The sequence below is a fragment of the Uloborus diversus genome, chromosome 6 (genome assembly GCF_026930045.1).
Source record: "Uloborus diversus isolate 005 chromosome 6, Udiv.v.3.1, whole genome shotgun sequence".
Classification (NCBI taxonomy): Eukaryota; Metazoa; Arthropoda; class Arachnida; order Araneae; family Uloboridae; genus Uloborus; species Uloborus diversus.
In genome coordinates this window covers 165,110,447-165,687,162 of record NC_072736.1, presented here as the reverse complement: position 1 = coordinate 165,687,162, position 576,716 = coordinate 165,110,447, and the positions used below count along the sequence as shown (strand labels likewise).

The 576,716-nt window shown below is 35.0% G+C and overlaps 2 protein-coding genes across 2 annotated transcripts; both read left to right on the top strand.

The window, feature by feature from the left end:
* Nucleotides 1–303,505: 303,505 nt before the first annotated feature.
* LOC129225057 (histone-lysine N-methyltransferase MECOM-like) lies at nt 303,506–507,610 on the top strand. The gene is made up of 5 exons (XM_054859603.1): nt 303,506–303,820; nt 383,268–383,402; nt 444,765–444,894; nt 482,561–482,593; nt 507,477–507,610. Exons 1-5 carry the CDS (start codon nt 303,506–303,508, stop codon nt 507,608–507,610), a joined length of 747 nt encoding a protein of 248 aa, XP_054715578.1.
* Nucleotides 507,611–529,159: 21,549 nt separating this feature from the next.
* On the top strand, nt 529,160–571,357 carry LOC129224032 (MDS1 and EVI1 complex locus protein EVI1-A-like). Its single transcript, XM_054858429.1, has 2 exons — nt 529,160–529,423; nt 566,543–571,357. Exon 2 carries the CDS (start codon nt 566,925–566,927, stop codon nt 569,226–569,228), a length of 2,304 nt encoding a protein of 767 aa, XP_054714404.1. The 5' UTR covers nt 529,160–529,423; nt 566,543–566,924; the 3' UTR covers nt 569,229–571,357.
* Nucleotides 571,358–576,716: the final 5,359 nt, after the last annotated feature.

Genomic DNA, 576,716 nt, shown 5'->3' with positions numbered 1-576,716 from the left:
GTCATTTAACTTGGAAATAATTACTTAATTTTATAACCAGTGCTGAAGTTAGGAAAAAATATTTCGGGAAACTCACCTTGGGATTTGTTGGTACTCACCAAACGAAAAGATGATTTGAAACCAATTTACATTATAATTGCATTGTTTTTACACACACACACACACACACACACACACAAACACACAGATCTGTTTTTGGAAGACGCCCCCCCCCCCCCCCCCCCCCAACTACAGCAGTGTTCATTGTTATAAACAGTACTTTTAACAATAAACAGTAAACTATTTCGTATTTAAAACATCCATATCATTTTTTGAACTATTTTATCGTTTGACTTGTGTTTAAGGTTTCTGAGATTTATATGTAAAAATCATTAATTATACTTTACATTATTATTTATACATTACATTTATATATATTTTATAATATTCTTACAATCTTTGATCCTCCTGAGTCAACAATCTGTAATAAAAAATACGTTTTGAATCAGTACCTAAGAGAATTGAACAGTACACGAAATTATGCAATACACTCGTAATCTTTTTTTATATGTCTGAAAATCAAAGAATTATCACAAGTAATATTTGCCACATTTTTTAATTGCATAGTATTAACATTTTACATTACTATAGTATTTTCAGAATCGTCTCTTCAGATGTGTTAGAAATAAATTCCTTCTTTTGCGTGCTCTAGAGAATGTTGCCATTTTTCATGGACTTGCGAGATTCTTAGCTCATTCAACCAGTTGATATCGTCTCGTAAACCAGGGATACGGAGTCGGATGGAAAATCACCGACTCGGACTCCAACTCCTGGAATTTTAAAGCCACTGACTTTTTTCCCCAAAATCAATCCGTCTTCGACCCTGCAGCCTTGGCAGAGCAGCGGACTGTAAGGGAAAATGACCGATTTTGACAGATTTAATTTTAAAGCCAACGAGCCTACGACTCCGACTCTCAAGTCCTTTACTCAAAAATCAGTCCGACTCCGACTCCACGACTGTGACTCGGCAGCCCTGGTATAAATGACACGTTCCGTTTCATTCATAACCAACACCGGACGCGTATAAATAACCTTTACTTTGACAGGGACTATGTAAAAATTTGCAGACTGCTGATTGGCTATCTCGTAAAAACGTCATCCATCCATCTCTTTTATAGATTTTTTGGTGTGATTTAATTACTTTCATTTAGAAATAAGATCTTCTAGATATTACTCGAAGGAGGAAAGTTAGAAACATTCAAACGTGAGTTCAGAATTTCAAAGGAACGAAATTCGTTCACATGAGTTGTGGATAGGGAAAAAGAATACAGGTGATGTATTTGCACGGCTAAGCATTCAGGAGTCCCAAAACTATTGCAAGCTCCCCAGCTGAGTACAGGTTGCTTATATACTGCCTGGACCTTTCTTTCTAAGGACTGCATGAGGACTTATTGTAGATTTACACTTATTGAAGCAGCATGAATATAATCCTGTCGTAATGAGCTTGCTGTGGACATCAAATCAACTTCGAGGATTTATCTGTTCTAAACGACGAAATTGCGGCCTACTGCGTGAAAGCAGTTTTTGATTACTGACTCAGCGACTGACATGGCACCACAGCAACACTCGCACTACTTAAGGCCACTATATAAGGGGAGCTGACTTATCCGACATTTTGGTTCCAAAACTGTCGGGTGGCAAAATTAGTATGTGTACAAAAGCCTCGTTGCAGAAAACTGGTGCCCAAGCTTTAGATGTGTTGCCTGATGGATGTTTAAATTTTTGATTCTATAAATGAAGAATATTTAAATAATATAAATTAAAAACAAATAAGGTGTGAAAAGATGGTTCATTACAGTAATCTTCTTCCGATGCATTTTTGGTGAACTTGTGAACGAAGTTATCATTTTAGATTTACCCAACATTTTACTCAACTTATCATAAATTTTTGCACGACATAGCAGCCAGCGAATGTTATAACGTAATCTGTTCTGAATGACACGGCAAAGCCTTAGCCCGTAGATCGCATAGACAGAATCAGCGATTGACAACACGGGGAAATGTTTTAAATTATGAGAGTTAATAACCTATGCATGAAATCTACGATCAACTTTTCGTCGCTGTGGCAGTTAGTGTTAAGTCACCATAACAGTTTCAATCAAGTTCAGAACCACCATTAGACATTATTGTTAAAATTATGTCGATCCATACCGACCAAACAGAATTTGCGCGATTAAATGACATTCCACCAGGTTTAAAACCCGATCAGGAAGACTCAAGGAACTTTGTTCTTAGTCACACCATACAGCCTGAGTAAAAACTTTAAGGCCAGTATAATTTTCTTTGAAAAAAGGAAAATGAAATTAAAGGGATTTTAATATTATTGTATTCTTAATTATTAAGGCTCATTGGTAAAAAATAACGCAACAGACAGGATTTGTAAAGCATGCAATTACCAGAAAAGCAGTGGTTTATTCAAAGTTAGCATTTCAGCTTGAGTAAAAACTTCAAGGCTACTAGTATTTTTAAAAAACTGCAAGTACTTATAATGTAATAAATGTCACCTCAGTTGACAAGATTGTGGAAATCATTCAACTTGCAGTTTTGTGAATAATTTCTTCAAAGTTTTTGTCCTACTTGTGACGATATCGTAAGGTAAAAAGTTAACAGTTCAAGAAAAAGAGGGCAGATTGAAGCTTTTTCTTCAACAAGGATAAGTAGGCGTACTATTGCGAAAAAATAGGAAGATCGAAGACTGAAGTCAACATTTTTGTTTGATTTAAACACAATTAGGGGAAAAAGAAATCCCGGGAAAACTTAAAGCTTTGTCCTCGCGTCATGGAAGAAGAGTTTGGAAATTATTACATTACCTGAAAAGTACACAACAGGAAACTTATACTGACGATAGGTTTAAATGTTTGTCAAAAACGATATATAACACAATTAGAAGGTGTGGAAATTTTATTAATGCTGCAAAATTACTTAAACCTCATTTATTGAAAATGCACAATATAGAGCGTTTCAACTTTAGCAAGGAAATCATGACCTGGAATAACCAATAAATAAAAATAATTTTTTCTAACGAAAAGAAGTGGAGTTTGGATGGACCAAATGGACGGAAGTACTATTGGCATTATTTACGAAAAGAAAAAGAAATATTCTTCAAGCGCCAATTAGATGGAGGCTCTGTCAGAACTTGAGAGTGCTTTGCTTACAATGGTGTGTGCTCAGTTGCGTTTGTTTCAGGTAAAATGAACTCACAAGCATATCAAAATGTCCTCCCAAGTCATCTTTTAGCAAATGCTGAATTAATTGCTGGAGAAAATTGAAAATATCAGCAAAACAATGCATCTATCCATCCGAGTAACAGTGCAAAAAATAGGCCCCAAGTAAACAATGTTGAAACTTTGAAATGAACAACTAAGTCTCCAGATCTTAATCCAATAGAGAACTTTATAAGTGACTTAGCAAGAAGAGTTTATGCAAAGGAGAGACATTTTATTTCATCAATAGAGCTGAAATCTACCATCGAAGATGAATGGTAAAAAATACAACCCGAATTTTGTCAAAAACTAGTTTCATTCATGAAAACAAGAATATTTGAAGTAATTTGAAGGAATGGCTCCCACACAAGCTTAAAAATATTTGTCCTCATATGCTTTTTTCTATGTTGGCCTTAAAGATTTTACTCAGGTTCAAATATTGTTTTGTAATATTTTCTGATAATAAAACATTTACAATTAAATTTTTTGTCTTTTTTACTTCTATTTATCTTTATCTTTACTAATAATAAAGCTGAAAGTCTCTCTGTCCGGAGGATGTCTGGATGTCTGGATGTTTGTAGGATGTCTGTAGGATGTCTGTGACGCGCATAGCGCCTAAACCGTTCGGCCGATTTTCATGAAATTTGGCACAAAGTTAGTATGTAGCATGGGGGTGTGCACCTCGAAGCGATTTTTCGAAAATACGATGTGGTTCTTTTTCTATTCCAATTTTAAGAAAAAAAAAACTATCATAAATTACGAAATTATCATAACGTGGAACCGTAGCATGGGCACAAGCCAATTGGCGAGATACGAAATTATTATAACGTGGAACTGTAACGTCGGTACAAGCCAATTGGCGAGACAATTCACCATACATTATTTGTAAATATACAAGCGAACCAAAATACCTTTAATTTTTCTATTACGGGCGAAGCCGTGCGGGTGCCACTCGTGGTTAATATAAACACTCATATGAATTTTTGATCCTAAGATTAAGGTGTGTCCAATTTCTCAAAAAAGTGCACTGGACTTAAAGTTTTTACTCAGACTGTATCATTGGCGTCCGAGCCAGTGCGGGTGCGGATCGTTGCAGACAATGACTGATCAAAGGCAACAGAGATGGAACTCAATTTCACAAAATGGGGTTGTTTCCTTCAGTCAAAAGTACTACTTTTAGTCACTGAAATTGATAGAATAAGCAAAAAAAAAAACACCGATAACATGGAGCGAGAAAACTTTCATTTTCCAACAGTTATTTTTTGATTATTTTTTTAAAAATGTCCAATTTTTCAAACAAAGCGCGGTCTTGATGACGTCACAAATGATGCACTTTGGCGCATATGTATACCGCATTTCCACGTTATGATAATCAAGAAGCTAATTAAATATTGCGCTCTACGCTTGCTATCAACCTTATCGTTGACAGTACACGTGAGTAAAGATGCGAATTAAATATTATGCTCTGTGAATGGCAACACTGAATGCCGTTTCATCATTTGTGATGTCATCGGCAGAAGCGTAAACATTGAAAGCGCACCGATTAAAGTAACTTTTTAAAAATATTAAATTTAGTCAAATAATTTTAAAAATAGTCAGATCTTATGTTTTTAAGCATGCTCATTCAGAAAAAAAATACTTTTAAAATTTTGGAAACGACCACATTACATCTTGCATCAGTTTAACTCAGTGCATGCAACATGCAATCAATGTACAGCTCTGGAAAAGAATTAGCACGTCTTTTTATTTGAGCGTTATATTTACACGAGATGTCGGCGGATTAAAAACATCGTACAATCAAAATGCCTTGATTAATAATAACAAAAATAATTTACGTATTTTTATTTATTTATTTATTTTTTCGCTTGACACTGAAACCAAATGATGGTAAATCTTGGGTTACCCTTGATTTGGAGTATTTCAAAAAGTATTATTTCTCTCTTTCCAATTATCGTACGAACTTCAACAGAACTTGGTGTTTAGTAGTTTTCTAAGTGCTTCCAAATGAATTTAGAAGTTATAGCTAATGTCCTTCATTTCATGATAGCTTTTTTACGCTCTAAACAGTAATAAAAAATTGTAAAATCAAATTTAGAGATTTTTTTTTTTTTTCAAGGAGCACTGTGCTTCGTATTTCTGCATGAAATTTCAGGAAATTTGTTAAATGGTTTTGATTTTGAGGAAAGTGGAGACTTAATTTTAATCTTATTGATTATGAATAAAAATTTCACATAATACTACTAAGAATTATATTTCCAAGAATTATATTAATCGTAGACAAGTTAAGTTGATTACCTGATTGAGATAAATATCTCTTCCTGAAATGACATCAATGTATTCAAAATCAATTTTTGGATAGTGTCTTGCGTCTAAAAGTAAAAGTTATGTTATCAGTCTTCAATGAATGATTGATCCAAAGTTACCATAAATGACTGTACAGAGCAGGGTTGCCTGGTTTGGCTAATATTAGTTTATTTTTGATCACAGTCGGCTAGAGAAAATTCAAAAGCATTAACCAAATCGATCTACATTATGCTTAATATTTAGCATACACAATGCCGTTAGTACTTTAAGAAATGTAAAATTTATTGATCAGAAGATTTAAAAAGCATATTTATAAAACTATTCAAATTATAGATTCAGAGAAATATTAAAGTATCTATTCTAATTATATAAAGCTGTAGAGTTTGTTTGTTTGAACGCGCTTATTTGAAGAACTACTGGTTCGAATTAAAAAATTCTTTTTGTGTGGAATAGTTCATTAATTGAGGAAGGCTATAGGCTATATGACATCACACTATGACTAATAGGAGTGGAGCAGCAATAAAAAATGTTATGAAAACGGGAAAATTTATATTATAATATAAAATGCTTTGAACGCAGACTATGCGTAGGCACGGTGGCTCGACCTGAAAGTGCGGGCGTCGCGATCCAGTGGGCGTAGGTTCAAGACAGCCATGAGGCAAGTCTCGAAGGTACTTTTCAAAGAAAATACTAAACGATGCTAAAAATGATTTGTTATATAAATATACGTATCATAGTCTTATTTTTCTTATTAACTAATAATATAATGCTGAACAGTTTGTTTGTTTGAACGTGCTAATCTCAGGAACTACTGGTTCGATTTGAAAAATTCTTTTTGTATTTAAAAGTCCACTCATTGAGGAGGGCTATAGGCTATATAACATCCCACTATGACTAATAACAGTGCAGCAGCATTAAAAAATGTTATGAAAACCGGAAAATTTATACCTATACTAATATTATAAAGATGAAGAGTTGGTCAAGAACTACTAGTTCGAATTGAAAAATTCTTTTTGTGTTGAATAGTCCATTTATTAAGGAAGGCTATAGGATATTTTTTTTTTAATCAGATTGAACGAAATACTTGTAATTGCAAATTAAATGTTTAATTAATTGTTTAGTTCCATGAATTCCTAATAGATAGCGAGGTAAGTTAACTCTTCTAGAGAACGCTGGCCGACAGTGTTGATAGCTGCGAGGAAACATGCCCATGCTACGCTGTAGTGATCAGCGAACATATTTTTGAACGCGTTTTTTTCTCTCGATGTTCAGGTACATAATTTGATTTTGTAGGATTTTTCTCTTGGGTTTTGCTTTCCTTATTTCTTCAACGTTTGTTTTTGTTCTTATTGTTGAAGATAGTTACTTATCTAAGTAAATAATATGACTTCTCGTATTATTCATTTGTGATTGTTCTTTATAACGTTTTCATTATAGCATTATTTATTTAGCAAAACACTTTAAATTGCAGATAAAAAAACACTTCACTCACAAAGGGCAGGGTTACGGTAGCGTAGTTAATTGGCGCGTTAAACGATGAACTATGTAGTTGAAGGATTATTTTGAGTTTTAAAGCTACTGTTAATATTTTTATGTGTTTTGGCAAATAGTTTTAAATTCCAAAGAGACTTTAATAGGTCTTTTGAAAAGGTCTGTATGCATTTTAGTTCAAGAAAAATGATCAATTCACATCAGAAGGGAGCAGGGGGCGTGGATTTTTTTTTCTTTCGACGTACTTCCTTTAACTTCTTAGCACGGACATCGCCGTGCGGGTACTGCTAGTTTAAATTTAAAAAAATCAATAAATCTTGCACGTAAAAACACAGGAAATGTCTTACAGGCATTTTTGTATGCTAACAAATCTTGAAGAGAGGGTTGTTTTCTTGCAGATAGGCTACTTTTGGCTATCTGCAAACCCCGAAGCGGTTTGGGTATTTTCCTAAATTTCCATTTGACAGCCGTGGTACAGAGTGGTACTGTACAGTGGTCCGAAAGGGAGCGTACCCCACTTTTCTTTTTAACATTATGTTAGTTATGGATGAATGTTTGTTACACACACTCACCTCGAAGTCTTAAGAGTCATCAACATCCATGTCCAAATGCAGCTGAATTCTGCGACATGTTCTCGCAAATGTTTTTACAGAATATCGGGGATTCAGAGATGTTGTACCGTAAAACATATGCGTGAACATATCGTAGAGTTCACCCCTGTCACGACATGGGTGATGTTCTGCCAATGTTTTATATTTACTAGCTGCGTGCCCGGCGTTGCACGGGCTACTTAAAAAATGAAAGAGATGTCCAATTGATGCTTTTGTATTACTCTGACATCAGTTTCTGAAGCGCTAAGGAATAAATAAATACGCATAATGCAAGGTTTGCAAAACACCAGTAGAGCATATTTTTGGCAAAAACTTCTTCAACGTTAATCATAGTTATCGATGATACAACTTATGAGTATTTTCAATTAGCACAAAAGATGAAAATATATGCATTATCAACTATGATCTGTGCTCACTTTAAACTGAGTTAAATCTGATAGACTATATCGGAAATATTTATGTACAATTACAATCAGCTTTTTACATAAAATGACACATACTTTTTGATTGATTACGTAAAACTCAAGCACCAAGACTTAATAAATACCAATAAGCATAAATTTAATATCAAGTCATCAGATTCCAATTAAGCTTTAGTTAAAATCCTTAAAAACAATCTTTTTTATTCAACTCTGTTTCACTTAAAGAAATCCAAACAATCTTAATTTAACATGTTCTTTTAACGAAACAAACTGTATTTCAAAAATAGAAACAGGAAGGAAAAAAAGAGTTATAACAATTCGAAAACTCACCCATGTGACGGGAAAAAGTCCAACAAAATAAACATAATTAGTCCCACATCCTAAATGTACCACTAAAGAAACAACTTTCATATGCTGAAAAGAGTTAGAACGTTGAATGTAAAAAATAAAAAAAAAAGGACAGACGATAAAATAAGGCTATGTCCGAATAGAGCAACCAATTTTAAACTAATTTAAAATGAAATTCGAGATGGAAACGTTGTTTTAAGATTTGGACAGCAGCCAAAAAAATCTCCTTTAAAACAATTATTAGAATTTAACTTGCTCACCCATGGGCAAAATGGCAACAGGAAAGAAATAAAAATTCTTGAATAACGTTATGTTAATTAACGTTTTCATTAATATCTTCGCTAATTAAAGTCGCACAATTACGAGATTGGTCCTATTGTTTTCTCATTGGAAAATTTCGAATTGATCGGTACCTCGTTCGACTCTCGATTCGCAGAGGTTCTCGAGAAGATCGATCTTCAGACAGACAGACGGACGCGAACAGATTTTAATATTATAGTGGATGGAATGGATGATTCTTAAGACTTCAAGGTAACTGAAAACTGAGTATAGAAAAATTCAACCGTTCCTAACATGTACCAAAAAAACTTGCTTACCAGCTTGACGTAACACAGCTGAATTCTGCGCCATGTTCTCAACAGGGATGCCCACCTAGAGGAGGGGGGGGATGGGTCATGGTGCAGACTACGCCATTGGAATTCTTTGGAGGGGTGTTTTGAGGGGTATTTTTCTCCTTTTTAGGGGGCTCTTGCTTTTTTGGGGGGAAGTGGGTCTTTGCGATACTTAGAGGGGTGTGCCATTGTTCTTAAGGGGGGCGCCCCTAGTTCTCGCAAATGTTTTGCTGCAAAACATCTCCGAATCCTCGAAATTCCGCAAAACATTTGCGAGAACATGGCAGTGGATTCATCTCTGCCATGACATGGATGGTGTTCTGTTGATGTTTATGATTCTAAAGATTTGAAGAAGTTAACTGAAAAAGAAACATTCACCCATAGCTAACATAATGTCGGAAATAAAAGGGGGGTACGCTCATTTTTGGAGCCTTCTGTAGTAAAAACGAACCAAATGCAAAGGGCTGAAAATTTGTCTGATGGCCTTTAAAGTGGCCCACTCAGGGGCGTGCACAAAAATTTTTGGGCACGTCACAAATGTCTTTTACGGGCCCCCTCCATATTGCTTACCCGTATGTCTGTACACATATTTTTCCCTCTCATTTTAAAAACCTCGGGCCCCCTTCAGGCTCGGACCGGGGCCCACGGGCCCACATTCCATTGTATATCCGAATTTTTCAGAGTAGCAAAAAAAGAGAAAACTCTCTTACCAGCGTATCTTTCATTTTTCAACATGGAGGGCAGATTCGAATCCAAGACAGCATTGTAAGACAAAGGCCTTTTCAGTATCGACTTTCTAAGAGGAGGTTTCTTCTTCAGCTAAAGGTAAAATTACAACACTGTTTAGTAATTAAAAAAGCAGAAACGATGAACATTCAAAATGTACTATGATTAATGCATTACTTGCACTACTTTATTTAAAAAAATAAGGTTAGTTGTTTCAAGCTCTGCCCCTCTTTTGATCACTGCTTTGAGCTCACGCAACCCCCCCCCCCCTCAGAGCTCCATATATGGTCAATGCGAGAGTACAGTTAAAATTTTAAACTGAAGTTGGGACAGCTGAAACTGAATATTAAATAGAAATATAGATAATTTTGTAAAACAAAATTTGATATTTCTACACATTACTTTATTTTGAATATATTATTTGAGCACAGGAAATCAAAGAACCAAATACAAATTGGAAGCAATCTAGGATCTAAGTAAGTTGGCATGTTATAGCAGTCACTTTTCACAACATCAATACAACACGCCACTTTTTGTTTTTCCCGAAAAAAATCCCGGCTGGGGATACAGCCCGCTAAAGAAAACAACCTGGGTGCCATTTCTCGCTTGCGGTTTGCGACAAAAAAAAGCATTTTTTTTTCTGAATTTTAACATTAGTGTTAAATTCAAAACTTTCCGCGACTATGAAGGTAATATTTTTTCTTTGCCTGCCTGAATTGACATGGACAATGCCAAAAAAAAATAAGTATTGGTAAGTTAAACTCAAGAAATTGTTTTTTTTTTTCACCAAACAAATTTACTTGAAAACATTAAGATATTTAAAATTATGTCAAACAGTTATTCGTAATATTCTTTTACTGACTAGCTTTTTCAAAAATTGAACCAATAAAATAAAATAAAAGTTAAATCGACGAATGCTGGTTGTAAATGAACTATTGAAAAAAAAAGAAGTCAGATCAAAGCAATGTGTAACAATAATTTCTTTAGCAGAAATGGGAAGAATTTTACTGTTGTTAAATAACTATTTTCTTATCCGTGAACAATCTCAAGACTAAAAAATAATTACTAATATAGACGCAGGATGTCTCAAAAATATTGCAGCAAACCTTCATGGGTTGTAGATTACAATAAAATGAAGGAGAATTACACAGGAACACATAAACAGGCCCGTCATTTAGGGGGAACAGGGGGAGAGTCAATTGTCCCTCCCCCCACGACTTTGAAAAATATTTTTACACCTAGGTGGGCGTGGATTTTTTCCGATGAAATTTACATTGCTTGCTCCCCCCTCCCCCCCCCCCCGCGTGGAAAGGTTTGAAATGACGAGCCTGTAGAAAGGTCCGACGAGAGGCCATATCGGCCTAGTCGGAAACTAGGGGGCCGGGCTTTGAGGGGCCCTGCGACACTGACGCAAAAAAAAGGAAAGAAGGAAAGAATAAGGGGGGCGGGAAGAAAGAAAGAAAAGGGGGAGGGGAACTCCGAATAAGATAGAACGTAAAGATTAAGTAAAAATTTACTGTTTTGATATTTTCTATTGAGGCACTTAAAATAGAATTAATTGTTTTGTATAGTATGCAGTTTTGATTTTTTCTCTCTCCCTCCCCCCCTTTCTCCCTTTCTTTTTCCCTCTTTTTTCTTCTTTTCTTCATTTCCCTTTTCTTTTCCCTCTTTTTTTATCTTCATTTCCCCCCTTTTCTTTTTTGAGCAATCACGATTGCTTATTGTTCTCATTTGACTGTTTTTGGCGTTACGCTGATTTTTCTCACCGCCACCCTCCGCACCATCACCGTGGACCGGCTGGCTCCTCACGATGCTGCTCCTATAGCGAAAGCCGTCTCCAGGTTGCATCCATGTCCTACACACACGCGCATACATACACAACTACACACACACGCGCGCACATACACACACACACAAGCACATACACACACAAACACATACACACACACAAACACATACACACACATACACACATACAAACACTTACACACACGCATACATACAGACACCCACACATACACAACTACCCACATATTCATGCATGCACACACATACACATACCCCCCCCCACACACATTCATACACACACATACACATAACCCGTACACACAAACACACACGCCTTCATACACATACTCGTGATTGCGAAAAACATAATTTGAATTCAAGATGTCAAAATTCAAATTAATTTTTTTTTCTTTTTTGGAGGGCGGGAGGGGCACGGCGACATAAATGACAAGGGGCCCTCCTTGGCTCTCTGCGTCCCTGCCTGTACCAAACTAGAAGCGTCACAGGAAGGTGGTACAATTGAAAATACGAAGGGGCGCAAGATTAGTTTTCTAATAGTGAACCAGTCGCTATCTTTAGTAATAAATATCATAAATAGGGTGCCCAGGTTTGGTTTTTAAAAACAGAACGTATAAGATATTGAAAAGTGACTACTGCAAGAAAAATTGTACACAAAAAGTAAACCATGGTTTTCAACCACAGGAAATGCTCCGCTTACCCTTACGGATCAAAAATAGCCCTTTTTACTTAATTGTCTTAAAATTTTACAAAGGTTCATGAAAAATGATGATGATAATTCAAATATAAAGTTAAAATCAGGACACAAGCTTCTAAAAACCAGACAATCTTTATGAAATCAGGACATTTGGGCAGAGTAGGCATAAAGAAGTAAAGTTTCATATATGTAAAAATCCAGAAGTAGTATAAACCTCATAAAAGCTCTAGTAAATCAAATAATGTATAAAATTACTATAAAACCAATTTTACTCCACAGCAGCTTCTTATAAACCTATTCCCTTTAAATTAATTAAAATTCATTAAAAAGGGTTGATTTGTAATGCTGTACAAAAACGGCAAAGGCGAAAATAAAATTCGTAACTATACACACAACACTGAAATTTCCTACTATGTTTTGAATCGAAATTCTTTTTTTTTTTTTTTTTTTAATTCACGAACTAAAATAAATGAAATAATATAAAAGTACAAAAGTGTTAAATGTACTACCTTGTTTATGCTTCAACTTTTAGAACGTTGATATACAAACCCAGAGGCACTCCGATGGGAGGTCACAGGAAATCACTGTGACCTCCTAAAAAGTTTCTCATTTGGCAAAATCTTCATCATTCGGCGAAATTTTGAGTTCTATTCCTCAAAGTTATCATCATTCGGCGAAATTTGGAGTTCTATTTGGCAAAATTTGGAGTTTTATTTGGCAAAATTATCATTCGATCAAATTTAGAGTTCTATTCGGCAAAATTATCATCATTCTGCAAAATTATCATCATTCGGTGAAATTAGGATTTCCATTCGGCAAAATTTGGAGTTAGAATCGGCAGGTTGAGAATTTCTGCCCTCCGAAAAATTTAAGTTCAAGGCGCCCCTTGACAAACCACAGTTATTCTGCCGTGGGCAGGCAAACGGCAGTATCTGCAGAAATGAGTTTTCGAAACATTTGAAAAAAATGTGTGTTAGATTCAATACTAACAATAGGGAAATGTTGGAATTAGACGCTTTTTTACAGCCTTTTTTCAGCGGAAACCAAATAAGCAAGCTTGTACAATAAAGCTAAGTACAACAGATAACAAAAATGCAAAAAAATGAAAAATGAAAAATATGCAGTTACTGACTGCCCTTTACCTGCCCACGGCAATATCCTTTTTCATTGCATGTCTTGTGAACTACGATTGCTGGCGATCTTGACCAGCTTGTGAAAATCAACGTTGTATCTAAGGTTATTTTACTTATTCATCGACTGTATATGCAGTAACGTTTGCTGTAATCATCAAAGATTTTAAAAAAATAGTTTTGTGTTCTGTCATTGCGTGATTTAAAAAAAAAAAAAGAGAGGTCAAAGTTTTATCCTCCGCTATTTAATTTAATTTGGTAGCGCCAAAATAGTGATAAAAACTTGCCAACTGTCGCCTAGAAAGTATGTTTACTTTTGTATGTTTCATTTTAGTGCGTAATGCGTACGTTATTTGTTTCCAAATGCCATTACCTTTTATTTCAATTTGGATACGCAACACAGTTTTTAACTAAAATCTCTAGTCAAATTAATAAATCATGCAAAAAAATCAAGAATGCCGAAAGCAATGTTTTAGCTGTAGCACCATTTTGTAATGGAGATTATGAACTGGTAGGTGTATTCAAGTCAGTATTTAAACTTCAAAGACAAGACTGATTTCAATGTGGATTTTTTGCATTTGGATATTGGGATTTGCTAGGATTTAAATGGTTCTATTTGACTGGATTTAACAAATAAAACTAGGATCTATAAAATATGTGGACTAAATGTGTTTTCTTGGCAGTACCGGATCTTCGATTTTTCCAAGACGGAGCAAATCTTAAAACTGACCCCTTACCAATCTTTCATCCAGATTTTATATTGATTTCCAATAGAAAATACACAGAAATGGAGTGAATTTGGTGCCCCCAGAAGGTGCCGCCCCGGACTCCCCCCTAAATCTGGCGCTGTTTGTTGGAGATTGAATTAGAAGATGAAAAATACCCTGACGTGACAGAAAAAAGTTCAAAGATGTTTAGGTAAGTTTGCAAAAGTTGATTCATGTTGTGCATTTATTGCTTCACTGTGATTAAGATGCTCAATTTTATTTTAAGTCAAATGATACTTCTGTTAAGTAACCGGATAATTCTTCACTTAAATTACACGATATTTTAAATCAGTTACGCTACAGCTTTTGAAGTGGCCAAGCCAAGCATCAATAAAGTCAAAACGGATGGTCTTAAAATTATCGAAAATAAATAAGACCTATATAATTGTTTCATTGAAACCATTTATATTGAGTGATTTCTACATTGCTGCGAAGTCAAGGAAATTTGAAAACTAGGAAAAAGCAGAAATATGTTACAAAAACCGTTGGAAGTTTTTTTTTTTTTTTTTTTAAATCTATGAGCTATTTTTTAAAATTTGCTATTGAATATCGAAGTTTATGGTGTCTCCTCCCTTGTTTTTAAGTTTCAATCATACCTTTTGATATGCAGTAGACCCTCGTTTTACGAGGGGGTTACATTCCACGGAAATGCCGGGTAAACCGAAATCGCGTAAATTTGAGACCTAATAGTAGTGTTAAAATAGGGGTTAGCATAGGCGGATTTAGGACTGAGTTTCTGGGGGCAGTATTTTTTAGCAACATTTTTATTGCCTCCCACTCCCATGTTTTTGTCTGCTTCCTGAGATGCATAAGTTCATGCTTTACACTTTTATGTGTGTCGTTTTCATTAATGTGTGTTTTCATGCTGTCCTTTTTGAATTGACCTTAAGAGAGGCTAGTATCAAGAGAGTGACGCAGGGCTCCCTTTTACGAAGGAAATAGAATATCAACAATATTAGGGGGCCAGTGGTTTCTCCCCCGGAGAAAATTTTGTAAAATGGATATAAAATTCTGCATTTTGAAGCCTTATAAAGGTTAATTGGATAGACATACAAATTGATAACTAGATTATACAGTTGTACAGTATTGTTCAAACTTTGTAAGAAACAGCCATTTTATGTTTGAAAAAAAAATAAAATAAGCTATAGATTTCTCATTACAACAACCCTTTTTTTTAATTATAAGTAGTGCAGAAAACGAAAAGAAATAGAGGTAGTGTATCATTTTTTTTCCTGGCTAAACAGATTAACAATATGCAGTAGAAGTAATTGGAGCCCACTTTGCTTAGGATTTTCAAAGACTTATCTAATTATTTTCAAGGACTCTAGAATATATTAAATTATTTAACGCACTTCATTTGTACTTCCCAGTCTCTGATATTTTAGTACTTGATTGTAAATTTTTACAGTCCAGTTCTAACTTAGTGAGAAATAGATATTTTAAATATAAAAGAAAAAAGAAACCATAGATTTCTCATGACAACAACTTTTCTTCAGTTGCAAGTGGGGCAGAAAATGAATAGAAATAGAAGTATTGTGTATTTTTTTCCGTGCTAAACAGATAGACAATATGCAGAAGAAGTAAGATAAAAGCAATCAATACAAAAGAATTTCCAAAATACTGCATTCGGGATTGAATAAATAGCAAGATACGAAATATGTGAGTCACAAAAATTTATTTCAAATAATATGTTACCAACGAGAGAACCATGATTTTTACATTTTTAATAGAGGATGTGGCAAGGAGCTGAATTTGACATATTCTGGCATTCCTCTCCCTCTACCATTTGTTAGAAATTTTAAAATCTAAGGTTTGTAGCCACACGTTTCCAAATATTCAAGGTTTTCAAGCACTTAAAAATGGAATTTGTTTTTTTCGAACAATTTCCATTTTCTAAGGAACGAATCACGAATTTTTTTGGGAGTTAGGGACCCACTTCAAAGCAGAGGCCCTAAGCAATAGCTTGCTTATCTTATAGGCAAATTCGGCCCCGTTTGTAATTCACTCTTACCTGCAGATTTTTGCTCGATTTTTTTTGTAATTTTTACGAAAATTCGTCATTTTTTATGGTTAAAGGATTTTTACGATTTTACCAATCTTTGTTAGGTTTTTATAGACTTTTATAAAATTTCAGCAAATTTTTCCAAAACTTTTGATGACTCAATTATTTGGATTTCAATAATGACAAGGACTGACTCATTTAAACTTAGATGATTATGACCTACCTTACTTTTTAAACAGTATTTATAAAGTAAAATTGTACTCTCCCTCTAAGTAAAAAGATTCATTTAATCAAAACACTCAGGTAACTGAAATTTATTCAGTTTGCGAAAGTACTTATTTTCTCTCTTTCTCTCTTTTAAAAAAGAGAGAGAGAGAAGGGAAAAAAACTATGTTTTTTAGAATTTCTCAAAAGGCCAATTAATCTACTACGAACATAAATATTATGCACAAATATACTCTAAATGTGGACACAAAACATAACGAGTAGATCGTTCTGTTAGCGCGAATGAGGGGGGGGGGAGTTTTTTCCCCCTTTGCTTTTGGTTCTAATTTGTTAAAATAATCGTCAATTATTATAAGTGTTGCAGCTTAATGTGTAGCTCGGTTTAGCTTATATTTTCATTCATATACTTGCCCAAATGGTTTTCAGTCCAAAATAGTGAATTTAGACACATTTTCAGCACCCCAGTGACAGCTGTACTATTTGAATTTTTTAATTTTCGTTTTTTTCCCCCTTTTCTTTTCTCCCATCAGAAAAGGACATTTGCTTTTCTCTTCATTTTTATTGAACTATTCAAAAAAGAAGAAGTCATGATTTTTTTGTATTAAGATTTTGCAAGATGTGTTGTTACTGTATAAAGTCCTCCCAAAACTGGGGGGCATTGCCCCTATGCCCCCCCCCCTATAAATCCACCCATGCCCTTCTAAACTATTCAAAAAATAAATAATATTTTTTTTTTTTAATTTTTGGAAGATGTGTTGTTACTACATGAAGTCCTCTCAAAACTGGGAGGGGGGCATTGCCCCCTCTGCCCCCCCATAAATCCGCCCATGGGGGTTAGGTTCCGTCGATAAAAAACTACTTCATTCTAATGATGACTAATTGTATATTAAGTTTAATGTGTACTTACATCAATTTTTATGCACACCATGCATAAAGAAAACATAAACTAATTTCGTGTTCTGTTTATAAAGAAGAACTGGCGATAATAGTCTTTCGGCAATCAATTAAGAATTGTTCTCAGTAATTCTTTGCAGAGCATTAACGCATCCATGATCACTTGCGTCATTTCCATGATAGAATCTTCCTTCACTAACAAATCGGAAAGATCATTTCTATTGTCTAGGAATGGCTCAAACTTTTCAATGTGAACGTTTTTGGTTGTGCGTCACCGAAGTCGGTATGCTCGTTGGTTTTGACCTCCTTTGTCACTCCTAAAAGCTCTTCTACCAGTGAGTTCTGAACTGTGTGGGTTTAATAACTTTACTTCTGTAAAGAGCTCTGGCATCAATCGCATAAAATGTTTCCAGAGGCCCAAGCTCGATGATCAGCACGCCAAAATGCAGTTGATTGCGTGTAATCTGCAATCTTTAGGAGTTTGGATTTTGGAAGAGAGGAAAATGTTACCTGTTTGTATTGCCGCATCCGCGTAAAACCGAAACTCATCCGCGTAAAATAAAATAAAGGTGTTAAATCTTAAATCGCGTATAATCGAAACCGCGTAAAATAAACCCGCGTAAAACGAGGGTCTACTGTATTAAAGGGGGGGGGGGTATTTGAAATGGGGAAACTGGTGATGAACCAAGTTTATCTCTCTTATTTTGATGTTTTGAAAAAATGACTCAGTAATTTATCCCTTTAAAATTTCTCACACATCGGACAAAATAATCCTTCCTGATCAAGATGTTCCATAACCAAGTTTCTTCAAGTCAAGAATCTTACAATTAAATGTAAGATTCTTTAAAAAATAAAATTCCGTTTCGATTTGCATTTTAAAATTATCATTCTTTGTAGAAAAGTTGCCTTTGTACGCAGAGTAAAACGATACTTATCGACTATATACGATGTATCTCCTAATTGACATCTCTCGAAATGTGTTTAGAGGTAGTCCCCAATGAACTTGTGTTAGTGTATGACAATGGGCAGGCCCGACGAGAGGCCATGTCGGCCTAGTCGGAAACTAGGGGCCTTGGATGGGGAGGGGGGGGGGGACACTGACGCAAAAAAAAATTAATTTGAATTTTGACATCTGGAATTCAAATTATGTTTTGCGCAATCAGGTGTGTGTATGTGTGCAGGCATGAGTGTGTGTGTATGTGTGTGCGTGTGTGTTTGTGTCTGTGTGCAGGCATGAGTGTGTGTGTATGTGTGTGCGTGTGTGTTTTGTGTCTGTGTGCAGGCATGAGTGTGTGTGTATGTGTATGTATGCGTGTATGTATGCGTGTGTATGTATGCGTGTGTTTGTATGCGTGTGTTTGTTGGATATGTATGTTGGATGTGGACGCAACCTGGAGACTTTGCTCGCTAGAGGAACAGCATCGGGAGGAGCCGGTCGACTGTGGTTCTGCAGAGGGAAGCGGGGGAAAAATAAAATCGTAGGACATCAAAACTGCCAAGTGAGAACAATAAGCAATGTGATTGCTCAAAACGAAAAAAAAAGAAAAAGAAAAGAAAGATGGAAAGGAAGCTAAAGGAAAGAAAGAAAAGAAAGGATGAAAGTAAAAGGGGGGAAAATTCCGAATAAGAGAAAACGTAAAGAAAAGTAAAATTTACTCTTTTGGTATTTACTGTTGTGGCACTTAAAAGAGTTAATTGTTTTCTAGTAAGCCGTTTTGATTTTTTTTCTCTTTTCTTTTCTTTTCCCCCTTTTTGTCTCCCCCCCCCCCGTTTTTCTTCTTTCCCCCTTACTTTTCTTTTTTTCATCTTTTCTCTTTTTTTTTCTTTTTTTTTGGGGGGGGGGGCGACCTAACTGACAAGGGGTCCGCCTTGGCTCTCTGCGGCCCTGGCAATGGGGAGAGAGGGAGTAACAAGAAATGAGACATCACACATTTCGGTTGGAATAAAAACATTTTTTATAACAACTTGCTTATGTAATGTTGTGTAACAGAAGGAGGAGGGGGGGGGGGTGCAGTGGCGTCGCTACGAGGCCTGGGGGAAGTGGCGGCGTTTAGGTATCACTCGTCTGGGGAGCGGCACCAGAAGTGGAATGCAAGTTTTTAAAAAATACAAATACTTCAATTTAGAAAATTTCCCTCAATATTTTAAATTATATTTACTGCATCAAACTCAAACACAGTTGCATCATCACTCGACAACAACTGCAAACTTATAACCTGAGAACACAGAAATATTTTCCTTCCGACAATGACTATAATTTTTCCGGGCGCTTATATTGATATTTTCCAGACAGGGGTACTGATTAAAAATTTCAAAATTTATTCATTTCAAAGATATATTTAAACGAGCGGAATTGCCCGCTGAGCGCCATTACCCTACTTTCCCTTTAAATAAAAGTCTGGAATCGGAAAGTAGTTTGAAGAAAGGGCGAACTTTTTACTTGAGTGGAATTTCCCACTGGTAAATAAAAAAAACCCTAGACAAAACAACTCTTGAGCAACTAGAAAGTCGCTCGTCAAGGTATGACGGGTGAAAATTGCTTCTGCATTTGAACGAAGCCATTGCCTGTTTGGTGATATTTTGATAGTGGAAATGGTAACCCTAACTCCAGTGGATGTACCCTAAACTCCAGTAGGTAGCGTTCGTTGTTGACCATAGACTAATAATAAGAGTAGACCGAGCTATGGCAACCCTTTTGCTGCTCATAAACCAAACCATGTGACTGGTGGATATCCTAGCAACAGCGGGCGTTGATCGAAGCAGACGATCTACGCGAGCGAGAAATAAAATAAATAGAATTGATGGAACACGGAAGAATGAGCTTTTATGAAATCCTGTTTGTAAATTTGTTATTCTAAGTTGTAAATATTTTGTTAATGTAGTGAGTTTTTCGTTTAGATAGTACTGTGCATTTTCTTTAGTCAATTTCAATAACTCTCTACTCAATTAAAGATGCAATTGCCCAAAAAGAATCGGCAAACGGTAAGATTTTTACTTACAATTTCAATTGAAGATACCGATTAGTACATTTTTGCGTTAACGAAAAACGTTTACGCCATTACGTTCACGCCAACGCTGACGTAGCAGTTCCAAATGAAATAAAAGTTACTGAAAACTGTGATCAAAACTAATTACGAATGTCAAAATAATGCATAACTAAAAGAAAAACAGTTCAATCTCTGCACCTGGAAAAAAAATTATAATGAAAACACATTACGTCTTAAAATACATGTCGATTGCCAAACTGTAGATAATGTTGCCATCTAGCAACCATGCTGCCAAAGTTTTCGCCAAGCCTTTCCACTAGTCACTTGATGTATCCATGAACCAATTTTTTTCATCAGCAAGTCTGAGAAAGCTCGGTCTACTCTTATTATTAGTCTATGTTGTTGACCATTCTTCATTCCCCTGAAATGGCACAGCCTTACCCAGGGTTGCCAGGTTTAAGAAGAGAAAATACGGGACAGGCTTATAGGAGTGAAGGGGGGGGGGATTTTAGAGGCTGAGGGCAATTACTGGATATGGTGTATTTTTAAGGGGTGCTTTCCAACGCAGAACGTCTTTCATGGTAAATCTGAAAAATTCAATCGTAACAAAGCATTAAACCTGGCAAAATGTCGCCGATCAAAATATAAAAATCGTTTTCATTGCGATTGACGAAGCATACGCAGAGATATATTTCCAACATTAGTCAATTAGCAAAGAGGAAGCAATCATTCGGCTCCTCACGGTCTGCCGCCAAAACAAAAACCAAATTAAGACAAAAATAATTTTTGCGTTTGCTGCCACATGATTTTCATATAGCTCTTTTTTTTTTCACATTTATTTTTTTTTTTTTCATCATATTTTACTGTATTTTTTTCCCTTAAAAAAATCTCGTTTTGTAAAATATTGTTTTAGACTAGAATACGGGACTTTAGGCGTCCCGTATGGAAGTTCTCCGGGACGCGGGACAATTTTTCAAAATACGGGACTGTGCCTTGAAATCCGGGACGTCTGGCAACCCTGGTCGGATCGAGTTCAGCCTTGTCACAATCTTTCCCTGGTCAAACATAACCAAAACATATTATCAAATTATCATGCCTTGGCACGAGTTTCATTTTTGATGACGTCAGGAGCGTTACTCGATCATTGGCTATTATTGATATGAGGATTTTCAATTAAATAATTTTAAGCGGTACCTTATAGCAGTCGACCGCAGAAAATTCATCCAGCAATGTAGCAAGCTCCAGGGTAGCATCATCGAAATTTGAACCATCCTAGAGAGACAAAATGTTCAGGTTTAATTTTATAAGCTTTTAAATAATCAACTTCACTGAATCTTCGCCAAATCTAGTCTGGCACTGATGAGTTCACTTCCGACGGGCAAATGTTTGCAGATAAAATTAAAATTTCTATTTCTGTACGATTTTTAATTTTGCCGATTTTCATTATTCTTTTACTAAGGTTAGAATGAAACACTTCGATGCAAGAAGAGGATACCTCCTCCTTTTGAAATCTCTATGTATGTATGTATGTATGCTCCCTATACAAATCCTGAGCTTAAGTCGGATATTGATCAAATTCGGCAGCAAGGTACTTGGGCACCCGAGAAGGAACGTATGGGGGGTTTTCGAACGCCAAAAAAGTACCGTACAGTTCGAGTTTTAAGCCCTGGTTTCCTAGAAGCGAAATCACCGAGCTTTAACGTCGTTACTCGGCGTGACGCTGAAATCAAAGTCAAGTGATTCCCGCGTGGCCACTCAAGACGTCGATTTCGCTCGGGCGCGCATGCGCAGAAGAATCAACTTTTCCTCTCGGCGATAAGCGGAGCCGAAGAGTTCAGTGTTCGCTCCAAGGAAACCAATGCTTTAGTCTTAGGACTCGAAAATGGCATTAAATGGCTCTTTCCACTTGAAATGATTATCCGACCGGTTCAATTTCAGTCTCATTCGAAAGCCCGCGAAAAATATACATCTTTAGAAGGTTTTTGTCTTTCGGATTTCAAAACCACCACGGCTGTAAAATCACCAGGAGAAGAGTTATAAGCATTTTTAAGTAAAGGAACATCAATATTAAATCGGAAATTTATCGTCTGCCGTGAGCTCAGTTTTAATTAGCGTGAATAAAATCATTGAGAAGAAAGATCTGCAGCCATTTTTCTCTCGACTGTGAACAAATACAATTCTTGCTTTTGTTTTGAGGCATTTCCTGTAATCGGGGGATTTAAATTTTTTCCTTTTTGGTATTTTTCCGCAATTTTTGTCAGGAAATTTTATTTATTTGTTTAATTTTTTGTTCAAGCCTGATTTTTGAACACGAGTCACTTGACATGACTTTTGTTTTCGAGGTGGACGGTGCAAAGCCGGACGACGCAGCTAGTCTTTACTAATAATGAAAGTGAAAGTCTCTCTGTCCGGATCTCTCTCTCTGTCTGTCAGGATCTCTGTGACGCGCATCCTAGACCGTTCGGCCGATTTTCATGAAATTTGGCACAAAGTTAGTTTGTAGCATGGGGCTGTGCACCTCGAAGCAATTTTTCAAAAATCCGATGTGGTTCTTTTTCTATTCCAATTTTAAGAACAAAACTATCATAAGATGGACGAGTAAATTACGAAATTATCATATTGTGGCACCGTAACATGGGTACAAGCCAATTGGCGAGAAAATTCACCACACATTATTTGTAAATATACGGGCGAACCAAAAGACCTTTTAATTTTTGTATTAAGGGCAAAGCCGTGCGGGTACCACTAGTATTTAATAAAATGTTAGAATTTGACTGTATGAAACCAACTGCAATGTTTTTCTTCTCTTTCTCCAAAACGTAACCTGCTGCAGCTCCTTTTCTTTAATATCTAGTGGAATATAAGTTGGAGATGTTTCGTTTTTGTACGAAGACAATATACTTTTGAGCAGTCTCGAATTGTTCATTATCCTCACTTGACTAAAGTTGGTGTTGCTCTGATTTTTCAGATTACCATGACGATGAGAATGAGCTTACTCGTTGTTTTAATATTTATTAAGAGGACAAATTTTCATGCCATGGTTACAAATCGTTTGCGTCCGTTCAAGGCTTAACGAAAGCAGCTTTTACTTCTTTACTAATAATAAAGCTGAAAGTCTCTCTGTCGGGATCTCTCTTTTTCTGTCAGGATGTCTGTGACGCGCATAGCACCTAGACCGTTCGGCCGATTTTCATGAAATTTGACACAGAATTAGTTTATAGCATGGGGTGTGCACCTCGAAGCGATTTTTCAAAAATTCGATTTTGTTCTTTTTCTATTCCAATTTTAAGAACATTTTCCCGAGGAAATTATCATACCATGGACGAGTAAATTACCGAATTGTCATAACGTGGAAACGTAAGATGGGCAAGCAAATGAATATAACCAATTGGCGAGAAATTCATCATCCATTATTTGTTAATATCCATGCGAACCAAATGACCTTTTCATTTTCTACTACGGGCAAAGCCGTGAGGTACCACTAGTTAAAAATGAAAGGCGGAGGGGGGGGATAACTTTTTTTTTAGGAAACGCATCAATATGAACTTAAAAAGCAATATTTCATCGTACTAATTCCCATCATTTACGATTGATAGGAAATAAAAATACATAACGTTATTATACACTGTAAATAATCTTTATGCATACGTACACTGGTGGACATTATGCAGCACATTATCATATCTTTCATCCCATTTGTTATACTAACTCAAAAAATTGGAGATGACCTTATTCGTCTACATGGCCTTATTTGGCGTAACCACCTTATATTGATACCCCGAAGTCCAGGGTATCAATATAAGGTGGTTACGCGTTACGCCAAGTAAGGCCATGTAGACCAATAAAATCATATTGGACATTTCGCGGCAACCCTTGCCTCTTCCTGCGCGGCACCCAGATTGGAACTTCTGTTATACACTGTTTTTTCTTTTTTATTTATGTTTTATATACTGGACTGATAACTTTATGCTCATTATTCTATGCTTTGTTATTTGTTTTCCTACGCCTCCCTTTATAAAAGATTTTTCAATCCAGAAATCATCAAATTAAAGGGAAAAAATAAGTTTGTTTTTGCAAACTTAATTTAAAAATAAGAAAAACAATAAAGTTCTAAAAATGAGACTTAATAATGCGTTTCTTAGCACATTTTGCTGTACTATTATCATTTATTTAAAAAAAGAAGAAGAAATTTTACACTTTTAATTTTTTTTTCTGTATTGTTACGATCATGGAGGGGGGGGGGAGCAATAGTTAGTTCTATTTGTTACTAAGGTGATAGTTTGAGGAACCTGAAACTCCGCCCCTCTTTTCTTAGGGTCTACTGTCATTGGAGCATTTCCTTTGTTTGCATTGAATGTGTAATAAAAAGCTTAATTTCAGAGTCGTAGATGCCAAGTTTGGCTGTTTTTGAAACACTACGCCAATACAACCACGGTTACCGTAATTCTACCATTTATTGAAAGGCAAAATTGGCGCATGTGGTGCAAAGATAGCTACAGCAATTTCAGCAATGAAAATATTTTTTCGCCAATTTGGCATGTTCCACGTAATGATTATTAATCTGTCAATCGTCGGACACAAATTTGTCTGAAATCCAAATGTAAACTGCAAATTTATTTTACGAAATAAAATTAAAAAGGGCAAATTTTGCAAATATGTGAAACGAACTATAGGAAGGGTTACGGTATCGGAATAGCGAATTTTTAAAAGCGTTGGTGGCACAGCTATTCCTAAAGCATGGCCCCACTGGATGGCTCTGACAAAAATTAAGTGAGGACATGCCTAAAGCTCCATTGAAATGTATAAATTCTGCCAAATAAATAAATTAGGCCACACGAGACCATTAGGAGTTTGATGAAAATTTAAAATAATTCCACAAATAAATTAAAGAAACGGTAGAATTACGGTAACCGGGTCGCGGCGATAAATGTTTCATTCTGGCAATCCGCTACCTCAATTGGCGACGGTACAATTTTGGCAACCCTACAACAAAGTTGATTCGCTATTCGTTTGGCCAATCGACGATACACAAAATTGTAATTGATTTGTCTCATAAACCTTTTTTTTTTTTTTTAATTCTATTCGCAACTCCAGCCCTCGAATATGCTGCCTTGCGGTGATTTATAAAATTAAAGAAAAAGGTAAAACATTGCGTTCCACGTGTGTCTGTTGGTAATCATAGGTAGTTTGCTATGAGTATTTATTAACGCATTCGATGTATCTTAGATTGCTTTCAGAACAGAAATTTTTTCATCCGTTAATGGTATTCTCGGCGAGCTGCTCAAAATAATGTTAGTTTTCATTACTTCCCTCTAAAAAGTGAGATGATTGTCGTAAATGGCGAAAGCGTAAACACAAGAAAACTTTGGATTAACAAACTTCGCATTAGCACAAAATTCTCGTCTGTTCGACGCTTTTTTTTTTTGAAAGAGGATAACGTTATACCAGTTAAATTTGTTTTTATTGTTTTTTGTGAACTTGTAAGAATATGGGGTTTTTTTAATCTTACGCTCGAAAGAAGGATTTCATAACATTAGCAAAAGAATTGGGGCTTTCATCTCCGTCAAGTTTAGAAATAATTAATTTAACTAACCTAATTTTACTGCAGCATTTAGTTGGAATGGACAGTTTGCAAAATAATTTCTTGAATATCGTAGAACGAAATGAAAAATGTTTAACGCTGATAATTTTCATCGCCAAAATAGTGGGATTTATAGTTTAGGGTTATAGTTTTAGCATTGTGCGAGCAAGGAATCCTTGGAGAGATTTCGCATGTCAGTTGTAAACCATTTTTATTTTTTATCATGTGTGGAATAAAATGGTAGAAATATTAACAGAATTCGATAAGTTTAAAGAAATAATGGAAGATAAATTAGAAAGAAAACTACCATCATGTATCCGTGAGAATTTTATTGATGATGCATGACAGTATTAAATCATAATTCAGAAATTAGAACTTCGTACACCTACGACTTTCAACGAAATAGGCCCCAATCCATTGGTTAGAATTAATATTTCGGAACAGGTATTTAATTATAAGATCTATGATTAATTTTTACCAGAACTACATGAAGAGTTTTTAAAAAATATTAAAACTTAATTTTTAAAAAATCAAAAACCAAAGAGTGCCGGAAATTCTATGTCACAAAAGTCTTCGTACACTTTATAAAATGTCTATTTATTATTGAATAATCTAACTTTTTATTAAATTATTAATTAGTAGAATATCATACAGTTTTCATAACACCTTTTAAACGTCTGGGAATAGATTTCATTCTTTTTCCTTCTTTTTTTTGCGTAATTTCTGAGTAAGTGTTCAATCACACTTCGAGTCTTACTGTTTCTAGCTCTATTTTCATTTTAAAGCCGTATTTTCGTAATCTAGCCTACAGATATTTCTAAATACGTTACATTAAGTTCAAATCTGGAGATTGAGGGGCTTTTTTCTGAATTTTAGGACGATTTTTGAGGCACTAGACGCAAACGTTGAAAACCGAGTGCTTCATATCGTTATCTTGATAAAAAAAACAAAGTTGTTTCCAATAACCAAATTTTTGGTTAAGAGTTCAAAATTGGTTTTTAAAATATTTAAAGGAACAGTATGATTCATTATTTCATCAAAAAATTCCAAACTACCAAGTCCTGATGCTGATATGCACCCTCACACTAGAACACCTTTACCGTAGTGATTAACTGATCCAACTAAGTTCTTAAGATTAAGTTCCTAATTTTTTCTTCTACTTACAATTATGCAACAATTTAACCAAAAATGTTAAATTCATTTTTATCTGTAAATAACACGTAATTCTAAAACGTTTTTAGCTTATTTATCCTTGATTTTGTGACGAAAAGCATTAGCTTTGTGTTTTTCGTGCAAACAAGAAAATTTCTGCAGGAAGAGGCCCCATTTAATCCAGCTAATCAGAGAATTTGGCGAATTATTTTTGGAGAAAATTAAACGTAAAATTTTTCTTTTAACTCTGTAGAAACTTTTACATCACTCAAATGTGTATTTTTTATAATTTTTTCAACCTTAAATCTCCGATCACGTTTTGTCAACTTTGCCGGTTGACCTTTTCTTACCTTGTTTTCGGTCCGATTCCTTTGTTTAAAGCATTTTTACAAGCAATCTACTATACAAACAAATAAATTAACTAATTTAGAGTCATTTCAAACCAATTTAACGCAACTGTGGGAAACAAATTTGAATTTTGAATGGTGTTTGCGGTTTTTTACGAATACCAGCGATTTTATAGCAATAAGCACAATATTAAGAAATAAATAAACAAAAAATTAAAGCCAAATGACTTATAAGGCTCAACACAATGCAAAATTAATAATAAAACGGCATATGATAATTTTAATCATGAATTTATTCGAAAATATTTGAGTGTACGATGACTTTTGTGGCGTGTTATTTCTTTGTCTCTTCGTTTTCTGACCCATTTCAAAAAAGTAGATCCGTTAATATTTTGAAAAAACCAATGGGTTGTATTTAGAATGACATAGGAATGATGTGAAAAAATATTGGACTCCATATTTGAATTCAGTTTCGAGTTATTTTGGTTTTACTAAAAAATTTCAAAGTGTACGAACACTTTTGGGAGCCACTGTACATGTTTTGCATTAATTTCTAACGTTTAGTAATGCTTCTTGAATTCTCATTTCTTTCTACGTGGGCCAGAATAGCCACAAAACTTTAAAAAAATAATTTAAAAAGAATAAAACAAAAAAGTCATGCATACTAACAAAAATTACTAGGCTTATTAGCATTTTCTACGCTACGGCTTGCGTTTGTTTTACCTTTTCATCCGCCATTAGACGGTGACTGCAGTGCCCCCTATAGTTTGTTGGAGTTGCGAATAGAATTATATTTTTAAATTTCTGAAAGGTGATTTTTTTTCTTCTGAATATTGGCAACGTAAAGTGTATCGTTTCAGTTTTTAGATCGTCGAAACAATTTATAAAATTTTACATCGTGGAATGTTTTTCACTCTTAACTATTTTAAGTTGTTGATTTAAAAATTAGGCATTCATATCTTTTGTTTACTTTTTTTTCTAAAAGATTTTGCTCGCCGTAAGTACTTTTCTTCCTGTTTTATTGTTCCATTTGTAATTTAAAATTTATTAATTATCTTTACTAATAATAAAGCAGAAAGTTTCTCTGTCTGTCAGGATCTCTGTGACGCGCGTAGCACCTAGACCGTTTCGCCGATTTTCATGAAACTTGGCACAAAGTTAGTTTGTAGCATGGGGATGTACACCTCGAAGCGAATTTTCGAAAATTCGATGTGGTTCTTTTTCTATTCCAATTTTAAGAGCAAAAATATCATAAGATGGACGATTAAATTACGAAATTATCATAACGTGGAACCGTAACATGGGCACAAGCCAATTGGCGAGATACGAAATTATCATGACGTGGAACCGTAACATGGGTACAAGCCAATTGGCGAGGAAATTCACCATACATTATTTGTAAATATACAGGCGAACCAAAAGACCTTTTAATTTTCTATCACGGGCAAAGCCGTGCGGGTACCGCTAGTCGTAAATATTTGGTAAAGTAGAATTAAAATTTGCAGTTATGATAACGTTCTCTGACTAGATCTTTTAATGTGGTTTAATTTATATAATAGATTATTTTAAGTTTTACTGTTACATTTTAACTGTACTTAATGGCGTTTCCTGTTTACTTGATGATTTATTTCATACTTTAATGTCGTTTTCGATCCAACTTTTATTAATGTTGTTAAATTTTGTTAGAATTTATATTACATTGTTTTGTTTCTTAGAATTTGTTTCATTGTGTTTTGGTAGAATAATTTAAATTTTAATGGAGTTGTTGAATCATTTAATTAGAATGTTGTTTTACATTTTAACAGAACTTTAACGTTATTTTGTAGTATTTTAGCAATTTTTTTTTTGAATTTTAATATAATGTTAATGCTACATAATGTTTCGTTTCCTTTTTGCTCATTTCGCTAATTGCTGGTTATTTATTTTGTTCGAATAATACGCTAGCCAAAAACAGCTTAAGTTATTTTTTTGCATTAAATGTTTTTGAAAACTATCAGTTATCTGTTCCAAATATCCACTCCTCCCACCGTTTTTTTTTTCTTTCAAGTATTTAATTGTTTTCTCTCTTAAAAAATGCTAGCTATGCTCTATGATTTTCTAAATTAGGTTTAATAATATTTTTATTTGTATGTTTTGTTAAATTATTATCATTTAAAAGAGGAAAAAGAATTTTAATATTTTTTTCTTTGCGATTTCGGTTGTTGCCAGAAAAAAGTTAATAAGACTCCTTGTTACCAAGCTGATAGTTTGAGTCATCCGGAGCTTCGTCCATTTTCTTTGGGTCTGTTCTTATTGGTGGATTTTTTTTTGTTTACATTGAAGTACTTTGTTTACATTGAGTCGTAGGTACCAAATTTGGCTGTTTTTGAAAAAATCCGCCAACGCGACCCGGTTACCGTAATTCTACCAAAGAAACCATTAAATGACATTGAAGGCCTTCTTAATATGTAAAATAATCTATCAACTCCATTAACTATCGCCAATCTCACCAAGCGACCACGTTACTGTAACCTCGCCGGAATTGAACCTGCCAAAAAGTAAACAATAAAAAAGTGTTTTTATTTAGCATTTTGCCTATAACTTAATGAATAACAGTTTTTTTCAAAAAATACCAAGCACTTTTCATAATGCACTCAAAAGGACAAAATAACTTTTCTGGGTCAGAAAGTACATTATTTAAGTATTCCTATAGTTTTCAAGTACTCCAAGAAAATGACTCCACAAACGAGGAAAAGTGCGGCTCAAGTTAGGTAGAGAGTTTCTTATCTTTATCTAACTTTCACAAATTTGAGTGTTGAAACATGCATATATTTCTGGAACAGTTTGATTTGAAATGACTTGAGCCGCACTTTCAATCGTTTGTGGAGTCATTTTCTTGGAATAATTGAAAACTACAGGAATACTTAAATAATGTACTTTCTGATCCAGAAAAGTTATTTTTCCTTGTGAGTGCATTATGAAAAGTGCTTAGTATTTAAAAGAAAATCTGTTATTTTATTCTCTTTAGTGTAAATATATTTCAGAAGTAGAATAATGTCACAAAATTTCACCTCTTTTTTTCATGCATAAAAGGAATAAATAAATAAATAAATAAATATATATATATATATATATATATATATATATGTGTGTGTGTGTGTATATATATATATATGTGTGTATATATATATATATATATATATATATATATATATATATATATATATATATATATATATATATATATATATATATATATATATATATATATATGTGTGTGTGTGTATATATATGTGTATATATATATGTATATATATGTACGTGTCTAAAACTTTAAGCATTTGGCACTAAAAATGAATCCTTGTTTCCCTCTAAGATTTGCTTGTGTGCTAATTTAATTAGAACCATTTAAATATTAAAGGTTTGCGAAACTAATTCATACAAGTTATTGGTAGATGAAGATAAAAATCCTGAGACAGCAATCATAGTTGGTAAATTTCATGCTTGCTCCAGAGAAGCCTTGATTCGCATGACATGATCAATCACGTGTAATTGATCATGTCAATTTGCATGAGATGCGAAACCGTCATCGGCATTCGATGTGATGTGAAAACCTGCTACCATCTTAAAATTACTCGTAGTAGGTCAGGATGAATTTGGAAGTCAAAGTGTTGGCATTTTCTAAAAATCTGAATACTGTGTAAAACAACTCAATTCTGCTCAAAAGTTCATGTGATATTCTATGACGTCAGTAGCAAGAGATTTATGTACACTTCTCATTGGTTAAAGTGAATATTCATTGGTTTATAGTGGATGTTTGGAGAATCATTTTCAGGGTGATTCTGAGCTTTGAAAGAGATCGTGAAATTTTATTCTATGTACTTAGGATTTTTCTTCACCAGCTAGTGTTAAAACCTAGTTGGATTTATTTTTTAAGTTCACAGGAAGTTGTTTTAGTATTGTGACTCCTAATCCTATGAGAGTTAAGAATGACTAACGCTGGTGAAAATCATTCTGAAACTTTGAAGCCTGAAGATGAACAGATGGGATGCAACGAACATGAAAATGAACATTGAGGCTTCTCCACAGCCTGATGATATGATACACTTGGGTGATTGTATTTTCACTTTAGGTGAATACTTTTCGGAAACGTACACGCGTGCATATTAGAAGATATACGTGTGGGAAAGATGGTATTTTTCGACCAACTATGGATGGTATTTCCTTAGAACCAGATGTGTGGAGATCACTTATTTCAAGCCTACGTAAAAATGTAAATCAAAAATTAATCGAAGACCGTGATTTCGCTTTTGTTATAAAAAAGGAGAGTCGAGTGCGAATGGTAACATCTGTGTTAGTGTGCAAAGATTGTTCAAACTGAAACGAGAAGTGTTCCAGTTGATGCCTGATAGAGTTCTACTTTTGGAAAGCCAGATTGACAAATTGTGCTACGCGTCCCCTTGTATCTCACGTAGTGTCAAAGACAAACTTATGACTTATACTCTAAAAGAGTACATCCTTTCGGAAATTGAGAAAAAATATCCCTGTGATTGTCGATGTGATAAAATCAGCACATATACATCACAAGAAGTTCGTAAACTGGCTGATTCTCTACGTAAGTGACTATTTGATGAGCTCATATGCAACATAAACTACCTTTCTAAAAAAAGAATGTGTGGATTGTAAAAATGGATTCATTTTTTACATGAGAGTGCATGAATGTGAATCATTAACAAGGGGTCGAAAGTTCGACACTTTTTTCGAACGGGCTCTTTTTAATGTTAATTGGGAAAACTTGACTCGTGACTTCGTTACTTTGAATGTTGATAGTCCATGTTTAAAATGTCATGTGTCTGATTTATTTGATGCAATCGATGTTAAAAATACGCTTGAAAGTTTTGAAGAGTTTTACTTAAAGATGAAAGTTTTTTTAATTGTCTTTTACTGTGTGTGTGAATAAATTGTGTTTATCATTTTAAAAGAGACTTGTGTTTTGATTGAGTTGTTGAATATGGTTGATGGATTATACTTTGAAATCACTCTTACATATATTTTTTATATGCACTTTATTGTAAGTAATCTTTATACTATCGGTGTTGTCTTCATCTTATTGTATGGTTTTGTAATTAAGACTGAATGAAAATATAATTTTTGTAATATTTCTATAGTTTAATGCATGCGAAGGACTTCAAATAATGCTAAGTGGAAAGTCAAAATTAGAACCGTAAAGCTTAAACATGACAATGGTTTGAAAACAATACACAGTTATATTCACATACACAAACTCGTACGTATAAATACACTTACATTAAAGAGAAATATTAAAGACTTATAAATTCTCATATGAGATAAGAACGCTCTTTCTTAACTTAGTTGGTCACATGATCGATAAAAGATCCTCACCTATTTGTGATTTGTCATGAAATAATATACATCGATAGATATGTTACTAAGTGTGTAATAGTTTTTATTTTTCTTAAATTCAAAGTTAAAACCAATTTGTTAATTGTAGGATTATATTAAGTGCTAAAAAATGCGATATTTTCGCTTATAATTTCGGTTGATAAGTAAAGTTTTATTACAAGTTCCCTCACACGAATGAACAATAACATGCTAGATGGATATTTGAAAGCTTGAGTGGATGATTTGTAAGTATCTTAAACATTATTATTATTATTTCTAATGCGTGTGTGTTAATTAATACTTAGAGTGCAAAGAGTAAATGGTTAAGTGCTATTGGTTATTAATACTAAGAGTAAAGTGATATTGAGTTTTAAATTTAATTAAAGCATTTCGTTTGAAGATTCAGTTGAAAAAATTTTATTTTGTAAGTTTGAAAATTTTTGAAAAAAAAAAGATTGAAAGGAAAAAAAACAATATGTTACAAAAATATTATTATTATTTTGATTTGAAAAAAATATTTTTGCGGAAAAATTTACTGTTGTAAGATTAAAAATTTATTTTTATATGATTGAAAAAAAAAAATTGATTTTTTTTAATTAGTGGAAAAATATTACAAGTTTGAGAAATTATTTCTTAAAAACATTTTATATGATTAAAGAAAACAAAAATTTTTGATTTCATTTTCTAAGTAGAAAAATATTACAAGTTTGAAAAAAATACTGTTTTGAATCAAAAATCTGTTTTTGAAAGAAATATTCTTACAAGCTGGAAATTTTTTTTATAAGTTTGAAATGAAAAAGAAATTAATTCGAAACTACGAATTAAAATCTAAAATTTTGTTTGGAAAACCTGACATCAGGCTATTGTCGATCTATGTGTTTGATATTTGAGAAACGTGAACTAATTTTAATTGGTCAGAAACAGTGACATCACTTGAAAGACGTAGGCCAGGTGGTGAATAATACTAGCACGTGGGGTTTGCTATCTGTTATCGGTAAAGGGGTAGATAGCAATATTGATAAAGTCATTTTCTCAATTCGCCTCGATGTGTGTGTGTGGACGATCCGAAGTGCTGTGGGATTACGGTAGTTTTTTTCAACAGCCGAGTTGATTTGCGATATCACGGCATGCGTTCTGCAAATCGACGATGGGCAGCCAGTCGTATGCAGCGATTTCAAATAAAACATGCATGTAATTGTAATTTTGTGAGATTGAGTTATAATTAACAATCCACTTATTACAATTTCATTCACTGTTTTTAAATAACTTCGCGATAGCTGGTACTTGAGGGATTTCACCCCAAAAAGGTTAGTCTTTTGTACTTAATTTTAGTCAGTATTTAACTATAACTTAATTTGTCAAAATTTAGATTAAGTTTCTTAATTTAACGTATAGCTGTCCATTTGAATGTATCGTTCGAAAAGGATAAAGACTAAAATAAATGATATCGATTTTGTTAAAGAAATTAGTTGTTAAAGTAAAATATTATTGGGAAAATGAAATAGCCAAAGTGATTCTAATTCATGAAGGTTGAAAATTTTGTTTTATTCTAACAAGAGTGCTTGTATGAAAAAAAAAATAATAAAGTAAAACACTATGCGATAAAATGACTAAGTTAAATACTAATCAAAAAATAATTAATAGAGTTGATTAAATAAAATGTGATAAATTAAATTAAACTCTTGAAAAGCATATAGAGTGATGAAATGTAACTTGAGTGCGAAATTTGCTTACTGGAAAAAAATTAAATAAGTTGATTTTTAAAATCCATGAAAATTTCTTAATGATAAGTGTTTATTAATGCTAAGAGTAAATTGATTCCAAGTTTTGAAATGAATTTCAGTAGAAGTTATTTTTCGGTAAGTCTATTTTTAAAATTTGCTGACATGAAGTTTTGATACTCGACTTATAATTTTAACATTTCTTGGGTACTTCATTGATGTTTAACATTTTTGTGTTATGTGTTTTATTTTACCGTAGGTAAAAATAATTAAATAAAAGTGAAATTTATAAATTGTAATGAAAATTCTGTTAATGAAATTGGTTGGTTGTAAAGTAATATTTTGGAAAAGTTGTAATGAATGATAAATAGTAAAACGCAGTAAGTAAAATAGTAAAGTATGGTAAAGTAAAATAAAATATTCAGAGGGGATTTAATTCATGAAAGTTGAAAATTTTGTTTTATTCCATCAAGAGTGTTTGCATGAAAAAAAAAAAAAAATAAAGAAAGAAAAATATGATTAACTTAAATATCGATGATAAAAAATAATTATTAGAGTTAATTAAATGAAATGCGATAAATTAAGTGAAACTCATGAAAAGCATATGTAGTGATAAAATATAACTTGAGTGGGAAATTTGGTTACAGTAAAAAATTATTTAAGAAGATAATTTTTTAAAATTCATGAAAATATTTGATAGTGATAAGTGTTAATTAATACGAAAAGTAAATTGATTGTAGATTTTCGAAAATTAAATGGATAAATGTATAAAAATAATAACGTATGTGATAATTTAAAATATTAACAATGAAAAAAGAATCAAAGACGATTAAATGAATCTAAATCGTAAATGAGTTGCTATTTTAGTAAACTCAAACTAGAGTGAAAAGCATTTTAGTAGGAACATGTTAAAATCTCTTGTGCTAAGAAAAATAAATAACTTTTAAGCATAATTTTGTAACTGGAATAAATGTATGATAAAATGATTAAGTTAAGTATTAATGAAAAAGTAATTATTAGAGTTAATTAAATGGAATGTGATAAATTCAATGAAACTCTTGAAACATATATGCAGTGTTGGAATGTAACTTGAGTGCGAAATTTGCTTACTGGAAAAAATTAATTAAGTTGATTTCTTAAAATCCGTAAAAATTTGTTAATGATATGTGTTAATTACTACTAAGAGTAAATTGATTGCAAGTTTTTAAATTAAATTAGTTGGATGAAAATTGTAGACCTGATAATGTTTCGAAAAATTTGAGGTTTCAATTCCAGTCACTAATTGCGAAAAATTTCTAAGTTTAAAAATATCGGGAAAAAAAAAAAACGATAAAGTAAAAACAAGCGAGAAAATGATCAAACTCTAAAATATACTAAAAAAAAAATCGAAATCACGAAAAAATAATCTAAGTCTGAAATGCTTGAAATTAGTTAAAGACTAAAAAGTTAAGAAAATAGTTAAAGACTGAAAATAATTGAAAAACGCTAAAATAGTGAAAAAAATCAAAGTGCTAAATGACAGGAAAAAACGTTAAAGTTCAAAATGTGTGAAAGAATATTTAAGTTAATTATTTCTTTGAAAATTTAACAAGTAAGAAAAAATATTTTGTTGTATGAAAGTCAAAAAAAAAATTAGTTAAGAAAATTATTTCTTCGAAATTTTTACAAGTTAGAAAAAATATTTGTAAATTTGACAAAGAAAAAAAGAAATTAGTTAAGAAAATTTAACAAGTTAGAAAAAATAAAAAGGATAAAGTTTGAAATGCATGAAAAAGAAAATCAAAGTTTAAAATATATTTCAAGTCCACAAAGCATTGAAATAAATCTAAAATCTCGAATGGGTTGTATTTAAATAAATCTTTACTTAAGTGAAAACTTTGTTATTATGAAAAATAATAATAATGATTATAGTTTCAATTATGAGCTGAAATTCAGTTAATGATATGCCATGATTAGTACTAAAGAGTAAATTAACTGATGGTTTTAAAATTAATTTAATTGTAATATTCGTTGTCATGGTACAGATTCACATTAAGACTGAAAGAGTAATGATAAATTTTATAGCATAGTGGTTAGCATACGTTTTTGCTAACTCAAAGTTTGGGTGTTCGATTCCCAACTTCAACACTCTGTAAAAATAAAAATAATTAAATTCGTAGAAATAAAAAAAATAAAAATAAACCTCTCAATAGATGGCGCCATGAACGTTAAACACCGCATAAGTTAAAGCATAGCAACAGGTGTTGCCAACCGAAAACTAAAAACTCTGGTTGTCATGACAACAAGTGTTGCCAACCGAAAACCGAAACTAAAAACGCGCGAAAACTATTCGTAACCTTTCGCGAGCGAAAACGAGGAAGGGCGAAATCACGGTGGTCATCTTCTTCAAGATTCAGGCGCAACCCAAGGTCAACCCCAAGGTCGGAGGAAGTGGAGGGGGGTCGGCAGGGGGTGGAGGGGCAATGCATTGCCCGATTGCCCCTCCTGGCGTTGAACTGTCAATTTTTACCTACTTCCGTCGGTGTAAAGTAACAGCTCATAATTTATGTCTTGTAAATAAACCCATTTTTCGTATTTGTTGCATCCGTGTTAATTAAACACACTCGGCACACCTCAGGCACGGATATAACACATTGCATTCTCAAAAATAAAATAAGGGGAAACAAAAATAGTTACCATGGAAACAACAAAAAGAAAATAAAATGTTTTCGTTTCGTTCAGGTACGTTAAAGCAAAATGGTAAGCTCAAAACTGTGTTGTGAATAAATAAATCAATTCATTTTTGCCGTGAGAATATAGAACGAATATACTTAAGATTTTAAAAATGTTGCTGTGAGCAAATTTTCATTTTTACAAAACTAAGGCTAAATAATAGAGAGGCAAAAGTGCACCTCTGAAACAAACCAACTAACATCCCCATAAACTAATAGATACATCCATTTCCGCCTATAAACCGGATATTAACCTTTCCATGTAATCGATGGTCAAACAGTAATGGAGAAATTAAATGAAGTTTGCTGTTTTCCATCCTAACCGAAATAATAATTTTGTTTTATAATTTGGGGATATTTCGATAATTGGGAATTTGGCGTGGTCGTTTCATTTTTGGCGTAAATAATTTTATTTTGTTAACCCTGCTGATTTATAGTAACCCTATGTGAATAGATGTTTCCGATCTCTTTGTTTAGATTTGCAAAGAAAAATACCTCTCGCAGGCGCTGGAGCCAAAAATTGATGCCAATGAAGACATATCGCAAGATTCCCAATTATCGAAATATCCCCTATAATTTTAATTTTTCAGCGTTAAGACTAGTAGCTTTTAGCGTAGACGTTAACCTTATGACTGAACAAATCATTTAGTGAAATCCCGAAGTCTCTAAGTGGTCTAGTTGCTGAGATATAAGCAAAACCAGATCTCAGATTTCTGCGTGACAATCAGACTAAGTATAATAAAAGTGCTTAAAAAAATGCTGGATGGGAAATTTATCGTCCATTTGGCATGATCCATGTTTTCTAATTTACCCAATACTGTCATTTTGATATCAAATAAGCCCATTTAAGGTGATAAGTTGTGATTTTTTTAAAAATTATCTATAGAGAGTTTTTAATTTCAAAAGAAGGAAAGAGAAGGTAATATGGGAAAAGCTTCTAAAATTACTTACCGTCATAGTAGTGATGAGCTGAATTTTGAAATTTGGGGTCTGTAAGGAAATGTAAACAAAAGATCTGTGAACGTATATTTAATCTCTCAGCGAATTTTCGTGATTATTGAACGCAGCACGTTCGTCGTTGAACAAATAAATAGTTGATTGAGCCTTCAAATTTTAAAACTTTTCTCTGTTATGAAAAAAGTTTCATAAAAATTTTGTTTGTGGGTGTGGTTCCCCATGTATGTAGTATCCACAACCTTGAAATTTGCTACATAATTCGTCTGAACTCTGGAAGTGGGCACCTTGGAATGTTTAATTATTTTTTTTTTAGTTTTTAAATAATAACTATTATTATTGTACTTAATTTTTAAGCTGAAATTTCACATAAATGGCCTAATTGTTAGGCGGGAAATTCCCACACCCCTAATATTTTATGTTGTTCGAAAGATAATTTGCTTTTTTTTTCTGTAGGGTGGAGTTTGTTCCAAATTTCTCAATTTATTAGAACTAGAGACACAAGCTTTTTGAGTGAGGCAAAAATTCTAGGCTAAACTCAAATTTAGCACTGATCTACAGAACAAATAAATCTTACTAGACAAGTTTGGAGACCCTGAATTTGAAAACTATTTTTTAAGAGTTACATCCGGCCATTTTGCTATGCCTATAATCCCCCTTATCACTAGAAGTCTTGAAATTTCTTACTAACATTCGAACCCCTGAGATGTGAACTTTCTAGAGATTTGTTTCCCGTTATGCGTGTTTTATTCAGACTTTTTTTTCCTCGAGTGGGAGCGAGATTTTTTAATTTTCCTAATTCTAATTTTGATGAATACTTAAGTTAAATTCTATATTCTATGGGAATTGGAGCGGGGTTTTCATTTCGCTCTAATCATTACGCGTATTTAAATGAAATTCTTCCTTGTAGACGATTTAAGGTTCATGAGCGTTAGCATGCAGATGGCGTTGCCCCCTAGAGATAGAGAAACGTGAACATTTTTAGAGCCAACAAAGCAAGTCAAGTGGTTCAAAAACTAATTTTATCGCTCCTTCCGTTTTCCCATGGAATTCTCCATACGCAAATCAAAGTACGAGTACCATTGGTAGTGATTAAACGTACGTAAGGAGTAATATAAAATTGAAAATTCTGGCGAATTAATGATTGGTGGATGTTGATAGTGGGAGTATGAAATATGTATAATATCGGATAGTAGTTATTGAACTTGCATCATGGGTAGGCTTTGCCAGACATTACTTCACATCCCAGAAAAAGATATATAAGATTACAGATGACCGAAAAATTCTAAAAGCAATTAATTGTGAAAGATTATTTTCAAGATGTAAGTCCAAAAATTGCGATTTTCTGCATATTACAACATAATATGCAAATTCTTTGTCAAAATCGAGCCATCCAAAAATAATTCAAAAAAAAAAATCTAATTATTTACCAGCGTTAAAAGAGCTCGCGTCCTATCCTTTGCATGCGCCAGACAAATGTTTTTCCTTTCTCCTGTAAAGTAACGGTTATGGACTTACGTTAGTCTGGCTCTGAGGTACAGATTTCTAACATTGACCTGTAAAATTACTATCGGATTAGCTAATTAGGATTTTTGCAACAAGATTAAAAGCAAAAAAGACTTTCTAAAAAAAGTCCTGACGAATGCAAAGAACGTGTTAAATAATGTTCATTTTTTTGTTCCTCATCCAATTTTTTTCGTCTTACTAAATTAACTTAAAAATATCAACATGTAGGAAATAAAATGTGTAAATATGTGTGTGTGCTTGCGTCATGTATTATTTATTACCCCTAGCATTGAGAATGCACAACCCTCTAAAACTCTAAAAACCAACCAGGGGTGTGTACACTTTTAAATACTTGCTACGCTGGGGGTGGGGGCTGGTAAGTTTAATCATGGGCGTTACTCATTATTCTTAACTATTTAAATTTTGTTGCATATTAAAGTGTCTCCCTCCCCCCTTTTTTATTCTCTTTCTTTCTCTCTTTTTTTTTCTCTTAAAAATTCTTGTACAAATTTCTGAGTTTCAAAAGTATAAAAACCTTTTTCTTTTTTTACATTGCGGCTAGATGGCGCCAGTTGATCCGTTAAAAACAAGTACTGAGATCATTCCCTAGATGGCAGCAGCATGTCCACAAATTTTGCCAATGCAGCGAAAACATTAAAAAGGAAACATGCTCATAACTATCGCAATGTTTCTAATTGAAAAAAAAAAAAAAAAAATCTACAAAATTTATGTTGAGTGTACACAGTAAATACACTTCATTACAATGCAAATATTTTGCTGCGCTTACAGTAGCCCCCAAAAGTGTTCGTACAAGTTGAAATTTTGTAGTAAAACTAAAATAACGGAAAACTGAATTCGAATATGAAGTCCTTTTTTTTTTTCACATCATTTCTATGCCAATCTTAATAAAACGTAATGTTTTTTTTATAAATATTGCCTGATTTTATTTTTGAAATTCGTCAAAAAACGAAGAGACAGAGAAATAATAAGCCACAAAAGTCATCGTACACTGAAATATTTCCGAATAAATTCATGATTAAAATTGTCACATGTCATTTTTTTTAATATTTTTGCATTGTGTTGACACTGTAAAGTCATTTGGCTGTGTATTTATTCCCTAATATTCTACCTTTTTTTTTTTTTTTTAAAGGCTGACATTCGTAAGAAAAACAATAAAGAGCACTCGAAATTTGATTTTTTTCCCTTACAGTAGCGGTAAATTGGTTTGAAATGTCTCTAAATTAGTTAATTTATACCATTTTATAGTAAAGTGCTTGATAAAATACTTTAAAAACGGAATCAGAAAGAAAACAAGGTAAGAAAAGGTCAATCGGCAAAGTTAACAAAGCGTGATCGGAGATTTACATTTAAAAAATTATGAAAAATATATATTTGAGTGCTGTAAAAGTTTCGCAGAGTTTAATGAAAACTTTTGCGCTTAATTTTGTCCTACAATTGTTCGCCAAGTTTTATGTTTAGCTGGATTAAATGGAACCTCTTCCCGCAGTAAGTTTCTTGTTCTTGCGAAAAACAGAAAGTTCGCGCTCTCCGTTGCAAAATCAATGATAAATTAGCTCAAAATGTTTTGGAATAACGTCTTACTTACAGATAAAAATTAGTTCAACATTTTAGGTTAAGTTGTTGTATAACGGTAAGTAGAAGAAAAAATTAGGGATATAATCTTAAAACTTAGTTGAATCAGTTAATCAGGACGGTGAAGGTGTTCTTGTGTGAGGGTTCATATCAGCATCAGGACTTGTTAATTTGGAATTTTTTGATGAAATAGTGAATCGTGCTGTTCATTTGAATATTAAAAAAAAAAATAAAAATACATTATTAGCCCCAAATTTGGTTATCAAAAACAACTTTTTTTTAAATCAAGATAACGATAAGAAGCACACGGTTTTCAACGTTTGCGTCTGGTGCCTCAAAAATTGTCCTTAAGCTTAGAAATATGTCCTCAATCGCCAGATTTAAACTTAATGTAACATATTTATAGAGATATCTGGAGTCTAGATTACGAAAATACGGCATTGAAACGAAAAGCGAACTAGAAACAGTAAGACTCAAAGCGCGGTTGAATACTTACTCAGAAATTGCACAAAGAAAGAAAAAACAACGAAATAAATTCCCAGGCGTTTAAAGGTTGTTGTTGATAGTGCATGATATTCTACTAAATAATCTTAATCTATAAAAATCTTCTGTGCGGACGTTTGTCACCATAAGGCTTTTAAACGGCTGGACCGATTTTGATCAAATTTTTTGTGTGTAATTAAGTTGTGGCAAGCATGGTTTTGAAGCGCGATGGATCGAATCGGAAACGTTTTCGTTAGTTGATTAATCAATTTAAACATTGGATGGTTATATCTCCCAAATGATTAATATTTATTTTAACCTATTGTTGAGCGAGAATTGAAATAAACATTTAACCCGTTGCCAAAGGACAATAAGAAATCCAGTTCTGCTTTTTGTAATGAAATTTCCTACTGTGACATGTCAATTGAGAATAGATAATACGTAGAGAGAGTGAGTGAAGCCTTCATTTCTTGAAAGCAACGATTTTTGGTCCAGTGATATATTTTGAAGTAAAGTACTGGAAGAAATCGGATTTCTTTCAAGAGGTTCACGCAAAATAAGGCCCCTATATAGCGGCTCTAACGCAAAACGCGTATTTTTCGTCGTAGTTAAACTATGTGACCGGGTCGGTGCTTTAGGTTTTCCTAACTAAATGATCGGATAGTATCGTACATAACAACATTTGTTTCTCGGTTCAAATCCATCTGAGTTTTGGCACCAATGGCAAAAATACTTTAAGGATTATCAAACTAATCAGTACATTATTAAAGGAAAAATGGTGGAATTTGAAGATGAAATAAATTTTATTTTCGTTCAGATAAATCACAACGGGGTAGTTCTGTACACACAAGATCAGGGCAGTGGAAGATTTTTTATTTTTGGTGGAAAGAACAAATTAGGCAAATATATGAAGTTTTCGTTCCAAAGATGGGACCGCTAATCGGTCAGAGTTCGCTTCGCTCACGGATCTGCTGGATTACAGGAACTTGGTGGCTTGGCGACCTTGGCCATAACAATACGGTTGCGTGATTATTTGTTTACTACTGTTAATGTAATTTATTGTATCTTCTGTTCATTTGGAGAAATATTTTAAATTGCAAGGAATTGTTTTTGGTTTTTAAAGAGTGTTTAGTCTATTTAATTGAAGAAAGTGTTCATTTTACATCGGGAGGGGCGAGGGGAGTGATTTTCGCTTATTCAGGGAACTGTTTTTACATTTATCATTTTTTAATCGATATCCATTCGATTGTTTTATTTTTTTTTTTCATATTGGGGACGTTGCAGCGGGATTTCCCGTTTTTACTAAATGGGTAAGTTATTTTTTTATACTTAATATCTGAGGATGATTTTTATCCTTTGAGTATGGCCTATAGGAACAAACCATACAATCTCTGAAGATCTTTGAAGTACGCGAGAAAAAATGGTTGATAAAACTGCTCAGTGGGCACTAGATAAATCGAGTTGTAATAAATATGTGCATTTTGACACCAAGCAGATTAAAACATTTTCTATTAACTTATTTTTTTTTCAACAAAACGGTTGAAACACTGGATAGTTTATTGAAATTTTTCAACTTTTCAATTGACAAAGTTTGTACAGAACAACGTCTGTCGGGTCCTCTAGTAACTTAGTAAAAAGTTACATATTTACTAATATATAAATATTTTATCAAAGTTTTTATCAAAGACTTTTGTGAGATCAAGTTTCTGACACTTTTTGATTATTAATTTCTTAAAAATCAAATTTAATTATGTTATTAAAAATTTTCGTGTTGTTTTGTTGAACATAGATCATTGATCTTATAATTAAATACCTATTCCGAAACATTAATTTTAACCAATGGATATGGGCGTATTTCATTGAAAATCGGAAGTGTACGAACACTTTTGGGAGCCATATATGATTTTTGCGAAAAAAAATATTAAACAGTTCGGAACATTTTGATTTTGCTTCATTAAGAACATTTTTGTGTCCTTCGGATCAAAATTTCGGAACTGAACTATTCCATTATTATTAGCGTAAGATATGATCATAATTCCAAAATATTAGAATACGGCAGCACAGTGGCGGATCCGGAAATGAATTTTGGAGGAGGCTAAAATATTTTTTGCTTTCAAATTTAGCGTAACGCCTAGACAAATATGATTACTAAATAAGCCAACTAGGTCGTTGCCTAGTGCCTCTTCTTTTTAAAGGCCCCCAAATGGCTAAACTTGTTTATGTTCCAGTTAATTAAGGAAAAGGAAAGAACATATATTAAAAAAAAAAGATTTTTCTCTTTTATTTATTGAGCAATCACACTGCTTATTGTTCTCACTTTACGGTTTGATGTTCCTATGATTTTATTCTCCCCCCCCCCGGCCTCCCTTTGCAGCACCACCGTCGACCGGTCCCTCCCTAGATGCTGCTCCTCTAGAGAAAACATCAGGTTGCGTTCATATCATACACACACGCATACATACACACAAAGAACACACACATACCCACACACTCATGCCTGCACACACACACATACACACACATGCCCACACACTCATGCCTGCAAACAGACACAAACACACACGCCTACATACACACACTTGTGATTACGAAAAACATAATTTGAATTCCAGATGTCAAAATTCAAATGAATTTTATCTTTTTTTTCTCTTTTCCTCTGCTTACTATAGGTGTGAGATGGGGTGCCTCACAAATATAGGCGCAAATATTGGCACTAATATAGGCTTCAACAAATGTTTTGGATGAGTGCTTGAGCATTTCAGCGCCTTGGAAGTCGGCACTTTTGGTCCTGACTCCGAGTTAATCTTTGTGTTTATAAGGTTTGGCTACAAGGGGCCCCGAAAAAGTGTTTAGCCTAGGGCTTGCCAATATCTTAATCGGGGAATGCTAATAAAATTCAATAAAAACTCGTGATAGAGCAGGGGTTCTCAAACTGGGGACACCCAGGGGTTCGTAGGAAGAGGCGAGGGGTGCCGCGAAGTGTTCATGGAATCGATATATATGTTAGGTGGGCTTGCCAAATAAGGTCAAATAGACCAATAAGACCATACCCCCGTTTTTTGATGTAGCATAGTAAAACTCGCTCGATCGTGACTTCCATCGTCATCAGAAAGCCTAACTGATTATAAAGCGTTATCAACAAGCTGTCTAATAACCAGTGTAGCAAAAGTTATTACAGAAGATTTATATAAAAACGACCTGATCTTATTTTTCTGCAAGTTTTGCTTCCACGTGGTTCACTGTAGGTTGCTAGTGTGAAAAAGTTCTTTGTGGTTCTTGTAGCCTTACTTATGCACTTTGAAAAACTCACGAAGATAAATGTCGCTGTATATCGTAATTTTTTTTCCCGTGATTTAAAAACTTAGAGAAGTACTAGATTGTTGGTTGTAAGGTCGTGGTTAGCCTTCTCACTCTGATGTCCTTATAATATGACACTGGGTTATGGGGTTGAGAATATGATCATGTGCTGCACATACTTGTACGAATTGTGCCCATGAGTGACACAAAAAAAAAAAAAAACCCCAGAAACTAACGAACTACCAGTTGCCTCAAATATGACGATGGACCTTTCTCCTTTCCATGGAACTAAGCATGGAATTTTTGGTAATGTTCTTGATGGTATCAAATGTGGTTTAATATGTATTAAAATTAAAAACTCTTTCTATTCGTTTAAGTTTCAAAATACTTTTTTTCTTCAATTCTGAGTGAAGTAATCTTTGTCCGGAATTTTTCTTATTAGGGCCCACGTTCCTAATAAGGTCAAATCGCTTTTCTTGCTAAAACTGCTGAAAAATACAAATGAGCCGAAGTAATTGGATCAAAGGGGACGAGATGTTAGGTTTTGATCCTTAAGGTCACACTTAGCACTTATCTGAAAAAGCAGAGATGGACTTGTGTGCCGTAAATTTTAATTCGTCAAAGGGTGTCGCGAGTTGGAAAAGTTTGAGAACCGCTGTGATAGAGAATGTAAGCATTTAAACACGGTAAACTTTATTTAGATGCCTTTTATCTGATAAAATTTAACCTATCAAAGTCCAACTCAATTTAAACATGATAATATTCAGTGCCATTTTTAAAAATAAGTTTTGGACGTCAAAGTTAGTTATTTCTGAACCGACTGAAATACCAATACCCAATGGCAATTGTTATATTTGCAGGACAGCAGTTTTCATTTCAGTTTTCCCATGATTTTCAAAGCTTTTTATTGATATTAGTTTAAAAAGTTTCAAAATTTAATAGCATTTACAAATAAAGTCAGTTGCGTTGCAGTTGTGGCGAATGCAAACGAAAGAAAAACAGATATTTAAAAAAGCTGCTTTTTTCACTTTAACACATAACTGATGAAGATAATCCAGTGGTCCCCCCCCCCCCATGCGAACCCTTCTATACCCAAAAGAATTTAGCGAATGGGGGGGGGAGGTGTCCATAGGGGGGATTATGGCGCAAGTTACGCCATCAAAATAAGAGGGGGGGGGCAGGGCCTGATTACCGCACAGGCCAACTAGGCCTGGGCCTGGGGCCCCCTCTTCCTAAGGGGCCTCAAATTACTTAAAGAATTATGCATAGTATTACAACTATACAAAAAATACACACATTTTTTAAATAATAGCCTTCAGGGGGCCTCCAAGTTATTGTGGGCCTTGGGCCTCACTTTTAGTTAGTCGGGCCCTGGGGGGGGGGGTATTTTTAAAATTTTTTATTTATTTATGTAAAGTTAGTTATTGATTTATTTAATTTATTGATTTATTTTTAATTCAGTTATGTATTTTATTTTACTTTATTTTGTTTATATTCCACTCATTTATTTATTAAGTGTGTGTGTCATTGCCGTAGCACTGAGCATTTGCAATAAAATATTAATAATAATAATAATTAAAAAGAAATAAAGAAAAAAATATTTAAAAAAAAAAATGAATTAAAAAAGAGAGCTAAAAAATGAAATAAATAAAAAGGGAAAGAGGGCTGACAAAACCTGGGGTAGGTGGGTGTTGGGATTTACGCCATTGAACTTAGGGGGCACCCTTGGAGGGGGGGGAAGCTACACTCACTTTAGGACCGTTCTGAGAAATTAGTCGAAACCTACAGCCGTGAATAAAATTGGTCTGAAAATGCTGGTTTGCCAAATTAATTCACCGATGAGATTTTTCTTCAAATAAGGATTACTTTTATTGCGTAAAGCTTAAATCTAATCATGTAGCGTTGTAAAACAACTTATTTCTATTTACTGCCCTTGAAGAAATACTAAACTATGCTACAGTGTTAAGGCGTTGTAATACAAGCCAACTACTCAACTCAACAGACAAATTGAGTCAAAATTTATCGTAATCGATGGACAACGAAAAAAGGAACATCGACTCCCGAAGCATGACCGCACGAAACAGCATGTCTCGTGTACGCATCAAGTCCAGACTCAGGAAACACCAGACATCAGGGCTGAAACGAATTTCGCCCTGACATGGCATGTGTGGGTTTAGAACAAAAATTAGAATTAATAACAACGGCCCCGGCGCTGCGGATCCCCTTCAGGAAATGAAAAGGGGGGTTGCAGGGAGGAGATGAATTCCACCTGTAATTAACCTATTGGTGCGTGCGGCGCTTGTGTAGGACACGACTTGTCCATTTGTTGCGAAGTGACAGTTTTGAACCTTTTGCCATGCTAGTCATCAAATTCCTTGTTGGATTTTTTTTTTTTTTTTGGGATCTCTATTGCTTTAGTGTTCTTTGACTGAGGAAATAGTGCAAGATACTTTCTTCAACCATTTTAGGCCACGGTAAAAAGCTAAAAATGCTTATTTATAAATTAAATGGATATATGTCACTATTTTCGTTTTCAGTGGATAAACAAACGTATTCATTTATTTAAGATCATTCAAAAAAAAAAACAAAAAAAAAAAAAAACACACACACACAAAAATAAAATAAAATAAAAAACACACAATACCATTACCGTTATTCTTTGATACACATATTTCATGAGGAAGTATGCCGATATACTTGCTGATAAAAAAAAATTATTTATGAAATAAAAATATTAAAGGGTTCAAATTATAAAAAAAAATTAATTTGAATTCAGGCATTTTGAATTCAAATTATGTATTTCACAATCACGAGTTTCAACAGGACCCTACTCATTGGAGTTATTATTTCTAGAAACGCCTCCTGCCCCCCCCCCCCCACCCCAAGCTTGTCCCTCCTCCTGGGCGGTTACGTGTGTATAGTTGTGTGTGCGTAGGCGCGCGTGCATGCATGTGTAGGTTTGTGTGTGCGCATAGACCTGTGTGTATTCATGTAGGCGTGTGTGTATATGTGAGTGTGTATGTGTGTGAGCATGTGTGTGTCAGGACATGGACGCCTCCGACCAGGAAAAGCGTTTTCCGACGCGCCTGCAGAGGCCAGTGGGCGGTGGTGCTGCAGAGACCCCTGGTCCAAGCTGAAAAGGGAACCACAATGCCAAGGACGGTCAAGTGAGAACAATAAGCAATCGTGATTGCTCAAAAAAAATATTTGTCAATTTACAATTGGGTTGTTTCCCATTTTTCAAAATTATTTGTTTTTCTGAAAGAATATGGGATGAGTTACTTTTTTTCTTAATTTTGACTACTTTTCTCTCTTTAAAAAGTAATCTTAAAAAACGTCTAGTCGCTGTTTTCACTTTCGCTGCTGACGTCACAAGTGAACAAGTCGCTAGGGTTTCCAGAACAAAGATTTAGAACAAACTTCGCCAAATGCATTTTTCATTTAACTAACAATTTTCGTTCCGCTAACAATTGCTCGCAGTGAAAAATCACCAGAAAACTTGCCAGAAAAGACGACCAAGCAATCCGATCCAAGATGGCTGTCTTCACTTGGGACGTCACACGATCATATTTTATCTGACATTAAAAAAAAAATTACAAATTAAATGTGGAAAACAAAAGGATTTTAATGGCTCCGTGTTTTTTTTTTTTTTTTTTTTTGCTTATTCTGTCGATTTCAGTGACTAAAAGTAGTGCGTTTGACTGAAGGGAACACCTCCATTAAATATTTTTAATTAAGGTGCAAATAACTATTTTATTTTAAAACTACCTATAAATTTATTCCAGTTTTCAACTAATGTGTTTTATTTGCATATATTTAAGATAACTACATTTTCTATGAGAAATTAGTTTTTTTCCACATAGAAGACATACTAGTCTATTAGTTTTTATTACTAGTTTTTTTTTAAAGTTGATATTATTTATTCTAACAAATTTTCTTGGTAGTGAGCTCGATTTATTGTCTGAACAGTATCAATTCTGCATCCAATAAATCTGGCTGTGAAAGCGATGTGTCGGAAAGAATACGTCTCATTAAAAATAAATGCCAAATGCAACTGAATTTTTCGCTGCAATTTAGCTATCACCGATCAGAACACACTGTCAGCTGAGGAATTACGTACTGCTACGTACTTATCATTGTATATTAATACGTAGTATTGTACAGTAATAAGTAGCTAAAATATTAAATGGTTATTATAAGCTAGCTGCATCGTCCGGCTTTGCACGATCTACCTTGAAAATAAAAGTTATGTCAAGTGACGCGTGTTCAACGAAAAGGCTTGAACAAAAAAGAAAAAAATCAGTAATATTTGCGGCAGATTGCGGAAAAATAACCATAAAGAAAACATTTTAAATCCCCCGATTACAGGAAAAGCCTCAAAATAAAAGGCAGAGTTTTATTTGTTCATAGTCGAGAAAAAAATGGCAACACATCTTTCTTCTCAATGATTCTCTTCATGCTACAAATTTTAATAAAAGCATTGTTACGGAAAGTTGAGATGAAGCACTGAATAATAATTTGAATGAAGGAAAGCCTTCGAAAAATAGAGATTTTATGTCGAAATCTAAGTGTCATAATTAATAGCTATTAATTGATATATCCGCTAATTATTATCGGAGGATTATGTTAAATAGCCAAACATAAAGACAGGAAAATTACGAATCCATCGATACCTGGTTCGATGGTCAGATCACTGTCGTTCGGGAGAAGTAACTTGGACATAGATACATACATAGATACATACGCTCAGTTTTTAATTGTATAAGATACTTCATATTTACGCGATCGCACATGCGAGCGAAGAAATACGACTGTATACCGGCTTCTGGTTGAAAAAGCAGAGACACCACAATTTTAGCGCCACCAAAATGGGGTAAATTTGTTTCTTTCTTTCTCCCCCCCCCCTTTTTTTGGAAGCAAGAGCGGATTTTCTCGCGAGAGGGGCACCAAACTTTGCCAAGATCAGGACATCACTTTATCTTGATCGGAGAGGAAGGAGATGTTGTCATATTTAACTGTTTATCAAAATTTCTTGCCATTTGACTCTCGGCTAAATTTTGTCACATTCGACATAAGCTCGTATTTTTAAAAAAAAACTAACATTATGCGTAGGAAATCATCTTATACATATAAAATCTGAGTATCTATGTTTCTATGTCCAAGCTTCTTCTCCCGAACGACAGTGAACTGACCATCGAACCAGGTATCGATGGATTCGTCATCTTCCCGTCTTCATGTTTGGCTATTTAACATAATCCTCCGATAATAATTAGCGGAGATATCAATTAAAAACTATTAACTATAATACTTAGATTTCGACATAAAATCCCTATTTCTCGAAGGCTTTCCTCCATTCAAATTATTACTCAGTGCTTCATCTCAACTTTCCGCAACAACGCATTTATTAAAATGTATAGCGTGAAGAAAATCATTGAAAAGAAACGTAATTCTTGTACGACCATGTGGATAGAATCCATCCAAATATTTATCTGAGTGGCATTAATAAACACCCGGGCAACGCCGGGTAGTAGACTATTTTATGTAAAAAGCGGATTGTTATTGTGCATAAATATTTCCGATATAGTCTATCAGATGTAATTCAGTTTAACGTGAGTAAAGATTATAGTTGATAATGCATATATTTTCCCCTTTTGTGCTGACTGAAAATGTACTCATAACTTGTATCATTGATAACGATTATTAACGTTGATGAGGTGTTTTGGCAAAAATATGTTTTACTGGTGTTTTGCAAACCTTGCTTTACGCGCATTTATTTATTCCTTAACGCGTTAGAAACTAGTGTCAGTGTACTACAAAAGCATCAACTGGACTGCTCTTACATTTTTTAGGTAGCCCGTGCAACGCCGGGCACGCAGCTAGTCATATAAATAATAGCCGATGATCGAGTAACACGCGAGTTTCAGCAATGAAACTCGCGCCACGGCATAATAAATTGATAATATGTTTCGATAATGTCTAACATGCAGGGAAAGGTTTTATTGTTACAAGGCTGAACTTGATCCGGTAACTTGACTGTTTTACTGGTAAGACTGTGTCATTTCAGGCGAATGAGGAAACAAAAGAATGGTCAACAATGAACGCTACCTGCTGAAGTTGGGGGTTAATCCACTGGATTTAGGGTTACAATTTCAAGTATCAAAAAATATTACCAAACAGGCAATTGCTTCGTTCAAATGTAGAAGCAATTTTCACCCGTCATACTTTGACGGGCGATTTTCTAGTGTTGATATATCAAGCGTTTTAGGAGATATATTGCCTCCTTTTTCATTGTTTTAATATTTATGCGCTAAAACGCTATTTTTAAGAAGCTTTATGAACGAAACAAGGACAGAAAAAAGCATTGTAATCATGCTCTCATTTCAAAAAAAAAAAAAAAAAACATTATAAATAACACACACAAACTCAATTAAAATCTGGGGTGGTTACAGACTGCCCTTTTATAGTGGGGGGGGGGAGTGGTTGGTCATGCACAGGAATGACCCCCCTCCCCCTCTCGTACAAGCGAACCTACAGTATTAGGTGTGAAAATTTTTTGAAACTTCTTGGGTGTCAAGAAAAAGTATCAAAACTGCCAAGAATAATGCACCTAATAGAACAAAAACGTTACTAATTAATTTCATTAACCATTTAAAGAAAACGTATTTAAAATGTTTACTTCAAAAAAATATATTTATTTATTTATTTATTTATAGTATTGCACACTACAGAAAAAATCCAGTTACAGTGGCAACATTAATATTAAAAAAGCAATTAAAACAAACTATACATTAAAAATATTAAAACATAAAGACTTAAAATTGTAAAATGACGAGTTAAAAATATCTAAATCTTGACAATGAATGTTAAAAAGTTTGTAAAATTTAAAAAGGCAAAAATTATCAACATAGTTCCGTCTGGTAAAAAATTTTTTTTGAAGAAGAATGACTCCTAAAAGAGTCCTACTTGGGACAGCAAGTAGGACTCTCAGTAATCATGAATTAAAAAGATTACTGCAATCGTTTACATTTTATTTATAAATTGTTTTAACACATTATGGATGTATAATAGTGTCGACGGTTTAGGGACAGGGGGGTCATGACCCCCATGACCCTCCCCTTTCAGAAACAATTAGTAAGTTACGTTATACCTGCATGTTCAGCTTTTAAATTTTGTTTGGTGAGTTTCGTTTAAATGACCCACACGCCGCCACTGCGAAGAAAATTTCGCGTTTACAGTTAAGATTTTTATTTTTTTTTTTAAATTCAGTGGAGTACCTAGCATGGGTTGTCACCCGGGGAGGAAATTTGTGGTGTCCCTACACCCCCTTTTGTAACCCCCACTACAAATGCAAAAGAAAAGATATTTTAATATGAATATTATAAACATAAAATTCATATACAATTTTCAGAAACAACTGCATTTGTGTTACAACGAAATTTTAAGTGGGATATTGTACAAAAGACACAAATAAAACCTATATGAACGATTTTTATGTAACTTGCCCTAGACGCATGTGTGCTTCAAGAAGTCAAAAAAGTAAGGGGGGGGGGGTTCATGAATTGATGGCTCCAGAATTATTTCAAAAGTATCTCAAACACAGGGAATGATAATGGGTTTTAGTGTTTTGGTATAAGAGGAATTGACTTCTGGGTCTAAGTAGGGGCAATAAGAATCTAATCCTGAGTATTGAATTCTGCCCATAATGTGGGGTAGAAGAGAGGAGCCGGGGGGTTTCGTCCCGGAAAATTTTAAAAATTGTGGTCTTAAAAATGCATTTTAGCTTCATATTAAAAAAAACTTGCAACTCCACTTTGGGTGTGACTAAAGATTAGACGGGTGAAACCCGGGCAGACCGCCACTCCCCCTGTATTGACGCCACTGTTTTATTTGCTATTCTTGCGTTTAAGTTCAAAAATGTCCGAAAAACCTATTCAGCGCAAACCATTCAGCCCCCAGGTATAACCTAACGTGTGTCCCATTCGCGCCAATTTATGTGATACGTCGCAAAAAGCTCTTCGTCACGAAACTGTTAAAACATTTTTTTTCTTCTAGAAAGTTACTTATTGCCCACGTACCGCTTAATAGATACTGCTGGCCAGAGCTGACACAGGCTGATTGGTATGATATTCTAAATCGGTTGGTTGAGTGGGCACGCGACGAAATAGAATCCTTTTAAAGGCATCTAAATTATGCTTCCCAAATAATGGAAGGTATTTGGAATCTCCACCTTTTCTACTTACGTTTTAGATGAAGGACGAAATTGTGTTGTTAAAATAATGTGACTCCCCCCAGCATGTGGGCATCGCGTGCCGCGCGATTCGAGATGTTTAAGAAGACATTACCCCGTGGAAGTTATGCTGTGAATGGAGTGCAGAGGAAGAGCTGGTAATTGCGCGCGAATTTTCCTGATCGTTAAATTTTTTCACGTCTATTAACTGAAACTCGTTTTCCTCGGTTGAAATTTCCGATTGAAAATGACTGGGTTGTGAATTAAATGGGTGTGCATCACGTTTTGGGAAATGGTTGGTTGGTTCGTTAACTGATGGGTAAATCTATTCCACTGAAAAAATGTGAATTAATGTAGCTAATTTTTACTTCAAATGTTTTAACAAAAATAGTGGGTTATTGAAACAGTTTTGTTTAATCTACGTAGCCTGTAAGAAATGAATAAATAATTTTTTGGCAAGAAAGTAACCTCAAGGAACAACGTAATTGATGCACAAATAATGCAAAAGATTCACACACGTGTTTCGGAGTTTCAAGGAAGCCCTTTTCCAATCGTATCATTTAGGGAGGGGGCCGTAGCTTTGAAAGATTGTTTTTACATCTTAGTGGGTGTGATTTTTTTTTTTTTTTTTTTTTGCTATTTTCCAATATAATTTGCATCGAGTATACTTAAGGTGACTAGAAATATTTTTCCTCAAAACGGAACGCTTTAGAATTTTAGGCAACAATATGTTTAATATTTAAAAAAAAAAAGTTAAAACAGTTTTTTTGACGGTTTGTGCTGCTTACAAAAAACAGAAATGAGAAGATGAACAAGAGGAATGGTACTTCAGATTTCAATAAATTCACATACTTAGTCAGTCAGTATGCATAATTTAACCTTATCTGAAAACTTTGACACTTCGTTTTCTATTTCCATCTCCTAGACCAGTTTTGTCAGATTAAAAATTTTAAAAATAGTCAAAGCAGTAATTAAAATTAGCCCAAATTAGCATACATGTGTGATAATTGCACCAACTTTCGAGAATTTTAAAAAGTTTCAATTGTAGTATAATCACACTTGAGTATTTATAACACATTCGCCGTATTTTTGAACACAATTTTTTTTAGGTGGTTTGATAATTACTACTTTGATATTCTTACAATTTACCAAAAGTGATTTATGAAAAAAGGAAAATTCGTTGGTATGGTGATTATTTTCTACACACTGATCTACCAATCACGGTGTTATGCTTACCTTGCTTGATTGCTCACTGTTATTTTTTTCACATATGACTAACTTGATCGCCGCTGCATATTTTATCGTCTGTTCTTGAGTTTTTTTATACGTTTTCCACACTTAAATTTGCTAGAGAAGGTTGATAACTTAAAAAAAAAGAAGAAAAAAACGAGACATTTCTGTGTCCCGACACAATGTGCGGTGACAGCGAGACAGACTGCCTAAAAACGGGACTCTCCCGTTCAAAACGGGACGTATGGTCACCTTAAGGGCCTGTTCACACTACGGCCGTCCGTCCCGTCCATCACGTTTTTCCCTCCCGAAACAGGTTTTCTTTGCTGGTTGCCATGACAGCAAGCCATCTTGGCCGGGACCGGTTTCGATCAGAAGAACCTTGATATCTGACGGCCGTCAAAAGTAGAACGGCATTTCATTGGCTTCCGCCAAGCAGCGCGCTCTTCTCTCCTGGTGGGCGACTTCAGTCGCGTGATTGATGTGCGGTGACCATATGTGAGTGCTACTCTGTTTTCGTCGGCAGTCCGTCACGTCAAAAAACGGACGGACGGCCGTAGTGTGATCAGACCTTAAGTAGACTCCATTTACCACCCCCCAACCCCATGGCATGGCCAAAAAGCACGGTGAACATCATCATGTGTTGTGGAGGAGCATATTCGAAATGTTGGTTTTTGGATTTATACTAAAGCAAGAATTTGAAATTTGGTTCCAATAGGGAAGTTGCAACCTATTAAATGTTCATATTTTGGCTATTGGATATTGTTAATTGACCCTCAAAACTAAAAAATTCACCATCGCCGAATTTTAAAACACCGTGGTTGATTTTTAATGAATTTTTAAAAATCCCCGCGCAAAAGTGCGCGCTTCTGAAACGTCACGAGCCAACGTCACAGGGCGCGAATGGGCAGCCTTCCGCCGAGGATCCCTTGTTTTCGCTAGGGACATTTTGAGCGCGCTGATATTTTTATTTTTTAGAAATTCAATAATCCTTTTGAACACACTATGGAGGCCGGATTCGTTAAAGCACAATCTAATAATCTTCCTCAAATAATATCAATGAGATATTCGAATATTTTCGAGAGGATGAGAGGTTTAATGTTCCAGAAACGCGAGGAGTTAAATGCGAGGAGAAAGCCTTTTACGTTTCGTCTTCGAAGTCGAATGCGTGACATTCGCTTCTCCCCTCGGGATGACGTCACTTCCTATGCCATTTGACGTCACAAGAGCTTGAACTTTAAAAATTAATTAAAAAAAAACTACTTATCGTATCGCAAAAATTTTTTCACCTATGATGTTCATACATGTTACTCTATCATATAAAAATAAAATTGAAAAATCGAAAACTTCCCTATTTGGCCGAATGACTTTGTTCAGCTAGAAAAACCATTCTCGTTGTAAAGATCAATGCGCAGGACACGGGAGAGAGAGGGGGGAATTTTAATTTTGTTCGAATCGTAATGTATATTTTAATCTGATTCTTCCTAATAGACGATTTGAATCTTAGCGAACCAGATCCGCAGATTGTGAAGCAAACATCGGGGGCTGGTGAGCGTCAACGAGCAGGGGGCGGAGCCCCCTAGCTAATGCAAAAATTTTCTTTCAGTCAAATATGGTAGTGAATAGGTAGTAGGCACACTAACTGTGTGTTTACGATTTTACTTCTCCCTATATCCAGGCTAGAATTAGGCTTACAGCAGATTTAATCAGTAGATTTTGTTCGAATCCCTTTTGTTCGAAACGAAAATTGTAAAGGACGGATTTGTTACCTTTAGGTCGAAAAGGCCAACGGTACACTTTAATAAACTAGGATTTATTCCGTTTGGATTTCTTGAAACTAGGTGGTTTGATGAAACCCACCTGAAAGATATAGAAAATGTCAAAAATCGTATTTTTTTCTAGAAAGTTAATGTGCTTTTAGAAAAACGTTTTTCTAAAAACGTGTCCACTTTTGATAGCTTACAGTGAAGACTTATGAAATTCTATTTAAATTACAAAAACAGCATCACCTCCTTAAGACATGCATCTATTTTTTTTCCATGTTTGAAAATTTTATCTTCCTGTAAGTGGTATGATATACTCCTTAACTAATCTCTCTTGAAAACGATTGATTATCAGTAGGGCCCGATTAAGCAAAGTGATATCCACACTGTAAAAAAAATCCGGAAACGTTTCTGAGTCTATCGTGCAGCTGTGGTTCATGAAAGTTTCAAAAACGTTTCTGAGTATTTCGGAATCCTCTTTCTGTAATGTCCAGAAACGTGTCTGAGTATTTCGGAATCCTCTTTCTGTAATTTTCAGAAACGTTTCTGAGTATTTCGGAATCCTCTTTCTGTAATGTCCAGAAACGTTTCTGAGTATTTCGGAATCCTCTTTCTGTAATGTCCAGAAACGTGTCTGAGTATTTCGGAATCTTCTTTCTGTAATTTTCAGAAACGTTTCTGAGTATTTCGGAATCCTCTTTCCGTAATTTCCAGAAATGTTTCTGAGTATCCTGTGCAGCTGTGGTTCATGAAAGTTTCGAAAACGTTTCCGAGTATTTCGGAATTCTCCAAACAATTTTCAAAAACGTTTCCGAGAATTTCAGAATCCTTTTTCCGTGATTTTTTCTAAAATATAATTCTTTATTATAGTATTGCAAACCATATCAGTTTCAATTCTTTCATATCTAAGAGCAATAATACAAGCAATTTTAGAATCATTCGTGGATTTTTTTTTTTTTTTTTGAATTTCTAATGACAAATAGCATGGTTAACAGCATAACATATGCAGTTATAAATTTTTGAAAAATTATGAAATAATCTAGTAGTTTCATTCCTAATCACAAAATCGTCGGGGAATTGGAGGGGGGGGGGGGGTACCTTCTGAAAAGTGGGGATTGTTTGTTAAACAATCTTAAACTTCAGTTTTTCTCTCAATATTTCAAGACAAAACTATCAACATATTGTATTTTTAATGCAGAACTTAAAAACATATCTTGCATCAAACTTGATAGCTTTTATCTTCGGATAAAATTTGACAGGACTTACCTACCCTTCGCGTTCCGGAATTCGTTCACCTCAAGTCAATTTCTCTGACGAACAAAGTGTACCGAAAAGTACCAACAGAGAAATTGATGAATTTAAATATGACACCAAGTCCCCCTGCTGGAACCATTCGGGTTGATTCTTCTGTTCTTGCCCTTTTCCAGCTCATCACAAATATAAATACTTATTCAAAATAGGTTACTGATTTTATTTTTACAGTGTGCGCAAAATGCAATATATATTTTATTTATTAAAACATTGAACTCTATTACATGATTATTCCATTTCATATATACGAGAATCTCCCCCCCCCCCACCATAAGAGTGATGGTGCACCCATAAAATGCTATAAAGCGCCCACCCCCCTTGAAAAAGCAACCCCCTGAATATGTCAATGGCACAGTCTGCGTGGTGACTGCGCGCCCCTCGTCTTCCCCCCATATGTACATTGTATATTAATAATGTAACGGATTCGGTGCGACTTCCACTTTCTTGAAATGAAAAACACAGTTCTTGATAAAAACACAGGAAATTTATTTACACTATGTACAGGAAAGATCTTCAACAACTGCTAAATTATTCATCAGCAATTAAGCAATTATCACACAACACCGTAAACTCAACGTTTACACACGTATTTACTTCCAAATACGAAAACAACACAGCGAAATGCCTCGCTATAAACAGAGCAAAATGCTCTCAGTTCGAAATATCAATCGAAACTGACTGTTTATCCATCGCTAACGGCTTAAATACACCGAAAAGAAATTTCTCAAATATTCCACACGCTTCTGTAAAGTAGTAGACCGTTATCAAATTTTATCAATGAACAAAAAGGAAATAGGGGTCGTATACTTTAGCCATATGAAAAAGGGGTTGTATATTCATTACGGGAAACTATTTACAGGTTACGTTCCTACAATAATTACTATTTACAGAATTTGTAACATTGCCCCCTTCCTAAGGACTGCACGTCCCGGGCAGTACAATCCCCAGAAAGGGTGTCGAACTTCTATCAAAAGTTTACAAATATTCACATTAATTAATAACTAACAGATACATAGGAAACACAATAATAACAAGAAATATTACTAAACATTAAAAGCAAAAAAAAATTATCTACAACTTTTATGTTATCAACCATGGTTGTTTACGTAATACTCATGAACTATGGCCATAGTATGGGGCTAACCGATCATAATGTACAACCCTAGGTTTTGCATTAGGTGATTTTTGGATCCTCACTACGACGTCATTTAGTCGGTTAAGGACTTTGTAGGGTCCATCCCAATGCGACTGCAATTTGGGTGACAGACCTTTCCGTCGGATGGGATTCCATAACCAAACCTTGTCGCCTTCGCTGAATTCATGTCCAGTAGACCTTGTGTCGTATCGGGTCTTCATCTTCTCCGCCGCGATGTTGATTCGCTCTCGTGCGAAGTTATGAACGTCTTCCAACCGGGCCTGGAGATCCTGGATGTACTCCTCAGGCGATGAAGGCGCATCCGGAGGACGACCGAAGACGAGATCACAAGGTAGCTGAAGCTCTCGTCCGAAGAGCATCTGAGATGGGGCGTATCCGGTAGTCTCGTGGACAGCACTGCGGTAGGCCAGCAGGAACAAAGGTAGCTTCTTGTCCCAATCCTGTTGATTTCTGGATACCATAAGTGAGAGATTATTCAGGATTGTGCGGTTAAATCTCTCCACCATGCCGTCCGATTGTGGGTGTAGTGGTGTTGTCCTAGTTTTCTCAATTCCGAGAATTTGACATAGGCCCTTAAACACAGCAGAGATGAAATTCCTCCCTTGATCGGAATGAATCTGCAAAGGTGTTCCATATCTCGAGATCCAGTGTTGGACTAGAGTCTCTGCTACGGTGGTAGCCTCTTGATCTGGAATGGGATATGCTTCCGGCCATTTGGTGAAGTAGTCGATGGAAACAAGAATGTATTTGTTCCCATCAGCAGTTCTTGGTAGAGGACCCAGGATGTCAATCCCAATTCGTTCGAAAGGAGCTCCAACGTTGTACAGATGTAGCTTCCCTCTGCTTCTCTTCTTCGGTCCTTTACGAGCAGCACAGGCGTCACAAGAATGGCACCACTTCTCCACGTCATTCTTCGCCTTGCTCCAGAAGAAGCGCTCCCGAACTTTATTGAGGGTTTTCAAGACCAAAATGTCCTCCAGTCGCACTACTATGTATTTCTTTCAGAACATCTGAAATCCTTGATCGGGGAAGTAGTAACTGCCACCTAGATGTCTTGCCGTCGTCAGATTCCCATTTCCGGTGTAGCACGCCGTTCCGTAAATGGAGTGAGTTCCATAAAGCCCAGTATCTTTTTGTTGCAGGACTGAAGATGGAAACGTCCTGCCAGCTAGGGTGTCGACTGTCACTTTCCATGAACTCTAAAATTGGTTTTATGTCGGGGTCTTCAAGTTGATCTTTTCGAACTTGGTCATCACTCCATGGATCAGGTTCTGATGATGTTGGAGTCACTGTCACCTGATAGGCGGTAGGGCTAGTCGTTCCATACTGTTTCTCGATTCGGGAACAATAGTGGCAGTTCTCAGGACAGGGTCTCCTTGATAAAGCGTCGGCATTACCGTGAGATAACCCTTTTCGATGCTTGATCTCCATGTCATATTCCTGGAGCCGCTGTATCCATCTGGCTATCTGGCCTTCCGGATTTTTGAAGTTCAAAAGCCAAGTTAATGAGGCATGATCTGTCCGAAGCAGAAATTTTCGGCCGTAGAGGTAATGATGGAAGTGTTCTACAGCTTTCACTATGGCCAGTAACTCCTTTCTGGTGACGCAGTAATTTCGCTCCGACTTGGATAAGCATTTGCTCCAGTAAGCGATGACATGTTCATTTCCGTCAATTTCTTGGGATAAAACAGCTCCGATGCCCTCGTTGCTCGCATCAGTGTCCAGGATGAAGGATTTTTCAGGCTGAGGATAGGCGAGGATAGGCGTTGATGTTAAAGCCTCCTTCAGTCGTAGAAATGCATCTTCGCATTCTTTGGACCATTCAAACTTTTGCTTGCTCTCCGTCAGCTTATGCAAAGGTCGTGCAATGTTGGAAAAACCCTTTACAAACTTCCTGTAGTACGTGCAGAGCCCCAGGAAACTTCGCAGCTGATGGATGTCTTCGGGACGACTCCAACTCTTGACTGCAGATACCTTTTCTGGATCTGTTTGTACACCTTCAGAAGAGATGATGTGACCAAGGTAGTTCACTTCCCGGCGGAACAAATCACATTTGGACGGGCTTAACTTCAGATTGGCTTCCTTAAGCTTCTGCAGCACCTTCCTAAGATTTGCCAGATGTTCTTCGAAACTGCGTCCCACGATGATGATATCGTCTAAGTAGACCAGACAGGATTCGTAGGAAAGTCCTCTTAACACTGTCTCCATAAGACGCTCGAACGTAGCTGGTGCATTGCAGAGGCCGAAGGGCATCACTTTAAACTGCCATAAGCCTTGTCCAGTTGTAAACGCTGTCTTCTCTCGGTCATCAGGGTGTATCTCAACCTGCCAGTAGCCGCTCTTCAAGTGCAGGGTCGAAAACCACTTGTGTCCGGAAAGAGTGTCCAAGGTGTCGTCTATCCGTGGAAGAGGGTAACTGTCTTTCTTGGTGATTTCATTCATCCGTCGGTAATCGACACAAAATCTGGTGGAGCCATCTTTCTTTCGGACTAAGACGATGGGAGAAGCCCAGGGACTGGATGACGCTTCGATTTCATCATTCTCCTTCATCTCTTTCAGGAGGGTCTCAACCTCTTCCTTCTTGGCGAACGGTAGTCGTCTTGGATGCTGTTTAATAGGGAGGTGTTCTCCAGTGTAAATCCTATGCTGCGTTAAATTCGTACGGCCAACATCCTCCGATGTAGATGAAAACAGATGCTTGAAGTCGTCCACCAATTGTTCCGCAGCAGTTCTTTGATCTTTCGATAATGGCGCACTCCCAATTAACTTCGACGTCAAGGACTCAGAAGACACAGTCTCAGGGGAGTTGATTCTTCTAATGATGCAGTTTACTGGAGTACAAGTTGCCAACACTTCACCTTTTCGGATATTCCTTGGCCTTTCACTCACGTTAGCGACTCTCACAGGAATTACATCCTTAGAAAGGTCCACAAGCGTAGATGCTACCAGTACTCCTTTTAGGCTATTGCTTAGGTTAGGGTATTCAATGAGTCCAAATCGAAAACTATTGCTTTCTTCAAGGGAGCCAGGTATTAATGATTCTGACCTTGAGGGAATCGATAAATCTGTTTGAGCTATTATTTGATGAGCGGATTTTACATCACTCTCTGCAGGGAAAACGGCTATGTCTTCTCTCATCGAGTGCAGCTCATTAGTCTTGAAGTCGAGAGTGAAGTCATATTTCTTCAAATAGTCCAATCCGAGAATGAAGGGGTCCGTGATATTAGCGACGAATGCCGTATGATGGTAGGTGGCATTCCCAAACACTATTTCCAAGTCCACTTTACCGTCAATCTCAATTTTGTCACCTGTCACAGTCTGGAGACTTACGCGTGGCGATGTCCACAGCAGTTTCAATCCAAATTCACGAGCCACATCTGTCCTAATGATTGTCACATTGGCTCCAGTGTCAACAATCAGTCTGCAGGGGTTCCCATTTACATGTGCGTAAATGAAAAGTCCATCACTGCCACTACCAGAAGAGGAAATCTGCAGAGCTTTAGTGGTGGTGATTTCCTTCCCTCGCGTAGCTTGGCGAGCCGGACAACTCCTTCGCAGGTGTCCTTCACTACCGCATTTCCAGCACTTCTGCTCTTGTTTCTTTTGGGCTGTTATGCTGCTCAAATGTCTTGTCAAGTCACCGAGTTGTCTCTCAAGTTCAGCGAGGTGGGACGACCTGGAATCAGACTCATCAGCTTCCTGAGTCCGGATTAGATGGCGATCCACACGGGTTGCTTCTTGGGCGGCCTCGTATCTCATCGCATACACAACGGCAGAATTCAGGTCTTTGACATCCGCCATCCGTAGAGCTTTCTGGATTTCCGGATCTCGAACCCCGTCGATGTAGTAGTTGAGTGCCAGGTTGTCTCGAACATCCGCAGGGCAGTCGTAAAAAGCAAGATGAGACAGTCTCTCGATGTCCGCCGCAAGCTCTTGCAGGGTTTCCCCAGTTTTCTGGAAACGGGACTTCAACTGGAGTCGGCTGAAATCTTTCTGGCACTTCTCACCGAAGCGAAGCTCTAACGCAGCTGTGAGGGCGGCGAAATCCAGGCGCTGGCTGTCCGAAAGGGTCTGAAGAATGTCCGCTGCGTCACCTCTCAGGGATGCTGCAAGATGGCAGGCCTTGGTAGCAGAGTCCCATCCGTTCGCTTCCGCCACTATCATGAATTGGGTCTTGTATACCTGCCACGAACTTTTCCCATCAAATGTGGCCAGTTTAATGGACGGTCGAGCAACAGATGTGGGAGCGCCAAACTGTACAGAGCTGCTTTCCGCGGTCGCCAATCTCCGTTCCATGTCTTTAATTATTTCTTCCTTAAATGAAGTAAATTTCTTGTCTTCTTCTTCCAACTTATTTTCCACACTGGCGATACGCTCTTCCACAGTATCAAATTTTTCTTCCAGAGCATCAACTTTATCTCCCATGGCGGTTAGTTGATTCTCCATCATGGTTTTCATCGACGTTAGGTCACTTTTTATTTCATTTTGACTTGTAGTAATTTTAGCAGTTAAATCACTATTTAACTGTTCCTGGTTAGTCGCCAATTCATTTTTTAATTGTTCTTGGTTAGTCGCCATATCATTTTTTAATTGTTCTTGGTTAGTCGCCATTTCATTTTTTACAGAGTTGATTGCGTCAAGAAGTTGTTTTAATTGTTCATCCATTGCGCGAGTAATCACCATAAAAATAAAGTCCAAATTCAAAAAGTCTTTATGAAAAAAAAATGTCCAAAGTCACACTTACTCCAAGAAAGTCCAGAAGAAGCCCCACGTTGGGCGCCAAATTGTAACGGATTCGGTGCGACTTCCACTTTCTTGAAATGAAAAACACAGTTCTTGATAAAAACACAGGAAATTTATTTACACTATGTACAGGAAAGATCTTCAACAACTGCTAAATTATTCATCAGCAATTAAGCAATTATCACACAACACCGTAAACTCAACGTTTACACACGTATTTACTTCCAAATACGAAAACAACACAGCGAAATGCCTCGCTATAAACAGAGAAAAATGCTCTCAGTTCGAAATATCAATCGAAACTGACTGTTTATCCATCGCTAACGGCTTAAATACACCGAAAAGAAATTTCTCAAATATTCCACACGCTTCTGTAAAGTAGTAGACCGTTATCAAATTTTATCAATGAACAAAAAGGAAATAGGGGTCGTATACTTTAGCCATATGAAAAAGGGGTTGTATATTCATTACGGGAAACTATTTACAGGTTACGTTCCTACAATAATTACTATTTACAGAATTTGTAACAATAACATAGTTTTTTAAAAATGATCACTTTTAAAACAATGACATGAAATAATAGTACTTTTTATTTTGGCATGTAAATGCAGCTGTTCCATTTTTGCCACTGACTCATTCCTCCTGACTGTCCTACATTAAACTAGTATGCATGCAGTAGGTACTGTCCTGAGGAAGACAAATTATAGGGACTTGTTTCTTAATTTAGCCGAGGTAAAAAACCCCTACTTTTACTTTTAGGTTTAAGCTCTTGTTTATTGCATATAGTTTAGCATATGGTGCGTTTGGCCCAATGTAATGCATATATTAGAGCTTAAAAACTCTCTATTTAGTAAATAGTTTAATATCTTTTGGTCTTTTGACCATATTTATCGAATCTTCCACGGCTGATGAGCTCCGAATTCAACCTTTCAACTTTATTCTAATAATTGCTACTTTTAATTTTCTTTTTCTCATTGCTATTCATTGCTTGTGTATTTCATATATATACAAAAATATATTATTGAGAAATAATTCTTGTTTGTTATATTTGCAGCTTCTTTCCCTTAAGGGCAGGTACATTGCAACTAAAATAAATCGTACTAATGAAGCTCTGCTGAGATAAATAATATTTCATGTATAATATAAATTATAAATCAAAGTATCATATACATTATAAATCAAAGTATCATGTACATTATAAATCAAAGTATCATATAAATTATAAATCAAAGTATCATATAAATTATAAGTCAAATACTTTAATATGGTGTAAAAATACAAAATTATTTTATTAAGTCTTTTTTTTTTTTTTTTTTGCTTTTGGTAAAATTGAGGCTCGTAAAACGAAAAAAAATGAAGACACTTTTAAATACATATATGTATCTATTTGTTAAAGAAATTAATACACATTTAACTAAGTTAAAGCGTTTCGCTAATGCAAATATTTAAAGAGATATCGTCATTTAGATAATACTGAAGCACTATGTTCCTAATTACAAGATATAGTTTTTTTTTTACTTCATACAATCTAGCTACACTGTTTACAAGAGAATGAAAACATGCAACCTTAAAGACGAACTATCAAACCTGACAATTTGCATATTATAACATTTAATTCATAATGCTTCATACATAAATGTTGAGCCAAATATTAACTGAGATTGACACATAAAAACAAAGTGCACAATAACACTTATCTATAGTTTTTTATAATCTTCAAATCATAAATTTTACAGAATAAAACTAGACACACTTGCACTTTAAATATGTGTTCTATGTAATGTAAAATATTTTCAAATTGCAATAATTCACAACGAAAAAATGATACTGAGGAAAATAGTTTTTTTTTTAACGAGATTTATATGAACTAAATCTCTTTAAAGTAATAGAGTTGCAAAGCGACTTACCTATTCGTCGGTGGTGGTCTTTTGCAGGCTTTGGTCACCAAAAAGGTGATTTTTATGACAGAATAAAATTCTGCCAACAAAAATTACCCATTTGGTACAAAGAAGAAAAGTATTCAAGAAAAAAGTAAATTACCTACACAAGTTATGCGACGCAACGAATTTACATATCGTCCTCTCGGCAGTTATTTGGTTTTTAATTTCAGTTTGTATTCCTTCCGCGAGCATGCGTCGAGAAGTTGCACTTCGTACTTAAAAATAAGTGACATAGCTTCAAATTCAATCTCATGACGATACATAAGCAAGAAAATATAAGACTTTAAAATTATCTTCAGTGAATTCATGCGAGGAACAAAACTTCTACTAATCCCCTTGATGAGTGTTACTTCGCATACATGAGTCAGCACTTGTTTTCATTGCGTGCTTTCGAAAGTTTCAGTTTGGATTTGGTGCAAGACTATAAAATTGCCGTGTGAGCTGCGCATGCGTCGACTCTTACTTTCTTGCTAAACGGGAAAGGTTTTTGATAAGAGCAGAAAACTGCTGAGGGCGTACGAATCTGTGTATTACGGAAAGCTTTTTTGTATATTCAGAGAGTTTTCCGAGATTTTTTACAGTGCAGGTTCTGGTTAAATTTGGTGCCAATTTCACTTCAAAATCCACGCATTTTCAAAGAAACAGTTCCCCAAAAAAGAAATTTACCCTATTTTTGTGTCTCTAAAGTTCTGGTGCCCAGGTCCATGGACCCCCCTGCAGGACCATGCATTGATCTGGCCCTGATTATTAGTTGCAGCAGAAAAGAACTTAGTCCTTAGTATTCGCAACTCCAGCGCTCGAATACGCTACCTTGCGGTGATTTACAAAACTGTCGGAAAAACTAAAACATTGCCACATTGCGTTCCACGTAAGTCTGTTGACTTAAACATAGGCAGTTTGTTCTGAGTATTTATTAACGCAATCGGTGTGTCTTGGATTGCTTTCAGCAACAGAAAGTGTTCGAGCTCCTCAAAATAATGTTGGTTTTCATTATTTCCCTCTAAAAAGTGATTTGATTGAGAAATGGCGAAAGCGCGTTAACACCAGAAAACTCTGGATTAACAAACTTGGATAACGTAATACCAGGTAAAAATTTTATTGTTTTGTGTGAATTTGTAAGAATATGGTTTTTTTTTAATCTTAAATTAATTTAACAAACCATATTTTACAGCAGCATTTAGTTGGAATAGACAGTATGCAAAATCTTTTCGTGAATATATTATCGTAGAACGAAATGAAAAGTGTTTAACCGAGAAAGAATTTATTTTGTTGCTTTTATTCTCAGCTGAAAGGTTTCGCCAAATTTGTTTAGGGTTATAGTTTTAGTATTGTGCGAGCTAAGTATCCTTGGCGAGATTTCGCGTTTTTAGTTAAACCATTTTTAATTTTTATCATGAGTGGAATAAAATGGTAGTAAGATTACAGAATTCGATAAGTAAAAAAAAATAATGGTCAATCAACTGAAAAGAGAACTACCACCATATATCCGTGAGAATTTTGTTGATGATTCGCATAACATGACACAATTAAATCGTAGCTCAGAAATGAGAAAAATCGAAACAGAAAAATTTTAATTTAACCGATTCGGGAATTCGAGAGAAATAACTCAGCTACAAATGCAAAACAATAAGCGCTAGCCAAGCAAGGCAAAAAAGTATCATCTTCTTTCGATAATAATTTGTAATGTCATATTGAATTTTCTAGCATTAATTGTTGTTCTTGTCAGGCCACAATTATTATTTAGTTTTATCAAGAATTGATAAATATCGAATTCAACGTCGTGGAAATAGCTGCTTAGAACTACGAACTACGTAGTTTGCATTAATCTTTGACGTTTAGTAATGTTTCTTGAATTCTCATTTCTTTCTACGTGGGCCAGAATATCCACAAGACTTTGAAAATTAATTTAAAAAGAATAAAGCGAAAAAATCATGCATACGAACAAAATTTACTAGACTTATTACCATTTTCTTCGTTACCACATGCGTTTGTTTTAGTTTTTTCGTTCGCCATTAGTCAGTGACTGCAGTGCCCCCTATAGTTCGTTGGAGTTGCGAATAGTTGAAAGACGTTTTCTTATGTGGCAGTCAAGAAAACTATTTGAAGGGTCACGAGGAATAATGAGATTATTGTTGGGAACAGAAGTGAAGAGAGTTCCCATGAATGATAATTGTGATGCACGAAAAATTGTCAGAACACTGTAAAATTAAATTGAAATTAGTTGGAGTTTGAAAAAGGTGCTGTAATGCATAGATATTTTTGGCTCTGTAGTTTTCTTTTAGTTTTAGTGAAATAAATGTCTTTTTATGAAGAAAAGGTGATCTTATTGGATTCCAGCACCCCGCATTGATTAATGCAATCCCGACAAAATAATTCATCGTTGGAATTTCAGTTTGTATTCAACAATTATGATAATTCACCATGAAAATATTTTCCTCGGTACGTTTTTAAGCTTGAAATCTCGAATCTTTTCTAAGTTAGCCTCATTCTTCTCTGTTAAAACTCAGTCACTACGATGTTTCTTGCCTGAATTATCTTATATAATTAAAAACTGAGCGTATGCACCTATGTATGTACCTATGTATCTATGTCCAAGCACAGGGGCGCCCACAGGGGGGGGGGGAATTATGGAACAAGTTGCGCCATCAAAATTTTTGGGGGGATTTTAAATTTTTTTAAATTTATTTATTTAAATTAATTTATTGATTTATTTTTAAATCGAATTATTTATTTTACTTTATTTTATTCTGCTCATATTTTATTTCATTAATTTATTAGTTGCTGTGTGTGCGTGTGTATGTAATTGGTGTAGTACAGAACTTTCTAATCAAATAATAATTAAAAATAAATAAATAAATAAATAAATTTAAAAATAAATTTATAAAATTTAAAAAAAAAATAAATCAAATAAAAAAGAAAGCTTAAAATAAAAAAGAGAAAGAGGGTTGAGAATTTTTTTTTTGGGGGGGGGGGGATTTGCGCCATTGAACTTGGGGGGGGGGGATGGGCACCGCACTCTTGTCCAAGCATCTTCTCCCGAACATCCTCTCCGACAGTGAACTGACCATCGAACCAGGTATCGATGGATTCGTAATCTTCCCGTCTTCATGTTTGGCGATTTAACAGAATCCTCCGATAATAAATAGCGGATTTATCAATTAAAAACTATTAATTTTGACATTTAGATTTCTTCATAAAATCTCTATTTTTCGAAGGCTTTCCTCTATTTAAATTATTATTCAGTGCTTCATCTCAACTTTCCGTAACAATGCTTTTATTAAAATTTATAGCGTGAGGAAAATCATTGAGACGAAAGATCTGTTGCCATTTTTGTTTTAAAGGCTTTTCCTGTAATCGGAGAATTTAAAATGTTTAACTTTTTGGTTATTTTTCCAATCTGCCGCGCAATTTTGCTTTTTTTTGTTTTTTGTTTAAGCCTGAGTATTGAACACGTGTCACTTGACGTAACTTTTATTTTCGAGGTGGACCGTGCAAAGCCGGGCGACGCAACTAGTATTACTCTTAAATACTGTCTGTAATACGTGTTCCCATAGGTTAACCAGAGTTTTTTTTAGAAAAATGAACTTTGAATCGTTCTTCCTCTTAGCACTTCACTCACAGTTGACATGCACTCATTACGAATTTCTAAGACACAAACTCAGAATCGTAAACAATCCGGAGAGGAAAAGGGCACATTAGGCAAGCCTTATTAAAATCAAGCCGTGCCAGCCCACCGTGACACGAGCAATCAGAAAGACCACGGACATAACTACTGTTTAACTCTTTGTCGCTCATTACGCGAGCGAGAATATTAGGCATTCCAAAATCCCCGAAGAGACTTTCTCTCTGCATGTCCGGTTTCAATACCTCACGGCAATCATCCCGTTCCCCATTGGATTTCGTGACGCAAATCTTCTGTTCGGATGACACGAAATTAAGCAAGCCATGAGTTAGAGCGGCAGATTCGGTGACGCTCGCGGAATACTGATTCCTGCTGATACTCCCAGAGCGACAGCGACGTGTCTTGCGATCGTTTGCGGACTGTTGGGTTTGCGATACACACCCAGTCCCTCTTCATTTGCCTCTCAGATAGGCTAATTTAGATCAAGCATCAGGAAGAACCATTATACGGGCCGGTTATTATGCACTTTTTCGGTGGCCTTCTCCTACGTGCCCCGTGTGCAAAAACGGCAGTGATAGTTTTTCCCCTTTTGAGGGAAACGTACCAGGGAATTTTTTCCCTCTAAAAGCTTGTTTCAATAAAGTTTTGGCGAAAATGGGGCAAAGGTTGAATGTCAGATGTTGTCTAAGCCAGCTTTTCCGTAAAACCTCTAAACTCGAACATTTAACCTATTTGTTGCAATTTTCACTGCATATAGGGATAAGGGGGCACAAGTGAACATTGTATGTTTTTTTCTCAACGCCCCCTTAATACTAAATACCTATCACTTTCTCGCTTTTAACATAGAACAAAAACGAACTTCATACGTTGTGGCTACGTAGACCAGCTTTCGTCAGCTGCGCGATACGTAACAGGTCACGTGGTTTTGGGGTGAACGATGCATTTTTTCGACGAAGGAATATTGTCTTGAACAATATTTAATTCTCACGCATCAGGATGTTTGATTTTCGCGCCTGTTAATTTTAATTATAGTCTTACTAATGGGTAATTCACGAAAACATGTCTCGTGCGCAACGCTAAGTTCTTTTTATTTTATTCAAGTAACTATTAATTAAATATGGGATTAACTGTTATGCTTTGATAGTATATTAAAGCATGTATTACTCCCCAACAGCATTATTTTTTGAAGGCTTTAATTTGCTGGAAAAAATAAAAAAACTTAGCGTTACGCACGGGATATTTTTTTGAGAATCAACCTATGGGAGTGAGTATCAATAGCTGAGAAATTAATGATTGAGGCAGTCAGGCAGTGAGAAGCAAAGGGACGTGAGTGCTAAAATTAAAAATTTGGAGATAATCAGTGCAAATGGTAGACGAACTTCTCCTCTGTTTCGTGGAAAGTGTTGGTACTAGTAGCTCTGGTTGGTGCTACTACACTGTTAAAAAAAACCTGAAAGTTCAGGTAGTTTTCTGACTGATTTTAAGAGAATATTTCCGTAATGCTTCAAAACGGATTTTTTTCCTTACATTAACAGAAATATCACGAAAGGAAGTAACGAAAACAGAATTTTTCCATTTCTAGGGTTGCCGCTGTGCTGTACTTTGTTAGTATTCTGATTAGCCTTCAAGTTATGATAAACATCGCTTTTTGATAGTGCTTATTAAATCGCACTGTTACATTTTGTTAATTAAAAGCTTATTTAGAATAACAACTCAGAAGTCGTAGACAAAATAGATAGCTTGCTATTTCATGTCTGGAAAGTAATATACTCGTATGTCGAAATTGTTTTTACGCCTTTGGGCTTTGTAAGTTTGGAAAAATGTTTGCGTCATTTTCACACAGGCAGCTGTGTTTTGATCGCCCTGGTGAGTCAGTATTAGAATATTCTTTTGCTCAATACTTCGAACAATTTTATTCGTTAGTCATATTATGTGTTCTAGCGGTGAGAATAGTTTTAGGATCTCGTGTTATCCATTTAAAATAAAGACTATTGGATTACTTGTGTCCAGATGCAATGGAGACACTTAAATTTAGCACCGCTGGTCACATGTAAGTATTGTAGAATATCTTTGTACGTGTTAATATACAAATGTGTTTTTCTTGTTAATATGCATTTGATAGAATTCCGATGGTAGCTGATTTAGAATTTATAGAACTATTATAAAGTTACTGTTTTTGCTCTAACGCGTTGTATTCTTGAAAGTCATTAAAAGGTTAAATGGCCAACATTTCGTATTAACCGGAGATTATCGTGGTGTGCGAGCAAGACAGGAAAAATCACTCAGTTTTTTTTTTTTTTTTTGAGAGATTGAAAGTAAACATTTTGAATCTCTAAATAAAAGTATTTCTTGCTGTTATATTTTTTGCGAAAAGGCGTAGCAGATTGTTAATCTTTGAAAATACAATTACAATTTTGACAAGAATAAGTTTTCTTGACTACTTAGAAATCTGAAAACATTCATTACTCCTTTCGGGATTTCATTTATAATAAAAAATATAAATTATTTAATTTATTTCCTTAGGGTCTCATCCAACAACTTATTTGAGATTATTGCAAGTTTCTTGTAAAAACATTTCGGGTGAAACGAACTGATTGATATGTTTAGCCTAAGTATAATGCTTATGCACTAAAAATCTATGTTGCTATTCCAATGAGTGAAAAATGCGGAAATCACCCGGGGGGGGGGGGTATACATCATCTGAGCAAAAAAATCTTCACGTGTATGTCAATGATTCTGTTCTTAAACACAGTAAATTGGTATGCGGTACTCTCCATCAGGTATATTATTCCATGATAAAGTCAACCGGTTTTTAAAAGTATTTTATTTGACTCATTCTGCAAATAAAAATATTATATTTTTCATGTATGCTTTTCCATGCCACGCCAGAATATGTACGAGCCGATTTCGAAGGAAATATCGAACAGTAATCAGCATCAAAAATTGGTGTTATATTCAAATCCACTAATTTCCTTGTTGGTACTTTTCGATTATTTTTATTCATCTGAAGGTGCAAATTTCGAGATAGATGCTTGAAAGGTAAGTTGTCAAGCAAAAATTTCACATAAAATATATTTGAGTAATAAATACAAATTAAAAAAAAATAATAGTTTTTGAATAGTTAACTATTTTTCTATTATATATCATTTTAAACATAGGATAGAAAAACGAGAATGAAATTTCAGTAAAATATGTGAAAATGAGAAACGAAAAAATAGCGCAACGAAAAATCAAGAACCGAAAGTTCTGTAAAGACACAGAAAATTTAAAAATGGAAAAATAGATGAACGGAAAATTTAAAAACGGAAAAATAGATCAACGGAAAGAAGAGAAATGGAATTTTCGTTAAATCACGGAAAATTTATAAATGGAAGAACAGAACTAAACGGAGAAATGGAACTTCTGTTAAGTCACGGAAAATAATTTAACGGAAACGTAATATTTACGGCAACTTTGCTGCCGGTACTTTATCCGTTATTTTCAGGAAATATTTTTAACAGTGTATAATACAACATGATTTAGAAAAAAATTTCAATGAACGCCTACCTAGGATCTTAACTTAAAACGCACTTAACTCGAAACTTTATGAAGTCCGCATTACATCTCTTTGCTTCTCACTGCCACAATTGGTTAATTTCTAAATTTGAATTTAAAAATTTGCAATTTAATTTCAATTATACGGATCCATCGCCATAGCAACGCCTTCGTTGATGACCTCTGGATAGCGCTGTTCTCCGAAGTATTACCATATATGGGTAGTTTAACTGTTTGATGTAGAGCCGCTATATAGACAGGCCGATGCATCAGCTTAAGTTTAGCCTTTTTTTTGGATCGGATTTTCATTGTTGCTCTGCTAGGGTTACCACAGCAAAGTTTCGAATTTCGTCAAATTTTCCGAAAATTATATTTTATTTAATAAAAAATTCACGTGCCGCTATAATTGCTTACAGTGAACAATCACCAACGTGATAACTCGGAAGAAAATACAACCACTCAAACACGCGCTCCGATCCAAAAAGGCTGATCTTAAGCTGATGCGTCGGCTCGTATATGTTATTTAACCAAAATTTGATAAAATTAAAAATTCTTAATTATATATCAAGTTTTTATGCCGCAAAAATGTTCACTTAGCACCATAAAATATTCGATATAAATAAAATTTAATTTTTTCCCATGAAAGACAGTTTTGCCTTCTGGCGTACATTTTGTGTTACCAAAATATTACACACCCGTGTTTTTAAAAATTGTGAAATAATTGTGGTTAAAAAGTTACATAACGCGTTGGAAAATATTTTCTTTACTATCTCTTCTGTGGATACTGGCTATGTGCGATGGCAATTTTCAATTTTTAAGTGTTACAAAGATATTTCAGTTTCGGACAGTTTTATTTGTAACAGAGTTATTTTTGACTTTGAAAATTATTCGAAATTCAAATTTGTGAGGCACAATTCTTTAACAGAAAGCCAGGAATTTAAGAAAAAATAAAATAATTATAACCTTTTTGCAATATAAAATGATACGATACTTCCACCGATGCAATCAAATATAATTAAAGATATTAGTACTTTGGCGAGTTATTAACGATTTGTTTTCGTATTTACATTGTATGCGACTGTAAAATCATCGCATGTATGGAAAAAATCGCTTTCTACTAATTAAAATGTTAAATTATTCATTTCATTTTCATAATTTCATAATGATTAGAGATGAATTTTTAAATGAAGAAATCGCTCACTTTCAACTACACGTCATATCTAAAAAAAACTTGATTTTTCAGAAGAGCGATTTTAAAGTTTAAAAGTAAGATATCATGTAGTAAAACTATATTTCAAGAAACTGATTGAACTTTTTTTTACGCATAAAATTTCTTTCCAGAAAATGTGGTGTTTCTTCTCTGTTTCATGAAGAAGAAGTGTAAAAACAAGTGTAAGTTTTAAAAAGTTGCTTTTTACTTCCTTTTACAAAAAAGGAAGTATTGTATTCGCGAAAACATTTTCACTCAAAAATCGGCCTTAATTTCCATTTTTCTCAACCCCGAATGAATTTCGAGTTTTTTTTTCCGACCCGATCACACGTGGATATATGCCTAGGAACGTACAGACACCCGAAATATCTATTTTGACAACCCCCGAGTTAATTACAACGAATTTTCTCGTGACGTACGTATGTTCGTATGTGTGTATATATTTCGTATAACTCAAAAACAGTATGTCATAGAAAGTTGGAATTAGGTATGTACACTCCTAGTGGGGTCTAGTTGTGCACCTTCCCTTTTGGTTGCATTCGGGTGTTCCTAAAGGGGTCTTTTGCCCCTTTTGGGGTGGGGGGAAATCATTGTTAATTTCAATGTAAACTCAAGTGGTATTATAATTTGTCGGACACTTGGCGATGTATCGCCAGTCTTTTGGTCGCCAAGTTTTGGCGCCAACTTGGCGACAAATTTGGCGGGTTTTATATTTTTCTTTAAAATTTAGTTTTAATTTGGCTACTGTTGGTGATATTTAGAGAGTAAACTATTGAATCGCATCAAAATTGCCAGTAATGGGGAAATGACATTAAATTGGAGTAAAAGGAAGTCATGTGATGCACACATCAGCTCGCTTTAGTGTGCAATACTTCATTCTTAATGTATCAAGCACAACCCAAGATGTGACATTCTGGAATAGAACATTCCGAAAATACTTGAAAATGCAAATACGACACTTTTGCTCTCTCTCGGCGAAATGTTAAGTCATAGAAATGCATGTCTCGCAGAGGTCTGCTACTCATTCATGGCAGTTCAAAAAAACTCAAAATCACTAATTTTCGAGATATGACGTGTTTGAAAGGAGTGAGCGATTTGTGCTAAGTACTAAAATTTATGCTGCGTTTACGTGAAAAAACTTGTTTTACTTTCGAATGAAAGTAAGTCATTTCATTCCGTTATTTGTTTGAGCCAAAAGAGCGTCGTAAATCGTGTAGTTTTGTTCCGAAAAAAGTTTAGTCATGTTTACTTTTTTTATTTCTGAATATCTCTACTGATCGAATTTTTTTTAACCATATGCTTGTTTAGTGTTATTATCATCCGTATAGTATTGGGAAAAAGTACATTTTCTTTGAATTCAATATTATATCTTACATACCGAAATCACGTTTTTTCAAGAATGGAAAACAATAACTTTCGGAGACAATCAAAGAAAATGCTGTAGAGGTGCAACCGCGCACTTTTTTTAATAATTGCATATGCAATAGGTTAGTGTTCAATGCAATGCCAGATCTAGGGTTAGCAAGGCGAGCTCCTTGGCCCGGTTGCAACTTCTGGGGGTGGCGGCAATTTCACTCAATTTCTATGTGTGTGCGTGTGGGGAGGAGGGGGGGGGGGGGTCGTTGAAACTCGACATAAGAACTTGAAGGAAGATTTATAAGGATGGAAGTTACAGGATTTGCTCCTGCTCGGAAAAATCAAAGATCCGGCACTGGTTGACTGAAAGTGTAAACAGGGTTCTCCAAGTTACGGTCCGGGAACAGATTTTTTCTGATCCGCAAAAAGTTTCTAAACTGATGCACACATTTTTTTAAAAGTTTGATAACATATTTCCGTTTAAGTATTTTTAAAGAAAACTAAGCCTAGGAAATCTCAAAATACCACTGAGTCCTTATTTTTTTTTTTAAAGAGGTATTTGTGTGGGGGGGGGGAGGGGAGGCTAGTGCCAGCTAGAATATTTAAACTGAAATATGGTTGGATTGTTGACATGCCTCGCCACTAAAAATTGACAATGTGGTTTTTGACAAAAACAGGATGTAGACTTCTGGTGTAAACTATCCAAGCGAAGTACGATAGCTCGAAACACGGCTGTTTTGATATTAAAAGCCACATAAAGCCACGTTGATATTCACGTTTATATTACTTTGATTCAAGCACCTTAATATGCAAATTGAAGCCATACTTAGAGGAAGAGCCCGATCATTCTGATATTGGACATGGGGCGCAGTTCTATTTCAGGGCCCTCCTTGTGCCCGAAGATTTTTGAAGACACTGGGCATGAAATTAATGAAATAATTCCCCCCCTCCCCCAATTCCCACTTATTCTATGAAATGAAGCAAAAAATATTTGGATACTTGCGTATTAACACAACCATGCTTAATTTGGTGGTACCTCATATTAGAATATAGTATTATACATTTAAAAAGTAGAAGAAATATAGTATACGATAATTATATAAGATGTGGTTAAACTTCACCCGTTGTAGCAAACTGTAAATATATATCAATGTCATCTACGATATAACTTTTAATAGTAAATACAGACTAAACATGGAGTGGTTTCAGGATTTGAAAAGAGATCAAGATTTTAAGGGGAATTTTTATCAACAAATAAGAGATTTTTTCCTTGTCTTAGTATTTGCAAAAATGTATTTGCAATCAATGATATCATGATACTCTAGATTCTGAGTGAAATCATTATTTATTTTTAATTAGCTTGATAAATTAAGGGGATTTTGCCCCCCCCCCCCCTGAAATCTAGGAGGAGGGGCCTGTGCCCTGCATGCCCCTGCGGTAATCAGGCTCTGTTTAGAGGTATAATTTTATACATTTTCTTTAAATTTTGGGAGTATCTGATGGAGCTAGGGGGTCGTCAGGCCTGGTATCATGTTTATAAAATGATGAAAGGATAAGTTATCCCCCCTATACCTTACAGTAGGGATTTTTTCTCCATTAAACAGTGACAAGAAGGGGGGAAAAAAATCATCGCGTGTGTGAAGCAACCAACCGCTTCATGACAGATAACTGCAGTTTTATCCCGAATCTCTTGGGGACAAGATTCCGCCCGGAAAATCTTTCCGCCCATAAAATTCTTTATTGCCATTCTGCTATCCTTCCAGGACCCCACCCAGAGTGTCACGCGACTCTCCATTGGCGGCTAAAAAAAGTGTCACACGCATCTTCGAAGGACAACACCAGCGACTAAAGAACTCCCCAGAGAGATGGGGTGCTCCGGCAAGCGATTTCCAGGGTGTGGCCACCGTTTTTTTGATTATCATACGCCGAAGAAATACTTAAGAGTTGAAATATTAGCGCGCCTTTTCTCCTTTTAAACGTTGATTTCCTTCATGGTACGATTCAAGTTGGTTGGGAATGGCAAAGTGCAGTAATTATGAGCGGCTACTGTGTTTTTTTTTTCCGTGACTGAAATGAAGTATCTCGAAAGAATATGTTTTTCACACAAGTGAATATTTGAAAGGAATCTTAATACTTTTTCTGAGATATGTTTGACAAGCTTTATGTAACCTACTAGTGGTACCCGCACGGCTTTGCCCGTAATAGAAAAGGTGTTTTGGTTCGCTTGTATATTTACAAATAATGTATGGTGAATTTTCTCGCCAATTGGCTTGTACCCATGTTACGGTTCCATGTTATGATAATTTCGTATCTCGCCAATTGGCTTGTGCCCATGTTACCGTTCCACGTTATGATAATTTCGTAATTTACTCGTCTATCTTATGATAATTTTGTTCTTAAAATTGGAATAGAAAAAGAACCACATCAAATTTTCGAAAAACCGCTTCGAGGTGCACACCCCCATGCTACAAACTAGCTTTGTGCCAAATTTCATGAAAATCGGCCGAAGGGTCTAGACGCTATGCGCGTCACAGAGATCCAGACATCCTACAGACATCCTCCGGACATCCAGACAGAGAGACTTTCAGCTTTATTATTAGTAAAGATATAAAGTAAAGTTCCTGAATGAGAGAAGATTAAAAAGTTTAATCAGCGCTTACTGGGATTTATCTTAACAAAATTATTAGGTTACTATATACTAGGTTACTATTTTTAAGTACTAGAAAAGCGCCCGTCAAGGTATGACGGGTGAAAATTGCTTCTACATTTGAACAAAGCAATTGCCTGCTTGGGGATATTTTGATAGTTGAAATTGTAACCCTAAATCCACTGGATGAACCCTAAACGCCAGCAGATAGCGTTCATGGTTGACCGCTTTTTCGTTTCTTCATTCCCCTGAAATGAGTCTTACCAGTAAAACAGTTAAGTGACCGGATCCAGTTCAGCCTTGTCACAATAAAGCCTTTCCCTGCCATGTTAAACATTACCAAAACATATTATCATGCCGTGGCGCGAGTTTCATTGTTGATGACGTCAGGAGCGTTACTCGATCAGTTAATTGGCTATTATATATGTGAGGATATGATCAATCCATCGGACAGACAATGTTTTTTTTTTGGAGGAACTAAGAGGACTGCTTACTGATCTCACTTTGACCAAAGCCTGACGTGTCTATTTCTGTTGTCTTTGTGATTGGTAGTTACCAGCCACCAAATACTTTTCCATTTTGTTGAACAGCTCCTACAGAAATAATCGAGCAGCCATTTTTAGGATAAAATACATGGGAAATTTAACTGTACAGGTATTTCTTTTGACTTAAAAATTTTGAAATTTAGTCGAGAAATTCAAGTGCTTTAAAAAGTTAAACCTTCTTTCAAACTTTGACGCAAGAAAAAGCTACACAACGCTATTACAGCTAAGGTAAACTATCATCTACAATATCCTTTCACCGGGAAACCATCCTAGAACATAGAGGAAAGACAAAACGGGGTAGGTAACATTTTTTTGACCAGTCAGAAAAATGTTTGCCCAATGGGAAAATGCAGACAAGTTTTGTTTTTGAATAGATCTTTGGCTATCAGAACGCTCGAAAATACGAGCTCCCGATACGTTTTGTCAATCAGCTTTTCTTTGGTAGCGCCCCAGTATCAGAAATCTGAAAATAAAATAATGTGTGACTTAAAATTTATGAATGGAAAATCTTATATCTTTAAACGAGCAATTCTTGTGGGTATGTATATATATTTATGTTTCTTATCTTGGAAACGGCTCTAACGATTTGGATGAAATTTTGGATTTAATTGTAGTTTTGCATTCCAAGTTCATCTACATCAGTGTTTTTTCTGTAAAAACGCGATTTTTTACAAAAAAAAAACCAGTTTTTTAATATAAAGTCGAATTAAGTTAAGCCTTGAAAAAAAAAAAAAAAAAAAAACTGAATTGACGAATCAGGCAGACGATTTGCAACCATAACAATGAAAATTTGTCTCTACTCGCTTTAAAATTTTCAACTTGCTTAGGGTTGCCAGGCTTGACTGATATTAGCCACTTTGGCTAATTTCAATCATACTTGGCTAAAAATACATTCAAAGGCATTATGTAAGTCGACGTAAGGCTTTTTTTTTCAGCAAAACTATTGCTTGACCATCTTATTTTATTTACTTATTTTCTTTTTACACTTCAAATAGTTTTATATGTTTTTTTTTTTAAATCATGCATCTAAATTTTATTTCGGAAAAACATATCTTGAGACTTTTTATTTTGTTGTTATAATTTGTTGGAGTGGTTTGTGGATCATCGGTTTTTATGGATAGCATGCTGTATGTAGCATTTTCTGGCGTAAAGTGAGCAACTACTCTAAAAGTAGTTATTCCAAATGAAAATCTCGATTGGGATAAAATCGTGAATCGCAACTCTTTTGATAAATGACAGGAAAATGGTATAGTGGAAACAAAAATGTAACAGATAGTTTAAAGCAAAATGTTGATTTAATTGCATTCAGAATCTTCTTTGTTTGGTACTTAAATGTTATAAGAAGGTCGCAACGCATTTTCAATCCAATTTTTCATATTTATTGTCGCCATGTTTGATCTTAGAAACTATTTTTTTTTATCAAAACCGTGCTTTAAATATTTATACGCAACCAACTCGAGATTCCCTAAGTGGGTGTCTGTGGGAGAGAGGACACCTATATTTAGTAGTAGGCTTCTTATAGCTGAAATGATTATAATGCTGATGAAGTGTTTACATGTATATCTCTCGTTTCTCGGAAGCGTAATATTTCGATAACGTGATGCTTTTCAAGTATATTTGAAAAAGTATCGAACCTTTGAAAAAAAAACAAGCTGACAAAAAATAATTCTTTTAAAGCCGAGCGAGGCTCGGTCGTCCAGGTACTATAAGTAAAACGATTGAACGCGAATAAAGTGCAAATAAAAGCATTTAAACAAATAAAAGCATTTCCACAGTACAAAGTTTTCGATTACTTTTTTACAACTGAAAATATGTTTATACCTTTTAATATCACCGTTTTTATCTATCAGTATTTTTAAGCATTTTTTCCCCTCGTTTTACTTTTCGTATTTAAATATCTTATCGTTAAAGTTAAATTTTCGATATGCGAGTTTTTTCTTAAATACTTATGTATGCGACATAAAGAATTATTTGTACTCACCAAAAATAGTAATTAAAAAAAAATTTACATCACCTATTTGTCATCATATTGAATCATAATGTAAGATGTTTAGTAATATTCCATGGCATTCAACACAGTCGGTTAAGTATTTCTTTTTGCAAATGTTTACGCACAATTTAGGTTTCAGTACATTCATGCTCGTTTTCAATTATTCCAAGAAAAATGACACGACAAACAAAGAAAAGTGCGGTTCAAGTCATAAAGAGAATTTTTTATCATTATCTAGCTTTCAATCATGAATTTGAGTGTTGAAACGTGCATATTTTTCTTAGTGGGAAAGTTTGGTTTGAAATAACTTGAACCGAACTTTTCTTCGTTTGTGGTGTCATTTTCTTGGAACAATTGAAACTACAGGAATACTGAAAGTGTCCTTTCTGACCCAGAAAAATTATTTTGTCCTTTTGAGCGCATTAGGAAAAGTGCTTAGTATTTTGAAAAAAAAATTGAATTTTGACGTTTTGAATTTAAATTATATTTTTCGCAATCACGTGTTTTTTTGCTTATGTACAGGCATGTGTGTGTGCGTGTGTGTGGGTATGTGTGTATGTAGCCGTGTGTGTGTCTGTGTGCAGGCACTTGTGTGTATGTGTGTGTATATATATGTGTATGTGTGTTTGTGTCTGTGTGCAGGCATGAGTGTGTGGGTATGTGTGTATGTGTGAATGTGGGTATGTGTGTGAGTGTGTGTGTGAATGTGGGTATGTGTGTGTGAGTGTGTGTGGGTATGTGTGTATGTAGCCGTGTGTGTGTCTGTGTGCAGGCACTTGTGTGTATGTGTGTGTATATATATGTGTATGTGTGTATGTGTGTTTGTGTCTGTGTGCAGGCATGAGTGTGTGGGTATGTGTGTATGTGTCTGTGTGCAGGCGAGTGTGTATGTGTGTGTAAGCGTGTGTTTGTGTCTGTGTGCAGGCATGAGTGTGTGGGTACGTGTGTATGTGTGAATGTGGGTATGTGTGTGAGTGGTGTGTGTGAATGTGGGTATGTGTGTGTGAGTGTGTGTGTGTGTGTGTAGGCATGCGTGTGTGTATGTATGTATGCGTGTAGGGTATGGACGCAACCTGGAGACAGTTTTCGCAAAGGAGCAGCATCGTGAGGCGGCCGATCGACGGTGGTGCTGCAGAGGTAGGCGGGGAGAAAATAAAATCAGCGTAACGCCAAAAACAGTCAAGTGAGAACAATAAGCAATCGTGATTGCTCAAAAAATCTGTTATTTTATTCTTTTTAGTGTAAATGCATTTCAGGAATAGAATAATGTTATGATCACGAAACTTCACCTTATTTTTTCATATAAATGCTCCATACTAAAAGAAAAAAAAATCTGTGTACGTGTCTAAAACTTTAAGCGATTGGCAATCTAAAACTTAAGCTTAATCCTTGTTTCTCTCTAGGATTTTTTTGTGTGCTAATTCAATTCGAACCATTTAAATATTAAAGGTTTTCAAAACTAGTTTATGTTTCAAAACTTACAAGTTACTCGTGATAAAGATCCTAATATGTCTCTTTACTTAGCCCCGTTACCGATTATTGGCATATATGAGGATAAAAATACTACGAGAGCACTGATAGTGAATAAATTACATGCTTGCTTCAGAGAAGCCTTGATTCAAAATTTTCATTATGATTACTATTAACATTACTGTTGCAAGGCAACAAAATGTGTAACAATGGGTATTATATTTAGACATTTAATGGGGAAATTACATTAAATTTGCTGTTTTCCATCCTTACTGAAATAATAAATTTTATTTGAGAATTTTAATTTTTCAGCGTTAACTTGTATCTTAACACGAAGCAAATCATTTAGTGAAATCCCGATGTCTCTAAGTGCTCTAGTTGCTGAGATATAAGCAAAAGCAGGGCTCAGATTTTTCTGTGACAATCAGGACAAGTATAATAAAAGACTCGACGTTAAATCCCGGTTATCACAAATTTGCCATTTCAACTGCGCTTGCGCGCGGACTTAGCTGATTTCAAAACTCTTGCTAAATTAATTACAAACATTTTAAATTTGGTAATAAATATGAGATGGCAAAAGATAAAAATGAGAAATCACAAAGTTTTTTCTGATTTAGTTTTTAGGCCTCCGTAAAGATTGAATTTTGCGTCTTAATTAATGGATTCGGTGTCTGAATCGTCTGTCCTTTTCAGGACCAAATTTTTAACCTCAGAAGAGCGTAATAGAATTTCAGCATCACTTCTAATACAAAGCCGAACCCTCAACCTAAGTAAAAATGTATAATACTAAGGTGTTTACGCCTAACGTAAAATATCCGCAAAAGACGGATTTCTGTACTAATATTCCAATCATTTTTGAAGTAAACAACGTGTTTTACTTTTATGTTAAATAAATATTTCCAAACTAATAAATATTGAAGTGTCATTTTTCTCTTAAGATTATCAGTTATTCATATCCGTAGTTTCATATAATATGTCACGAAGTCGCTGTGAAAATATTCTAATCGCAATCATTAATTTGGTGGGACTCTCGCTCAGCTTAAATATAAACAAGCAACATGAAATCTTAAAACAGAAAGCCCAAAAAGCTAAGTCCGCGCGCAAGCGCAGTTGAAATGGCAAATTTGTGATAACCGAGATTTAACGTCAAGTTAATAAAAGTGCTTAAAAAGACTTAACGTTTGAGTGGGAAAATATCGTTGCTTTTACACTCCATTACAGATTGGAGCTACTCGCGCGTCGTCGCATTCACTGCAATAGAACTCTCATCGCGGTAAAGCTACATTTACGGGTAAAGGACGGATAAAATGTTTTAAAAATATGGGTCATCGGAATGAATTTTAATTGTGTCATAGGATTTTATTTGAGAACACAAGGCTTTGAATAACTTGAATTTGTTTGTAATTTTTAAGAATTTGTACTTTTCGTATACAACGTACTTTTTAAACAGTTTCGATATTACACAGTACAAAATTTTCAATTATTATAACACGGATTCTAATATTACGCGGTACTTAACTTCAATAATGGTTCACGTTTTTGGCATAACACTATTTTAAAGCATTGAATTTCCTTGCCTTTCAATAAAAGGTATTCTCAACTGGATTTGTTTTCAATTGCGTTCAATAAGAGGCAAAGGAAGTTGGAATAGTTTTTTTTTTTTTTTTTTTTGGAAAATGACTAGCGAAAAAAAAAATAATAATTTGAATTTTGACATCTTGAATTCAAATTATGTTTTTCGCAATCACGAATGTGTGTATGTAGGCGTGTGTGTTTGTGTGTACGGATTATGTGTATGTGTGTTTGTGTCTGTGTGCTATCATAAGTGTGTGGGTAGTTGTGTGTTTGAATGTGTGTGTGTGGAGGGGGGGGTATGTGTATGTGTGTGTAGGCATATGTGTTTGTGTCTGCGTGCAAGGATGAATGTGTGGGTAGTTGTGTGTATGTGTGTGTGTATGTTTTTGTGTGTGTATGTGTAGGTGTCTGTATGCATGTGTGTTTGTGTGTGCGTGCGTGTGTGTAGTTGTGTATGGTATGCGCGTGTGTGTAAGACATGGATGCAACCTGGAGACGGCTTTCGCTATAGGAGCAGCATCGTGAGGAGCCCATCGACGGTGATGGTGCGGAGGGTGGCGGTGGGAGAAATCAAAGGACCTCAAAAACAGTCAAATGAGAACAATAAGCAATCGTGATTGCTCAAAAAAAAAACAATCTATCGTACGTATTATTCCTCGAAGGTTTCTTTTGTTCTTCTGACAGCACCTTAACCTTCTCAGTAATTCATCAAGCTTGACATGCAGGGCATCATTTTAAATTTTCTTTTCACCGCTTTCAGCGAAAAATAAACCGGCAACTTACAATGTGGGGATTTTTTTTGAAAAAGAACGATTTATTCTGTTTTTCTGTTAAGCATTGCTTTAAAGTATAGCTCAGTTTGATAGAGCGTCATGCTGAGTATTCGAAGATTGTGGATTCGATTTTACCATGAGATTTCTTGATTTTTAATGACTTGTTTTCCTTGGGATAATGTTGATCTAAATTTTTAAGAAAACATATAATCTAAACTCATTTCAGCATTATAAATCACAGTTGTGCGAGCTTTATATTAAAATCAGAAAAGAAAACTTTTATTTTGACATGGTAAATCTCAGTACATTTTTTAAGCTTTTTGTAGGTGCTTTCTTAAACACTTCATAAAACTGCAAAATAGTGCCTCATTTTGTTTTGTTTTTCACCACCATCGGTAAAAAATAAACAAACAAATCTCTTTGATACTGATTTTCGAAAAAATAAAAAAATATTTGTAAAAAAAAAATAAATCTTTTTTTTGAGTTACCGGTTAAGCGCGAATGCGGGTAACTTTGTTTTGGAAGTTCATAAATGTGTACTAAATTTAATGTAAATCATGTAAAAAAATAAGCTGTAGCTTTTATTGTAAATTTAATTTTTGACCCTAAATTTAGATAATGTCTGACAGGATAAAGAAGCAAAATTTTAAGTAATAATTTATTTCACTCGAAGAAAAAAATAAAAATTTAAATCGTATAAAAAGCGGTGAAAAGCCTTTGCAAAATCATTAACTCGAAATGAAGCTGCTATTCGAACAACACTTAAAATAAATTTTGGTAAATTCGATGAACAAGTAAATTCTTGGACCATAAATAATCCAATATTTAAAATTCGAAACGTGATCAAATATGAAATTACACTATTGTTCTATTTAGTAATAACGCCCTTTTTAACTAAGTATTTTGGTTTGAAATTCAAGATTTTTTTTATTCATTATGCAAATTTCTTTTCTTTATAATTATAGTATTATAATTATAAACGTCCACATTTAGTAGTTATTAGGTTAATGTGTACATGTTTAACTCCAGATTTAAATTTTGTATGGTCTCCTGACGGCTCTTTTTAAGTACCTTATTATCCGGAATTTTTGATTCACCGAAGATGCCTGATGCAGATCGCTCCCGTTTATAGATTTTCTACAGTATATGTTTCCATGGAAAAATTTTATGAACTTCGTGAGTTCTGTAATCTGTTTTTATACGGATTGATAAAGTATACAGCTTACCAAGATATTATTTTATTTCTATTTATTAATAAAACAAAAAGATCAAAGATATAAAAAAATTTAATGCAAAAAGTAACATCTAAACTTTAGTGAAAAAAGTTGAATAATGTTTGTGTTTGAATGGGAAATAGTCATACCTTTCTTACGAATTAATTTCTCAGTCTATTTGTTTTCAATGTTAGTTCAGAAATAAACTTATCTCACTTAGTAATAGATAATTAAATGAAATAATAAGAAAAAAGTAGTGAAGAATTTTACGAAATTACTTTTGATAGAGTTCACGTAACTGGTCTTTAATATTACATCATATTTTTGTTCTTATACTTTGTAGTTAAAAATATATTTCTTAGATAAAATGATTAAATTCCACCCGTAAGCATATCTGTTTAAGGTCCCCATAAACTAAAGCGCTGATCCGAATTTGGACTGTATCCCGTCTTTTGATGACAATGTTTCTAAGGGATATTTCCTAGTCGACTTTTCCCCCTTAACTCTTTCCTTTTGTGTAAATTTACGAACAATTTAAGAGGGTTCCGGGACACATTTAGAAAAAAAAATTAAACAGTTTAGAGTTTTGAAATTTTTTGCACTGATTCACCATCTATTTAATAAGCAAAATCATGACAAAAAGATTGAAAAAATATATATTTATACTATATATATATATATATATATATTTATACGTAAAACCCATATAATGCGGACACTAACGGGAGAATTTTTTTTTTCTTCAAAATAGAGAGGTGTCCGCAGGACAGGGGTTAAATAATATTATTTGCCTTGGAATCGAGGAATTAAAAATTGTCCTCATTAGAGAGGTGTCCGTACTTGAGGGGTGTCCGTTAGGATGGGATTTACTGTATTTATTATTTTTTAATGGGGTTGCTTTAAATCGCCATAACTAAAAATATTCTTGGTCAATTTTCAAATTTCTTTTCAAAAAATTATGCACAAATATCTAGCGTTAATTTTTATCTGGCGATTTAAAAAATATTAATTGAATTAAAAATAGAAAATATTTGAGGAAAAATTTCGAAAAATTCGAAGATACTTTTTTTTAATCATATTTTTTGCAGAAGATTTTTTTTTTTTTCAAATTTGCCGAATAAATATCAAAGTAAACTGTTTGAAAAAGATATGCTCCAAATTTCATTACTTTATCTTTATAAGTTCTTGACTTAAGTCTCTGAATCTGAATGCAAAAAATCGGGAAAAATTGCCTAATGAAGAAAAACGCGTTTAAAGTTTTAAAGTTAAGTATAATATTAGTTGAATGCATGCAACAAAAATAATTATACCTTTCGTTCTCATTAAGACAGAAAGAAGATTCAAACGTCCTTTTAAGTAGAAAAAAAAGAGAAATTTTTTAAATGATAAAGCAAAACTGAAAAACATTGACGATTTTTGTGTCCCGGACCCCTTTACGTTTAGTGTGCTTATAATAGTCTTCAAATATTGTTTGTTTACAAAGGAATTTTGTTGGGGGCCATTCATTAATTACGTAAGGGTCCCGAGGGGGAGGGGGTTAGAAAAATCTCTACATAGCCTTACTTGGGGGGGGGGGAAGGAAGGGGTCAGACCAATTCTTACGTAATATTTTCCAATCTATTTTTTATATTAGAAATCGTGCTGTCAAGTGCTTTGGCAGGGATCCTATTTCATTTGCTTCTGGAAGGCGAAAAACGTATTAGGATGATCTGTTTTTACTTGTTTTACAAAGAATGAATAGTGTTAAATATAATACAGTAGAGAACCAATTATCCAGGAAGTTCGGGACCATCGCTGTCCCGGATATCTGAATTTCCCGGTTTTCTGGATCGCTAAAAAGCGCTATTGGCCGGTTGTTTATGAAACTTAAATTACTATAATAAATAGTAACACATATTAAAAAACGAAGAAAACAGTTCAGAAATGCTTATTATTGAAAGTTATCCATAAGACCCGAGACCCTCACATTCATTTTGAAAAGGGGGGGAAAACCATTTTTCCATGTTTTAAAACAAAAGAAAATGAAGGGAAGAGCAAACATCAAGTTTTTGAACATAAATGTGCGATTTTTCTACTTTAGTGTATGAAAGAATGTTTTTGGAATGCGTTTTTTTTTTTTTTTTTTTTTAATTTTAATTTTTCATAAAGGTTTGGTGCTTGCGATTAAAGTAGTTATTGATAACTATTGCTTTTGGATTAAGTTCATACCAATAGAAATTTGATTTATGAGTCCTGCGTTTAACGATTTCTAGATCCCACCATCAACTATCCAAAAAATTCACACATCTGGTTTTTGGTGTTTCCCGCGCTTTTCCGACGTTACTTACGCTCTAAACGGATTTAATTAGAAACTGTACAATAAAATATTGCATTAGAATGTGACAATATTCATTTCTTTATTATTCAGAAGGAATAAAACACGAAAATTTCAGACTTACGAGTGTACTTTTTAATTCAAGAAAATATTTCGGAAATTTTGCCCCGCGTTAAGGATAACCCTCTAAAGTTCGTTTTTGTAAACATTTTCCCGAATTATAGATGAGCAATATGGTATTTATTATTAAGAAACCGCTCATACTCTTTTAGGTATTTCAAAAAAATGCTTAGCTTTTCAAAAATTGCCGAAAATGTGCATTTTTTAAAAATGGCGGGAAAATCGGCAAAAGGTTGCCGGTTTTCTGGTTTACCGGTTTTTTGGTTCCCATATAAAAGGTCCTGCACTGTAACATAATCGCACTGTATGGTATGTTTATTTTTAAGTAGTATCTCATCATATACAAAAAATATTTGTTGAAAAAACGGTCAGTCTAGATTCTATTTAGTAAATATTTCTTTGCTCACAAAAATGTTTAAAAAAAAATTATAATAATGAATTTAATAACTATTTCAGTGATGTAAGATACATTATTTTATTATTTTGAAAAACGAAATGGAATCTTACGTGAGATGGGGAGGGTGAAAATCTTACATATCCTTACAATGAGGGGAGGGGGGTCAAAAATTGCAATAATCATCCTTACGTAATTGATGAATGGCCCCCTTGCTGTGTTACAAAATAGAATGAACGTTTAAGTGGGAAAATGACTCTGGTTTTTACTCCATGGCTCTCGGGCGCACACTGACGCGTTGTCGCATTCACTGCAATAGAACTCCAATAAAGGAAAAGCCACATTTACAAGTAAGAGGCGAGAAAAAATGTTTTAGTAAAACTTTAGTTTTGGATCGTGTGATGTTTTCTTGAAAAACTAAAATTGGTTACCTACGTTTTAGACCTTTATGTTACATTCAAGATTGTTATAAAAATTTGTTGTGATACCATAATTATGAATTGAATTCTTTATTTTGGGCATAAGGCACACTTGCCAAATGTTACACATGATGCGAAACGCTGTTTACATACAGTGCAGGACCTTTTATATGGGAACCAAAAAACCGGTAAACCAGAAAACCGGAAACCTTTTGCCGATTTTCCCCCCATTTTTAAAAAATGCACATTTTCGGCAATTTTTGAAAAGCTAAGCATTTTTTTGAAATACCTAAAAGAGTATGAGCGGTTTCTTAATAAATACCATATTGCTCATCTATAATTCGGGAAAATGTTTACAAAAACGAACTTTAGAGGGTTATCCTTAACGCGGGGCAAAATTTCCGAAATATTTTCTTGAATTAAAAAGTACACTCATAAGTCTGAAATTTTCGTGTTTTATTCCTTCTGAATAATAAAGAAATGAATATTGTCACATTCTAATGCAATATTTTATTGTACAGTTTCTAATTAAATCCGTTTAGAGCGTAAGTAACGTCGGAAAAGCGCGGGAAACACCAAAAACCAGATGTGTGAATTTTTTGGATAGTTGATGGTGGGATCTAGAAATCGTTAAACGCAGGACTCATAAATCAAATTTCTATTGGTATGAACTTAATCCAAAAGCAATAGTTATCAATAACTACTTTAATCGCAAGCACCAAACCTTCACCAAGCCTTTATGAAAAATTAAAATTAAAAAAAAAAAAAAAAAAAAAAAAAAAAAAACGCATTCCAAAAACATTTTTTCATACACTAAAGTAGAAAAATCGCACATTTATGTTCAAAAACTTGTTGTTTGCCCTTCCCTTCATTTTCTTTTGTTTTAAAACATGGAAAAATGGTTTTTTCCCCCCTTTTCAAAATGAATGTGAGAGTCTCAGGTCTTATGGATAACTTTCAATAATAAGCATTTCTGAACTGTTTTCTTCGTTTTTTAATATGTGTTACTATTTATTTTAGTAATTTAAGTTTCATAAACAACCGGCCAATAGCGCTTTTTAGCGATCCAGAAAACCGGGAAATTCAGATATCCGGGACAGCGATGGTCCCGAACTTCCTGGATAATTGGTTCTCTACTGTATTAGACACTTTCTTCAATAAACGGAGTTTTCCAACAACCATGACAAAGAATGGAATATAGTCAAAATGAAATCTTTTAAAGCAAAATGGAGTTACTCCATGGATACAGATAAAAATTATAGGCTCGCCACGTGGCGATTGAAAAATTTGTCTTCAGTCGCCACTACCTACGCTCTTGTGCTATCTTTCAGCAATATCTATAGTTCCCATGTTCTTTTAATGTTCTGAATATTAAAAAAAATTCTTCTACTTATGATGCATTATTTTCAAAAAAAGAAAAAACGTTTTCAGAAAATTAATTTTTGTTGCTGATAAAAGTAATTCATTGAATTAAACTTATTTTTAATGCTAATAAACTAAATTATTTTATTTTGTTTTAAAACAAATTCCGTTGGTGTGTGGCCATTAACTAAATAAAGTGGCCTTTAAAAAAATTAAGGCTACCGGTCACCGACTATTATCCAAATACGTTATTTTTTATCTTTACTTAAGGAGTATATTTTTTCAAAAACAAAACATTGATTTTCAGAAAAGTCGGACTTGTTCCTTTTTTTTGAATGAATGATTTAGTTTTGAGTTAGCAGATCATAGAACCAGGCCTGGTTTCTGAATAGGTCAACTAGGCAGTGTACTAGGGTACCTCTATTCTTTAAGCGCCTCTAAACGACTGAAATTGTTTCAGCTAATAGCTAAAACTAAGGTTTGACTACAAGGCTGCCCCAGAAAAGTGTTTGGACTAGAGCCCGTCAATATCAAAAACCCGGCTCTCAACGTATCGAAATGAAAGTGTTTACCCGCTTTTGAGTACTTTACTCAATGCAGGCAGGTTTTATTAATATTTAGAAGAATAATTGTGCATTTCCAGTTTTGTGAAGTATTTATATATTGTTCTTTTATTGAATGAAAACTTTAATTGCTTTAAGCCAAATATGCTTTAAAAATTCATTAAAGACGATGTTCTCTTCAGAAGTGAGATTTATCCTCTTCTCTGTCAAATAAAAGCAGACAGAAAAAACAAATCCAATCCCTCCCTATTTCTTTTCACATTAGAAAATCGCCCGTCAAGGTGTGACGGATGAAAATTGCTTCTGCATTTGAACGAAGCAATTGCCTGTTTGGTGATATTTTGTTTGCTAGTTGAAATTTTAACCCTAACTCCAGTGGATGAACCCTCAAGTCCAGTAGACAGTCCAGTAGACAGCGTTAATTGATGAACACATTTTCGTTTTTTCATTCTCCTGAAATGACTCTTACCAATAAAACAGGTTAGTTACCGGATCCTGTTTAGAAAATAAAGCATTTCCCCACATGTCAAGCATTGCCGAAAAATATCATCAAATCATCATGCCGTGGAGCGAGTTTCATTGCTGTCGACGTCAGGAGCATTACTCGATAAGTGAATTCGCGATTATATATATTGTTACAAATCCTGTAAATAGTAAATATTGTAGTAACGTAACCTGTAAATAGTTTCCCGTAATGAATATACAACCCCCTTTTCATATGGCTAAAGTATACGACCCCTATTTCCTTTTTGTTCATTGATAAAATTTGATAACGGTCTACTACTTTACAGAAGCGTGTGGAATATTTGAGAAATTTCTTTTCGGTGTCTATATAAGCCGTTAGCGATGGATAAACAGGAGAGTTTCGATTCAGATTCCGAACTGAGAGTGTGTATTAGCTCTGTTTATAGCGAGGCATTTCGCTGTGTTGTTTTCGTATTTGGAAGTAAATACGTGCGTAAACGTTGAGTTTACGGTGTTGTGTGATAATTGCTTAATTGCTGATGAATAATTTAGCAGTTGTTGACGATCTTTCCTGTACATAGTGTAAATAAATTTCCTGTGTTTTTATCAAGAACTGTGTTTTCATTTCAAGAAAGTGGAAGTCGCACCGAATCCGTTACAATATAATGAAGATACTTATTTTATTGATATGAAATTCCCATCTGTTTTTAGAACCAAATTTCTAACTATTTGGCTTTAAATTTCCAACAACCATGCGGAATACTGAATAAAGACCATCTATTGCTTTGGAAAGTTTCATAACATAGTTTTCGATTCGCAACACTGAATATATGAAATGGGCCGCGTGGATCTGCCCCACGGGCCACATCTGGCCCACGTGTCTTGGGTTGGGTACCACTGCAAATAGAATAATCGTGACACTTTCAGATTTTGATTGTTTATTTATGACTCTCTTATTGAATGAAAGCTTTAATTCCTTTAAAAATATGTACAGTGGCTCCCAAAAGTGTTCGTACACCTACGACTTTCAATGAAACAGGCCCCTATCCATTGGTTAGAATTAATATTTCAGAATAGGTATTTAATTATAAAATCTATGATCAATTTTCAACAAAACTGCATGAATTCTTTTTAAAAATATTAAAACTTTTTTTTTTTAATCAAAAACCAAAAAGTACTGGAAATGTTATCTCACAAAAGACTTCGTACACTTTAAAAAATGTCTATATATTATTGAATAATCTAACTTTTTATTAATATATTATTTAGTAGAATATCATGCAGTATCAACAACACCTTTTAAACGTCTGGGAATTGATTTCATTCTTTTTTATTTTTATTTATTTATTTATTTATTTTTTTTTTTTTTTTTTGCGTAATTTCTGAGTAAGTTGCATACTTCGAGTCTTACTGTTTTTAGCTCTATTTTCGTTTCAAAGTCGTAGTGTCGTAATTTAGCCTCCAGATATCTCTAAATATATTACATTATGTTCAAATCTTGAGATTGAAGAGGTATTTTCTAAACTTTAGGACAATTTTTGAGGCACTAGACGCAAACGTTGAAAACTGTATGCTTCTTATCGTTATCTTGATTAAAAAAAAAAAAAAAAAAAGTTGTTTCCGATAACCAGATTTTTGGGTAAGGTATCTAAATTGGTTTTTAAAATATTTAAATGAACAGCATGATTCATTATTTCGTCAAAAACATTCCAAACTACCAAGTCCTGATGCTGATATGCACCCTCACTCAAGAACACCTTTTACCGTCCTGATTAACTGCTCCAACTAAGTTCTTAAGATTAAGTTCCTAATTTTTTCTTCTATTTACAATTATACAACAATTTAGCCAAAAATGTTGCATTCATTTTCCTTTGTAAGTAAGAAGTTATTCCAAAACGTTTTGAGCTTATTTATCATTGATTTTGCGACGAAAAGAGTTAGCTTTCGGTTTTTCGCACGAACAAGAAAATTTCTGTGGGATGAGTTCCCTTTCAATCCAGCTAATCAGGGAACTTGGCGAACAATTTTAGGGGGAAATTAAATGTAAAATATTTCATTTAACTCTGCAAAAATTTTACAGCACTCAAATGTGTATTTTTCAGAAATTTTTTAACTTTAAATCACCGATCACGCTTTATCAACTTTGCCAGTTCATCTGTTCTTACCTTGTTTTCGGTCCGAGTCTTTTTTTTATAGCATTTTATCAAGCCCTTTACTATAGAATGAAATAAATTAACTAATTTAGAGACATTTCAAACCAAATTACTGCTACTATGAGGAAATAATTCAAATTTCAAATGGTGTTTGCTGTTTTTTAAAAATACCAGTCATTTTAAAGTAATGAGCACAATATTAAGGAATAAATAAACAAAAAATTAAAGCCGAGTGACTTTTAAGGGTCAACACAATGCAAAAACCACAATGACTTTTGTGGCGCGTTCTTTCTCTGTCTCTTCGTTTTTTGACCCATTTCAAAAAGAAGATCCGTCAATATTTTGAAAAAACTTCTGGGTTTTATTTAGAATGACATAGGAATGATGTGAAAAAATATTGGACATCATATTCGAATTCAGTTTCGCATTATTTTGGTTTTACTAAAAAATTTCAAAGTGTACGAACACTTTTGGGAGCCACTGTATATATGCTTTAAAAATCCCTGAAAACAATGTTCTCTTCAGAGGTGAGATTTATGCTCTTCTCTGCTAAATAAAAGTAGACAAAAAAAAGAAAAAAAAATCGAATCCCTTCGTCTTTATTCTGGAATGTGAACACATTAACTGAAAGTTATTCTAAAGGACGAACTTAACTTCATCCCACCTCTGCTGTCTCCCCGCTGCGATGTACTCTCAAGCTTCACAGGAGTGAATACAATCATAAAAGCTCCCATCACACTGTCAAGGAGGAACTCTGTAAACCGTTTTCCCTTCGGTAGGTGGCGACCTCTCGCGGCTCCCACAGACATCCCGCGGTGGCGTCTCTAATGGAATTTCGATGTAGCTTTTGACAGTGCGGATGACGCATTGTCTTGCGGATCGGTCACGGACCGCGGGCCTCGACAAAGACCTTTTCCCTCTCGCATCCCTCTCTGCCTCTCTCGACCAATCACAGGGCGAGGTGGACTGTGACGGAGACTACGCCCGGAAAGTTGTTTTCTCCTTCGAAAGTGTCACTCTGCGGTGAAGAAAACGAAAAGGGGATGGGGGGGGGATGGACGTAGGGAGATTGGGTTGATGCGAAATGATAGCGATGATCACCGATTTGAAAAATAAAATTCGTTTCAGTTACATGTAAATTGTTTTATTTAAAGTTGTGTTTTGTTCGCAGAAGCTATGTAGTTATTATTATTATTATTATTATTATTATTTTTTGAAATTTGATGCTTAAGAGACGTTTGTTAAATTTTGTTGTATCTGAATATTCGGAATTCGTTCTAAGTCATGTCTGTATTTAAAAAAAAGCAAAAGAGTTCCAATTGCACATGAAAGAAAGTCCCTTTTTAAATAAATACGTGGTTCTAACTTATTAAATACTAGTGGTACCCGTACGGCCTGTAGTACAAAATTAAAATGTCATTTGGTTGGCCTGTTTATTTACAAATATTGGATGATGAATGTCTCGACAATATGCAATGTCAATTTGCTCGTCCATGTTATGTTAATTTGTTCGTCCATGTTACGACAATTTACTCGCCCATGTTATGATAATTCACTCGGTAAAATGTTCTTCAAAGTGGAATAGAAAAAGAACAAAATCGAATTTTCAAAAAATCGCTTCGAGGTGCTCACCCTTATGCTATGAACTAATTTTGTGCCAAATTTCATGAAAATCGGCTTAACGGTCGCGGCGCTGTGCGCGCAACAGACATCCAGATATCCAGACTTTCAGCTTTATTATTAGTAAAGAGGATAAAGAAGAGTGTGTATTGTTTTTTTTTTTTTTTTTTTTGTTTTTATAACTACGCGTATGAGTGAGTCATTTCCACTAAAAGTCAAAACTAGTATTTAAATTTATAATCTGTATTAAAATATACACGGGCACGGTTTCAAATGCATACATGCAGACAGATGAGGAAGTAACTAAACGTAATGGTTGATAAAATGTTTTATATGTTGTTAGGGTTTGTGAGAGATAATTAATTAGTTGGATATTTTACCCAAATAAATCGGAAATGCTTCGTACTTGGCCAAAATTTATAATTATGAACATTTAGATTTGAGGTAAATCAGATTTTTTCCTTCTTAAAATAAGTTTCTTTTAAAATGCATGAAATTTATGTCAGGATAGTAGTAATCCAGTTAAAAATTCTTACTACCAAACGGCACGAACTTGAGGGTCACGGATTCGGACAAAATTCTAGATATATGTCCATTCCCACTAGGTATAAGCCCTGGAAACGCGGTTTGACTGCATAGGGCCTAGTTCGGCTGCAACGGAGGTCCAAAGTTGGTAATTTGGGTCCAGAAATGCAATGGAGTTTCCTTCAGAATTACAATCTTTACAACTTTTTCTGCTATTGAACTGCAGTATGAGCCATTTGTATACTCTTGCGTTTGAATTAACTACTTTGAATGCTAATTTTTAATAAGTGTTTCCCTTCATTTCAATATTTTGAATGCTGAAATAACGTAGTTACAGGATATTTATCGTTTGCAAAGAAAACTAATTATTTTCGTTTTATATTAATCGTCTGCTAGTAAAAAGTGTTTATCGTTTGCTAATTAAAACATTTACTGGACATTATTTATCGTCTGCTATCATAAATGTTCCACAACGATAAGCAAAAAAATAGGAAAGGGGTTAAAGCTCTAATTTATTGCACATGACACATAAAAAAACCGAAATACAAGATCATTTTGACTTTTCAAGTAACTTAAATAATGCACATAAATAATGCACATAAATAACCCTTCCACTCACTTTACTGAGATCGAACATAGTGTTGAAGTCTGAAATTCCAATGGAAACACCGTTGCATTTGTATGGCCAAACTAGCAACTTTGGACCCTCATTGCAACCAAACTATGGCCTATGCATTCAAAACGCTTTACCTTGGCTCATATCTATTGGGAATGGACCTATATCTAGAATTTTGTCCCAATCCGTGACCCTCAAGGTCGTGCCGTTTGGTCGTTAGATCACTACTTGAATACTATCAGGCCGAAGGGTTCATTAAAGTCTGAGCGTAATGGATGCTTTATCACGTTTAGTAAATATTAGAATATTTGTGTAGTTTTAGTTGAATAAAAATAAGCATTTGTAAATAGTTTAGATATAATTGTAGAAAACAAACTAAAACATGGAACGTGAAACTTGAAATTCTAGAACTACAAATACAGTGATACTAATGCAGCTTTTTCTCCAAAAAAAATTCGTAATGCCTCCCTTCTACTCAAAAAAAAAAAAAAAATAATAATTTGAATTTTGACATCTTGAATTCAAATTATGTTTTTCGCAATCACGAGTGTGTGTATGTAGGCGTGTGTGTTTGTGTGTGGGGGGTATGTGTGTTTGTGTGTAGGGGGTATGTGTATGTGAGTGTAGGCATGTGTGTTTGTGTCTGTGTGCTGGCATAAGTGTGTGGGTAGTTGTGTATATGAATGTGTGTGTGGGGGGACGTATGTGTATGCGTGTGTAGGCATATGTGTTTGAGTCTGTGTGCAGGCATGAATGTGTGGGTAGTTGTGTGTATGTGTTTGTGTATGTGTGTATGTGTATATGTGTGTATGTGTTTGTGTGTGTGTATCTGTGCGTGTGTGTGTAGTTGTGTATGTGTGCGTGTGTGTGTGTGTAGTTGTGTATGTGTGCGTGTGTGTGTGTGTAGTTGTGTATGTATGCGCGTGTGTGTAGGACATGGATGCAACCTGGAGACGGCTTTCGCTATAGGAGCAGCATCGTGAGGAGCCGGTCGACGGTGATGGTGCGGAGGGTGGTGGTGGGAAAATAAAATGATAGGACGCCAAAAACAGTCAAGTGAGAACAATAAGCAATCGTGATTGCTCAAAAAAAAGAAGTTTAACTCATGAATTATTACATTTCTAAAAAATGGTACAAAGTCTTTTGTTGGTGAAAACAGTACTTCGTTGAATTCACGAGAAATTCTATAATTTTATATGAAAACCAGCACTTAAAAATAAAGAAAATTCCGCTAAAGATGTGTCCATCCGATTTGTATTGTTTTCTTGGACTTGACACCTTTTTGAAATTAACTTCCATTAACTCGAATTGCCAAATAATTGTTATTTTACTTGGAAGCATATAGCATTTAAATTTAAAATCGGAGCAGACTGAAACCTGCTTTTGAATAAATCAAAATTGTACTATTTTTATTTCATCATTTTTAGTAACATACTTCTTTTTCTTGAATTTACAGATTTAAGTGTGAAACTTTAAAATTTTCTTATTTGGTTGCACATTACTGACATAATGTGTAATAGAGAGATAAATGGGAATCAAAACAGATAAATTATTCTTCAAACTTTAAAGCATACACCCGTAAGTGAACGAAGGTATAAATAATAATCAAAATAATGGTGCATAAAATCATTAATATTTTATTAGAACAGATAATTTGACTGATTCAGTGTTTGTGAAGATAGAAAGTTGGAGCGCATGTGAATATTTCTTTTTTACAATTTTTATTGGAGCCTTGTTATAACTTGTTTTGAAGCCCAAGTATTTTTAACAGCCTGTTGATGCTTGATGTTTGCTATTTATAAACCTTATTTGTTCGATCGCTTATTCTTTTTTCCATGTCTTCTGATCTTTATTCAGGAAAAAAAGTTTTTGATTTCACAAGTTAATTTAGAATACCATCTTTAACTACACATAAATTGTCTTTTTTTGCTATAAGGAAAAAATAAAATAACGTGAAGGCACAAAAAAAAAAAAAAAAAAAAAAAAAGAATAAGAATCACCCACAAGTGTTTTGGGGTTACAATAAACCTCTTTACAAATGAACTTATGGATGATAAAGTATCCCGACTAAAGCAAAAAGATTTTAGTCGAATGCCTTTTTCATCAATAAGCTCTTTGTTTTTATACTTATACTGAAAAAGATTTTTCTGATAATTACGAAAGGTGTTTTTGTAATTTTCAAAGCATATTCAACTTTATGTTTTTTTAAAACCGTCTTAGTGTTTCATAAGCAATTTGACGCATCAGATCCGTTGATCATGTTGTTAACAATTGTTGATACGTACTTTAGAAACGATGAAAGTTATATATAAGACAAAAGCCTAATGCTGTGCTAATTGTTGTTAGAAGTGGCAATAATGCATTTCTATAATTTTTACTTTATTGTTCAACCTTATGACCTGCGCCCAACTTAGGATATCACCATAATTTAAAACGAGCTGATGTGTGCATCACATGACTTCATTTTACTCCAATTTAATGTCATTTTCTCATTATTGGCAATTTTAATGTGATTCAATAGTTTACTCTCTAAATAGCACCAACAGTGGCCAAATTGAAACCAGATTTTAAAAAAAGAAGAAAAAGAAAAAAAATTAAAATTAATTTGAATTCTGAAATTTTGAATTCAAATTATGTTTTTCGCAATCACGAACTGAGACAGGACCCTGCTCATTGGAGTTATTGTTTCTAGAAACAGCTTCCCCCCCAAGCCTGCCTCTCCTCCTGGGCGGTTACGTGTGCATAGTTGTGTGTGTAAGTGTGTAGGCTTGTGTGTGTGCGTAGACCTGTGTGTATGTACGTAGGCATGTGTGAGTGAGCGTGCGTGTGTAGGACATGGACGCCTCCGACCAGGAGAAGCGGATAACTCAGGACCGGAGCAGCCGTGCCGCGCCGCCTGCAGAGGACGGTGGGCGGTGGTGCTGCTGGTCCAAGCTGAAAAAGGCACGGAACATCAAAAACAGTCAAATGAGAACAATAAGCAATCGTGATTGCTCAAAAAAAATATCGCCAAATTTGTCGCCAAGTCGGCGACTAAACTTGGCGACCAAAAGACTGGCGATATATCGCCAAGTGTCCGCCAAATTATAACACCACTTGAGTTTACATCGAAATTAACGATGATTCCCCCCCCCCCCCAAAAGGAGCAAAAGACCCCCTTAGGAACATCCGAATGCAACCAAAAGGGAAGGTGCACAACTAGGTCCCACCAGGAGTCTACGTACTAAACTTCAACTTTCTAGGACATACCGTTTTTGAGTTATGCGAGATACATACGCACGTACATACGGACGTCCCGAGAAAATTCGTTTTAATTAACTCGGGGGTCGTAAAAATGGATATTTCGGGTGTCTGTTGGTTCCTAGGCATATATCCAAGTGTGGTCGGGTCGAAAAAAAACTCAACATTCACTCGGGGGTGAGAAAAATGGAAATTAAGGCTGATTTTTGAGTGAAAATTTTTTTGCGAATACAATACTTCCTTTTTTGCAAAAGGAAGTAAAGACATACAGAATCTTTGCTCTTTTTCTTCTCAATGCTCTTTTTCTTTATTCTTACAGATCTTTCAATAATTGAAAATTTTTAAAGCTCGTACTAACGCAGAATAACAATAAATTAGACCAACTATAAACTGAATTAAGTGCCACCTCCCCCTCAAAAAAGGGGGAGGGGATATATTACTATTCTCTTGCATAAGGTATTTTTTTTAATGCACTGATTGTTTTATTTTTTTATTTTTACCCCAGTTCCAAATTTTTCAATACTGAGCCCGACGGGTATTTTTATTACGAAGGACGGATAAGGCAATCTTGTTTTTCTTTTCATATTCGGAAGGGGAATCGATCACAGAACAGCTTGGGTCAACACGCGGCTGGCGGTCCGGTTTTCTTTTTCCCTTTAATTTTTAAATACACATTGCTTAAGTACCAGACTACAAGTAGAGCATTCGAATTGAGAGTGTGAATGATATTATTTGGTTTGAGGACATATAAGGACAAATTCTTCATCATTAATGTTAATTCCACGATTTATATTGATTGTAATTAATAAGAATAAATTAACAAGACAAATTATAAAATCGCTAGAAAATTACAGAATGGGGTTGCTTCCCTCAGTCAAAAGTACTTCTTTTAGTCACTGAAGTTGATTGAATGAGCAAAAAAAAAAAAAAAAAAAAAATGATTTGAATTTTTGGCATCTTGAATTCAAATTATGTTTTTCGCAATCACGAGCGTGTGTGTTTGTGTAGGCGCATGTGTGTGGGTGCGTTAGTGTATGTATGCATGTGTGTGAGTGAGTGTTGTGTACGTGCGTGTGCGTGTAGGCGTTCGTGTGTGTGTGTGTGTGTGTAGGCGTTCGTGTGTGTGTCTGTGTAGGCGTTCGTGTGTGTGTGTAGGCGTTCGTGTGTGTGTGTAGGCGTTCGTGTGTGTGTGTAGGCGTTCGTGTGTGTGTAGGCGTTCGTGTGTGTGTGTAGGCGTTCGTGTGTGTGTGTGTAGGCGTTCGTGTGTGTGGGACATGGACGCCAGCGCCCAGCAAAAGTGGATTCCGGGGAACAGTGCTCAGGACCAGCCGCGCCACCGCCGGTGGACGGTGGTGCTGCACGCCTGGTCCAAGCTGAAAAAGGAACCGTAACGCCAAGGACCGTCAAATGAGAACAATAAGCAATCGTGATTACTCAAAAAAATCTTTTATTTTCAAACCGTTTAAATTTTAATTAATTTTTTAAAATATCCGACTTTTCAAACAAGGCGTGGTCTTTATGACATCACAAGTGATGTCCTCCACCGGCGCGCTGAATGCTTACGCTTGTTGTCTACCGCGTTTCCAAATTATGATAATTCAGAAGCGAATTAAATATTGCGCTCTACGCTTGCTGTCAACCATGTCGTTGCCAGTACATGTGAGTAAAGATGCAAATTAAATATTGCACTCTGCGCTACTGGCCATTTCATCATTTGTGATATGTGCAGAAGCGTAAAAAATGAAATTGAATCTGCGCACCGATTCAAATGATTTTTTAAAAATATTAAACTTTGTCAAATTATTTAAAAAATAGTCAGATCCTATGTTTTTAAGCATGCTCTTTCAGAAAAAAATACTTTGAAAATTTCGGAAACGACCCCATTTGTTATAATATTTCCATACTGTCATAATATTGTTAACAGCATTAGCAAATTTCAAGTTTCAGGGAAATATATTACATTGGTAGGTAAGACATGTAAGCTAACAATTAGTATTCATAAGTAAAGGAGCTTAAAATGCCAACAGGTGAATTGCGATATGAAATATTTGAACTGTCACAAAATTACCTTTTAAAATTTTTTATAACTTACACTTTTATTGGCTCTACTCGTGGCAAAAAGCAAATTAATTTGAAGCACAAATTGAAAAAAAATTGTTCTTCCACTGGCATAACCAAGATATATTAATTTGAAACGTATAAACATTAGAAAACTTTGAAAGTCTCCTTTGAAAATAGATATTCTAATTTATGTTTCAAATTGAGTCTATTTGTAGCGTAATTCTAATGAATCAACTTGAAACATTAATTTTAATCATTTCTATAAATTTACCTTTCCACAAAAGTTTTCCATGCATATTTCAAATTGGTCCTATCAGTGTTGTTGCAAATCTCCGGTGTTTAGCAGCGCTAAACCAGGTCTATGAAATTCGTCACTCTCAAAAAATCCAACACCATCATTGGATCCGCCAAAAGATTCAATCTTGAAAGTCCCAGACAATTCAGTATATGTTCGGGGGTGGCCTGATGGTCGGCACACTTCACACAGGTTGGAAAAGTCTTTTTTCCACTGCAATAAGTCAATGATTTTAGGTGTCCACTAATGAGCCTAGTGATGGTCGTCTGATCTCGCCTACCACACTTGAGAGATAATGCACCTCCCGGGCACTTCGCCTGGTACCAATTATGGGTAGGAGGGACAGTCCAGGAGGACTTTGCATCTCTTTTAGCCTTAGGAAATAGCTCCAAGTAAATCAAGGCATCAGGTATATATAATGGCTCACCAGTCCCTTTTTTAGCCAAGATATCGGCCATCTCGTTACCGTGTACATCAACGTGGGATGGAATCCTCTGAAAATGCACCTCTCGAAAAGAAGAAATATGCTCGAGTTTGTTAATAATAGAAACACCAGTACCATCACCCACTTTATGCCAATTAGAGAGGTACTGGATGGAACTTCGGCTATCTGACAGAATCCAAACGGCTGAAGAGCCGGGAGAAGACAAAATTGAGCCGAGCCCCTCATCGATAGCAATAAGCTCGCTTCTAAAAACTGAGCAACAGTCTGGATTTCTTCTGCTTAATTTTGTTGCACACCCTTGGAATAAAATATAAACCCCACTACCAGAGCAGTTACGTTCATCCTTACTACCATCCGTATACATTATAATAGAGTCCTCAGGGATATTGTTTATCACTTCTAAAGCCAATTGTTTCAAATAAGCCGGTGCATCTGATTTCTTGTTCACCTGAGAAGGAAGATCCGTGTGGAAGTAGACTCTGTTTAAACCAATTGAAAGATTAATGCTCTGTTTCAAATTATGCTGAATTACATTTTTTTGGGATCAAGTTGTCTGAGTCTGCCAAGCTTAAAGGGCTATTTTTCTTTAATCTTTTATTGTTGGTCCACCCCAACAAGAACTCAGATGTACGATTCTGGGTCGACGAAATTATAGTGAACTAATTTGAAATCTAGCTTGAGATGGGGGAAAAAAAACATTTGGAATTTTTAAAACTTTACATTTGAATGTTTATTAATATTACTAGAAAATCGCCCGTCAAGGTATGACAATTAAAAATTGCTTCTACATTTGAACGAAGTAATTGCCTGTTTGGTGATAGTTTCATCGTTGAGATGTTAATGCTTACTCTAGTGGATTAACCCTGAACTCCAGTAGATAGCGTTCATTGCTGACCGCTATTTAGTTTTTTCATTCCCCTGAAACTGTAAAGTGTAAAACAGTTAAGTTACCGAATCCATGCATGCCATGGCGCGAGTTTCATTGTTGGTGACGTCAGCGTTACTCGATCTGTGAATTGGCTATTATATGTATGAGGATTATTCTAAAGGTCAAAAATTTTATACGTTAAAAATCAAATAGTGCGCATCTCTTCTTTCTGTGCCACCTTTATTTTCATTCTCAGAAAGTTAGGTTTTTATGAAATTGATCACAGTTTTTGTGCATTTCACTCCTCCAAAACAAATTTCAAGTCTCTAAAAAATGTCAAGGAGTATTTTCACACCTTGAAAAGAAAAAACTTTATCTCTCTGACTGGATCGCTTATAACATAAAAAAAAAAAATGTTTTGTGTGCGCGAGTGCGAACTCGAAGAGCTGGAAATAATTGCCGAAGCTTCCCACCGTAATGAAGGCTCGGCGTTTAGGGTCAATTCATTGTTTGAAGCTAATCCATTGTGCCTCGGGTGACAGAGCGCTTGACACCGAATCGATGTGCAAGACACGAGCGTTATGAAAAACCGCTCGCATTTCCGAACCAATGGCTATCCATCATAGGAATCACGTGACCTCGTGGGTGCCACTTAACTGCCTCGATGTATCATCTCCCACAAAGGACACCCCCCATCCATTAAGACGAATTTACGTGCCCGTCCCGATGGCTGGGTGGCGAGCTTGGCGTGCTCTTTTCCCTGCGCCGGAAGTTGTTCTGTTTTGCACCAGGACCTCAATATCCTCCGTGGGGGTCGGGCAGTCATTGCGGGGGCCCTCGGAGATACGTCAGGATGTACTTAGAATGACACAAAACTGATTTTTCATGGCTTCCTTTCTGATAAAATGATTCAAGAGACCTACCTACCCGCCCAGGGGTAGCCCCCCCCCCCCCCCAAGTCCAAGGGCTCACCCCTTCCTAAATATCGCAAAGACCCCCCAAAGCAAGAGCACCCCAAAAAAAGTGAAAAATACCCCTTAACCCCCTTAAAAATGTCCATGGCGCAATCTGCGCCATGACCCCCCCCCCCCCCCAGGTGGGCAGCCCTGCTACCCACCTAATACTGAATTTTAAATCCAAAAAACCACTACAGTCGGCGCTCATTATAACGACCACTCATTATAAAGACCAATCCATTATAACGACCAGTGGTAATAGTCCCAACTTTGTTCCAATGAACTCTATGTTAATTTGCTTCCGGTATAACGACCGCTCTCCATCATTTAATCCAATACAGCGACCGAATTCAGCGAACACTATTCCTGGTGTTTTTTCCAATGACATTAATATGTAACTTGAAATGACCTTCATTACTCTTTACGGACTGGAAAAAGGTGAAGATTACAAAGTGGGTATCCTTACAGCTTTGCGTCTTTCTAAATCAGCATGGAATTTAGAAAAGACTATCAAGAATTGCCTCCACCATGTTGATTTTAGAAAGCAAAGGAAAAATGCTTAAATGATTTGTCAGGCAATCCAAGATGAAAATTTCGACGAAAAAAATGAAATGCTGTAAAAAATTTCTAAAAAAAAAATTAAATTCGTAGAAGTGTTAAACTTTGACTGTTATGCTAAAATCAATTATGATTTAGAATGTGTCAAACACGTGCCTGTCAGAAAATGAAGAACCTCTCGATATTGTGCACAAAAGCAAATTAATGTATCATGATCAGATGAAGAAGAAGAAATTGAGACCAAAGTTCCCAGTATGAAAAATGTTTCAAATGCTCGAGAGACTTTTTAGTGTTTCTTTGAAAAGCAAGAAAAACACTATTTATCATCTATAACTGAAATGGAAAATTATGTTTTGCAAAAATCACATGTGCTAAAAAGGGAAGCAACTCTTCCTGATTTTATCTTCAGAAAATAAATGATTTGTAAGTACTGTAATACAATTTTCCTATATTTTCTACTTAGAAATATTTTGTCATAATATTTTGCACCCATAATTAAAAATAAAAAATCCCATGATTAAAAACAACTTGGGCATTTTACTGGAATCTCTAAAAAAGTGCCAATCTTATTGGAACAACGGAACATGCATGATGCATGTGTATATTTTTTAAAAATTCTATCCCTTATAATGACTACTCATTATAAAGACCTTTTTCTCTGGCACGGAGATGGTCGTTATATCGAGCGTCGACTATAATCATTACATAAAGTACCAGAACGAAAAAAAAATGTGTCGTAAATACACACGATAGAAATGAATTTTTTTTACTTGTTTTTTTTCTTTCTTTTGCATTCTGAACAGTCACTTTACCCGCATGTTTTCTCTCAAGGCAAGCTCTTGTTCTTTCTGCTCCTGACTTAGGTATATTTACAACAAAATTGTACATTTTAATGAAAAAAATAGATTATAAACAACCAGAAAACTAAAAAATACTCAAAATCCGCTTTTTAATTGTTACCAAACAGAAAAAAAAATATTTGCAATTACAAAGCTAATTTTGTAAGTAAAAGTTAACAAACTAATTTCAAAGCTGAATTTAAGCAATATGGATTACACTTTTAAACAGATGACTTGACTCAAAGATATCTTCAAAAACCAGCATTATTTGGAAAGTTTAAACTGCCCAAAATTAACCAATATATGCTTGCTTAAGTTCAGTCTTGAAATTAATTTGTTAAATTTTGTAACATAACAAACTTTATAATTATTTTTCATTATTTTTGGCAGAAATTAAAAAGCGGGAGGGTTTTAACTTTTTTATTACGATTAGTTCCCATTCTTTTTGGCAACAATCAGAAAACAACTGCGTCACTTCCGTCACACAAAAAGGTTAAGGATCAGAATTTCAAAGCCCTCGCATGAAAAGTTTCACTTAAATCTGTTCCTTTTTTTTTTTTAAAATCAATTAGTGATACAATCGAGAGGAGCAGTTAACTCAAGCTATCTGCAATACTTCAATTTTAGTGTGTTTTTAAAATCACTAATTCTTGCGTTCGGTTTTTTAACTCTTTGAGGACTATAAGTTTTACAAGAGAGCAGTGGCACACAACCTTTTTCTACTCGACTTCCGGATCTCATATTAAAACGATTTTCGCATTCCGGAATCCTTATAAAGTTTCAAAATTTTCTAAATAACAACGGAAAATATGGAAAATTAAAGAAAATTACAAACCAATGATGGGGTTTCTTCCGAAATTTTAAAAGTATTTTTTTCTGAAAAAGCATGCTTAAAAACATAGGATTTAACTATTTTTTAAATACTTTGACAAAGTTTAATATTTTTAACAATTATTTTAAACGGTGCAATTCCATTGTTTACGCTTCTGCACATGACATCACAAGTGATGAAATGCCATTCACTGATGCCATTAGCACAGAGCGCAATATTTGATTCGCATCTTTACTCACGTGTGCTGGCAACGATAGGGTTGATAGCAGTCGTAGAAAGCCATATTTAATTCGCTTCTTGATTATCATAACATGGAAAAACCAGTAGACAGATGAGCCAAAGTATATCATTTTCTACGTCATAAAGACCACGCCTTATTTTCAAAACCGGACATTTAAAAAAATTAATTAAAAAATAACTGTTGGGAAAGTGAAAGTATTTTCTGGATCCATGTTTTTTTTTTTTTTTTTTTTTGCTTATTCTATCAATTTCAGTGACAAAAAGTAGTATTTTTGACTGAAGGAAGCAATCCCATTGTTGCTATCAATTACTTGATGCTTGTTTCAATAAATGAATCTAATTTTTAGAAACCATTTTCTGAATATTTGGCTATCTATCTATCTATCTATCTATATATATATATATATATATATATATATATGAACTTATCTATGTACTTATCTTTATATCTATCTACTTATTTATCTAATTATCTACTTATTTATCTACTTAACTACTTATCTATCTATTTATCTACTTTATCTATCTATCTATATCTAGCTACCTATATATTTATCTATCTATCTATCTATGTATGTACTTATCTATCAATCAATCTATCTGTATACTTATCTATCGATCTACCTATCTACTTATTTATCTACTTATCTATCTATCTATCTAGCTATCTATATATTTATATATCTAGCTATCTATATATTTATCTATCTATCTATCTACTTATTTATTTATCCAGCTACTTTATCTATCTATCTGTATATTAATCTATCGATCTATCTATCGACTTGTTTATCTAGTTATCTACTTATTTATCTACTTACCTACTTATCTATCTATTTATATACTTATCTATCTATCTACTTGTTTATCTATTTATCTACTTATGTATCTACTTATCTATCTATTTATCTACTTATCTATCTACCTATCTACTTAATTTATCTATCTATATATTTATCTATCTATCTATCTATCTACTTTTCTATCTCTCTATCTACTTATCTATCCATCTATATATCTATCTATTTATCTATTTACTTATCTATATATATATATATCTACTTATCTGTCCACTTACCTACTTATCTATCCACTTATCTACTTATCCCTATATCAGTCTCTCTACCTAGCTATCTATCTCTATATTAGTCTCTCTATCTACCTACCTGTCTATTAACCACCACCTATCTATTTATCTATCAATAAATCTATCGATCTATCTATCTACCTATCTATTCTATCTCTATATTTATCTACCTATATATCTATTTACCTCTTATTTTTTATATATCTATCTCTATATCTTCTTCTATCTATTTATCTATCTATCTATATACAAACATACATACATATCTACCTATTTATTCTCTCTTCCTATATATATTTCTATTTCTCTATCTCCCTATCTACCCGTCTATCTATCAAGAGAGATAAAGATATAGAAAGATAGATGTAGGTAGGTAGGTTAATATACAGATAGAGATATAGATAGATAAAAGATAAAACTCAGTAAAAAGTGCATTGCTTACAAAGACAAAAATAAAGAAATTATAAAATATATAATGAAATCTATACATATAATAAAATAAGATGTTTGTGTGTGTGTGTGGCGCGCTTCCCGGGAAAACGGTAAGGCCTAGATAGATGAAATTTGGTATACAGGTTCAGTTTTTGCCGAAGATGTGCACCTCGGGCTTCGATTTTTGATATTTTAATTAGAAAAAAAGTTATTTACTATTTTATGTGTTTTTTTGCACTTTTTAGTACTTATTACCTTACAGACCCTGAGCCAATCGCACCACACAAACATGTTTCGTACTATAGTGTAGGAAATTTCATGTTAAATATGGTGAACGAAAAAAATTTGAAAATAGAGCAATTTTTGTATTTTTTATGAATTTTTGAAAAAATCTTTAATTTGCATTTTTTTCTGGGTTTTATTTTTTTCTAATATCATCCTGCGAGAAGTATCAAAGCCTCATTTCTGAAATTTAAGTTGGCAATAGTAAAAACATTTCGCCCTCTTTAGAAGAAAAAGTTCTTAAAAATACGCAATAGTTTTTTTTTTTTACAATTTTTTTAATGCTGAGCACATTATGTCTTTCCACGCATCGGTCGAAAAAAGCGTTCTTCAATCTTTTATGCCTCTGACGTCACTACTTGGATTTCAATTCGATATTTACGATGGAATCTTAATCGCAAACAATGTTAATCTTTTTTTTTAACTATATAGCTTACTTCTACATATTATGCCGTGTTGACCATGTGTTTTTCCGGCAGCTCTTGATTTTTTTCTTTCCTTTTTATTTTATTTGGAGATTGCACTTATTTCTTTTTCCATTCCCCCCTCCCCCCCCCCCCAAGCTGGACGTTTTGCTGTATCTATATTACGTTACATTTCATAGTTGTGCACATTAAATTCAATAAAAACAGCGAGATTTTTTTTTTCTTTGTCAAACGCTACTTGCACACTATGGGGAATTTTGGAGATAACCTTTATTTTTGCTCTACCGAAATAAAAAAGGCGGTTTTTTGAGTGATCTTTTTGTTTTTATTAGGAAATGGCCGGGGAGGTTAAAATAATTATAGAGATGGATAAGAAATTTTAGAGATAGACCGTAAAGGTAGATAGCCGCCGAAACCGGCAATCTTGGCGTAAAAATGTGAATGGCACAGAAAAAGGTAGAGATGGATTGAGTAATACTGCTGCCAAATTTATTTAAACAGCCGCCGAAGGCGGCAAACTTGAAGTGAAAAGGTAAATGACAAGTTAGCCAAACAGCCGCCGTAGGTGGCTGCTTGCATAGAAAAGGCGAATTGCGTAAGATGGCGAACCAGCTGGTCGCCGCAGGCGGCTAGTACATAAATAAATAAGCATATAAAACTATCTACATTAAAAAGAGTACGAAAATGAAAATATCTCAACGAAACTTCAAATTTCTTTTTAAATCAAAAGAAATTTTGCCTTTGTTCATTCACTGGGTTTTCGCAATTTTTCGCACCCAGTGACTGAAAACCCCTCTAACTAAAAATCTACGCATTTTGCATTGACTGTAACAATTTAAATCCATAGCCTAAATATGTATACTTCATTTTTCTTTCGTAGAGTTAAAAAATGAAGTTTATCGATAAAAATAATATGTATCAAAATAATTGCTAGCACGAAACCAGCCTTATTATTTTGAAAGAGAGAAAGAACGATTCACGGCAGTAAAAATTTTAAATTTTTTCCAGGAAAAAAATACGTATCCAAAGTAACCAATCAGGTGTCAGATAGCTTAGAATATTAATAAAGAACGCTTTTGTAGTGAATTTATTCAGAAAAAAAATTTTGGAAGCTTATTTTTTTTTTAAAAAATGACGCGCTGTTCATTCACTGGGTGGTGTTCCCTCACTGGTCGGTCTACCCTAACAAACAAAACAACGGCGCACAACCACAGGTATTAACTTCGCGGGCCGGATTTTGCCCACGGGCCGTAGCTTGGGCACTACTCCTGTACAGTGTGGAACTTGGAGACAAAAAAAAAATAAGATAAAACTACCAGTAGTTGACTCCTACACTAGTGGTAGACACTTATGAAGAAAAAATAAATTAATGAGAGAAATTATAAAATCGCTCAAAAATTACAAAATTATAATGATGGAGTTTAAATTTGCAATGCTTACCTTTCAGATTAGTTTTAGCTGATCTTTTGGTGCCTGTGTCCCTCTTGTTAGTTTATTTTTTCTTTAAAAGTGTCAATTAATAAGCGCAGTACCAACTACTAACACGGGTAACAACTATTAATGTGCATGCTGCCGTGGGCAGATAAAGAGCAGTAACGACAAATTTGCATTTTTTTTTTTTTGAGCAATCACGATTGTTTATTGCTTTCACTTGACCGTTTTCATGTCCTATGATTTTATTTTCCCGCCAGCACCCTCTGCAGCATCACCGTCTACCGACTCCTCACGATGCTGCTCCTATAGCGAAAACCGTCTCCAGGTTGCGCCAATATCCTACACTTACACGCATACATACACGCACGTACATACACACACAAACACATACACACACATATACACCTACACACACAAACACAAACACATACATACACAAACACATACACACACAAACACATACACACAATCAAACACATTCACACACACACATACACACGCATACATACAGACACCTACACATACACACACCTACACACAACTACCCACACACATGCCTGCGCACAGACACAAACACATATGCCTACACACATACACATTCCCCCCCCCCACACAAACACTCATACACACAACAACCCACACACTCATACCTGCACACAGACACAAACACACATGCCCACACACACATACACATACCCCCTACACACAAACACACATACCCCCCCACACACTTAAACATACACACACACTCGTGATTGCGAAAAACAATTTGAATTCAAGAGGTCAAAATTCAAATTAATTTTTCCTTTTTTTTTCATTTTTGTCATTCATTGTACGTTAGCTTTATTGTACAACCTTGCTTATTTGGTTTCCGTTAAAATTAAGGCACGAAAAAAAACGTCTTAATTCCAACATTTCCCTATTGTGAGTATTGAAACCAACACACATTTCTTCAAATCTCTCGCTAACTCATCCCGTTTACCTGCTCACGACAGTGTGGTTTTACTTTATTTTTTTTCGAAAAAAAACTTTTTTTTTCTTAAATATTTACGTCCGGATGTCTCAATAACATAGAGGGATGGGGGATAATTTATTTGTGTTCGATGATTTATAAAATAAATTTTGAAGAGAGGAGACACTTATGCCCCATGGTCTTAACAGGACTCAAATCCCTCTTTATCTTCTTTACTAATAATAAAGCTGAAAGTCTCTCTGTCCGGCGGATGTCTGGATGTCTGTAGGATGTCTGTGACGCGCATAGCGCCTAGACCGTTCTGCCGATTTTCATGAAATTTGGCACGAAGTTAGTTTGTAGCATGGGGGTGTGCACCTCGAAGCGATTTTTCGAAAATTCGATTTTGTTCTTTTTCTATTCCAATTTTAAGAAAAAAAAATCCCAAGACAGACGAGTAAATTACGAAATTATCATAACGTGGAACCGTAACATGGGCACAAGCCAATTGGCGAGATACGAAATTACCATAACGTGGAACCGTAAGATGGGTACAAGCCAACTGGCGAGAAAATTCACCATGCATTATTTGTAAATATACAGGCGAACCAAAAGGCCTTTTGATTTTTCTATTACGGGCAAAGCCGTGCGGGTATCACTAGTAAGAGGAATAAATGACAAAAAAGAAATCTTGTTTCGATGAAATATGAATAGATAAGAGATAATTTTGTCATCGGTCCCTCTTCCAAAGTGAAGAGGGCGCGGGGCGTTGTCTTGAGGATGCGTGCGGACACCAAGCCGACCAATGGAGAATTTCCGGGCGTCGCAGATACTCTTTGCTCCGGTTGCCATGGCGACGGAGAATCAACAGTGACCCCTCCCATTCCCCTGTTGCATCCCCTGTTGGGTGGAGTGGCCAGCGATGACCTTAGCAGAGACACGCGAGTAAAAGATCCGACGTTTTTGATTCCTCTAGATGCTTTTGTCAAGAGTACGAAATAAAAGCTTTATACTTCGTTGGGGAATTTCATGCATGTAAAATGATAAATGTGAGAGACAACAGCGGTAAAATTAAAAATTTTAAAAACCACCGACTGAGTCACAACAGCAGAATTAAGGGAGAAAATTGAAAATCCTTTTAAAAGCCTTATATTATTAAAAATCAGTGTCAAGTATTTTATTCGCTATTAAATAGAAACTGGCAACAGATAAAAATTTTAAATCATTGCGTTTTATTTCCTTGTCGGCCAACAATGAATTCGGTTATCAATCGCGTGAATAAAGGCTTAACCGTTAATAAAATCTGCTTTAAAAAAACGTTATAATTCGAATTCTATGAAACATGGAAATTCCAAACACATTCTATCAGACGCGAAAAAAAATCTCTTTATTTTGGTATTAAATTTTCTAATTTATAACTATGTTTTTACTACAAAAAACTCGAAAAAGCGTTTAGAGGTTTTTAATTAATATCTTCGTTAATTAATGTCATCCTAAAATGCAACCTAGCTAAGAACACTCTCGATCAACTTTCCTTTCGAACATTTTTTTTTTTTTCAAAATCGGTCCATCTGTTTAGGCGCTAGAGCGCCACAGACAAACACACAGATACATGATATGCAGATACACAGACACATCAAACTTATAACCCCCTTCCTTTGTGTGTCGGGGGTTGAAAAATGATTTTTCAAAAGAAGTGATACGAAAGCCTCATGTTTTCAAAATTCAATAGATTAGTTGAGCAGAAGCAAGAGGTTTAAACTCTCTCTCTCAATATGTATCTCTCTCTCTCTCTATATATATATATATACTAACTGCATCGTCCGGCTTTGCACGGTCTACCTCGAAAGCAAAATATATCAAGTGACGCGTGTTCAACAATCAGGCATGAACAATTTTTAAAAAAAAGTCTGTAAAATTTCCCGACAGACTGCGGAAAAACAACCAAACGGGAAAAATTTTAACTACCCCGATAACAAGAAAAACCCCAAAACAAAAGCCAGGATTTTATTTGTTCATATTCATTGTGAGGAAAAAAATGGTAACAAATCTTTCTTCTCAATGATTTTCTTCTCGCTGCAAATTTTAATAAAAGCATTGTTCAACAGCGACCGTGAACAACAATGAATTTCTAATTGAATGCTTACCTACATTTTAGCTTGAAATTAATGAACACCCGCTTTAATTCCCGCTCTAATTACCTTAGAACATTGGAAAGAATTTTATCTGAAGCAGAAAAACCCGTGGCTTTCATGGATATTTTATTCTAATTTTTGATAGCATTGTTTCGCCCTCATATTATAGAAAAACGCCATTCTCGGGTCCTAAAATTAAAATTCGAACGGTCCGTTTTTTTTTTTTTCGGCGTTTGAAAACCCCTTTATGTTCTTCTTCAGGCATTCAACTTGGAAGAAACAGAACTTGACCTGACATATAACAGCAGATACAAAGTATGTGGTTTCTAATGTTGTGCTGATTTACAGACATATAGGCAGAGCTGTCAACTGCTACGAAAAAATCGTAGTTTCTACGAATTACAGCTTCAAACTACGACGCTATGAAGGGGGAACAAAAATTACAATTTTCTTTTTTTTTTTTAATTTATAATCCCAAGAACAAAAAAAAAAAAAACTGCATCAAAACTAAACCAGTAAGTGCAGAAAACCAAACTGCTACACGTGTGCTGATGGTCTCTGCACAACAAGCATCGCTCTTCGAAAGTTGTATGGTGTAAAGATGAATCAGTTTTTAAATTGCGACGCTGATCCAGTCATTGAATCTTTGGCAAAAAAGTGGAAAAATTGCGCAGGTACCTCCCTGCCAAATTTGGTCGAGATCCGTCGTTAATTGTGGATTTGTATAGGGAACATGCACACACATATACACACACACATATAAAGTAAGACAAAACAACGTTAGAAGAAGCACAAATTTGTAAATTACAGCTGACACATGTTTCGGCGTTACAGGGAACGCCTTTTTCAATGCAAAAAATAATGAGCTTATGGATGAAAAGACATCCGACAAAAGCCAAGAGCAGATAAGCATGCAGCTTAAAAGATAAAAACAACGGATTAGCCAAACACCAACGACAAAGTTATAAACCGATCAGGAACCAGTAGGAATGCAAGCAAAGGCCAAGAGCTTTCTCTTAGGTACGAACCCAGAAAGAAAGAATTCAATTGGACAAAGATTAAGCCGAAGCTTAAACACATATAGTACATCCAGGGTGTTCCGTTTTAACCGGCAAGACCTCTATTTTCGCATCCGTTAGTCCTAGATGCATACTTCCAATTGCGAAAATGTTCAAAATCATATGCAGCGTTGAGAAATTGAAATTTTGAAGAAAAAATAAAAATGGGTCAAAAAATACAAAATTTAACTTTTTATACAGGCTCCAGGTCCCCTAACTTATGCTTAGGGAAATAATCTCTATTGATAAACAATTCCAAAAAATACAAAATTTAACTTTTTATACAGGCTCCAGGTCCCCTAACTTATGCTTAGGGAAACAATCTCTATTGATAAACAATTCCAAAAAATACAAAATTTAACTTTTTATACAGGCTCCAGGTCCCCTAACTTATGCTTAGGGAAATAATCTCTATTGATAAACAATTCCAACACAAAAAGTTTGAAATTAGTACGACCAATATTCACCAAGATATGAAACACAGCGTTTTTAGAGCATTATTCACAAAAAATAAATAAATAAATATATAAATAAATAAATAAAATTATTAATAATAATAAATAAAAATTAAAGAGTATAGTATTAATTTTATTATTTTCTAAAAAATGGATAAAAGTTAATAAACAGTAATATAATGATGTGAACTTGAACTTTTGTCCTTTGAAACCTTCAGTAAACTGTTGGTTTGGCTATTAAATTGAACGCAAATTAACTTTTCCGGAGATAGAGCCGGGTTTGAAAATGATGAAGCCGAAATGGACATCCTCCGGTATTCATTCAGATTTAAAAAAAAAAAAAAAGAAAGAAATTAATTTGAATTTTGGCATCTTGAATTCAAATTATGTTTTTCGCAATCACGAGTGTGTGTATGTAGGCGTGTGTGTTTGTGTGTGGGGGTATGTGTGTTTGTGTGTAGGGGTATATGTATGTGTGTGTAGGCATGTGTGTTTGTGTCCGTGTGCTGGCATAAGTGTGTGGGTAGTTATGTGTATGAATGTGTGTGTGTAGGTGTCTGTATGTATGCGTGTGTGTATGTGTTAGTGTGTGTGTATGTGTTTGTGCATGTGTGTAGGTGTATGTGTGTGTAGGTGTATGTGTGTGTAGGTGTGTGTTTGTGTGTGTGTATGTGTGCGTGCGTGTGTGTGTAGTTGTGTATGTATGCGCGTGTGTGTAGGACATGGATGCAACCTGGAGACGGCTTTCGCTATAGGAGCAGCATCGTGAGGAGCCGGTCGGCGGTGATGGTGCGGAGGATGGCGGTGGGAAAATAAAATGATAGGACTCCAAAAACAGTCAAATGAAAGCACTAAGCAATCGTGATTGCTCAAAAAAAAAACCCTCCGAGCAATACTCAGGCGTGATATTTTAGAATGCTAATGCTGTGCCCGAGATTATTTCGAGAATGGCAGTTAAAAAATTAAAGGGTTAATTTGGGTCACTTGAAAACAGCAAAAAAGTTTCGATCATGAAATGACTCCTTGAAAGGGTCCAGGGTTCATCCCAAGCAACAGCATCTCCTTAAAGACATGAAGCACGTGTATGCGACTCTTATTTCCAATTTTAATAATTGATTGGGTTGTTTCCCATTTTTCAAAAATATTTTTTTCTGAAAGAGCATGTTCAAAAACATGGGAAAAGTTACTTTTTTTTTTCTTGATTTCGACTTATTTTCTCTCTTAAAACAAATACCGTATCACGCCGCATTATCCGGCATGCCGGAAAAAAGCGAGGTTGACCAGCATGCCGGGAAATTCGAATTTTCCGGCATGCCGGATAATTTGAGGTTTATTTTGCAACAAAACAAAAGTACATTTCACCCTTCAGTTCCACTCAGAAAGCAAACCTCTGTAAGGAAAAAAATAAATCTCCCGAAAGCAACCTTCTTTAAAAAAAAATGTGTATTGCACATAATATGTGCTTGTTATTTATGGTAGGTCATTATTAATGGATTTAATTATATGCCAATAAAATAATCAATTCAGAAGCAATCATCGTAACTGCGATTTGTTCATATTTTTTTCATTAAATTATTTACGGTTCCTTTTAGAGAGGTAAGTTTAATTTTTAGTTATTGAATAGCTATGGTAAATTCTTTAACATTGGTTTAGGGGCGGTAACTTACTGCTTAAATGTTTGCTTACTTAGTTTTAATTTAATTTTTATGAAATTATTCGTTATTAAACACTATTTTCTTGTTAAAATAAACGACATTGTTAGTAAATATTTTTACAAAATTAAACTGTTCATTGATACTAATAAGATATCTATAGAACTTTTATTCATTTTTAAGCAGAACATATATTTTTAAAGCATTAATTCCCCCCCCCCCACCAATCCTCGATTTTTCCGGCATGCCAGAAAGGAACAGGCTAGTGTTATTGAAAATCTGGTGACCCCGAATTTTGCGGCATGCCGGATAATGCGGGGTAATACGATAAGCTTAAACGACATTTTTGCTGCTGACGTCACAAGTGAGTAAATCGCTAGGGTTACCAGAATAAAGTTTCAGGACACTGTCAAACTTCACTTAATGAATATTTTATTCAACTAACAATTTTCTTTACGCTAATAAATTTCTTGCGGTGAAAAAATCATTCAAAGGCAATACTTGCGAGAAAAGACAACCACGCGCTCCGATTCAAGATGGCTTCCATCACTTGTGACGTCATACGATGAAACATTTTGGTTTTAAAATCAGAATTTAAAATAATTAATTAAAAATTAATGTTGGTGGGAAATAAAAGTATTTTCTGGGTTTATGTTATATTATTCTTTTTGCTTATTCTACCAATTTCAGTGACTAAAAGTTGTATTTTCGACTGAAGGAATCAACGCCCTTCTTTCGTCTAGAAATGGATCCATTAGTTATCCTTTATTTTACCCCTATTTCAATGAAACAAATGAAAAAAAATTAATTTGAATTTTGACATCTTGAATTCAAATTATGTTTTTCGCAATCACGAGTGTGTGTATGTAGGCATGTGTGTTTGTGTGTGTGGAGGGGGGGGGTGTTTGTGTGTACGGGTTATGTGTATATGTGTTTGTGTCTGTGTGCTGGCATAAGTGTGTGGGTAGTTGTATGTATGAATGTGTGCGTGGGGGGGGGTATACGTATGTGTATGTAGGCATATGTGTTTGTGTCTGTGTGCAGGCATGAATGTGTGGGTAGTTGTGTGTATGTGTGTGTATGTATGCGTGTGTGTATGTGTTTGTGTGTGTATGTGTTTGTGTGTGTAGGTGTATGTGTGTGTAGGTGTATGTGTGTATAGGTGTGTGTGTATGTGTGTGTGTATGTGCGCGTGTGTGTGTGTATGTGTGTGTGTGTGTAGTTGTGTGTGTATGCGCGTGTGTGTAGGACATGGATGCAACCTGGAGACGGCTTTCGCTATTGGAGCAGCATCGTGTGGAGCCAGCCGGTCCACGGTGATGGTGCGGAGGGTGGCGGTGGGAAAATAAAATGATAGGACATCAAAAATAGTCAAATGAAAGCAATAAGCAATCGTGATTGCTCAAAAAAAAAAAGAAACTCGGGGGTAAAAAAAAATCCCAAGCCAAATAGAGACGTAAGCCGTTTCATCTACTGTCCTATCGTGCAGAAGCACATAAAACTTCCATGGAGAGCCGTGAAGTTTTATGCGAATTTTTCGTGAAAAAAAGATGGAGGCTATTCAAACTACACTTCTCATATTAGAAACGGAAATGAAATTAAAGGAAATTAGTTAGAATCAAACTTGCGTGAGAGAGCATGGCTATTCATCAACATTTCGTGGTGGCTTTCATTTTCGTGACGAGGCTTAGCGCTTTAATGTATTTGCTTCGTGGACACATTCTTGTTATTGTCATTAAAATAGTTTATTCGTGATGAATAGCTTATTAAAATTCAATTTTTGAGTCAAGAAAATATATGTAGGCTGTAATTTATGTGCTTCCGATTATCAGTGGGTTTATTATCCGGTTTATCGGTTATCCGTGCTGCATGAAAAGCATCTGATTGTTCGGGGTTGTTTTCCTTGTGGTTTTTTGTTTAATTTGAAAAATCTTTAAATATCAAACACACATTGATATAGTAATATGAGAGTTACCACCCCATACTTGAAGCAAGTCAGAACTGCCAATAAATACCATACGGCCCTTTAAGGCATCAGGAAACAGCAGTTTCACCCTTTAAACCAACCATCAGTTTGTACTGCTCTGTTATCCGTGCAGTATGAAAGTCATCTGTCATTTTTTTTTCTTTGCGAATTTTCCGTACATCTTGAAAAGCCGTCGAAAACAAATTCACATTCAGGTATTATCCACGCACATCTAGGACAAAATCAGGACATCTAGGATTAAAAGTTGTACTTTATGGTCCGTTGATTGGCAAACAAGTAAGTACCATAGATGCAGTATTAACTAAATACACAATTAGAAACCGGTTCCATGGGCAACGAGTTCTTCTAGTATAGACGGGCAAATGTCCGAAAAGCGCATGCGCGAGGCTTGGCGCATGAATGCAACAACTTTTGCCGTAGCCTGATTGGATGCAAACAGCCTTGCATTCGCGTAAGCTACGATTTCCCTTTCTATCTCAAGTTTCGTCATCTACATCTATGCTAAGTACAGAAATGAAATGCAGATCAAAAAGTATTAAGTCAGTTGCATCTTGACATCACCATTATTATAACCACGTAGTTAAAACAATTGTGCTTCTCACCAAAGGTTGCGGGTTCAATTCCGTATTATTTTGGAAAACTTCTCTGCACTTTGAATCAACCTGCTTTGCAATTAAAAATAATCAATTAAGCAGGATGGTATTTAAAATTTATTTTTCCTTATCAAGGGATTCTACTTACATTGGAACGTTTATGAATTGTTTACTACATTTCCCCTATCCTACTCGATTCAACTTCAACGACCTCTATCGGTTACATTTCAAAACATTTTTTTGAGCAATCACGATTGCTTATTGCTTTCATTTGACTGTTTCTGAGGTCCTTTGATTTTTCCCAACGCCACCCTCTGCACCATCACCGTGGACAGGCGGGCTCCTCACGCTGCTGCTCCTATAGCGAAAGCCGTCTCCAGGTTGCATCCATGTCCTACACACACGCGCATACATACACAACTACACACACACATACAGACAGACACTTACACATATACACACACAAAAACCTACACACACACACAAAACTACCCACACTTTCATGCCTGCACACAGACACAAACACACATGCCTACACACACATACCCCATACACACAAACACACAAATCCCCCCTCCCCCACACACTCGTGATTGCGAAAAACATAATTTGAATTCAAGATGTCAAAATTCAAATTAATTAATTTATTTTAAATTTTAACTCGTTGAGCACTAAAATCTCATATTTGTCATAAGTATCTTCATCTGTAATTGATTCCCATTTACAGTGGATAAACACAGATTTCAACGTTCATAAAAACCTCCAGATATATTTCAATGCTATTGAATTTTTGAAACACATCCACTCCTTTCTCCAAAACATAGCATCCCCCCCCCCTTCACCAAACAAAACATTTTTCACATCCAGGAAGCCATCTCGCAGAGCTGCTCTATTGAAAAAGCGGCGTCAGATCAAATATTCTATGATCCGCAAAAGGCAAAACAGCATTCTTCCATTAGAATCGCGACGCGGGACGTCTTCCATTAAGTGCCGCAAGAGGTCACCACGTACCATCACTTTCACCATTCCTCTTCTTCCGCCGCCCCTGGCTGCGCACAGCCACCTCGCAATCTTTTAACTCCCGTCTTCATTTTCCGCAGACGAGCTTTTTTAGGTTTTCTTTTTCTTTTCTGTTTTATCACAGGCTATTATTTATGCCTTGTTCCGGGGCTCCGTACGGCGCTAGGAGGAATTTTTTAATAGACAAACTATGCCACGGAACTTCGCTTCTAGAATCTAAGTTCCTCGGAAGATTGCTGTTAAAATGAAATAGGGTAAAGTAGATAAAAAGATCAGGAAATATTCCGCCCCTTTTTTTCGTCACTCTTCTGCGCATTTTTTTTTTCCCGGTAACTTAGGAAAGTGTTTTGGGTTGAAAATGGTTATTTTCCCCCAAAATGGAAATGTGAGAAGAGCAGATGGAAATTACTAAGGCTTGAGCATAATACAAATGCGAATGTCTGATTTAAGAGAAGAACACGAACCGCATGGGCTTAAAATTGAGTAAATTGCTACTCGGTGTATCTGACATTAAGAGCAGTGGTACAGCCTCGTAAGGGGTTTTGGGATTGAAATTCTTCCCAGACTCTTAACACTTCTTTATTCTTGGAAAAAGATGAAAACGGTAATTATATGAACTTTTTAAAACGGTATAGGATTTAATAAACTAGCATACTGCTAAATGATCATGAGCGGATTAAGCAATCCAAAATTAATATCCAATGCTTAAAAATAGGGGTAATATTTCGCGGTGAGTATACCCGAACATAGGGTTGCCAGATTTCTAAAGTGTTCAGCAGGGACACTGAAATGCCTCCCCCTCCCCCCGCATCGCCATTATTCAAAAGGTTACATACCTGTGACTGATCTTTTGAGTGTTTCACAGGGCAGTGTATTCTAAAGTCTACGAATAAATGGTTACTAATTATAAACCAAAAACAGGGGTAATAAAAAATGGCATAAGCAGATGAAATTTGAACATTTCACTTCTTAGATGTAAATATGTACGATTCATTTTTGTTGAAAAAAAATTAAATGAGGAATAAAAAATTGAACAATATTTACATATACTTTTCGTTTTATAGGACTTCTTTGGACATTTTTTTTTTTTGGTTTTAATCTTGTAAAAATCCTCACAACTAATCCGGTATTAATTTTACAAGTCAATGTTACAAATGATAATGTAATTATCCTTTTGTAATATACTTTTTTCCGGGACGTGAAGAAAACCGGCCGGGACATTGGGATTTTGGCTGAAAACCGTGACTGTCCTGGTCAAACTGGGACGTCTGGCAAGCCTACCCTTACAGAACTACAATGGTCTTAATAAAACAAAAAAGGGAATCATGGTCACTCAGAGCTTCCAGCACTGCACAAATCATTATTTTGGAAGAACGGCCAACTGACCTTGCTCTTATTTACAATCCTAAGCACATTGATGTACTGTCCAACTCCGACAAGTTGAGTTATGGCCTTGAACAAGTCCATTTCTTCAAGGAAGAGCAATTCAGAAAGAAGAGGAATTGTTAGGCGCAGAGTTGGGCTATCATTGCAACCCTTTTATTTGGCGAGAAAATTCCGTATCGCTTGCTACTTCAAATATATCTCAAAAGTAACATTGCTCGCCAAATGAGCAATACACTGCCGACTAAAATCCGCAAGTTCTTAAGCCGTTCTTCCTCACCCCTATTTCAATCAATGGATTCGTTGAATCGGTCGAGCAGCGGAGCTCAACTTGCGAGAGGTGGACAGTATCTGAAGAGAAGGTTTTAAATGATACAATCAAACTCGCTTATACCGAGTATGAAGGGACCCAGAAAGTTGCTCGTTATAATAAAGTGCTCGCAAAAAAACGGGTTTGTGAAAAAAATAATTTAAGTTGCCCTTACTTGCTTTAAATTTCTGTACAGTGCTAAAAAAGTTGGTAAAGTCCTCTGAACTGTTTTATTGTCTCTTTCTTGTGTTATTGATGTCCTTCGAGGAATATTCGTTTGTCAAAACATCGTCATGTTCACTCCTGGTTTCGAAAAACAGTTCAAGGGCGGATTCAGGAGAGGGTCAAAGGATCAGTTGACCCCCCTGTGACAAGAATTTTACTATAATTATTATTAAACTTGAATTATTTAGATCCAAAAAAAAAGTTCATGGAATCAATGTTAACATTTTTTTACTTTTTGCTTGGTTCTGTAAGGTATTTCTTCTCATCGCGTCATAATTCAAAGGAATGACTAGTTCGCTTATTGGGCTGTTGCTGTTTTGAGAGTTTTGTTCATTTTCAAGAGAACAATCACCTCGAATGAATTTTCAGACCATTCTTCCATCTCAAACGTGTTTTTCCAAATATTTTATAGCTGCAATCTCATATATTAACGCAACCAGCCTGTTTGCGTAAAAATATGACTTAGATAAAAATTTGAGAGAATATGATCTTGGCACAGGTTGCGCCATTGAAAAATTTAGGGGAGAAGTGTAATTTGAAAAGATTTTTGTTAAGGGGAGGGGGAAACTCCGTAGCATATGAGGGGTGTGCCATTTCCCATGGGGGGATGGGCACCCCTGAATAAATGGCACTTTTTTAAGAGGGAGGTATTGCGCTGGCCATTGAAACTTGACCCCCCTTTCAAAAATTTCTGGAACCGCCCCTGAAACAGTTGAAGCTTTTCTGCATATCAAAAGACACTGTGTACGTTAATGGTAGTTCAGCTTCAAATTCTTCACAATTTTACTGTCGTCGTCGCTTTCATTGATATTTCCATTGGGTTTGAGCTGAAATATAATCGGAAACAAGTATCTCGGAAGTAATAACATCGACGTCTATAAATTATGTAATTTTTCAATGCTTCTCTAATTACAAATAATATTATTTAAAAAAAATGCTGTTATCATTTTTTTTAGGGATTTCAGACTATTATAAATTTTATAAATCACAAAAATATTGCTCGCTTTAAGCGGTGTTTGCTCGTTGAAAGCGAGTTTTTCTCCCTTAGACTTAACATTGTGGCGACCAAATATTTCTAATTTCATAATTAAAACCGAGTTCTGGTTAAATCGGGGCTCGTTATAAGCGAGTTTGACTGTATTTTGAAAATAAAAAAAAAAGCCACGAAAAATGGGTACAAGATAAAAATAATGTTAGTTATTGTGTTTTTCCCTAATTATTCTCTCCCCTTCCGCCCACTACTTTCTTCATTTAAAGTCATTGTGATACCAATACGAATTAACAATTTAGTCCTTATTTTTAAGCAAGTGGTGTGTTTGGTTAAATATATTGAATAAAATTTTCACATTAGGAATGAATGAGAAACAGAGCAACAATTTCCGTTTCTGAAAATGAACCCCCCTACCCCCCCCCCCTCCACCCCCACCCCCAGAAATTTTTTCCTGGTTGTGCCACTGATTCAGAACGTTTTTTCAGCAGGAAGGGAGATTAAGTAAAGTTTTTTATTAGATCACTGTCATTAGCATTTCGTAAAACCAAAACTCTTTTATAATTTCTTGTTCTTTCAATTTAGCTCGTCTCTGCATTTTACCGACTCTGAGCAAGTATTTTTCCAAGACTGAACTCGATAGCTGTTTCATCTCATCAGACTGTTTCATTTCATTAGAATTAATGGGAAGAGAATAATGGTAAGACCCCCCTACATCTGTTAAATTTGTGGTACATTTAAAATCGATTAAAATCAGATATTCTAATTTCTAAAAATTGAGTTAAAAAATGTTTTAGTTTATTTAAAAGTAGATTTTTTCTCTTTAGCTTGTTCAAGATAAATGCTTAAATATAAACTTGAGACAAAAAGTGAATAAATAAGAAACTTTGTTTTTTAAACATATTAAGTTTATAAAAAACACAATAATAAAAATCGAGGAGGATTTTTATGTCCTAGTAATTAAAATCAATTAAAATTTTATTCATGAAAACGGTTTGGGATAGTCTGTTCTAAATTTTTGCAATTAAAATTTTTTTTTTTTGTAAATTATCTTTATGACTTTTGCAAAAATGGGTAACTCAGCCCTCTTGGTGGAAATCCCGAATATATTCGGGTTGGTCTGGAGAATTTAATATTGAATGGACATGGTCCTGATGCCAAGAGAATTAAAATGGTTGAGTCTAGAGACTGCAGCTATTTCCAGTGTCGGATACAAGGGGAGGGTCATGGGGGTCATGACCCACCTAAACCGACGACAATAGTAGCCGTCCACGTTGTGTTCAAACACTTTATAAGTAAAATGCTAACAATTTCCGTAGTCATTTCAATTCATTTATTAGTTTTGAAAGTAAATGTTTGAAATATTATTTCTTTTCATTGCTTATGAAATTAATTTGTAACGTTTATCCCTAAAGAAGGGACTTATTCCTAACCGGTTTGCTTTGTATTGACACGGAATCAGTTTTAGACATTTTTCGTACCCTGAACCATAGGTTCGTTCGGGGGCAGGAGGGGGTCACTCTTTAGCATACCCCCTCCTAAAATGGCAGTCTGTATCCGCCCCTGGCTACCTAAACCTCACAATCATGTAACGATCTAAACACTGTCCTTCGATTTAGTCATTACTATGTACTCTATAACATTAAATCTCGTTCAATAGCGAAGTGGACCTTTAAACTATCTAGAAATATGCTTCTCTAAGGCAAAAATGCGTCATTTAACCCACTTGGTTTAAATTCCGACCATATTGAGATTGGTTCGTGGAGTTTAATATTGACTGGGCTTGGTCTGTCACCAAGCAGGGCCTGATTACTGCACAGGCGTACTAGGCCGGGGCCTGGGGCCCCATCCTCCTAATTGGTCCCAATTTCTTTAAGGAATTATGCATAACACTAAAATTAATACGAACAAATTACCATAGATGTAATTTTTCGTAAAATAATGAGGTATTAATTAGGAAAAAAGAATTCTTGAAGGGGAATTTTTATAAATTCTCCTAGCTGCAGATTTACCATGTTGCAATAGCTAGGGGCCCCCATGATCAAAGGGGCCCCGAAAGGGTTCATAAATGCACATGCACATGGTACATGATAAATAATTAACATGGTTCTTTGATAGACAAAGGGGCCTCAAAAAATGCATTCCGATGGACCCCCCGCATTCCCCCATATTCATCAGAGGGCCTCTAAATTATTGTGGGCCTTGGGTTTCACTTTGAGTTAGTCGGGCCCTGTCACCAATAGGATTTAAATTGGCGTCCAAAGACTAGCTACCTCAACCTCCCTGTTATCGAGTAACGACTTAAACCTTATTACGATGGCGGAATAATCTCTTAGCTGGAATAGGAAATGTTCTCTAAAACCGCTTTACACGTGATTCTCGACCAGCAATGAGGTAGGAGGAGGGCGGAGGAAAATTGACACATCGAGCGTGACTTTCGAAAAGTTGAAAAAAAAAAAGGAATAAGATCTCCGTGTCCTTTGATGTCCTCCGTTGGGAAATGTGCGATTCTTGAGTGTCATTTATGCAAGAGCAAGGTGCAGTGTTTGTGGTGGGCGGAGTTTCTTCTGACATTGTTATAGATGGACGAGTTTCTTGAGCGGATGGTTACTTGAGCGGTTGGTCATGCGGTTGGATTGGATTTCAGAAAGCCAAAGTTCATCTTCTGGTGACGGTTTCATGACACAACCTGCTTTCGAATACGATTTCTTTTGCAATGATACGTAGTGGCTTGTTTCTTTTTATAAACAGGAAACTCCGGTCGGGCACGTCTTGGTGTGCTTGGTTTCGGAATAATCTCTAGCCACTTCGTGTCGGGTTTTTTTCCTTGAAATTTAACCTCATCCTCAGACAACGATTCCCAATCGGTGGTACAAGCATCCTTTGGAGGACTCAAAAATCAGTAAGGGGTACGCAATCAACTGCCAAAAAGTTGCCAAAATTAGATTGATGCTACCAGAGTTTAACTGACAAAATGAGTAATATCGTGTGAAAACAAAATTATTGCAATACTTTGTTAATTAAATTCTGGTTTGGTGTGGAAAACGAACACTGAGAACTAACAGAGGCTACCTTAAAGAGCTGAACAACCCCTTTAAGGATGATGTGACGCACCCTCCTCATTTTCAACTGATCACCCCTCATTCCAAGAGCGAGAACCCCCTGTTTAATCTCAAATAAAAGTTCATTCAAAATGGCAACAGTGTGTCATCGCCTCAGACCAACAGTAGGATATCTTAGTGTTATTTCTGGGATTAGATGTCTTAGTGTTGCTCTGAGGCGACGCGACGGTGTAACAAAATGGTTCTAACCCTAACCAAGCAGAAGATGTCAAGAATCCAAAACTGCAACGAGTTAGACGAACACGAAGACACATATTGAACACCCAATTTCATCGTAGCAGCACGAGCTTTTATGTGTCTTACGGTAGCACCACTTAGAGTTAAGTTTCAACACCCTACCCCCCTGAAACCCCCCTCCACTAAAATGTCAGTGGCGAAGTCTGTACGATGACCTAACCAATTCGTGGCACCTTCGCTAAAGTACATTCTGGTGTTTACGACAACTTGTACAAAAAGGATTGAATTTACTTGAAAAGCAAGTATAGAAACAAGCTAATGTTGAGGATGATTTGTGTGTGTGTGTGTGTGTGTGTGTGTGTGTGTGAGAGAGAGAGAGAGAGACCAAGCTGGAATCAATGATAAAACATTGATAAACTCAATGCAAATAATCCCCCCGCTCCCATTATTTATTTCCTGAGACTTTTTAAACTTTCATAAAAGCATTTAATAAAATAACTATTAAAATAAAAGTTCTTATTTTTAATATAAATTAGCTGTTCGTAATTACTTTTTAAATTAAACTTTAATTAACGTAACATTTTAAAGAAACTAAGATAGTTGGGTACGCATAGTGAATGATACACAAAAAGAGCTATGTAAATTGAAAAAGGTCGAGAACCCTTTGGCATAGGCGGCTCGTATGGAAATAAGTTACAACTTTTATTATGAAAATAATACATAGGAGCAGTAAAATAAGGTGTTAATATGTTGACAATGTGTTGAACGAAATAAATAACGATACTGTTGATAATATGTGAAAAATGACCAAAAATTCAACGTAAAATCGGCCTCCAGCAACATGTAAAACACTTAAATGCAATTTAATCGGTCAGTCAGAAGTACCACAGAATAATGACAAGGACTTTTTGTGTCTCTCGCGTTCCAGTGCTATTTCGGTCCGACAGCAACTATCCAACATACGCATCCAGAATTTTCAAAGACTTCCTCGTTATGTACACTTTTTTTCCAATTTGCCTTTCCAAAGATTTCCTCTTCAAGTGGACATCCTAAACCATCATTTTAAGAGCAAGTTCGTCAAACAAAGTCTTCTATTTTGCTGGACGGACGAACAGGCAGCTTCGGAGGCGGAAATAAAATGTCTCTCTTTGTATTGTTGCGGGTGGCGTCAGAGATTTCGAGTTTTGTTCTATGTATTGTCCAACAATTCAATAATGACGATTGTTGAGTGATAGGTTCGAGTCGGTGAATCGGGTTCAGTGAATCTATGCAAGTATTTGTTATTTGTTTAGGTGGGGACAGTAGGATATATCAGCAACACTTGCGTTTGAGTCGCATGATAGTTTTCCTATGTCTTTATGAATGAAACAATAGTTTTATTCATAACATGTGAGAGGGAAAATCAATTATGTCATTTACGGTACTTTGCCGTTACGTGTTGTATTATTTGGTTGCTTAAAAAAAAAAAAAAAAACTGCTTGGTCGAAGTGTGAATGTGGATGATATAATTTCTAAGTGGAACAAAATTGAAATTTGCGAAACAAATTATGAAGTTATCTTGGAAAGCTTCAATCGCATGCAAACCAAAGATTTTATCGACTGAAATCTTTACTAATCATAAAACTGAAATTCTCTCTGTCTGGATGTCCGGAGGATGTCTGGATCTCTGTGACGCGCATAGCTCCTAGACCGTTCGGCCGATTTTCATGAAAGTTGGCACAAAGTTAGTTTGTAGCATGAGGGTGTGCACCTCGAAGCGATTTTTCGAAAATCCGATGTGGGTCTTTTTCTATTCAAATTTTAAGAACAAAATTATCATAAGATGGACGAGTAAATTACGAAATTATCATAACGTGGAACCGTAACATGGGTACAAGCCGATTGGCGAGAAAATTCACCATACGTTAATTGTAAATATATAGGTGAGCCAAAAGACCTTTTAATTTTTCTAATACGAGCAAAGCCGTGCGGGTACCACTAGTGTCAAATAAAAATCACGGGCTGCTCACATATACGAAAATATGTTTGTAATAGTTTTGTATACTAGTTTACATTAGCGCATGTCGGCTTAATGTATGCGTATTTTAATTTTTTTTTAAAGAAAACTGGATATCGCACAATAAAAATAAGTGGGACGAAATTTTGTATCATTGCAATAATATTTAAAGATAGCTCAAAGCAGAGGAAATTTGCATCATTGTAGAATATAAGTGTATTGACAAAGAACGGAATTAATCACAAATATGATTGCTATTTCCATAAACAAAAATTAATTGCATTATAAAATTGTCATTTTATGTACAGATTTCCCTCCTATAACACGGTTAATTCGTTCCGTGTAGTATCGAAACCGTGTTATACGAGACATTTTAAAAATAACATTTTAACTTATTTTTAATACTAATTATGTATGTGCATCGGAAAAATCAGGTTAAGATGTATCGTGTTCTATCGAAACCGTGTTATACGAGACTTTTTTAAAAATAACATTTTGATTTATTTTTAATACTAATTATGTATGTGCTTGAGAAAAATCAGGTTATAAGATGTATCGTGTTATATCGAAACCGTGTTATACGAGACTTTTTTAAAAATAACATTTTTACCTATTTTTAATACTAATTATGTATGTGCTTGAGAAAAATCAGGTTAAGATGTATCGTGTTCTATCGAAACCGTGTTATACGAGACTTTTTAAAAATAACATTTTAACTTATTTTTAATACTAATTATGTATGTGCATCGGAAAAATCAGGTTAAGATGTATCGTGTTCTATCGAAACCGTGTTATACGAGACTTTTTTAAAAATAACATTTTTACCTATTTTTAATACTAATTATGTATGTGCTTGAGAAAAATCAGGTTATAAGAAGTATCGTGTTATATCGAAACCGTGTTATACGAGACTTTTTTAAAATAACATTTTTACCTATTTTTAATACTAATTATGTATGTGCATCGGAAAAATCAGGTTAAGATGTATCGTGTTCTATCGAAACCGTGTTATACGAGACTTTTTAAAAATAACATTTTAAATTATTTTTAATACTAATTATGTATGTGCATCGGAAAAATCAGGTTAAGATGTATCGTGTTCTATCGAAACCGTGTTATACGAGACTTTTTTAAAAATAACATTTTTACCTATTTTTAATACTAATTATGTATGTGCTTGAGAAAAATCAGGTTATAAGATGTATCGTGTTATATCGAAACCGTGTTATACGAGACTTTTTAAAAATAACATTTTAACTTATTTTTAATACTAATTATGTATGTGCATCGGAAAAATCAGGTTAAGATGTATCGTGTTCTATCGAAACCGTGTTATACAAGACTTTTTAAAAATAACATTTTAACTTATTTTTAATACTAATTATGTATGTGCATCGGAAAAATCAGGTTAAGATGTATCGTGTTCTATCGAAACCGTGTTATACGAGACATTTTAAAAATAACATTTTAACTTATTTTTAATACTAATTATGTATGTGCATCGGAAAAATCAGGTTAAGATGTATCGTGTTCTATCGAAACCGTGTTATACGAGACTTTTTTAAAAATAACATTTTAACTTATTTTTAATACTAATTATGTATGTGCATCGGAAAAATCAGGTTATAAGATGTATCGTGTTATATCGAAACCGTGTTATACGAGACTTTTTTAAAAATAACATTTTTACCTATTTTTAATACTAATTATGTATGTGCTTGAGAAAAATCAGGTTAAGATGTATCGTGTTCTATCGAAACCGTGTTATACGAGACTTTTTAAAAATAACATTTTAACTTATTTTTAATACTAATTATGTATGTGCATCGGAAAAATCAGGTTAAGATGTATCGTGTTCTATCGAAACCGTGTTATACGAGACTTTTTTAAAAATAACATTTTTACCTATTTTTAATACTAATTATGTATGTGCTTAAGAAAAATCAGGTTATAAGAAGTATCGTGTTATATCGAAACCGTGTTATACGAGACTTTTTTAAAAATAACATTTTTACCTATTTTTAATACTAATTATGTATGTGCATCGGAAAAATCAGGTTAAGATGTATCGTGTTATATCGAAACCGTGTTATACGAGACTTTTTAAAAATAACATTTTAACTTATTTTTAATACTAATTATGTATGTGCATCGGAAAAATCAGGTTAAGATGTATCGTGTTCTATCGAAACCGTGTTATACGAGACTTTTTTAAAAATAACATTTTTACCTATTTTTAATACTAATTATGTATGTGCTTGAGAAAAATCAGGTTATAAGATGTATCGTGTTCTATCGAAACCGTGTTATACGAGACTTTTTAAAAATAACATTTTAACTTATTTTTAATACTAATTATGTATGTGCATCGGAAAAATCAGGTTAAGATGTATCGTGTTCTATCGAAACCGTGTTATACGAGACTTTTTAAAAATAACATTTTAACTTATTTTTAATACTAATTATGTATATGCATCGGAAAAATCAGGTTAAGATGTATCGTGTTCTATCGAAACCGTGTTATACGAGACTTTTTTAAAAATAACATTTTAACTTAATTTTAATACTAATTATGTATGTGCATCGGAAAAATCAGGTTAAGATGTATCGTGTTCTATCGAAACCGTGTTATACGAGACTTTTTAAAAATAACATTTTAACTTATTTTTAATACTAATTATGTATGTGCATCGGAAAAATCAGGTTAAGATGTATCGTGTTCTATCGAAACCGTGTTATACGAGACTTTTTAAAAATAACATTTTAACTTATTTTTAATACTAATTATGTATGTGCATCGGAAAAATCAGGTTAAGATGTATCGTGTTCTATCGAAACCGTGTTATACGAGACTTTTTAAAAATAACATTTTAACTTATTTTTAATACTAATTATGTATGTGCATCGGAAAAATCAGGTTAAGATGTATCGTGTTCTATCGAAACCGTGTTATACGAGACTTTTTAAAAATAACATTTTAACTTATTTTTAATACTAATTATGTATGTGCATCGGAAAAATCAGGTTAAGATGTATCGTGTTCTATCGAAACCGTGTTATACGAGACTTTTTAAAAATAACATTTTAACTTATTTTTAATACTAATTATATATGTGCATCGGAAAAATCAGGTTAAGATGTATCGTGTTCTATCGAAACCGTGTTACACGAGACTTAGAAATAATGTAAATCAAGGGATGTGTACCGTGTTGTTTCGAAACCAAGTTTCATAAAAACAAAGTAAAATATTAGTGTTATTAACAAAAATTAACAGAATGTATTAAACAAAAATAAAATTCCATGAAATACACCGTCAGCTCAGTCATTTCCAGCCGAGGACTGCAGTTTCGTGCTTATTAGCACTCATCAAAGGGTGGAACTGGAAAGTGACTGAGCTGGAGATGGAAAACCTCTTAAGGAAGCCAAGAGTGCCAAACAAACTGGTAGCTAATATAGAATTAGCGCAGACCAGCCGAGTGACAGAAGCAATTAAGCACGAAACTGCAGTCCTCGGCTGGAAATGACGGAGCTGGCGGTGTATTTCATGTATTTCTGCTTTAGTCTTGGCTATGGGCGGTAATTTACTGAATATGAAATTCCATCTTATAAAAATATAACATTCGTGTTGCATCAAAACCATGAAGCATTAAATTCAAGTTTCGTACCGAGTAATATCGAAACTGTGTCGTAGAAGTACCGTGTTATACGAGGGACGTCCGTGCACTCTTTTAACATAAGCCAGAAAATACGTTCTGTAAAGATACAAACGTTTTTGGAAGATGTTGCAGGTTATGTAATTCTGTACAATTCTTTGTAAGTTCACAAAGTGTTGTGTGTTTTAACCGGGCATCCATAGTGGCAAAAGCAATTGTATTTGTTTTACTGGTGCGGAAAAAAGGAAGAAATACCACATTATGGACGTGCAGGAGCAATTTTCTAACACAATAAGTAATATTTTAAAAAATAAAACATAACTTTTTGACAAGAAGTAATCCAAAAACAGTATAGTATTTTTACATTTCATCCCAACACTGCGGTAACAATGGGGTCGTTCCCAAAATTTTAAAAGTATTTTTATCTGAAAGAGCATGCTTAAAAACATTGGATCTGACCATTTTTTAAATAATTTGTTTTTAAGTTTAATATATTTAGAAAATTACTTTAATCGGTGCGCGCTTTCATTGTTTACGCTTCTGCCGATGACATCACAAATGATGAAATGCCATTCACTGTTACAATTCGCAGAGCAAAATATTTAATTCGCATCTTTACTTACGTGTATTGGCAACGATAGGGTTGATAGCAAGCGCAGAGCGCAATACTTCAATCTCTTCTTGATTATCATAACATGGAAACGCGGTAGAAAGATGCGCCAAAGTGCATCATTTGTGACGTCATAAAGACCACGCCTTGTTTGAAAAATCGGACATTTAAAAAAATTAATTAAAAAATAACTGTCGGGAAAATGAAAGTATTTTCTGGGACCATGTTTTTTTTGAGCAATCACGATTGCTTATTGCTTTTATTTGACCGTCCTTGGCTTCTGGTTCCTTTTTCAGCTTGGACCAAGGACACCAGCACCGCCGCCCACCGGCCTCTGCAGGCGGCGTGGCGCGGCTGCTCCGGTCCTGAGCTATACGCTTCTCCTGGTCGGAGGCGTCCATGTCCTACACACATGCGTGCTCATACACACACACACACACACGCTCATACACACAAACCTTTACACACATACACACACACCTACGTGCATACAAACAGGTCTACGCACACACACAAGCCTACACATGCACGCACGCGTGCCTACATATACACACACGCCTGCACGCACACACAGAACTATACACACGTAACCGCCTAGGAGGAGGGGTAGGCTTGTGGGGGGACAGGAGCTGTTTCTAGAAACAATAGCCCCCCATGAGTAGGGCACTGTCGCAACTCGTGATTGCGAAAAACATAATTTGAATTCAAAATTTCAGAATTCAAATTAATTTTTAAAATTTGAAAGTTTTTTTTTTTTTTTTTTTGAGCAATCACGATTGCTCATTGTTCTTATTTGACTGTTTTTGATGTTACGCTGATTTTATTTTCCCACCAGCACCCTCTGCAGCATCACCGTCGACCGGCTCCTCACGATGCTGCTCCTATAGCGAAAACCATCTCCAGGTTGCGTTAGTATCCTACACTTACACACATACATACACGCACTACAAACAAACACATACATACACGCACTACAAACAAACACATACATACACGCACTACAAACAAACACATACATACACGCACTACAAACAAACACATACATACACGCACTACAAACAAACACATACACACACTCAAACACATACACACGCATACATACAGACACCTACACATAACACACATCTACACACAACTGCCCACATCACACTCATGCCTGCACACAGACACAAACACATATGCCTACACACACATACTCATTCCCCACCACACACAAACACTCATACACACAACTACCCACACACTCATACCTGCACACACACACACATAAACACACATGCCTACATACACACACTCACCCTCGTGATTGCGAAAAACATAATTTGAATTCAAGAGGTCAAAATTCAAATTATTTTTTTTATTTATTTTTTTATTTTTTATTCTATCAATTTCAGTGACTAAAAGTAGTACTTTCGACTGAAGGAAACAACCCATTCCCAAACTCTGAGCTAAACATGAACTGTTATTGACGAAGAAGCAAATAATATCGCCAGCATTAATATCGCTAAAAAGTCAACTTTGGCAAGCTTAAGGGAACGAATCGTAACGCTGATATTTTTGTATTTACCGTTATTTTGTCTGGAATTAGGTACGAAATATGTGGCTTCAGAATTAACGGAGTTCTGGCTATTCACGTATGCACTAAATGAGGAAGATAATAAGGGATTTCGTATTTCTAAATTACGTCTAGGTTGAAAAGGGTGAAGCAAAAATGTAATTTTTGCAAAAATAAAATCGTTAATTAGGGTAACGGCGATACTTAAGACATCGCTCTCAGATTAACTTAATTTTCTGAGCCTTTTAATGTATTTAGACTTTTTAAACTATTTTTTCTTTCATGCAACTACATCTCATCTAACGTTTGACTGCTTCTGGATCCTCTGAATGAGTTAGTTCTGTTTGTATTTGCTCAGTTTCGCAAAAAGATCCGACCCCCCCCCCCCCCCCCAGTAACGGACACCGGCAATTCTGATGATGCCCAGTAACAGATAGGATGAGGAAAGGATGAGTAATCAACAGAATGTCCCTTTTCTCTTCAAAATGTGCAAAAATTCTTTATTTTTAGAACTAAAGCCTTATTAACACATTGACTGCGTCGTCGACAGCCTATATATGGACTCCCAGCGCTAAGCGAATTATTTGAAACAATTTGAAGGAAAACAGTTTTATTGGTATTTTTCATGAATAATACAGCATACAATGAAGGTCTATAAGAGCAGGCTCAGGGTTGGTGAAATTAGTCTCTTCGTTGTCGATCTCCCCGTCGCTCAAGTTGCAACTGTCCCTGTCATCATCGTCAACTAGTTCATCATCCGATAAAGTAACATATTTCACTGCATTAAGAGGATTTTCGCCCCTTCTTCTTTGTCACATTTTCCATAAATCAAATTTTGGAGAGGGAGAGAATTGAAGAGACCATGTTCACAACACACACAAACTAATTTATTTTTCTACTCACAATATACATGATGGGCAGCCAAGTTGTCCTTTTCCCCGAATAGCGGTCAAAAGATATGCCATAAAGTTATCCCGCTATTCGGTCAGGAGGTTTTTTTGCAGTCATGCCTTCATGACTGTCTATGGCCATATAACCCAGGCGCTCTCATGCATCTGCGCAGTAGGCAATCGCGGAAAGCCCCATTACGCAATTATGGAGATCCCAGTTATTAATTTTGGAATCCCTGTCAAGTGTTACGCAATGTAACCACGTAGAGCATATAATTTCTTACACTGCATCTTCGAGCGACATATACTTACATTTGCTCATTTCACGTTTTTATTTACTCCACAGACTACAGCACAAAAAACTCGCGCGCTATCTCGTTTGACCGAGCGCACCCTTGCTTGCATCAGAAGATGTTTTCACAGCAAACTCCTGGAGGACGAGTTATCTCGTCCCTAGTGCATACAGCATAATTCTGGAGGACGAGTTATCTCGTCCCTAGCAGTCAATGTGTTAAACTGAAATGAACATGAAACACCAGCTGATCTCATGATGACTTCATAACCTTCCACAACTGCCTTGTAAATAGCAACTGGCTCATAAAATTCACTCTGATAACACTCGATGGTTGCACCGTATTCAAGGGCCACAGCAACATCAGTTTTTTACCCGCATAAAATTCTTATTACTTAAATCCAAACTTATTATTGTCTGTTACTCGTGCTGTTACCCTAGTGGTTTTAAAACAAGCATTTAAACCATAGACTAATAATAAGAGTAGACCGAGCTTTCCCAGATTTGCTGATGAAAAAATTGGTTCATGGATACATCATGTGACTGATGGGAGGCTTGGCGAAAACTTTGGCAGCATGGTTGTTAGATGGCAACATTATCTATAGTTTGGCACATGTATTTTAAGGACGTAATGTGTTTTTATTATAATTTTTTTCCAACTGCCGAGATTGAACTGTTTTTCTTTCAGTTACGCATTATTTTGACATTAGTAATTAGTTTTTGATCACAGTTTTCAGTAACTTTTATTTCATTTGGAACTGCTACGTCAGCGTTGGCGTGAACGTAATGGCGTAAACATTTTGCTTTAACGCAAAAATGTAATAATCGGTATCTTAAATTGAAATTGTAGGTAAAAATCTTACCGTTTGCCGATTCTTTTTGAGCGCTTGCATTTTTAATTGCTTAGAGAGTTATTGAAATTGACTAAAGAAAATGCACAGTACTACCTAAAGGAAAAACTTACTATATTAACAGAATATTTACAACTTAGAATAACAAATTTGTAAATTATATAAATAAAAGATCATTCTTCCGTGTTCCATCAATTCTATTTATTTTATTTCTCGCGATCGTTGATCGTCTGCTACGATCAACGCCCGCTGTTGCTAGGATATCCACCAGTCACATGGTTTGGTTTATGAGCAGCAAAAGGGTTCCCATAGCTCGGTCTACTCTTATTATTAGTCTATGATTTAAACTGTTTCAAATTTCTTGAAATTTTACATAATTAAATTTCTTTAATTGCTTGAAATATATTTTAAACTATTCAACTTCCGATAGAATCTCTCTTATAAGTTTCCCGGTAAACATCATGCTATTAAACTCATGAATATATGTATTTACGCCCGCTTTCCGCTAAGTGATAATCTAATAAAACCCCTTTTTATATGACTTTATGGGAAACTAATAACAAATTTCTATTCGTTCTTTTAAAAAACCTTAAACACGCCAGCGACGAAATTTCATAGCATAATGGATTCTTTAAACACCAAAAAAGTTCGTACAATATATAGGAAATGCGAAGAAAATCGCCTACGATGAGAGGTGTATATTGAAAATCACTTCAAATATGAACGGTTATTGGCGAAGAAGCAAATAGATCGGGATGGAATTGGTCATTTGTGGGTCACTAATAGCTCTTCCACGGGCAGGCCCATTAATGCTAATATTCTACTTAGGCAGGTGGGGTGGCTTCAAAGCGATATTAAATCGCGATTTAATACCTACTGCTGTTGCTGCCAAAGAGGTTCAATTATTTTTAGCTTAGAATGTAATGTGAAAATAGTAAAAGTTTTTGACTTCTCCATTATAAAAAATCCAATTCATTTATTATTCCCACAAATGAGAGATTTTATAATTAAAAGCGTTTCATTTAAAAATGCTTAGGCTGTTTTTTTTTCTCTTCTCTTCTTCTAAACTTTCTCAAATGCTTTCAGAAAAAACTGAATCATTTGTAACTTTTATGCAAGCATTTTTTTTTTTTTTGCCAGGGTACGGAAAAAGGAAGATACTATTTCATTAATGAGAAAAAAAAGCATAATTGTTTAAGCAATTGCAAAAGCAAATTTTAAATGAAATGATAAAATGAATTTTTTGCATTTTTTTTTTATAAATCACAGTTTTTAGAATTTATCACTCGAAAGCGACAGCTTGATCAATTGCTCAAAGTTTGTTTCGTACACTAAATATATGAATCAAAATTCTAAACCAACGGAAAAAACGGCGCAGACGGAAGTTAATAAATATTTCCCAATACGGCTGCAAGTAATTCAGTGCTAAGTGCCCTTTCATTTTTACTTGCCTTCTATCATTCACTTATTGAATTTCAGAGAATAATTTTACGTTAAAAACGAGCTGATGTGTGCATCACATGACTTCCTTTTACTCCAATTTAATGTCATTTCCCCATTATTCGCTATTTTAATGTGATTCAATATTTATTCTCTAAATATCACCAACAATGGCCAAATTGAAACCAAAAAAAAAAACTTGGCGACCAAAAGACTGGCGATATATCGCCAAGTGTCCGACAAATTATAACGCCACTTGAGTTTACATCGAAATTAACAATGATTTCCCCCCAAAAAGGTGCAAAAGACCCCCTTAGGAACATCCGAAAGCAACCAAAAGGGGAGGTGCACAACTAGACCCCACTACGAGTCTATGTACCAAATTTCAACTTTCTAGGACATACCATTTTTGAGTTATGCGAGATACATACGCACATACATACAGACGTCACGAGAAAAGTCGTTGTAATTACCTCGGTGATGGTCAAAATGGATATTTCGCGTGTCTATACATTCTTAGGCACTTTTCCGCATGTGGTCGAATCGAAAAAAAAACTCAACATTCATTTGGGGGTGAGCAAAATGGAAATTAAGGGCGATTTTTGAGTGAAAATTTTTTCGCGAATACAATACTTCCTTTTTTGTAAAAGGAAGTAAAAAAGAAGAAAAGAACGAAAGAAAAAAAAAAGTTCAAAGACTTAGTTTATTTTCCCCAATAGAAGCTAATTGCATCGATTTAGATTGAATATTTTGTTGTGATGGTAATATAAAATTTCAAAATAAATCTAACAAATAATAATAATAGTAATAACATAATAAAATTCTCAAAATAAATATAAGAGTAAATATTTTAATTTAATGTGTTTTAACTTAATATGTTAACTATTTTACGGTTTTGTGCAAGGAAGAATGTTTAATTGTTCAAAATGCAGGGTTAGCACATAAGCAGGGTTAGAATTTAAAAATGTTTATTTTCAAAACTTTTACACACATTAAAAATATTGTTAGACATATTAAGGGGGCACAGTACCTTTCAAACATTTTTTTTAATTTAAGTAAATTTTATATTTTTTTGAAACCATAACATGCATACTTATTTCTTAATCAATTATTTGTTTTCAAAATTTAAAAATATTTCCTACTTTTTTAAAAATTCAAAAAATTGAAGAAAATTTCAATTTTTTGAAATCCCTAAGACTTTTTTATTTTTGCACTAATTAAAAAAAATTTTTTTGCTAAACGATGACTATAATCATCTCTAAAAATCTGTGCATTCATTTGATTATGAGTTTGATAGAAAATTTTCTGTGATTAATTATGTAAAAAATCAAACTTTATTTTTAAAAAAATTGTTTTTAAAGGTTTAACATGCTTTAAACACTTGAGTAATTTATAAAATGCTTATACAATGCACAGTCTTGTCAAATATGTTATCCCAATTGCAAAAAAATATTACTTTAAAGCTGTATCTTTAATAGAAAAAAATCCTTAGGGATTCTAATGACATGAAAACACAAAAATACCATCATCGAGAAAAAGCAGTTTAAAGTTTTACTTTTGCATAAGAATACATAGGTAGCATGGCCTAAAACCACTCAGAACTTTTTAAATATTTGAACTAAAGCAATGAAACTTTTTCCCTAAGTTCAGAATAGTTTTTAGTTTTGAAAGAAGCAATAGAAATTTTTTTGATCGTTTCATCATTTTCGAGGTACTGTAAACCTTTAAAGGAAAATATGCCACTTTTTTTTTTTAAACTACAAGAGTTCATATCGTGAATATTTTGTTACCCGACAAACATCTAACTTGCAATCCAATTCTGATCTTGCTAATCCTATGTCAAAAACAAAGTTTATCAACTACGCACGAGGAAAACATTGCAAGAGCTTCAAGACAACTGAAGACAACTCCTCCACTTCTCCCCCGAATGGTAACAAGACCTTCTCGGTTTTGGTGAGAGATATGGAGTGACTTTCCAACGCCATCCAACCAAGAAACCCGGAACAACAGCTGAATTGATTGAAATTTTGACAAAACACAGTAACAACCGTCAAAATCAACGTTTTGTGTACATAATTAAGGTTGATTGCAATTTGAAGAAAAACATTTTTGAAGAGAAAATGATGTTACTTTCAAAAGCATAAATGATAAGGAGAATTAATTACAAAATGATTAAAAGTTATTTAGCATTATAGAAACAACATATTTTTCAAAAACAGTCTTGATTAAAGATAAGAATGATTAAAAATATACTGGTGCAGTAACAAAGTCGTGATCAGTAGAATGTCACAATTGGTAATATGGTTATAATCGGTAAATTGTTGGCTTTAGTAAATTAGTGGAAAACATAACTCAGTTTTTTTTTTTTTTTTTTTGAATTTCATTAAAGTAAGAGTTTAAGAGGAAAACAAAAATAACAATACCTGTTCACAAAAAAATTAAAATTCTCAGACACTAAATATTTATTTTTCAATAAGGGGAAAAATAAAGACCTGTGCTTGTAAATAAAATTGAGAAGATTTTGAACATTTTAAAAAGCATTTTTATCAATAAAACAGTAGGTTTTCTAGTTTGAGATGGCATTTGTGCAATGGCTTTTCAAAAACAAATTAAAAATAGAACCTCTTTAAAATATAAAAATGAAAATAAATAAAAAATAAATAAACTAGCTGATGTGTGCATCACATGACTTCCTTTTACTCCAATTTAATGTTATTTTCTCATTATTGGCAGTTTTCATGTCATTCAATAGTTTACTCTCTAAATATCACCAACAATGGCCAAATTGAAACCAGATTTAATAAAAAAAAAATTTAAAAAAAAAATAAAAAAAAAATCGCCAAATTTGTCGTCAAGTTGGCGACAAAACTTGGCGACCAAAAGACTGGCGATATATCGCCAAGTGTCCACCAAATTATAACATCACTTGAGTTTACATCGAAATTAACAATGACTTCCCTCCAAAAAGGGGCAAAAGACCCCTTTAGAAACACCCGAATGCAACCAAAAGGAAAGGTGCACAACTAGACCCTAATAGGAGTCTACGTACCAAATTTCAACTTTCTAGGACGTACCGTTCTAGAGTTATGCGACATACATACTCACATACGAGAAAACTCGTTGTAATTAACTCGGGAATCGTGAAAATGGATATTTCGCGTGTCTATACGTTCTTAAACACTTATCCGCGTGTGGTCGAGTCGATATAAAAAAAAAAAACTCAGCATTCATTCGGGGGTGAGCAAAATGGAAATGAAGGTCGATTTTTGAGTGAAAATTTTTTTTGCGAATACAATACTTCCTTTTTTTTTTTTTTTTTGTAAAAGGAAGTAAAAACGCTTGATACATTTTATGGTGGTAGCGTAGCATCATTGTGTCCCTGACTTGTCAGAATGCGATGCTTCGACGAGATAGTTCCACTCATCCTTCCTTGAAATTGCTTTCAACTAAGCGATATCAAACTTGCAGCATGACAAAGTCCAAGACATAGGATCATGACAGGACTTATCTCACTCTACTTGTCACTTTACTTGGAGCTATCTCAAGGGGTGAAGAAGTTGTCCCTAATCTTTTCAACCCAAATATTCTGTTAGCAGGGGTCTTTGGGGGGACAAGGGAGTAGGAAGAAGGATCATTAAATGGAAGAAAAAAAAAAGTAAGAATTCAAACATTTTATCACCCTGTAAACTGCTGGTTTGAGAGTTAAAAGCAGATAATGATAAGAAGTATGTAATGCATTTGAAGATGAAGCTATGTAGTACTCGGGAGGGGGGGGGGGGGTAGGTTTTATTGCACCTCGCTGCTTTTAAACATTCGGAACGAAGCTACCAATTTACGCGATAATATAACTACCGTGGTTTTATTTTAAACTTTAGCGAGCATTATGGGACCAAAATGTCTCCAAACTTTAAATTTATTTTGTTAATTATCGACTGCCGATAATTCATAAATTATATATTTATCATGTATTGGGATATCATGATCTTAATACAGTAAAACCTGTGAAGTTGACCACCTTTGTAAGTTGACCGCTTTTTTCAGGCACGGAATTAGCCTTTATCATATAAATCAACCTCTGTTAAGTTGACCGCTAAAGTAGTGCAACGCACATGGTCAACTTACACAGGTTTCATTATTAGCAAAAAAGCAAGGAAAGAGAAAAAAAAAAAAAAGTAATTAAAAAAAAAATCAACTCGACTACTTGGTCAAGTTTGTCCCCGTGTGTGGAAATTATATTCATATTGCTTTAAAAGTTAGAAAAGAATATATTAATTTGAATTTTTGGCATTTTGAATTCAAATTATGCTTTTCGCAATCACGAGTGTGTGTGTGTATAAATGCATGTATGTGTGTGCGTGTTGTGTATGCAGTGCTGTGTGTGTGCGCGCGCGTGTGTGTGTAGGCGTTCGTGTGTGTGTACGCGCGTGTGTGTGTGTAGGCGTTCGTGTGTGTGTATGTAGGCATATGTGTTTGTGACTGTGTGGAGGCATGAGTGTGTGTGTGTGTAGGAGTGTGTTTTGTGTCTGTGCGCAGGCATGAGTGTGTATATGTATGTGTAGGCGTGTGTGTGTATGCGTGTGCGTGTAGGATATGGACGCAACCTGGAGACTGTTTTCGCAAGAGGAGCAGCATCGTGAGACCGGTCGCCGCGACGGTGTTGCTGGCAGAGGGTGCTGGTGGGAAAATAAAATGATAGGAATTCAAAACAGTCAAATGAGAACAATAAGCAATCGTGATTGCTCAATAATGCTAACCTGAAAGCTTTAATACAAATTTTGAACAATGAATTTCCAATTGAAGGCTTACCTACATTTTATCATGAAATTAGATGATAACTCCCGCATCAGAACAAATAAGTGAATGTTTAAGAAAAATAAGCGAAATATAGCATAAATAAGTGAATTAATGAATGAAAGAATGTAAATGAATTTATTAATCTATAAATACGTAAGTGGTTTAATGAATGAATGAGGTAGCAAAAGAAATAAGCTGTTTCTCCTTCCCTTGACCTATCCCCACTTGACCTATCGCACTAAATACTTAAAATCAAACACTCCTTATATTAACTACTAGTGGTACCCGCACGGCTTTGCCCGTAATAGAAAAAATTAAAAGGTCTTTTGGTTCGCCTGTATATTTACTAATAATTTATGGTGAATTTTCTCGCCAATTGGCTTGTACCCATGTTACGGTTCCACGTTATGATAATTTCGTATCTCGCCAATTGGATTGTGCCCACGTTACGGTTCCACGTTATGATAATTTCGTAATTATACTCGTCTATCTTACGATAATTTTGTTCTTAAAATTGGAATAGAAAAAGAACCACATCGAATTTTCGAAAAATCGCTTCGAAGTGCACACGATCTTGCTACAAACTAACTGTGTGCCAAATTTCGTGAAAATCGGCCGAACGGTCTAGGCGCTATGCGCGTCACATAGATCCAGACATCCTACAGACATCCTCCGGACTTTCAGCTTTATTATTAGTAAAGAAAAGGGACTATGATGGACAGTGGATCTCAATTATTATTTAAAGTATTAATTAGAAACACTTTATCATTTGAAAAAACCAAAAAACATTTTTAATAAACCACAAAACATTACAATATATGTATCAAATTTTGAAAAGGACCTTTATTATTATACTAGAAAGTCGCCCGTCAAGGTATGACGGGTGAAAATTGCTTCTACATTTGAACGAAACCATTGCCTGTTCGGTGATACTGTCGACCCCGCTTAATCGAATTACGTCGGTTCCAAGAAATATTATTCAATTAAGCCGGGGAATATTCTTTACCTTACCAAATTGACAACATTTGTCTTAAAACGTAATAATAATGAATCAATAACTATATAGTGGAAATAATCAATGTTATTGGGAAACATATATTGAGACAAGCTAAATTAACGACAAAAGAGTATAATAATTCCGCATTTATATTATAAGTGCGAAAGGAAAATTATAAAAATGTAACTTACAAACTCACATTCGTTGTGTGATTTAAAAAACTTCTTAGCAAAATATTGCGAAAGCTGATAAATATTATTCGATTATCCGGGGAAATTAATCGATTAAGCGGGGGTCTTCATTGCCTCAATGGAGAAATATTCTGTTCCGAGAGGTTTATTCGTATAAGCGGGGTATTCGTTTATCCGTTAACCGATTAAGCGGGGCTGACAGTATTTTGATAGATGAAATTTTAACCCCTAACTCCAGTGGATGAACCCTAAACTCTAGTAGGTAGCGTTCATTGTTGACCCCTTTTTCGTTTCTTCCTTCTCCAAAAATTGCAGTCTCACCAGTAAAACAGTTAAGTGACAGGATCCAGTTCAGCCTTGTCAAAATAAAGCATTTCGAAGCACGTCAAACATTACCAAAAAATATTATCAATTTATCATGCTATGGCGGGAGTTTTTATTGTTGATGACGTCAGGAGCGTTTATCGATCAATGAATTGGCTAATATATATATTAGAGCCACTATATAAGCAGGCCGACGCATCAGCTTAAGTTTAGCCATTTTGGATCGGATTTTTCATTGTTGCGGAGCTAGGGTTACCAGAGCAAAGTTTCCGGTTTTGCCAAATTAGCCAAAAACAATACTTTATTTAATAAACAATTCACGTGCAGCTAATAATTGATCGCAGTGAGAAATCCCCAAACGCGATAACTTGCCAGAAAAGACCCCACCACTCAAACACGCGCTCCGATCCAAAATGGCTGAACTTAAGCTGATGCGTCGGCTCGTATATATAGGGGCCTTAATATATATATATATATATATATATATATAATATATATGAATATATATATATATATATATATATGAATATATATAGATATATATATATATATATATATATATATATATATATATATATATATATATATATATATATATATATATATATATGTGAATGAATACATTGAGCTTCAGAACAGTTTATTTTCTGACTGGAATCAACGTGTTCAAGAAAATATTTAAAATATAGTTAGATAGGTGGCGCTGTAAACTGCGCAAATATACGCCAAATGTTTTACCATTTTACTTTACTTCGTATTCCCTATTTTCTTTTATCTGCATAGATCTCACATAAAAATTTTCTACAGTAAAATGTTTTTGGAACCTCTGTGCATGTAACTTGAAGAGAGATTGAAGAAAAGAATCTCGGAAAATACACCGTAAAAGAATATTCTCCGAAGACGCGCGTGAGAAAAGAAGATTTTTTATTTTTTACCCAGCACTTTCGCCGGAGTTCCATTTTATTATCTGTAACATAAAAATCTGCGTCGGTACTCTTCTGTCTGTTTTTGCGCTATCTTCCGAACTCGATTCATATTTTCATAGCTACTGCATTTGTCGACCGTGCGTTAAATAGCTTTTCGTCTTAAATAAAACACATGTTAGCACTCAAAACGGGAGATTCTTTTTTGGCATTATCAGTCGGTTTTTATGATGTAAAAAGTGAACATATTAAAAACTTTCTTGAAAATTTAAAAAAAAAATGCTAAGTAGAAAAGGATAGCATTTTTTTTTTTTTTTTTTTTTTGAGCGATCACGATTGCTTATTGCTTCTACTTGTACTTGCCGTCGATGATGTTCCTTTGATTTTTCCGATTTCCGTGACGAAAGAATAAGTCTAGCCTGATGTTTTTAATATTTATTTAAATAGACTAATTTTAGTCGTCATGGTTACAATTCATTGCTTTGATTCATTTTTTTTCAAGGTTTAATTCAAGCAAATTTTACATAAAAAAATAATTATAATTAAATTTTTTGTGTAAAATCGCATTTTTTCAATAAAAACACCTTTATTAGTGAACTTAATAGCAAAATTTCATCTAAATACAAAATTTACAGATTGCTAGTTTCCATCATTTTTAAGAATGATTAGCAATAAAACTACCATAACCGTATACGCTGTTAATATTATCTTTATGATAAGTGTGCGGGTAATAATTGGCCGTAATAACCATATTTTTATTACCGCATCCTAATCACCATTTTTTACTTCCTTTTACAAAAAATGTATTTTATTCGCAAAAAAAAAAAAAAAATCACTCAAAAATCGACCTTAATTTCCATTTTACTCGCCCCCGAATGAATGTTGAGTTTTTTTTTTTTTTTTTTTTCGACCCGACCACACGTGGAAATGTGCCTAAGAACGTATAGACACGCGAAATATCCATTTTCACGATTCCCGAGTTAATTACAACGAGTTTTCTCATGACGTCTGTATGTGCGTACGTACGTATGTGCATATGTATGTCGCATAACTTTAGATCGGTATGTCCTAGAAAGTTCAAATTTGGTGCGTAGACTCCTATTGGGGTCTAGTTTATTCCAGGCCCCACAATGTATGCCCGTAAAAATTTTTAGGTCCAGAGATTTTCTCTTTAGAATCTTGATCTGTAGGTGTTCTAATGTGAGAATATCTTGGGTAGACATGTTGAATCCTGCGCGAAATAATTTTACAGGCCATCAAAGATAGCGGCCATTTTGGTTCACTTGCTCATTACGTTTTTCGCAACGGGCGTACCTATAAATTTATTTTTAGTTTTGAACTGAAATTTTTGGGCCTTAGAAAGTCAATTAATGTGATAGTTATGTCATAAAAACCGCTCTGGCTTTTCTGCAATTTTTACGTGAGGTATCTCTAACGTTTTTTGTTTAACATTCTAGTTACTTGAAAGTGTACAAAAATTAATAACTCTTAATGAATCCAAACGATTTTAAAGTGTATTTCCTTTTGTGTAAAACAATATTTTTCAAGGTCACCAGCGTAGCCAGCAATATCTTCTGTAGGGGGTTTTTTGGTCAAAAATACCTTCTAAAGGGGGGTTTTTTGATAAAAAAAAACCTTCTGAATGGATTTTTTCGATCAAAAATATCTTCTGAAGGGGATTCTTTGATTAAAAATACCTTTTGAAGGAGATTTTTTGATCAAAAATACCTTATGAAGGGGATTTTTTGATCAAAAATACCTTATGAAGGGGATTTTTTGATCAAAAATACCTTATGAAGGGGATTTTTTGATCAAAAATACCTCATGAAGGGGATTTTTTGATCAAAACAGCCCTTTCATATGCATAAGCTACTGTATTAAAATTTGCATTCATGTTAAAACCAGTGGCTATAGGGCTTCCCCCCCCCCTCGGTCCACGCTGTTCAAGGTTATTTATCGTCTGCTATCAAAGTAATTGTTTTCGAGTAAAAATGTTCCACAGTTCCAAAAACTTTTTGGTTCATGTTTTTCTGTGACAATAACTATTTTAGCAATGGCTGATATTTCTAAACTGAGCTCAGAAAGTTTTGGTAGGCAATTGAAGACATCTTGAAGACAGTTTTAACAAACGAATATGTAGTTTGTCAAAAGGAATCAAGAGAAAAATTATGTTCTTCGACCAAAAACGAGTTCGGGAAGCTTGCTGACGCAATATTGAAAAACGCGGCAAGAAAATATAGTGTGTCATTGCAGCAACTAGTGCTATAAGAAATACACAAGAGCAAAAACGCTAAAAAAATGGTAGAAAAAAATGCACAGACAAGTTATTTTGAAAGTGGAAACAATATTTTAGAAAAATCAGAAAGTACTGAAGGAGGTCCAAATCAAGACGAAGTTTTTGACAGAGTAGCAGATCTTAACAGCGATATGAATGTTTCTGCTGCGAATTCATATGCACATCCAAACTGTATAAGTTCTTATATTCGAAAGTATGAGCGAGAAACCAATACACAGTCTGCGCAACATCTATCCTCAAAATTTGAACTGTTTAAAAAGGCAAATGAAATATTAAAGCCTCTGTTAAATGCTGGGCATGGATTTATTCTTTCAGAAATAAAAGAGTTGATGCTTAATGCTCAATGAAGATGAAAATGCATTGGTTTTTATAAATGAAACAAAACTATTTCTCGTAACAACGTATAATGAAAGGATTCTTTTCTGTGCTTCCAAAAGAAAGAATGACCCTTTGTTGTTTTTTTTTTTTTAGTCATTTATCTCCAAAAGTACTTGCTGCTGCTTTTAGCTCACAAGAGGCTGTGAAGACTGCAGAAAATCATTGATAATCTTGAGAAAATCATTATAAGGTGTTGATTTTAGACTACAAGAGAAGTTCTGCTAAGCGAGTAAAGCCGTTTCAGGATGCTCTTGGCTCAATGGATGAGGAAAAAAGTCAAATAATGATTCAATCGCTACGCACAAATATTGAAAGCTTGAAAACAGAGATTGAGTTTTTGTTAAAGGATGTAGTAACAAATCAGAACTGTGCAAGTGTTGGGAAGTGTTTCGTTCACTGGTATCACTTGTAAAACACTTGATTATTGCTGATCGCGAAGAAAATTACAAATTATGCGTTCAAACTGTTGAATTACTGTTTCCAGTCTTTCGTGTATTTGATTGCATCATTTATCTACTATATGAAACATGGCACGTAGAGAGGATAAGGGCGCTAGAAAATGAATGTCCCTACCTGTAAGAAAAATTCATTCAAGGTAAAGTTGTTGTTAAAATTCAATGCTGTGAAGCCAGAGATGAAATTGGAACAAACGATTCAACGGTCACAGAAAAGTGTCGGAGAAATTGCAGAGCAGACGAGAAAAAGTATGTTGCCGAGTGGCATCTAGAGTATCATGAAATTTTAATGATATGCAATGTGTTTCGTGGTCTTACTAGTTCTCATTTAATGGATCACTGTGAGAGTGTCCCGCATCCTTATTTTTATAGGCAATCGTAGCCAGTATTTTGATGAAAATGTCAAAAGACTTGTTGATTTTATCCATCAACATGTAAATCCCTATGATATTTCTGAAACAGAGCAACTTTACAGCTTTCTCACTAAACAACTTGTAAATGGTAGTGTCAAGATTCGCCTTCTCAGCATCATGAATCATTGATCAGAACAGTACCGCCAGTTTAGACTGGATACATTTTGTTTCAAAAATTGTCTGATTTACTTTCCAAAGTCAACCTACCATGCTTTGAGGCATACAGTTCTTCATAAAATATCACTTCTAAGCTAATGGGGAAGAATCAACTTTAACAAGGGTACAGAGACATGGAAATAGCGAAAGAAAGGGGAGAATGCATTAAAAATATTTTAGCTCATGACTTGTTTCCAACGAACACATTATGTGATGGTCAGGGGCGTGCACAGAAAATTTGGGGCCCGTCACAAATGCCCACAAATGTTTCGGCCGCCCTTCCATATTGTTTAAGCACATATTTCATCCCTAGTTTTAAAAATAATAGGCCCCCTTCAGGCTCAGGCCTGGGCAAACAGGTTTCTCTTATCCCCCCTCCTCCCCGGTGCACGCCCCTGGCGGTGGTGATTCACCTACCAAGCTAGATTGCAGAAATATCCGTTCCCAGAACATTTTTTATTTAGCAAAGTATCCCCAATAAAAACTGCCCTCGTTATATATTTCATGTCACAAGTCCGCCAAATAAAGATAACTTCGCCAAAACTTTTGGCGAAGTTATCAGCAATGTTCTGCACGGATTCATTCCTGCATGCTCTTTTCATGACCTTCATCCTGTGTTCGATAGTTATTTGCAGCATGTTGTGAAATAATTCGAAAAGATGAGAAGAGAATCAACTAAGGGCAGAACAAACATTGCTGTAATTGACAGAAAAACACTAGTACCTATGCAGATAGAAAAATTCTGGTCTTCAGTATCAAATAAGGAAAATTTACAGTAACTAGCACGCAAGGAAATAGAAGAAATGTCAAAAATGCTACATTTTCAGCTATTGCTAGTGGTTTAACAGTTAATGAAGAAGCAATCTGCAATACTTTTCATAGCGGATTTGAGACACATCATTGAAGAGCTTAATTAGAATAACTCAAGAGAAGATGCAGATCTACAAATTTTTCCACACATAGACTGGGCTGATAAAAATTGCTCAAAAAGAGTGGCTGCGGCATCAAATGATACAGACGTCCGTCGTAGTGCATTAACATGCAATGCAAAAACAGATCGTAACCTTTTTTAAAAGTAACTAATCTTGTATTTTTCGTTTATTGTGTTGTTGAAGAAACATGTATGTGATAAACAGGAGTTTAAAATGAGCATTTTGGATTATTTATTAATTTTTGTACCCTTTTTAGTAACCAGAATATTCAACAACAAATGTCGGAGATATCTCCACGTAAAATTGAAGAAACAGCTAGACCGGATTTTATGACATAATTAATACATTAATTGACTTCCTTAACTCCAAAAACTGCAGTTCAAAACTAAAAATAAATTTGTAGGTACGCCCGTTGCGAAAAACGTAATGAGCAAGTGAACCAAAATGGCCGCTATCTTTGATGGCCTGTAAAATTATTTCGCGCAGGATTCAACATTCTCACATTAGAACACCTACAGATCAAGATTCTAAAGAGAAAATCTCTGGACCTAAAAATTTTTACGGGACTACATTGTGGGGCCAGGACTAAGTTGTGCACTTCCTCTTTTGGTTGCATTCGGGTGTTTCTAAAGGGGTCTTTTGCCCCTTTTTGGGGGGAAGTCATTGTTAATTTCGATGTAGACTCAAGTGATATTATAATTTGGCTGACACTTGGCGATATATCGCCAGTCTTTTTGTCGCCAAGTTTTGTCGACAACTTGGCGAAAAATTTGGAGACGATTTTTTTTGAGCAATCACGATTGCTCATTGCTTTCATTTGACTGTTTTTGGCGTGCTATCATTTTTCCCACCGGCGCGGCGCCACCCTCTGCCAGCTCCACCCGTCGCGTCGGCTGGCCTCACGATGCTGCTCCTCTAGCGAAAAGGTTGCGTCCATATCCTACACACACACGCATACGTACACGCACCAACACACACGTACACACAAACACATACGCACACACCACCATACACACACATACACACACGCAAACACACACTCGTGATTGCGAAAAACATAATTTGAATTCAAGATGACAAAATTCAAATTAATTTTTTTTTTTAAATTTGTTTCAATTTGACCATTGTTTGTGATAGAGAGTAAACTAGGAGTAAAAGGAAGTCATGTGATTCACACATCAGCGCGTTTTAATATATACATAGAGATGCCTCGTAGTACCTAATCTGTAAAACCACCAGTCGTAATAATGCAAATTTATTCTCCATTTCCATTCCACTCCACGTAGTAGAAACAACAAACCCAACAAGAACGCCATTCGTGATTGCGAAAAACATAATCTGAATTCAAGACGCCAAAATTTAAATGAATACCAGGGACTGTGGATGCTGGAGAGATCCCCCCCCCCTTTTTTTTAATTCTGAGGGAAGGGTTGCGTATGTGTCTTTTGTTTGTTCGTTTGTTTCTTTTTTAAGGGGGTCCGGGACACATTTTGAAAAATTTTTTATTATGTACTTTAGAGTTTTGAAATTTTTTGAACTGATTCATCATTTATTTAATAAGCAAAATCATAACATAAATATGAAAAAAAAATTTTTTATTTAAATTTAATTAGTTTTTTTCAAAAAAATGGGGTTGCTTTAAATTGCTATAACTCAAATTATTGTTGGTCAATTTTCAATTTTTTTTTTTCAAAAAAGTATGCACGAATATCTAAGCTTTAATTTTTATTCGGCGATTTTAAAAATATTGATTCAATAAAAAATAAAAAATATTTGAAGAAAAATTTCGAAAAATTCGAAGATACTTTTTTTCTTTTAAAAATCATAATTTTTGCAGTAAACTTTTTTTTCAAATTCGCCGAATAAAAATTAAAGTAAATTGCTTGAAAAAGATATGCTCCAAGTTTCATTACTTTATCTCTATCGGTTCCTGACTTATAAGAGTTTGAATGCAAGAAATCGGGAAAAATTGCATCATGGAGAAAAACGCGTTTAAAGTTTTAAAGTTATGTACACATTCGTTAGATGCATGCAACAAAAATAACTATAACTTTCGTTCTATTTATGGTAGAAACAAGATTCAAACGTCCTCTTAAGCAGAAAAAAACGGAGCAATTTTTCAAATTATAAAAAAAATTGCAAAATTTGAGGATTTTTGTGTCCCGGACCCCCTTAAAGCCCGAAACAAATGTACTTATTCATTTAAGGTAGAATATCTGACGATTTGTGCTTTGACTTATTAAACTTGAAAAATTAGTGAAATTAAAACAATATAATACTACCGTAGAGTCCTTTTTTTTTAGCTTACTTTCCGTTACAATCTTTACTAATAATAAAGCTGAAAGTCTCTCTGTCCGGAGGATGTCTGAATGTCTGTAGGATGTCTGTGATGCGCATAGCGCCTAGACCGTTCGGCCGATTTTCATGAAATTTGGTACAAAGTTAGTTTGTAGCATGGGGGTGTGCACCTCGAAACGATTTTTCGAAAATTCGATGTGGTTCTTTTTCTATTCCAATTTTAAGAACAAAAATATCATAAGATGGTCGAGTAAATTACGAAATTATCATAACGTGGAACCGTAACATGGACACAAGTCAATTGGCGAGATACGAAATTATCATAACGTGGAACCGTAAGATGGGTACAAACCAACTGGCGAGAAAATTCACGATACATTATTTGTAAATATACAGGCGAACCAAAAGACCTTTTGATTTTTCTATTACGGGCAAAGCCGTGCGGGTATCACTAGTAAATAAAATATGAATAACTACCATCAACAACTATCATTCTTTGAATATACTACTTACGTATAATATGTATCTTTACCAGAAATAATTTTACATCTCTACAAGCGTACTTCATGCATTGAAAATAATAATAGCAATAATGCTTTATTATTCTTCAAACTGGTCTCTTGTATACGGCCCTCCTTTATCCAAATTTCCGGATTAAATTTTTGCACTTTAAGAAAAGTCATGTTAACAAAAATAATTTTAAAATTTGATACCGAAAACGTAACTATTATTACACTTAACATTCGATTTTATCTATTAAAGAAGATAAAATGGTTTGCGTGGCCGTGCTTTATTCAACCACCTAATGAGTTTAAACCAGAACAATGTAAACCAACTCAGTGTTAAGAAATGCTATAGAAAATTTTTTTTTCATATTTTTTAATGCCTTGTAGACAGTTCTATCCAATTTTGCTACAAAACACATTTTTACTTTCTTCTATATCTAATATATAGAAGAAAGTATTGGATTCGTGCAAATTTTCGAATTTCGAATTTTGACGGATTCGAACGTTTTGAGGTGTGCTGAGTCCATTTCGACCATTTTTGGAAAATGTCTGTCTGTCTGTGTGTGTGTGTGTATGTGTGTGTGTATGTGTGTCACGTCTGTGTGTGACCAGTTTTTTGTGGCCGCTCTACAACAAAAACTACCGCATGAAATCGAACGAAATTTGGTACACATATGTGCCCCTATGTGAACTTGTGCCCATTGGTTTTTGGCGCGAATTCCTCCAAGGGGGGTGGAGCAATGGGACGTTTTTCGAGTTACGCGTGCTTGCTATTCCTCAGGAAGTAACTGGCGGAATCAAACAAAATTTGGTCCATATGTTGGTATTAACAGGAACAGGTGCTGATTCAATTTTGGTGTCAATAACTCAAACGGGGGTTGAGCTATAGAACGTTTTTTGTCGTCAATTGTGACTGCTGTATCTCAAGAAATAATGAACGGAATGAAAGAAAAATTTATCGGCAAGTAGCCCTTAGTGGGGATAAGAACTGATTTTATTTTTGTGTCAACAGCTAAAAAGGGGGTAGCGCAATCACCCGTTCTTTTTTTCCATTGTGAGTGCCCTATCTCAAGAAGTAATGCTACGTTCTGGTTGAAATTTGGAATTTATGTGAATCCATACGTAAACAGGCTTTGGTTCAATTTTGACGCCAATCGCTCCAAGAGGTGTTGATTTTTTTTTTTTTTTTGAATAAAAATAGCTTTATTAATGCAACAATAAGAAAGATAAATCGTAATAGATTGTCGTCTGCGTATTTCTCGTGATTTTAATTGTATGGAAATGATAGGAAATATTATCTCAATGATTTAAAATTTTGAACTGTTGCCATCTTATGTTTGTTAACAAATAAAATATTTGTAATTAATTCAAGCAAGGCTTTTAAAATAACTTTCAATTTTTGCTCTTTGCTTTGCTTTTGCAATAATTCAGACATTGGGATGGTAGTCAAGTTTTTGCATGTGTAATTTTGTTTTTGTTGGGAATATTGCTTCCTCGTCAAGCATGGAGAGGGATCAGAAAAAAAAAAAGAAAAATATAGAAGAAAGTTTCGTGATGGCCACAACATACTAGTTTTTTTTTATTTTTAAATCGTAATGAGCGGTATGTCTACTTATTTAAGGATTTGTCTTGTTTATTATCCATACTACCCAGGGGCGGGTTCAGGGAAGGGTCAAAGGGTCAGTTGACCCCCCTGTGACAAGATTTTTTTAATGATTATTATTTAAACTTCAAATTTTTAGATCCGTAAAAATAGTATTTGGAATGAAATGTCTTCCCTTTTTTGCTTCGTTCGGTAAGGTTTTTCTTCCCAGTACGTCATAATCCAAAGGATATGACTGAATTTGTTTGCTGATGGGCTACTGCTATTATGAGTTTTTTGTTCATTTTCAAAAGAGCAATCACCTCTAATGAGCTTAAAGTTTTTTCAGAGCACTCTTCCACTTCAAACCACAACGCTTTGTGTGCTATAAAATATTTATGTAAATGTATCCAACTATTTAAAACGGTAACGTGACCAGCCTGTCTGCCAAAAAAATAAGATTTTTAGTGAAAATTTGGGGGAATATGATCCATGGCATAGGTTACACCATTAAAAAATTTAGGGGCTGGGGGCAATTTGAAAGGGTTTTGATCTTAATTTTTGGTGGTGCGGAGGGGGGGGGGGGGTCGTAACCTACGACGGGGTATGCCATCACCCTTGTGGGGATTGGCACCCCCTGTTTAACTGATTTTTTATAGAGTATAACACGCTGACCATTGAAACTTGACCCCCCTTTCAAAAAATTCTGGATCCGCCCCTGCACTGTCAAAAATGAAACGCTCAATTTTGACGATTCGGCAATCCTCGAGCACTATTTCGTTATTTTCGACGATCCTTTCGTCACCGAATCACGTGATATTTGACGAAACCAGAAATCTCAAATTTTTCACGAAATTTTTTCGTCCCGATTTCGTCACATTGCAGTGCATTCTGGGAGTTTTCGTTTCAATCTGATACTTGCTCGTTAAATTATCTAACCTCAATTTATTCTAAAGGATTCATAAAAGAGGTTAGTATTTATTGAAATTTGTATGTGCAATGTGCCTTCTTTTGTGTATTGTTACATTTTTGTTTAGTGTTGTGTTTATAGTTGTATTTAAAACACATTAAAATTGAAAACGAACGGTTCGATTAGGTTTCGAATTCTGTGTGTGTTAACTTTGAGTCACCTCCACGTTAGGCTTAGCTAGCGTTGTTTTTTTTTATTTGTAAAAGAAAATGTTGGTTCGTTGACATTTGTTTCCAAAAGCGTACTTCCTTTATTTCGTTACAAAAAATTACAAACATGACTAAAGAGTTTGTACGAATTTAAACTTACAAAAAAAAAAAAAAAAAACCCTCCACCGTAGCTTAACTAACACAGATGATAAATACAGCGCTTTTATAAAAGGCATAGAACTTTGAAGCTTTTAATTTCAACATGGAATATATTACATGGTGTGTTTTCATTCTCCTCAATGAATTTTACAAAAATAATTCTGTTAAACGAAGTGTATTTTTTAGTTTAATAATTCAAATTTGTTTCATTCTGCATTTTTATTTTCTTAAACAAATACTATATACCAATCCCCCAATATGCTTACCAGCTTACCCCACGTTGTTTATATAATCTCTTTCCCTGCGGCAGATGTTTCTAGCAATAGGTGCTTGTGTTCATTATTTGTGCAGCCTTTTTTTTTTTTTACTTGCATAAAACATGAAGTAAAGTAAATATCAATTTGATGAAATCATTTTAAGATAGAGAAAATATTAATTTCCATAAAGAACTCTATCTTTGTGCTTGATATTTCGGCAGAATATTTTCAATGTTTTTTCAATTTTTCCGCAAATTAAAATAAATTATTGAAGTGAAGTTTTAATGTTTAACCTCGATTTAAAAAGAAAAAAAGAAAAGATCCTATAGCATGTTTGAAAATTGTAATAACAATAATAAGCATTTTTTGTTGTTTATTTTCCCACTTCATGCACTAAATTTATAAGTTTTTCTATGTCAATTTGTGTTACATGACTTGTCATAATTATGAATTTTTCCATTATACATAGTTTCTACAGCTAAAATAAATGCAGCATTAATTTTATTGCCATATTTGCCGCCTCAAGATATTGTCAACAAAAAGTGAGAAATCCCGGTCTACATTAAATCAGACTAAGAAGCATTTTATAGATGAACTTCCAATAAATCCAAATCTTTTAGTTGGAGTTGTGATTTTGCTGGATATAAAGTAAAATGTCTGAAAATTTAACCGAACTTCAATTGAAAAATTGAAATGATAATGAAAATATATGAAAAATTTAGAGACGTACCGAGTACTCGGTGCCTACTCGGCCAATATGCCCAGTACTCGGTACTCGGCCAAATTTTGATCAGATACTCGGCCAATACCGAGTAGTTGCAAAAAATTGAATATATAATTAAATTTACAAAAAAGCTCAAGCATATATAATTTTCTGCAACCATTTACAATTCAAATTTAAATTTTGAGAATAATGAAGTTTGAAATACTTCAATGGAATAAATCTTGGTTCGAATGTCTCGAAAGTTAATAAAACTTTTTTGTTAAAAATTGTGCAAATATGGAATTTTTGCTACACAAACTAAAATTAGTTATAAGATATATAAAAATACCTTAGCTTTAAAAATAAAAGGAAATAAAACAACGTTAAAGCACAGTGCAGGATCACTGCAGACACGTGTTTTGGCGTTACGAGGAATTTCTTTTTCAATGCACAAAATGTGAGCTCGTTGATTAAAGGCATCCGGCAAAAGTCGAATTTTTTGTCGTATGCCTTTACATTTTTTAGTTCACATGTTATGCACTGAAAAGACGATCCCTGTAACACAGAAAAACGTGTCTGCAGTGTTCCTGCACATTTGTTTTTTTGCTTTTAAATATTATTTGTTTATCGAACTAGACCTATAATGAATAAATTTGTGTAATTTGTTTTAATTCCAACTTGATAAGTCATACCTTTTATTTATTCATTTTTAATTTAAAAAATATTATTTTTGCAAAATTTTGTAGTTAAATTTCAGCAGGAATTTAGTTTAAAAACTATTATATGGACAAGGAGGTCTATACTACTATTTCAATAAGTTCAAAATTCATCGATGTGTGTCGGTGGTCCTTCTTTCAACATAAATGGTACTGGGAAACTCGGCCGAGTAGTGAAAGGCCGAGTTACTCGGTAACTCGGTACTCGGCCGAGTAGTAAAAGGCCGAGTACTCGGTACTCGGCTACTCGGCCAAAGTGCTACTCGGTACGTCTCTAGAAAAATTAAAAGGATAATGAAAATATATGAAAATTTAAAAGGATAATGAAAATATATGATAAGCTTTATATATGTAACAAGCTTAGCTCACCACATTAGTCCCTCTTTTCATTATATACCTTTGAAAAAAAATCCATTGATATCAGTCAATTAGTTCTCAAGACACAAACAAACAAGAAAGTGCACTTTGTTATTGGGTTTCCCCTATCTTTGGCAGCTCTTCTTCCTTGGCGTTTTTTTATTTACTGCGTGAAAATTGCATATTTTAAAAAATCAAAAAATTAGTTAAAAATTAGTTAAAATTAGTTAAAAAGTGATACTCCCTTCGTCTCCGTCCCAAACTAGTAAGTAGAGTTACGTTTGAATATTTTTGTACTAGTGATTGATTCTGATGATTTTATGATTTTGTTCGAATATTTTTTAAAGATTTCAAGGTACCATACTATCAATTAACAACTTTACTTGGCAAGCATTCCCTCTTAAAATCATTACCAGCTGAGTTAAAAAAATCCGAAGTACACACGCCCTTAAGCTACGCCCCAATTTGTAAGTACTCTATCCCCAGTATAGCAGGAAACTCAGTTTTTTTTTTTCTACTAAATCCCTATCCATCAGCTAGAAGGTAGCTTTATGTAATTACTAGTTATCTTATGAAATGAAGCATGGCTTCGAGTGTTGGAGCCCTGGGTTTTTGACTCTAATTTGATAGTGGTTTAAGAAGGTAAAGCTCGATAAGTAAATGTTGTTTATTGATAACATAGCACAATAAAATCTCTGAAAAATGTGCAAATAAAATCATAATCAGCAGTTTCAGTACTACTTAATTCATAAGTACTTTATTGGAACTAATTTAGGTAGGGGGGGGGAGAGTACTTCAGAAAACATTCGTGAAGAAAACGGAACACGAAAATCGGAAAAAAACGGTGTATTTTGGCTATCGGTTAAAATAAAAAATAAATTTAAAAAAAATCACAGATCAACAATTTTCGCACTTTTGATTTTTTTATAACTCAAAAAAATGAAAATTCACGACTTGATGACTCGTTTAATGGCTAAATAATGCTGATTCTCGATAAATTGAAGAAACTCTAATTCTAGAATATTATTCAGAAATTAATTTCAAAAACTAACTGAGAGTCTAGCTGCCTAAATAAAAATTTTGTTCATCCGCTGTAAAAATAACTCATTCTTGCAATCTGCTTGAAAAAAAGCTGTCAGCATTGAAATAATCATATATTTTGAAAAATATGAAAATTAAATCAGATGCTTTTCAAAGTCACAAGCGAATCGTAGCATTTTAACTTAAGAAAAAAAAACTCAGATTTTGAAAGAAATCGTGAAAACATGTTTTATTTCAGAAATAAACTGCTGAATTTAATCGTGAAACTTCCCTCGAAATAGAAAAAAGATCCATGTGCATGAGGGCATACACCCATGGACTTAAACCTTTACTTATTATGTATATATTCTCTTTTTAAAACTTTTTTAGGATGGATCCAATATCACGGAGATAATCGGAACAAGGACAGACGAAGACTTTTTCATAATTATAACAATATTCTAAATGTTCGTATATTATACATTGATTTCATGTTACACATGTTTGGAAATAAAAATAAAAACTTAGGGGTAAAAAGCAAAGATATATTTTTATAATTATTTAACAAACATTACACTAAATTAATTTTACCAAAAGATTTATTTCACATCTGCATTTTTTTAAGATTTATATTTTCAAAAACCTTTTGCAATTTTGGCAGAGAATTGCTTTCAAAGTATGAAGTATGAAATGCATGCAATAATAAAGTTCCTGTATTAAACATAAATTTGGCCATATAAACATTCTACATACAAGCAAAATTAATAAAACAAATAATTAATTGGAAAAAGAAAAAGGTAAGCTTTTTCTTAAGATTATCTAATTTTATTTTCTGTATCTAATTTTAGAACAAATATGTACTAACTTAAAGTTGTCCATTTTATTGTACTTTTTCTTTGAAATTTGTGGTATAAGTTGGATAAAAATCTTTTTTTTTTTTTTCTGGAATTTTTTCATGCGATGCAATGAAGAAGAAACTTCTCAGCAATTTTCTTTCGAGCATGTATCGATCTAACTGTGCATAAAAGTGGCACATGATTTATTTTTCCAGAACCCAATGTCTGCTGAGGAAGTAGCACTTTTATATTCCCAGTAGGGGCAGGGCGATGTAGGAATTTCTACATCGTGATGCATCGCCATCCTTGCATCGCGGTGTAGCGATGTAGTTCAAACAGTTTGAAATATTCTTTCCCCTTTAGGGGCACCCCCTTCCCCAATTAGGGAAGTTTTTCCTTACAAAAATCCAGGCTTTAGTCAGATCTTTTTCTAATTTGGCACATAGGTTCTTTAATCACATGGGGTAGTACCCCATATGAATACTACCCCATGGGAAACTATCCTATGTGGATTTCCAGCATCAAAGGATATCTGGGCCGAATCTGGAAAAGATCCGACGAAAACTGGATTTTTATAAGGAAAACTCCTATGGCGTTTGCCACACATAGCGGGATGAAAACTACACTTGAGAATTCCGAAACATTAAAAGACAAATGTACCAAAGTTGGAACAGAACAGACAACCCCCCCCCCCCCCCACATACACACACGTGGTTTCCCACTCCATAGCGGGACGAAAACGGGAATTCCCGAGCGTCAAAGGACATCTGTGACAATTTTGGGAAAGACATGATAAAACTGGTTTTTTGTAAGAAAACTCCTCATTTGGTGGTTGTCCCCCATAGCGGGGCGAAAACTACCCTATGAGAATTCCTGAGCATCAATGAACGAACCTCTATGCCAAATTTAGGAAAGATTCGACAAAAAACTGATTTTTTTTCAAGGAAAACCCCCATCGGGGTTGCCCCATCACCCATACATTGACGAAAGCTAACCTCCGTGAATTCCTGAGCATCAAAGAACCTCTATGGCAAATTTAGAAAAGATCGGACAAAACCTTTTTTTATATAAGGAGAACCCCCAATGCGGGGTTGCGGTTGCTCCCCCCCTCCCCATCATGGAGGGTTGAAAACTACCATGTGTGAATTCCCGAGCATCAGAGGACCTCTGTTCCAAATTTGGAAAAGATATGATAAAAACTTTTTTTTATAAGAACCCCTCCCGTATGGGGGTTGCCCCCCATAGCGGAAAGAAAACCACCCTATGAGCAAATTTAAAAAAGATCGGACAAAAACTTTTTTTAATACGGAGAACCCCCAATGCGGGGTCGTCTGTCCCCCCCCCCCCCACCCCCCACATAGAGGGACATAAACGACCTTGTGTGAATTCCCGAGCCTCAAATAACGAACCTCTGTGCCAAATTTGGAAAATATCCGACAAAAATTAGATTTTTTGAAGGAAAACATGGGGAGTTCAATCTGCAATGATTTGTTTTACCTTTTTAAAGAAGTTGTTTGTTTGCATTTTTACATAAATAAAAATTTGCTTGACATATTTTATGTGCCTCTTTTTTTAACAATTACTTGTCTTTTTTATAAGGGGGGGGGGCTGCAGGCCCGTTGTTTCAATTTTTTCCCAAATATGACAAAGAGTCTGTACTCAATAAAAATTTTACAGAAAACGAACTAAAACAACGGCCAATCATGTGTAAAAACATGAATGTTCAAAAATCAAGACGGGAGGGGGGGGGGGGGGTCAATTGACCCCCTGACCCCGTAAATGACGGGCCTGTGAAAGTGACTATACGCAATAAAGTGATAAACTACGGTGGTAAGATTCTGAAGTTAGGATTTGATCACACGCACACAAATCTTATAAAATACAGTCGAACGTCGTTATAACGAACTTAAAGGGACCATTAAAATCGATTATTATAAAACGTGGTTCGCTTTATCCAAAAAACAATAAACAATAAGACAAGGATTGCAAAAAAGTTCATTTCAGCAGTTATTTGTTTTAAGCGTGTTCGAATTAACAAGGTTTGACTGTATTCTCAAAAAAAAAAAAAAAAAAAAAAACTAATGTGCTCAAAGAAAAAAAAAGGAAATAAATTTTCTTAAAAATTTACGAAATTAACGTCCTCATATACGACGAAATTAATTTGACGAAACTAATGCTTTCAAAACTACGAAAATGATTGTTAATTTGACGAAACTAGAATGAAGAAATATTTCGTTACATTTGACGAAATTCGCATCCTCAAACCACTAACAAAAGCAGTTTCTTCAATTTGACGAAATGTTCGCTCGGAGCATATCCCTGGAAGTGGTTTCGTCAAAAACGAAGAAAATTTCGTCAAATTTGAAAGTCCATTTCTGAGAGTGTGATACTACCTGATTTATTCGAATCGTTTTTGGTCTCAGTTAGTCCAGATAAACAAGGTTCTACTGTACATAAAATCAGAAATACACCTCTTAACTTTAGTCAAGCGTGTTTTGATGCTTTTGTATTTTAAATAAAAATTAAGGGTCGTGGAAACGAGAGAAAAGTGGGGCAAATGAAATTGAATGGGAGAATTGAAAGGGAAGCTAAGTAAATTTCAAAAATCTTTACGTGTTTCGTTATTTTTTTATTTTTTTAATTCCTAGCCGCGTAAAATTAAAAATACCGAGCTTGAAAAGAATAGTGACACAACTCAGAAAAGCAACTTTTTCAGGAGACCATTTTTTAAATTGTTGCGATTTGTAATTTATTATTGTTTCATTCATCACAATTCCTAACTATTGTAATGTCCCTCAAAATGGTTAATACTATTCTTTTTGTTTATTTCATGTAGTTCTTGTGCTAGACTTCAGGGTTCCTAGGAATTGTATTCAAATTTAGGTCAAATTAGGTTTTACACACAGTTGCCATCTACCGGTAAGCCTTTTGTCTTTATCTTTACTAATAATAAAGCTGAAAGTCTCTCTGTCTGTCAGGATGTCTGTCCGGATTTCTGTCTGTCAGGATCTCTGTGACGCACATAGCGCCTACACCGTTCGGCCTATTTTCATGAAATTTTACACAAAGTTAATTTGTAGCATGGGGGTGTCGAAGCGATTTTTCGAAAATTCGATGTGGTTCTTCTTCTATTCCGATTTTAGGAACAAAAATATCATAAGATGGACGAGTAAATTACGAAATTATCATAACGTGGAACCGTAACATGGGTACAAGCCAATTGGCGAGAAAATTAACCATACATTATTTGTAAATATACAGGCAAACCAAAAGACCTTTTAATTTTTCTATTACGGGCGAAGCCGTGCGGGTACCACTAGTTCCAAATGAAAGATCAATTTCTTTAAAGTGTTATCATTAAAAAATCTCATTTTCGGTATTTTTTGAGTTGTCACTATTCTTTTCAAGCGACAATATGTAGTACACATCTTTCTTTTCCTGTTCTCTTCTATTTCATCCCCCCTTTTTTATAGAATTGATCGCTTATTTCACTCCTCCAAAATCAATGTCACTCCTTTAAAACATGCAATGGAGTATTTTCACACCATGAAAAAATTTTTTATTTATATCTCTGATATGAACGATCTCATATTGCAGTTGTTAAAAGGGGAGAGAGGAGGTTCTCGAGTTAGTTCCACGTCCTGAATCGAGGGCCCCATGGTCCCAATACACACATCTTTATTGCATCACATCAGTAGTTGTGCCACACTGGGGTCCTTGTAAGCTTCGTAATATTCTGAAACATCCGGAGATTTACTGCACGAAACTCTCTAATTCACTCTTGACAAGGAAGAATCGCTGCTAAACGGACAAAGGATTTTTCCGAGAGTGAACATTTATGGTTCATGATGTAAAAACCCAGGTGTTACTCTCCCTCCCCATGAAACGGATTGAAAATAAATGTAGAAACATCTTTATCTTCTGCACCTCGCTGCTAAAAGGAAGGATTGCTGGCCGACAATGGTCATGGACCATAAAGCAGGAGCCCCGGTCCCGCCCCATAGGGTCACTCCTGAATGAACCAACAGTCAAAATGATCATCTCTGGTCATTTATGCCACGCATTTTCGACTGCGGGGTCTGGTAAAGGAGGCAGGATTTATGGTCATTGTGGGCTTTCTTGTTGGAGAGAGAGTTTTGCAATAGTATGTGTTGTCTGTAGGTAGACAAGCAGTTAAATCATCATTACGTTAAGTAGGAATTTATAATTTATAGGTGCACCAAGTAGCTATAATTTTATGCTGCGAGACAAAAAGTTAAATCTTCAGCGCCTAAGCACTTATCAAGGGCGAATCCAGAAATGTTCTAAGGAGGGGGCTGTTGTTTTTTTTTTTTTTTTTAATTATCTTGTACTACGTATCAGATTACACGTGCTTGGGCGACAGCATTTTTATCTAAAACAACTAAAATAGAGAGATTTAGGAAAGGAGGTCCCCAAACCCATTCCTTTCCTTTTCCGAAGAAAGTGGTATTCTAAAATTGCGTTTTAGAACTTCAATTTCGTAATAATTTCGAAGGAATGTTTTAAAATTCCCTCCCCCTAACATCATCGAAAGTTATGTTTTCGAAAGTTCAATTCCGAAAAGTTTCTGAAAGAAACCCTATTCCTTTCCTAAACATCATCAAAAATGGACTACACTCGTGTTTTAGAACTTCGATTCTCGAAACATTGCCGGTTGAGAGTCCCTCAAGATATCCGTCCTTGGTACATACCTATTTATAAATACTCAAGTAGCTATAAGTATGTACCAAGAAAAAACATAATTGTGCTTTATTTCTTTTTCTTTTTTTGGTAAATAAGGAAAGAGGAAGAAAGCCTACACACACACGGGGGCCTATTATGCTCTATTAATATTTTGTTAGGATTCAAAGTTCACTTTTAGACCTTCAGAAAAAGTAAAGTGCGATGGTATGGTCCGGTCACAATCGATTCGAATAATTGGAATTGGAGTTCCACTTAGTGATGTTCCGGATATCCGTATCCGTATTCGCGGATATCCGAGGAAAAATAAAGATCTGTATCCGTATCCGTTACTTTTTCGACGGATCTGAAACGGATCTTTTCTATTCTAAAAATTTTTAAATATTTGAATAAAGACTCTTAAATTCCGTTTAAATTACGTTTTATTCACTATTTAAATTATAAGGTATCATTTCAGAAGCTGACGACCCTCTGAGACATGTTTTTTTTTTAAATTTTTAGTTTAATATTAGTTTTTATTATTAATAAGGGGTTTCTGTTTTTCGACATTTTGGTTTTTCCCGGCATCCTTCAAAAAAAGTGAGACTAAAGTCTCTATTTACTGTTTGTAAAGGTGTTCCCGGCTCTGTTATTTCGTCGGTCGGAGCAATTTGGGTGGAATGGGTCAGCGCTAAAACGCGAAAAATTATTTCGAGCCTATCCAGTAGCAGCTTTACATTCTTGCTCCTGTATCCTACATCTACCGAGCAAGATAGAAATAATTTTTCACATTCTATTTAAGCATTAATGCTGCGCTGACCCGTTCCTTCCAACTCTCCATCAATTTCAACGGAGATTTCTTCAAAGAGTAAATCGTAGTCTTTATTATATTTTCGCCGTAGATGACACTTTTTGAAGAAACAGTGTCATTATAATGACGGGAATACCTTCCGTAATAAATTTTACACTTGGATAGTTGAATTGGGCAAAAAATATTTTGAGATCCGTATCCGTATCCGCGGATCTTGACACTAATGGTCCGGATCCGTATCCGTATCCGCGGATCTTGACACTAATGGACAGGATCCGTATCCGTATCCGCGGATCTACTTTTTTAACGATCCGGCACATCACTAGTTCCACTGTAGTTTTAAAAATGCAGGATTCGCACTCTTGAGCAGCGCCCCATTTTGTAAGGACTCTACCATCAGTATACCAGAAAGATAAGTTTTTCTTCCTGATAAATTGCCGATTCATCAGATAGGAGATAATTTCGTGGGATTACTGGCGGATAGAACGTGGCTTAAGATGGTGCAAGCCCTGGAGTTATGAAGTAATTTGGTACTGATTTAGGGATGGAATGCTTGTTAAGTAAATATTGTTGCTTGATAGCATATCAGTCACACTGAAATCTCTAAAAAGTGTTTAAATAAAATAATAAAATCATCAGTTTCAGAATTTAATACAAAAGTGTTCAAACACAGCGACGAACTTTTGACTGAGGGAGTAGATACAAATCAATAAGTGCTTGTCGTTCATTTATATGTTACGTGACACGTTATAAGAACATGATGATAACAGCATTGGCGAACCTAGCACAGGTGTTACCCGGGGCTGTAAGTTGTGCTCCCCCCCCCCCTTCTTGCCATAAAAAAAAATGTTTTACGTTTTATGTAAACATGAAGTTCGTACAATTTTCAACTGAATTTCACTTTCGTCGACCCAATTTTATTTCTGTCGTGTAACAAAAGCTTAGATTAAAAGGCCAAGGTGAATTACGAATGCATTTTATGTAAAATTTGCTCAAGACACATGTGTAACCGCCTCCTCTAAGCAATGTTATGCTGTATTTTCGTTCAAATTCGATAGATTAAATACATTTTAAGACACATTGTAGGAAAATCTCAGCATTAAAATATTTATATTTTTTGAAAACCCTGAAATCCACTTTGAGTGCCACCCACCAGAAAGGTGTTACCCAGAGGCGATCCCCCCCCCCCCCCCGTATAGTAACGTTATTGTAACAGTGCTTTTTCTGAAGTAGAAGATAAAAAGTAATGATGTTTCTAAAACAGAAGGTCGAGGTCAATCTGTAGTAATTATTACTTTATTAGAATATTCAATTTTGAAATCGGATGCAAACAATGGTGCCCATCCCCCCAAGTTCGGTGTCGCAATTTCTCCCCCCCCCCCCCCAAATTTTCTCAACACCCTTTTCCTTTTTTATTATTTTACTTTTACGTTTTTTTTAAATATTAGTTATTTATTTTTTGGTTCTCTTTTTTAATTTTATTTACTTTTTTTTTAAATATTTTTATTCATTTATTTATTTTTTAAAATATTAATATTAATAATATTATTGTTTTATTAGAAAAGTTCTGTGCTACACCAATGACAGACACACACATACACACACACATTAAATAAATAAATAAAATGAAATATAAACAGTATACAATAAAATAAATAGTTTAAATTAAAAATAAATCAATAAATGTTTAAAAAATCCCCCCCCCCCCCGAAAAAAAAACATTTTTTGATGGCGCAATTTGCGCCATAATCTCCCCCTCTGGGCACCCCTGGATGGAAACAATAATAAAGTTATTTGCCGAATCAAAACCATAGAATTAGGAATAACTCAACTTCTGGATCAAAACCTCCGAGTTGTGAAAACGCGTAAAGACAAAAAGATCACCAAAAAATCGACCGATCACCTCGAGTGAGAACCACGCTAAATGCCCCCATTCATTTTTAATAACCTCGGCAGATCAGTCAATTGGGGGCCAATTACGCCCACTTTAGAGCAAAAAGGGGGGACTCACGTGACACACGCCATTTGCTCCGTTTACAGTTGATCGGAAGCTTCCCCGTCACGTTCAGGTCGTGGCCACCGGCTTTTTCTGACCGGCGCGGTCGCAGTTCCGTTTCCCCCCTCTTCCCACAATCCAGTGGGGAAATTAAAAGGGAGGAAGGGACTATCGTTTTATGTTTTGCGAGGCAAAAGATGAGCTATTTAGATCCGTGGGGGAAAGATGAAAATATTACGCATACGATTACGGCATTCTCATCCCCAGTAACGTAACTATGGGGTCTAGCGCCCCTGGTGAACTAAAGAAATTGCGCCCCTCCCCCCCCAGGTTCGCCCACATGGAAAATCACCAGAGGTCATTGTGACCTGGAACATTTTGATTAGTTGATTCGACAAATAGGAGGCAGCATAGTATTTTTTTTTTTTTTTCGTATTTTCTTTTTACTTCCTTTTACAAACTAGTATGTTGTGGCCATCACGAAACTTTCTTCTATATTTTTAATTTTTTTTCTGATCCCTCCCCATGCTTGACGAGGAAGCAATATTCCCAACAAAAACAAGCAATATTCACATGCAAAAACTTGACGACCATCCCAATGTCTGAATTATTGCAAAAGCAAAGCAAAGAGCGAAAATTGAAAGTTATTTTAAAAGCCTTGCTTGAATGAATTACAAATATTTTATTTGTTAACAAATATAAGATGGCAACAGTTAAAAATTTTAAATCATTGAGATAATATTTCCGATCATTTCCATACAATTAAAATCACGAGAAATACGCAGACGACAATCTATTACGATTTATCTTTCTTATTGTTGCATTAATAAAACTATTTTTATTCGCTAAAAAATAATGATAATAAAAATAAATCAGCACCTCTTGGCGCGATTGGCGCCAAAATTGAACCAAAGCCTGTTTACAAATGGATTCACATATATTCCAAATTTCAACCAGAACGTAGCATTACTTCTTGAGATAGGGCACTCAAAATGGAAAAAAAGAACGGGTGATTGCGCTACCCCCCTTTTTAGCTGTTGACACAAAAATAAAATCAGTTCTTATACCCACTAAGGGCTACTTGCCGATAAATTTTTCTTTCATTCCGTTCATTATTTCTTGAGATACAGCAGTCACAATTGACGACAAAAAACGTTCTATAGCTCAACCCCCGTTTGAGTTATTGACACCAAAATTGAATCAGCACCTGTTCCTGTTAATACCAACATATGGACCAAATTTTGTTTGATTCCGCCAGTTACTTCCTGAGGAATAGCAAGCACGCGTAACTCGAAAAACGTCCCATTGCTCCACCCCCCTTGGAGGAATTCGCGCCAAAAACTAATGGGCACAAGTTCACATAGGGGCACATATGTGTACTAAATTTCGTTCGATTTCATGCGGTAGTTTTTGTTGTAGAGTGGCCACAAAAAACTGGTCACACACAGACGTGACACACATACATACACACACACACACACACATACATACACACACACAGACAGACAGACATTTTCCAAAAATGGTCGAAATGAACTCAGCACACCTCAAAACGTTCGAATCCGTCAAAATTCGAAATTCGAAAATTTGCACGAATCCAATACTTTCTTCTATATATTAGATATAGAAGAAAGTAAAAAGGAAGTATTGTATTCGCGAAAAAAATTTCACTCAAAAATCGGCCTTAATTTCTATTTTGCTCACCCGCGAATAAATGTTGGGTTTTTTTTTCGACTCGACCACACGTGGATATATGCCTAGGAACGTACAGACACCCGAAATATCCATTTTGACTATCCCCGAGTTAATTACGACAAATTTTCTTGTGACGTCTGTATGTACGTATGTATGTGCGTATGTGTGTACCATGTGTGTATGTATCTCGCATAACTCAAAAACGGTTTGTCCTAGAAAGTTTAAATTTGGTACGTGGACTCCTAGTAGGGTCTAGTTGTGCACCTTCCGTTTTGGTTGCATTCGGATGTTTCTAAGGGGGTCTTTTGCCCCTTTTTGGGGGGAAATCATTGTTAATTTCGTGTAAACTCAAGTGGTGTTATAATTTGGCGGACACTTGGCAATATTTCGCCAGTCTTTTGGTCGCCAAATTTTTTCGCCAACTTGGCGACAAATTTGGCGATTTTTTTTTTTTTTTTTTTAAATCTGGTTTCGATTTGGCCACTCTTGGTGATATTTAGAGAGTAAACTGTTGAATCACATTAAAATTGGCAATAATGGGAAAATGACATTAAATTGGAGTAAAAGGAAGTCATGTGATGCACACATCAGCTCGTTTAGAATTGTTTTCAATGATGCCCAATGTTCCTTTTCAGTAGATTTTATGTATGTGTCTCTAGCACTTTTTCTTGCGAGTTTTTTTTTCTTCATTTTTTAAAGCTTTTTTCAAATTCTATGATAAAAAAAAAATCTTAAATTTTTTTCAGTTGAAATGCTGTCCCCCTGGCTGCTGCGCCCCTGGTGAGAGCCACTCCTGCCAACCTCCCTAGTTACGCTATTGCTCATCCCTGTGCTTTCTTTTCAGGTGAAATCTGTGCACTGGTAAAACTGCGGGTTGCATATGGCACTTTTAGGGTGAAAAGTTGTAGCACCAGAGGCTCCTCCTTTATGGTGCCATTTGGTTCCCTGTGGTCTTGCAGAAGTGACATATGCAACCCACCTAATGGCACCATTAAGGAAGTGCCGCTGGTGGTACAACATTTCACACCAAAAGTGCCGCATGCACAGGGCCGCCGAGAGCCAAGGAGCCCCTTGTCAATTTGGTCGCCGCGTCCCCTCCCCCCCCCCCCATAAAACTATCAAATTTATACTACTCCGATTCCGAGCCGGTGCTCCTAGTTTACGACTAGACTGACATGTCCTCTTGTTGGCCCTGCGTATGAACCGTTTATGACGTACCGTTTTTGAGTTATGCGAGATACATACACACATACATAAGTACATACGGTCGTCACGAGAGAATTCGTTGTAATTAACTCGTGGGTCGTCAAAATGGATATTTCGGGTGTCTGTACGTTTCTAGGCATATATCCACGTGTGGTCGGGTCAAAAAAAAAAAAACTCAACATTCATTCTGCTGTGAGAAAAATGGAAATTAAGGCCGATTTCAGAGTGAAATTTTTTTCGCGAATACAATACTTCTTTTTTTGTAGAAGGAAGTAAAAATAAGTTATTTTTTTTGTAAATATGTTTATATAAAGGTGTACATAGTTTTGTGTGTTTGATTATTAAAATACATGTTGTCTTCCATACTAGGAGATTTACTTATTCTACTGCGAAGAACATCAGCAAACGAGCCTAACGGTTAAGCAACTTATTCTTACTTAGTTTCAATTTAGAATTATATTTGCAATACCTTTAGAAGAAGGTTGTGTTTGCTAAAAGTGGGGCATCTTTGAATAGGGTGGTTATTTGGCGATCTACTTACCATGGTACCATACGAATAGTACACTAATGAAAAAAATTAAATAGATGGCAATAGAAGGAGCATATTGCGGAATATTTTTTTAACTCAAAAATTAGTTGCCCTTGTCGCTCTGTTATCGAGATTTTAGGTCTTAAAGTCTGTAGAAATATTAAGATTAAATCACCAAGTTTAAAGGTATGGCGAGAAACTGAAAATATCACACGATTTCACTGTCTGCATGTGGTAGGACATCCATCTGCATAAAGCATGTTAAAGATATCTTCCATTGCTCAACCAAACTCGCTAAATTTGGCGATTTTTCTACAATGGGCACACGAGAACAAATGATTCATGCATCCAAAACATGTTTAACTGTGATTTTTTGATTGCTACTTATTTAGATTCTTTTTACTGTTACACTATCATATGGTTTCCTGGTAAGCTCCAAAACCTGCTAATAGATGCAGTAGTTGCAGTAAAAACACTATCGCATCTATTATCTGGTTTGGAACTCCGTTTTATAAGTACTTTATCGTCAATTGAGTCCCAATCTGATTGAAATTTTCATACACCGCACAAAAAAAAAGTCGCACAAAAAGAGGTTTGGGTGTATTTCATTTTCGAAAATTCCTGCTATTGATAAAAACTTAAGAATGAAAACAATAAATAAAAGTAGGAAGAAAGAAGCATATCCATATCCAGTTTCGTCCTGCTAATATAATTAATGGCATTTACTTTTTTAAATTTGTGTACCATCCCTCTTATCCTATGACTGATAATAACTCCATATTCCCCCCTCTTTATCAACCCTAATTGTTGCCATTATCCCATGCATAATTCCCAAGCTAATAGGGTCATTGCATGAGGAGGTTTCATGTGCTGCCACGTGTTAATCGACGATTTGAAATTGCTTTAATTTTCTCCTTCCCATCAAGCGGCCCGAGATTATTTAACCAAAACGTATTCCTTCTTTGTCCAATGGTCATAACATTGTAAATGCACATCATTTTGAGGGCTGGTGCTTTTAAAATACTTGTTTCTATTGATCGTAATTTCATGAAATTTTGCTGCCATCGATTTATCTGAAACAGCTTTTAGGACCGCTCAGAAGAGTGGCTACCGGTAAAACGATTTTAACATCTCATGGAGAAAAATTAGATGTTTTTTAAAATTAGCATTTTGTAAAATATGTATAAACTGTAAACTTATTATTGTCTTACGTTATTATTGTCTTTATGAAACTAGTTTAGCTTTTGAAATAAAGCGTTTGCCTGTGTGTAGAACGTACAAAAGCTAAAATCGAAGTTATTCAATGATAAATTTGGAAGAATATTGTGAAAACGTGTTTTAAGGTTTCCTGTTAGGGATGCACCAATTAACCGGCAGTACGGTAGTCGGCCATAATCGACCAATTTTCATCTATTAATTGGCTAATTTTTTTAAAATTAAAATTACTCTGAGTATACCCAGAACTAGAAACTAAGCCGATTGTGTACATAGATAATAAAAAACTAAATTCTGCAGAAAAGGTAACATGTCATTATAAATCAATAATCATTTCAAATTTTCCCATGAGAGGGAAGAGTTACATCCGCAATGCAAATTACACCACAAAGCAGCAAAAAAAAAAAAAAAAACTAATTAAAAATTTGAGTTTTATGTCTAGTAAACAGTATAATATAATTTTATGAACGATATTAAGAAAAAATTAGTTTACAGAACTCGGACAAAATTTTTGAAAGATTATTATAAGAATTTTTTCTTAAATGGAGGGAAATAAATTACCGCTCACAGAAGTAGACGAAGTAGAACCTAATTCTGAAGAACCGAAATCTGAAAAAAGAAAAAAAAAAGTTGATTGAATAATTGTAATTAAAGAAAATCGTAACTATATTTTATCGGCAGTTGCCGATTATATCATGACGATTAATCAGTAATCAACCCATTTGCTTATTGGTAAACCCTTAGCTACAAAAACCCACATTATTAACCTATTAACTCTGTCCAGGGCCTGATTACCCAAAAGGCTCGGTAATCTTGAGCTTCCCCTCAGAATTTTTAGGGGGCCCAAATATGACTGTAAACTGTGCTTAACAATTCCAGTTTCTGCTTTTAACTGTGTTTTTTTAAAGAAATTGCAAACATTTGAACTAGCTAAACAAAAATTTTGGAAATTATTAAATTATTGAAAGGACACATTTGATAAAACGTAGCTACCAGCTAGGTTTTCAAATTTGGGGATTCAGCTCTGTAGAATGTACTTTTATGACATTTAATTTCCCTTGTGAAGTGTCAAATCTCATTCAAAATGTTACTGCCCAAATTTGATGAGAATTCAAGTGCAACATATGTAACAAACAAAATTTCTGTCAGTCGGTCAGGTGGAATAAACTTCACTATGAATTTTGCTGGTCCACTTAGCATTAGTCAGTGTTGTATCAATGTCCATAGAATGTTTAGAAAAATCTCCCCAAACAAAAAGTGGGTGCCCAAAAATGAAGCCGAGTTTCCCCTAATTTCAGAAGTTAATCGGGCCTTGACTCTGTCCATATTATTTTTCTCATTAAAAGATTGCTTTCTATTTTATTTGCTCATTTTAACTAGTATGTTGTGGCCATCACGAAACTTTCTTCTATATTTTTCCTTTTTCTGATCCCTCCCCATGCTTGATGAGGAAGCAATATTCCTAACAAAAACAAAATTACACATGCAAAAACTTGACGACCATCCCAATGTCTGAATTATTGTAAAAGCAAAGCAAAGAGCGAAAATTGAAAGTTACTTTAAAAGCCTTACTTCAATTAATTACAAATATTTTATTTATTAACAAACATAAGATGGCAACAGTTAAAAATTTTAAATCATTGAGATAATATTTCCGATCATTTCCATACAATTAAAATCACGAGAAATACGCAGACGACAATCTATTACGATTTATCTTTCTTATTGTTGCATTAATAAAACTATTTTTATTCGCAAAAAAAAAAAAAAAAATCAACACCTCTTGGAGCGATTGGAGTCAAAATTGAACCAAAGCCTGTTTACGTATGGATTCACATATATTCCAAATTTCAACCAGAACGTAGCATTACTTCTTGAGATAGGGCACTCACAATGGAAAAAAAGAACGGGCGATTGCGCTACCCCCTTTTTAGCTGTTGACACCAAAATAAAATCAGCTCTTATACCCACTAAGGGCTACTTGTCAAAAATTTTTTGTTTGATTCCGTTCGTTATTTCTTGAGATACAGCAGTCACAATTGACGACAAAAACGTTCTATAACTCAACCCCTGTTTGAGCTATTGACACCAAAATTGAATCAGCACCTGCTCCTGTTAGGGGCAACATATGGACCAAATTTTGTTTGATTCCGCCAGTTACTTCTTGAGGAATAGCAAGCACGCGTAACTCAGGAAACGTCCCATTGCTCCACCCCCCTTGGAGGAATTCGCGCCAAAAACCAATGGGCACAAGTTCACATAGGGGCACATATGTGTACCAAATTTCGTTCGATTTCATGCGGTAGTTTTTGCTGTAGAGCGGCCACAAAAAACTGGTCACACACAGACGTGACACACACACACAGACAGACAGACATTTTCCAAAAATAGTCGAAATGGACTCAGCACACCTCAAAACGTTCGAATCCGTCAAAATTCGAAATTCGAAAATTTGCACGAATCCAATACTTTCTTCTATATATTAGATATAGAAGAAAGTAAAAAAGATGACGATGATTAGTGTGTTAGTATGTACGAACGGATAATTGAAAGGTTCTGTTAGTTGGGGTTTGAATAATCGGTTGTCTACCTTAATACTGCTAACCTTTGTACATTAGACAAATAAAGAAAAGTAATTTTCAATGTCCAACACACAATATATGCTATTGCAGGATTATGCCATTAGTCAGATTTTTACTTTCTTCTATATCTAATATATAGAAGAAAGTATTGGATTCGTGCAAATTTTCGAATTTCGAATTTTGACGGATTCGAACGTTTTGAGGTGTGCTGAGTCCATTTCGACTATTTTTGGAAAATGTCTGTCTGTCTGTGTGTGTGTGTATGTATGTGTGTATGTGTGTGTGTCACGTCTGTGTGTGACCAGTTTTTTTTGGCCGCTCTACAGCAAAAACTACCGCACGAAATCGAACGAAATTTGGTACACATATGTGCCCCTATGTGAACTTGTGCCCATTGGTTTTTGACGCGAATTCCTCCAAGGGGGGTGGAGCAATGGGACGTTTTTTGAGTTACGCGTGCTTGCTTTTCCTCAGGAAGTAACTGGCGGAATCAAACAAAATTTGGACCATATGTTGCCATTAACAGGAACAGGTGCTGATTCAATATTGGTGGCAATAACTCAAACGGGGGTTGAGCTATAGAACGTTTTTTGTCGTCAATTGTGACTGCTGTATCTCAAGAAATAATGAACGGAATGAAAGAAAAATTTATCGGCAAGTAGACCTTAGTGGGTATAAGAGCTGATTTTATTTTGGAGTCAAAAGCTGAAAAGGTGGTGGCGCAATCGAATGTTCTTTTTTTTCATTGTGAGTGCCATTTCTCAAGAAGTAATGCTACGTTCTGGATGAAATTTGGAATAAATGTGAATCTATTTGTAAATAGGCGTTTTTTCAATTTTGGCGCCAATCGCTCCATGGGGGTCTGATTTTTTTTTTTGTGTTAATAAAAATAGCTTTATAAATGCAACAATAAGAAAGATAAATTACAATATTCTCGTCTGCTTATTTCACGTGATTTTAATTTTCGGGAGATAATCGGAAATGTTATCGCAATGATTTAAAATTAATAACTGTTGCCATTTTATGTTTGTTAACAAATAAAACATCTAATTAATTCAAGCAAGGCTTTTAAAATAACTTTCAAGTCGTTCTTTGCTTTGCTTTTGCGGGAATTCAGGAATTCGGACGGTCGTCAAGTTTTTTTTTTTTTTTTTTTTGCTGGGAATATTGCATTTTTTTCAAGCATAGGGATTGATCAGAATTCACAAGAAAGATATAGAAGAAAGTTTCGTGATGGCCACAACATACTAGTTATATTTTACTTTAAATTGTTGATGTTAATGTAATTAACTTTATCACCCGGGGGGGGGGGGGGGAATTTCATGAGGCTATTTTCTGGAACATTTATCATCAGCTGGAGTAAGTAGGATAATCTGCATATTTGTACCCCAAAGTCCAAAATAAGTTGATCTTTGAGAAGTTTAAAATTGCATTAAGGTAACTTTAACCATGCCAGTAACTTCAGTTCTTGAATGATCTTCATTTAACAAATTCGAAGTCTTAAGATTCTCGCTTGTTTCATGAAAGATATGCACATCCCTGAACCCTGACCGCAGTACCTTACCTCCCATTTACCTCACTCCTCGGAGACTTTGCGGAGAAATCGGAGTACCTTTTGAGGACAGACCGACCTGTCCGACATTTTGGGTCTAAGAACGTTTTGGGCCCCGCCTTGTTTGAAACATTTGGAGAGAAGTTTTAAGAGTCGTTGGGTGCTATTTCGGAAAGATAACTAATGGAACGTGGACTAAAGCTCCACTTTGAGTAAATCCAGAAAAATAACTGATTTCTTAAGCTATGAACCCCATTTTCATACCTTACTTGCTTTAAATCCGAATTAATGAATTCTTTTATCAGTACTATTAAAACATGTGCGCTTGTATGTGTGTGTGTATGGGTGCACCTGTAACCCTCCTTACTCTGGACTGGCAATGTGTAGCCGGTCAATATTGGTACCGTTGGATACAGGGCATCCAGGGGAAGCGATTCCGCCCTGTCTCAACCTTCTAATCTTTAAAGGCCCGTGATAAAGGGCCAGACATTCAGTCCTGAGGACACCCAGGGATGTCCTGAAGCATTGAAAAGCAATAAAATCATCAATTGTATCCAACCGCAGGCGGCATTGAGTCACCGTGACTGGTGAATGAGGATTGATGAGCGAAGCGTGCAGGTGCGGAGCCCCCTAGTTCTGCAACAAAATTGCCAAACAATAATAAAGCACCACATCTAATCCAGGGCCCCCGCTTTAGATTTTCAAGGGCAACCAGGCAACCTACAATCGAGGAACATTCTGGAGGTCTTTTATGTCATTGCACAGCTCATGCTACAGCCTAGTGAACATAACTGAGGTTGTAAACTGCAGTCCTGCAGTAATTTTATACGTGGTCTACAATTTTTAGGGCCCCCAGACAAAGCCCCATTAAGATATTGGGAAACTCCTTAACCAGACACTTTTTCGGAGGGCCCTGTTGACAGGGCAGACGAGAGGCCATGTCAGCCTAGTCAGAAACTATGGACCCGGCTCAGAATCGGAGTAGTATAAATTTAATAAGTTTTATGGGTGAGGAGTGCCCGGTGATTAACCTAACAAGGGCCCACCTTGGCTCTCGGCGGCCAGCCTCTTTCCAAACCTTACAATTTTAGCCCTTTGAAGGCCCCTAAAAAGCAAAGACCACCTAAACCATGGCCTAGGTAGCCCATTCAGATTTCAGGGCCCATCCCCAGGAAGGGGCGGGGGCCTGAGCCTATTTATAAATTAGACCCTGTCTAAACCTTAGCCCCCAGCTTTTTTCAAAGCGGTTTTCGTGTTGTACGCTTTTGAGACCAAGATGTCGGATCAGTCAGCTCCCCTAATCCAGTGGCCTTCAGAGAAATAACAGTGGAGAGTGAGCTGGCCTCGTTTGCAATGCAAATGCACGATGCTTTCAAAAGGGCATCCACAGTCCAGAAAAGACCTCACCGCCCCCATCAAAGAGTGCGTACTGGACGGAGAGCCTCAAAAGAGAAAATTGCTGGTTGGGTTTCGGTCCATTTGCATGCCATTAGTACCTGGGAAGGCAGCAAGAGTTGGATTCCAGATGCTGTCCAATGTGGTTAATGAAGTTTTGCTCAAAGTGGGATTGTAGAAATGATGAGTTGGTTGCCACTTTCCTTGCGGGTTTGCGTTTTTGGTGTCAAGTATAAGTGATGGTGAAAATATATCTCACTCTGGCAACAAAAGTGTCAAAACTGAAATAAATGAAAAAAAAAAATTAATTTGAATTTTGTCATCTTGAATTCAAATTATGTTTTTCGCAATCACGAGTGTGTGTGTATATGTAAGCGTGTGTGTATGTGTGTGGGGGTATGTGTATGTGTGTGTAGGCATATGTGCTTGTGTCTGTGTGCAGGCATGAGTGTGTGGGTAGTTGTGTGTATGTGAGTGTGTGTGTGTGTGTGTTTGTGTGTGTATGTGTTTGTGTATGTGTGTAGGTGTATATATGTATATGTGTGTAGGTGCGTGTATGTATGCGTGTAAGTGTAGGATACTGACGAAACCTGGAGACGGTTTTCGCTAGAGGTGCAGCATCGTGAGGACCCGGTCGACGGTGATGCTGTGGAGGGTGGCGGTGGGAAAAATGATAGGACATCAAAAACAGTCAAATGAAAGCAATAAGCAATCGTGAGTGCTCAAAAAGAAAAGTTAGAGAAAATCAAGGTTTGACTCAATACTACTTAAGTTTGATTTATTTTAATACCTATACCTCAGAACCAGAAGGACGTAAGTCACATTATGATCATTTTACAGGAGAGAGGGGGGGGGGGAATTCTGGGGCAAAGGATGGGAAGCACGCTTCTTTTACCCTGGTAAAAAATGCAAAAGATTTTTTTTTTAAAGAATAACGTTCACATGGCTCGATGCGGAATAGGATTCTACATACCATGCTCTAATCAACAGAAAATCGCATTTTTCAGACTTATGTCACTCTGGCTTTGAGGTACAGATATAACTAACAGAATGCAAAAAAATATTTATGGTAATATGTTTACTGATTGGTTTTTGTTGTTTTAATTAATAGTGTGTACATGGTTCGAAAATGTTTCTTCTAAGTCATGAAATTTTAATGATTTGTGTCTCTTGATCATACCATTTATACGCCTCCGTGCGCCAGTTAAGAAAATCGTCTTTGTGCGAGTTTTGTTTCAAGAAAGAGCTAGAAATTTCGATTTTAAATCGATACTTCTCCCAACACTTCATAAACCACTGTTCATGTCGAAAAGGAGAAAAGTTATGAACTTCAAAGTGGTCCATATTAAACAAAAACACTAGCTAAGTTTCAAAAAATTTTGTTATGAACTACAGTTAAAGGTCTAAGATTAATTGCTGTAAAGATTAAAACGTATTGTACGAAAACAACTAATAAATATGAATGGTAAACTGCAAAAAAGAGAATGATGGTATTAAGCGTAATACCTTATGGTGGCACGCTTAACTTTTCAAACTAATCGGGGGCAAATATCCAGGAAGAATTTTTTTTTTTCTTTTGATGTAAAGAGATCATTTGTTATAACATAATAGATTTTCAAGAGATAAAAATGAAAACATTAAATATTGATCCAGTTATTACGAATTATATTAATATTTAGCTATTTGTTTAACTAACATTTGGTACCAAGCTCGTTACATTTTAGCTATTATTTGAAATTATTTTTGCAAGATTGCATCAATTAGCCTTTCCAGTTCATGTAAATTTGTGTCCAGCACAGTTATGATTTTCTAGGTTCTGTGCTAATTTATCAAAACTAAAGATCCTTCAATTTCACCAAAGTTGAAAGGATCCAATTTTTAGATCATTCTCAACGTGTACCAAAACATCTTTTATGCCTTCCACTTTATTCAAGAATCGTTAAAGACCTTAGGAGCCATCAACGATTTATCCCCAACTGCCGCCGTACGAGGAATGAAAAACCCGTTCGAGCATTTCTCTCTTCTTTCTCTTCACTTTTAACAGATTTCACCACGGATAAGAATCAACAACAAACCAAACCAACCCGTTGCTCTCCTTCTCTAACCGGAGAGAGAAAAGATTAAATCTCATGTCCGCTCCAGAAAACACTCGGCGATGGAAAAAGAAAAATCCTTAAGGAAGGAAACTTTTAGAATAAATAAACCTCGAAAGATATTTCCAAGCCAGAGACCAATGCTCCGGGAGGCGGGAAGGGGTTTCTGTCACAACAGATGGTGCAGCCTTCTCTCATACCTTTTTCTGGAGAAAAAAGGAGCCAACAGGGTAACAGGATCCTTTGAAGAATCCTCTCCGATCAATCCGGGAATTCGTGACGCGGTAAATGAGGCGTGAGTTCCATCCGGCCAGCAGGAGCGAGTCAGGGCGTTAATTAAAGCAAATGGCCCGGATAGCAGCCATAGGGGGTGGAGCGGGGGTAAACGAAGCTGGAAATCGGCCTTATCCTCGGAACATACGGACTCATCTATCAAGACAGTTGTTAGACAGAGGCGTGAGAGGAGTTGCATGCCCCATTTTGCACGGGTGCAGTGTCTGACAGCAGAGGGAACAGGTTGCAGGAAGCTGTGTTCCTTTTCTCTGGAACGATTTGCTGATGTATGTTGTTTCAGATATTAGGGAAAATTGTCGAGACAAACGTTGCGCTAGTTTACTGCAGAAATGAAGATCGGCCATGGTAGAAGAATACTATCACTTCAACTTCAACGTCATTTGCTTCGTGAAAGTTCAATGTGCTTATTAATTGTTTGGAATATAAATCAAAATGAATCAATTTGGAACACTATCAATCTATTGAATAGTAGTTTTTTTGGGGGGGGGGGGGCAAATGATGCTACGAACAGTGTCCTACTACTATCACTTCAACTTCAACGTCATTTGCTTCGTGAAGGTTCAATGTCCTTATTAATTTGTTTGGAATATAAATCAAAATGAATCAATTTGGAACACTATCAATCTATTGGATAGTAGTTTTTTGGAGGGGCAAATGATGCTACGAACAGTGTCCTACTACTATCACTTCAACTTCAACGCCATTTGCTTCGTGTAGGTTCAATGCATAGACTAATAATAAGAGTAGACCGAGCTTTCTCATTCTTGCTGATGAAGAAAATTGGTTCATAGATGTATCATGTGACTAGTGGAAGGGCTTGGCGAAGACTTTGGCAGCATGGTTGCTAGATGGCAGCATTATTTATAGTTTGGCACTCGACATGCATTTTAAGACAATGTGTTTTCATTAAAAAAAACTTCCAGGTGCAGAGATTGAACTGTTTTTCTTCTAGTTATGCATTATTTTGACATTAGTAAGTTTTTGATCAGTTTTCGGTAACTTTTATTTCATTTGGAGCTGTCAGCGTTGGCGTGAACGAAATGGCGTAAACGTTTTGCGTTAACGCAAAAATGTACTAATCGGTATCTTAAATTGAAACTGTAGGTAAAAATCTTACCTTTTGCTGATTCTTCTTGGTCGCTTGCATCTTTTATTGCTTAGAGAGTTATTGAAATTGACTACAGAAAATGCACAATACTATCTAAACGAAAAACTCACTATATTAACAAAATATTTACAACTTAGAATAACAAATTTACAAATCGGACTCCATAAAAGATCATTCTTCCGTGTTCCATCAATTCTATTTATTTTATTTCTCGCGGTAGTTGATCGTCTGCTACGATTAACGCCCGCTGTTGCTAGGATATCCACCAGTCACATGGTTTGGTTTATGAGCAGCAAAAGGGTTGCCATAGCTCGGTCTACTCTTATTATTAGTCTATGGTTCAATGTCCTTATTAATTTGTTTGGAATGTAAATCAAAATGAATCAATTTGGTACACTATCAATCTATTGAAGAGTAGTTTTTTTGGAGGGGCAAATGATGCTACGAACAGTGTACAGTGTTGTTGCTAGAAAGTTTTCATCTAAGAGGTTTTCATTAATTTTCACACAAACGCATCTCTAGATAGATAGATACTTGTATAGATAAATGGAAATAGATATCGATTCATATATTTCGCTATAGATACTGATAGGTAGACAGATATTGTTGTAGATGGATTGATAAATAAATATATATATATATATATATATATATATATATATATATATATATTGATAGACATGGCAAGGTAGACATAGATAAATCGGTAGATATTTATATAGATGTTGATAATTATGGATAGGCAGCGATGGATAGATAGGCACTATAAATTCCCAGTACGCATTAGAAACACGTTTGGAACACGTTAATTTAGAAAAAAGTGTTCAGTTGTCTGAATGTGCTCTAAAATGTGTTTCGAAGTTTCTCCGTTGAAAAGAAAATGTTCCGGAGTGTGCTCCGAGTGTGTCACGCTTAGGATATTTGTTAATTTTTAAAATTGGAAACAAATTTGCAAGCAGATTGGCACACATTTGAAAACAGATGGGTGCGTACAAATATTATTTCAACCGCTTTCTTTAACTGCCAGTCAATAGAATCCCCTCAACTACTATAAATTGTACATGAAATACACCGCCAGCTCAGTCATTTCCAGCCGAGGACTGCAGTTTCGTGCTTATTAGCACTCATCAGCCCGGCATAGGAAAGTGACTGAGCTGGAGATGGGTGGCTGGTAATTTACTGAATATACCATGCCTTGCCATCAATCTTCGAGTTGAACCGAACCATTGCTTTGGTCACTCGGCTGGTCTGTGCTAGTTCTACATTAGCTACCAGTTTGTTTGGTCCTCTTGGCTTCCATAAGAGGTTTTCCATCTCCAGCTCAGTCACTTTCCTATGCCGGGCAGATGAGTGCTAATAAGCACGAAACTGCAGTCCTCGGCTGGAAATGACTGAGCTTGCGGTGTATTTCATGTATTTCTGCTTTAGCCCTGGCTAAAAGGCTGGTAATTTACTGAATATACTATAAATTGTGTTGCTAAATATCGCTGTCGGTGTGTGTCTCGTATGCCGTCAAAAAGGAAACCCTTCAATGGTCGAACATACATTGCCCGACGGTGGCTGACCCTTAGCCCGCGAGATTGCTGTAAAATTAACGGATGAAACTACTAGTATACTCAAAGAAGTGTTTAATCTTTAATAATAATAAAGCTGAAAGTCTCTCTGTTTGGATATCTGGATGTCTGTGACGCACATAGCGCATAGACTGTTCGGCAGATTTTCAAGAACTTTGGCACAAAATTAGTTTGTAGCATGGGGGTGTGCACCTCGAAGCAATTTTTCGAAAATTCGACTTTGTTCTTTTTCTATTCCAATTTTAAGAAAATTTTCCCGAGCAAAATTATTATAAAATGGACGAGTAAATTACCAAGTTATCATAACGTGGAACCGTAACATGGGCAAGCCAATTAGCGAGAAATTCACCATGCATTATTTCTAAATATACAGGCGAACCAAAAGACTTTTTTTCTACTACGGGCAAAGCCGTGCGGGTACCACTAGTGTTTTATAAATGCTGTAAAAAGTCTTCCAGAACGTGTACTGCAATTTCTAAAAGAAGAGACATGTGTCAGTGTTCAAAAAAGTTATCTCAAATACGTTTCCAAAAGTGCTAAAAAAGTGTGACGAACCAAATAAGTATTCTTAGAATTGTTGTAAACTTTTCCAAAAATTGTGCTTCAAAGCGTTCTGAAAAAGAGGACAAGTGTCTGCGTTCAAAAAGTGTCTGAAGATTAACAGTGTCGTGTCGATATGGATAGGTGGAGGAGATGGATGTAGTCATAGTTAAGTAGACTGATAAGTATGAATAGGAATAGAGAGATAGATGTAGACAGATAGATAAATAGATAGATAGAGCGATAGACATGTATATGGAGTTTGTATTTTTTCAGAAAGGAAGTTTTTAATTGATGCTGTACTGTTACAAATGTTGTTTCTTTATGGGAGAAATTTAACACTTTCACTATGCCACTGGGCTACGAAAATGCTGATTGTGAAGTACAGTGTTTTCTTAGAGGTTCATATTTAATATTCTATATCTTCTTTACTAATAATAAAGCTGAATGTCTCTCTGTCCGGAGGATGTCTGGATATCTGGATGTCTGTAGGATGTCTGTAGGATGTCTGTCAGGATGTCTGTGACGCGCATAGCGCCTAGACCGTTCGGCCGATTTTCATGAAATTTGTCACAAAGTTAGTATGTAGCATGGGGGTGTGCACCTCGAAGCGATTTTTAGAAAATTCAAATTAGTTCTTTTTCTATTCCAATTTTAAGAAAAAAAAACTATCATAAATTACGTAATTTTCATAACGTGGAACCGTAACATGGGCACAAGCCAATTGGCGAGATACGAAATGATCATAGCGTGGAACTGTAACGTGGGTACTAGCCAATTGGCGAGAAAATTCACCACACATTATTTGTAAATATACAGGCGAACCAAAAGACCTTTTATTTTTCTATTACGGGCGAAGCCGTGCGGGTGCCACTAGTAAGTAATAAAATAAATTTGTGGTTTGGAGAAATACGTACTTCAAAACCCACTAATACTCAACAGTGTCGAATAATAACTAGTAAACAATGTAGGTATTAAATAAGTTGATTATACAGCGTAGTGTATAATCCATTTTTTTTCTTTTTTTTTTTAAGCGACACATTTTCATGGCTCATGAAAATTCTCATTTTAATAATTTTTTAAGCGATGATAATGAAGCAAATTTGCTGTTAAATCTTCTCACGAGAACTACGACTATAAGCTTGTTACGATCTATGGGGTGTTCCGTTTTAACCTGCAAGATCTTTATTTTTGCAACCGTTAGTCCTATAGATGCATACTTCCAATTGCAAAAATGTTCAAAATTAGATCTGGAGTTAAGATATTGAAAATTTGAAGTGAAAATAAAAATGAGTCAAAAAATACAAAATTTAACTTTTTATACGGGCTCTAGGTCCCCTAACTTATATGTAGGGAAATAATCTCCATTGAAAAAAAATTCCAACACAAAAAGTTTGAAATTAGTACGACCAATATTCACCGAGATATGAAACGCAGCGATTTGTGACTTACACCACTTTTTACTCGCTGTTTTGGGGGGAAATACAGCTGTTAACAAGTGTTTAAAATTATATGTGTGCATAGAGTGTGGTTTTTCAAATTGATCGAGATTTCGTAGTGTGTTTTTGCGTATCACGGCATAACATTTGCATTTATTTTTGAATAGCAATGAAAAATATAAATACTTTGGTTTTCTTACTTTGACGACCTGTCATTCTTCTAGAAGGGCGATAAGTTCCAATCTTACCTTCTGTATGCTCCCTTAAAACTTTAAATTGGATTATCTCCTTAAGTTTTGGTCGAACTAATTTCAAACTTTTTGTGTCAGTAATAGTTTTCAATGGAGATTATTTCTCTAATAATTAGTTAGAAGACCTAGGGCCGGTATAAAAAGTTAAATTTTGTATTTTTTGACTGATTTTTATTTTTTGCTTCAGATTTTCAATATCTTAACTCTGCATCTGATTTTGAACATTTTTGCAATTGGAAGTATACATCTAGGACTAACGGTTGCGAAAATAAAAGTCTTGCAGGTTAAAACGGAACACCCAGTATATTTGCGAATGGTTCAAATTTTAGTCTCTTACTTACAATTTTTTTGTATCCAACGACAAAGAACCTGCGTCCATCAAAACACATCATCTATAGCTGGCGTTAGATCAATATGTTAGTAGAGTAAAACAGGAAACTCCCTTCATTTCCGGGTAGAGGGGAAGAAGTGAACGAAATAACCGGATGTGTGTATCAAGCGATCCCCGCCCACACCTAGCTATAGGAATGATGGGATGGCATTTCAATATAAAAGTAGTTAATTTTGAATTGCATGCAATTTCTCATTTTTCTATTGCCCTTGCATTTGACAGTTGGTTAATCAATTTATTATTATTACTTTTTTTTTAATCCAAAAAACGTTATATCAAAGTTGGAAAATTTGCTTTGGTTCATTGTTGAAGAAATAATTTGTCATAGCATTGGAGTTTTGTACATTTGTGTATGAGAGTAATGCTTTTGTGTTTCTTTGAAAATTTAGAATCCCTCCCGTGGGTACTAAGCTTGGGTATTAAGCAGTTTGTTTACCTCCCAGATGGGCGGTAACTTACTGCTTAATACCCAAGCTTTGCCTTCTATTGATGAGTTGAATCACACCATGGCTGCGGACTGTCACTGGTGTGCTAAATTTACCTTAGCTAACAATTTGTTTGTCCTTAAGAGGTTTTCCATCTCCAGCTCAGTCAGTTTCCTATGCCGGGCTGATGAGTGCTAATAAGCAAGAAACTGCAGTCCTCGGCTGGAAATGACCGAGCTGGCGGTGTATTTCATGTATTTCTGCTTTAGCCCAGGCTAATGGGCGGTAATTTACTGAATATACCATGCCTTGCCTTCAATCTTCGAGTCGAACCGAACCATTGCGTCGGTCACTCGTCTGGTCTGTGCTGATTCTATATTAGCTACCAGTTTGTTTGGCACTCTTGGCTTCCTTAAGTGTATTTCCATCTCCAGCTCAGTCACGTTCCTATGCCGGGCTGATGAGTGCTAATAAGCACGAAAATGCAGTCCTCGGCTGGAAATGACTGAGCTGGCGGTGTATTTCATGAAATTGTTGGACTCTTAGCTTTAATGAGATGACATAGGTCTCCAATTCGGTTACTGACTATTCCAGACTGATTGACTATTCCAGACATAACAAGGACAAAACTGCAGTCTCTGAATGGTATAGTGATTTTTGTATTGAATGCTCGCCATATCGTTTGAAGTTGTAGAATTACATGTATCATTACAAGACCAATTTTATTCATATTATCAACACATAGGAGCATAAATTAACCAGTAATTCTACATTTAGAAAAATATGAACGCTACTTCACTGTTGTGCTAAATTACGGTAAGAATTTTACTCCCGACAACTGTACAACGAGGGGTATAAAAAGGTTGCATATGAGTATTATAAGAGTAGCAGCTAATCCTTTTTTTTCACTTAATGATTTCTTAGCAATATAATATGTAAAATTTTAACAATAGGACAACAATTTGCATTACAATATTTTTTGGGTTCAAATATTTAACTGTTTTAGAGTAAAATGAGATTGCGAATTTCAAAACTGTAGTTTGTTTTCAGTTTTCTTCTACAACGTCAAGTTTCTTCTTTTTTTTTTCTCTCTGCGCCATATGTGAAGGGGAACACTTTTTGCGGGAGGGCGTGTATTACAGGAAGCCCTACTGCTCTTAAACCCTATAGGCTGACAGAGTGACATAAACGTTTTAAATTGAAATAAAGTGTTTATTTCCCAAAATATTATTTTCATCATTTGTGACAAATTTTAGTTCACTCTATCTTCTCGACAAAAACAAAGAAACAATAAGAAATATATGATAAAATGCGTGTTCATCAGTAACACAATAAGTTAATTTTTCACATTGTGTTATTCAAAGTTTTATAATTTTTAAATACCGTACATTTTTTTTTTCTGTGCCCTATAGATTTTTTCAAAAATGCCCTATGTTTTGTGCATTGTTCGCGCCCTACGTGGCGTAAAAACTTGACGTGATAGCAAGGGTGGATCCAGAAATTTTTCAAAGGAGGAGAGATTGGATTTTATTACTTACTACGTATCTTAGCATGTAAATGTTGATCACAACGTTTCGGACATTAATTTTCGAAACACTTTCGGGAAAGAGCCCCATTCCCCACTTCCCCTAAGCACTCATCCAATATCGTCTAAAATTGCGTTTTTCGAACTTCAAAATCGAAAAATTACCATTAGAGAGTACCTCAAAGGAGGGGCGAACTCCCTCGCCTTCCCCTCCCCTCCCGTCTCCGCACCTGAACGAGAAACAAAAATTAAGCGCAATTCTGGGCTCAGAGGCCGTAAGTTAGTCAAAAATAAATTATAGATTTAAGGCAACCATTTTCTTAATTTCTTTGATGAGTGGAACCCTTTTTAATGCTCTCTTCCTTCGTGGAACCCCTGGTTTTTCGTCCCTAGTTTGCAGTGACTTAGCCAGGTTTCTGTTTTAAAGCGGGGCTAGGTTCCAGTAACGGATTTTAAGGGGGGGGGGGGCAGGGGGCAAGTGCTCTCCCCACCCCTCCAAAAGGATGAATTAAAATCACTATTTTATTTATTATTTTTAATTGTCCTTTCGTTGGCACTTTTTTTTACGTAGTTAATTAAAAAGAACACAAAACACATACCACATATTTTGAATAAAAGCATTTTTGTTTGCTAAAGAAGTATTACTGGAGTCAGAGGCCCAGAGTTGCAGAATACATTTAACTCACTGGTTTCGAATTCAAGGGACCGTATTATCGCGATTTGTCCGCTAATTCTTCTTTGATGGAATCAATAATTAGCTTTTTTTAATGTGTAGGCGCACCTAAAAGAGTCATTTTGATCCAGGAACCTATTTGCGAAATAATAGATTTCTTTTTCAGCTTGTAGAAAATGCAAAATGAAAGAAATCATACGGTATTTTCTATGAAAAATCATGATTTTTAATGGAAACGGTATGTAGTACTATCAATATGTTATCTCAACTGTATCATGGCTTTAAAAACAAATCAGCAACTGTTTTGAAATTCACACAAAAATAGTTTCTGAATTCTTCAGTAAAACTTATATGTTATGAAGTTATGATTTTCTTTATAAATTAATTTTAAAAAAAAACTCAAGTGAGGTATGGGTTTATTTAATAACCTTGCTCTCGTGTTATAATCATTATGACAATGTTCCTAAGTAAAGCCGCTCATTGTCTATCATTTCGGTGACATTATATTGGGTTTAGTATTTAAATGGCTTGAAACGTTACAGTTGTTTTCCGTCCACATTTAAAGTGTTTTCGTGCATAACATTCATGTGCTTAGAAGTAGACTCATTGACCTAAAGGAATCCTAGAAAAAAAAAATAAATAAAAAACGCGCACATTTAAAAATAAAGTCATTCAAACTTAGCTATGAAACATCGAAGGCGGCGGGGGGGGGGGGGGGGGAGGGCTATTCAATTTCCCGTGCTCCCTCCAAAAGATTTTTCTGTATCCGCCCCTGCCAGGTTCTTACCCCAAAGAGACTATCACGTTAATTATTTGTCATTAAATCTCTCAATAGATTTCACAATAGGTCATGTTAATTATTGATAACTGCAAACTATTATTTGTTAAAAAACCAATACGCTGGTATTTGCGATTCTGAATATTTTTAAAACGAATAAATAATCTCAGAATGTATGCATAAGTTACATAATTAGAATAGTTTCTTAACAAGATAGAGAAATACTGATCTGTTTTACATGCAATAGCGTAAATAATTCACTTAAATTTACACAGAAAAAGTTTTTGAGCCGTAAAAATTAAAATGTCTCTTATTTTGTAAAACTTTTTTAAATTTACTTATTAATCAGAGACTTTGATGTCAATGCGTGTTGACAACAGACAGAGCTAGACCATCTAGACGTTCTTGACCAGTAACTGCTTCTTAATTTGATCCTCACTCCTTAAATGTTAAAATTGTCCTTTCCACTGGTGCCATAGATGGAGATTGGCTATTATTAAGAGCAGAATATTTTAAATTGACGTCACAAATCACAATTTTAGGCAACGTTTTGTAATGTTATAGGTAGTTTTAGGTGCCCTCCCGAAATTTTTTCAACCTTGAAGTCACTTTTAAACTATCTTTAGTGAAAATAGGGCATCAATAGCTTCTTCCAGACATTTTTAAAAATATAAGTTTTTAAAAAGCAATTTTAGGCTATCTTTGGAGAAATTAGGTGAGAAGGAGGTGTTTTGATTTCGGAAAAATGTTAGATGTTGCAATTTAAAAGGGACAATTTCAAGCTCTTTTTGATGGCTTTAAATTTGCATTATTTTAGGTTAAAAAAAAAGATTATTCCTATAGTGGCTAATCCAGGTGGATAATAGTAGTAATGCTATGTAAAAGTAATTTATTTTTAATTTTGAAAATGCGTCATTTTTATCAGTATTTTAAACGACGGATTCGAAGTGGGTGAAAAGAAAACATGCTAGTTTCACGGAACCCCTCAGAGAGCTCCGAGGAACCCAAGAGTTCCGTGGAACACAATTTAAGAAACGGTACTCTAGTGTGTAACGATTAATAAAGGAAGGATTTCGGGATTTCTGAGAATAAATGAAATAGTTTAATAAGACTTTTCAGCAAGGGGATTAAAATGGTGAGTTTTCTGTTTTCCCCCCGCAAAAAACATTTCATATACATTTTCCCTCATGCACAAGATTCTTAGACGGATCTGAATAGCCCAGTTGAAGAACTTTTCCTTTCAACCCCTCACTTCAGATCTCCTGTCCTCCTTAAATCGTGTCCGATTGTCGTTTAGGGAGCAGACATCAGTGTTATCACCTCCTGCCTGCAGTAGTCCCACTCTTCAAGTGCAATAAAAAAAGAAAGCAACAAAAGCAGGTAACGACATAACCACACACACTCATATACAGGGGCATCCATCTTTCAACGAGTGAAGCACTCTGGACGAGAAACGAAAAAGAAAAGGACTGTCCTCTGTTCCCACGTGAAAAAACAAGCTCTGGCTGTGTCAAGTGTGAAATGTCATCTTCACTCGCGGGGTGGCTCAAGAGACATTTAAGGAATGAGTGGACAAAGATTTATAGACGCTGAGATTTGTTTTCTTCTTGATCGTCTTTTAGGGTGCTGGAGAGCTCTTCCTCCCAATCGTTGGAAGATTCGGGAGGAGCATCATTGTTTAGATCGGTAAACAATGATATCCTGTCTTGATCGTTCTGTTTTGAGTCTCGTGAAATAGTTTTCCTCTAATGATTGCTAACCTTTTTACTTCCTTTTACAAAAAAGGAAGTATTGTATTCGCGAAAAATTTTTCACTCAAAAATCGACCTTAATTGCTATTTTGCTCACCCCCGAATGAATGTTGTTTTTTTTTTTTTTTTTCGACTCAACCACACGTGGATATATGCCTAGGAACGTACGGACACCCGAAATATCCATTTTGAGACGATCCCCGAGTAAATTACGAGTTTTCTCGTGACGTCTGTATGTATGTATGTGCGTATGTGTGTATGTATCTCACATAACTCAAAAACGGTATGCCCTAGAAAGTTTTAATTTGGTACGTGGACTCCTAGTGAGGTCTAGTTGTGCACCTTCCCTTTTGTTTGCATTCGGATGTTCCTAAGGGAGTCTTTTGCCCCATTTTGGGGAGAAATCATTGTTATTTCGATGTAATTTCAAGTTGTGTTATAATTTGGCGGACACTTGGCGATATATCGCCAGTCCTTTGGTCGCCAACTTGGCGACAAATTTGGCGGTTTTTTTTTTAAATCTGATTTCAATTTGGCCACTGTTGGTGATATTTAGAGAGTAAACTATTGAATGACATTAAAATTGCCAATAATGGGAAAATGACATTAAATTGGAGTAAAAGGAAGTCATGTGATGCACACATTAGCTCGTTTGAAAGTAATGTTGGAGACCGTATAATTTATTTACTTCTTCATAATAAACTGAACTACTTTTGAAACAGTATAAGTTGGATTCAAAATTCCCAAATCTGTTGAACTAGATTACTATCCGAGAGTGTCAAATTAACAGACTTATAATGCCCCCATTTCTTCTACTAAAGTAACGGAGAATGCAGTAGAAAGTAACGGTAACCAGGGTTGCCCATCTTCTCCCAAGAACAATAGCTTACCCCCTCAAATTCTACGGAGCACGCCCCCCTCCAGAGAACACAAGACACCCAAATAAGATCAAATTCTCCAAAATTCCTCTCTCTCAAAATTTTAATGGCACAGTTTGCGCCATGCCATTGAGGACATCCCTGCGTTAGCAACAGTGATGCTGAAAAGTGAAAAAGCGACACAAACAGAAGTGCACATAATATTAAATGTGAGGCAGGTGTTAAGCAGCCTAGAGGGAACTGAAGAAAAGTTTCAGAAACTACAGAAAATAGTAACACAAACGAGCTGATGTGTCCCTCACATGACTTCATTTTACTCCAATTTAATGTCATTTTCCATTATTGGCAATTTTAATGTGATTCAATAGTTCACTCTCTAAATATCACCAACAGTGGCCAAATTGAAACCAGATAAAAAAAAATTAAATTTTTTTTAAAAAATCGCCAAATTTGTCGCCAAGTTGACGACAAAACTTGGCGACCAAAAGACTAGCGATATATCGCCATGTGATCGCCAAATTGTAACACCACTTGAGTTTACATCGAAATTAACAATGATTTCCCCCCGAAAAGGGGCAAAAGACCCCCTTAAAATCACGCGAATGCAACCAAAGAGGGAAGTGCGCAACTAGACCCCACTAGGAGTCTACGTACCAAATTTCTACTTTCTAAAACATACAGTTCTTGAGTTATGCGATATACATACGCATATCCGCACATACATACATACGTACGTACATACAGACGTCACGAGAAAACTCGTTGTAACTACTCGGAAATCGTCAAAATGGATATTTCGCGTGTCTATACGTTCTTAGGCACTTATCCACGCGTGGTCGAGTCGAAAAAAAAACCTCGACATTCATTCGGAGGTGAACAAAATGGAAATTAAGGTCGATTTTTGAGTGAAAATTGTTTCGCGAATACAATACTTCCTTTTTTGTAAAAGGAAGTAAAAATAATAGTCAAATCACGACAGTTTTGTATTATGAGTTATTTTGATAGGTACGTTGTACATCAATACTTTGCTTGAGCGTATTCGCACACAACTTAGTTTCAAGATAATTTCTTTAAAAAATAATTTCATAATTTTTTTATTGATCCCATTAATTTTACATCCGTTAATTCAATTTAAAAAATATAGCCTTAAAACTGATTTTTTTGACAGCAAAGATTTTTTTACAAAGAATAACATAAATGTTTATTTGTGAACAAATAGGTTGATTTATTATTCAATCGGTTATAAAGTTACCTCGCTTAGATAAAGTCAGTGTTGCGATGTAAAAGGGGCGTGTCCGTATATTTTGGTCCAATACAATGGAGGCTGTGAGAAACAAAGGGACCTATAAGTTGACATTTTCAAGTGATGAGTAAAACCCTTTTCAAGTTTCGGTCTTAGGTAGGCTTTCAATGAAAAGTTTTTCTAAATCATTCTTTATATCAGCGCCTACCGCCTACTAGGTCTACTAGTACTAGCTCTTGCTCCAAAAGAGAGGGGAGACTCACCTACCATTCGTACTAGTTATCTCCAAATTCGTAATTTTAGCACTTAAATTCCTTTGCTTCTCATTGGCTGAATCAAATAGTGGTCAGGCCCGGCGAGCCAGTCACAAACTAGGGCCCGGTCAGCCTAGGCAGCAGGCTCTGTCAGCCTAGTTGGAAACTAGGGGCTCGGGCCTGGGGTGGACCCGGCGACACGACCACAAAAAAAAAGAAGAAAAGGAAAGGAAAAAAAAGAAAGGAAGAAAGAAAAAAAGGGTGGGGGACTCCGAATAAAAGAAAACGTAAAGATTAAGTAAAATTTACTCCTTTGTTATTTACTGTTGTGGCACTTCAAGTAGAGTTAATTGTTTTTTTGTAAGCAGTTTTGATCTTTTGTCTCCCCCCCCCCCACACAATTTTTTCTTCTTTTTTCCCGTTTTTCTTTTCTTTTTTTTTTTGGAGGGGGGGGGGGGGAGTTGGAGGGGGGGAGGGCCGGACGACATAACTGACAAGGGGCCCGCCTTGGCTCTCTGCGGCCCTGAGTCGAATCGTATGGAATCAGACCACGACTCTTCGCGATGCAATTTGTCTTCTGAAGCGCAGATGAACGTCTTCTTTCATCGCTCGCGATGAGCCCAGAAATAATCCTCAATGGCCGACTTTGTCTTCGCGGATGGACAGACGAATTGTCGTCTGCTCTGGAAATAGAAGAGGACTTGTCATCGAGCGCCTCCCCGAAACAGGGAGTTCCTTATTATTGTGGAACGCATTCGTGGTTCCGTCACTTTTTCCCTTCCCTTTACGATTTAATGCTCTTGTTTTATGTTTTTAATTCCATGTCCCGGATATCATAATAGCGCTGCTAATCGTCGTGAATAGTTTCGCCAACACATTAACGGTTTGCATTTTTATTCATTGCCCCGGATCGTTGTTTTATGACTCTAAGGAAAAAAAAAATTCCTACGGGAGTTGCTGCGTTTGAATAAGTTAGGGTTTAGGTGTAAGTAAAGAGGAACAGTTTAGTGCAATGTGAGACATTGTAAATATTATTTCTCTACTAGCAGTACCCGCCCGACGATGCCCGTGCTAAGAATTTAAAAGGAAGTCCGTTGAGTAAAAAAAAACCCACGATCCCTCTTATCCGTTCTGATGTGGAATGATCATTTTTCTTCAACTAAAATGCGTACACACATTTTCAAAAACCTATTAGAGTCTCTTCGGAATTTAAAACTATTCGCCAAAACACATAAAAAGATTAACAGTAGTTTTAAAACTCAAAATAATAATTCAGTTGTATAGTTCATCGCTTAACGCACCAAGCAACCACGTTACCGTAACCCTGCCCTTTAGCGAGTGAAGTTGGTTTTTTTCCGCAATTTAAAATGCTTCGCCAAATAAACAATACTGTAATAAGAACGTTATAAAGAACAATCACAATTGAATAACGAACAAAATTGACATATGAAATTATTAACTTAGATAAGTAACTATCTTCAACTGCAAGAACAAAAACAAACGTTGAAGAAAAACCGAAAACATAACCGAATAGAAAAATTCTACAAAATCAAATTTTGTACCTGAATATCGAAAAAAAAAAAAAAAAACCCGCATTTAAAAATCAGTTCGTTGACCACAATAGTCCCACAATAGCGTAGCCGACCACGCGTCTGAGCCGCGCGGAATGATTACTCGCAGCTATCGACACTGTCGGCCAGCACCCTCTTGATGAGTTAACTTACCTAGCCATCTATTAGGAATTCATAGAACAAAATAATTAATTAAGCATTTAATTTTCAATTACAAATATCTCGGTCAATCTGTTTAAAAAAAATAGCCTGTAACCTCAATAAATGGACTATTTAACATAAAAAAAAAACATTTTTTAATTCAAACCAGTAGTTCCTGAGATTAGCACGTTCAAACAAATAACTTCTTCAACTTTATATTATTGGTATAGATTTGCAATCTTTGCATGTAAGCAAATTATTTATAATTTGAACGTCATCATTATTTTATGTGTTTTGTACTTGTTGACGTATTGATTTACAGTTTTGCAGTCACTTATTTTATCTAGGCAATAGCTGAAGCTTCGCTCAATATATTTAAATTTTCAACACACATTTAATGACAAATATAAGTAATATAAAATTTCAGAAAAACTCATGGGGAGATGATTCGATGGGAATGCCTTCTTTAATCCAAGCCGTATACTTTACAACAAACCTTCTACCTTCCCTCCATTAAAGGAAAGAAATAATGCTGTTGACTGCATTGTTGACCCAAAAATCCAATATCTTTTCTATGGAAATAATTTATACACTGACTCGGTGGCGAACCCAGGATTTCGGTTTATGGTGGACTGAGGTCATAAGAATTTTATATTGTCTTAGTGCCTCCAACTTACATCATTAGCAGCATATACACTGTTAAAAATTTTCCGGAAAATTTACGGTAATTGTTACTGGCATCCATGTTGCCAGTAACTATTACCGTAAAAATCAAATGTTACTGTAAAATTTTACGGTATCCTCGGTAGGCCGCAGCAACCAATTGGCGCTGGGATCGCTTATTTCTCCGGTATAAATTACCGTAAAAATCAGCGATGCGTCGGCGATGCAATTTTACAGTAACAATTACCAGAAAATCTTCCTGAATTTTTAACAGTGTAAGCACAAATCGTGAGAATTGCGTTATATAAACGGAGAAAGAGAATTTACAAAATGAACCTATAGTCCTAAGTGTAACCTTCGAGAGAAAAAAAGGAGGGGAGGAGGTTATGGGGTAAATTTTTAAAGTGTAGTTCTTAAAACACACTTCAGACGATGTCTGGTGATGCTTGGAATAGGAGAAGTTCAGGGACTTTTATGAAGGGTTCGATTTCAGAGACTCTTCCTTGGAAATTTCTCGAAATCGAGAACCTGAAAACTAAGTTTTAGACGATCGTTTATGGGGGATGGAGGTTGGAAACTGGGGATGCTTCCTGTAACTTTTCAAAATCGAGGTCCTAGAAACGCAATTGTTGTCCATTTTGGATGAAGTTGAGAGAAGAGACCCCCCACCCCGGTAATTTTTGAAATTGAGGTCTAAAGAACACAATTATAGACCCCCTTTAAAAATTTTACGGAGAAGAATTTGGGTTCAGAGACTCTCCTCTGGAAATATTTCGAAATTGAAATTCCAAGTACGAAATTTTAGACGAGCTTTAATAATGTGTGGGGAGGAGGATTAGGAGGTCTACTCCGGAGTTTATTGTAAATTTAAATCCAAAGAATATAAAAGTAGGTTATCTTTAACGACGAGAGGAAATGTTCCGAGACCCTCTCCCGGATTTATTTTGAACTTGAAGTCCTAAAAACAAAACTTCTGACGATCTTTACTTATCTAGAAGGGGATAGTAGGCACTCCCCTGGAATTTGTTCGAAATTGAAAACCTAAGTACGCAATTGTAAGCTACTTTTGATGAAATTTTTGAGGACAGGATGGGGTTTAGTACTTTTTCGCTAATATTTCCAAAAGTAAGTTTTAAAAACGCAATTACGCTATTGTAGGCCATCTTTGATGACGTTAAAAAGATGGTTGGGGTACGGAGGCCCAGAATTTTTTTGAAATTGAAGTTTCAAAAACGAATTTTTTGACGGTATTAGCTTTTAGATCATGTTAGAGAGAAGTGAACGCGAGGACTCTCCATAAAACCGAAGTTTTAGATAATCTTTAATGACGTTGGGGGTCAGGGCTCTGGTTAAGGGGAGGGTTGACTTCAGCTCCATAGTCCCTCCCTTGGATTCACCACTGCACTGGCTGAATCCAGAGTAAAACTGCAAAAATGCTTCGAAGTGTTATGTCAGGATTTTATTTCTATGATCTGTGCCGCAAAATCTGTCACTGTGTTGTAATAATAATGTTTCTGATGTATTACAAATATTTGAATGCTTCCAATTTTCGGACGACATTTTTCTCAGAAGTACTGTCAGAAATTTTTTCTCGACTTCGCGGCAAAAACTGACGCCATTTTTTAAACTTGCATTTACCCACTGATTTTAGATTAAAACCTTATTTATTAGAAGCATTTTTTGCAAAAATAAATAAATAATTTGAAAAAATAGTTTTAAATGAATATTTATTTTTCAGAATAATTATAAATAACTAAATAAACAATAAAGAAAATTAAGAAATATTTCAACTTTCTTTTTTTAGAATATGCTAATGATAATCAGTTTCTGCCTAAAAAAATGCTTTTATTGTAGGGAATAATTAAATTCTATTCAAATTAAAGAACAAAAAATTACTTCTTGCTTATATCTTTAGACTAACAATAAAAAAATCAAACAGTAAATAAAATAAACAAATAATTAATTACGTGTACAGTTTTGTTATTTTTATTTATTTACTAGAAAATCGCCCGTCAAAGTATGACGGGTGAAAATTGCTTCTACATTTGAAGGAAGCCATTGCCTGTTTGGTGATATTTTGATCGTTATAATTTTAACCCGAACACAAGTGGATAAACCCTAAAATCCAGTAGGTAGCGTTCATTGTTGACCATTCTCACGTTTCTTCATTGTCCTAAAATGACAGTTTTACCAGTAAAACAATTAAGGTACCGGATACAGTTCAGCCTCGTCAAAATAAAACATTTCCTTGCATGTCAAATATTACCAAATAATCATGCCGTGGCGCGAGTCGTGATGACGTCAGCGTTACTCGATCGTTCGCTATTATTTGTTAGTTTTGATATGAGGATTTGTTTGTTTCTTTTCCATTGTGCTAATGGAAATTATTCACAAACGCTTTTTTCATCGTAGAGTAGATTCTTACCTGCAATCAATCACAGCTAATCATTGCAATAAGATACAGCCATCAATTCAAGTATAATTAAATTCCGTATAAATTAAAAACCAAAAAATTATTTTTTGTTTCTGTATTTAAGCAATGATAAATAAATAATAAAAATATATACAATGAAGGAAGTCTTTTTTTTTCTTTTCCTTTTCTTCCCTTTTTTTTTCTTTTGTATTGTGTTATTTAAAATTTATTTCTGATTACAAACGCTTCTTTTATTGCAGAGAACATCCTTAGTTTGAAAAAAAAATTGCTAAATTAATGCCAACTCGTATGCAAAACATCAGTTCATGTAATTACACCCCACATAAATTGAAGAACAAAAAACCCCTTTTTGTTTACATCTTCGTCACACAAATGACTTTTGCTTGTAAAGATTCACTTGCGCTGTCAGGCCGCCGCATGTTTCCCATCACATATGATTGAAACCATCGTCTGAAGACGCAACTCCAACGGGGATGGTGGACACTGATACCTCCTATCAGTGGAAACCTAACAGCGCATGACTCTTTTGGATGCTTCGCAACTGCGAAATGTTTTATTTTTTTTCCGGTGTAGTTTACTGATAATTGATTGATGCTTATGTGTTTATTCTTAATAAGGCTTTAGCGTGCAGCAGGTGATTCTCGTATGCCTCAGTTTTATTCTACTATCTGTTGAGAGCAAATGCGTTTAAAATAAAACGAATACATTAAAAGAAAATGAAATGAATTAAAATCAAGTACATGTTGTGTTGTCACCCTTTTTGAAAAAAGCGCATAATTTAACACAACAGCACAAAACATAATAACGAATAAATGCATTTGTGCTTGAAAATTAAATGAATAATTACCAACGTTTTAATGAACAAAAATTGCAAATTACTGCATATACGTGTTTCGGGGCTACGACTAACCACTTTTTCAATGTAAAGAAGTGTGAGCTTTTGGATGAAATGTTTTCCGGGAAAAGCAACACGGTGGAACAGAAGACAGTATAAATAGTCAATAAATGTCCAATAAATGGAACCACTCCAAATAAATTAGCAATAAATTTACTGGCGGAAAAAAAATGTACGGAAACAATGTAACAAATAGAGAAATGCAGGAAAAACAGAGTGAAGGATAAACAAATTGGAATTAGTTGATCACAAAACAAAAGATGGAAGCAAAAAATGAAAAAATAAAAAGTAATGATGTACAGACAAAAAAACCTATGGGGGAGGGGCGCCAGTTTACATAAAAATAATAGAAAAACAAAACCCATTATGAAAATGGAATCCACACAGAAGAAAAATACGGAATTGCAGTAAGATTGTTAATTAAATTAGACCGGTGTGCTTCAGGATTTGGGAAGATTCCCAAAATTCAAGATTCGATGAATATGGGCTTTTTTGAAAAGTTTAATAAGAGTTGGAGTCAATAGATTCTACAAAAAAAAAGAGAGAGACCGTTGAAATTTGTAGTAACGATAGTGTAATCCAGATCGCCCTCCCTTTTTTTATTTTAACTGAAACGTCCTTCATTTTTTAATTTCATTATAGTATTTTGAATTTCAATAACTATTGTTCATTATAACAACTCTAAGCGTTCCTCCATCTTTTCTTCTAGAACCAAACCACTGATCGGTCAGTCCTGTGTCTGTGTTTCCAACTCATCCCCAGTGGCGTATGAAGTAAATATTAGGTTCGTTTGAAATTATCTGAATTTTGAACCGTTCAAGGACAACTAAAACTTGATGCGTGATAACTTCTAACCAAAAATTTGGAGCATTTTATTTCAAAAATTTTTTTATACAAAATCTGCGGTAAAACGGATTCATTTGATTTGATTGAGACCATTTTTAAAAGGATATTTAAGATTACTGCGTGCAAACAAACTTTAATATTTTTGTCTAAAAAATTAATTATGTTAAAAAAATGAAATTTTTGTACAGAAAAAGAATGAATGGAAGAGAAACGTATCAAGGAGTCTGAATATATGCTTTATTTTTTTCTCCGTTCACTAGATATGAATTAAAAGCAAAGAAACAAAGAGGTAGCTATAGTACTTATACGGGCAAAATGCCTCAGCGACCTTATATTCAAAATTTTCAGACTTAAAAAAATCTTAACAAACGATATTATTTTCGGTATAAACGATTTTCTGCGATATATATATATATATATATATATATATATATATATATATATATATATATATATATATATATATATATATATATATATATATATATATACACATATAGTTTTTTTTTTTTTTGCTACTTGTTTTTTAAATTATTAATATTAATAAAATCATTTTGAAAATTATGGCGAATATTTGTTGATACTGGTTGAACTTTAACGAGCTTCGACAGCTAAATAAATTGAAATTTGTTTAAAAACAATTTTCTTGAGCTAGTAAAAAAGGGTAGACATGAATTACGCTTCATAGGAGAAACGAGAACGTTGGAAAAATAGAGTACTTTTTCAGGTCGTAATCACATCCAAAATGAATATTGAACCTTTAGTCCAACAATACAACGAAATATACATTTCAGTGAAATATATTTTCAGTCCCTTTTGTAATTTCTATTGCATTGCTTGAACTCCATTACAACGAAACTCCCGTTACTACGAATAAAATTTTGCAGTCCCTTCAAGGTCGTTGTAACGGGATTTTACTTTATTTGTCTTTTAACGACTAGTACCCCCCCCCCTCCCCAATTTTTCATTTAAAGTTCCCGCACTTGGGTATAGAAGATTTGTATAGGAAAATTTAGTCAATAGCCTTAGATAAAAAGCATTCAAATTTCACATTTGAGGCAGTGAGAAGCAAAGGGATGTAAGTGGACATTTTCAACTTTTGAGTAAAACGCGTTTAAAGATCAGATCCTGAGTAGGCTTTCATTGAAATTTTTTTCTAAATCATGCTTTACAGCAGCACCTACCAGGGCTACTAGTGCAATCTCTTGCCCCAAGACAGAGGAGAGGTTCACCTACCATGTGTACTGGTTATCTCCAAATTTTTAATTTTTCCACTTACATCCCTTTGCCTCTCACTAGCTCATTCGATTACCTTTACCGATGTGAAAGTTGTCAACGATACTCTCCACCTTAGAAATACAGTCAAACTCGGTTGTAACGAGTGCGAAAGGACCGCGATATTTGCTCATTATAACCGAGTGCTCGTAAAAAACGGGTTCACCCAAAAGCTCCTAAGAATTAGGACATACTCACTTTGCTTTTCTAATTTCAGTACAGTACCAAAAAAGTTGGTTATTTTGCTTTGAACTGTCTTATTGTGTCTTTTTTGTGTTATTGTGTTCGAGGAGTGCTCATCGCCCGAAAACCTTGGTCATCTGCACCCTGGTTTTGAAAATGATTTCTACGGATCAAAAGCTATAGTGTATGTTGAAGGTTTCTTCCTCTTGAAGTTCTTCCCATTTGTCGTTGTCTTCGTTGCTTTCTATCTTTGTTTTCGTCAGAATTAGCTTGAATTTGAATTACAATATTCGCGGAGGCTTGTTTAAATGCTTTATTGTATTTACAGTAGATCCTCGTTTTACGCGGGAATTACGTTCCACGGAAATGCCGCTTAAATCGTAACTGCGTAAATTGAGACCTAATAATAGTGTTAAAATATGGGTTTAATTCCGTAGATAACAACATACTTCATTCTGGTGATGACTAATTGTATAATAAGTTTAATGTGTATTTATATCGACTTTTATGCACAACATGCACAAAGAAAACATAAATTAATTTCGTGTTCTGTTTATAAAGAGGATCTGGCTATGATAGTCTTTTGGCAGTCATTCAGAATTTTTCTCTGTAATTCTTTGTAGAGCATTAAACGCATCCATAATCACTTATGTCATTTCCATGACGGAATCATCTTTCACTAACAAATCAGAAAGATCATTTCTTTTGTCTAGGAATGTCTCAAAATTTTCAATGTGAACGTTTTTGGTTGTGCGTCACCGACGTCAGTATCCTCGTTGGTTTTGGCCTCCTCTGTCACTCCTAAAAGCTGTTCTTCCAGTGAGTTCTGAACTGTGTGATTTTAATAACTTTACTTCTGGAAAGAGCTCTGGAACCATTCGCATAAAATGTCTCCTGTGACCCAAGCTCGATTATTAGCACGCCAAAATGCGGTTGATTACGCGTAATCTGCAATCTTTAATAGTTTGGATTTTGAAAGAGGGGAAAATTTTATCTGTGTTTGCATTGCCGGGTCCGCGTTAAACCGAAACTCATCCGCGTAAAATAAAATAAAGATGTCAATTCTTAAACCGCGTATAATCGAAACCGCGTATAATAAACCGCGTAGAACGAGGGTCTACTGTATTTAACATGAAACAATTATTCAAAAAAAAAAAAAAAAAGGAGGTTATTCATTGATAAAAATATTAGTAAATAAAAAATCCCTTTTAATTTTGATCCCTGTACATATGTTTTCTGTGTTATCATATGCTATGCTCTTCCACAGAAACAACATTCAGGAATGATACTGTAGAATAAGATCATCATCTGATTCAGCACACAAATCAGATATCACTACCCTTGAGTTACAATATCCTTGTTCTCAGGGTTTATGACTTATCATTAACTTTCAGTTGACTTCGGAATGCTGAAGGATTTTTTTTTCAAAAAAGAATAAACTGAGCTGAAAGTCAATAGAATTTTTAGGAATAAAAAATATTGCTCGCTTTAAGCGGGGTTTGCTCGTTAAAAGCGAGCTATGCTTCCATAGACTTAACATTGTACCAACCAAATCTTCCTGATTTCCTCTCTAAATCCGGGTTCTCGTTAAATCAGGGCTCGTTATAAGCAAGTTCGACTGTATACAGACTGAGTTTTCCACGACTTGCTTAGGGTCTTTGATATACGTGTTTTTTTTTTACGTGTTTGATTTATACGTGTAATTGATGACTAAAGCAGCTTATCCTTATTGCAGACAGAGTAAAACGTTCAAATGATGTTGTAATAAAAACAATAGAAGTTAAACATATTTAAAAAGCAAAGAAATATCTTTGGTAGAGCGAAAGCACTCACATAATAACTCATTTTATGCCAAAGGCTGCGCAAAAGAAAGAAATCTTTTTTGAGCAATCACGATTGCTTATTGTTCTCACTTGACTGTTTTGATGTCCTTTGATTTTATTTTCCCACCGCCACCCTCAGCAGCATCACCGTCGACCGGGTCCTCACGATGCTGCTCCTATAGCGAAAGCCGTCTCCAGGTTACGTCCATATCCTACACACACACGCATACACACACACGCCTACACACACTCATGCCTGCGCACAGACACAAACACACACACTCTTACACACACACATACACACACTCATGCCTGTACACAGACACAAACACACATGCCTACACACACATACACATACCCCCACACACAAACACACACGCCTACATACACACACTCGTGATTGCGAAAAACATAATTTGAATTCAAGATGTCAAAGTTCAAATTAATTTTTCTTTTTTCTTTTTTAAAATCTTTTTAAATTTTTTAAATCCGTAATGGCACTTTTAAGGTGAAAAAAAGGTACTTACATGAAATGACTGTTTCAATTTTTTGTGATACATTTTATCAAAATGGGTTTCAAGCAAATGTCAAGCTTGAATTCCATCAAGATTTAGAGTAACGGCACCAGTAACAGATATGCTTAAGACATCGCTCTCAGGTCACCTCGATTTTCTGAGTCTTTTAATGAATTCAGACTTTTTAAACTATTTTTCTCTCATGCAACAACATCTCATCTAACGTTTGGCTGCTTCTGGATCCTCTGAATGAGTGAATTCTATTTTTATTTGCTCAATTTCGAAAAACGATCCGACCCCCCAGTAACGGACACCGACAATTCTGATGATACCCAGTAACAGATAGTAATAGTAAAGGATGAGTAATGGACAGAATTCCCCTTTTCTCTTCAAAATGTGCGAAATTTCTTTATTTTTAGAACAAAAACCTTATTAAATTCAAATGAACATGAAACACTGGCAGACCTCTGGTAGCTGTTCATAAGCTTCCACCACTGACTTGTAAATACCAACTGGCTCGTAAAACTCATTCTGATAACACTAGATGGACTTTTTAAACTATTTTTCTCTCATGCAACAACATCTCATCTAACGTTTAGCTGCTTCTGGATCCTCTGAACCAATTAATTCTATTTTTATTTGTTCAATTTCGAAAAAAGGTCCGACCCCCCCCCCCCCAGTGGCAGACACCGAAACTCGTGATGATACCCAGTAACCGATAGGATGAGTAATGCACAGAATTCCCCTTTTCTCTTCAAAATGGGCTAAAGTTCTTTAGTTTTAGAACTAAAACCTTATTAAATTCAAATGAACATGAAACAACGGCAGACCTCTAGCGGCTGTTCATAAGCTTCCCCCACTGACTTGTTAAATACCAACTGGCTCATAAAATCCACTCTGATAACACCAGATGGTTGCATCGTATTCGTGGGTTGCAGCAACATCAGTTTTACCCGCCTAAAACTCTTATTATTTAAATCCAAACTTATTATTGTCTGTTACTGGACCCTTGTCTGTTACTGGTGCGGTTTTTAAAACAAGCATCTAAACTATTTTAAATTTCTTGAAATTTTACATAATTAAATTTCTTTAATTGCTTGAAATATATTTTAAACTATTCAACTTCCGATAGAATCTCTCTTATAAGTTTCCCGGTAAACATCATGCTATTAAACTCATGAATATATGTATTTAAGCCCGCTTTCCGCTAAGTGATAATCTAATAAAACCCCTTTTTATATGACTTTATGGAAAACTAATAACAAATTTCTATTCGTTCTTTTAAAAAACCTTAAACACGCCAGCGACGAAACTTCATAGCATAATGGATTCTTTAAACACCAAAAAAGTTCGTACAATATATAGGAAATGCGAAGAAAATCGCCTACGATGAGAGGTGTATATTGAAAATCACTTCAAATGTGAACGGTTATTGGCGAAGAAGCAAGTAGATCGGGATGGAATTGGTCATTTGGGGGGTCACTAATAGCTCTTCCACGGGCAGGCCCATTAATGCTAATATTCTACTAAGGCAGGTGGGGTGTCCAATCAAACTTACCAAATACAAACTTACGACTGTATGTTACTGGACCCTTGTCTCTTACTGGTGCCGTTACTCTATTGTTTATGAAGCTTGCTTTATTACGCAAATTTATTATAATTTAAAATGTAAATTTTAAGTTTAAGTGGGAAAAGTATAAATGTTTTTTGTTTTCTTTCTGCATTAAAGTTTAAAACTCTTTGATTTCTATGGTCTAACAGAAAAGAATGAAGACTTAACAGAAATGAAATAAATGAGAAATAAAACAAGTTATTCCAATGCTACGAAACCTTCTTTTTTTTTTTTTGAAGAGGGGGGGGAGGGGGGAGCACCCCTAAAAAACATTCCTCTCTCTAAGTCAAGTAGGGTTGGTCAAGCTCTTTTATTTTCTCAATCATTGTTACAGATTTGAACAATAATCCCAAGGAACATTAACATTTAAAAAGATGTATCACAAGATCTTTGCTTTCAATAGCATAATACTATCTCCATGTTCTGCTCTGTTTGCGTTCAATTTGTCACGTGATCTTTGCGAATCGAATGGTAAAAAAGTCATAAAAAATTGCAAATCCAACATAGCACTGCTTTTTTCTTTCAATCTCACAATAACCGTGACCGTGAAAGTCAGAAAGACATCACAAACACCACTGCCCCTATCTCCGCTGTATCAAGAAAAGAATCTCGGGAGCTTCTCAGCAGGAGGAGAACCCCTCCACTCCGCTCATTCTCCGCAAGTCGTGATTTATTGCATACTGATTCGCTCGGCCAATTCCGCGCTTCGTGTCGCGCAACAACTGGATATTATATGGGAATCCGCGCGTCTTGGAAACCGTGGGACACTCCGGGCGTATCAGTTCCCTGCCATGAGATATCAACTTCCGCGCGTTAATCACCTGATTCGCGAGTATCGATGATTGTCCCTCCTGCAGAAGTGTTGTGCCTTGTCACTACGGGGGTGTGAGAGCACCACTCTAATCTAGCTTTCGACAGAAAACGATGTTATGTGGCGTTATGGGTGGATAGAACATGAGGAAGCTCTTGACGGTTTAGACTTGTCGTCTGGTCAAACTAACCAGAAGTCGAATTGAAGATTGTTTTATTTGTTTTCACCTGATTCGCGAGTATCGATGATTGTCCCTCCTGCAGAAGTGTTGTGCCTTGTCACTACGGGGGTGTGAGAGCACCACTCTAATCTAGCTTTCGACAGAAAACGATGTTATGTGGCGTTATGGGTGGATAGAACATGAGGAAGCTCTTGACGGTTTAGACATGTCGTCTGGTCAAACTTGCCCCAAAACAGAAGAGAGGTTCACCTTCCATTTGTACTGGTTATCTTCATTTTTTTTATTTTGTCACTTACTTCCCTTTGCTTCTCACTGCCTCATATGTAATAACAAAATTAAGAGAAAGCCCCCCCCCCTCCCCCCAAAAAAGAGAAATTTTGACTTGTTTAGTGCCTTACCTTGATCTTGACTATTATTTAAATGAAATTCTACTGAAGAAAGGAGTGTGTAAAGTACAACGTGTCCATAAAGTCAGTGTACATTTTTGATCGGTCAAAGGAGAGCAACAAAACAAGATAGAAATGTGAAATCTTCACCAAATAAAAGGAAAACTCTCCAAGTCTACGTAGTATGATGTGTAAACTTGTGCGTATACAGGAGTTGACGGAGCACCACGAACTGCGCAGGAGCGGACCAGCCTACCCCCATGCCAGTCGAGATGTAAACGGTACAGAGGCAAGTTCAATGTGTTTCCAGAAGGTGTCGTATTTCAGCAAGACGGCGCTCCTCAACACTACGCTACATTGTTCGTGAGTTTCTGGCTACAACATTCCGCCAGTGGTGGATAAGCAGGCGTACCGTCAAACCATGTCCACCGCAATCTCCGGATCTGACGCTCTTAGATTTTTACTTGCAGGGCTGTGTGAAGCAACATGTGTACAGTAGACGTATCGAAGACATTAATCATTTAAAACAGAGAATCCTAGACGTTATTCACTCTGTTGCACCAGACGCAGACGTCTTGAACTGTGTGTGGGAAGAACTTGAATAACATTCAGATGTGTGTAGGGCAACAAATGGCGGTCCCATCTAACTGAACTGAATATGTATGAGTTTCTCTTTTATTTGATGAAAATTTCCCATTTCTATCTTGCCTTGTCGCTTTCCTGTGACCAGTCAAATGTGCACCATGATTTTACGGACACACTGCAGATAAATGAACTACTAGTGATTTGGCAAAAACAATCGTACTGGGGTGGTTCTGAAGCGTTTAATTTCACTGTACTTTAACAGTTTAGACATAGAGTAACGGCACCAGCATTGGCGCACACAAGGGAGGGGTCCAGGGGGTCCGGACCCCTCCCATAGGTCTTGCTCCTCCTCCCCCGATTGATTACGATTCTATGTATTTTGTACGTAGAATAATTTCAAACAAAGCTATCAACAACTTCAGTTCTAATGAGTGAAAAAATAAAACCCTCATGTTAAAAGATTTTTAAAAATTGTATTGTGCACTTTTCCTATAACGAATTGCCTGTAAGAAGCAGAATGGTGATTATACGAGTAAATGAATGCACTGTAAAAACCATGCTTTTAGTTTTGAAATTACGGACTAAAATGAGATTCTATGAACTTGAATTCATTTTTTTAAATTATGATACAAGTAAAAGCGTAAATTAGTTTGCTTTCTGTTTGTTTATTTAAGTATATTTCATTAAATAATGCGAATTATCTATTCATTAGAGTATTTTTTACTGTTCTTCGTTCTCGTGAATCGATAAAATCAAGTCAATAGGAATGGGACTTTCGACCTTGGACCCTCCCCATGTAAAATTCCTGTGTGCGCCACTGGGCACCAGTAACACATATGCTTAAGACACCGCTCTCAGGTCAACTCAATCTTCTGATCCTTTTAATGTATTTGGACTTCTTAAACTACGTTTCTCTCATGCAACTACATCGCATCTAACGTTTGACTGCTTCTGGATATTCTAAATGAGTTAATTCTATTTTTGTTTGCCCAATTTCGAAAAAAAGTCCGACCCCCCAGCAACAGACACCGAAAAATCTAATGATATCTAGAAATAGATAGGATGAGAAAAAGATGGGTAACGGACAAAATTCTCTTTTTCTCTTCAAAATGAGCAAAAGTTCTTTATTTCTAGAACTAAAGCCTCAGAAATTTAAATCAACACAAAACACCAGCTGACCTCGTGGTAGCTGTTCATAAACTTCCACCACTGCCTTGTAAATACTAACTGGTTCATAAAATTCACTCCGATAACACTAGATGGTTGTGCGGTATTCATGGGCCACAGTAACATACGTTTTACGCGCCTAAAATTCTTATTCTTTGAATCCAAACTTATGACTGTCTGTTACACGTGCCGTTACCCTAACTGGGAATTTTTTTTAAAAAAATCAATCTTTTAAAAGGGTTGAAGAACATTCTTTCACAGAACTTACAGAAAGTAAATTTTTCACCCCTGAAAAGTCTGATTGCGTTATATCGGAATGATTTGCCTGGTCATTATGAGATGTAATGACCAGACTATCTTCTTTTTCAAACTAGATTCGGAACAGAAACGATGGATTAATTTTAAATAATGTACTCTCGCATCGTTCAATTCACCACATTACAGAAGGATATAAGCTTCTTTTCCTTCCTCTCCACCAGATATAATAATTCCGATTCCGTGCAGACGAGATCTAAATTCCCTTTCTGTGATAGGTAAGTCGGCCAAACACCCCGAGTCATTCTCCTCCGTCGAGTCGTTTAAATCTGCGGCCAAAAGGCGGGCATCCCAGAAGAATGGGATAAATGAAGAGGGAGGCCTCTTCGTTTGGGGGAGGGGGGAGGACCCACACCCCAGGTGTGGATTGTGACACCCATGAAGAAAAGGCATACAATAGAAGACGGGACCAGAGATAGGACACCCCGATTGAGATGTTGCTCCGCTCGCTCACCGGATCGGAAGGTAAATTGGGTGGGGTTGCCAAGCAGAAAACGATATCGTTCGAGCTTGGCGGGTTTTTTTTTCTCGTCTGGCTTTTTTTTGGTGATTTTCTGTGTGATGCTAGAATGAGGAATCGTAACTGTGAATACCGCGAAACTCCGATTTTTTCGTTTGTCAAGACGTGCTCAAGGAACTGAGTTAGAAAGACGTAAAATACGGGAAGACCATACGAAGCAAAATAAAAGAAAGAAAGAATAAAAAAAAAAAATAATAATAACAATTTGAATTTTGACATCTTGAATTCAAATTATGTTTTTCGCAATCACGAGTGTGTGTATGTAGGCGTGTGTGTTTGTGTGTGGGGGTATGTGTTTGTGTGTAGGTGTTATGTGTATGTGTAGGCATGTGTGTTTGTGTCTGTGTTCTAGCATAAGTGTGTGGGTAGTTGTGTGTGTATGTTTTTGTGTGTGAATGTGTGGGTGTCTGTATGTATGCGTGTGTGTATGTGTGTGTATGTATATGTGTGTGTATGTGTATGTGTGTTATGTGTTTGTGTGTGTGTGCGTGTAGTTGTGTATGTATGCGCATGTGCGTAGGACATGGATGCAACCTGGAGATGGCTTTCGCTATAGGAGCAGCATCGTGAGGACCCGGTGGACGGTGATGGTGCGGAGGGTGGCGGTGGGAAAAATCAAAAGACGCCAAAAACAGTCAAATGAGAACAATAAGCAATCGTGATTGCTCAAAAAGAACCAAACACAGTAAAGGCAGTGACGCACACAGGAATTTCTCAAGGGGTGGTGGTCCAGGATCGAAGGTCCACCTTTTTCATATCATACTCTAACACACACCCAAAAATATTCTTTTGATTTTATCGGTTGTCGGGAAACATTTTTTGAAAATTATTGAATATTCACTTAGCATTAGTTAATAAAATAAATTCATGAATAAAAAATATTTAATTAAAATAACCAGAAAGCACAAGAATGAATGTATTTACTTTTCTCATAGTTAAAAATAAAAACAGCGAAGTAAAATAATCATTCTAGAACAATTTACGTTCACATACAGTTCGATTTCGTAGGCGACGAAAGAGAGAGGAGAAACTTTATTTTTTCCATTTATTAAATCTGAATTTTTTGTTACCGTTGCTTGGAATTATTTTAGGTACTACATACATAGGATTATAGTCGATTAAAAAAACACAAATGCCATGGGAGGGGTCCAGACCCCCTAAACCCTCCCCTAGTTTGCGCCACTGAGCAAAGGTGACTCTTTCAAAAGATGTAATATCTGTATTTTACGAAAAACATTATTAGGGGAACGTTGCCGTCAATGAATCGGTTCCCCCTCCCCATGACTGGACTTGGAAGATATCTCCCCCACCAGAGTTTTCTCAGGCTCTGTATTTTACGAAAAACATTATTAGGGGAACGTTGCCGTCAATGAATCGGTTCCCCCACCCCATGACTGGACTTCGAAGATATCTCCCCCACCAGAGTTTTCTCAGGCACGAAATCAGTTTTAGTGTATTCTTTTGTCTGAAAACAATCCGATGCAGAATCATCAAGGAGCTGGAATCAATGCATCACATTGTAACGGATCCGGTGCGACTTCCAACTGTCTTGAAAGGACGACACAGTTCTTGAGGGAAACACAGGAAATGTATTTACACTATGTACAGGAAAGATCGGTAACAAATGCTAAATTAATCATTAGCAATTAAGCAAATATCAATCAACACCGTAAACTCAACGGGTTACACACGTATTTACATCCAAATACGTAAAACAACACAGCAAAATGCCTCGCAATAAACAGAGCTAATACACTCTCAGTACAAATTCTCAATCGAAACTAAACTTTTTATCATGCGTAACGGCGTTTTATTCACACCGAAGGAGATCTCTCAACTATTCCAGAAAATGCTACACCGTTCCACACTTTCTTATTTCTTTTCATTCACAAATCTTATCAATGAAAAAAAATAGTGGGACCGTATACTTGAATCTGTTGTATAGGGGCTGTATATTCATTACAGGAAACTATTTACAGGTTACGTTACTACAATAATTTTAGATGACAGATAATTTAGTAAACGCCAAATTTAGACAAATGAATCACAAAAATAATTACTATCTACAGAATTTGTAACATTATTGTAAAACGTCCAAATAGGATTTATACTTTTCACTTACTAATTATTAATATTTACATTTTGCTTTTACATGCTTTGAATATTACTGGACAATTAAATGAGAACATTGACTTGAAAGAGTACATTTTCAAGAACAATTCCGAACATTTAAAGTTTCGTCATGAATCGTCACAGCAGTGACAACTATGAGAACATTCAAAATGACGCAGTTGCTATCATTGAACCAATAGGTATTTCTATAAATGAAACAGCCAACAAAGTGGTTCATTCTTGGAATCTTATAAATATTATTGAAGATTCAGCTCAACCAATTAAACCTATATATTGAACCAGCAACCTATTAAATGTTCATATTTTGACTATTGGATATTGTTAATTGACCCTCAAAACTAAAATATTCACCATCGCCGAATTTTACAACACCGTGATTGATTTTTAATGAATTTTTAAAAATCCACGCGCAAAAGTGCGCTCTTCTGAAACGTCACGAGTTTACGTCACAGGGCACTAATGGGCAGCCTTCCGCCGAAGATCCCTTGTTTTCGCTACGGACATTTTGAGCGCGCTAATATTTTTATTTTTTAGAAATTCAATAATCCTTTTGAACACACTATGGAGACCGGATTCGTCAAAGCACAATCTAATAATCTTCCTCAAGTAACATCAATGATGGTATTCAAATATTTCCGAGAGGAGATGAGAGGTTTAGTGTTCTAGAAACGCGAAGAGTTAAATGCGAGGAGGTAAGCCTTGCGTTTCGTCTTCGAAGTCAACTGCACGTCCTTCGGCTTCTCCCACGGCAGAAGAGCGCATGACGTCACTTCCTGTGCCATTTGACGTCACAATCGCTTGAACTTTAAAAATTAATTAAAAAAAAAAAAACTACTTATCGTATTGCAAACATTTTTTCACCTGTGATGTTCATACATGTTACTCTATCATATAAAAATAAAATTGAAAAATCGAAAACTTCCCTATTATCTTTAATAATTGATCAATCTTTTGAAATAAATGTGATAATGATGGAAAAATATTTTTAAAATCAGTTTTGGAATCTCCCCTCAGTTATCATATTTTCAACTTAGAAACTTGTGTAGTTGGTTCAGTCAGTGGCGTAGCCATGGGGGGGATAGGGGGGTCAGAACCCCCCCATGAGCCCCGAAACTATGTATATATATGTATATATATATGTATATATGTATATATATATGTATGTATATATGTATATATATATATATATATGTATATATATATGTATGTATATATATATATGTATATATATGTATGTATATATATATATGTATATATATATATACATATATATATATGTATATGTATATATATATATATGTATACATATATATATACATATATACATACATACATATATATATATATATATATATATATATATAAATATATATATATATATATATATATATATATATATATATATATATATATATAAATATATATATATATATATATATATATATATATATATATATATATATATATATATAAATATATACATATGTATATATATACATATATATATAAATATATACATATGTATATATATACATATATATATAAATATATACATATGTATATATATACATATATATACACATATATATATATATATATATATATATATATATATATATATATATATACAGTATAAGTGTATAAACTTGAGGGCATGGCTTTACTTGAAACTTCAGAAAAAATTAACCCCCCCCCCCCTAGGATTTTTTCTCGCTACGCCACTGGGTTCAGTATTTGTTAAAGTAAATTTTAATACCGTTTCAAGTACGTTTGTTGCTCGAGAAAAATACCAAAATAAGTGAAATAAATCCAGTGGATAACTGAGGGCATGCAACGTGCTGTAGCGAAATCCTTTTCGTCAATTGAAATCTTTGTGGTTTACATTTTTTGAACTTGGATGAAACAAGACTCCCATTTGTTCAAAAGAGGTCCCATGAAGTTTTAGAGTAAGTCACTTGTTAAAAAATATCAAGTGGTGACCGAGATGTGGTGAAAACTGCTGCGTTGTGTGAGTCCTGGGGGATTTTCATGTTTCTCCTGTGATTAAATAGAAAATTTCTTTTTGAACAACTTAATATTATTTGTAGAGTTTATCTCCTGTAATAACTTTATGGTTTACGGTTTGATTCTCTTATTTGAGAATGTGGTCCATCGATGGAAACTCAATGGTCCATCCATAGCAACTGATTCCCATGAATGGCCCACATGCTAAAGTATTTCTTTTTAATTTTTATTCTTTACTAGTGGTACCCGCACGGCTTTGCCCGTAATAGAAAATTAAAAGGTCTTTTGGTTCGCCTGTACATTTACATATAATGTATGGTGAATTTTCTCGCCAATTGGCTTGGTTACGGTTTCACGTAATGATAATTTCGTAATTTACTCGTCCATCTTATGAGAATTTTGTTCTTAAAATTGGAAGAGAAAAAGAACCTTATCGATTTTTTGAAAAATCGCTTCGAGGTGCACACCCCCATGCTACAAACTAACTTTGTGCCAAATTTCATGAAAATCGGCCGAACGGTCTAGGCGCTTTGCGCGTCACAGAGATCCTGACAGACTTTCAGCTTTATTATTAGTAAAGATTGAATACAGTTAGCATAAAAGGGAATACTTTTATTAAAGGAGAAATATACTGAGTAATTATTCCTATCGTCAATATAGAGTTTGAGTCTGAACTACATACTTCTTAAAAAAGGTCAAAAGCGTTATGTGGTTCATTGACGGCAATCTTCCCCTCTATATATCGTTGAAAATAGTCCGCAATAGTGGATTATTTTTTTGTCGTTGAGTTCAAAGGGAATGCTGCATTTTCCAGGATTGAAATACTTTGCGATTTTTTCCTTAGTCTTTCACTATTTGTAAGTTATTCGGTGCAATATTGAAAGCGATTTATTATGCTTTTCGGTTTAAAATGTCCAAAAATGTGTCCTCAAAAGATGTGAAGAAAGAAGAAACCAGTTTCAGAAGACAAGAGTCTGTGGAATGTGTTTCTCTTTTCTTAGATTAACTTTCAGCAACCTGATTAACTTAAATTTAAAAAAAAAAGGAAAAATATTGCTTTTTTTTTAGAACTTTTTTTTTTTTTTTTTACTTTGAGGAAAAACATAAAATGTGGGAAATTTCATTTTTCATAAGTAACAAACATGTAATCTGGGTTAAATCATCATTAGTAGTAAAAGTCATAGCTTTTATTAAGTAAAGAATATAAAACACGCATTTATTAAGTCAATTATTCGTTCTTTAAACACTTTAAGGAATCTAACACTATCCTTTTTTGATCGATTTTTAATTTTGAACTTAGAAAAATGGAGCGGCAAAGTCCTTTCACTTTTGAAAGTGAGTTTCTGTACTCAAATTCGACTCAGTACTCGTAAAGTGAGTACTGAGAGAACCGTCTGCAGTTGCGTCAACGGCAGACGGTTCTCTCATTGCGCCATACGGATAAAGGGGGGGGGGGGATAAGAAAGTCAAATAAATCAACAAGACTCCGTCGGATGATCTAAAAAAATTGCAGAACGTTTTGGTTCAATTCAGCAACTCAACACATAAAAATTGGAACTTCACAGAAAGATGGAGAATTGTGGACGAATTCAAATTGGCATCGCATTTAGAGCTATCCCCCTGAGTTTTCAAGACAATCACGTCAAGTGTTTTCAAGACATTCGTCTATTAGATCGCCACGTCAACTGTCAAACGAAAAAAATTATAAAGCAAGTCAAATAGATCAAGAAGCTTCCGTCAGACAATTTACCAAATTTTTGTAAAATGCTTTGATTGAAATGCTTTCATTGAATGCAACAGAAAATGGAGCTTCAAATCGAAACTACTGAGAATTTTGGGTAAAATTAAATTGCCGTTACATTCGAAACTACATTTTGCTCTCTACTCAAGCTTATCAAGAATTCAACGTCAGACGATTCTCCTATCGAGCTATCCCCTCAATGGGTAAAGAAAAAAAAATGTAAAGGAAGAGGATCAAATAAATCAATAATTTACCTAAATTTAGCGTAATGTTTTCTCTGAATTCATCATAAGGAAGTGAAACATCAAGAGTTCTATATCGGAAATACTGAGAACTTTGGATGAAATTAAATTGAAATTACTGTTGGAGAATCTTATAAAGACACCAAAGTCACACGATTCTTCTTTCGCGTCATCACCCCAACGAACAAAGTGGTGAAAACAATAATAATTAAGAAAGTCAAAAAGGTTCTGTCGGATAAGTTAGCAAATATAGGGAGTTCCAAAATTAACGCAGGATTTGAATAGGGAAGTTTTCGATTTTTCAATTCTAATTTTATATGATAGAGTAACATGTATGAACATCGTAGGTGAAAAAAATTTTGCGATACGCTAAGTAGTTTTTTTTTTAATTAATTTTTAAGGTTCAAGCGATTGTGACGTCAAACGGCACAGGATATGACGTCATACGCTCTTCCGCCGTGGGAGAAGATGAAGGACGTGCAGTTGGCTTCGAAGACGAAACGTAAGGCTTACCTCCTCGCATTTAACTCCTCGCGTTTCTGGAACATTTAACCTCTCATCCTCTCGGAAATATTCGAATATCATCATTGATGTTACATGAGGAAGATTATTTAGATTGTTCTTCAACGAATCCGGCCTCCATAGGGTGTTCAAAAGGATTATTGAATTTCTAAAAAAATAAAAATATCAGCGCGCTCAAAATGTCCCTAGCGAAAACAAGGGATCTTCGGCGGAAGGCTGCCCATTAGTGCCCTGTGACGTAAGCTCGTGACGTTTCAGAAAAGCGCACTTTTGCGCGTGGATTTTTAAAAATTCATTAAAAATCAACCACGGTGTTTTAAAATTCGGCGATGGTGAATTTTTTAGTTTTGAGGGTCAATTAACAATATCCAGTAGTCAAAATATGAACATTTAATAGGTTGCAACTTCCCTATTTGCCACCATTTTTGCCGTAAATTGTTGGCAACCACGAAAAAAGAACAATTTGACAGCTGAGAGTTTAGGGTTAGTAAAAATGGAGTGTTATGCTACTATACAGCCATTGAAAACAATTCAATTACTGCATGAGGCATTTCCTGATCAGCTCTTTGGTTTCGGTGATCAGAATTGGCACCCTAGATCGTGTGATTTAACATCATTAGATTTCTTCTTATGGGGTTATTTGAAGTCAAAGATCTATGTCAACAAGCCCACAACCACCCGTGCATTACCGTGTTGCGATATCGAGCGCCAATAACAGTAACTGTTTGATCAGCCTCATCTTTCCTTATTTTTGAAATAATTGTTCAATAATGTAAACGCGTAATTGTATCATATAACGTTCCATTTTTAATAACCCTTAACTCTCAGCTGTCAAATTGTTCTTTTTTCAGGGTTGCCAACAATTTACCGCCTACCTTGTCTAGTGGTCAGAGAAGTCTGACTGCGACAGGAAGATCCGGGTTCGAATCCCGGCTCGGGAATAGACGTACTTTCTCTCTCCTGTCCTTGTCCTTTCTTTGCGTGAATGTGTTGTTCTGCTGTGAATGCTTGCCTACCCTATAAACGGATCCTTATGGCTTGTGTGTACTGTAGAAGTCGAACTTCACACCAAATTACGGTACGGTTGGAAAAGTGAAGCAGTGACCCCAAAATTGCCAGTCTAGCTGGCACACGACAACAATACACTGTTATAACCAGAGGTTCCAGACGAGTGAATATATTCCCCCTAAGGTGAAAGCATGGTGACCAAGGGTGCCATACTGGCCAGGAAGTAAAGCAGAGGTGCGAAAGTAGCAGACAGTCGTAGACAGGGGTGCCAAAACAGCAAGCAATCGCTAGATGGCTTGCTGGCGCATGCGCTTCCGGCATACATTCACCATTCAACCACTTCAATATGGCGGACGAATGATAGATTGCACTACGCGTGACTTCTACGTCTTTCACATTGAATGAAGTACACTATTGGATTAAATCTCAACTTTTGTAGGATAATTCTTTAAAATAACAAGTAAGTACAGCTTTTGATCACTTTGTAGCTTTTAGGGCTTTCAAACATAGTTAAAAGTACGTTTAATGCTTTTCAGTTACCGTTAGTCCGTTACGATACCGTAGTACCATTAGTTGTTTATTTTCAGGTTACCGTTACTATCGTGAAAATTCCATCATTCACACAAAACGCTACTAAATGTATCTATCATTATTTTCTTGAGTACTCGATAAGCAACATTTAATCACCGAAATAGTAACCGCAATGATATTTTCAATAACCAACAAGTGAGAACCTAAATAAAAATGATTCTTGTGCTTCGTGTAGCGAGTGCAAAAAATAAAAAAGAAATCTCTCTCCGTCTATCTTTTTCTTTTGCTTTTTCGTTCAAGTGTTTGAATCATTTCCTGTTAGCGGTTATTCGATAGTGTTAGGAGTTTCTTTAAAATTTTTAACTGTCGAAAAATTTTATGCGCATTTTATTTTATTGTTATTTTGATAGAAATGTTGAACGTTTGAGAAACGATTTTGTTTTATCGTAACTTGAATATCCCAGAATATTTTTGGCTGTTCATGTAAATAATTCATAAGTACATCTACACTTTACTTTCGGTGCGGTTATTTCTCACAAATGATCATTAACTTAACTATGATTATTCAAATAATTACTCGTCTTTAACTTTAAATATATTTGTGACAACTCTTTGATACCAAATAAAGTCTGTAGATATTTATTGTTTTATTCATCTTTAATATTACTTTGTAAAACAAAAAAAAAAAAAAACCTCATCAGTACGCAGAATTTTTTTACAAGTTTTTTACCGCCCCGAGAGTTATTATAATTATTATTATTTATTTTATTTATTTTTAAGAAAAGGATAAAAATTTCACAGCTCCGAAATGTTTTTCATTTGTTTTTACCGACCCGTGTGTCAAAAGAGGTTGAGAAACACTGATGTAGAGAACGATCAGATGAATTAAAGCAATGAGCACTTCTTAACTATGTTGAAAACTCTGAAATATGGTCAAATGCTGTAATTACAAGTTTTAATCATTTCCAGTACTGAATTCATGCAATGTGAAAAGTGTGCAAAACGTAGACTATCATGAATCAAAACAAAACTATTAAAAAAAGAAAAATACACAACTGTATTCAAAAACGCACACAATACTGGGGAGGGGGGGAGGATCTACAGTAAGGGTGCCATTTCTCTCTCCGAAGGTTCATTCTTTTCACCCCGGCTGCCTATTTTTTGAAAGGTGCCTGTTTTTCACCCTAGTTAGAGGTGAAATTCCGGCTCCGTATTGGGTGCCGCTGGTGAACAAGCGTTTCACCCCTGAAAGGTGCCGAATGCAACCTGTAGTTTTAACAGTGTAGGGAAGTTTTCGATTTTTCAATTTTATTTTTATATGATAGAGTAACATGTATGAACATCATAGGTGAAAAAATTTTTGCGGTACGATAAGTAGTTTTTTTTTAAATTAATTTTTAAAGTTCAAGCGCTTGTGACGTCAAATGGCATAGGAAGTGACGTCATGCGCTCTTCCGATGCGGGAGAAGCCGAAGGTCACGCATTCGACTTCGAAGACGAAACGTAAAAGGCTTATCTCCTCGCATTTAACTCCTCGCGTTTCTGGAACATTAAACCTCTCATCCTCTCGGAAATATTCGAACATCATCATTGATGTTACATGAGGAAGATTATTTAGATTGTGCTTTAACGAATCCGGTCTCCATAGTGTGTTCAAAAGGATTATTGAATTTCTAAAAAATATAAATATCAGCGCGCTCAAAATGTCCCTAGCGAAAACAAGGGATCTTCCGCGGAAGGCTGCTCATTAGTGCCCTGTGACGTAAGCTCGTGACGTTTCAGAAGAGCGCACTTTTGCGCGTGGATTTTTAAAAATTCATTAAAAATCAATCACGGTGTTTTAAAATTCGGCGATGGTGAATTTTTTAGTTTTGAGGGTCAATTAACAATATCCAATAGCCAAAATATGATCATTTAATAGGTTGCAACTTCCCTATTGGACAAGACAACAACAATTTACAGCAAAAATGGCGACAAATTCAAATCGTGCGTTAATTTTGGGACACTCTGCATTTGCAGAATACTTTCATTGAAGTCAAGAGAAACGTCAGAAATGGAACTTCAAAACCGAGAGTCTGAAAACTTCAGACGGAAATTAAATTGCCATTACCATTCGGAGCTACATTCACCATCACCCTAAGCTTATCAAGACATCAACGTCACACGATTCTCCCATCGCTCCACCGCAGATAAACACCCCAAAATTGCCAGTCTAGCTGGCACACGACAACAATTGGACAAGACAACAACAATTTACAGCAAAAATGGCGACAAATTCAAATCGTGCGTTAATTTTGGGACACTGTATTTGCAGAATGCTTTCATTGAAGTCAAGAGAAACATCAGAAATGGAACTTCAAAACCGAAAGTCTGAAAACTTCAGACGAAATTAAATTGCCATTACCATTCGGAGCTACATTCACCATCACCCTAAGCTTATCAAGACATCAACGTCACACGATTCTCCCATCGCTCCACCGCAAGATAAACACCCCAAAATTGCCAGTCTAGCTGGCACACGACAACAAGTGGACAAGACAACAACAATTTACAGCAAAAATGGCGAAAAATTCAAATCGTGCGTTAATTTTGGGACACTGTATTTGCAGAATGCTTTCATTGAAGTCAAGAGAAACATCTGAAATGGAACTTCAAAACCGAAAGTCTGAAAACTTCAGACGAAATTAAATTGCCATTACCATTCGGAGCTACATTCACCATCACCCTAAGCTTATCAAGACATCAACGTCACACGATTCTCCCATCGCTCCACCGCAGATGCTCACCTCAACGGGCCAAAGAAGAAAAAAAAATAATCACAATAAAAATCAAATAAATCAAAAAGTTCCCGTCAGATAATCCTCGCCAATTCCATCCTTTTTGGATGGGATACCAAAGAGAAGCGATTAGGATATTCAATGGGAAGCGGACTTTCGGCAACCCCAAAGCTGCCACCAGTGAAAAGAGTGAAAAAAATATTGTAGCAACCTCGGACAATAGGAGCCCTGGGACATCTGTGTGTTTCCAATGCCCCTTCGTCACTGAAGAGCGGAATGAGATGTCAAAGGAATAGCCGCTGCTTCTTCCACTGCTCCCCCAGTCACCCCTCGCGCATTCTTTTGCTGCTCCCTGTAAATCCTATTTATGACATTATTAGCAAAGCAAAGGTCCAGTGTATGGAAATTGTATATTAGAATGCATAGCAAGTAGCTTTTGTGAATGGATTGAGTTATGCTCAGAGATTTTTATAGCTGGGAGTGATATCGAGAATGTAAACTGTCGTTAAAAAAAGGGATTCTTTTTTTGTTTAATTTTTCTGTAATGTTCTTATTTGTGGCATTTAAATCTTTAGCGACTATGGCCCTGACGTTCTTAGTTCAGTAAATTTTAAAGGTTCTTATTCAGGTGAGTTTATTCAGCATAATTAAGAAAGTTACGTTGGTGTCAACATTAACTTGGTTATTGAGATCGTCTTATTTATGAAACTCCGTTATTCAGACGATTGATTAACGACTATGGCCCTGACGTTCTCAGTTCAGTAAATTTTAAAGTATCTTATTCAGGTGACTTCATTCGGCATGATTAAAAAAGTTACATTGGTTCAACATGAACTTGGTTATTGAGATCGTCTTGTTTATGAAACACGGTTATTGAGGCGATTGATTTAAATCTTTAGCGACCATGATCCTGACGTTCTTAGTTCAGTAAATTTTAGAGTATGTTATTCAGGTGACTTCACTCGGCATAATTAAGAAAGTTTCATTGGTGTCAACATGAACTTGGTTATTGAGATCGTCTTATTTATAAAACTCGGTTATTGAGATGATTGATTTAAATCTTTAGCGACTATGGCCCTGACGTTCTTAGTAGAGTAATAAATTCTAGAGTTTCTTATTTAGGAGATTTCATTCGGCATAATCAAGAAAGTTACAGTGGTGTGAACATGAACTTGGTTATTGAGATTGTTGTATTTATGAAACTCGGTTATTGAGACGATTGATTTAAATCTTTAGCGACTATGGCCCTGACGTTCTTAGTAGAGTAATAAATTCTAGAGTTTCTTATTTAGGAGATTTCATTCGGCATAATCAAGAAAGTTACAGTGGTGTGAACATGAACTTGGTTATTGAGATTGTCGTATTTATGAAACTCGGTTATTGAGACGATTGATTTAAATCTTTAGCGACTATGGCCCTGACGTTCTTAGTAGAGTAATAAATTCTAGAGTTTCTTATTCAGGAGATTTCATTCGGCATAATCAAGAAAGTTACAGTGGTGTGAACATGAACTTGGTTATTGAGATTGTCGTATTTATGAAACTCGGTTATTGAGACGATTGATTTAAATCTTTAGCGACTATGGCCCTGACGTTCTTAGTTCAGTCAATTTTAGAGTTTCTTATTCAGGTGACTTCATTCGCCATAATTATGAAAGTTACGTTGGTGCGAACATGAACTTGGTTATTGAGACGTGAATGCGAAGGACAAAAGAAAAAAAAAAAGTTTCAACATTTATTTGGGAAGAAAACGAATCCTTTAATGCCTCAAAAAGGAGTGTCGTATATAGTGCCGTGGGCAGGTAAAAGGCAGTAACTGCACAATTTTTCATTTTTTTTGCATTCTTGCCATCTATTGTGCGTTAGCTTTATTGTACACTAGTGGTACCCGCACGGCTTTGCCCGTAATAGAAAAATTAAAAGGTCTTTTGGTTCGCCTGTATATTTACAAATAATGTATGGTGAATTTTCTCGCCAATTGGCTTGTACCCATGTTACGGTTCCACGTTATGATAATTTCGTAATTTACTCGTCCATCTTATGATATTTTTGTTCTTAAAATTGCAATAGAAAAAGAACCACATCGAATTTTCGAAAAATCACTTCTAGGTGCACACCCCCAATGCTACAAAGTAACTGTGTGCCAAATTTCATGAAAATCGGCCGAACGGTCTAGGCGCTATGCGCGTCACAGACATCCAGACAGAGAGACTTTCAGCTTTATTATTAGTAAAGAAACTTACTGAAAAAAAAAGCGAGGGAAAAAACTTCTAATTTCCACCATTTCCTATTAAATCCATAATGTGTTTTTTCAAATATCTTGAAAACTCATTTCTGTAGATACTGCCGTTTACCTGCCCACGGCAGTACGCAATACACTCTTAAAAATTAAAGTCGATGTTTCACCAAGAAATTCGTTTAATCAAGCAATATTTAGTTTCAACCATCTAATTAGTGATAAGTTGAACCAATGTGATGGTGGTTCAACATAATCCTCCGATAATAATTAGCGGCGATATAAATTAAAAAGTTTTAGTTATGATACTGAGATTTCGACATAAAATCCCTATTTTTCGAAGATTTTCCTCCATTCAAATTATTATTCAGTGCTTCTTCTCAACTTTCCGTAGCAATGCTTTTATTAAAATTTACAGCGGTGAAGAAAATCATTGAGACGAAAGATATGTTGCCATTTTTGTCTCGAATATGAGCAAATGAAATTCTGGGTTTTGTTTAAAAGGCTTCTCCTGTAATCGGGGGATTTAAAACGTTTACTTTTCGGTTATTTTTCCGAAATCTGCCGCAAAATGTTACTGATTTTTTTGGTTTTTTTTGTTTATGCCTGATTGATGGACACGCGTCACTTGACATAATAGGGAAGTTGCAACCTATTAAATGTTCATATTTTGGCTATTGGATATTGTTAATTGACCCTCAAAACTAAAAAATTCACCATCGCCGAATTTTAAAACACCGTGGTTGATTTTTAATGAATTTTTAAAAATCCACGCGCAAAAGTGCGCTCTTCTGAAACGTCACGAGCCTACGTCACAGGGCGCGAATGGGCAGCCTTCCGCCGAAGATCCCTTGTTTTCGCTAGGGACATTTTGAGCGCGCTGATAATTTTTATTTTTTAGAAATTCAATAATCCTTTTGAACACACTATGGAGGCCGGATTCGTTAAAGCACAATCTAAATAATCTTCCTCAAATAATATCAATGATGGTATTCAAATATTTCCGAGAGGATGAGAGGTTTAATGTTCCAGAAACGCGAGGAGTTTAATGCGAGGAGATAAGCCTTTTACGTTTCGTCTTCGAAGTCGGATGCACGTTCTTCGGTTTCTCCTATGACATGGGAACCGGTTCGCTAGCGTTTCTCTCCTATCGGAAGAGCGCATGACGTCACTTCCTATGCTATTTGACGTCACAAGGGCTTGAACTTTAAAAATTAATTTAAAAAAACCTACTTATCGTATCGCAAAAATTTTTTCACCTATGATGTTCATATATGTTACTCTATCATATAAAAATAAAATCGAAAAATCGAAAACTTCCCTATTTTTATTTTCGAGGTGGACCGTACAAAACCGGGCGACGCAGCTAGTATACATAAGATGTCCAGAAAATTTTGAGGGTATATATAACCCAAGGGTGGTAGAGTTCTGGGTTTTTTCTAGGGAGAAGAAAAAAAACTATTAAAATTATAGTTTCATATTTTTCTTATGTTTCGAAAATTAACTTTAATTAACTACCACCGTAACGATTAATAACTGCTCTTTATGTGCAGCTATAAGGGAGGGATCCCTTGGTAAAAATTGTAACAGGTAGCTAAATCATTTCATTTCTTTAAGGGGTCACAGCACCTTTCAAGCAATTTTTTTAAATTTAAGTAAATTTTATATTTTTTTGAAACCATAACGAGCATACTTATTTCTTAATCAATCATTTATTTTCAAAATTTAAGAATATTGCCAATTTTTTTAAAAAATTCAAAAAATTGAAGGAAATTTCAATTTTTTGAAATCCCCAAGGCTTTTTTATTTTTGCACTAATGAAAAAAATTTTTTTTGCTAAACGATCACTATAATCATCTCTAAAAATCTGTGCATTCATTTGCTTATGAGTTTATTAGAAAATTTTCTGCGATTAATTATGAAAAAAATCAAAGTTTTTTTTAAAAAATTTGGTTTTTAAAGGTTTAACATGCTCTAAACATTTGAATAATTTATGAAATGCTTATCCAATGCACAGTTTTGTCAAATATGTTATCCCAATTGCAAAAAGTATTACTTTAAAGCTGTATCTTTAATAGAAAAAAATCCTTATGGATTCTAATGACATGAAAACACAAAAATACCATCATCGAGGAAAAGCAGTTTAAAGTTTTTCTTTTGCATAAGAACACATAGGGAGCATGGCCTAAAACCACTCATAACTTTTTAAATATTTGAACTAAAGCAATGAAACTTTTTCCCTGCGTTCAGAATAGTTTTTACTTTTGAAATAAGCAATAAAAATTTTTTTGATCGTTTCATCATTTTTGAGGTACTATAACCCCTTAAGAAAATTTAAAAATGCGATAGTGGAATCTTGAATTATAAATACAATTTTTTCAAGCTTGAGCGTATACGCCATCAAAATATGTTTGAGAAAACATGTTTGAATGCTCAAAAAAGAGAGAATACGGCGTATATGGAGTACAGTAGGCGCAGCTTAATGTGATCACGGTTAATGTTATCATTCGCTTAATGTTATCAGAATCACGAAGTCCCGGAACACTTGCATGTTAACACACGTTGAAAAAGCCGGATATTTTAATCAGTGTCCTCGTTTATTGTTATCACTTTTTCATAAACTTTCAAACTTTCCCCCGTTATTGTTCCTCAATTAACATAAATACATAGGCAAACCCTGACGAGACTAACTTTCTGTCTAGCATTTTTTGGTTTTCAATAGCAGTTCAAAATTTTTCTAGGAATGAAGCTACAGAAAGTTCGCCCCCCCCCCCCCCAGCAGGGGCGGATCCAGACTATGGATTTGGGAGGGGAACTTTTCCAGCAAATATGATGGGGGGGGGGGATATGAAATTACTCATTAAAAAATAACCATTTATATTGAGTTTTACAACGTATCTACTGCTCCTTAATGCTTCTTATTAAAAAATTTTATTCATTAAAAATTCTAAAAGTACAAATCTTAAATAATTATTTTTAAAAGTTTGTTCATTCTTCTATTTTTAAGTGCTTAAAATAAATAATATTTACAGCAGTGGCTCAACCAGAAAAGTTTTAGAGGGGGCACTTTTAAAATTTTTACCATCTGATAGGGGGGTCCGGGGGTCCTCCCCGGGAAAAAATGTTGAAAGTTTAGTCTTAAGAACGCAGTTTTAGACAGTCTCTGGTGATGTTACGAGAAAGAAGGGTTCGGGGACGGTCTGCGGAAATTAAAGCTTTAAAAACGCGATTATAGGCGATATTTGTTGACGGTAGGGTAAGAGATTTGATTTTGGAGGGGCTGCCTCCGATCGATTTTTTGTAAAATAGATTTAAATCGATAATCCATCCGCTAAATTTTTCGAAATTGAATTGCCAAAAGCGAAGTTATATACTAATTTTGACAATGCTTCGAGCAGTACGGTTCTAGGGCTTTCCCCCAAAAATATTTCGAAATTGAAATCCTAGAAAACGAAGTTTTTAAGCGATATTCGCTGATACAGAATTTAAACGCTCTAGCCATTAAATTTTTCAAAATTGTAATTTTTTAATGTTCAAATTTTCAACAGGAGCATTCGAACCCCTGTCCGGAAATTTTTCGTTATTGACATCTGAAAAACATGACTGTAGACCATATTTGGTAATGTCATGGGTTTGGCAATTTTTCACAATTGACGCTCCAAAAATCAATCGTAAACGATTCTCGATGTTATTAGAATAATTGGTCTTAGGTAGTTCTCCTCTTTAAAATTTTCAAAATTGAAGTCCTAAAAACAAGATTTGAGACGCGCTTTAAGGGTATTGGCGGAGGAAGCGGACTTCCGAAGCATATAGCATTATGAAGACTTTTATTTTTATACGGACCAAAAAAAGGGGACTGTTCCCAAGGTACGTTCCATTTTTCTCTTTAATTTTAAGAAATGTTTTACAAAAACATTCTACTAGGCCTTCTGGGGGATCACAGGCCCAGTGCCCCCCCCCCCCCCTCCCACCTCCAACTCTGATAGCGCCACTGAATTGCAGAAGCTTTAAATATAATGATCAACACATCACCAAATAAATGCAAAATGCAGTTTAAACAGGCTTGTGCTCAAAGAGCCTTAATTTGAAAGATTACTGGAAAACAGATACAAAAAGCAAGTACAGAAATTTGGGAGACTTAAACTGGCCCTAAAGTGGATAAATTGAACTACGACTAAAAACGTGTATTGTACCATATCGGTGAGTCTTAAAAAAATAAGTACGATGAAAAATATTTACTCTCAGTCTCCGAACTCGAATTTTTATGTAGTTAACTTTTCGTAGTCTTATAACTTAGCATAGCTTATAAGCTGTGACGAAAGCATTTAATTTTTGTACATTTCAATAATATAACTATTTTTACATTCCTGCAGTGCTGGATTTTCGATGTTTTAGAACTGGAGAAAATTTCATTATAATAGGGGAGTAGTTGTTGCAGTTAAAACTTATTAAAACTTTCCCCTAGGATGAGTTCCCTCCAAGCTATGTTAACTAACACCAAAAATTAATCCTTTAAGTGTCAACTACAGATGGTTTTTTCTTAATCTGTTTTCTACTCAGTTTTAGGTTTACTTAAGATTTTTTTTTGTTTTGGAGAAGGACATTCCCCAGTTCCCCTCTTTGAGTCCGCTTTTGCAATTCTCTCCTCGCTTTTCCCTGCGCCTTTCTTCAAATTCATTTTTTATAAAACAGAAGAATCTTCCTGCACTGTGTTCTAAGAATTTTTAGGCACACTTACGATTTTTGGGGGAAGGGGAACATTTCCACAGATCAATATCGTGGATCCACTTTCGCTATTGTCACATCGCTTTTCCTAGAGCCTCTTGTAAAGTTCTAAACGAGCTGATGTGTGCGTCACATGACTTCCTTTTAACCAACTTAATGTTATTTCCCCATTGTTGGCAATTTTAATGTGATTTAATAGTTAACTCTCTAAATATCACCAACAGTGGCCAAATTGAAAAACCAGATTTAAAAAAAAAGTAAATTTTTTCTTTAAAAAATCGCCAAATTTGTCGCACAGTTGGCGACAAAGCTTGACGACCAAAAGACTGGCGATATATCGCCAAATGTCCGCCAAATTATAACACCACTGGAGTTGCATCGAAATTAACGATTTCCCCCAAAAAAGGGGAAAAAGCCCTCCTTAGGAACACCCGATTGCAACCAAAAGGGGAGGTGAACAACTAGACCCCACTAGGAGTCTACGTACCAAATTTCAACTTTCTAGGACATACCGTTCTTGAGTTATGCGATATACATACGTACATCACGAGAAAATTCGTTGTAATTAACTCGAGGATTGTCAAAATGGATATTTCGAGGGTCTATATTTTCTAAGGCACTTATACGAGTGTGGTCGAATTGAAAAAAAAAAAAAAACAACATTCATTCAGGGGTGAGCAAAATGGAAATTAAGGCCGATTTTTGAGTGAAATTCTTTTCGCGAATACAATACTTCCTTTTTACTTCCTTTTACAAAATAGGAAGTATTGTATTCGCGAAAGAAATTTCACTCAAAACTCGGCCTTAATTTCTATTTTTCTCACCCCCGAATGAATGTTGAGTTTTTTTTTTCCGACCCGACCACAGGTGGATATATGCCTAGGAACCTACAGACACCCGAAATATTCATTTTGACGACCCCCGAGTTAATTACAACGAATTTTCTCGTGACGTCTGTATGTACGTATGTATGTGCGTATGTGTGTATGTGTCTCGCATAACTCAAAAACGGTATGCTATAGAAAGTTGAAATTTAGTACGTAGACTCCTAGTGGGGGGTAGTTGTGCACCTTCAATTTTGGTTGCATTCAGATGTACTTAAGGGGGAATCACATTAAAATTGCCAACAATGAGGAAATGACATTAAATTGGAGTAAAATGAAGTCATGTGATGCACACATCAGCTCGTTTGTAAAAGGAAGTGAAAACGGAAAATTTTTCCTGTACTCTGTTTTCTGAACAGTTAAAGAATCACTTGGGATTTTGTTTTGGAGAAGGACGTTCCCCAGTTCTGTTCTTTGAACCCGCTTTTGGAATTCTTCCCTCGCTTTTCCCTGATCCTTTCTTCAAGTTCAATTTTTATAAAATAGAAGAATTTTCTTGCATTCTGTTCTAAAAATTTTTAGAAACACGTGGGATTTTTGGTGAGAGGAGAACATTGCACCAGTTCCCCTCCTTGGATCCACTTTTGCTCTTGTGTAATCGCTTTTCCTGGAGCCTTTTGTAAAGTTCTAAAAAATGGAACATTTTTCCTGTACTCTGTTTTCTGAACAGTTTTAGGATCACTATTTTTTTTTTTTTTTTTTTTTACGCAGGCAGAAGGGGAACATTCCCCAATTCTCCTCTTTCGATCCGCTTTTGCAATTCTTTCCTCGCTTTTTTTTTTTCGCCTTTCTTTAAGCTCAAGTTCTATATAACAGGAGAATTTCGCTGCACTATGTTGTGAAAAATTTTAAGTACACATGAGATTTTAGAGGAAGGTGAACGTTCTCCCAGTTCCATTCCAGGGATCTGCCTCTGCTATTGTTCGATCGTATTTTCTGGAGCTTTTCCTCAAGTTTAAGTTCTATAAAACAGAAGAGTTTTCCTACACTCTGTTGTGAAAATTTTTAGGTGTATATGGGGTTTTGGGGGAAGGAGAAGAACGTTCCCACAGTCCCCCCCCCCCCCTGGGAATTCTTTTCTGATGTTGCCTAATTGCTTTTCCTGGTGCCTTTGTTCACTGTACTCAGATTTTGAACAGCTTTTTTTCCCTCACGAGGTGTGTGTGTGTGGGGGGGGGGGGACATTCCAGCAGTTCCTTTTGAAATTCTCCCCTCACTTTTTCTAGTGCCTTTCTTAAAGTTCAAGTTTTGAAAAACGGAATTATTTTCACTTACTCTCTTTTAAAAACTTTTAGGTACACTTGGGATTTTGGAGGGGGAACGTTCCCCCAGTTCCCCTCCCGTGGATCCGCGCCTGCCCCCCAGTGACCAGACTCCCCCTAAAAAAACTTTCTTTTGCTCCTAAAAAAATTCAGTCCCTGGACATGGCATTGATATAGAACCTCCATTGTTGCCATTGCTTTGTAAACTATTAAAGAATTGTGTCGAGATTGAAAACAAAGCGAAGTTAAGATAAAATTTAAACAACAAGCAAAACCATGCTGGAAAAGATAGAAAAGCTGAATGTGCTTTGAAACTGGTTTACGAATGTCAGGGAAAATGGTCATATTTTACTTCACCTATTAATATGTGATTAAAAATTGCATAATTTAGCTTTAACTTTTCATAATTCAGATATTTCCATTCTGTTAATTTAATGATGTATAATTTGAAAGTGCGTTTAGTTGAGTCACTGTGATTTTAATTTGAGGTTGCCAAAATAAATGCACCTTAATTGCCTACTGTATATGGGAACACCCCTGATTTCACTATTTCGTAAGGCATAACTTCAAGAAAATCTCCTTCCATCGGTACTTTTTCTTCTTCAGACAAACTGAGAACAAGATAAGGGGGGGGGGGGGGTGAGAGATCTGAAATCGAATAACTCACTAATCAACCCTCAACGAGGAAGAAACTGCTGCGACACCTCCCCAGCGTCTTTGACGGGACACTGGGGGGGTCATTTAAAGGACCATGTCGGGGGATGTCGGGGATGCACTGCAAACGGTCCAGAAAAAGAAGAGGGGTTTGGGAAAGGTCAATTATGGAGTTGGAGTAGAAACGTGCCTTTAAACGAGGGGGAAGGAAATTTAAAAATGCGATAGTAGAATCTTGAATTATAAATACAATTTTTTGAAGCTTGAGCGTATACGCCATCAAAATATGTTTGAGAAAACATGTTTGAATGCTCAAAAAATGTTTGAGATAATACGGCGTATATGGAGTATATGGGAACACCCCTGATTTCACTATTTCGTAAGGCACAACTTCAAGAAAATCTCCCTCCATCAGTACTCTTTCTTTTTCAGACAAACTGAGAACAAGATAAGAGGGGGGGGGGGGTGAGAGATCTGAAATCGAATAACTCACTAATCAACCCTCAACGAGGAACAAACTGCTGCGACACCTCCCCAGCGTCTTTGACGGGACACTGGGGGTCATTTAAAGGACCATGTCGGGGGATGTCGGGGATGCACTGCAAACGGTCCAGAAAAAGAAGAGGGGTTTGGGAAAGGTCAATTATGGAGTTGGAGTAGAAACGTGCCTTTAAACGAGGGGGAAGGCACTCGCTTGATGGATCAGAAGCGGAAAAAAAGCCACTTTTTAGATTCTTTACTGTCGGCTTGGGTTACTCGTTCCTTATGAAATAACTTTTCTTGTCTTTTACGAGAAGGTTGTACGAAGAAGTAACAGACTTTGCAGAATACCAAACTTTGCGACGGAGATGACATTTGCCTCCAACTCGGTTATTCACTATTTCAGAATGAGGAGTTCTAATAAGAACGAAACTGCAGTCTCTGTATGTGATAACCGGGCTGTTTGGGGTATTGCATGCAGGTCTATTAAGTTTTTGAGGGGGTTCGGGACACCTTTTGAAAAAGATTTTATTGAACAGTTTAGAGTTTTGAAATTTTCGGCACTGATTCACCATCTATTTAATAAGCAAAATCATAACATAAATATTTAAAAAATATATATAGTTAAATTTAGTTTTTTTCTTTAAATTTTTTTTTTAAACTGTGGGGTTGCTTTAAATCGTTAAATCTCAAAATATTCTTGGTCAATTTTCAAATTTTTTTCAAAAATTTTTGCAAATATCTGAGCTTTTATTTTTATTCGGCGATTTAAAAAATACTTTCAATAAAAAATAGAAATATTTGAAGAAAAATTTCGAAAAATTTGAAGATACTTAAAAAAAAAGAAAAAAAAATCATATTTTTTTCAGAAAAAGTTTTTTTTTTAAATTTGCCGAACAAAAATTAAAGTAAAGTGTTTAAAAAAAATAAGCTCCAAATTTCATTACTTCATCTTTATCAGTTCTTGACTTCAGGGCCGTCCGAAGAGCTGACAACGCCCGGGGCGAAAGCTTCCTGGGACCCCCCCCCCCCTCCCATACACATAGAAAAATAATCAAATTAGTAAAAAGATCAGTACATTATCAGGGCCCGATTAAGATAGCAGGAGGCCCTAGCCCAAATGGTTTTTCGGAGCCCCTCTGCAGTGAATCCTCACTAAGTGTAGGAACAGGGAGCCCAGGGGGGTTATGTTATGCAGTCAATCCTTACAATTTTAACCATTGGCTAAAACAGTTTAGATCATTTGGGGCTCCTAAAAATCGGGGGCCCTAGGCCGTGGTCTAGTTGGCCTATTCAGTAATCAGGCCCTGTGCATAATACGCGTGAACGCGTCATACTTGCATTTTTTAAATATTATTGAGTAAAACTATCAGAGGGCTATAGATAGTACGAGTACAAATTAAAGCAATGAATCTTTTTCTAATATTTATCATGTATCAAACCTCAATGTATCACCTCAAAAACTTTTCGTAAAATAAAAATGTTAAAATTCCAAATATTTATCTTGTAAAATGCTACCCCACAAGATAAAAAAAACAATTAAAACTTAATTAGTTGCTCATATTGATCAAACTAAGAACATGAATTAAAGATTTATTGATTATAAATAGAAAGTGTATTTATCGAAGTAAATTACATTAAAATCAAATTTCAATCTGGCCCCATCCGGTTGTTCTTTTCAAGAGTTTTTTTGCTTTTACTTGTATGAATTTAATACTAGCTTTCATGTATCGCTCGTTTGGAAAAAGACTGCGACAATACGAAATTTTATATATATATTTTTTCGTTTAAAGGCCTTCAAATGTCGTTATCTTCTTTCGAAAATAATGACAGATTTTTGTTCAAATATTAACCACTGGAGACCACAACAAACTTACTTATCTTAATGCTAATTGCCTGAAGAGTTAAACTTCAAACGCTTCTCCTGTTAAATTTCGTTTTTCATCTCTGTTTTGTGTGTGCAACTATGATACTGTGCATCTGTGATACACGAAATAAAAGGGCGCCCGGGGCGATTGCCCCGCTCGCCCCCCTCTTCGGACGGCCCTGCTTGACTTATAAGGGTTTGAATGCAAAAAATGGGGGAAAATTGCATCATGCAGAAAAACGCGTTTATAGTTTTAAAGTTAAGCATATGCAACAAAAATAATTATATCTTTCGTTCTAATTAAGATAAAAACAAGATTCAAACGTTCTTTAAAGCAGAAAAAAACGGAGACGTTTTTTAAACGATTAAAAAAAAAAAAATGCAAAAACTGACGAGTTTTGTGTACCGGACCCTCTTAAAATTCATAGATATTCCTTTAATTAAAAAAAAAGGGATCAGCCTTGAGTAGGCTTCCGCTTAAGGGGGAAAAAAAATGTTTTAACCGTTTGACGACGTGAATGAACATTAGAGTTCATTTATTACAGACAGTTCAATATCAATATGCAGAAACCAAAACGAAAAGTTGCTTAAAGTTATAGAAATAAAAAATTTGAAAAATAAAGATAAAGTTAATAAGGAAAATATATATAATGGACTGAAGAGCTTTTTTTCTTTTAAAAAGTAATTCTCACAACATGATTCGTTTTCTTTCGTTACACTTATTCTGTTACGGGGAAGCTACCTTCCTCGTTACAGAAGCATATAATATCAAAAATATGAATGAAAAAAACAAAAAAAGAAAAGAACATTCAAGTAAGGTTTGAAAAAATATAACTGGAAAAAAAAGTCAATAAATAAAACGAAATAAAAATATTACTTGAATTCGTTTCTGACAAATTAAAGTTTTCGCAATAAAGGTTCGCTGTCGGGTGCAATCTGAGTTTCTGAAAGTCAAAATTTTGTGTAATTTCACTTTTGTTTTTCAGATATTTAATTCATTAAGCCATTAATGATATCTTATATTATTTTTAATGTTTGAAATATTGTCTGATATGTGAGGTATCGAGGAGCAAATGGATGTGAGTGGCAAAAGAGAGCGCAAAGTTCATATCCTATATGAAATTCTCGAGGTTTTTCATGTGAATATTTAGCTATTTTTTGAGCAATCACGATTGCTTTCTCACTTGACTGTTTTGATTGTGCTATCATTTTATTTTCCCACCGCCACCCTCTGCCAGCACCACCGTCGACCGGCCGCCTCACGATGCTGCTCCTCTAGCGAAAACCGTCTCCAGGTTGCGTCACTGACACGCATACATACACAACTACACACACACACATAAACACATAGACACACATACATACGCCTACACAAACACATACACACACACAAATACATACACACACTCAAACACATACACACACACAAATACATACACACACTCAAACACATACACACACACAAATACATACACACACTCAAACACATACACACACTCAAACACATACACACACACGCATACATACAGATCGATTTTGTTCTTCTATTCCAATTTTAAGAACATTTTGCCCAGCAAATTATTATAACGTGGAAGAGAAAATTACGGAGTTATTATAACGTGGAACCGTAACATGCGGGCGAGCCATTTAACATAGCAAATTGGCGAGAAATTCATCATCCATTATTTGTAAATATACAGGCGAACCAAATGACCTTTTCATTTTTCTATTATGGGCAAAGCCGTGCGAGTACCGCTAGTTCTTCATATAAAGCATTTAGCTCCAGCTCAACCTTTTTTTCTTTTAATTTTACAAGAGAGAGAAAACAATTCTCCCTTATTATTATTGTATTTCGTTTGAAAAAAAAACACTGTAAAAGCAATTCAGAAACTTTCTTGGAAAATAATGGGCAGCTGATGTGCCCAATTTCTGCCAGTAACATATCTTGCTAAACACAGGAACATTTTTCGCTGAATTCAGTAATCTTTCTGAAATGATCCTTGAAACTTTCTTCAGAATTTGGAAATCTCCCCGGTGAAATCCTTAGAGCAGGAATTGAAATAGGGGGAGTAAGTCCAATCATTAGTTTGGCAAAAGTTGACCCAAGCACCCCAAGTCACGTGACTCAACAACGACGAATGGTTGGCACGCTTTGCGTGAAACAAGCGAAAGAAACCCGATTTCTGCCAGTGCTTTGCTTTAAAATCTGTTACGTGACTTGGGATCTTGGTTTCATGAACAAAAGTCTTCACTCCCTCCATTTACAGAGTTCGTACCCTCCTTCAAAACTCCTTCAATACTTCTTCCTTTTAAAAAAATTTCTGAAGGGTTCTTCAAACTGCTTCATTTGTGTTTTAACTCCTTCAAAACTCCTTCTTTTTTAGTTCAAGGCTACATAAATCTTCCTCTATGACAGTAACTTAAAATATTTCAACGATCGACAACTAAACTTTGTCACAAGGGCGAAGGTATAAGGGCAATTTTCAGTGGCGCACACAAAAGGGAGGGGTCCAGGGGGGCCGGACCCCTCCCATAGGTCTTGCTTTTTTTCCCGATTGATTACGATTCTATGTATTTGATACGTAGATTAATTTCAAACAAAGGTGACAATTAGTTCAGTTCTAATAAGTGAAACAAGAAAATCCTCATGTTAAAAGATTTTTAAAAGTGCTGTGTACTTTTCCTATAACAAGCAGGATTATAAATACATTGTAATATTCATGTTTTAAGTTTTGTAATTACAGATTAAAATGAGATTTTCTGAACTTGAATCCATTTTTTAATAATGAGAAAAATAAAACCGTAAATTATTTGCTTTCTGGGTTTTTTATTTAAGTATATTTCATTAAATAATGCTAATTTTTTACTCAATAGTTTATTTTTACTGTTTTTCGTTCTCAGGAATCGATAAAATCAAGTCAATACATTTGAAATTGATGGCGAATTGGGGTATGATATGAGAATGAGGCTTTCGACCTTGGACCCTCCCCTTGGAAAATTCCTTTGTGCGCCACTGGCGATTTTAATGCAGTAATTTCATATATTTATTTTTTTCATCAAGGGGTGATTTACAAATTGATCATAGAAGTCACAAAAGTTGAAGGTGAAAATATTATTAAATGACTAAGACATTTCATAAGTGAAGTAAAACATGTTTAATTTGTGCTTGGCAATTTTTTCACGTTTTATGAGCAACTCCAACAGCAGAAAAAGTCAGTTTGTCTAATTATTATTTAAATATTTAAAAATACATAAATAGATGTACTATATTAAGTGATTGTGTTTAAAAAAAAAAAAAACAATCGTTTAGTAAATCGCAGTTATGATATTGTAAAAAGGGTCATCCACAAGTGATGTCATGCCTTTGAGGGGGAGACGGGTTAATGAAATTGTGACAAGGGGAAGAGAGAGGGTGACAAAAAGGGACATCACACTGTTAGTATAACAATGTGTTTATAAAAAATGACACGTGATAAGAGGAGGAGTAAGATAAAGTGTGACACTTTGTGACAAAGGGGAAGGGGGTCAAACATGTTGAAAAAAAAGTGTGACAATATTTAAGGACAGCCCATTAGTACTCCTTCAAAATCTCATTTTACTCCTTCAAAACTCCTTCATTTTATTTCTGAAATTGAGTACGAACCCTGTAACACCTGCCCTTTTTTTATCCTGTGGGAAGCTCTATACAAATCACTATTTTTTAGATACAAAAAAAAAAAAAAAAATTGTTTGGGAAATCACCATTATGATATGAGTCATCCACAAGTGATGTTATGCCTTGAGAGGGACAGAGACGGGTTCATGAAAATGTGACAAGGGGAAGAGAGGGTGACAAAAAGTAACATCACGCAGTTATTATAACAATATGTTTTAAAAAAATGACACGTGATAAGAGGAGGAGTAAGATAAAGTGTGACAATTTGTGACAAAGGGGAAGGGGGTCAAACATGTTGAAAAAAAAGTGTGACAATATTTAAGGACAGCCCATTAGTACTCCTTCAAAATCTCATTTTACTCCTTCAAAACTCCTTCATTTTATTTCTGAAATTGAGTACGAACCCTGTAACACCTGCCCTTTTTCTATCCTGTGGGGAGCTCTATACAAATCACTATTTTTTAGATACAAAAAAAAAAATTGTTTGGGAAATCACCATTATGATATGAGTCATCCACAAGTGATGTTATGCCTTGAGGGGGACAGAGACGGGTTCATGAAAATGTGACAAGGGGAAGAGAGGGTGACAAAAAGTAACATCACGCAGTTATTATAACAATATGTTTTAAAAAAATGACACGTGATAAGAGGAGGAGTAAGATAAAGTGTGACACTTTGTGACAAAGGGGAAGGGGGTCAAACATGTTGAAAAAAAAGTGTGACAATATTTAAGGACAGCCCATTAGTACTCCTTCAAAATCTCATTTTACTCCTTCAAAACTCCTTCATTTTATTTCTGAAATTGAGTACGAACCCTGTAACACCTGCCCTTTTTCTATCCTGTGGGGAGCTCTATACAAATCACTATTTTTTAGATACAAAAAAAAAATTGTTTGGGAAATCACCATTATGATATGAGTCATCCACAAGTGATGTTATGCCTTGAGGGGGACAGAGACGGGTTCATGAAAATGTGACAAGGGGAAGAGAGAGTGACAAAAAGTAACATCACGCAGTTATTATAACAATATGTTTTTAAAAAATGACACGTGATAAGAGGAGGAGTAAGATAAAAGTGTGACACTTTGTGACATAGGGGAAGGGGGTCAAACATGTTGAAAAAAAGTGTGACAATATTTAAGGACAGCCCATTAGTACTCCTTCAAAATCTCATTTTACTCCTTCAAAACTCCTTCATTTTATTTCTGAATTTGAGATTGAATATTCTGAAATTGAGTACGAACCCTGTAACACCTGCCCTTTTTTTATCCTGTGGGAAGCTCTATACAAATCACTATTTTTTAGATACAAAAAAAAAAAAAAAAAAGTTTGGCAAATCACCATTATGATATGAGTCATCCACAAGTGATGTTATGCCTTGAGGGGGACAGAGACGGGTTCATGAAAATGTGACAAGGGGAAGAGAGGGTGACAAAAAGTAACATCACGCAGTTATTATAACAATATGTTTTAAAAAAATGACACGTGATAAGAGGAGGAGTAAGATAAAGTGTGACACTTTGTGACAAAGGGGAAGGGGGTCAAACATGTTGAAAAAAAAGTGTGACAATATTTAAGGACAGCCCATTAGTACTCCTTCAAAATCTCATTTTACTCCTTCAAAACTCCTTCATTTTATTTCTGAAATTGAGTACGAACCCTGTAACACCTGCCCTTTTTCTATCCTGTGGGGAGCTCTATACAAATCACTATTTTTTAGATACAAAAAAAAAATTGTTTGGGAAATCACCATTATGATATGAGTCATCCACAAGTGATGTTATGCCTTGAGGGGGACAGAGACGGGTTCATGAAAATGTGACAAGGGGAAGAGAGAGTGACAAAAAGTAACATCACGCAGTTATTATAACAATATGTTTTTAAAAAATGACACGTGATAAGAGGAGGAGTAAGATAAAAGTGTGACACTTTGTGACATAGGGGAAGGGGGTCAAACATGTTGAAAAAAAGTGTGACAATATTTAAGGACAGCCCATTAGTACTCCTTCAAAATCTCATTTTACTCCTTCAAAACTCCTTCATTTTATTTCTGAATTTGAGATTGAATATTCTGAAATTGAGTACGAACCCTGTAACACCTGCCCTTTTTTTATCCTGTGGGAAGCTCTATACAAATCACTATTTTTTAGATACAAAAAAAAAAAAAAAAAAAAGTTTGGCAAATCACCATTATGATATGAGTCATCCACAAGTGATGTTATGCCTTGAGAGGGACAGAGACGGGTTCATGAAAATGTGACAAGGGGAAGAGAGAGTGACAAAAAGTAACATCACGCAGTTATTATAACAATATGTTTTTAAAAAATGACACGTGATAAGAGGAGGAGTAAGATAAAAGTGACACTTTGTGACATAGGGGAAGGGGGTCAAACATGTTGAAAAAAAAGTGTGACAATATTTAAGGACAGCCCATTAGTACTCCTTCAAAATCTCATTTTACTCCTTCAAAACTCCTTCATTTTATTTCTGAATTTGAGATTGAATATTCTGAAATTGAGTACGAACCCTGTAACACCTGCCCTTTTTCTATCCTGTGGGGAGCTCTATACAAATCACTATTTTTTAGATACAAAAAAAAAATTGTTTGGGAAATCACCATTATGATATGAGTCATCCACAAGTGATGTTATGCCTTGAGGGGGACAGAGACGGGTTCATGAAAATGTGACAAGGGGAAGAGAGGGTGACAAAAAGTAACATCACGCAGTTATTATAACAATATGTTTTAAAAAAATGACACGTGATAAGAGGAGGAGTAAGATAAAGTGTGACACTTTGTGACAAAGGGGAAGGGGGTCAAACATGTTGAAAAAAAAGTGTGACAATATTTAAGGACAGCCCATTAGTACTCCTTCAAAATCTCATTTTACTCCTTCAAAACTCCTTCATTTTATTTCTGAAATTGAGTACGAACCCTGTAACACCTGCCCTTTTTCTATCCTGTGGGGAGCTCTATACAAATCACTATTTTTTAGATACAAAAAAAAAAATTGTTTGGGAAATCACCATTATGATATGAGTCATCCACAAGTGATGTTATGCCTTGAGGGGGACAGAGACGGGTTCATGAAAATGTGACAAGGGGAAGAGAGAGTGACAAAAAGTAACATCACGCAGTTATTATAACAATATGTTTTTAAAAAATGACACGTGATAAGAGGAGGAGTAAGATAAAAGTGTGACACTTTGTGACATAGGGGAAGGGGGTCAAACATGTTGAAAAAAAAGTGTGACAATATTTAAGGACAGCCCATTAGTACTCCTTCAAAATCTCATTTTACTCCTTCAAAACTCCTTCATTTTATTTCTGAATTTGAGATTGAATATTCTGAAATTGAGTACGAACCCTGTAACACCTGCCCTTTTTTTATCCTGTGGGAAGCTCTATACAAATCACTATTTTTTAGATACAAAAAAAAAAAAAATGTTTGGCAAATCACCATTATGATATGAGTCATCCACAAGTGATGTTATGCCTTGAGAGGGACAGAGACGGGTTCATGAAAATGTGACAAGGGGAAGAGAGAGTGACAAAAAGTAACATCACGCAGTTATTATGACAATATGTTTTTAAAAAATGACACGTGATAAGAGGAGGAGTAAGATAAAGTGTGACACTTTGTGACAAAGGGGAAGGGGGTCAAACATGTCGAAAAAAAAGTGTGACAATATTTAAGGACAGCCCATTAGTACTCCTTCAAAATTTCATTTTACTCCTTCAAAACTCCTTCATTTTATTTCTGAATTTGAGATTGAATATTCTGAAATTGAGTACGAACCCTGTAACACCTGCCCTTTTTTTATCCTGTGGGAAGCTCTATACAAATCACTATTTTTTAGATACAAAAAAAAAAAATGTTTGGCAAATCACCATTATGATATGAGTCATCCACAAGTGATGTTATGCCTTGAGAGGGACAGAGACGGGTTCATGAAAATGTGACAAGGGGAAGAGAGAGTGACAAAAAGTAACATCACGCAGTTATTATAACAATATGTTTTTAAAAAATGACACGTGATAAGAGGAGGAGTAAGATAAAAGTGACACTTTGTGACATAGGGGAAGGGGGTCAAACATGTTGAAAAAAAAGTGTGACGATATTTAAGGACAGCCCATTAGTATGCACTCCTTCAAATCCTGATTTTACTCCTTCAAAACTCCTTCATTTAATTTCTGAAATTGAGTACGAACCCTGATTTGTTTCTTCTCACTGATTCCATGCTTCGGAGATGATTGCAAATGTATCGAGTTTTAACACGAAATATCCAACGTTGCTTAGCACAAATAAACAGATTTCAGAATACACGTGTTTCGAGGTTTCAAGGTGTTGAATGTAATCGCTTTCTCCATTGGTTTAAAAGAAAGAACTGTGCTTTTTTCTTATTGGAAGAGACATTTGCAGCTTTCCATCACGGAGTTCGCAAAATCTCTTCTTTAATCCACCATCGGACTTTGGAGAAAGCTTATTGCTATTTAAGAAGCATCATTGGATGCTGAAAATCTGCCCTCTATTCTATTTAAAGAGCCGCAGTCTGTTTATCAGGGCTTCACTACTTTTCTCTATGTCTTGCTGTATGTGTGTCCCCATGTTTCGCATTAAACGTATTTGTTTATGTTCAGCTGTCTGAATCTCTGCTTTACACAACCTTTCAACACAAGGAACCCCTTTTTCAATTCAAAGGTGTGAGCTTCTAGATGTAAAGACACCCAGTAAAAGACTGCTTTTACTGGGTGTAAGCTCACACCTTTGAATTGAAAAAGGGGTTCCTTGAAACCTTGAAACACGTGTATTCTGAAATCTGTTTATTTGTGCTAAACAACGTTGGATATTTCCTGTTATTTCTCGGCACAAAGGTATTTATTTATTGCTTAGTATCGAGTTTTGTTCTAGCAGTACGTGTTGATTTGATATCAATGTATGCATGCTACAGCAGTTCTTTGCTAGAAGGGGACCAAGATTCATTTGTATATTCTCAATGTGTGCTGCCTTTGTTGTGCATTTTATTATGCGCTCTAAAATTGGTGTGTTTATGAAAAGCAACCAAGGACTAATATTGAGTCCATATCTCGTTTTCCATGTCTGGTTGGACCCTTACTCTCCCGCCAGGTGTTTTTACTGGAAAATGTACTAAATGCAGAACTGAATTATTCCCACCATGAGCAATCACGTACTATAAACGATTCGAAATTTTGAGAAACAGTACTGTCTTGGTCCCCAAGTCACATCACGTGACTTGGTCTGGGTTTCATGAATGAAAGTCTTCACTCCCTCCATTTTATCTCTTCTCAATGGTTAAATCCAGTCATGTCTCGGGGACCTTAAAGGGTTAGGTTAAAAATTAGGCAGGTTGAATGTAGTTGATTAGAACCTTACTCATTTACTAAGAAATCTCCAGAGCATTAATGCAACCATGGGCAAAGCTTAGACAGAATTGCAAGTAAGAACAAAGCATCACCCTTGCCTGCAAAGGTGATTGCCTTTGCAGGCAAGATATGCCTGCAAAAATATTGCCTAGCAAAGCTGCAGCTAGACATCCAGTGGCTTATTCGCTCTCATTGGGAACTTGGTCAAAGGTTGCCAACTCCTAAAAATGTTTCCTCCTAAACTCAACTCATAAAACCCCTAAATGCGATTGGATAAATTCCTATGACGTCAGAAAGTGCTGTGACGTTACGCATAGGATTAAAAGGTCACGTGACCATTGCTATTTTTCGTTGCTGAGTGAGAAACGGAAATTTTATCAATTTTATGTCATTTCTGATGCTCAAAAAATATACTTAAGTAAAAAAATAAATGAAACAATCGAACACTAGCATTTCCAAAGGTAAAAGAAAAACGTTTTTACCTGATAAAACCCTAAAATTTAAACCCCTAAATTTACCCCTAAAAATTTTGTCCTCGTAAAAAAATCCCATTCTAAAATTTTCCCCCTGAATTAAGGGGGAAAATCCTCAAGTTGGCAACCTTGAATGCTCAATCAATCTCTACTGCATTCGTGCAACTTGTAGCAATTCGGGAAACTTTTATGCAAAGATACTCGATTTTACGGGTAATAGATGAAAACCCGTGAAATTTCGAAACGTTCCACGGAAATAATAGTAACGTTTCGGATTTTTTTACGGTGAAAATTTGGTGCAGAACACTTTTGTTCTCGTTTTTCAATTAGCAGTACTGCATATTTATTTACCGATAAAAATTTTTGTATTGAGCTACTTTTGAAGTGAATCAGCCATATTTTATTCTAATTTTTAAATTTGTCATTCAAATTCCAATAAAATGTCTGAGATTTCTCACTTTTATACAAAGTAAGGAAATGTGGAGCAAAGTGTAATTGTTAGGATAAGTTACGTTTTTCAAAATGAACAAATTGGAAATTTGTTTTGAAAATTACAGTACATAAAGAAAGAGCAATGTATTTTATAATAAATCTTAAACAAAATATTATTTTTTATTTTTGACAGTAAATGTGTTCCTTAAATTTAAAAAAAAAAAAAAAAAACTGGAAAATTTTTATTTTTTTAATAGAGCAAAGTGAAAAATAAAATATTTTTCGATTGAAATGTTTTTTATTTGATTATTGAAAATACTTTTGAGCAAATGAACGTGTAAACGAAAGAAAGAATGAATAAATTAATAGATAAGGAAATAATAAGCGAACAAATAAATAAATTAATTAATGTATGAGAAAAAATAAATGAGTGAATAAAAGAGAATAAATAAGAAAATACATGAATGAATAAATTAGTGAATTATTAAATGAAGGAACATTCCCCTACTATCTTGTATAATTTAAAACTGTGAGTTGATCAAGTATTTTATTAAACACTAGTGGCACCCGCACGGCTTCGCCCGTAATAGAAAAAATTAAAGGTCTTTTGATTCGCTTGTATATTTACAAATAATGTATGGTGAATTTTCTCGCCAATTGGCTTGTACCGACGTTACAGTTCCACGTTATGATAATTTCGTATCTCGCCAATTGGCTTCTGCCCATGTTAGGGTTCCACGTTATGATAATTTCGTAATTTATGATAGTTTTTTTTTTAAATTGGAATAAAAAAAGAATCACATCGAATTTTCGAAAAATCGCTTCGAGGTGCACACCCCCATGCTACATACTAACTTTGTGCCAAATTTCATGAAAATCGGCCGAACGGTCTAGGCGCTATGCGCGTCACAGACATCCAGACAGACATCCAGACATCCTCCGGACAGAGAGACTTTCAGCTTTATTATTAGTAAACATAATTCGTGCCCCAAATAGTGTTCATTGTAATGGGAATTTCGTTGCAACGGAATTCAAGCAATGTAATGGAAATTAAATTGGGACCGAAAATTTATTTCGTTGAAACGGATATTTCGGTGTATTGGTGTTCGTTTTAACGGAATTTCACTGTATCTGATTCAGAAGAAGCGTTATTCAGCCTTATGGCGTAGTCAGAAAAAAAAAATAATAAGAGGGGTATGTCTGTTGAATTTCGGGGGAGGGGGGATATGATTGGGCTTTAGCTGTTTTCTATATTCAAATAATCGAGCCTTTCAATTTTATTAAAACCTGTGTTTTGATAAACCTGTATGATAACGTTACTGTATTCTTAACTGCTCCTTATTTGGACTCTTTTTTATTACAGTCGGACCCCGATTTAACAAATTCATCGGGACCGAAACTTTTTTACATTAAATCGGGGTTATTCGTAATATCGGGGTGCGATTTATTATTTTTTTGAAAATGCACTCCGCGACTAATTACACACTAGTTAAGTTGAAATTTTATTGTGCAGAGTAATAGATTTTGACATTTTTCTTGATACTTGACTCGAAATATTTCTCTTTCGACTTAATAGAGAGAAGAACATACTGTGTCCTTTACAGCCTGCTGCATGAGATGTTTTTACAGTTTCCATTTCATGTAAAATATTAGAAAAAGTAGTAACAGCTTTAATGAGTTTCATTATCTCTTTCTGCAACAGAATCGCTATTCTTTGGTTGCCCCCTCGCCCGTCACAAATTGCTGATTCCAAGAAAAGTCTTTTTCTGCTTCGGACAATATGGATATAATATTTGGAAAACAATCCAATATTTCCTAACTCAAATTAACAAAAAAAAAATTTTTTTTTGGCTGTTAAAATAATTCGTTAATTCGGAGTTTATTATTCGGTAAGTAGGAGCTTTTGCCTTGTTTTTGGTCGGGAAAAAATAAAAATTCGCTAAATCACGAAATTTGTTAAAAAGGGATTCGTTAAATCGGGGTCCGACTGTATTTGAAATATTGCAGTATCAATTTTCGAGAAAAAGGATTGAGAATATAAATTAGTTTTTGTTTACTAAATGCAAACATTATTGTTAATAAATTTATCGCTTGTTCTTTCTTTTTTTTTTTTTTTATAGGTACATCTTCATGTCTTCAAAATGTGCCATAGCAAAGAGAAGAACTTCCGGAAATCTACGAATTCTTTACCTGTTCCAGCAAGATCTGCCTCTAACTTCCACAACTGCCCCCGCTGGAATGGGGGTGGAGTAGGAGAAAGAATGAATGAAATGACAAGAGCTCGCTCCGACTCCATAATCGAATATTGGGAGAATCCGAATGCATCATCCCCGTCAAAGAGACCGGCCGCATCATTGGATGCCCAAACTTTGAAGGCTCGCTCAGCCAATGGGCGCGGCCCCTTTGACGTGACGTAACGAAGCCACGCCTCCCACCATCGAAACGAGACTTGAAGCTAGCAGAAAAAATTTCCCTCTAGCCGGTTTGTGTATTTCGGAAGAGCCCGGAGGGATTGAAAGGCTTTGTTGAGGGTGTTAAAACAGTTCAGTAGTGCTACTTTTGTTTACTGTTATCAATTTACAACGTTTTGATTCACACCCCAGGGGCTTTTTTTTTTTTTTTTGGCTTCTACTGAATGTAAATAGTTATGACTTGGACTTATAAAGCAGAAAGGACAATTTCTTCCAAGCCTTTGAAAAGATTGTTTATATGAAGAAATTTGAAGCCACACCACTATCAAGTAAGTCTAAGTTTTATCTAAAGGAATGTGTTATTCAAAAACTGCTTTTAACCTAATTATATACATAACTTAGTTTAATTATAATTGTGAAAAATTATTTTTTAAACTCTTTAATTTGAGTGTAATCATGTGCTTCATAATTATTAATGTAGTTAAACTGAAGCAAGGTCGTTATTTGGGGGGTCAATTACCCCCCTGCTCCGGGTTTTAGAGGCATAATGTGATGACTCATTTGCATACGTATTTTGTTTTCTTTCTTTCAAAATGTAGTGATTATATATCGTTAACACCCTCCCCAGAAATTACTGAAAGTAGGAGCTTGGGCAGAAGTGTTAAAGTGTTGTCTGTTTTCCTTTTTGGTTCTTTACATGTATGTGTTAATGTGAGTTAATATCAGAAGGTTCAACTTTGCAAAATAAATAATTACAGACGCGATCGGTCTAGGAGGCATTGCCCCTTGCCCATACATTGTATAGGAAGCATTGCCCCATTAAAACAAACCATTTCTCTATTTTAGGTTTTGATTTGTTTTCTTATCGTTTTATACTTCTTCTTTCTCTCTCTCTCTCGCTTTTACTTTTAAGTAAGTTAAAAGTAAATATTATGCGTAATGCAAAATAATATTCCTGTCTATTTCGTTGATACACATAAGCTATATGTAGTAAATTTAGCATTGAAGTCCTTGTTTTCTAGGGGGAGGGGGGGGGATTAACAACCCGACAGTTTCTAAAATAGCATGAAGCATGTTGCCTCCATGTGATACTTATGCGAATGATTAAAGTCGTATCATTTCGAATTTATGTCTAAGTGGCAGACAATTACTTAAATTTTTGTCGTTTAACATAGTCAGGGATGCCCACCTAGGGGAGGGGGGGGGGGGAGCTGACATTTTGGCAATGGGTAATTTAATTTTTCCATTTAATTTACTGCTTATCTATTGACACCTGAAATAGATTCCACATACGTAAAATTAAATTCAACTCTTAAATTACATTAAAAATACAGCTAAATTTTAGTTTAGAATAGATGCAGCTGTAACGGAAGTGCATTCTAAGAAGAATTGGAATACGATGATATCTGAAATATGTATTGTTTTACATTTGAAAAAAACTATGTAGTTTTTTTTTTTGTTATTGTTATCGTGATTATTAAAAAATCTCCTTCGAAGACAAAGTTATGACTATATTAAAAAAACGTTTTGATTTAAAAGTTGTATTTTAACGTTACTGAAGAAATGAAAACAGCAGTAGACTGTCGTGGCATCGCAATATATGTCAAAATAAAAAAAAAGGGGCAAAATCAGCTAATTAAGAAATGATTTACATCTTTATTTCAGAATCATACAATATCTACAATATAATATCTAAAATAATTGTGCGCTGAAAAATTGCTTACAACATGCTCATGGTTACCTGTAGTCGGGAAAATGCCTCATGGGTCTCTGGGAAAATGTCAACTGCCTCAAACTGTCTCATGGGTTGATAAGGCTTTTTAGTACACTATATATTTTTGTTTTAATATTTTCCCTTTTTGATCAATATCAGTCAGCTTAGGAACAAATTTTCCATTTTCGGAACGTTATATTAAGTTTTCTAATGCTAATTGCTTTAACAAACGAATTTCAATAAAGGTTTTTCATGTTGTATTAATTATGATGTAAGGAGGCAAATAGCCGAATTTCGTTGTGCATGCTTGAGGCAAAATTCAGTCGTCATTTTGACAGAGGTTCTTTTTATTTATTTATTTTGATATTTTCCTGTTATTGCTTTTTAATAGCACTGATCGTAAAATATCCTAGTACAGTTAAATTTTCCAAAAATAAGAATTTAATGGTGTTACTTTTAGGAAAACAATTTAATTTAATCTTCAAAGCCACAAGTTAAGCTCAAAATTCTTGGTGTAACATTCGACGCAGTTAGCAGGTAATGTTTTTATGTATTCAAGTTCTGACGTTTATTTTGAAATAGAATGTGAAAGGGTTTTATCAGCACAAATAATGACTTCTGTTATTGATAAAAATAATTAAGAAAAATTGATTTGCTTATTTGTTATTTATAAAATATGAATACTGCATTGCCATAACATACAAAAGTTTACAAAACGATGTACTTTTTCTGTAAGTTTCATCAAAATAAATGAATAAATAAATGAAACTCGTTAAAGAAAAAAAAGTTAATTGAATTGCAGATTTTCTTAAGCTAAAAATGAGAGAAAGAAGGTAAAAAAAACAATAACTGATAGCCTACCACATTGTAAAAAACGCTAAACCTCATTGCAAAAAAATTTAGAGAGAATAGATAGACTACCACATTGCATCAAACATTGAGAGAGAGAGAGAGAATTGATAGTCTACCACATTGCAGTCGATACTAAGTGAACTGATATAACAATAAACATAATCGCAACAAATACTAAGAGAGAGAGAGAGAGAGAGAACTGAAAGCCAACCACATTGCAACAAACACTAAGAGAGAGAGAGAGAGAGAGAGATCTGATAGCCTACCTCATTGCAACAAATTGAGAGAAAATTAATATCCTACCATATTGCATCAAACATTGAGAGAAAGACAATTGATAGTCTACCACATTGCAACTGATAGCTTACTACATTGCAACAAACACTAAAAGAGAGAGAGAGAACTGATAGCCTACCACATTGCAACAAACACTGAGAGAGAGAGAGAGAATTGGTAGTCTATATCACATTACAGCCCATACCAAGAGAACTGATAGCTAACTACATTGCAACAAACACTAAAAGAGAGAGAGAGAGAGAACTGATAGCCTACCACATTGCAACAAACACTGAGAGAGAGAGAGAGAGAGAATTGGTAGTCTATATCACATTGCAGCCCATACCAAGAGAACTGATAGCTAACTACATTGCAACGAACACTAAAAGAGAGAGAGAGAGAGAACTGATAGTCCACCATATTGGGTAAAATAATGAAGTTCAGTTTCATCTTCGTTTGCATTACTGAAAAGAAAAGTAGTACCACGATAATGATAACTCTAAATAACATCACGATAACCCTCAAAAGTTAACTTTAATGAGAGAGAGAGAGAGAGAGAGTGGCCGCGGGAAAACATAGATCAAGTATTTCCGAAACAGGAGAAATGTGGATGAGCGAAGGTCATTAGTTGCTGCCTTAACTTCAGAGAAATCTTAATGCAGCCCTAACCTTAATGTTTTAGTATTAAAATGAGGAATCATAGCTATAATTTACTAGAATTATACGTTCTAAGAATTCCCATAATCTTTGAAGTCTCTGATTACCTTTCAGGCAAAAAAAAAAAAAAAAAATCTGTTGTGCACTTCTTTAAAATTTTTGAGAATGTCAATCAAACGTGTGGTACAGAATAGACGACACACACAAATAATGGAAGTTTTATGAGATAGCTTCTTCCAATTTTCTATGCTTTTTGCCACATTTTATGGGAGGTATAAGATGGTTCTAATAAAATAGAATACTTATTAATGTTCTGAATAAGTGGCTTTTAGGTTTTTGCAATTTTTTAGCCAGTGGGATTTTTAAGGGTTTTTTTCTCATCTTCATTTGTATAGTATTTGCAGGATAAATATAGTTGCTACACATGTTTGAAATGTATGCATTATTTCATAGCTGATTTCATAATGCGTGGAAAATGAATGGTTTAAATACCTTTGATAGCTTTCATGTTTATCAACATTTCTAAACATTTCGTTTTCTCGTTAGTAATAAATGCTTATTTTGCGAAGGCATTTTTGTATTGCTAATTTCAACTGAAAATTCATAACATTAATTTTATACGCAAATTGTGAATTCATTAAAACTTACATATAGTATTAGTTGTCCAAGGTTTTTTTTTTTAGATAAAAGAGTAGAGAATAATGTTTTGCATTTTAATTGTAGCTGAAATTTATATTTTGTTTAAGTTATCGTGCAAACGATACTGAAATTAAAACAGCAAAGAGGAACAAAAAAATGTGAAAAGCAAGAACGTGAAAAATATTTGTTTTTCAAAGAGCAAGGATGCTTTCACTTTTTAGTTTTAAGATTTTCCTTTCTCATGTGCTCTTGTAAAAATTTACCTAAAGCAGAAATCCCACCAAAATTGCGATAAATCAATATCATAGTGAGTAAAGCAGTTAGTTTTTCCCCAAAGTTAGGGAACTATTCAAAGCTTTTCTTCTGGAAAAATAAGCGCATCACAAGTGGATTTTTTTTTGTCTATGTATTCAAAATTTTTGAGTTAGTTTCTACAAAACTATTAAAATGTCAATCTGAAAAAATGGTTGAAAAGGAAATAACTTTTAAAGACTTATTAAATAGTGAAATATCTAAAAACAACTGAATATTTTTTTTTATATTTAACGTAATATTGATGGTACATTGAGCTTAATTTGAATCCTTAACTTGTTACATTGGTAAACGTAACAGAAACGAAGATATTGCGAATGCCCATACAAGCGGATAGAAATATTGTAGAATATAATGAAACAAATGCTTTCAATGGGAAAGAGATTTTTTTTTAAAGTAAATATCACATCTGAAAATGATCAAATTGAATTAACTTAACAATAAAATGTTTTCCAAAGGGGGAAAAAAAAAAAAACCTAATGCTTTTTATATTTTTCATAATGTCGACTTTAAATATTGTTTGGAACTCGAAACAATATTTAAAATCAATATTGCAACATGCTCAATATTGAAACAATCTCATTAGCACCTTTCTGAGTAAAGTTATTAACAAAAGGCGGAAATAGCCACTGCAGTTATATGAAAAGTCCCCCCCTCCCCCTTTCAATAGGGGAGGGACTCGCGGACCCAGTTTCTAAGTGAAAGACGATCCGGTAGCTCAGAGGCGGTGGACTTTGAAATCCGCAGCGGCGGATGCGTCGAAAAACTCCGGGGAAATGCTATCCCCAGGTGGTCGATAGAATATGCCGCGGAAAGATCGAGGTTGTTTCGGTCGGAACCCTTGTCTTCTTCTAATGAAATCATGGTATCGGGGGATTGGGGGATGGTGTATGTGCTGAATTCTGGTTTTGGACGTGGTTTTGACTTGGTTTTGATAGAAACAGAACCATTCGAGAGCTAATTCTTTGATGTAGTATGATTTAAAAATTATTTTTGAGACATTGCACCATATTTTTGCAATATTTGTTATTTATCGTTTCCATTTTATGTTCATCTATTTCTTATTCTAGTGCATATTTTAAACGAATTGGAAAATTCAAATGCCTACACGTAAAACGAGTGCGGAATTTTTCGGGCAAATTTTATGTGATTTTGCTTTCCATAATTCCGTTAAAGAACATTTTAATTATTAGCGTCGCCTAACAGCAGATTTATTTTTAAATATAATGATAAAAAACTTGCTTTTATTTTTGCCTTCATTTTATACAAGTATGTATAATCAAAAATAGAGTACAATTTCTGACAAAGAAAAAAGTTTGGAAGCCCTGTTATCATCAAAACTTATTTACATTCGTTATTATAGTCTGGATTCCCATCTATAATGCTCAAAAATTCACATACAATTGAAAAATAATTGCAGGAGAGGAGACCCCGTAAGGTCTCATGTAAATAGAGACCTGATCGAAAATTATGTTTCTGTAGGCAGGTAAGATCGTTTTTTAAGATATTTTGCATTTCTCGTAAAGTATAAATTTTGTAGGTGAAGGAGAAAAAGAAATGCAAATTTTTAAATGTTGAGATACTTGTGTACTCCAGCAGAGATTTCTTTTAATTTTAAACCGGCAAAATTGCGACTGAAATTTGTTGTTTCTGGTTTTAGCTATCTTAAACGAAAAGTTAAGAAATTTATTTGCATGGCAGTCTTTAAAAGAAAGAAAGAAATTTTGAAAACAACAGTGCATCTCAAATCTCCCTAGTCTGTTGTAACTTTTTCTGCTGGTATATATAGCAAAAAATAAGACTCGGAAACCTGAAAATTTTCAAAAACATTTTATTATTAAAACAAACATTAATTATTGTTCACATCGATTATTTTCTCCAGTGTTTTAAATTTGGTGTGAAAGAAGATAAAGTTGTGACAGAATCAAAGAAGGTATTTTTGTTTATGTCTGTGAAATTTGCTACGGAAACAATCAAGTAAAGTTGTGCGCTATACAGTAAAACCTGTCTACAACGATCCTGTTGGGACCTAAAAAAAATATCGTAATAGACAGGTTATCGTTATAGACAGTTTGATTATTCATGCTGACATTTTGCTGGGAACAAAAAAAAATATTGTTATAGACAGGTTATTGCTATAGACACTATCGTTATACACAGGTTTCACTGTATTTTAAAACTGACAGCAGAATCTGAGGCAGTGGAATGCTTATTCTGTATATCAAACGTACAAGTGGTACTAATTGCGTAAGCATAAGGACCCGGAGTTTTATATAATTCTGGTAAAATGTAATGCATTCTCTGTATTGTTATAAATATTGAACAGTTTTAGAGTTACAGTCGAGTCCCGACTTACGCGAGGGTTGCGTTCCAAGACTCCTCGCGTAAGTCGAAATTTCGCGTTGTGGAAAAATATGTGCATACAAATTTGTTAAAGCATACAAAATACTTTTACACACTTATAAACACCCATCAAACTGTTCTAAAGCCTTCCTTAACCATACACAACAGTTTCTTGCATAAAGAACTGAACTTTTACTGTATTTAAAAAAAAATAAAAAAACTGTTATTCAACATGAAATACTTTAAGATGCACAAAATGAGTGACCAATGGGAATGATAGGCATAAAATGAAACAACATGGTACGCACAGCATGTAGTAAAATTAAAATGATGCACTATAATATTACTGTACAGTAGACACAGTAACAATATTTAAGAGTTAAAAAATGAAGATACTGATGATTTATGCTCCATTATCAGATCGTTATTCTTATCTAATACATTTTGAAATACGGTTGCTTCGCCTTTTCTTTTAACGTTTCAATTTGTGGTAACATCTCCTCTTCCTGATCTCTTTCTTAATCCACAATACGAGAGCAACTTTCATTTTCGTAATATTTACTTTGCTGGACTGCTCTGCAAGCTTCAATATTGAAACTAAGTTCTGAACTTTTACGGATATCTTATTGTTTTTACTTAAATTGTACGTAAGGAAGATTCACTCTACTTATTGTCGCGCTACCGTCGACGTTTTGTAGTTGTTCAAGCATATCGAGAATCTTAGCCTTTTTATACTTTTTTTATTACAAACTTTCTTTTTCTTCCCAATAAACTTTAAATGAAGGTGAGGCTAAGGTGCCGTTATATTTCATCAACTTTTATATTTAGAATGAAAAAAATAAATAAATGCAGGATGCTGAGTGGTTATTTGATGCACTAGACTAGTTTGGTGTGGGAACTTTGGCTGTCAGTGATGCTTAAAGTGATGTAATAAGATTCAAGAAATCAATATTTAATGGCCAATAACGAAGCTGATACTTCCTTCGAAAAAAATTCGTGTTGTGGTCGAAAAATTCGCGTCAGCTCTAAAATTCGTTGCTCGTGAAAAATTCGCGTTATAGCCATTTCGCGTAGGTCGAATCGCGTTGTAGCGGGAGTCGACTGTGTTTCTCTTGAGTCGTGTTATCTTAAATCTGTTTATTGTGAGAGAACATGTTTTAAGTGCTGTTTAAAATCCTTATAATATATATATATATATATATATATATATATATATATATATATATATATATATATATATATATAATAGCCAATTCACTGATCGAGTAACGCTCATGACGCATCACCAACAATGAAACTCGCGAAATGGCATGATAATTTGCTAATATTTTTTATCACGTTTGACAGTAGTATATAGTTTATTAGTAGTTTATTAAAGTTAGAGTACAATATAAATATGTATTATGATACTTTGCAGATTTGGGCAATAGAATTTGCTGTGATGCATAATACGTTTTACAAAAAATCTGATTATTGTTTTTAACTTGGGATTACTCTTTTAAAAATTCTTTAAAATTCGTTTCACTAATTAGAGTATAACTGGTTCCAGAAAGGTTGTTTGATTGATTACAATATTATATTACTAATAATAAAGCTGAAAGTCTCTCTGTCCGGGGGATGTCTGGATGTCTGTAGGATGTCTGCATGTCTGTAGGATGTCTGTGACGCGCATAGCGCCTAGACCGTTCGGCCGATTTTCATGAAATTTGGCACAAAGTTAGTTTGTAGCATGGGAGTGTGCACCTCGAAGCGATTTTTCGAAAATTCGATTTTGTTCTTTATCTATTCCAATTTTAAGCCCATTTTTCACAGAAATTTAATAAAATGGGAAAGAATTTGTTCTGAAAATTATCTGACGATCGCAGTTCTTCAACCCATCGTAATTATTAACTAATGAAGTCTAATATTTTGAGATTACAAATAAAAGTAAATTTTTCGTTTGTCCAAAAGACACTTTTTAATAATAACTTGATTATGGTAACAGTTGGAGGTTGGAAGAAAGGAAGTTTTAAGCTAATTGAATTATTTTTAAATTACTCAGAACATTTCGGCAACTATTAAAAAAAAAAAAAGTTGGTGCAGGTGACCATTAACTTTCCCGTCCTAATTTCAAACCCTGTTCAGGTTCGTTCAACAAAACTTTAAATAAAATAATAAAATAAATTAAAAATAAAATTAAAAAAAAAGTATGGAAATACTCTTCAGTATTGCAGGAAAAATTAAGATACTAGAGTCTCTAAAACTCGGCACACTCGATAGCTCGACCGAATATTGAAGACTCTACCACACCAGGCAGAAAAACATGCAGGGCCGGATTTAGGGGAGGGCAGGCGGAGCTGCTGCCCCAGGGCCTCCACAACAAAGGGGCCCCCCACAGTAAAATTTTTACAAAATATCCTAACTTTCACGGGTAGAAAATATCGGATATGTACATATATATCAAAATATTCGGATATATATCAAAGTATCGGATATTTTCGAAAATATTATGATCTTTTCGAACCCTGATTAGGGACCTCCACTCCTTCGTTGCCCCGGAGCCTCCACACTTCCAAATCCGGCCCTGAAAACATGAGTGCATTCCTAGTAGCTCGGCATTTTCGAAACTCGACATTTTTTCGGTACATCTCTGGACGAGTTTTCGGGACGCTACTGTAAAATCCGCACTCAATATTAGCAATCAGTAACTATTTTGCTAATTTTGAATCTTTAAAAACTAATAAAAACCGCAACTAAATTTATACAGTGAAACCTAGAAATATCCTAATATAAAATGTCAAATCCCATACATGTTCATAAGTTCAAAACAAAAAATTACTTGAATTGCCCACTTACACTGTTAAAATAAACAATGTTTCACCGAGAAATTGGTTAAATGTAGCAAAATTTGGATGAAAGCATTTTATTGGTAAAACTTATCACCAATAAAATAGTTACAGCTAAATATTGTTAGATTTCACTTATTTCTTAGATATTACTGAACTGTATTGAATTTCTGAATATACTGAATTTCATTTTTAAGATTTTAGGCCAGCAATCATTTACGAGAACTATCACCAAGAAATACATATATTCTAAAAATGTATGTTTACGCTTTTTGGCAGAAAAAAAAGTGGGGGGAAAAAAAACGTGAAGTGCATTGGCGTGTCTTTGCGCATGCATCGTTTTTGAGGCCAAGCGTCATCTTCTCGTAATAGAGTTAAGAGCGAGCCTGTCAAATATCATTTACAACCGCTCCTTTGTCTGCCGCTGTCATTAGGCAACTTAAAGAAGATCCTAAAAATTCATCCCTTCTGCTCTTCTCTTTTTTTTCCTCCCGACTCGGAAAGAGGACAGAGAAAAATTAGATGAGCCCTCGAGATTTCGGAACTCTTGATACTTTATCCGACCACGAGCCGTGTGCTACGCTCGCACGGTGCCGGATTTTTTCACCCAAAACCAGAAGAGGGAAAAAGGATTGAAAACAAGAAAATTAAAAAGAGTATGAGATCTTCGAATGAGTAGTGTCTTTCTCCGTGTTCGAAAAACCAGGATGTCGCACTTGGTGAACTATCAATTGCTCATCTCTTACTATCATTCCATTTAGGTTTTTTTCTTTTTCTTTAAAGATGATGTGGAATGTTTTCTTTGAAGTAGCAGAGGAATATGAGTGTTCTTCTCCAGGCAAAACTTCCATTGTAATATTTTTGTTTTCTTTTTTCGTTACTTCTAATGCTCCAAGTTAGGGCTTAGTTTCTAACAAAAGAACTGAGAGCCCTGTCGACTGAAAAACTTTTTTTTTTCTGCATAAATCGTCTGCATTCCATCTAACTTCGAAAATTCATACACAATTGAAAAGTGATACAAGATCTGAGATTCCATGCGAATTGAGGGGCTTATTCAATTCGATTTTGTTCATTTCGATCCAGTTCTATCTACCAGTACGATCCAGTTCTATCTACCAGTACGATCCAGTTCTATCTACCAGTAGAGTAGCGAGAAATTTCTTTCCTGGTAGGACAAACAAAATTTATAGCTGCACGATACAATTTAATCGAATTCAATTCGAGTTGAAAGAGCCTCTAAGTCGTTTTTGACCTTGAAATCTAATGAATGTGGTAGAGGTTGCATATGCCAGACAACTTTTTTCCCAAAAAGGCTTAAGGCTACTGAGGGACCACATAACCTTTTATTGATCTAGTGCGATCCACAGAGATGGCATCCAGTCTTTGCTTTCCTACACTCGCCTTTGATGTCTCCATATTGAAATAGCAGACAAAAAATTTGCTTAAAGAGTAGGGAAGATGCAACGAGTAAGTGTTGTTGAGCGCATTTTAAGCCAAATAGAAGCTTTTGAATGTATACCCCTTCCGTCATAAATTAGTCACTGCATATAAGCGAAAATTTTGCTCCAATGTAGTTGTTACATTTGCATAATTTTGAATACTACTACTACTACTGTGATGAATATTGATACTGATTACTACGATTTAATTTTGAACATCTTTCAGAGTGGTATTCCATCAGTCAACAAGGTTTATTTACCAAACATTCCCTGTTTAAATCAGGGACAAATTTGCTTGAAAAATCCAGGGTTTGCGCACTCTTAAGCCACGCCCCATTTTGTAAGGGCATTCTCACAGCAATCGCATAAAACTATCCTCTAACTGCCCATCCTATAGCCCGCGAACCTGATCCACGTGGCCCGTTGTTATGTTCAATGTTACAAATTAAAAAAGAAAAAAAAATGCTAGAACCTTCCAAAACAACTGATCATCTTGATTCGGTACCACGAATAATTGTTTCAAATTTGAAGCCAAATGGTCAGAAATTGGTTTCTAAGAAGCTGATGTAAACTTGCATCAGTAAAAAACTGCATATAATAATGATAATAACAATTTTTGGCTTATCAAGTTTTATTTCTTTTCCGCATTTTCCCATTATTTAAAATGACTTAAATACATTTTACTTTTATAAGTGTTCTGTCCCGCGAGATGTATCCTAATATGAGGTGCGGCCCTTTGGGTAAAAAAAAGGTTGGGCACCACTGCTTTAGCTAATGAATCGTGAATGGGATAAAAAGCAAAGTGATCTTCCTGGTACACTGGTGGTGGAGTCCTTACAAAATGAGGCGTGGCTTATGAGCGTGCGAACTCTGGGCTTCTGAAACTAAATTGGTACTGATTTAACACTAGAAAGACGGCGTTTGGCGTATACCTAGAAAGACTAGCAGCGGTCACTTTGACCGCCATACTTAAAAGATTGGAAATTTCCTCCTTCCGGGATTTTTAACCATAGAAAAGATTTGTTTCAACATTTCAGAGTTTAATTTAATAATTTAATCGTAATATAGTCTTCAAATAAGTTTTAGATAGCTTTTTTTTTAATTTTATGTTCCATCAAGTGAACACATGCTTTACACAATTGGCATTGAGAAAGAGCAAATTAGTACAAAAAAGAGGAAATTTTCCTAGCATGTAATAACTAACGAGTACTATAATCAACCATGCATGTGTTTGGTTTAAAAAATATGTAAATATCGCAAGATATCGTACATTACTATCTTTTACAGTATTTCGAAATACTTATGTTATCACGTCACCTGTATATTGGCCATTAATTTTTTTTTTTCGGCAATCAGAACAAATGCTCGTAGATTTATTTCCGCATAGTTTAATTTCACACTATCTTAATATTTTTCCTGAGGTAGATACTTATTTATATGCAGCAAAATTGATCAGTTGAGGTGACTTGGAGTAAATTGGAGAAATAGGAGTTCTGTTTTTGAAAATTTCCCCTTTTTTTCGGCGTAAGACCCTTTTCCCTTTCTCTTCTTTTTATATTTTGAGCATCAGCTTTTATTAGCGAGGTTTCTTCTGATTCTAACTCAGAAGAACAATTCTTTTTTGCAAATCTAGGCTCCGAAAAATATTCGCAATAAGCTCATGAAAGCAAACTATACCCATCGCTAGGAATATATTTCTCTTCAGATAAGTCAGACTCAGACTGCTCATTCGAACCATAATCTGTTTTAGATAAATCTGCAACAGCTTCAGGAATTAATGTTCCTATAAGTTTTGCTTGTCAACGGTTCTTCTCGACATCATGAAGATAATTATGTGACTGAGCACTTCATTATCACCGAAGAAAATAAACGTCAATGCTTCAAGCAAAGCACATGTTTTGGTGCACAAAATAATGCCAGCAAACATTTTTGGAATATACCTCTTTATATTTACTTCCTTTTAGACCCAAAGTAATTTCACGTGTCTAGTCACATGCTTTTCAAATTTACCTTTCTCAACTTTGCTCCCTGTGCAGATAGCAGAAAACTGAAATCATGAAACCATACAACCAGCAGGTGTTTCGCATTTTCCTAACAGTTCAAAGAATTAAACCTGACCAGCAGGTACTACTCAAGCTCAAAAGAACATTACTCACCCTGACAACTAACAATAGTCCATAGTACACACAACTGATAAGAGAAAAAAGAAGAAAACTGATGTACAAAGAAAGGTTCACTTAACGGTCAAAATTACCGTAGTCAGTCTTTCTAGGTATAAACATTTATAGCGACTGTAATAATAATCCTAAAGAAAAAAAATTACTGTTGTAAAATCTTAATTAATAGTTAGGAAAAGTCAATGAAGGAAAAAGAGTTTGAAAATTAAACGCGGAATATATGAGCATTTGAAAATCGTTTGCGGTCAAAATGACCGCTCCCGTCTTTCTAGTGTTAAGGAAGGAATGCTTGTGAAGCAAATATTGTAAGCAAATAGCACCCCAAAATCACTAAGAAATGTTCAAGCAAAATCATGAAATCATCAGTATCAATAATCAGTGCAGTCTGACCAATTATGAGATGGAAAGGCAAACATCCGGTTGATAGGCGGAAATGGACGCATCTATTAGTTTTCAGGGATGCCAGCTCTTGCAGATATGTGTTAGCCTTGAGGAATCATGTTGAAATTGACGAAGCAGGAGCATCAGATTTTTACTTTTCCCCATCATTCTGATAGACTCGTCTTAACTGGATGTTAGCCAATTCCATGTCATCCGTTGGCAGACTGCACAAAAGTGTTGAAATGTTTAGCAACTAATTTGGGAAAAAAGGATGAATGGAATAGTATTTGTATGCATAAACGTTTGCTTAATGCCATTGCCCGACTAACTAAAAGTAAGGCCCTAGGCCCACAATAATTCCGGGGCCCCCTGACGACTCCATAGCCAGGTCGGAATGCATTTTGGGGGACCACTTTGTCTACCATAGAACTTTGTAAATCATTTATCATGTGCATTCATGAATCCTCTTCCGGGCACCTCACAATTGTGACATGGTAAATTGGCTTCTTGCCGGAATTTATAAAAAAAAATTTTAAGGAGGATCTTTTCCAACTAAAAAGTCAATATTTTGTTATTATTACTTTCAAAATACATGTATTTTTTGTATATTTGTAATGGCTATGGTAAGTAATTTGGGGCCCTTAGGAAGATAGGGCCCCAGGCGCTGGCCTATTTGGCCAGTGCGGTAATCAGGCTCTGCTTAATGCTCAACTAGAGGATGTACTTCTGCCGTGTGCAGGTAAAGGGCAGTAACTGTATATTTTTAATTTTTTTGCATTTTTGTCATCTATTGTACGTTATCTTTATTGTACATGTTCGCTTATTTGTTTTCCGCTAAAATAAAAGGCGCGAAAAAAACGTCTAATTCCAACATTTCCGCATTGTTAGTATTGAATCCACCACACATTTCTTCATAAATCTCGAAAACTCATTTCTTCAGATACTGCCGTTTACCTGCACACGGCAGACTTAAGTTCAGTATCAGCCACTACTCCTCTGGTAACTTCCTTCCTCGTTATCAGCTCCAGGATCTTTTTCCGAGAAAAATATTGAGCAGCATTGTCTTCCAACCTTTGGAACAACCAGAAAGAACCCTTATTGCAGGGTCGAAGTTCAGCTGCCCCTTTCGGTGTGTGCAGAGATTCTTGTTGACTTGTCGAGCGCTGACCCCTCCGTGAGTAAACACCCCCGAAAGATAGGGTATGTCTGCCACCCCGCTGATATCCGCTCCGAGATTCCTAGCTGTTGCCGGAAAAGGGAGAAAATATTGAGAATAAACTAACTCAAAGGAATGGCGTCTACCCAGATAAAAACGCCCCTTTCTCAAACACCCTCTCTTTTTCTAATTATCAGCTGCAGAGCAAAAGGGGAATTTTATCATTACGTTCTTATTATCTTATTGATTTGGAAGTTCTATGCAGCTCAAAAATGCATAAGCAAAGTTCTGGTGTACGCACTTGTACTCCTTATAAATATCTATATGATTTTAACAGTACTTGTTTATATAACCATAGTTTAAAAAAATTAAAATAAAATAAACTGACTTTCTCAAGTAAAAAATATATTGCCGTTGTCGGCTGTTATTGTAAAAGTTACGAAAAAACAATTGAGCTACATTTGTGAAAGCATGAATCAATCTGGATTTATTTGTGTATTTAATTCATTTCCACTTTATTGTTCTTTTAGCTGCTTCAAATCACTTCTATGTACATTTTTAATTCCATTCCAAAGAGCTGTTTCTTTAGTTGATTCATTATTTTTTATGATTTATTTTGTGGCAACAGCAGCAAGGTATTTGAATCAAGAACTTGCCAATCTCACATTTATATTAGACCAAGTTCTCATTTCTAAAACACATGATGAATTCAAGATAGTTTTAGTATACTATACACAAGGAGTATCCTGGATGAACCACCAGAACGTAGTTATGTTACACACACATATGCTGGTCATACATTTTACTAAAGCTCTCCATAGGCTTAATAAATATTTTTCAGACATTATAACCTGTTTTATAGACTACTAGTGGTACCCGCACGGCTTTGCCCGTAATAGAAAAATCAAAAGGTCTTTTGGTTCGCCTGTGTATTTACAAATAATGTATGGTGAATTTTCTCGCCAATTGGCTTGTACCCATGTTACGGTTCCACGTTATGATAATTTCGTAATTTACTTGTCCATCTTATGATAATTTTGTTCTTAAAATAGGAATAGAAAAAGAACCACATCGAATTTTCGAAAAATCGCATCGAGGTGCACACCCCCATGCTACAAACTAACTTTGTGCCAAATTTCATGAAAATCGGCCGAACGGTCTGGCGCTATGCGCGTCACAGAGATCCAGACATACAAACATCCTCCGGACATCCAGACAGAGAGACTTTCAGCTTTATTATTAGTAAAGAAAAGCATTTTTCTTCGAATGTTTAATGATGTTTTATAGTCTAACGCTTTTAATTCTGCAGATGTTACTAAAATCCTATATAGAACACTCATATGGTTTTTGAAAATTCAGTGCAACTTTTCCATATCTCCATTAATTCCATAGATCAATATCAATCTCCACAGACGAGGCATTTTATACAGAATGTATAATTTAATACTATAGTTTCTCTACAGATCCTAAACAGTCAGCAAATAGGCAAATATTTACACTAGGGTATTTCAAAAAAACTTTTTTTTCAGTTAGAGTCTAGGACGCCCCCAATTTTTTAGACTTACTAATAGTATTATGCTGTAAAAGTTTTGGCTTCTTACTCAAATTTTAAGAGGTTGCTCAATAACCCCTTAATTTATCATTAGCCGTAGCATAGAAAATGTCACAAATTTAGAACAATTTAATTTCCCCAGCTGTTTTTTGTGTAAGTAATTATTTTTTTGCAATGTATATGCATATTACTAGTGTAGTATATTATAATATGTAGCATTGGTTTTCAGTTCATTGTATTTTTTTAGCCCTACTCCCCATAGATATATGATGTTTGGAGGAGGGGGTTAAGCAACCCTCTTTCGGTTGAAATAAGAAGCTAAAATTCTCCCAGTATATTACTATCCATAAGTCTAAAAATATTGAGCGGTGTCCTGTTATCTAGGAGATTTTTTTTTTTTTACATGTATTTTTGAACCACCACTCTACACCGTGTTTCGCTTCTTTTTTTCCATTTAAAAAATACGTTAAAAGATATTAAGATTAAAACTCACCACACAAATACAAGAATAACAGCCACTCGTAGCATGTCATGTATAATTATTGGCTACAACTTCTCTTCTTTCTGCAAAATGTTCTTTAAAAACAACTTTTTATTTTGATTCATTGAGTGTAGTACCATATAACTATTTTTTTCCAAACATTTTTTGAAAAATCAACTTGATGTTATTTATGTAACATTACTTGGTATCAGTTTAAATAAGATTTCCCTCTTTATTTCTTTTAACTCTTAAAAAAAGAAATTCAATTCTATGTGTGGATAGTATATTTTCGGAAGACTTTCAACAGATTCTTTTTCACTCGCAAAAAGCCTTCTAGTTCAACAAAGTAAACAAATCTTATAAATCAAATATCTTCAAATTTGTCATGATGAAATAAGATATCAGGATATCCCCAAGAGAAAAAAAGGACCTCGTGTCATTTCATTGCCTAGGATGAGTCTGACGGACGGACGGACAATTTGTCCTCTGTTTGACGAATAACTTGAGTCACGCGAGTCCGTAGGAGGTGAAAAAGTAGCAAACAGGAAAAGAAAGAAAAAGTGCTCATCGTTCGAGAACAAAGAAGAATATATTTTTATGGTTGGCGTCGACAGACTGGTATCTGTTCGCATCCTCTGAATAACATCATATGCGAGTCACTCAAAGAAACGAGCTGATGTGTGCATCACATGACTTCCTTTTACTCCAATTTAATGTCATTTCCCCATTATTCGCTATTTTAATGTGATTCAATATTTATTCTCTAAATATCACCAACAATGGCCAAATTGAAACCAAAAAAAAAAACTCCGCCAAATTTGTCGCCAAGTTGGTGACAAAACTTGGCGACCAAAAGACTGGCGATATATCGCCAAGTGTCCGACAAATTATAACGCCACTTGAGTTTACATCGAAATTAACAATGATTTCCCCCCAAAAAGGTGCAAAAGACCCCCTTAGGAACATCCGAAAGCAACCAAAAGGGGAGGTGCACAACTAGACCCCACTACGAGTCTATGTACCAAATTTCAACTTTCTAGGACATACCATTTTTGAGTTATGCGAGATACATACGCACATACGCACATACATACAGACGTCACGAGAAAAGTCGTTGTAATTACCTCGGTGATGGTCAAAATGGATATTTCGCGTGTCTATACATTCTTAGGCACTTTTCCGCATGTGGTCGAATCGAAAAAAAAACTCATTTGGGGGTGAGCAAAATGGAAATTAAGGGCGATTTTTGAGTGAAAATTTTTTCGCGAATACAATACTTCCTTTTTTGTAAAAGGAAGTAATAATGATTCATTCCGAAACGTTTCGCGAAGATGAATTTGTTGAAATTGGAGCTTGCAGGAAATTATCGCTAAAAGCTTTTGGAAAAAGTTCGGTTTGATAACATTATGGCAATAAGTACGACATTGTTAGAAGAGCTTAATTTCTAACAAAATAAGTGCAGGAACCCTTATAGTTCTTAAAACTTTTTTCAATGCGTAAATAGTCTGAATTCAGCCCAAAATATGAAAAATTACATGAAATTGAAAAGAAGTCCACTAGTAGTGCTCCAGAGAGAGAGAGCTCCCACGCAAATCGAGCCCTGCACTATAGCGTAAATTGAAAACAGATAAATTAAAGCATGGATTAAATAGACCTTAATGCATCGGTGATGAAAACATGGTTTTGAGAAATCGACATAGATTCCGCATCTCTAATTAATAGCACAGTCACTGGGAGGGGGGGAGTAGAACTTACCTTGATACCTTGTTTAAAGACGTTTACTTCTTATTTATCAAACCAAAGGAAAATATTTGCATGACTTCATTGTATCTTCTTACTTTGCATCATTTAGCTCATCATTCAGTAGTTGTACACAAAGCAGAAGATTTTCCCAGTTAGAAAATACATTTTAGACATTTATTTATGTCCACGAGAGGCAGGGGCTTAAATTCCCCAAAACAGCACCACTCGCTGTGGTGCTGACTAGGACACCATGTTCTGATTTTTAAGTTTTAGAACTTTTTAAAAACTATTGTGTACTATTTTCAAGCTTTTAAAGAATCATGCTCAGCTCGATTTTTTGGACGATTCGCATTTTTTTTTATCTTATCCCTTTAAGTTTAAATTGTCTGAGTTTTACTATAATTGAATACTATCTACAAAGAAATAATTATAGTTTTGGTTTCACGATTATGTTTCTTTCAATGGTGAATAACTCATCAAGAACTTTCTACTGCAGAAAAATCACATTTTTGAAACTTCACTATTTTCGAGCCTTGAAAGAATTCTCAGCTCGACTTTTTGGATGGTTCATTTGATTATCTAATCCTTTTGTGTTTAAACTGTCTGAGTTTTACCATAATCGAACACTATCTACAAAGAAGTAATTTTTAGTTTTACGATTATTTTTCTTTTATCGGTGATTTAGTCATCAAGAATTTTCTACTCCAGAAAAATCACATTTTTCAAACTTCACTATTTTCGAGCATTGAAAGAAGTATCCTCAGCTCGATTTTTTGGACTGTTCATTTTTTATCTAATCCCTTTAAGTCTGAATTGTCTGAGTTCTACTATAATTGAACACTATCTACAAAGAAATAATTATAGTTTTAGTTTCACGATTATGTTTCTTTCGATGGTGATTAACTCATCAAGAATTTTCTACTGCAGAAAAATCACATTTTTTTTCATTTCACTTTTTCCAACAGTAAGACGAACAAACGTCGCGATAAAAATCCAATCCGATGTAAATTCGCTAATTTCAATACCGACATTCCAACAGTCAAATCCTCTGAAGCGAGAATCGTAATTGCGATACGTAAGATCACTCATTATGCGTTTTAATTTCATCTTTTCTTGCCTTTCTACGCATTAACTTGCCTCTCTCAGTAATTGATTCTCGCCATTCGCCTTGTACAAAATTCCTTCATAAGTTTAAAAAGAAGCATAAACATGTCCGCTTTTCTAATTCCAAAAGTTAATGGCGCCTCACAAAATCTTGAATTCTCAGTCATTTTTACATTTTGATGAAACGTTTAGATCCAACCATCTGAAAGTAAAGAACTCTTAATCTGTCTTTTTTTTTTCCCTTCGTGTTTTTTTTTCTTCTTTTGTTTAGATTTCTCTTAAACATTTAAACGGAGTCATTTTCAACACTACCACATCTGGTATGTAGCTTAGACTTTTCGCTTTCGACGCTATTGGTGCAAGTCATGTCCCTGTTAAATAGTAGGACAAAACACACACTTCTTTCAGATGATTTTTTCCTGGTTGATGACTAGGGTAAACGGACCAGTGGAGGAACCACTTCTAAATGAATGAATAGCCAGTAATTCTTTTTTTTTTTTTTTGTTGTTGAAAAAACAAGGTTTTAAAATAAGATTTTTAGATGAATAATTGGTAGTAATTCTATGAATAGATTTCCAAAAAGAAAACGACAAGAAAATGCTGCGTTAGCCCACTATTTGATAGGCACCAGTGAATGAATCACTCCCATGTGAATGAACAGCTGGTGATTTTTTTTTGTGGGGGGGGGGGGGGAAACAAGGTTTTTAAAATAAGTTTTTTAGATGAATAATTGGCAGTAGTTTTTTGAATACATTTCCAAAAAGAAAACGAATTGAAAATGCTATGCTTGCCCCCTGATTGATGATTTTCATTCACTACGGTGTAGTTTTTTTGTTTTGATTTTCCAAAAAGCCAAGAGCAAAACCATAAAATATCCTCCAAAAATTTAAAAACAATTATATACAGGCGTCCCTCGTATAACACGGCACTTGTACAACACGGTTTCGATATTACACGGTACGAAACTTGAATTTAATGCTTCATGGTTTCGATATAACACGAATCTTATGTTTAATAAAAAAGATGGAATTTCATTTTTGTTAAAACATTCTGTTAAGGTTTGATTATAACTCTAAAAAGTTTTTACTTTGTTTTTATGAAACTTGGTTTCGATATAACACGGTGCACATCCCTTGATTCTCATTATTTCTTAGTCTCGTATAACACGAACATGGTTTCAATACAACATGATACATATTGACATGATTTTTACTATGTAACATGACTAACTAGTGTGAAAAATAAGTTAAAAAGTTATTATTAAAAAAGTCTCGTATAACACGGTTTCGATATAACACGGTACACATTCCTTGTTTTACATTATTTCTAAGTCTCGTATAACACGGTTTCGATATAACACGAAACACGATTTCGATACAACGCGATACATATTAACATGATTTTTACTATGTACATGGTTAATTAGTGTAAAAAAATAAGTTAAAAAGTTATTTTCAAAAAAGTCTCGTATAACACGGTTTCGATATAACACGGTACACATTCCTTGTTTTACATTATTTCTAAGTCTCGTATAACACGGTTTCGATATAACACGAAACACGATTTCGATATAACACGAAACACGATTTCGATACAACACGATACATATTGACATGATTTTTACTATGTACATGGTTAATTAGTGTAAAAAATAAGTTAAAAAGTTATTTAAAAAAAAGTCTCGTATAACACGGTTTCGATACTACACGGAACGAATTAACCGTGTAATAGGAGGGGCGCCTGTATATCAGCTAATTTTTTCCAAAACTTTTTTGCCAAGTGCTAAATACTAGTTTTTAACGATGCTATGCATTATTGAAAATGGAATTGGGCTTAAGTGTTCATGCCTACGTAAACAAATAGTTTATAGAAGAAGCTAAAAATACATAACCCAAATTCAATAATTGTGCTGCAAATATTTTCTGTAATTGGTTCAAATAACATGAATCTACCAAAGGTCGTACTTACATTATCTGGTTCTTTAAAGTGGAAAAAGTGAGCACACATCGAGCTGAGATTCTTCTCGCACTTTTTTTGAAATTCACTTGGTAAAAAACCAAACACGAGTTTTCACGGATTAAGTTTGCTCAATAATGTAAGTAGAGCTTTTATATTTACATGAATCTGCAGTACCGGTAAAGTGATGATTAGATGTAGTAACGTTTAATTACAACGCAAAATCGTTTTTCGAAATGTAAACAATTATCTTTTTTAGCAAATCTTCAATGAAAATTCTCTACACGTGTTTTACATCAACAAGAAGCCACATTTTTAGCGCATAGAAAAAAGAGCTGAAAATAAAATGGGTAAATGATAGTTTGGCGTGCCATTGCAATTACCAGAATCATATTATTTTGCTTAGTTTGGTCAATGAAAAGAAAATTACAATAAAATATGAAAACTTAAATATTGTTAAGTTTCTTTTTCAATAAATGTTAATCCCAAAGAGAAAATCGTTTTGTAATATGAACTGGTTCATGAGAAAACATAAATATAATGAAAGTGCACACAATTGTAAATTTATGACTTGCTCGAAAGTGAGAAAGCTTTGACTAAGTTGACGGTTTTCTTCCTTAAATACAATATTTTTTTTTTTTTTTTTTTTTCAATTTTCTATTGAAGAAAGGATAAATTATTTATTGGTATAAAAATGATGGATCACTCTTATGAGCTAAAATATTGATCTCATGTTTGGTTTAGATTAACTAGACACTTGAATCGGATAAGTCTGAAGACATGAAATTCTCAAGTAAAAGCATTTTTTCTTTTCTATAGTAAAAAGGATAAATAACTAAGAATGATGAATCAATCTTAAACTGAGCTAAAATTTTGATCTCATATTTGCTTTAGATTAACTAGCCACTTGAGTTTGTTAAGTCTGAAGACATGAAATTCTCAAGTAAAAGCATTTTTTCTTTTCTATAGAAAAAAGGATAAATAACTAAGAATGATGAATCACTCTTAAACTGAGTTAAAATTTTGATCTCATATTTGCTTTAGATTAACTAGCCACTTGAGTTTGTTAAGTCTGAAGACATGAAGTTCTCAAGTAAAGGTTTTTTTTTATGGAAAAAAAAGGATGAATATTAGATTAATTATGACAAATCACTTTTATACTGAGCTTAAATTTTAATCTCATATTTGCTTTAGATCAACTAGTCACCTGAATCTGATAGATCTGAAGACATAAAATTCTCAATTAAAAGGATTCCAGCAAAACTATTATCAATCGTTTGAGGATATCTCGCAGAAATCGAAAGATTTCACGACGTGCCACAGATTCATCGGATGACTAGACCATGAAAATTTTCCGAGACTGTTTATAGCTTTAAAATAAATCATAATTAAGGCTTATTAGCTTTTGATTTAAATCAAAGCAGAGTGGGGGTAATTAAAGCGTCCTAAGCTTTAATCGGATGCATTGAGTATTTCGATATTGAAGCAAGATTGGATGATGAATGGGAACAGAAATATAGAAATCGTCAACGTTAGTTTTGCTGAGTTGTTTCAAACTCGCAGATCGTGCTTCCTCCTTCTTTATCAAGATGTCAAAGTACGTACAGTAGGCGCCTCTTAATGTGATCACGGTTAATGTTATCATTCGCTTAATGTTATCAGAAGTCCCGGAACCCTTGTATGTTAACACACGTTAAAAATGTCGGATATTGTAATCAGCGTCTTCGTTTATTGTTATCACTTTTTCATAAACTTTCAATTTTTTCCCTGTTTTTGTTCCTCAATTAACAGAAATACATAGGCAAAACCTGACGAGACTAACTTTCTGTGTAGCATTTTGTGGTTTTCAATAGCAGTTCAAAATTTTCCTAGGAATGAAGCTACAGAAAGTTCGCCCCCACTGACCACAGACTCCCCCTAAGAAAACTTCCTCTTGCACCTAAAAAAAATTCAGTCGCTGGACATGTTGCAGGCATTGATGTAGGACCTCCAGTGTTGCCATTACTTTGTAAACTATTAAAGAATTGTGTCGAGATTGAAAACAAAGCGAAGTTAAGATAAAATTTAAACAACAAGCAAAATTATGCTGGAAAAGATAGAAAAGCTGAATGTGCTTTGAAACTGGTTTACGAATGTCAGGGAAAACGGTCATATTTTACTTAACCTATTACTATGTGATTAAAAATTGCATAATTTAGCTTTACCTTTTTATAATTCAGATGTTTCCATTCTGTTAATTTAATAATTTATAATTTAAAACTGCGTTCAGTTGAGTCATTCTGATTTTAATTTGAGGTTGCCAAAATAAATGAACCTTAATTGGGGGAAAAAAATCATTATTTCGTGTCTCCTGGATTCTTTTCGGTTATTGTTATCAGTCGGTTATTGTTATCAAATTGCATTTGTCCCAAAGTGATCACATTAAGCGGCGCCTACTGTATTTAAAAAATAACAAGCTGATTTGTGCATCATATGACTTCCTTTTACGCCAATTTAATGATAATAGCGCCTTTGGGGTACTCAAGGAAACACTAAATATTTTCACCCTAGTTTCTTGCGAACCGAAGCAAAAAAAAGTTTTACACAGATTTATTTCCCCAATTTTGGCAATTTTAATGTGATCCAGTTGTTAACTCTTTAAATATCACCAACATTGACCGAATTAAAACCAGATTTAAAAATTTAAAAAAAAAAAAGAAAGAAAATAAATCGCCAAGTTTTTCGCCAAGTTGGCGAGAAAACTTGGCGGCTTGCCAAATTGTAACACCACTTGAGTTAGTATTGAAATTAACAATTATCCCCCCCCCCCAAAAAAAGGTGTAAAAGACCCCCTTAGGAACATCCGAATGCAACCAAAAGGGAAGGTGCACTACTAGAAGTCTACGTACCAAATTTTTAACTTTTTACCATACCGTTTTTTAGTTATGCGAGATACATACGCACATACGCACGTACATACGGACGTCACGAGAAAATTCGTTGTAATTAACTCGGGGGTCGCCAAAATGGATATTTCGGGTGTCTGTACGTTCCTAAGCATATATCCACGTTGGTCGGGTCGAAAAAAAAACTCAGCATTCATTCAGGGGTGAGCAAAATGGAAATTAAGGTCGATTTTTGAGTGAAATTTTTTTCGCGAATACAATACTTCCTTTTTGGAAAAGGAAGTAAAAAAGAGCAAAATATTAAGTGGACAAATCCATTTCTAGCGTGCTTTTGAAGAAAGTGGAAAAGAAAAGCTAATAAATTTGAATAAGTATTCGACTAAACATAATTTACGAAAAATAAATAAATAAATAAAATAGAACTGTATTTCACAGATCACACTTATTAAACATCCTCGGAAAAGGTAAGTATTTAAATGTATTTCAAAAATGATACAAAAAAAGCAGTTATCTCTTTTCAATCAAATATAGGAACAGAGATCTCCTCCCAATATTGAAAATGTGTGAAAACAGTTCTAATTTTAAGTTCTAATTATTTATGCTTCAACTTAGTGGCACAGCAAGGAGGAGGTTTTGCGGATTAAATCTCCCTCCCCCCCCCCTAGAACCATCGGTTTTCAGTCAGATTTTCAGTCCTAATGTTATAACGTAAGATAAAAATATAAGAAAAAAATTGCCTTTTTCTTACATTCCTCTCCAAATTTGTTTGCGTTATTCTTCAATAAAAACTGAGAAAAAAATCTTATGAGTGAAATTTAAAAGCTAAATCTGTTATTTAAATAACAGTACATTGATTTTTTTCTTTTCTTTTGACCCGGCGTATGTTTTTAAGTATCGTTGCATGTATTTTTGCAACCAGACCACTTTACCTCCAAAGAACGCAATAAATCTGGCAGCACTTAATTTTCTCTTCGGAGCAATTCTTGATTAAATCTCGGGGCGAAATGACACCTCGTTCCGAAAAATTAAAGTCACGCCAAATTGCAGAAATTTTCGTTGAGCGAGCCAAAAACTTTTAGCTTGTGGGGAGGGGGTGAATGGCACGAAAGAGAGATGAAAAGAGGGAGCAGAAGTGGGGGAGGGATGGAATACTAATCGGATAATGTCGTGTGAGTAGAGTGGAGTTGTAATTAGCGCGACCAAACGATCCGTAATAATGCTCGTCCCCTTTTCTGATGTGGTTCAATCGTCTGTGTATTGGAGAAAATTTTGTCGAAGGCTTCGGGGGAATGTCCACATACTGAGTCGATGTGCTGTTTAGTAAATCATAATGAAAATCAAGATCTGGTGTCAGTTATTGACTTTGCATCTTACTCGGGCAGGTTTGGCTTAAAACGACTCAGATTTGTAAATTTTGTTTTCTCCGTACTTATCTATCTATCCGAAAATATCTATCATTAATATTACATTTAACTAGACGATTGTAAATAAATATTAGCAAACTTAATGTTTTATGCTGTCAATAAATGAAGAACGAACATTTTGTTATCCATTGGTTATTTTCTTAGTATTGGTATTTTAGTTCCATTCAGTTCTCCCCCCCCCCTCCTTTTTTTTCAGTACATTTTTTTTCTAAAACTGAAACAAAACTCTCTAATGCTACAAGTATTATTTCCAAAAGCTGCCTAGCAGAATTCGGATGAAAGTTAACCCCCTCTTTCCCCGTCCCCATACATAAAACGTTTGTACATTACATTTGTCGACACTGCAAATTCGCAACAAAAAAATAATATTTTAAATTTGCTAATAAAGGCGGGTAGTTAGTAAGTTGTTCCTTCAGATTTACCACCTCCCAAAATTAATTAAATGTTATAAAAGTACATTGTAGTACTACTGAGCAAGATCACACATTTGAAAATAGTTTGTAAGTAACCACGTTTAATGAAATGGGTCCTCACTTTTCAAAATTCTTTCACAATTGCCGATTGAATCAGCTCTATTGTTTCATTATCTTTAAAAATGCGTTTTAAAGCAAAAATCGAAAATTCAAAGTCAGTTTTGGCACCCTGAAAATTCCGAGGGGAAGCTCAAGTTGCTCGAATTTTTGAAGGTCTCCTTCACACGAAGCAGCTTGGTTGAATCAATTTTCGAATGGGCGGTCATCAGGAATCAGCAAGTGCAACCAGGTAGAAAAGTGAAGGAATCGCCTAATATTCCTCATAAGACAGTAAACTCACCAGGCCTGATGAGTTGATTGGCGTATACACATGTGACGCTACCATTCTCATCCCGATGAGTTGAATCAACTAAAAAGTTGATTAACCCATCAGACAACCCAGTCCTGATGAGTTCATGTGACGTTACCATTCTCATCACGATGAGTTGAATCAACTTTTTAGTTGATTCAACTCATAGGGACATTACTCGTGTGTAGAGCGAACGCTTGGCAAACTAGTTGAGTCAGTTCGGTTTAGTTTTTACAGCGTTGTGGATCAGCTATTAGAAGAAGAGTTGATTCAACTAAGTTGCCAAGTGTTGAAGCATCGGAAAACGAAAGTCAACTAGTTGACGTTAACCGGCAACTTTTTCAAAAAGTTGATTCAACTAACCGTCTCGTGTGTAAGAGGCCTTAGGTTATCAAGCCCTTCACGTGATCAATACCAAAGCACTTGAAACAACAACCTCACTTCTTCAGTCCTTTGCTCATCAAATTTTATATTTCGTGCAGAATATCAGCCTCAAATTCAGGGCCTGATTACACGCTAGGTCATGGCCTAAGGTCCCCCAAATGACAAAATCCTTTAGTCAATTCCAGAAATTGTTTTATCCAATGGCAGGGTTGCCAACCTTGGAGAAACTATTTGAGGAGCATCTGTGATGATTTTGGGGAGCATTTTGAGATTTTGCGAAGCAGCTCAGTATTTTGTATGAAAATTAATATAAAGTTACTAAACCTCTATTCTAAAATTGTTTTTGAGCATTAATAATCATTCTAAGCACTAGCATAAAAATGATTATTTTTAAATTAATAAAACAGCTTTAAACACTATGTCATGCTTTGAGTAAGCATCTTTAATTTCCCATATTTACATGCCTGGTATAATAAACTAGCGAAATATAATAAAATTAAATTTGATATTACTAGAATCTTCGGTAAGCCTGGTCAGAATTAAGACTAAGCTGGAAATGCGGAGCAAAATCACTAATTTGCGGAGCTGCGGAGTTTCGGTACTTTTGCGGAGCAACTGGCAACTCTGTCCAATGGCTAAAATTATAAAATTTGAATACAGGGGGCCCAAAAAAAGAAATATCTGGCCTTGGGTCCATTGATATCTTAATCGGGCTCTTCTCAAGTTAATCATAAACCTTAAGGAAGGAGAATCAATCAAGATTTATCTTGTCCAAACTCACTCTTAGCCTCAAAAAGGAGACAAGCTCCGAATCGACAAAGAGCCACGCGCAGTGGTACCAGAGATTCAACAAGTCCGCCACGTGTTGCATCCCTTCTGATAACAAGTGTGCTCAAGGGGAGGGAACCGGGGATGAGCAGAGATCGTGTCTCTGAAGCCCCGTCGGGAGGAAATGAGTTGTCTCCGATGTCGTTAATACGTGACTCCGGCAGCCACTTCTAAGGCCTCCGATCCCCCGGCTCTTCCTTTTCACTCGTGGTGGCATCACGTAGGGCACAGCGGCGGGAGCTTCGTCGGAATAGTGTAGTCTTGAAGTTCTTCCTATTGTTGTCTGTCCTATCTTATTGTATTTCCGGAAAAGGAATCAGGAGGTGTTTAACTCACTGGTTCGGAAACTGTATTTTTTTTTTTTAATCAATGGACCTTAACCTATGGAGTGAGGATGATCTGTTTAATTTTGCGTCCTCGTCCATTGTTCAGTATTAATGATTGCATTTCATTTAACACTATAAAATCTCCCGTCAATGTATGATGGGTGAAAATTGCTTCTAAATTTGAACGAAAGAGTTGCTTGCTTGCTGATATTTTGGTAGTTGAAATTTTAACCCTAACTTCAGTGGGTTGACCCTGAACTCCAGTAGATAGCGTTCGTTGTTCACCACAAAAATAACCAAATTTCATATTCTAGGCCCAACCGTTTTTCCGGAAAGCACAACCCCCCCCCCCACACACACACACACGAACATGCAAGCAAACATCTTATTTTATTTTATGTATAGATTCACTGGCATCTTTATGCATTCTGGACATGCGTGGGTTTTATACGGGTCAGAGATTATGTGAAGAGTACTTGAGGAAAAGATAAGTCAGAAGGAAATGTGAGCTTTCACCAACTTTCTGATGAAGCACCGACAAGCTTAAAATCTGGTAAACGCGATTAAGAAAGAAGAATTTCATGGAAAATGAATGGTTTGTTCTGTTCTTTATTTAGAACATTTGTAAAAGAAAAATTTTCAAGAGATGTCTTTTTCAAATAAAAAAACAGCTTATACCAAGCAAAAATACTCTCCTTAATGGACGCCAGATAATCCGAACTAAAGCCCTAAATCGTAGCTTAGGTAGCGTAACGTCAGCCATCTTGGGGCTAAACGCCGCTTTCTTCCTACGTCTGCTAGTGAAGTAGCGTGTTTAGCTAGGTTCTTGGGTGCTTCTTGATTGTAGGTTGACATGGAGTCAATAAGAAATCACAATCAAGAAACAAAACATGCTACTTCATCATAGTAGGAAAAAAGCGACGTTTAGCCCCAAGATGGCGGACGAGTCGTTACTTTTGAGCTACGATCCAGGGCTTTAATCCATACTCCTCCGTGTTTGGGGACAGTTCATATACCCGCAGTGACGTCACGTAGACAGAGTCAATTGACAACTACAGAGAGTTCTCTTGAACTTTCTAACGTTTGGTTTTCTTCGCTATTTTTAATATTCTAATTTTAATGCAGTTTATTTTACTTGAACTAATTATTTCTTACATTTAATAAAAAAAAAAGAGTACTGCTACACGTTTGGTATTTACTATGTATTTTAGATTTTTTTTGAAAAGTTTACTATGCATTAATATTCCGTTCACTCCTTCAGTGAACATTTGCTTATTTTCTTGCGAAAAACTTCACTATTTATCTAATTATTATGAAGTAAAGAAACTCCAAGATTTAACTGAAAAGCAACTATTGAGTATAGGACACTAATTTCGTTAGGATAAACTCAACAATTAAATTGATTAATCTCCCCCTCAACGCCCAAAAAGAGAACGAATAAAAATAGTGTCCGATGAAGCATGTAACATTTAGTACACTTTTGGCACAGCGAAAATTTTGTTTCATTTAACATTTTACTTTGATTAGTTTCTATGCATTTATTTATTTTTTCAATTTTTCAAACTGAAATTTTTTCTAGTTTTACCATAACAACTCTGTAAAACCTGGTTTCATACATTTCATATATGTTATACATAGATTATCATCATTATAATTTCAGTTTATCTATGAACAAAATTTGTGTTCACGTAAGACTTTAGTTTTTGCTTGCCAACCCAATAGTTTAAATCTTCGTCAAAGTTAATCAGTTTTAGAAGCTAAGGTTTTAGGTTTAGTAGCTTTAAAGGACGGAGGAAGGAAAAAAAATTATAACCGAAATCGTCGAAGCTTTAACAGGGAGAGAGATAAAAGACTTTTTAGAATTGGTACTTAACAGTTTGTTTGACAGCTAAAACTCATTTTGCTATATCACTGCTTCATTTGAAGGCATAACAAATAAAGCTTTGTTCATACTTTATTTCTGATCCATATCTTTAATATTAAACTTAATTCCGTACCTCAACGATAGACTAACGTGCGTCAGAATCTGTACTTGGCGTAAAAACGTTCGTCTGGTGCATACTAAAATTGGGACCCGAGGTCTTCTAACACTAGTAAATAACTATAAATTATTTTTTTAAATATAGAATATCGTTTATATGGTTCAATGCGGAATAAGGTTCCACATTCAATGCAGTAGGGCTATTTCACAGTATTTTGTTGAATGTGGAGTCCGCAACACGATACTTTCCCCCCATAACTACTTAATTTACTGTTTGATTACACATCATTTTGTTTTGAATTTGTGTGCTGGTAGGAAAAACTCAAAAAAAAAAAAAAAAGTCCAACAGTAAATTAAATAGTCATGGCCAAAAAAAAAAAAGGATCATGTCGCATTCGGACAAAATATACTGTGAAATAGACCAGTAATACCCTGAAAATCGCCATTTTCGGTCTTAATCTGACCCTGAGACCAGATTTTATCACAAATATAACTTTGAAACTATACTCCTAAACGAACTGATTCCCCAAATTATTTTGCCAACTCAAGGCGAAAGTTAGAAACAATGCCACTCCACACTTTCAACTTTCAGAGCAAAAATTCGACACTGAACGCGACCGATTCTGACGGCAGAACAAGGACCGTCGGGAGGATGATTGGAACGCGAGGACCACCCCTCCCACGAGATGAGCGATCGGGAGTTGGGGCACTCCAATTAAGCGTCGAAACATCTTTTGTCAATTAAAGAGCTAATGTTCGCACAAGCTGCCACATATGGCACTGGAATGATCCTTGCTCGGGCTCTTGTCATTAGACGGCACGAGCCTGGCATTGTCTAAACTCCCATTTAGCAATGGCTGCAGCCACCTATTGATTAAAAGCCCCCCCCCCCCCCCCCCGCATATAACTACTGTTCCGTCTCAGTGATCACTGCGGAGCCAGCTGATTGCAACGCCACCTCCATTAAGGGCGGATCGGAAGATTTAATAAAGAGCAGTGAGCTATCGATGCCGACTTTGAACATCGGAGATCATTCCCACTCCGTGTTTTTAATACTCCATTTATAGGTTTTTTTTTTCGTTTTCCTTGCTGTTCTTGCTTTATTTCTCGTTTCCCTTTTGCTGGTAAGTTTTCGTAAACTAAATGTTCGTGGGGGATTTTCTTTTCTTTTATCACATTGCTATGCATTTAAGGTCCATTCGAGTTTTAATGTTAACAAATGATAATGCACGTTGCGAATAAAGAAGGATTTTAGATTTATAAAGAGCAATCTATTTCGTTAAAAATTTGAGATGAAGACGGTAGTCATGTGTTGAGAAGCTCTTTTCTCAGTTCGTGGAAATTTAGCAAATTAGGATCTGGTGTTGCATTTGGCTTCAGATTATCAATAAAAAACAATGATGTGTACAGATTTTGATCCTCTGTGTGTGTCGTCCTTTTCGATCGGGAAACGCACTAAGTAATAGGAAGTGCTCATGATACACTTTGCTATAAACATGCAAGTTTTTACACGATGTTAACGGAGTACTATCCTACTGAAAAGTGGCGGGAAAAGTTTACAAAGATTGACAATTTTAAATGAAGTAAAAAGTCTAAAAATGACGACCACTTAAACAAAAATCTGAACCTAAATACTTTCTCCCTTCCAAATTAGTCGCTACATATAATCTCAAAATAGCTGCTACTATTTACTACTGATGACTTTATTGAAATATTTTTCAGAGATCTCAAGGTGCTATGCCATCAGGGAACAACATTTACTTACCAAGAATCTCTTAAAATCAGTACCAAATTTCTTTGAGGGTTTGAGTACTCCTAAGCCACGTCCCATTTTGTAAGGACTTTCCCATCAGACATTGCATAAAACTACCTTCTGTCTAATGAATCAGGAATTCATTAGAGAGCAAAGTGATATTTCTGTTGATACTTCTAATGACAGAATCCTTACAAAGTGGGGTATGGTTTAAGAGTGCAAACTCTGGACTTTTGAAACCAGTTTGGTACGGTAACAGGACGTAACCAATGTTTTGTAGCACAAATACACATCTGTATGTTTAACGTTGATTATTCCCTGTTACTTTTTGGCACAAAGGTATTTATTTATTTCTTAGTTTGATACTGATTTATGGAGGGAAGGAGGGAATGCTTGGTAAGTCATTGTTGTTGATTGGTAGCCTGGCACCCTGAAATCTCCAAAAAAATGTACATGCTCATAAAACCACCAGTACCAATAATCAGTACAAAAGTATTCAAATGTAGCAACTCATTCGGAACGGAGGAAATACATCGTACAGCACTCGACGAAAACAAGGAGTAGTAATCGAAAAAAGAAGCAAGCAGGGCTGAAAGTGAATCCGATCTTGTTGTTTATCTATTGCCTGCTTCCGTAATATCTCTAACCTCTGTCAGTAATAAAGTGGCCCTCGGAGTTTATCAACGTCTCCCATGTCCGTCTTGAGGAAGATTTTGGAGATCCTTGGTCGCGGATTTCCGCTTTCCTTTCTCGCGGAAGACCACCACTTCCTCTCATTAGAGAATGGTCATAAGAGGAAGTCATTATTATTCTTCGAGGATCGATTTTTTTCCCTTTTCATCGTAATCTTCTTGAATGTCTTGCTATGTGGAAAGTCCCATAGATTCTACGTTTAGTGTGTCAGGATAAAGAATAGTCTCAACTCCTTCCTGGCATTAAGACATGTTTTTGTTACTTTTTGGGCTTGATTGTTGGAATTTATCTTTACTATGTCCGACTATTAGTCCGACCCCGGAACCAGAAGGTTTCAGTTAGGAATCTCGAACTTGAAGTCGCTAGTTTGAGACATGAAGAGGTGAGACGGTTACTGTCATGTTGACTAATCCACATCAAGTTACCTTTTAGGAGTATTCCCGATTTCATCAATAATACCAAAACAGCTTCTGGGTTTTCTTGTTAAAATCCATCTTCATTATTGCTTCGATGTGTAGTCCAGTGTTTAACGTTCCAACCCTGAACCAGGAAGTTTCAGGTCATAGTCTTGACACTTGATTCGCTGGTATGAGACACGAAGAGGCGATGGTTGATTTCATACGTTGTCTAACCCCCACATTGAGCTGCCTCATAGGAGCATTTCTGGTTTTATAAAAAATGCAGAAAGAGCTTTTGAACTTGCTGCTGGAATCTACCTTCACTGTGGGTCACATTCATAGTCTAACGCTAACGTTTTAACTCGGAACCAGAGGTTTCAGATTCTAATCTAAACTGTTGAGTATCTGGTACAAGACACAAAGAGGCTAGGGTTATAATTCGTTGTCTGCATCAATGCGTTATCTACAACCCACATCGAGTTGCCTGACCAGAGTTTTAATCACTTGATCAACAATATCGAAGCAACTTTTGAGATTCTCTGCTGAAATCTTGTCTTTATTATAGTTCTGATTCGTTGTCCAGTGTTCAGTCACGTTCCAACTCGGAACCAAAAGGTTCCAGTTTCCAATCTCGACCCTTGAGTCCCTGGTTTGAAACACGAAGAGGTGAGGTGACTTTAGTTAACCCACATCAAGTTACCTGATAGGAGTATTCCAAATTCCAAATGGCATCCTATTCAAAACGCAAATGCAAGACAACCACCCTCAGGATCCTATATTATTGACGTATCATCTATATATCTACAGTCTTGACCACTTTAGAAATCTTCCGGGAACGCAGTTCGTTAAGGTTCTTGAGCCGTTGAGCCTAAAACAAACAAGCAATGAAGTTAATGGAAAGAACGTATCAAAAAGGAGAATATTAAAACAATGATGAAATAGCATAGCAAGCGAGACGAAAAGCCACTTCTCAATGCCAAATTGCAAATCTAGAATGTGAATTAAGTCTCAACAATAACACCACGGAAGGGTAAATCCACGTAATCTGCTTTATTTCGTTGCAGATAAGTCTAGTGCTATATCTCTGTCGTTTTGAAGTCTAGTTTTATAAGTTGGTGAAATATTTACATGCTTTCATTCAACTTTCCGTAATAGTGGTATTTTCATAAAACCTACAGTACACTGACTAAACATGTACATAATAAAAATGAAAGAACTGACGTAAAAATTTTAAAAATATTTTTAACTACATTTCCTTTCTCAAAGTGTTTTTTTTTTAAACAATTTCTCTCTCTCTCTCTTTTCCATACATAATACCTTTTTCAACCCCGATCATTATTCAATTTTGAGTTCTTGGATAACTTTCCAAAAATTCAAAATATTATTTTTTATCATCTTTTTAAAGTGCTTTCAAGGAAATATTAAACTAAATCATACTTCTTTAGCACCGAGAGAGAAAGAAAGAGAAATTCATTTCAGCTTCGGAAAGATATATAAGGTCCTAACTGATCTAAAGAAAGCTTTTCGGTTTTAGATGGAACTCTATCTTTCCGATACCACGAAGGAAACTGACCATTGAGAAAGAGAGAGAGAGTTCTTTTGTCCATTTCCCAAGAAATTGTTTTCCACCCTCCGTTTCCCATCTTGAACGAAGTCATTACGGGCGAAAAATAAAATCTCCTTAATCTTTAGGCCACGATAGAATAAAAGAGAGTAGAAAATGGGGTGGAGCTTTTGCAAGGTGGGAGGGTCCACACTTTTTCCAACTTTCTATCGAAAAGAGACTTTTCATTCTCAGTTTTTGATCTTCTGAATCCAATGCCGAATGTCTCAGAAAAAGAGTCAATAATCAGTGGTTTTGAGCCTCGAAGAAAATCGGCATAAGTCAACATTTAAGTGAGCTATTACAAACGTAAGATATTTTTAAAAGTGTACACGAAAAGTTGATTCAACCATAAATATGGCTAGTATTATAAGGAAACTTATCTATCGTATGCAAAATAATTCTAAAATTAATCCTTATTCTGCCAAGCGATATGTAGGAAAATTTTAAAAAGCCTTGGTACTTTTAGGAAAACATTAAAAAGTCTTTGTACTTTAGTAAGTTACTAATATAACATTTAGTAAAAGCAGAATAATATCCTTATTTCTTTATATGGAAAATATTATTAAAGATACGTTTTTTAGGATAAGGAAAAATGCATTAAGTAAATTCGTTTTAATTTTGTTACTTAAACTACCTTTTCTTTACAAGCATTTTTAAACCAATATTTCTTTTCCAATAAGCGGCCAATTGATATGTTCTCTCTCCTAAAGCAATTAATTTGTTTTAATTGCCTTGTTTAATTTTTATCTTTTTGAAGATAAAAGCCACTACAGAATTGCTCCAATTAAAAATACAGAAGGATTTCTGAACCGTCATGTTCCCTATAATCTCCCTCAAATTTCCTTGCAATTTCAATGACTATTTGGTTTTTTGTATCTCATCAACGATTTGCAACATTTCCTATAATACGAAAGAAATGGAAATTTTTGTGCATAATTTTTTAGAGACAAGGTGTTCATCCTTCTTTAACGAAGTGCTTTCCTTAGCGTATGTCTTAACTATATTCGTATGAACTTGTAAATATTCCGTGTATTTATATCTGTCAGTCCGCCTGTCTATAGCTGCGTATCTGTTTACATCTCTGAAACAATCTATTTATGGTGTAGGTCTATCTATTACTGTGTGTAACCACCATGATGCAGCTGACATTGACCCTCGAATTTATTATTAGTCTTGCCCCATATTAATGTTGTTTCCTGTGCGGCTTTATTTTGGAATTCTATCCAAGCAATTATGAGTCTATACATCACTACAAAGGAACAAAATTCAGAAAAGAACAATCAAATGCAAAAATAAAAGAACAATGTTTTAATTTACATTAAGAGAAAGAGAGGTTTATCACAAGAAACTCAAGATGGTCCTGTGATCCTAATACTTTTTCCTAATGTCTCTGTTGTTCTGGAAGCTTCTGTCAAGTTCATGTTTATTGCAAGACAAGAGATGGTTGGAACTCATGGTACCAATTTGGCAAATTATGCATTCGTTGGAAGATCTTTAACAGTGTCCTTCAATTTGTTATATCCTGCATAAAGCACTCATTTTCATCGAAAATTTTAACCATGTTTATTTGAATTCCGCCCAGTGCCAACGAAGTTTTGTCATCCAACTTCTATTTGAGAAATTATCTTGCGCTCGCACACTGAAAGTGGGATAAGTGAGGAGGTCCGTGAAGAAAAGATGGGGGTAAATAGAATGAAATAAGAAACATGTACTTGTTTTTTTTTTTTATTATTTATTTTTTTTTTTTTTTTAGATTTTGTACAGCTAAAAATATATTTAACCAAACATCGTACATTTTTTTAAATTTTGTAGAGCTAAAACATATATTTAGTCGCACATCGGGGGCGATGTTTGACTAAATACAGGCGTCCCTCTTATAACACGCTACTTGTACAACACGGTTTCGATATTACACAGTACCCAATTTGCGGTTATTATAGCACGGTTTCGATATTACATGGTACCCAAATTGCGATTATTATAACACGGTTTCGATATTTCACGGTACCCAATTTGCGATTATTATAACACGGTTTCGATATTATACGGTACCCAATTTGCGATTATCATAACACGGTTTCGCTATTTCACGGTACCCAATTTGTGATTATTATAACACGGTTTCGATATTTTACGGTACCCAATTTGCGATTATTTTAACACGGTTTCGATATTAAACAGTACCCAGTTTGCGATTATTATAACATGGTTTCGATATTTCACGGTACCCAATTTGCGATTATTATAATACGGTTTCGATATCACGCGGTACGAAACTTGAATTTAATACTTCATGGTTTTGATATAACACGAAAGTCATGTTTAAAAAAGAAGGAATTTCATTTTTGTTTAATATGTTCTGCTAATGTTTGATAATAACTCTAACAAGTTTTTACATTGTTTTTATGAAAGTTGGTTTCGATATAACACGGTACACATCTCTTGATTCACATTATTTCTAAGTCTCGTATATAACACAGTTTCGATATAACACGAAACACGGTTTCGATACAACACGATAGATATTGACATGATTTTTACTATGTACATGATTAATTAGTTTAAAAAATAAGTTAAAAAGTTATTTTCAAAAAAAGTCTCGTATAACACGGTTTTGATACTACAGGGAAGGAATTAATCGTGCTATACGAGGGACGCCTGTATACTTTTAGCTGTACAAAATCTTTAAAAAGGTAAAATTACCTTCATTCTATTTACCACCATCTTTCATTCAGGGCCCGATCAAGATAAACTGGTGCCCAGGTCCTGAGTAAAAATTGGTGCCCCCCCCCCTTGGGAAAATCAGCACAATTTCAAAGTCAATGTTTTATACTAGAAACCTAATACACTAGAAACCTACACATTACTACAGAAACCTGGGATTTGGATACTAAACACTTGATAGTCACCATACTAATCATAGTTAAAATTGCCTTACCTTAAGGTGAAAATGAATTAAAAAACAATTTAAAACTGCAAAAATAGCAAAAAAAAAAAAAAAAAAACTAATTCTGACATTAAGCTTTAAAAGGCTTTTTTCTGGCTTTAAGAGAGGCAAATGCGTCGATCACATCATCGAAATCTAATTTTGATGTCACAGAATTTTCAATGGTCAATAAGAAAAACGCCTGTAAATTATCCTGAGAAACGCTGCTTCTCAAACGAGTTTTGATTATTTTCAAAGTTGAAAAGGAACGTTCACTTTAACAGAAAAAAAAGGAAGGAAGTTAATTTAGGCCATTTTAGTGCCCCTAAATTTGTGGTGCCCAGGTCCGCGGACCGTGCGTTAATCAGGCCCTGCTTTCATTCACCTACCTCCTCACTTATCCCACTCTCAGTCTGCGAGCGCATGATACTTTCTCAAATAGAAGTTTGATGACAAATCTTTGTTGGCACTGGGCAGAATTCAAATATCCCTTTAACCCAATAATAGACCAAGAGGTGGTAGGCGCAGAGAGAGAGAGAAAAGAAAGAAAGATGCTGTGCATTCCCCAGGCGACCATTTTCCTCCAGCGTCCATTGACAATTTTCAATTTTAGGGTAACTGTCTATTTGGGTCTCCTTTTTTATGGCCACCTCGGACGTTACCAGAACTCAATCCCGGGGTTTCTTATCAGGGTGAGATGTTATCGAGGAAAGCATTCATGGAGGAGAGAGCCGTATCTGCTTTTCTGTTCGGTAAATGGAACGTTTTTTCTTCTCCCTTCTATGGTTTTTCTCTCAGGAGAAGTCCGTCTCCGAAAGATTTGTGGGATCGGTTCGATCCTTGACGGAAATAATGGGGGACATTTAACCCCTAATTGAATCCTGGGGGGATGGGAGTGAAGTGAATCTCTCCCCCGCCAACCTCTGGATCAGATATTCTGGTTTCATTGCGTTCGCTTTCCTTTGATATCTTTAGTTTCGGCAACTTTTTTTTCTTCCGTGTCTTCATATGGAGACTGAAATCAGCCTTTTTTGCCACAGAAATCTTTAGCTTTCTTCAAGAAACTTTGGAAGGTTGATGTTTTGAAAGCAAGTTCTGAAATGGAAAAGGATGAGATTAAATAAGAGAGACGCTAAATGAATTAACAGCTACTCTCTATTTTTTTTTGAGCAATCACGATTGCTTATTGTTCTCACTTGACTGTTTTGGCGTCCTATCATTTTATTTTCCCACCGCCACCCTCCGCACCATCACCGTCGACCGGCTCCTCACGATGCTGCTCCTATAGCGAAAGCCGTCTCCGGGTTGCATCCATGTCCTGCACACACGCGCATACATACACAACTACACACACACATACGCACACACAAACACACACATACATCTACACACATACACACAACTACCCACACATTCATGCCTGCACACAGACACAAACACATATGCCTACACACACATACACATACCCCCCACACACACATTCATATACACAACTACCCACACACTTATGGCAGCACACAGACACAAACACACATGCGTACACACACATAGACATACCCCATACACACATACCCCCCACACACAAACACACACGCCTACATACACACACTCGTGATTGCGAAAAACATAATTTGAATTCAAGATGCCAAAATTCAAATTAATTTTTTTAAAAAATAATTCTGCTTTTTTTATTTGTTAAAATTTTTTTAATTATTAGAAGAAAACTTCATGTTAAATTTTCGATCTCCTAATTATGTTCTTATTTGTTGACACATCTATCTGCCTGTGTGCCTTACTTTTTATATTTTCTTTATCTTTAAAGTGAAACGATACATTGCGATTGTTATTATTGGAATTATTTTTTAAAACGTTTTTTAATCAATGCAATAAATCTCCAATCAAACATAAAGTGATGCTAAATTGCTGAGGCAAAGAAAAAAAAATAAACAGCTGACTCAGTTCTTCAAAGCAACCTTTGAAAAAAATTACATAACGTAGTGCTAAACCTATATTCCACAAGTTGATATTATAATCATATTTAAGTTTTTGTTTTTATATCTGTTCAGGACTGAAGAAGACAATTCCAAAATCAGCTAAATGTTTCTTTTTAAATAAAATACTTTTTAATTATTTTTTTAAGGCCTTTAAGTGCTCTTAAAGTTGTTTGATTATATATTCTAAATACTTTTAATTAAAGAAGTATACTCCATACTAAATTTGAGCTATGCAAGTTGTACGCAGATTGAATTAAAATGAAATATGTGTTGTGCTATTTGTAAACTTTCGTATGATTTTTTTTCTTACAGTAACTGCAATTACTTTCATTTCAAGCAGTGTTAGTAAAGACTTTTAACTGTTTAAAATGAACTGCATTATTCAGTTAAGTTTTTGACATTAAGCAAAATACTACTACTACTGCTACTCCTACTAATAATATATAATACAGTGTAATATTAATAATAATTAATATTAATAATTTATTCATTTAAGAATCCTATGCTTCAAGAACTTTTTTTTAAAATACCTTCCTATTAACTCACTTCTTTTTACTTTTTAAAAACATTTGTTTTTATAATATTGATTGATATGAAATCCCTTTTATTTAGCTTCTATTGAGAATATTTGTTAACAATAATTTATACATGTACATTAATCCTTCTTAGAATAGAATAAACTCATGAATTTCAACAACGAAAGGCAATAAACAAAACCAAGTGTTACCACTAAAGAAATGACACCCAAAATATAAATGTTTATTAATTTTAAACAATTAATGCTGTGACGATAAATATTAGTTGACTCCGATGCAGTCATCCATTTATTTTGAAAATAACATTTATTATGACATTTAAATCGAATAACAAATACGAAAAGGTGAACTGAAATTTGTGTAACATTACAAACTTTAGAAACATAAGAGTAAACACCTGTCTGCAAGTCTTGATTGAAAAAAAATTTTAATTTTTCGAAAACATTTTTTTTTTTCAGTTTTTAAAATATTTCATGCAAACTATTTTTACACGTTATGTACATTTTCTATTTTCAAACTTCATGCATTTTCTTCTTGCGTTTTAGTAGTTTTTGAAGTTACATCCTGCTTCCAACAATTTTTCTCTGCTACTAACTGCGTTTCAACAATTTCATTATTGGATATCTGTAAAACGTTACTGTATCTTTTTTTATTAAAAAGTAGTAAAAAGAAAGTAAGAAAAAGTAATATTGTTCGCGAAGAGTGTCACAAAAAGTGAAACCAGAACTCCGAAAACAATTGCTGACACAGTTTTCCCCATACGACAAGCTGGATCGCTGTCCCTTTTTTTGCCATAAATAAAACGAGAATAAAAAGATATATTTAAGATCCCGACGGTTTTGTCTCAGAAAAAGACATGCTGAAAGGGATCAAGTTGCCTTTATCACAGATTTGGAAATAATTTTGATGCGAAAGGTGGAGGGGGGTAAATTTAATGGAAATGTTTTTTTAACTCGTCTCGTCAGACAGTAGAAGTGAAACGGGGGGGGGGGGCATTTTTCTTCATCATATCAAAAACTGTACTGCTAATTTTGAATGCACACTTATCCTGAAGCTGCATTTTTAACGGTTTTAAACTTAACTTATAGAACATTGTATAACTTTATAAGACATCGTTTCAAAAAATTTCCAAAAACTTAAGACAAATATAATATTAGTTGCTTTACATGTGTTTGGTAATCTCTAATTCACAAACTATTACTTAAATTTTAAACACTCGTCTTAATATAAATGACTTCGTTTTGACTTTTTGTAAATGTTACAACGACATTGAAAGTGTAGCAATGAAATATTATATTAGGATCAAAAGTTTTCAAAAAGCAATTTTAAGAAAATTTTAACTTAGATTTAACTTTTAGTTAGCATTTAACTTGAATTTGTAACTGGTCTCTTTTTATAATGTTTCAAGTTTGAACTGATAAGTTTGAATTTCTCATTTCGTATACTTCTGTACTTAAGCTTTTGGAAAATACAGTCGAGCCCGCTTAATGGAATAGGCAATTTGCCAGGAAAAATTATTCTAATAAGCGGGATATTCCATTATCCGGGATAAAAACAACACACATCAACGGTGTAGTACATTGGAATTTTATTACATTAAGCGGGATATTCTATTATCCGATATTCCATTAAGCGGGCTCGACTGTATTTGAAACGATGCTTTATACAGTTATACAATACAGTACAACCTCGATATCTCAAATCTCTCGGGACAGGGAAAAAATTTCGAGATATCGAGTTTTTGAGTTATTAAAGTTTTAAAAAAATTACACTAGTAACTCTCACATTTACACACACGTACGCTATATGCATTTATATATGTACTATGGGACGACTTCGAATTACGATCAATAAAGTAGTCTTCAATATTTCACTAGATTTGAAATTTTCTGATTGTCGAAAGTGCACAGGACGAAATTTTGAAATGAACAACAATTTCAACTTGGTTTTTTCACCTAAAAATTTAAAAATTCTAATTTTATATTTAACCAGTGCTTTCACATTCAAAAAGTTTCCAGCAGCCATTTTGTAGAAGTTAAAAAAGCTGAATGATAAAAATGAGGAACGCATTTTCCGTTTTCGCTTGAAAACTGACGGAAGAAAAATCGAACCCTTTTCTCAAAGTGGACAACATGTTCGAGAGAAATGCACAAAGATTCTAAACTCTGGGGAAAAACACTGCACCCAAATCATGCCAACACTCTCCTATTATCTTGCTCCAGTCCCCTATTCACAAAATTTCGAAGAAAAGGGATGATAAACGTTAAGAATCGTCTCTGGAACTGGTTTTGCTACAAAAATTGCCAAAGCAAAACGACAATTGAAACTTGCTTCTGTGCAAAAAATTTCGACAAATCAAGGGTTTCGAAAAATAAATTTCGAGATAACTATGGAAAATACATAGGGGTTTTTATAGAAAATGCTGGGGAAAATTTTTTGTTTTGAGACATCAAGGGTTTCGAGATAAGGAGGTTCGAGATATCAAGGTTTGACTGTACTCTTTAAATAAAGTTTAAAACCTTTGGAAACATAACTTCAGGATACGTTTGTTTTCTAAAAGAACAGTGTAATTTTGGATGTGAAATATTTTTTTCTCTTTTGTTATACTAATATTTTTCTTAAAATGCAGTGTTCTTTAAGAACAATTTTCGAATGCCAAATTCCTAACAATCGAACAGATCCACGTGATCCCTTTCAGGATACCTTCCCCACGAACATAAAATCCTTTATTTTTTACAACCTCGAAATTTATACTCGAGCGATGCTTCTGGTATCTGTAGTTGAAAGATAAAATAAAGAGAAGGGGGGTTGCTCAATATCGAGAGAGATATCTTCATGAAAAGGCAAGGCAGAGTCTGTAACAGCTGGCTCGGTGCTTATAGGGGCCCGCTTTAATAGACTCGGAACGATTTAAGTTTTCGTCTGCTCTCCCCAGGGGTATACTTAAGGGGTTATTACTTCGTGGATGTACAAGCTCTTGTGTCTTCTAGATGAGGCGGGGCGGAGCGAAGCTTAAATGCAGAAGCTTTGCTTTACATTGTCTTTTCATTCGCTTGGACATGGGAGGAACTGGGAACGTGAGTTGAATGCAAATTTTGCTTTGGCACGCCGTGGAGAGATTTTTTTTTTTTTTTGTTTGCATATGTTATGGGGGCTATAAATATTTTATGGTAAATCGAAGCATAGTTCTGGAGAAATTCAGACATGAAGTGAATTTAACTCCTTTTGACAGACGATGTACAGACGATTTTTTAAAAAATGTGTTTTTACGTTGAAGTTTAAGGTTTTCATTTCTACCTCTTTTACATCCTAGTATGAAGCAAAGGCAGAATTATATTCTCAAGGGAAATATATATATATATATATATATATATATATATATATATATATATATATATATATATATATATATATATATATATATATATATATATATATCACTCACATTTTAGCCTACATTTCTCTCAGGATTCACTAGGAATGAATTTTGACATTTCTTCTTCTTCTTTTTTTTTTTTTTTGGTTTTTTAGAGCGTTCGAAAGTGCATATCGTCGCCTCAGGGCAACAGTAGGATATCTTATTGTTATTCCTAGGATGTCTCACTGTTGCTCTGAGGCGACGATATGTACGTAGAAAGAGGAGAGCTGAACTAACCATTCTGATTATCATCATCATCAGCTCCAAGCATTAGGCAATATGCCTGTTCCGGCTTCATTATTGATCCATCCATCCTTTTTTTGGCGTCTGCCACGGTTTTTTCTGGCCTTAGGAGCATAATTGAGGGCAGCCCTAGGGAGTCTTGTACTCGGCATGTGCTGTACATGACTTTTCCACTTGATGCGATATTCCTTAACTCCATCACATATAAGCTAAATATCCCTAATTCTTTTCTAATATCTTCATTGCGTATTTTGTCAGCATTTGTGTATCCCTTTATTGATCGGAGGTATCTAGTTTCTGTTGCTTGGATTCTGTTTAAGTCTTGGTTCTTTAGGGTCCAGGTCTCTGACCCACATAGCAGGGACGGATGCAGAAATTTCGGTAGGGGGGGGGTCAAGTTTCAATGGCCAGCTACCTGAACATAAAAAAAAAAGTATCAGTTAAGCAGGGGTGCCTATCCCCCCAATGGGAATGGCGCACCACCTCATATGCTATGGAGCTCCACCCCTTAAATAAGTTTAAATCTCTCTACAATTCCCGACCCTTTTATTTTTCAATGGCGCTACCTGCGTCATGTATCATATTTATCAAAAGTCATATTTCTTAGCTGCACACGTTACCGTAAGCTTTGAATATACTGTTCTTTTGAAAATGAACAAAAATCTCAAAATAGCAATAGCCCAGTAAACAAACTCAGTCAATCTTTTGTGTTATGACGTGCTGAGAAGAAATACCTACAAAAACCAGAAAAAAAGAGGGGGGTTAACAGTGGCTTCATGTACTATTTTTCCTAATCGAAAAAAATTTAAGTTTAATAATCATCGTAAAAAAATTCATGCCGCAGGGGGATCAGCTGACCCTTTGATCCTCCCCTGAATCCACCCTTGCTATATAGCAAGACAGGTATCGCCATAACTTTGTAGAATTTTTGCTGCGTTTCTTAACGTTCCTGTTCAAAGTGCCACAGATGCGTTGAAATTTTTGCAGCTTTTTCTGGGTTTTAGTCTCATTCTTTAAAGTTGGATCGCACCCTAGGTAGGTAAAATGTAAGATTGGCTCTATTATTCCATTGAAATAGAAAGGAAAACGACTGTAGTTTTTTTTAACTGGTAAAAACCATGAAACTACAACAAACATTGAAAAGTGCACCAATTTTCACCCGTAGCAAAGTTTGTTTTGAAAAAAAAAAAGTCGGAGACTGCAAGAAATGTTTTTTTTTTATTGACACATAGCTCCCCATTATCAAAAACAAAAGTTAAAAAAACAAAACCGCATGAGATTCACGAATTTTCCATCGAGTAAAAATGGGACGTTAAACGCATTTATTAAGCGACGCACGCCAGTATTGAAACATCTCAACACCACTCTAGCTTTCTAGGAGTTGAAAAAAATTAACTTTGCATATGTATAAAAAAGAAGACGCAAAAACGACAGATTGGAAATTTTCCGATAGAGATATGCAGCATGAAGTTTCTTTATGCTTTAACATTTGCATAAAATGCTCTCCAGGATGCAGCCTTTTTTACTAATGGGTGTACAGCCCATTTAACCCTCCGCTAAGCAGGGGTGGCGTAGTAAATAGCCTTGGCCACCGCAAAAGCACAAGCCAGCACGCGTTCCTTTCTTTCAACAGAATCGTTTTGGTGCTTTATTTTCTGTTGCCAAAGGGCAGGTGCAAAAATTTAGTGGGAAATTGAAACTAGCCCGACATTTATCGCCTGTTCTTATCACATATCCTCTCATGATTGGATTTTCTTGTCTGTGAAAGTTGTTTTTCTTTACGGAAAAGCAAAAATTTCAGGAATCTTCGAGGAATAATAACAGGTATTTAAAAACTAATAAGCACAGCAGAAAAATTTTTTAAATTTTGAAAAAAGAAGTCTTATTTTTTAACTAAATTCAAAAGTACAAAAATAAGAAGCAATGTTAAAAAAGCTCAAAATTTCTGAAAATTTGTAAATGCGTGTAACGGGGCTACTTGGCTTTCGATAAAATGAAATGATTTTTTGAAATCCCTGAAACGCTATTTTCAAAAATTGTGTGGTTTTCTAGCGTTGTTTCTATTTTTTTAACACCAAAATATCTTTTTGTTCCTAAAATAAGAATATTTGCTGCAATACGTAAACGAAGAGTTAAATTCTAGAGCGCCCAACCCTTTTGTTAGAGAAGAATCTAACCCTTCATCCCCCAAAAACGAAACCTAGAACGTGTCGGTGAGTAGAGTCCGACCACGTTTGCCGAGGTAAATTGGAAAACGAACTGGTTGAGATATTCCTACTTGCCGTAGTCTAGTAGTTAAAAGGCAGCTTTGATGCACCTGTTTCGTCCATTCATATCGAAGTGACTGCTTCAAATTTGACAAGCTCGAACAGTAGCGGATTTTAGGGGTGGGGGCCCAGGGGCCCGTGCCCCCCAAAAGGGTGAATTAATTTCACTATTTTATTTATTACTTTTTAATTGACCTTTCTTTTGCATTTTTTGCGTAGTTAATTAAAAATAACACAAAACACACACTGCATATTTTGAATAAAAGCATTTTTGTTTGCTAAAGAAGTATTACTGGAGTCAGAGGCTCAGAGTTGCAGAATATATTTAACTCACTGGTTTAAAATTCAAGGGACCGTATTTTTGCGATTCGTCCACTAATTCTTCTTGGATGAAATCAATAATTAACATTTTCTTCTTTTTGTTTTTTAATGTTTAGTCGCACCTAAAAGAGTCATTTTAATTCAAGAACCTATTTTCGAAATAATAGATTTCTTTTTCAGCTTTTAAAAAACGCAAAATGAAAGAAATCATATAGTAGTTTCTTGGATAAACTTTCTTTTTAGTTTAAACGGCATGTAGTATCAATATGTTATCTCAACTGTATCATGGCTTTAAGAACAAATCAGCAATTGTTTTGAAATTCGCACAGAAATAGTTTCTGAATCCTTCAGTAAAACTTATATGTTATGAAGTTATGATTTTCTTTATAAATTAATTAAAAAAACTCAAGTTATGGGTTTATTTAATAACCTTGCCATCGTGTTGTAATCATAATGCAATGTTCCTAATTAAAACCCCGTTCACGGCGTAGCATTTCGGTGACATTATATTGGGTTTAGTATTTAAACAATAGTGAAACGTTAAAGATGTTTTCCGTCCACATTAAAAGTATATTAGTGCATAATATTCATATACTTAGAAGTAGATTCATTTCCTGAAGGAAATCTAAATAAATAAATAAATAAAATCACGCACATTTAAAAATAAAGTCATTAAAACTTTGTTGTGAAACATTAAAGGCGCCTGGGGGGGGGGGGGTACAATTTCCCGTGCGCCCTGCAAAAGATTTTTCTGTATCTGCCCCTGAACTCGTATCGGTGCAAACTAATTGATGCGTCCATGGCGTTGTTGCTTTTTGCGCTTCATCGATGGAAAAATTCTAAAACCTGATCTTTATAAAATAAAATCATGCTATTTGTTTAAGTACACTTTCTGTTAATGCTCAAATAAGTTAGTTTGTCATTATGACTTTCACACAATTTCGCGAATTATCAGCAATTGTATAAAATCTGTACTAATAATAAAGCTGAAAGTCTCTATGTCTGGATCTCTGTGACACGCATAGCGCCTATACCGTTCGGCCGATTTCCTTGAAGTTTGGCACAAAATTAATTTGTGGCATGCGAGTGTGCACTTCGAAGCGATTTCTCAAAAATTCGATTTTGTTCTTTTCCTATTCCAAGTTTAAGAACATTTTGCCGAGAAAATTATCATAACGTAGACGAGTAAATCACCAAAACATTGACGAGCAAATTACCACAACGTGGACAAGCAATTTATCATAACATGGGCGAGCAAATGAATATAGCAAGTTGGCGAGATATTCATCATCCATTATTTGTAAATGCACAGGCGAACCAAATGACCTTTTAACTTTCTACCAGGGGCAAAGCCGTGTGGGTACCACTAGTAAATAAATGTCAGTTTGGTTTGAAGAACGGCAGTATAATATCCGTTTTCCTTTAATAAATCACAGTTCTGTTTATTGAAAAATACGATCCATTCTGTTATAATTGTTATCAAGTATGTGCTAAAGCAAATGTCACGTGTCAAATGCAACTAAACATAACCTCAGAAGAACGAACAGATCACATGGAAACGTTGCCCTATTGACAGGAGAATAAACGGAAGGTGCGTCATGGCAAGCACCAGCTGTTGCTTCCTCTTGTGTAAGATAGGGAAAAAAAGGGAAAGTGTAAAGATATGAAGCAATAATTACATGCCGTTGATTCCGATGATAATAAGTAAAAATTTCTCAAAAATTTAAAATTCAAAATATATTTTTAGAATTTTAATATTACGGTCGTTTATGATGAGATAACGTCAACTGATAATAAGTAGCGTAACTAGGGGTTGGTAGGAGTGGCTCTCTCCAGGGCCGCAGATGTCAGGGGGCGGTATTTCGACTGATTAAAAAAAAAAAATTTCAAACATTTTTTTGTATCAATAAATTTGAAAAATGCTTCAAAAAATTTTAAAAATTAAAAAAAAAACTTCCAAGAATAAGAGCAAGTATATACACATATACACATTACACATACATAACATCTACTGAGAAGAAACATTGGTTATCATTGAAAACAATTCTAAAAAAGAAAATAAGAAAAAAACATTACAATGCTGCCTCCTTTTTGTCGAATCAATCAATCAAAATGTTCCAAAAAGAAAAAAAATTTTTTTTTTTTTTTGGAGGTCATAATGACTTTTGGTGACTTCCCATGTGGGCGACCCTGAGGGGGGAGGCGCAATTTCTTTCCTTCGCCAGAGGCGCTAGACCCCATAGTTACGCTACTGCTAAGAATTACATGTTTCAATCCTTTAAAATTAAATACTTTACAAACTCTTCCTTCAAGTTTGACTGCTATTCAGTCTGTATTTGAGGTTACTTCAAACTTTTTCTCATTTTCTTATCTTTGAAATTTTTGAAACTAAATTACTAAATACCGGTTTCGAAATTTTTTTTTAACGAAATATACTGAACAAACACTTTTTCAAGTTTAACTGCCATACAAAATGTATGTGAGGTTTATTAAAATTTTTTCGAATGTTTTCAGCTTTAAAATTTTATTAGGAGTGCGGTTTGAAATCTAACTCCGCAACAAATAAAAGATTTTTTTTTTTTTTTTTTTAGTTTAGAAGGAACGAAATATACTGCGTATATTAATGAGGTTAAAAGTTCATCAATGATGTTCCCGATATGAATATTGCACTTAATTTTATCACAACATGTCACTAAAACTACTTTAATTTTTTTCATTGCTTTTGTGAATTTTGTTACGTAATAAAGACTAAAAATTTGTAAAAAGCTCCACATCAAAATAGTTCCAGTAAATAAATAATGCCGGAATTAATAATCAGGAGTAGATTTTAAAAAAATAAAATATTTAAGATTTTTACTTGATTTAACTTACAAACACCTTTTGTAGAAAATATTAAACGACGCTTGATTTAGCATTTGTATAGCTCTTTTCTCGTTGAAAATGTTTTTTTAACAAATGTTTTTTTCACATATTTCAGCTTTGTTACTTAAAATATGTCTAACATAAGCAAACATGTGCTAAAAGTCGGAAAATAGATAGTTCAACAAAATATTTATACCAAAGCGTTGTGGGTAACCTATTCTGCTGCAATGTGCTATCAGTTGAGTGTTGCTTTAAAAAAATTAATTAATAAATTAAATCTATTTTTAAATCATTTTAGTTTTTTTCACCTTTGTTTAAATATAACTAATGCCAAAAACTTGAAAATTAAAAGTTTATCAAAAGAAAGCTTGAACTTACGCCAAAGAGTTGCGGAAAACCAATTCTCCTCTATGTGCTATCAGCAGAATGTTGCTTTTAAAGGAAAAAGGAAAAAAAAGTTTTTTTTTTCTCAATCAAAAATATTTTTTTCATGAATTTCATCTTAGTTCGTCAAAATATGACAAATAAAAAAAACGTATCTAAAATAAAAGAATTCATCAAAAACAAGGCTCAAAACTGCGGGAGACAAATCATCCTATCAGCAGAATGTTGTTTGTAAAAGAACTCTAAATAAATCACAAAAAAGAAGAAAAAATCAATCAAAAAAAAAAATTTTTTTTGCAGATATTTCACCTTTATTTTTCTGACACTATGGAAAAACAAAATCAACGAACGTGTGCTTGAAAGCTCGAAAATAAAGATTTCATCGAAACAAAGCTTTAAATTTAAACCAAACTGTTGCAGGAACCCAAATCTTCTCAACGTGCTATCAGCAGAATGTTGCTTGAAAAACAAATTTAATGAATCAGATATATTTTTGAATCAAAAAAAAAAAAACTTATATTTGGCCTTTATTTGTCTAAATATGACCAAATCAATGAACGTGTGCTTGAAAGTTCGAAAATAAAGATTTCATCGAAACAAAGCTTTAAATTTAAACCAAACTGTTGCAGGAACCCAAATCTCCTCAATGTGCTATCAGCAGAATGTTGCTTGAAAAAGAAATTTAATGAATCAGATATATTTTTGTATTAAAAAAAAAAATCTTTTATTTTACCTTTATTCGTTTAAATTGGACCAAATCAACGAACGTGTGCTTGAAAGCTCGAAAATAAAGATTTCATCGAAACAAAGCTTGAATTTAAACCAAACTGTTGCGGGAAACCGAATCTCCTCGATGTACTATCAGCAGAATGTTGCTTGAAAAAGAAATGTAATGAATCAGATATGCAGGGTGTCCGAAAAGTCCTTGACACATTTAAAAAATTCATAGAAAACCAGCAAATTGTCGTATGAATTTGCTGTTTGCACCATAATACTTCACAGGTTCAAGAGTTTTTATGACATCGGGGGAAAAAAATGAAAAGAGGGAAAAAAAGAAGAATAAAAAAGGCATTTCGCAGCCAAGGTGTCAGTATATGCTATGCTTGTAATTCTTCGTTTAGTAATTTTCATTCCTTTTTGCGTTTTCCCATGTCAACAAATTAAATCGTTTTTGTTGATATGGGAAAACGCATGCTTGTAATTCTTCGTTTAGTAATTTTCATTCCTTTTTACGTTTTCCCATGTCAACAAATTAAATCGTTTTTGTTGACATGGGAAAACGCATGCTTGTAATTCTTCGTTTAGTAATTTTCATTCCTTTTTGCGTTTTCCCATGTCAACAAATCAAATCGTTTTTGTTGACATGGGAAAACGCAAAAAGGAATGAAAATTACTAAACGAAGAATTACAAGCATAGCATATACTGATACCATGGCTGCGAAATGCCTTTTTTATTCTTCTTTTTTTCCCCCTTTTAATTTTTTTTTTTTTTTTCGATGTCATAACAACTCTTGAACCTGTGAAGTATCATGGGACAAACCGCAAATTCATACAACAATTTGTTGGTTTTCTATGAATTTTTTTAATGTGTCAAGGACTTTTCGGACACCCTGTATTTTTGCATTAAAAAAAAATTATCTTATTTCACCTTCATTCGTTTAAATATGACCAAATCAACAAACGTGTGCTTGAAAGTTCGAACAAACAGTATAAAGATTTCATCAAAACAAAGCTTTAAATTTAAACCAAACTGATGCGGGAAACCAAACCTCCTCGAAGTGCTATCAGCAGAATGTTGCTTTAAAAAAAACCAAAACCTGTCGTCAAACAAAGAAGCTTCGCGATACTTCGAGGAGGAAAGCAAACACAAAGCAGATGGCCGCGTGTAACAGCTTCAATTATCATGTCGTGTTTGTTTAATCTCTTCTTTTGGTGGACGCTTAAAAACCACTCAGAAACGGAATGGGTATCGACAGCGAAATGCCCGAAGAAAATGACTTCAATTCTTTGCGCTGAGATTACTACTAAGTTACAACGTTTTTATTGAAATCGAATCTGTTTAAGCCAATATAGTATGGACATTAAACTCTTGGTTGTTTTCTTCGATTTCTGATATTAGCTTAGCTTGTGGTATCCAAACTGTTTGGGTGATAGCTGCGAAAGCTTCGATATTCTTCTGGACAGGAAGCTTATTATAATGCTTTTATTATTTTTATTAGCTTTTATTATATTTGCACTCTCGTTGGTAGGTGAGACAACCTGTTTAGTCATTGACAAAAAGAAAAAAAAAAGGTTAATCTATACTACAGTAGAACCTCTCAATAAGGGACACTAATGGGACCAGACATTATGTCCCTTAAATAGAGGTGTCCCTTATTCTGAGGTAGTTTATGCATGCAATGTATTAACTCAATATATTTTTTTTTTTTATCAACTTAGACTATTGACGAAGATATTAAATACTACACATTTTTCATACATAACTAAATAAAATTCACACTTAAATTTTTTTTAAAGTTTTTATTAATTTTTAAATTATAATTGAATCAAAAATTTGATAAGTCCAAAATTTTGCAGCATAAAGCAATTATTTTGAAGTAATTCAATGCATGAATTTGCTTCATGTTACGTAATTTACAATGCAAGACATTGTGAATTGTTCACATTTCAATTATTATATAAAAAGCTAGCCAGTTTGTGCCCTCTCCATTGGCCCTGAGCCTACTTCAATAAATATCTTGATGGGTAAATCGTGCATGTAACTTTTAGCAAGACTTTTACAATATATACTTGTTTCTTTAACATATGTTTATGTTAAACTCTCCTCAATTAATTTTTAGAGGAAAAGTGAAACTTGAATTCCGGTAAATTAACTCTTTCTTATGCACGTGTACATGTTTTTTTCTCTGTGACTGTCCCTTAAATAGAGTGTCCCTTCAGTGGCGTAGCTAGACCCGACTTTCGGGGGGGGTTACTTCTTTTATATATATATATATATATATATATATATATATATATATATATATATATATATATATGTATATATGTATATATGTATATATATATATATATATATATATATATATATATATATATATATATATATATATATATGCATGTATAATCGCTTGGAATTTTTTCCTTTTCTTCCTTTTTTTTTCTTTCTCTTCTCTCTTCTTCTTCTCTTTTTTTTTTTTTGAGACTAACTTTTCGGGGGGGGGTTTTGTCCCCAAAACCCCCCCCTTAGCTACGCCCCTGTGTCCCTTAATTAGAGGCAAATACATGTAGGTCCCTATTCAAAGGGACTGGGACCAGAAAAAATGTCCCTTAAATAGAGGTGTCCCTTATTCGGAGGTGTCCCTTAAGGGAGGTTCTACTGTATATACATAAAACCTGTACGTGGAAGCTAAACGAGCTGATGTGTGCATCACATGACTTCCTTTTACTCCAATTTAATGTCATTTTCTCATTATTGGTAGTTTTAATATGATTCAATAGTTTACTCTCTAGATATCACACACGGTGGCCAAATTGAAACCAGGTTTAAAAAAAAAAAAAAATCGACAAATTTTTCGCCAAGTTGGCCACAAAACTTGGCGACCAAAAGACTGGCGATATATCGCCAAGTGTCCGCCAAATTATAACTCCACTTGAGTTTGCATCGAAATTGACAATAATTTCCCCCCAAAAGGGGGCAAAAAACCCCCTTTGGAGCATACGAATGCAAACAAAAAGGAAGGTGCACAACTAAGACCCCACTAGGAGTCTACGTAGCAATTTTCAACTTTCTAGGACATTCCGTTCTTGAGTTATGCGACATACATACACACATACGCATATACGCGCATACATACAGACGTCACGAGAAAACTCGTCGTAATTAACTCGGGAATCGTCAAAATGGATATTTCGGGTGTCTGTACTTTCCTAGGCACATATCCACGTGTGGTCGGGTTGAAAAAGAAACTCAACATTCATTTGGGGGTGAGCAAAATGGAAATTAAGGCCGATTTTTGGGTGAAATTTTTTTCGCGAATACAATACTTCCTTTTTTGTAAAAGGAAGTAAAAAAGTCCACATTGCAACTCATCGAATGGCAGCACTTGCGATCGATGATTGCAGCTAAAAATGTCACGTGTTAGATCTAGCTGATGGGGCTCAGCTAGATCTAACACGTTTTAAACACCGTTTCCTGTACGGTTAGCTTTATATTATAATATTTTAAATCAACTTGTTGGCGACTATTTCACAACTAGAAAATCTCCCGTCAAGGCATGACGGGTGAAAATTGCTTCTACATTTGAACGAAGACATTGCCTGTTTGGTGATATTTTGATAGTTGAAATTTTAACCCTAACTCCAGTGGATGAACCCTTAACTCCAGTAGGTAGAGTTCATTGTTGACCATTCTTTCGTTTCTTCATTTTCCTGAAATGACACAGTCATACCGGTAAAACAGTTAAGTAACCGGATCCCTTTTAGCCTTGTCAAAATAAAGCCTTTTTCTGCAGGTCCAAAATATATTAATTATTTTATTGCATTGCCAAAATATATTATCAAAATAAAAATGAACTTACTGAATTTTTGGTGCTTCAACAATGAAATAATGCCGTCATGCATACTATGGCACGAGTTTCATTATTATTGACGTCAGAGCGTTATTCGATCAGTGATATTCGCTATTATAGCTATGAAGATGGCGCATTACTGCTATCCATCGACACCACTTCCACCACCGGATCTCCACCACAACTCACACTGTGACCTCTCCAAATACGGGAAGTCGATATGCCGCACCCTGTATTTGATGAAAACACTCTCACTTTCGTTGTGACAAAAAAAAAAAAAAAAAAAAAAAAAATAATAATAATAATTGTAATAATAATTTGAATTTTGACATTTTGGATTCAAATTATGTTTTCGCAATCACGAGTGTGTGTATGTCGGCGTGTGTGTTTATGTGTGTGTAGACGTGGTGTATTTGTGTCTGTGTACAGGCATGAGTGTGTGGGTGTGTGTATGTGTGTATATGTAGGCGTGTGTGTTTGTGTGGGTATGTGTGTAGGTGTGCGTGTGTGTGTAGGTGTGTGTTTGCCTGCGTGTGTGTGTAGGACATGGATGCAACCTGGAGACGGTTTTCGCTAGAGGAGCAGCATCGGGAGGAACCGGTCGACGGTAGTGCTGCAGAGAAAGGCGGGGGCAAAATAAAATCAGCGTAACGCCAAGGACAGTCAAGTGGGCAATAAGCAATGTGATTGCTCAAAAAAATAAATAAATAAATAAAAGTGAAAAAATAAGCGATAGTTTGACTTTTCTCGAAACCTAAGACAAAATCTTTAAAAATGAACTGAAAAGCTCTTAGGGTTAATAGTAAATGAGCTTTAAGGTTCTTGCAACATAAGCGAAGAATATGAAATGAAAAAAGCTGAACATCGAAGTGTAACATGAAATTCCAATTACTAAAGCTTAAAATTGCATGTGAAGATGAAAAGCAGTGGAAGAAATTATTCATGTTAAAATCAAGTTTCCATGTGCTTGACTTTACCCTTTATTTACCATATTATCTGTTTCATAGAAAATCTTACAAGTATTTTTTTTACTACTACGTAAAGTCAAATTAAAGGATATGTATGCAAGAAAAATTGTAATTACAGTGGAGCACCGTTTATACGTTTCTCTTTTATACGTTTTTATCAATTGTACGTTTTTTAAATTGGTCTCTGCAAAATCTAATACATATTCATTCACGAATACCTATTATACGTTTTTTTCATTTATACGCTGCTTTATACAGCACCTTCAAAAACGTATAAACGGTGCTTTACTGTATTACCTTTTCCAAACTATTCTTTCAGTTAATGACGATTAAATGAAATAGTTCTTTTAAGTACCGTCGCACACGAAGTTCAAAAAAATATTTGAACTTTAAAAAGTTGAAAAAGGTTGGTACAGAAATTGAGGTTTCTATTCCTTCTCAATTCTCCAGGTGGAACAGAAATAAATTCGAGCACAGATGATGAGCAGGTATCGGTTTCATAAAAACCTCGTATTGTATTTTTAAGGGAGATAGGTCACGGGAGGTCACTGTGAAAAATTTCCTTATTTGAAAATTTCCTTATTTGGCAAATTTTGTCTGACAATTCTGCAAAATTATCATCATTCGGGGAAATTTGGAGTTCCATTCTGCAAATTGAGAGTTTCCGCACGCCAATTTAAATTAAGGTACCCTAACTTAGATACTCAAACTTAAGGTACATTAACTTAGATACCCAAACTTAAGGTACGCTAACTTAATACTACTAACTTAAACTACCATCAGATTCAAAATTGAAAAATACCCTAACTTATTAGCCTGTGTATTAAGTTAGGGTATTATTCAATTTTGAATCTGATGGTAGTTTAAAGTACGTCGGTGGATAAAGGGTTAAAGGGGAAGGAAGATATAGGGAAAGAAACCTCAGCTGGTGGCACGTGGCGAAAACATCCTTCACTCAACAATTGTTTCGGGGAAATTTGGAGTTTCATTCTGTAAATTGAGAATTTCCGCCCGCTAATTTGAATTAAGGTACCCTAACTTAGATACTCAAACTTAAGGTACCCTAACTTAGATACCCAAACTTAAGGTACCCTAACTTAGATACCCAAGCTTAAGGTACCCTAACTTAGATACCCAAACTTAAGGTACCCTAACTTAGATACCCAAGCTTAAGGTACCCTAACTTAGATACCCGAACTTAAGGTACCCTAACTTAATACTACAAACTTAAACTGCCATCAGATTCAAAATTGAAATATACCCTAACTGAATACCCTGTGTATTAAGTTAGGGTATTATTCAATTTTGAATCTGATGGTAGTTTAAAGTACGTCGGTAAATAATGGGTTAAAGGGAAAAGAAGGGAGGGGGGAAAGAAACCTCAGCTGTGGCACGTGGCGAAAACATCCTTCACTCAACAATTGTTTCGATAAAGATATTCCACTTTTCAAAACATGTTATCGAAAGTCATCACAAAGCATGAATCAACTCTAATAAACATAGAAGGGTGAAGAAAGAAAAGGAGGGGGGGGGGATTAAAGAGAAAGAAACTCTGGCGGAGGCGACAAGCGGTCTGCGGCTTTCTCTCTCTTTATGTTGGTAAAATTAAAGGAAAAAGATATAAACCCATTTCGAGGTGTCGCACAGATAGGGAAGGAGTGGTCCATCTCCCTTCCTCGCACACCTGTGTGTGTCGCATCGGCGGCGGGGCTTTTGATCTCAGTAAACAGCGGGACTTTTGAGGAGTCACGAACTGTCGTAGTTCCTCGCGGGCGGTCTATTCGATCGTGCCCGAAACGTTCTGGAAAGCGTGTCTCGATTTCCGCCAGCTATGTTTCGGTATTCCTTTTCAGTTTTGGGGATGGGATTGGCGCACAGACCCTCGACCAGAAGAAGAGAATTACACTAGGGTACAAATATGTTTCAATTAGCTTGTAGGCATTTTGATGGGGTCGTTTCCAAAATTTTAAAAGTATTTTTTTCTGAAAGAGCATGTTTAAAAACATAGAATCTGACCATTTTTTTAAAGAATATGACTAAGTTTAATGTTTTTCAAAAATTACTTTAATCGGTGCACTTACATCGTTTACGCTTCTGCCAATGACATCACAAATGATGAACTGCCATTCACTGTTGCCAATCAATATTTAATTCGCATCTTTACTCACGTATACTGGCAACGATATGGTTGATTGCAAACGTCGAACGAATGTTTAATTCGCTTCTTGATTATCATAACGTGCAAACGCGGTAGAAATATGCGCCGAAGTGCACATTTGTGACGTCATAAAGACTACGCCTTGTTTGAAAAATCGGACATTTTTAAAGAATTAATTAAAAAATAACTGTTGGGAAAATTAAAGTATTTTCTGGGACCATGTTTTTGTTTTTGCTTATTCTATCAATCTCTGTGACTAAAAGTAGTACTTTTGAATGAAGGAAACAACCCCATTGTAGTATGTGAAATATTTAATTTCTGGACTTCCTAAAATTTGCAGTTTTTTCTTAACTTTTAAATATGGTGGATGCGAGGGTGGATTCAGTTTCTGATTGTGGCGGGGGTCAATTCCAGAAGAAGTGGGGGAACATAAGTGTCATTTTTGGGTATAAATGAAGGTTTGAATTTTTCAAAAATAAAAGTCAAAAAACAAAAAAAAAAAAAACTTTAGGCTAACTTTGGTCTTTGGAGGGGGGGGGGGGTGATGACTCTTTTGACCGCCCTCTGCATCCGCAGCTGAGAGGATGGACATTGGAAATATACAAAGTGCTCTTTTGCTTTATGCATGTACTGGCCAAGATACTAAAGTAGCAAATTGTGAATTATCATTGAAACTTTTTCTATGCTTTAAAGTTAAATTAAAATTGTAAATAGTAACGTCAAGGTGTGTAATCTTCTGGTCAAAAGGACTTATTCTCTCTGTCAAAAAAAGTAAAAGCTTTCGTTATTATTTTTTTTTTTTTTAAACTCTTTCATCTGAGAAGTCGATTAATTTAATTCATATAAAAAATGCGCGATTTTTAAGTCGCAGATTCTACAGACTTAAAGTTACGTGTTATCTGCATGAACATTGTGAAGTTTCCTTCTAAACCAAGTAAATAATATTCTTTGGTTGTGAAAAAAAAAAAAAAGAGTCGAAAATAATTTAAACCTTTTGTTTGTTAACGATCGTTTGCGTGAAGCAATGCTACTATGTTATTGTTAATATTCTAACCTAATTAAAATTAGTTCACAGTTTAAGACAAAATTCCACCATTTCCAAAATGCCAATTTATGCAGATTATAGCCCCTCCCAAATCTGAGCCTTCGGGATCTACTGAGTCATCCATACAGCCTTTGAATTGTTACAACATTTAAGTCGAACTGACACAGCAAACGCGCAATTAATTGACTTTAGCCGATTGAGGGTTCTAAAGGAAGCTCGTTTACTGATTAGAGCTTAAAACACAAAAGCATGATAATCGTCTGCGGTCGGTGGAGGGGTAGGAAAGGGACGAAGCGTGTCCGTCTCAAAGGTTGCGAAGGAAAGGATGTGAAGCGACGCCCCGGAAGGCGTTTTGGAACGAACATCGAATGTGTCAACCAAACTCGTGACCGAGCTCGTGTTTGTCTTGAATCAGCCTTTTGCCATCTCCTCATCTTGCTCCAGGCGACAAACACACAGATAGTAGATCCGCAGCAGGAAAGAAGTGCCTTGGAAGATCCTTCCTTTTTGGTGAGTATCCTTTGCTGCCACCTCCAATGCGGCCGGCAGACGATTTTGCTCAGGATGAGTCATGGGCAGGGCTTGATTTGCACCAGAGCTCATCTCATGTGTTTTTTTTTTCAATTTGATAAGATTTTTTACTGGTTAGATAGAATTTAGGGGCTACCAATGTCAGTAAACAAAATCTGAAGGGCTGTGGGACTTGTGATATTCACTGCTCAGAAGTGCCCCCCCCCAAGAGCAAGGGCGCACCCCCATGAATATCGCGAAGACCCCCCAAAAGCATGAGCCCCCCCCAAAAAGTGAAACATAATGCTCAAAACACCTCTCCCCCTAAAAATTTCAATGGCGCAGTCTGCGCTATGACCCCCCCCCCCTAGGTGGGCACCCCTGTCATATTGCAACTTTCAGAGAGAGTAAAAAGATATCAGTAGTTCTAAGTGCTCAGGCATATTGGTTATGGATACTTTTGGTTTCTTCCTCTTCATTTGTAAATCCAGTTGTAGTTTCAAAGTTCACTAAAATATTTTGCCTCAGTTAACATAAGAGCTTAATTTTACATGGGAGCTTATGGAAGTTTAATTCCTGCTCATGAATAATTTCATGAGAATTAAAAGAGACATGGAATTCAGAATATTTGAGTATATAAATAAATTAGTAAAGGTCCTACTCTTCTTTCGTTTGAAATTAAGTCCTGATCTCAGGGCACATTTTAAATGAGGGTGAAAATATGTTAGCAGTTCCGAGTACTCAGGCAATTTAATCATGGATATTTTTGGACGATTTTTCCTGCGGTATTGGTAAATTCATTTGCATTTTCGAAACTCAATAAAAGATTTTGTCTGTAGTCTACATAAGTACTTCATTTGTATGAGAGCTCATAGGAGTTGAGCATAAACGTTGTATTATGTACGCAATCACATGAAGCAATTTCTGCAGTAATACGATTCTGCAGCAATGAGTAGGAAAGGGGTATAAGCACATTATCCTTGCATATGCCCCCAATACCACAAAGAAAAATATCACATGGTGTTCGGTCTGGTGACCTGGAGGGGGGGGGGATTTAATCATTAAATGTTAGATAACCTCTCTCTTGATCGCCATTTGGACTAACTGAATCATAAATAACAATGTGGTCACATACAATAACAGACACAGACACCTTAGCTTATTGAAATCTTACAATTCGCATTTTCATTCAAGCTCCTCCAGAGATCTGTAGGTCCAATCAGAGGTTCCCACCTAGGGGGAAGGAGTCATGGTGCAGATTCATGCCCCAAATTTTTAGGGGGAAGGGGTGTTTTGAGGGGCATTTTTCTCATTGGGGGGCTCTTGCTTTTTGGGGGATCTTTGCTATTCTTGGGGGAGGGATGCGCCCTTGCTCTTAGGGGGGGGGGACCTTGGGTCCAATATTCTGAAATTGATAGACTTATGAAACTCCTCTATTCTTTATGAACCACTCTGTCATAGGCGCCCATATGCAAAGTTGAAAGGGGGGGGCTCAAATATTTTCCCCGTGGTTTGGCTGGATATTTTCCACGTGGAAACCAATTTCAAGGCATATTAGAATCATTAAAATTTGACATTTTTAATAACTTATTCATTAATGGCTGGAGAAGAAATGTTTTCACATTTTTGCAAAGAAAAAAGAACTAAAAGCAAGAAAATTCCAGTTTCAAAGGGATTGCTCGAGCCCCCCCCCCCCTTGCCCCCTATATGGGTGCCCTTGCACCCTGTATTAATGCACGATGGCAGTGAACTAAATCGGTGTTCCATTTGAAAGTTTCATGTCGACATCTCTTCTTCATGTAGGTGGTGACGAAGACGATGGCGAAACTGCGGCAGCCCTGAGCTTGGACGGCTCTTACTTCTTCACTTCCGAAGAATCTGGAGACGAGTACTCTGTCCTCTTGGAGGAGGAGGACATGACCACCGGCCATCCTTTGGAAGCCCCTCTTCCGGAGGAACTGGAACTGCGCCCCGGCTCACAACCTTTGGAATACGTTCTGTGGTCCCGAGTGAATTTGTGCAGAGGGAAAAAGTTTGGTCCTATTCCTGCTCAACTGAAGGACAGCGAGCCTCCAGCAGCAAATGTTTGGAAGGTAAGTCTTTTTTTGGGGGTTTTGTTTGAGGTACTGATGTATAAATGGGTAGTATGGCTCACATAACAAGACGTCTGACTTTAAGATGCAGTAGGCGCCGCTTAATGTGATCACGGTTAATGTTATCATTCGCTTAATGTTATCAGAATCACCAAGTCCCGGAACATTTGTATATTAACCCGTGTTGAAAAAGTTGGATATTGTAATCAGTGCCTTCGTTTATTGTTATCACTTTTTCATAAATTTTCGATTTTTTCCCTTTTTTGTTTACCAATCAAAAGAAATACAAAGGCAAACTCTGACAGTAGCTTCCAGAAAAACAAGTTCCCTTCTTATCGGTAAAGCAGATATTCTTTTTTCCTGCTCAGTTGCACTAAAAACTTCACTTTCAAACGATCAAACATTTTAGCCATGAAGAAAAAGCGCAATAATTTAACTGCCAAGAAAAAAATTGACAATTTGACCGTGATGAAACAAAGATTCTGTAGAATAAGTAAACATTTCTCAGCCATTATTTAGTAAGTTACTAAGAAATTGGTGTGAGATTGAAAACAAAATGAAAATTTAAACAATAAGCGAAACCGTGCTGGAGAAACTGGTGAAGTTGAATCTGCTTTGAAATTATGATTTACGAATGTCAGGGAGGGGGATGCGCGAGTAAAGAGTTAGTTGATGCGGCAAAAATCAGATTTTACTCTTAAAAGGGAAAAAAAGACTGTAGCATCGGACGGACGGTTAAGCAGGGCTGCGGAGTCGGAAGGAAAATGGCCGACTCCGACCCCGACTCCGACTCCTGGATTTTGAAACGCCCGACTCCGACTCCAACTCCGACTCCGACTCCGGATTTTTTTTAAATTGTATTTTTTCAACTCCCTCTCTCCCTTCAGGGGAAGGGGGAAATCCTCTAAACAGAGATTGAAGTATTAATTCCTTTTTATGAAAATTTCGCATTTTGTTTTTTATTGTAAACCCAAGACGCATACAACGTCAGAAATTCAATTTAAAAATCAAATTTTCCAATAGTTACGAGTTAAAAAGTGAGATGACTTAAAAATCCCTTTTAAAAAATTTGAAAAGGATTATCTGTAATTTGCTCCCCTTTAATGTTTAACAAATAGACATTGATCAAATCGTGTGCTTTTAATTTTTGAAGGGAAAACAAAAACCTTTTTTTCTAAATTCAAGTTCTTGAGAGGGGGTGGTTTGCCCCGGGTGACACCCATCTGGTTGATGGTAACCAAAGCTAATTTCAGAGTTTATAAAAAAATATAAATACTTTAATTCTGAAAATTTTCGCGAATATATTTTAAATTATATTTCATCAATAAAATTGCAACGAAAATAGGGCGCATATACATCAGGAGCTAATTTTACGCAAAATGCGGCGGTATACAAATTTGTACGAATAGCTTTTACTATACCTATGTTTCTCATTCGCAAAATTTTTAATTTAAATTTTATTTGCTGCTTTAGAGTTAACCTTAATATGAAGATTTTAAGATTAACTGCAATTATTGAGTGTTGTAATCAAGAAATCATTTACACTTATTTTGTTCCATACTTTTTAGTGAGAATCAAGCTTATAAATAGTCTTAATAAAGAAAAAACCATTAGATTATTTCGTCGGATCTTTTGGATTCGTGCTTTCGCGCCAGAACTTTTTTGAATTTGCCGTTCACCCTTAAACGTTTCAACATTAGCTACAGGCCTCTACTTACTAATTTGTTACGTTTCTTTTACTATTTTACAACTGAGATCGAACAAACACTATGTTTCTATTTTTATTTGTAAGTGATTACTTGAAAATGTTAGGCAACAAAACCGTTTGCTGACAGTTGCTATTAGTTAAGTTAAAAAGCAAGCAAACTAGGGGACGGCTACAGAAAGTTCTGTAAGCACTCAAGCTAGCTGATTGCCATAATGGCAGTTATTTTCTCATTAGTATCTTTTCATGCATGTAATCGAACCAATTGGAAGTCAGTTTTTAAAAAATGCAAGGAGAGTCAGCGAAAGGAAAAGAAAAAAAGAAGCCCGGAGTCGGAGTCGGCATGTTTTCTAACAACTCCGACTCCGACTCCTTAACCTCAAAATCAGTCCGACTCCGACTCTTCGATTCCGACTCCGACTCCGACTCCACAGCCCTGCGGTTAAGTCGATGGAATAAAAAAAGCTATTAGATTCTGCTAATTCAGCAATTTATATCTGCATTTAGTTGAATTATTGTAATTTTCATTTGATGCTGTAAAAATAAATGCTTCTTGATTGAAAAATTATCATTTTGTGTGTCCTGGATTCTTTTCGGTTATTGTTATCAATCGCTTATTGTTATCAAACTGTGTTTGTACCAAAGTGATCATATTAAGCGGCCCCTACTGTAGTTGATTTCCTCCTGGAGAAAAGGAGGAGGGATTCTTACATTGGCAAGCCAATAACCAGGCGGGCAGTGAGGATGGTTGGAGATCAATTCCTGGAATCCTTTATTTTTCTTCCATAATACTCATCCTAAGTTGTCAAACTCTTCCCCGGGAGAAAATTCCGAATACGCAAGTGCCAATAACCATCACAATGTACCAAGGAAATAGGCCACCTACACCCTTTTTTTAACACATGGAATCTTCTTATTCTTCGCCCATTGGAGCACAAGATATCAGAGCAAAGGCGGATTCAGGGGAGGATCAAAGGGTCAGCTGACCCTCCCCCCCCCTGCGGCATGAATTTTTTTACAATAATTATTAAACTTAAATCTTTTCGATTAGGAAAAATAGTACATGAAGCCACAGTTAACCCCCTTTTTTTCTGGTTTCTGTAAAATATTTCTTCTCAGCATTTCATAACACAAAGGATTGACTGAGTTTGTTTACTGGGCTATTGCTATTTTGAGATTTTTGTTCATTTTCAAAAGAACAGTATATTCAAAACCTTCGGTAACGTGTGCAGCTAAGAAATATGACTTTTGATAAATATTGGAGGGAATATGATACATGACGCAGGTAGCGCCATTGAAAATAAAGGGGAGGGGGGGGAATTGTAAAGAGTTTTAATCTTATTTAAGGGGGGGGAGCTCCATAGCATATGAGGTGGTGCGCCATTCCCCTTGGGGGGATAGGCACCTTTGCTTAACTGATATATTTTTTTTTTATGTTCAGGTCCTTGGCCATTGAAACTTGACCCCCCTTACCAAAATCTCTGGATCTGTCCCTGTATCGGAGCTAAATATAATAGGAGCGATACACTTTTTATAAAAAGGAAGGTATAGGTTTCGCAAGAAATCTACAGTGTAACAAAATATGGATATTACATAAAAATATGTTCAAACGTTAAATATTTTTTGACGTGCCAATACCGAAATGAATTTAGAAATGTATACTGCGTAATCAACACGAAGTTTTGCTTGTTTAAATCAAGTATGACCTTCAACGGTTTAAAACACAAAAAGTCACCCTGAATTATTTGTGTACATCTCAGTGATATAAACTCAGCTGTATTCAATTACTGATAGAGGGTTACTGCTTGTTAGGACAACGCAATTCTTCTGATTAACGCTTAAAGGGGGATAGAGAGAAGGTATTGCCAGAAAAGCAAACCCTGATGCATGAACAAATTGTGCTATATTTTAAGTTCCAAAAAAAAAAGAGAGTCACCTGCTGTAAAGAAAAGAATGCCACGGAAAAAATTAAATGCCTCTCCTCTACCTAGACCCGACAGTTGTGTGTTTTCAACAAATATACCAATCCTTTACTTCGCTTAGAAAGATAGTTTAAATGTAAATTTAAAGATCTTGTCAAAAAGTTCTATTGCCGACTTAAAAATTAGAAAAAATATAATCAGTAAAATACATTTAATAGATGTTTTCTACCGATTTATATTAATTAGTTTATAATAAATGTAAAAACAATTCATTTTAAGTGTTTAAAGTATTCGAGTATTCGTTTAGTTTGAAATTTTGTATGTGCTTTAATACATAAAGATGTGCCCAAATCAAGTTTTGTGTATAGATTATTATATCTTAGAATGTCTATTTAGATTTACCTGGGGTGGAAACATTGTTTTATCTTTTCCCTTCCTTTCATCAATAGCCTAAAAACTGTTTAAAGTAAGTTTGTTCGTTTAAACGTAGTGACGAAGCGTTACAAATTCATGAACTTTTGGAGGAAAAAAGCATTCAATTATGCAATTGAAGGGTCCTCTGGAAAAAAGACCGAAGCTAGCATTTTACTTCCTTTTACATAGTAAACGAAGTATTGTTCACGAAATCTTTGTGTTTTATTTATTTATTTTTTCATTCATTTGGGGCCTCCGTGACTCTGTAGTTAGTAGAAACTTCACTTTAAAAGCCAGAGGTAGTAGGTTCAATTCCCATCGGTTCTCTGGGTGTTATTTTCTCTCTTTTTGTTGTCTTATCTGTAAATAAATAAAGGATACTTATCGAGGCAATGGCACCCAATCTTTCCTTAGGTTTCAATGGAAGCGTAAACAACAATATTCTTTTATTTCATAGTATAAATGTTAATTTTAACTAATCTAATGTTCATAATTAAACGCTATGGCATTATTTTATCCAAAAGAGTTCTTGAAAATTTATGTCTCTTTAAAATAGTTATTTTATCGGTAACTAAACTTCAATCTTCGTTTTATTTCAAGAGTGGAGTTTGGTCGTTTCCCTAGAAATCCCTTTAATTACTTTATCATTCTGCAAAAGGGTGCTACTCAACAAACATTTATTCTCATTCAAATGCGTAAACAACGTCATTTTATAGTATAAATGTTAATCTTAACAAATGTAATATTTGTAATAAAACGCTATTACACAATTTAATCGAAGAGAATTCTTAAAAATTTGTCTCTTTAAAATAGTTATTTTATCGGTAACTAAACTTCAATCTTCGTTTTATTTCAAGAGTGGAGTTTGGTCGTTTCCCTAGAAATCCCTTTAATTACTTTATCATTCTGCAAAAGGGTGCTACTCAACAAACATTTATTCTCATTCAAATGCGTAAACAACGTCATTTTATAGTATAAATGTTAATCTTAACAAATGTAATATTTGTAATAAAACGCTATTACACAATTTAATCGAAGAGAATTCTTAAAAATTTGTCTCTTTAAAATAGTTATTTTATCGGTAACTAAACTTAAATCTTTGTTTTATTCAAAGATAGGAATTTGGCCTATGTTCCATAGACCCCTTCAATTATTTTAATACTCTGCAAAAGGGTGCTACGTCAACAAACATTTATCCACATCCAAATCCACAAAACAACATTCATTTAACTTCCAAAATGTTAAGATTATTTCCACAGCTAAGGCAGATATTAGCTCTCGAAGATACCCTACCTCCGTTAATCACAAACCACAGCTGCTATCCTTTCGGCCTCTGTTGCTGGTCCTCATATTGACCGCTGGTCAGCTCGGTGCTTATCAAACACGGGGGGTCGCCGGAATAATCCAGTTGACAAGATTATGAGAAAAGGCGTGATTTATGCTACTCATCCCTCGTGTTAGGGATTATGCAACCGCGGGATTCCCGAGCTTTGAGGATAATGAAGAGCTGTGGTAAAATCTAGGGCATCTTTTGGCTGCTGTGTCTTTGCCGCCGTGATCCTCTGCGGAGGAAATTATTCTGAGTTTTTTCAGGAATAACTAAAATTTATTTTGTTTGTCGAACTTAAAAAGAGTTTCAAAACAACTAAATTATGTGCATTACATACGCATTTTTGCTTGAGTTTCGTCTTGGAAAAATTAAATAAGCTTCTAATGTGAAACTTTGATTTTAAATTACAAAATACAGTAGGCGCCGTTTAATGTGATCACGGTTGATATTATCATTCGCTTAATATTATCAGAATCACGAAGTCTCGGAACACTTGTACATTAACACGTGTTTAAAAAGTCGGATATTGTAATCAGTGTCTTCGTTTATTGTTATCACTTTTTCAAAAACTTTCAATTTTTCCCTGTTTTTGTTCCTCAACTGAAAAAATACAAAGTAGTTTATAATTTAAAACTGCGTTTAGTTGAGTCATTGTAATTTTAATTTGCAGTTTCAAAAAAAATGAGTTCTTTATTGGAAAAAAAAAGATTATTATTTTGTGTGTTCTCTGGATTCTTTTCGGTTATTGTTATCAGTCGGCTATTGTTATCAAATTGTATTTGTTCTAAAGTGATCCCATTAAGCGGCGCCTATTGCAAATAAAAAGTTTGTATCACGCATCAGTTGCATTTCTAGAAAGAAATTTCTGAAGGGTATATATGATTAGTTTTAGTCTTTTTTCTATGGTCGCGGAAGAAACATTTTTGAGTTTTGGAAGCCCCCTTGGATACGCCCCTCTAACACATCACACATAGATTTTGTTTTGACGAAGTTTATTTAAAACCAAATATCTCATATTTTCCAAGTTCTTGAACCTAATTTACCATTGATCTCTAAACTGTAAACTTTCCTGATTGATTTCCGTATCATTTATTGGACACAAACGACCATGTTCACATCATATCTTAGATAAGAGTTTCTTAAATTTTTGATGAGTGGAACCCTTTTAAATGATTATTTTTTGTGGAAACCCTGTTTCTTCATATGAGGCAGTGAGAAGCAAAAGGGATGTCAGTGGCAAAATGAAAAACTTGGAGATAACCAGTACAAATGGTAGGTGAACCTCTCCTCTGTCTTGGGGCAAGAGATGGTACTAGTAGTTTTCGTACGTAGTGGTGTTCCCATAGGGTATACTCCATATACGCCGTATACTCTCAAACATTTTTTTAAACACATACACTGTTAAAAATTTTCTGGAAAATTTACGGTAATTGTTACTGGCATCCATGTTGCCAGTAACTATTACCGTAAAAATCAAATGTTACTGTAAAATTTTACGGTTTTCTCGGTAGGCCACAGCAACCAGTTGGCGCTGGGACGCTTATTTCTCCGGTATAAATTACCGTAAAAATCAGCGATGCGTCGGCGATGCAATTTTACAGTAACAATTACCAGAAAATCTTCCTGAATTTTTAACAGTGTAGCGTATACCCTCAAGCTTTAAAAAAATTCATACTAGACATATTATGTATGTGATCGCATACACATATTGTGCGTAATGCAGTGGCGCACGCAAGGGAGAGGTCCAGGGGGTCTGGACCCCTCCCATAGCTCTTGCATTTTTTTCCCCCGATTGATTATGATTCTAAGTATTTTATACGTAAAATATCTCCAATTTCAGTTCAAAAAGTGGAAAAAGAAAATCCTCTTGTAATTTTTTTTTTTTTAATGTGCACTTTTCCTATAACAAATTACACAAGTGCGCGATCTTGCTCGACTTTCAGAAGGCTAAAAACATACTTAAGGAGTAGTATAATGAACGTTTATACATACTTGTTCTTGCACTGCTGAATTCAAGCAATGTCACCCTCAAACACTGAGGAAGATATAAATAAAACCGAAAAACGAACTAGAAAACTAGATTTTATTCTACGATATTTTGTTAGCCTATCAAAGCAGGCTGGTGACTGAAATTAATACAATGTAATATAATGTTTTTAGTTTAATTTTAATAATCACGTTTTTAGTTTTGTAATTACAGATTAAAGTGTGCTCTTTCTTGGTCTTGACACTTGGTGCTTCTAATAGTTAAAACTGCTACACTGTTTTTATTTTTGAATAATGATAAAAGTAAATGCATTAACTCTTTTGCTTTCTGGTAATTTAATTAAGTATCTTTTATTAATATTTTTTATTAGTGCTAATTATTTGTTCAATTGTTTTTTTTTTACTGCTTTTTGCTCTCGAGAATCGATAAAATCAAGTGAATATGTTTGACGGCATATTGGGGTATGATATGAAAATGGGACTTCTAACTCTGGACCCTCCCCTTGCAAAATTCCTGTGTGCGCCACTGGCGTAATGGATTACCGAAAGAATAATCTCAGAAAAATTGATGGGAACATTACTGCTGGTAGGTTCTGTTGTACAGCATGATTTAGAAAAAAAAATCTATGAAAGCCCTACCAAGGACCTTATCTTTAAATGCGTTTTACTCAAAACTTGAAAATGTCCACTTACATCCTTTTTTTTTTTTTCTCCCTGCGTCATATGTGGTATAGTTTGAAACAGCATTTTTGAAATATTTTATTTGAAGTCCAAGTGAAAATTATTTAAAATATTTTTTTTTGCTTAAAACGTCATTTCAACTATAGACAAAAAAAAAAAAAAGTCGGAAAAATATCTGTGAAAACAAAGTTTTTTGACACATAAAGTTTAAAATTTGAGTTTAAATTTTGAAAAATCAGTATTTTTACAGATTTTTTAAACGTCCAAAAAGAAAATTATGAAAATAAAGAGTGAGAATTTAGTGGAACCCTTGACTGATCTCTATGGAACCCTTGGTTTCCGCGGATCACAATTCAAGAAACGATGTGTTAGTTAATTATTACAACTACTTGTATTCGGTTCGATGAGCAGCCCATCAGTGGTAAATAGAAAGAGAACCCATTCCACAGTTCTTGCATTTGATCGGCTCCAGAATCGTTTGACACTTAATCTTGAATGAGAAATATTGCACCAGGAAACGAGTTGGAAAAGAGGGGCAATCAGGTGATGGGATAAATGATTCCCCTTGTCTAGATAACAGTCATTTATTTCACGCCCTCTTCGTTTCTTTTAGTGGTCATTAGAAGGACCCCAATTTATCTTTTCGCCGACAACGAAGGATAAAATGCCCTCTTCGCTGCTGGTCGATTGGTTGACCTCTATTTGAACCTAGGCGGATATTTTGTTTAGCAAATTCCGTACATACACTTGAAATCAACCTGTGGATTTTCAGAAAGGAACGTCTGTGAATTTATGTTTTCAAAGAAGTTTAACACATCTTAAGAAGGTACAAGACTGAGGCAGTGAGAAGCAAAGGGATGTGAGCAGGGGCGGATTGGGTCCCGCAAGAGGGCGCCAAACTTGGCCTCCAAAGGACGCAAAGAAAAAAAAAGTTAAAAAAAATAAAAAAGTAATTTGAATTTTGACATCTTGAATTCAAATTATGCTTTTCGCAATCACGAGTGTGTGTATGTAGGCGTGTGTGTTTGTGTGTGTGGGGGGGGAGGTAATTCTGTAGGGGTATGTGTATGTGTGTGTAGGCATAAGTGTGTGAGTAGTTCTGTGTATGAATGTGTGTGTATGTGGGGGGGGGGTATGTGTATGTGTGTGTAGGCATATGTGTTTGTGTCTGTGTGCCAGCATGAATGTGTGGGTAGTAGTGTGTATGTGTGTGTGTATGTGTAGGTGTCTGTATGTATGTGTATGTGTGTTTGTGTGTGTGTGTGTGCGTGCGTGTGTGTGTAGTTGTGTATGTATGCGCGTGTGTGTAGGACATGGATGCAACCTGGAGACGGCTTTCGCTATAGGAGCAGCATCGTGAGGACCCGGTCGACGGTGATGGTGCGGAGGGTGGCGGTGGGAAAATAAAATCGAAGAACATCAAAACAGTCAAGTGAGAACAATAAGCAATCGTAATTGCTCAAAAAAAAAAAAAAAAAAAGGTTTAAAAAAAAAAGTGCAAAAAAAATAAATAAATAAATAAATAAATAAAATAAAATAAAGTAAACCGATGGCACACAGCGTTACGAGTTTAAAGAAAAGAAAATAATAAGCGAAGTCAAGTCGCACAGGTTTTTGAGCGCAATAAATAAATACATAAATAAAATATTAATTAAAAAATATCGAAGTTGCACCAAAAAATAAAATAATAAAAAAATGATAATTAAAATAAATAAAAGGTGTTCAGGTTAGAGGGCGCATAGGTGGGAGGGCGCATCGGCCCACCGGGCGATGGGCCAGCGGGCCAGTCCGGCCCTGTATGTAAGTGGGATTTTTAAAGTTTTGAATGCAACACGTTTAAATTTCAGATCCTAAGGTAGATTTTGATTGAAAAGATTTTCTAGATCATGCTGCATAGCAGCATCTACCATGGATCTAGTACCATCCCTTGCCGCAATGCAGTGGACAGGTGGTTCTACTCTATTTGTACTGGTTATCTCATTTTTTTTTTTAAATTTTGATATTTACATCCCTTTGCTTCTCACTGTCTCACTTGTGTGTTTTTTTTTTACATCTTTGGGTTAAACTCATATTAAACTTTATGTGTTGGAAACAATGACTTTTGTAGTGTGAGATTTCTGATGTAATCAATGATTTGTGGGAGATCTTTTACGGAGTTTTGTTTGATTCAGATTTAATGCAGAAAGGATTCACGTTTAAGATCCTCGGTAAACCAAAATTAAGTACAATATTGTGAAATTTCTAATTACGGGGAGATTCAGTGTTTTTTGCTGTTGAATGATATTATGATATTTGAATAATTTAATTGAATGCCACTACCATAAAACAAATATAAAAGTTATTATTTGGGTTTCAATACTATATAAGAATTTTTAGATTTTGCTACGTTAGCGTCACTTTTTTTTACAAACAACTTAATTATTAGAGCTTTTCTTCATTTCTTTTTTTGGTTAAAACATTTTAATAGTATTTTCAAACAGATCGAATGGTATACGCGGTATACCTTCCAATACAGCACTGTATATTATGTACCTTTGAAAAGGGGCCCTAGTCCTCGGGGGCCCAAGCGACAATATGGGCCTAGATACTAGTGATGGGCATAATCGAGAACTTTTGATAATCGAGATCTCTGGAATCGAGTACTTCTCATAATCGAGGGATTGACAATCGAGATCTTTGGAAACCGAGAACTCGTGCGATTGGCAATCGAGATCCTTCGAATCGAGATCTCGAGCGATTGACTTATCGATTATTGTGAATCGGGATGTGATAATCGAGAGCTTTAGATGTAACAGTCGAGAACTCGAGTTTTGATAATCGAGAACTCGAGTTTTGATAATCGAGAACTCGAGTTATGATAATCGAGAACTCGAGATCTGATAATCGAGAACTAGTGATAATCGTGTTCTCGAGTGATCTTGAATAATCGAGGGATTCGATTATGAGAACTCGAGATCTGATAATCGAGAACTAGTGATAATCGTGTTCTCGAGTGATCTTGAATAATCGAGGGATTCGATTATGAGAACTCGATTATGCCCATCACTACTGGATACCTGTTTTCAACTCGCTTGAATCAATTCTTTGCAGACCATCCCTGTAACATTCTCTACGATTCGATCTTTACACCCCAGGGTCGGAGAGATATGAACAATAATTCATCCTCCAAGCACTTAAGTGAAATCCGCAAGGGAGTGGCGGAACAGGGAGAGGGGAACCGCTCTCCCCTTTTTTCTGTCCCCTCTTTTACAGCATCAATACGTGGGTGGAAGTGGGGAGGTCAGGATTCAACTCGGGATTTGTCGTTTCCAGCGGTTGTAAAATCAAGATAGCGTAAATATACAAGCGAGGGATCAAAAATATACTTTAAAGATGGTTTACCCATGTTTTTGGACTTCATAAATCGGTTTTGGATTGGTTGGAATGTAACTATCTTGATACTTCCTGTCAGTTCTAGGAAATTCGCAAAGCAAATAAGTGACAGATATATTTATTTTAAAGTTCTATTTTAATGGACATTTCATTATTTTATTGCAGTACAAAAATTGATATCAACAACACAAACAGGATTTTAAACATCTGTGACTTCTGCAGCAGAAATGTCATTCATTCACTGTGTATTAGAAAAATTGTAACCAGTAATCCAGTAAACTAGTAAAAACGGATAAATAATGTAAGAATCATGCAGACTCAGAACTGTATCAGAATGAACTGAAGTTGAATGAACTGAAGTTGAATATTATATCATTCGCTTTTCTTGAAAAAGTAAAAATGTTTACAGATGAAAAGGGTTTTTATATAAGAACGCCAATTCGCGGTTCCTTTAAACGGGCTTATATATTTTAAAATAAAACTATCTTGATATCGTTTCTTCATTTTAATAAAACTTTTGAATGAAAAAGTGAATGAAATATTTTCCAAATTTATTAATTTTTTAGTGAGGTATTTGTGTGTATATTCAACATGTTCCGCAGTTAGAAAAAACATTGCAAAAATTAGTTAATCGTAACTTTATAATGACATTTTCTCCTTGTTATAACTATGAGCAATATGGTGAGTTTAAAAGTCTTTTTAAAAAACTAAATACAAATTCTCCATGGCCTGGCAAAGCTTTGTTATGTATTACACTAGTCCTAACAACACCAATGATCTCGTAACTGGCTTTAAAGAAATAACTACTCGATTAAATATCAAAAACTAATGACTATGGTAAGACATTCCCTGAAAGGGAATAGGAAGCAGTTAAACATTTTAACTCCATAAAAACATTTACTTGAATATGTATTTTTTGAAATATATTGCGTTCAAACAGTCATTTAACTTTGAATTTCTGTTTAAAAAAATTGTCCAAAAATAGTGAAATCCCGTTGCAACGAACTCCGATACAACGAAATAAATTTTCAGTCCAATTTAATCACCATAATATATTGCTTGAATTCCTTTACAACGAAATTTTCGTTACAACGAACGAAACTTGTGGTGCCTTTAAGTTCGCTGTAGCGAGATTTCACTGTAGTTGCAGACAGTGGCGCACATAGGAATTTTGCAAGGGGAGGGTCCAAGGTCGAAAGGCTCACTCTTATATCATACCCCAATACGCCGTCAAACATATTGATTTGATTTTATCGATTCCCGAGAACGAAAAACAGTAAAAAATAAACTATTGACAAAATATTTTGCATTATTTAATGAAGTATACTTAAATAAATAACCATCGAGCAAAATAGTTTGCATTTTACTTTCCATAATTAAAAATGGATTCAAGTTCATAGAATATTATTTAAATCTGTAATTACAAAACTAAAAACATGATTATTAATGTAATCTTTACTAATAATAAAGCTGAAAGTCTCTCTGTCCGGATCTCTCTCTGTGTCAGGATCTCTGTGAGGCGCATAGCGTCTAGACCGTTCGGTCGATTTTCATGAAATTCGGCACAGAACTAGTTTATAGCATGGGGGTGTGCACCTCAAAGCGATTTTTCGAAAATTCAATTTTGTTCTTTTTTATTCTAATTTTAAGAACATTTTCTCGAACAAAATTATCATAAGATGGACGAGTAAATTACCAAGTTATCATAATGTGGAACCATAACATGGGCAAGCCAATTGGCGAGAAATGCACCATACATTATTTGTAAATATACAGGCGAACCAAAAGACCTTTTAAGTTTCTACTACGGGCAAAGCCGTGCGGGCACCACTAGTCATTTATAATAACCATTCTACTATTATATACAATATTTTTAAAACTCTTTTTACATGAGGATTTTATTTTTCCACTTATTAGAACTAAAATTATTGTTAGCATTGTTTGAAACTATTCTACGTACAAAATACAATATGGGAGGGGTCCGGACCCCCTGGACCCCTCCCTTGTGTGCGCCACTGGTTTCAGATCATCAAACGATAGTAAGCAGGTTAGCAGGCATGTGCAGATCTTCCGAAAAATCTCTCCCGCTAATAAACCTGTTACTTCTGCTGAAAGGCTACATTTTCCGCCCGACACCTGGGATTGAATAGAAAAGGGACAAAAAAATAAAATACCCGTCTTCTTCTCTCTCTGCACCATCAAATACACCCCATCACCGAGAACACTAAATCATGCATTTCTAAAAACCCTTCTTGGCACACAAACAGCATCTTCCTCCGGGTGAGGAGAGAATGGCGAAGATGCCCCATGCTCATGACACAGGAAACTGACCCCAAGGGGGGGACATTGAGGGTTACAAATGCGTGACAAACTTTCTCACCCCGGGTCCGCGGCAGGACAAAGACCAAGGACCCCGTCCTTTATCGGTCCTGACCTCTCCCTTGACCACTGACCGGACGCCGATCGTGTACTCTTTCTTCTTGCTCCGCTTTATGAACGGTTTTATCTCTTTTGACACTATCACTGCATTCCTGTACTGGGGGGAGGATAATGGGGACGTTTTTGACGGCTTTTGAGATCTTTATTATTATGTGAGCTGTTCTGGCCTGATTTTTCGGTGCGAGTGTTAAACTGCAGAAGGATTCACTTTGGTGCTGTATCAGTGGGAAAATACGATAGAAAAAACGTTAGCAATAGTGAAGTTGCAACCTATTAAATGTTCATATTTTGACTATTGGATATTGTTAATTGACCCTCACAACTAAAAAATTCACCATCGCCGAATATTAAAACACCGTGATTGATTTTTAATGAATTTTTAAAAATCCACGCGCAAAAGTGCGCTCTTCTGAAACGTCACGAGCTTACGTCACAGGGCACTAATGGGCAGCCTTCCACCGAAGATCCCTTGTTTTCGCTACGGATATTTTGAGCGCGCTGATATTTTTATTTTTTAGAAATTCAACAATCCTTTTGAACACACTATGGGGGCCGGATTCGTTAAAGCACAATCTAATAATCTTCCTCAAGTAACATCAATGATGGTATTCGAATATTTCCGAGAGGATGAGAAGTTTAATGTTCCAGAAACGCGAGGAGGTAAGCCTTATGTTTCGTCTTCGAAGCCAACTGCACGTCCTTCGGCTTCTCCCGCGGCGGAAAAGCGCATGACGTCACTTCCTGTGCCATTTGACGTCACAATCGCTTGAAATTTAAAAATTAATTTAAAAAAAACTACTTATCGTATCGCAAAAGTTTTTTCACCATCACCTCTATCATATAAAAATAAAATTGAAAAATCGAAAACTTCCCTATTAGGGTAATGACACTAGTAACAGACATATTTAAGACATCGCTCTCAGGTTAGCTCCATTTTCCGAGCCTTTTAATGTATTTAGACTTTTTAAAACTATTTTTCTTTCATGCAACAACATCTCATCCAATGTTTGGCTGCTTCTGGATCCTCTGAATGAGTTAATTCTATTTTTATTTGTTCAATTTCGAAAAAAGGTCCGACCCCCTGTAACAGACACCGACAATTCTGATGATACCCAGTAACATATAGTGCGAGAAAAGGATGAATGATGGACGGAATTCCCTTTTACTCTTCAAAATGTGCAAAAGTTCTCTGTTTTTAGAACTAAAGCCTTATTATATTCAAACTAGCATTCCCGTACCCGGCATTGCTCGGGTAATGGAATTAGCAGGGGTTAACAGTGCTTGGTGCACCTAGTTTCGAAAATCCCCTATAATAATTACTTATTACCTATAACTTTTTCTAATTTGGGGAGGATCCCGTGGCCCCTGAACTCCTTACATATATGCCTTTGTCCTTAACCGATCTTTAACTGTTATTAACGATCCTTTTAAAGTATTGATTATCTTTGCAAACACAGGCCATCCACATTTTATTGATATACCTATGTTTAAGCAAGAACTTCTTTGTATACAACATTTTTAGTTTTTTTTTTCTGGTGCTAAAATTATTAAGCTGCTTGATGAACTGGCTTTGGAGCAAGCTACATAACATTGGTCGTGTGAAAAAAAGTCTTCTCTTAAATTGGTCCCTGCTACTTTTAATGCCTGTCCTTGTGATTTATTAATGGTTATTGCAAAGCAAACTTTAACAGGAAACTGTACTCTTCTAAATTCAAAAGGATAGTTCGCCTGTGATGATGTTCTTAAAAACTTCGTTTCTAGTTTTGAAGAAATGAAAGCAATAGACAGAAACATTATGATTTGACGTGAGAAAAGCCTCGAAGAACCACGTGAGAAACAAAAACAATATCAAATTTATAGTTCGCTATCGACCAAAAGTTGAGATGAAGTACTGAATAATGATTTGAATGGAGGAAAGCCTTCGAAAATAAGGGATTTGAATTCAATGACAGGTTTTAATTTCTCAGAAATTAAGAGGTTTTAATTAATTTCTCCCGAACTAATTGAGATTTCGAAAAATCCTTTCTTAGTGGTTACTTTCGTAATCATGCGGACATGCCTGCCAAATTTCAAGTCTGAAGCTTCAGCGGTTTCGGCTGTGCGTTGATATATATATATATGTGTATATATATATGTATATATATTATCTCAGGACATTGATTTTTATATATTAAGATGAACATGAAACACCAGCTGACCTCCGTGGTGTCTGTTCATAACCTTCCACCACAGCCTTGTAAATACCAACTGGCTCATGAAATTCACTCTGATAACAGTAGGTGGTTGCACCGTATTCATGGATCGCAGCAACATCAGTTTCGCCCGCCTACAATTCTTATTATTTACATCCAAGCTTACGACTGTCAGTTACTGGACCCTTGTCTGTTACTGGTGCCGTTACCCTAATGCCAATTCCCCCCCCCCCCATCATCAACTTCAATCATCGTCAAAATTTTGCTGAATGAATGTCTTGTCAAATTTTCCCCCAAATAATACTATTTACTGCTTTACATTTATGAAATTACTCCGTAATTCGTTAAAAACATTCTGACTTGAACTTTTTCGCGAACTTTCAAATGCAGCAGAATACAAGTCCAAGGTCACAGGGGTTGAGGAAAAAAGTTCAAATTCCAATGGTTGCATCAACACTATCCATTATTGTCAAATGTTTGCTGAACAAATATCTTGTCTGATACTTTCCCACGTGGCTACGATTTGTTGCTTTAACATTTAATTAACCACGGTTAAATTCTTTAATTCGTCAGAACATCCCATGTTAAATGTTTTTCTAAACTTATAATGCCAACAGGATGCAAGTCCAACATCACAATAGTGCATTTTTGTATTCTTTGCCAGTTACCCAGTTCCGTTTCAAATAATTGACTACTCTAAACACATCATCATTTTTAGTTTCGTTCCTTTGGGTTTCTTTTTTGTGATAAGACGTAAGGTATGATTAATAGTACTTTATCAATGATCAGTTTATTTATTTTGATCTTCAGTTATCTACAGTGAAATTTGAAGATTGTCTTGACTGCTGACACGTTTTGTGGAAGTCCAATGCCGGTAAGCATTGGAATTTTTGTCTAAGATCACACGAGTCCATCGACTTTCGTTGCTTATGTGATTTCTTTCAAGCGTTTGATACTCTCAAACGCATAAAATATTTTAGTACTAGTGGCACCCGCACGGCTTTGCCCGTAATAGAAAAATCAAAAGGCCTTTTGGTTCGCCTGTATATTTACAAATAATGTATGGTGAGTTTTCTCGCCAGTTGGCCTGTACCCATTTTACGGTTCCACGTTAAGATAATTTCGTATCTCGCCCATTGGCTTGTGCCCATGTTACGGTTCCACGTTATGATCATTTCGTAATTTACTCGTCCATCTTGTGATGTTTTTTTTTCTGAAAATTGGAATAGAAAAAGAACCACATCGAATCTTCGAAACATCGCTTCGAGGTGCACACCCCCATGCTACATACTAACTTTGTGCCAAATTTCATGAAAATCGGCCGAACGGTCTAGGCGCTATGCGCGTCACAGACATCCTACAGACATCCAGATATCCTCCGGACAGAGAGACTTTCAGCTTCATTATTAGTAAAGATAATAATAATAAAGATAAAGAAGAAAAGAAAAGAAGAAAGATAAAGAAGTAAAGAAAAGAAAGGTAATTTTTAGAACAAATTCTTTCCCATTTTATTAAATTTCTGTGAAAAAGGGCTTAAAATTGGAATAGAAAAAGAACAAAATCGAATCTTCGAAACATCGCTTCGAGGTGCACACCCCCATGCTACATACTAACTTTGTGCCAAATTTCATGACAATCGGCCCAACGGTCTAGGCGCTATGCGCGTCACAGACATCCTACAGACATCCTCCAAACATCCTACAGACATCCAGACATCCTCCGGACAGAGAGACTTTCAGCTTTATTATTAGTAAAGATAGTCTCTTAACCACCTGGACTTTTTTCGTGATAAGGATTAAGTGGCCAGAACGTCATAGTTCAATGATAATGCAGTGCAGTGAACTCATCTAGTTTCCAAGGCACTAGATGAAAAACACTTTCAAAACGAAAGTCAATGTACAGATAGCTAATTAAAATGTGCACAAGAGCTAACCACTTGTAAAACTATTTAATTTTTATTATAAAATACAATTCTTTCTTTATGTACTGCAATTTTCAAAACAAATTACCAATTTGTTCATTTTGAAAAAGCTCAGTTATCTTACTACCAAACGGCACGAACTTGAGGGTCACGGATTTGGACAAAATTCTAGATATAGGTCAATTTCCACTGGGTATGAGCGCAGGTAAAGCGGTTTGACTGCAACGGGGGTCAGAAGTTGATAATTTGGACCCAGGATGCAACGGAGTTTCCTTTGAAATTACCATTTTTATCCATTTTTCTGCTACTGTACTGCAGTATGAGCCATTTGCATGCTTACTTTCGAATTTATTACGTTGGATACTAATTTTTAATAAGCGGTTCTCAAACTTAAATTGGTTACTACTTTCATTTTCAATAACTTGAATGCCAAAATAACATAGTTACGGGATATTTATCGTTTGCTAATGAAAAACTAATTATTTTCGTTTTATATTAATCGTGTGCTAGTAAAAAGTATTTATCGTTTGCTGATGAAAACAATTACTTTTACTGGATATTTATCGTCTGCTATCAAATATACCCCACATTGATAAGCAAAAATGGGAGAGGAGAAAAAGCTATGATTTACTGCACAATGGCACACACAGAAAAAAAAAAAAAAAAAGATCGTTTCGACTTCTTTACTAATAATAAAGCAGAAAGTCTCTCTGTCCGGAGGATGTCTGTAGGATGTCTGTAGGATATCTGTAGGATGTCTGTGACGCGCATAGCGCCTAAACCGTTCGGCCGATTTTCATGAAATTTGTCACAAAGTTAGTATGTAGCATGGGAATGTGCACCTCGGAGCGATTTTTCGAAAATTCGATGTGGTTTTTTTTATTCAAATTTTAAGAAAAAAAAAAAAAAACTATCATAAATTACGAAATTATCATAACGTGGAATCGTACCATGGGCGCAAGCCAATGGGTGAGATACGAAATTATCATAACGTGGAACCGTAACGTCGGTACAAGCCAATTGTCGAGAAAATTCACCATACATTATTTGTAAATATATACAAGCGAACCAAAAGACCTTTAATTTTTCTATTACGGGCGAAGCCGTGCGGGTGCCACTAGTTTCAAATAACTTAGTGCCCATAAATAAATACGTGTTCTCCCTTATACTCAATTTACTAAAAAAGAGGCCAAAGCTGTTGGGAGATCGAACATAGTGTCGAAGTCTGAAATTCCAATGGAAACGTCATTGCATTTCTAGGGCCGAACTAGCAACTTTGGCCCCTCGTTGCAGAGAAACCAGGACCTATGCAGTAAAACCGCTTTACCTGCGCTCATACCTAGTGAGAATGGATCTGTAGCTAGAATTTTGTCAAAATCCGTGACTCTCAAGGTCGTGCCGTTTGGTCGTAAGCTCAATAAGTCAATGACGATTTATTTCTCCTTACTGATATTTATCATTTTAAAATTATTTGAAAGCTGATCTTTTCTATTCCAAATCTTAAATTGGAGTAATTGATCTATGTGAATGTACGATCTGCTTTCTGCTATAACATCAGAGGCAAATTCGACAACAGCTTAACAAATTATTAATAATATTTCTACTAAAATAATAATAGTAATTAAAAAATCGAGTAATATGAAATACAATTTAAAACCTAAACAATATTTGAAAGCACAGAAATTACATTTGCTTACAGTGTACATATACTGCTCAAAAACAACGCCCTCCCCTCTCCCCCACGAAATAATAACAAAAAAAAAAAAAAATAGTTAGTAAATAAATAAAAATAAATTAGACGTAAAATAAATATAATTTATGAATTGCGCAAAAATGTACTTATCTGTTAGTAAAAAGAATAAACGATGCCACAGTAATGAGGTTGTTTCCTTCAGTCAAAAGTAATGCTTTTAGTCACTGAAAATGATAGAATAAGCAAAAAATATAACATGGACCCAGAAAATACTTTCATTTTCCCAACAGTTTTTTTTTTAAATTAATTTTTTTAAATGTCCGATTTTTCAAACAAGGCGTGGTCTTTATGACGTCACAAATGATGCTCTTTGGCGCATCTTTCTACCGCGTTTCCACGTTATGATAATCAAGAAGTGAATTAAAATTGCGCTCTACGCTTGCTATCCACCCTATCGTTGCCAATACACGTGAGTAAGGATGCGAATTAAATATTTTGCTCTGTGAATGGCAACACAGAATGGCATTTCATCATTTGTGATATAAATTTAAACAATGAAAGCGCACCGATTTAAGTAATTTTTTAAAAATATTAAACTTGAACAAATTATTTAAAAAATGGTTAGATCCTATGATTTTAAGCATGCTCTTTCAGAAAAAAAATACTTTTAAAGTTTCGGAAACGACCCCGGTAAGAATTGTATTTAATAGTTTTTTATGGGGGGATGAAGATTTCGATATCACCAGAACTTTTGGCATTAATCGGACATTAAATAACCATCTGTAATGAGGGTATGTTCCCTTCTCCAGCTAGCTGAAGAGACTGAAGTGTCGTCTGAAAAGGTCCGCCAAATCAACTGGTGTGCCCATCTGGATGACATCCAGTTGCTCTTTCGGTCTCATCCCTATCAGTGGATCCGCTCATCTTTTGTCAGTTCGCGGGAGTGGAACTTTGAAATGTCATAAAAAGCAGACGCGCAAAAAATAAAAAAAAAAAAAAAAAGTCAGTGGGGATCGAAATGAAATGTAGTCATAGGGTGTTTTCGTATTGTTTTGATTCTAGAGATTTCAATTAAGTTGTATATAAAATCGATTTGAAATTCAGAATGCTTTTATTATATTACTCGATTTTTAAAAAGGAAGTTTTGATTACAAGTAAAAAAGAAAGGTAATTCTTTATCACAAATTTTCTTTTAATATGACAAAAAAAAAAATATCGATAAAGTATTGTAAAAAAAAAAACATTTTAGCGTTTTAACGAATAATGCATTTACAATAGATTTGTTCTTCCCCTTCTTTACTGCACCACAATAATCTCATAACTTTCAACATTAATGTTTCGAAGCGTTTTTATTGATAATATTTGCTCACTATGCTAAAAGAGATTAGAAACAAAATTTTGAACAGGTACTTATTATTTTATTTTGATTTTTAAAAGAGGGAAAAAGGTGCTTCCTGGGAAAAAAATGAAATAAAATTTAAGCTCACACGGTTTTTTTACTGTAATACATGTTTAAATGACCCCTCCCCCCTTTTTTTACAGCTTTCATTTGATTTTCCAAACGAGTATGACTTTTTTAAGAACGCGAATAATTTATTTACTGTATTTATCGACGGTATTTATCTGACTGTGGTGCAAAATACAGAACTATTGTTAATGTTTATCATTTCAATAACTCGGCTAAAGAACGAATTAAATTCTTTACAATTTATTAACAAATTTATTTGAATTACGTAAATTAATGAAAGTAATAAGAAGCATCTTGATTAATTTTAAAATCCACAACGTTATAAAAACACAAATTTGAACTTTTTTTTTTTTTTTTGAAATTTGCGCTTTTATTACATTTTGGATTTCTTATTTAGTTTTTAGTACAAAGGTATTTGTTCATTTCTTGAACATTATTGTTAATTATTAGAATTAGAAAAAAAAAAAGACTTCCAAACGGAAAACTCATTTCGTCCTGAAAAAATTATTAGTAGTACGAATTATTTTCCTCTTTTTTTTTTTTTTTTTGAAAGAATCTTTCTCATATATATTTCCTGCTATGCTTAGATTTTTTAATTGAGCGTTACAAAAATTTCAAAACTGTACATTCTTATCGCATTAAGTTAAATAATTTATTATTTTCAGAAAGTTTTTGAAAACTAGCCAGCACGAAACTTAGATATCTAAAGTGGAGGTGCCGACAAACAAGATTTGTCGATAGGAACGAAAATCAGTTCAATTTTAGACGGGAAAAAATTAACTTTAAGAAGGCAGGGTAATTTATTACCTTGTTATACATCACTTATCCTAGTTTACACAAATCTTTAAAAATATGTCTTATCATAAAACCTTAATGACTTTATTTCGATTTTTCAAACAATAACTGCACTTTATTCATAAAATCTTAATGAATTTATTTCGATTTTTAAATAATAATTGCAATCTATTCATAAAATCTTAATGACTTTATTTCGATTTTTCAAATAATAATTGCACTCTATTCATAAAATCTTAATGACTTTATTTCGATTTTTAAATAACAACTGCAATCTATTCTTAAAATCTTAATGAATTTATTTCGATTTTTTAAATAACAACTGCACTCTATTTTTTTTTTATCACACCATTGAAAATTTACTTACAGTTTCTAAAATATGAAAGAATATTTCATGCATGCCAGAATAATTATTCTTACCACAAATAAACAATAGTAACTTATTGGATAAAGAAAGTCTCGAATCATCTGATTTTAGATTTTATTGCAGTTAATAAAAATGAAATACATTCTGTTGTAAAAATATGAAATAAGATTTCTCAATATAAGAAGAAAAAAAGAGAAAGCAGAGCATAAAATATAGCACAAAAAAAAAAAAAAAAAAAAGTCTTTTTCTTGATTCTAAATAAAAATGACAGTCTCTTCAAAGGTTACCGACATAAAAGTTTCCGTTCTTTGATACTTTTTCCGTTCCTCCGATTCTAATAACAAGCCTATTGAAATATGACAACAGTTATTAAAACCTGGACCCTTTCAACAATGATTATTGAACTAGATAAAAATAACATTTTATATTTATGATAGGTGACTAAGTATCATCTTCAAACGGTCGGAAAACGGAGCGTAAAAAAAAAACTGCCTCTCCGATTTCCGGCAGATCGTAGCTTTTGAACTGGCCGACAGTCCTTAGAAGATAACTGCAGTTGAAGGCGGGGGGGGGGGGGGGGGGGGGGGGGGGTCTTGAAGAAGCTTCACTTTGTGAAAGAAATTCGAGTGACTGAATCCATTTTTTTTTTTTTTTTTGATGAGCTCGATTTAAGTGTCTTGACGAAGTGGTGCATGAATTGCGATGGGTTTGAGCAATGAGTTCCTTTGATAAATCGATTATGTTTCTGTTGGATGTAAGGGGATTTCGTTCGTTGAATTCTATGGGAATATCGCTTAGTGGATGAAAAGAGTAAATGCTTTCACTTATTTTTCTATTTTTTTTTTTTTCATTTTGTAGCAGCGAAAAATTGAAATAAAGGGTGTAATATAATTTGAATCTTTTTTTTTTCAATTGTTGAAAAACTTTATTTCAAGTGCACTTCAAAGGATAAAGTACAAAATTTTCAAATGAAAGAAAAAAAAAAGTATTATTAATATGGCGTTGAAAAAAAAAATGTTGCATCTCAGAATGATAGATGAAATTTTTTTGCCCTGTCCATTTCGCAAAAAATAAATAAGTGAAAATAGTAATAATAAATAAATAAATATAAATAAATATTAGTAACAGATATTCTCATTACACCAGTGCAAGTTCTGGGTTGTTATTTACAAATTTTCTGAATTTCATTATGTTCAATTATTTGATTTTTGTTCTGCTCAGTATCACCGTTTACCACTAATGGTTCGTATCCCACATTTTTTTTTCTTTTATTTTGAAAGATGATGTAAATTGTAGTTCAGCTTCCTGAATTTCGTTGTGGACTTTATTCTTTTCATTACCATCGCATACCACCATAAGTACGCGTAGCACAGTTTGTTACTGTGAGACGCAAGTTGAAAGCTAGCGCAGCTTTCTGAATTTCGCTCTGTGTAATTCTTTGACTTTGTTCTGTTCATTACCACCGCGTTGCAGTTTGCTGCTGTGTATACAAACTAAAATTCAACTTTTTGATTTGGCCGGATTTAATTCTTTGCTCTGTTTGTTTGTTAGAACCTGTAGTACGCGTATCTGTATGTTCATGTGAGACACAAGGTGTCAACTGTGTCCTAGATTTCTGAATTTGCATGTGTTTAATTATTTGACTTTTTTCTATTGATTCTACTTCGTACTACCAGTAGTTATATGCGTACCACAGTTTGTTGCTGTGAGACACGGGATATAAGCAAACTAAATTTAACTGTGCTTAATTATTTTTCTTTGTTCTGTTCCTTTAGTCCCTTGTTTGTATCTCACCTTTTGTTGTAAAATCTTCTTACTGTTGGTTCTCTGTTTAACGACGTTCTATTTAACGACTTTCTATATTCAAAGACTACTTTTCTCGGTCCTTCACCATCCAGTTCTAGAATAATTCTACTTAAGAACGTATTTTACTCAAGGACGAGTTTTCGTGGTCCTTGAAAGTCCTTAAATAGAGAATCTACTGCATTGACTAAATCGTAATTGTTACAATTTATTTGCTTGGATTTTAACAAAAGTTATGTCAGTGGCGGATTTTGCAGATTGTGGGGCTTGTTGCAATGCATTTTTTGGGGGGAGGGGGGGAGGTACCTATCACAGAATTATGTAAAACATTTATCGTGTGTGCATTTTTGAATCCCCTTCGGGGCCCCTCGCAATTTCTACATGGTAATTCCGCCACTGAGTAACGCCGCGTTTTGCTTTGTCATCTATTTTACTGCTTAACACTCTCAAAACATTTTCCCCCAGATGATTTGCGACAACATTTATCGAGTGATCCAAACTTTTCCCCCCGCACAACCTCAAACAAGTGACAATCCCTCCAGTCCTATCTAGTCTAGTCCGTCGCAAGTTTCGTGACAGTCGCGGCACCACAACAAATCGCTTTGTTTTGCGTGTGGGAGGCCCGGTTGCCGGGGCAACTCAATTAGAGGCCACTTCCCCGCCGGAGGTTCGTGCGGGGCAGGAAAGCGGGCATGCGATATATGCCTCCTTTATGACCTATCTCTCACCGCAGGCGCCTCAGGTTAAACGGTACCGCATATTTAATGAAGCCACTCGTTTTGTATCAGTTTTGTTTGCGGAATGGTTTTGTGTGTATCTCTCGCTCTCTCTATGCGTGATAAAGAAAACCGAAAAAAATATTCAGCTTCTTTTTTTCTTTTTGATTCATCTCTTATGAAACGAGCTGAAGTGGATGCCCACATGTCATGTGTGTACACATGTCATGTGCAAAAGGAAGTCATGATCACATGACTTCCTTTTACACCAATTTAATGTTATTTCCCCATTATTGGCAATTTTAATGTGATTCAATAGTTAACTCTCTAAACATCATCAACAATGGCCAAATTGAAACCAGATTTTTAAAAAAAATCGCCAAATTTGTCGTTTGCGACAAAACTTGGCGACCAAAAGGCCAAGTGTCCGCCAAATTATAACACCACTTCAGTTTGCAGCGAAATTAACAATGATTTCCCCCCAAAAAGATGCAAAAGACCCCTTTAGAAACACCCGAATGCAACCAAAAGGGGGAGGTGCACAACTAGACCCCACTAGGAGTCTATGTGCCAAATTTCAACTTTTTATCAGATACCGTTCTTGAGTTATGCGACATACATACGCACATACGTACATACAGACGTCACGAGAAAACTCGTTGTAATTAGCTCGGGAATCGTTAAAATGGATATTTCGGGCCTCTATACGTTCTTTAGGTATACATGCACGTGTGGTCGGGTCGAATTAAACTCAACATTCATTCGGGGGTGGGCAAAATGGAAATTAAGGTTGATTTTTTAGTGAAATTTTTTTCGAAAATACAATTCTTCCTTTTTTGTAAAAGGAAGTAAAAACAACAAGCAGTATATCGAGCACAAAAAAAAAAAAAAAAAAAAAAACACTGTCACAACTCAAAAATTTAAGAATGGAGAATTAAAAAGGAGCTTTTTTTTGGTAAACCAATAAGTTATGAAGAAATTTATTCAAAAACTGGCGACAAACGTTTCAGTTCAGTTGCTTTAAAATATTTCTAACAATATTTCTACCTCCTTAATTAGTTAAAGCTTTCTGAAGATTCACGTTAAAAAAAATCATAACTCCAAAAAGAATGACTTTTTGAGCTGTGTCATGATTCTTCTAGGGATGCGATATGAGTCAAATAAAACAATGACATTAATAAAGCGCAATTATCAAGGATTTGCATTTAATTATTTGTAAATTATCAAAGATTGACCGTCAATATCTATTTCAAGCAGTGTTGGCAAGATTTTGGACACTACGGCAAAAACCATGGGTTTTACCGTCCTGTCCAAATGTCGCATTCATTTTATGATTGGAATGTTTAGAGTGATTCAAAAACGTTATTCAGTTTTAAAAATACGAAATTTCAGTGAGAGTTGCGATTTATATTCAAATAATTTATTGACTGAGTTTAAAGGAATGCTAAAACTTGCTATGATGTTTTTTGTTTTTTTCCTCATTAGATATGGACTGCAGCAAAAAAAAAAAAAAGAAAAAGCAAAAAAAAAAAAAAAAAAAAAAGTTGCAAGGTGCGTTTTCAAATTAGATTATAGGTGCACATTTTTTGAATATCAACTTAGACTTTAAAATCTAGATTTCTTTTGCGATATTCTGTACTATTATTTAGTCATTCGTCCCTATTGAAAAAATTTATATTTTTACATTGGAAAAAATAAGAACAAGAGATTGAAAATCTATCAACATACTTGTTATTTTAAGTAGCTAGAGAACCTCATCTACGTACCGGTATTTGAATGTATTGTTATTTGACATCTCGCCAAACTGTCGCCAGAATCAGAAGCCAAATCCAATGTGGAATCTCAAATTTGGCGTTATTCCGATTGAATGCTGTGTTGAATGTAGGCATAACGAATATCTCTGTAAAACGGTTTTTTCTGCGTTGGCTCGCAGCGTTGCAGAAATTTCACTTGAAGTGTAGTTCGCTCTTCGCGTAATTTCTACACCGTTTAATCGATAATAAATGGTTTAACTAAATATTTGACATTTAAATTTTTATTCCTCACGAAAATATTATTTTATTTTACTATTCCTTCAAATTATACCTTGACGAAAATTTTGCATTATTTTTTTTTTTTCTTTTTATATTTAAGTCTGATTGTTCAACATGCGTCGTTTCACACAACTTTTATTTTAGAGGTAGGGCTTGCAACACGCAGATAGTATTGAATATGAAAACAAAATCATTTAAAATGAATTTAAAAAAATGAAGTGATTTTTTAATTCTTGAAACATATTTCTTCCCTTTTTGCACCCAGGTCATCAATTAATGATTTCGAAAAGTTACAATGAGAAATTGGAACTACAACAGTTCTTGGATGAACAAAACATTATGAATGATAAGGGGTGAGAGAAGATAAGAAAGTAAAGATAAGGGGAGAGCAAAGATAAGGGACTAAGAGAATGCACTAAATAAAGAATTCAATGACATTTCGGGAATAAAATGTAAGTTTCATTAACAGGGGTATTATATAGAAAAAAGATATTTGCTTAGATTAAGAATGTAGTGAAATAGTCTTAATGTTTCCAAAATGTGAACATATCACTGGATTATCAAAATGCTGCGTTTTATGAAATATTTCATCATATTGCGTCTTACTTATCGGTCGATTTCAGCATAAAATTAATAAGTATTATATGATAAATAAATAAGGTGGACAAGTTCCCGCTCACTTTCAACCAGGGCTGAAAAAAAAGGAGTCAGAGTCAAGAGTCGAAAACTTAAAAACGATTCCTCAGCCCCCTGCTGTTTACTAAACCCTCGTTTTGGGGGTGTGTACTTTTTTGTTGAAAGTTCGAAATTCTAGTAAAACTTCTTGCTCGCGTACGTGAGAACATGTAACCATTTTCCCCCCTCTTGGTAAGTAATGGGATTTAAATTATTGCTTTTAAAAAATTAAATTATTACTTCCAATGGTCTTTGAGTTCAGGGCCGTATGCAAGGGGGTGATTTATAGGTTTCAAACCCCCTCCGAAATTTTTCATCCAAAGAAATGATTTCCGTTATTTATTTATTTACTTATTTTTTGTAACAAAAATAATAGTGTTGTTATTATTATTATTTCAATTTTATTTGTGAAATGAAATTAGTATGACTGAAAAATTGTACAAACTCATTGTATGTTTATTTATTTACTTATTAAAAAAAAAAGCATTGCACACTACAGAAAGAATTCAGTTACAGTGGCAACAATATAAAAAAAGCAATTAAAACGAACTATACATTTAAAATATTGAAACATAAAGACTTAAAATTGTAAAATGACAAGTTAAAAATATCTAAATCATGACAATGAATGTTAAAAAGTTTAAAATTTAAAAAGACAAAAATTATCAACATAGTTCCATGTGGTAAAAATATTTTGAAAAGAAGAATGACTCCTAAGAGTCCTACTTGGGGCAGCAAGTTGTATCGAATTGACGATATCTCAGCAGTCAATTAAATTATGTAGAATCTTGTAGAAAAAAAGAAGACACAAATGTTCACGGCGTGATTTAAGAGTGGGAACATTATAAATATTAAATAAATGAGAGTAAGAATAAGTTAAAAAATTTTGATTATTAGTTCTGTAGCATAAGTAATAAACAAATTTGGATTGAACCTGCTCAAGAGCTTTAGATTTATTATTGTAATAGGGATTTTTCAAATAAGACTGCAGTACACGAGTTTGGAGAGCATAAGACAAAAATAAAGCGTTTTTGTCTTGTGCGCTACCTTTATGGTAGTTATTGAGAGAATCATTTATTATGTAACAAGATGGCGTTTTGTAAGAACGGCCCCTCCCACCATTTACATAATCAATTGTAACAAAAATCAATAGAATACACATGAAAACAAATTTGATAGACCATGTAAATGTTTCAAAGAATCTGTCCGGTAAAAACCCCTCCGAAACAAAACTCTGGTTACGGCCTTGTTTGAGTTAATGAAAAAGACTGAAATGGAAAGGATGAATAAAGATAAGATAATAAAGGTGACGGAGAAATAATTCAATGTGATTGCGAGAGTAAAATTTCAATTTCGTTATCGGTAGAATTTCAGAGAAAGATCGCAAATTTGGTTACATTAAGAGCGAAGTTCAATACTATTAATGTTTTAAAAATCAAATTAAATTTCCCGATTATCAAAATGCTGTTTCGCATGAAATATTCACCATATTACGTCACACTTAAAGGTTACTTTTCGCCTAAGGTGGTTAATAATAAATAAGTTTAACTAATGAAATAATGTGTTTAAAAACTCTTTCTTGTGCTGGACAGCAAATACTGAAAAAAGATTTTAAAAATTGACTAAAAGGCGCAAAATTTAAAAAATATCACTATTTTCGTTTAGTGAAGTCAAACTCATTACAGGAAATACTGTCTGCTTTCCTTAGTCGAAACTTCGAGCGAATTTGCGCATGCGTCAGGTCTACTCTGATGTTATCAAAATAGGGGTGGAAACGGGGGGAAAAAATGCAAAATAACGTGTTCAGCAGTTCCTCTAAAGTAGCGTGGAAAAGAACGGCCCCTTTTTAAAATGGAATCGATCCCGAGTGCTAGTTTCGGCTTTCGAGAACAGACAGTAATAACAGCATATTAATATAAACAGGTAATCAATTTCAAGTATCAAAGATTAAAATCAAACATATTCGAAGTGATATAAAGACATTTACAACGTTAAAGATTTAGATTCTTCGGTAAAATGAAAAAAAAAGCGTGATTATTTAAGTCTATGATAAATAAGAAAATTATTTATTTAGTTATTTGTCAAACAGACTTCGAAATATTTTGGAAAAAAAAAATCGAGTTTTGTGTAAAAGTTCTCTTTGTCCATTCAAATTTATAGATTTACCAATGTCCAAACAGGAGGAGGGGAAATCTTATACTTGTACGAAAGTTATCGTTTATGAGCATATAATCATACTAGTGGTACCTGCACGGCTTTGCCCGTAGTAGAAAATTAAAAGATCGTTTAGTTCGCCTGTATGTTTACAAGTAATGCATGATGAATTTCTCTCCAATTTGCTATGTTCATTCGCTTGCCCTTGGTCGCATATGGTAGTTTGCTCGTCCACGTTATGGTAATGGGCTAGTTCACGTTATGGTAACTTGTTCGTCCACGTTGTGATAATTTGTTCGGTAAAATGTACTTAAAATTGGAATAGAAAAAGAACAAAATCGAAATTTCGAAAAATCGCTTCGAGGTGCTCCCTACTTTGCCACGAACTCATTTTGTGCCAAATTTCATGAAAATCGGCCGAACTGTATAGGAGCTATGCGGATAACGTACAGAGATTCAGAGACACAGACTTTCAGCTTTATTATTAGCAAAGATGTATGGGAAAAACTGAAAATTCAGGCAATTATGGAAGTTAAAATACTTTAAGATGGGGGAAGAGTTCCCTCCTCCCCTAATTTGCGTCTATGCTGCCAAGAAAAATCTGCCGATCGGTCGGTACATCTTCCTTCGAAATCACCTACGATTACAGAAACAGGCTTCCTCCCAGTTCTCTATATAATATTAACCGTCCGTTCCAATCTTCCGCTTTTACCGTCGAGCGACTTGTCGAGATTGAAAGTCAATCACTTCGAAAGAAACGACAAATCCAGCGAACATAAAAACGATGGGGTGGGGGGGGGGGGCAGCGAAAAAGAAAACGACCCTTATCTGATCCATCCGCTGCACTTGTTTCGCCCGCGAAGAGTGGACGGAAAAGTTTTCTTGATTAGTCGGAGCTCATCCATTTTTCGCTGACCGGATGGACGTCAAAAGAGGGATGACGGGAGAGAAAAAAAGCGGGAACGAAGAAGAAAAGAAAAACGATACAAGGAACCTAGCGTTTATTATAAAATGCCAGAAGCAGGCGGCTGTGCGATCGGAAGAAGCAGAGGGGAATTGTATGGATTACACAGCCATAAAAATAAAAAAAAAGGAAGATGGAAAAATAACTAAGTTTGGGATGGCTACACGGGAAAGCGTCAAAGAATTTGCGAAAAGTTTCAAGGTGTTTCAACAACAAACTTGCATAATGGTTGATTAAGGCTACAGTGGACAAAATAAATAAATAAATAAATAATTTGAATTTTGTCATCTTGAATTCAAATTATGTTTTTCGCAATCACGAGTGTGTGCGTGTGTGTTTGTGTGTGGGGGTATGTGTGTGTGTGTAGGCATGTGTGTTTGTGTCTGTGTGCAGGCATGAGTGTGTGGGTAGTTGTGTGTAGGTGTGTGTGTGGGGGGGTATGTGTGTGTAGGCATATGTGTTTGTGTCTATGTGCAGGTATGAGTGTGTGGGTAGTTGTGTGTATGTGAGTGTGTAGGTGTGTGTGTGTATGTGTTTGTGTATGTGTGTAGGTGAATGTATGTATATGTGTGTAGGTGCGTGTATGTATGCGTGTAAGTGTAGGCAGGGGCGGATCTAGAGGGGGGCCATAGGGGCCATGGCCCCTCCCAAAGCCTTGTGAGTGTAGGAATTTTTTTAAGGAAAAAAAATATTATGAGAAGATAACAAAATTTAACACATGTATTTTACTGAAAAAGAAGTATAGGCCTTAACTGGGAGATAAATTATATCCTTATCCTGAAAACAAAACTTTTTTTTCCAAAATTTGTCTCCATCTTTTACATCATTTCTTGATTCCAACTACAGACGGACGATCTCTAAATGCTGCGGTTCTCAGAGTATACCTAGTGTTTACAAGACCAAAGAGAGCCTAAATTTTTGTTTTTATGGCTTTAGTTTCGAAACTAGGAGGAGAACCCCCTTTTCCCATGCCCTTTCACAAATGCCTTGATGTGTAGCAAAAAATTGCATTTTAAGTCTTTTATTTGGAAAAAATGTCAACGGAAACTAGCTTATCCAGCCCTTATCACTTAACTTGCTTAAAAGCAACTTAAATGAATTTTTTTGGGACTTCAATTACAAACGAGTTTTGATAGGAACCCCTCCCTCCCTAGTTTATATCGTGATGATAGCTTTAAAAGGAGGTTTTTGGAGGAGCTCACGAATCTTCCATCCCTTTCTAAAATATGTATAAATATAGTTAAAAATCGAATTTTTAGAGCCTCAAAGGCAAAATATTTCCAAGAAGGAAGGATTTTAAGCACCTTCACACTTCCTTTAATGTAAGCAAACATTACTAAAGGTGCATTTTTAGGCAGGACAGCTGAAGAGCTAGAAGAGCACCCTTCCTCCTCTATTTTCTCAATGTATAATGATAGAATATTTTGGCTTCTAATCTTTATTTTCAAAAAGTATTTTGTTTCCAGCGCCCGAAACCTGACCTTTCTCCGTACATCATCAAAAATAGACAAAATGCATTTTTATTTTCCTAATTTTCAAAAATTACTTGGAAATTTAAATTTTGAAGCATTTTCGAGGGAGTTTCCTTAATCCACCCTCCCACCTAATGTCTCGGTACCCGAAAATTGAGTTTATAAACTTCATTTTAATAAAATTTCTGAGGAGTTATTAGGGCCCAATTTCCCAACAGGCAGAGTAGGCAGCTGCCTAGGGTGGCAAACTTTTCAGGGGCGACAAATTTGCTATTATAATACACATTTTTCGAATTAAATTGTTATTCTTGAAAGTAAAATATTAGCATTCTTTCATTTTCCACAGAGACAATTTTTTCTTGTAATCTAATAATGATTACTTTCACACATCTTATGAAAGTCAAATGTTTTTCAATCATGGTATTTGCCGAATCGTCAGCAAAATTTGCCGACTAAAAAATTTTGTGGGAGATCACTGTGATCATTTCATCTGGACGCTTTAGAATGTGAATCGAAATCATTTCTTCATAAGTTTGACAGTTTGAATCTGGTTTGAATCTTCAAATTTGCCTAGGGGCGGCATGGAGCTAAATTCGGCCCTGGGGAGTTTGTTCAAAAATTTCGGATGGCCCCTCCCAAAACAATCGGCTGGATCCGCCACTGAGTGTAGGATATTGACGAAACCTGGAGACGGTTTTCGCTAGAGGTGCAGCATCGTGAGGACCCGGTCGACGGTGATGCTGCGGAGGGTGCTGGTGGGAAAAATCAAAGGAACGTCAAAAACAGTCACATGAAAGCAATAAGCAATCGTGATTGCTCAAAAAAATTTCAATAATTTATCCAGATGCCTAAAACTTTGTGTGCTTGTATATTTATTACATCTAAACCAACAAAAAAATTTGGTGCGAAAAAAATGACTAGTTTTTCAGAAATTTAAAATTAAAAAAAAATTTTAACGAAAAATTCACATGTTTCAAATTGCTCCCCAATTTTTCTCAAACTTTGAATTTCAACTTGTTTTTCAATCATTAGGCATAATTACATTAATGTACGCGTTACATGTAATGTTTTATTGGACAGTTTATAAAAAATTGCTGAAAAGGAGAATTTATATGAAATTTTCAGCAACTTCGGTGATTTTAACAACGAAAGAGTTGAATTTCTAATTTTACATTACCGTCATTACTGAAATTCATGCTTAGAACTATAACTAGATATTATCCGAATGTGTTTCCAAAGTTTCATTATAATCCGATTAATATTGTGGTGCATGGAACATTTTAAGTTTAAGTTTTATGTAAATAATGACAGCAGTGTATAAGTGCTGCAAAATGTAAAGGGGCCTAAGGGGCCTGATCACGGATATGCAAAACAAAATTATCCTATAGTTCATTAAAATAATGCATGGAATGAAAAAAATCTTGTTGCTTTGAATACAGTAGCTGATATAGTATTAATAAAAGGCTAAACATTTTTTTTGCTTAATTTTCAGCATTTTCAGTGTCCAGTGAAGCCTTAATAATGAAATTTTATCTACAATCAAGTTTACACTATATGATCCTCCGTCACAGAAGGCAGTGAAAAGCTTTAGAATTAGGTTTTAGGTCATTTCACTGTATTTCGGACAGTTATGTGTATTTTATTAGACAAATATGTATTAGTCATAGTTATTTAATTTACTGTTTGATTAGGATATTGTTCTTTTTTGCATTTGTCCTACCAACACACAAACTCAAATTATTAAAAAATGTGATAAACAAACAGTAAATCCAATAATCTTGACAAAAAAAAAAAAAAAAAAAGAAGAAATTAATGTTACGAACATTTGTCCAAAATATTTTGAAATGGATCTTTAAGTATTGCTGAAGTTAAAAAAAAAATTTTTTTTAATGGAACTCGCCTTATGTTTTGGGGGAGTCACCAAATGAAAATTTGGTTTGAAATCAATTTGCATTATTGTTACAATAATGAGCCAAATATTTCGGGGGGCGGAGTCCCCCAGCATTACTTCCCTCCTGATTTTAACCTTTTATAACATGGGTCTCTATTTTTTTTTTTTTTTACTCCATTGCCGCATTGTATATTTTTGGAGAAGAGGCGTATCAACAACCTAACAATATTTCAGTTCAAGTGTTCAAGTTGGAGGTAGCCACACCTCCCCCCACAAATTGTGTTTTAACCAATCGCTCGGTGTCTTTTTTTTTTTTTTTTTTGAGATTTTCCGGGCTTAGTTATCTTTTAAAGTGCCTAAAAGAAAATACTTTTTTTTTTCTTTTTGCTGGTGGAACCATACGGTCAGACCAGCAACACGAACAAATCATTATTTTTTAAATCTAAAAAAACTTTTTAAACAGTAGATTCTTCATATTATAATGCGTAATGATTCCTTATATTCGAATACATCAAAGGAAAAGCTAAAATTTAAAAACCGTGGAATAAAGTGAAAATATATGCGTAAAAGTGTTTCGTGTGTGTGTAAAATAAAATAAAGCCGAATTCCAGCATTAACGCATGTCCGGACTCCTCTCCTGTTGGTACCTTTCAGCAGAACCGGATCTCTCGATATTACGGATCGCCGAACATTCAGTCAGGGAGCGGGCGGGGTAGGAGTTGTGTCTCGGAGTTAAATGATCTGTTCTAATCAGAACAAGCTGTGGAAAGGGGGGTGAGGCCTGGAAAAGAACGGTCCAGTCGATCTTCCTCCTTTTTACGCGCATATATCTATATATTGGGGACGCATATTGGATTTTCCCCCAGTCTCCCATCTAACCGATTTTTCCTTTCAAAATGTGGTCTACCTGTTTGTTGCAAAATTTAAGCTCACGGCTGAATATTTTTACTCTAACAGTTAGTCTTCGGAAGGGGTGCGTGGTGAAAAATATTGAATTTATTGAATGCTTGTTTTGTTTTTGCGTGGATTTTTTTTTCCAGATGGTTGGAGACATGAGGGTACTTTTGGAACACCAAAAAGTACATAAATTAGATATAAACTGGTAATATTGTAAACTTTAAGCATAACGAGTTGAACAAAATACTAACTTCTGTTATTATTAACTAGCGAGGGAAAAAAGAGTTCGCATTACGAGATAATCGTTCAAACCTCAGAAAAATTGCCATATCTAACAATTACGCACGCACATATAATAGCAAAATAATGAGTACTATTGCTGTGAGGAATTGAAAGTTTAATGTGAAAAGTTAAAAATTACGGAATGTTTAAACACTTCGTAATTTAATTGTGATTTACGTGTGAAATTGCATGAAGAGTGAATTACACTTCAAGCGAAATTTTTGCAGTGCTGCGAGCTAAAGCAGAAAAGACCGTTTTAAGGGCTGTTCACTTATCGGCCGTCCATCCCGTTTTTTGACGTGACGGACTGCCGACGAAAGCAGAGTAGCATTCACATACGGTCGCCGTACATCAATCACGTGACTGAATTCACCCGCCAGAGAGAAGAACGCGCTGCTTGGCGGAAACCCAATGAAATGCCGTTCTACTTTTGACGGCCGTCAGATATCAAGGTTCTTCTGATCGAAACTGGTCCCGTCCAAGATGGCTTGCTGTCATGGCAACCAGCAAAGAAAACCTGTTTCGGGTGGAAAAAAACGTGATGGACGGAACGGACGGCCGATATGTGAACAGTCCCTTACAGCGATAGCCGTTAGCCCGGTAGCAGAAAGAGCGCGACGGTACGACGTACATCGCAGTTTCTTGGGAAAAGCTGTAGTCTATTTCTTAGTTGTTGCGAAATAAAAAAAACTGGAAGTTTTTAAAGAAAAAGAATCTTTTAGTTTTAGCGAACGAAGATTTGTACTGTATACTTCCTGGGTCCGGGGATATAATCCACAACTGCACTTGCAGTTTTTAATAATATCTTATTTTTACGCATTTTGTGATTAATGCACAGACAATTAATTACTGCACAGAATGCACAGATTAATGCACAGAATGTGCACAGACTGCTGTAAAAAAGTCTACTCCTGGGGTCGTAATAAACACCGGCATTCAGCATGGGGTTCTATGGGAATAGCGCCAAATTTGACATTTTACTTTGGATTTGGTATCTCATTTTCGGCGACAACTTGGCGAGATTTCGTATATCATTATCTTCGGATACCGGTACATAGACAACGTTCTCAAAATAATTAAAATAAAATAAATAGGTATTACATTATTTCATCACTTATGGGGTCCTTTAGTGTGCAGCATGTACAACAAAGTTTTTTTTCTCATACTTAATTGTTTGTATCGTCTGTAAAAAGTAAACAGGTATTTTCGAGTCATAGAAATATTTCAACAATGTCGACGTCTAAAGATATTATCAGCAAACGCTAGAACATAACCTTCTCGGATTAACTATAGTAGTATAATTTAGTATAATCCTTTGTGGATTATACTAAGATGGGCATTACATAATTTCATCAGATGTAGGATTGTATTTTTTTTTTTTTTTTTTTTGAGCAATCACGATTGCTTATTGTTCTCATTTGACTGTTTTTGAGGTCCTTTGATTTTCCCCACCGCCACCCTCCGCACCATCACCGTAGACGGGCTCCTCACGATGTTGCTCCTCTAGCGAAAGCCGTCTCCAGGTTGCATCCATGTCCTACACACACGCGCATACCATACACAACTACACACACGCACGCACACACAAACACACATACACATACATACAAACACCTACACATACACACACACACAAAAACATACACACAACTACCCACACATTTATGCTTGCACACAGACACAAACACATATGCCTACACACACATACACATACCCCCCCCCACACACACGTTCATACACACAACTACCCACACACTTATGCCAGCATACAGACACAAACACACATACACATAATCCGTACACACAAACACACACGCATACATACACACACTCGTGATTGCGAAAAACATAATTTGAATTCAAGATGTCAAAATTCAAATTTTTTTTTTTTTTTTGTCATAATTGATTGGCCCAATTCGTTTGTATCTTCTGCAAAGAATAAACAGGTATTTTCGAGTTCGGTAGCAAACATCCCAACAATGTCGACGTCAAAAGATACGGTCAGCGACACAAGAACACATCCTCCCCCTCGCAGTCTGAAAACACAATTTCTCGTCTTTTTTTTATGCTGTAGGAACCTCGACTTCTCCCGGTCCAACCTCTGAATTGGGAAGCGACTGCATCGGGCAGGAGGGGACAACACATGTTGGAGTCATAAATTTCGGAACAGCACCCTCCATACCTATTGAGACATCTCGCCTTCCATCCCCTCTTTTTAGGGTTATCCCTTTGAATGAATACTGTGGAGGGGGGGGGGGGGGCTGGTTATGGAAGAAAAACTCGGAACAGAAGGAAAAGTTGATTGATGCGGCTACTCTCACACCACAGTACTGGAGCACAAATTGGTCGGGTTGCTGTTTCAAAAAATGTATCGCTTAAAGACAAGTGGCAGTTCACGCCAACTAATGACAGGGGGGTAAATTTCGATAAAAGTGCAACCATAACGTTTTAAGATTTTGCTTCATAGAGTCAGACATACAATTTTAAATACGTAATTAAAGAAGGAATAGCATACAATTGCAAAATTTTATTGCGGAGATCAAAAACACTTCAGTTGAACCCCCCTCGCCCCCCCCCCCCAAAGGGAAGAAGAAAAAAAATCTTGCTGAGTAGCTTCACCAAGAAAAATGGAGAGAGATGGTTAAGCGAATTCAAACAAAATCCAACGGAAAAGACAAACACTCAATAACAGAAGTTATGCTTAAAGCATTTACAATTTTTTAAATTTTGCTCGTTTTTTCATAATTTTTTTGAGCAATCACAATTGCTTGTTGCTTTCATTTGACTGTTTTTGGCGTTCGTATGATTTTATTTTCCCGCCAGCATCCTCTGCAGCATCACCGTCGACCGGCTCCTCACGATGCTGCTCCTCTAGCGAAAGCCGTCTCGAGGTTGCGTCCATATCCTACACACACACACGCATACATACACACACCTACACACACACACACACATATATACATACATACACCTACACACATATATACATACATACGCCTATACACATATATACATACATACACCTACACACACACAAACACATACACACACACGCATACATACAGACACCTACACATACACACACACAAACACATACACACACATGCATACAGACACACAAACACATACACACACACAGATACCCCCCCCCCACACACAAACACACGTACACACAACTATCCATACACTCATGCCTGGACACAAACACACATGCCTACATACACACACAGACACTCGTGATTGCGAAAAACATAATTTGAATTCAAGATGTCAAAATTCAAATAATTTTTTTTTTTTTTTGCCTTTTGAATGATGCTTATATTATAAATTTTATCTGTTTTTTTTTCTCTAAGTTTTGTTAATAAAAACAACAAATACATACCTCTTTGGAGAAGACATTTCACATAACAGGCATGCAGGAAATTTATCGATTGTAAAACAGATAGCGGCCCATCTTCTAGTAGTTTGCCAAGTCATGTACATAATGTGCAAGCTATAACACATTTAATTGGTGAATAAACATTTTCGGTTTCTTTATTAGTTTTTTATTGTTTTGTTTTATGAGTTATTGAAATTATTTTACATATTTATTATAATTACTGTGTTTATCTACGAAATGATCCTCTTCCTTGCTACAGGTAAAATTAGGAAGTGTGAAAAATTGAAGATTTTGGAAAATCTTTTAAAATCTCCAAGTCTAATCATAATCTTATATGATCTTTTTCTGAAAAATAAAAACATATTTGTTTTTCTAGATACGATATGAATCGATTAGAATACGACATCATTTCGTTTAATTTTGAATGTTATGACACTGCAGCTGTGTATTGTAGCTGAGATATTGTCCGAAATAACGTGTCAGAATTGAAAGTAATTAATTAAAATATATATATATATATATATATATATATAATTATTCCATTTTAAAATTTTTATTGATCGTCTGCCAAACTTTTGCTTACGTTCTTTTATAACTATATATTGACAACAATAGTTTATTTATTTATTTATTTATATTTGAAGAACATTTATATGAAAAATAAATTAAATTTTCAAATGTTCAATGCCTGTAGATATAAAATATTTCTTCATATTGTTTTGAATTCAGAAATAGTGGCCTTTCCAAAATAATAATTTTAAACACCCCTTGCTACTGTGCGTAGTTTATTTACAGTACTACATCTTTTCTGCGTTGGAAGTGATCAATTTTTAGCAGATGCCTTATTCTAGAGAAAGCTATTCTTTTTTTCTGGCAGCACATCCTTTGGGTTGTGTCCTGCCGGAAAAATATTGGCCTATATCCACAATATGCTACTTCCCAATTTTCCCCAGGAACGGGAAGCTCCCCAAAAAATGGGTCGTCTGCTGGAGACCATCTCTCATGACATTCAGCTATCAAAATCACATCAACTGCTGCTGCACCCCCCCAAGCTCAGAGATATTGGGTGCATTAAATAACATCAATGGGAACATCCACTGTCCTGCTACAGTCGCCCGTTTTTCTGGAGTGACGCATAGGACACTGAGCAACTGATATTTCGCTGGAACTTATGAATAACGTGTGGCTAGTGTTAGGAAGCTGGGTAAAATTTCGGCTGAACTATTCCGTTGTACTTTCCAATACTTTAACAGGACCGGGGGGGGGGGCTACAGGGGGGGATTATGGCACGAATTGCGCCCTAAAGATTGAAGGGGGGGGGGGGTGTATTTAAATTTTGGTTTATTTTTTCATTTAAATTTATTTATTGATTTATTTTTAATTTAAACTATTTATTTTATTTTTGTTGTTATTTTAATTTAATTTAACTTATTTAATTATTTTGTGTGTACGTGTGTGTATGTTATTGGTGTAGCACAGAACTTTTCTAACAAAATAATAATTTTTATTATTAAAAAAAATTAATAATTAATTAAAAAATATATCTTTTTTAATGAACAAAATAAAAAGATTGGTTAAAAAAAGGGCAAAAGGATTGGGGATATTTTTGGGGGGAATTTTGCGCCATTGAACTTGGGGGGGGGGGGGCACCCCTGAACAGGACCGCATAGTATCGGTAATAATTACTGGTTACAAAACGCATAAATGAAATATTTTTAAAAGTAAATAAATACAATAAGATAATATTAATTTAAAATATGTGTGGTACATCCTAATTACCGTTAGAAATGTATCTTTGCTTCTTTTTTTTTTCCATTCTCAGTTTTATAAAGCCAATCAAAAATTCAATATAGAAGTAACGTTTGCTCCATTGATTACCATTTTAACATTTTCTTAAACTGTGTTAAAGTTAAATTTACTGATTGGTCACTCCCCCTCCCTGTTTATTTTTAATCTTTACTAATAATAAAGCTGAAAGTCTCTCTGTCCGGAGGATGTCTGGATGTCTGTAGGATGTCTGTGACGCGCAAAGCGCCTAAACCGTTCGGCCGATTTTCATGAAATTTGGCACAAAGTTAGTTTGTAGCATAAGGGTGTGCACCTCGAAGCGATTTTTCGAAAATTCGATATTGTTCTTTTTATATTCTAATTTTAAGAAACTTTTTCCGAGCAAATGATCGCAACGTGGAATAGTAAATTACGAAATCATCATAACGTGGAACCGTTATGAGCCATGGGCGAGCCATTTAACATAACCGATTGGCGAGAAATTCATCCTCCATTATTTGTTAATATACATGCGAACCAATGACCTTTTAATTTTCTACTACGGGCAAAGCCGTGCGGGTTATACTAGTACTTGAATAAAATAACACTGTAGCACTTTTTTTTTTTACAAAATACATAGCTTAAATTTAGAGCCGAATATCACAAACTTCAATCAAAATAAATTCTTTTCTGATTTTTCTATATGATACGGTCTTCAGCTTTACATGTTCAACGAAATTTCGCAATTCCTTCAAATAATTTTTTGGCCGTTTTTCTTTACTTTTAATGCAATGTGGATTTTAATTGAAGGTCATTGACAGTCTTATAAATTTGCTTTCATTTCTTCGAGTTCAGTATTTAATTACTCCATTACAATACCATACTTCATCAACTAATGCTAGTCATGCTTCGCTAATCAGTTTTTCTCTTTCTTAACTTGAAGTTAACTACCCCAATTAATATAATTGTATTTAAACAGCTAATTATATGAGAAAAAATATCCATATAACAAAACAGTTCAGTGTCCCGTCACCGTTTTCGCAATTGTTCCAACCTCTATCTTTTCTCAAAATCTCCCATTTTTTTAAATACAAAGTTGCATTTGACTGAGCTTAGAATTCGATTGTAGACAATTTCTCAGCCGTAATGTACTTCTGAAAACATATTTATGTTCAATAGGGAAGTTGCAACCTATTAAATGTTCATATTTTGGCTATTGGATATTGTTAATTGACCCTCAAAACTAAAAAAAATCACCATCGCCGAGTTTTAAAACACCGTGGTTGATTGTTAAGGATTTTTTTAAAATCCATGCGCAAAAGGGCGCTCTTCTGAAACGTCACGAGTCTACGTCACAGGGTGCGAATGGGCAGCCTTCCGCCGAAGATCCCTTGTTTTCGCTAGGGACATTTTGTGCGCGCTGATATTTTTATTTTTTAGAAATTCAATAATCCTTTTGAACACACAATGGAGGTCGGATTCGTTAAAGCACAATCTAAATAATCTTCCTCAAGTAATATCAATGATGATATTCGAATATTTACGAGAGGATGAGAGGTTTAATGTTCCAGAAACGCGAGGAGTTAAATGCGAGGAGAAAGCCTTTTACGTTTCGTCTTCGAAGTCGAATGCACATTCTTCGGTTTCTCCCATGACATGGGAACCGGTTCGCTAGCGTTTCTCTCCTATCGGAAGAGCGCATGACGTCACTTCCTATGCCATTTGACGTCACAAGGGCTTGAACTTTAAAAATTAATTAAAAAAAAACTACTTATCGTATCGCAAAAAAAATTTCCCCTATGATGTTCATACATGTTACTCTATCATGTAAAAATAAAATTGAAAAATCGAAAACTTCCCTATTATACTTTTAAGAACGCAAAGGCTCGATACAGATAAGACACAGTCGTGACCTAAATAGGCCAATTGGATGTCAACCGGAACTGAAGAACAACTCCCTTCCTCATGTTTGCAATCCTTTCCTGAAAATTGTTCCGCTGCTAATAGTAATCAGTGTCACATCGCATCAATTCATGTGGATGAACAATTAAAATATACTGAAAACAAAAAGGAAATCCATTTGTTGTTGATGTTAATTATCAAATGGTGGTATGATGTGTTTAGGGGAAAAAAATACTATAATTCGCTTTCAGCATTGAAAACAATTTTGGAGACATTATTAATCGAAATCCCAGCAAATTTCTATGTTCATTACATAGAAAAATTGTTTCTATATATCGAAAAAATCTCTATATATCGAATTTTTTTCGAGACATTCGTAGATTTTTTTTCCACTTTAGGCTGTTTGTCTCATGAAAAATGAAGGTTAGGGGAGAAAATTATGTTCACACCAAAGATTGCTACGAAACTCATCAGGAATCTGGAGTGTAAGGGCGTGTAGATAGGTCGTTGTTTCATTCTGGAGTTCTTGAATTCCCTCACATTCATTTCAAATCTTAGTTGTAACCAGTAACATTGTAAAATCAGTTTAAAGTTATCCCTATTGTCTGTTGATTATCGTTCCTAGTCGTTTTAGCTGCAGTAAAAATCATTCAAGTTAAGTAGATTGTGATTTTTTTTACTTTTCTCTCGATTACATTGTCAAAACGAAAATCCCCTCATGTTGCGGATCAAGTTGAATTGCCGAAGAATGAAGATGTATGAAGGCGCAAAAATATGTAATTTCTGTTATTTTTTAATTATTAACTTTGGTTTAATTCGTTGCTCGTATAAATTAGAGATTAGGTTTCATACACGAAAATTAGCTTTAATTTCAATGTTTTAGGAGATTTTTAAGATAAAATAAGATTGTTTCTATGTATCGAAATTGATATATATCGATTTTTTTCCGACAGTTTGCTACTTCGATATATGGAGGTCCAACTGTACTTTTGTAAATTTTAAAACTTTGTATGCTTATAGAAAATGTTACCTTTCACAAGGCAAATTCCTTTAGATTATTGTAAAGAGAATTTAATTCAACAAACCCTCGTTATAACCTGCCTCTCGGGATACAACAAAAAAGCGCAATGTATTCGAAAATGGGACATAACCGAGGTCATTAAAAGTAATGATTCAACAAACGTACAAATTACTAACATGTGCACCTATAAAAATATTAGTTTCTTATCATATTAGTTATATTTTCCTATTAAAAACAAAAGAAAATTAGTCTATCAATTTTTTCTTTTAATCTAAAAAGTAAAAAATAATTTAAAATACATATTTCTATTATTTATATTAGAATATGAATTGAATGTTGCAGATTAAACTGCAACGAATTTAGCGTATGGGAACCATGACAGTTTTTCTCATTGTTTGAAAAAAGAAGAAAATATTTTTCGTGAGAAATAACACATTTTTTCCATGATGTCAAATGTAACACAGGGAACTTTTTTTAAGTATTTTTTTTTTTCGGGAGAAAAGGGAAAAGTCCGATATACCCGACTGTGTGATATAACGAGGAGCGATGTAAAAAAGGATTAATGTACTGAATTCAATGCAACAAAACGAATTCAAATATTTACGAAACAAAAGAAGTTAATGGGAAATAATTTTAGTTTGATTACACTTTCTTCCGCCGAGTAAAGCACAAAAATGACGTATTCCAACTGTAAAAATGTAAAATTTCGTTGGCAGTTACTAATATTCGGTTGGTTTCGAAGTCATGGTAAGTTACTCAGTTGTTAAAGTACGTATAACGGTTTCTGTATTGCCAATATTTAATTTTTTTTGCATTAAATTCAGCATTAAATAATCCTTTAAATGATATAAAAGAGTTTGCATTCTGTGAAAAGTAACTTTCTATGAGTATAGCAAGTGAAAAAAAAAAAGAAAAGTGCACAATTTTGTCCACCTTCTTAATGCTGTTTACGAATTGAATCTTTTAAGAACATAAGTAGTGAGATTTTTTATTTTCTTTCTTTTTTTTAAATGACCTAAACTCAAAATTAAACAGTTGATTGTTGACGCCCATTCAGATGTACAAAAATGAACAATTTGCTTTTAGGAATAAGCAATATGAGTAAAACTGTTCATTAAAAAAAAAAAATCTGTAAAGACGTTCAAACCAATTAAAAACAAAAACTATGATGTGTGAAAATAAGTTTCCGTCTCATAAGTAAACTATAACTTTCAAGCATTTTGAGTAAATGAATTTTAAGAACGTCCCCCTTTCCCAACTACTAAGAGCAAAGGAAGAAAAAAAAAAAGAGAAAGAAAATCCGTAGACTGATAAGTAAAAGAAAGAAGTGCCTCTTTAAAACCCCCTTCGCTTTCGTTTAACCACTATTAGATTTATAAAAATCAAAAGCCTTCCCATCTGTGGCAAACGAGGTGACCGTGTTTGAACAGGGAGCATTTCCAACATCCCTCCTTTTCAAAACGATCAGGGGGGGGGATGCAGTGCTGAATCAAAACACAAACACAATGTGTGGCGCAATCATATACGGTGGGTGGCACGACACGAAACTCTCGGGCATCCCCCCCACCCCCTCTATCACGTCATGATTGATAGGTGTGGGGCCCAACAGCAATATTAAACCTTCCTACAGCAGTGGATAACGCTGCATCCATCACAGAATCACGGTCCACATGCGGAGCCGCTTTCTCCTTGTACTCTAATGATATCCAAAAGGCGTCCGACTTTATAAGTAGCGGTGGGGGGATGAGGGCAACTTATATACAGACATATATATATATGAAATCGGGTCGGAAAGGTGGTGTGACGTGTATCATTTTGAGTTAAACTACTTCGGTGTAAATAAAAACGCACTAAACTGGACATTAGGAGGAACATTCCAGAAGGCTTGTGGTGTCGTTAGGCTGAGGTAATAGGCCAGTTGCCGTTTTCTTAGCTCCGCGCCAAAGATTTCTCTGTCAATTTTTCTTCCCATTTGAAGAAGAGGGAGGGGCGGGTTAAGGTCGAGACGGGTGGCGTTTTTCTGTTGGAGAGAAAAAAAAAATGTCCCATTCGACCCGAATATTGAATAAAAAATGAGTGGTTTGGAAAGCACGCTAGTTGCGTTTTGATTCGGAGGCGCGGCAATCTCATGATATTCAGATGGAATGTCAACTTCTTCAGGAGGGATAAACGGGTTCTATTCTACTTATCCATCCTCCTCCGGGGGTCGGCGTTTTCGTCTTTTTCTTTCGCCGTGGTTCAGACAGAGAGATTAAATGGTTCAAGTATTTCCATAACCGCTGAAATATGGGCTAAAGCTCTGCCTTTGTAGGTCTGGATACTGAAGCCAGTCTGAATTGATAAGGAAGAATGTACAAAATAAGAGTAGAAATTTCCCATCGTAGGAATTTTCTTCTGTAAGCTTATACAGTGAAATCCCGCTACAACGAATACCAATACAGCGAAATGAGGTAACGGCACCAGTAACAGACAGTCGTAAGTTTGGATTTACATAATAAGAATTTTAGGCGGGTAAAACGGATGTTGCTGCGCCCTATGAATACTGTGTAACTATCTAGTGTTATCAAAGTGAATTTCATGAGCCAGTTAGTATTAACAAGGCAGTGGTGGAAGGTTATGGACAGCTACCACGAGGTCTGCCGGTGTTTCATGTTCATTTGAATTTAGTAAGGGTTTAGATCTTCTAATAAAGAATTTTTGCACATTTTGATGAGAAAAAGGAATTTTGTCCATTACTCATCCTTTCCTCATCCTATCTGTTACTGAGTATCATCAGAATTGTCGGAGAAGCTGCTACTGTGAGTCGGACCTTTTCCGAAATTGAGCAAATAAAAACAGAATGAACTCATTCAGAGGATACAGTAGCAGCCAAAAGGCAGATGAGATGTAGTTGCATGAGAGAAAAATAGTTTTAAAAAGTCTAAATACCTTAAAAGGCTCAGAAAATAGAGTTAACCTGAGAGCGATGTCTTAAGCATGTCTGTTACTGGTGCCTTATCCTATCCGTTTCAACCAAAGAAATTTCCAGTCCCAATTTAATTCCCATTATATTGCTCGAATTACGACGAAAATTTCCGTTCCAACGAACAAAATTTGTGACCTCTCGAACTTCGTTGTAATCAGATTTCACTGTATTAGCTTTAAATTTTTTGGTTTTGAGTGAAAGTTTCAAGAGTTTTAGTTACACTTTAGAAAATACTATCCAAAGCCTGGTTTAGCTTTTTAATTGATAATTGAAATTAATGTAGTTTCGACGCGGTTCTATTCAACTGATCCGCAAGAGGTCTTTTTATCATTTTCTTTCATCATGGTTCAGGTAGATTAAATGTTCAACTCTTTCCATAACCGCTGAAATATAGTTTAAAGCTGTGCATTTAGAGATTTAGATACTGAAGCTAGTCAAAATTGGTAAGAAGAAAAGTGAAGAAAATATCGATAAAAGAAAGGGAACTTTTAAAGTTTAAATTAGCATGGGGGCGTGCATCGGGAAGCTATTTTTCGAAAATTCGATTTTGTTCTTTTTCTATTCCAATTTCAAGAACATTTTCCCGAGCAAATTATCACAGCGTGGACGAGTAAATTACAAAGTTATCATAACGTGGAACCGTAACATGGGCAAGCCAATTGACGAGAAATTCATCATACATTATTTGTAAATATACAGGCGAACCAAAAGACCTTTTAATTTTCTACTACGGGCAAAGCCGTGCGAGTGCCACTAGTAATTAATATTCTAGTAGGTTCACCCAAGACTTGACTTCATTTTAGCAACGTGCAATGCATTTACAAAACATATTTACAAAATATCATAAAACTGAATAAAAAAAATGGATAAATTGAAAAGTATGGTAATTAAATAATTCTATTTAGTTTTGTAATTAATGTGTTTTATTTATTTTATTTATTTTTAACAAAATTCTTTTTTGATATCAGTTAATAAGTTTCCCCATTACCTATAGCACAGTATTTGCTAAATGTAGTCAAGTCTTGGGGGAACCTCTCTGTTTCATAATAGCGTTAATGTTAATCATATTTTCCTATTTAGCAGTAAGTTATTGGTACATTGCACATATTTTTATAGTTAGTCTCTCAAGAAAACTCAAAACGTTATCCTTGTAATCTACAGTTACCAAACTAAGAATTAATGATAAAAAATGTCTCCTACTAACGCATCGGCGCCTTTACAACCTAAATTGGAAAGCATTAATTACGCTTTTTATTTCAAAAACGTTTGAGAAACAACTATCCATTCATCATCACTCCAGTTTCTCTTTGTTTTCTGTCTGCCACCTCAAGCTGAGAATCCGAATAATGGACAGGAGAGGGAGGGGGGGGGGGAGGGGTCGTCGCATCACACGTGTTACACGCCTATAATCTTCCGGGGTCCGCAGTGTCTTTCCGAAACATTAACTTTCACTGCCTTAATCGAAACATCGGTTTTTCCCTTTGCCTCAGTCGCGGGATGGGGAAGCCGAGAGGAAAAATCAGGGTGAGTTCACACCTCCAATTTCAATTAATCCTCTGGAAGGGGACTCAATCGAGAGTGGAAAGCGATTTTCGGAGAGGAGGAAGGGGGGGGGGGCTTTGAAAAATTGGCTGCTTCGGGGGACTACATATCTGAATCCCGCTAGTGTCTACTTATAGTGGAATCTAAGCGACAAATTTTTGATGCTTGAGTTCATTGAATGTTCGAGGTTGAAATTCGTTTTTGTACTAGATAAGTTTCTCAGTTCCTAAAGTTTTGTGTGACTGATTTATTTCAGTTAATCAATTGCAAGAAACTTTAGGAACTGAAAAAAGTTTTGGAACTGAAATTTACTTTCAATTAATCTTCAATCGAGAGTGGCAAGCGAATTTCGGAGGGGAGGAAGGGGGCTTTGAAAAATTGGCTGCTTCGGGGGGCTACATATCTGAATCCCGCTAGTGTCTACGTATAGTGGAATCTAAGCGACAAATTTTTGATGCTTGAGTTCATTGAATGTTCGAGGTTGAAATTCGTTTTTGTACTAGATAAGTTTCTCAGTTCCTAAAGTTTTGTGTGACTGATTTATTTCAGTTAATCAATTGCAAGAAACTTTAGGAACTGAAAAAAGTTTTGGAACTGAAATTTACTTTCAATTAATCTTCAATCGAGAGTGGCAAGCGAATTTCGGAGGGGAGGAAGGGGGCTTTGAAAAATTGGCTGCTTCGGGGGGCTACATATCTGAATCCCGCTAGTGTCTACTTATAGTGGAATCTAAGCGACAAATTTTTGATGCTTGAGTTCATTGAATGTTCGAGGTTGAAATTCGTTTTTGTACTAGATAAAGTTTCTCAGTTCCTAAAGTTTTGTGTGACTGATTTATTTCAGTTAATCAATTGCAAGAAACTTTAGGAACTGAAAAAAGTTTTGGAACTGAAATTTACTTTCAATTAATCCTCAATCGAGAGTGGCAAGCGATTTTCGGAGGGGAGGAAGGGGGGCTTTGGAAAATTGGCTACTTCTGGGGTTACACATCTTAATTCTGCTAGGGTCTAGCTCTACTGGAATCTAAAAGCGACAAATTTTTGATGCTATAAAGAGATCATTGAATGTTCGAGGTAAAAAATTTGTTTTTGGACTGTTGTTGGGGCAAACCTAGCCTGGTAACACCGTGAAGGCTATACAGATCCTAATCACAGCATTACAGCACATTACGATGATGCCAGGTTAGGTTTGTCCCACAATTATAGATAAGTTTCCCAGTTCCTAAAGTTTTGTGTACTTTATTTATGTCAATTGATCAATTACTTTAGGAATTGAAGAAGTTTTGGAACTGAAATTAACTTTTAATTAATCCTTAATCAAGAGTGGCAAGCAATTTTCGAAGGGGCTTTAAAAATTTAGATGTTTCAGGGAGAAAGATGAATAGTAAGTGCATTATACATTGCTAAAAATGTCCCTCCAAAGGGTATAATTTCTAATAAAAAGGAATCTGGGTGCCCCACTCATCAGAACTTATTTCTGTGCTTAAATAATCTGAATTCCGTCTAATATGTAAAAATTCATTTAAAAGGAAACAGAAGTGCAGGAGCTTGACTACAATAATCTCTAATGAAAATTAAGCCTTGGACCCGATTAAGGTATCAGGAGTCCCAAGAATAAAGACTCGGGGTCCCATGTAACCAAACCTTACAATTTTAGCCATTGGCAAAAACAACTTCAACCATTCGGGAGCCCCTAAAATGTGGGCACCCTATTCCATGGCCTAGTTGTCCAATTAAGTAATCTGGCCCCGATTAAGCCCAGTCCTTCTCCCCGTCGGAAGGAGTCAGGATTTGTAATTGATGATTTTCGAAAAGGTTTTCCATTTCTAACAGTAGTTATATTGCAGAAATTCTGTGACAATAGCAGTAGAATTAGGTAGTATTATCTATATACATAAATGGCTACTTCTGTATGTAAGGATATCCGGGGTAAACTTCAAAACTACTGGACCTATTTTAACTATTTTTTCACCACAGATAGCTACATTATCAAGAAGCAACATAGGCTATAATTGATTTCTAAAAAAACTTAGTTTATGATGGAAAACAGTAAATTTCATGTGATTTCCCCATTGAATGATTAATTATAAAAACCATTGCTACGAAAATTCGTTGCCTTACAACAGCAATATTAATAGTAATCATAATGAAAATTTTGAATCAAAGCTTCCCCGGAGGCAAACATGAATTTAAAGTCATTTAAATATTTGGAAACTTTACTGTTTGCACACTTAGGGAAACAAAGTAGAGACTTTTTTTGTATGTGTGTACTATTTAATTAAATAAATAAAGCGCACGGTATTTTTAGTGATCGTTGTTTTTGTTAGTTCATACTTTGGAAATTCTTCAAATTTTTATATGCTTAAATATTGTGCTTTCGTTTCTAACTGCATACTATTTTGTTATACTTATTGCTACTTTTATGGGTAAGAAAGAAGCTGGATTTTTAATCACATTAAAGCGGTGTATTTTGAGTTCTTTCAGTTATTTAAAAAAAAAGAAGAATGAAAGTAGCGCTTGTTTCTCACAATTATTACTGACCCAGGCAACGCCGGGTATTTTTGCTAGTTATTCACAAAGCATCGGAAAGAATGAAGCTGATGTAATTACATTGTTGTAGTTACTAATCTTCTAAAGTTTGCCGAACTCTGAAAAGATCCAAAAGGTTATTGACTCCAAGAGGCTCCCTCAATAAGTAGAAGATCAGAATACAGATCCAGCCTAATAGACAGTTTCTTAAAGTCAAGAATAGTCTTCTTTTTCTTCTTATCAATACTTCTGATCTGAATCCGATCAGCTTCATGAATTCGCTTGTCAAACGAATCGTCGTCAAGAGGCCATAATGAACAGCTTCTTTTACTGCGAAGTACCTTAAGAGTACTCCAAAGTAATAGACTGATTTAGCTCTAAATACTATCATGCATTAGCTGGCATTAAATTATAAACATTAACTTAAATTTATCACCAGTAATCAGATAGATAATCGCCAAATCTAGGACCATTTTAACTATATTAATTACTCTTCAATTAACCTCCCTCCAAGCAGTTACATCCGCCAGCTGTCATGAAGATGTTTGCTCCTCGTCTCTGGCGAATAGATCCCAGTTGCATCCTCTCCTGGAAAAAATCTCTGGCAACCCGTGTCGGGAATCCCCAGGGGGGAAGAGGGGGGGCTCCTGCCTCATAAAAAAGGGGGGCGGAGTATCTCCGGGTCCCTTTATGCCCCGGCTATTGTGCCCCCCTGATACGCTTGCACCCTGATATCTCTATTAGGATTCGACGAGGACGCTAAGCCGAGCGCCTATCGGTGAACATCTGGCGTGAAAAATTGTCACTTCTCTGAATAGGACACAATGTTGTTGTGAGGAGCAGAGGTGTCAGCTCTTTGTGGCCAGGGCACAATGCCGGAGTTAAGGCTTAAGGATTTGTCTGCCTTGCCCGGATATGTCAGGGAGGAGATATTTCGGCCCTGATGAGTGTGTTATGGGTCCCGGGCCGACTTTTTATCTCTGTTGTTGCAGTGTCCCCCCAGACGGGATCATCTTCTGGTGGCAATATCGTGACATTATGTCTGCGGATGACTGGTCTTTAATCCGTGGCTGCTCTTCTCACTTTCAAGGTTAAGTAGGCAGTGCGGGAAGTTTTCTGTCGCTGGGATTTTTGGGAGGAGTTGTACATTTCACCATCGACTTCCATTTGGAATTGTGTTACGTATCATATGAATCATTTTGCTGGAGGATCTCACACCAGGGTTTGAGGGATGTAAAAATTCGGCGTTATTAGTACCTAGTTTTTTTTTTTGAAAGGAGGGGGAAGGGCGGGGAGCTGCGAAAATGGTCTGCTTAGGCGTAATTCAAAAATAATTTTGTCTGTTCCCGATGGATAAGTTCCTTGCTGTCATCCAGCTAAATAAGTACCAGCCAGTAGGGGGTGTCCATTAGCAATTTGTCAGTTTGTGATTACTTCCAGTTAAATGCCTTTTCGTTAAAGTATGTTAAAGGAAAAGTTCCTTGCAGCTTTTATTTAGAGATTTATAGAAAAATGAAAAGCACGAGAGATGAATCCGGACATGACTAAAATCAAATCACTCGCTGTCCACATAACTCACTTCTCCAATTTCCCGAACGATTTGTCCGACCGTCAGAATCTTTATTTTTAGTCGACTTTTTCCCCAATTTCGTCTCCAACTATCCTGGAAGAGAAAAAGCATTTACCATCAGAATCGAAGAAACCACATGGGATTGTCAGCTCCAGCGTCTACCGAAGATCAACGCTATCCCTCCAGATTTTTCATTCTTCTTTTTCGCTCTGTCCTTACGTATTTTTTGGAGCTGTGACGTCCATTTGTCATTTATGGAGATGGCGAAACGACAAAAAAACTTCGGCCCTCAGAGAAATCACATTTTCTACGTCATTACGTTTCATCTAATCATTTCCTCTATACTCGGATGCGGGCCCGTTCCTCCCCCTCCACCCCAGATACATACCTCCTCTCTCCCAGATAAAGATTTCTTATTTTCCGTTGATAGGACAACTGACAGAACAACAGGAGCTTATCAATCTTATATCTTGAAATGGCGGATATTATTTCCCAACCAGGCAATAGATGAGTTGAGTTTTCAGGATGGAAGTTGGATAATGGGACCACATGCATCCTTAAGCATTGGACATTTTCAGATTGTAAAATGTATGGCTTTAAAATTTTGCTTCAAATTATTTAACCAATCAATTACAAAAGGTTAAGTGTCATTATTTTTGGAGCTGATAGTTAAATTATTTTACATACAAGACATTTGTTTTCAAAAATAGTTATTTTCAGAAATTGAAACTCTTCCAGATAAAGATTTCTTGTTTTCCGTTGATAGGACAACTGACAGAACAACAGGCGCTTATCAATCTTATATCTTGAAATGGCGGATATTATTTCCCAACTAGGCAATAGATGAGTTGAGTTTTCAGGATGAAAGTTGGATAATGGGACCACATGCATCCTTAAGCATTGGACATTTTTAGATTGTGAAATGTATGGCTTTGAAGTTTTGCTTCACATTTTTTAAATACTCAAATACAAAAGGTTAAGCATTATTATTTTTGGAGCTGATAATAAAATTCTTTTACATGCAATGTATAGGTTTTCAAAAATAGTTATTATCAGAAATTGGAACCCTACCAGATAATGATTGCTTATTTTCCGTTGATAGAACAGCTGACAGAAGAACAAGATAATATTAATTTTATATTTGTTCCAAACCACAGATTTAGCACTAGCAAGCGAAACTGATAGAGAAATGCTGTATTCGAAATTTCTTTCAATTTTTATGAATTTGCACGGAGAAGTATCAACTGTCAGGTATTTTAAATAATTAATGGTTCCAAGTCTCTGCCTTGAAACTGTTGGATCTGAACTGTTGAGGAAGGATATTATCAACCAAATCAAAACACTAATCATATTTCACACTCCCAGCGATCAACACTCCCCCTTTTTCCCAACTGTATGATCTCCATCTGACCTTTTTGTTGCAAAGGCCCCTTTTGTTAGGCGTTGATTCTGTGGGGGTGTGAATGCAACAGTAATGGCACAGACGACCTTTTTTTCCTTTCCGAGCAGACGATAAATCATGGGGCGTTGATAGTTTGGTGCGGATAACACAATACGAAAGTGTGACCAATCGCAATCCTTTTTTTCCCCGACTTTTCGGAAGAGACCTTTTCATTAACGAATAACGACGTGCTGATGGGAAACCTAACGGCTTCATTTGCTCACTTTTTGGCGACAAATGGAAGTAGTTTGAGCCAAAACTTGAAATGCTTGAACATTGTTTTGATATTTAATTTGAATAAATACATTTTTTGTGTTAAAATATAATAGTCGGAGACCCCAGGGTCGCCATGCCTTACTTATTTTCTGAGTAACAAAATGTGTAAGACATAATAGAGTTAGCATGTACTTTGAACATACACATGCCTGCTAACATGGATCGAGGGCCAATGGGGTCGTTTCCAAAATTTTAAAAGTATTTTTTTCTGAAAGAGCATGCTTAAAAACATAGGATCTGACCATTTTTTAAATTATTTGTTTAAGTTTAATATTTTTTAAAAATTACGTAAATCGGTGCGCTATCATTGTTTACGCTTCTGTCCGATGACATCACAAATGATGAAATGCCATTCAATGTTGCTATTCACAGAGCAAACTATTTAATTCGCATCTTTACTCACGTTTATTGGCAGCGATATGGTTGATAGCAAGCGTAGAACGCAATTTTAATTCGCTTCTTGATTATCATAACGTGGGAACGTGGTAGAAAAATGCGCCAAAGAGCATCATTTGTGACGTCATCAAGACCACGCCTTGTTTGAAAAATCGGACATTTTAAAAAATAACTGTTGGGAAAACGAAAGTATTTTCTGGGTCCATGTTATTATTGTTATTATTATTATTATTATTATTATTATTTTTGCTTATTCTATCAATTTCAGTGACAAAAAGTACTACTTTTGACTGAAGGAAACAACCCCATTTGCAGGTACTGGTTATTGAATGTACGCAAAAACAATGATGACTTTAAGATAAAAAAAAAAATACCTTTGTGCTGAACCCAGTAAAGTAAGACAAACAACGTAATTTGCAAATTTGTGCTTTTTTTAACGTTGTTTGTCTTACTTTAATGATGACTTTACTTATTTTCTGAGTGCTGATTTCTAAGTATGTTTATGTTTTACAGAATATTGTCAATATTTCATAGCCAAACTGCCAGACACTTCCCGTGGGCAGTGATGGCTGCCAGACACCCTAAAGCTGTTCAAAAAAGTAGCACAACCTTACTTATTTTCTGATTCTTAACTTTTACATTATGATACTCAGGGAACGATTTCGATACATTCTGTAAGCCGCCAGACCAATCGTATGGGCCAAACATCCCGCCAGACACAATTAAAACTGTGAGTACGAGCGCGACGTCATTATTCTTGCGCTTTAGCACTGAAAAATATCGTCTGTTTTCCAAAAGGCAATATTGTTAAAACAGAAATTTTAGTAAAAAAACATGAAATAGGATTTCAGTGAAACCCCGTTTTTTCGTCCCCCGAATCTACGTTTTCCCCACTTTTCTCGTTTTCCCACCAGGTTCCAGTTTTTCCATATATACAAATAATGTAAATTTAACTGGGATTGCAAGTTTATTATTTATGAATTTCCCGCATTTCACTTTTCCCTGGGAAGTTAAAAAAAAAGAAAAAGAAAATAATGTTTTAAAGTAAGATCAATATGTTTCATTTGTGCTTTTTTTTAAAGATAATCCACGTTGTTGAAAATTTATCTATGAAAATTGAAATGCTACTGCTCCATTCGTAGGCAACCTTATAGACGTTTCGTCAGGGTCCGACTAACTGAAATTGAGGCCCAAGTCCCACAATGATCTGGAGGTCCCCTCTGTATTCTAGGACTTTAAGTCAAAGCAAAATAATATTAAAATAATGTTAAACAATATTTAAAAGAGGTATGTTTTCAATTAACGAATCATTATTTTTTAATATTTTCACAAAAATACATGATATCTTAATGTTATGCATAAGTTTTGAACAAAATTGGGGCCCCTTAGAAAGATGGGGCCCCAGGTCTAACTGAATTGTGCGGTAATCAGGCCCTGCGTTTTGTCCACCTTAAAATTAGCAAAAATACTGTAATGAATTTCATACATGTAAAAATCGTTGAAATATGAAGTGTCATATTCATTTCTCCTTATTAAACATTTTATTTTCAACTGATTTATTGTTATTATTATTATTTTATTTATTTATTTATTTATTTTGCATTGGAATCGTTATTTCATATACGTCTGGATATGTTCTGCTGCCATCTATCGGCTTAGAAAAAAACTATATCAAAACGATAATCCTTGTTATCTCTTGCAATCCGTAGAGTGAAAAACATGACAGATTAGTTAATTGTATGGAGAAGAATTTCCATCAACATTTATTTTTCTTATTTTTTTTGGGGGGGGGGGGGAAGAAAAAAGAAAAATCATCCAGCATCCAGCTTCTGGCATTTATTTGAATTTTGTCATCTTGGATTCAAACCATGTTTTTCTCAATCACTAATAGGGAAGTTTTCGATTTTTCAATTTTATTTTTATATGATAGAGTAACATGTATGAACATCATAGGTGAAAAAATTTTTGCGATACGATAAGTAGTTTTTTTTAAATTAATTTTTAAAGTTCAAGCGCCTGTGACGTCAGATGGCATAGGAAGTGACGTCCGATAGGAGAGAAATGCTAGGGAACCGGTTCCCATGTCATGGGAGAAATCGAAGAACGTGCATTCGACTTCGAAGATGAAACGTAAAAGGCTTATCTCTTCGCGTTTCTGGAACATTAAACCTCTCATCCTCTCGGAAATATTCGAATATCACCATTGATATTATTTGAGGAAGATTATTTAGATTGTGCTTTAACGAATCCGGCCTCCGTAGTGTGTTCAAAAAGATTATTGAATTTCTAAAAAATAAAAATATCAGCGCGCTCAAAATGTCCCTAGCGAAAACAAGGGATCTTCGGCGGAAGGCTGCCTATTCGCGCCCTGTGACGTAGGCTCGTGACGTTTCAGAAGAGCGCACTTTTGCGCGTGGATTTTTAAAAATTCATTAAAAATCAACCACGGTGTTTTAAAATTCGGCGATGGTGAATTTTTTAGTTTTGAGGGTCAGTTAACAATATGCAATAGCCAAAATATGAACATTTAATAGGTTGCAACTTCCCTATTGCGATAGGATCCTACCCGTTAGGTTTCTTGTTTCTAAACAATGACTCCTGTAGCAATCATAATTGTGAAAAATATAATTTTAATTCAAGACGTCAAAACTCGAATGAATGCCAGGAGTTGGATACTAGATATTGTGTGTCGCAAGTCTGTATGCGTGAATGCAATATTGAGCATTCTGACATTTCATAAATGAAAGATCATTTCCGATGAATCATATTATATTTCGGCTAAAAATGTAATACTAGCTGCGTCGCCCGGTTTTGCACGGTCTTTCTCGAAAATAAAAGATATGTCAAGTGGCGCGTGTTCAACAATCAGACCTGGGGGGAGAGGGGGGGGGGCAGTAAAAATTTGCGGCAGATTTCGGAAAAATAACCAAACAGTAAATTTAACCAAAAAGTAGACATTTTAAATCCCCTGATTACAGGAGAAGCCTTTAAAACAAAACCCAGAATTTTATTTGCTCATATTCGAGACAAAATACGGCAACAAATCTTTCGTCTCAATGATTTTCTTCACCGCTATAAATTTTAATAAAAGCATTGTTGCGGAAAATTGAGATGAAGCACTGAATAATAATTTGGATGGAGGTAAGCCTTCGAAAAATAGGGATTTTATGTCGAAATCCTAAGTGTCATAATGAGGTCGTTTCCAAAATTTTAAAAGCTTTTTTATCTGAAAGAGCATGCTTAAAAACATAGGATCTGACCATTTTTTAAATAATTTGTTTATAAGTTTAATATTTAAAAAAAATTTCTTGAATCGGGGCGCTTTCACTGTTTGCGCTTCTGTTCGATGACATCACAAATGATGAAATGCCATTCAGTGTTGCCATTCACAGAGCAAAATACTTTACTCACGTGATTATTTTAGGTGTCACTACTGTAATTTTATATTAAAGTTTAAAACGAACCGTGCAAAAAGCCATTCGAATTAGAAAAGTCTTTTTTTAAAGAACTCCATAACATGCTAATTTCGAATGATTATATTTCCGAAAGTAATAGGAGTGACACCGTTTTTTTTAGTTCATATGTTAGACGAACATGTTGGTTATCAAACTTAAATAGTTTCAGATCTCTGCTATGAGGGCGAGAGTAGTAGTTAGATTTTAAACATTTGCATTTTTGTGAAATTTATCACATAAAAGTTCCAATATCTTCTGGCGCCCTTATAGTGACACCAATTTTATTACATATTTTTGATGTATGCAAGTGTAGCTAGGAATTTATGTAAAAACGTTGGTGTCATCATGAAGGCGCTTTGAGAAAATTGGCATTCAATGTAGTAAAAAAATTCATTTTCGGTCATAATTTAAGCAGAGTTTGTGGCCGTCGCCCTCGTAGTTGCACCGATTTGACAGCTGTAATAGTATCTAAAAAGACCATATAATAGTATAGAATTTAAAAATCCATGTCATTATAGGGGCGCTTAAAGCAACAAGAACTTTAAAATCTGTGAATTTGAAAAACAAGCAAAAATGTGCCACGCCCCCTAAATTTAAAAATTTAATTTCCCAAAAACGGTAAGGCAGACAAAGCTCATATTTTGCACAAACATTACATTCATGATAAGGAACAACATATGTGAAAATAAAGAAAATTAAAAATGTCAACAATCACAAATCCAGTAAACTGCCTGATTCTTACAGACATTGGCTCTTAATGTTCTTAAATTGGATGCTTCGTTCTTTCTTAGACAAACAGTGTTCTATACACTACTGATATCAGCCGATTCCGCTATACCCAGTTGATCATGTTAACAACTTCAGCGTTCAGCGCTTCGTGTATTACAAAATAACAAATTGCCAAAGTGAAGAATTAAACGGTATATCATAGTAGTAAACAGACAAAGATACCAGGAATTCTTATGCAGAGGATATCACCGGACATAGACAAAGCGTGGAATTTGTATTCCAGGGATATCATAGGACATAGACAAAGACACCAGGAATTCTTATTCCAGGGGTATCACAGGACGTAGACAAAGATACCAGGAATTATTATTCCAGGTGTATTGTTTGACATGGACAAATATACCAGAAATTCTTATTCCAGGGATATCATAGGTAGGACATAGACAACGATACCCAGAATTCTAATTTCCAGGGGTTTCATTGGAGATAGACAAAGATTCCAGGAATTATTATTCCAGGGATATTATTGGACACAGACAAAGATAACAGAAATTCTAATTCCAGGGATATCATAGGTAGGACATAGACAACGATACCCAAAATTCTTATTCCAAGGGTATCACAGGACATAGACAAAGATACCAGGAATCATTATCCCAGGGGTATTATTGGACATGGACAAAGATACCAGAAATTCTTATTCCAGTGATATCATAGGTAGGTCATAGACAACGATGCCCAGAATTCTAATTCCAGGGGTTTCATTGGAGATCGACAAAGATACCAGGAATTCTAATTCCAGGGGTTTCATAGGAGATAGACAAAGATACCAGTAATTATTATTCCAGGGATAATATTGGAAACACAAAGATACCAGAAATTCTAATTCCAAGGATATCATAGGGAGTACATAGACAACGATACCCAGAATACTAATTCCAGGGGTTTCATTGGAGATAGACAAAGATTCCAGGAATTATTATTCCAGGGGTAATTATTGGACATAGACAAAGATACCAGAAATTCTTATCCCAGGGATGTCATAGGACATAGACAACGATACCAGAAATCCTAATCCTAATTCTTAGGGATATCATAGGACACTGACAAAGATACCAGGAATTCTTATTTCCGGCAAGTAGTCGACCCCCTTCTAGAAATATGACTTTTCATCACTATCAGAGTGCTTCCGAAATCGCCTCTTTAAGCAAATGTCCTTTATTCCCCTTCAAATGTTAGCCCTGTAAGAAAACGAAAACTATTTAATTAAAATCCTCCGAAGCCACTAGCCCAGATGGTGTAGCAAACACTCAACATCGCTGGCACGCTCTGGCGCGCGGACCCTGCCATCTGCTAATGGGATTGGTTGTTCCTTGACATCACGTGACTCTTCCCGCGCCAGCTTCTCTGCTAATTACCTCGCCCCTGATTAATGATTGTCGCCCAGGAGCAATTTTCGTCTTTCGCAGATTCATTAGCGGGATCATCAAAAAGGCAGAGTATTAATTGCTACCGTGCGCCTGTGCGCGGGAAAGCGGAGGGGGAGGCCAGAGCAGAAGCACCCCCCTCATTAGCTTCCGTAATTATTCGGGGCGTGATTAATAATTAAAAGAGTGTGCCACCCCTTACCATCACCCCAGCCAATCGCACGAAGAAAAGTTTTGACAGCAAGTGCTGGAAGTTTGCATTTTTATATTTTTGAAGAATATCAGTTTTTTCCTCTCTTCTTCCACTGCTATGATCTTCATCACTTGCAGTTTTAACTATCTATTTTTATGGCTGGTGAATTTTAGAAGATTTTTTTTTTTTTCCTTTCTTGCCTCATCATTTTTGGAGAAAATGGCGTTTTAAGAATCTGCAATGCTATCGATTTGCCAAGAAATAAAAATGAATGTATCAGTCATTCGCTAATTGAAAAGGAGAGAAAAAAGGGAGGTAATCTATAAAAAGTTTTTTAGTGGGTGTTTTTAAATGCCAGATTTTAAAAGTTCACTTTCTGATTGATTGCAATGAAACAAAATATTTACTTCGTTTTCGTCAGTGAATAAAGAATTATGTACTGAAAATCGATATTTCACAATGCTCCACTGCGGAAAAAATCAGTAGATTTTCGCATTATTGATTTTAATCAGATTTATTATTTTTACTTGCAGCGTATTTGTACATGATTACCGTTAAACAGAACAGATTAAAGAAAGGAAAGGGTATAATTACTTACTTTTGACGTCTAACACACGATGAGAGTCCGAGCATAAAATTATGTCGTGTGAAATAATATCCCACGGCAAAGTCCTTCAGTGGCCGCCACTTATAAGACTCACGTCTGTTCTAAACAGTTTTGATTCAATAAAGCGGAAAATTCAATAAAGCTGGATTTTGTTCTGTTTTTGGCAGTTTGGTCCATTAAAGCGGCTGATTCCATTAATCGGCGTCCAATGTAATTGAAAGTCCTAAGACAATTTTTCGCGCCAATAATCGTACTTAATTGGAATCAGTCAATTAAAATGAATTTCCACAACTGATTAAAAACTTTTATTGATGAAAGTGATTGAAAAACTTTGAGTAAATAATATGTTAAGAATTAAGTAGAGAAATAGATTAAATAAGTTGAAAAATATTGATAACTAGAAAATCGCCCGTCATGGTATGACGGGTGAAAATTGTTTCCACATTTGAACGAAGCAATCGCCTGTTTGGTGATAAAATTTTAACCCTAACTCCAGTGGATTAACCCTAAACTCCAGTAGATAGCGATCATTGTTAACCTCGTATTTTCGTTTCTTCATTCTCCTAAAATGAGTCTTACCGTAGAACAGTAAAGTTACTGGATCCTGTTCAACCTAGTCAAAATGAAGCATTTCCCTGTATGTCAAACATTATCAAAAATATTATCGAATTATCATGCCGTGGCCGGAGTTTCATTGTTGTGACATCAGGAATGTTACTCGATCAGTGAATTGGCGATTATGTATATGAGGATTCACCCTTTCTGTAAAAATTAATAATCATCCTATGAAATCATATCTTAATGATTACATCACTAGTGATATGATCAATGTTTTACCAATTGTATTCACCAACGCAACCTACAACATTAAATATCCTAATGATATAATGGAGAATAGAAATGATGAGTTCAGCACCATCATATGTTATTTCCTCCAGGGCCGCCGAAAGCCAAGGAGTGCTGTCAGTTGGTTGCCGGGCTTTTTCCCGCCCCTAAACCTTGCCAAATTTATACAACTCCGATTCTGAGCTAGGCCCCTAGTTTCCGACTAGGCTTACATGGTCTCTCGTCGCCCTGATCTCATCACTCGGTGATCGTTAGTTATTACTGACGTTCAGTGGTGTTCCCTCATATACGCCGTATACTCTCAAACATTTTTTTAAACACATAGCGTGTACCCTCAAGCTTCAAAAATGTTCATATTATGACATATTACGTATATGATCGCATACAGATATTGTGCATAATGGATTACTGGGAGTATACCCTCAGCAAAATAGATGGGCACATCGCTGCTTACGATAACAATTTGTTTTAAAGGTACATTTTTATTGATATAAACACATTGCGCGGCAAAAAAAAAAAAAAAAAACTCTCAAAATGTTGGCCACCATTTGTGAAAACTCATATAAAATAACCCCTGAATCCATATTTGACCACCGTTTTCCCCCATCATCCCCTCCTTTTTGGAGATAGCATCCCCCAATGTTTTTCAGTTTCAGATAATTTTATAGCCGTTATATTTATCTGGAGGGGAAGAAAGCATTATTTTAACGATTAACATTCTTCGGAGGGGCTAGAGAAGTGAAAAGTTCAAATGCATAAACGAATGGAGCATGATGGGAAGACCATGGGAGTATTCCCCTAAAATGTTTAAAAAACCTTCAAAAACAATCGTCTCATGGATTGTTTTTCATTTTTATTTATTTATTTATTTATTTATTCAATTTTTTCATTTATTTTTCGATGTCAAATCAAATATCGACCTCACTCCTATGAGACTTATGTCCAAAACATTTTTCACTTTATAAAAACTTTAAAAGAAACAAGTGGAAGTTTCGTGTGTTTCATGTGAGCTGCATCGCAGATCTTCAGTGCCCCAATACGAGGTCACGGGAAGTCACTGTGAACTCTCAAAAGTTTCCTTATTAGGAATATTTTGTTTTACGATTCGAAAAAATTATCCTCATTAGCAGAATTTGGAGTTATGTTCCGCAAAATAATCATCATTCGACAAAATTATCCTCATTAGCAGAATTTGGAGTTATGTTCTGCAAATTAATCATCATTCGACAAAATGATCCTCATTAGCAAAATAATTTGGAGTATGTTCCGCAAAATAATCATCATTCGACAAAATTATCCTCATTAACAGAATTTGGAGTTATGTTCTGCAAAATGATCATCATTTGACAAAATTTGGAGTTCCATTCGGCAAAATTATCCGCCCTCCCAAAAATTTAGGTTTGGGGCGCGGGCAGTTACATTCAAATGTAATCAAGATTAAAACTTAAATAAAGTATGCTTATGATATAGCGCAAATATGTATATTTAGATTTCTGAGGATGTACCGCCCCTATTGCATTTCACTAAAACTTTTTGTGTGGAAATGTTTAACTCTTTTAAACCTTTGTTTTTCAAAAAAAAAAAAAAAGTGAGAAAGTTAAAAGCTGTTTTTTTTTTGTACTACATACTAACAGAGGTAAAGTCTGATCCTTAAGAACTCCCAGAGTGATTTTTAAGTGAATTACATTTCCTAATTTGAAAAATTACGTAAAATTCGAGAATATCTGTATTTATATATTTTAAAGCACTAATTATTTTGCCTCAACCTTTTTCTCTTTTCCCTGTACTTCGGTTTAATAATGCTGTTAATATTTCCATTAAAAAAAAACTTTCAAATTCATCATTAACTTTCAAAAGCGAACTTCTAAGCCAAAATTATATTTCGAGAAGTCCCGTGAGAAAAAAAAATGTCAAATAATCAATCTGTAAAATGTTTAATGAATAAGTACATTGATGTCTCAGAAAGAAATTGTTCCATTCGATGTGCAAATATTAAGTGTGACTCCCATCACACATTGAAATTTTTTTTACAATGGGGTGGTTTCATTCAGTCAAATGTACTACTTTTAGTCATTGAAAGGGATAGAATGAGCAAAGAAAATAACATGAACCCAGAAAATACTTTCATTTTCCCAACAGTCTTTTTTTAAATCATTTTTTTAAATGTCCGATTTTTCAAACAAGGCGTGGTCTTGATGACGTCACAAATGATGCACCTTTGCCGCATCTTTCTACTACGTTTCCACGTTATGATAATGAAGCAGCGAATTAAAATTGCGCTCTACGTTTGCTATCAACCCTATCGTTGCCAATACACGTGAGTAAAGATGCGAATTAAATAGTTTGTGCTGTGAATGGCAACATTGAATGGCATTTCATCATTCGTGATGTCACACGACAGAAGTGTAAACAATAAAAGCTCTCCCATTTAAGTAATTTTTTAAAAATGTTAAACTTAAATAAATTCTTTTAAAAAATGGTCAGATTCTATATTTTTAAGCATGCTCTTTCAGAAAAAAATACTTTTAAAATTTTGGAAACGATCCCATTTTCGACTGCAATGTGGTAAAAGAAAGCAAATAGGTAATTTGTAATGAATTAGCAACTACTATGCAGATTCTACGAAAATTGTATAGATGGCGCCACTAAATATACGATTTAATAAATGATGTCTTTTGTTCTTCTCTGACGCAATAGATGGCAGCACTAAAGAACCTTTCTATCTGTTTGACAATGAACTTGCGAAGAATTCACCTCTAATATCCATAAATAAATCAATAAAAAAGTCTTTCCAAATATTTTTATTTTGTCTGTTGAATCGTACCGAAAAGTTGATGTCTGAACAAGTGAAAAACGATAGCTAACATTAAAAAAAAAAAAAAAACTTGAAATGATGTACTTACTATCTCTATTGATATTTCGTTTTTAGAAATACGTCATTTATAAAGTTTTTCATAAACAAAGAGGTGGGGGGTTAGATTGAAGAATTTCAAATTTTGACATTCAATGTAGCGTATTATTGGTTACAAACTTATTTCTGATTTTCGAGGTAAGGCCTGCTATGCAGAACCTTAGTGTGAAAAATAAATAAATAAATAAAATAACCAACCCTGTAATGTTTTACGAGTATTTCCTATGTGTATATGCTTGGCTTTACGTCTTTCTGGAAATTCCGTTACGTCACACATGGTGTAATTTTAATTATCTTGTACCTATAATGACTAATTTTATTTATCGCTTCTTTTTGTTCCACATTATCCGTTAAGTTCGGATCCATAAAAAAAAGTTTAAAAAATTATGAATTTTGAAATCTAAAATTCAAATGATGCTTTTCGCAATCACGAATTGTGATAGGACCCTACTCGTTGGGTTTCTTGTGTCTAGTAGTGGCTTTTATCGCAACAATCGTGCTGTGCTGTTACTGTGTTCGCGTAAAAAAAATTGCGTAAAGCCACGAAGGTTGTTCATAAATAATTCGATTCTAAGGCACATGGACGCCACCGACCAGGGGAAGGAACATGCTCGTGGAGGATCGTGCACCAGAGGAGTTTGCCTTATTTGCGTAGAAAAATAAAACCAAGGACATCAACTACTGTCAAGTAAAAACAATAAACAATCGTTATTGAAAAAAAAAAAACACGGGGCACCCTGTACTTGAAAGTACTGTCAGATTCAAGGACTTTACCCTTTTAAATAAATAAATGAATAAATAAACAAAAAGGAAAGTAATTATATCCTACAAAATTAACAGCAAGTTGAAGCTCAGTTTGGAATTAAAATAGCAAAATTATCGTAAAATATTCTGAAAAAAGCTGTGTTGATATCATCCCATCACATGCAAACAAACATAATAACATACATAATAAAATTAATAATAACATAAATAAATATATAAATTTCATACATAATATAAATAACATATAAAACATACATAAATGTACATACATAAATGCATGTACGTACTACAAACACAAGTGCACACGCATATATTGGGCTTAATTTAATAACATGAAAAATCATTCAAACATACGAGATGTTTTTAAGCCATACAAACATTAAAAAGAAAGTAACTACAAAGTAAACATTTTAGATACATCCAAAATGAAATCAGACAGCCAAAACAACTCCTCCTTTCTTTTCTAATTAGACCGCTTTCAGAAAGGCACTAAGCGCTCAAGCACGGTTCAATAATTCTTTATCTCCGGATAAAAAGCTTATATACACGATTCGTTAACATTCGCAAAGTGTTTTTATTTGTTTAAAAAAAAAATCGGTGGAAAAGTTTTGGCAATTAAAATAACTAGCAATATTTTGGTTTCGCAGGTTTGCGTGCGCTCTTCAATATAGCATTGCTTCTTTTCATTTATTTAAAAGCGAGTGAAACATTAGGGTAGGGGTGTAAAAAATAAAAGTGTTGTTTATAGTACTTTCTTTGGTTTGAGTTGGTTTTAAGCAATTAAGTGTAAAAAGAGAAGAACCCAGTTTGTTGGTTGAAGAAAGATATACAAACTGTTTAAATGTTTCAGTGGAAAATAGATTATTTCGATACGCACTGGTGAGGTTAAAGTACTTTAAAAAGTTCACAACTTTTAACCACAAATAAAATGAAGCGTGGTGGGAGAACTTGAATACATTGTTGGTAGGCTAATGCTTTACGCTGTTTACGCAATAGAGAAAAGTTTCTCATTTTAAGCTAGGCGTACACACTAATTTTCGAAAAAAAGTCGATTTTCAGGATATGAGAAATTTAGAGAGCCCTAATATTCTTCTTTCTAAATCCACATTTTTTTTTTCAGTCGATGAATTAGAATATATTGTTGGTATGCTAATGCTTTACGCAATAGAGAAAAGTTTCTCATTTTAAGGTCGGCGTACACTCTAATTTTCGAAAAAAGTCGATTTTGAGACTTTGAGAAATTTAGGGAGCCTTAATATTCTTTTTTCTAAATCCACATTTTTTTTCAGTCGATGAATTAGAATATATTGTTGGTATGCTAATGCTTTACGCAATAGAGAAAAGTTTCTCATTTTAAGGTAAACGTACGTCCTAATTTTCGAAAAAGATTTTGAGACTTTGAAAAATTTAGAGAGCCCTAGTATTCTTATTTCTAAATCTGCATTTCTTTCTTCAATCGATGAGTTAAAATAAATTGTTGGTATGCTAATGCTTTACGCAATAGAGAAAAGTTTCTCATTTTAAGGTAGGCGTATACCCCAATTTTAGAAAAAAGTCGATTTTGAGACTTTGAGAAATTTAGAGAGCCCTAATACTCTTCTTTCTACATCCGCACTGTTTTTCAATCGATGAATTACTAAGAAAACTTGAAGAATTTTAATGAACTCAATCGCACCGCTCATGATTGAAATTTAATTTTCCTTTTTTTATTTTCTCACAACTACTTCGAAGTTTTAATTTACGCTAGCAGCTCTAGCCCCAAAAAGTATTTATATATTTGAAACTTTTCAAAAATGGTAATTGAATATATTGTTGTGATATAAACCTCTAAAAGCTAATGTACATTGTACATGCAATATGTGGTTTTGAAACAATGATCAATTAAAGTTGGGGGCAAAAACCAAGTTTTTCTTGGGTTAACTTTCAAACATTTACCCATAAAACCTGTTTTTAGTTACATAATTATTTCCAAATTGGAGGTTCATATCATTCTCTGGTATCTAGAGAAGAATTAAGCACAAAGAGTTTTAAAAATTATAAAAATGTGAATGCACTGGAAGTGTTAAGGACATGGAATTTTTTTTTTTTTGCTGGAAAAATGGCTCTTCACTAAAATAAACCTTGAAAAAATATTTTTTTTCAACAAATAAATAGTCAAAAGGTGTTATTTATGTCATATTGAATAATCATTTTGAGTTTTAGAAAGGTGCAATGAGTATTGAAGAAAAAAATAGTTAGGGTGTTCTCCTACCTTAACACGTCTGCGGTGGCTTCACCTGTATGTATGTATAAATATATGTATGTATCCATGTGCGCAATGGAATCTTTTATTTCATTTTTCATCCACTTTCAGAGTTCAGTTTCATTTGACATTTTTTGAAATTTGCTATGTTACCATAGTAATAATTCAAGACTGTAATAAGATTCATATTTAACCATAAATAACGGTTTGTCAAAATTTCAAACTAAAATTCCATTTAAAATCTCTAATATGAGGGTAATAAATAAATAAATAAATAAAAAGAAATGTGAATAAAATATAAATTAAAATGAAATATGAAAATATAAATTAATAAATGAAATATAAATACATATAAATTAATTTTAATTAATAATTAAAACTTAAATAAAATATGAATAAATATAAATAAATAAATGAAACATAAATAAATGTAAATTAATAAATAAAATATAAATAAATATATCTTTACTGCTATTAATAATATTAATAAAGCTGAAAGTCTCTCTGTCTGGATGTCTGGATCTCTGTGACGCGCATAGCGCCTAGACCGTTCGGCCGATTTTCATGAAATTTGGCACAAAGTTAGTTTGTAGCATGGGGGTGTGCACCTCGAAGGCGATTTTTCGAAAATTCGATGTGGTTCTTTTTCTATTCCAATTTTAAGAACAAAATTATAAGATGGACGAGTAAATTACGAAATTATCATAACGTGGAACCGTAACATGGGCACAAGTCAGTTGGCGAGATACGAAATTATCATAACATGGAACTGTAACATGGGTACAAGCCAATTGGCTAGAAAATTCACCATACATTATTTGTAAATATACAGGCGAACCAAAAGATCTTTTAATTTTTCTATTACGGGCAAAGTCGTGCGGTTACCACTAGTAAATAAATAAAATAAAATAAACCCTTGTTTTAATTAACATTTTATATCAATAATAAAAACAAACAATCATTTTAACCATTTTCTTAAATATAGGATAAAACAATTTAATTAAAAAAATGGTAATTCAGGAAAGAAAAGTTAACGATGGAACAAAAGAAGCAATGAAACCGTCCCTCAAGCTATCAGTTGGATGAGACTGTTGCCAATCAGTGCAATCGAATTTCTAAACTCATCGCGACAATTTTCGGCACGAACACGAAAGGAGAAACAAGTGCAATTTAATCTCATCTTGTGTAACTTGCCTCGGTAAATGGTACTTCGCGGTGTTTACTGACGTTTTTCGAACGAATCACAGTAATGAACGAAAAATGTTTCCGACAACATGAAAAGATGTTAAATAACAGTGTTCTCTCCCTTGGTAAACAGACGACTAAAACGCAAAAGAAATGTTTTTGGAGTGTAATTATGAGTGGAGATTGCTTGGTAATAGAGGTAAAAACTCTACCAGTTTTTTTAAATCATTGATTTCCTGTACATGACCAAACTAGGGTAAAAAGATATGTGTAACATTCTGCTGGAATAGCTTTTATTGATATTCTATTGAACGCTTTCTGAATTAACATAATTAAAATTCTCTGGGGAAGAAGAATCTTAGCAAAAAAATGTGATTTATCTTGTTTGCGCTTTTGGTATACGAGTTAAAATGTTGTAAACAATTTAGCAAATGAATGAATATTTGAATCACGAGATTGTACCTTGCATTTTTAATGCAGTAGCTCTGAACGAGAGTTCCCTCTGGTGGCAAGATCAGAATAAAATATTAGAGTGATATACATAGAGTGACGACTTATGAAATGGGAGATATGTTTAGAAATAACATGTAGTATTTGTTATGGAAGCAATAAGAGGTAATGTGTTGATATTTTTCAGATTTATTCCTTGTAGAAATGTGTATTCGTGGTATCAAACGGAGAAAAGCTTTAATATTTAATTTACGCACATATTAATCCACTAGAGTCTCAAAAACTCGGCTCTCGGTAAATCGGAGGAATCTAGAAAATATGGCCTCACTCAGGAAGGGCAAAAAAACCCAGTGCGAAAAACCAATAACAAGGCATTTTTACAAAATCGAGCACTTCTCGGTCCACAATTGGCCGTGTTTTCGGGATTCTACTGTACAAATTATGTAGTTTTCTTTTCCATAATTTTGCGAAAACGCTTAAAATAATGATTACTTATGGACATAAACCATTATTGTTTCTGCATTCTAGTTCGTATTTTCACTCTATAGATTAAAATACACGGGTTTTCAATTTATTTTCTAGTTATCAATCCTGCATGCTCGGTTTCCCACCCCATTCCCTGACCTTTAAGTCCACCATTTAGGAAAAATTTCAATTTGTTTAATCAGAAAATCTAGTGTCTCTAAAAACAGTTATGAAAAAAATTGAATTTCTAAAATGAAGTAATGGAGGCATTCAATTTCTAAAAAACTTTAATTGTTGAATTTTCAAAATAATAAAAAAAATACGACTACCCCATCCAAAAGGACCACTGCTTTTCGCAGACCCAGTCCAGTCACTCGATTTTTCATTCAAGTCTTGCATGTACCACCACTATGTTGCGGATGTCAATGACACAAGAGAATGTTGACACCCAGTATACTAACGGATATCTAGACCCTCACGATTCGAAATTGCACTAGGAGTTTAACTTTGCCGAGAGTGCCCGTGCTAAACAGGCAATTAAGAAGGGATCTTTAACACGCTGCTTTATCATGCGACATGGGCGCTGACGATTTTCTGCATTAGGCAGACATATCGACTGTACCGTGGGTTTAGAACCCACGACCAAAAACGTACGACTTTAACTCCCAACTAACACCTCCAAATAGACTAATGTAAGAAATAAATACATTAAAAGCCGAAATAATGTTTTTGTTTTCTAAATTGTGCTTTAGTTTGGCTGGTTATTTTGGGTCTTTTGGCGCAAGAGTCGTTATAAATACCGCACATTTAAAAAACTGTATAAACACTATTCGTATAATTTGAAAAACTTCAAATTACATTGCAATATCAAAGAAACACTGTGAGGAAATGAAAGTGTGATTCATTTAAGGGGGAAAAAGAAAAAAAATCAATCATAAACCTCCGTGAAAATGTTTGAAAAATTCATATCTCTTTAAGATACTGAAATAGCTGTATTTTTCATGTATTTTTTAAAAGGCAATGCAGGATATTAATATTAAATAAAAATAGTTTTTAATATCAATTTAATTGATATATTTGTTGAAAGACACGGACATTATATACACTCCTCTGAAAAGCATTTTTCAACACAAAATTACAACATACAGAAGCATAAACATGTATTTAATTCCTCTTTTGTGCACCGTGTCGTTGTGAAATATATCCTTCTTAAATTAAGTATTTTTAATTCTCTAACAACGGATAGATTTTACGAATACGTTCAAATAGCGAAAAAAGTTGTCTCCTATGAATAGGAGCAATCATTTTCTGATATGAAATTTTGAAATTTTGCTTTTCAGCATTTTATCCATGCACAATTGATACAATCAACTGAAAGCAGCACATAAAAGATTCCATTATTCCTTTAAAATGTTTTTGGAACGACATTCAATAACATATATTTATTGTAATTACTTTTAATGAGAAATCCCTGAGATTAAAATAAGTGTAACAAACGCACTTTAAGATCTCTTTATACATTGATGAGAGGAATTTATTAAAGATGTTTTCTCGTAATGAGATGAAAATACGATGAGTTTTCCCATCAAAGCTGGAAATATGTTTTAAACTTTTTTATTTGTCGTTTCTCCTAAGAACAGTAGATATTTATTAAAAAAAAATAAATAAAAAAGAAGAAAAGAGAATAAATGAAATATTTACGCAAACAGCAATGTGGGAAGTTCTTTTCGTGAAAGGTTCAGTTCGTTGTGTGGCCAGAAATTTATAATTAACATCTCAAATGCTGATAAAAGGCTATTTTCAGAATATCGAGGCATTTATTGTGTACAACAAAGATTTTTTTTTGAAATTCCAGTAGTATTTAATAGAACGTGAGACAACATAAGTCATTTATGTGTACATATCGTGTGGACTATCATTAAATACCACCTTATTCACTAGAGCAGCATTATTTATCATCTCAAACCTAATTTCTAATTTTTCAAAGGAAAAGGGAGGTTTAGTTTGTGATATGAAGGGTTTTTTTTTTTATTTAACACGCTTTTATTAGCTTCACCTGTATGTATGTATGTATGTATCTTGTAACGGAATCTTGCAGCTCAAATTTCGCCCACTTCCTGCGATCGGATTCTTTTGAAATTTGGCACGCGACCTCAGACCCGATGACAATGCAATATTCTATAATCAAATTAATTAATTAACTCTTTTTAATTGTTAGTTTCCTACAATTTTAATCAATATTTCGGCATAAATCCAACAATGTGAAAAAAGAAAAATTTAAAAAAATACATTACAAAATGCTCGCAAAAATTATTTAAAAATATCTACAAAAACCTTTAATTTTTCTGCATCAGACAAAATTTGTCCCAATGTTCTAAGGTCATTAGAACATGAAATATAATTGTTTTTAATTAATTTCATGCCAAAATTTAGGTAAGCCTTCAATTGGAAATTCAGTGCTGATCAGACCATTGTTGAACAAAACTTTTATTCAAATGCATCTCAAATTTTCAAAGTAATATAAATGTGATTTCCGCAAACATACATCGATGACTCACAGTAGGGTCCCCTTGTCTTAACTTTAAGATATTACCTCGCACTCGTTTTATAAATAATTTCGTCGCCTGATAATTCTCCAACATAAGACTAAAAAACAGAAAAATAAAATAATAGTTTAAAAAACTAAAAAAACATGCTTTCGTAGCAAAATGAACTAAAAAGTGAAAAATAATCTTTGGATGATAGTAGTTGATTAATCACTTAATTTTAATGTAATACAAAAAAGCGTGGGGGGCTTCTTATCAGTTGTCTTGAATTTCTTCCATTTGTTGTCCAAGCAAAAATGTAAATAGACAGCACCCCACGCTTTTTTGTATTACATTAAAATTAAGTGATTGGTCAACTACTATCATCCAAAGATTATTTTTCACTTTTTAGTTCATTTTGCTACGAAAGCGTGTTTTTTTAGTTTTTTAAACTATTATTTTATTTTTTTGGAAAGAACTATTTCTTGGAGAAAAATAAGTCAATAAAATTGGTAAATGACCTTACTGAGCTTCTACAATCAATATTTATTAACGAAGTCAGAGAAAAGAAGCTGTGATCAGGGAGCTTATAAAAAAACTTTAGAACAGTAGGCCAGACACACTTGTAGAGCCCCATTGAAGTGCAACCGAAGAAAGTGCTGTGGATGTGCAACCACACGACTTTTATGTCATTGCATACGCTACAGGCTAAGCAACACTGAGGGTGTACCTAAACGAAGAACTACGAGTATATAGCAAAAAATGGTTGTTAAGAGCCAAACCTTTATTCCCTTTGAAAAGGACTTTTAATTTTAAACATCATGGTAAACAAATTAAAATTGTTAGCAGTAATTTTTAAAATGGCCCATAATTCCCCCCTCCGGGCTTCATTGGCCTATTGATAAACCAGGCCCTGATGGCTGTGACAAAACTCGGCTGTTAAAAACGTCAAATGACGACTGTTACTTTGATTCTTTTAGGGGAAAGCCTGAATATACTCGGAATAGGGGGGGGGGGGGTAATTGGTTTCAGCATTGAGTGGGCTTGATGCTGTCTCCAAGAGGGTTAAATTTAGTTTCTGAAAAGTTGCTGTTTGAGAAGTGAACTTGAATACGTTCAGAAATGCATACTGTTGAAACTCTAAGAGAATATCCTGGACAAAGCTTCGACTAACTATTGTCTCCAGAAGGAAAAAAAAAGTTTAAATTATTAATAAAATACTTAATAAAATTTTTGATGGGATGGGCAGTGGGTTTTTCCCTTTTCATTCGGACGTTTCTAGCTGGAGGTGTATGACCTAACTACAATAGAACTCAACGTAAAATTCTAGATCCCAACCAACGCATAGAAAACTTTGCTGCCATTTGAAAAAAAATTATTTTTACAAAAAGCCAAAAACCTTCTTTACTGACTAAGTTCTGTTTGATTAAGAAGAATGTCTCGAACTTTTTGAATGCTTCCTCGGATGCAATCTTGGCCACAAAGAGTTCCTCCTCAACTTAGCTCCGGGTGCCTCAAAAGAATCTTGAGTTTGAATCAAATTTACGGAAAAAGTCACTGATGGGAAATTATAGATCCCGAAACAGTGGAGGCGGTCCCAGAAAGCGGCAGGTACTCGTTTTTATTAATCTCATTATCTTTTTTCCCGTTTTGTTCGGAAGCATTCGCCTCTGTTGCCACCTGGGAACTAATTCTGAGCAGTTTGATGAGACCAGGTAAAGGTGTGGCTTTGCAGAAGTTTTCCGCTGTTCGCATAGGGGAGGCAGTTGCATTTGAAGAGTTGTCAGAGGCACTTCGGGCGTTAGTGGTGCGAGTGGAAATTGAATTTAGAAGGCAGACGATTATTTTATGATTTCAGAAGGATTCCATGCGGTAGATTTTAGCCATAGATTCATAATCAATGCGCAATACTGCCGTGGGAAGGTAAAGGGCAGTATCTGCAGAAATGAGTTTTTTGAGATATTTGACGAAACGCGTTTTGGATTCTATACTAATAGTAGGAAAATGTTGGAATTTGACGTTTTTTTCTTGCTTTCTTTTCAAGGGGAAACAAATAAGAAAACTTGTACAATAAAGCTAAAGTACCATAGATGACAGAAATGCAAACAAATGAAAAATGAAAAAAAAAAAAAATAAAAATAAATAAATAAATAAATAATTAAATAAATAAAACTGTTGAATGTAAAACAAAACAAAAAAAATTTGCATTTTGATCTTCCGGTAAAGAAATTGAATTTATGAGTTTAAGTTATTACACCTTAAAAAGTAACAGTTCCTTAATGCCTTAAAATTATTTATAAATAACTACCCGGCCAAAATGTCATTAAACTTGTTTGACACTACTTGGACATCTATTTAAAACTGTTGCAATAATTATGTTAAGTGATACATTGAATAAAAACAAAATATTTTGAAAAAGAGAAATGACATTATTAAATACTTATAACAGTAACAAAATAGAATACAAGTTACTACTTGCCTTATAAAGAACTACGTACTTAGCACAATTCAAATTCTCCAAGGACTGCAGCGAGTTGGGAAAGTTTGGGAACCCCTGATATATAGTAATATTTACAGCAGATTTTAAGTATGTCTAATATGGTGCAGTAAATATAGGGCAATAATCTTTTAGCTTTTCCTCGTACGAAACTGCCACATTTAATGAGACACTTCACAGCAGAAAGGCGCCCTAAACCCGCAATAAAGTTTTGAAATCATGTGGAACTTTATACCTCAAAATGCTATGCATTTATTTTTATCAGACTATTATTTTATTGTTCTTAAATTGTTAACTTTTCATTACATCTTATATTCTTATTCTCTGTAAATCTAAGATATCATTTAATTTTATTTTTAAAATCTTTTACAAATGTTTTATTCAAGTATATCTTTTTCTTTGTAATCTCTCCCGAAAGTAAACATTACATATTTTTTCCCAACAAATTGCCTCGAAAAAACATTCGTCAACTAGAAATTCACTTTAAATCTATTTAAAATAACAGTTACAGATAAAATATATTACACAGAAACTAGGAGAGGCCTGCCATTTTTCAAATATTTTTACAAGGTATTTTTATCTGTTGAAAGCTTTTCCAACTCTTCTTAATCCACAAGAAACACAACATTGAAAGAAAATAAACGGAACGGCACTGATGGCCATTTTTCAAGTAACCTTATTACTTAAGATTACGCTGGTAAATGTTTCTTTACTAATGCTTCAACTTGTCACCAGCATACTTTATTTAATCCTTAAGAACAATTACATGAATCTTCTTCCCCAACCTTTCTTTCTATTTGAGATTACGGGTCGAGTCATGGAGGTTACCATTTAAATTCTCCAGTAACCATCCTCTCCAGTAAAGAGCAACAGCAGACAGATTTCGGCGAGATTAATGCGTAGGAGTAGGTAGTGTTCTAAATAGAACGTGCACTATTAGCGGCTTCTTTTTAAGAACCTGTAGTTGGAATGTTGCGCATATTGTGAGTTCTTTTAACGAGTTTAATATTTTGCTACATTTGCAGTGCCGAGTTTAATATCAAATCATGTTGATTCATGTTGCGCATATTGTGAGTCCTTTTAACGAGTTTAAAATTTTGTTACATTTGCGGTGACGAGTTTCATTTAAAATCATGTTGATTCATGTTGCGCATATTGTGGGTCCTTTTAACGAGTTTAAAATTTTGTTACATTTGCGGTGACGAGTTTAATATCAAATCATGTTGATTTATGTCTCAGTTGATCTCTGTCTCAGAGCAATTTACAATTTTAGGTGAAATACTTTCGAAGTGCATTCAAACAGTATTGGAAAACGCCATCTATGATTTGACAATTAACGAGCATTTATTATTATTGTTTTTTTTTTCTGGAATCAATATTTAATTTACTAGAAAATCGCCTGTCAAGGTATGACGGGTGAAAATTACTTCTATATTTAAACGAAGCCATTGCCTGTTTAGTGATTTTTGATAGTTGAAATTTTAACCCAAACTCCAGCAGGTAGCGTTCATTGCTGACCCCTTTTTCGTTTCATCATTCTCCTAAAATTGCAGTCTTAGCATTAAAACAGTTAAGATGCCGAATCCATTTCCGCCTGATCAAAAAAAAAAAAAAAAGCATTTCTTAGCATGTCAAACGCTGCCAAAAAATATCAAATTATAAACAACCTACTCAATTTTTTTGTGCTTCAACAACGAAATAATGCCGCCACGCATGCCGTGGCACGAGTTTCATTGTTGATGACGTCAGCGTAACTCGATCAGTGAATTGGATATTATAAATATGAGGATTGGACTCAATGTGTTATTTACGATTTTAGCATAAAACTTTTTCAAATTACAGTTAAACTGTATTCAAATATTTGTCTTACTGTTAGCTTTTATTTATTTTTTAAATGACACTCGAAGATCTGTATTTTGTGTCATCTATGAACTGCTCGTTGATTTTTTTTTCCCGTGGGGAATGTTCGAAGATCAATTTCACGTCTGCGTGCTGAATTAAAAAAAAATAATAATAAAAAAATAATAATAGAAAATAGTCTTTACAAAAGTACTCAAATCTCTTATCTAAAAAGAAACAATATTTATTGCCGAACTTATTGCAACTTTTAAATGAGATTCCGCACAAATTGTTTCTAGACGTTTTTGCAGTTACACTTTCAAATTAGTGTAATAATTTTTAAATTTCAAGTCTTGACGACGCTTTGACTCCAAGGGGGAATAACATTTCTCGATTTTTCTAATGAAGATTAATGAAGATGAACTAAACGAAAAAATAACATAACCAAGAGAGCTACTAAATTCAGTTCACGATAAAACTTACAGTGCAAAGGTAACATGATTCAGTATTTGACGAACCATTTTCGTATCGTCTCATTATTTCATTAGGAAAATAAATATTTTCTCTATTTTTCTTAAATAAATTGAAAACGACATGATTCGCAAAACAAAACGTTAGAAACCAACTAAACAGCCGAAGAAACTGTAATTGATCTCACACCCGTTTAGATAAATTATAAAAAATTGCTTCGTAAAATGCAAAGTTTTATAAGATATATGATGATTGCTAAGAAGTTTGAGTATTTTTAACAAGCTTTTTATCTCGAAGTTTTGGTATTTTTTCCTCAAAAGAACTACTTTGAAGAGCTTCATAAGTCCCGGGGGGGGGGGGGATTTTTTAATTCATTTATTTAATTATTTTTACTGATTTATTTTTAATTTAAATTTTTTATTTCATTTTATTTTTTGTTCTGTTTAAATTTTATTTCATTCATTATTTAGTTTGTGTGTGTGTGTGTTATTGGCGTAGTACAGAACTTTTCTAATGAAATAATAATAATAATTATAAATAAATAAATAAAAATAATTTAAAAAAAATTAATTTGAATTCAAGATGACAAAATTCAAATTATGTTTTTCGCAATCACGAGTGTGTGTGTATATGTAAGCCTGTGTGTTTGTGTGTGGGGGGGGGGGGTATGTGTGTGTGTGTAGGTGTGTGTGGGGGGTATATGTAGGTGTGTGTAGGCATATGTGTTTGTGTCTCTGTGCAGGTATGAGTGTGCGGGTAGTTGTGTGTATGTGAGTGTGTAGGTGTGTGTATATGTGTTTGTGTATGTGTGTAGGTGCATGTATGTGTGTGTAGGTGTATATATGTATATGTGTGTAGGTGCGTGTATGTATGCGTGTAAGTGTAGGATATTGACGAAACCTGGAGACGGTTTTCGCTAGAGGTGCAGCATTGTGAGGAGCCGGTCGACGGTGATGCTGCGGAGGGTGCTGGTGGGAAAAATCAAAGGAACGTCAAAAACAGTCAAATGAAAGCAATAAGCAATCGTGATTGCACAAAAATAAATAAAATAAAAAAGAGAGCTAAAAAATAAAAAAGGGAAAAAAGGGTTGAGAAAAATTGAGGGGGGGAGGGGGGGAATAGGCACCGCTGATGAGTCCTTTGTATTGCTATAAAAACTTCATGGTTACCACTGTTGACTGCATCATGAGATCAACACAAGTTCAAAACGGAAGCGTAAAATAACACACAATTTGGAAATATGTTTGCTTAGATAAAATTTTTCATCCATCGCGAAAGCAAGCGTCCTGCGTGGGATCAAAAGGAAGGCATTAATCTTTCCATAGGTAGGCGTATTTTATAAATAGGGCATGCGCATTAAAGCGAGTGTCACTGTATTTAAATCGAAACCGAAAATCTAACCTAACATTAAATAAAAGATTCAACGGCGTTATACGCCCTCCTCTTAACAAAGTCCGGCTTTTTTGGGATTTACAGTCATTTGGGTGGAATATTTTCCTTTAATTCCAAGCAACCATAATTTGATTACGAACTTCCTGAAGCTCAGTCATTTAAAAAAAATTAAAGTTTGAAATAAGGATAATTGTCTCTTTTATGCGTCGATTGTTTCGTAATATGCAAAGGGTATAGTGATTAAAAAAATAGTTTTCGTTTTTTCATACACTTTAAGGATTTACTTTTAATGTTGCTTAGCTGGTAGAAACAATAATAATTAGTTTGAGAAGTACTCCTTGATAACAAAGCAGTTATAACTGCGCGTAGTTTTTTTTAAAAGAGCATCTTATCAGTCTCGTTTGGGTGCATGTTCGTTTAATGGTAGGTCACAGTTTACAAAAACAACAAATTTCTTTAAAGGATTTGAAAAAAAAAAAAAAAAAAAAAAACCACAGTTCAAAAATAACAAATACATTTTTTAAAATAATTTTTAGACATTACTTGTTTAGATACTCTCTCACATATACATCATATATAAAAGCTATGGAAATTGGCGGAACATGGAAAAACCTTGGAAGAATTCGGATAATTCAATCATACTATTGTCTGAAATTAGCGATCCAAGATAAATTTCTGCAAAGAGTGTAAAAGAACTTATTTTTGCGAGTCCGTCGTAATCGCGAAAATGTAAGCATCTCGAAATATTTAAACTATATATATATATATATATATATATATATATATATATATATATATATATATATATATATATATATATATATATATATATATATATTTATATCACTAAAAGTATATTTTCATAAATAATTCTCGATCCTGCGGCAACAAAAGTGACAAGTGGGTTCACTTAACCAGCAAAGCAATCAATCAACCCACACAACATAACGCAACTAAAGTGCTCCAAGAGGATCGATGCAACAATAGTTAATTGCGGCAGCTTCCTTAAACGTATGTATTTGCGAAAAACATGGACCGATTTTCGGGCACAAAGGAACTGGGCAATCATGCCTTTCGAGTACCCCTTCTCCTTCTAAGTAGTACTAAAATATCCAATGAAACAAAGCAAGATTAAAATAAGAACTCCTTTTACTAAAATTTAAAAAGTTCTCTGCGATTGGGACGTAAAAGACTTGTTAGATACAAGTATTTAACAATTAAATGTGTCATTTTTTCCCATCAGTGTCCTACATTACTGCTGAAACTAATATTAGTAGCTCAATTAATGCTCCTTTAAGGAGATAATTACGTCTTTATCTTGAAGAATATATCAATTGTTTTCCTGATATAGATTTTTTCAAATATATTGGAATTTTTATGCCCTCTTTAATTGTAAAGATCCAGGAAAATGTTCCAGTTTACCTACTATAAATAATATCGTGATATCACAATAAGCAAATCACTATACAGATCATTTTGTGTCTTACAGGTAGTCGATGAACAAGGAACTGTGAAAGCATGGGTGGATACATTGGCCGTCAGGGGTGGCCAATGGACGACATTTCTTCGAAAATCCGACAACGTCCAGTCTCGAAATGTTAGCCCCGTGTTTTACGGTGGACAGGTAAGCTACTTGACAATTTTTAAGTATATTATTTTCCAGACAACTGGTGGTACACTATTCTATAATGAGTTCAACTGCTACAGTTGATTTTTTGGGATGGACGTAGATGAGTTTGTCAAACGGGGCTAAAATTCTTAGAAGGTTTCTTCAGCTTGTTGATAATTTACTTTTAAAAGGATTATGAATGTAATGTAATAAAGTCTTGTATGGAAATTTTTCGAACGTTGCAATTGAAAGGGAAATCAGGATTCCCTTGATACTCCTAGACGTAAATTAACTGTTTTGACTGTTCTCGTGTTTGCCTAGTATTAGGTCACGGACCTAATATCATGGGTCATTGTTTGTATTAAATCTTGAACGTTTTTTATTTGGTCCTGAATGAGTAGTATAACATTCTGGATGCTTAGTATTAGGTTTCAGACACTTCGATGCTTTTCTGGTTGCTTCGTTTTAGGCCATGGATATTTCAAACTAGGTCCTGGATGTTTCGTATCGGGTCCTAGATGTTTCATAACAGATTTTGGGTAGTTGGCATAAGGTTCTGGAAGTTTCATACTAGAGTCTGAACTTTTCGTATTATTTTCTGGATATCTTCGGCCCTCCTGGATATTTCAAACTAGGTTCTGGATGTTTTGTATCAGATGCTGGATGTTTCGTATCAGGTCCTGACGTTACGTATCAGATCCTGGGTAGCTGTCTTTAGGTTCTGGAAGTTTAATATCAAGTTCTGAACTTCTCGTATTCGGCTCGAGATGCTTCGTATTATGCCCTGCGCGTTTTGTATTAAGTTTTGGAAACGTCTGCTTTACAAAGTTGTTACCAACCATAGTATTGGTTTAAGAATTTCAAAGCTGCTTACTGTGATTATTTTCTGATTGGACGTAAGGACGTAAATCTTCTTCCCTTTGATGCTTAGTGATACTTCAGATCAAAATACTTCAGATCTGTTCTTTAGACAGTTAGTACTCGGCTTTCACAGATGGATCAATAATAATGAATAACCTAAGGTACGGTAAAAGTTTTAAAAGGTTTTACTTAGGAAAACAACTAGAAACATTCTCAATAATTTTAAAAAGCAGTTTAAATTTCAGTGATTGTGCAGTTTCTAGACGAAAAAAAAAGGAGAAATTATTTTTCGCTAGCATAGAACCATAATAGGTTAGAAGTTTTCAAATTTAACGTGAAACTGGCAATTATTTCGATTTATCCTTTTTCGAATGCTGTAGATTACCTGTACTTTTCACGAATCTTAATAAAGAGAAATGTTTTGACAAAAAAGTTAAAACACAAACTCTTTTGTTTTCACTTAAAAAAAAGTCATTTATGTAAATTTTGTCGAATATCAGAGTAAAATCTAACTAGTAATAATGTCGTGATAGTAAAAAAAACAGCGTATGTAAAGTAATTTTAGAGACACTTTTATTTGTTTAGTGGCAACTAAATAAAAATAAGATTTTCACACTATTCCACCATATGTAGCACAAAAATTGTAGCTTTGTCTCGGTCTGTTCAGAATAGCAAAAACTAAACAGAATTTATTATGCATTCTAATAGCAGTTCATATTTTATTTCCCCCCTGAATTTACAACAAGACATAAGGAAGTGGCGAAAAATTTTAGAACATTAGGGATAACATTAAAGGGTGGAGACTTCACATTAGCTTATCAGTTTCAATAACTCTGATAGAAGGAAATAAAACTTTAGTGTAGTCAAACAAATAGTTATCTATCAAAGCAGTTTAAAGCGTCCGAATTGCAGGAATGTGATAATAAATTAAACAAATAAAAGCCAACTTAGATGCAGTGTTCAGAAAAATTTTAATGTATATTTAAAGTCATAACTTTTATTTCTAACTTTATCCTCGTTGTTTCTGTTTTTAGATATATGAATATCCAAAAACTGGATGAATTGTTGCTCATGAAGCAGTTTTCAATCAAGTAAAAAAATAAAATCGTAGTTAGCTAATCTGCCCTTTTAGTACCAGTTATCGCTAATCTCTCAATATGACTGAAATTTAAAACTTAATTTAATACTAAAATATTCAAGTTGCTACATCGATTCCTCTGATATTATGAGGAATGAATGTAACAACTTGCCTTCCATTCCTCTTATATAACGAGGAATGAATGTAACAACTTGCCTTCCATTCCTCTTATATAATGAGGAATGAACGTAACAACTTGCCATCCATTCGTCTTATATAATGAGGAATGAATGTATCAATTTTCTATCCATTTCTCTAATATAATGAGGAATGAATGTAACAATTTGCCATCCATTCCTCTTTTATAATGAGGAATGAATGTAACAACTTGTCATCCATTCGTCTTATATAATGAGGAATGAATGTAACAATTTTCTATCCATTTCTCTAATATAATGAGGAATGAATGTAACAACTTGCCTTCCATTCCTCTAATATAATGCTTTCCTCAAAAAAAAAAAAAAAAAAAAATAATCATGCTTCTTAATGCATTTCTGTAAGGGAGGGGAGGGGGATAGTATTTCTTCTGAATTCTTTCGAAGAAAAAATCTTTTTTTTTTCTTTAATCCAACAGCACTCAGTGTGATTATTTATGAAAAGCTTTATTTCAACTATATAAGGACACACACTGCTTTCTAATGATTCTATTTTGAAAATTTTGTCAAGAGACATAGTATTTGATCTTTCTTGAGTGGACTACAATTCCTCCGGAATGTTACTTCATAGTCAGTTTCTCTATATGTTTTATACATAGTTAGAAAAAAATCACTTAATTTTTCCTTTAAATTAATTTGAAAATTAATGGCTTACGTAAGTAAGTTTCGACTTCTGATCTCGCCAAATATTCTCAAGCTGTCGTATAAAGTGATTTTTATAAAGTTTTCTTGACTCGGCGGGGCAAAAGTTTTCGTCTTATATAGTTCTATTCGTTATAACCTATGAAGTTCGATTTTAAGCGAGTTCTATTACTTTTATGTTGATGCGAACCTTTTTTTCTCTTTTAATTATTTTTTTCAAAAGAAGGTTTATTTTAAAAATAACAAACCATTAAAAACAATTTTAAAACGGAATAAAAAAAAAAAAAATTCAGTGAAAATATTGTTATTTGTGTAAAACGGAATACTTTTTCATTTCTGCTTATAATAATATTAATCAACGCTAAAGAATTTAATGCTACAATCAATTACAGTTATTTGACATTACATGTCAAAAAAGAATGTTTTTGCATCAAATCTACAAGACAAATTACTCGAAGGAAAACATTAGCACATTTAAAATCACACACTTCCGCAATTTCAGAATGTTGTTTTTCGTCAGTTTCGACTTCTGCCAGGAAGTTTACAGTACTTTCACTGTAACCTTGCTCACATGCCACCTTATCCCGACAATGCGAAGAAAAGAAGCAATTCGTTAAAATATCATTAAACGAAAATCGAATGTTTAACTTTTTTTTTTCGTGCCCTTTTTTACAGCTCTTTGTGTTTGAGGAAAAAAGAACTTTTGTTTCTGTCGTTTTCTATCAAGCTGATGACTTTTTTAAAATCACTGCAGTGTAATGAAGTTTTTAATGCGCTGAATAAGTACATGGCAAAAGTGGAGGAAGACATTGACGGGATTTCAAGTGAAAGTTTTCTTGTTGGGGAGAATTAGAACATGAAAATTGTCAGTCACGTCATTGGGTACGTTTCTTTTCCTCCAAAAAAAAACCTCTTAGCTTTTCTAATTTGTTAAGTCGTTTTGTTCCATCAGTATCATTGCACAACTCTGGAGCAAAGAAGAAAAAAAAATAAGGAAGAAGAAGGTTGAATGAGATGTATTTAGTCTTCCGATGACTGATAATGTGACACTTTTTCCCATTTTGCATAACTGATCTTTTGATGAATCTGAACCACTAGCGCAGCCAGGAATACCTTCTGGAGGGGTTTTTTGATCAAAAATACTTTATGGAGGTTTTTTTTGAGCAATCACGATTGCTTATTGTTCTCATTTGACTGTTTTTAGCGTCTTTTGATTTTTCCCAGCGCCACCCTCCGCAGCATCACCGTCGATCGGCTCCTCACAATGCTGCTCCTATAGCGAAAGCCGTCTCCAGGTTTTCATCCATGTCCTACACACACGCGCATACATACACAAATACACACGCACACATACACACACACACACACAAACACACACATACACCTACACCCACACAAACACACACACAAACACATACACACACGCATACATACAGACACCCACACATACACACACAAAAACATACACACAACTACCCACGCATTCATGCCTGCACACAGACACAAACACATATGCCTACACACACATACACATATGCCTACACACACATACACATATCCCCCCCACACACACAAACACTCATACACACAACTACCCACACACTTATGCCAGCACACAGACACAAACGCACATGCCTACAAGCACATACACATAACCCGGACACACAAACACATATCCCCACACACAAACACACACGCCTACATACACACACTCGTGATTTGCGAAAAACATAATTTGAATTCAAGATGTCAAAATTCAAATTAATTTTTCTTTTTTTACTTATGTATTCAGTTTTTGGCGGAGAAATTCGGAGTTCTTTATGTTTCTACTTAAAGATATACACAGACGATTTTTTTTTTTTTTTATTATCTAAGATACCTTCCGGAGGGGATGTTTTCATCAAAAATACCTTCTGAATTTTTTTTTTTTTTTAAATCAAAACAGCCTTCATATGCATAAACTACTGTATTAGAATTCGCATTTACGTTAAAACCAATGCCTCTGGGGGTGTTTCCACCCCTAACACCTCCTCGCTGCGCCACTGATCTGAACACTTAGTTTAAAATGAATGTTTGAATGTAGCTTGCCGCGAAAAATTTTGTTAAATAAGGTATAAAATACCCTAAAATTGACAAAAAAAAAAAAAGTCCTCAAACCTGATATTTTTAAGTAAAACAAATATTTGAAGTAATATTAATTTTCTGAAATAATTTAAAATGAGTTTTTTTCTTTCTAGCACCTAGCGATCCTCACCATACAAAAAGTATTTGTTTGATGGAATATATTTCAACTGAAATTGCACATTTTATTGAAATTAACTAAATCAGTATTACTCTTTTTTCTCAAGCTTTATTCTGTACGAGGAGCAAATATTTTTATAACAGCCCGGTCGATGCGTCCTCGAACCTATGCACCTTCGTTTTTTTTTTACTTTTTTTTTTTTGTGCTCTCGAACCCGTACGCTCTTTGAGAGTCAAAGTTTAAACCCTCTTGGGGGACACAGTCCATCCCTGATAACAGCTGTTTCTATTATTTTAACTTCGGAATCGCCACTTTAAAAGAATTTAACTGGGTTACTTCCCTTTTAGAATATCTATGCTTTGCTTATCTTTTCGAATTTTAATTTTTTTTTCTTTACATTTTAGGTTGTTGGTTTATTTATTCATGTTTTGTTGTTGTTGTTTTTTTTACTTGATTTTGTTTAATGTATTTATTTTAGTTGTATATCTGCAGTTTATTTTTTAAGGTATCGTGTTTAATAATTCCCACCTTCTGAAACCTTCTGCAATAATCATCGGTAATAGCTGAACTTTATTACCGAGTTTTTTGCGTGGGATTCTTTAAATATTTTTAAATTCCTGCCCTTTTTTTGAAATAACGAAATATCAGCAGTGGAAAGGTAAAGAGCAGTATCTGCAAATTGTTATCATTATTATTATCCTTATTAATTTGTACTTTTTGTCATCTATTGCATTTTAAACGTTATTGTACTAGCTAGCTTGTTTCGTTTTCGTTGAAAAAAAAGCACGAAAAAAAAAACCCACTGTCAAATTTCTATTTTTCACTATTGTTAGTGGGGAATCCATCCAAAACGCGTTCCTTCAAATATCTCAAACACTCATTTCTGCAGATGCAGCGCTTTATTTTTCCACGGCAGTACAGATCCTGAGCTCGCCCAAAATATCAATTCTTTAGGAAATCAGATTTACCTTTCTTCTCTTCTTTGTGCATGTGTGAATTGAAAGAAATGAACAATATTTTGACAAAATGAGGAAAACTATTCGTTTTCTCAAACAATCAAACCATTTATTCATCTTCAATAACGGCAAAATATTTCTTTAACTACGAAAATATTACAGAATGAAACTCCGAGCCCTACTCAGAATGTATTGAGAATTTTCAGAAAATGATCTGCCTAAAAAAAAAGTTTCAACTCAAACAACGAACCAGCATTGGGCAACAATTTTTAAACTAGATCACACAACCCCATTCAGGCGTCATGTTTACTCTAAAACAAGATTAATCAAGAAATCCACATATAACGCAACTACTTTTTTACATCGTCCCACGGTTTCGTACAACAGCGATGCATATGAGCAATGCCTCTTTTGGAAACATATTAAAAGCGAACGATCCATCCACGAAGTCTTCAAAAATTGACGAATATGTATTTGCTTTCTCATTAAATCTTGGCGGGCGACACATTGGGGACGAGAAAAAGCAACAAAGAAGTCTGTTTGGGGCTCTCCATCTTTTGCAAGAAAGGCGATATTAATTATAGAACGGAAGGTTTCATTGTTTTAGGAAAAGGGGTTGATGAGTTTGATCTACATTTTGAGGGAGTACTAACACATCCGTTTCGAAGAGCAGTTGATGTTTTCGTTTGCAAAGTTGTGTCTGTTTGCTGAAATAAGTTAGTTTAACCGTTTTGGTATTTTTTCAACATGTCATTGTCTTTCGGATAGTACTGAGGTTTCCTTTTTTATTTCAGTCACAAATGCTTAAATATTGCAGGGTTTGCAAAAAAGAATGACTGGATTAAAAAATATATTTTTTTTCATAACTTTAGTGCATTTGCATTTTTCACCAAATATAAGTACAGGCGTCTCTTGTATAACACGGTGCTTCTATAACACGGTTTCGATAATACAACGGCACCGAATTTGAGATTACTGTAACACGGTTTCGATATTACACGGTACGAAACTTGAATTTAATACTTCATGGTTGTGATATAACTCGAATGTTATCTTTATAAAATATGGAATTTCATTTTTGTTTAATGCATTCTGGTAATGGTTAATAACTCTAATACGTTTTTACTTTGTTTTTATGAAACTTGGTTTCGATATAACACGGTACATACCTCTTGATTTACATTATTTCTAAGTCTCGTATAACACGGTTTCGATATAACACGATACATCTTAACCTGATTTTTCTCATCCACATGCATAACTAGTATTAAAAATAAGTAAAAATGTATTTAAAAAAAAAAAAGTCTCGTATAACACGATTTCAATACTACACGGAACGAATTAACCGTGTTATACGAGGGACACTTGTACAACTTAAACCTGTTTTTATACGGTAGATAATTATTTGCGGTGCCGCATAAAAAAAAAATTTAAAAAAAAAGCTCAAAATTACACTATTAAGCACTCGTTTTAAAGATAGGTAGTCAATTGAGTCCCAATTTTGTGTGAAATTTTCATAGATCGCACAGAAAAAAAAAAAAAAATGCACGAAAACAGGTTTGAGTGTAAGCATTTGTGTTGTGTGACTTGGTTTAAAATACTTTTAAATTTGAAATGACCCTTTGATTTTTACTCACTGTTAAAACTACGGGTTCATATGGCACCTTTTAGGATGAAACGTTGTAGCACCAGCGGCACGCAAGGGTGCCATTTGGCTCCGCATGGCACCCCCATATGCAACCCGCAGTTTTAACAGTGCTTGTTACACAAAACAAATTTTAACACTAGTAAAGATATGCTAAAGATTAAAAATACGCGAAAATCCACAAGTTTTTTGTAGGGATTTTTTCATTCAATTTTTTGGTAGATGAATAATGTTGAAACAAAATACAGTGAAACCTGCGTAAGTTGACGACTTGCGGTGCCCTACTTTAGTGGTCAACTTAAACAGGTGGTCAACTTACAGAGATTGAATTATATGATATAGATCTAATTATGTGCCTGAAAATAGTGATCAACTTAGCCAAATGGTCAACTTACAAGGGTGGTCAACTTTACAGGTTTTACTGTACCAACCAATGCATTTAGTGTTTTGTTAATGTTGTTTAACTTCAATTTTTTTCAAAGAGGAATCGGACAAATTCTTATGGAAAGTAAAAGGTATTAACGCTTGACGTGCGCCAGGAAGCATTTAAAAAACAAAGCATTTTTTAGAACCTTCTTGAAGAAAAATAAGAAAAAAAAGCATTCTTTTCTGTGCGTTCTATTAATCGCTCTGACGGTAGCAGAACCTTGTCAATGGTTGTTTGCTGTCTCTGCAGAAATGCAAGGATATGAATTGATTTTTTTTTGCCTTATTGTTATCATTATATATTCTCCAATACAATTTCTTTCTCTCTGCCGTTTTTTTCCTCTTAATTTTATGTTTTCCTCGGTTCTTCGCCGCTTTTCTTTTCTTCTCTTTCCTTTGGGAATAACTGTTTATTCCCGTTCTACAGGTGTAGGTGAACAGGAGTGTGCGAAAGAGTGGCAGTTGACCCAAATGAAAAAAAAAAAATCTCTCTTCACCTCAGGATATGCATCGGTGGGGCAGAACGAAAGCAGCTTCCACCGTGACACTCCCCTACTTTGAGTCACAGGGGTCTACCATTCTTTTCATTTTTTTAGTGGCGGGGTCGACAAAAAGTTGCCTAAAGTCATGAATACTAAAACTGACGTTGGATTTACGTGACATTATATATAGGGCTGCAGAGTCGGACTGAGCTTAGGGTGAAGGCAGAGGCGTCTCGATGGGAGGTCACTGTGACCTCCCAAAACATTATCTTATTCGGCAAATTTTGCTAACGATTTGGAAAGTTTAGAGAGTTTTAAAAAATGTTAAATAAATCTTTTTTTATTTTTTAAATTGTCTTTTAATGATGCCTATTATGGCACCTTCTTATTCGATGTTATCCTCATACAGTGAAACCTGTGTAAGTTGACCACTTGCGGTGCAGTACTTTGGTGGTCAACTTAGACAGGTGGTCAACTTATAAAGGGGGTAATGTTTTTTTTTTTTTTTTTTTGTCATTTCTTGCACCATGTTTTCATTTTTTGACTAATTGACACTTACTCTTTTTGTTCAACTCACTTTCATTGTTTAACATTACTTTGAAGCAAATATGTAAAATGTTATTCAAATATTTTTAGAGATAATTTTCCCAGAACGACGTATAATGTGTCATGCAATTTTAAAATTTCAGTAAATTGAGCAAAAAAAAAAAAAAAAAAACTTATATCTTATTGTTTATGAAAAGTTACTTGTTTGATATTAATAGTTCCTAAAAATTCATAGCTATCCAAAAATAACAATTTTTTCGCTTAATTTTTTTCTCATATACATTTATAACCATGATGATCTATTGTTCAACAAAATAATTCCTTATTGAAGTTTGGCGCATTTATTAGACACTAGTTAATTTTCTTTGGATTTCTCCCATTTCAATTAATTTTAATATTTCATACTTTTTATCAATCTCAAGTTCAACTAACTTTCTTTTATGTAAAACTATAACACAAAGAACAAAAAGATGGACTTTCATAGTTCAAAAAGGCAGTTGAAAATGAAAATGTCCTATCTCTTAATCCCTTGCACCAGAAATACTGCAATGCAACTAACTTTACTCTTTAGCACAATTCCAGTGTTGCCACAAAATATTGCAGCTGGAAAAAAATACTTTGTACTTTTCTACTGACACATGTTTTCATTGAGCAGAGTACAAAAGGCAATCTCAAATAGAAGAAAAGAAAAACAAGTTTGGAGAATAAAAGGGTTCTTAGTAGTTTTCCCATGTTGTTAAACTCACAGGGAGGTTTAGTTATGCTGCTGTTTTATTTAGTTGGTAAAATGCTGGTCTGGCATCGAAAATATTCTTGGAAAGCTATAAAATAAATAATAATGTAAAATAAAATAATTTGCTACATTAAGTTTTAAAAAATAAACCAAGTGGTCAACTTACAAAGGGTTTCTTACAATACTCCAAACCAAATTTGGTGTACATCAGTGGTCAAGATAGAGAGGTGGTCAAGTTACAGAGGTTTTCCTTCATTATAAAAGATAGGATAAATTCCGTTCCTGACAAAAGCGGTCAACATAGACAGGTGGTCAACTTACAAAGGTGGTCAACTTTACAGGTTTTACTGTATATGTAATAGCCGATGATCGAGTAAAGAGCGTGTTTGAACCATGAAACTCGTGCCTTGGCATGATCATTGAATAATATGTTTTGGTAATGTTTAACATGTAGGAAGGGCTTTATTGTGACAAGGCTGAACTGGATCCGGTCACTGAACTGTTTTACTGGTAAGTCTGTGTCATTTCAGGAAAATGAAGGAACGAAAGAATGGTCAACAATGAACTCTACCTACTGGAGTTTTGGGTTAATCCACTGGAGTTAGGGTTAAAATGTGTCAACTATCAAAATATGACCAAACAAGCAATTGCTTCGTTAAAATGAAGAAAAAGAGAAGCAATTTTCACCCGTCATACCTTGACGGGCGACTTTCTGGTGTATGTATAGTATGTGCAGGCTTGTATTTTAGCTTTCAGTAAAATTGGAGTTTCATTTGGCAAATTGAGAATTTTCCCCCACCCAACAATTTAAGTAGGCTCGCCACTGGTGAAAAGAATCAAAGTTGGTCATTTTCCCACGGAGTCTTCCAAAGCTATACGGAGTCGGAATTGCAGTGATTTTGGGGAAAAGGATTCGGAGTCCCTCCAACTCGTCCGAGGATGTGAAGTCGGATTCGGAGGTTTTTGGGTAATTTGTGAGAGTCGGTAATTTTCCCTCCGAATCAAAGTTGCGTAGTCGGAGTCGTTGTAATTTAGGGCGAAGGAATCGGAGTCGAAGTCTTTGAAATTTCAAGCCGTCGGAGTCGCCCTACATTCCTCTGAATCCGCCGTTCTGGCATTACAACGTCTCATGCCTGCATATGTTTTTTGCTAAAAAAATATATAAGTGAACTTAAAATGCATACTTAAATTTTAGCAACCGTTTCCCTCTTGGCATATGTTTTATCGCCTCTCTACAGCTTGTGTCACGTGCTTGCTGTGATATCAAGCAAGCGTATGCGTCAGCCATCGTAATATCAGGGCGATTCTCGTACTGGTCGGACTTCTTCCCCTGTCGTTGTCTACCAGTCACGTGGACGAAATCGCATCCGACTTATCGGCTTGAGATCGAATTTGTCCCACTCGAAAGCGACAGCGAAGTTAATCCAAGGCGTAAAAGAATCAGGGGCGTGCACAGAAATTTTGGGGCCCGTCGCAAACGACTTTTCCAGGTCCCCTCCATATTGTTTACCCCTATATTTCACGCTGAAAATATTGGGCCCCCTTCGGCCATCCCCCCCCCCCTGACAACAATCGGGCTGAATGTCAGGAGCATGCATTTGTGACGTTAGGGTTACCTATGCTGTTGGCATAGAGTGGCGAATGGCACCAGCTTCTGGTTTTGGAGCGGAAGGGGGCCAAAGTGCAATTAGTGTGACATTGTTTAAAATCGAGCCTTTAAATTTCATATCGTCGCCTCAGAGCAACAGTAAGACATCTAATCCTAGAAATAACACTAAGATATCTTACTGTTGCTCTGAGGCGACGATACTCTGATACTCACCTTTTCATCTCTCTCAAAGAAAACGACCCCCATACCAAGTTAATGCTTTGCTCGAGTTTTCCACAAAATTTGACTTCCGTAAAAGTAAAATTTTACGCGAAATTTTGCTTGTAAAACTAAATTGCATTCAGTCCAACCTAAAAGTCGGTTTGAGTAGGTTATGGGACGGCCCCTCTTTTATCATACAAGGGTGAAAACCGCAGTAGCCCTAATTGTCGTCCAATGAAGGGTCATTACTACGCATAAGCAACCACCCACCGATTAAAAGAACAGTTCCCAGAGACCCATCGCTTTAATTAGGGGTCGCTCGATTGCCCGTATCACCCCTCTTTCTTTTTTGCACCCCAGTGGGGTTCATTTATAAAGTGGTTTCCTCTTTCGATTCAAAAGGCTCTTCCGCCCTCTTGTTTGTTTTGGAATGGAACTCAGCAGAGTTTATACCCTGGGACTTAATTATTGCACCTGATTTTTTTCTCCGTTGAATGAACTGAAATAAAGGAAGTCGTGGAGCGGTTGGTTTAAGGTGGAAAGTCGGAAAACTTGATTTTCCGTTGTAATGCCAAGGAGGAATTCAAATAATAAAATTTTTCATACCTTCAAGATCAGTGGTTATTTTGTAAGGTAAAAACCATCAATATTTAAAACTTATGTAAAGAACTAGCAAAAAGACCAGGCGTTGCCTGGGTCAGTAATAATTTTGAGAAACAATCGCTATTTTCATTCGTTTTCTGTTTTAGCTGGAAGAACTCAAAGCACTCCGCTTTGACTTGATTCAAAATCGAGCTTCTTTCTGACCCATAAAAGTAAAATAGCAATAAGTATGAAGAGCAAAATAGTATTTATTAGAAACGAAAGCACGACATTTAACCACAAACAAATTTGAAGAATTTCCAAAATATGAAATTAAACTTCCATTGTTTAAAAAGATTTATCTGTTAATAGTTTTTTTTTTTTTTTTTGAACATAGAGTCTGAAACCTTCTCTATGTGGCTATTGAAGTACAAACTGTTTGAAAAAATGTAGCCGCCGTAATCTCCCTATACTTACTTTAGGTATTTTGGGAAATTTCAATTATTGAGAGTTTTTGGTACGATTAAAAATGCTACCAAATATGCGGAAATCCAAATTTGCGAATTTTTGCTATCTTATGTGGAAAAATGGGGATTTGCCTTATTGGTCTGCTTGGCCTTATTTGGCTCACTTACCTTGTTATTATTGTTATTATTATTATTATTATTATTACTATTATTTTATTATTATTATCATTATTATTTTATAATATGGCGGGTACCTTAATTCGAGGTAAGAAGAAAAAACTCTTGGTTTTTAATTTAACTTCTCTTCTTATAACGTTCTTTCGGTTATAACAACTTCTTCTCCCCTGACTTGGATTCTTTGTTAAAACCGGTTTCCAACATTTTCCAGAATTTCAATTATGCAAGGTTACGACTCTCTTAATCTTCTGCCCTTGGGCTATATCATGAAGAAGGCATGGGAATAAAAAATATATTCAATTTTTCGCCACACACGCTATCGGCGTATAAGGAAAAAAAAAACGAACTGACCGAAGAACAACAAGAACGACTCTTGACATCCCATTATACTGGCTAAATTCTAACAAACGGCCCGGCAAGCTCTAAGATCGGTGCAATATCACCTTTTGTCATTACTAGGAAGGTGGGTCTCGTGGTAATAACGCAATAAATAATATGATTGCGATGCTTGCTAAACAATGAAGAGATAATAATGCCTTTTTTTCGTGTTTAATTAAGAGGCGCAGCGTCGTGTGTGTTGCGCAACCCGTGCCTTGTGCTGGGTAACGCAACCGGGGCAGGGACACAAATTTTGAAGCACCGATTCTTAGTTTTTTTTTTCTTTATGGCGATGGAATGTGCATACGATTACTGTTAACAGCTCATTAGTTTATGAGGTATTTGGGTGGTCTATTAGCTGGTAGGCAAATGAGAATTAATTGATGTCTTTACAATGGTGAATGAGCTTTGTTGATTTGTTTGTTATCAAGTTGTGTTCAATCGTACCGACTTATTATTTATTTTATTACAATGGTTGTGAGGTTTAAACTTTTCATTCATTGATTTCATTCTGTTAGCATAAGCGAAATCTGTAGACAATGGATACAACGATCCAAGGGTGCCATCCCCCCTCCATGTTCAATGCCGTAAATCTCCCCCCCCCAAAAAAAAACACTTCTCAACCCTCTTCCCATTTTTTAAATTTTATAGCTTTTTTTGTTATTTTATTTACTTATTTTTTTAAATATTTTTCATTTGTTTTTAAAATATTTTATTTATTAATTTATTTTAAAAATATTTTATTTATTAATTTATTTTTAATTATTATTATTATTATTTTATCAGAAAAGTTCTGTGCTACGCCAATGATATGCACATCCACCCACACACATTCTAAATAAATCAATAAATAAATTTAAAAAAATTAATTTAAAAAAAATTAAAAAATCCGCTCTTTTCAAAAAAATTTTGATTACGCAACTTGCGCCATACCCCCCCCCCCCCTCCCTGTGGGCACCCCTGCAACGATCACCCATAAAACGAAGCGGGCAGTGTAAGATGGGTTTTCCTTCAGCATACTAGAACTTTGTGTAAACAGAAACTGACCCTTTATTGAGTTCCGGAAAATAACTTTCTACAAAAATCAACAAAAAGTGTCCAAAATGAAATATTTTACCATCTCTGATTAGTTAAAGCTATTCTAAGGTTGAAGGGAGCGATGTATCGATCGATGTACGTACTCTCCCTCCAAAAGGGTAGGGCTGAAAGTTAAATTAAGTATTTCAGTAGCCTAAAGTCCTAAATGACTATGATGATAACGAAAATGATGAAATTTATGATATTTATTTATTTATTTATTTATTAAAAGTATTGCACACTACAGAAAGAATCCAGTTACAGTGGCAACAATAATATAAAAATAGCAATCAAAACAAATTCTACATTTAAAACATTAAAACATAAAGACTTAAAATTGTAAAATGACAAGTTAAAGATATCTAAATCACGACAATGAATGTTAAAAAGCTTGTAAAATTTAAAAAGACAAAAATTATCAACATAGTTCCGTCTGGTTAAAATTTTTTTAAAAGAGGAACGACTCCTAAGAGTCCTATTTGGGACAGCAAGTTGTGTATCGAATTAACGATATCTGAGTAGTCAATTAAATTATGTAGAACCTAATAGAATAAAAGAAGACACAAAAGTTCACGGCGTGATTTAAGAGTGGAAACATTATAAATATTACATAAATGAGAGTAAGAATAAGTTTAAAAAAATCCTGATTACTAGTCCTGTAACATGAGTAATAAACACATTTGGATTGAATCTGCTCAAGAGTTAGCCAATATGATATTATATTAACTAATTGGTCCTTGTAGTCTAAGTTAGTGTATAGTTAAAGTTCGATAAATTTCATTAAAGAGTTTTAATGATGTGTCACTTCTTACACTGTTACACTGATTACTCTGATTACACTTATTACACTGATGTGTGGTTATATCGGTTTAAAGTCAACATACGCCAGCCATATAAACTAACTTTGAAGAAGTTTTGTGGGGAAAAAGAGCATTATATTTAGATTTTAAAAAAATAATTGGTATACTTTCTCTTATTTTTGCCATAATTGTCGTGCCATAATTGTCATCGGAGAAAGATTTTATCATTTTTTTAAACAAACCCCAATAAAACTTTAAGGCCGCCATTTTGCCCCGCATGTGACACCTTATATATTTCATTAAATATAATAATTTAAAAAGGTGATGAACAAACCTTTTTGCTTAACAAATCACACACGTTTTAGATTTCATGAAAAACAAAATTTTGTTTATTACCTATTGAAGTTATAATTCTGTATGAAATATATCAGCTGTTACGTGGGGACGTATTTGCATGATAGATTAAAGTTTGGAATTACCTGATGCAACTGTCTTGGAATACAGAAGAAATACACTAGTATACCGTCATCTCACGGAGTGTTTCAAACGTAAGAAAAGAGTTTTATAGTGCAGTTGCAACTTGTGGATAGTCCCCCCGTTTAGTGAAAGTGAGACAGACGGGGAAAAAAATACTTAATTAAGAAATCGTTGATGTCATATAAGATGGTAAAGTTGCATGATATAAGTCGGATTGCAGTCACCAGACCATGATTTATTCAATTGTCAGAGAATCTGTTGACTGAATCTTAGCTGGAATAAAGAAGAATTCGCATTGTATAACTGAGCCTGATTTTTAACAGAAGCTTTTTTGTAATTCGTTAAAAATTTATTTAATACAGGGGTGTTCACCAGGGTCAAGGCGCAGACTGCGCCATTGAAATTTTTAGGGAGGTTGTTTTGAGGGGTATTTTTTACTTTGTTTACTGGAGAGGGGGGGCTCTTGCTTTTGGGGGCACTTCGCGATGTTTAGGGGGTGCACCCGTGCTCTGAGGTGGGGCACCCCTGATTAATAGGCCATTATTTTTTTCATATTTCTTCAATTTATCTTGATAGCGTGTGACATATTCTGACCCCCAAAAAAGAAACTTTTGCTTTATAGTGATGTAGAGAGAAAAAAAAATCTTCATATCTTTAGACTAAAAGAGCTTTTATAACTTTTCAATTTTATGTCTTTAAATCATGCGAAATTTTGTTTTCAAAGGAGTTTTTTTTTTTTGAATTAAAAACTTTAATGACTGAAACATTTTTGTTTTGATAAAAGATTAAAGTAAAAAATAAATATATACAATTAACGCGTACTTGCGTCAAGATAAGTTACTTTAAATACATTTTAACCCATATTTTAATGCATGAATTTGTAGCATGTGTAATTGAGATTTTTTCCAAAAAGGAAACATTAATCATCTAAAAAATTAACCATCAAGTTTGTAATGAACAACTGATCGGTAAAAAGCAAAAAATAATATTATTTTGCATCTTTAACCATTAGATAAATGTAAAAGAAAATTTTTCTAAGAACACAATTATAAATTATTTGTAAAAAAATCTTGATTTTTATATTTACGTCTTACTACTTCTCCACTCATTGCTTGGAAAAATCCATTTTTCTCATCAAAATCTCTTGTGGAAGTAAAACGTAATTCTCCATACTTTTCTTTCACAAACCCATCTTTTTATTCGGAGCGATTACTGTTTTTTTTTCTTCTTTTCCGCTATTTTATGCTCTTTAAACCCCGATAAAGCAGTGTGGAGCAACATCCCGTTGAAGATTTTCACCCTATCATCGACAGGTAGAAAGGGAAAAAAAAAAATGATATGAAAGTTTTTACTTCTTGCAGGAAGTAGTTTGTATCTTTCTGTACCTCATTATCGACACCCAGAAGACATTCTCCATTTCCAGAAATCAAAAGCGTTGTTTTTTCCACCAAAATCATCTTTTCAGATACGCTGAAAAGAATCAAGAGAAGCAACGTGAAACCAGTCCCGACGAGAGGCCAATGTCAGCCTAGTCGGAAACTAGGGGGCCGGGCCTTTGGGGGGGGGGGGGGGGAAGGGCACTGACGCAAAAAAAAAGGAAAGAAGGAAAGAAAAAAAAGGAAGAAAGAAAAGGGGGGAGGGACGCTGAATAAGAGAAAACGTAAATATTAAGTAAAATTTTCACATTTGGTATTTGCTGTTGTGGCACTAGAAAAAAGAATTAATTGTTTTCTAGTAACCAGTTTTGATCCCCCCCCCCCCTTTTCCTTCTTTTTTCCCTTTTCTCTTCTTTTTCCCCTTCTTTCCCCCTTTTTCTTTTCTTTTTCTTCCTTTTTTGGCGTGCGGGGCCCGACGAAATTTTAATTTTTATGAATTAATTTTGTATTTTTAGAACGTGTTGCTCGAAATTTAATTACACTGCTTAAACAATCTCAACTTCAACAAGCAAAGCTACATAGCTCCCTCTCTCCCCCCCCCCCCCCGTGTGTGAAACAGATTTTTTTCTCTTGCAATATTGCTCTTACTCCAAAATTACAGTTCAATTTTCAGTATAGAACCAAATAAAAATTTGCAGTTATTCTTTTACAAGATCGCTAATATAGTAAAGAAAAGTAATTGCTCAACAAATTCTTTTACACTAAAACGTACATCATGATGAAAACCTCATTTTTAAGCAAAGCATAAAACAAAATCACTTCTTATCTAAGTATTATAACGTATTTATAAATCTTAAAAATGTACTGAATAGTTGGAGAACTTATCTTAATATAAAAAGTAAGCTGAATGGATTCATCTACTGCATGAAATATATTATTTTCATAAATGTAAATTAATTAAAAACTGTACATTTTTGAAGATTAAAAAAAATCAAAAACATCTGATTTAAATGAAAAAATCTGATTTACATAAAAAAAATCCGATTTAAATTTTAAAAAAAAAAAATCCGACTTTTTTGATTAAAAAAAATATTTAAAAAAAACGAACTCTGGTTCTAATGTTATTAACGTAAATAAACATTATTTAGTGTAAGTTCTTCGCACCCGCATACTCAATTCCGAGATTACCCATCAAATATCCAAATCTGCAAAAGTTTTTTTTTGGAAATCACAAAATCTAGCAACTTTTTTTTTTATATAAACAAACAGCAGCTCATCAATTACAACAAAAATAATTTGTAAACATACATTACATTATGTTTTTGGCACATCCGTATATTTGGTTTTTAACCACATTTAAACTTTTACACAAAGCAAACATTTTATGATTACGATTCTTTGGCATTCAACTTTCAATAACATCTAAATAGTTTTCGTACACTAAACAAATTTTACTCAATTCATGTGCTCAAAAACTAACCTATTGAGCTATTGCTGCATCATGTATTACCTCTTACCTCTTCCCGCAAGAAAAAGAACGTTTAAAACTGAATGGGGTCGTTTTCAAAATTTTAAAATATTTTTTTCTGAAAGAGCATGCTTAAAAACATAGGATTTGGCCATTTTTAAATAATTTGTTTAAATTTAATATTTTTTAAAAACTACTTTAACCGGTGCGCTTTTATTGTTTACGCTTCTGCCGATGACATCACAAATGATGAAATGCTCTTCAGTGTTGCCATTCACAGAGCAAAATATTTAATTCGCATCTTTAATCACGTTCATTGGCAACGATTGGATTGATAGCAAGCGTAGAGCGCAATATTTAATTCGCTTCTTGATTATTAAAACATGGAAACGCGATAGAACGATGCGCCGAAGAGCATCATCTGTGACGTCATAAAGGCCACACCTTGTTTGAAAAATCGGACATTTAAAAAAATTAATTAAAAAATAACTGTTGGAAAAATGAAAGTATTTGTTGGGTTCATGTTTTTTTTTACTTATTCTATCAATTTCAGTGACTAAAAGTAGTACTTTTCACTGAAGGAACCAACCCCATCCTCATTTTTATGCAGAGCATCAGAAATCGGATCATATTTTAAAGAGCTCAAGCCTGGGTTAATAACTTAACCCGTCCTTCCCCCACCCCATTCTCAAAGCAAGCATCCATCGCTAAGCCTATCCAGGAACTGTTATGAAAGCATCTCTTGCTACAAATTTGCGTAATAAACAAACAGAGATGAATTCTCGCTGATTATACGTTTCCTGCGAGTGTTTTATTATAATGGGGTTGTGTCCTTCAGTCACAGAAATTGATAGAATAAGCAAAGAAAAAAAAAACATGGAGCGAGAAAAAACTTTTATTTTCCCAACGTTTAATTTTTAATTAATTTTTTTTAAATGTTCGATTTGGAAAATAAGGCGTGGTTTTTATGACGTCACAAATGATGTATTTTGACGTAGAACCGCTATATAGACAGGCCGACGCATCAGCTTAAGTTTAGCCATTTTGGATCGGATTTTTCATTGTTGCACTGCTAGGGTTACCACAGCAAAGTTTCGGGTTTCGCCAAATTTGCCGAAAATAGTATTTTATTTAATAAACAATTCACGTGCCGCTAATAATCGCTCGCAGTGAACAATCACCAAACGCGATTACTCGCCAGACAAGACAACCATTCAAACACGCGCTCCGATCCAAAAAGGCTGATCTTAGCTGATGCGTCGGCTCGTGTATATAGGGGCCTTACTTTGACGCATCTTTCTACCACGTTTCCACGTTATGATAATCAAGAAGCGAATTAAATATTGCGCTCTACGCTTGCTATCAACCCTATCGTTGCCAACACATGTGAGTAAAGAAGCGAATTAAATATTGCGCTCTGTGAATGTCAACAGTGAATGGCATTTCATCATTTGGGATGTCATCGGCAGAAGCGTAAACAATGAAAGCACACCGATTAAAGTAATTTTTTTGAAATAGTAAACTTAGTCAAATGATTTTAAAAATGGTCGGATCCTATGTTTTTACCGTATCACCCAGCATTATCCGGAATGCCGGAAAAAAGGGAGGTTGACAGCATGCCGGGAAATTCGAATTTTCCGGCATGCTGGATAATTTGAGGTTTATTTTGCAACAAAACATAAGTAAACTTCCCCATTCAGTTCCAGTAAGAAAGCAAACCACTGTAAGGGGGGGGGGTGGAATTCCCGAAAATAACCTTCATTCAAAAAAAACGTGTATTGCATATAATATGTGCTTGTTATATATGGTAGGTCATTATTAATGGATTTAATTATATGCCAATAAAGTAATCAATTCAGAAGCAATCATCGTTACTGCGATTTGTTTATATATTTTTTTTACATTAAATTATTTAGGGTTCCTTTTAGAGAGGTAAGTTTAATTTTCATTTATTGAATAGCTATGGTAAATACTTTGACACTGGTTCAGGGATGGTAACTTACTGCTTAAATGTTTGCTTACTCAGTTTTAATTTAAATTTTATAAAATTATTCGTTACTAAACAATATTTGTCTTGTTGAAATAACAAATGACATTGTTAGTAAATATTTTTTACAAAATTATACTTTTTATCAATAATGATAAGATATGCATATAACTTATATTTATTTTTAAACTGAACATATTTTTTATAGTATTAATTTTTTTTCTTAACTTCGATTTTTCCGGCATGCCGGAAAGGACCAGGCAAGTGTTATTGAAAATCTGGTGACCCCCGAATTCTGCCGGATAATGCGAGGTAATACGGTAAGCATGCCCTTTTAGAAAAAAAAAATACTTTTAAAATATCGGAAACGACCTCATTGTTATGAAAACATCTCTCGTGAGGCTGCAGATTTGCGTAACAAACAAACAGAGACGGATTCTCGCTGATTACGCTTCCTGCGAGTGTTTTATTATAATTGAAGTGGATTTGGTTCTTTTCTACTTGTGTCTCATACCCACTTCTTCTGAGAGTGCAAAAGCACTGGAGTGTGAAATTAAAGGCTCTCTCGAGTAGCCTCGGGCCAGCAGCATTCAAGGCTCTCCTCTCCACAAATCGACACATGGGTGGAAAAAAAAAAAAAATTCCTTTAAATCTTCGGGAACTTGATTATTTCTGTTTTGGAGTAGTCCTTGGCGTATTTTGCAACTTTCATTATTACGTCACTTTTTCTGACACGTTTTAAGAGAGAGAGAGAGGGTTTCTTTTTATTCGATCGCTTCCTAATTTTCTAGTTGAAATCTACCAGAAACGGTTCAGTCGCAGATTCAATCCTTCTTGGAAATAATTATACCAAAATAATAGGAAAATATCTTAATTTATTTTGATCTGTTTGAGATTTGATTTTTGTTGTGATGGTTCTGTTTTTTGGGTTTGATGAAATCAGCTTTAGTGTATAGTTTGCCTCTGAATAGTTAATTTACGATTCGCTGATGCTTAAACGATTAAACTTGTTGAAGTAGAACAAGCAAAGCCGGTTAGAGTTGTGATAACGATTATTGGCGCTGTGCTAATATTAGAATATCTCCCATATTAACACAGACATAAATGAGTTCGTCCAACGTCTAGCATTAAATTACCAACCAGAGTCATACTATAGAATCGGTTTATGTTTTTTCGTCTTTTTTACTTCCTTTTACAAAAAAGGAAGTATTGTATTCGCAAAAAAATTTCACTCAAAAATCGACCTTAATTTTCATTTTACTCACCCCCCCCCCCCAATGAATATTGAGTTTTTTTCCCACCCGACCACACGTGGATAAGTGCCTAAGAACGTATAGACACGCGAAATATCCCGTAATGTCGATTCCCGAGTTAATTACAACGAATTTTCTCGTGATGTCTCTATGTACGTATGTATGTGCGTATGTATGTCGCATAACTCAAGAACGAAATATCCTAGAAAGTTGAAATTTGGTACGTAGACTCCTAGTGGGGTCTAGTTGTGCACCTCCCCTTTTGGTTGCATTCGGGTGCTTCTAAAGGGATCTTTTCCCTCTTTTTGGGGGGAAATCATTGTTAATTTCGATGTGAACTCAAGTGGTGTTATAATTTGGCGGACACTTGGCGATATATCGATAGTTTTTTGGTCGCCAAGTTTTGTCGCCAACTAGGCGAATTTTTTTTTTTTAAATTTGTTTCAATTTGGCCACTGTTGGTGATATTTAGAGAGTAGACTATTGAATCACATTAACATTGCCAGTAATGGAGAAATGACATTAAATTCTAGTAAAAGGAAGTCATGTGATGCACACACACACACACATCAGCTGTTTTTTTTTTTTTTTTTTTTTTTTTTTTTTTTTTTCCCCGCAGTATGATTTTGATAAGTCCCATTCAGTTTTGAACTAAAAATGCTTTCTTACTAAGGCATACCGTTTAGCGTAAACCGAACGACTAGAGTAAAATCTAGAGAGCTTATAAGCTAAACTGATCTAGATCTACAATCAGGGAAATAAACAAATCAGTAACAAAACGTCTGATGATCATGCTTGGATTGTCTGAGTTTTAGTAGTGTTAACCATCAGCAGAGTTCCAATGAAGTGTAACATTATTTCTTCTTGTGAAGTACTCAATAATGTTTAATGCTCAAAAGTGATATTTTCCTTGTTTTTACCCTTGTTTAAAGACAAAGTATTAACAAAATAAATCATTGTTAATTTCGATGTGAACTCAAGTGGTGTTATAATTTGGCGGACACTTGGCGATATATCGATAGTTTTTTGGTCGCCAAGTTTTGTCGCCAACTAGGCGAATTTTTTTTTTTTTTAAATTTGTTTCAATTTGGCCACTGTTGGTGATATTTAGAGAGTAGACTATTGAATCACATTAACACAAAACAATAAATAAACAAATGAATAATTAAATAAATAGGGAGAAAAATACCTTACAACCATAGATGATATTTTATGTAGAAGTTATTTGAAACAAATACATCTCAAGATTTTCTATTTAAAAATTATGGATGTGTATCTTATATTTACTTACAGTTAGCAATCCATTTTTATCCATTCCGTAGCCGTCAACTTGAGGGGGAAAATGTTTTTTTTTTCGTGGAATGACCCATTTTAACATATCTGAAGTATGTATCGTATATTTATTTATTTTTAAATTTTTAATGATCAAAACATCCACTATTTTCTATTCCGCTGAAATAATTGGGTTATCGATGTACTGATCAATATTATTATAGGCGTAATCAGGATTCCCGTTAAAGAAGGGCAAGCATAGGAGCAACAAGAGAATGGTTTTTCGTCCCCCCCCCCCCAAGCACGGACCTACCTCGGAAATTGCTTGAAATTATAGTCCTCCCCTCCACTGATAAACTTTTTTATGCTATTTTTGACCAGATGAGAGCAGAAAAAGCGGTTATGTGGTTCTCCCCCCCGGAAACGTTTTGAAATTGAAGTTCTAAAATTGCAATTTTAAATTATTTCTGGTGACATTTGGAAAGAGCGTGGGAGTCGGAGGTTCTCTCCTAGGGAGGGGCAACCCCCTCTGGCTACTCCCATGTGTATCTGTGCTCTCTGTTTTTATTTAACTGTAATTTTGCCCACATAACTCTGTATAGGAGAGTAGATTTCAAGTTCTTGCTATATTCTCAAGAATTGCTTAAAAATCAAGTCAAGTGAATAACTATACATTTCCTAAAAGGCAAAGGGAAAATAGAAAGAAAAATCCCGTCTCAATGTCGCTACGGTGTGCAACATCATCCTGTTATTAACTCATATTTGACCTGAAGAAAATGAGATCCTGGAAGGCCGAAAACGAAGTAGTCGGGGGCGAAAGTTTACCCCGGGGCCCATTAATGAGGACAATCACGGAAAGGGAAATATTAAAAAAAAGAGAGGAACAAAGCTCTCCTGAAGGGAGGGGGTGATGAGGAAGCGGAAGTTGCGGATGATCGCAAAACCATGAATCCACAAAGATGGAAAAAGTGAGGACTCTCGTGAGAAGGCCGGGTCCGTAATGGCGATAATTCTTGCCTTTTTGTCACAAAAGTAGCCGATCACGTGACTGATCTGCAGAGAGGAGATGCGGGTTGACTCCCCCACCTGTTCCCGAGTGCCGTTATGTCTGTGAGATTGCTGTTCTCTTCTGTCTTATTCCTGATTAAGTGTCCATTAGTATGTTCAGTCGGGTGAGGGAATTATTCAAACGCGTTAAATATTATTATTCAAACGCGCACGGTGAGTTTGGTCGGAATTTAGCAGTGAAAGTTTACGAAAAGGGGAAAGGAGAAAAAAAGCAGCTTTATTACAAATTATTTTAATTGTATTTGATAACTTATATTACATTATGTTTTTTGACACATCCATATATTTAGTTTTTAACCACATTTTAACTTTTACCCGAAGAAAGCATTTTATGATTACGATTCTTATTCAACTTTCAATCTCGTCTAATTTGTTTTCTTCCGCTAAACAAATGTTACTCAACTCATGTGCCTGAAAACTACTCTACTGAGCTATTGATGCACCATTTATTACATCCTTCTTAACTGAAGAACTTCTTAAGTTCTCTTCTTAATCTTCTTCTCCTACTTAACTGAAAACAACATTTTTTTGTTTTCATTTAAAAGAGTGCTTTTGTAGTTAATTATTATTCTTTCATATTATTATTTTTTTTTAAATTAGGGTAAGGTCAGTATTGTTTTTTTTTATAATGTTTAGATTTGCTTGATGTGTCTTCAGTGGAGCAAACTTTTGAATCAGTTTGAAAAAAAAAATGAATAACACCGCTGTGGGCAGGTAAACGGCAGTATCTGCAGAAATGAGTTTTCGAGAGATTTGTAGAACGCGATTTTCAAATACAGTAAAACCTGTAAAGTTGACCACCTTTGTACGTTGACCACCTGTCTATGTTGACCGCTTTCGTCAGGAACGGAATTAGTCCTATCTTAAATAATGAAGGAAAACCTCTGTAACTTGACCACCTTTCTATCTTGACCACCTGTCTATCTTGACCACTAATGTACCCCAAATTTGGTTTGGAGTATTGTAAAAAACCCTTTGTAAGTTGACCACTTGGTTTATTTTTTAAAACTTAGTTTGGAATTGTGCTAGAGTAAAAGTTACTTGCATTGCAGTATTTCTGGTGCAAGGGATTAAGAAATAGTACATTTTCATTTTCAACTGCCTTTTTGAACTATGAGAGTCCTGCTTGTTGCTCTTTGTGTTATAGTTTTACATAAAATGGCTTCAAAAAAAAAAGTTAGTTGAACTTGAGATTGATAAAAAAAAAATTTGAAAAAAAAAATAGAACCGACTTCAAAATTGCTCTAAAAAGTGAAAAATAATTTTATTCTTTAAACACCATCGATAATGCTTTTAAACATAATTTTTGAAGTTGGCGCAAAAACAAAACGTAAAATCCAGTGTAGCCATGCTTTGTTCATATTTTTTTCAGAAAAGCATTCAAAGTTACGAACGAAACATTTATATCGTTATTCAAATATGTTGTCATCAATACATAATTTATGTGATAGTGAAGAAACTGGGCCTGGTTAAATTTATAGTTGTAGTTGAGTTATGACTGTGAATGATTTTATCTATCGTTTTTGCGCCAACTTCAAAAATTATGTTTAAAAGCATTATCGATGGTGTTTAAAGAATAAAATTATTTTTCACTTTTTAGAGCAATTTTGAAGTCGGTTCTATTTTTTTTTCAAAATTTTTTTATTTCATTCTTTTTAGTGTAAATGTAGATATTTCAGTAAAAGTAAGAAGTTACATAGTAAGAAGTTCGGCTCTATATCACTGTATTGCTTTAGAAAAGTCTTTATTCAAAATTATCATTACAATTACTATTATATGGCACCAAACTTTTATAATAATGAGTTTCACATTGTCGCGTAGATGAAGATAGCGAAGACAATGTGAAAGCCAAATGAAGCGAATACTCGTTAGTCTCAACTCAAGATCTTTATTCAGAACCACGAATGCACGTTACATCTCCTTATATACAACTTGAGAAAGTGCTGGAACTTTCCAGACTTTGAAGATACAGAAATTAATAGATCATTCGAGAAAATACGGGAAACAGTAGAAACGAAATTTTAGTAAAATTCACTTTGTCCTAGTCGGGATTTGAACCCGAGTCGCTCGTGTGGGAGGCGAGAATTCTACCACTGAGCCATCGTTATCCACGGATGAAAAGTGCGTACTTCGCTATAATATCATTTTAATCATTTAATAGGGAAATTGCATAAAATGTACTGTTTTTGCCCATAACTTTCTTTCTAATGAACAAATATGGTCAAACAAAGTAATGGGACCTAAGTTGAGCCATCCCCTATCCATTAAAAAAAGAATAATCAAAATCGGTTCACTAGGTGAGACGCTATGAGTGGACAAACAAACAAAAAAAAAACATACATACGGTATGAACTGATAACCGCCTCCTTTTTGAAGTCGGTTAAAAAGTATGAAATATTAAAATTAATTGAAAAGGGAGAAATCCAGAGAAAATTAGCTGACACATATGGAATTTCCAAAACTAGTGTCTAATAAGTGCGCCAAACTTCAATAAGGAGTTATTTTGTTGAAAAGTAGATCATCATGGTTATAAATGTATTAAATGTATATGAAAAAAAAAAATAAGCGAAAAATTTGTTATTTTTGATTAGCTTTGAATTTTTAGGAACTATAATTATCAAATAACTTTTTATAAACAATTATTTTTTTAAACAATTTATTGGAATTTTAAATTTACATGACACATTATAGGTCATTCTGAGAAAATAACATCTAAAAATATTTGAATAACATTTTAAATTATTGTTTCAAAGTAATGTTAAACAATGAAAGTGAATTGAACGGAAAGAATTAAGTGTCAATTAATCAAAAAATGAATACATGGTGCAAGAAAAAAAAAACCTTTATAAGTTGACCACCTGTCTAAGTTGACCACCAAAGTACTGCACCGCAAGTGGTCAACTTACACAGGTTTCACTGTACTTGCAATAGGGAAATGTTGGAATTGGACGTTTTTTTCGCGCTTTTTTTTTTTCGGTGTAAGTGAAATCAGCAAGCTTGTACGATAAAGTTAAAGTACAATAGATGATAAAAATGCAAAAAAATGAAAATGAAAAATTTGCAGTTACTGCTCTTTTTCTGCCCATGGCAGAATAGTAACTATAAAGTTAATTGTTTATAAAATTATCAAATTAATTTCAAGAATGAACTTAAGCAAGATATAATTGTGGATACTGGACTTATGAAACCTTACAAATTTCTTCAATAATACAAGTTTTCGAGACTTCTCTATTTAATTAATCAATTTTAAATCATTTTTATAAGTATTTTTTTTTTCACCATACACTTGTTTTAAATATTTGTTTCACTGCAAAAAGGCATGATTCAGAATACCTTAAAAGTACAGTATGAACAAAAATAATGAACCTGATTTTAAAATCGGCTCCCTCCCCCCTGTCGCACATTTGTGTACATTAAAAAAAAAAAAAAACTTTCTATGTTTCTCTCCAAATTTAGGTGTCATTAATGGCAATCTGTCCAGTAGTTTAAGGAAACATGATTTTTTTTTTTTTTTTGAACTCTGGCCCCATCATTTGGGATTACTTTCTCTCTCTCTCTCTCTCTTTATATATATATATATATATATATATATACGTATATTATACATATGTTTCAACGTTCATTGCATTTTCAATAGGAGGGGGAAAATAATATTTTTCCACATTTCAGAGATGTTGATAAAAATTTTATCATCTGCATGGTGAAAAAATAAAAATAATCAACTGACTCTGTTTACCTGAGAGCAATTACAATACAACCATTTCCTCACAAAACGTAAAAAGAGCCTCACTTAGACTCCAATAAATAAAAAAACAATCAAATAAGTACGCATTATATCGTTTTATCTCCGTAAAAATATTGATCAAGATTGCGCTTTGCCCCGCGATACTCTATTGACAAACTTTCCCCTCAATCCACTTTCGAATCACCATTGAGAAACGCACGCTGCTCTTTCGCCTGTTACAGGCTTAGATATAATCAATACAAAAACTAATAAAAGAATTCAAAGCTTTCGATCCAAGAACTAGATGGCGCGACATACTGATAAAGCTCTCCGAACCATTGCATTCCAGTCACGTAGGATTAAAAACCAATAAAATTAAGAGCTAGAACGACAGTGAATTTATAACGCTAATTCCACCGCTTCTACTTCAAAATGGCGATATCTTTCCTAGGAGGTGTTTATAGTGCCACATTAGTGTAAATCTCTTCTTTTATTGCTAATCCAAAATATGTTCTTTAGCAGTTTGATCCATCAATTGCAGAAGGAAAGTTGTAAGCGTAGGCTTTCTGATGGTAGCATACATCTTTTTAAAATTCAATATCTGTCAAATTACTTGAGGCTTTTCTCGAATGACAGAGGTATTCTGCTGCTTGAACTAGAATAAGAATTATAACTTGGGTACCATGAAAGGAAACGTGAACAAATGATAAATAACAATTATCAGGTTGACAGTTGGACAGATTTTTCCCCAAAAGTATATCTTATAAATCAACTAAAATTTAGCTTTCAAGCAACCTCATAAAAATTGAGGTTTTTTTTTTTTTGGATTACTAATTTTTTTAATTATAAATAAATATGGAATTTACAATAAACGAGCTGATGTGTGCATCACATGACTTCCTTTTACTCCAATTTAATGTCATTTCCCCATTATTGGCAATTTTAATGCGATTCAATTGTTTACTTTCTAAATATCACCAACAGTGGCCAAATAAAAACCAAATTTAAATTTGAAAAAAATAGCCAAATTTGTCGCCAAGTTGGCGAACAAAAGACTGGCGATGTATCGCCAAGTGTCCGACAAATTATAACAGCACTTCAGTTTACATCGAAATTAACAATGATTTCCCCCCAAAAAGGGGCAAAAGATCCCCTTAGGAACATCCGAATGCAACCAAAAGAGAAGGTGCACAACTAGGCCCCACTAGGAGTCAACGTACCAAATTTCAACATTCTAGGACATACTGTTTTTGAGTTATGCGAGATACATACGCACATACATACCTACATACGGATGTCACGAGAAAGTTCATTGTAATTATTTCAGGGGTCGTCAAAATGGATATTTCGGGTGTCTGTAGGTTCCTAGGCATATATCCACGTGTGATCGAGTCGAAGAAAAAAACTCAACATTCATTCGGGGGTGAGTAAAATGGAAATTAAGGCCGATTTTTGAGTGAAAATTTTTTCGTGAATACAATACTTCCTTTTTTGTAAAAGGAAGTAATAGGACTATTGTGTCTCAATACTTCAAGCGTCTGGTGTGCAAGGAGAATTGTCTTATTCTTCTCTGTTACAAAAAGTGATCTTCTTAATGATTTATTCTTGGTTCACGCGTTAAACAAATTCAGTTTGCTGCCAATACGGAGAACACACCATTCTCGATTTACCAAAGTAAACAACGAGTTTGGTGGACTTGTTGCAGCTTCTGAAAAGTGAGAAGATGAGCGATGACATCATTTTTGTTCCCAAGGTCCCTGACCCTGCGTCTTTCTTTGGATGGCTTCCCATTCTTCAGAACGATCCCTCAATCTCTTCCTCGATCTCATCGCTTTCTCGGCGATCAGATTCATTTAGCGAGGCGTATTCGATCGAAGATAATCGGGTTAATTTCGATCGAGGTTAATGAGGACGCATACACTTTTGGTTTCACACGGATTTCCCTACGCTATATATAAATTCCCTAGCATGTTTCCGTGACAGTACAAAGATACATTTTTAAAATATTTCAATTGTGATCATGTTCTTCACATGGGCGCCCATATGTAAAATTGTAAGGGGGGGGGGCTCAGATATTTTAACCATGGTTTAGCATGATATTTTCCCCATGAAAATCAATTTCGGGACAGATTAGAGTCATTAGAAATTAGATTAGAGAGTTAGAAATTTTAAGGGGAGTGGGCTCAGATATTTTCCGCATGGTTTAGCAGGATATTTTCTCCATAGAAACCGATTTCAGTACAGATTAGAGTTATTAATGTTTTACATTTTTAATAACTTATTCATTAATGTCTGGAGAAGAAATATTTTTACATTTTTCCAAAGAAAAAAGTACTAAAAGCAAAGAAATTCTAATTTCAAAGGGGGGGGGGGGGCTCGAGCCCCCTTTCCCCCTATATGGGCGCCCTTGATTCTTCAAACTGTCCGTTCTCGAAAGCCATGCTCAGCATACAGGGACACCCTGAACCTTTTTTTTTTTTGAGGGGGGGGGGGAATTCTTGATTTGCCGAATGGTGATAATTTGGCCGAATGGAAACCCAAATTTCTCCAAATGATGATAATTTTGCCGAATATAACTCCAGATTTCTACAAATGATGATAATTTTGCCGAATCATCAGACAAAATTTGCCAAATAGGGACATTCTTGGAAGGTCACGGTGACCTCCCATCGGGGCGCCTCTGGTCGCATTCGCGAATGTTTTCCCTTTAAAAAGGAGTAGGGGGAGTGTAGAGCAGTTATTCTCAAGCTGTGATCCACGAGCAGTTAATGAAAATTAATCCAAGAAAACTTTTGGGTTGATCTCATTTCACTTTATATAATTGCTATGAAAATATTATTCCTATTCCGATCGTTTGTGAACCGCTTAGGATCCAGAAGAATACCAAATGATCCTCAATAGTGAAAAAGTTGTGAACCGCTAGGATGGGAATTTCCCGAAGTTTTAAATTTAACCTGTGCACTTGCTATCTTTTTGACTGTTACGAAGAAACTTCTCATTTTTAGTCTCTCTCATTATCCCCTACTTTGATAGAATTAGAGAAAATTTGGCGCATGCGCAAATTCCAGGAAGGTTTTACCTAAGCAAACCAGACAGTATCTTCATTAGGGCAGATTCTGGAAGATAAGAAATCCGGATATATCATTAATATGCGTCAAGTTATTCCTTGTAAATAATTACTAAGACTGTTATAACATTTTATTGCAACAAAAACTTTACAAACACAAAAGCAAAAAATAAACATTGGACTGAAATACTAAAGTCATCCAAAATCAATGCAGTACAAAAATCAAGAAAGTGCTCCGTCAAACTATAATAATTTCAAGAAAGCTTTATGTTCTAAACAAGCTTTATTTTTAATTCGTTGTCAGAGGTCACGTGACATCGAATTAATCACGCGCTTTCAGCGCAACCTGGATTTCTTCTGCGCAGACGATAGTTATTAAAATATAAATTTAATTCTCAACACACTGCTCTCTCACTTAGGCACCTCGGAAACTGTCCCGTTCAATTTGAAAATGTTTTGCCCTATGGTATTATACCTACAACGTATTTTGTCAATATTTGAATGAATATGGATGCTTCCACTCAGAGCCGGATCAACGCCTTGAGGCCTTTTCGTACTCATAACAAATCTTTAATCTGTGAATTGCTTGAGCATATCAATTTCTTAATCGCTCTCCTGGGCAGTCTCATGTTTATTATAACACTATGCTCATTTATTTTTTGGGCGGATTGTATTTTAACGTTTTAAGGTATTTTTCTCTTAAAGGTTCATAGATTCCTTGAGCTGATAAACTTTATTATCGCTGAAAGGCAATCACATTTTCTTTATATATAGAAGGTGCGGCCCCCTGTGGTGGCTCAATGCAGCCAGCGGTGGGTGACAATTGGTGATGTTGATGCTTTTCATTGTCCTCAAGGACTGGATGTCCGGCCAGTTTCCGAACAGTTTCATCAAAAGTTTATGAAAGTTTTATTTTACATCATTTTCATAAGCTCAACAACATATTAAATTAATATTTTCTTTGTATGCAGGATTTAAAATTTATTGTATGTACAGAAGAATTACAAGCTTCACAAAACAAATCCAAATTTCTCAACAAAAGTGCGTCAGGACATCCTCACGACTGGATGTCAGGCCAGTATCTGAACAGTCTCATCAAAAATTCATAAAAGCTTAATTTGTGCATCATTTTCATACACCCGATTTCCGTGTTTAATTATTTATTTCTCTGCATGCAGAATTTAAAATTTATTTTATGCACAAAAATTATAAGCTTCACAAAATGAATCCAAATTTCTCCACAAAAATTAAAAATTTTCACGAAAAGAGACCCTGGTAAGAACTGCTGGATAAGTAACTGATAAAAAAAAATCTTATATAATTAAAAATAGCGTATGTATCTGTGTATGTATGTATGTATCTATGTCCAAGTTTCTTCTCCCGAACGACAGTGAACTGAACATCGATCCAGGTATCGATAGATTCGTAATCTTCCCGTCTTTATATTTTTTTAATCAACATGATCCTATATATAATATTTAGCGTAGATATCAATTAAAAACTATTAATTACGACACTTATATTTCGACATAAAATCCCTATTTTTCGAAGGCTTTCCTCCATTCAACGTATTATTCTGTGCTTCATCTCAACTTTCCGTGACAATGCTTTCATTAAAATTTCTTATTGTATATTCAGACATCAGTTGTCTGACTATGTTATTCGAACAACAGATAACTGCGCATGCGCCGAAACTGTTGTGCGAGTTGCTATTCTGAGAACTGTTGTCTCGTTATACACGGCCTTAAAATTTGTAGTGTGAAGAAAATCATTGAGACGAAAGATGTGTTGCCCTTTTTTTCTCGCATATGAATAAATAAAATTCTGCCTTTTGCTTTAAAGGCTTTTCCTGTAATCGAGGGATTTCAAATGTTTCCTTTTTGGTTATTTTCCCGCAATCTGCCGCAAAAATTTTACTGTTTTTTTTTTTTTTTTTTTTTTTTTTGTTCAAGCCTGATTGTATTATTTGATCGGAGTAAGAAATCATTTTGTAACACCTAAAAAAATCCCTATTTATCCCTAAAAAAAATCCCTAATGCGATAAAAGTACACTGCCCGAGGAAAAGGTGTGGCTGCTAATCTTCATCGTCCTCAATGGGGACATCGTCTTCCCGGGGTGTAATGCTCACTCCCTGCCTTTAGGAAACCCTTTAGAACTAACTGACCGCCGAATTATAAAGAAAAAAAAATTCTCCTGCAGGGAGAATATCAATAAAATGAGGTTCGTTTTAATTCATATAGATGTAGAGCAGAGAAAGGATCGAATCCTTTTCAAATACCTGTCAAAACCGCCTTTGAGGATATCGGGAGTGCGACATTTTGCAATTATATTCGTGGTAAATATCCGGTGATGTCTCCTAATTTGTATTCCTTTGGCATATCTACAGAAACACAAATACTTTTGAGTGCTCTTTATTTCTTCCAACTTTTGTCAGTTGACCCTATTTAATTATTTCATGCACGTCTTGTTTGAGAATCATGTTAAAAAAGAAACCCTGTGTAAATTGACCCCCCCCCCCCCTATTTGATTAAGTTAATTGTGTTTGTTTTATAGTGTGAAAAAGGTTTAGGGATGAAAACACCCTCAGAGCCATTGTATCTTACATAATTAAAAACTGAGCCTTTAAGGACCTATCTATGTAGTATCTATCTATGTCCGGGTTACTTCTCCCGAACGCCAGTAAATTGACCATCGAACCAGGTATTGATGTATTCATCATTTTCCTGTCTTCCTGTTTGGCTATTTAACATAATCCTCGGATAATAATTAGCGGAGATATCAATTAAAAACTATTAATTATGACACTTAGATTTCGACATAAAATCCATAGACTAATAATAAGAGTAGACCGAGCTTTCTCATTCTTGCTGATGAAGATATTTGGTTCATAGATGTATCATGTGACTAGTGGAAGGGATTGGCGAAGGCTTTGGCAGCATGGTTGCTAGATGGCAGCATTATCTATAGTTTGGCACTCGACATGTATTTTAAGACAATGTGTTTTCATTAAAAAAAACTTTCCAGGTGCAGAGATTGAACTGTTTTTCTTTTAGTTATGCATTATTTTGACATTAGTAATAGTTTTTGATCAGTTTTCAGTAACTTTTATTTCATTTGGAGCTGTCAGCGCTGGCGTGAACGAAATGGCGTAAACGTTTTGCGTTAACGTAAAAATGTACTAATCGGTATCTTAAATTGAAACTGTATAGGTAAAAATCTTACCGTTTGCCGATTCTTCTTGGTCGCTTGCATCTTTTATTGCTTAGAGAGTTATTGAAATTGACTAAAGAAAATGCACAATACGATCTAAACGAAAAACTCACTATATTAACAAAATATTTACAACTTAGAATAACAAATTTACAAATCGGACTCCATAAAAGATCATTCTTCCGTGTTCCATCAATTCTATTTGTTTTATTTCTCGCTGGCGTTGATCGTCTGCTACGATTAACGCCCGCTGTTGCTAGGATATCCACCAGTCACATGGTTTGGTTTATGAGCAGAAAAAGGGTTGCCATAGCTCGGTCTACTTTTATTATTAGTCTATGATAAAATCCCTATTTTTTGAAGGCTTTCCTCCACTCAAATTATTATTCAGTGCTTCATCTCAACCTTCCGCAACAATGCTTTTATTGAAATTTGTAGCGTGAAGAAAATCATTAAACCAAAGATCTGTTGCCATTTTTTTTTTCCTAGAATACGAACAAATAATATTCTGGGTTTTGTTTTGAGGCTTTTCCTGCAATCGGGAGATTTAAAATATTTCCTTTTTGGTTATTTTCCCGCTATCTGCCGCAAAATTTTACTGATTTCTTTTTAATAAAATTTATTTATTTATTTGTTTATTTATTTTTCAAGCCTGATTGTTGTACACGCGTCACTTGACGTTAACTTTTACTTTCGAGGTAGACCGTGCAAAGCCGTGCGACGCATCTAGTTTATAAAAAATGATGGATAGGTATAAATTAGGAGAAAAGAAAAAGAATTAATCTTTTAAAAAGTGACTAAACAAAAAGTGCCCTGATGATAACAAAAGATTAATTTCAAGCAGCACCACTCAAAGTAGGAAACCGAATAAAGCCACAGCAAGGATAAATATTTTGAGATAGGATAAAGGAAAACAATGAAATGTAATCATCCACCATACTCGGATAACAATATAAAAACCGCTGAGAAGATAAATAAATAGAGAGAAAAAAAAAGAAGAGAATTAATCTCGTCACTTTTTCCTTGAAATTCTCCTAGTGATTAGATCGCCATTTTCTCTCGATCAAGAAGCTTAAGGATAGAGAATTCCCACAAACAGGAGAAATAAATCAAAGAGTAGAATAAGACCGAAAATACATTAAAAAAAGGAACTGTGACAGCAATTAACAACATTCGATTGAAGCGCCTAAGTAATGTCTAGGGAGGGGAAAAAGAATGTAGGTAAAATTAACTGAAAGTGAATCCACTCACACACATGATTTCAAGGTCGATGAGAAAAGGGGGAAAAAAAGAACACAGCTTTGGGACTGCACGCAACAGTTCCAAAGAATAGATCATCACACTTTTGTTCCTTGAAAAAATTCCTCGACCGGAAACAATATTCGACAAAAAAGATTAGGTTGATTTGTACATCGGTACGTAATCGCAACGTAATAAAATTAATGCCGTAATATAAACCTTATTCTTAACGACATTACGATGCCGCAGTAAAAGATTTTTTATCGTTGTCACAGCGTTCAAGTTATGATTTATTTTTTTATTTCATTACCCAGCCTTGAAAATACCGATGTGAATGTTCAATTAATTGCAAGGAAGCTGCAGAACTGGCATGCGCATTGAGAATGATAATTTAATCGATAAAAATAAATTTGCATTTTTTGATACGGAAATATAAGATTCGGTAGAACAGCAACAGAATTCAAGACATCTACAAGTGGAAGGCATGGAGGCAAAAAAATTCAGAGATGGACATTTGTGCGTATTGCGGGACAATTGCCGAATTAATGAAAATTTTAGTTGTTAAAAAGTACTTTTGGACAGTCGTTTCAGACTGAAATTAGCGGTAGTCTTTAAGAAATTATAATTGACTTTCCAATATTACTTCAAAGATTCAGTCGGACATTAGTGGTATAGGAGAGGATTAAAGAGTCAACGGTCACAGTAAGTCATACTAACGCCACCAAATAAATTCAATTACACCAAAGATTCAGTCTGACATTAGTGGTACAGAAGATGATTAAAAAGTCAGCGATCACAGTAAGTCATACTAACTCCACCAAATAAGTTCAATTAAATCAAAGATTCAGTCTGAAATTAGTGGTATAGAAGATGATTAAAAAGTCAACGATCACCGTAAGTCATACAAACTCCACCAAATAAATTCAATTACATCTAAGATTCAGTCTGACATTAGTGGTATAGAAGACGAGTAAAAAGTCAGCGATCACAGTAAGTCATACTAACTCCGACAAATAAATTTAATTACATCAAAGATTCAGTCTGAAATTAGTGGTACAGAAGACGATTAAAATGACAACGATCACCGTAAGTCATACTAATTCCATCAAATAAATTCAATTACATCTAAGATTCAGTCTGGCATTAGTGGTATATAGAAGACGATTAAAAAGTCAACGATCACGGTAAGTCATACTAACTCCACCAAATAAATTTAATTACATCAAAGATTCAGTCTGACATTAGTGGTACAGAAGACGATTAAAATGACAATGATCACAGTAAGTCATACTACTTCCATCAAATAAATTCAATTACATCTAAGATTCAGTCTGGCATTAGTGGTATATAGAAGACGATTAAAAAGTCAACGATCACGGTAAGTCATACTAACTCCACCAAATAAATTCCTAGCATGTCATTCGGCAACTGACTACTGATACACAAAATTATCCAAAAAATACTGTGCCAAAAATTATAAAAGTGAATTAAACACAAAAAATAAAAAATTGAAAAAGACAAACAGTGAATAAAAACAATAGGAATAGGGTAGAAAAATTCTATGGTTTCTACATTTTCTATCTTTTTTCTCTTCATTTCATTACTTACTCTTAATTACTTTCACTTCAAAATGTTTACTTAAAATAATTTGCATTCTGTGATCCATCATTCCATCTTCATAATTGAATATTCATTTTCTTTTATATGATATTTATTTATTTTCAAGTAAAAATTTCATGAATAGTTTTTAATAAATTTGTTTTAACTAAAATTTAAATTTTTGTATTCATTGGGGAATGATAAAATTAAGTATAAAAGTTATTCCAAAAAGTTATTTTTGGAACTCATGTTTGGCATTTTTTGCGTTATAGTCATTGTTGGCGCTATAGCTCTTGGAGACTTGGGTGAGGAAAGAAATGATAAGAGAGACATACAGTAGAGGGAGAATGTGACATCGCGGGTTTTTTTTTTTTTTTTGAGTAAGAATGTCATTTGTCACGCTGTTTTTCATGAACTAAGTGAGGAGGGGTATGGTGAAGTGTGAACCTTTGTGACAAAGAGAGATGGGATCAAATATGTAGTAAAAAAGTGTGACATTTGCTATGCACTTGCGCAGCCCTTACATATAAAAAAAATCGAAAAGAAAAACATTTTTAAATTGTACTATTATTGCGACGTCCAGGGTTTTCGAATGGACACTTTTTAATGCAGTAAGTAGGGTTGGTTCATTTGACCGTTTGTACCCATTTCTGAAAAGTCTGTCGATCTTGATATGGCTACCATTTTTAAATTGCATTTCAGAAGTAATGCTATTTAAAAATGTAAAAATATTTTGTACGTCATTTTTTAGAATGAAGTAAAAATGGAGTATTGTAAATTTTTTAGACGTTTACAAATTTTTCACTTCAGAAATATTCTCAAATTCTTTTTTCCTTAGAGAACTGTGCCATAAACGCATTTTCTAATAACCTTCAATCAGTTTACGTTTACAAATATCAAATTTAAATCCTTGAAGCTAGAAAATTTATGTGATCCACTCAACACTTAAAAGGAAGATCGAGGAACGATTTATAGAACTTGAAACAATGCCGAAATGCAAAGATAAAAAAAAAAAAAAGTCTCCGCCTTCATTAGGCTGACTTTACTGTCTAAACTTTCTATTAAAACTGATTGGTTTTCCTCTTTCGATCTTTCTGGAAATAGCATCGTAATTCTGCAAAAACTTTCCTGTCCAGTATCATCCGACGCCAAGCCATTCGCATTGTGCCGGGGCACCCGTACAGAATGCCTAATTGGCCCGCATTGTCCGATTGTTTTATTTTATAGTTATTTATTTATCGTTTCGGCGGGTGCACTATGACTAATGCCAATTACTAGAGTGTTACACACGCACAGGAAGTATTATAAAAGTCGGTTTGGCAACAAGACTGGACAATTAGCGACGATTAACAAAGAGCGCGGTGTTTTTCCCCCTTTTGATTCCCAAACCTTGGGCATTGTCTTAGAATGAGACGGGACGATTACAAAATGGCTTTCTGCCACGGCTTCCGATGGATCTGGGGATGATGGGTGGGGTGTGTACTAAATGGACTTCTTGTGCCCATTTGCCTTTGCCGGACATTTAATAAGAGTTTAAGGGCTGGGTGCCAAAACCAGGTGCCCTTTCGCTTTGTTGTTTAAAAAGAGATTTTTGTGTCACACTTCTCTTTGTCTGCGCGAGTCGGGTAAACGCGTGGCGCAATGTCAGCCACGTGATTGAGTATGGGCCCCAATGTATTCCACAATATGTTTTAAAATATTGGGCTGTGGAGGCATTTTACAATGCGTGGACGCAATTTCCTGGTACGGAGAACTAGAAATGTCTGCAATAATTATGACGCTGTGTAATAGTCTCTTGTTGGATGTCGTCGTTGCCTTAAAAATCGTTAAATCTTCAAAAGTAATGTGGTGTGCGGTAAGAACTAGTGACACAGTAGGCAATATTCAGGGAAATAATAGATCAAATAGATTCAACATCATTCATTGATGAAAACTGCAATAATTTACCTTCTCGGCCTGGGGGACCACATAGACGAGTCATTTCAAGGTTTTATAGAGGGTGAAAAGCGAAGGGTATGTATTTAATGCATTTTATGAGAAAAAAACAACAACGGAATACATTCAAAAATAGATAATTACATTATGAGGTTTAATAAATACCTTTATGCATTAAAAGTAAAAATGAGAAATAACGTACAATTGCACAAAATTGCAGATTACTTTATACACATGTTTCGGGGTTACAAGGAACTGCTTTTTCAATGCAAAAATAAGACAGCTTATGGATGAAAAGACATCCGACAAAATCTCTTTTGTCGAATGTCTTTTCATCCTTAAGCTCGCGAATTTTGCATTGAAAAGGGGGTTCCTTGTGACCCCGAAACACGTGCATGCAGCAATCTGTAACTTTTTTGCAACTATACTTTGTCATTTCTTATTTTCAAATTACATCATGTTTCACAGAGAGGAATTTGGGTTTTGACCCTCTTGAACTCATGGTTTTAACACATAGTGCTTATTATAACATAGTACGGTAAAGGCTGTTGTGACACCAAGCCCGTCAGTTTGAGCGATCAGAGGGAGGACAGGGGGAATCCTCTCCGGGTTTTAGAAGCATAATGTAATTTGAAAATAAGAAATGACGACGTATAGTTGCAAAAAAAGTTGCAGATTGCTGCATGCACGTGTTTCGGGGTCACAAGGAAACCCCTTTTCAATGCAAAATTCGCGAGCTTAAGGATGAAAAGACATTCGACAAAAGAGATTTTGTCGGATGTCTTTTCATCCATAAGCTGTCTTATTTTGCATTGAAAAAGCAGTTCCTTGTAACCTCGAAACATGTGTATACAGTAATCTGCAATTTTGTGCAATTGTACGTTATTTCTCATTTTTACTTTTAATGCATAAAGGTATTTATTAAACTTCATAATGTAATTATCTATTTTTGTATGTATTCCGTTGTTGTTTTTTTCTCATAAAATGCATTAAATACACAACCTTCGCTCTTCACCCTCTATAAAACCTTGAAACGACTCGTCTATGTGGTCCCCCAGGCCAAGAAGGTAAATTATTGCAGTTTTCATCAATGAATGATGTTGAATCTATTTGATCTATTATTCCTCTGCAACACAAAAAGTTGTCAGTTCATCTCAGAACATGTGTTTTTTGCACGAAAAAAGTTAATTTCCCGGAAACGTCTTAGATTTTAAAAAACGCCCAGAAGAATATAAAAATTCCGCCATTAAGTATCGTTGCGTTCCTTTGCACTTGTTCTTTACGAGTGAAATGCAAGCGTTTACTTCTTTCTTTATCTCTACTTTCACTGAAAATGATTATTTAGTTTAAACTTCGATATTTCTGAAAATGGAAGGGTTTAAGAGATAGGGAAAAAATTGTACATTTCTGCTGAACATAGACGGAAATAAATGACGTTACACAAAAATAGCAAATTAGTGCATACACATGTCTTGGGGTTAGTGTAATTTTTTTTTAACGGAATCGTACACAAATGTATTAATAACTTCAAAATTAAAAACTTTTTTGAATATTCAGGATCCAAATATATTTGAACAAATTATCATTTTTATATGTATCATACCATTTTATACCAGCTGGGTTATCTTCTTTACTAATAATAAAGCTGAAAGTCTCTCTGTCCGGAGGATGTCTGTGACGCGCATAGCGCCTAGACCGTTCGGCCGATTTTCATGAAATTTGGCACAAAGTTAGTTTGTAGCATGGGGGTGTGCACCTCGAAGCAATTTTTCGAAAATTCGATTTTGTTCTTTTTCTATTCCAATTTTAAGAAAAAAAATATCATAAGATGGACGAATAAATTACGAAATTATCATAACGTGGAACCGTAACATGGGCACAAGCCAATTGGCGAGATACGAAATTATCATAACGTGGAACCGTAACGTGGGCACAAGCCAATTGGCGAGAAAATTCACTACACATCATTTGTAAATATACAGGCGAACCAAAAGACCTTTTAATTTGCTATTACGGGCGAAGCCGTGCGGGTACCACTAGTAACATCATAAGAGTGGAAAGTTCTTTCATATTAAAAAAGAACGAGCTGATGTGTGCATCACATGACTTCCTTTTACTCCAATTTAATGTCATTTCCACATCATTGGCAATTTTAATGTGATTCAATTGTTTACTTTCTAAATATCACCAACAGTGACCAAATTGAAACCAAATTTAAAAAAAAAAAATCGCCAAGTTGGCGACAAAACTTGGCGACCAAAAGACAGGCGATATATTGCCAAGTGTCCGACAAATTATTACACCACTTGAGTTTACATCGAAATCAACAATGATTTCCCCACAAAAAGAGGCAAAAGACCCCATAAGGAACATCCGAATGCAACCAAAAGAGAAGGTGCACAACTAGACGCCACTAGGAGTCTATGTACCAAATTTCAACTTTCTAGGACATACCGTTTTTGAGTTATGCGAGATACATACACACATACGCACATACATACGGACGTCACGAGAAAATTCGTTGTAATTAAGTCGGGGGTCGTCAAAATGGGTATTTCGAATGTCTGTACGTTTCTAGGCATATATTCACGTGTGGTCGGGTCGAAAAAAAAACCTCAACATTCATTCGGGGGTGAGGAAAATGGAAATTAAGGCCGATTTTTGAGTGAAATTTTTTTTGCGAATACAGTGCTTCCTTTTTTGTAAAAGGAAGTAAAAATAACCTAAAGGAACAATTGAGGCAGTGAGAAGCAAAAGGATGTAAGTGCCAAAACAGCCGTATTACTCCGTATTATCCGGCATGCCGCAAAATTCGGAGGTCACCTGATTTTCAACAACACTTGCCTGGTTTTTCCCGGCATGCCGGGAAAACCGAGGTTAGGAAAAAAATAATATTATAAAAAATATATCTTTAGCTTAAAAAATAATATAAGTTCTACACATATCCTATTACAGTATTAATGAACAGTTTAATTTTGTAAAAATATTAACTAACGACGTCATTTGTTATTTCAACAAGAAAAATATTATTCAGTAACGAATAATTTTATAAAAATTTAATTAAAACTGAGCAAACATTTAAGCAGTGAGTTACCGCCACTAAGCCAGTGCTGAAGGATTTACCAGAGCTATTTAATAAATAAAAATTAAAAACACCTCTCTAAAAGGAACCAAAAATAATTTATTTAAAAATATTATGAACGAATGGCAACAACAGTGATTGCTTATGAATTACTTACTTTATTGGCATATAGTAATAATGACCTACCATATAAAACAAGCACATATTCTATGCAATACACACTTACACAGTCAGAACTGAATGGGGAAGTTTGCTTTGGTTTTGTTGCAAAATGTGGGAAAAAAAAGTGAATTTCTGTCAATCTGGTGGTTCAGTGGTAGATTCAGATATCTCGACTCGAAAACTTAACATCTTTATTGAAGACTATGTACATATTTACACTGATGATTAAAACCAAGTCATTTATTCTAAACAGCGAATTACTCGCTTCCACGGAGCTTGCGCTGGTGTTTCGAATTCTATTCCATCTCTAAAACTCTCTCAGTGTTGCCACTAAATTTTTCCATAATCTACTTACTTAATTCAATAAGCGCTTGCAGCGCTCTCTATTGGAATAATAGGCGGGAAGGAGCATAGAGCTTAGGTTTCTCTGCACAAAATAAACCTAATTCTCCGGCATGCCAGAAAATTCGAATTTCCAGGCATGCTGGTTAACCTCGCTTTTTTTTCCGGCATGTCGGATAATGCTGGGTGTGTCGGTAAAAATTTCGACATATCTAGTGCAAGTGTTAATAGAACCTCTTCTCTGTTATGGGGCAGGAGATGATACTAGTAACTCTAGTAGATGCTGCTATATAGCAAGATTTAGAAAGAAATTGCAATAGAACCCTACCTAGGATCTGATCTTTAAACGCGTTTTGCTCAAAACTTGAAAATATCCACTTACATCCCTTTGCTTTTCACTGCCTCAATTGAAGTAAATACAGGTCTCCTTGGTAAGGAACTGAATGTGTTTATGCGTTGCAAACAGGGAGTGTATTAAAAATACTCATGCCACGGGATGGAAATATAAAAATGTGTTTTTGGTACCGGAAAAGGAAATTTTACTAGTGGACAAAATAGAAGCTTTACTGGTTTACTGGTGGACGGTGGGCTAACTAGAAATTCTACTGGTAGACAAATGGAAAGCCCAAATTCGAGGATAGTATAATAGGTAATAAGCATTTATGATGCAGAATGAAAGTTAGTTAATTGATCAAATTAAGTATCGCAGAGTATTTTAGTTGCTAGTTAGAATTACATTTTTTTTTCGCTATTTAATTAATCATTATACTTCATTTCGTGCGATTTACTTTTCAATCTTTGAAATTCATCCGAAATCTACACCAAGCAAGGAAATAAGTAAATTTATACCCAATTGATGAAAATTTGCATTTAATTGCTGTGATAATTTAGTTTGAAGAAATAGTGTCCCAGAAATGGAAACAAGGGCGAATTCAGGGGAGGGTCAAAACCCCCCTGGGACAAGAAATTTATTATGATTAGCATCAAACTTCAAGTTTTTAGATCCCAGAAAATAGTACATGGAATCAATGTTCATCTTTTTTTGCTTCGTTCTGTAAGATATTTCTTCTCAGCGAGTCATGAATTCAAGGAATTGACAAAGTTCGCTTACTAAGCTATTGATTTTAGGAGTTTTTTTTTTTTGTTCATTTTCAAATTTACAATCATCTGAAATCAGCTTAACGCTTGTTCAGATTTCTCTTCCACCTCGTTGAAAATGAGGATGTGCCATCATTCTTGGAGGGATAGACCTCAGGGGGATAAGCTCCCCTGCTTAACTGATATTTTTTTACGTTGGAGGTATAACACGTGGGTCATTTAAACTTGAAGCCCCCCTTGAACAAAAAATTTTGGATCCGTCCCTGAAGAGAAAGACAGATTATGTCAGAGAAGACAACAAAAGGAGAAGGTACTACTATACAATTGCATTATAAAAATCATTTTGTGAAATAAATCATTTGCGTTTAATTGATTAAATAAAATAACGAAGTAACATATAAACGGTGAAAGTTTCTGAAGAACACTTTACGAATGAGCGACTTCTAAGAATGGGAAGATGAGGATCCTCACATAACTCAACTTCAGAAAAGGTCAATGGCTTCAAAAATTTACGAACTTAAGAATTAAAAAATAAATACTTAGTCAATATCTAATTGATATAATGATAAAAAGGCGGTTTTTTGATACTAAATAAATTCATATGCTGTTTCAATGATGCTACCCATTGCCCTAAGTGATAAATGACAGTTAAAGAATATTCGGACTAATGATATTTGTAATACATTCATTGAATTTGGAAGCAGCAAAGTAAAGAGGAAAAATATCATTTATTATTTACGTTGCCCCTTAGGCATATTTGAAACGTCTGACAAAATAAATCGCTTGTTGATTTCATATTTTTGTTTTTCACTGAAAATCCCAATAAGATTAAATAACAAGGCGTTCGCAACAACAAATCAGTTGATAATAAACACCAAACCGTCACGGTACGGACGTGATTTGTTTACAATCTATCCTACCCGTTCGTGTCATAAACACCGTCCCTCTGGCCTTTCCTTGGAAAGTGACTATTGTCAATTGCTAATTTATAACTCTTTCATTCTTCTCCATCTGTCCATCTCGATCTAATTGCCCCGTTTTCGATTTCACTGCTGAGCACTTTTTCTGCTTCCTTTTTTTTTTCAACATGCAGATATCTCGGCATAATATAATAATATATTTATTTATTATTATATCTTACTTAGTGGCCTAGCATCTTGACTCAGTTCTGGGCTTCTGATTGTCATGCTCTGTTTCCTAGCCGCCCTTAGTTCCGCCTGGTCTAGGATCAGGGTTACTAGGTAGAGGGTGCCAACAGTCGCCAAGCGCGCCACGATTCTCCAATTTGGATTACCTTTTGACTTAGCAGGATTTTTGAGCAGTTTTCTTCATTGAACTGTGAACTCGAACCCCGCGATATGCGACACATTTTACGATCTAAATAACCAAAAAAGTGTCGGCGTGCTTATCATTAGTTGTGGATTAGCTCGATGGCAAGTCTTACCGGAAAGAAAAGAAAAAAACACGTTCATGAATGTTTGAAGTCATTGATTTTTGCAAAATTGGTCATCCGTTAGTATTTGTCCTCTTTGGATATAATCTTTTCTTGTTGTGTTTCAAACTCTGCAACTATTTGATCTGAATTTTAAGTGAGTTGACATACTAGCCTTGCGTCACATTGGTATCGCCGAAACAACAAAGTGATTTCTTCTGTTGGAAAGTTTTGACGAGCGTGGGAAAAAAGTTGTTCCGAAGCTGTGAGGTGTCGATTTTTAAGTTCTCGGCTTACACTTTGGATTTGATTGAGGAATTAGTCAAACAGGTACGCCCCGAACTCAAATTTTTGGGAGGGCGGAAATTCTCAATTGGCCGAATGGAACGCTAAACTTTGGCGGACGATGATAATCAGGGGTACCCACCTAGAGGGGGGGGGGGTCCACGCGCAGACTGCGCCATTAAAAGTTTCAGTTAAAGGGTGATTTGATGGGTAATTTTCACTTTTGGGGGGGCTTGCTTTTGGGGGATCTTTTTAATATTTATGGGGTGAGGTGCGCCCTAGCTCTTAGGGGGGTGGGCATCCCTGGGATAATTATGCCAAATAAAACTCTAAATTTCGCCAAATGATGATAATTTTGCCGAACCGCCAGACAAAATTTGCCGAATAAGGACATTTTTGGAAGGCCACAGTGACCTCCAGTGACCTCGCATCGGGCGTCCCTGTAGTCAACCTCTGGACATCACTGAAAGCTAGGAAACGATGATTATTGCTGTTTTAGAACTGTAATTAGACTTTTTGCTGATTATTTTGCATAGATAGATAGATAAATGGCTAGTTTAAAAACACATAATTATAAGTTGAACCAGGGCTGCGGAGTTGAAGGGGAATGACCGATTCCGACTCTTTTACCCCAAAATCAGTTCGACTCCGACTCCACGACTCTGACTCCTCAGCCCTAGCAGAGTTATGGACTCGGAGGGAAAATGAGCAACTCCGCCTCTTGGATATTTAAAGCCAAGAGCAGGCTCTTGACTCCACGCCTCAGACTTGAAGACTCCGACTCCGACAACGCAGCCCTGATCTAAACACAAGTAGACTATTAGAGTCAAGATTTCATTTCCAACCACAAAATTCAGGAGCCTATAAGCTTTAGAACTTATATTCGTGTTTGATAGTCATAATTCCATTTATTGTGCGAAATTCACTGAAAAAAAGAAAGGAAGTAGAGGAGCTCTCTTCAGCTCCCGCGAACTCCAATGCAAATTAATCCCTGAGTAAGATGACAGTCAAGTAGACAGATAAGCAAAATAAAAATCCCTTACACAGATGCATGGTTAAGTGAATAGATGTAAAAGTAGATAGAAAAGTATAAACATTTATTAAAATGCAAATGCATAGAAAAATGTAAATTGAGCGAAAAATTAATAGAAACTGAATCGGTAGAAGCGAAATGCTGAAGATAAATACAAAAAATTTACGCATCTAAGTGTTAATTTTCAAATTTTTGTTTCTGTCGATTACAAGATGGAGAGAATTTTAGCTGTAAAATCAATTACTGCCGCGGGAAGGTAAAACGCAGTACCTGCAAATTTTTCTTTTCTTTTCTTTTCTTTTTTTTTTTTTTGGCATCTATTGTACGTTAGCTTTTTCTGTTCAAGCCTGCTTATTTGGCTTTCGCAGAAAGTTAAGCTCGAAAAAAAAATGTCAAATTCCAACATTTACGCCTCTATTGGCTGTCGGATATTCTGTAGATATTGCGCTTCACCTTCCCAATGCAGATTAATGCTGAACTATAGAGGAAGTGTAGGCGAAAATGCGAATAGCTTTGGAAATTAATACAGAAAAATATAAAAAACAATGCACATTAAGGCATAAAAACACTGGTAATGAAAACGTTTATTGAGGGACAAATTAAAAAAAAAAAAAAAGACTCGAATTGAACTACAGTAAAACTCCTCCTAACGGACACTTCTCAAATGCGGGCACCCCTCTTATGTGGACAATTTTTATTCCCCGATTCCAAGGCAAATAACATTATTAAACCCCTGTCCTGAGGACACCCCTCTATTGCGGACAAAAAAATTTGTCCCGTTAGTGTCCGCATTAGAGAAGTTTTACTGTATATTGAAAGTGTTAAGAGTGAAACAATTAAAAAAAAAAAGACTTTTATCAGGCATGCGGGGTCGGAGGAAAAACGACCAAATCCAGGAATTTTAAAGACTCCGACTCCTTTACCTCAGAGTCAGTCGGAGTTCGTGACTCCGACTCAACCTCACAGCTGCCTTGGCAGAACTGTGGACTCGGAGGGAAAACGACTGACTCCGGCTCTATTGTCTCATAATTGTTCCGACTCTTCTGCTGTGACATTGATAGTTTTTCCTGATAAAATGTTTTATATATTCTGGATTTTTTACGGTTATAGTAAATCTTAAAACACTTTAATATTCAACGCAATAAGCATTATCGTTACGCAATAACCTCAGAATTTCGCCTTCGTTAAACGCCAATCGGTGATTAACACCACATTTATTTCTACAATATATCCAGTCTGTGACTTGCGTATTAATATTTTTTAATTACTTCTAGCGATAAAAATTAGTCACGCATTTTGCTCAATGAGCGTGGACGTAAAATTACCCTCATTAGAGGTTACTTAGGCAATTAATTGATTAACAATAAAAAAGCTCGCCAAATTGGCGATACGGAGCCACTTATGCTCTCAAAATGTTAAAAGTTTCGTTTCCATGTTTACGGATGGCTAGATTCGAAACCTCTCTGAGAATCAGGAACTGACAACAGGTCGAAATATCGGATTTTCAAGACTAATTTGAATAGAGGAGAAACATTGAAAAAGAAAATCATCCATCGTCTGTTGATGGGAGTGTCCATTCTTCAGCAACATCACTTTCATTGTCTAGCTTACCTAATTGTCCGAGTGATAAGAGGAAGGACGCCACCGGAGAGTGGACATCATGTCCATTTCTATTTAAAGATGCCCAGAAGAAAAGAATGGGCGTCTTTAATTGGCATCCCTAACGAGTCGCCAGTGATAGTTCCTTCTCGAATGGCTAAAAATATGCCGAGATTAGGAAGACGAGGCAGCAGAAAAGCGGGAAAATATATCGGTTAAGAATGTGTGGAGCGGATGCACTCGTGCGTGTTATGAGTGTGACTTGGTTTGAAGTTAAAGAAGAACATCTTCGGAGCTGCATCAGAGACTTTTATACAGTTGGCTTTCATCTATGTTCAATTTGTTGTTAAAAGTTGATATGCTCACAAAATCATTTTTGTAGCAGTTTAGCAATAAAATATTGAAAACATTTCGCACAAGGGGCATTCCACGGTATTTTTGACATTATGTAGAGTCCGTAACGTGACCTTTTTTTGCCATAACTTTTTAATTTACCGTTTGATTTGCAAATTATTTTAATTTGAGCTGGTGTGTTGGTAGGAAAAGATCAAAATAAAATAATATGCTAATCAAACAGTAAATGAAAAAGTTATGGCAAAAAAGGTCACGTTACGGACTCTACATAAATGTCAAAAATACCGTGGAATGCCCCACAAACAATACACTTTATAATAACGATAACAAAACAAAATTTGAAAAATGAGTAAATAAAAAGTGACTTCGAATTTTAATTGATATTCCGAAGCTCATAACTTTTTAAAGGGATAACATGCAACTGAAACACATGTTGACAATTTATTTTGATATTTTGGGCGTCACAATGTAGTTTTCTCTCAGTTTCAGCTCTTAAACTGTTCATAATGTATGACTAATCAAAAGTAAGCCATTTATTTATTGAAATGTATATACCTTTCCCCTGACTTTAACAACTGTTTCGCACAAATTTGAAATGAATATTTTAAAGCGATAGAGAACATTCTCTTCAGTGCAAAAGCAGGGCCAAATGACATTAGCTGTAGGTCAAAGAATTAAAATAGCTATTGAGGAGTTCTCTTAATCAAAGTTCCAATATCTCTTCTGATCCGCGGACCAGTAAAAATTCGTGAAAAAATCTTGTGGGCCTTTTTTTTTTTTTGCCAAAAAAAAAAAACCTGTTAAATAGCAAATGCATAAAATAATTGCAAACCCTTTATTATGATTGTTTACTATAATATTTAAATTCAAAGATAAGTAATTATGAAACCTTGGAGAAAAATCACAAAAAAAAAAAAAAATAAAAAAAAATCGCAAAATTAGCTTAGAAAATATGTCGGTGGATTTTCGAGATTCAGAAAATCGTCAATGCCCATGTCATATGATTATTCTGCATGTAAGAAATCCCTTGGGTATTCGTTTGACTTTGAATTCCCTCAGCAAAATTTAAAATCCTTAGTGAAGTTTCGCATCAAAGAGAACCCAGGTACCTCCATCTGGTGTGAAACTGGGCGTCAAAATTATCTGTGCCTTTGAAGCCATGCCTTAATGGTGGCACTTGAAAGATTGGATGTCATATTGGTGGATCGCACTAGGTCTGCACAAAGCGAACTAGCCTAACGATGCCCCATTAAAAAGAAATTAAAATTCTTTTGGAATAAAAGATTTTTTTTTTTTTTTTGAGCAATCACGATTGCTTATTGTTCTCACTTGACTGTTTTGATGTGCTATCATTTTATTTTCCCGCAAGCACCTTCTGCCAGCACCACCGTTGACCGGCTCCTCACGATGCTGCTCCTATAGCGAAAACCGTTTCCAGGTTGCATCCATATCCTACACACACGCGCATACATACACAATTACACACATACACATACACACACATACACAAACACACACACACGCATACATACAGACACCTACACATACACACACACGCACACAACTACCCAAACATTCATACCTGCACACAGACACAAACACATATGCCTACACACACATACACAGTCCCCACCACACACAAACACTCATACACACAACTACCCACACACTCATACCTGCACACAGACACAAACACACATGCCTACACACACATGGCTACACACACATACACATATCCCCTACACACAAACACACATCCCCCCCCACACACAAATAAACACACATGCCTACATACACACACACACACTCGTGATTGCGAAAAACATAATTTGAATTCAAGAGGTCAAAATTCAAATTATTATTATTATTTTTTTTAAAATACAAGCAAGAAAAATTCTCCGAGAATCGGCCAAATTTTTTCGCGTTGAGAAATTCTGCTATAAACATAACCCTTGACCATTAGATTTCCTTTTTTTAAAAACTAATACAGTGGCCGCCGCTTATATGAATCACGTTTGATCTAAACAGCTTTGATTTCATAAAGCGGCTGATTCAATAAAGCGGCTAATTTAATAAAGCTAGATTTTGTTCGGCTTTTGACGATTTGATTCATTAAGGGGTCTAAGGACCTTTAACCTTCAAAATTTTCGATTTTCATGAAAAAATATATGTTATGCATAGTTTAATTCTGAACAATTTGATGCCTTATTTATTCCCATACGCCAAAAACTTTTCAAGTTATCGTAAAAATGCGTAAACTTTCCCCATAGAGATTTATGTTAACAGCAGCTGTTTAAGCCTCTTTTTCTCAGGTGCCGGTTTCTTCGGTTTTCTCGTTTTGCGAGCATGATATCTCAGAAAGTTTCTTATATATTTCCGTTAAACTTTTAATATATGTTTAACTGGTTTATATTTATGACCTGAACCTAAATTTATTTATTTATTTTTTAAATTATTTATTTATTTTTTTTGAAATTTTATAAGTTAATATTGAAAATTTCCAAAATTTTGGGCAAAAATATTTTTTTTTAAATATTAACGTTCATTTTCAGTGTAAATTTAGGTTCAGGTCATAAAAATATACCAGACAAACATGCATGAAAAGTTTCACGAAAATATATAAAAAACTTTCTGGAATATCATGCGCGCAAAACGAGAAAACCGAAGAAACCGGCACCTGAGAAAAAGAAGTTTAAACAGCTGCTGTTAACATAAATCTCTATGGGGAAAGTTTACGCATTTTTACGATAACTTGAAAAGTTTTTGGCGTATGGTAATAAATAAGGTATCAAAGTGTTCAAAATTAAATTATGCATAACATATATTTTTTTCAGAAAATCGAAAATTTTGAAGGTTAAGGGTCCTTAGACCCCTTAAAGCGGCTGATTCAATTCACCTGCGTCCACTGTATCACCAAATCAAGGTCAAGTTGCGTAATCTATTAGACGAATTTTTTTAAAAAGAAATGTAGACAAAAAACTAACTCGAACTTGATGAAAATTAAGAGATAGAACAACATCGTGATCCGTTTCAATACCAGACAGCCAATCGGGCAGCCATGTGTAACATTGGCCAGTTAAAAACTTTCTCCTGTCGTCTTCCGAACGTCTTTTCACCTCATTTATCATCGAAAGTGAGCGGGCTTTTTTGGCCCGGAAAAACAAACAAGAGTTTTTGTTCCGGACGATTTGGCGGATTTCAAAACAACGGTTCAGCGATTAAGCAGGGCGGCCTTCGTACCTCGCTGCCCGATCTCCCTGATTATGATCCGAGATACCGCGGCCGTAGTCATCCGATGCATATGGAGATGCCCATTAAGCCAATCGGATGTCGTCACCGACTCACTCCGACCGCAAGACCAGTCCGTTTCATCGGATTTCCAGGATGAAAAACGTTTAAAACAAACATTGTATACAAATGTGTCTAATTTGATTTAACTTCTTCAGTCGGAATTATGAAATACTTGACTAAAAATGTTTATATTTGGTACTTAGTGTACTATGGTAAAGGGTATCTTAAAGACAAAATTTCAAGTTTGTTGGAGTTATGGCAAGTTCAATATTCCGGGCTTTTAATTTTTGAAATTAATGTTTCATATAAAAAAGATAAAATACCAAATAAACTTCATTATAAAATATTCTTCAAACAAAAATGAAACATAACATAAACGTTTGAAACGATTCATTAAAGTTTATATATTTTTTTAAAAAGCAGGAAAAAAAACTCGCTTTTCAGACATCCATGGTTGGAAAAATGAGCCACTCTCTATCTCCCAAGTCTTATATGTCAGTGTTGTCAATCCCAAAACGAAAACATATTTCACAGATTATAATAAGCAGAATGTAAAGAATCAACTACAAAAAGAATCAAGTAATTTAATCAATTATTAAACGATCATTTCTGGCTCTTTCCCCTATGGCTGCCTAAGAGACCTCACACATGTAGAGACTTAGTGCAATTCCCCGATATGCCGCCCAGTCTTTGCCACCATTAAGGCGCTGATGTCAATACCACAGAAAATTTTGATACGAAGTTTTCCACCAGATGGAGGCACCTGGGCTCTCACGTTGCGAAATCGCACGAGGAATTTAATTTGGCCGAGAGTGCCAGAGCCAAAGAGGCACTCCAGAGACCTTTAACATGCCGCATAATCAGGTGACATGGGCACTGATGATTTTCTACATTTCGAAAATACACCGACAGACCACCTGGACCGCGGTTCAGAACCCGCAGCCAGAAGCTTACGAGGTCAACGCTGAAGCTTGTGGAAAACACTTTCCTCGCAAAATTTAGTAACTCGTAACCCTTTTGAGTTATAGTGGCTTCATTTGAATGACAAGTATAAAAAACATATTTTAAAATTATGATGTTTGGCTTTTAAAGTACACGATGTGTAATTTACAGTTCATGATTTACAATAATTAAGAATAATACAGATAGTGGAAGTGACTCTATCGTAAATAAATTTTCCTTTATTATATTTGCTAGCACGCAAAGATTTTAATATGCAAAAACTAAGCTGTTACAGGAGGAATTAATATATATATATATATATATTTGAAAAGGAAGAATATTTTATTCTATCTAAAGAGCTCTAATTCGTCAAAACATTCAATTACGATAGTGATCTAAAGTCATTGATGTCAGTGCGATAAGTTTACAATTCGTTTTTTCTCAAAGACAGTTTGCTAAAAATGAAATGTTGTTCAAATCTGCATTAAAAAATAACAAGGAACTTCATTCCAACTTTAATTATATGATAAGGTAAATCAACAAAACTGAAAAACAAACAAAAAAAAAAAAAAAAAGAGGAAAAGTAAAGGGAAAAAAAAATTAAAAAGTGTTGAGCTTTTAGAAATCGAGCCGTACAAACCAAGAGTTTCATTCCTTCTAAAATAAGTGTTCTAAATACACTTTGAAATACAGCACATATGCATTACTTTCAAAACCAATATAAATTTCTCTTCTGTACATTTTTCAAAAGTATTCTGTATATTGCTAATCTTTCTCTCAAAATAAAACTTGAAATTCACAAATTAAAAAACTGAACTACTGCTGCAAGCTAAAGACACAAAGCTAAATCACCGCGATCTCACAAAATAACACATGAAATTGAAAATTCACAAATGAGCCATGCCTCACGCAGTTTGAGGTGCGGCAATATTCATTTCTCAAGTCTTCTGCGACTCCTGGGAGATTTATATTCATTGTTTCCCAACCCTGGGAACCAGGCACTTGCATATATCATCGGCAGATTGAAACAGAACCTCTAACCCTTTTACGTCCTCTTTGACGTAGTGCTGATAGGATTATAATGACCACAAACATTTTAATTGTTGTTTCAGGTTCTCATTCTCACCGGCTACCGTGTTGGCCGCGTACATTAGACATTGTATCCCAAGAAGATAAGGAATGGTTCTTTTATTCGTTGACTGCAAGGATTCATGAACTAAAAGAAAGTTATGTGTATCAGTAAACGGTTGGACCGTATTTTGGTGTAGTAAAGCCAGGAAATAGTTTATTGCACTCGTAAGAAGTCTACTTTTTTCATATACAGGCGTCACTCGTAAACACGGTTAATTCGTTCCGTGTAGTATTGAAACAGTGTTATACGAGACTTTTTTACTTCCTTTTACAAAAAAGGAAGTATTGTATTCGCGAAAAAATGTTCACTCAAAAATCGACCTTAATTTCCATTTTACTCACCCCCGAATGAATATTGAGTTTTTTTTTCGACCCGACCGCACGTACATATGTACCTAAGAACGTATAGAAGCCCGAAATATCCATTTCGACGTTTCCCGAGTTAATTACAACGCGTTTTCTCGTGACGTCTGTATGTACGTATGTATGCCGCATAACTCAAGAACGGTATGTGATAGACAGTTGAAATTTTGTATGTAGACTCCTAGAGGGGTATAGTTGTGCACCTCCTCTTTTGGTTGCGTTCGCGTGTTTCTAAAGGGGTCTTTTGCCCCTTTTTGGGGAGAAATCATTGATAATTTCCATGTAAACTCAAGTGGTGTTACAATTTGGCGGACACTTGGCGATATATCGCCAATCTTTTGGACACAAAGTTTTGTCGCCAACTTAGCGACAAGTTTGGCGTTTTTTTTTTTTTTTTTTTAATCTGGTTTCAATTTGGCCACTCTTGGTGATATTTAGAGAGTAAACTATTGAATCACATTAAAATTGCCAATAATGGGGAAATGACATTAAATTGGAGTAAAAGGAAGTCATGTGATGCACACATCAGCTCGTTTTAAATAACTTTTTTACTTATTTTTTACGCTAATAAATCATGTACGTAGTAAAAATCATGTCGATGTGTATCGTGTTATATCGAAACCGTGTTATACGAGACTTAGAAATGATGTGAATCAAGGGACGTGTACCGTGTTATATCGAAACCAAGTTTCATAAAAACGAAGTAAAAAAATATTAATTATCAAACATTAACAGAATGTATTAAACAAAAATGAAATTCCATCTTTTTTAAAGATATATTAAATTTAAGTTTCGTGACGTGTAATATCGAAATCGTGTTACAATAATAGTAAATTTGGTACCGTGTAACATCGAAACCGTGTTGTACAAGTACCGTATTATACGAAGGACGCCTGTATATATATATATATATATATATATATATATACTATATATATATATATTCTACATTTATTTTTTGTTCTGATAAATTTTCAAAAAATATCAAAAAGGGATCGTATACTTTTAATATGATATCCAAGATGATAAAAAAATTGTTCTTTTATTTGTTGAAGGTAAAGATTTTTTCACAAGGTGACTCCAACTCCTTGAATTTTAGAGCATTCGACTCCGACTCCTTAACTTCAAAATCAGTCCAACTCCACACCTATGGAAGAAATGCAAACTGACTCCCTTTACCCATAGCTGTCAACTTTTGAAAATCCAAAATCGTAGCAGCATTTTGCAAATGGGGGGGGGGGGCTGCAGCCGCAGATTTAAGCACTTAATGATACTTAACAAATTTCAAATATGATACAGAAAATATTAATACAGAATAAACAATTATGTACTTTTCACGGAAGTTTTAGCAGTTTTTCCGCTTTTTTGCAGGAGATTCAATGACTGTATCAGCGTCGTGATCTAAAAACCGATCTATCTTTACACCATGCAACTTTTGAAGAGCGATGCTTGTTGCGCAGAGACAAGTCAGCACACGTGTAGAAGCTTGATTTTCTTAACTTACCGGTTTAGTTCAGTTTTTTTTTTTTTTTTTTTTTACGTTTTTAAGATTTTAAACTAAAAAAAACCGAAAATCGTAATTTTTGGACCCACTGTCGTAGCGTCGTAGTTTAAAGTTGTAATTTGCAGAAACTACAATTTTTTCGTAGCAGTTTTACAGCTCTGCCTTTACCCCAAATATCAGTCCGTTTCTGACTCCGTTTTCGCAACTCTAAAAAAAAGACCTTTTGAGAGCAATACTGAGTTACATGAAACTTTTAAACCACGCTTATACGTATAATTTTAACTCAAACATATTTCATTGAAATCTTTTTCCACATGTGAGGCACATTAATGCACCATTAAAGTTGGACTTTTCTAGGTCATTTAAAGGTCATATTTCATTAATCAGATGATCAGACTAAATTATTACTCCCAAATTGCTCCGTGTGAAACCAATACCGATATCCTTTATCGTGACCTTATTGAAGTGAGAAAGAAGGGCCGGGCTGCCGATTGTTAATTAGATTTAATTACGGAGCTAATTAATTGATGGCTTTTCGGCTTGTTTATAATTTATGGGAATAATGGTTTAAGTCCATTTCGTTCAGAGTTTTCCGATACATAGCTTAAATTTTAAAACTTGAAAAATTAATTTTATAAAAGTATGAAATAATGTAATTTTGAGTATTTGGTTAAGTTATTAAAACTGAAGAGATTTCTGAATTTTTACGTTGCTGAGTAAAAAGTTATTAATTTCAGTTTACTTACTGTCTTCTTTAAAGACGAGATTAAATTTTCATAATAAAAAAGGTTGGCACTGAGAGTATGAAAAAAAGAAGTTTACTCAATTATTGTTGAGTTTTATAATTCATAAATTGTTGAACTTCATGGAGTTTAGAAAAAGTTTGTATCGAATGAATGATGTAGAAAATATACCTTAAGGAAATGAAGAAAATGAAAAGAAAAAAAAGTTGAAAATTTAAATTAAAAAATAAAAAAAGTGCTGGTCGTTGATAATGATTCTGGTGGAGAAAATGGGAAATAGTAAAAGTCAGTACGATATATTTTCTTCAGTGTAATATTTTCAAGTGGATAAAAAACTACAGAAATTATTTATTATCAGCATTGATGTGTTGAGAAACTCATTTACCATTGTTTTGACAATTTGAAATGAGTAAAAACAGTTTTATAGTACTGAAAATAGAAAATATACATCTCAGAAAGCTTTTTCCGGAGTATTTGACTTTTCGGTGGTCACGTTTTTAGTTGCACCCAACGTTTGAAAATCTTTATTTAAAAACTTTTTTTTTCTTCAGATGATAGTTATGATTTTCCATTAATAAGTGATATCGAAAAATTATCTTTCAGAAGCTGTCTATTTGACTTTAAGAGAAAAATAAATACTTTAGTGAAGGAAAGTGAAAGAAAATATTGCAGCGTTAAATCATATATTTGCAGAGAACAGCATAGACGTGTTTCGGGGTTACAAGGAATCCCATTTTCAATGCAAAAGAGTTGAGCTAATGAATGAAAAGGATGTCTTATCATCCATAAGCGCAACTTTTTTGCGTTGAAAATGGGGTTCCGTGTAACCCCGAAACACGTGTATTTAGTTTTTGACAAATTCGTGTAATTTAACGTTGTATCGTTTTCTTTTGTATTAAGCTTAGTTTCTGACTCGACTTAAACCACTTTTCCGTTGAACGGACTGGCATAAGACGATGAACAAAGAGCCCCTTAGAGTGCTTTGGAGCCGCACTTTGTTTACCCTAAGGTCGCATGCGCGCCTTGGACGCTTTAATCCAACCTTGGACATTCACGAAGGTATGTAATTAAAAGTGCGCTCGCTTCTCATGGGAGCCAAAACAAAAATGATGCAACAACTTTTGAGAGACTGCAGGAAGGTAACCTACCTAGCCTTTGGTGGTATTTCTAATGACTTGGGTGCAGTAGAAGTAATAGACAGGATTTACGAAATTTATCTCAAAATATGAGCAAACACTACATTTACATAACTCGAGAGAAAACAAAAAAAGGTTACAGCAGCAAAATTTACAAACGTACTTTGCAGGAAAATGCGATAGAGGGTACGCAAAAAATTATTTATATAACTACACATGGCTTTGTAACTCTTCTATACTAATAATAAAGCTCAAAGTCTCTCTATGCGGATCTCTCTCTCTCTCTGTCTGTCTGTCAGGATCTCTGTGATGCGCATAGCGCCTAAACCGTTCGGCCGATTTTCTGGAAATTTGGCACAGAATTAGTTTGTAGCATGGGGGTGTGCACCTCAAAGAGATTTTTTGAAAATTCGTTTTTGTTCTTTCTATATTCTAATTTTAAGAACATTTTACCCAGCAAATTATCATAAGGTGGAAGAGAAAATTACGAAATTATCATAACTTGGAACCGTAACATGGGCGAGCAAATGAACATTAGCAAATTGACGAGAAATTCATCATCCATTATTTGTAAATATACAGGCGAACCAAATGATCTTTCAATTTTCAACAACGAGCAAAGCCGTGAGGGTACCAGTAGTATAGATATAAAATATACACTTCAGCATTAGTTATTTTTTTCTTTGGGTTCCATTGTCGAGTTTGTTAGGTTTTCATTTCTTTTTTTTTCTTTGTTACAAATTTCTGTAAATGAGTCTGCATCTCCAGTCGTGGTGGTAACTGGTCACACATCTCGCTGATGAATGTTTTCAACTTAAATTTTAAGTAAGTGGGAGACATTGTCATTTGTACTGCTTATTTAAAGCTAATTATCTTCTTCTTCTGGTTTTTTGCGTGGTATTGCCCAGGGCCGACTCTAGTTTATGTTGACAAGTGCCGCGCCCTAGTCGTAATAATTTTAATATATATATATATATATATATATATATATATATATATATATATATATATATATATATATATATATATATATATATATATTGAATCGTCGAGCATAATACTGCTGCAATTTGAGCAGCCAAAATAAACCTAGGAAATTTTAGTTGAGCCTGTTTTTTCCTTTTTTGCCTCCTTGCATTTTGCCATCATGAAATTTTCTGCCCTTAAAATATGCCGCCCTAGGCGGTGGAACAGCTTGCCTACTTCAGGAGCCGGGCCTGGTATTGCCTCTTCTGGTCAACATCCCGTGAAGTTTTCATTGCGTTTCAATAAATTGTTTTCATTTTATCTATCCATAATCTTGTTTGTTGTTCAATTTCTGAGATGGGTTACTACTGACTGTTTAATAACTTTTAAAAATATATTTACAACAATTTACAACGAATAGTACGAAAAGTATCTTTACGGATTGAGAATGTGATAATGCGAAAATGCCCCCCCCCCCCCCCCCCCCCCCCCCGCTCATTGCAACGAAGCCCGGAAACAAAAGTTACTGTCGACTGCAAAAATAATGCAGATTTATTGCAATTATATGCCGTAATTATGCTGCTTTTTTAGTAAAATTCCTTGTAAGCAGAAATTAAGCTGTGAATTTCCTAAAACTTTATACTGCTTAATAATTCAGATCAACGAGTAGTAAAAACTTAACAAGAATGAATAATCGTGGTAGTCGTTGAAAAATTTTTTGGCGCATTTATCTTCTGTAATTCAGTATTCCCTGTATTCTTCTGATACTTTATTGTTTCTTTATTTTCAATGAGCTGTTGAAAATTCAAAATAATAACAAATATTTCACACTCTTCGTAGCTGTAGTTTGAAAAAAAAGTTCAGGGGAACTCACCTTGGGGTTTGGGGGGACTCACCAAAATAAAAAGTGGTTTGAAACCAATTCACATAACATTTGCATTATTTTCAAAGTATAAAACCAAATATTTCGAAGGACTGTGTCTCTCCCCCCCCCCCCCCTTAAATGTGGTGCTATCCCTTTTTTCCTCCGAGCTCTTTCATTGAGCCAGAGAAGTTTTGAAGCGAAGTCTGAAACTACGGAAACTCAAAATAATGACGGTATAAGTGATTCCTCCCCAGTAGCAATCGAAAGTTGGGTTTGGTCACCATAAGGGCCTATTTACCCATTAACGGACCAGCCCATCGGGAGAAAATTGGAGAAATCGATTATCTAAAGAGTTCAAAGCGGGTGAACAACCATTCGAACCACCAAAGACAAAGCAATTTGTTTATTTATTTATTTATTTTTTTTAAATATGAATAGGGCAAATCATTTATCATGAGTAACTTACTGTAGGGAAAAGTGAAGATCTTGCAATGCATATTAGAAATTTTTTATTTTGGGTGTAGCTACCGGTTGAGGCTTCAGGCAGTTTCCCTTTCGATATGCTGACGCAAGAATTGACCGCTAGCAATGGTTTTTAGTGTATCTGAACACGATCGGAGAAAAATTTCTGAAACTTGTAATGTAAAACACCTTAATATGTTTTTAGATTTGAACTTTATGAAGATTACAAATGCAAAAAAAGTTACATCAACTATTTTTTACATAATTTTTTTAAAAACTTAATATTTCAGGAAATTATTATCATACTAGAAAATCGCCCGTGATGGTATGACGGGTGAAAATTGTTTCTACATTAATTTGAACGAAGCCATTGTTTGTTTGGTGATATTTTGAAAGTTGAAATGGTAACCATTACTCCAGTGAATGAACCCTAAACTCCAGTAGGTAGCATTCATTGTTGACCATTTTTTCGTTTCTTCCTTCTCCTAAAATGACAGTCTTACCAGTAAAACAGTTAAGTTACCGGATCAAGTTAGGCCTTGTCAAAATAAAGCATTTCCTTGCATGTCAAAAGTTACCAAAAAATATTCTTCGAATGGTTTTCAATTTTTTTTAAACGTTATTTAAAATTCCATGTTTACTTCAATGGAAAGGAGAAAGATTTATTGTCACATTCGGGGTACTGATACGTCGTTGTTTTCTAGGTTTTATTTTGATCACTCTTGAGCACAGTTAGTGCTCATATCGTCGGCTCAGAGCACGTAAGACATTTAATCTCAGGAATAACTGTGACTTATCCCACTGTTTCTTTGAGGTGACGATATGTGCAGCATGTGCAGCACGGAATCATATCCTCCACCCGATACTCCAGAGTCCGAATAATTTGAACCACAATCTTATTCGGCTACAATCTACTTTTCTAGGGTTTATCAAATCACAGAAAAAATTGACGGCCTACAAGGCCTTTTTTTTTTTTGAATTCGTCAACTACATAAATCTGGCTTTCTAGAACCATAAACTTTTTTTTTTGCACTAGTAAACTTCAAGTGAACCATGAAACAAACAATTTGCTGTAAAACAAAATCAAACAATTTTGACAAAACTCTTTTGGGGTAACTGTTGCTACACTTTGGCCTGTTGCTAAGAAACTGTTTGCTGGTAACGCAGTATAAACAGTCAGACTTTCTGATAACGATAAAATCACGATCTAGCGAATTTTTGCAATCCTATATGAAAAAAATGGGGGATGGCTTTATTGGTCTAAATGACCTTATTTGGCGCATCCACCCTTTTTAGCAGTACGTAGTATCTAAACTATTAAAATAGTTCTGTATGCATATGTCGGTAAACAGTCAAGTTGAGATGACTTCCAGCTGCGTTCATTCAGTGTGGCCTGACAGCTAAATGTCCTATTGGCGAACCTGTCAGCTCAAAGCAGTGTAGGCATAACCGTCACTAAACATTTATTTTGTGCGTTAGCATTTGAAAGACAGTGAGTTTAAAGCAATGGTAATGCCAATTGAATCTTAATACTTAAGGCAGCCGACACCTGCACCTGCCGACTAAGCGTGCCCGATAAAAAAAATAGAAGCGACTAGCAAATCTTCAGTGGACTAAACGTCCTGATGATTTATACTGGTCATTTAGGGTTTGATGACTTAAAACGTTTCTTTTAGTTACATTACGTGCTTTGTTTAAAAATGTTTTACATAATTACTGAGACCATTAAAGCAATGTATTGTGTTATTCTCTACTAGCTGATCATTTATTCATACTATTTTTCTTTTTTTGCAGATTTATTTAGAAGTTCTCAAAGATATTGAACCTGGTCAAGAATTACATCTAGCTTCATATAATTTATTGCTGGCACATGAATCATCTTCTCATCACAAAAATGGAAATTTAAGCCCTCATGACTTATCAGGTAAAACATAATTAATTCAAGCATTATTGATTCAAGATGTTTTAATTTTTCAGAAATTATTTTTCGAAAACGTGTTATTTTTACTGTGAAATACTTAGAGGCAATAATTTTCATATTAATGAAAACATTTAATGACTTAAAGTTTCCGAGCATTATGAATTAAATTTTCTTCTGACAGTGACACAGCCAGAGTGTTCGTTTGGGTTTCCGAACGGCTCTCTACCCCTCGTTCATAACACATTTGGCAATCCTAATACCATAGTTTATTATATTCAGTATAAAGGCAGCTAAATATAAGGTCGATTATGAATTTATGATTAGAAAACCCCACACATAAGTTAATTTCTGGCTGCGCTACTGTTTTGAACTAGAATCCATAGTCCAGTAATAATTCAGTAATTTTACGTATAATATTTGCTGCTCAGTATTATACATTAAACTTACACGTAATCCAGACATAAAATCAATTTTTGGATTCTTTGAAATTAGCCACGTAGCAACCTAACATTATAGGCTAAATTACTTTCCAAACTCGCGGTTACTGCATTGCACCATTGATTCGCTCGTATATGCTATAAGCAAAAAAAAAAAAAAAGGAATAAATAAAAACAATAGTTCATAAAAATATAAATAAATCATGTAATCGATGTAACCATTCTCTGGGGTCTTTGGGGGAATTCTCAATAGAAAGTGTTGTGGAGCGCATAGAATTGTTATATGCGAGTTGACGAATATTAATAAATCATAGCTGTGAATTTTCGAAACTTCTGACGTAAACACCAATAAACCTTCACCAAAGAAATTTCGCTAAAAATTAATTAACTCTTCTCATTAAATTTCCGCAACTCGAGAAATAAACGTATCGTTGGATGAAAGACATTTTCTTTTCATTTCCGCTCAAATGTTTTGTGAGAAAATTTTCCATCATCTACACAAGTCCACCGCATGATTTTTACGAAATTATTTCCTGTGCTTAAAAGAAATAATTATCACCAAGTGTCCCACGAGCATCATTTTTTCCGAAAAACAAGAAATCTAAAGATAACGCCTAGAAAATACTCTACATTCTGCTCAAATTTGCAGCTCAGCATGAAATTATGTATCACAATCTCTTATTCTAGACCACCCGGTTTAGGGCGGTATCTCAACGTTGCTGGTGGGCACTCACTAATGAAGGCTATAAATACTTCAAAAACGTTTTTTCAATAAGTCACGTGATTTATTGCTTTTTCTGATTTCTGCACCAGAAGGAAACCTAAAAGTTTTGGAGCACTACTACCGTTTGTTGGAGTGCCTGGTCATAATACGCGTGAAATTACCAATCACAATATTCAATGAAGCGATTTTTTTATAATTTTGGAATTCATTCTACATGAGACAACAGAATCAAAAAAGGAAACGAGCTGATGTGCGTGCATCACATGACTTCCTTTTACGCCAATTTAATAGTGTCGTGGAGTAAGCAAGGAAATACTTTAAAATATTTTTACCCCAAGTTTGTTGCAAACTGAAGCAAAGAAACGTTTTATACAGATTACTTTTCTCCAATATTGGACATTTTAATTTGATTCAATGGTTAACTCTATAAATATCGCTAATAAAAACCAGATTGGGGGGGAAAAAAAACGCCAAATTTCTTGCCAAAAACTTGGCGATCAAAAGCTTGGCGATATATCGCCAAGTGTTTGCCAAATTATAACACCACTTGAGTTTGCATTGAAATTAACAATGATTCCCCCCCCCCCAAAAGGTGTAAAAGACCCCCTTTGGAACATCCGAATGCAACCAAAAGGGGAGGTGCACAACTAGACCCCACTAGGGCTCTTGTCGAGTCTAATTCAAGGGCGCCCATATAGGGGGGCAAGGGGGGCTCGAGCCCCCCCTTTGAAATTACAACTTCCTTGCTTTTAGTACTTTTTTCTTTGCAAAAATGTAAAAACATTTGTTCTCCAGCCATTAATGAATAAGTTATTAAAAATGTCAAATTTTAATGACTCTAATCTGCCCTGAAATCTGCTTCCATGGGGAAAATATCCTGCTAAACCATGCTTAAAATATCTGAGCCCCCCCCCTTACAATTTTGCATATGGGCGCCCATGGTCTAATTGGCGCTAAAATAACTTACTTTTTCCGGTACAGTTTACTATAAAATTGTTCTTTATTGTAAACACTATTCTACAGTAAATAGTTGCCTTAAACGTTTTACCGATTTTTTAACTGTGAAGTTAAGAAATAGAATCAGAAAAAGCCCTAGCATTACACACATTCGTCCTTAAAAACCAACTCTCACAGGAATTAAACACTTTAGTATTTCACAGACTAGAGTAGACACGAAATCTTTATGATGGTAAATCCACTTTCATTAAATAAATCGTATCTGCAAATGGGACATAAAATTGCTCTGCAGCGTATGAAAATGCTGTCTTTCTGTGAGCAGGATAATCAGTGGCAAATCATTGTGTGCCGGAACTTCACGCTGACTTGACCGCCATCTGTGTCTTTTGCATTTTTCATTGTAACTGATTTCGAGTTCCATCTGCCGGAGTCTGCACTTGACCTTTTCCTCACTCTCGTTTTCCACGCATTCCAGAGCATTGTTGTGGAATACAATGAAAAAGGAGCCAAATGGTTTGCCGCGCTTTTGTGGCTACCGAAATGATCTGGTCGGCCTTAGAGGATTATACTGGCTGGAGCTGTTGAAGACATAACTCTTACCAGGCCTGAGACTTTAACATAATCTCATTCCTAACAAAGGAGAATGTGTAAGATTACCACATAGCTATTAAGATCTTACATGTTCTTTGACTTTCAGTTCCTTTGCTGTTACATTTAGTTTTAACAATAAGAGTTTATAATTATTTAAAACTAGAAAGTCGCCCGTCAAGGTATGACGGGTGAAAATTTCTTCCACATTTGAACGAAGCAATTGCCTGATGGGTGATTATTTGATAGTTGAAATTGTAGCCGTAACTTCAGTGGATGAACCCTAAACGCCAGTCGATAGCGTTTATTGTTTTCGTTTCTTCATTCTTCTGAAATGACACAATCTTACCAGTAAAACAGTTAAGTGATCGGATCCAGTTCAGCCTCGTCAATCCCTGCACGTCAAACATTACCGAAAAGTATTATCAAATAATCATGCTATGGCACGAGTTTCATTGGTGACGTCAGGAGCGTTACTCCATCAGTGAATTCGCTATTATATATATGAGGATAATGATAAATAACATCTTTCGAGGGGCAGTAGCTCTTTTCTGTGACTCTTTATGTTGGTCATGCATGTTGTTGGACTAAATCAATCTTCTATTGCTTCTTACCAGGGGCGCCCCGAACTTAAATTTTTGGGAGGGCAGAAATTCTCAATTTGCCAAATGAAGCTCCAAATTTTGCCGAATGGAACTCCACATTCCGCCGGATGATGATAATTTTGCCGAATAGCTCCAAAATATGTCGAATGCTGATAGTTTTGCTGAATCGTCAAACAAAATTTGCGGAATAAAGAATTTTTAGGAGGTCACAGCGACCTCCGAGACCCTCCCTCGGTGTGTCCCTGCTTCTTACTATGGTCATGTGCTTATTTTGTATGGAGACTTCACATTGTGATTATTAAGGGCACTTAATACCCATATTCAAAGAAATGAATAAAAGTGAAATTTGATACGCTTCATGAGTTTCATATATTTCCAACTTTTTCATCTTATTTACGCTTAGTGAAACATACTTCAGGAACTTCTTCCAAAATCTGGTGTCAGTTTCATGTCGCGATAGATCCTGATTAAGTGATGTCTGTGTTAAGAATAAGCATTAGCATAAGTTAAACGATATGAAGATATAAAGTAGGAAATGAATTCACTGGTCTCGCGTTCCTCATTGCTTTAATCCCAATGCATTTAGCGAAATGTATCCCTATCGTACGGTAATACCATTATGGGAAAATCAAAAAATCAAAGCGGACGGTGGAAATTCGATCTTATCACGTGTAACTGCTTTAGTTTCCTGTTGTGTGATTTTATTGATGCAAATCACAGCTAATTTCTGGTGCTTCATTTTTGCTCCGGGGAATATTCAAACATTGGAATCTGGTCCAATTGGAAGCCGGTGCTGCTTAGTGTAAACAGAAGCTCGAATAAGATAGATGTAATGCTGTAATTACGAACGATTTTTTTAAACTTACTTTTGGGAAGAAGATGTTGTAAAGAGGAGATGAACTTCCGCCAAACTACTAGAAAGTTTGAATTATCTTACTGGTTGGCTAGTTTTGTTTCATTGGATTATCTCAGGGCACCATTATCAAATAGGAAAGTGGATTGTAGGGTTGAGCTTTCTCTGGTAAAGTGTTATAAAAAATATAATGCATTTAAGCGAAGTTACTTAAAAGTTTGAATTTTTTTTATAGATTGATTAGTTTTCTTTTACTGGTTTCTCTCAGAGCAGCAGTATCAAATTAAATTGTGACGGATAAACGGTTTTCCTCATCCGTATTTTAGCAAATGGAATTTTGCAATCCTTCGTCCAACTGAGTTATTTTTTGAGCTAAACTGTAATGTTCATTTTATTTGCAATGTTGATTTACATCAAAGCATGGCAGGCAGAGTTCGCCGATATATATCAGTCGATGTATATCATGATATATATCACGATATATATCCGATATTTATTTTGAAAATATGATATTTTGATACTTTCGATATTTATTTTTCCAACTACGGTTTTTTCAATTTAAAAATTATATCAATGATAGTAATATTGTTCATTCATTATTAAAAATAACTGAAAAGTTATGGACTATATTTTAATGATGTATTATTGCATCATTAATCCAACAAAGTAATATAATATTCCTCTTTTATTTTACATTCATAAAATTCTTAGTAATGTAACAATTTCAATTCATATTAAAAGTGCCTAGTTAAATAATAAGCATTGGTCAGAAAAAAAGAAATGTCTTATGACTGTGCACCAGCTAATACATATCTTTTATTTCTGAATCATATAACTATAAAACTAGGTAACAAGAAAAATGAGTAAAACAGCTCATGTTAACTTAAAACTATTAAAATTGATAAAACTGTTAAGTGAAATATTAGACGATATACTGAAAGAAACCTCAATTTTAAGCCTACATATTGTAATAACAGTATAGGAAAATAAAGAGTGGTTTAATGATGTATTACTATTTTGAAGACTTTATTTTGTGCTGATTGAAAATATCGGATTTATATCAAAATATCCAATTTATATATCAAAGTATCGGATATTTTCGATATTTTCGAACCCTGATGGCAGGTAGCCTTCTATAACAACTTAAGGAAACGATTTTTTTTTTTTCGCAACTAAACACTAGTATTACTTTGTTGTGTTGTATTGTGTTTGCTAATTATTGATTGGATTTCTTTTATTGGATCATCTCAGGCCACAATTTAAGAAGCAATTTACTTGTAGTTAACACCATTTACTCGCGAGTTACAATAGCATTTTTTTCCAAAATTACACCACAAAAAGGGTAAAAAAGTAATCAGACAGAATTGGGCGACAGTGGAAAATCAGGGATGCTTTTTGCGCCTGAAAACCTTTGAAGAAAACCGTGAAATGAGTTTCGTTCTAGTCAAGGATTTCACAGAAACTAAGCAAGAATAAATTGTATAGGATATTCGTTTCACACCAACGGTAAGTTTGCAGTCAGAGAAAACAAAAAGAAAAACTGGCTTTTGGTTTTGGTAAAGGTGAAAGCACCTTCTTTCTTTCAAGGCGTAGAAAAGTTTTCTCCTGTCGCTTTGTTTTTTCTTACTAGTTTACGAATATTGACATTTTGTCGCATTTTTTTTTTCTAATTACAAAAACTGTTTTCTGCTGAAAAACGTACTTGATATGGTCTAGTTTTTATCAATGTGTTTTCTTACTGGCTATTTTTGTCCAGACTTTTAAAGAATCAGACTTAAAAAGAAATCACTCGTCCTTCGATTTACATCACAAAGTGTTGAACTCAATGGCCATTGTATAGTGGATAGATATCGGTTATAATGCTTGATAAACCCTAACTACAATTGCCAATGTTGGAAAAATAAAGAAATGTATAACTATTTGGTACGAAATGTCCGTTTCAATGAATTCTTGTTTAGTGTAGCAAATATTTATTTGAATAAAACTTAGCATTAGGTATTATGAAAATAACATTTTTCTGCAACTGAGCTGTGAATGCAAGATTTTATTTAATAGACATGGAAATAGTGAAAAAAAAAATTAATTTGAATTTCGTCATCTTGAATTCAAATTATGTTTTTCGCAATCACGAGTGTGTGTGTTTATGTAAGCGTGTGTTTGTGTCTGTGTGCAGGCATGAGTGTGTGGGTAGTTGTGTGTATGTGTGTAGGTGTGTGTGGGGGGTATGTGTATGTGTGTAGGCATATGTGTTTGTGTCTGTGTGCAGGCATATGTGCTTGTGTCTGTGTGCAGGCATGAGTGTGTGGGTAGTTGTGTGTATGTGTGTAGGTGTGTGTGGGGGGTATGTGTATGTGTGTAGGCATATGTGTTTGTGTCTGTGTGCTGGCATATGTGTTTGTGTCTGTGTGCAGGCATGAGTGTGTGGGTAGTTGTGTGTATGTGTGTAGGTGTGTGTGGGGGGGTATGTGTATGTGTGTAGGCATGTGTGTTTGTGTCTGTGTGCAGGCATGAGTGTGTGGGTAGTTGTGTGTATGTGTGTAGGTGTGTGTGGGGGGTATGTGTATGTGTGTAGGCATATGTGTTTGTGTCTGTGTGCAGGCATATGTGTTTGTGTCTGTGTGCAGGCATGAGTGTGTGGGTAGTTGTGTGTATGTGAGTGTGTTTGTGTGTGTATGTGTGTAGGTGTATGTATGTGTGTGTAGGTGTATATATGTATATGTGTGTAGGTGCGTGTATGTATGCGTGTAAGTGTAGGATATTGACGAAACCTGGAGACGGTTTTCGCTAGAGGTGCAGCATCGTGAGGAGCCGGTCGACGGTGGTGCTGCGGAGGGTGCTGGTGGGAAAAATCAAAGGAACGTCAAAAACAGTCAAATGAAAGCCATAAGCAATCGTGATTGCACAAAAAATTAGTCATCAAACTGAAATGAGTTATTCAACCGGTTTTTCTTTGTTAGGACGAAAAAGTTTTTAATTCCTTTTTTGAAATCTTGGGATCAGGCTAGCATTAAGTAGCAGAAATAAAAAAAAAGCCACTCTGTAATTTGAATTTTTAATGCAGGAAGTACTGTCAGTCCAGCTTAATCGAGTAAGAAATAAATGAGTATTCTTCTTAAAAATATATAATTTTTTGGTACAAAACATTTCCCCATTCACAGTGAAAATTTCCCAGAATAGATTGGCTTAGAATTACAATTTTCCCCAAAATATTTCGAGGAAAACAAATGAATCTGAAATGAATCTTAGATCTGGTGAATAAAATCGATCAATCAAATCTGGAGCGACTGTCTTAGCTGGGCGAACTTTTTGCAATGTGTACTTTACAGCTGGTGGCATCAAGTTATATTTCTCCTTTTATGAAGGCAACCCACATTTTTCCATCAAGTAACACGACGTGTTACAATCCGTCCTATGTTGGTTTATTTTGTGCAAATTTTAGTTCTGGTATGTAGAAAAATATGGCATTGATAAGAAACGGTTAAACTTTGTTCGTCAAGTGGGAGGTTTTGAAAGCAATAAAAATTAGAAATACACAACCTGATATTTCAAAGGAACTCGAAATTACTCTGAATTAAGACTAGGTAATTAATAAAGGTTCTGATCACATTGAAGAAAGATGATGGAATAACAGCAGCTTGGAAACGAAAATCTCTTTACTTTTGCAACTTGGGATTGGAGTCGATGATACTCGTTTAAGGAAGGTCGATAAGGCATATGTGCTCTATACACCTTACTATAGCTTTAGATTGTGGGATGGATGATCACACTGTAAGTATTTTCAGAGAATGAATTACTATTGAAACACTTTCAATTTTAAACCGATGAGTCACTTTACTCTTTCTGTTATTTTAATAAAAAATATTTTACCTTGATATTTCTTTATTCAAAAATATAATGCAAAAACACTGCATACTTTTGCAGTTTTTGCAACATTTTACAGAATAATATTTAACTAACATTTTCGGAAGTTCACTTACAGCTAAAGCTTTGATAATTTAGCCATTGAAAATAACACGGTGAAATATGGCATCCTAATAATCTTAAAAGTTATCTTGCATATTAAAATTTGAATTTGCGTTTCATTTCCGCATGGAACAATTAACGCGTACTTCGAAATTCCAACCCAAAAGAATTGCGCAACCCTATAATTTTCGATATGTTTGGCGGAAATGTCTTGCCAAAACCATCTGGAACACCCACCTTGCCTTTCGTCTTCCACTGCTCGATGAAACCGTTCCTGTGTTCGAATCAGAGGCCACCGCTGCAGTTTGGAAGGGCGTGAATATGGTTCACAAAAATCCCGATAACGGCTGAGATATGATGTGGTGACCCCACCCAAACCCGCGATGACCATTGTACATGGCTAGGTACGCGACTTGGGGGGAAAGGGTTAACGCCTGTGGAGGAATGAACTGGCCGGAATGGGATATGGAAGCACTCTGAACGATTGAAGCAGAATTCAAGAAATTCCACAGTGAGTTCATTAATCATAATTTGGATTTCTTCCTTGATAGCTGCAGATGGTTTTCAGCAACAAGGTGAATTACTTTTCGTTTTATTTTCATTAGAAGTTTATCATGAAATCTAAATTCCACATGCAGGGCTGTGGTAGAGCAGAACGGACTGTCAGAAATTAATTTCCTGGAATATATTTCCTTATCAATTCCATTTAGGGTGGTTCAAAAAAACTTTTTTTTTCAGCTACAGTCCACCTTGGTATTATGCTGTAAAAGTTTTAGCTTCTTACTCAAATTTTAAGAGGGTGCTCAATGACCCCTCCATTTAACATTAGCCGTAGCATAAAAAATGACACAAATTTAGAAACATTTCATTTCCCCAGCTTTTCTTTTTTTTTTTTTTTTTTTTGAAAATAATTATTTCATTGCAATGTATATGCATATTACTAATGTACATTATAACATGTAGCGTTGCTTTTTCAGTTCAATGTATTTTTTTAACCCTCCTTTCCGTACTTATGAAGTTTTTGGGAGAGGGTTGAGCATCCTCTTTCGGTTGAAATGGGAAGCTAAAATTCTTCCAGTATATTACTATCCACAAGTCTAAAAATATTGAGGGCAAGGGCGCCCATATAGGGGGGCAAGGGGGGCTCAAGCCCCCCCCCCCCTTTGAAATGTGAAATTCCTTGCTTTTAGTGCTTTTTTCTTTGCAAAAATGGTTAAAAAATCTCTTTTCCAGCCATTAATGAGTTATTAAAAATATCAAATTTTAATACGTCTAATCTGTACTGAAATCGGTTTCCATGGGTAAAATGTTCTGCTAAACCATGAGGAAATTTTTTGAGCCCCCCCCCCCTTAAAATTTTGCATGTGGGCGCCCTTGATTGAGGGGGAGTCCTGTTATCTAGGAGAAACTTTTTTTTTACATGTATTTTTCGAACCACCCTATTCTTCTTGTTTGATATTACAGCCCGGGATGGGTCTTAGCCGGCTTCACAATTCTCTTTCAGACAACCGTGTCTTTGGTCTTTCATTTTGTTCGGGTGGGATACGGGTGTCATACCCCCCCCCCCTCCCCCTTCTTGGATACGGCACCGAAAGAGACCAGCGTCTAACCACCACACCACTCAGTCGGCATATTCATAATATGAAAACAAAGTTAATTAGTACAGGAAAAATGAATCAACCTGTACTTCACTAAGAACGAAGAACCTCACTTTCTTTTAATCGCCCTGGAAAAATTTCCCTCATTAATAATGCGTGTGAAAAGTTCCACACAGCAACAAGGAAGTTCAAAGAGTTTTGCATCTCACGTTCGCAAAATTACTTGTTTCAAAACATCAACTCTGAGATCAAATGAAGATGGGAGGGAGCTCGTGTCTTGCACGAGACTGCTCCGGAATCGGCAAAATTTTACGAACCATTTCAATCAGGTTATCTCCGTTCTTGCCCACCCTCTCCTCCCCCGCGCCGCAGCTACCAACGCCTACTTAATAATTTCGAATTTAGAGGAAATGAAATGGTTTTCGAAGATGAAAGCTTAGGCCAGATGAAATAAAAAATAAAGAAAGGGAAGTATCCGCGCATTCTTTTGTTCAGAACGATAAACAAAGTTTTAAAGAGTTTGTTTTATTTGTAACATTTTTTTATTTTGAACGTAGTTTTTAGTTTATCAGATGTGAGACAGGTAATTCTTGCGCGAAAATGGGACACGGTAAAGTCTTAGAGTGAGTAATTGTTGCAAAGAAGCAAATAAAGAAAATTTCCATTTAATGAGTTTAAAAAGTAAGTGAAACCATCGGCTTAATACTTGCTTTACCGTATCAAAATACAAGAGCAGAATTGATTGTTTACTAATTCAACTAAACGCTACACATCAATTGAGCTTAAATAATACAGTTACACGTTTTTAGATTGATTAGAAGATTTCATTTTAACCGAAGTAATCGCGTAACATGTGTAAATGATTCCGCGTTCAGTTTCCGGTAAACACTAACGATGTATTTATTTAAAAGTTATTCTACACGTATACTCTCTTGAAAATCAAAATGATGCAGTTACTTGAGTGTTTCAATCAAGATTGCATTTTTACGTAAAGTAACCCCGTAATATTTAGGGCGCATTTTACACATATGCTCTCTAGGAAATTAAAATGATGATAGTTATTTCATTTTACTTTCTTTTTTCTTCGAATGAGGAAAATGAAAAGACGGCAGACTTTTGAAGCGAAAACTTGTGCCAAACATTTAGTTTCTAGTAAGGGCGCCCCGGGAGAGGTCACAGGAGGTCACTGTGACCTCCCAACAATTTCCTTATTCGGTAAATTTTGTCTGACGATTCGGCTAAATTATCATAATTTGGCAAAATTTGGAGCTCCGTTCGGCAAATTGAGAGTTTCGCCCCTAAAAAAATTTAACTTCGTTGCGCCCCTGATTTTTGGTAAGCAATAATTTCAAAAAAAAAATTCGTGGAGCATGCATACTATAGAAGTTTTACAAAATTAATTTGTGAAAATTGCACGGGAACAAAAAATTAATTTGACACAAAGTTTCAAACTCTGCAGAATTTCTGTAAAAGTGTGTCATAAAAGCATCCGGCCAGCTCATTATTCAAAACCGAATTCCGTCCATCAGGCCATCCGCGCTTATTCAGGAACAGGAACTCGAGGTTACGACATCCTATTCAGAGAACGACACTCTTCAATTAAAGATGGCGGGCAAGAGGGTGGTGCGCACGTGACCGCCAAAGACAAAGCCATTTTGCTAGTAATCATTGTGATTGTGAAGGATAAATAGCCCACCGACTGCCCAAGAACCGAGCGGGCTTTTAACACCCACTCGCGAAAAAGAAGAAAGCTTTTAACCCCTTGCGCCATTTACAAACCTCAACGACAATCGAATTGCGTGACGAAGGTTGAGGGGATGACCTTTGAACGTGGGTCAAGCTCTATTGAGATGATGGTTCGTTTGTTTGTACCGGCAGAAGGGTACCAGGTATGAATACAATGTCATATCAATGAAATTTGAAGCATTGATATTATTTCAGATGTAACTACTTAAAGCGATTGCCAATTTCATCAGCTCAATACATTCAAAACCAGCTTCTAATTTTATTCTGAACTGGGTGAAGATATGAATACAGTGTCATCTAAGTAAAATTTGAAGCTTTCATTTCTGGTCACGGTATTATTTTCAAATGCAACGTCGTAAAGCGATCACCAATTTCAACAATTCAATACATTAAAAGCAAGCTTTTAATTTTATTCTGTACCGGCAGAAGGGAGCCAGATATGAATACGACGTCATCTAAATAAAATTCTAAGCAATTTTTGTCTCGATACTACTCTCCAATATTTGCACTTTAGCGATTACCGATTTTTAGAATCCAACATTTTCAAACAAGCTCTAAATTACATTCTGAACTCCGAAGGTGTCTGTTTCAGGTAACAAGGGATTTTTTGCGCTAAGTATAGCATTGCCTGTAGCAGTCTGACGGATGAGATTGTGCGAAATGGTTTCTTCTGCATGAACTGGAAATAACTGAAGCACCTAAAAGAAAATGGGTGCAAGTGCCAAAGTTGAAAATTTGGAGACAATTAGTGTAAATGGTTGAAGAAATTATCTTCTGTTTCGGGCTAAAAGATGGTACGTGTAGCCTTTTTAGGAGCGTGATTTGGAAAAACTTTCCAATGATGTCCTACCTAGGTTTTGAACATCGCGCGCTTTTTACTCAAAACTAAATAAGTCCACTTACATCCGTCTGCGTCTCACAGCTTCAATTTTACCTGCCTCGACCCCAGAGAAATATTGTTACAGAGAGACAGACCAGTGTGGAATTTAATATAGTAGTACACTGTTAAAAATTCAGGAAGATTTTCTGGTAATTGTTACTGTAAAATGGCGGGCTAACGCATCGCTGATTTTTACGGTAATTTTTACCGGAGAAATAAGCGATCCCAGCGCCAATTGGTTGCTGCGGCCTACCAAGGAAACCGTAATATTTTACAGTAACATTTGATTTTTACGGTAATAGTTACTGGCAACATGGATGCCAGTAACAATTACCGTAAATTTTCCCGAAAATTTTTAACAGTGTACTATACAAGAATATGTACTTTTTCTAACCTGGTTAGGTAAAATTCTCTCGTAGCCATATACCGCATATATTTACAAGAGACAAATTTCACTATATTTTCAAGCACCGTTCACTGCAAGTGTAGTATCCTCTAGATAGCAATGCGATGCAATTAACAGAGTAGACAAAATCGACGGGTTAAACGACATACCTTTATACAGTTTCACTTAACATTCCGAAAATTTAACCTATCCAAGAATTTCTAAGATATCCAATTAACTTCTAGCAAATTAACAAACACATATTTATCGTTTCAATTTTTGGCTTAATGAAAGAATTCAATCCCATGTTATTTCGTGCACTAACTGTTTATTACAATCAGTCAACCTCATCCATCATCTTCAGTCAACACGTGACCATTTAAATGCGAAATGCATATGACCTCCGAGCACAAAATTACGGTAATTACATAGTTTCGTATTGAAAGAAATATCAATGATACATGGAAAGCAGTTCGCACAATGTGTCATAGCTTAAACTTGTTGACTTTCCCATCCAGCACAAGCCAACCACACCTGTTCAAGAAAGCATTGTTGGTCAACCTTTTCCATCAATCCGGCGGTAGGGAAAAAAGAGCTTCAGTCTCCAGATGAGGCAATTAATAACCAGATAAAACACTCTAACCGTAGGATTAGAACGATTTTTTTTGCTCCAAGTAAAGGGTTCGGGTGGTACCGTTAGAATCATTGCGCGCTCAAATCGTCCCCATTTCCTCAACAATGGTTCAAGGAAGGCCTAACCTCGAAACATCATACGGCCACCCTTTTTAATGAGATCTCCCCCCATTGTGTTCCGGAGGGAAATTTGTTTGTTTCATTTCGGGGGTGTCCTCCGTCGGTATGACCTACATCCCCCAATCGGTTGCCCCTCGTCTTTAATGGACTCGTGATGCGCGTGCAACAGTTTTGCGGCGGGAAGATGAGAGAGCGATATAAGGCAGTTTAATGGCAAAGAAAATAAGTTTCTAATCGAACAAAAGGGAAAATGGGAATGTGGGGGCGGAGGATGATCACATGCTGTCTAGAAGAAACTGAAAGCGTTCTTAACTTTCAATTTCTGGAGTCGGTTCGGAAGTGGTTAGGTCACTCTATTAGGGGAGCCGACTGATCCGACATTTTGGTTCCTAAAGAGAACGCGCGATACGATGAAATCTCGATACAAGGAATACCAATACAAAGAATATCCTTTTCAGTCCATTTTCAGTCCTGAGTTAATTTCAGTTGCGTTGCTTGAATTTCATAACAGCGAAATTCCCGTTACAACGAAGAAAGTATGCGGTCCCTTGAAGCTCGCTATTACGGGATTTTACTGTACATTGAAATCTGGTAACAAGGAATACCAATACAACGAAATATCAGTTTCAGGGAAATAAGTTTTGAGTCCCGATTTGTCATTTCATTACTTGAATTCAAGCACATTCCCGTTACACCAAATAAAATTTGCGGTCCCTTGAAGCTTGTTGCAACGGAATTTCACGGCACCACTAATATGTGTAGGAAAACCTTGTAGAAGAAATTCGGTGTCTATCTTCAGATGTGTTTGGTGATTAATGTTTGACTATTCTAGTGTATAAAAGAAGAAGAGTTCATTCATTCAGATGTAAAACAAGCGAGGGTGTGAACATGCAATTGTTCACGTGAAGCATTTCCCAAAAAGCTATGCATTATGAAATTTAAGAAATCACTTATTTTGGTCAATTTCTTTGCAGTGGAGTTTTGCTCAACTTCGCATCGCTTATCTCTAAGATATAGCAACCAGTAACTAAAATAAAGTATGTTCAAATACTTGAACCAAGACTGGATCCAAAGCTCTCTTGGAACCAAAGGGTCTGTCCGAAGGATCGACAGCAACTAAACAAAAATTGGTGACAGCACCTAAAATTTCATAGCCTGAGTTCTGTGTTTGCGCACTGCTTTATGGCATCATTTATTGCAGTGCGCAGGGTTAAGATCAGCAACAACTTTTCCGTCGCTGTTGCTTTCGGTATGAATCCAGTACCGCCAGTTCAAAATTTGTAATTCTTTTAACGTGTTTAGCAACTTTATGGAATTCGTTTCCTTTCACACCATTCTAACTAAAATTGTAACTTAGTAGCTGATGGGACTTTTCATACCAAAAATGCAAACAGGAGACTGATTTCTAATTCCTAAATCTTAAATTCAACGTTTAATGTGAGTTAATTGATATAGCTCTTAATACTTATCTCCCAATTTGAAATTATTTGATGCATAGTGTTGCGTTAGACACGTAACTGCCACTGTAGGACAGCAAACCCATGTTTACGTAACCTTGCGATTCTGCAGAACAAAAAACCTAACTGAGATATCAAAAGAAAAAAATATTTAAAACCCCCCTTTGGAGTCAGGGGCACAGCACCTTAAGTCACGACTATGGCTGGTCGTGGAACCGTGACGTAATTTACTTTTAACACTGATTGATTATGATAAACGATATCGCGTAATCGATATCATTAACGCGTAACGTACACACGGCGCGGAGTAAAACACAAGGCTTTCTCATTTGCGGCCGCCCACTTTTCACCTGTATGTGAAGCAGCAGTGGCTGGATATTAACCCAAAGTAAATTTGAGTTTTCGTAACAATTCGTGAGGGTGGGCTGTTTTTGAAAATTTTTCTGGCGAGATTAAGTGATAAAGGCTTCATTTCTTCAGCCCATGCAGTGGAAAAGCGAAGAGTCAGGATGCAAAATGCACGACTCTTTGCAATTTCTTATGCCATTTAGTGTGAAAGTGTGGGGAACTTTCTCTACAAGGACTTTATAACAACAAATGGGATTTTATGCATTTACTAGTGGTACCCGCACGGCTTTGCCCGTAGTGGAAAATTAAAAGGTCTTTTTGTTCGCCTGTATATTTACAAATAATGAATGGTGAACTTCTCGCCAATTGGCTTGCCCATCTTACGGTTCCACGTTATAATAACTTGATAATTTACTCGCCCATCGTATGATAATTTTGCTCGGGAAAATGTTCTTAAAATTGGAATAGAAAAAGAACAAAATCGAATTTTTGAAAAATCGCTTTGAGGTGCACATTTTTACCCTACAAACTAATTTTGTGCTAAATTTCATGAAAATCGGCCTAACGGTCTAGGCGCTATGTGCGTCACAGAGATCCAAACATCCTCCAGATATCCAGACAGAAAGACTTTCAGCTTTATTATTAGTAAAGATAAAGAATATCCAATGTTGAATTTAATTGAACCAAGTCTACACAAAACTGTATTAAAATGCAATAAGAGTCTAATTTGTAGTGACAGTTGCATTAGGGTATTTCAGTGTTATAAAAACACCAAACTTCCCTTGAGTGAAGATATAGAATGAAGAAAAATCCAGTATTGCCGCATAGCTCCATACAAAAGGTAGTTTCTTCCCCATAGTTTAATCTTATTCACCACACATCCATTAGAATAGTTCAATATTTTCAGAAATCAAATTTTTGCACTCAAGAAATGACCCCTAATAATAACGAACTCAAGGCCGTAACCAGAGTTTTGTTTCGGAGGGGGTTTTACCAAGCAGATTCTTTGAAACATTTATATGGTCTATCAAATTTGGTTTCATTTGTATTCTATTGATTTTTGTCACAATAGATTATCTTAATGGAGGGAGCGGATGTACTTACAAAACGCCATATTGTTACGTAATATAAATGAATTTCTCAATAACTACCATAAACTACCATAAACACACAATGAGTTTGTACAATTTTTCAGTCATACTAATTTCATTTCACAAATAAAATTGAAATTATAATAACAACAATGTTATTTTTGTCCCCAAACTATAAATAAAATAAATAAATAATGGAAAGCATTTCTTGGGATGAAACATTTCGGAGGGGTTTTGAACCTTATAAACTACCCACTTGCATACGGCCCTGTTCGAAGTAGATGCATCGTAGAATTGAATTAAGATTATTTAGGTACGAGTGTTGTAATTTAATTTTCGGCAGCATACGAATAAATTATTTTTTTATGAACTTACAAGTACAATTGCGTTAAATTCCTCCAATGTAGTCACCATCAAAGATAATAACCTGTAGCCAAATGTCGGGAAGCCGTTGGGGACCGGCTTCCCGACAGCGACAAAGCGTTCTAACACTCGGGGCACATGATAAATATAAAACCAATCGCAAAAAGGATAATTCCCGGACTATCCATCGACGGTCTATGGAAAGGAGAAAACTCAGGATGTCCAACTGGTCTTGAGGAATGGAGGGTCAATCTGAGCGTTGTAAATTCAAAAGCCAATTTTTTATCGGATATGTTTTCAGTAAGCTTTTAAAATAACTACGGGGGGGGGGGGGTGGAGAGGATGATCCGCCCCCAGGTGTCACTGGTCTGGAGGGTGAAACCCAAAGTGGAGTTGCAAGTTTATGAAAAATATAAATACTTCAATTCAGAACATCTCCCCCAATGTTTGAAACTATATTTAAATTATATTTACTCTAATAAACACAGTTGCATTACGACAAGGAGGGGGAGGGCCTGAACATGCATCTAGGGCGACTTCAGGAAGGTGAGGAAAAGTGTTCATAGTTTTCATTTGTTTTTTGAACATAAGTCAACTTAAAATTTCGTAAAACACAACTGTATTTGTTTCTAAAAATTGTATGACTTTCATGTTTTCATGTTTACATAGAACATTAAAACTTTTTTTTTCGTGTTTGTAAGGGAAAGGGGGGGGGGGAGGTGACACCACAAACTATCACCGGGGTGTCATCCATGGTAGGTTCGCCACTGACATAAGTAATAGGTTATTAGATTTAATACAGAGTATTTGGTCTCAATTTTAGTGCCACAGTTATATATTGGTTTCTTTTACTATCAATTAATCATTTATTTCTTAACTAATACTATCATCAATATTTTGTTGAAAATGTTTTGTACATCCGATGTTCAGATATTTTTCTTGACTGCGTATGCCATCATAGCACCCTTGCAGAACCAGGACTGACGAGAGGCCATGTCAGCCTAGTCGGAAATTAAAGGCCTGACCTTGACAGAGTAGTACAAATTTTCTAAGTTTTATGGGGGGATGGGGCCCAATAATTAATCTGACAAGGGTTTCGCCATGGCTCTTGGCGGCCTTGTGCAGAACTTCTAAAAAAATGCGTTGGCTGTGCAGTTGAAAAGTCTTAGATCTTATCTGCGACTCGAACTTCATATGTGATTGGGCACCAAGTAATTTTCACGTTTCCATCGGCGTGGTGTTAAGCACAATTTTAATTTGCAACCTGCTACAGATCCTACTTCTAAATCCAGGCGAGGGAAGGCAGAACAAAAGAATTTTGAAAACGTGTAAGAATGATGAAGGGGGGGGGGATGGTAATTGTTGCTCATGGAAGGATGGAATACGAGAGCTGTGTTCGTGATGCAACTCTTTCGTCTCCTTGAAGAAGCATCAGCTCTCAAAAAGGGGTTGTACAACAATCAGAATCGGATTTGATGACTGAAAATCATCGAAGTCCACTCTCTCAAGTTTTATTTCCCCCAAACTCTGATGTAGTTACTATTATCTGGTAGGGTTTGTGAATGTCGTCCTGAAATGGCTAATGCCATTTTTTTTTCGAAATAGTCTTACGAAAGGAATTTTAATAATTACAGCAACAGCTGTCGTTTTCACGAAAATTAGAAGAAAAAAAAAACTCGAGTCAAAAATAAATCAAGGTTAAAACAGATCTAACAGTTAAATAAAACTTCTGACACATCCAAATTTTGGATATTTAATGGCTTTGTTCATTTATTTGGTGTTTTTTTTTTAATTTTCACGCAAATGTCTTACTTAATGGATTGTTTGGTTTAATAATTAAACATTAAATTTCAGCAATATCGATATTAGCAACGTTTGGCGTACAAATATGCACTTTCTTTTGACTAGTTTGGCTAAAAATATCGAAAAGGAGCTATGACATTGCTGTAACGGAAAAGTATCACCCTTATCCCGGTTTCGGTCGGTTTTCGTGGTTCATTGAAGAGTACAAATTGATGATAACTGTCATTTTGTTGAGAAAAAAAAGGTTAATTAGAAAACATGAAGGGGAAAAAACATACGATGACATAGAGCTACCGCTGAATCCTCTAAATGTCAAAGTTATTTTAATCACAACTTAGTTGCAGCAAAAATTTGGAACAAAAAATGCAAACTTTTAGCACCAATTTACGCCTTTATCAGTTATTTTCCCCAAAATCTTCAATGTATAATAGTCTATAAGTATAGTAATACTACATATTGTACGGTAAATGTGGGAGAAAGGTTCTAAAAAACGATTCAGACCAGAAATGCATTCTATTTCACAGTGAACACGCACGAGATAATTCATAATCATTGCATTACTATTTAACAATTGAAACTCGATTTTAATGACATGCAAATGAATGTGGATTTATTTTTAATATAAGCTTTAAAAGACTATTATTAGCCACTGAATGTGTATTACGATCTACCATTCGTTAGAAAATGCTTAAACGCCAAGTGTAGGGCTGGTTCACAGACATCCGCTGCTAACATTTGAACTTGTTTTGATTTTATTTTGAACAAAGATTTCTTAAGAAAAACTCATTGTCTTCTTGGGAGTTTTTGGACCTTTATGGACTTTTGTTTCGAGTCTTAATTAAATATATTCGGGTATTAGAGACAACAGCATACTACTCAACCTATCAGTTCATCAGATCCAGACTAACGTAAATCTAAAAATGGCGGTTTTCTGGTTATTTCTGCATTATATTTAGAACCGCTTTCCGCATTAAGGCATAACTGATCAATTTTATATTAAAAAAAGTTTCATTTACAAGTCTTTATCTGCATTATAAGCAGGGCTGAAGAGTTGTAGGGAAAATGACCTGCTCTAACTCCGGAAATTTCAGAACCTTCAACTCCAAATCCTTTGCCTCAAAATCAGTCCGACTCCGACTCCGCAAGAACTGGTAGAGTTGCGGACTTAGAGGGGAAATTGGACCGACTCCGACTCTTGGAATTTTAAGCCTGCTACTCCCAACTCCGACTACTTTACCCCAAAATCAGTCCGACTCCGACTCCGCAACTCTGTTTGTAAGTGCACGAGTTCTAACCGTTGCATGAGGCAGACAAACGTTTTTAAGCTCTCGTGCCAAGTAATGATTTATGTGACTTACATTAGTCTGGCTTTGAGGTTTTTTTTATCCTGCTTCAACTAGGCTGTATCATTATCCGCCATAAGTCTTCTAGCAGCCCAATAAAATTTAGCCTTGGTGAAGTTGTCAGGAGTAAAATTCATAAAACTAGTTAGTGCAGAGCATTTCGTCAAATGTAAAAAGCTCATAGTTTCGACCGCCGAGAATCACAATAAACAGTAACTATTGCTTGTCCAGATAAAGAGTTAATCCTGTAGTTCTGGCTTTGAGGTGCAGTTATATTACTTTAACATCAATATTTATCAACGTTAAATTATTCGCTGCTGAACCATTAACCATCAAATACTCTTTGTGTTGCTATGATATATAGTTGCTGCAGATTAAATAAAATGTAGCAGCTTAATTATTTATTATTTTTTGAGGAAACATCAGTAAACAACATACATTTACATTTAAAAACACTGAAAGGCTTCTAGTTTAAAAACGTAGCACACTGTAATAGTTCAACACGATCCAAATGCAAACCATCAATAAATTTCCAACCACCCAACAACAAATTGCAGACATTGCCAAACACACGAACAAAGCGGCCTCAAACTCCATCTTTGGCCGACACCCCCTCACACCGTCCTATCTTCCTCTTCATCTCGGGAGTCGTGCATCCTCGGCATCACGACAATGCTCACCCCCATCCCCCTTGTAGTAGCCAGCTTCCGAAGAAGCGCGCTCACGAATTTCCCAGTAGCTCTGGGTACCGCCCACTCACGAAACACTCATCCCTGGAGATGGATACAAAACGGACAGCAGGAGTGGATTTTTCGTTATTGTTATTACCACTTCTTTCTTTTTTTCTTTTACCCCTTTCTCGGTTGATGGTTTTATTGTTGCCCTGATCGGGCCTGATTCTCGTAGGGATGATGGCATAATATAAAGACTAAGTTTTCAGATCTAGTTTTTGGAGAGTTTTAGTCTGTTAATATAGCAGATGTTTTTTACAAAGCAATTTGAATTAACCATCTTGGAAGCAGATGCCCCCACTTGGAAGTTGAAGTAAATAGACGAGTACATTTGGAGTGCCACCCAAAAGGATTAAACATACCAATGGAGCTTTAAGATCTGGTTTTAAGATCTAGTTTTTAAAGATGATACTAGTATTGCAAACGTTTTCTTCAAAGAAATTTGAATTAACCATCTTGGAAGCAGGATGTTGGAAGTTGAGTTGAACTCGATAGACTAGCACCGGAACTCCATTGATTAGTACCAGCACAGTTGTAGTGCCACCCAAAAGATTAAAAATACCATGGAGCTCCGTGGTATCTTCCCTCGAGATAGATACAAAACGGACAGCAGGAGTGGGTATTTCGTTATTGTTATTGCCACTTTTTCTTGCCCCTTTCTCGGTTGATGATTTTATTGTTGCCCTGATCGGGCTTGATTCTCACAGGGATGATGGCATAATATAAAGACTAAGTTTTCAGATCTAGTTTTTGAAGATGTTACTAGTATTGCAAACGTTTTCTACAAAGAAATTTGAATTAACCATCTTGGAAGCAGGATGTTGGAAGTTGAGTTGAACTCGATAGACTAGCACCGGAACTCCATTGATTAGTACCAGCACAGTTGTAGTGCCACCCAAAAGATTAAAAATATCATGGAGCTCCGTGGTATCTTCCCTCGAGACAGATACAAAACGGACAGCAGGAGTGGGTATTTCGTTATTTGTTATTACCACATTTTTTTTTACCCCTTTCTCGGTTGATGATTTTATTGTTGCCCTGATCGGGTGTGATTGTCACAGGGATGATGGCATAATATAAAGACTAAGTTTTCAGATCCAGTTTTTAGACAGGATACTAATACAGCTGAGAAATTTGAATCAACCATCTTGGAAGCAGAGTCATCACTTGGAATTTGACGTCAATAAGACTAGCAAGAGTACATTTGGACTGCCACCAAAAGATTAAAAATACCGACGGAGCTCCGTGGGATCTTCCATGGATGCAAAACGGACAGCAGGAGTGAATTTTTCGTTATTGTTATTACCACTTCTTTTTTTTTTTTTTTCTTTTACTCCTTTCTTGGTTGATGGTTTTATCGTTGCTCTGATCGGGCCTGATTCTCGTAGGGATGATGGCATAACATAAAGACTAAGTTTTCATGTCTAGTTTTTGGAGAGATACTAATATTGCAGACGTTTTCTGCAAGGAAATTTGAATTAACCATCTTGGAAGCAGGGCTGCCGCTTGGAAGCTGAACTCAATTTTCTTGAAAGAGCACATTTGGTATGTCATCAAAAGGATTAAAAATATCAATGGAGCTCCGTGGAATCTTTCCTCGAGATAGATACAAAACGAACAGCAGGAGTGGATGTTTTTTTATTGCACCTCTTTTTTGTTCCTTTTGATTGATGGTTTTATTGTTGAGCAAGCCCGGTTCTGACAGGGAGGATGGCATAATATAGAGACTAAAAAATTCCAAATCTAGATTTTGGAGAGGATACAAAAAGTGCAGAGCTTTACTATTTTTTTCAACCCCCTTCAGACCAGGAGTCCGGCATACTGGCCATAAACTTTAAACAGCTGCTAATTCTTTAATAAATTATAAAATTTTCTTGATTTTTTTTTTTTTTTTTTTTGTATTTGAATTTGACTTTTTGGATTGACATCACTAATAAATAGGGATTGCGAGACTGAGACGCGCTCATTTTTCCAAGCATGGATTCTCGTTGCAAAGGCGAGGATGTTTTTTTTTTGGTTTTTTGAAAAATTTATAATATTTAATTGATCAATTCAAATGCTTATATTAGATTTTGTTACTGTTTAGAGAACATTTTACAATGAACTCTATTTAATGTTTCATCGTTTTTTTCAATCTGAAATATTTATTTCAAAAAGTTGTGTCCTGAGACGCATCATAACTCTTTTGATTTTTCGCCTACAAACTTGAAATTTTGTCTATAAGATGCTTTCAACCATAGTATACTATCTACCGAATAAAAACACTTTTGGTGAAGTATTTCATGATTCCAACTGAAGGGGTTGGAAAATTTAAAAAAAATAAAATAAACTACCAGTATCCATATGTCGTGTCGATGTCTCCTTGCTTGTGAATAACATCGTAATCTCAATTTGTGAAGGATCCCTCAAGCATATGATTTGTAGAGATGCTAAAATGTACAGAAAGAAAAAAAAAAAAGAAAGACAAAAACCGAAACCAACGAAAGGAAGAAATCCTGAGGTACGTCGGTACCATCACCTGAATCGGATTACCCATTCCTATCGTTCAAACAAAGAATTAAGATGTTGAGCTTCAACTGACGTCCGGGAGAGAGAGCAACACGAAAGATGACCAACAATAATCATGAGAAGGGCTTTTTTTCCTCCAAAGATAATAGTGTTTCGTTCTGGAGGAGTGTGCACGATTTTTTTACAGATGAAGATTGTGTGAAAAACATAGGTGTCTTTTCTTAATTCTTTGCACTGCTACGTGCGTCTAATGTAATGTTAGTGTTCATGTAATGTTATTCCTGAGGACAAGTGTGTTATTTGTGATGCCAGTTTTGTGAGAAAACTCATGGGAATAACTTGCCATATCTTTCCACAAGGGTTTGAAATGTTTGTGCAAGTGAAAAAAAAAAGTGCGAAATTTTTGAGTACTCCAAAACTAGTCTCGGGCAGCGGCGGACTGGCCCGCCCGTCAAGGCTGAACACTTTTTTTTAATTTAATTTTTAAATTTATTTTATTTATTTATTTATTTTTTATTTTATTTATTTATTTATTTTTTTTTTTTTTTTGGTGCAATTTCCTTTTTTTTTTGCTAACATACCTTCACGTGACTTCACTTTGCGACTTCACTGTGCGACATCACTTCGCTTTTTTTTTTCTTTAAACCCGTAAACCTGTACACCATCTTTTTTTTTTTTTCATTTTTGCACCTTTTTTTTTTTTAGGCCCTTTGGAGGCCAAGGTATGCGCCTTCTTGTGGGGACTCAGTCCACCCCTGGCCTCGGGTAAAATATTATAGGCAAAAAAAAAATCATTTCTCATTAAATTTTGATTTTTAACTGGAAGTTTACACTGAGGTTTTAGGAAACTAAGAACTTATAAAATTGATTTTTTTTCCAGAGCAGCTTAAGCCTTTTTTCATTTTCATGGACTGGTTTTATTTTAGTAATTTGGCAACTGACACTAATTAGGCAAGTCAGATATCTAAAATTGCTTGCTAAGTTGCCCCACACAATAGTCCTTTAAATATGATACAAGTACAGTTTGAGACAGTTTTGGGCATAAATGTTATGTTTTGAGGACACCTTAAACTTGGAAAAAATTGTTGCAGTCCTTCACTACTTCATTTTAGTTTGATCCTTTAATTTCACCTAAATGCAGAGAATCCACACATCATGCGTTTGGTTGTTTTTTTTTAATTATTTAAGAAAGCTAAATCGTAATTTGGTTGAATATTTCTACATTTACTACTACATTCACTAACTATTTCAAAACCGAGTAAACACACTTTTAACTGACGATAGAATATTTTTCTTACGCTAGTCGGTTTTTATATTGCACCAAAAATGGTTTTGATGATTATTTAAAAAGGAGATGAAAGTTGTGTTTATTTTTGACCGAATATTTTTATTTAACGGGGTCACTATTCTGTATGTTATTGTTACTCGTTGCTGAAGTCAACTAAACTAACAACTTATTTTAATTTGGAACTATTTCAATTAATTTAAAAACTTTGTTTCCATTGAGAAAGGATTAAAGATGATCAACAAAATCAATGATTGTACTAAATCGGTACAATGTATTAAAAATTTAATTATTCAGTGTTCCTTGTTCTATACTATTTTATCATTATCTACATAATTTAACAATAACCTCTGTTAACCATGCGTTCAATAAGTACACTTGTAATTGTGTATGTATGACGCAAAGTAGAACATCCCATGTCTTTAAATGAATATGCTTTTCATAATTACATAATTATGACTGCATAGTTGCATAATTATGGCATCTACATGAATGCCTATGCATTAATTTCCGCTAACGACAATATCCTTAGATGGGAGTTTTCATTGGAAGGAATCAATATACAGAATTCGCTTTTAGGCATAAAACGACTAATAGTTTTGATAGATATTAGAGGCGCCCCCTAGGGGGGGGGCATAACGCAGACTGCGCCACTGAAATTTTTTTTTTGGGGGGGGGGGTGTTTTGAGGGGTATATTTTACTTTTTTAGGGGGCTCTTGCTTTTAGGGGGGTCTTTGCGATATTTAAGGGGGGTACGCCCTCGCCGTTAAGGGTGTGGGCGCCCCTGTAGATATTGTGTAGTAAGTATGCTATTGATATGCATGAAGATGACCCCATCTTAATTTTTAATTTCTTTAACTCACTGATGTAAATACTCGCCAAGTTGGATAAAAAAGTGCCATTGCTGAATTTAGTGTCAATTATTGAGCAATCACATTGCTTATTGTTCTCACTTGGCAGTTTTGATGTCCTGTGATTTTATCACTCACCTGCACGCACATGCATACACACACTCATGCCTGCACACAAACACACAAGCCTACATACACACACTCGTGATTGCAAAAAACATAATTTGAATTCCAGATGTCAAAATTCAAATTAATTTTTAATTTTTTTTTTTTTTAATATTTCTTTTCTTCAACCAGTCTATTAATGTAAGCGGACGATCACGTAATATTTTTATACAATAAATACCTGTTTTCATTTGAGGTATATAAATTTGAGCAGACAATTTTTTGTGCAATTCAAGTAAACTATAGAAGGAGGAGCTGCAGTCTCTGGCTAATGGCGGTTGAAAGAGGTAAAATCAAGACCGATCCGTTCAGACATCTGCCCTGTACGCGAAAAACTGAAATGTCATACCTATTCGGCTAATTTCGTTTATCATCGTAAGGTGTCGTATTCAAGCTCTAGAAATGCGAATTTATTTCAACTAGTACTACACTAATACGAGCAAATAGATTTGTTCGATAATTATTTATTTTCATTTAAACTCTTTCAACGTAATCGGACGATTTTCAGTGATTAAATTATTTTCAAGTTATATTTGCATTCACTGGAATAGCAAAGGGCGATGGTTCAAACGACAATGCAAAAAACAATTGTGAAAATCAGTTTTGAGTAGAACTCTATGGAGTGTTGACTAGGATTCTTTATACGTTGATATTTTTGTAAATTTTGTAAATATATGCAGCATATATAAATATTTGTCTGGTTTTTAACTGTTAAAATGTTGTCTGCCTATTATCAAACAACATGGATCACATAATGTTAAAAAAAAAAACACTCACACACATTTTGGTATTTTATTTTCAAAAACTATGTATTCGAAACAAATAACAGACGTCCCTCGTATAACACGATACTTTTACAGCACGGTTTCGATATTACACGGTACGAAACTTGCGATTATTATAACACGGTTTCGATATTTCGACGGTACGAAACTTGAATTTAATACTTCATGGTTTTGATATAACTCGAATGTTATATTTATAAAAGATGGAATTTCATTTTCGTTTAATACATTCTGTTAATGCTTGATAACTCTACTAAGTTTTTACTTTGTTTTTATGAAACTTGGTTTCGATACAACACGGAACACATCCCTCGATTTACATTATTTCTAAGTCTCGTATAACATGGTTTCGATATAACACGTTACATCTTAACCTGATATTTCTCATGCACAAACGTAATTAGTATTAAAAATAAGTAAAAATGTAATTTTTAAAAAAAGTCTCGTGTAACACGGTTTTGATACTACACGGGACGAATTAACCGTGTTATACGAGGGACACCACCTGTAATTGCTTTCCCCAACTTGTGCATCAATAGGATTCACTGGTAGTAGGTTAAAGCTATTGAAATGTAAAACAGACATTGTATTGCTCACCCATCCAAGCCATTTTCACATTTGAAACACAGCATGGGATAATCTAGCAAGGAATCTTGCTTTCATTCCAAATGTCACTTCGACATTAAAGAAAAAGGCAAAAATGGCCCGCGTATCTCTTTTTGAAGATATACATTGCATTCGAAATAAAGCGCAGTAAATAAGAACCTTCTTTTAATTTCTTCTGGTCTCTTGGAATGATGGAGTATGATGGAGTTGTAATTCTGGCATTAGGCAATATCGGAAATGGACAAAGTAAATGGAAGTTGTCAGATTAACGCCCTCTCACGGGTGAAGGAGAAATTACTCTTCTTGTCAACTAATATGATAATTGGCTTATTCATCAGTCATAGTTCAAAGGTTTTTTTTTTCCCTTCAAAAGGATCTCCCTCTACCCTTCCTCCAATTCTGAGCTTAATCTGAAATTGGGATGGAGACAAATTTCGAAATCATTAAGCTGTTTCTGATTTTTCATCAGCTTCAGTGTCATTTGCTTCAGTTTTGTGTTCGCCAGACTTTCGATTACTGGGGATTAGGCGCCGCTTCAGAAATTGCTAAATTATCAGTCGTCATTTAGTAGGGTTGCTGGACAGGATCAATGTAAAGTAGTCGGAAAAAATCATCAGACTGTTTGATCATCGTCAGAAAGTATGGAAATGCTCGCAAGTCATTTTTGTTAAAGAAAAAACGTCAAAACCAACATTAACTGTCTTTGTTCGCACACAAAGAAGAAGAGAGTAGGGTGATGGCACCAGTAACAGGCATGCTTAAGACATCGCTCTCGGGTTAACTCAATTTTCTTAGCCTTTTAATGTATTTAGACTTCTTAAACTATTTTTTCTCCCATACAACTACATCTCATCTAACGTTTCGCTGCTTCTGGATCCTCTGAATGAGTTAATTCTTGTTTTATTTGCTCAATTTCGAAAAAAGGTCCGACCCTCAGTAACAGACACCGACAATTCTCATGACACCTAGTAACAGATAGGATGAGGAAAGGGTGAGTAATGAACAGAATTCCCATTTTCTTCTCAAAATGTGCAAAAGGCCTCCTTTTTTAGATCTAAAACCTTATTTAATTCAAATGAACATGAAACACCAGCTGACCTCGTGGTGGTTGTTCATAACCTTCCACCACTGCCTTGTAAATACCAACTGGCTCATAAAATTCAATCTGTTAACGCTAGATGGTTGCAGCGTATTCATGGGTCACAGCAACATCAGTTTTACCCGCCTAAAAGGCTTATTATTTAAATCCAAACTTACGACTGTCTGTTACTGGACCCTTGTCTCTTACTGATGCCATTATCCTACTACACATTAAAAAATTGATGAACACATTTGTTTAGTGTTGAAAATTCGATAAGAGGTTGTAAAGCAAGAAATTGATTTTTTTTCACTTTCCACAGTAAAACGCAACAATTTCTCAGTTTCTCCACGACAAACCAAGAAAAATGTTTCGTCCATACTGGCAGGTACGTGCGAATCATCAAAACAATTTTGAATTCAAAACCATAATAGAAGGTAAACTCATAATGTTTGGAAATGCAAGATTAAATATTTAACTATTCTACCCTGCCTGCATTCGCTAAACACAATGATTGACATACAAAGGAAAGATACAAAGATAAACTCCGCTAGAAGAATGACACAGCCCAAAATGTAAAACTGTTTCATGGTTGCTGAAAATAACAGCTTTGCTTTGTAGCTCAAATGTTTAGAAAACATCTCACTGCTAATGATACGACGTGTTCAATGTAGAAAATGCGTAAATAGTCCAATCCATCCTTTGTTACAGGAAGAATCGATTGTGATGTATTTCATACTGAATGATTCTTCAGTTCGCTATTGTGGATGTGGTATAGTCAATGCAGGAGTTCTATTGGAAGAACAATTGTATGTGTTTTGTAAGGTAACATAAAACTTCAAAGATTCCGTTAGTGTTTGTAAGGCCAAGCGCGGTGACTTTAGTTGTAGTTATCTAAAATAACGTTTAAAATATAGTAACTTTAACGATAGGATGAGCATAATTTAGATAAAGTAGGTTCAGTTTATCAGAGTCAAACTTCTGCGTTATGACCTTACACATGAACCTCGACACTGGTAAACTGGAGCAAAATATATAATCTAAGTACCGTTCAGAGTAGAAACAATACAAAATACCATTGAAATTCATAGCGTGAGGAAAAAAAAAAAACTAATTTCGGCGTTATTGTGTCTCAAGGTGAATGATCTAAAGTTTTGAAGATTGTAATTTCGTACTCTGGCTTAAAGGTCAATAGTAGAATCTACGGAAAATGTGTTTTAGAGACATTTGAAGAAATGTGTTTCTGTTTTCTTACAATTATCTATAAAATATAGAAATTTAAAGTTAGATTACTAGTTAAAAATGCTTTAGAGGAAGCTAAACAACATGTTTGCTCCATAAAACTTAAGTAAGACAAACAACAAACAAAAAATTTAGTTACTGCTTTTTACTTGTCCAGGGCAGAATTCTATTTTTTACCCTTTGTGTGTGTGTGTGTGTGTTTTAGAGATAGGAAAAGACATAGGAATGCAGTATTCTATTACTCACGTTGATTGTTTCAATAAGTTCTGTGTGTACTTTTCGCACGCAACCCATACCCATCCGCTTTTGTATTTATCTGTCCGTTTATTTTGGCATTTACTGTTTTTAAATGTTTTGGAATCTTCAGGATTCTAAGCTGGTTTTTTATTTTAATGATTAGGAGTTTACAGCTCTCCTATACATTCCTGTAATTTACGTTTCATGTAAAATTAAGTGCATTTCAATACAGTGAAATCCTGTCATAACGAATACCAATACAACGAAATATCCGTTTATACGAAATAAACTTTCAGCCTATTTATTTTCCACTATATTTCTCGAATTCCAAACAACACTACAACAAATATGCTACAAAATTCTCGTCGTTACAACGAACAAAATTTACGGTCTCTTGACGTTCGCTGTAACGGGATTTCACTGTATTTTTTTGGAAACATTTTTAAAAACGGCATACGGTTTGAGTTTATTGGCACACCAGTAACCAATGGTGAGCAAAAATGCTTTTGGTGTAACTCGTGGATTTTGGATAAAAATGGTGAATGTGTATTCTGCATTGATTATATTTGAGTTACATAGAACTCAGAAAGAGTAATTTCTATTTTTAAGAGTAGTTTTTTTAAAAGTAAAAACGTGTTAGTATTCTTTACAATCTTATATAATCAAAAACTAAGCGTATGTATCTATGTATGTACCTATGTATCAATGTCCAAGTTTCTTCTCCCGAACGCCAATGAACTGACCATCGAACCAGGTATTGATGGATTCCTAATTATCCCGCCTTTATGTTTGGCTATTTGACATAATCCTCCGATAATAATTAGCGGAGAGATCAGTTAAAAACTATTAATTATGACGCTTAGATTTCGACATAAAATCCCTATTTTTCGAAGGCTTTCCTCCATTCAAAATATTATTCAGTGCTTCAACTCAACTTTCCGCAACAATGCTTTTATTAAAATTTATAGCGGTGAAGAAAATCATTGAGACGAAAGATATGTTGTCTTTTTTTGTCTCGAATATGAGCAAATAAAATTCTGGGTTTTGTTTTAAAGGCTTCTCCTGTAATCGGGGGATTTAAATGTTTCCTTTTTGGTTCTTTCTCCAAAATCTGGCGCAAAATTTTACTGATTTTTTTTTTTTTTTTTTCAAGCCTGATTGTTGAACATGCTTCACTTGACGTAACTTTTATTTTCGAGGTGGACTGTGCAAAGACGGGCGATCAGCGTCATAAGCGCGGATTAATATCTGAATATCTGCAGTTAATTTAAGCTCTCCCAGAACATATTTCCCGTTTCGTATCCCCACCAGAAGTGACAAATTAATTTTAACCGACCATTACGACAGCGCTGAAAAATATACCACAAAACGCAAGAAAGATTAATTTCACCCTAAAACAGAAGCAAATTTCAGAAATACGATTCCCACGGAGTCCACTTCCTACATAAATCCTGCGCCAGAACTTCCTGCTGAAACAACAGCTCCAGTTCGCCATGAGACAAAAGGGAAAAGACCATCCGGCAACCCAAGCTTCAGACGATCCTAGAGAAAACTTCTCACGAGAAATCACTTGTTGCTCCTTCATGCATCACTTTTGCGCCTCTGGACCATTTAGGAGCCTGGGGGGTTACGGGGAGCATCTTCGGGGGTGGGGGCGATCGATTCCTTTTTTCTCACGCGTTATGTATTTTCTTCCACTAATGAACATTCCATCCAAGAAGAGTGGTCTGACCTTAAAAACTTTCCGGTGGGTTAAAATGAATCGGGGTAAACAGGAAAATAAAGTTCCTTGTTTTGTAAACTAATTGATGTTTGAAAGACGACGGGAGATGATGGGAACAGAGAAGAGGTAACTTTTTTTTTTTGCTTGATAAATGCGTACTTTTGTAACAAAGATGGTTATGAACAGGGCCGATCCTAGGGTGTCGGCCGCCCGTGTGCAAAGAACTAATGTGCCGCCCCTCAAGAGTAATTTGCATATTTTGACTAATCTTAGACGTCCATATAAATATTTCTTCAAATTTCTATATCAAGTTCTAAAAGAAGAAGAAAAAAAAACAATGATGAACTCATAAAAAGGAAGAAAAGTTTTATAGTAAGAAACTTAGGTACAATTTATATCTTTGAAGAAAGTAATAGATACCAAAATTTACTAGTCGTAAAAACGCATTTTATAGTGTCTTCGGTGACATCAGAGAAAGGATAGAGGAGGGGGGATTGCTCCCAGAAGATTATTGAAATTGGCGTACAAAAAATAGTTTTAGTAACCTTTGGTTGCAAGGAGAGAAAAGAGTCAGGTATATTCAAGGTGCATGGAGAAATTTTCGAAATTGACGTCAATATCGCAATTTCAGGAACTTTTTCGAGACATCAGGGAAAAGTGATGTTGGAGTTCTCTCCTAAAATTCTTTCAAAATTGAAATCAATTCGAAGCTATTTTTTGTGACCGCAGCTTGGGAAAGTTCGGCGCTCTTACCGAAATTTCAGAAACTGAAGTTTTAAATAAGCAGTTTTGGGTTATCTTTGTTGACGTTGCTAGAGGGAGGGAGATTCAATCATCTCCTATCGAAAGTTTTCGAAATTGAAGTTTAAAACGCAAATTTAGGCTGCCTTTGGTGACGGTAGGGGATCTGGCGGCTTTCCTCCGCTAATTTCTCGGCACTATTGTTTCAAAAACCCATTTTTGGCTATATTTGAAAACGATAGGGAAAACGTGAAAATATTCCGAACCGAAATATTTTTCGGAACTAAAATCCATTTTAGGCTATTTTTGAGAAGGAAGGGTTTTGGAGCTCCCAAATGCATATTTCTAAAAGCGCAATTTTATGCTATCTTTGGTGACGTTAACAAAACTTGGAAGCTTCGGCCGATCTTCTGGATATTTTTCGATATTTATATCTGAAAAACACAACTATAGACTTTTCTCCATCTCACTTCGACGATTGATGGGTATATGCCCTAGCGCCGTGAAAAGTTACATAAGCCAGGCAGTTCTCCAGAGTTTTTTAGAAAATCGTATTTTACGCATTGTTTGATAACGATGGGACAAAGAGCGGGCGGGGGTTCAGTGTGCCCTCACGAACTGTTTTTTGAAACTGAAGTCAATTTCAAACTGAGGGTGTGGGATTAGGGGACTCTCTAAAGACGCTAATTGAGACTATCTTTGGTAGTAATGTTTGGGAATGGACTTTGGCGCTCTCCATCGCAAAAATTTCGAAAAAGAAACACGAAAAATGTCATTAAGCAAATTTTGATGACATTAAGAAGGACTGTCCTTTGAAAACACATTTTGGATTTTAAAGCCAACATTTTCAGGCTATGTTTGATTAAGTTAAGGTGGAAGGGGTGAATCAGAGATTTAATTGGGTCCTTAAAATCGGTGGTTAAAACAGCAAAATTTTCCGAAATTAAAGTCCTAAAAACGCAATTTTAAGCCTTCTTTAGTTTCGTCAAGGAGGTCATGGCATCCTTTTGGATCTTCGTTTTGGAGCTACGTTTAAATTTACTACCCAGGGCAAGAGCACTGATCTGAAACCGGGCAGTTCATTCGTGATTTTAATTCGCAAAAAATGCTGTAAAGGGGGAAAAATTAGAAAATTTTAGTTCGTTATTCATATATGTTTGACTCTCAGGGGAGTCGCAATTTTCCACTGTCTCTCCACGCATCCGCGATTGTTGAAAACAGAATTTGTTGTTTTAAATGCTTGCGACAGTATCTAATCAGTATAGCTTTTGTTAAATATAATATATAAAATATGTCTTCATTGTTTAGGTCTATAAAAGCTTGGGGGGGGGGGAAACCTGGGCCCTGAGTGCTCCTTCTAGAAGGCACCCTTTCATGCTTCAGGAGGGGGCCATTTCCCTTATTCCCCTCCCCTGTATCCATGCCTGATTACCGGTTCTGTCACAAATTTTGCAACTAAATGAAGCATGTGTGTAAAGAGTAGATATTAATGGACAATGAACCAACACAATGTTCCCTAACGATCTATTTATCTTAAACTATGCTATGCTGTCGGGAAATCGGCACTTACTTTGATAATTGAACATTTAAAATTCAGCGTATTTATTTGACTTATTATAAGTTATCTTGTGAAAAATTCTAGAGGAATTTTGCTTGATTCAAAGAACTATATGATGCGGCCTGCGGCCGCCCCTTGCTTTGGCCGCCCTTGTGCGGTGCACACCCTGCACACCTGCTAGGATCGGCCCTGGTTATGAAGCTTGAAAATGTACTCGAAGTTTAAGCGAAAAATATTTTTCAAAATATATCTGAAAAGCAGTAGCCCGAAATCCGGTCGTGGTTCATTTTATTACGCAATGAGGTCAAACTGATGATCATTTAGCTTTTAGAAAGTTTGGAAGCGGTAATATTACGAAGTTTTATTTAGTAAATATATCTCTCGTTTGGAAAAAGAGTGGCCGCAATACGAAATTTTTATTTATTTTTTTTTTTTTTCATTTAAAGGCCTTCAAAGGACGTTATCTTCTTTGAAAAATAATGACAGATTTTGTTGCTAAAATATTAACCACGGGAGAGCGCAGCGAAGTTACTTTTCTTCTTAAGGGGAGTCAGTACATCGTATACCGTCAATGTTAATTTGCACAGGTTCATGTACCTTTTTCTGAAAATCTATTTAAGATACATTTATGAAATTTTTTCTGTACCTTAAGTAGACTGTTTTCTCTATACTGAAGTAACATTTTATAGAAAGGAAGCTTTTTTTTTTAAATTCTAATGCGTAAGTCACTGTATTTTTATCAAAAAATGCCGTTTTGTAACACGAAATCAGCTCTATAAAAAACATTTTTGGAACATCAGAAAGATTTTACTTCAGTATATGCAATTAGATGTATGGAATAGGTGGTAAAAATTTCAAAGCCTAGCACAATTTAGTTTCTGAGAGAAAGGAACATTTAGTTTCAAAAATACCATTTCGAGATATTGCAATTTAAAGGGGAAAATCATACCTTATCAACATGCGTTTAAATTTTTTTAAAGCTTATTTTAACTTACTTCTGATATGAGCACGATCAAGAAATTTGTATCATTGAAAAAGTACTGAAATGGAGTTTCAAAACATATAAAAATCAAGAAATCAAATTTTTAAAAGTATTTAGGGTACTGACTCCCCTTGGCTAACTGCCTGAAGAGTTCAACTTCAAACGCTTCTCTTGTAAAATTTAATTTCTTTGTATCGTGGCACTCTTCTTCCAAATGAGCGATATATCATTAAAATATTTTTGCAGGGAAGTAGCTAGGGAATTACTGCAACGTTGCATGTGTCTTTGATATAAAAATAATCGCGATTTCAGAGTAGAAATAAAGTGAAAATATTTAAACTAAATATATCCAAGAGCTCCAACAGAAAATTTATGACAAATGTTGAGCGCAGATGATCAGTTTTTGTTTTTGATTTCCCTAGTGCAAAAGTTTAATTTTTTACTCACTTCACTTATTTATATATTCGTTTTAATTATTCAGAAAGCAGTAGGAAAAAAAGTACAACGTGTATTTGTCGTTGCTATAATCAAATGAAAATTTAGCTTAAACTAACTTTCCCCACTTAATTCTTTTTCATGGTTATTTTGTTATTTTACCAACAACTTCGAAACTAGAAGTACCGAACACTCCAAATAAATAAATAAAATAAAAATCTTAAAACATAATAGCGCAAAAAAAAAAAAAATAAATAAATAAATAAATAAATAAATAAAATAAAAAAATAAAAAAATCGTGCTTTACTATACTATAATTATACTACATAAAATATTTCCCCAATTTTTTCATAGAGTTCAAGGATTTTCCCCTCTTATTTATTTCCCTGAAATAGAAGATTTTTTCTAAAAATTTTTCTCAAAACATATAAAATGAGCGAGAATATTTCTTCGCACCTTCGTCATCCCCATGTGAGTTGATTACCTAATTGAAACGAATACTTTTTCAGAGACCAAAACTTTTCCTTCAAACAAAAAAAGACCACAACACATTACGCCCACATTCTCAATTCACAGCTATAATCCTCTCAGAGATGCTTCACGGAGCACACGGACACGACACACTCCCCCCGACACCTCTTCCATCAGACATTGACAGCGATTAGAAAAGTCTTCCAATTCCTTCCCGAGATTTGCGGGAAGTCTCTCCGTACCGTTGCTGAAAGGAAACAGGTGGGGGTCCCCTTGTCGTCGGAGCAGTGGACAGTGACTCTGGGATCAAAAGATTTCCGACAGCTGCGACGGATGCGAGCATCAGGAGCCATCTGCGCACCTAGTGCGCGGTCAAGTGCGGGCGGCGCACGCGAGCCGCCCACACTTGACTTCGCGCGCTAATTTGAGAGCGAGAGGCTCTTCTCGTGGACAAAACGGATCTCAGTTTGGTTCGACTGGACATGGAGATCCTGATCTGAAAGATATTTTTGTTTCTTGTCTTGTCACGATACGTTTTGCAATCGGGGAGTTTTTCCTCTTAGCCGAAGTAAAGTCAGTCAGGGTAACTTTGAGTCCAATTTCTCTATTTTGGACCGCCACACTCCTATTTATTACAGTGAAATCCCATGAATAAACTTGTGGTTTTTGATGTGAAAAATTTCTGAAACTGGGTAGGTGTCAATAAAAAACACCACATCGGCCAGGAATATGGCATCTAATAGGACAAAAAACTCACTAATTAATTTCATAAACAATTAAAAGTAGTAGTATTTCAAGTATTTATAACGAGCTTCAAGGGACCGCAAATTTAGTTCGTTTTAACGAGAATTTCGTTGTAATGGTATCCAAGCAATGTAATGGAAAGTAAATCGGGATGGATATTTCGTTGAGACGGACATTTCGTTGTATTGATATTCGTTGTAACGGGATTTCACGGCGCAACGAAATATCAATTTCAACGAAGCAAATTTTCAGTCCCGATTTAATTTCAATTCAATTGCTTGAATTCCATTACAACGAAATGCCCGTTGCAACAAATTAAAATTTGCGGCATCTTGAAGCTCGTTGTAACGGTATTTCACGGTAGTTTTATTAGATTTTTTGATATAAAACAAGAAACACTCTTAAAGTGTTATCTAATTGTTCTAAAAAATCAAGAAATAATTATTCATTCCATTCAAAATGAATTATTATTCAAAGTTATCCGCTATTTAGGGTCACTGTGAGCCATGTCAGAGATGGGGTACAAAATAAATTGTTTACACAAAAGTAGTGCAATCTTAAAGCAGAAAAACAACATTTTAAAACGTTTAAAAACTCCCCCTTTATGATTCTCAGCACCACAAAATTTCTATCCTGAGTGGAATATTACAATGAATCACATGGAATATTACAATGTAAAAAGGAAAATTTCAACAGCTTCAAAATAGTAACTGCAGAGTTATTGACGGAAGAAATAAACTGTGCGCAACGTTGCCAGCCTTTCTTCTTTCTTTGTTTTATTTATTTATTTATTTTTATTTTTTAAATTTATTTATTATTTATTTATTTATTTTTTAATTTTATTTTTTATTTATTTATTTATTTATTTTTTAAATTTTATTATTTATTTATTTATTTATTTATTTTCTTATTTTTATTTTATTTTATTTATTTACTTATTTATTTTTTTTATTTTTTTTGTGGAATAAACAGCAGAAAACTTATCTTGTCAGAAGAGTGCAACACTGAGCCTTTTTTTTTATTATTTTAAGTCGAATATGCTGAAAAAGTTAGACCTAAAATTAACCGACAAGGTTAACTGTACAGTTATTAAGGCACTCTAAATAACTGTACCGCTCATCTAATATACTTGGGGCTGTCTTGTCCATGAAAAGAGTAGATAATCCAAAAATATCCAAAATAGCTTTGGCGACATTCCTAAGTTTTATAGAATTCAAGAGCCAATTGTCCGAGAGACCAACACAATATTAAAAAATTTTGCGTGTATGCAACAGTTTTCCTTTTTTACTGTACTTATTTTCATGTACTTATGAACGGAAGAGTCTTTATAAAATATCCGATCCAGCATCTAAACAGTAAAAATAATTATAGCTGAGACACTATCGTAAGAACCTTTTCAGAAAGTCGTTATAGTAGGTGTTAAATATAATTGCAAAAGTTATAGAAACGCTTTATGAATCTTTTCCCCGTTTTGATTCGGATGGAGGGGGAGTGGAGGGGGCAGTGAACTGTCGTGCAAAATTCATCCATCACAACGGAACATTCCATATTCTTTTCAATTAAAAGAAACAATTGATCCTAAAAAAGTTCACGAGGCAAAAAGTTGAGAAAAAGAGTATACAGTAACTTGAGGCAGTTCGGACCTTCAGGAGTTCAGGAAACATGGTTGATAGAAGACCCTTGCAAAACAGGTGGTTGAATTCTTGCAGGTTGACAGTAGTATGATATTGGGTGCAACTCAATTCTACTGTTAATATAATTATATAAGCTTTAAAATATCTTTCATATCCTGTTCATGTATCTAAAACTCATATGATCGATGTCTTCCCGTGCAATGTAATTATATGAACTTCTTTAAATAATAATTGAAGCCCTGCAGAGGAGAAGTTGTATCATTTGAAAACGAAATTTCAAACACCAAAATCTTGAAATCATAATTTTAATTTAGTACTAAGGAAGTTAAAGCTCTTTTTTAATTACTTCGCTTAAAAGGGAAAGTAGCTGAAAACTAGCTTAAGGAGTAAATAAAAGTACATAAAAGATTAGATTATGTTGAACATTTTTAAAAAGAATAGATACAAATAAAGTATTAGCGATAAAAGAGGAGTATTTTTTAAAAATAATAAGTAACTTTCTACTTGTAGCATCTTTCAACGAGCAGCGAAGAAAAAGGATTGGAAATACAGGGGTGCCCATCACCCTAAGACACCTCCCCTCCAATAACACGATGAGGACCCACTTCCAAATCGGAAGCTCCCCCCCCCCCAAAAAAAGAGAAAAATACCCCTTAAAACACTCCTCCCCCTAAAAATTTCAATGGCGCAGCCTGCACCATGCTGTAAGTTGGCTCCCCTGGGAAACAAACTCACTTGATCTTCCGGAAAAAATCTCTTTTTGGTTTTGAGGGCACTTTCCTTCGGGTTTCTCGAATTTTTAGACAGTCCACTATCAAGTCCCAATGTAGCACATGAATCTTTGAAATTCACAAGATTTAAATGATAGTTAGTCATTATGGTACGCCATCTATCACTGTTATTGATAAATTTATTTAAAAAATACTTTCAATTTAATAAGCACTGAATCATTTGACAGATAAGAGAAGAGAAAAGTAAACAAACTGATACTATATTTACCAGGGGTACCCACAGGGGGGGGGGGGGGGGGACTATGGCGCAAGTTGCGCCATCAAAATTTTTGAGAGGGGGGGGGGGGAGTTTTTAATTTTTAAAATTTATTTATTTAGATTTATTTATTGACTTGTTTTTAACTTAAATTATTTATTTTATTTCATTCTGTTTATATTTCATTTCATTTATTTATTTAGTGTGTGTGTGTGTATGTCATTGACATAGCACGGAACTTTTCTAATAAAATAATAGCAATAATAATCTTACTACTATTATATATGCGAAAGTTTGTCTGTATGGATGTATGGATGTTTGTTACTCTTTCACGCAAAAACTACTGAACGGATTTTCATAAAACTTTACAATAATATAGCTTATGCATCAGAATAACACATAGTGTAGTTTTCGTCGCGTTATGGGGGGCAAAACCCCCTTAGGGGGGCAATAAAACACAATTTTTGTATAAATTCTCTAATATTGGGATGAAAAAATACTTGCACATATTTACATTATATGTCCATCGAAAGCTCTGATTTTTCTGCTGAAGATGGCACCTGTTCGAAATTTCTAAGTAGAATAAAAAACGAGTTATGAGCTTTTTAGTTCCATGTTCGAAGGCTTTCCTCAACTCAATACAGTATTTAGTGTATCATCTCAACTCCCTGTCGATAGCGGCAATTGTTGTATTGTTGACTATCTTTGCTTTTCGTGACTGTTCTAAGGCTTTTCTCAAGTCAAATCTTGAAGTAAGATTTTTGCACAAGATTAGCAAATAATACATGATTTGGCTGATCATTTTCCACTTAAACGGAACTTTAATGTAATTAATGGTTTTTATTATTATTTATGCTGATTGAACGCTTACTCATTATCCAATCAACCAGCAGATCGCCAAAATTTTTGCAGAAAGATTTCCGTAGCTGATGCATTTGGCAGTTTTTTCAACGTCGCTGTTTTTGAAGCCGAAGACTACATCATAATGTTTCTCAGCTTTCACCATGTGAACAAAATATCGCCAATCAAAGAATTTTCAAAAGACTTCTTTTATTGTGTTAAATAATCCAGCAACTAAATTAGGCAAATCCATAAACAGCACAAAAACTTTCATTAATTTTCCTTTTTGCACAATGTCAAACAATCGCCAAATTTTACTACTTATTTTGGAAACATTTCGGATGAAACTGTTTAGCGCCATTTTATGGTGACCAAAAGTATCTCAGAATCTGGAGACGATATCTCTGTAACGAAAATTAATATCATATCGTTTAACAAAGGAAGGAAAGAAGGGGGGAGAATCATCGAAGGTACCCCAAAACGACTCTCGCAAATTCGGTAAAATCGCACCAAGAGCCCACAATGTTTGAAATTTCCCAAAATAGCTAAAGCAAGTATAAGGGGATTACGAGCGCAGCTACTTTTTTTAAATCACTTCGTACTTCATTAGCCATACAGAGAAGGTTTTAGACTCCATGTTAAAAAAAAAAAGTATCAACAGATTAATCTTTTTAAACATGAGAAGATTAATTTCATGTTTTGGAAATTTGTATATGCTTAAATATAGTGCTTTCGTTTCTAAATCAATACTATTTTGTTCTTTATACTTATTGCTATTTTAGTTTTATGGGTAAGGAAGAAACTCGATTTTTAATCACGTCAAAAAGATGTTTTAATTTCTTTCACTTAAAACAGAAAACAAAAGCAAGTAACGATTTTTTCTCTTAATTATCACTAACCCAGGCAACGCCGGGTATTTTCACTAGTTAAAAATAAATAAATAATATTTAAAAAAAAAATTTAAAAAAAATAGAGATAAAAAAAAAGAGGGCTGAGAAAAATGGGGGGAGGGGATTTGCGCCATTGAACTTGGTGGTGCGATGGACACCCCTGATATTTACTCCAGCTGCAATCTGCATCAAAACAAATAAAAAAAAATGGAAGCAAAATTTCATGGGAAAAAATAGATCGTGAAGGTGAAGATGAACGAGAATATAACAAAGAAAAAACATTTCTAAATTTAAGACTATTTCATGATAAATCAGCAGTTCCATGCCGTCCATTTATCTGCGTTTACAAAACAAATTTATCCCCCTTTTCCTGACCATTCTTTTTTTAAAGAAAACACGTTTCAGAACTCGAAATGAAGTTTTAATATTCCAGTTCTAGCCTTAACTTAGAATGGAGCTATTCTTCTACAATATGATGCAATTGCCAACAAGTAGCACGTACTCCATTCATAATCTTTAGCCCCCTTTTCCCATTATTAGCGCTCAAAGTGTATCGAATTGAAGGTCGTGAAACACACATGACCAACTACCTACCAAACACACAAAAAGGCCATGGAGCAGAAACTAAGATTCGGGAGGGGAAAGAAGACTGAGATTGAGAGAGAGGAGAATAAAAAAAAGAAAGGTTCAAGGAAGTAGGTAGTGAGTGCCATCCAAGTCAACGTCCTTGAAAACCAAGAAGAGTCCAAAAAGAGAAGAGCTTATCTTTTGGGCAATCTTCGCGCGTAATCCTTGAGTCATTGAGTCGAGTTAAGGGTGGGGCCGATGACACATAGAAGCTTGTAACCGTTCCTCGTGCAGCCCAAGTCCATTGACACTCAATCTGGAGCGAAGGGAAAGTTGTTGTAACTGGATCGCTTCGGTGATCTGTCAACGTTCGGGACCTGTCTTCTCTGAACACAACCCTTTTTCTGGCGACAGAGGTATTCAAGATTATCGTATTTATAAAGAGGAAAAGAAAAACAGATGGAGGGGGAAGCGATGATCAGGTGGTTGCATCTTCTTTGGAACCTTAGAGTTAAAAAGAATTGAAATATGCACATACAGTAAAACGCCGGAAATTCGGACCTAGTTAGTCCGGATCGATCGATTTGATCGACTTTTTTTTTTTTTAATTTGAGGAGCGATAGTCAAATTTCCATAACATTAATTTATTTAACCCTCCCACGGGCAAGACCGTGTTATGTCGTTCATTGAGTTACCTTTTCTTAGCAGTGCAACTTTTGAATCAATTTTTTTCCTCGATTACTTTGTTATTATAAAGATTACAGACTTTATAATAAAGTTAACATGTTTACTGTTTATCTGTAGTTTCATGTAAAGATGATTTTCAGTAAGTGGTATATTTTATTTTTTTAACTCTCCGGATAATCCGAATTTTCGATATTCCGGATTAGGTCGGATCCCAATTAATCCGAATTATCGGGGTTCTACTGTATTTTGAACTTATGATCAAAGTTAACTTCATCTGCAACTTTTAACTCATTCTTTGCGGATTATAAGACCAGGGACGCAGCGATGGGAGGTCACGGGAGTGACCTCTGAAATAATTCTCATTCGGTAAAATTTGGAGTTCCATTCGGCAAATTTAGAATTTCTTCCCTCCCAAAAATTTAAGTTCGGGACGCAGCAAGGACATTATATTCTTCTGAATTAAGTGCGGAATGTTTTTTTTTTTTTTTTCTGAGGAGCGAGGAGTTGTATGAAGTTGTAAAACGTGAGTTTATTCACTAATTTACTATTTATACGTAATCATGAATCGCACATTTTTTTAGATAGACATTTTTCTAATACTCACGATATTTTAGACGAACCGGCGATAATTTTTCTCACATCGCAACCAGTTCCCTTTTCAATGGAAAAGAATTCAAATACAGTGAAATTCCGTTACAACGAATACCAACACAACGAACTATCCGTTTAAACGAAATAAATTTTCAGTTCAAATTTAATTTCCATTACATTGGTTGAACTCCATTATAACGAAATGCCCGTTACAACAAACAAAATTGGCGGTCCCTTGAAACTCGTTGATACGAGATTTCACACAATAATATGCAATTAACTAAGATAAATAAATACCTTTGTGCTGAAAAGTAAAGTAAGAAATAACAACGTTAAAATCACACATTGCAGATTACTGCAGAGACGTGTTTCGGCGTTACAAGGAACGCCTTTTTCAATGCAAAAGAAATGAGCTTATCGATGAAAAGCCATCCGACAAAAATCGGCGTTGGATGTTTTCGGACGTCGAATTTTTTCACTTCTGTCGGATGTCTTTTCCTCCATAAGCTCATTACTTTTTGCATTGAAAAAGGCATTCCTTGTAACGCCGAAACACGTGTCTGCAGTAATCTGTAATTTGTGCTTTTTGATGTTGTTATTTCTTACTTTACTTATGCAATTAAATATTTCCTGACTGAAACTGCTCTTTTTTTTATGTTCGGAAAACGCACGAAGCAAACGGAAACCAGTCGTTGTGTGAAAGTGGAAAAAAATAAAATGAAAACACGAGTAAAAGTTCTCAAATCAACTTCCCAAAGGTGCCAACCTGCGATCTAATTAAAAAGCAATTTAATAGCAAGGATCATTTATTTCTTCTGTTTCAACGTTCCATTAAATTCCGAAAGATTCATTTAACGCCTTTTGATGCAATCAGAAATTGAAGTGAAGAAACAAAAAAAAAAAAAAAAAGTGGAAGAAAAATCCATCAAATAAGCATTGGGGTCAGCCTCAAACTGAATTAAGGTGAAAGTTGTTCAGTTTGCAAAATTTATTCTTAATGAAGTGAGGACAGAGACCAAGGTTTTTTGGAAGTGTCGAGCCATAGCCGCTGCAAATTGGAAAAATCATGTGTAGCACAAATTGTATTAGAGTACAAGTAAGTCTTGCGTTTGTATCAACTATTAGATTTGAGGGGGGGGGGAATGTCGGTGTGCATAAGTGTGACAAATGCTTGACTCTTACTGGGTAGTATAATTTAAGTTCATGTTTAAATAAACATATTCATCCTTATCAAAAATTATTTCTCTTAAAAGAATGTCGCCATTAAAATCGTTGTTTTTCTCTATAAATGAGTACATAGATCAGCCTAGAGTTTTAGCAGATAGTAAATGTACTAAATCTCATATGCTGATACGTAAAACAAAGTAATTTTCTATATTCTATTAAATTATTTTTTTCCATCGATTATTAAAGGCTTTTTACTGGCCTAACTCTTCCTTAAAGTCTAAAAGAACAAATAAATAGCGTTCATTTTTTTTCAAAAGAGAGATATTAGATATTAAATGTCATGCAAAAGTTTGCTTAAGGTGAAAATAAAAATATGTTTTAGAAGAGTAGAAATATTTTTATTATAAAGTAGTATTACAAAAAGTTTTAACTGTTTTCTACCACATCGAATAAATTTTAGAAATTAAATTTTAATTATACCATACTAGAGATTTTGATTAATAGTGAAATTTAAGCATTCAGTTCGAACTATTATTTTATTTCATGAGCTCAGATGTTAAAAAAGTCAAACTATCAGTTGATTAAATACTTCAAAACAATTTTTTTTTTTGCCTTGTGTGGTGAAAAATCTCTCCCATTTTATATCCTAAGCTTTATTTTTGCACATTTAGTAGTCCATTGCAACACAGCCTAAATTTTTTAATGCTTAATTCTTAAGCATTCTCTTTCTTAATAATATGTCCTTCAGGAAATCTGTAATGATTAACATTTATTTTGAATGTGAGGAAAACATTATTAATTGCTCATTAATTGAAATTCATTATTCAAAGCTTTTTTCTGATGACAAGTAATTAATTATACTTCTGACTGATCATTACTTACCACTTTCTCTGACTGTCCTAATATTTATATAAGGAAGTGATAAACAAAGGTATGTACAATTAAGTACGAAAATTAAAAATTTGGAGATAGCTAGTACAAATGGTAGGTGAGCCTCTCCTCTGCTTTGGAGCAAGATATAGTTCTAGTAGTCCTGGTAGTTGCTGCTATGATGATGGTAGTTGCTGCTCAGCATGATTTAGAAAAACCTTTCGATGAAAGCCTATCTAGAACCATAACTTTAAACGCGTTTTACTCAAAACTTGAAAATGTCCACTTACATCCCTTTGCTTCTCACTGCCTCCTATGTAACGCTTCCTTTTGTCTGAACTCATCCTCATATAGTTTGTTGTTTTCTCTTGTTTTGAAAGAGCTGTAGTTGGGGCAAACCTTACCTAGCAGCGTCGTAATGCAGTGATTAGGGTCTTCGTAGTCTTCACAATGCTTTCAGGTTAGGTTTGCCCACACTATAGTAGCTGTGTTTTTCATTTACCCGGGTGACTTGGCCCCCGGGATTTGCCGAACCCTGCTTATGACACCATCAATTTCGATTTGCACGATCACTATCATCAAGGGTGGATCCAGCTTCTGGTTTCGGAGAGGGTCACTTTAATAATGACCCCGTCCGAAATCAGCAGCTGGATCCACCCTTGGCTATGATGGGGAAAAACTGTTTTAGACTGGCGATGGTCACAAGGACGGATACAAGTGAGGGGAGATAGGGACGATCGCCCTTCCCTTGAGAAACCTATACCGGCAATTTTTCCGCATTGAAGTTCTAAAATAGTGTGCCGTGTAGACCCTTTTGGATGGCGGTAAGAAAAGGAATTGGTTTGAATCTCCTTTCCGGTACTTTTTCGGAATAGAAATTTCAAACAGGCAATTTTCAATGATCTTTAGCGAAGTTAGGAAAATGAGTTTGCAATTTCAAAACTGAAGTTTCAAAGAGCAAAATTTTAGACGACATTTGAGGATGTTGGGGAGAAGATGCTTCGAAACATTGCCTCTGATTAATTACGAAATTGAAGTTCCAAAACGCAATTCTAGAATACCTCTTTCAACGGAAAAGGAAAGGGATAATTTTGGGGACCTCCTTGGCTAAATCTCTATATTTTGGTGGTTTTGGATAAGAATACTTTGGATAAAAATGAAGCATGTACGAAGGTAAATCAAAAAGTCTTTGCGCCTATTTTTTATTCACCGAAAACAGGTACATACAGGTATTTACAAATATACGTAGCGTACTGCGTACCTTACATTATTTCTCCACACAGTCACCATACCGGTTCAGACATTTGTCCTATCGCAGCACTAAATTAGAGATCCCCCTGTGGTAGAATTCTTCTGGCTTCCTGTGGAATCACCGTCGGACCGCGTTCTTGGTTTCTGTCCTGCTAGAAACTTCTTCAGTGGACTGAAATCGTAAAAATCACTAAGGGGAAGGTCTGGACTGCACGTGCATTTCCCTGTGAATTGCTATGGGCTTTTGACCCTTGCTCCATACAAAACGAATAACACTTCGCTGCTCATTAGCTGTAGACGTCTGAAGAACAACCGTCATCTTAAATGACTGATAGCAGCTCCGCTCATCGGAGCAAAAGGCAGATACGGCTGGTACGGTTCAAGGAACGATCACTCCTGGGTATGTATATGTTCACTTTGTACTCACAGCCGTATTTTGGCTTTAAAAAAAAGGCGCAAAGAGTTTTTGATTTGCCCTCGTATAAAAACGTAGTAAGGGGTCAGTTAAAAATCAACCAGCCCATCCTTGAAAATTTTCTGGATCCACCTTTGGCGACGGTACATGGTACAGTCCCATCCTCGTCCAAAGACCTGTGTGACTATCACCGAACGACAGCGAGATTTTAAAAACATCAATTTTTACGCTGCATACTTTCGATGGTCATTCATTTAGGAATCAGTTCGTCGAGGCGAGTTCCATTCGTCCACCGATTGCCCTCCTTCCGATTAATGCTCAATTAAATGGCACCATTCCTTCAGAATAAAATAATGAAAAGCGACGCGCACCTCCCGTATTTTCCAATTACTCGTCGAGATTGAGCTGGAAGAATGCCCATTATAAAACCCTGAATAAAATGATAAATGAGACGACGAAGTTGAATCAGGTTCTTTCTCTTTGGGTGGAGCGATTATTGAACCTTAACTGGTCTCGACTCCCCGGGTGATTTGAAGATGAATACTAAGAGCTACTGTGAGCGCTGTTTTCATAATCAATGAGTATTAAAGATGGAATGGACACTGAAGAGATCAAAGCTTATTAAAACTAAGATACATTAATTAAAGATCAAAATATGTATTGCTTAATTTTTAATACTTAAAGAATTGTATCTACGGGGCCTCCCGCATACGTGCCCGCAAGCCTGAACATCCCCCAAAAAAAAAATTTTTTTGGTGCAACTTCCTTATTTATTTAGTTATTTTATTTATTTATTTATTTATTTAATTTTATTTATTTATTTATTTATTTTTTGCACTAACAAACCGGTTCGACTTCACTTCTCTTTTTTTTTCTCGTTTTTTTTCTTCTTTTTCTTTTTTTTTTAAATTTATTATTTTTTCCCTTACAATTTTTTTTTTTTTTTTGCGCCCTTTGGAGGTCAAGGTTGGCGTCTTCTTGCGGGACCCAGTCCGCCCCTGTGTAGGGGGTACTTCGTATGCTTCAAACGTTTATTTATTCAACTTGTGTATTGTAAATATACATTTACTATATTTTTCTTCAATTAAGATTGAAATCTAAATGAGCATCAGTGTCTGTGACAATTCGAATTTCTTCGTCGTCTTGTTTTGGTCAGGCAGGTGTTTGTTGCAAATTTTCTTATTTTGTCAGTTCATATCAACCAACTGCTCTTATATCATCCAAGCATATCATCTAACAATACTTATTTAGCATCCTCTTAGTCAACCTCTTAAAAACATCAGAGAAAAGCATCAACAGAAACAAAAACCACATGATATACAATCCTTTCTACGAAAATTAATCCTTCCCTCTAAACGAAATTTAATGCTTGTGCAACAATCAATCCCAAAACCTTTGCAAAAGCTGTGGAAGACCGTCCAGATCCTATTACCAGTGTCAACCACATTAAGACCATAATCCGTGAATGTTTTGATGGATTCGTTCCTCCCAGAAGGACTGAACTAAGAAGATTTGATGTCGTTTGGGGCGCGTCAATAGCTTACCTGTGCCACAAATGACTAAAGGGTGGTCTGAAACGGTGATTGCTTCCATTTGATATGGCTGATATCGATTGGAAATACTGGCAAAATAGTGCTGCTGTGTTTTGATTAATGAATATGCAAAACGGAAAGATTAATCATTTAGTTTTTTTTAATAAATTTAGGTACCTAGAATTTTATCTCTAATTCATAAACGTAGATGGAAAATTAGTTCATTGGAAGAAATTAAGAAATCTAAGTTAATTTGGATGGACATTAGGGTGGTTCAAAAAAACTTTTTTTTCAGCTAGAGTCCAGGACACCCCCAAATTTTTTTAGACTTACTAATAGTATTATGCTGTAAAAGTTTTAGCTTCTTACTCTAATTTTAAGAGGGTGCTCAATGACCCATTCATTTAACATTAGCCGTATCATAGAAAATGCCACAAATTTAGAAACATTTAATTTCTTCAACTGTTTTTTTTTTTTTTGTTAATAATTATTTTATTGCAATGTATATACATACTAGCGGTACCCGCACGGCTTTGCCCGTAATAGAAAAATTGAAAGGTCTTTTGGTTCGCCTGTGCGGCGAATTTTCTCTCCCATTGGCTTGTACCCATGTTACGGTTCCACGTTATGATAATTTCGTATCTTGCCAATTGGCTTGTGCCCATGTTACGGTCCACGTTATGATAATTTCGTAATTTACTCGTCCATCTTATGATAATTTTGTTCTTAAAATTGGAATAGGAAAAAAACTACATCGAAATTTCGAAAAATCGTTTCGAGGTGCACACCCCCATGCTACAAACTAATTTTGTGCCAAATTTCATGAAAATCGGTCGAACGGTCTAGTCGCTATGCGCGTCACAGAGATACTGACAGAGAGAAATCCATACAGAGAGAGATCCGGACAGAGGGAGATCCAGACAGAGAAACTTCCAGGTTTATTATTAGTAAAGATAAAGAAGAAGAAAAATAAACACATTCTTCCCGATATTATCAAATTTATATGAAAAATGGGCTTAAAATTGGAATAGAAAAAGAACAAATTGGAATTTTTGAAAAATCGCTTCGAGGTGCACACCCCCAAGCTACATACTAACTTTGTGCCAAATTTCATGAAAATCGGCCGAACGGTTTAGGCGCTATGCTCGTCACAGACATCCAGACATCCAGACATCCTCCGGACAGAGAGACTTTCAGCTTTATTATTAGTAAAGATTACTAGTAAATGCTATAATATGTAGCATTGTTTTTACAGCTCAATGTATTTTTAACCCCCCTCCCCATACTTATGATGTTTATTATTGTGCACCCTCTTTCGGTTGAAATAGGAAGCTAAAATTCTTCCAGTATATTACTGTCCTCAAGTCTAAAAATATTGAGGGGTGTCCTGTTATCTAGAAGAAACTTATTTTTCACATGTATTTTTGAACCACCCTAATGGGAATTCCCATTTTTTTCCCCAATATTTTCCAAACATAAGCATACCCACACCCTATATAAAGTAAACAATTACATGTATCGTATTTAATCTTACCAAGTAATTAGTGTACAGTATTAACAAAATGAAGTGATTGCATTTAATTGGCTTCATGTGGCAAAACTTATTAAGCATACAATTTATAGTCCACACAGTAACACTTTTTTGATTATCCAAAAAAAAAAAAAAATATCCGGATTTTTGATGCTAAAATTCGATAATGTTTTAAACATATTCTTATTTTACCCTTTTTCACATTCAAACGTAAATTACCACTGCAGAACTGAAGGTAATTTTAGCACCTTTTAACTGGACTTTTCTTAAGAATGAAAGCTGACTTCGTTAATATATACACCATTGAGCATAATGAGTTAATTTCCAAGCAAGTTAATGTTTAAAATTTTTTTTGAAATTGTAGTCATGTTTATATTTTATTGTAATAATAGAGAAAAAGTGGTATGGTGAAACTAAAATAACTAGTTCCATTTTTATTTGTCATCATTAATTTTATTATGGTACTTGTTTCATTACTGAACCATTATTTCAATGGTGAATCAAAGATAAATTGATACTCTGAAAATTGCGAAGTTTAAAGATTGAAATTCTCCTAGTATTGAGTTGTTTTTGAGTTAATTGGTACTTGAAGCCACCACAAAAAATTCAAAGCGTCAATAACACTGAAAGCTGAATGAATTATTGGTAAAACATAGCATAATAATCAATCTGAATTCTACTTAAAGTGAAAAAAAAAAAAGAAAACATAAACGAAAACCCGATAAACGATGTCAAAAAAGTATGCAGGGTATGATTCATAAGATCATCATAATAACATTAACATGGGTGTCAAAATGGTATGTTAATGTTATCCTTTTTAGGGACTGTATAGTTTCGCACGGTATGTCTAGTGCGTGAAGATGGACGGTATCCCATAATAAATGAACACAAAAAAAAGCCATAGAATTTCAATTTTCACTTGGATCCAATCTCCGCTCAATTGCCCTACCATCATTATAAAGAGCAGGTGTGAAAATTGACCACACAGGGTGCTGCTTCCAGGGAACATCAAACAAAGCGTCGCACTTATCACATACTTACTACACTATGATTACAGACACCTCCTTGTGTGGATGTAATTATCAGAATTGAATGTTCCTTTTGCATTTAGCCTACCAAGTTTCTTCAAATGAGATTGATGAGGGATACTTACATTCTGGTAATTCTTTGCCGAGTTTTTTTTTTTTTTCTCGTGATCCCCTCATCGGACGGCTGTTGAAATGCTTTGGACGATTGTTTAATCTGGGATTGGTAATTTTCAGCAGCTTCGGGAAGATTTTTATCGGTGGTTGCAATTCATTACAGTCTTCGCTGCGAGCGGCTTGTGACAACTGTGGTATTAGTTGATGCTCTGAAATGAAAATTGCTTTTATTGCATAAGTGAGAGTAGTTACTTCGCTTTGATCATTTGTTAAGGATACCTTATCGATGATTATCTCCCACAGATCTGATTCGCTGCCCATTGAAGATTGGCTCACAATTACTGGTATCAATTAAACCAAACTGTTTCCGAAGGTGCGAAGGAACCTGAAGTTATTATATGCTTTTTGAATCATCAATGATTTCTGAAAAATCGGGGATCGCGTCAACAAGTAATCACCCCCCCCCTCCCGGTGTATTCCTTAAGTAGATTTTTTTCCACTGCAATGAAACACTTCCCCCTCATAAACATTTAGATACCCAAACCATAAAAATTTGCCAACTGGTTACATTATGTTGAAAAAAATCAGACGGAAAAAAGAAAGTAATAACTTAAAAACTTTAAAGAATTATTATCTTCGTCGACTCAGATGCTTGAAATAATGTACTGCGATCAAGCTTTTTATTTTATAAAGATACACAAAACTTTAGAATTCGTCAATTGAATCTGAACTTCTTTTTTGAGAACATGGTAGTGCTATAATTATTAACTATAAGCTGTTTTTAGAACTGCTAGTGAGCAAGGTAATTGTCTGGCATCTCTCTAATTAATGATTTTTTTTCTTTTTTTTTACGTAAGAGGCTTTAAGAAGCATCGGAACAACTACGTGCTACAGTTATTTGTATTTCATTAATATCGAATTTTCACGTTATAGATATATCTTTAAGTGAATTCTTTGTCCCAAAACTGAGGCTAAAAATGTTTATTATTCCTTTATTCTCCTTAATCTGACATATCACAGTTAAATTCGGCTCACCGAGAGTACTATAAGCGTATTTGGATGCTGTATTTGGTATAAGCAAAAATTTAAATGTTTTTCCATAGTTCTCTGAAAAGAGTATTTTTTTCACAGGAAACAGTACAAAGCAGCATTAGTTTTCAGCTTCTCCACAATCTTGTATTATTAGAAATCCTTCAGGGTAAAGGTAAAGGCACCAGTAACAGACATACTTACGTCATCGTTCTCAGGTCAACTCAATTTTCTGAGCCTTTTAATGTATTTAGACTTTTAAAAGTATTTTTCTCTCATGCAACTACATAACATCTAACGTTTGGCTGTTTCTGGATCCTCTAAATTAGTTAATTCTACTTTTATTTGCTCACTTTCAAATACACGTCCGACCCCCAGTAACAGACACCGACAATTATGATGACACTCAGCAACAGACAGGATGAGGAAAGGATTGTTAATGGACAGAATTCCCCTTTTCTCTTCAAAATGTGTAAAAGTTCTTTGTTTTTAGAACTAAAGCCTTAATATATTCAAATGAACACGAAACACCAGCTGACCTTGTGGTGGCTGTTCATAACCTTCAACCACTGCCTTGTAAATACCAACTGACTCATAAAATTCACTCTGGTAACACTAGATGGTTGCACCGTATTCATGGGCCCCAACAACATCCGTTTTACCCGCCTAAAAGGCTTATTATTTCAATCCAAACTGACGACTGTCTGTTACTGGACCCTTGTCTCGTACTGGTGCCATTATCCTACTCTTCGCCCTCCCAATTTCAAATCTTCACTAAATCATTCAGATTATGAAGTGATTCGGATCAATAGAGTACAGATTAACAAGACCACAATGCACACTCTAAAAACAATTTCAGAAATGACGAAAAAGTACTCAAATTTGAGCATATCGCAGAGTCAAAATGGTTCTGACAATGTGGTATTCAAATTTGAGAAATTCAAATGCTCACCAAACATTCAAATCAACATGTGCTCATTTTTGAGGTATTTGTGCTCACTTTTAAATGTGTAATAATTTCAAAATTGAGTATTAACCGATGTATGTGCTCATTTTTGAGTATGAAATAATTTAATCCACTATTTGAAAAAAATGAGGACTCATATCTGAAACAAAAGGTTTCAAGAAAATTTGAAAACATGAATATACTAATTTTTCTCCGTGCAGGGTTCTTTTTCTCATTGCTTTAAAATTGGGACATGAGTTTTTTTTTTTTTTTTCCACATCTATTTCGGATCTGATAGGCGACATAAAAATTTTTTAATCTCAAACAATTGACTCGTTTCCATAAATCCCTGCGAGCCATGTGGGAATAAATGGCGTAACCACCTCCAGAGCTGGCGGCTAGCAATCCTTTTACGAAACAATCCAGTGTTTAAGAAAGATAGAAGGAAAGAAAACTAAAATCTTGGTTGATTACAGAGTCAGAGCCATCTGAAGCAATTGATTTGGAGAACGTTGAACTTGGTTAGGAAAGAGCTTGTGAAAGAATAAACACTGTATGCGAAATTTGAGACTCAATGACAAAATTTGTCTAGCGTGACCATCGCAATAACATCTATTAACATTCTTGCCGAGGGATTAAATTTTTGTCTTTATTTAGAAAAACTCGTTCTCCGCACTTTCATCAGTGGGATACGGAAAAGAGATCAGGGCGTTTAACTTGGCCACATCTTTGATCGCCTGAACCGATTTCGGCCGTGAAATTTCATCAATGAAAGTTGAGTCACCTCTTTGTTTATATTTCAGACCCATCAGAATGAAACTGAAATATAGACAATCGTAGAAATAAGTAAATCGTCCAATCTCAAAAATAAGCAATTTGAGGTTGTTTTAAAACATTTCCTGCGTTTGAACTTTATGAGAGGTGACTGAACGAAAATGATCTCTACAGTTCGTGAACTGTACGATCAAATTTCAATTTAAAGTTTGGCTGCTTTTGTCTTGATGCTTCTCGTATTTTGATATTTTTTATCGATACTTGCCAAATAAATTATGCAAGAATTTTTTTGAAATTCATGCAAATTAATTCTAATGCAACCCGATTTCTTCGAAAACATTCAAGACATTGAAAATCCCCATAAAAATAATTAATTTCGAATCTGCACATGTGAGCAAACGTGCAATATCTTTATCAATTACCCAGTTGCTGAAATTCTTCAACTAATTTTATCTGAAAGAATTATGTTAGGAATCTTCTTTCATTCAAATTTATTCCCCTTCTTTGGTTCAGAGATCTATCAATGAATTAGCGACTTTTTTTGTTTTTTGATTGGTATTTTAACTGTCTCCGTTTTTCAAGATTATATTTAATTTTTCCCCCAGAAAATTTGTCATTTTATTCATAACTTGAAACTTAATGTTTAATTCGACATTTAAAAAAAAATATAGATTTCAGAGGGGGTTTTTCCTCAGACATCGTGCCATTTTAGGCGTTGTTTATCTTTCGTTTAAACGCTGAGAAAAATGAAGTTTTCAAAAATGAGTACATTCATGCTTTCAAATTTTCTTGAAACCTTTTGTTTCAAATATGAGTATCCATGTCACCAAATAGTGTGCTGAATTATTTCATACTCAAAAATGAGTGCATAATACTCAGTTTTGAAATTATTACGTATTCAAATATGAGCATAAATACCTAAAAATGAGCACACATGTTGACTGGAGTATTTGATGAGTATTTGAATACTATGCAGTCGGAGCCATTTTGACTCACGATATGTTCAAATTTGAACACTTTTTCGTCATTTTTGAAATTGCTGTTTTTAGAGTGAATATTCATAAATGGTTAGCTGCAATATAATCAATAAGTGCTTTTAACGTTAAAAACAAATAACGAAACAAGAATTGGAGCAACTAATTTCCATGTCGCTTCTCTACTACATATTATTGATCAGATTTAATGTTGATCAGCGAGAAATCATCATGTTGGACGACGAAGTGGTGCCCAAACAGTTGAAGACTAAATACCCCATTGAGATTGCTATCTTATCCTAACCTCCAACGTTTTTTCCCCGTTTCTGCAGATGGAGCCCACTATCAATCAGTGCCCAGTACTGACGTCATATTTGAGAATCTCAGCACCTGGTGGTGGCCAGTGACGATGACAAGCAGTCACCAAACAGTGACGAACCATGAAGGGGAGGAAATGTAACAATAAATATACAGTCTAATATTCCAAATACACATCCCCAACATCTGCCATATCCATCCCTTGCACTCCGCAATTTTCATTATTTGAGCACGCAATCCAATGGGAAGGCAACAACTGCCGGTTTTACGGCCAATGTGCATCGTCAGTATAATTTCGCGGGGGTGGCAGAGGCTAATGTTGTCAGGTGTCTTCATCAGGCGTGACTCGGTCGCTTTTGAGATACACGGGGAGAGGTAAATTGGTCCCGGTATTGACCTTACCACCGAGGAGTCCCACCTGGTTCAGTCGCAGGGTTGCCTTCCCTAATTCGAGCATTTTATATTATCTGATGCCAAACTCTTTTTTTTATTTTAAATATGTAGGCTCTGTCAGCGGCGCACCCACGGAGGGGGCTATGAGGCTTAGCCCCTCCCATAAACAAGAAGAAATCAAGAAAGGGACATTTGCCCCTTGACTAGACCAAAGAGAAGGTTGTGTTTTTTAACCCCTTATAGGCAAAGAATATAATTAGGTGTAGGTAGGACATAGTAGGTAGGTATAGGTAGAATAGTATAGTATAATTAGGATTTTTTTACAAAATGGTACAAAATTACTTCTCTTAAATACGGCTGCTGCAAAAAAAATTTCCCAAAAGATTCACCGCTATGTGAGTGGTTCCTCTTTTACTTTTTTTTTTTAAACAGAAAAGAAAAAGAATGAAATCAAATTTAAAAAAAAAATCGCTTCAAGGTGCACATATTCCATGCTACAAACTAATTTTGTGCCGAATTTCATGAAAATCGACCGAACGGTCTAGGCGCTATGCGCGTCACAGACTTCCAGACATTAAGCTTTATTATTATTAAAGAAAAATTCCAAATGTGATTTGTTAAGTTTATTTTTTAAACTCGGGTTTTAAAATATTTTATATTAATAGGCCTTTATAGGCTTAAAAATAGACTGCTTCCAATTTAAATCAACGAACATTATCCAATTTACCCATTACAAATAGAAAATTAAAAAATATATATCACGAATGAAACTTTAAAAAGATCAGTTTACAGTAAGTGTGCAGTTAATATATGTCAGAAATAAAACTCATTACATTTTAACTTAAAGTTTATGCTTGGTTTAAAAACTTGAGTAACTAATTTGCAGAAAACTCGTTTGATTCAATACTGATACGATAACTAAAATTATTTCCGCTTAAAGGATGTCATCAAGCGCAAAAACTAAATTGCGCACTAGTCTGATGGATTTTCCATCAAACAAAGGTCAACAAACACTCTTAAAATAAAAGTAAAAGCATCCCTCTGACAATTTCAATTAAAAGTTTCAGATGATACATCTGATTTGAAGAAAGCATTGAAGATGAACAAATAAAAAACCACAACTAGGGAAATAACGAAGAAATGTCCCGGTTTCGAAATGATTTCCTGGTGGAAGAATTGATTGATTTTGTGAGAACCGGTGCAAAACTCAAGTAAATAAAACCAGCAATGAATCCTGTGATATGTAAACATGAGAAATCAGCAATAGGGATGTAAACGCAAAAAATATCAAATATATTTTAAACATTCTCTAAATTTACTGCTTCCATAATACTTTTTTTTTTTTACAAATAGGCCTGCACCACTCAAAAAAAAAAAAAAAAAAAAAAAAAAAAAAAAGCTAAGATCGTCCAAATGTCACGAAGCAAGTTTTAGTGTCCCCAAATTAAGAAGTCAAAAAATCCATCTCGCTTGCTAATTGGTAATTGTTACTTTCTTATTTTTCACAATGCCAAAATATGTTTTCGCTTTTATTTGTTCCCAATAAATTCATATTAGGGTTTTATTTTTAGTTTTATAATATTCATCAAAACATCGACATTTGCTCAAAAATCAAATTTAGATGGAATACGTCTAATATTAAAAAATGAAATGCAATGAAGAAAAAATTTCATCGTTCGCTTCTTCAAAACTATCCAATTTTTCGCCAAATCCCGAAACAATTTTCCGCCAAATGTGACCCGGCAGATTTTCTGATGGATTGTAGCAAATGAAGTGCGAATCAGCCAAAAAGTTCGAAAACAAAGCTATTCATCCCCTTCATCCCCTTTTCCTGGTGTTAGCTAAGTAACTGATGCAAGAAGAGACGATACGTTGTTCAACACACGCAGTCACTGATAGATCAATAAATGCTTTGTTCGTAGGTAACTGGATATGGAAAAAACTGGTTTTCATATTTCACGCTCTACTTTACGTACATAACTTTTTTTTGGGGGGGGGGGAGGAATGAATTAATTTAATTCAAAAGCACATATATTGTTTTAAAAATGCACCAAACCAATACAGTAGTCGTAAAAAAATTAAATAATAAAAATACGACTCTTGAAGAAGCATTGGAAGAGTATTTGAAATTTAAAAGTAAAAAAAAAAACCCGTCCATACTAATTTAGCAATACAGTGATCTCCTGTTACACCGAATACCAATGAAACGAAATGTTGGTTTCAACGAAAAAAAATTTCATACCTCATTTAATGTCCATTACGTTGCTCAAATTTCATTGCAACGAAATTCCCGTTACAACGAACAAGTTTTGCAGTCCAAGTTCGTTGTAACGGGGTTTCACTACTATAAGTTATAGTAAAAAAAAATTACGAAAAATAACAAGGTTTTAAGATTTTAAATTATTTCAGAAATTGTTAATTCCCTTAAAATATAAACATAATAAAATTGATTGCTTAATTCATTTGCTCTGATGTGACATTTTTACCTTGAAATCTAGCATTCTATAAAATACCTAGGCATTTTATATAATGCCTAAAACTAGCCAGCAACGTATGAAACTATTCGTATTTCACGCATTTCCTAGGCATTGTATAGAAAGCCAAATGAGGAACCGGCAAAGTATGAAATACATTTCCGATTCGTTTCGAATATCCCGTGGCAAGGCAAACGAAATGCAATTCAAAATGTATTCAAGCCTACCATCATGTTGCAACTATAGTTCGGGCTAGAGCCGCTATATTGTATATATAGGGGCCTTAGTTGGGGGTTACCTAACCTGGCACCGTCTTAATGCTGCAATTTGGATCTGCGTAATATTTACAATGCAGCCAGGTTAGGTTTGCCCTAACTATAGTAGGTTAATACCATATTGATGCTACTATTCAGTGCCACCATTTCGATGTCTCCCATCCGTTGGCATAACTACAATGACACCAAATGGGAAAAGTATTAATCTGGAAAAAAAAATTTACTTTAAACAAAATCGGTTGTTTTGCTTATTTTATGACAACAATTATCAGATTTCAAGATCCGTTTCAACTTGATGGAAAAGACCTATGATCATGTCTGAAACAACGATAGAGTTATAAAACCACATGGAAGTTTTATCTAATACCAAGAAGGCGTGCGGGGGGGGGGGGGGCACATACAGGAAAGACAAATCCTGTCGTCGGTTGGATTGGCAGTCAGTGGCACGTGCCCGATCACTCTGTGAACAGATTCCATACAGTTGCAATTATTCAATGTCACAACATTGATGCCTGTCATCCGATGTCATTACTGCAATGACACCGGATGGGAAAGTTAATCTGAATATCAAATGTACTTTAATTGAGCTCGGTTGTGTAGCTGTTTTCAGACAGCAATTACCGGATTACAGGATCCGTTTCACTTACAGGATCCGTATCAACTAGATAAAAATTACCTTTAATTACGTCCAAAACAAATAATCATAAAACCGCGTAAAAGTTACCGTCTCTGCCAAGAAGGGGTGTGGGGAAAACATTTCTGCAGCATCCGTAATTCAACTGGTGACAGAAGTACCTGCAAGCTGTTAATAAGCAATCAGGAAAGGCAAATCCCGAAACCAGCTGGAAGTCTGGCACGTGCCAATCATTGTGTAGCCAGATCCCATCTTGATGTTAGATCTCAGTGCCACCACTTTGACGTGTCTCATATGATGACATAACCACAGTAACACCGGATGGGAGAAGTGTTAAGATTGGAAATCAAACGTACTCTATGAAATCGGTTTTGTTGCTATTTCGAGACACAGATTATCAGCTTACAAGATCCTTTTCAACTTGATGGAAAGTACCTGTAATTACATCCAAAACAAACAATACTGTTTTAAAACCGCATGGAAGTTTCATCTCTATACCAAGAAGGGGTGGGGGAGGGGGTAATCTTTTCTGCGACATTCGTGATTCACCTGGCGAGAGAAATCCCGGCAAACTGTTAATAAGCAATCAGGAACGGCAAATTCAGCTACCGGCTGGAAGTCAGTGGCACGTGCCAATCATTGTGTAGCCAGATCCCATCTTGATTTTCGATCTCAGTGCTACCACTTTGATGTGTCTCATACGATGACATAACCACAGTAACACCGGAAGGGAAAAGTGTTAAGCTGGAAATCAAACGTACTCTATGAAATCGGTTTTGTTGCTATTTCGAGACACAGATTATCAGCTTACAAGATCCTTTTCAACTTGATGGAAAGTACCTGTAATTACATCCAAAACAAACAATACTGTTTTAAAACCGCATGCAAGTTTCATCTCTATACCAAGAAGGGGTGGGGGGGGGGAATCTTTTCTGCGACATTCGGGTAATTCACCTGGCGAAGAGAAATCCCGGCAAACTGTTAATAAGCAATCAGGAAAGGCAAATCTAGCTACCGGCTGGAAGTCAGTGGCACGTGCCAATCATTGTGTAGCCAGATCCCATCTTGATTTTAGATCTCAGTGCCACCACTTTGGTGTGTCTCATACGATGACATAACCACAGTAACACCGGAAGGGAAAAGTGTTAAGCTGGAAATCAAACGTACTCTATGAAATCGGTTTTGTTGCTATTTCGAGACACAGATTATCAGCTTACAAGATCCTTTTCAACTTGATGGAAAGTACCTGTCATTACATCCAAAACAAACAATACTGTTTTAAAACCGCATGCAAGTTTCATCTCTATACCAAGAAGGGGTGGGGGGGGGGAATCTTTTCTGCGGACATTCGGGTAATTCACCTGGCGAAGAGAAATCCCGGCAAACTGTTAATAAGCAATCAGGAAAGGCAAATCTAGCTACCGGTTGGAAGTCAGTGGCGCGTGCCGATCACTTTTCCAACCCCGGAGATCACGCTGCCGGTAACTGTCAAGGGAATGAGAGACTTTCTAACCAACACCCCGTGACAAGTTATTAGATGTGTAACGGTTCTGTTGGGATTAGGGGGTGTAAGAGTGCTGAAGTAGGGGAAGCTCGCGATGAATATGGAATCGTGGAAGCTATTATTTATGCGATGAATGCGCAGGACATGCGAAGGGTATCTGTTGACTCGGAATTTGTAACGAAAAGCATAGCGTTTGTGTACTTATTATTTTTTATTATGTTTTATGGGATATGGAACGGTATATTTATCACAATGAAATCCAATAGATGTTATTAGCAGCTTTGAATGTAACAATCAATAGTAGCCTTTCATTTCAGTTATGCAGCATATCTTGTTGAAATACAATAAGTATTTCATAAAAGTGAGTGTTTTTCTATTATAAAATCACTTATAAACGGAAAAACACTATTTCGTAACACTACGCTTCTTTAAAATTATGTAAGGTGTAAGAAAGAAAAAACATTAAGTAGGAATTAAAACGTTTTAATCATTGCTGAAATATTTATTTTCCGAATCAAAATCATTTGGTTCAAAAAGTGATCTTCATGAAAAAAAAAAAAAAAGAAGAAAGAAAGAAAGAAAGAAAAAAAGACGGGGAGGGTAAGAAAAGGTTTTAAAACAATCTTGGTTTTAAATGTTTGAAATGGTCGAATAGATTGAGGGGGGAAAAGTTTAGTCATCATTAAAAATTTCGTTTAAAATCGCGAAAAAAAAAATAACTAAGCGCTTAGAAGTTCTTAGTACTCAACTAAACTTAAGATTTTTCGATTTTCTAAAAAGTTAATTGAAAAACACTGACATACCCTTTTTATCTTTAAAAATTTTCCGCATGGTTTGTTGCAGTATTTTATCAACACTAAAGTAAAAAAAAAAAAAAAAAAAAAAACCTTTAAAACCTAAATTATTAAATGTTCTCACATATTTTATCAGATATATGAGTATATGTGACAAATGTACTTTAAGGATTTAACTTTTTTCAAGCATTGATTTTACGTCATTTCTAGGAACTGCGTTAGTGTTATAATCGACATATACTTAATTGCGTTTACTAATTTACTATATTATTAAACGACAAAAGGAAACGCCCTAACTACACCGCAAAAGACCACACGCAATGATTTGATATTAAGAAAATCAAACGTTTGGAATTAAGATTCAGGTGAATTTTCAATTAAAAGTCACAAATAGTACTTTTTTCAGTTTTGTGAAACCAATCAGATGAATCATTTACTGAGGTTTTGTAGAGGTTCACTGAAGGTAAGATCGTATTATAGCCACTTCAAAAGTTATAGAGAAATCTAGAATAGTAAATAGAAAATAGGAACAGCCACCGTAAAATGTTTAAAAAAAAAATTAGTTCGGATGCAGCCAGTTTATACCCGATAGAAAATTAAATAAACGTTCAAAAGAGAAGTACTTGTTATTTAATTAAACTCCAGATTTCCACTGCATTTCTTCATATTTTATGAAATTACTCTAACCTAGGACATTTGCAACACCAGAGCCTAAATTTTCATGTTAAACAATCAGAACTCAAAGCTTTCGCCTATGTCATATGAGGCAATGAGAAGCAGAGGGTTTTTTAAAATTTTGAGTAAAACGCTTTATTAGGTTCAAACTATAGGTAAGCTTTCATAAAAAAAATCTTGTCTAAATACTTGTGAATAGCAGGAACTGCCTATAGCTACTATTACCATCTCTTGCTCAAACCAGGTTAGAGTTTCATGTAATATACCGACAGCCCTGTTACTTCATCCAGATGGACTCATCAGTCTGGTACTAGTGGTGGCGATTCGGGGGAGGGGGGGCAATAGCCCCCCCTCCCCACTTTTTATGATTTATTTATTTATTTACTTTCCAATTTAGAAACGAAAACTAAAAATAATAAAAGAGCAGAAGTGTTAAAATTTTCAGATCATAATTATTTGTTTTACATTATATATCTGTTTACGAAACATTATTTAGCACAAGCAGCAACATTTAGTTTATGTATTCATTGTTTAGATGTTAGTAAATCAGTTGTTTTACTTAAACAAGCCATACTTGCTTAATGAAATTATTGCCAAGTGTTTGTGACATCTCAAAATACTTCGGGGTAAATACTGTGAGTCTGATTTTTTCCTGATTTAGATTTGCATCAATTACCACTCATATGATCTCAAAACCAGCCTTAGCAAAATTTTTTACTTTTTTGAGCAACCACGATTGCTTATTGTTCTCACTTGACTGTTTTGATGTCCTTTGATTTTATTTTCCCACCGCCACCCTCCACACCATCACCGTCGACCGGCTCCTCACGATGCTGCTCCTATAGCGAAAGCCGTCTCCAGGTTGCATCCATGTCCTACGCACACACACATACAAACACATACACACACACATACAAACACATACACACAAGCATACATACAGACACCTACACATACACACAACTACCCACACATTCATGCCTGCACACAGACACAAACACATATGCCTACACACACATACACATACAAACCCCCCACACACACATTCATATACACAACTACCCACACACTTATGCCAGCACACAGACACAAACACACATGCCTACACACACATACCCCCTACACACAAACACACATACCCCCCACACACAAACACACACGCCTACATACACACACTCGTGATTGCGAAAAACATAATTTGAATTCAAGATGTCAAAATTCAAATTAATTTTTTTGTTTTACTTTTTTTTCCCTTTTTTTTTTAAATTTTTTGCTACCGCTAAAAATCTTACGGCTTTTAGTTGTCGATTTTTTGGCCACCCCCACTTTCCAGTTCTAAAGTTTATAACCAAATTGGAGGCAGATGGCATCTCATTTTCTGGATCTCATAACTGGACTATTGGTATATTGAATGTAGATCTGCAAAGCCCTGGCTTTAGGTCCCAAACTTACTGCTAGATGAGAGTTTCTGCAATTTGAACTAGTTATCTCTTTTTTTTTTTTTTTTTAAATTTTAACGTACGCACTATTTTGTTTCTGGATAGTTTATGTACAATTTAATAGTATTTCGCTGTATTTGTTGTTTCATTTCATCAAATGAAAGCTTTCTCAGACTTTTTCCTTTCCTTCTCTGTAGAGCGGAGGGATCATCAAGACGGGTCTGACACTTCCGGTGTCCAACCTCCTCCACTAGTCCCGATTCACAATCACGAAGACTTATCCAGAGATCCAACGTCAGCTCCAAGGTGTTACGCATGTGACATCGACTTCCCCGACAGTTACAGGTGAGACTTAAGCATAGTTTTTACATTAATCTTTAAAATGTTTTCAAAAAAATATACAGTCAAGTCCGCTTATTAGAATATCTGTTAAAGGAATATCTCGCTTAATCTTTACTAATAATAAAGCTGAAAGTTTCTCTGTCCGGAGGATGTCTGGATGTCTGTAGGATGTTTGTAGGATGTCTGTGACGCGCATAGCGCCTAGACCGTTCGGCCGATTTTCATGAAATTTGGCACAAAGTTAGTATGTAGCATGGGGGTGTGCACCTCGAAGCGATTTTTCGAAAATTCGATGTGGTTCTTTTTCTATTCCAATTTTAAGAACAAAAAATATCATAAGATGGACGAGCAAATTACGAAATTATCATAACGTGGAACCCGTAAAATGGGCACAAGCCAATTGGCGAGATACGAAATTATCATAACGTGGAACCGTAAGATGGGCACAAGCCAATTGGCGAGAAAATTCACCATACATTATTTGTAAGTATACAGGCGAACCAAAAGACTTTTTAATTTTTCTATTACGGGCAAAGCCGTGCGGGTACCACTAGTGTAATATATTTTCAATGTACCGTGGGTTCAAACCGTGGATGTATGTTATTTTAATCCAGTTTAATATAATATTCCGCTTAACCAAACAGTAGATGTCTGTTATTTTAATCCCGTTTAGTAGAATATCCCGCTTATTGGAATATTTTTTGTGGAAAATTTGCTATTCCATAGCGCGGGCTAGACTATTTTTATATTTCTTTATAGAAGAAATGTTCTTAATCAAAAAAATCAAATTTTCGATATATTTCTGTTTAGAATTATTAGGAAGCTATTTTTTTTTTTCATCATGCAAAACGGAACCATATATTGATGTAAGGTATTGAAAACATGTTCTAATGAAAGGCGTTAGTTCATGAATTAATTGCTATTCATGTTTTTTTAGCTATCTTAGTTTTCTCGAAGTGATGCTGTTACCAAACAGCGGGATTGGTAGCTCTAGTAACTGCATTTGCTAATTTCGCATGTTAGTTAAGTGCTTTTTGCCTAGTTTTGCACTTATTTTATCTCTATTCCTCAATCAATGTGAAAACATTTTCCGCATGTATAAATATCACAGTTGGTATAAGAGTAACAGCACATTAATAGTGCAACTTGAGTCTTTTTACATAGTATTAAACCCGTAAAAACGAGTTTTTGGTGTGATAATTGCTTCTAACTCAAGATTATTACTTTCTTCTATATCTAATACATAGAAGAAAGTATTGGATTCGTGCAAATTTTCGAATTTCGAATTTTGACGGATTCGAACGTTTTGAGGTGTGCTGAGTCCATTTCGACTATTTTTGGAAAATGTCTGTCTGTCTGTGTGTGTGTGTGTGTGTGTGTGTGTATGTATGTGTGTGTGTATGTATGTGTGTGTGTATGTGTGTGTGTCACGTCTGTGTGTGACCAGTTTTTTGTGGCCGCGCTACAGCAAAAACTACCGCATGAAATCGAACGAAACTTGGTACACATATGTGCCCCTATGTGAACTTGTGCCCATTGGTTTTTGGCACGAATTCCTCCAAGGGGGGTGGAGCAATGGGACGTTTTTTGAGTTACGCGTGATTGCTATTCCTCAGGAAGTAACTGGCGGAATCAAACAAAATTTGGTCCATATGTTGCCATTAACAAGAACAGGTGCTGATTCAATTTTGGTGTCAATAACTCAAACGGGGGTTCAGCTATAGAACGTTTTTCGTCGTCAATTGTGCCTGCTGTATCTCAAGAAATAATGAACGGAATGAAAGAAAAATTTATCGGCAAGTACCCCTTAGTGGGTATAAGAGCTGATTTTATTTTGGTGTCAACAGCTAAAAAGGGGGTAGCGCAATCGCCCGTTCTTTTTTTCCATTGTGAGTGCCCTATCTCAAGAAGTAATGCTACGTTCTGGTTGAAATTTGGAATATATGTGAATCTATATGTAAACAGGCTTTGGTTCAACTTTGGCGCCAATCGCGCCGAGAGGTGCTGATTTATTTTTATTATCATTATTTTTTAGCGAATAAAAATAGTTTTATTAATGCAACAATAAGAAAGATAAATCGTAATAGATTGTCGTCTGCGTATTTCTCGTGATTTTAATTGTATGGAAATGATCAGAAATATTATCTCAATGATTTAAAATTTTTAACTGTTGCCATCTTATGTTTGTTAACAAATAAAATATTTGTAATTAATTCAAGCAAGGCTTTTAAAATAACTTTCAATTTTCGCTCTTTGCTTTGCTTTTGCAATAATTCAGACATTGGGATGGTCGTCAAGTTTTTGCATGTGTAATTTCGTTTTTGGTTGGGAATATTGCTTCCTCGTCAAGCATGGGGAGGGATCAGAAAAAAAAGAAAAATATAGAAGAAAGTTTCGTGATGGCCACAACATACTAGTTTTAATTAACACAGCTCCACAAATGGATAAAAACATGAACGTTGTGTATGAAATCAATAAACTGGAGAATACAAATTAACTGGCGTACTCCTATTGTTTGCTACTACGCAAAAGACCCGAGTTCAATTCGAAATCACGTGTCCATAATTACGTGCTAAGAAGTACGTCCAACGTAAAACATCGAATATGTTCCGAAGTTTGCATCATTTTTATAACTGTTAACTGGTTTAAGTGAAGAGCCAAAAGCTTTTTAACGAGATGTTAACAATTTAATTGGTTCTCGCATTTATGGCGGCCATAAATCTTTCTGACTTAAAGCGCATTTATTTATTTATTTATTTGGGTAAAAAAATGACTGCGGAGATTATGCAGGGTGTGGACTCAGATTTGTTTTTGCTTGCTGATTTGTGTGTGTGACTGTGCGTGTGCATATCCTAAACTGTGTCTCAGGAGTAGTGAAGACTTTAATATCTTGTCAATCCAAAGACGCAGAAGAAAATGTTTACAGTCCGTCCTTACACGGTAGGAGTATATACATTTAGAAGTATTGGTCTACTGGTACGGAAACCGATTCATATTTCTTGCATAAGAGTAAAACAATTTTTTAAAATTCATTTTTGTAAAACGATGACTGTAAAGATTATGTTGCGGCTGGACTCCAGTTTACTTTTACAAGTTGAGTTGTGTTTGTAAGTCTGCTTGTCCTAAAATGTGTCTCAGGAAGGGTAAAGACATTAATATCTTATTGTAGATCCAAAGACACAGGGAAAAAGATGTTTAAAGTCGATCCTTACACTCTAAGAATAAATGCATTTAGAAATAATTACTTTGTTTTCCTGATCTACTGGTGCCAAAACAGATTCATATTTCTTTCATAAAGAGTAAAGTAAATTCTTTTTATTCATTTGTGCAAAACAATGACTGCAAAGATTATGCAGGGTGTGGAGTCTGGTTTATTTTTACTTGTTGAATTGTTTTTGTGTGTCTGCATGTCCTAAAATGTGTCTCAGGAAGGGCAAAGTAGATCCAAAGACACAGCAAAAGATGTTTAAAGTCAATCCTTATACTGTTAGAGAAAATATATTTGGAGATGATTGTTTTGTCTTCCTGAAATACTGATGGAAAAACAGATTCATATCGCCTGCATAAAATTAAAGCAAAATTAGGATTTATACTCATGACAAAGGTAATTTGTAGAAGAAAATGACCATCAGCGATATGCATTTAGCAACATCAGACTATAAAAAGTTATTGTTTCAAATACCAGAATTTTCAAATAAGATTTGTTTTTGAGATTGTAGTTAAATCTGGAATAAAAATGAACCTTTAAAGAGAAGATTCTTTCTTTTATCTGAGGTAACATGCTTTGTGTTTGAGTGAAAACGAGATGGAAAGCGATAACTTGTTTTTAAATGAAGCAAAAAAAAAAAAAAAAAAAAGAAAAAGAAAAAAAGAAAAGAAAAAAAAAAAAGAAAAATTAATTTGAATTTTGACCTCTTGAATTCAAATTATGTTTTTCGCAATCACGAGTGTGTGTTTGTGTGTGGCGGGTATGTGTACGTATGTGTAGGCATGTGTGTTTGTGTCTGTGTGCAGATATGAGTGTGTGGGTACTTATGTGTATGAGTGTTTGTGTGTGGGGGGAATGTGTATATGTGTGTAGGCATATGTGTTTGTGTCTGTGTGCAGGCAAAAGTGTGTGGGTAGTTGTGTGTAGGTGTCTGGATGTATGCGTGTATGTGTTTGAGTGTGTGTGTGTGTGTACGTGTATGTATGTGTGTATGTGTTTGTATGTGTGTACGTGCGTGTTTGTATGTGTGTACGTGCGTGTATGTATGTGTGTATGTGTTTGTATGTGTGTACGTGCGTGTATGTATGCGTGTAAGTGTAGGATATTGATGCAACGTGGAGACGGTTTTCGCTAGAGGAGCAGCATCGTGATGCGGCCGGTGGACGGTGATGCCGCAGAGGGTGCTGGCGGGAAAGTAAAATGATAGGACCTCAAAACAGTCAAGTGAAAGCAATAAGCCATCTTGATTGCTCAAAAACTATTGTTAATTTCTGTGCAAGATACTGATAAAGAGATTTGAATCTGTGTTAATGAAGCTGAACTACTATCACTGTTTAAAACTTTTGAATGTGTTCAGACTGTTGTCGTATGTGTCCCATTTCTTATTTATTATTCTGTTAGTCAAAATGGCGAGCAGGGAGAGGTGATTTTGCACTTTGTGATTGGCTTCTCTAGGTCAGCAGATCTAACACCGCATGTGATGTTACCCATTGGGTATATGAAAAAGATACTGTGTCTACTGTGTACACACATTTGTGTGTTACTGCGTAAAAAATGCAGTGTTTATAACCACCCTTACGTGCTAATCTTGACGAACTGAAAATGGGATAACTGTAGCAATTGCTTCCATGCCCCGATTAAGATATCAGTGGGCCCAAGATCAAACATTTTTTGTGGTCTCCTGCATTGAAACTTTACAATTTTATCTATTGGATAAAGCAGTTTTAACCATTGAATGAAACATTTTTTTGCCATTTGGAGGCCCCCGAATAGTGCAGGCCATGGCCTAGTCAGCCTATTCAATAAGCTGGTCTTGATTGCTTCTTGTGCTACATCATGTATCGCAGGAGTACATGTGTTATTCGTTCAGGCATCTAGAGAAGAGCAATAGAAAGTTTTCAAAATGATTTAATTACGTAAAAAATTGCGTTTTTGTACCAATTTTACTCAAAGAAATATACACGTTTGGGACCCCACCACTGTCATCTGTTCCCTGTACTTCAACTATACACATGCACTTAAAATCAATGTGTACAGTTTGTTTTGCCAGAAAGTCCGAAATGATTGTCTGAAGTTGTTATTAAAAGTCTTTCGAATCAACATCGAGCAAGTAGATGGATGCTTCGATAGGAAGCCTCTGTGCACTTTCTCTCGAAGAACAACCGATGATCCGTGAAGCAAAATAATTGGTTCTTTAATCCTCTTCTCTCAAGTTATTGAGGACGAACCACTGCCCTACTGTCCGGTTCCGACACGGCCACTGCCTCCACCCTGAACTGAGCGCATTTTTGCTTCCCAAATCGAACTCCAGAATGTAGCGCGACACGTGATTGACGGGGTATGCACGACACGTACTAATTGTCTTGTTCTAAGCTGCTCCATCAAGTGACTGGTTTCTCTTTGGAAGAGTTTCCGGTAAAGTGCCAGAAGCCAGTCTCTTGGTTTTTGTATGTGATTCCGATATCGATCGATACGTGCCCGAAGATCCGTTGCTGATTTCCTCTAACAGTCATCGATGAGTGTGTTATTGGGTATTGTTGTCATCTATGGCACAGAAACAAGTTGTCGAAATAAAACATGGCACATATCTGATTGATTGTATTGGGCTTAATTTAGCTCCCTAGATGAGTCACTGATTGGCGTCTAGAAATTCGCTATAGATTAACTTCACTGTTGGTCAAAATTTCTAAAGCATCAACAGGTTGAAATTTGCAAAAGAACATCAAGTCACAATTTCGTGAAACTCAACTGGTTAAAATTTCAAACGGATAATATTTAAGCACCCTTATTTGGTCAAATAATCTTAAATAGACCTTTCTTAATCCAAACTAAGCCTAATATAGTATAGACTATTCTTGGCATCATTATAAATTTTGTGGTCAGACTTTAACAATAATGTCAATTACTCGTTTCTTTTTGGGAAAGTTTCCGGTAAAGTGCCAGAAACCCGTCTCTTGGTTTTTGTATGTGATTCCGATATCGATCGATACGTGCCCGAAGATCCGTTGCTGGTTTCCTCTAACAGTCATCGATGAGTGTGTTGTTGGGTATTGTTGTCATCTATGGCACAGAAACAAGTAGTCGAAATAAAACATGGCACATATCTGATTGATTGTATTATGCCCAATTTATAGCTACCTAGATGAGCCACTGATTGGCGTCTGGAAATTCGCTATAGATTAACTTCACTGTTGGTTAAAATTTTTTAAGCATCAACAGGTTGAAATTTGCAAAAGAACAAGTCACCATTTCGGAAAATTCAACTGGTTAAAATTTCAAACGGATAATATTTAAGCACCCTTATTTGGTCAAATAATCTTAAATAGACCTTTCTTAATCCAAACTTCACCTAACATAGTATAGACTATTCTTGGCATCATTATAAATTTTGTGGTCAGACTTTAACAATAATGTCAATTACTCGTTTCTTTTTGGGAAAGTTTCCGGTAAAGTGCCAGAAACCCGTCTCCTGGTTTTTGTATGTGATTCCGATATCGATCGTTACGTGCCTGAAGATCCATGGCTGATTTCCTCTAACAGTTATCGATGAGTGTGTTATTGGGTATTGTTGTCATCTATGGGCCAGAAGCAAGTTGTCGAAACAACACATATTACTAGAATATATCTGACTGATAAAAAACGGATCAATTTCTAGCTTCTTAAATGAGCCCCTAATTAGCAATTAGAAATTCACTGTAGTTTAACATTTCTGAATCATCAACAGGGAAAAATTTGCAAAAGATCATCAGGTCACAATTTCGAAATACTTAACCGGTTAAAATTCAAAAAGATAAACTTTGAACACCCTCATTCATGTTTGTTCAAATAAATCTGAAATGGACCGTTCTAAATCCAATCTGCACTTAACATTGTATAGGCTGTCCTTGGCAGCATTGTAAATTTTGTGACATGAGCAAGAATGTCAACAGCTTGTTAACTGAATACTGATCCCCCAGAAGCATGCCATTGGCTTTTAAAACAAGCTCAAACAATCTGTCAAAAAAAAAAAAAAAAAAAAAACTCCAATATATTGTTCTCGACGCAATTTTAAATCTTCATTGAATAAATCTCTTTTATAACTAACTTCATTGGTAATGCATGTGATTCTTTCTTTCGTTTCTATTTTCGTCCATTCGTTTCTTTTTTATCTTTATTTTTAATTTTTTATTATTATTCGTGGTAGTCCCTTTCTTGTGGTTCAGTGCTTAGGATCTCACCACTGTGCCAGGCTCGAGTCTCGACTTTGAAACTCTCCAACTAGTTCTCTCATTCCATGGCAGTCCTAAGGCTTCGGGATAAAATTAGAGAGGTAGGGAGGAAAATACAGACAGTTTTGCACTTAAAAAAATGATTTTTTGATTGAGTCGAGATTTTTTGTTAGATATTGACTTCTAAGTTTTTAAAATAGTTAGCTTTTCATGTAGTTAAAGCAAAAGTAATATTCTGATTAATCTATGTGTTAAAATATCAAGACATCTTCGCTGAGAAATGCGCTTTAAAAAAATCAAGAAAAAAAACTGAATCATACATTTTTGTAAAGATACTAAAGAAACCTATGCTGGTCTAAAATCAATGATTAAGAATTAATGAACAAACATTTGTTGTACGCAACAGTTTTCATAGCTTCATGTAACTGAGATTTTTTGTTTGCGAGAGAACACGAAATAGAAAGTTTAAGAAACACACACACATACATACAGAAGCATTGTTGTAATGCGTACAAAGAAAGTAAAACTGTTAGCAACTCCTCAAAATCTGAGATCTGATTTCAATGACATATAACTGTTCAACAATATTGATAACCTAATGTGAAAATATTATGCTTGTCCGCAATTTCATTATGCGCCCATTATTAGCTCTCCACGTACCCCCCCCCCCCCCTCTAGAAATAAATACATGCATCATACTTCTAATGCTGGCTTAACATGATACAGATTTGCTCTCAGCTACCATGAAAACGTTGTAGTAGCTGAGGATTTTCAAGTTTAGAACTTATAACTGTATAAAATGCAGCAATTTTATTGCAAAAGAAACTTTTTAAAAACTTGTTTTTAACAACATAAAGTACTTTACGTAAGAACTTAGATTTCTTTTTCAAAACATCTTAAGAAAGAAGTCCGCTCTAATGTGATTTATTTTCAAAGAAAATAAAACCTTTTTCAAAACGTTACAGAAAGAACGATTTCAAAATAATTAAAAAGCAAACGTTCTAAAAGCCTTTCTAAATCAGAAGTCTTGCTGTTTGCCAATAACGAAGTCAGATCATCCGGTACACATTTCTGATGCCTAATTTCAATTTCCCTTCTACGACTTGAAAGGAAACTTCGAACAGCCAAGTGCCTTTCCCCGGGCTGCAAAAAGATAAAGAAATTATTCGTTTAATCTAATTTCCATCGCGTACTCCGTCAACTTTCGCTTTTTTATCTGATCTGACCCATCAACATTAGCCGATACTTCAACTTTTCCTGTCTTCTAAACACTGAGAGTTCACCGCAAAAAAGGAGGTGAGCGAAGATTATAGCGACTGGAACAACCTGACACTGCTCCCGAACGCAGAACAGATTAAGCAGCATTTTGTGATTTTATTTAATCGTCTGTAACGGAATATGTATCCTTGCATCAACTGGGTTCAATCGGTATGCTTGAGTCATAAATCATTTCTAGCAAAGATTTGGATATCGTTTTGTCTGCTGGTTCAGATTACCCGATGCCTGGATTTCAAACTTTAGTTTTCCATCCATCACTCATTTTGAAGCAAAACAAAACTGATAATTTTGACAAATTTAAGTAAAATCATCGTTGATGGATGTCTTTAAAGATATTTGAAGAATCTCGCACAGTTAATATAGAGCGCGAAAAGAAAGAAGCATTTAAACGGTAAAAGCACACGAAGAATTGACCTGTTATTTTTAAAACATCAGATTCGTTCTTAATTGCACCCGTCCAACTAGAAAAATTGGTCCAAATAAATTATTTTATCTTGTTTTTCGAATAATCCTAATAAAGTAATAGGCCTCTCGTTGCAGCAATGTAAACATCAAAAATTTAATTTATCATTACTGTTACACCGTTTTAGAAATTCCTCTTAAAAATTGGTGGGTGTGTTGTTAAGTATAATATCTTGGGTCATCCAACAGAAATCCTAATTAAATTAAATAACTGTCCGAGTGACGCGTCAGAGTGTACTTACTCTTTCGGTGATGTTGTAGAGGTCGAGTAAGAGTTTATGCACGTCCTCATAAAACATGCCACATTTAGCTGAAATGGCTTCTAAATTTTTTTGTTTTTTGTGATAATTTGATGACGCTACGACCAAAGAATTTCTGAAGTTGCTTGAATGGTTTTCATCAGTACCAAATACAAAAGGCCACCGATACCAGCTTCATGGCGAACTATTACGCATTCTCTCCAGCTATTTTTCTCATTTCGACGTCATGTTCGCAATCATTTGTCATTTGAAAAATAAAAAACGATGTTATTTCCTGTTATTGTAAATGCCCACTGTAAAGCGACCTTTTACATACAGCTTTATACTTAGAAACTTATATGAGTTATTAAACTGCATAGTTAAATTCATAAAAAAAAATAAAAGTGTACAACTCGATTTATGTAAATTTTTTGTTGCTGCCAAGTACTCTATCACAACGCTTAGCGAGAAAGCGACCAGTGATGCAATTCATAAATTTAATATTGATTGGTTTCCGAATCAAGAAAAAAGTCTATAATTCTCTTAAAAGCTAAAATACAAAACATTTTTCATAAGTTTGATTAATTACTTCTCATAAGTAAAACAAAAGTTGAAAATCCCCCATTAAACACGAAGGAAAATGATGTGGATCTACACAGTGGAAAACGTTGACTGCCTAGAGTTTAGTACATACTTCTGAGAAAATAGTCATAGCTGTAAAATATTTTAATCCATGATTATCTTAGAATTATAAATAGGATACTTCTCTTCAGCGACTTTATAAATAAATGAGAGTTTTCCAAAAATACATTAAGTTGCGTTGGGAATGGTGTGTAAGAGCAGCAGGTTTTCATTAGTTGACTGAACACCAGTCTTTTTGAAGTTCGAGTCTGTATCTTACTGAATTATGTTTGTTTTTGTATATTTTGCTTGGTTTAATGAGGAAAATGTATAGCAGGTGAAACATGTGTTATTTTTGTGCAGAGAATTATTGTTGTTCTTGGAGAATTTTTGAGTTAAATATCAAATTCAGCATGCGATGTATTAAAAAATTGAAACAGTTAGCAATCGACTGCTGAATACACTTCGATTTATGATAACATTCATAAAATGCACGAGTTGTAAAAATAAAACTTCCTTTCTAATAAACGTTTATTAATTTATCAGGAAGTAGTTTAATGCGTTAGTTTGAATCATTTTTAACTAACTAATCAATTTAATTTAAGTTGTTTGAAATCGTCGGCTATTATGTGAAAATTTTTGATGTCCATTTTGGTACATAACCAGAAAAACAAATTAAAAAAAAAAACCGCAGATACATATTTTATTTATCTTTTCCCGTGGATCTTTCTCAAGATGATAAACAAAAAATTCAAAAACATTTTTTCGAAAAGCTTATAAATTTATAACAATGTAAAGGTAAGAAAACAACTCTGCTACTTAAAGAAGTACACATGAAGCACCTTCAAGCCATGGAGAGTTGGTACCAAATTAAAAATTTTGAGGTAACTGGTGCAAAAACGGCAAAGTAACCAGGGTCGGCGAGAGCCAAGGCAGGCCAATTACCAGTTCGGTCATCGGGCCACCCTCCACTCCTAAAACTTGCCAAATTAATACTATGAGTGCGAACAGGCCCCCCTCAAAGGACGGGCCCCTAGTTCCTGACTAGGCTGACATGGCCTTTCGTCGACTTTGGAAGTAACTCTCATTTGTTTTAAGAGCGGTACAGTAGAGCAGAACTTGGTACTAGTTGACTTGGTTGGTGATGCCATACAGCATGGTTTAGGAAAACTTTCCAATGCAAGCACAACTATGGTATGAACTTTGCACGCGTTTTACTTAAAACTTAAAAAGTTCTCACCCTTCTGCTTCTCGCTGCCACATTTTTAATTTTGGCACTACATGCCTCTGCTTCTCACTGCCACATATGAGGCAGTGAGAAATAAAGGCATGTAGTGCCAAAATTAAAAGTAAGGAAATAAAAAGCACAAATGGAAGGGGAACCTCTCCTCTGTCTTGGGACAAGGGATAGTAGCCCTGATAGGTTCTGCTATACAGCCTGATTTAGAAAAACTATCCAATGAAAACCTAAAGCCTACCTAGGACCGCAGCTTTAAACGCGTTTTGCTTAAAACTTGAAAATGTCCACGTACATTCATTTGCTTCTCACTGCCACATATCGTCGCTAAAAAGACGAATGGGCGTAGCTCGAAAAAAAAAATCGAAAAATGAGTTATGACCACCAGATAAATGTCCAAAGTCGATTTTATAATATGACCAATGGGCGACAATAAATAGTAAAAAAGTTACAGTATCTCACATTGGTAGCGGTTCCTAAGCGATGCAGTAAACTAGAAATCGGTTTTCTGGAAAGTACTTAAAAGTGAGATACGCCCATTCGTCTTATTAGCGACGATACGTTTGATCAATTTGACGTATTATCCTTAATAGCATTGCATTCAATATGATTCTTTCTTCTCCAAACTCAGTTCGTAGAAGAACCGAATTTGTTTCAATCTCACTGATGTTATTCCAGACTTAAGAGAAAGTGCATATATATATATTTTTTTCTGTATTGAAACTTGGGCGTTGTTGGCAGCATCTCGGGACAAGAAGGGAGTAGTCCAGGGGACACGCCCTGCCCTCATCGCGATGACCCATATGATACATATTGCTGTCCATCTTGCTCAAAGACTGATCCAGTCAAGAGGCATGTTGATTAGCCGATTCCGTTTTCGCACTCCATCAGAGCTCAAGACAAAAGAGATCCTATCGGCTCCCTCGTGTCTTTTTTTCTTTTGTCCCATTCACTTTGCTAATGTTGTCCGTTGCCTCTTCCTCGTTTAGGTAACAGTTATCCATTGTGAAGCAGGTATCACAATAATAAACAATTTAGTCTCATTCCCACTTTTTTTTGTAAAGCTTCGGCTTGTTAATGAATACAGAGCGATTATCGTGTAGTGGCTGAGATTAAGGTCCAGAGCTCTGTTCTTTTGGAATATGATTTAAATGCATGTGTGCGTGTGTATAGGTGTTTGTGAGGGCATTTTCGCATTGTCATTCTTTGGAGAAATATAATATGACTAGCAGCACCCGCACGGCTTTGCCCGTAGTAGAAAATTAAAAGGTCATTTGGTTAGCCTGTATATTTACAAATAACGGATGATGAATTTCTCGCCAATTTGCTACGTTCATTTGCTCGCCCATGTTGCGGTTTCACGTTATGACAATTTGGTAATTTACTCGTCTATGTTATGATAGTTTGCTCGGTAAAATGTTCTTAAAATTGGAATAGAAAAAGAACAAAATCAATTTTTGAAAAATCGCTTCGAGTTGCACAGCCCCATGCTATGAACTATTTCTGTGCCAAATTTCATGAAAATCGGTCGAACAGTCTAGGCGCTATGCGCGTCACGGATATCTAGACATCCAGACAGTGATCCGGACAGAGATCCAAATATTCATTATTATTAGTAAAAATTTTCGTTTAAATATATGCTGGCAAACATACACGTACAATGTCTCCCAATCTCTCGATCTATATAATAGAACTGTATGCATGTATGCATCTGTGTGTACGTATGTGTAATACGTATTTGTAGAATTGAGACGCAGTGAGAAGCTAAGGGATGTAAGTCCCTTTATTACAAAAATTAAAAATTTAGAGATAACCAGTACAAATGGTGGGTGACCCTCTCCTCTGTTTTGGACAAGATATAGTACTTGTAGCCCTAGTAGGTGCTGCATGATTTAAAAAAACTTTTCAATAAACGCCTACTTAGGACTGGGATTTTAAACGTTTTTTTCTCAAAACTTGAAAATGTCCACTTACGAGGGTTGATCAGAAAGTATCATCCCATCAATTTTACAAATATGTCGATTCTCATTGAAATTTAACATCGTTGGAAAGAAAACACGTTTTTCTATGTTTATGCATAATCGCCATCTTTTTCTGTGCATTATTGTCGACGGTGCCCTAACTTCTGTACCGAGTGTCACAGAATTCCTCCGCCAACCCGTTGAGGAAGCGTTTCACCAGCTTTTTGACTTCGTCGTCGCTCCGGAAACGTTGGCCATAAAAGTGTTCCTTAATCTTAAGAAACAAGTGGTAATCACTAGACTCGAGATCCGGACTGCAATCAAGAACGGAGTGTTTTGTTGACTGTCATGTCCCACTCTGGCGGTGGAATTCTGCGACACTCGATACAGAAGTTAAGGCACCGTCGACAATAATGCACAGAAAAAGATGGCTATTACGTACAAAAACAGAAATACGTTTTTTCTTTCCAGCGATGTAAATTTCAATGAGAATAGACAGTATATTTGTAAAATTAATGAGAACCTTACTTTTGGAGTGACCCTGGTACATCCTTTTGCTTCTCACTGCCTCAATTTTTGCTGCATAAGTTCAGCGCCATTTTTAATTTGCTTTTTAATTAAAAGGGATTTTTTTTTATGCTGAACTGCTGAACTTAGTGAAAGAGTTTATCTTATTTTAATTTGTATCAGTACGAACCATTAACAATCTGAGATATTAAATCTCTCATCCCTTCTCGCTCTAGAAACTGACCTTTAGTCACGCACTTTCCAGTTACAATCTCGTCTGAAGTTTGCAAATAATGCAAGTATTTAAACAGCATCTTTGAACACGGATTAAAAAAAAAAAAAGCGTTAAAGTGTTCCCATGCCAAAGAGCGTGATTGCCGCATTCGCACGTTTCCATAAACCCCTATGAGAACAAAAATTTTCAATAGGTGCCTTAATGGTGCCTGCACGACCCATTGTGTCCACTCAGCACTTGGCTATTAGAAAAGGAACATCGATAATTTGAAAAACAATGGTGTTGATTTTTGAAGTCTGGTTGTAACGTTTTCAAAATTAAACATCCGCAATATGCATTCAGAGATTAGTTAAGTTTGGAAAGAAAGGTATTCTTTCGTGACTTATAAAACAATTGGTTGCATTTTGTTTCTTGTATAAATAAAAATAAGTTATTCATTTGGAAAAATAATTGCTTATTGAAGATCCTACAAGTTTCTGCTATGGTTTAAGATCTTCTATCGTTGTTCAAAACTTATAGCAATTTCAATTCTAATAATGATAACAACAATGCGTAACTAAGTGAAATTAAGTAAAAAGAACAAAAACAGACTAAATGCTTATAAACATTAACCAGAAGAAAACATTTAAAGCAAGACACATATAAACTTTTCTGACGTTATAATTTGAGAGTAGACTGAAAAGTCAATGTGTACAGTGTTATGTAATTTCAGGAAATACTTCATTAAAACTTAGTTTAGGATAAACTAACTAAATCACTTAGCGTTTGCATTCATTTTCATCTAATCCTTTACGAATTACTTTTGTCTTAGAATGATTTACTCCCAAGCTAATTTTTATTCTTTTCATATTGGGTGTTTTTTCCCGTAGTCTAAAATTTTATAATATTTATTTATTCACTTTTTCGAAAACTCAGTGGCACGTAGAAAGCCTACATAACAAGACCAATAAACAAGATCAAAGAAAATGCATGTCCTGTAAATATTATCCCAGTAACATTGTATAATTTTTCTCGGAAAATATATTGGATTCCGTGTAAAATTTCAAACTTTATTTTTAAGTCATTCCTATTGGCCTAGTTTTTCGTGAAGCATTTTACGAAATCATGAAACAACGATCTGAATCACCCACAGTTTTTAATTCAAATTAATATTCTACACCTTAGTTTATGTATAACTTCCCATAGAATATACTCTCGTAAGTTCTGTTACATACATACTTAGTAGTTTTTCTAAGAAAATAATCTCGTAAATTCTGTTTAGTTTTAAATTTAAATTAATCTCATAAATTTTGTTTCAGATATAATTTCTCATTGAAAACAATCTCGAAAAATCTGTTACGTACATCGTTTTTCAAAGACAATAATCTCACAAATTCTGCTTCATATATAGATTTAAATGGAAATTGATCTCTCAAATTGTTCATTTATAGTTTTTAACTGAAAATGATCTCGTAAATTTTGTTATACACAGTTTTAATTCAAATTAATCTGTTACATGTATAGTTTTTATTGAAAATAATCTAGTAAATGTTATATTTAGTTTTTAGTTGAAAATACATCTAAATTTTATTGCATAATTACGTTTTGATTGAAAATAATCCCCTAAATTTCGTAACATATTTAGTTTTAATTGAAATAGGTCTCGAAAATTTTGTTACATGTACAGTTTCGAAATTAAAATTATTTCTCAAATTACTACGTATTTTGTTTTATATTGAAAATAAACACCTAAATTTCGTAACATGTTCCGTTTTAATTGAAATAAGTCTCGCAAATTTTGTTACATATATAGTTTCGAAATGAAAATTATCTCGCAAACTGTTACAAATTTATTTTTTAACTGAAAATAATCTCGTAAACTTTGTTACATATTTCGTTTTAATTTAAATTACTTTCGCAAATTTTGTTACATATATAGTTTCGAAACAAAAATATTCTCGCAAGTTCTGTTACATATACAGTTTTCCATTGAAAACGTTCTCGCAAATTCTGCCACACACAGAACCATCCAAACGATCAACAAGCAAATTCGATAGGAACGGCTCCAATGCAGATCACTTCATTAACGATTCCCCGAAGACATATCACTTCGTAACCAGAGAAACTGCCCGGGGCCATGAAGGAAGTTTTAATACCCCTTTTCTCTTTCGCTTTTCGAAAAGAAGAGTTTCGGTCTTCCTCGTTGTTGATAAGAGTCGGAGCTTCGTTCGAAGTGCAAGCGAGCGACGCCCTTGCCTAAGGATAGGGAGAGTCGTCCTCTTTCGGTGTCCACTTCACAGAATGCCCAGGCCTATTAACTGATAGGTTTGTGGAGCGATTTGTGGGTGGACAGGCTATTGACAGCATGGACGGCAGTGGGTTGATATGAAGAGTTGGATAACTGAATGTCTTTAGAAGTTTACCAATAGAAAAAAGGGTTAGATGATGCATAATGGCCATTTTAGGATGTGCAACTTGTGTATTTCTTATGTCATAATGAATGTCAACCCTTGGACTACAGACGGAGCATTTATAAACTCAACTCATAAATGAAGATTTCAACTTAAGATGACTGACGTTAAAAAAAAAGTTTTCAAAATGCCATATTATGAGGATTCAAGTAAAACACACTTGATCAGATGTATCTACTTTTTAATTTTTCTGGCCACAAAAAGACGTTCCTATTGGTGAAGTCCAATAAGTCATATCTTGGAGAGTCGTCTTCTTTCGTTGTCCAATTTACAGAATGCCCAGGCCTATTAACTGATAGGTTTCTGGAGCGATTTGTGGGTGGACAGGCTATTGACAGCATGGACGTCGGTGGGTTGATATGAAGAATTGGATAACTGAATGTCTTTAGAAGTTTACCAATAAAAAAAGGGTTAGATGCCTGTACTCATGATGCATAATGGCCATTTTAGGATGTGCAATTTGTGTAATTCTTATGTCATAATGAATATCAACCCTTGGACTACAGACGGAGCATTTGTAAACTCAACTCATAAATGTAGATTTCAACTTAAGATGACTGACGTTAAAAAACAAGTTTTCAAAGTGCCATATAGTGAGGACTCGTAAAACACACTTGATCAGATGTATCGACTTTTTGATTTTCCTGGCAACAGAACTTAAGACGTTCATATTGGTGAAGGCCAATAAGTCATATCATGGAGAGTCGTCCTCTTTCGGTGTCCATTTTACAGAATGTCCATGCCTATTAACTAATAGATTTGAGGAGTGGTTTGGGGGTGGACAGGCTATTGACAGCATGGACGACAGTGGGTTGATATGAAGAGTTGGATAACAGAATCTTTAGAAGTTTACCAATAGAAAACTAGCTGATGTGTGCATCACAGGACTTTCTTTTACACCAATTTATTGTTATCTCTCCATTGTTGGCAATTTTAATGTTATTCAATTGTTAACTCTCTAAATTTCACCAACAATGGCCAAATTGAAACCAGATTTAGAAAAAAAAGAACGCCAAATTTGACGACCAAAAGACTGGTAATATAATGCCAAGTGTTCACCAAATTATAATACCAATTGAGTTTGCATCGAAATTACCAATGATTTCCCCCAAAAAAGGTGCAAAAGACCCCTTTAGAAAGACCCGAATACAACCAAAAGGAGAGGTGCACAACTAGACCCCACTAGGAGTCTACGTACCAAATTTCAACTTTCTGGTACATACTGTTCTTGAGTTATGCGACATACATACGCATAGACACACATCCGCACATACATACGTACATACAGACGTCGGCGAGAATTTCATCATCCATTATTTGTAAATATACGGGCGAAACAAATAACTTTTTAATTTTCTACTATGGGCAAAGCCATGCTGGTACCGATAGTCAAGTAATAAAATCCATATAAAGAAGAAATCCGTAATGAAAAAGAAAAGATAGTCTAGAAGTGTATTTCGCAATTGTTTAACATTCGGGAATACCACATATTCATCCGTTCCACTTACGTAATTAAGTAATTTTTATTCTAGAGTCCTCCAATTAATTTCTAAAGCACCATTAATTCATAAACTTCAGGATGTATTCAAGATTTTTCTCGCACTTAGTACACAAGCTAGCGGATGAGCACACGAGGCAAAGTTGGGGAAATCATCTTATTAATAATTTAGGAAAGGAAGCGGGTAGTATTGCTTCGAAATTTCCCCACTAGCTTGAGATGTTTACTTGCCCTTCGCACGCGCGGCGCTGAGGTGTCTCCAAGGTCAGGTAACCAAAAGGAGTGACCTATACCCCAGTTTTTTCCCCCCATTTATGATATAATCCTTTCGGGTTTCGGTTTTCCTCTCAAGTTGCACGTCTGTTCCGTAAATAATGTTTTTTTAAAGTAGGGGAATTTTTGAAAATCTTCTGAACACGAAATAAATCTTATTTAGCTTTTGTCAAACAATTAATCACAGCATAAAGATTTTGGAAAACACGATGAGGTTTTGAATGCATTTTATCAGTCATTTTAAATCTAAACCTGTGCCTAAAAATTTATTAAATGAAAATACATACAGTGAAGCATATTTTATACGTTTCTCTTTTATACGTTTTCAAAATTTATATGCTTGTAAAATTGGTCACAGTAGAGTCCGATACACATTAACGTACACTTATTATGCGTTTTTTTTTTTTTTTTCATTTCTACGCTTTTTTTCATGCAGTCCCTTCAAAAACGTATAAACAGTGCTTCACTGTATTTGCAATTTGTAAACACGGAATATATTACATGTGTGTGTGTTTCGCACTTTCCAATTCGCTCAAGTCGTATCAAAAAAAAAAAAAAAAAAACTGCTTTGATATTCAGTTTGAAAAACCCCACGTTTTAAGAAAACCGGATAAACCCCAAAACGGATATGTCCCACACGGGAGAACTCCGACGAAACCAAAAACTTGTAAAAGTGAAAAGCGAAAAAAATGGAAGAAAAAAAAAAAGCCGCAAGCAGCGAAAGCATTCTTTTTGCATATTTTAAAAATGCAAACATTACAAAAAATAAATAAATAAATGAATGAATGAATAAATAACAGTGATTCAAAATGTTTTTATATTTGTGGTGGTAAACGTTCACTTGAAATTCCATCTTTCCAATTTGCTCAAGCCGTATCCAAAAAAACTACTTTGATATTCAATTCAAAAACCCCCACGTTTTAATAAAACCCGAGAAACCCCAAAACGGATATGTCCCGCACGGGAGAACTCCGACGAAGCAAAAATTTGTAAAAGTGAAAAACGAAGGGGGAAAAAAAAAAAAAAATGGAAGAAAAAAAAAAAAAGCCGCGAGCAGCGAAGCATTCTTTTTGTATATTTTAAAAATGCAAACATTACTAAATATAAATAAATAAATAACACTGATCCAAAACGTTTTTACATTTATGATAGTAAACGTTCACTTGAAATTTCATCTTTCCAATTTGCTCAAGCCGTATCCAAGAAAACTACTTTGATATTCATTTCAAAAAACCCCACGTTTTAATAAAACCGGAGAAACCCCAAAACGGATATGTCCCGTCACAGAAGAACTCCGACGAAACCGAAAACTTGTAAAAGTGAAAAGCGAAAAAAAAAATGGAAAAAAAAAACGCCGCAAGCAGCGAAACCATTCTTTTTGCATATTTTAAAAATGCAAACATTACAAAAAATAAATGAATAAATAACAGTGATCCAAAATGTTTTTATATTTATGATAGCAAACTTTCAGTTGAAATTCCATCTTTCCAATTTGTTCAAGTCGTATCAAAAAAAAAAAAAAAAAAACTGCTTTGATATTCAGTTTAAAAACCCCACGTTTTCTGAAAACCGGATAAACCCCAAAACGGATGTCCATGATTTATATTTATGATAGTAAACTTTCACTTGAAATTCCAATGCTTCCGATTTGATCAAATCGTATCCAAAAAACTACTTTGAATCAGATTTAAAAAAAAAAAAAAAAAATTAATTTGATCTCTGACATTTTGAATTCAAATTGTTTTTCGCAATCACGAGTGTGTGTGTTTATGTAGGCGTGTATGTCTGTGGGTGGGGGGGGGGTATGTTTGTTTGTGTGTGGGGGGGTACGAAACAGGGAACCCCGCTCTGCTATGCCATTTGTGGCTTCCAGAGAACTGACCTTTCGGCCGGGGCCCCCTTACCCGTAAGGGAACGAGATCTAAACCACTTACGACTCTAGACACCGTGGACCCAGGTACGGACCTGACTCCGGTGGTGCCCATTGCCTACTCACTGTCCCACTCGATAGCCGTTGGGCAGATACAGATCTGCTCACACGCAAGTAAAGAGTGGTCGTTTTACATACGTGGATGCTACACCATCGTAAAACCCTCCCCATTTACCCGGGCTTGGGACCGGCATAGGGACGGGCCTGGCCCCTAAAGACCAGTATGTGTGTAGGCATGGGTGTTTGTGTGTGTGGGGGTATGTATGGATAGTTGTGTGTATGAGTAGGTGTAGGTGTCTGTATGTTTGTGTGTGTAGGTTTATGTGTGTATGTGTCTGTATGTTTGTGTGTGTAGGTTTATGTGTGTGTGTGTGTAGGTGTATGTGTAAGTGTAGGCAAGTAGGTGACGCAACATGGAGACGGTTTTCGCTAGAGGAGCAGCATCGTGAGGCGGCCGACCGACGGTGGTGCTGCAGAGGGTGGCGGGGGGAAAATTAAAATCATAGGAATTCAAAACTGTCAAGTGAGAACAATAAGCAATCGTGATTGCTCAAAAAAACCACGTTTCCCGAAATTCGGGTGAACCCAAAACGGATGTTCATGGTTTATATTTATGATAGTAAACTTTCACTTGAAATTCCATCTTACCGATTTGCTCAAGCCTTATCCAAAAAAAACTATTATTTCAAAAAAAACCACGTTTCCCGAAAACCGGATAAACCCTAAAACGGATATGTCCCGCACGGGATAACTCCGAAGAAACCGAAAACTTGTGAAAGTGAAAAGCGAAAAAAAAAGCCCGCACGGCAGCGAAAACACGCTATCCAGGAAGGAGAAGATCAAGAACCGCGCGGGACCTTGTTGCGTACCTTACTTTCCGAAATCGGCAAAAGGGAAGGAGAGGGAGGAGTCCCCTACTCACCAAAAAGTGGGACACCGCTGCCCGAGCGAACCAGCGATATGGAGCGATCCGAGTCAATTGCCCCCGAGGGGTGAAGTCAGTTCCCCCCCGTTTGTTGTCGGACGGACGAACGAACGAACGAACCACACCACGCGCGGCTGCCTTTCGCTATCGCTACCTGTTGAATCGCATTCATGAGCTAGACAAGTGAGAGTTCGGATACTCTCCCACACCCTTGCCAACTTGTTCGTTTTCTCTCTTCTTCGGCGATGGAGAGCGCGTGTTGGCCGGCCATGGGGGTTTTTGGTGGCTGTTGTCCATCGGAAGTCAGTCTTGTTGTTGGACTCGTCGACACCGGTCGATTGTCCTGAGAGCGGACCATTATGGTTGTGATGGTATCCGATAACCTTCCCTTTCGATCGTGATCCTACTATCCGTGGACTTGAGACAATCTGAAAGGACATAGACTTGTTTGATATTTGTGGGAGAAAACTGTTTTTGAAAAAACTTTAACTTATCCAGACTGCCTCCAGGACAATCTATCGTCAATATTTGTACTTGCATCTCTTGGATTTACATCAGCAAAGTGCCCATCTTTTAGAACACTGGTTGAGAAATCTTCGAAGACTAATCTTTTTAACATCAACTTTTCTGAAAGTTCACCAGTATACGTATTGGAGAGGAATAACGATTTTTACAAATACTGCAAACAAATTTTAGTGAATTGCTGGACGGAACTTATTTGCTGCAGACATCTGATCAATCTGCTGTCAAGTTGGAATTTAGACCTCCATCGCTGGAAAACATGATGGGTATGAAAACAATTTATTATCTTAGCTGAATGTGTTTGTTTTTAAGGGATTTTATTTGGAGAAAGTAATCGCACAAGCTTAGAGAGAATTAGAAAAAAATAAATATTGGTGAACGAAATCAATCAAGGTTTTTACTTTTAAACATGATTTTTTTTCCCCTGCTGGGTAGTAGTATTACATAATTTTAATCATAATCAACAATCAAACGGAACAGTTCAAATCTTAAGTTAAAAACTTCGTGGAAAGAAAAAATCCGCGGTAGAGAAAGGAACATACATCTTTCCCCCGCTCCATCTTCCGTCTTCATCACTTTCGCTTTCTCCGTTTTCGCGCGATTTTATCCGAAGTATACTTTTTCATAGGCGAGATTCATTTATTCACGGTGAATCATTTGTTTTTCTGACTCAAACAGTATTTCTGAAAATACCTTTTATTCTACAAATTAATTACATAATAATTTATTTTGAAGCAAAAAGGAGATACACTTTAAAATTAATTTTTCTTTAACACATAAATTTCTCCACGAAAAAGTGAAAATAAAAAATTTAAAAAACGTTTATTGTTAGTCGGGATTGTCTTTAGAAATGATATTTATTTTCGCAAGTTAATTTATAGCACCAAAGAGCGAATCAAGTGAATCCAAATTATTATTTTTAAAGTCTTATTCACAATTTAAGCAGTCTTATAACCACTTTCAAAAAAAAAAAAAAAGAAGAAGAAGAAGAAGAAGAAAAAACTATTAAGATAAGTTTTAATTTTTGATTTTGAAAAATTTTATCTACATATATTTTACTGCTATGTTTCACCATAAAATATGTAAATATTTTGACACATGTAAAAAGATTTATCCGTCGTTGTGTCTTCCGAATAAAAGTGGAAAAAAAAGGTTATTTTTTAATAATCCTTTTCTATATTTTAATCAAACTTATCCTTTGAAAAAGCGATATGAACTTGCGTCAGTGATTAAAATATGATTATTTCATTTATTTAATTGTTTTATACAAATTTACACCACTATTTTGCGAGTGTTAATTTAGTGTCATTACATAATTTCCGAATCAGTTCTGTTAGTAAAAATAATGTTCAATTTACATAATTACAAAAGTACAATGCATTTGATGCCACAGATCGAAAGAAAAAAGCAATAATATTTTCCTTTATAACCTACACTAGAAATGGCGTATTTCAAGTTTTCAGCGCTAATGAAACTTCTAAATACTAAAAGCTGCAACTTTGCAAAATACCCAGTTTAAGTATTTTTCGTAATAGCTGTTATTATATGTGTTTAGTTTCTTTATCTCAGGGTTATTTTAGAAACTAGAAAAACTGATGATAAAAAATACTGCTCGAAATCGATCGTTTAAATAAGAATGAAAAACAGCTGAAATAACCACTGCGCAGATTCGCGCTTTTCACCACTAGATGCGACGTTTTAAAACTCTGCATTGCTAGGATTTAAAGTATCAAACCTTGCAGCGCTGTAAATACTATCTTTGTAATTTTAAGAAAAATGAAGTTTATGTTAACTTTTTCACATTTTCACACTGCCAAAGAAAGCTGTATTTACTTTGAGGACATTACGCGGAACCAGATTTTTTTTACTAACTTCTTACTTCTTTGCAGTTGTGCATATGCTTCGATTCTAATTAGATGGTTATATTTGCGACGCTTAATTGTATTCTTAGCAATAAAGTATAAAAATATAGAAACAATAAATTTGTACATCATAAATAAACCGTCTCAGTAATACATTCATTTTCATTTGCTAAAAATGAGAGAAGATCAGTGTATGCTTCAATTTTTTATGAGAGAATTATAATTTTGTTTTGCTGAGGGACAAAATAATTATTTCAATGCATTATTACTTATTTAAAGATGACTGCCTTTTCGTTTTCTTTATTCGAAAACAAAAGAAAAAAAAAATGTTCGGAGAGATGTTTATGTAAAATATAATTTATTTCTACTTTCAATAGATAAGTTTCAATTTTCCCCAATGATAATGCGTTGCAGATAAAACTCGGGAGATTCTCTATATGTATCAAAGTAAAACGACATTTTGGAAACATATAACATTTAAATAATATAATTATTGTGAAAGCAAATCGAGTTCCACAAAATATTTACTATATAATAATTGACAAAATATGTTACTTGTGTTGATCAAAAAAAAAAAAAAAAAAAAAAGAGAGAGAGAGAGAGAGAGAGAATAAATAAATAATTTTTTTTAAAGGAGCGATGGAAAAATATTTATTTTCACGTTTTCAATCCTACTTACTAGAATAATTGGTCAATTCTGATCTTTCAAGCATTTGTACGTTAAAGCAGTCTTTCCCTAGTTTTGTATTGCAATTGTATTTATATGTTATCCATTATATAATGCTTAAATTTATATATGTTTACTTTCTCTATGCCTTATTTTCTCTGATATAATGAATCGATAACCAAAACACCCAGAAGAAAATTGTGAATAATAGGAACTTTGTTCAGATTAGTTAAAATCTTTTAGTTATTCACATAATAACCATACTTATTTAAACATTACTTACACTTCACCTTCACAAATAACATTTTAATTAGGAGAAAACTATAATAAGGCGCACATTTGCAGCAACAATAGCGTTTATGCGCGTTTCGATGTTAAATATCGCCATTTCCTAAGTTGTTCCGAATTTGTGTAAAAAACGCATTTGTTTTTTAAATAAATTACTTGGCTCTTAGTGGTAAATATTTTTGTCATTAAGAGTTTTGTAATTTTTACCATTACAACCTAGTTTTATTTATTGCAATGTGTAATTGATAACAAAAAAAAAATCTTTCTTTTTTTTTTTTTAATTTTATATTTTGTGGAAAAAATATAACATTAAAAGAACTTTTATTTCAAAATAATTTTTCTCTTGTGGAAATTTGGTTATGCATAGACAACATGTCAATGCAGCACGTTATTAGTTTTATTTTTCGCGGCAAATATATCAGTGATCAGGAATAATATTTTTTTTATAAGGAATGTTTTAAATTTCTTTGTGGATTAAAATTTTTCAGAAGCTCTATGTATAATGTTTGTAATGTTGTTTCTAATTACGTTTTCACTAAAAGCGTTTTTAAATGACGGAAAATTTTACTCTGAATTTCCCAAATGATATAACATAAGTTTATGCCTCATTTTTTCAGCCGCGTAAAAGTATTTTCTATTTTATACCGTGATGCGTTTCTAAACATTATAAGTATTTGCTACTATCCTAAAGTCCTCAAATAGTCAACTGTTTGGCTAAATTTTCATGGAAGCTTACGGGAGCTTAGCTCCTACGCTTCTTTTCAGTTTTAAGTGAATTTTAGCAAATGAGACGGGAATGCGGACTATTTACGCACGGAAATAGGCTCTGAAGACTCAAATACTTCTTCGGTCAGAAATGAATCCCACGGTGAGAAAGTCACCAAAATGAAGCATATTTCTAATATGTATTCACTAACGGTACCCGCATGGCTTCGCCCGAAGTAGAAAATTAAAAGGTCATTTGGTTCGCCTGTATATTTACTAATAATGGATGATGAATTTCTCGCAAATTCGCTAGGTTAATTTGCTTGCCCATGTTATGGTAATTTCCTCGTCCACCTTATGGTAACTTGTTAGTCCACGTTATGGTAATTTGCTAGTCCACGTTATAATAGTTTGTTTGGTAAAATGTTCTTAAAATTTTAATAGAAAAAGAACAAAATCGAATTTTCGAGAAATCGCTTCGAGGTGCTCACCTCTATGCTACGAACTAATTTTGTGACACATTTCATGAAAATCGACCGAACGGTCTAGGCGCTATGCGCGTAACAGACATCCAGATCTCCAGATATACAGACTTTCAGCTTTATTATTAGTAAAGATGATTTTGAAAGCAATAATAAAACATTTTTGGCAGCAGAAGTTTAAAAAAAAAAAAGGAAACAGCAAAGATAATAACTTTTTAACGCACTGTCCATCTCCGAAATGTCCACTTCAGAGCGCGCAATAAAACGCTTTTCCGATACTTTCCCAAGCGACGTCCGTGCAACGCGAGTCCGATAATAATTCATCACCTCATATTCAACGCATGCGTGCGTTAAAATTCTCATTTTAGTGCGCCATGAGCAGCTTCGTGTAACCTGTTACAAATAGATAAAGCATCGAGAGCTCTCCAATATCAACAACAACAGTTGCTTTTTGTTTCTAACTCTTGTACGCACGGAAATAGGCTCTGCAGGTTCAAACGCTTCTTAGGTCAGAAATGAATCCCAGCGTGAGAAAGTCTCAAAACGAAGCATATTCTTAAAATGTATTCATGATTTCGAAAATAATAATAAAACAATTTTGGCAGCCGAAGTTTAAAAAACAAAAAGAAAAAAAATTAAAGATTAATTTTTAACGCGTTGTCCATCTTCGAAATGTCCACTTGAGATCGCGCAATAAAACACTTTTCCGATCCTTTCCCAAGCGACGTCCGTGCAACGCGAGTCCGATAATAATTCATCACCTCATATTCAACGCATGCGTGCGTTAAAAGGCCCACTTTAGTGCACCATGAGCAGCTTCGCGTAACCTGTTACAAATAGATAAGCATCGAGAGCTCTCCAGTATCAGCAACAACAGTTGCTTTTTGTTTCTAAACTCTCGTACGCACGGCAGATCTCGCACAATGACCATCCAAAGAAGACCACTGGAGCTTTCCCTCTTTAGAGCTGTATCGCTTAGCTCTCATTGTCTTCAGCCTCGCCTAAAGACTGATCTCTTCTGTTTGCTGAAGACTCTCAAAAGGATAAATGGCTTTCCAACGCCTTTCTCTCTCTCTCTCTCGCCGAACGGTATAGAAATGTAGTCGATGCGAAAAGCATTGGCGATCTTGTTTCGGCTATTAGCCTAGTTTTGCCCATTGCTGTGAGAACAATTGGTATCAGTAGCTGCCGTGAACGCTTCTTTAATCACACTTAAAAATAAAAACGGTCAAAAGACTTTTTACACTTCTCTACTACTAACTGCTTTCTTGGCGGATAGTTTAACTCGCTAAATAAAGGTCAATTAAAATCTAACGGCGAGGAATTTTCAGAGTTTTTAAAGCTATGAGGACTTTCCCATTCGCCTTCGACAGGAATGTCGAAATGATGAAAATTCTAAAGTGATAAATGATAGTGTGATAAAACGTGTGCTATATCATGCGTCATAAATTTTTTTTGGTAATTTCAACTCGAATAAAGGCATGTAGCGCAAGCCATTAGTTCGTAACTTTTTTTTTTCTTTATGTTAGAATGAAAGGGAAAGACGTAAGGGATGAGCTTAGACGATGTTTAAGAGTTACCGAAATTTACAAGGGAAATAATGTTTGTTAAAAAAATATTTAGAATTATTTCTGTAGTCCAGTAATCTTTGAGCCTTCAGTTAAAACAAATCGCTTTGTTTTCTTCATGTTGTAAACGAAAGGAAAAGCGTCAGGGATGATCGATAAACAAAAGGGATGAGCGTAGACGTAGCTCAAGAGTTACTTAAATGCTTAAGATAAATAATGGTGATTAAAAAAACTCAAAATTCTTTCTGTAGTCACGTAATTTTTAGACCTTATTCAGGAACAGAGTTTACAATGCCTGATAAATGATCATACAAATTTTAATTGTAAAATGAGGTAGAAAATTACACTACACAGTTAAAAATTCTAATGATTATTTACCAAACATTAATTAATATAAAAGAACAGTTTCCACTTAGTTGTATTGCACGATATTCGAGCAGTAACAATCTCCGTTTTCTAGCATAATTACACTCTATTGGGTGATTTTGTTTTATGTGGTTAGTAAAATATCATTCATTCGTGTCCTTTATGCTTCGTGATTTAACAGAATTACGGAAAAAATCACAACCGCTTCTGCTATTATATTGTCCGCGGCATGTCGAGACGAGTCTGGGAGAAATATAATTTCAGAGGTCCGCTGCATTTCTCAAAGTTTACATATTGAGCATCTGTAAAACAAACATGCACATGCATTGATTCTTAATCAGGTAACATAAACTTCATTTCCGATTCCTAATAGTTTTTTTCTTATTTGCTTTTTAAACCGAGAAAGACCTTCTGTTTTCCCGTATATATTAAAATAACTACTTATCACCAACAATTGTTGAATACTTGAGTGACTGACACTGATAGGGTTGTTTGTACTCACCTAAAGACAAATCATCAATTCGAGTCAGAAGTTTGAATGAATGCCAGCACGTGTTCCGAAGAGTCTCTACGAAAACTTTAAACAATCAAAACCAATTTAATGGGTTTTTCGCAAAAGTGAGTTTTATTATTTGTTTTCTTTATGGTGAAAAATAATGAGTGGTGTAGAAAGGAAATGACATGGAAATTCAAAAAATCCTAAAAGGTTTTTCAATTTGAAAGTACTACTTAAAAATAAATTTTCACGCTCGAGGGATTCGTTTCAAGTGAAAGCATACGCTGTGACGCAGCTTATCAAAAACAATTTTCTTAAATAAAAGCAACTGGGTGTCTCAGGTTATGGAGCTCTAAGAAAGTATTGTTTTCTTTTTACACTTGTTAAATATACTCCGTTTAATTTGCTTATTAAAAACTAAGTAGTCTAGACATAACACGAGAAGCAAAAGTTAGTCGATTTGGGGTCAAAGACTTTGGGCTAAAATTTCACTCATATTTTCTATATATTTGAATTCTTTGAAGCAAGAAAAAAAAGAAAGAAAAAGTAGAAAATGGAATTTTTTAATTATTAACCACTAAAACACTCAATAACAAAGATTTAAAAGAATTTTAAAAGGAGAATAATTATTTTGCGTGTTGAAATTGATGAAAAAAACACATGTATATGCTTTACTAATAATAAAGCTCAAAGTCTCTCTGGATATCGGGATCTCTGTTTGGATGTCTGGATCTCTGTGACGCGCACAGCGTCTAAACCGTTCGGCCGATTTTCATGAAATTCGACACAAAATTAGTTTGTAGTATGGGAGTGTGCACCTCGAAGTGATTTTTCGAAAATTCGTCTTTGTTCTTTTTATACTCTAATTTTAAGAACATTTTACCGAGCAAATTATCATAACGTGAACGATTAAACTACCAAATTATCATAACGTGGGAACTTAACATGGGCGAGCCATTTAGCATAGCAAATTGGCGAGAAATTCGCCATCCATTATTTGTAAATATACAGGCGAACCAAATGACCTTTTAATTTTCTTCTGCGGGCAGAGCCGTGCGGGTACTACTAGTATGTAAATAAAACCAAATGAGGTGCGCATTGAATCTAATAAATCCAGCTGGCGTTTTATCTGAAATTATTTAATAATATTGTTACCCTTCTTAAACAAACAACCGTAACTCAAATGCGATAAAAATCAATTCAGTGAACATAGATTTGCTTTTTGAAATACCATTTTCTACTCAATTGCTTTTTCAATAACACATTGGTATGTAGCAACATCTTAGTTAAAATATCAAACTCGATCGTTTAGGTTTTGGATAATACCACACATCCGGCTATTTCGATAGTTTTTCAATACAAATAAAACAGCAATATACCCAAATATGCATTTAAAATGCTTTCTCGGAGGCATCTCTCGATAAAGACACAAAACTCTTCCGAGATATCCCGTTCGAACAAAACGCTAGATATTCAGAACAAAATTGAATGAAAAATTGCTCACTTTATTGCGATACACGCAATCAAAGCCGCTTTATAGGGAGATTCCTTTACAGACAGGGCATTTTCGGGAACCACTTGAATGAAGACATAAATTTCATTGTCGGAAAAAGTTTTCTTCCTGCTCCGTCCCCATCTTCCCCCTTTTGCATAAAACTGTTCTATTTCCATCCGGAAGATCCCATAAATCAGCTGTGAACGCGTGTGTGACATGCCGTTTGCCCCCATCATTGTCTTGAATTAATCGAGTCTGCCGGAGAGAAACACACTTGGAAGAAAATGATTCTCAAATTGGAGACGCGTTCGCTTTTTTTCTGAATGTTTTACGCGGTAGAATAGCCATCCGAACTTTTTAACTTGGTTACAGTTGCAGTGATTCTTGAAAACTGTGATCCACAAGTTTTCTATTTTTAACTGTTCGACTCATATTTTAATAGTTATTGCATCTATTGGCATAAAACTTCTGAAAAAACACTTCAAGTATTGCTTGTTATCCAAAACTGTCGTAAATGTCAAATATTAATAAATGAATAAATATTAACAATAATAAATAAATAAAACTAGATTTCATTGATCGACTCTTTTTCTTATTAGTAATGCATTTGAATTTTGGAGCAAAAACAACGCTGTTCATAATTACTAATAATAATATTGACTTTACCTGTAATTTTTGCAGTGTCTGCGAACCCTTTCATTCCTCGCCTTCAACTCCTTTTTAGCTGCATTTTTCACTTTCTCACAATTCCCCCTATGGAGTAATATTTCGCGTTTTAGGATACATTTACAGTTAACAGAAAGCTTTAACCGTTTGTAAATGGGTTATTTCATTTTTATAATAATTTTAGAAGTTAAAAAAACCAATTAACACAATTAAATGTATATTCAAATTATTATAGAAAATCATACGAGTGAAAAGAAAAGTCAAAAGACTATTTTTCTTGAATAAACAATTTTAGTAACTTTTTAGCCTATTTTTCTGTAAAAGTTTGTTTACAAAAAATTAATGAAGAAATGAAAGACGGTTAAATGTATTGTAAAAATTTCACTAAGAACAAAAAAAAAAAAAAAAAAAAGTCAAAGATAAATTAAATAATGAACTTTTAAATAAGTATTGAAAAATAAAATTCGAAATAAAGGCATTGAGATGGTGGAAATGTCTTAGTCGGTTAATCTATTTATCGGATGCTAGATAATCTATGTTAGTATTCAAGAAAATAGGCTCGTTTAGTGCTCACGGAGCTTCTTGTTTTATTCGTTGTTAATTGGTGACAAACACTAATTAGATCGAGAAAAAAATCTACACTTGTGATCTGACAATTTTTTATTGACTTTCTTCAAGCTTGTACTGCTTTGGCGAAGCACGCCACACATAAAAGTAGCTAACTTTCAGCACGCACACCAACGTTAAATTACGTAATTATGTGTGTAAGTTTCGGGTGAAGGGAAAAAATTTAACAACTTTGTTGCTGATTGATAATTGCAAACATTTCCGACACATACGCTTTAACATAAAAATAACTTGATCATTTCACGCTTTCATTTTGCAGATATAATTTAGCTCTTTGACTGATAACATCTCAGTCGTAAAACCAATAAGTTTATGCATGCTAGATGGGGTCTTAAGAATGTATAAATAAAATTATCTAAAAAAATTCTTGTGGACTAATAGTAGGTCAATTATTGCGGACAGGACATAATATGTAATAGACAATTTACGGGTTTATTATGTGAATATTAAAAACCGTTTTTCTACTCACATAGCTAGCGTAGTCGATTTTTTTTTTTTTTTAAACTCTCTGGTTTACTTATCTCAAGTTTCCACAGGCAATGTAAATGTAGCAAAATTTAATCTTCCTGCGTTGCCTACATGCATGATTTTAAGTGTATTTAGAACCTTATCCTTGAAAATCTTTTAAACATCAGTGTGAAGTATTTAGATTGACAGTTCGTGATTTTGCAAACCAAATGCCTCCTATTTTTCCACCAAGAAACAGATCTGCATATAGTGTATTGTTTGTTGAAACTTAAGCTGGGGTGTAGGGGGAGGGCCTCATAAAGAAACAAGATACAGTAAAACCTGTAAAGTTGGCCACCATTTTCAGCCACAGACTTAGATCTATACAGTGAAACCTGTGTAAGTTGACCACTTGCGGTGCAGTACTTTAGAGGTCAACTTAGACAGGTGGCCAACTTACAAAGGGTTTGTTACATGATTCTCAGCCAAATTTGGTGCATATTGGTGGTCAAGATAGACAGATGATCAACTTACAAAAGTGGTCAACTTTACAGGTTTTACTGTATCATATAATTCAACCTCTATAAGTTGACCACCTGTTTAAGTTGACCACTTAAGTAGTGCACTGCAAGTGGTCAACACTGTTAAAAATTCAGGAAGATTTTCTGGTAATTGTTACTGTAAAATGGCGGACTTAACGCATCGCTGATTTTTACGGTAATTTATACCGGAAAAATAAGCGGTCCCAACTCCAATTGGTTGCTGTGGCCTACCGAGGAAACCGTAAAATTTTACAGTAACATTTGATTTTTACGGTAATAGTTACTGGCAACATGGATGCCAGTAACAATTACCGTAAATTTTCCGGAAAACTTTTTAACAGTGAACTTACGCAGGTTTCACTGTATTGGTGCGAAGTATACATGGTAGTATACTTTGCCTTGACCCTTGTTTTGAGATTTATCTTACAATGCGCGATTTCTAACTGTATTTCCGTAAATTATCTATCCGCACTTTAGAACAACAAAAACCGGTGAAAGAATATCAGCTTTGCAAAAAGGAGTCGTCGAGTTTTTTCAATGTTTTTTTTTAATATCTGACTATTTCGCCCAAGCTGAGTGAAATTTTGAGCGCTTTAAGATATTATTATCTCAGGCTGCATGAGAAATGGACGTACAATTTTAAACTATGAAACTAACTTCCAATGAAAATTACAGAAAACAAGAAGAACTTCATTAACTTCATTTACAAAGAACAAAACGCAACTTCCAAAATAAAGATCAGAGATTTTCTGCAGCAGTAAGTTCGTCTGAGCAGCAACAACGAAAAAATACATCTGTATAAAATAAAATAAATAGAATTATTCTGTTGCTTTTTTTTTTAATCATCATTTGACAAATTTCTATTTTTCAAAATCGCGAAATATCAAAGTCGTGTAGTATTAAATTCATCTTTTATTCCGTGTGATATCGAAACCGTGTCATAATATAATCACAAATTTTATTCAGTGTAAGACCGAAACCAAATTGTACAAGTATCGTGTTATACGAGGGACACCTGTACTTTATAATGTGAGCATAATATTGCCTTATACTCGAATGTACAACAGTTAAAAGTCAAATTTGGAAATTCCGGGATTTAAGTGCAATACCTATATTGCTCGTTTGGAAGAAGAGTACCACAATACGAATTTTTTTTTAATTTTTTTTTCGCTTAAAGGCCTTTAAAGGACGTTATCTTCTCTGGAAAATAATGATAGATTTTTTGTTAAAATATTAACTCTTGGAGAGCAAAGCAAGCTTACTTTTCTCAACGCAAATTGCCTGAAGAGTTCAACTTCCAATACCTCTGTAAAACTTCATTTCTTCGTATTGTGGCACTCTTCTTCTAAATGAGCGATATGAGTCAAAATGTCCTACCCGTACAAATGAAATGAGCAGTTTACAGAACCTATAACCAGACACTAGACTACATTTAATCAATCCAGATACAGTTTCCAAGTTTCAACAATAGCATTCGCAGAAAGGATGACGCCTCAGCTCCGTTCTAATAAATAAACATATCATGAGATCTGTCGAAAAGCAGGAAAAGTCCACCAAGAAACGAGGTCCTCTGTTCTCTCCAAAAAGGATTGCTTTTCTCGAGCCCGTCATGGTACGTTGGACCACCTAATGTCATAGGGTCCAAGTGAGTAAAGAACACGCCTGCCTCTCATTTTTTTTTCTTTCGGTGGAAACGAACAAAAAAGAAAGGAAAGCGCGAGATGATTTTTTGGTCGTGTCACAAATAACTTACGAATGGCTCATAAGGAAGTGTACTCGCCGACAACAAAGTGCCTTTCTTCCCATTTCTTCTTCATTTTTATTGACCTGAGGGTGGACTAAAGTTTTGTGTTCTCCTGGCTTCTTACCGGCTTCGAATTCTGAAGTCGTTACAGGGGCGCTGGTGGGATACATGGAAATTAATTCCGGATTGTACTTCCTGTGAAAAAAGAGAAAAAAAAAAAAAAAAAAGCAGCTTCGTATCCTCTTAAGGTGTCATTTTGTACCATCATCAGGGTTCAGTTGTGTTTTGGTGAGGGAGGGAAGAAGGAACGGAAGCCAAACTTTTAAGCAGATTGGTTTCAGGTGCAAAATAATTGCATTGTTGGTAAAATATATATATAAAGTGTTTCGATTTTTTTTTTTTTTTTTTGAGATGAATATGTAGAATGTTTAAAATAAAATTTAAGGTAAGGATCATCACACAGTTTTTTGGAAAATGGGGTCGTTTCCAAAATTTTAAAAGTTTCTTTTTCTGAAAGAGCATGTTTAAAAACATAGAATCTGACCATTTTTCAAATAATTAGACAAACTTTAATAGTTTTAGAAATTACTTTAATCGGTGCGCTTTCATTGTTTACACTTCTGCCGATGACATCACACATTCACAGATCACAATATTTAATTCGCTTCTTTACTCACATGTGTTGGCAACGATAGGGTTGATAGCAAGCGTAGAGCGCAATTATTTAATTCGCTTCTTGATTACCATAAGGTGGAAACGCGGCAGACAGATACGTACATCATTTGTGACGTCATAAAAACCACGCCTTATTTTCAAAATCGGACATTTAAAAAATTAATTAAAAATGAAGCGTTGGGAAAATGAAAGTTTTTTCTCGTTCCATGTTATCTTTTTTGCTTATTCTATCAATTTCAGTGACTAAATGTAGTACTTTTGACTGAAGAAAACAACCCTATAATGTGGAGTCTGTATCATGACGTTTTTTTGCCACAACTTTTAAATGTACTGTTTGATTAGCATTTTATCTTATTTTGAGTTTGTCCTACCAACACACCAACTCAAATTAAAATGATGTGCTAATCAAACAGTAAATTAAATAGTTGGGGGGAAAAAGTGTCATGTTACAGACTTGACATTTGTCCAAAATACTTTGAAAAGGCCCGTAAACCGAAAGAAAATATTTGTTGACATCACATAATTTGTTGGCTAGTTTGACAAGTATATTCCACCACTATCAGGGACGAGGTTGCATTTGCTATGGAGGGGTTAACGCTCTACCCTTTACTGGAAGGGCATCCTGCGTAACATTAGATTTAAGTTGTAAATTATATTAGCCAATCAAATTAACGTAAATAAATTTATGTAGTAAACTTTGATCATAATTTCAGTTTTGGCAACACTCTGAAAAGTTCCTTTGTGCTATACACTCCATCGATGCTACTATGTTTGTTGAACATTTTTTCATGATGTTTTCACATTAAATATTACTAATTTGCCATTCAATTTGAAGTCAAAATATATTTATTTCATACGAGAACACTGCTGAATTCTAATGAATAGTCTAACCCAGCGTTTCTTAAATTTTTTGATGAGTGGAACCCTTTTAAAAAACCCGTTTTTTCGTGAAACCCGTTTTTTTTTTCGAAAGTAGTATAGTTTGAAGCAACATTCTTTAAATGTTTTATTTTCACTCAAAGTCCAAATTAGTTCAAATGAAATTTTGTAATATCAAAACGTAATTTCAAAATTTTGCAAAAAAAAGAAAAAAAAATGTAGACACAAACAAAACTTTGAAGTTTAAAATTTAAGTTTCGAAAATTCAGTATTTTGATAAAAAATTTAAAGTTTTCTAAAAAGAAAGGAAAATAAAGAATGATAGTTTAGTGGAACTCTTGATCGATCTCGATGGAACCACTGAGTTCCGCGGAACACAATTTAAGAAACGCTGATCTAACCCATACAAAGTACCTATGCGTCATAAAACAACACAGGATTTAGATTTCCCATCAAGGAATGTATACAACATCAAACTGTTTACGTCTTAACGACATCGTCTGATTTGCATGTTGTCGTGACTCACGAGGCAGTCAGGAGGCATGCCGAGGCATTATCGAAATGTTGTAATCCTCTTCACAGCCTACTTTCCCTTTCGAGCAATTAAACTCTTACTGCTGTATCAGTGACTTCGGGAGTGATTCACTTGTACGCGAATTCCCAAGCCTCAAATTGGGATTCGAACGAGTGCCCGAAACGCTCTAAAAACGGCCCTAATGCCCTGTTGGAAGAAAGTCGGTCTTGGGATGAGAGTGGAAATACTTCCTTTCGTTGGAGATTCGAACGCAAACGAACAAGCGTTTAAAGAAGTGCGGACGTTCTTTTGGAGGAAGCGGGCCGTTCGCTCATTAGAGCCTTAACGAGCCATGAGGCATTATGCGAACAATAGATGAGGAAGTTTCGATCGCAAATGAAACGCCATAGAACGAAAGAATAACATGTCGTGGACATCTGGGACAGTTTTTTTTTTTTTTTTTTTTTTTTACACACTCAAATAATTTTCTTCAATTTAAAGCTTTTAAATTTATGCAAAGCATATTCAGTAGGGTGGTTCAAAAATACATGAAAAAAAAAAGCTTCTCCTAGATAACGGGACGCCCCTCAATATTTTTAGACTTAACTATCTGTAAATTTTGGTATTTACACTCCTTTGATCCTATGTGCACCTAATACCATTTATCTTTAAAAAGACAGTCCCTTCATTAACAATCGTTGTTCGGAAACATTTATTAAAGATGGAAGTCAACAGTAAAATGGGGAGGGGGATTTTTGCTGCTCTGTACTTTTTAACCCCCGACACACAAAAGAAGAGGGTTTTAAGTTTGACGTATCTGTTTATCTATCTGTGGCACTCTAACGCCTAAATAGATGGACCGATTTTGAAAAAAAACGAGCTCATATGTGCATCACATGACTTCCTTTTACTCTAATTTAATGTCATTTTCCCATTATTGGCAATTTTAATGTGATTCAATAGTTTACTCTCTAAATATCACCAACAGTGGCCAAATTGAAACCACATTTAAAAAAAAAAGACAAATTTGTCGCTGAGTTGGCGACAAAACTAGGCGAGCAAAAGACTAGTGATCTATCGTCAAGTGTCCGCCAAATTATAACACCACTTGAGTTTACATCGAAATTAACAATGTTTTCCCCCAAAAAGGGACAAAAGATCCCTTTAGAAACACCCGAATGCAACCAAAAGAGGAGGTGCACAACTAGACCCCACTAGGAGTCTACGTATCAAATTTCAATTTTCTAGGGCATCCGCACATACGTACATACAGACGTCACGAGAAAACTCGTTGTAATTAACTCGGAAATCGTTAAAATAGATATTTCGCGTGTCTATACGTTCTTAGAAACTTATCAACGTGTGATCGCGTCGAAAAAAAAAACTCAAAATTCATTCGAGGGTGAGCAAAATAGAAATTATGGTCGATTTTTGAGTGAAAAATTTTTCGCGAATACAATACTTCCTTTTTTATAAAAGGAAGTAAAAATTGTTCGAAAGAAGAGTTGATCGAGAACGTTCTTAGCTAGGTTGCGTCTTCGGATAACATTCATTAACGAAGATATTAATTAAAAACCTCTAAACGGTATTTTGCTATTTTTGCATTGAAAACATATTTAAAAATTTTAAAATTGAAGATCAAAATAAAGAGTATTGTTTTCTGCGTCTGATAGAATGTGTTTGGAATTCCCATGTTATACAGAATTCGAATTCTAATCCGTTTTTAAAGCAGATTTTAAATACGGCTAAGCCTTCATTCACGCGATTGGTAACCAAATTCCTAGTTGGACGACCAGGACATTAAAAGCAATGATTTAAAATTTTTATCTGTTGCCTGTTTCTAATCTTTAACGTATAAAATGCTTGTAATTGGTATTAATAGTGTAAGGCTTTTAAAAGGATTTTCAATTTTCCCTCTTGATTCTACATTTGCGACTCAGTCGGCAGTTTTTTAAATTTTTAATTTTATTATTCTGTTTAGAGAGTTTAATTGTGCTTCGTACTTACTTTATTATCTTTCAGAAAACATATTTCTTTCTTAAGCATAGTTCTTTCTATTCTTTACAAATGAAATACGGGGAGTTGGTTAAAACGAAGTTCTTTCCAATATGGAAAGAATTTAAAAGAGTTGCAAAGTTGAAAACCTACTTTTCTATGTGAGAAATAAACGCGCGACGAACTCGGCGACTTCTCCGTGTGCGAACTTGCAACGATACGGATCATGGACTTGACAGTTACTTTCTTTTTTCCCTACATTTTTTTTTCTTTTTACCTTAACGTCACATGCGACGAATATAGATCAAATATTTTTCCACCATGATCAAGAAAACTGGGAATCATCTTTTCATTTTTCCTCTTTTTATCTAGAGGAATACATTGCTAAAACCGGTGCGTTGAACCTCTAATCCGTTTGATTCCTTTTCGTAGATTGGAAAGATTGGATAGGATGGCTACTGAAATGAGGCTCAATTTAGAATCACAAAGAGAGTATTCGAACATTTTTTACCATTTGATTTACGACTCTACGGTTATAGAATTTTAATGCATAATAGTGCATTTGCAATGTTTCTTAAGTCTTCAAGTTACTCATACCCTTGCTTCTTTTTAAAATATTCGAAGAGCGGCTAAATTTTATGTGCTAGTTTTTTCTGTTAATAAATTCATGTGAATGAAATACAGAAAAAGAAGAGAATTACAGTTGCGTAATTATCTTCTTTGTCTATAATTCTCGCTTAAATACAGATTACATTCTGTTATTCAAATAGAGCGCGATTCTCTATGATTATATAAGTAGAAAATAAATATTTAATATTGCGCTTGCAATGTTTTTAAGATTTCATCTTTTTTTTTAAATATATTTCCTTTATTGTTATTTTTTTTAAAGAAATATTCTAAGAGCCACTATAGCAACGCTGCTTAAATAACTCTTTAGTACTTTTTTCAGTTAATAAATTCATGTAGTTAAAATTCGATACGATATTTCAGCTTTCTGCTCTGCCGTCTGTCACTGAAAAACATAAAACATATTATTCTCTGTGATTGGACGAAACGAATCACCAGTTTTTACATCAATACATTTTCTCACCCGTTTTTCATTTGAAGAAATTTAGTGGTTATTCATATTAAAGATAACTAAAAATTTGCGTCCATCAATAGTTAAATATTTCAACGATTTCAAAGTGATAACAAAGCCACTATAATATACTGTCGTGGGAAGGTAAAGGGCAGTATCTTCAGCAATGTGTTTCTGAGATATTGGAAGACACGCGTTTTGAATTTCAAGCTAATAATTTGACGCGTTTTTTTTTTTTTTTTTTTTTTTTCGTGCTTTATTTTCACCGGAAACCAAATAAGCAAGCTTGTAAAATAAAGCAAAAGTACAGTAGATGAAAAAATGCAAAAAAAAAAAAATAAATAAATAAATAAATAAAAAAAATAAATAAAATAAATAAAAATAAACATAAATAAATAATAATAGTAATAATAATAATAACCAAAAACGAAAACTTTGCTGATGCTGCGTTTTACCTTCCCACGGCAATGTATTGTGAGTGTTGTTTTCGGAGTAAGACTTGTAAAACGACGTGAGTTGTGTGTTTTACATTTTCATTATTGAAGAGTGATAAATAGTGTATACTTCCAGCTAAGTACAAATATTAAATAATACAAAATATTTTTTGTACAAAAGACTTTTGTACTAAAGAATTAACTTAATATCATCGAAAATATCAACATATACCCAATGGAGTTAATCATCATACTCTAGTTTTAGTGTCTTCGGGGAAAGAACCAATAGGATTAATGAACAGTAACAAATCCGTGGAAGCCCGTACATCCCCTATTCCGCCCTTCTAAAAACAACAGGCATATTTCATACAAATTAACTTTTGATTATAAGCCTCTCTATAGCTATTTGATTTGAACTTACGAGGCGTATTTTTAAAGTAAGTTCCGTTTTGACATAAAAAAAGAACGAGTACAGATAGAGCAAAGAAATTTATTGCACAAAAATCTACCATCCTTACGCTATTTTTTGACATTGTTCCCGTGATTTTCCAAACATTTGTCATAGCGTGGTACAGGTTTTTGTATACCTATTCATAGAAAATTGCCGCCTGTGTAGTCAGCCATGGGATAACATGTTCTCTGTGCTCATTATTGCTGTTGTGCCACAGACCACATTGGAAAGACTTTAGATGCCGAAACTAATGAAAGATGCTGCGAGCGAGGTGAGGGCAGACCAGAAGATGTTCAAAAACGCCCCAGCCAAAGCCCTGTAAGAGTCCTCATGGTTGACTAAACGGGCGCTAACTTTGTACGAATGGGTATACAAAAACCTGTACCACGCTATGACAAATGCTTGGAAAATCACGGGAGCAATGTCGAAAAATAGCGCAAGGGTGGTAGATTTTTGTGCACTAAATTACTTAGCTCTATCTGTACTCGTTCCTTTTTTATATAAAAACGGAACTTACTTTAAAAACACGCCTCGTATTTTATAATTTGAAGATCATACGTTCTAAAGAAGAATATTAACAGTTTACGGTGCTTTCAAAAAAGAAAAACTATATAGTGTGTATTCAGTAAGTTACCGCCCTATAGCCAGGGCTAAGGCAGAAATACATGAAATACACCGCCAGCTCAGTCAATTCCAGCCGAGGACTGCAGTTACGTATGTATTTCATGTTTTTCTGCCTTAGCCCTGGCTATAGGGCGGTAACTCACTGAATATACCTGCCTTGCCTGCAATATTCGAGTTGAACCGAACCATTGCTTCGGTCACTCGTCTGGTCAGTGCTAATCCTGTATTAGCTACCACTTTGTTTGGCACTCTTGGCTTCCTTAAGAGGTTTTGCATCTCCAGCTCAGTCACTCCTATGCCGGGCTGATGAGTGCTAATAAGTACGAAACTGCAGTCGTCGGCTGGAATTGACTGAGCTGGCGGTGTATTTCATGTATATAGTGTGTAGTTTAAATATTAACTATTTTTTTACTAATATTAAGATTCTGATGTCTTAATGAGATGAAAAAACAATTCTTTAAGTATTTTAGAATTTATAAAATAATCTTGAACTTGAGGGACGTATATGATTTATAATGGTCCTTAGGGCTAATAATTGACTGTTTTAGTTTGTGATATCTCGTACTCTAAATCTTATTGTTTATTAAATGCAAACTTGGTGCTCCAAAATGCTTTCGGAAATAAATGAGAAGATTCACATTCGCTTAAAACGATCTATTGCTTCAGATGAACTCTAGTTGTTAAATATGTTAATTTCTTTTCCAAAAAGTCTCTCACTATCCCACCGTGACAATACCAGAACATCGAACTTTTTTCCCATCCCTTACCTGGAATGTATTCTTTAATTTCTTTATCTTTACTAATAATAAAGCTGAAAGTCTCTCTGTCCGGAGGATGTCTGGATGTCTGTAGGATGTTTGTGACGCGCATAGCGCTTAGACCGTTCGGCCGATTTTCATGAAATTTGGCACAAAGTTAGTTTGTAGCATGGGGGTGTGCACCTCGAAGCGATTTTTCGAAAATCCGATGTGGTTCTCTTTCTATTCCAATTTTAAGAACAAAACTATCATAAGATGGACGAGTGAATTACGAAATTATCATAACGTGGAACCGTAACATGGGCACAAGTCAATTGGCGAGATACGAAATTATCATAACGTGGAACTGTAACATGGGTACAAGCCAATTGGCGAGAACATTCACCACACATTATTTGTAAATATACAGGTGAACCAAAAGACCTTTTAACTTTTCTATTACGGGCAAAGCCGTGCGGGTACCACTAGTTAATTTATAAAATAAACTTGAACATAGGGGAACATTTGAGGCAGTGAGAAGCAAAGGGATGCAAGTGGACATTTTCAAGTTTTGAGTAAAGCGCGTATAAAGATTACGTCCTAGGTAGGCTTTCATTGAATTTTTTTCCAAATCATGCTGTATAGCAGCAACTACCAGGGCTACTAGTAACATCTCTTGCCCCAAGACAGAGGAGAGGTCCACCTACCATGTGTACTGGTTATCTACAAATTTTTCATTTTGCCACTTGCATCCCTTTGCTTCTCACTACCTCATATATGCTCCGTAATGATCCTTAAAGGGCTAATAATTAACTATTTTAGTTTGTGACAACCCCTACTCTAAAATCCTGTTGTTTATTGTATTTTAAACTTTGTGCTCTTCTATTGAAATAATGTTGAGAAATAAGTTTATTTCTTTTCCCGAAAATATATCACATATCATTCATGCATTCTGGGAAAAATCTAAGTGAGACGTCTCCGGCAACGAAGATACGTGAAAAAAAAGTCTCACCGCGGCAATACCAGAACATTGAACTTTTTTTCCCATCCCTTACCTGGAAGCCCTTCAAAAGGAAGATCCAATCCCCCGCTTTCGGATTTAATTTTCCCATCGCTGAAACAAAAGGAAGAGGCCGAGAAAATGAAACAAAGTGAGCATTTTTTTCTCTTCGCTGGCGTCCTGTTAGTGACTGGCAGAGCAGGGAACAGGGGAAGGGTGGCTCCATCCATCATTTCGGGGATTATAAAACCGTTCATTTCTATGAAATGAGATGGATCAGGCTGATCCGAGATACTCGGAAGATAAACGGTAATGACACAATCTCGGAATTTAGGAGTAGCGATCGACTAAGAATGGATTTCGAAAAATTCCACGGTAGCAGGCGTTTCATTTTTGCACAAAAAAAACCCTGCAAAGACTTCAAATATGTAATATTCTAATTTCACTGCTTTTATGAAGAACATGGACTCTATTTCTATGTAATGCAATTAAATTTTGAATATTGCCAATATTTAAATAATATTTTCTGATTCAGTAACCGACATATCTTATGAGATACAACCGTAACGACGTAAAAGAAATTATTTAAACACTAGAAAATCGCCCGTCAAGATACGACGGATGAAAATTGTTTCTGCATTTGAACGAAGCAGTCGCCTGTTTAATGATATTTTGATAGTTGAAATTGTAACCCTAACTCCAGTGGATTGACCCTAAACTCCAGTAGACAGCGTTCATTGTTGACCCCATTCATTCGTTTCTTTATTCCCCAGAAATGACTGTCTTACAGTAAAACAGTTAAGGGACCGGATCGAGTTCAGCCTTGTCGCAATAAAGTCTTTCCCTGCATGTTAAACATTACCAAAACATGTTATCAAATTATCATACCGTGGCCGAGGTTCATTGTCGATGACGTCAGGGGCGTTACTCGATCATTGGCTATTCTATATATGGCTTATCTTTTCTTGTTTATTAGGTTACAATGCATACAAACTGAAAGCAACGATCACAATTCTAAAATAAATTCAACTAATTAAATTTAAAACTGTAGCTTTGTCATGACGCGAGTTTTTTTAAATAACGTTTGACAGTGAAAAAAATTTTGCAATTAACTGTTTTTACTGCTTAAATGTAAGAAAACAGTTGATGTTAAAAAGAAGAAAAAACAACTTTTATCGATTAAACGTACACTAATAAATTAAAATTATTCCGAACGACAAGTACAACTTTAATATTCCTATTGTTTTCGTCATTTATTCGGTTATTCATTAATTTTCAATTTCCTTTTGATTTTGTAAAAAAGTGTAAAACGAACAACGGATGTAGAAATCATTTCTTGCAAACTTCCAAGACCTGGAAATAGGCGGTCATACTTCATTCACACTCTGTCAAATGATTCACTTTTTGTTGAATTCTGACAGCGGATGTTTACAATATTTCATATACGCTCATGAGTAGGTAGGTATTCATGAAACTCGAAAACATTTCTTTTTTTTTTTTTTTTCATTTTAGATGTTAGGATTGGAAGTTTGCGTCACAAATTACTTCACTAAAATGTCCTTCATTATCTCAGATTTCGAACCGTTTCATCATAATTTTATAACTTTTAAAACTTTTTTTCTTTCTTGAGTACAATATGTGTTCTTTCATGGAACCTGTCTTGGCTTAATGTTATTGTGTGTGTTAACTTTTTCAAATCAATACAACAAAAACATTCAAATTATATTTAACTTTAAAAAAAATTAATAAAAAAATATTTCGTCTACATTCCAATAAATACATAAATATAATATTTCTTCTTCTAATATTTCTATAAAAAGAAGAAAAAATAATATTTTTTCCTCTAATATTTCTATGAAAAGAAGAAAAAATATTTCTTCTTCTAATATTTCTATAAAAAGAAGAAAAAATAATATTTCTTCTACTTTTTGTACACGGTTATTGTTACAAGATCTAACAGAATCAAAACACTTTTTCTTCTAAGTCAAATAAATACCTTTGTGCATAAAAAGTAAAATAACAACATCAAGCAGCACAAGTTGCAGATTGCTGTAAACACGTGTTTCGGAGTTACAAGGAACGTCTTTTTCAATGCAAAAGAAAAAGAAATGACGAACACGTGTCTGCTGTAATCTGCAATTTACGCTACTTGACTTTGTTAATTCTTATTTTATTTTTTCTTCTGTTATTTGAAAGTCATTGAGTTCTGAAATTCTTCCAACAAGTGTCAAAAGTCTCAATTACAGCAACTGGAAGTGTAGCCATAGACCCAAAAGTAATTTCCTACTTTTTCAGAAATGGCAATAGTCGAAGCTTTTTGACTATTGACTGTTGAGCGACCGTTAGTCCCTCAAAGTCGTGCAGTGGTCCACACTGGCTAACAGTAAGTTAAAATGTAATGTTCCAATGTAAAATACTGCCCGTCAGGAACGATATATTTTCTTATTCTCAATGGGGTCGTTTCCGAAATTTTAAAAGTATTTTTTTTTCTGAAAGAACATGCTTAAAAACATAGGATCTGACCATTTTTTAAATAAATTATTGAAGTTTAATATTTTTTAACAATTGCTTTAAACAATGCAATTTCATTGTTTACGCTTCTGCCGATGACATCACATCTGATGAAATGCCATTCACTGATGCCATTCACAGAGCACAATATTTAATTCGCATCTTGATTATCATAAAGTGGAAACGCGGTAGACAGATGCGCCAAAGTACATCGTTTGTGCCGTCATAAAGACCGCGCCTTATTTTCAAAATCGGACATTTTAAAAAAATAATTAAAAATTAAGCGTTGGGAAAATGAAAATTTTTTCTCGCTCAGTGTATTTTCAAACAATCACGATTGCTTATTGTTCTCATTTGACTGTTTTTGAGGTCCTTTGATTTTTCCCACCGCCACCCTCTGCACCATCACCGTCGACCGGCTCCTCACGATGCTGCTCCTATAGCGAAAGCCGTCTCCAGGTTGCATCCATGTCCTACACACACGCGCATACATACACAACTACACACGCACACACACACATGCACACACACACGCATACACACACACACAAAAAAACATACACACATACACACAACTACCCACACATTCATGCTTGCACACAGACACAAACACATATGCCTACACACACATACACATACCCCCCCACACACACACACATTCATACACACAACTACCAACACACATAAGCCAGCACACAGACACAAACACACATACACATAATCCGTACACACAACCACACACGCCTACATACACACACTCGTGATTGCGAAAAACATAATTTGAATTCAAGATGTCAAAATTCAAATTAATTAATTTTTTTTTCTTATTCTATAAATTTAGTGGCTAAAAGTAATGCTTTTGGCTGCAGGAAAAAACCCCGTTGTATTTTCATCCCAAGGTGGGAAACTATTTTTGGAATTAGTTGAATGATAAATATATTACAAATAGTTTAGAAATAAATATTATCATCTGCCTTTTTTACAAGTAAAATACTTTTTTTTTTCTTTTTCATTTTGTTTGTTGGATATATTTTTCGGATTGGATAAAATTTGTTTATAGTTTTTATCTGTAATCAAAAAACGTGTAGAAACGATATTCACGAATAACTGTTTCTTGAAGCATACCTAACTTAACAATTTTTAAAGCCAGAGATATTTAATTGAATTTATTCAGAATATAGTTTTCATTTCCATTTTGTCGGCATACTTTTGAAATATTATTAAATTTTAAACCCTCAGATACGATAATCATGAATGATTACGTTTAATGAAATACTCATTTCCTATTTAAACATTTCTAAGCACAAAAAAGTTTAGTTTTGAATCAGGATAAATGAAAAGCTGATACCCACGCACAATTTCAAAACGAAAACGAATTCAGCATGAACAGCAGAAATTAGAAAATTAATCTCCGCATTAAAGAAATACCCAAAGGATGTTGAAAGGAAAATAAGTAGTCATAACATCTCAGGCCAACTCAGGAGATCCACTCTCGGGATGAAGTCATTCATCTTCGTCAGTTTGATTCGCAATTTTAAATCTTTAATGAGAGCCATGATGTGGAGACGCACCTCCTGTTTACGAAAAGGACCTTTCAACCATTAATGGTTGAGAGTACAACCTCACCTGTTGTTTCTTCCGTAACTATTTTCCTTCGCGACCTTTCGAGCGTTGGCGTCTGGAAATTCATAACTTCAAAAATGAAAAAATAATAATAATCTTGGTTATGTTATATTTTTCTTTGACGGAATGAGTCTAGTTTCTGTCTGGTAGCGCGTCTGCTTTCAAAGTGGAAGTTTTAAAAATGTGTACATATTAGAGATGAGACGGGCCCGGGCTCGGGCTCTAGAACCGAAAATAGGCTTCGGGCTCGGGCGGGCTCGGACTCAAGCAAAAATATTCAATCGTCGATCTCAAAACAAATTCACAGAAAATAAACATTTTCTTACTGTGAGAAAATGAAAGGAACATTTAAATCAGTTCAATCACTGTGAAAATTTAACCTCCTCCCCCCCCCCAAAAAAATTAACGCTTATTTATAGTGTTTTTTTGCGATTACTATTGCAGTATGTCATTGAGTAATGCATTTGAAGTGGAGCATTTTGTGAAAATTTAGAAACTTCTGCTAATGAAGAACATTTTTCATTAAGGGGTCTAAGGATCTTTAATCTTCAAAATTTTTGATTTTCTGGAAAAAATATATGTTATGCATAATTTTATTCTGAACAATTTGGTACCTTATTTATTACCATACGCCAAAAACTTTTTGAGTTATTGCAAAAATGCGTAAACTTTCCCTGTAGAGATTTATGTTAACAGCAGCTGTTTAAGTCTCTTTTTCTCAGGTGCCGATTTCTTCGGTTTTCCCGTTTTGCGCGCATGATATCTCAAAAAGTTTCTTATATATTTCCGTAAAACTTTTCATGCATGTTTGTTTGATACATCTTAATGTTCTGAACCTAAATTTCAACTAAAAATTAAAGTTAATATTTAAAAATAAATATTTTTTTACCCAAAATTTTGGAAATTTTCGATATTAACTTACCAAATTTCAAAAAAAAAATAAATAAATAATTTAAAAAAAATAAATAAATTTAGGTTCAGGTCATAAATATAAACCAAATAAACATACATTAAAAGTTTTACGGACAAAATATAAGAAACTTTCTGAGATATCATGCGCGCAAAACGGGAAAACCGAAGAAACCGGCATCTGAGAAAAAGAGGCTTAAACAGCTACTGTTAACATAAATCTCAATGGGGAAAGTTTAGGCATTTTTACAATAACTCAAAAAGTTTTTGGCGTATAGTAATAAATAAGGTATCAAATTGTTCAGAATTAAACTATGCATAACATATATTTTTTCCAGAAAATCGAAAATTTTGAAGTTTAAAGGTCCTTAGACCCCTTAACAGAGAGATCATGTCAGACTTTTCTCCGCACACACCCCACCACTTAGATCATGTCAGACTGTACAAGGCTCGGCTTTTGACACAAGAAAGTTTCCTTCGGGCTCGGGTGGGCTAGGATTTTGGGCCGAGACAATTTCACTCGGGCTCGGGCGGGCTCGGTTTCAAATTTTCGGGCTCGGGTGGACCCTTGCTCTCAAAAATGAGCCCCAACTCATCTCTAGTACATATTAGGGTAACGGCACCAGTAACAGACATACTTAAGACATTTCTCTCGGGTTAAATCAATTTTCTGAGCCTTTTAATGTGTTTAGACTTTTTAAACATATTTTCCTTTCATGCGGGATGATTTTCAGGGCATGAATATTCCTCGAAAATATTAGCAAACGAGCTGATGTGTGCATCACATGACTTCCTTTTACTCCAATTTCATGTCATTTCCCCATTATTGGCATTTTTAATGTGATTCAATACTTTACTCTCTAAATATCACCAACAATGGCCAAATTGAAACCAGATTTTTTAAAACAAATCGCCAAGTTTGTTGCCAAGTTGGCGACAAAACTTGGCGACCAAAAGACTAGCGATATATCGCCAGGTGTCCGCCAAATTATAACACCACTTGAATTTACATCGAAATTAACGATGATTTCCCTCCAAAAAGGGGGAAAAGACCCCTTTAAAAGCACCCGAATGCAACCAAAAAGGAAGGTGCACATTTAGATCCCACTAGGAGTCTACGTATCAAATTTCAACTTTCTATGACATACCGTTCTTGAGTTATGCGACATACATAAGCAAATACGCATATTCGCACATACATACATACGTACATACAGACGTCACGAGAAAACTCGTTGCAATTAATTCGGGAATAGTCAAAATGGATATTTCGCGTGTCTATACGTTTTTAGGCACTTATCCACGTGTGGTCGAGTCAAAAAAAAAAAAAAAAACTCAACATTCATTCGGGGGTGAGTAAAATGGAAATTAATGTCGATTTTTGAGTGAAATTTTTTTCGCGAATAGAATACTTCCTTTTTTGTAAAAGGAAGTAAAAAGGGTGACAATATGACATTTCAAGTTAAATTAACCATCTTCTTTGGCACTGTACAGAACAAAAAACACAGCAAGTTTGACTGAATTTTTATGATTTTTTTTTCATGAACTCCTTTTTTGCAAGCACTCGGTTATAACAATCAAATATTGCGGGTCTCTGGGCTCTTTATAAGCGAGTTCGACTGTAAATCATTTTAAGATAACATAGTTAATTTTAAACAAATTTTGGTAAGTATTTTTTAAATGAAAAAAGAAAGAAAAACAAAAGAAAGAAAGGGGGGAAATTCTATTGCGAGTATAGTTTTCACGAAGTTAGCTGAATACGAGAGCTTTGGTAAAAGAATGAAAAGAACGGTTAATAAAGTTATGCAAAAAAGGATTTATAACAGGCTAAGTCACTATCAGTGCAAATCCTGACTTTATACCTTAATTTTTCAAATTTTGTAAATTGTGAAACTGGGTTTTCTAAAAGAGTCGATATCCAAGAAAATTTAAGAAGATTGTATAATTATTACAAAAAATGGTGTAAATAGTGTACGATTAAAAGGCATTCCAGTAAACTTTTTTTCCTAATTAAAAGAAATACATTACAATAAAACACATGAATATTGTTATCTTTTATTAAAATTTCATTTCACAAAATCTTGGTTGATTACGAAAAAAACATTAAACATGCATCATTGTTTAAGTTTAAATAACAGTTTTCTTCATTTTTCTCTTAAATGACACCAGGTTTAAGCAGCTGGTGTAACATACTTATTCAGACCCAGTAATTACGAAAGTAATCAAAAGTGTTGCGTTTGATTGAAAACTCATCTTAATGTATTTATACTTTGCTCGAAAATATACGTAATTATTCAAAGAACCATTTCTGTTTTTAAAGAGTTAGAAAACGAAGGGAAAATACTCTGACAGAGAGAAATTGCTTCTTTCTTGCGCACCACTTTGGGGCAATTACAGAATAAGAATTTTAAAATAACACATTAGGAATAAACTGGCGAGTGTTTAGATTTTAAATTTAATGAGATTATTTAAAGTTTATGTTGACTATTTTTTAGATGAAGCGTAATTGGGTATATAAGGTTTTAAAGCCGTTAAACTAACCAGATTAGGTTGCCAAACAACGTAGTTATTGCTCTACTTTTTTTTTTTTCCTTTGGGTAATTTTATTCAGCTCAATTTACTGTACATTACTCCGTAAGTTTAAATGAAATGTGCTGAAAGTAGGAACCTTTATTTTTTATCAAGTTTTAAAAATGGAACAATTTTTATAGAATGCAAACGATATTTAATTCTGGTATTCATCGTTTTCTAAATAGGCTCTTAAATATAGTTAATCACAGTAGCGTTTCATGCTAATAGTTTCTTATTCTTGATTTTTATATATATTTATGCAAATTAAATGATTAAAAAGACGTTGAGCACGACAAAAAAAAAAAAAAAAATACAAATTGCTACGCAGTAGAAGCAAAAAGTTAATAGTATCAACTTGTCAATGGTAGCTACCAATTTTACTTTAAAAGCGTTTTCTGAAGCTCCTGTATTTTTGCTTTTAGATTAATAAAATAAATTTGAGTAAATTTTAATTTTTTTTCTATTTTTTAATGTAATTAAGTAAAAATAATATGAGTCCATATCTCTTTCTGGTAATTACTGCTTTAGCGCATACATCAAAATGTATTTTATATTTTTATTACATATTTTTTTTTAGTTTTTATTATATATGTAGTGCGTGTACCATTATGTATATAATTTGTCTTGGTTCATGATATTCGTCAGCTTTTATTTCTTTAAGAAATTCATACTTTTATTTTACTAACGCTTTTAAATATGTTTAATCCCATGACCAGTTTACCCATCGTACTTAAATTGTCTAATCTATGGAGAAAAAAAAAAGTTCAATAATAATCTAGCGTAACTATTTTTACCAGAAAGAAACTCAGACGGGAATTATGAATAAAATACCGCGGGATACAAGAATGCCCGTGCCAGAGACGGGCCCGTGCAAGGCATGTACAAATTTGCCGGTAGTTTTTGCCAGTGTCAAACTCGGGCAAATGCGTTAAGTGGTTAAGATAATCCACCATATAAATAAAATAAAAATAGCACGGGGTACAAGACTGCTCGTGCCAGAGACGGGCATGGCAAAATTTACCGGTAGCTTTTGCCAGCGTCAAACTCGGGCAGACGCTTTAAGTGGTTAAGATAATCCACCATATTAATAAAATAAAAATAACGTGGGATACAGGAATGCTCATGCTAGAGACGGGCATGTGCAAATTTGCCAGTGGTTTTTGCCAGTGTCAAACACGGACAAAGGCGTTTAGTGGTAAAGATAATCCACCGTTCGAATTCTTAAACACGATTCCAAACACTAACAATTAGAATAAACACAAACAAGAATTTTTTCAATAACTGTTTGAGAAACGGAATAAGTATTAAACTGCCGCGCAATCCCTTAGTTGGATCTGTCTCATCGCGTGTCGGCGATTTGCTCCAAATGTCCGAGCGAGTGATGACATATTTTTTTCATGTCGAAATCGGCAATCAAGTTAAAAAGAGCAAACATTCATTTTACAAAACTCCGTTCCGGTGTCCGAACTCTGATTTCACAAGAAAGTAAAATGATGACTAAGATGACAGCACCGATGCATGCGATGAGACGTGAGAGAGTCCCGTTTCCCCTATTACACGCCGACGGATTCGGATGCTGAGCTCTAATGAGTTAATCCGAGGGACGACAATCGAAACGTAGCGCCATCTATTGAGCGAATCAGAAACGATGTTACACGTGAAGAAAAAAAAAAGTCGCGCACAGATCAACAATGCGATTTTGACATATCGTCGCCGCAGAGAAGCACAGATGCAGTAAGATATCTAATCCCAGAAACAACACTAAGATATCTTAATGTTGCTCTGAGGCGACGATATGAATTTTTTTTTTTTTTTTTTTTAATCTTGAAAAATGAAATCATTTTTTTTACTTTGCAAATTAAAATCTGACTGAAAAATACCAAAATAAAAAAAATAATTAAAAACTATCATTTGTTTTTTTTTCTTCTTTTTTTTTGTTGTTGCTTTTTTTCCCTCGTAATTTTAATTTTATGCGTTAGTTATTTAGCTTACAAGTAATTATTTTCCCGCTCCACTCATATTGTTTTAATTATTTATGAATAGTTTTTCCCTTCAAATTGATGAAAATATTGCAGGAAAATTTGACTGAAAACAGTTTTAATTTCCTAAAATTAGTTGTACTTTTAATAGCTTGTTATTGTTTCGTCTTAGTTTACTAAAACTAATGACTCTGTAGTTAAAAAAAAGTTGTGCTCCATTAAAAAAAATAAATAAATACATACATGAAGAACTTTTTCACAAGTAAAAGGGAAAAAAAAGGATATGTATTTGAACGATATGCTTTAAAATCTGCATGAGTTGGGAAAATTTGTATTTATAAAATCTAGTAACGTTTAGCAAAATTCAAAAAAAAAAAAAAAAAGGGGGGGGGGTAGAAAAAAATAGTGTTATTGTGACTGCATGTATACATAATTGAAAACATTTAAAATTTACATTTAATGTTTTAAAGTTCGCATGCAAAAAAAAAAAAAAATGTGAATTAAGTTTTATTTGCTTGCATAAGACAATGCATAAATATGTACACACAAAAAAAAAAAAAAAAAAAAAGATATCAAGTACAAAATAGAATATAAGTGCTGTCGGTGAAATTCATGAAACTACAAAACCATTACTCTCCCTCTCTCGAACTTCTAAGACTACACCCTGTTTTGGATTTTGATTTTAGACTACTTTTGCTTCAACGAAGAAAAAAAAATTTGCTGCTATGCGAAAATTTTATAAATTCTTAAAATTCAAAAAATATGTTACTGGGAAATAACATTCGACTGGTAATGCAGCGTTATCCGGAATTCGATGATAATATAGATGAAAATATGTTTAAAACAAATAAATGATTGCAATAATTGAAGGGGGGGGGGCGATAAAATTATATTTTATTTTTTTCTCTTTTGCTTTAGTTTTTTGCCATCGGTTTTCTTCCTTCACAATTTCTGCTTGGAAGGCATGTCTTTGATGCGACTTAAGACCAGATTTATTTTAACCTATACCTTTTTTTAGAGACAGAAATCAAAGATTGATTTTCTTGAAACATCTAGAAGCGAAGGGTGCAAGTGCCAAAATTAAAAATTTGGAAATAAATAGTACAAATGGTAGAAGAAACTCATCTGTTGCAGGGAAACAGCTGGTACTAGTAGAAATGGTTGTGGTGCAGAAGGATTGAAAAGAAAAAAAAAATGAAAGCGCATCTAGAGCTTGAACTTTGCACCCATTTATTAGAAACTTTAAAAAATTCTCTGTCATCCGATTGCTTCTCACTGACTCAGATCGTCCGAAAAAGAAAAGATAATCGGACAATAGTCTTTTACTTATGTTAATAATTCATTTTATTCACAACGATTTTGCAACTTTTCAACTCAATCTCCAGGCCCAACAGAGAGCCAAGGCGGGCGGGCCTCTTGTTAGTATGTCCCCGGGCTCTTCCCGCCCCCCAAAAAAAGGAAAAAAGAAGAAAAGGGGGAAAGGAGAAAAAAGGGGGGAGGGGGAAGAAAAAGAGAGAAAAAGAAAAAAAGGGGGGGGGGGGGAGTGGTGGGAAAAGAAAAAAAATCAAAACTGCTAACTAGAAAACAATTAAATCTTTTTTAAGTGCCACAGAAATAAATGTCAAAAGAGTAAATTTTACTTAACCTTTACGTTCTCTCTTATTCGGAGTCCCCCCTTTTTCTTTTTTTCTTTCTGTTTTCCTTTCCTTTTTTTTTACGTCGTCAGTGTCACCGCCCCCCCCCCCCCAAAGCCCGGGCCCTAGTTTCCGACTAGGCTGACATGGCCCCTCGTCGGGCCTGTCAACCTCATATCTGGTAATTACTCCATCTTCCAAAGACCACAGCTAAAAATCATTTATTTATGAATTTCAACGCAGGCCAAAAACAATTTTTCATTTCTATTCATCGGCAATCGACGGTTGTTCGACCGCCCAAAGAAAGAACCAAAAACTGTCGCCTTCTTTCCACCCCGATCGCCCACCACGAATTCAATCGGTCCGAAATAGGTCACAGACCCGTTCAACCCAGTTGAACCATCTACGACAATCGTCTGCTCGGACATCCACGCCCGACTCTAAGGTGACGAAGGACGACTCTTGTTGCTGGTGCAAAATCCTCCGGCGCCGATGGGATAACCTCCAAGAGGTTTCTGGTTTCAGGTCAGATCGATGCATAATTAATGCATGCGAAAAAAAATGCAATTGCTGTCTCAAGTTGCTCAAACGCCCCGAGAGGAAGCATGGAATATGAGTAATTAACAGATCATGGATCTGTAATTTGCGGAGAGAACTTTCGCTACTTGAAGCTGCGTCATGTCTCAGAAGAAACATTTCGATCTGTTTCACTAGGCAAATTAGCTGTCACCTACGGCCACAAAGTGACTAAATTAAAACCATAACGACTAAAAAGTCATTTATCAATCACCATCTAAAAAAATAAATAAATGACCTTAAAGTGAATGTAAGGCATTATATTTTCCACCAAAATCAAGATACAAACCTTTCTGATTTCATTTATTAAAAATGTGGGTTTTAAATTAATGCATTATCAACAATTATTAAATTTAATAAAAGAAAATACCATATGAAGCAGTGAGAAGCGAAGGGATGGCAGTGGACATTTTCAAGTTTTGAGTGAAACGCGTTTAAAGATAAGGTCTTTGACGGGGTCTCATTGAATTTTTTTTTTTTTTCTAAATCATCTATATAACAGAACCTACCAGGGCTACTAGTACTATATCTTGCCCCTAGACAGAGGAGAGGTTCACCAACCATTGGCCCTGGTTATCTCCAAATTTTTAATTTTGCCACTTACATCCTTTTGCTTCTCACTGCCTCATATAGCACTATGAATAAAAAATGTGGCCACTATTTTAAAACAGTGGCTACAAATAAAATTGTTATTAACGACCACCGGTGACTGAGGACCAGTTTAGCTCACTATAGGTTTAAAAGGCAGCCAGTATTTTCTCTTAGGAGCAGATTCACCATTCTGATATCAAATTCGTCACGTAATCAAACCGAAGAAGAATTCGAAGTTATTCAGAGGCATATGATAATCCGCTGCTTGTTGTAGCTAGTGATGGGCATAATCGAGTTCTCATAATCGAATCACTCGATTATTCAAGATCACTCGAGAACTTGATTATAACGATTTCTCGATTATCGTATTTCGAGTTCTCGATTATCACATCTCGAGTTCTCGATTATCGTATTTCGAATTCTCGATTATCACATCTCGAGTTCTCGATTTTGAAAGATCTCGATTAGCAATCGCTCGAGTACTCAATTTCAAAAGATCTCGATTATCAATCACTCCAGTTCTCGATTTGGAAAGATCTCGATTATCTATCACTCGATTATCAGAAGTGCTCGATTCCCGAGATCTCGATAATCAAAAGTTCTCGATTATGCCTATCACTAAAGTTGCAACGATATTCCTACCGCATCATCTTTTTTTTTTCTTCCTAAAGGACTATGTTCTCTTCCTCTTACCCGGAATAATGAGCAAACACAAGACTTTTTGAGTAAGGGAGAAAAAAAAAGTTGTGTGGAAAGAAGTCAAGAAGTGTCATTTACTTGCATTGTTTTCTGAAATGTCTTTGCAAAACACTTAGGAATCCATACAGCTTTGTTTCATATACGCACATCAACTGTTGCAGAGTTAACCTGCTAGTTAAATGTAAATAGGTTTGGGTGTGATGTTTTCACCTGGAAATTTATTGTAATGAATGCAAACGTACTCCTACGCCGTTGTAGGATATTAATTTTTCTATATTAGGAAGACCTTTCTGATTTTAATGTTGCTAATTGTTAGTAGTCATGCTTTGGGTTGTGTACTAAGTTTGTGCTAATATTTCCTTTTGATATTCTTCACGGTTGTCTTGCTCAGGAGCAGTCAACAATATGCACGAATTAGCTTGAAAACTTTTATAATGAATAATAACACGAATTTGGGTTCGTGCTTCGTTAACCAACAACGACAATACAGTGAAACCTGTTTCAGTTGACCACTTGCGGTGCACTACTTTTTAGTGATCAACTTAAACAGGTGGTCAACTTATAGAGGTTGAATTGTAAGATAAGATCTAACTCTGTGCCTGAAAATAGCGGTCAACTTAGACAAGTGGTCAACTTACAAGGGTGGTCAACTTTACAGGTTTTACTGTTCCATGTTTTATTGAGAAAATAGAAATGGTGCTGCAATATCACAAACAAAAACAAAAGACTAAACGCCTTATGCAAATACTCTTTTTTGTTTTTTGAGAGAGAGAGAGAGAAATTGAAATAAAATCCTCTGACTGAAAAACATAAACATAATTATTGTTTCATTGCACCTTTACTGTGAATAATTTAATCTTGTGTTAACGATATAGAAAAGGTTGAATACTTTTCTACGGTAAGGACACACCAACGCAGACGATAATTTTGTGTAAATGTTTTAATACTATGCTCGATAGCTTTGAAGAAAAATTCTTGAAAATTATCCAAATAAGTGAATCGTTCTTGTACGATCCACAAATAATTGTAAACTATTAACATATGTTGTACAGTGAACGCCGGTTAATTTGAATCACTGGTTAATTGAATCAACCGCTTTAATGAATCAAATTGTCAAAAACAGAACAAAATCCAGCTTTATTGAGTTAGCCGCTTTATTGAATCAGCCGCTTTATGGAATCAAAACTGTTTCGAACAAACGTGATTCATGTAAGCGTCGACCACTGTAGTATACGTAATACGCATCTTTGTGTAGTCGCAATTAATGACAAACACCTCATGTTCATTTAAAACACGAACAGGTAAAAATTATATACATGCACACTGCAGAATAACCCACGCACTAATGCATCACCGAAAGATAAGTAGTTACCACAAAGAAAAACTAGCTTTTAATGACTAATTAAAAGCAGACGAGAAATAATGACTCATAGTTAATATAAATATGAAATAAATTGTACAATGATCCGACCTACTTATTTAAAACTGAAAAGAAAATAAATTTCTGAAACTAAAATTGTTTAGATAAAGGCTGACTGAACTGAAAGTAGACAATTCAACTGAAATGTAACCCCGCCCCTAACTATCAACTGTCAAAATAAAATATTTAAAATTTTAACACATTCCTGTTTTTAATGAAAATATTGTTCAGACCTGTTAGTTAAAGCAATAATTTTATTTTCTCACATAAAAATCCGGAAAGTTAATTAGAAATCAGCTTATAACCAAAGCATCAGCAGAAAATTGAAAACTTTTATTTGCATTCAACCCCAATAAGTCTTTATTATGTGTCAAATAAAAGTTTATCCAAAAAACAAAACAACAAATCCCCAGTTCGCCGGCTTCACAACAGCAGCCTTTATGAATGCGTATCCTACTTGCATTTAGAAATTATTTTCGAAAAACGTACACAATTTATTTGATAAAGGTTAAATTTTTTTCCAAAGAAAGGTGAAAGTTCAATTGTAATTGACGGCCGCGATGATTTCCTCCTACACCTGAAAATCGGGTCATGTCGGAAAAATGTAAATAAAATCGTGCGACGAGCTGGACAGCGGGTGACACCCAATAAAGAGGGACGCCGAACAATTTTCCCATAGAACACCTACCGATGCAATTCCCCTCTTCTTACTTAAACAACTGACTTGCCAGCCGGTTTTCGCTCTTTGTTATGTAGATACAAGCAATCTTTCCTCGGCTTGAATAATGTGCTACAAGTAAAGAAAGCTAAAACACACATGCAGCTTTAAAGTGGGCCCTACCTATGCTCCAGCCTCTTTGAAGATGTATAATTGCCGCGTTTAACAATGCGTCTTGTCTGTGTTTGAATTGAAGTGCTTATGAGGGGAAAACCGTGGTAAATGGGTTATAAGAAATGTCAACTTGCGTTGAGGCGAGTTTAGCATATGAAAAAGGTAATTCAATCTCATCGGTAATAATGGGCAATGGATGCACCGCCGTAGTTTACGCCTTCATCAAACTTATTTCGTTGTCTGCCAAAAGGGATAATAACATTGAATCAAATGTTAGAGTTGAAGGAAGTCGCTGAATGACATTACAATATTTCACTTCAAGATGAGTTTGAAGATAGAATTGAACAAAAAAAAAAAAAAAGAAGAAGAAGAATAATAAATTAATTTGAATTTTGACATTTTGAATTCAAATTATGCTTTTCGCAATCACGAGTGTGTGTATGTAGGCGTGTGTGTTTGTGTGTAAGGGGTATGTGTATGTGTGTGTAGGCATGTGTGTTTGTGTCTGTGTGCAGGCATGAATGTCTGGGTAGTTGTGTGTACGTTTGTGTGTGTGTGTATGTGTAAGTGTCTGTATGTATGCGTGTATGTATGTGTGTAGGTGTTTATGTGTGTATGTGTTTGTGTGTGTGTGTATGTGTGTGTAGTTGTGTATGTATGCGCGTGTGTGTAGGACATCGATGCAACCTGGAGACGGCTTTTGCTATTGGAGCAGCATCGTGAGGAGCCGGTCGACGCGACGGTGATGGTGCGGAGGGTGGCAGTGGGAAAATAAAATGATAGCACGCCAAAAACAGTCAAGTGAGAACAATAAGCAATCGTGATTGCTCGAAAAAAAAAAAAAAAAAACTGAATGAATGCTGGTCACAAGACAAGTTAATTTTAGCATTATTTTATTATTATTTATATTCTAGAAAGCCTCCCGTCATGATACGACGTGTGAAAATTTGGTTCTACATTTGAACGCAGCCATTCCCCGTTTGGTGATATTTTGATAGTTTTAGTTTTAACTCTAACTCCAGTGGATTAACCCTAAACTCCAGTAAATAGCGATCATTGTTGACCATTTTTACGTTTCTTCATTCCCCTGAATTGACACAGTCTTACCAGTAAAACAATTAAGTCACCGGACCGAGTTCAGCCTTGTTACAATAAAGCCTTTCCCCGCATGTTAAAACTCTACCAAATCAAATTATCATGCCGTGGCGCGAGTTTCATTGTTGAAACACGCGGGTTACTCGATCATCGGCTATTATTCATATGAGGATTTTATTTTAACAAATTTTTTACCGCAGTTATAATACAAGGCAGTGAGAAGAAAAAGGATGTAAGTGACAAAATTGAAGTTTTGAGTGAAAAGTTCAAACCTTAATTTTTTTTTAAATCCAAATCATGCTGTACGGCAGCACCTACCAGGACTACTAGTACCATCTCTTACCCTAAAACAGAGAAGAGAGACCTTCCTGACCTTCCATTTGTACCAGGTTATCTCCGAATTGTAATTTTTTTTACTTAAGCCTATTTTCTTTTGTGTGCTTCATATCATCTTCCTTATATAAGTTCATAATTAAAGCTACCCCATCATTAAGTACTTTTAATAGTTAAAAACAATTACACTGCTCAATAGTTCATGAGTTTAATTAATATGTATTTAATATGTCGAAGAACGTAATGTTAAATATTTTTCTTTTCTTTCAGACTAAACGAGCACATTGGATCCTGCCATTTCTCAGAGGAAAGCAATCAAGGAGGAGAAAAAGAATACAAGTGTCGTCAGTGTCCGAAAGTTTTCAACTGGAAGTCCAACTTGATAAGACACCAGATAGCACACGACGAAAGTCGACGGTACGTCTGTGAGAACTGCAAAAAGGTCTTCACCGATCCAAGCAATCTCCAGAGGCACATCAGATCTCAACACATAGGAGCTCGTTCTCACGCCTGCCCAGAGTGTGGAAAGACTTTTGCCACTTCAAGTGGCCTCAAGCAGCACACCCACATCCACAGCAGCGTAAAACCTTTCCGATGCGAGGTCTGCTTCAAGGCTTACACACAGTTCTCCAATTTATGCCGCCACAAGCGCATGCATGCCACTTGTCGCATGCAGATTAAATGCCATAAGTGTGGTCAAGCTTTTAGTGCAGTTACTTCATTATCCAAACACAAACGCTTCTGCGAAGGCACACCCACCAGTAATTCTTCGTCTTCGGTCATTGCAAATCCATCTCAAACTCAGACAACGAATCCGGAATCAGCTGGATTCGATTCCAGCAAGACAGTGCCTATGAGCTTAGCACCTCCCAGCAACCAACTTCTTTTCTATCCGAGACCGGGTTTCCCGATCTACCCACCTTCGTTATTCGGTTATCCGTTTATATCCGGACCTGGCTTGCCGACACCACCTCCTCTCATACCAGACACCAGTTTGTTACCTGGGCACAGTGTGAATTTAGCAGCAGCTGCACAAGCGGCTCAGGATTTTCAGAGACACTTATTGACAAACAATGCGTCTCAGCCACCACAACCAGCATCGTCTCCTACGAAGCAATTACTGAGCTCACCAATCAAAACAAAAGAAAAACCTCATTCCGAAGTTTCAGAATCTGAAGCTTCGGAAGAACTATCCTCAGAAGACACGATCGGTGAAGATATTTCGTCTTTCAGTGAAGGTGAATCGGAAGTTGAAACGACCAAATCTTCCAGGATATCCCCACAACGCAAACAAGCTTCATCTGCCCCATCTGCATCAGAAAACAATTCATCTGCTTCAAACATGTTTCTCAATCACAGACAGGGATCTCCGAAACAGGGATCTGTTTGTCCAGATCCTTCTCTAATCAGGTCTCCTCATAGTGGATCTAATGGACCTCTGAGGCCCATACCAACTAATGGTTCAATTAAAGCGGATCATCATGATATGCCATTTGATTTGTCTCAAAGCAGTAAAAGTAGACTGCATTGCGATGAAACAGCATATCATCCGAAAATGAGGGATGGGCCAAAATCAGAAGAACAGCCCTTGGATCTAAGAGTGTCTCATAAAAAAGCATCTCCGATGTTTGAAAAAGAACTGGAAAGAATAAAACCCATAATTTACGAAGAAAAGGAGAAATGCAAAGACTATGACAATCCTCCGGTTCTTGCACCAGTGCAAGAAATAATGACTCCTTTAGAGCTACAGAAGAGAGAAAGTCCACCTTGTCCCCCGTCACCAAGTAAAATGACAATGGCTTATCCAAGGCCCATACACCCGATGTTCCTAGAATCTATGTATAGATTTCAGCAAGAAAAACCTGCTTTTAATTTGTTTCCTGGTCCAGATCGCCTAATGCCGCCTTTTCCACCGAGATATCCCTTTTTGGGTCCCTTGTTATCGACAAATCCCTCTTTTGACTTTATGAGAGCTCATATGGAGAAAGTAAGCAAACCTATGCATGAAATCATGTCTCCGCACTTAAATAAAACCAAAGAAAGATACTCGTGCAAATTTTGTGGAAAAATATTTCCCCGATCAGCCAATCTCACACGACATCTTCGGACTCACACCGGTGAGCAACCATATAAGTGCAAATACTGCGAACGGTCTTTCAGCATTTCTTCTAACTTGCAGCGTCATGTTCGTAACATTCACAACAAAGAAAAACCTTTCAAGTGTCCTCTGTGCGACCGATGCTTTGGCCAACAAACTAACCTGGATCGTCATCTGAAGAAGCATGAAGCTGATGGTCCAACTATACTGGATGATTCTCCCAAAGGCAATGAAACAGACGATAAGGACGAAACGTATTTTGACGAAATCCGAAATTTCATTGGAAAAGTCACAAATAGTGGTCATAACTTAGTCAACCCGATGTCTCTCATGAACCATCTCGATGAAAGAAAAAGAGAACGCGAGGTGCTGTTGTCTTCGTCGCTTTCACCTCGCCAAAACAGCAGTCCTGCTAGTGGACAGAGTGATAACCTGGATGACGAAACTGACGGTGGAATTAATGTTTCTGACCCGGACGACATGGAACCTTCCAGTAAAAGGCACTGCAACGATGACCATTCAAACTTCAACAGCTCTTCCCCTGCTTCCGACAGAAATAACAGAAGTCCAGAATCGCTGAAAAACCAGCAAATGAACAACCAAAATCATCTAAAGAATGGTGATATGGCTCTAAATTTGCATCAGAAAGCTCTGGCGTATGAAGTCATGCTTCAGCTCAACAGAAAGCTCGAACTCAGCAACGGCATTCAGGAAAATGGACACAAGAGGCAGTTAGATGTCGAGAGCTTGGATGACGATGACGACGAGGCTGAATCAAAGGACTATAACAGTGATGATGACAATGAGCGACGACTGCATTCTCCTTTGACTTCAAACGAAGAGGTCAAAGTTGACTGACAGTTCTTGCCACTGAGAAGTAGAAATAGATGAAGCTTACTACACTGAAAGCCAGCGCGCTCGGCATTTGTTTTATACTTAAGGCAAGCAGCACGTTAAATTTAGACACATTTAGTGAAATTCTGCTGAAAACAGAATTGCAAAGCAATAAGCTGGACTTCGAGCCCCATGTCAAAATGTACAACTCCAATCAAAATATGGAATCGTCTTCACACCAACCGTAATTCAATTTTTATCAGACATTTGATAAAAGTGTTCGCGAATCTCCACGAATCGTTTCATCATTGCTAAAAACATGAACCTTTTGGTATTGCTAGTCAGAAAGAAATGAACTGTTCGAAAGTTAAAATGTAAATTATGACTTGAACTACCACTTATTATATGAATAGAAAGAAACATGACCGTTTGTATTAACGAGTGCAAGTTTTAGTGCCAGGATGTTTGGTACATAAAGCTCATGCATTGAACTGAAAAGTCGTTATATGCGGAAGTTGTTACAAGGCTTATTTTCGCCTTTAAAAGCCATAACACATACTTCATGAACTAATGACATTCTCATATCTTGGCCTCTAATTACATTGTCCTTTACGAATTCGAAATGTGCTACAATCCTCTTCAATCCACTAGTCAACGTGTAACGAAATGAAAATTATCAGACGTTTCGGAAACAAAACGTAAATTATGTAGATCCGAAGCGAACTCTTTGAATTTGTTTAAGGTGCGTTAATTAAATTAACTGTGAATGCTCATCGTTATAAATGGCTTTTAAAAAAGCCGTCAAGTCTGCTGTGAAAAATCCAAAGAAAATTTTGTTCATTTGTACAAAATATTTCGCAATAGTGCGATATAGAGATAGATTTTATTATATATATTGTTTTTAATGTTTATTTCAGATTGTGGCTCTATGTTTCCCTCTTAAATATATTCATATTTCCAATGAGTTTATTTAGAAGAGAAAGAGCAAAAATTTAACAAACATTTCTGTTTTTTCTTATATGTCTTGAGGCAATTTTTAAAAAGTTGGTTAGTCATTCCACAAAAATTATTTTATTTATCGGAAAAAAATCATGCTATTCAACAATTTTTGACTTTTAACCATTTTTTTTCATAAAAGAATTATATCTGTACTTTGGAACAAAAACAACAGCTTTGCAAAAGGGTGTAGTAACATTTCTTAATTTTTGGCTCTACCTAACTTTTATGACCAAGCCCAGTGAAATTTTTTAAACTTCAAGAAATTGTCTCATGATACATTAGGAATGTAAACATAATTTTAAATTACTTTGATTAGACTTAAATTGCAGTTGACATTCCTTGCTTTAATTCTAAATGAAGATTATAATTGTTGAAAAAAAAACCCCAAAGAATGCATGATTTAGGTAATTGTGGTATTAATTTATTGGGTAACTACAACTCAATATTCGCGCACTATATCACAATGGTTGTTGTAGGAGCAAAACATTCAATACTTCTAGGAAAGATTTCTATCATAAATAAAATTTGTTCAAAATCTTACTTTGAATATTGTTGTTTCAAGGTACAGATATTATAATGATGTAAAAACTTTTATTAAATGGATAAAAATTGAAATATAACAGTATTATTCTGTGATATCTTCTAAACTACTTGCCGGTTCATTATTTATTCAAGTCCATGAATTAGTTTTATTTACACTTATGTACTTAAATATTATTTTTCAATGTATGTGAATATTACAAATTATTTATTTCAGAAAAACTTAAAAAATAAACATTTCCTTAGGAAATGTTTAATTAATAAACAAGCACTTAAACTGTACTTAAACAAAGCGAGTTCATACAATGTTTTTACTTCATACATTATGAGTAATAAAAGACTGTAATGAATGTAATTTTATTTCTGCTTCCAATACCCAATTTCATGCATTTCTTGTGATAATTTAAGATTGTTTTCGTCTTCGAAGAAAATGTTGTTAAATTTCTGACTCTATTATCATTCCAGTGTACAGTGAAAGATGTATTGTATTTATTGAAAGCTAAATTTGTATATTTATTAATTGATTTTGCATATAAGTCTGAAAAGAAACCATTTCCATCTTTCTTTATATGTTTTCTTTTCAAACATTCTGTAATTTTTAGAATTATAAGAAAAGAAATAAAATTATTCAACAAACTACGTATGATTCTGTTTTTATGAGGATACTGAACATGTTGATGAATGAGAAAATCAAGGTAATTAACGCACGAATAACACTTGAATTTTAGACGCGTGTTTTGGAGTTAAAACAGTGTTTCTTTTTCAACACTAACGATATTGTGAGCTTCAGAGTATAATAAAACCCAAAATATTCAACGCCAAATCTGACATTTGTTTGCATAGATATGTAGAGATTCTTGTAAGCAAATAGGCATTGTCTGCATTTTTCTTTTTTTTGATATTGGTTCGTTTATTACGTTGGTTTTCTCATTTGTTATTTTTACAAATTTTACAACGAGAACTTATATCCCCTGCAAGAACTGCACCGATGCCCAACTGACTCCGGATCACATTCTTGAGTGCCCGGCCCTTATCCCACATGTTCTGCAGCTGGGTATGGTGCCACTGGCTTCAGAACTTCGAGAGGTCCTCTACAGCACAGATGCGTTGCAGCTAGCGGGCGCGGTCTTAAAGACACACGGAGCCATTTAATTGTCCATGGACACGACAAAAAAAAAAAAAAAAAAAAATTTAACTTTTTAACCCTAATTTAAGGTGTTGCAAAATTTTAATCTAACTTTACTATAATGTAGACATATACGTTATACAAAAAAAATGACAACCTCAAAAAATAAAATTTTGAATTTTACAACATTGTAGGGGAATGTAAGACAAAGTGAAATAGCTGACGACCAAATGGCACGACCTTGAGGGTCACGGATTTCGACAAAACTCTAAATATAAATCCAACCCCACTAGATATAAGCCCAGGTAAATTGGTTTAACTGCATAGACCCTAGTTTGGCTGCAACGAGGGTCCAAAGTTGCTAGTTTGGCCATAGACTAATAATAAGAGTAGACCGAGCTTTCTCATTCTTGTTGATGAAGAAAATTGGTTCATAGATGTATCATGTGACTAGTGGAAGGGCTTGGCGAAGACTTTGGCAGCATGGTTGCTAGATGGCAGCATTATCTATAGTTTGGCACTCGACATGTATTTTAAGACAATGTGTTTTCATTAAAAAAAACTTCCAAGTGCAGAGATTGAACTGTTTTTCTTTTAGTTATGCATTATTTTGACATTAATAATAGTTTTTCATCAGTTTTCGGTAACTTTTATTTCATTTGGAGCTGTCAGCGTTGGCGTGAACGAAATGGCGTAAACGTTTTGCGTTAACGCAAAAATGTACTAATCGGTATCTTAAATTGAAACTGTAGGTAAAAATCTTACCGTTTGCTGATTCTTCTTGGTCGCTTGCATCTTTTATTGCTTAGAGAGTAATTGAAATTGAATAAAGAAAACGCACAATACTATCTAAACGAAAAATTCACTATATTAACAACTTAGAATAACAAATTTACAAATCAGACTCCATAAAAGATCATTCTTCCGTGTTCCATAAATTCTATTTATTTTATTTCGCGCTGGCGTTGATCGTCTGCTACGATCAACGCCCGCTGTTGCTAGGATATCCACCAGTCACATGGTTTGGTTTATGAGCAGCAAATGGGTTGCCATAGCTCGGTCTACTCTTATTATTAGTCTATGAGTTTGGCACCAGAAATGTAATGGCGTTTCCATTGGAATTTCAGACTTCGACAGTATGTTCGATGTCCCAACACATTTCGCATCTTTTGTTAGTACAACGAGTGGAAGGGAGGACAAAAATTTGTTTATGGGCATTATTTAAGTTACTTGAAAAGTCGAACCGCTCTTGTACAGTAAACTCCCGATTATCCGCGGAATTGGGTGGCACAAGCAAAAAGACTAAAATGGGGGACAAATCAGGTAAAAATTGTCCTATCTCAATTTCTTAACTGTATTGATGCATAACACTTTCTGCAAACAGTGAAAATATATATAGAGTACAGTACAAATGTTTTGTATTTTTGCACAACGGAACTTAACATCAATAACGAACAAGTGTATGTACGATGAAGAACGCACAATAATAATGATAATAATAATAATAATAAAATTAAATCAAATCAATCAATCAAGCAAAAACAACTGAGTAAATTTGCAATTTTTCAAAAAAAAAAAAAAAACAGCCACTGGTATTCGCTTTTTACTGCGAAAATACATGTTCGTGATTGTTGATTGATTCGCGGATAATCCGCCCCGCGGATAAACCGCTCGCGGATAATAGGGAGTCTACTGTTTTTTTTTTTTTTTTTATGTGCCATGAGCAATAAATTGAAGCTTTTTCTCCTCTCTCATCTTTTGCTTATCATTGTGGAATATCTTTGATAGCAGACAATAAATATCCAATTAAATTCAATGTTTTCATTAGCAAACGGTAAAGACTTTTTACGAGTAATATAAGACGAAAATAATTAGTTTCATTTGCAAACGATAAATATCCTGTAACTATGTTATTTTGGCATTCAAGTTATTAAAATTAAAAGTAGTGTCCAATTTAAATTTGAGAACCCTTTATTAAAAACTAGCAAAAATACCCGGCGTTGCCTGGGTCAGTAATAATTGTGAGAAACAATCGCTACTTTCTTTCGTTTTCTGTTTTAACTGAAAGAATTCAAAACACACCGCTTTGACGTGATTAAAAATCGAGCTTCTTCCTTACCCATAAAAGTAAAATAGCGATAAGTATAAGAATGAACGAGTATTCATTTAGGAACGAAAGCATGAATTGAAGCACCTAACAATTTGAAGAATTTCCAAAATATGAACTAATAAAAACAAAGATCAGTAAAAAAAACTTTGCGCTTTATTTAATTAAATAGTACACACACACAAAAAGAAAAAAAACTCTCTACTATGTTTTTCTAAGTGTGCAAAAAGTAGAGTTTCCAAATTTTTAAATGACTTTAAACTCATTTTTGCTCCAGAGAGGCCTTGATTCAAAATTTACATTATGATTATTTTAATGTTGCTGTTATTAGGCAACGAATTTTCAAAACAATGGGTTTAATCTTTAATCATTGGATGTGGAAATTACATGACATTTACAGTTTTAGATCACGAGGTTTTTGAACTAAGTTTTTTAGCGATAAATTATAGCCTAAGTTGTTCCCTGATAATGTAGCTATCAATGGTTAAAAAAATGGTTAAAAACCGTCCAGTAGTTTTAAAGTTTATCCCGGACATCCAGACCGAAGTAGCCCTTTATGTATAACTAGTGGCACCCGCACGGCTTCGCCCGTAGAAAAATTGAAGGTCTTTTGGTTTGCCTGTATATTTACAAATAATGTATGGTGATTTTTCTCGCCAATTGGCTTGTACCGACGTTACAGTTCCACGCCATGATAATTTCGTATCTCACCAATTGGCTTGTGCCCATGTTACGGTTCCACGTTATGATAGTTTCGTAATTTATGATAGTTTTTTTTTCTTAAAATTGGAATAAAAAAAGAACCACATCGAATTTTCGAAAAATCGCTTCGAGGTGCACACCCCCATGCTACATACTAACTTTGTGCCAAATTTCAGGAAAATCGGCCGAACGGTTTAGGCGCTATGCGCGTCACAGACATCCAAACATCCTACAGACATCCAGACATCCTCCGGACAGAGAGACTTTCAGCTTTATTATTAGTAAAGAAGAAAAGAAAAGAAGAAAGTTAAAGAAGTAAAGAAAAGAAAGATAATTTTCAGAACAAATTCTTTCCCATTTTATTAAATTTCTGTGAAAAATGAGCTTAAAATTTGAATAGAAAAAGAACCACATCGAATTTTCGAAAAATCGCTTCGAGGTGCACACCCCCATGCTACATACTAACTTTGTGCCAAATTTCATGAAAATCGGCCGAACGGTTTAGGCGCTATGCGCGTCCCAGACATCCTACAGACATCCTACAGACATCCAGACATCCTCCGGACAGAAAGACTTTCTGCTTTATTATCAGTAAAGAAGATTAGTATTCGACGTAATTAATTCAAAGGAAAGTGCATGCAAAAGGCTCATGCTGCAGTAAAATTGCAGAAAAAGGGGTAAAAATGGTAATTCTAAAAGAAACTCCATTGCTATTCAGGGTCCAAATTATCAACCCCGTTGCAGCCGAACTAGGGCCTATGCAGGCAAACCGCTTAACCTGGGCTCATACCTAGTGGTCATTGACCTATATCTAGGATTTTGTCTAAATCCGTGACCCTCAAGGTCGTGCCGTTTGGTAGTAAGATAACTGAGCTTTTTCAAAATGAACAAATTGGTAATTTGTTTTGAAAATTACAGTATATAAAGAAAGAATTGTATTTTATGATAAAATTTGCATTGAAACAGTATTTTTCATTTTTGGCAGTAAGTTTGAGCCTTCAAAAAATAGTGTAAATGTTCACAATTCAAAAATTCTGATGAAATACTTTCTATTCGATTATAATAAATATTTTTGATCATATGAATCAGTAAACAAATGGTTGACTGAATAAATAAAAAGATATTGAAGCATTAAACGAATAATTAAAAAATAATTATTAATAAAGAGCGATGCCAGTACAAGAATGAATGAATAAGAAAAAAAAAGGGAATGAATGAATAAATAAGTGAGTTATTCAATGAAGGAATGTAAGTGAATCTTAATATATTGTAACGGATTTGGTGCGACTTCCGCTTTCTTGAAATGAAAACACAGTTCTTGATAAAAACACAGGAAATTTATTTACACTATGTACAGGAAAGATCTTCAACAACTGCTAAATTATTCATCAGCAATTAAGCAATTATCACACAACACCGTAAACTCAACGTTTACACACGTATTTACTTCCAAATACGAAAAACAACACAGCGAAATGCCTCGCTATAAACAGAGCAAAATGCTCTCAGTTCGAAATATCAATCGAAACTAACTGTTTATCCATCGCTAACGGCTTAAATACACCGAAAAGAAATTTCTCAAATATTCCACACGCTTCTGTAAAGTAGTAGACCGTTATCAAATTTTATCAATGAACAAAAAGGAAATAGGGGTCGTATACTTTAGCCATATGAAAAAGGGGTTGTATATTCATTACGGGAAACTATTTACAGGTTACGTTCCTACAATAATTACTATTTACAGAATTTGTAACAATATAAAAATCAATGTCCTGAGATAACATATATATATACATATATATATATATATATATATATCAACGCACAGCCAAAACCGCTGAAGCTTCAGACTTGAAACTTGGCAGGCATGTCCGCATGATTACGAAAGTAACCACTAAGAAAGGATTTTCGAAATCTCAATTAGTTCGGGAGAAATTAATTAAAACCCCTTAATTTCTGCGAAATTAAAACCTGTCATTGAATTCAAATCCCTTATTTTCGAAGGCTTTCCTCCATTCAAATCATTATTCAGTACTTC

What these genes read in the sequence shown, in the direction of transcription:
- LOC129225057 (XM_054859603.1), top strand. Translation starts at nt 303,506, where the DNA reads ATGTCGACATCTCTTCTTCATGTAGGTGGTGACGAAGACGATGGCGAA. An exon ending in CCGTGTTTTACGGTGGACAG is followed by an intron (nt 383,403 to 444,764) that starts GTAAGCTACTTG and finishes CTTTTTTTGCAG; the next exon opens with ATTTATTTAGAAGTTCTCAA. An exon ending in TCAGGAGTTCAGGAAACATG is followed by an intron (nt 482,594 to 507,476) that starts GTTGATAGAAGA and finishes GGGATCATCAAG; the next exon opens with ACGGGTCTGACACTTCCGGT.
- LOC129224032 (XM_054858429.1), top strand. Translation starts at nt 566,925, where the DNA reads ATGCATGCCACTTGTCGCATGCAGATTAAATGCCATAAGTGTGGTCAA.